Below are 576,716 nucleotides of genomic sequence, written 5' to 3' on the forward strand. Positions count from 1 at the left end.
TGTGGATGATAATCCCAGCCACCTGCAACATCTCTTTATTGAGTCTTCTTTTAAAATCCCTCCCCTGGGCAGAGTGTATCCAGGCTGGGAATCCATAGTTCACAAAACATTTCTCCCATAATACTTGGGCAACAGTCTCTGCTCTCTGGTCCTTTGTGGGGTATACCTGTGCATACCTGGTGAAATGGTCTATTACAACCAGAATGTTCTCTTTACACTGGGAGCCCATTTCTAACGTCAAGAAGTCTCTACACACCAAGTTCATAGGGCCTTGACTAGTAATGTTTACCATCTCTGCTTCTCTGAGCAGTAGAGTCTCTCTTTTTTTACAACTAGTACATTGTCTACAATGTTTTTCAATGTCTTGTGCTTGTTTAGGCGAATAGAACCTGTCCCTTACGAGTTGTAGGACCCTCTCTGCCCCCATATGCCCCATGTCATCATGGAGAGATTGTAGCACAGTTCTGTGGAATGTTTGTGGTAAACACTGTTGTTCGGGATGACCAAATTGGTATATTTCCTTTCTCTGTACAGTACCTTATTTCACACAAATAGATGATCCCACTCTCTGATTAGTAACAGAGTGTCTGAGTGGCTCTGATGGACTGTTTGTGACCCCAGATTTTTCTCCTCCATCCTGAGAACATCACCAATCAAGGGATCAGTCTATTGTGCTTGTTGAATGTCCTGCAAAGTCAATCTTGGCATGTTAGTGGAGGCTAGAGACACAACATCACAGCAGGCAGGGGGAATTCTGTTGGGGGGATCCCCAAGCTGTCTGCTGCATGACATAAATTCTCAGTATCACTTTCACTTCCATTCTCCACCTGGTTACACACTGCTGCCACTCAAGTCTCTGATAAACTGTACCAATCCCTCTGGGTAGTGTCACTCCTGTGGGGCTGCTGGGACAGTGCATCTGCATCCCTGTTTGCACTTCCAGGTCGATACTACAAACTGAATTTGTAAAGGAATAATACTGCCCAGTGGCGTAGCCACAGGTGGGCCTGGATGGGCAGCTGCCCACCCAATTTGGACCCAGGCCCACCTCGGGGAGAGGAGAGATCCAGGGGGGCCTCGGGGAGAGATTTCCCGTTCCCAGGCATCAGCTGTTCTAAAAGAAAACTGGCGCCGATGCCCCTTTGCCCTTACCATGTGACAGGGTATCCGTGCCATTGGCCGGCCCCTGTCACATGGTAGGAGCACTGGATGGCCGGCCATCTTTACTCATCAGCCCCTATTATACTATACTCTATAATAGGGGCTGATGAGTAAAGATGGCCGGCACCATCTTTAAAGATGGCGCCGGCCATCCAGTGCTCCTACCATGTGACAGGGGCCGGCCAATGGCACGGATACCCTGTCACATGGTAAGGGCATCGGCGCCATTTTTTTTTTAGAACAGCTGATGCCTGGGAACGGGAAATCTCTCCCCGAGGCCCCCCTGGATCTCTCCTCTCCCCGAGCCCCCCTGGATCTCTCCCCGAGGCCCCCCGAGGCCCCCCTGGACCACCAGGTAATTTTAAAAGGTTTTGGGGGGGGGGTCGGGAGGGGTGGGGTCGATTTAAAGGGTCGGGTGGGGTTTTTTTTTAGCGGCGTGGGCCTCCCTAAAAAAAAATGGGTCAGGAGGGTGGGGGGTTGACTTAAAGGGTCAGGATTTTTTTTTTTTTATCGGGCCATCGGCGCCATTTTAATTAGTGGCAGCCAAAATGGCGCCGATGGCCCGAGCCTGCGGCGGTGGTTGCCGGGCCTTCCATTGCGCACCAGGCCTCACGCCGGAGTACAGCATCCTCAGTGGTGTTGGCCACGCCCCTATGTGCGCGTAGACCACCTGGCCTCATGTAGGGCCAGGGGTGGGTCCTAGCTCTGCGGTGTGCCCTGTACTTCCTTGCCTTGGCAATCGGATTGGCACTGTAAGTGTACTAGTTTGCCTCAGCATTCACAGTCTTGTTCCAGTATTGTTCCAGTCTCGTTCCAGCCTTGTTCCAGCATTCTACTGTTCCAGCATTCTACTGTTCTAGTGTCCTACTGTTCCAGCCTTGTCCAGCGTCCTCCTGTTCCAGCGTCCTTCTGTTCCAGCATATGTCTGTCCAGTCTCCCCAGGTAGTACCCTCGGACTGACTCTCTGGTACTGACCTCTGCCTGCTCTTTGACCATTCTGCTCACTGCCTGGATCTTGACCTCTGCCTGCCTTGTGACTTCATCTGACCTCTGGAACCTGACCCCAGCTTTGTTGACTACTCTCGGACTTATTCCTGGTATCTGATCCCAGCTTCATTGACTACTCTTCGGACTGATCCTCAGAACCTGACCCCGGCTGCCATTGACCACATCTCCTGATTCTGGCCTTGTCCCTTGCCTTGTCATCGCCTAAGCTGTACTGGCCTTTCCTGATTCTCCAGGCCTACAGCCTAGTGACCGACCCCACTCCCTTGCTGCTCGTGGGCAAGCCTCTCTACTACTTTTCCGGGAGATCCAGCAAGGTCCACCTAAGTCCAAGTGGCCCAGGTCCCTACAGGCTTCTCCCGGGGAGACCGTGGGCTTCCAGTGGTGAAGCTCATTCTAGCCTCTGTCTCCTCCTGAGCTTCGCCCTCTGAGGGCAGGTACTTCCTGGTCCCTACCAGGGAGCCGTTCTACACTGCTCCAGGACAAGGGTCCACCTCCAAGCGCAACACAGTCATCCTGATGAAATTTAATAAAGCGGTGAAAAAACTGTTCCTAAACTTGATTCACTCGCTCTGTCTGGCTATCTGCCAAAGATAGTTTGCAGAGGAGAGGTAGGGGTTAATGTCCAGCAGATAAAACATGTCTTTATAGAAGGAAGATAAAAATTTAGATTTGCAGTTGGTGATCAAATGGTCTAGTAGTAAATGGAGCTAGAATATGCATGCAAACAACAATCATGTGGCTTGTTCTCAGCTGTGGGGAATTGAGGCAGGCTATAAACTGGGACTTTGGTAAGTTGGCCAGTACTACCAAAATAACTATGTGGCCATTTGACAGAAGCTTTTGTTAAGTTCAGCATGCCCATACATTTCACCTATGGGATCTTTGTCCATGTGCAGTTTTCATAAGAGCAGAGGTAGGTGAGGGTGTTGTACCTTATTTTGGGCAACCAGAAACATTGTGAAAGGAGGCACAGTGTCTTAAAGACTCTGCAATGTGCTGTCATTGGGAATCATGATAAATGTGGAGTGTCTCTACTTATGCGTACTGATATTTTACCATTGAATGTAACAAAGTCCTCTACCCACAACTAAATTGAAGCAGGCCATAGGTACAAACATTACTCTGTTTTACTTGGAAAGCACATGATATATCTGAAAGATATATATCTTATAACTAAGAAATCTTGCATCTTTTATCAAAAATATAGCTTTTGAATGCAAGTCTTATTTGTTTCTATGATAAAAGATATTAACAAGGTCACAGTGCCAGATACATTGTCATACTCTGATTCTATCTCCTGGTTTAGATCTAAAGCACCTTCCACCAAAATCTTAGCTTGCTGGAGTGATGAAAATTATTGATGGTCTATGTTTCTCACCAAGTATGCAGGAAAATGATATACATTGGATCAGTGCTGCAATCAGCTTTTTCTGCACCTGATATTCAGATATTCAGAATTACCCCACCTCCCCCTCTCAAATTACTAGTGGCTGCTCCAGCATATCACTCTCTGTCTTGGCATCTAAGACATGGCTGTCAGTCTGGTAGTGGTGTGTCTAGCAAAGTGCTTGACTCTCACTTCCTGCCCAGCATACCTTCCTACTCATTCTGCACCTATTGCCTAACAATCCTCTTTCTCATCCCTTCCACTTCTTCCCCTGCAGCACCCTCTTCCTCAATCCACTCTGTGCCCTGCATCCCCCTCTCTACCCCCACTCCTTCCTCTGTAACTCCCTCTGCTCCCACTTCATTTCATACCTTGCATTCCCTTCTCCCCTCTCTCCCCTCCCCACTTCTTGACCTGGGTCTCCCTCTTCTTCTCCCCACCCTACTCACACTGCTTGCTGTGGTTTGGGTCCCCCTCTTTCACGCTCCCTTACTAATTGTCTTGCATCTTCATTTGATCCCACCCACTCCTTGCAATGCATTGCCCTTTCACTCCTCCACCCACTCCTTGCCCTGCATCCTCTGCTTTCTCCCTCTTTACTTCTTGTCCAACAGCATCCTTCCTCTTTCTCCCATCCATTCCTTGTCCAACAACACCCCCTTTCTACCACCTGTAATGACCTGCCGACCAAGGGATCTCTCCACAGCTGGTCTCCCTCACCCACCTTGCAGAATGCCATCTTCCCCATGTGGTTCAACTCTTTAGGTGCATGCGCACACTTCCCAATGAGGTTTATCAATGATGTGACAGGAATGTGGCTGTGATGCCAGGAGATGATGTCACAGCATAGCCTCATTTAAACGCCATGGACTAATGCACAGACACCTTTGCAATGGATCCCCTATGTTCCTGCAGTGCATGATGCTCAGTGTCCCAGCCTTCCAGTTCTTGTCTCTTGGTGTCCTTGTTCTCTGTCTGTTCCCATGTTCCTGCCTGTTTCCTGTCCTTTCCCTGTGAGTTCTAGTCTTGTCAATAGACCACTTCCTTGTGTCTGTGTACCCTTTGTCCCTTCTTGCCTCTTGTTGCCCTGATCTCAGATCGAATCTTGGCTCTTTTTCCCCTTCAGCCTGCTCAGATCGGACCCTGATTCTCCTTCACTCACAACCTTTTGGAACCTCTGTTCTACTTCTACGTCCTGCTGAAAGCCAGAACCTGCGGGCTCAACCAAAGGGGGAGGCAAGTGATTAGCAGAAGACCCAATTTTGAAATGAACCAACTGCTACCTATTAAGGCCTATCTTGTGCCTGCACAAGATAGGCTGCATCAACTTGACAGTGGTCCAAGTCCTCACTCCTGCTTAGCGTGACAGATTGCGAAGGCCATGAACTTTGCTGACTTGCCTGCTCTTCAGCTGTTGCTACACCTAGCTCGTTAAGTCCAGCAGGTTACAAGAATGGTGCAAAACCTCTGGCAAGTATGGATGCCTGTCAAACATGGAGCACTACCACACAATATTTGGCTCTCTCACTGCCTCCTCTGGCCCTCCCACATTCACCTCTCATTGTCATCCCATTATAATGGGGATCCAAAGTCCTGCAGGGGCTTGTTGAACCAATGTTAGATTGTGTTTGAGTTACAAACTTCAAACTTTCCATCAGACTGGGAAAAGGTAGTTTATATTATCTCCCTTCTGACCGGACAGGCCCTGGCTTGGGTAGCCCCATTTTGAGAACTCAATGATCCTATAATGAACAACTTGGCCCAATTTCTGGAAAATTTCTCTTGAGACTTTGAGGAACCAGGTCACTTTCAAAGGACCTTGGGAGATAAAATTCATCCCTGCGCCTTTGTTTCCCAGAAGTTTTCCCCCAGAGAAAATAATTACACTAATGGGGATCAGGAGTTTTTAATCTATCAAATTCACCCTCGAAAAATGGCGGCATCTACTGGAAGGCACTAAACACCCCATTACAGTCATCACAGATCACAAGATTGTCATCTGCCTCCTAGAGGCAAAGATTCTCATCCCTCACTAGGCTTGCTGGTCCCTATTCTTCAACAGGTTTGATTTTCACATAATGTTTCATCCTGCTGAGAGAAATACCAGGATAGATCTTCAGTCCCGCTCTTTTGATTCCAGGGACACTACCACCAAACAGCACCTAATATAAGATCCAGCAAAGATCCTCATTACTGCTACTTTCACCATCCTACCCGGCAAGATATTGGTACCCACACACCTCTGAGAGAAGGTTCCTCAGTGGGGGTCACAACTCCAAGATGGGGGGACTTCAGGGTATCCAAAAAACTGTGGACCTGATCTCTCAGCAATACTGTTGACTTCAGATGGTCTGAGACATTCAGGCATATGTCATGCCCCAATTGCGCCTGCAACAAGCCCTCACACCAATATGCTTGGGCCTTCTCCAGTCATTTCTGGTCCCATGTAAAACCTAGACTCACCTGTCCACTGACTTTATTATGGACCTTCCTCCATCCAGAGGCAATACCACCAAATTGGTAGTGGTGGATCATTTTTCTCAGATAGTGCATTTCATTCTTTGCCTTCCTTACAATCAGCCACAGACCTGGCACTCCTCTTCTTTAAGGAGATCTTCCGATTACACGGTTTACCAGATCATTTAGCGAATGACTGGGGGACTCAGTTCACCTCAAGGTTTTAGAGGAATCTATGTGCTCAGCTCAATATTTCCATCTATTTCTCTTTGGCCTATCACTTTCAGTCCAATGGACTCACTGAAAGAACTAATAATCAAACCCTGATGGCTTTTCTCAGAACCTATATTTCCAAAGAACAAAATGACTGGACTCTATTGTTACCCTGGGCTGAGTTCTCTTACAACAATCATACCAGGGAATCTTCTGTGGCCTCACCAAGGGAGGCACCCTAAGATACCTCTCCCAGTACCCTTACTGACTACACCAGCAGCCAATCAAATAGCAGATATGATCTTGGATCTTTGGGAAAGGACTCACCAACTCCTTTGTAAAGCTGCAAATATTTTCAAGTGGAATGCTGAAAAAAAAAGGCACCCGGTGCCTTCACTCTCAGTTGAAATGTTGGTATGTTTGAGCATCTGAAACCTCCGATTGAAGCTCCCATCTCTCAAGTTTGCACATTGAATTATTGGGTCGTATCCCATCCTGCGACAAATTGGTCTAGTCACATTTATTTATTTAGTTAGTTAGTTAGTTAGTTAGTTAGTTAGTGTTTTTTTTTATGCCGGCATTCACGATAGGCATCGCATCATGCCGGTTTACATTTAACAGGGGGTGAAAAAACAATACAATAAAAGAATGTTAACAGGTGTGGAGCTTAAAATCTTGCAGTTACAATAAAACAGGGAAGTACACAACTGGGAGCAGGAATAAGAAAGGAGATAGGAGATTAACAGAAAGAGCCATTATTTACAATGTTATAAAATTTACAATGTAATAGAAAATTGATTATAGTATAATGGTACAGTCAGAGGGTAGATTGGCGGTAAGTAAGGTTCAGCTGTGGTCTGGGAAGGCGTTCTTAAATAACCATGTTTTGAGCCTTTTCCTGAAAGTTAGTAGGCATGGTTCTTGTCGCAGGTCCGATGGGACAGAGTTCCATAAAGGTGGTCCGGCTGTGGAGAAGGCTCGGTCTCTGAGGGATTTATGTTGATAAGTTTTGGTGTGTGGTACTTGAAATGATTCAAGTACCACACTTGAATCACATACCAAATAAGGTTGCCTTCCATGCTATATATACACAATGCCTTCCAAGTGTCACTTTTGAAATCTGTATTACTTACTTGCAGGACAAGAAAACTACTTGTATCCGAGGTAACACCAGTAGATCCAAATATGGTATGGAACATCCTGGATGCCAGGTAAAATGGGGAAAAATATACTACCTAATTTCCTAGAAGGGGTACTGCTCAGAAGAGAACACCTGAAAGCCTGCAAGGAATGTCCAGGCTCCTCTGCTAACCAGACGATTCCACAGATTATTTCCCTATAAATCCAGAACGAAAGGTTTGGGGAGGGGTATAGAAGGGGGGTACTGTAATGAAGTGCTGACTGCGGGATCTCTCCATAGCCAGTCTCACGTACCTGACTCGCAGGATACCAACTTCTCCATGTAGTTCAACTCTTTAGGCATATGGTTACCTGTGAGGTTTATTGGCACTTCGGCAGGAAACTGGTTATAGCACCAGAAGATGACATTACGGCAGAGCCCCATTCAAACCCGATGGACCCTGCACAGACACCTTTCCAACAGGTCCCTTGTATTCCCATAGTGCGTATTGCTCAGCCTTCCAGTCCTTCTCTGTCTCCTGGTGTCCTTGTTCTCCTGTTTGCTCCCGTGTTCCTGCCTGTTTCCCACCCTTCCCCTATGAGTTCTAATCTTGTCAGTAGCCCGCTTCCTTGTCTATCTGGCCCTTCCTGCATCTTGGTGCCCTGACTTCAGATCAGACCTTGAATCTTCTTTGTCCCCAGTCTGCCCAGACCTCAGTTTGGACCCTGACTCTTATTCACCTCCAGCCTTCCCTGTCTTCAGATCAGACATCGACTCTCATTTACTCGCAACCTTTTGGAACCTCTGTTCTGCTGCTATGACCTGCTGGCTGCCAGAACTTGCATGCTCAACCAAAGGGGGAGGTGGTTGGTCAGGCAGAAGACCCAATTTTGAAACAAGTCAGCTGCCGACTGTCACCTTGACAATGGTCCAAAGACTCATCCCTTGCCTAGCTGCTTCTCCCCTGACCCTTCTCCTGCCCAGTAGCAGCTCCCTCCCACCGTCCATTGTAGCCCCCAAACCCTTGTCTAGCAGCCTCTCGCTTTCTTTCTCCCAAAGAGCTGCTCAGCAACAGAAGCCCATCTCTCTCACAATGCCCTGCCCAGCAGCAGCAACCACCTCTCTCCCAACTCTCTATCCAGCAGAGGCAGCAGCAGCAGCAGCAGTCAACTCTTTTCCACCCATGCATAGAGCAGCAACAGTAGCAGCCACTTTTATCTGTCCTTCAACCTCCTGCCCAGCAGCAGTCCCTTCTTTGGCTTCCCACTTCACTCCCTACCCATTCAACCCTTAACCCTCTCTCCCTTTCTTTCTCTATCCTCCCTCCTATGCACCTCAGGCTGCAATGCTGTAGATCTTTGTACAGTGACAGTAATAACAGCTGCAGGAACTCAAAATAAATTCAGCACAGAGCCGGTGAGCCATCATGTGCCCCATCATGTGCCCACGGGCCCTGAGACAGCCCTGACCCTTCTCCCATACATGTTTATTCATTGCAGATATCCTAAAAATCTAACTGGCTAGTGATGCCCAGGACAGGGTTGGGAATCACTTCAGCTTTTTACTTCCCCAATTAATTTTCAGGCCCATAGACCTTCCACTGAGATTTTGATAAACTCAGCAATTATGTCACCACCACAACCCTTATGAGAACAAGCCTATAAAATGATATAATTGGGCATCATGCTTTTAAATATTAAACTTTGTTTTATGTGTGTGCGTGTGTTTATGTTGGATTTGTGGACCCTTGAGCCGGCTGGGACAGATGATGACACACCGTGGAAAGACCCACAGTGGAAGTCAAAGCCGGGAGGCAGCACAGGGCAGGAGACCGGAGGGATCTTCACCACCAACATGGGTCTACTCTTAGATGCCCCCTTCCCAACTGGGTCTATTTCACAGAAAGGGGTCCAGAACTCACCCAGCACAGTATCCTGGGAATAGAGAGGGGAAACACACAATTAAGCTCTGGAATTTGTTGCCAGATTTTGTGGTTAGTGCAGTTATTAATCAAGTTTGTGGTTAGTGCAGTTATTAATCAAGTTTGTGGTTAGTGCAGTTATTAATCAAGTTGACCTAGACCTAGAGAATAGCCATAGCTATTACTGGCATCAATTGCATGGGATTTTCTTAGTATTTGGATACTTGCCAGGTACTTGTAGCCTTGATTGGCCACTGTTGGTGGGCCTGACCCTGGGCCCAGGCCCTGGCCTCCAAGTTGGGGCATGGTGTTGGGCCTGGGCTTGGGCTCCAGTCTATGCTGGGCCCCAGGCATCGAGACCTGGTCTCTGGGTTGGGTTGTGGCTTCAGGTCAGGGCTCCAGCTCTGGCCTAGGCTGAAGCCCAGGCATCTAGATCTGGCCTCCAGATCGGGTAACAGCATTCTGTCTGGGTCCAGCCCGAGGTCACAGCCAGGACCAGGCCTCTGGATTGCGGCGTCAGGCCTAGGTTGGAGTCCTGGCCTAGGCCGAGGCCCCTGCGTTAGGATCTGACCTTTGGATCAGGTTACGGCATCGGGCCTGGTCCGGGCTGAGGCTCCGGCATTGAGACCCAGCCTTTGTTGGATACCTGACGGATCAGATAAGATTTTTTTTTTAACTTTCAGGGATCTTGGCTGAGGTCATGATGTCAGCCCATGCCTCCGCTGAGACTCCAGTGTTGTGCTCAGGCCTAGGCCACAGCCCTGCTTTGGGCCTTGGCCTAAGCCTTAGGCAAGACACGGCTTTGGACCTAGGCCGAGGTGCTGGTGTCACACTCGGACATAGGCTGCAGCCCCTGCTTTGGGCCTCAGCCTTTGCCCTAGGCAAGGTCCTGGCTTCGGGTCTAAATCTAGGCCCAATGTATTAGTTTAAACTAAAATGAACGAAGTTTGTTTCACTTGGTGGGCTCCTGATTTGGTTCTGGACCCCATCTGAATGAATCGAATTAGCCTTATTTATTGCATTTTGCAATTTTGTTTAAACAAATGCACATCCCTACAAATTATACTATAACCAAATATTAATCAAGAGGATCAAAGTTACTGGCTATCAACACTGAGGACATTTTTGAAGAATGGGCCAGAATATATGTACTTATTAGACAAATATTTATCAAACATTTTCATATTACAAATATTTGATCAAACATTTTCACATTATTAGTTAAAGCACTACTGTATGAATACACATTAGAGACAGTCTCTACTCCAAACAGCTTAAAATCTAGTCAGGACAAACATACAGGACAAAAGAGATGATTTATTTATTTATTTTGTATACTTAGCTGACTCCTTTTCATTGTAGCACAAGGCGAGTTACTTTACGGTATAGTAGGTAGATTCCTGTGTCCTCTTATAAAATACAGCCATGTCATCAAAACCCCAATTGATTAATTGTTCATGCTATGCTTCATATCATATCAGCAATAAGACACTCCAGGGCTTGTGTTTCAATGGTTCATTCAAACCTGACTTGGGTAGTTAAAATCATTCATGCCTTACAAAGGCACCAAAGGTGTGTTTAGATAAACCATTTAGACGTACCTTGTCACATGGTACTGTTTAATTTACTCTGAATTTTAATTTAATTTCAGTTAACATTTTGATAGCTTCACCCTTGTTAGCTTACATTGATTTCAGTAATCATTCCTTCTAGACTGTTGGTTCTGTGTAAATCACAATAATACACCATCACAATAATAAACTACAGTTCTTTCTAAGACTAAATTCAATTTTAATTTTTGGAAGTTAAAACATTCAGGAGTAGATAATCAGACTGCCTGCATTTGGGCAAACCCGGCGGGACATGTTTACTCTGGGGTTTACAGAAAAAAATTAAAGAAAATCTATGCCTATGGAAAAGTGTGCACACAAAGTTACGCCTGTTTTATGCACGGGTAGTTATTTTTAGGAAACCTTACAAGGGTAGCATTGATATTCAAAACAAATTGCGTTATGTGCCTCCCCTGCCCAAAATATGCCCTGAGCATGCCTGCAAACACTTGTGGGTAAAAGTGCCTGTGCTGTTGCTATAGTGGGTACTTTTCTTTGTGCATAGGGTGGGTAAGAATGAAAATGCCCATTTATGTGGATAAAACAGCTTACCCCCAAAATGTCACAGTAATATGACCTAATTCTAAAAGAATAAAAAAACAATTTTTGGGAGTTAGTTTGTTGCTCTCTTATTTTGGGGTATTTTTACACCTATGTTTAGAAACGTAATACATTACCCTTCTTGAGGGACAGTCGTTCAGTGTTTTCCCCATTTTCCTCCTGAATCTTCTCCCATACATAACTCAAATATTACAGAATCTTTCAAGAGCTAACAGCAGTGCTGCTCATTATCTGGTTAATAGGATAAACTATGAGCATCATAAGTGCTTAGCTCTCATGACCTAGGGGCAGCAAGTGCTACCTCAGTGGTAGTATTCCCAGCACAAACTAGCCCAAAGACCATATATTGAGATGGAAGCAGAACCTGACAGCATGGAGCTCTGTCTGCGAGATTAGAGGTACTCATACTTTTTGACAGTGGATTCCCAGGACTAGATGTCAAGTCTCTTGCACCTCTTGTCCTCCTCCTGCGTCTGGCCTCAACTCTTACAGTCTTTCTCGGGGCAGACAAGTACACCTCTCTCTCGCTTGAATTTCTCATCTCTCTTTCATCCTCCAACTCTTCCCATCTCTCACTTCCCCCATCTTCATCTCTTATCCGTCAGTCTCGCCTTCATGTCAGCATTTACTCTCTTACCTCCTCCATCTTATACCACTAATCTCTTCAATTACTACATACAACCTGTTTGGTTTAATTTAAATCAAACTCCATATACTGCACCTTTTTTTTCTGTAGACATTCACATTTTTATTGTGTTTTGAGACTCACTAGTCCAGGAGGTTATTCTGTCAACTAACTAAATTTAAGAGTGATCCAAAAATTGAATATATAATAATAAAAATATAATAATTTTATAACTATGCATCTAGGAAGTCTGTGCATACCTTTTACCCCAAAATTTTAAAGCTAATTTAAGCCCACTGTGTACACAGATTAACTCGCACAAAGTTATGACACTTCTTTGGAGGCTGTAATTTGTGTGGGTAAACTTTTAAAAACTAACCTTTTGATATAAAATGGTACGTGCATAAGTTCCAACTCTGTCACAACTCTGCCCCCAGAATGCCTCTCCCGTTTGTGTAAAAGCACGCCTAGGAAAAGTAATTTTCTAAAGTGTGTCTAAAGTTACATCAGTATTTTATAAACTGTGGTGGGAGCCGCACAGTTTACAAAATGCTATGTATTTCTGCCCAGAAAATACTCGTACATATTTAAAATGTAGGAAAACACAGAGGGCCGTATTTTCAAAGGGTCACGCCCGTAACCGGTCTTATGTGCGCCAGGCCTATTTTAAGTCCTGGGGCTTGCAAAAAGGGGTGGGGAGGGGGCGGGGCGGGGTGGAGTCAGAGGCTCCCAGCAAAGCGTCCATTTGCCGCTGTGCCGGGGATCATGCGCCGGCAGTTGGCCAGCGCATTTCAAACAAAAGTGAAAAAAAGAAAAAGGGGGGAAAGGGCGGGGGCGGTAGGGGAAGGGAAAGGAAGGTGGGGTGGGGGGTAGGGAAGTTCCCTCCAAGGTCGCTCCGATTTCCGATTGTTTGTTTAAGCACAGTTTATTGATACATCATATATACACATTTTGTTTGTCATCTAGATAGTTCCACCATCAAGAGGGACTTCTTCATTTTTTTGGTCGTTTTTTCCGCACAATTTTGTGTTTGGAACCAGGTGCAGCCTTTACAAACTGGTGAAACTGGGGTAGATCTGTTCCCCCCACCCACTTTTTTTGAGTACTCAGAGGTAAAGAGAATTTATGAAAGTTGTGTACTTTACTGCTTCTCCCTCTCAACCTTTCTCTATTAGCGTTCCTTTTTTTCTTTTTCTTACTCTCCATATGAGTATGTTAGTTGCCCTGGCTAACAGGCCATACCCAGCATTATTTTTACATTGCTTGATATAAAATATGAATATTGCAAGTTTATATTATACTTCACTACTGTACTTTTCCCATTTAATGTTCTGGTTGGATTTACGGTCTACTTACAGAATACTAGTAAAAGCGTTAATTACTGTTTTATTCTGGTGTGATGATTGTACCGGGTCTGTGGTACCACAAATGACTGTCTGTTTGGGAAAGGCACAGAATTATGGTTTCAGGGTGACCCGGACTCCGTCTCATCACTTACTCAGGCTATGAATCCAAAGATAAATCAGATTAGTAAATATAATCTTTCATTTGGTACTCCCCACCCCAATCATGGGGTAATTCATAGTCCGAAGAGGAGGCCACAGAATGGAGGCACTGCTGGGATTGGAAAAATGTTCTCTCTTTGCCTGTACCATATACAGACCGGATAAGTAATACCCAATCACCCTTTGTGACCTACCATAACCATGGCCTTGCGAATTCTAGAGAATTGTTGCAAGGATGAGGAAGCTGATATAAGTAGGGACTATTAGCTATTACCCCCAATGCAGAAAATCGCGGGGCATCCAATGCACATCTTTTAACATGGAAAATTTAACTCCAACTCCAGAGGTGTGCAAAGTTAATCCGTGAGTCAAGGGCTCATGAGAAATTTAAAAATATGGTCCTCTGTGGTTCTTCCTACTTAGTATGGTTGCAACACTTAAATTTACTGATTGCAGTATTGAAAAATAAATGTATATTGGCTTGATTTAAAAAAATAAAAATAAAATTCTTCTTAGATGCCAATAGCAAGGGGCGCTTAACTATGGGTATCTTCAGCAGCCTCAGCAAAATTAGACAGAAGCTAGATAAAAATGGATGCTCATTATTGAGCACCAGTTGCAATTTTGGGGCTTGATAGAGATGTGCATTCGTTTATCACGAATTAGGCAATTTCAACGAAATTTGCCTAATTCGTCGTGGTTCAGGGGATGCGAACCACGAAACGGATTTTCCCCGAATTTCGGGGAAAATTCATTTTTCGGATTAGTGCGGGGGGGGGGGGGGGAGAGGAACATTTATTAAAAAAAAACAAAAAAACACCCCAACCCTTAAAATTTACTGTATTACAACCCCCCCACCATCCCAATCCCACCCCAAGACTTACTAAAAGCCCTGGTGGTTCAGCGGGGTCCCGCGAGCGATCTCTCCCTCCGGGCCGTCGGGCTGTCGGACCTGCTACGAATCAAAATGGCGCCGATGGCCTTTTGCCCTTACGATGTCACAGGGGCTACCGGTGCCATTGGTTGGCCCCTATCACATGGTAGGAGCATAAAATGGCACCGGCCGTCCAGGCAACTGGACTATGGCTGTGGCCCAGGAGAAAGGAGGTGTACCCAAGCCATCTGCATCACAGCCACATGATCGCAGACACCTAATCTGTGGCAGTACTGCGGGGTGCCCCGAGGAGCGGGTCTGAGAGAGACAGTACCAAGGTATTGCAGTGCAGGGTAGGTCAGGAGATAGCACAAGCTAGAGAAAGGATCTCCAAGACAGAGACACACGAGCAGGAGAAGTGTGGAGATTAGATCTCTGGTGTAGTAACGCTGAAGCTACGCCGAGGAGCAGGAAAGCGTAGAGACTGAATGTCCTGTGTTGTAACGGTGAGGCTACTCCGAGGAGTGGGGAAGCGTGGAGTCAGGATCTCCAGTGTAGTAACACTAAGGCTATCCCAAGGAGCGAGGAAGCGTAGAGACAGGATCTCTGATGTAACAATGCTGAGGCTACCCCGAGGAGCAGGGAAGCGCGGAGACAGGAGCTCTTCAGAGAAGCGTTGAGGCTACCCTGAGGAGTGGGGCAGCGCGAGACAAAATCCCGAAAAGGAAGCGCAAAGCAGGCCCCCGAAGAGTGGGTACCCAAAGCCAGAGTCCAGATGCAGAGCAGGGATCCAAGGCAGGAACGGCAGGTCCAGAGAACAGGAACAAGCACCAGCAGAGCTCAGGGAACTCGTTGTCAAGTCGGTTAGCATAGGACAAAGGAGGTGCTTAAATATCTCAGGCTTATGATGTCATCAGCCAGGGACACCCATGAAGTTCCCACCATTGGGCCTTTAAAGGGAGGCCCGGTGGCGCGTGCTCCTAAGAAAGCCCGGAGTCGCCATGTAAGTCGGCGGCATCCCAGCCGCCACATGGAGTCTCGAGAGCCAGGAGGTATGCGGCGGTAGCAGCTAGCCATGGCCACGAGTTCACCCGGTGTGGAGAGCAGGGCATGGCATGATGTGAGTTGGGTCAGCCGTGGCCGCCCACGGCCGACAGTCATAACAGAGAGATGGTGCTCTTGGTAGCTCTGGATTGGCCCAGGAGGCCGTGGTATGTAGATTTGCGGCAGCTCCTGGGGGACTCTCTGCTTTGACTTCCAGCACTCAGGAACCTGTTAAATCAGAGTCCGGTTCTTCACGAAGTTCTGGCTCAGTTTTGTCTTATGGTATGGCCCTTGAGAGGGCTCGATTGCTGAAACGTGGATACTTAGTGGCAGTGATTTCCACTTTGCTTAAGGCTAGAAAGTTCTCCACTTCCTTGGCCTTTGTGTGAGTTTGATGAGTGTTTGAGGCCTGGTGTGAGGATCAAGGTACTTTTCCTCATTCGACCAGGATCCTACTCATTTTGGAATTTTTGCAGGATGGCTTGAATAAAGGTTTGGCCGTAATTCCTTAAAGGTACAAGTAGCGGCTCTCGCTTGTTTCAGGAATCAGGTGAATGGTGGTTCCTTGTCGGCTCATCCTGATGTGACCCATTTCTTAAAAGCAATGAAGTGTCTTCGTTCTCCCTTGCAGGTTTCCAATACCCTTATGGAGTCTCAATTTGATCTTGGATTTTTTTAGCAGGTCCTATGTTTAGACCGATGCAAAGCCTGCCCTTGTGGTTACTGACCTTGAAAACGGTGTTTCTTGTGGCAATTTGTTCTGCGCGGAGAGTTTCTGAGCTACAGACCCTATCTTGCCAGAAACCTTTCCTCCAGGTGACTCCAGGGGTGATCCAGCTGCATACTGATCCTTCCTTTTATGAAGGTGGTCACTGAATTTCACTTGAATCAGTCCATCTCCCTTCCATCCCTGGACAGGGAGAGTGACGTAGGGGAGTATCGTCTGTTGCGACCCTTGGATGTCAAGAGACATATCATCCAGTATCTGGAGGTTACTCAGCCTTTACGGAAAACATATCGCCTGTTTGTTCTTCTTGGTGGTGCTAAACAAGAACTAGCCTCATGGGCTACAATAGCTCGCCATATTAAGGAGGTAGACATGGCAGCATGCTTGATGATGGCAAGCCGTTACATAGTCAGGTTAGGACTCATTCCACTAGGGCTCAGGCAGTGTCATGGGCAGGAGTGAGATTGCTGTCTCCCCCTGATTTGCCAAGTGGTGACGTGGTCCTCCTTACACATCTTTTCCTGGTTTTATTGTCTAGATGTGCAGACCTGGAAGTATGCAGCCTTTGCATGTGCGGTTTTGACTGGACTGCAGGCAGCCTTTACAGAAAACAGGTCGCTTGTTTGTTCTTCATGGCGGTGCTAAACAAGGAGAACTGGCCTCGCAGGCTACACTAGCCCACAGGATTAAGGAGGTAGTCACGGCAGCATACATTGATGCTGACAAGCTGTTACCTAGTCAGGTTAGGGCTCATTCCACTAGGGCTCAGGCAGTGTGATGGACAGGAGTGAGATTGCTGTCTCCCCTTGACATTTGCCGAGCAGTGACATAGTCCTTCCTACACACCTTTTCCTGGTTTTATTGTCTGGATGTGCAGGCCCGGGAGGACACTAGAGATAAGCTTCGTTTTTTTCTACCGGGTCGTTTTTTGAGTCGGACGCTTTGGAGTAAAGTTCGTTTTTCCTCGGTTAGTTTTTTGGAAAAACGAACAAAAACGAAACGGGGAAAAACGAAACGGTTCCAAAAAATGATGCGGGAAAATGAAGCTCAAAAAAACCCACACCAAGCATTAAAATGTACTATAATACATTAAATACACCCCCCCCCCACCATCCCGATTCCTCCCTAAGACTTACTAACATCCCTGGTGGTCCAGCGGGGTCCCGCAAATGATTTCTCCCTCCGTGCCATCGGGCTCTCTGGCCTTCGCATCAAAATGGCACCGATAGCCTTTGACCCACTATGTCACAGGGGCTACCGGTGCCATTGGTCAGCCCCTGTCACATGGTAGGAGCAATGGATGGCCGGCGCCATCTTGTGCTCCTACCATGTGACAGGGGCTGACCAATGGCACCAGTAGCCCCTGTGACATAGTGAGGGCAAAGGCTATCGGCGCCATTTTGATTACTGGCAGCCGACAGTGAGATCGCTCCCGGACCCCCGCTGGACCACCAGGGACTTTTGGCAAGTCTTGTGGGGGACAGGATGGTCCCCCAAGACTTGCCAAAAGTCCCTGGTGGTCCAGCGGGGGTCCGGGAGCGATCTCGCCATCCTGTCCCCCACAAGACTTGCCAAAAGTCCCTGGTGGTCCAGCGGGGGTCCAGGAGCGATCTCCTGCACTCGGACCGTCGGCTGCCAGTAATCAAAATGGCACCGATAGCTTTTGCCCTATGTCACAGGGGCTACCGGTGGCATTGGTCAGCCCCTGTCACATGGTAGGAGCACAAGATGGTGCCAGCCATCCATTGCTCCTACCATGTGACAGGGGCTGACGAATGGCACCGGTAACCCCTGTGACATAGTAAGTCAAAGGCTATCGGCGCCATTTTGATGAGAGGCAGGCCAGAGAACCCGACGGCACGGAGGGAGAAATCGTTCGTGGGACCCCGCTGGACCACCAGGGATGTTAGTAAGTTTTGGGGAGGGATCGGAATGGTGGTGGTGGGGGGGTTGTATTATAGTAAATTTTAATGCTTGGGGTGGTTTTTTATTTAAAAAAATAAAATGTGCCCCTCCCCCCGTTCAAACCCGAAAAACTAATTTTCCTCGTAGTTCGAGGAAAATCAGTTTCGGGGTTCCCGACCCACGATGAATTAGGCAATTTCGTTGAAATTGCCTAATTCGTGATAAACAAATGCTCATCTCTAGAGGACACAGCCTTTGCACATGCAGTTTTGACTGGACCGCAGGCAGCCGCCCACATTGTTCGGGAGTAGCTTGGGTTCATCCCACTTGTTCTGGATTCGTCTGACTGGACACTGAAAAATGAGAAATTACTACTTACCTGATAATTTCCTTTTCTTTAGAACAGTCAGACGAATCCAGCTTCCCTCCCTTGGCTGCCGAATGATTATAATATGGTCCTCCTCTGTGACTACGTATTACAGGGATTACCAGTAAGTTTTAGTCCAGTCCTTAGACTAATGTTATTATGTTCTTATCTGATCTAAGTATTGCCTGTTGGCTGAGTATTGAAATACTTATCTGTTTTTAATTAAGTTTTTTGCTAGTCTGCCACAGTTGTTTTTGAAGGGAATACTGGCAGGCTGATGTCACTGCAGGGGTACATATACTGTGATGTCAGTTTGCTCCATCTCCATCTGCTGTTAGAGATATATAACCCACTTGTTCTGGATTCATCTGACTGTCCTAAAGAAAGGGAAATTATCAGGTAAGTAGTAATTTTTCATTTTTCCTAATGGTTCTTCCCCTCACCCACCATATTCCAGGTGGGGATCATCTTCTGTACTATTGCAAGGGGTGCCAATTTCTACTTGGGTTGCCCCACTGGGTTCTGCATGTCCATGTGTTTTCACACTGCCCAAAACCCCACCTACCCCATTCATTAGCTCAATCAGTTGTTCATGAGTTCTTGATGCTGGCCGTTCACCTGGCTCATCAGGGGAATACCTGGGGTACTTAGTGAAATGATCAGTAACTGCTAGGATGTTATCAATATTACGGCTGTCATTTTCTAAGCACAGGAAATTGATGCAAACCAGATCAGGGGAGTCCTTGCTGGTGATGTTAGTCAAGGGGGCAGCTCTAGTAGGCAGGGTCTTCCGCATATTTCACTGCCCACAGATCTTTATATATGCTTTCATGATTCTACATCTGCTGATTGCTGAGGCCAAAAGAATCTGGCCCTTACTAACTCAGTAGTATGATCTATTCCGATGTCTCCATTATCATCATGCAAGCTCCTCAGTACACACCTCCTGAACTTCTGAGGCAATATTATCTGTTTCTTTACTTTAGATGAAGGGTCTTGAGTAATGCAGTAGAGCAAATCATTGGTCATCACTGTGTGATCCCACTCTCTCAGCAACAGGGGAACATCTGGGTACTGTGACACTACAGACGTAGCTGGCCTGCAGAACGTCTTAGCTCACCAGATAACCTCTAAGGCCAGGTTTACATTTCTGTTGAAGATCAGCTTTCCATAACAAGGGTAACCCTTCCCCCTTCAGACTGGCAACTCAGGTGTAGGCAATTGGCAAGGCAGTGTCAGATGCGACCAGTGAAACTATTGCTTCTACCTCATCTGGGGGCTGACAAGGCTTTTATGCCATCCTCTCTAACCTGTATCCATTGCTCTGAGCCATCCTTACTGTAAACCCATCGTGACAGAGCATCAGCATCAAAGTTGGCCTTATTGGGACAATATTTTAAGTCAAAGTCATATGTGGCTAAAGTGGCCAGCTATCGGTGTCCTGTTGCATTGAAATTAGCAGTGGTGAGTACATAGGTCAATGGATTATTGTCTATGCACACAGTGAACTTGGCACCATATAGGTAATCATGGAATTTGTCCACATTAGCCTATTTTAATGCTATGAATTCAAGCTGATGCACTGGGTACTTTTTCTCACATTCAGTCAGCTTTCTACCAGCAAATGCAACAGGCAGCATGCAATTGAAATGCTTTTGATATAGTACTCCGCCCAGCCCCACCAGGCTAGCATCAGTGTGTGAATATACAGCAGATGACTGTCAGCAAAAGCCAACATAGGTACATGCATTAGTCAATGAATGATTTCTCTGAAAGTATCTTCGCAGTCTGTGGTCAACCTGGCACTGAAAGTTTCAGAAGGCTTGAAATACTTCACTCCTGAGGCAGTGGCCTTGGTTTTATCTTTTCTGTCTGGAGGATAACTAATTGTGAGGCCTGTCATGGATCTTATGATTGAAGAATAGTTCTGAATAAATCTCCTACAGAAGCTGCAAAATTCTAATAAGGATCTCAGGGCCTTCAAATCGTAGGACTCGACCATGCAGCCACCACTGCAATCTTGTCAGGGTCAGTAGCAATTCCATTCTCTGACATATTATGCCCCACCTATGTCACCTGAGGAAGGCAGAACTGACACTTGTCCAGAGACAGTTTGAGTCCCTGAGCTTCCAACCGATCCTGGGTCTTCATCAGCCTGTCTTTCCAAAGACAATAAGGTCATCTCGGTACAAAAACATTTCTGAGAGATTCATGTCTCCCACAGTTTTTTCCATAAGTCGCTGGAACATACTCAGAACTCCTGTAACACCTTGGGGCATCCACTCAAACTGGTAGAAACCCAGGGAACAGACAAAAGTATTTTTTTCCTTATCACTTTCTTTCCTGAGGATCTGGTAATACCCACTTTTTAGATCTATCACAGAAAACCATTTGCTTCCTGTCAGTCTAATACATCATCTATCCTTGGCAGAGTATACTGGTCTGGAATAGCTCACTTGTTTAATGTCCAGTAATCTAGGCACATCCAAACTGCCCCATTCTTCTTCCTAGCCCTTACTGTAGGAGAAGCATAGGGGCTTCTTGATTCCTGTATTATTCCAACAGCCAACAGGTCCTGTAGATGCTTTCGGACATCCTAAATGTTGCCTGGGGTAGTTGCCGTGACCTATCATGGAAAAGATGGGTGTTGTGCAAGGGTGCTCTACTCCTTTGGCCAACCCCACTTCCCACTCATGGGTGGAAAACACATTGCCACACTTGGACAGTTGCTGAATTAATCGTTCTTTCCATTCGGGGGAGATTGGGAAGTCCTGGAAGTTAACAGTGAGGAGTAAATTAGTGGGGCGGGGTCTCTCTGCAGGGAACCTTCTACTGCTACAGTGTAAGCTCAGGCTATCTTGGAGCCCTTATCCAAAGTGATCTCTTTTTTGGATTCATTTCGCACCCAGACCTGCAGCTGGTCACCCTTCTGTTCAGTTCAACTAGCAGTCCTCCAGGAAGATGAGTATTTGGGGAGGCTTCCACCATTACAGTTTGCATCTTTGCCTCTGGGAGAAGCTCCAGGTGGCAAGTAACAGACAGAGTAGTCCCAGAGGTAACTTAATTGGCTAGGTGAAAGCACCCCATACAGGACCCAAATCCTCTTCAATCATTAGGGGGTTTGATGGTGTTCCTTGGTGGTAGGCTGTTAAATACAATGCGTGGACGATTAACACTTTGGCATAGACGTGCTCTGCCAGCTCTTGACGTCTCTTAGCCAGCTGCTGGAACTAACTGGGCTTGGTTCCAATGATGAAGGGAGTATTGTCTTGACTTTTAGCGTCAGGACACACCAGTGCCAACACCATAACAATTTCTTGGACCCCTGTCACATTTTCCAGGAATTCTACATCCACTACTACATACTTTCGATAGGGGTAGCTGGATTCATTCAATCCCCAGATAGTCAACCCCTCTATGGGAAATATAGGTAAGTATCTCAGATGAGCTTCATAGCAGTAGTCAAAAATGATGGTAATTTGTGACCCACTGTCCAATAGTGCTTTCTCAGGGTAACATTCCACCTTCAGGGTCAAGATAGGCTTGAGCCCAACCAGCCCTTTTGGTAGGAGGGAAGCCTCTAAATGAGGATCCATACGATGTATGCTAAAGTTGGTAGTATCATGGGGCCTTAGCTGCTCCATTACTGGGTGTTGTGTCCGTCGGTTCCCGACACCCTCTCTCCGCCCTCCTTACCTCTTTGGCGCCTCCCTCTTTACCCGCGGGAAGATTGGCTCCCGCGGCATTCTTCTGCCAAATTCCTCTGGCGTCCCCGGACCGGCTAGACGCTGCAACCCGCCATGTTTCCTGGAGGCCTAGGGGTGCGCGCGTGCGCGGTGCGGCCCCGACTGAAGTACCGGCGATGGCACGAACCTCAGGGGTGTTCCCCTGAGATGACGTCACCCGTGACGGATATATAAGGTCTTAGATTTTGCTAACACATCGAGTTAGCAAGGAATGGAATGGACTCGCTTCAGATTCCAAGCTACTGTGCCTCCTTGGATTTTCCAGGGGTACCTGCTCCTCGGGGGCCTCGCTCTCTCCTTTGTTTTTCAGGTGACAGTCTGGAACCGGTACTCGCTCCTCGAGGGCCCTCGTTCCCAGACTTGCTCAGTATTCACTTCTGCCTGGAAGTCATTGCTGCCTACCACATCTGTGAGTTACCATCGCTTTCTCAGAGCTTTCCCTGGAACCAGGTACTCGCTCCTCGAGGGCCAATACATTCCAGCTCTTGGGCTTCTATGAGACATTGTGCGAGTGTTACCATCAGGTTCTATCCATGAACCCTGCATACCCTGCCTACTCACTATATTTCAGTTTCTGTACAGCTCAGCCTCCAGGGATCGCTGTTCCAGTATCTGAGGGACTACAGCCCAGCCGGGCATTCCAGCTCACTACTGCCACCTCTGGTGGTTCAGTATACTGTCTAATAAAAGAACTAGTGTGTGTCTGTCTCCTAACTCTGAGCCTGAGCGGTGGTCCCTCTCGGGATCTTCCCCTGGGGCGTGGTCATCTGCCACCGGTCCAAGGATCCACCCACTACTCTCCTAAATAACAACAGATTGCTAACTCCTATCTGATTGCTCCTCCCAACAGATAGCAGCTCCTAACAACAGACTACTAATACTGGGCCCCTGTGAAGTTTTCCTGGAGGAGATGAAGAACAGGCTAATCTCTGTACCACCAACTGTAAATCTTCTGGGTGTCTGTAGACTTTAGCCCTGTGGCTATCTTGTCCACACCAATAACAGAACCCTTTTCCCAGTGGCTCTGGTTTATGAGATTGACTAGCTGTAGGATTCTCGAAGGTTCTCCCAGGGCCTCTTGAGGAAGGGGGTTGGCAGCACATTCTTTGTTGGTCCCAAAGCAGGCCCCAAGGCAACATTCAAAACCACTATCGCCTGCTGGAAGCCAGCAAGTAATAGGGACAATTCTTTACCCCGGTCAGCACTGGTCATAGGGGTAATCAGCTGAAGCCCTTGTAGTTGAGAAGGTACAGGGACATAATGTGCTTTCAATGAGGTGATGATCTCTTGTAGTTTTTTTTAACTGTTTCTGTCAGGTATGATACCTCAGTAAGTTTAACAGAGGTCTTGGCCAGCCACTCCCTGGATAATTGGCTGTCCAACAATGCTTGCCTGGCTGCCTCTTGATCCTCTTCATCTCTAATCTCTTTTAGCAACTACAGGAAGCCTGGGGGCTTTCCCTTCCTTTCCCATAGCCACAAATGTATCAATAACTGGTAACACGGGGACGCTCTCTGCACTAACTGCTCCAACAAGACCATATCTTTCTCAGTGGGTGCCTGTGTTTCCATTCCACCTCGCCTCCTGACGGTGGGGCCCTGTGGGTTCAAACCCTCAGGGAGAGTCAACTCCCACCTTGGGCCAAAAGGTCCACGAAACCTATAAAACCTAACACTTTCTGAGGCGCTTGATCTTTCGGATCAATCTGACCAACATGGCCATGGATGAAAGGCATACAGCAACTTGGCTTCCGGCCACTCCTGCACTAGGGCATCGATCACCAACAACTTCAGATCTACCTTGCGACTGAAGAATCACGGACCTTTCGTAATGCGAGAATTCGCTAGGAGGTCTAGGAAAGAGGGGGGGGGGGGGGCAGCAATCCAGAACCAGCTGAAAAACTCGTCTGACAAGGCCTGGGTCCAGACTCTACCTGCTGAGAAAGTCTGATATTAAATTGTCTTTTCCTGCTCTGTGTGAGGCTGAGATCATCTGGATATGCACTCTGCCCATTCCACAAGCTGATCTATTTCCTGCGACACTTGCTGGCTCTTAGTTCCTCCCTGCCAATTGATGAAAGCCATAGTGGTTGTATTGTCCGACATTTTCCAGACCAATCGACCCACAGCCTGTCGCTGAACTGCAAACATGCCAACGAGACCGCTCTGGCTTCCAGATGATTGAAGGTCCAGAGAGACTCCTCTGCAGTCCAGTGCCCTTGTGCCATCAGCTCCTGACAGTGAGCTCCCAACCAAGGAGGCTCACATCTGTTGTTAGTACTAGCCAGCCTGGTAACGCTAGAGAAACTCCTTTCCTTAGATGATACACCTGCAGCCACCACTGCAGTTGGGAGGAGACTTCCTCCCAACTGCAGTGGTGGCTGCAGGTGTATCATCTAAGGTGTAACGGCAGGAGGAGCCAAATCAAATAGTCCTGAGACTGCGGGTTCCACCAAGACAGTAGGGAGCACTGAAGAGGACGCATATGTGCCCTCACCCACTGGACCACTTCCAGGGTCACCACCATTAAGCCAAATACTTGCAGGTAGGAACATACGGTCGGGGGCAGAGTGTTCAAGAACAGCCAGAGCTGTCTCATCAACTTCTGAATGTGCACTTCCGGCAGGAAAACCTTGCCCTGCCTCATGTTATATCGAACCCCAAGGTATTCCAATGACTGAGCAGGCTGCTCTTGGTCAGGTGCACCACCCAGCCAAGCTCCTGCAACAGGGAGATCACTTTGCAGGTCACTCTGCAGCTCTTTTCCAGCAACTTGGCTCGAAGCAGCCAGTCGTCCAAATACGGATGTACGAGGATCCCATCTTTTCTCAATTCTGCCGCCAATACCACCATTACCTTGGAAAAGGTCCTTGGGGTGGTGGCCAGAGCAAAGGGCAGGGCCCGAATCTGATAATGGTATTCCAGAACTATGAACTGCAGAAAGCTTTGAATATGGAGGTATGCCTCGGATAGATCCAAAGAGGTCAGAAACTTCCCTGACTGCATGGCCATTATTACTGCGTGCAATGTTTCCATGCGAAAATGCGTCACCCACAGATGACGGTTGACACCTTTGAGATCCATGATGGGACTAAAGGAGTCCTCCTTCTTGGGCACAATGAAATAAATGGAATATCGACCTGTATTTTCTTGAAACTCGGGCACTGGAACCACAGCCCTCAGACTGAGGAGCCTTGCCAATGTAATTTCCACTGCCTGCTTCTTCTGTGGTGGTGGCAAGGAGACACCATGTATACGTCCTGAGAAACACTGCAAAACTCCAGCGCATATCCTTCTTGTATCACCTCCAGGACCCATTGATCTGATGGGATCTCGACCCACCTCTGATAGTAGAGAAGCATCCCCCTATCTTCTGTTCCAAGGAATGGGTCGGCACACCTTCAATAGGAGGGCTGGGAGGTTCAACTACATGAACCCGCGCCCCTTCTTGGCTGCCAGGAATGAAAGGACTGAGACCTATTTTCTGAAGAGTCATTCTTCTAGAGGGACAAAAGTGCCTGAATCCTTTAGTATGACCTCTTATATTAAAAGAGCATGGTGTTTGCTTCTTATTCTCTGGACAATGAGGAACCAGAGATTTGCCCAACTAACTAGCCAATTTTTCCAACTCACTGCTAAATAATAGTAGTAATCCTTTAAAGGGTAACTTGGTGAGGTTGGCCTTGGAGGTTGCATCGGACGACCAGTTTCTCAGCTATAACTGATGCCTGGCCACTACAATGGAAGCCACTCCTCTGACTGAAGAGTGGACCAAATCACAAGCCTATGTGCTCTTGATTGATTGTTTTTTTCCCACACAATTTTGGGTTTGGGACAGGATGCACCCATTACAAAATGGTGACAATTGGGGTAGACTGTTTCCCCTCCCCTCTTTTTTGAGTACTCAGGGACAAAGACAATTTTTGAAAGTTATGTTTTTCACTGTTTCCCCCCAACCTGTCTCTATTAGCGTTTCTTATGTTCCTTATGTTGGCTGCCTTGGCTAACAGGCCTTACCCAGCTTGATATAAAATAAGAAAACTGAAATTTTATATTATACTTCACTACTGTACTTTTCTCATTTAATGGTCTGGTTGGCTTTACTGTCTACTTACACAATACTAGTAAAAAGGTTAATTACTGTTTTACTGTGGTGTGATGATTGTATCTGGTCTGTGGTGCCACAAGTGAGAGGTTGTTTGGAAATGTCACAGAATTGTGGTATTCGGGTGATCGGGACCCTGTCTTATCCCCTACTCAGGCTATGAACCTGAATATAAATCATATTAGTAAATACAATTTCTTATGTGGTACTCCCCACCCCAAGTATGCGGTAATCCATAGTCTGGACCAAGGGTGGGCCACACATATATGAAGGGAGAACCCCCTTGTGACGAAATCTCTGTCAGAGTATAGGAAAGTTGGAGGCATTTCCAGAAGAGATGAATTTTGACTGTGCTGGTCAGCATTTATTCACAGGAAAGCCACAAAACAAGGCTCTTTGCATACCTCGGTTCTGTGCACACTAGAAGCCTGCTGCCCTTACATCATGTGCAGCTTCAGTCACAAGCATAATCTCTTACACACTCCTTGCCAACAATAACATCTGGGTATTTAGCCTGAGAAGAAATAGCAGCTAAAGGTTCCAGATCCCTGGTCATCTGTTCACACAGCTGAGGAGTCCCTAGAATTTTGGAAGGCAGACAAGCCAAAATTCATCCCGCTTTGATCCAGCCAGGACCACATCCAGGCTCTCTGTGTGACAAGCAGTCTGCAGGCTCAAACTCCTTTAACTGCAGATGACTCGTACTTGGCTATATCCAGAAGAGGATCCAAATTTACTCTCTTTCCTGGAGACACCCCCCCCCCCCCCCCCCCCGGGGACCCAACACAGCAATGAGTTGGGTCTTTTCAACACACTGTAGCATTGTCATACCTCCATGGGACTGCTCCGTCTGTGGTCTTTACCAATCTTCCTCTGCAGAGTCTGTATGAGTACAGCTGGGGGGCATGGCTCTGGGCAAAGTCCTGCAGGGAAACTGTTACAGAGATGTGAGGGAAATGAAGAGCCCTTGCTATCCTGGTTTACTGTGTTTATGAGTTGTCAGAGCATAAAAGCTTAAGGAAGATCGACAAGTGAATCTTTAAAGTACGAGAACATTTGGTTTTACCATTTAAACAGCCAAAATTGCACCTTTATGGGTGGGAGAGCTGTTAATCAAAGATAAAGGAGAGGACAGAAATGGAACATTCCCTTCATGACTTTGGATATGTAAACCTTCAATGATTGCGGTGCTTAATGCTTTTTATATTCTTAAGCTATTGCATTTATTTATTTTTTTATATGAAACAAGAGATCTTTATGTGTGCACTGATGTTGTTTCTTCCCCCAAGGCTGTAAATTTTAGAGACATGCAAATGAGGCTAAGGGGTAATTGAAGTGTGGGCAAGTATTTTTAGCTTCTTGAGCATACATCATGCTGACTTCATGCCATGACTATATTCCATGTACTTCTTCCTCCCTATTCCAGATGTTGCTGATTTCAGCAGAACAATTTTAAATGTCCTAAAAGCAATAATGAATCTTGGGGACACTGTAATGAAGCTGACACTGTAATATGTGACAGAAAGTGGAGGGCTGGCCTAAAACCCTGAATAAAAGGAGTTTACTCTGTTTTGTTCCAGCTGCACAGTACCTCTCCCCTTCCTTTTTTGAAAGAGTACAAATACAAATATTCACCCAAGGCAGTGAATACATTGTTATGTAAATTTTTCTAAGATCTGTGCAGGGGTGGATGGACACGTTTCTTTCCTTCTTTAATTCAAGTTTTACACTGTTGTGGGAGTCTCAGTTTAGTGGACCCTTAGGCCGACCTGCTGGAGACTGGGAATAGATGGTCAATGTCTCTAATGAATAGCAGGCCGGGAGGCAGATGTTCAGGCAGGACATAGATGCTCTTCACCCTGGAAGCTGGTACTCCCCCGGGAGGAGCCCGTAGGAGCCCAACCGCTGGGACTTAGGTGGCTTCACCCTTGGAAGCCGGAGCCCGTAGGGGCCCGGCCGCTGGGACTCAGGTGGGTTGTGGATCAGGACAGGTAACTGGAACCAGACTAGGACAGTAGCAATACTGTAACTGGGTTCGGGTTCTGGAACCAGGCAGGAACTGTAGTAGGACTCGGGTACTGGAACCAGGCAGGAACTGAAGCAAGACTCGGGTACTGGAACCAGGCAAGAACTGTAGCAGGTAAACAGGAACCAGGCAGGTACTGTAACAGGCAAGCAGGAACCAAGCAGGTACTGTTGCAGGCAGGCAGGAACCAAGCAGGTACTGTAGCAGGAACGGAGCGACGAAGCCAAACGAGTCACTCCAGGGCACAGCGCAACAGGAAACCGGGAAGCTAACCCGTTGCAAGGCGAGGACTGGATGGCCGCGGCCGGCTTATCAAGGCCGCGGCGTCTGACGTCAGGAAGTGGGCGGAGTCACCACTGGTGGGAAACGGGCTAGAAAGGTGCCCAAGTGGCGCGCGCGCGTGCGCCTAGGAGCAGGACGTCCTCAGGCACCTTCGTGGCGGTGCAGCCCCAGCGGGGACGCCGCCAAACAGGCCGCAAGCCAGGGCTCCGGAGGCGAGAGCAGGACCGGGAACAAGGAGGTAAGGGCCTGGCCGCTGTGCTCGCGGCCAGGACCGCAACATACACATCTGAAAATTGGGCAGCTGAGGGAATATGACATTACTATTACTTTACACAGCTTTGAGGGAGAAATAACACTTACATATATTATATATAAGATGCTAAAGATTTTAGTTAGTATATGACAAATCTGATTCTTCCATTTTGGACATTACTCAGCGAGATTATTTTTGACAGATCGTCTGGATTCAGCAGGGTGAAAATGGAACAATAATAATAATTAAGGCAGTAATTTAGGGCTAGCCTAATAACCAATGGGCTAGTGCTGTACACCTCTATACAGAAGACACGACCTTTGCTTGATTCTTCCATGGGCCAGAGCTGACAATGTTTTTGAGTCCAGATCATAGTCAAGGAAGAGGAGGAAGCAGGTTCTTTTTCTATCCAATACATCCTACTGACCAGCCAAAAGCGGTGTTATCACTTCAAGGCACTCTTGGCCACCCAGTTAAACATAGATACAGTCTCTGAATTGTCAGAGGTAGGGAACATGGAGGATAAAAAGGATCCTAAGAATGATGCAAGAAGCTTATTCTTGGGGGCTCCCACCTACACAAGCTCTCAGTAATGACAATTCCTTTGCAAGGTTTACTTCCACTTTTAAGAGATGCCAACACAGAGGTTGTTGGGTTCTTATGAGTCTGGGTGGTGTGCGGGGAGGGGGAGAGGGAGATAAAAGTGTGTGTGTGTGTGTGTGTGGGGGGGGGGGGGGGGCAGCAGGGAAGAGTGCCAAATATAAAGCAGCTTTCCAAATAAGTGACATTTTACTCCCTGTAGATGTGTGGCACTAGAAAGCAGTGCTGTATGTGCGCACCAAAGAATTTCAACACAGCTTGCTTTCAAATACCTACATGATATTTTTCTCTATTCAGAAGTCATTTTCCTTTTCAAATAATACTGTTATGATTAGTGTGTATGTGGACCCTTGGCCCGAGGTGCGAGTTGATTCAGCCTGTGGGGAGGAGACCCACAGGTCCGCACCATTAGGAGGCGAGGTGTTGGAGTGTAGGGAAGCTCTGTGCACAGTTGAGGGGAGAGCCCCAGAGACCAGGAGATGACCCCCGTAGGGTAGGGTAGCAGTCTGTAGATGGCACTTGGAGAGACTGAAGAGAGAGGGCGCCAGGAAGATCACGGGATGATGGGCGCCTGAACAGCCAAGCAGGATATTCTCCGATGGTGCAGCCAGAGGGGCGGAGGCACAGCGCAGTAGGCGTAGAGGGAGCGTGTAGGCGAAGCCCCCGGAGAGGAGAGCCCGAGTCCAAATCCAGTAGCTCACACAGACAGGTACCTGGAGATTGGAGGGTAGCTGGCTGAGTAATGGAGAAACAGGCCCATGGAGCGGGACAATTGTCAATTGTAGAATCACTATGAGCAAGCCACGAGGAGCAGGAAAGCTCAGGGTGGTCTTGGAGTAGGTGAGTGCGGCCCGAGGAGCGGAAAGGCGCGAACAGTCTTTGAAGAATACGGCGCAACCCCGAGGAGCGGGGAAGGCTGGCTGAGAACTCACAAGTCGCTGCAGTAGTTCCCAAGGAGGATGGAACCCAAGAGGCGCGGGGCCAGCCCGAGGAGTGGGGTAGGCCAGGGAACAGGTCCCTGTAGAGCACACACTGACCCCCGAGGAGAGGGTGCCAGACAGGGTCTACGATACAAGCAGGAGTGGCGTCTCAGGAACAAGGCAAGCATAGGACTCGTACGGAACTTGTTGCCAAGTTGGCTTGCTGGGGGCAAAGCAGGAGCTTAAATACCGAAGTCCGATGACATTATCAACAGGGTATGACCCGAGGTTCTCGCCAACGTGGCTTCAAAGGCGGGACTTGTGACGCCCACGCGTCTAGGAGGACCCAACATCGGAGCCGGAAGTAATGGCGTCCATGCCTCCGGGAGGAAGCCCACAGTATGCGGCGATGCAGAGGCCCGTGCAGCGAGGAGACCCGGGGAGGGTAGGAAAGCAGAACAAGCTGTCGCGGTCGCAGCCATCTGTGACCGACAGGCATAACCATTACAAAGCGTTCCTGAATAGTACTATAAAGTATTAAAGAGCAGGTCACAACTATTGATAATTTTAACTAGTGCATTTTGAAGTATTGTTTAAGTTGGGCTGAACTGAAACACATAAACACAGGCCATTCCAATTTATCCACCATAATTTTATAATTTTGCTAGCTCATTTAGGGTTCTGACATGTACAAGGTACTGTAAATTAGAGCATCCGGGCTTAACAGATCCATATCTCCACTTGTACACTTGTCAACCCACCCTCCTGTTCTGCTCATGTGACCAAAACTGCACAATACATTCCAAATAATAACAAACCAGAATCCTAAACACAGAAGATATACAGTGACTATATCTTTCCTCTGTTGCAAAATTCCTTATGATGACTCATGAGATCTTGGTTTCTGTTTGGTTTGCTTCCATGCATTGTCTCTTCTGTCAGGCGCTGTTAATTATAATTACTCCCAAATCCTTCTCCTCTTCATTGGACTTAAGGATTCTTCCCTTCCCTCTGAACTCTGCCTTAGGACTGATTTTACCCACGAGTGTCATCAACTTTACTCGACACAAGAATCTCAGCTGGCACCTTTCTACCCACTCATTTGATCCATACCGAATGGGGCAATTTGTTCTCTCAATGCGTTTCCTTTCCACCAAATGTGGTGCTCTCTGTATGAACTTTGCTAACCAGTTCTATGTAGTTACGATGCCAAAGTAGAATAATTTTGGACCCAGAACTGAACTATTACATATATCACTTTTAACTTTGGTTGACTTAGCATGAACACCATTTGCTGTGGTGCTCTCCCTATAAATAAAAGCAGCAGACCACTTATTAGATATTCCTTTTACTTTCTCTTTTTTTTTTTTTTTACATTTCCCTAACACTCATATATCTGACATTTGAACCAGCAGATTCTTTCTGCTCCTTTTGGCTTCCAGTTCAATCAATTATAACAAGCTTATAATGGGTTACAATGCTCATTTGAATTTATCAGGGGTTAGGATTGCCAACTGGCTCCAGATTTTCAGGAAAGGTTGATCCAGTCTTGGTTTTATTCTTCTGCATGTAGATACTTATAATCTTGCTTTTCTTAGGGAATGAATCAAGGAAATCAGAATAACTTCCAGCTTGCAAAGGGGTAAAACCTGGACTGGATCAACTTGTCTTGAAAATCTGGAACCAGTTGGCAACCCTATCAGGGGGTTGGGGCACTGTTTCCTTTGGAACCTGGTATACCTGCATCCTGAGCTTTGCCACTAGATGTCACCCACTGGGGCTGCTTCCACGGCCACCTCTGCCTGCTGGACCAACAGAAACTGAACTAAGGAAAGTAACCCTGATCTCCTGCAAGAGCGTATGCTGCCATTGAGCATTTAGTCTGGCCTATGTATCTGAAAGAGTTAAGATATATCACACATGTTCATTATGGGGGCAATTTTCCAACTCCCCACACTGTGGTGAAGACTGTGTATTCTTTTTATCTGTGGGATTTGCATCCACTTTTAAAGGGAAATTATGTGCATACTTTCACCTTGAAACCTGCCACAAGTACAAAATAAATACATGTAGTCACTGGTACCTGCTTTGTTCTGCTGCTAGATTTTTGTTGGAAACATATGTGCAGAAATTTGAAAATTCCATCTGTTGGTGCATTTTTCCTGCCCCCTCCCCCCACAGAAACACCTCAATGAGGCTAGTACAAACTTTTAGCTGCATGGAGGGTGGGTAATTTTCAGACAGACAATTCACACAGGTAAAATGCTTTTTATCCAAGTACATTACTTTGCTAATTCTCCTCACCATTGCTCCTGCCTATATAAATATACTAATTATTTCCAGTTTTCTGTATTGCTGTTTGCTACAGGTTTTTTTTTAATGTTTTGCCTTAACTTCAGAAAATAGAAACAATAATAGAATTAACAATGCAAACATCATATTCACCTTTCTCATTTGTAAACAAGTGGTAAAGATGTCACAAAATTTTAAGATTTTTTTTCTTAGTTTTTTTTTTTTTTTTTACTATACATCCTCTCTCCTGGAAGATCACAATCTCCCTCCAAACATATTCAGTGCATATGCACCTGTCTGCAAGTCTACCAAATAAATAAAGCTGTAGTAAGAAATTCGAATTGCTTCCAATTTCCGGACAGAGCTCTACCTAATTAACCATTGTAGGGCGTCATGAGCCCCATAACAAGTAAGTTTATTAACTCTTTTTCTCACTACATATTAGCACGGTACTTGAAATCCTATGTTCTTCACCGGAGAACAGTGCTCCAAATGAAAGAATATTACAAGGAAGTTATGGAAGAGGAGGAAGGGGGAGGGACAACGACACCCTGAAACCGGTTAGTCCTCTCTCCCTCTTCCCCCCACCCCAATCCGCTGTTTATTACCTCTGACATTTGCGAACCACAACGTACAGTCACCTCACCTAACAATCCTTGCATGCATCCAGTTTATTGGAAGGCAGCAAAATCTATGCCAAATAAATCCTGTTGCAGCCAGACTGTGAAACAAAGTGGTGCAAAAATTCACTTGGTTGCAAACAGTAGCAATAAACGATGCAAAAAAAAAAAAGACAAAAGCGAGTAGGAAGCCCTCAGCCGCTTCCGCCTCTCTCGACACCCGCTCGCACCTCACCGGCGAAAAGCTGAGATGACAGCAGGGGCCGAGGCAGGGGCGGACCGTCCTGTAATCGATTGCCGAGCGCCTTGAGCAGCTCGTGCGCCTTGTGCCTTCTGTGCCTGGCTGGCAGGGAGGGAGAGTGTCTGGGGGAGGCTGGCTGAGGGATCCGTTTCTCGGGGTTTGACCAGCTGTCCCAGGCTAACCCCTGCTTGGCTCTGCTGAAGATGGAGGAAGTGCAAGCAGGATTACCCTTAGCTACAGCTTCCCTGCCTTAGTTTCCATAATCAGCTGCAGTGCCCAACACACACAGACTCAGGAGGAAAAAAAAATATAAGGGAGAGAAAGAAAGCACAGACTTAATCTTTAAAAAGGGAAATAAATAAAGGGGTGATGGAATTATTGCACTGTTGAGGTAATTAATGGCTTGCTTTATTCCTTTTTTAATATACAGCTGTGCCTTTTTGTTTTATTTTGTGTGCTTACTGTCTGAGGGTTTTTTGGAGGGTGGGGGGAAGGCACTGTTTGAAAGTTAAGTGTAATTACGTAGCGTCTCTGGAACTGGGTGAGGATCAAATGACTTGTTGCTAAGCAAAAATAATCCTTTGAAAAAAGGGGGAAATCCTGAATGTACAGTACTGTCATATTGTTAGATCCTTCCTAGCTTTCTCTATTGCGATTGTGACAATGACTGCTCTGTAAGGTGTTAGCAGATTGGATTTAAAAGAAAAATGTCTCCTGTGCTTTAAAAGAGAAAAAAATTCTGTTGTTTGGAATGTGATCAATTGCAAGTTGTCCTCAAGGGGGATACTGACCCGATCTGATCAGATGGGAAATGCTGCATGGGGATTAAATCATGCAATAATAGCTACCTGTAAGGGAGAGGGTCTGGTTTAGAACAAAATATGAAATAATTTTACACTGACACCTGTTTATAAAGCGTGGGGGGGGGGGGGGTTGTGGGATTGAATGAAGTCTGGAAGAAAAAAAAAGCTCGTAACAATATTGAGATTAAAACATGGATTTTTTTTTTAGTAGACATATGCCTATGTATTTGCCAAAGGCCAAACAAGATCCTGATTAGTTGGCCTACGTTTGTGTTCTGTTGCTTGTCCCTTCCTCCTTGTTTTCCAACCCTCCTCTTTCTTTCTTTTTTTTTTTTTCTTTGCTTCTCCAGGTTTCTTTTTCGGCTTCTTTGGAAAGAACCGGTGGATCCAGTTTTTTTTCTTCTAGTTAATCGCTTTACTGGAGTAGTGACCTCTCTGTCTCTTTCTTTCCTGAAAGTACGTGACATTCCTGAGTAACTTTCCCTGCCAGACCATCCCTACCTAGGTTGTGCCTTTTTTTTTTTTCATTTGTTCTTTTTCCTGGTAGAAAAGGTGTGTACTCGATTTTTGCCAATGTGAAAAAAATCCAGGTACAGTTGTCTTGTTTCTGCTTTCAAAACCTGGCAGGGGAACTGCCAGTTGTTCTTTGCGTTCACCTAAATGTTTGACTTCGTTTGCCTTTTTTGTGTTAACACCGAGACTGTCATTTCCTTAGGACTGGAAACGTGGAGCCGATATCACAGGTTGGGCATGGTGATCAATCTCACCTAATCAAAAGATATTTTATGTATTTCTCTTTCATTAACTTTTGGTTTTCTCTCCCTCTTTCTTTCTCTGAGGATTAACTGTTTCATTGGTGGGAGGCTTCTTCCTGTTACTTCTGACGTTTCTTTCCTTTTTATTTCGTTTTAAAGATAAATAAATTTCAATCAGCCAGCAATCTTCTGGATGATCTGAAGGAAACTCACATGGCCAGTTCTGATGCCAAAAGTTGAAATGTGTTACTGGTATTTCTATACTTAATTTGCCTGTGTGATCAGCAGGACTTTGGAAACCTTGCTAGAAATACAGAGCAGGTTGAAACTTAAGTGTTATCATCTTGTCTCTGTTGGGAATTTGATCTGCCTGCCATACATGAGTAGAGACAGAGAAAAGAGTAACACAGAAGACAGTATACATATATACATATACATATATTTTTTTTGGTAATTTATTTTTTGGGAAGTGGTTTGGAGACAAGAACTGAAGCTGCCTGTTTTCCAGTAAGTAATGTAGAAATTCCAGGAGCTAGGGCTAAATATACTTGGCAGATCAATACAGAAATGGCTCATAGTGAATAATTTAACTGCTGGTGCTGGGAGAGTTTTGAAACTAAAGGCAAAAGGGCCAGGGGAAAAATCGTACATTTTCATGCCAGTTCTTTAACTTTTATTTACTTAAAACAAAGAAAGGTTGTGGTAGTTAGTAGTTTATTTACAGTGAAAACTAGTGGCAGTCATATACTTTATAAGCTCCTTGGGAAAGGAGTCTTTTATTTATCTGTTTAATTTGCTCTGTTATTCAGCATATGATAGTATTTTTAGCAATTTTTAAATGTCTGGTGATTAAATTATTGTGCTTTATATCCCTGTACAGTACACATAGAAGCCTTATTTGCTAATGTTAACATAATCATGAAAAATGACAAAATACTTCAACGACAGTAGTCTGATAATCACAAGCAGGTTCATGTATAGGGGAGGATTATTAGAACAGGTGCACAGATAAAAGACAAGATAAAGAATTAAGTGACGATGTTAAGTGAGGCTTTGTAATGGAACAAGTTTATTTTAATTGAGTGAAGCGACTAATGTCAGTTGTTTATGACTTTCCTTGCTCAGAAACCCTTGCACTGCAGTGCTCTTTCAGAAACCGGATTCCTTTGTGTGCAAGGATAGCTCTTGCATGAATCCAGGAATTTCTTTTAGGTGGCACCTTTGGATTATATCACCCAGTTAAGAAAAGCTGTTCTCTTCTTTTTTCAGGATCCATTTATTTCTAATATTCTCTTCATAGAGCAGGATGTAGAACTTTCACATAGAGTTCGGTGACTGGGAAGTAGTAGAGTTGCATGTGTCTTAGTTGACATGTGAACTTATTGCACACTGTTAAGCCAACCGTTTGCTTGCCGAGACTGTGAGGCATCTGTTTAAGACGGGGTGATTTTATTTTATTTTGCAGCACTGCACCTTGAGTATGGACACGGAGGCTACCGATGGCTATATCACTAGTGAGTACTGATTTTTTTTTCCCATGTCCAGATTTTGTGTAGAATCCACCCTTGCTGTTCTTGTGCTGAATTTCACAGCACTCCTATGATGTTTGCTCTACTTGCAGCTGTCATTGGCTGGAAATCATGTACCACTTTAACAAGACAGAAACTATCGAATTGATTAAAAATACAACTTGCCCTCTACTTTCCAAAACTCTCATTGTCAATTAGAAGTAGTAGAAATTACAGGAATTTATAGTGTTTCCCTTCATTAAAGTTAAAAATGTGAGAGTTCAAATCATAACTGTCTTCCCAGGATGACTATGGAGGAGAAAATAGTTATTGTAGTTTCCAACTCTTTTGCTGGCCATAGTTGAGTAGCTACTGCAATTCTAGCATGATGTGGCAGGAACTGAAAGAAATAAACTGTGACTGTTTATTAATTAGAAACACAGTGTTTGTAAACACATAAGCAATATGCATGTTGCAGCTGCAGTAAATGGTTCCCTAATTATTAAGCTTTTATAGCATTTGGTGACATGTAGTGTTTGAAGGCCATTCACTGCAGTGCAAATGGGCGTTTCTATGTGGTTTTGGTTCTCGGCCGGCCCAAGTGGCCTGGTAATATTTATTAACCCTGTGGGCAGCAACTAAAACGGTTTCTTTTCTGCAAGCAGGTGACAGTGAGCTTTTGATCGAAAGGGAGCACTCCGGTATGGCAATTGACCTCACCTCAAGCACACCCAATGGGCATCATGCCTCGCCGGGTCACATGACAAGCAGTAAGTCCTCTTTTACACATCAACATTTTTTTCTATCCAATTCCCTGGGGTGATAAATGTGGGGCTCCTTTTGTCCGTGGGATCCTCTCATCGACTCAAGGAAAACCACGGCAGCAAGTTTTTTACTGAGGGAAGAAGAGAAGGGCAAATTGCCGACCAGTTCCTGTTTTTTTTTTTTTGCCAAGTGCTTCATCTAAACATGAACCTGCTTACTGGTCTGAACTACCCCAAGGTGGCATTTGGGAGCTGGTGTTTACCTGTACCAGGTAGGAAATGCTAGGCTTTCCAAGTAATCAGATGAGTACAGCAGATACTAAGAGGCATAGCAGACTTTTTTTATGACCATGATTTCCAAAGTAATTATGAGCACTGTTTTTTTTTACTCACTCAAACTGTGCTACTGGTAATACAGTATCACCCAAAGGTATATTGTTCTCTTCTTGACTGAAAAATGGTTAACTTGCTGTCCACTAGAAAGTATTTATTTTTTACTGAACTGTGAAAGGAGCTGAGAACTGCTATCCTGTTAAGAGTAGTCAGTTGAGACCAAGGTATTAAAACAGTTGAAAAGATTTTGCTGTTGACCAATTCAAAATAAAAAAAAAATGAAACTCCATGGGAGCACCACTTGGTGCTTTGATGCTTGATCTGGAATTGTTAAATGTCAGGTAATAACGCTTGTGAAGTGTTTTCACAACGCTAATGAATGTAATGTGGCTGCATTTAGTTGGGGGTGCATGATCCATTTTGGTTACAATATGGTTTCACAAGGAACTTCCCAGTTCAAATTCTCAGGAATCTATGTTAAATAATGCAGAGCATTTGAGACCATTTTCTGTATAATTTGATAGAAAATACTTCTTAAGTTAAGATTTAAAGATCTGAGATCTGGATCTTCAGTAACTTTAGTTAATCCATAAATTTAGCAGCATTGTGGTGACACAATTTTTTTTTTATAAACCTGTAAAATATAGAATTATTATGTAGGTAGACAATTAAATACATCTGGCTCCAATATATAATTTCTGAGAATCTTAAAATGGACTTTGTTGAAGATGGTGAAGTTGACATTTTGAGAGCTGCTCTTAACAAGATGAAATACTATTTTTAATGATAATTTTCTTTTTTTTTTTTTTTTGCTTATTTTTTAAACATTTTTTCATGGAGAAATGCATGCCTGCTGTGGTGATGATGTTCTTATATGGATTAGAAGAGCGTTGTTGTCAAAGATATAGGTGCTAAAGTGATAATGACATTTTTTATAATGCAGTTTGCATGATTTTTTCTTAGTTATGTTAATGACATATCTCATGCTTTGACTGAGTGCTGTAGCTAAGAGTAGTTTGTGTATCACTGCTAGGTTTGGTGGAAATAATTTGGAAATGTAAAGTCACCATATATTAGGTGACAATGAAGGGTAAATGTCAGGCCTCTTGCAGTATTACAGAGTGGTAGTATTGCAGTACAGTATTATTGCACTAGTCATTCAGCATATAGTACGCAGCATAAAGTATAACTTTTTTTGTGAAGATCCAATGTATATAATTGTTCTGTGAGGATAGGTTGTTGACACACTATATGGAAGACTGTTATTATTTTGTAATGGTACAGTACATTCTTTTCTTAATATTGTACTTCTCTGGTACAGTGGTAGATGTGGGGTTCCATGTGTACATTTAGTGTGCATGGAACCCCGCATATTCCTTCCACATTTCTGTTTCTCTGTGGAAGGAATATGAACTTCCCAAAGTATTTTATATATCAAAGTTAGAAGACAGATGTTACATCTGTAGATATTCAGGTGGAAAATTGTTGGGTTGCAGACTTTTGCAGTTTGTTCTGTGATTTTTGGTTGAGGTAGGGGATTGACTTTTTACCAAAACCAACAACATGCGGAAAGGATTGTCCTGATTAAAATTAGGACTACCTATGTATACATATGTACCTTATTTTTACCTTCTAGGCATGACTAATTTAGGTTGTTGAAAACATGAGGTGACAGGTTAGAAATTGAGAGTTGTGGGAATGTCAGTGCATGGAAATGCCATGGAATCCTGCCTATCCCAAAATTACTCATCAAAGTTAAGAACAAGAATGTCATCTGTATTCATTCGCAAGATATTGCCTGTGCTGAAACATGTATTAGAACAGTTATTAGATGTTTGTAGACTATATATAGTAGGCGTTAGGTGGTAAGGCTATTGTCTGCTTTGAATTTAATTCACTATTATGAACTAGCAGGTCTTCTCTGAGCAAATGATAGCAGCAAATATCCCCATAATATTTCAGCCATATGCCTCAATCCTGTTCTGGCAGAATCAAGTCTAAGGGTTAAGGGCACTTTCTTGTCTTTGTCCATTCAGTCCTAAAACTTTCTGCCAGGACTGGCAGTTAAATTCGGTGGTTGCAGTGGTGCAGAAACTGTAAAGAGACCACAGTCCCATTTCATATACAGAACAGTCCACTTCAAAGTTTTAGATTTCTTTGGTGACATGAAGGTCAAACAAATAAAAGTTTTATTTTTCACTGGCTTAAGGGAATGCATTTGTGATTAGTTTTCGAGAGCTATGCCCCACCCTTCATCAAGTCATAAGAACATAAGATATGCCGTACTGGATAAGACTAAGGGTCCATCAAGCCCAGCATCCTGTGTCCAACAATGACCAATTTAGCTCACAGGTACCTGGTAAGTACCCAAACATTAAGTAGATCCCAAGCTACTATTCCTTATTGAATAATAGCAGTTTATGGACTTCTCTTCTAGGAACTTATCCAAACCTTTTTTAAACCCAATTACACTAATTGCCATAATCAGAACATCTGGCAATGAATTCCAGAGCTTAACTATTCGTTGAGTGAAAAAGAATTTTCTCTGATTTGTTTTAAATGAGCTACTTGCTAACTTCATTGAATTCTTCTATTATCTGAGAGAGTAAATAACCGATTTACATTAACCTGTTCAAGTCCTATCATGATTTTGTAGAACTCGTTCATATATCTGCTCAGCTGTCTCTTCTCCAAGTTGAACAGCCCTATCCTCTTTAGCCTTTCCTCATAGGGAAGCCATTCCATGCCCCTTATCATTTTAACCACCCTTCTCTGTACTTTCTCCAGTGCAACTATATCTTTTTTGAGATGTGGCAACCAGAATTGCACACAGTATTCAAGGTGCGGTCTCACCATGGAGCGATGCAGAGGCATTATGACATACACTGTTTTATGTGCTATTCCCATCCTAATAATTCCTAACATTGTGTTAGATTTTTTGACTCCCATAGCACACTGAGTCGATGATTTCAATGTATTATCCACTATGTCGCCTAGATCTCTTTGCTGGGTGGTAACTCTTAAGATGGAACCTAACATCGTGTAAGTACAGCAAGGATTATTTTTCCCTATATGCAATACCTTGCACTTGTCCACATTAAATTTCATCTGCCATTTGGAAGCCCAATCTTTCAGTCTCACAAAGTCCCCCTGCAATTTATCACAATCCACTTGAGATTTAACTACTCTGCATAATTTTGTGTCATCCGCAAATTTGATCTTCTCACTCATTATACCCCTTTCCAGATCATTTATAAATATATTAAGCACCGGCCCAAGTACAGATCCCTGAGACACTCCACTGGTTGCCTTTTTCCACTGTGAAAACTGACCATATAATCCTATTCTCTGTTTCCTGTCTTTTAACCTGTTTGCAGTCCAGAAAAGTACATCGCCTCCTATCCCATGACTTTTTAGTTTTCATAGAAGCCTCTCATGAGGGACTTTGTTGAACGCCTTCTGAAAATTCAAATACACCACATCTACCGGTTCACCTTTGTGCACTTTTATTCATCCCTTCAAAAAAATGTAGGAGATTTGTGAGGCAAGACTTCCCTTGGGTAAATCCATGCTGGCTGTGTCCCATTAAACCATGTCTATCTACATGTTTTGTGATTTTGTTCTTTATAACAGTTTCCATGATTCTTCCCGGCACTGAAGTCAAGCTCAGTAGTCTCTAGTTTCCCGGATCACCCCTGGAGCCTTTTAAATATCGGGGTTACATTGGTCAGGGACATTGCTCTCAAAAGCAAGTCACAAATGTATTAAATTAGTCCAGTAAAGACATATCTTCTTCAGTGTATGTGTTGCCCTGTCTTTTGCCCAGCCATTACAGCAATAGTCCTCTTCTAGAGGCCACAGACCTCTGCACCCTCTGGATCCCGATATGCATGGATGCCGAATCTGGTCATTAAGTATCCACATTTTACAATGGGTCTTTGAGTGCTGCATCCACCGCATCCACAGCTATCTCAGGGAGCAGAGGTCCAGCCTAGGAATCAAACTTGGGTCTTCTCACATGACAGCATCACTGCCATTGAACCACTGGGCCAGCCCTTGACCTTTATTTCTATGCATCCAAGCGAACTGACATGGTAACCACATTATTCTGGTGAAGATTTTTATGGAAATCTGTGGGCAGTCCAAGGGCAGTTCCAAAGCTACACTCTCACTGTGTGTAGACAACCAACTGATTGTCCCTGGGAATCTGTTATCGTCCAAATAATCTGACCATTTAATCTGCTTGTTTCTTATTCCACCACTGTTGCATCAGTTATTTTTCCGCTCAGATGCACTCTCATATTATCAGTTTTATCGAGTCTCTTCACTGTGTAACATGCACTGTTTCTTCAATCCATTACTTCTCTCAGTACGTTCCAACTACTTATGCTTCCTCTACTTTTTTGGGATTTGCCAGGTTCTTGTGACCTGGACTGGCCACTGTTAGAGGCAAGATGCTGGGCTCGATGGACCTTGGTCTGAATCAGCATGAAATTTCTTAAATTCTTATGTTTTCTGATCTTCTGTTAGTATTAGTTTCTTATCTAGTTCTTCTTAATAGTGATTATTTCTTTTTGGGTTTAATTAACATTGGGCATGTTTCATTTCAAAGGTGTGTGTTCTGTCATAGTGAGATCTGTTTTTTATTTTTCATGGATGGCTTTAGAAGGTACTGGAAAACATTCACAACGTAAAATAAAAGTTTATTCAATAAATGTCAAGTTTAGTACACTTGAATTTCTACTTTTCCTGGTTGGTGGTTTGTGCTTCAGCTCTTGTAATCTATTATTAAATTGAACACTAATATTTTTTCATTTATTTTTGCTTTTTCACTTACATTTGGAATTCCATAAACACTTTTACATGTGACCTAACCCTAAATCCTTAAAAAGTGCTTAAAATAGTTATAATACATTCATTTATATCATGATGAACCAGCAGTTGATTTAGTCACTTCCTGTTCAGCTTGGATCTCATAGAGGGGAAGGTTATAAGGACAAGTTATATGATTTTTAACATAAATACAGCATAGTAGATAAAATATTGCATTTGCTGAACAAGAAACACTGAAAGATTGGGCAGCAGCCGTGACATTTTCTCTGCTCTACCCCTGGCCCTGTTACCTCTTGCTTCATTAGTTATGTTTCCATGCAGCCATGTTGGTGGTTTGACAGCTTCCCCCATATTCTGCAAGCAATCCACTGGACTCTGGTTCTGATGAGGATATCTTTATGGGTAAACTATAATTTAATATAATTAGTAGATGAGGTGAATCATTACGCAGTCAGATTTGTTGGTGAATGCAATGACCCAAAGTGACTATACCAACATACATCTATCAATGAATAAATTTAAGACGCTCACTCCACATTATTATCATATGACCATCATACTAGGCATCATCGTATTTAGCTTGCGCTTTTTAAACTCTGCCTTATGCTTAATCATAGTTCATTTAGATGGAAAGTCCCGTACAGTCCTTTTTTTTAAAGAATTTTTTATGCTATTAAAATTACAAAGTACTTAACTTGAGGATCTCAATATTTAAACAAATTCATGACGGTCCTTGTGATCCCAACTTAGGACAGATAACCCGACACGGGTCCGTGTTTCGGACGGCTGGCAATTCGGCTAGTCCTTTTTCAAGGGTAATATTCAGTTATTACTTAAAGATAGCGATCCAGCGTTTTGGTTCAAATCATTATCCAATGATCCATTATCCATCTAAATGACCTATGATTAACCATAAGGCAGAGTTTAAAAAGTGCAAGCTAAATACTATGATGCCTAGTATGATGGTCATATGATAATAATGTGGAGTGAGCGTCTTAAATTTATTCATTGATAGATGTATGTTGGTATAGTCACTTTGGGTTTAAACTATACTTTAGCCATACTATGCTTTGCCCCTATGATGAGACTTCCAAACTGTCATATAGTACAAAGCGTGATGGAGACATCTAACAAGCCATCACTTATTTTTTTTAAATGGCTCTGATCTTTGATCACTTCTGGTCTATATTTGAATTGGTGGCTTAGAGGCGAAAGAGATTCTGTCTTTATGCCAGTCTCCTGAGGCACTCGATCTTCTGATTGCTGTGCCTAATACATGGCTACATGGTAAGTGTAAAGTCAAGGAGTGAGGAAAGACTTATCCCATACATTGCTAAAACATTTCCCTATTTTGTCATGATCACAAAAATGCAGGAAAATATTTGGTGGCTGGGGGAACCTATGCAATCTAAATGACTGGTCTAGCTATAAAATGGTAATCAAAGTCATACTTGGCTTATACTTGTGTTCTGAGTTCTGTCTCTAAGTAAACTGGGGTTATCAGTTTTGGAAAGAACATGTAACACATTATTTAGATAAATGTAAACTTTGTAAGTTTTTCAGGGCTAAAAACACTGTTAACCCTGAAGTTTAAATTATATTGGTGTTGGTTTTGTTTATCAGCATGACCTGAAGTTATGACATTGGAAGATAGTGACAAGACCACTTTTAAATTTATTTTACATTTATAGTCTGGTTCCCTTGGGAATCTTTGGAACGATGTTAATGAACTGTTTTAATGTTCTGGCTATAAGGAATTTATTTTAAACTTGATTTCTGCAATGATCTGGAAAATATTTTGACTTAGAGAGTCTTGGTTGGTTGCTTATGAAACGCAAATACAGCAAAATTTGGAAGTTGCACTTCTGTAAAAATGTTTATGCAAAAAAAATTATGCACAGGAGTAAATCTGCATGGGACAGTAATAAATAGCCCCTGAGCTAACACGGTCTATGATGATGATAATAAGTCTTTTGTTCTTGTTACAAAAAATATAGAATGAGATGTTGAGTGTACATATTTTAGTAGTATTATTTACTATATTTAGATACCAGATATGTGATAAGAACACTGCTTGAAAGTTAAAGACCTGGGAAAATAGCAGCAAGAATCTTTTTAAAGAATTAATTTGCATAACTGATAGTGCCCTAGCCAATGGCAGCAACTAATCAATTAGAATTATGATAGCACAATTAACCATTCTACATCTACATTGTTACATATCTTTAGAAAACAAGATCAACATTTTCAGCAAACTGACAGGCCGAAACAGTACAGTGCGCTCCGACGGAGTGCACTGTTAGCCGGCATTTGGACGCGCGTTTTGGACACGCTAGCTTTACCCCTTATTCAGTAAGGGGTAATAGCGCGTCCAAAACGTGCGTTCAACCCCCCCCGAACCTAATAGTGCCTGCAACATGCAAATGCATGTTGCAGGCACTATTAGGCATTCCTGCTCGATTCAGAAAGCAAAATGTGCAGCCAAGCTGCACAAAGGTAGGCGCTAATTTCTTTGGGCACCGGGAAAGTGCACAGAAAAGCAGTAAAAACTGCTTTTCTGTGCATCCTCCTCCGCTTCACTCCCTTAAGATGTCCCCATATTGAATAGCCTTGTAATTGATTGTAAATAACCCTATTACTCTGTACATAAGTTACCTTATATTCAACTTCACTGCCTCATACATATATCTTTTTGGCATTTAGGCATGTATCCTGTTAATTGCTTCATATGTACCTGTTCTCTTGTTATTTGTCAAGCGCATGCTGAGGTAGATCTTAAAAACATATGTGCGTGCATACTTTTGTTCGCGCCATCGGCGCGAACAAAAGTACACAGGATTTTATAAGATATGTGCGTATCTTTATAAAATCCGGGGTCGGCGTGCTCAAGGCTGTGCAAAATCGGCAGCTTGTGCACGCCGAGCCCCGCAGCCTGCCTCGGTTCCCTCCGCGTCCCCCCACCTTCTCCTATCTACCCCACCCCCTAGCCCTACCTTTGTTGGGCAAGTTACGCTGCTTGAAGCAGGCGTAACTTGCGCGTGCCCTCCTCGGCATCCCCCGACACAGGCCGCAGTGCCGGGGGACTCTGGACCCGCCCTCCCAGCCCGCCCCCAAACCATCGCCACACCCCTGGACACGCCCCCTCCTGCCCCTTTTACGAAGCCCCAGGACTTACACGCGTCCCGGGACTTTGCGCTCGCTGGCGGCCTATGCAAAATAGGCGCGCAGGGCTTTTAAAATCTAGCCCATAATGTGCAGTTCAGTTTAATGTTTACTGTAAACCGATGTGATATCCCTGATGAATGTTGGTATATAAAAATTCTAAATAAATAAATAAAATAATATCATGGCGATATTAAGTCGGAGGTCCCGAAAGTTTAAAAAGTGTAAAAAAAAAAAAAAAAAATTTAAATGGGCCCGCAGCTGGCGGGTCGAAAACCGGACACTCAATTTTGCCGACGTCCGGTTTCCGAACCCGTGGCTGTCAGTGGGCTCGAGAACAGACGCCGGCAAAATTGAGCGTCTGCTGTCAAACCCGCTGACAGCTGCTGCTCCTGTCAAAAAAGAGGCGCTAGGGACGCGCTAGTGTCTCCCGCGATTTTACTGTATCGGCCCGTGAGTAGGGTAGTGAGCATGTAACTCTTTTACAAAGATGTAGTTGGAAACCATGTTGCCTTGGTGCAAAGAAGATTATTTGTGTTTTTTTATTAATTTATTTTGATTGATCGCTAATCAATGCAATATTGTCAAAGGATATCAAGGATTTAAAAACATAAAACAGCGTCAAAGTTAAGAAACAAACATGAAAGAAAATCAATAATATTAAAACCCAAATTTAACAATCGTAACAATTTAAATAGTATAAAGCAAATAATAAAAGTAAAAAACAATTGACCAAACAATTGACTGAGGCAGGAAAAGGAACAGTAAAGGTACTAGAAACTAAACATCAAACGCTTCAGAAAAAAACAAACATGTTTTCAAACACTTATGAAATTTAACATTATTTTTTTCTTTTCTAATGGCCAGTGGGATAGATTTCCGTGTAAACAGGGTTATATAACTAAAAGCTGTTTGGCGAGTATATAATCTTATTCTTGAAAGAGGAGGAGCTATGAGCAGATCCTGTTGAGACGAGTGCAAAAGGGGAGCCAGCTCATAGGGGCACAGAAGGTTGGTTAAATATTAGGGGTGCCTGTAGGCAATGCTAAAAGCTAAGGGGTAGATTTTCAGACGAGCGCGAATAGCCTACTTTGTTTGCGCTCCAGGCGCAAACAAAAGTACGCTGGATTTTAGTAGATACGCGCGTAGTCGCGCGTATCGGCTAAAATCCTGGATCAGCGCGCGCAAGGCTATCGATTTCGTATAGCCTGCGCGCGCCGAGCCGCGCAGCCTACCCCGTTCCCTCCTAGGCCGCTCCGAAATCGGAGCGGCCTAGAAGGGAACTTTCCTTTGCCCTCCCCTCACCTTCCCCTCCCTTCCCCTACCTAACCCACCCGCCCGGCCCTGTCTAAAACCCCCATCCTACCTTTGTCGGGGGATTTACGCCTCCCGGAGGGAGGTCGCCGGGCCGCGACCTGGGGGCGGGTACGGAGGGCGCGGCCACGCCCCCGGGCCGTAGCCACGCCCCCGTACCCGCCCCCCAAAACGCTGCCGACACGCCCCCGAAACGCCGCGACGACCGGGCCCGCCCCCCGACACGCCCCCGACACGCCCCCCTCCGAGAACCCCGGGACTTACGCCGAGTCCCGGGGCTCTGCGCGCGCCGGAGGGCCTATGTTAAAATAGGCTTCCGGTGCGCAGGCCCTGCTCGCGTAAATCCGCCCGTTTGGGCGGATTTACGCGAGCAGGGCTCTGAAATCCGCCCTAAGCATACAATTTTGAACTTAATCCTGTAGGTAATGGGCAATGCAGCTCAATCAAGAGTGGTAATTAGATGAACTTTTAGTTTGAATATGGGCTTTATACATCTATTTAATTACATTTTTTGATTAGATGTGGGTTATATCTTCGCTTATTTAGAAATTAAGTATAGAGATGAAGGTGTCATGGGTGCAACGAATTGGCGGAATATATCTTGAATGTTTGTTAGTGTTCCCTTTCAGAGCTTGGAGTACTGGGATTCATAGGGATAGAATTCTATGGGACATTCATAGTCAATCTGTGGTCCCTGTGTGGGTTTTCATTGCTTTCTTAGAATGATGAGGGTTGATAACCCCATGAGCCTGCAATGATCATTCATCAAGTCACCTTAGTAATGAGGTGAGTTACACAGTCTAAGGGTGTACTAAAGATTTTTTTTTGCATGTTGAGCCTATGTGACTGATGCCCTTATTGTTCTTTCTATAAAGGACGCTGACAGGGTTTGTGAACTGGGAAGATGGTAAATATTGTTGTCCAAATGTTTGTTGACACTTATTTAATTCTATCTTACATTTAGCCCTTTGATTTTTCTTCAGTCTTTCAAACAATAATTTGAAAGTTTTAGAGCCATGAACTGTCTGTGCTGCACCCCACCCGGCAGCTGTCTAGGCAGTGTTTTAGAAGAGTGTTAGTGTATTTCTGATAAAGTAGCATCAAATTCCTATAGTCATGGCACCTGCTATTTTAAATGCATTTAGATTTATAAAACAGAAAAGCAGTTCAAGCAACAGTAGTGATAATTGCTGCAGAAATCCAAGTTGTGAGCATGAGATGAAGCATAACTTGCTGATAGAGAGGTAAATGGCTAGGCCTTTTGTACTTGCTGGCTTTTAAAATGAAACTATATATACGGGTATATTTTTTTTATCTGAGTTAGAAAGGATCAGATTAATGCCATCATATCTGTTCTTCTTCCTCCTTATTGTTGACTAGCCAACCAGATGAGACAGTTCTCTGAAAATTGGCAGGAATGGCTGAAAGTCACTGAGAGGAAAAAAGGGAGAGAGGGATGCAATGATTTTTCTTAGCTATTAAATAATCCACAATGCAAAGGCAAATATCTCGTAATGAAAATCACCAAAAATGTTAGCCTAACAGAAAGAAATAATTTTTCTTTAAACATAAAAGGTAGATTTTCAAAACAACGCACGTGCGGTCCATGTGCGCGTAGAAGGACGTGATCATTTTATAAACATGCGCGTGTCGGCGCACGCATGTTATAAAATACAAAATCCGCATGCACATGAGCGCCGGATTTTTAACATCCGTGTGGCGCATGTGCGGGGCGGCCCAGTTCCCTCCCAGTTCGCTCCAGTTAAGGAGCGGACTGGGAGGAAACTTTCCTATAACCTACCTACCTATCTTCCCTTTTCCCTCTTCCGCCCCGACCACCCCTAAACTAAACCTAACTATCCTTTATGTTTTTTGTTCTCATACTTACTGCTCCTCTGGAGCAGAAGTGTCTTCCGCGTGCTGGCCGGCTGCTGCGCGCGCTTCCCCGTGACAGAGCCTAATGGCTGCTGTCCTGGCCGGCCCCCACCTCGGCCCGCCCATTATAGTTGGCCTGGCACTTTGGCGCGTATGGGGGGGGTCACGCGCATGGCCCATGCCCTTTCAGAAATACAGGGCTCGGCCACACGCGTAATCCCCGATTTTTACGTGCGCAGGGCTTTTAAAATTTGGGTGAAAATGAAGGCAAGCCATAGAGATTTATTTCTTATGTCATTAAAACACTCCTTTTTTTTTTTTTTTTCTAAACACTTTTACGAGGGCAGTAGCACATTTCAGCGTGTGTGTTAGGTGTTTCTGTGTGTCTTCCTGAGTTTGAAGGCCCCTCTGCCTTGGGTCTCACAAAAAATACCAAGGATGTGTTAAAATCCTTTAATGCTATGTATTTTTGTCTACTAGGCTATATTCTGACCTGGCTAGATAATCTTCACTAGCCAATCAGATGACTTCATTCTGATGTGCCTGTGGGTCTACGCTGTATGACTTCCAGCTCATATCAGCTCAGTTTGCTAGCTAAAAATAATTTTTACGTACACTATCGCAGTTCAATTAAAGTAGAAATAAAGTTCAAAATGTGTATTTTTTTTTCCTAGCACTGATTGTAATCAGATAACAGGATAGTATTTATCTAATGATACCAGGTAGCGAATAATCAGGAAATCAGAATAGATTGGATTTCCATTGGTGTTCTGGTCTTCTTTCAACCTAATCAGTTATGTAATGATGCAATTGAGTGCTGACGTTATTTTCTGGAACTATCTCATGTTTTGTATTCCATTACATTCTTCGGGTTCAGGAAGGGTAATTTTAAAATTGTACATAGCGTGTAAAGTATCCTTTATGCGTTAGCTTTATCTCAAATATTCTAAAGCAAACTTAAACACGTAAGTTTTCTTTGCAAATTCAGGCATAAGTGCCTGAGTACACACACAAACCCACACGCACAAAGTTACACATTTCTATCAAGGGCGTGAGTTGTTCGGGTCCAACTTCCTTTTCAGAATCAAAAAGTATGTTCGTAATCTGAACTCTGCCCCCAACTCTGTCCCCTGGAACACCACTTGCCAGTTTGTGTAAAATTATGCACGAAAATGAGTTGTACACGTACTTTTATGCAAACTGAGCCCTAGGCTATTTTAGTACAGCCATTTATGTGCATTAAAAATGGGTTTTAAGTGCATAAATAGCTTCAAATCTGAAGCCCAAAGTGTATACAAAATGCACAATTAGTAGATTAAATTGTGCTTTATTTTATATTTCTTTTTAGTGGGAAGGTATCAAATGACAGCCCTAAAAAGGCTGAAGTCCTTCCGTTTTATCTACACGATGGCCCAGTACAGCGCAAGTTTGCTCGCGCTGCCCGACCAGTGTGCCTCAGCACTTGCTTTGGAGGAAAGGCAACTCAGGGTGAGAGGGGTCAGTCACTTTCTGTGGCCCGTTCAGTCCTCGCCTTCTTTGCAGATGCTTACTTCAAGGGTGACAAACAGTGTAAAATGTCAGGGTGGCTTTTCAGAGAGAGGGACAGCATTTCTACTAGAAGCAAAATTAGAACATCACCATATTATTCTTAGGGTACTAAAATCACGATATCTGAGCACAAAGTCCTCTAACGCGCACTGCTAGGATCCCCAGAGTCTCATCTTTACTTTTGGAATTGGAGTGCTGCTGAGGAGGGCAGTTTTCATAAGCCATTTACGTGGGTAAAAGGGCATGCGGGTGTTCCTCAGTGAACGGACTTTTAGCCACATTAGGGAGAGGGTGGGGGGAGCATGTTTACGCCAGGGGAGAAAAGTAGCATACATAGATTATATGTTTTTAATCTGTGCTCCTGGGGAAAAGTATCCGCAGAAAGAGCAGGACACTTGTCCTTGTGGCAGAGTTTAGCGGGAAAGTATCTACACAATGCCAGCAGTTTGATTGTTGCCCCCCACCCTAAGATGGTAACTTTGAAAACCGGCGCACACTGAGCACGTGCATCGGCCCGTGCCCAGGGCCGCGGCTGTTTCATACATACACACACACATATGCGCGCATGTTATAAAATAGCCTGGCTGTGAGCACATATGTTCCAAAATGTAAGTGGGCAAGCGCCTGTGCATGCAAATCCCACTTCTCCCAGGTAATGGGGGGATTTGAAAAGGGGCGCACGTCAATGCCATTTCCGGTTTTACCAGTTCATCCCCAGTTCAACCAGTTTAAGAGAGAGTTCCTCCAACCACCCCTGGTTTGATAGCCTTCACTCCTCTCAATTAGCCCCGACCCTTTAAAACCTCGCAGATCTGCCTAGTATGTCTTATTTTATAACTTACACGTCATCAAGTTACGCGGTAGGGGCCTCGGCCCACGCCGTGCACACATCTCGGCTTCAGGCCCCGAATCGCCCATGCTGCCAAACTAAACCCCACCCTTTTTTTGGAAAACTTCCAAGATGTGCAGGCTGCAGCATCCATGCGCGTATCCAGGTGGTCGTTGTAAGTCTGCTCGGCGGGCAGAGCCTAACAGATTCGCATCCTCTAATTAATGCGCGCGTCAGGATTCTAGTAGGGATAGATTTAGGCACAGCTAAACATTTTTTTAACAGGTTTAGTTTTCCTTCTTCCAAACATGTTATTAATTTAAGTTTGCCCCGCTGGAGAAAGGTAGCAGGGAAGGAGAGAGAGAAATGGCGAAAAGGGAGATGTAAATAAAAGCTCTGTGTGCAAGTGCGTACCCTTTTTAGGATTTCATGCTATCGATTTGCATTGTACTGTAAACTGCTGACAGATTAATAAATCGGTGTTTCAAAAGTAAGAGAACAGCTGCTCTCCTGTGCTTAATTGTGTTGGTCTTACTTGCTTCATTTCTTGGTCTTAAAGTTGCTACTGAATAGTCTTTCCGTGGAAGTTGTTTTGTTTCTTACAACAATAACACATATAGTACCTACCCCGGATATTCCTTTACTATATTGACGCAGAATTAATGTCGAACCTATACAAAATGTCAGTGCCCCGGTGCCAGTCTTTATCATACACTCTCTTCCTTTAAAGCATCTTTCCAATCCAACAGGCACCGTGTAGTAAGAAACTGATGTCTTCTTATGTCCGTTGAAAAAAAATGCAAAACTGCTTCATTTAGATGTGACATTTGGATCTAAATGCTGAGTTGGTGAGTTGATGTGCTGCTATACATCATTTTGCCATTAGCAGCCAAATTTCAAATTCAATTTTGATCACAGGTGAAATGAGGATAAGACTAGGCTCCAGGGATCTGGTATATAATTTTTCATGATCTGGAGCCTGACATGGGTGATGAGGGGTTATTGGGGGAGGTTATTGTATTTCATAAAGTCCTAGATCTGAGATTTTGTGGGGAAAGCTTTAAACCAAGGTTGAAGTTGATAAGTAGAGCCCTAGTAGTCTTCAATAATGGGAGAGCAGGGATGGTGCTGGCCATGGTAGAGGATAATTGGCAAAGCTCAGAAGAAGGGAGTACAACTGATTTGTTCTGAGCTGGTTTGGCAGGGTTGGTGAAGCAAGATGAGCAAATACTGGACTTCAAAGGATCACAAATCTGGCAGGACCTGGGTTGAGTTTTGTGTGGATCTTGTGGGACTGAGGGTGGCAGTAGCAGCCTGTCTGTGCCATGCCAGGTTCTTTCCAGTTGCGAACCTTGAAATTGATCGGCATTCTCCTCTTCCTTCTTGCTTGCCTGTACCTGGAGTCAGTTTGGTTCACCTTAATTTCCCTCTTTCCTTTATGCACTGGCTAAAGTTTTACATCATCTTCCAGTTGTTTCCAGAATAATTTCTAATGAAGACATTTGAGCAGAATACCATTGTGTTCAACAGCTGAATTTTGTAACCGTTGGTTCAGATGCTTCTGCGGATGGTGTCTTCCGGAGTGATGTGAAGGTTATGTTTGCATTTCACGGTTTGGTCCATGACCATTATTTTCCAGCGCTGCACAGAATAAGAGTGGTGGTTCAGTAGCAGCAGCATGCCTACCTTGTAGGCTGGGGGTTTTATTAGCTTTCATTCTATGTCCCTTTGATTTGCTTAAAAGAGTTACTAGGGGATGCTCTTTTATAGTTGTTAGTATGCAGTTTGCTGCTTTGTAAAGCTCTGTTTTTGAAGAAACATATTCTGCAAAGTTGTTTCACTTCCAGATCAGACATGATGAATAATAAATATACCATGTGTCTGGCATATTCTATTGAAATCCAGAAAATATTGGTACCATGCCAGCTGCTGAGAAGTGCCGGCAATCCTCAGCATCTCTTGATCGACTCCATTAATTTTAATGGAGTTGCAGCAAGCTTGCTGTGAGAACCTAGGACATTTTTATGGGCTGGCTGCTTGTTGCCAACACTTTTCAGCCGATTGCAGGCTATTGTGCTGTGTGTCCTTGATATCAAAATGGACCTCTCCTGGAAGTCTGTCTGCATCAGCTGGTTCTTTCAGGCAGCGATGATACTTTCTAATAATTTCAGGTTCTGAAAGAATTGTCCCAAATCATAATGTAACTTTACTTTTCATTTGCTGAACATGTAAAAAATAAAGTGACCTTTGACTAGGAAATTGAGCAAATATGACCTACAAGTCATAGATCAGTCTCACATATGTATAACAGAGTAACCTCGTAAATGATGGCAGATGAAGACCAGTTGTTCCATCCTGTCTACCCAGTGAGATTCTTTCTCTCTAGTTACTATCTCTTTGGGTAGATGAGCTTTTACATTCTCATACTTACCAATACTATCCCCATGCTTTTAAACCTGACCTCATAATCTTTTTCATACTGCTGCCTTCCATATCTTTCTCAAGCACGTCCAAATTCGGTTACAGTGCCAGCCTTCACCACCTTCAGTGACAGGCTGTGTCAGGCCTTGCCATGTTCTTCTTTGATTCTTACAAGACCAATGTTAAATCCAACACCTAGACATCCTTCCACCGGCTTACCACCAAGTTTTGCATTAATTCACACACATCACCAAAATTAGTGAAGGCTCTTGCTCAAAATATACCTCTCTCTATGCACGTTGATGTTTGGGTCTAACTATGAAAATAACACACTTCACTGTCCTCAGCCTAGAAAATTCTTAAATATATTAACCGTATGAAAAAACATTCTTAAAGTGGAAGGTGGTAGTTTCATATACCGCCCAATTCAGTACCATCCAGGTTACCGTTGCTTTTACATTAATCATTAACTACCAACCAACCACCTTCTTTCCAACAGTTAGTTTATATTTTTTTTAGAATAATTTTTTTTAAAAATGCATATTTAAATATACTTGACAACGCCATAATTAGTTATTTCCCAAATTATCAAAATCTTTAAAGACAATCAAGTTTATATATTACCCCCCGTTACAAACAGAAAATACTTATGCCAATCAAGTTCTTGCGCTGTCCCGTTCATGTACTGTCTAGCTCACAAATGTAGATCCCAACTTGGTCATGTTTCAAAACTAATCCTTCATTGGGGAAAACTCATCGTTTACCTCTGGCGGGTGAACATCACTCCAGCGTTTCCAGTGCCTGCCTTCAACAGCTTGCATAGACAACACTCCTGGTGTGGGGAGTTGTGAGATTGGTGGGTCTAACTATGGTCATTCTGTGCTGATTACTCCAGCCTTCTTGAAAGCTTGATGTTACTCATGGTGGCAGCTGTTTATGCTCATGACTGTTGCTCTTTGTAGGTTATCCCAGGTTATCCAGGGGTCACTCTGAGCAGGTCTTCTTGGAAGCTACCATGCTCTATGCATTGGCTTACATTTTCCTCACTTCTACACTCTAAAGTTTCATATTATTGAGCAAACACTCAAGCCCCATCCTTCATTTCTTCTATTACCCTCTCCATTTGCCCTTACCATATATATCCAGCCACTTTTATCTCCGTAACCCATCTGTAAATTTTTTCAACTGTTATTGAAATGTGTTAAGCATTTGGTTTAGTTGCTCCATATAACTATATCACTGCATTTTGTGACAAGTAACACTTCTCCTTAATATATTATAGGAATGTTCAAGCCTTCCATGATGCCATACATTGTCTTACATTCGGTTTTCCTCTCTTTTTCTAATGTATTTCGATTTATGCAGGCATATTCTGGTTGCATGCATACAGTCAACTTAATTGTGAACGGGAGTATGTTAAAGGCTGCCAGCATAGGCAATCAGAAAAAAATTACAGAAAAAAATGAGTGTTCATACTTCTAGCGTTAGACTCCAATAACACATTCTTTCAAATCAATAATAGAATAAGGATCTCAAACTCTACAAAATAAAATGCAAAAACCCAGATGTAGTAAAAAGGTTTTTCCCATTTTGTGCCTATGGGAAAAACTGTTTAGAATACGTGGCCCAAGTGAATATATTAGGGATTACATACTAAATTAATTTAAATGACCATTTTGGTTGGAAAAGTCCTTCATGATCTTGGTGTTGTACACTTTGGCATGCTTGGCATCTTTGGCTTGATTGTAGAATACAGTATAATTTAGTGGTTTGCTAAATCACCAGTATTAGAAGTAAGCCCCTTTTTCATAACTCAGCTAATAGTTAAAAGAAACAGAATCATTAAGGTCCTCCTTTTATATCCCAATTTTATTTTATTCTCAAAGTGAGCTCAGTGTTTAAAATTTTTAAAATCGCCTCCGTTTTAGGCATAATTCTCCTCAGTAACTCTGCTGGCCTCAGAGTATCATGCAGGCAATATTCTAATCCATGTAAAGCATAAATATAGCAGAATCCATTGACGAGCTGACCGGGAGGAAGACTGTTTAAAACTAGAGGATGTGACTATAATGAAGTGTAAATGACTTCTATTCCAAAATTTATAAAAATATAAGAAATAAAATATATTAGGGCAAAATAATGAAGAGAGACCTAGGAAGAAGGGCAAACAGAGGAAGTTGACATTTTGGGCAATCTAGATAATATCAGTACTTTAAATAGCATCTGCCTCTTCTTGGTACCAACTGAAAAACTACAGCGCCTTGTAAAAAGTCTTCTCGCTCTTGTACATTTTCCCACATTTTGAATCTAAAAATACAAATGAAAATGCTTTAAAGTAGTTGTTTCTTTCATTGATCTACACAACATATGCTAGAATTTCATCAGGAAAGAACAAATATAGAAATAGTCCTAAAGTAATTAAGAATTAAAAAAAACAAACTCTTGATAGCATAAGTCTTCACACCCCGTGACTTGTTACTTGGCGGAAACCTCCTGTTGCAGCAGTAACAGCCACGAGGCATTTAGGAGAAGCGTCTCCAAAATTTGCTCAGTAGGGTGGTGCAGTTCTTATCCATTTTCTTGACAAAATAGCCAAAGGGGTAGATTTTCAAAGGGTTTCGCGTGTAAGATACACGCGTAACCCTTTAAAACCCCCCCCCCCGCCCTGCGCATGTCGAGCCTGGTTTTGCATAGGCTCAGTGGCACGTGCAAGCCCCGGGATGCGCGTATGTCCCGGGGCTTTGAACAGGGGGCGGTCCAGGGGCGGGGGTGGGGCGGCGTCCGGGAGAAGTCCTGGCACAGTGGCTGTGCTGGAGGTTTGCATGCCGGCAGCTGACCAGCAGGCGTAACTGTGTGGAATAAGGTGGGGGGGAGGGGGGATTTAGGTAGGGCTGGGGGGTGGGTTAGATAGGGGAAGGGAGGAAAAAGGTGGAGGGAACGGGAAAGCCATCGGGGCTCCCCTTGGCTCGGCGTGCGCAAGGTGCACAAGTGTGCACCCCCCTTGCGTGCGCCGACCCCGGATTTTATAACATGCGTGCGGCAGCGCGTGCATGTTATAAAATTGGGGCGTAGATTTGTGCGTGCCGGGTAGCGTGCACAAATCTACCCCCGCGCGCATAGGATTTAAAAAATCGGCCCCAAAGCTTTTTCAGATTGGCTGGGGATTGTCTGTGGACTGCAGTCTTTCCACAGATTTTCTATTGGACTCAGGTCTGGGCTTTGTCTGGGCCACTCAAGGGTATTTACATAATATAAACACTTAAAGGTAGATTTTAAAAGTCTTGTGTGCACAAAAGCAGCCACTTACACACGTAAGTGGCCCGAGCAGGAGCTATGTGAATTTTAAATAGCTAGGAAGGACGCCTGTGATCATATAGTGATGTACACTCGCCCAGAAATGGGCAGGGCCAGCACTGATGCGCATAGCCTCTAATTTTCCTCAGCCAATGCACGTAACAATACACACACCACTGTGCTTGCTGCTCCTTGTTAGGTCAGGAGAGAGAGAGAGACCTCATTAAAGAATGTTTGACCTTACAAGTGATGAAAAGGAGTTGATTTGTAACACTGCAATGTCTGTTAGCTACATTGTACAAATCAACTCCTTTTCATCACTTGTAAGGTCAAACATTCCTTAATGAGGTCAATTTTACAATGGATACCTCTGAATGTGTTTGTAACAACACCCCCTAACCCCAACCCACCTTCCGAAAACTCACCCGAATCAAAAGTGGCCCCTTACAATGGTCCAGTATCAGACCGAGCCCTATAAGAGTCAGTCTCGCTCTCTCGTCGCCTCCTCAGCTCTCTCTCTCTATTTTCGATTACCTCACTCCATCCCTCCCTCCCCCTTCCCTCCCTCCTACTCTCCGACAAGGTGCAGTAGCAACGTCGTATGTGTGTGCATGGAGAGTATTTTTATAAATCTATGCGCTTAAGGTTATAAAATAGTTCGCATTTTTGTGCGCGGTGAGATATTGGCATGCTTGCAGCCCTTTTTAAAATCTACATTTTAGGAGGTTGGTAATTTTCAACGTATTTACGCTGCGTAAATATAGCATTCTATCGTTAGCAATTTTCAAAAGCCATGTAACTCGCATAAAGTGCCACTCGCCCAAGAAAATCCTATGGGACAATTCAATGGCATATATTGTAGCAATTTTCAAAACCCCATTTACTTGAGTTAAAACCCATTTTTATGAGTAAATGCTTTTTAAAATCAGGCCCATACGGGATGGCTTAGGACTGCTTTCCCATCATGGCCAGACTTAGGGGTCATTTTTCTATCCCTATCGCATGCGAAAAGGGACTTTGAAGAGGAAGAGGAGGAGTCAGGGCTTCGTCGGAAACTTCACTGATGGCGAAAAGGTAAGACCCCTTATCGCTGCCAGTAGCGCGCCCAATAGCGCCACCTTTCACGGTGGCGCTATTGGGTGTGAAAGCCGGCAGCGATAACACCGCGGAGGTGCGATTGCTGCTGGCTTTCGCAGGCCCGCCCCCCGTTACCGCGCGATTCACAAAGCCCTGCGATTTTAGAAAATCCAGGCCTTTGCTGGCTAAACTTAGGGGTGTATTTTCAAAAGAGTTACGTGTGTAGAAGTAGCATGTACCATAACATTTCTTAAAAGCCTATTTAGGTGTAGAAAACCTTTTGCGAATCTAGCCTTATGGAGTGAATTTTCAAAGAAGTTACGCATGCAAAAGTAGTAATTTTAAAACGCCCATTTATGTGCATAAAGTACATTTACGCATGGAAAACCTTTTGAAAAAGACCTCCAGTGCTTGAAAGCACTGACATTCAGTGTTTCCTGTTGAAGCCCCACTCCCAGAATATCCCCACACTGCCTCTTTTTCATCCACTTAGCCAGTCAGTGGGCGGAGAGGGGAGGAAGAGGCATATTTAAATCCCAGGCTTGTCCAGCTAAGTCCCAAACTTATCCTGACAAATAATTTTGAATATTGACCTCAATGTGTTTTGCAAGAGTTATTTTCGAGTTATTTTAAATAAGTTTGGATAGATTTCATTTTCAGACTGTCTCAGTGGTGTGTATTCAGTGAGATTTAAGTGGTCTTACAGGTTAATTTTAAAAGGAGTTACACATGTAAATGTAATATGCTATCGTAGCAATTTTCAAAAGCCATTTACCCGCATTAAGGGGGTAATTTTCATAAGGATTTACACGTGTAAATGTAACTGCTATTGTAGCAATTTCAAAAGCCATTTACTGGAGTAAAGGACACTTACGTGAGCAAATCCTATGGACAATTCATGGCATATATTGTAGCAATTTTCAAAAACCCACTTACACGAGTAAAGTGCATTTACTCAAGTAAAATCCAGTTTTAAGTGAGTAAATGCTTTTTAAAATCAGGCCCTAAGTGCACTTAATATGGCTAAAACCTGTTGACAATTCAGTGGCATATATTGTAGCAGTTGTGTATTTTCACATGTAAAACCCAGTTTTAAAGTGTTGAAATGTTTCTGAAAATCGGGCCCTCAGTGTCCCGATCATGGTGTTCTTGGTCCTTCTCCTTTAGAGGGCAGACTCCCTTGTTTGGTAGACCATTTTTCATGGTTTCTTTCCTAAAGGTATCCTAACTTTACTTCATTTCAGTGGGAGATTAAGTCCTCTCCCCTGTAGGAGGTTTCAGATGTGGGAATGTATAAGATTATAGTAGCTGGAGCCAGTAGCTATGAAACATGAGATATCACAGGTTCCCAGGTTCATATTCCATCCCTGCTAGTCAGCATTAGGCCACATACAATTTACAACATTTTCCTGTGCTCTCTCGTGGCCATATTATGTCTAGTTGTGGTCTCCTACATCAAGTAAAAGATCTCCCTAAAAATAAAGAAACATGAGTTTTTATGACAGCAACAGTCCTCCTGAAAAGCAAATTTAAGATAAAGGACGATAGGGAATATTTCTCTTTCAAGCAAGGTATTAACTACCAGTTAATTTTCTGCCACTTGGTAAGTTATTGTACATGTGTCTTCCCATGATAAAATGTACTGATAGACACAGGGGGGATAACTTTCAAACAACTGCGTGTCACGGCGTATACGCATGTATGTGGCTATCTGTAGTTTTACCATAGTATTTTATAACATGCGCATATCGCATATGCACATATTATAACATACGCATATGTTTACCCCAAAACATATGCGTGTATGTAGGCCAAATATATGTGCACATATTTTACGTGCGAAAATAAAGTAGGACTTACGTGAGTCACTATTTGCATGCATAAATCGGTGTATTTCAAAACATACGCACATGAGTGAAATTACCAGTCCATCAGTTCACCCAGTCCTTCTCCAGGTCATCGAGACCCTCCTGGTCCTTTGGCCTGAACGCTCCCAGTTCACTCAGACCTTCCACCCAGTCAGTACAACACCATTAACACATGTAATATCGCTTACACCAGATAATTAGCAGGGGTAAAGATTTGCGAGTAAGTTGAAAAATGTACACGTGTGACTTTAACAATAGCGATTTACATGTGTAACTGTTGGCCCTGTCCAGGAACCCCCCAGACCGCTCCTTTTTTTATACATGTATATGTGTGCACGAAAGTGAATATTTGCATGCAGTTTGGACTTTTATAAAACACGGAATATGCGAGTAGCGGCTACTTATGCACGTATGTGCTCATTTTTACGGGTGTAAAGTTTTTTATATCAAGATAAATTTGTTTATGAATTTGTTATATGAATTTGTTTATGAATTTGTTATATCAAGATGTTATGGTTATTATTTTATTTGATGTACCGCACTTTGATAGACTCAGAATTTCTTCATTAATAAAGCAACAAAATATTTAGAAAACTTATGAATGGCAAAAGTGATCAAAACAAATATTAACTATTTATATAACTAGAAATATATATTTAAAAGCATACGGAAGTAAATCCCCCTCCACAACATTTCTATGTATGCCCTGTTCAAGCCAGAAATACATTTCTGCTATAGATTAAGTGCTGCATTTTCTTGAAATTTTGGGCCATTGTGAACATAAGATTCTAGGACCTGCACCAGCTGATAGCTGTGATATTCTGAAAAGGAAGGAGTTAAATTGACTGCTCTTTTCTCTGCAGTTGTCAGGAATGAGCAGATTTTAACCTGCACCATGGGCTCTCCCCGCCAGCTCAACGCCTCCGGTCCATGGGCTCTGGAAGTGCCTGGTGCTGGCTATTCCCAACACATTCAGTATCTCAAATGGACCAGCCTTTGATCTGCCCCCAGCGCTGTCTCACCGGCCTTCTCAGACCTGATCCTGACTTCCAGATCAGCAGTGGTTTCCTGCTGGTGCACCAGTTGTTCCTGTTGCAATTGTCTTAATGCCAAGACAGCTCCTTTTGTGCCTTTATCGCATTTGATCCTTTATCCATTCCTAACCTTTCCTTTTAAACTCTGCCTAGACTTGCTTTTATGCTCTTCTGATTTTTCTTAACATTAATGTTGAGTTGTGCCTTGTACTCATTTTAAGTCGTCCTTGCCCCTAGCCTTATTCCTAACATCAGGACTCCATTTGTGCAATTTATTGTCAAGATATTTCCACTTTGAATGGATGGGGGATCAAGAAGCCTTACACATAAATACACTTAAACGTTTTTTTAAATATATATGGGGGGAAAATGCTTCTTCAGCCTCTATTGATTGTCTCTCCCCTCTTCCATTTGCACTTTGACCGGAAGCATGGTTCACTTGAAAGGGGACCATAAACTGAGCTACTTTATCACTTTATCACTGAACTTTGATGAGGGCCAGACACAGTATCTGTTACACAGAGTCCTATTCAGGAAATTCTCCCATTCTCTGCTTGCTGCAAGATCCTCTCTGAATAGGGTCTTCTTTTATAGGTTGAAGAAAGACTAATACCTGTCAAGTTCAGCCTTCTTCAGATCTGCCGGAGGCAATACAGTGATGCAAAATAATACCCATTAGTGCATAATGCTTTAGCTGTCCTTGTCTTTAAGGTTCCTAAAATCATCCAATGTCTTTTGAATCCTTGGTGGTTTGTTTTCTAGTTTTAATTTTATGTGGACAGAGAAATTTCATTCTATGCACAGTCAAATTTTGTAAATTAGGGCTGTCTGGAAGTCTGCTTGCTCTGCAGCCCTGTTGTACTGCTTCATTCGGCTTCCACAGATTCTCCTAGCAGGTGCATATACTGCTGCTCAGCTGCTCAGTACTTTACTTGACGAGATAAGAAAAGAGAATTGACCAGAACCTGCTTATGTTTACTTTCTCCTGATTTTGACTTTTCTACTAACAGGCTGATGTGACCAATCAGAGATTAGCGAAGGTGTAAATTGCTTTCTGATTAGTCAGTTGAGTGTTGGGTGAGTGATTTGACTAGTTATGAAATTACAGAGGTCATGGGAGTAGAGGCATAAGTTGTAACTGTCATTTTCCATGATGTATGTTCTATTACTACATCCTCGGTGGCTAATTTTCTTTTTATAAAATGTCTTGTTGTTGCTATTTTATAATTCTTTTATGTGCTGCATAGAACAGTGCAGGAGCTACTGTTTTTTCAATTACGTAGATACCTACACACACCCATTAGTGGATCTAAGCCAGTGACATGGCTCAGTGTAGCCAAGCTCTTGTCTAATTTCTGAGTGGCTGCTATGTCCATTACAGGAAAGCTAGGAATTTTTTTTTTTCAGGAAGACTTACAGCTAAAATAGATGATGATAACCTGAATAATATGGATAGATGTAAACTGTTTGAATGTTATATATTTCTCTCTCTCTGTATATATATATATATATATATATGTGCTCACACAGATACATACTGGCACAATCTGTGTTAGCTGGAACAATATCACTTGACATGAGCTGCTGCATTTAACCATTGTAAGGATATCTGGTTTCCTGATATTATAATTCCCAACAATAATACATTTCAGGAAGGATTTTGCTTCTTCTAGAATTAGGAATGTGAGAATATGGTATTTATTTGGCTCTGTGAATATTTTGGTGGTGTCGAGTAAGAGAATTCTAGTGAAAGGGAGATTACACTACATGGATAATAAGGGCCTAATTTTCAAAAGCATTTACATGCTTAAAACTGGGTTTTTCACGTGCAAATGCACTTTCCTGTGTAAATGGGTTTTTGAAAATTGTTACAATATATGCCATTCAATTGACCATAGGTTTTACCCTTCTGAGTGCACTTTACACAGGTAAATGCCTTTTGAAAATTGCTACAATACTATTTACATTTGCTTGTATAAATCCTTTTGAAAATGACCCCCCTATGGCCACATGCATGTAGTTTTAAATCAAAATCAGCTATACAGTTATAATAGACTACTATATTTTAGAGTGGTAGTTTAAAAACCAGGACTGGAAAAAAACAATGGAGTCATCTGGAGGACAATTTTCAAAAGCCCGTTTATCCTGCTGAAATGGCTAGGCTCAAAATTGCCCTCCTCGGGTCAGCCAAAAATACACATTTAGGTTTCGACAACATGAGGCTTTTGGCCACGTGGATAAAAGAGGCATTCCTTTGGACGCGTTCAGGTGGGAGGAGTGAAAGAGTGCACATACATTTTAATGTTCCAGTGCACGTGTGCTATTTTGCCCTTGTTCGGCTGCCCGCATAAAGAATAGGGGCAAAGCATGCCGGGATCACTTTTGCCCACACATCCTTTGTACTTGCTAATTTTCAGAGGGAAACTACTTTGAAAATCTCCTAAAATGTTCGTGGGCTGAAATTGTCCACATGTATGGGAAACAATGTGGGTTATTCAGAATTGCCACCCCCCTCCTCCTGCCTCATACCTAGCTTTGAGTCAAAGATCTGGCTTTACCCTGCGGTGTGAAATCACAAAACAACAGAGCCAACAAGGGAACCCATGAAAGAATTACATGTTAACTTTAATATATAATGTTTACTCTATGGTGCTCATTTAGCTATTACTGTTCCATTAATTAGGTGATATCCCAGTCCTGCAGAAAGCACTGCAGCTTTTCCAGTATTTTAAATGACTGAAAATGATCATACATATCAGCAAGCAGTTGGATAAAGGATTATATATGTGAGTCAAGTCCATGTTTTTTACTGAGCATGTTGAATTGTACATTACTGACAGGCCGATACAATAAAGACGAGTGGAAAATGGGCGCTCAGTGTTGAGCACCCGCTTTCCTAATGTGCCGCCAGCTACCCCTCTTGGACGCTCGATACAATATTTAAATGAGGGGTCGCGCTAAAAAGGAGGCGCTAGGGACAATTGCACACCCCTAGAGCCTCCTTGGCAATGGACACCCAGGAGAGCTGGCTGTCAGCGGGTTAGGAAAATGGACGCTCATTAATTGAGCGTCCTTTTTCCAAACTTGACCGCCAATGCACTTTTTGTTTAAAAACGTTTTGGTTCCTCCGACTTAATGTTGTCACGATATTAAGTCAATACTGCTTTTCTGTACACTTTTTTTTGGCTGCTCAGAAATTAACGCCTGCTCTGGGCTGGCATTAATTTCTGAGTGTTAAAATGTGCAGATCAGGCACACTTTTTTTTTTTTTTGTATCTGGGGTGAATAGCTAATAGCCTCATCAACATGCATTTGCATGTGATGAACGCTATTAGTTTCGGGGGACGCGCGATTTGGACACGTTAAACCCCTGCGTCCAACCACGGGTTTAACAGTGTGCTCAGCTTGGTTCCATTTGTGGGATAGTCTTCAGATTGGTCACACTGCTATTTGTTTCGATACTTTCTCAGAGCTTCGGTTGTCTCTTTTTACACCACAGAATTTGCAAGCAAACTGCAGAATAGAATGCAAGTAGAGTGGAGCTTGATTTTGTACAACATAAAAACAAGAATTATGATTTTAAAAATGTTTGAGATTCCTACGGCTGAAGTGACTTTCTGAACTATAATGTCAAATAGTATTACTTGTGATTTTTTTTTTCTCTGCAAATTATGCTGCAGATTCTGCAAAGGTTTTCCAGTACTGCCTTATTTACATGGCCTGTTAATGCTGTGTGTTCAGAAGAAGCTGAATTATTGGCAGAAATCTGATCTAGGCTTTGGAAAAATAGTTTATGCAAAAGATGCCCACCACTAGCATACTAATTTTTCTAGTGTTTTTGCTTTTTTTTTTTTTTTTTTAGGGAAAGAAAATTATGATGGATTATTGAAGAAAATGGGTCAATGAAAAAATTTTGGTCCAAATGTATCAAAACTGTCTCCCACAAGTTATTTACTGTGTTTCAGTCCTAGGACCATGCTTGGCAACAATTGAGTAAAATGGCTTGCATCAAAGCTAACTCGTGGTTCTGTGTGCTAATGGCTGGACTACACTGCACAGTGAACAATATTAATCTTTAGAAAACCCAACTGGTTTACTAACATTGTTCATATAATGCTTGTGTTTGGTCCACTCTGATCAAACACATTTATAAAGTGCAGTGGTGCGTTCAGCCAGTCCATCGTTCATTTGACTGAATGTCCTATCAACTCTTTTATTGGTATTAGTACTGCTGTAGGCTGCATTGCCTGGTGCAATGGTAATAGATTGGTACTTTGTACTCTCATGGGGGTGCCTTTCTAGGATGTCATATGGACAAGACTAGTATTAAGGTTACTTTTATTCTTGGGAATGGTACCTTTTCTATTTTTTATTTCAAATAAAATTACAGATCCTTTAGAAATATAAAAATCCAGGGCTACTTTGTAATCACCTTATAAATATCACTTTTGGTACTTTGTGAGTTCTAACAGTGTGCCAGCATCTCAGCAGCAATGCTCTTCTTTACTTATTGCTTGACCAAGTGCCCTATAATAAGCTTAAGTTTATAAGTCAGTTGTGGATGTGAGTGATGCCTCGTTCTATGAGAAGTCTTCTTATGATGGGTATTATGTCATTTCCTTTGCATCTCATTTGAAAAAGCTCAACTGGAAGTATTCAAAGTGGGGAGTCTGTACCCCACTGCATATGTCCAGACTGACAACTTACTGCAGTGTTTCTCCAAGCTTTCCAAACCTAAGGCACATGTAACTTAACAAAAATGCTGTGTGACACACCAACCTCTGCAGAGATGGCAGTGGAGACACAGAGGGGATTCATGTGGCTGAAAGAAATGCTAGGGAAGCACTGAAAGGCCCACCGGTCTTTCTTCTAAACCAAGGGAGCTGGGGGCGGGGGGAAGAATCATGTGGATCTGTTACAATGGAACATATTTCCAGTGGTTTTTGAAATTAACTGATGTACCTCGATCATGGCAGGCAGTTCCATGATGCTACCAGCTTTAAGCAGTAACTGCTTCTAGTTCTATTCCACCAGTCATTACCCATTAATTTTCCTCTTCCATCTCCATGGCTTCTTTGGCAGTGAAGTGCAAGTTGCATTTGTGGGTCACCCACAGCTTCAGCACATTTTTTAGTAACCTCTCCAAAGGGCTGCAGTCACAATTTGGCCCCACTGTTCTGCAGAGAGGTACCCTGTTATAGAGTCCATCAAGCTAGGGTGAGAGAACATAGTAGAAATATCATCTTTGTGAGACTTTCCTCACTGAAAATGACGTCAAAGCTTCACTGAGGTGTACTGAGCTGTTCGTACATCTCACTCTACATGAAGAACTGGCCCCTAAACCACCACCAATACTTTACCTCGAGCTATTAGATGCTCCTTCTATAGAGATATAAATACTTGATTACTATGAGGGCTTTATAGATAGTCAGTCAGTCTCTCTCTTTCTGTCTCTCAGCACAAGATGTGAAATAGTAATTATTGTGAGATGCAAAAAGTTTACCACACCACATGATACTACCAATGCAAAGCAGTATGTTAATGCATGGTGCGGTAATTCTAAAATTTCCAAAAACACACCCCTTTTTCTTAGCGCGGGTGTTATCCATGCGTTATCGCATTTTGATGAATCTAGGGGTTGGGTAGTTACCTTGGCTGCTGCTTGAGATGGCATATATAACTGCATGAAACTCTATCACTGCTGCTGCTTGAACAATCAGGGTGAATCACATTTGATGCTCAGTGCATGCTTCCCATCTCACTCAGCTTGGGACTAAGAGAGAGCATAGAAGAATTTGAAGGAGGAGAAAGAGCAGGTGGTACTATGTATAATGTATGTTCTGTACAAAACAGAGTGCGATTGTCTGTCATGCATGTTTCCCGTTAATTCCCACACTCCAATGGCTCAATGCTGTAGCTAGGAAGAAAAAGCATGCATGACTATTGGGGATGTGCATTTGTTTCAAATGAATTTTAAAAATGCGACAAATAAGTGCAATGTGTTTCAATCAGGGGGCCCCCGAATGAAATGAACCTTATTTGTTGCATTCATTTGAAATTAATTCATCGAGCTGAAGTCTAGGCCTGAAGCTGGGGCCCCGCCTAAGGTGTAGTCCGAGGCACAAATTAGGGCCGTGGCCTATGCCATGGCATGACACTGGTGCTTCGGCCTAGGCCTAGTCCCGAAGCCGGGGCCTCGACTAAGGCATAGGCCAAGGCTCAAAGTAGGGGGCTATGGCCTAGGCCAGAGAGCAATGCTGGGGTCTCTTACCTGATCCGTTGTGGGTATCGATGGCAAGGCTAGGCCTCGGTTCCCAACACCTGGGCCTCGGATTAGGCCAGAGTCCTGACCCAGGCCTGACGCTGTGACCCTATCTAGAGGCCGGTTCTCAATGCCCGGTCCTCGGCCTAGGCTGGAGCCTGGACCCAGGCCCGATGCCACGACCTGGTTCAAAGGCTGGTTCCCGATGCCTGGTCCTTGGCCTAGTTAGGAGCCCGGATCCAAGCCTGACGCCATGACCCGGCGCATTCATCCCAGTGGACAGTGTCAGAAGAAAGAAGTGGATGATGGAGCAGTGGCGAGGCCCGGGCTCCAGGCCTGGGCCTGAACTGAGGCTGTGGCCCAGGCATCGGGACCTGGCCTCCAGTCAAGGCCCAGGCCTAGGCCTCGGTGTCGGGACTCAGCCTTCAGGCTGGGTCATGGTGTCGGGCCTGGGTCTGAGCTCCAGTCTAAGCTAAGACTCATGCTTTGGGACCTGGTCCTCCAGGCTGGGTTGCGGTGTTAGGCCTGAGTTCGGCTGAGGTGTCGGCCTTGGGTAAGCCAAGGGCGAAGTAGGTCGCCGCAACCTTGGCCTATGCAAGGCTGAGGCTTCAGCCTGGGCCTAGGCCTTGGCGGAGGATCCCCTCTGGACCGGGTAAGTGAAGTCCAGGGGATTTCTGGCCCCAGCATTTTTGCGGGCAGGCAGGAGCCCCCGTTTTTGAGTTTTGACCCTTTTTTTAATTGTTTGATTTGTTTTTTTCTCAGAAATTAAACGAATCAAGCAATCCGCGAACCAAAATTCTTGGGAAAAAAACTCCCGAAAACAAATCGAAAATGAATATTTTTTCCTTGCACATCCCTAATGACTATGCATGTGTTCCAAAAGGAGCTCCTGCATGTTTGAGACCCCCTGCTGGAATCTCTTATTGCTGCAAGGTGCTGAGAGCAGAAAGCAGGCATTGGTTTGAGCCTGATTATTAGGCAGCAGTGACTTTTCCTTGGCACACCTAATCAGATCTGATGGCACACTGGTTAGGAAAAGCTGAATATAGTTTACTGAATATAAGAAGCTTTTTCTTGATTGTCTAATTAGTGGATGTTATACTGTCTGAAGTGGTTCAGATTGTTGTTGGATTTGTCATATAATATTTGCCTCAGAGAAGGCAGACAGACTTATCTGCCTCCTAAGGAATATAATTGCCAAATTATAGTTACAAAATGTTAGGTTCCATATTAGGAGCTACCACCCAAGAACGAGATCTAGGCGTCATAGTGGATAGCACATTGAAATTGTTGGTTCAGTGTGCTGCGGCAGTCAAAAAAGCAAACAGTATGTTGGGAATTATTAGAAAGGGAATGGTGAATAAAATGGAAAATGTCATAATGCCTCTGTATCGCTCCTTGGTGAGACCCCACCTTGAAGACTGTGTACAATTCTGGTTGCCGTATCTCAAAAAAGATATAGTTGTGATGTAGAAGGTACAGAGAAGGGCAACCAAAATGATAAAGGGAATGGAACAGCTCCCTATGAGGAAAGACTAAAGAGGTTAGGACTTTTCAGCTTGGAGAAGTGATGGCTGAGGGGGGATATGATAGAGGTGTTTAAAATCATGCGGGGTCTAGAACGGGTTAATGTGAATCAATTATTTACTCTTTTGGATAATAGAAAGACTAGGGGGGCACTCCTTGAAGTTAGCATGTGGTACATTTAGAACTAATCGGAGAAAGTTCTTTTTCACTCAACGCACAATTAAACTCTGGAATTTGTTGCCAGAGGATGTGGTTAGTGCAGTTAGTGTAGCTGTGTTTAAAAAAGGATTGGATAAGTTCTTGGAGGAGAAGTCCATTACCTGCTATTAATTAAGTTGACTTATTTATTTATTTTATTTATTTTAAAAGATTTCTATACCGTCTTTCACAAATAATAATTTGACCAAACGGTTTACAAGATATTAGAATACGTCAAGATAAAATAAAAATTAAATAAAAATAAAAACATCTAATTAAACAAAATAAAATAAAAACACAAAAAGTAAATGAAAGAAAGTTAAGGAAAAAAAATACAATGTATACTTTAAGCCCTAATTCTAACTAATATGTTCTTAAATTAAATAATTAACTATATTACGTTTTATAAAAACAGAGTAAAATCGGAATTTTAAAATAAAATAAAGCTAGGTTTCCCAAATTGTCCACTGCTATTACTAGCAACAGTAGCGTGGAATGGACTTAGTTTTTGGGTACTTGCCAGGTTTTTATGGCCTGAATTGGCCACTGTTGGAAATAGGATGCTGGGCTTGATGGACCCTTGGTCTGACCCAGTATGGCATGTTTTTATGTTCTTACTGAGGAGGACATAGTTTAACATGAGAGACCTTTCTGTTGTTTTCGTCAAAGACTTGATTTGATGCATTATACTTATGTATCTCAATTATAACAATACCAGTTTTTACTAAAACAGTTCCATAAAATATCATCATGTTTATAATCTAGAGCACATTTTTCTCTTCCCCTTCCCCTAGAGTTACAGTGCCATCTTTTCTTAGATTGCTGCACCTTTCTTTACCATGCAAACTGTTTAGTTTTTTTTTTTTTGTGTGTTTTTTTTTTTTTTAGTTATGGTAACATTTTCCAAATGCCTATTGACAAATATGAAACCAATTTAGTATATTTTGTATTATCAAGGGGGAGTTAAAGGACATGCAGATTTGCTTTTCATATCTCTGTGCATACTGCGGACTTGACACGCACAAATATTTCATGCGCAGCTATTGGACTTTGCAGGTCCAGTTGTCAAGGGAAAGCTTCATGGGGAGTTTCCCCTTGACAGTGGGCTTGCAGGCTGCATGAGGAAACTGAACATTGCCCCCTGTAGAAACATACCCTCACTTTAAAGCAAGATAGAACCCGTGTACAAAGCTTTATTTTGTAAGCTACAAACGTCAGCAAATGGATTCGATACAGTCATCGTAGTTTTTCCTAGTAACTATGTGGCTTAATAAGTTAGCTACAAAAATTGTTGCTGGGGTGTAGCTGAAACCCCCTAGAGGAACTGCACCCCAGCCTCTTTGATTAGTAATTTTAAAAACAGCCTTCAGTTTAGGAAGATGCCTTAAGGGAGTTCAGCGTTTTTTTGTTCAGGGCTGTAATTACACTTGTTGCAAAACAAGATCACCATCACTATGATCAAATGAAAATTCATTTTCCATTTTTCAAGGTTTTAGATTACAGCTTGTTTACCAGTTCCGAAAACACACAAAAAAGGATCTTTCTTAGTTTATAACGACTGACAATCATGACATCACTAGTAAACAAAGCAGGCTGCAGAAACAACAGCCCACTTGTAGAAAAAGAAGTTGCTGTGAATTTTCATGATACAAGGGCCAGTCATGCATTTCTGTACTATAAATAATAGCAGTTTATTGAGTTTTTTTGGGGGGGAAGAGGCATCTTAAAAATATATTTAAAAAATGAGGGCAAGTGATTTTGTGATGTAATATATCAAATTTTAGATTGTTTCAGAGATTATCTGCCTCAGCCAGGGGCTGACCTTACACTCTGTAAACCAGCAGTTCTCAACCAATGTGTCACCTGGGAGGTATATAACCAAATTTTGAAATAGATAGTAAGTCTAAGTTGTCTGTAACAGACATATGTGCCTGCTGGCTGAAAAGGGAGCGACAGGGAGCACCAAATGGCACTTTAAGTACCTGGCTCCCTGCTCTGCAGTTTTTCTCCCACCCTGGCAATCACTGCCACCCAAAGCTGGAAATGTTGTGGTTCTGCTTTCTTCATCTCCCACCTACACAGCGATCACCATCGGCACATCCTGTGCCACCACTGTCGCTACAAGCCCAGGCTGGAAATGCTGCATCCTGCTCTCCCCCCCCCCACCAGTGGCTATGATCAGCACTAATAACAGCCAAGCTTGGAAATATGGGGTCCTGCTCTCTGTCCCATGGACAGTCACCAGCATTGCTAGCTACAAGGGAGGAGAAGGAGATGGCTGAAGGCAATCCCCCATTTTCTTTCTCCTGATAGCTCTGATTGTCGCGTGGAGATGGCAAGTTTTACAAGGGGGATTGGTGGGTGAGGAGTTTTGAAAAGGGAACAAGAGAAGGGGGTGAGCCTGGGATAATGAGAGTAAGAGGGTGAGCCTGAGGCAGGGGTGTTGCTATTGGAGGAGGGGAGCCAGGGGCGAGTTATAAGCAGGTACAGGAGGTAGTTCCCTGCCTTACTTGCCTCTCAATCTAAGGGGATGATGCAGTAATGTGTGGGTTAAAAGTGTGTGCTGAAATTCAGTGCACAATCTCTGAATGCACAAGTTAAGGCTTAACTCCCGAAACAGTATGCTAATACATCGGGAGTTTAAAAAGTGCGCTGAGTGGAAAATCTGCCCACAAACCCAAGTTAAATTGTGTGCTCAGCACAGACTGAATGCACATTTAATTTTGGGGAAGTCTCTCAGCCATGATTTATGTGCATTAAATTCATGTTTTGTGTGCATAAAATATGATTTATGCTCATAAAAATGCTTTCAGCGCAGAAAGCATATGTATGCACAGAAAGCAATCTTTATATGTGCAAAGCATGCTTTCTGCGTATAAATCCTGATGACATGTCCTGGTGTCAGAACTTCACCTTCTGCCCATAGACCTACATGAGCATTGGGGGGGTAATCATTAATGCCTTCATTAGCATGAGATTTCCATGCAAGGGCACTGAGCAGGATGTACAGTTTTACATGTGCATTTTTGTGTGCACAACTTGCTGCGTCAGCAGTATCATTTTGCCCACAAAAAATGTGCGTACAACTGAGGATAAAACCGTGTGTGCTGCTGAACGTACCTTATTGCATAAGTCCCAATGTTTGTATCGGAGGCAATGGAAGGTTACATGGCTTGCCACAAGGAGCATGAGTGAGAGGATTTGAACCTTGGCTTATAGCCCACTGCCCTAACCTGTACACTACTCCATTCTATGAAAAGACTTAGGAGAAGACCAACCTAAAGAAAGTGAAAATGAGAGACTCGGACCACCTGGAATAGAAAACCAAAATATTCATATAACAAAGAGAGAGACAAATTTTATTTTCAATTTTTAGTAATTGGAAAATGCTATGTTTGAGAATGTGTATTTCTTATAGCTTTGTACATAGTTTCTAAGTACCTTTTTTGGCAGGTTTTTGTGTTACTTCAGAAAGTGTCAGGCAGTGTAGGGATTTTGAGTTCCTGTTATGGAAGTGATATCAGAATTTGGATTATATATTTTTTTTATATGGTAAATTGAAAGGGTAAACGCCCTAAAATAGGTCAAATAGTTGAAAGGGGAAACTCTAGATTAAGTAAAAACATTTTGAAGTTGACAGTGAGATGTCCACAACTTAACCCTGCCAAAACAGAAATCTTATATCCACCATTCCCCATTCACAACTCACCTAACATTTGACAACTTCTCTATTCCCATCACTATCCATGTTCACAGTCTCGATGTCATGTTAGTCTCAGCTTTATCCATGTCAAAAAAATATTTCTTCTGTGGCAAAAACCTCTTTCTACAAGATTCACCTACTTAAATGCCTAAAACCTTCATTATATCCCAGCGACTTTCATACAGTTCTGCAGGCCCTGATCCTTTCAGGGTTAGACTACTGCAGTGCACTATACCTAGGGCTCCCGGACACTGCTCTTCGTCCTTTGCAACTAATACAAAATACAGCTGCTCATATTCTCACAAACTGAAAATGCCGAGATCATATCACTCCTGTCCTCTGTTCATTGCACTGGCTCCCAGTCCCTTTTCTAATACAAAATAAAATTCTATCCATTATTCACAACCTCATATTCAAGAAATCTGCTACCTGGCTATGCTTCTCTCTAAGGTTGTATCAACCTTCATGACATCTCCCCTCTATGAAATAAAGTATCCTCGAGATCCCCTCTGTTAAAGTGGCCAGATTAGATATCACCAGAAAACGTGCCACTTCAGTAGCTGCTCCTATTCTTTGGAATTCCATCCCTGATTCCCTCAGGTAATTAACAAACATTAAGGAATTTAAGAAAAACTTTAAAAAATACTTATGCTCAATCGCATTGAAAGAGGTTACAAAGATCTGAGTCCTTACAGTTCTTATCAAGATGTTTGTTCTGTTTTGCTGCACTGCTCTGTTACTTATGATTTGTCTCAGTTTTTATTTGCACTTTGTTTAAATTTGATTATGAATGTTTATTATTGTAAACTACTTCGATCTACCTTCCATTGTAGAAGCAGTGTATAAAAGATTTTAAATAAATAAAATAAATACAAGTTTGTCTACTCTTCAATCCTATCTCGAGAAACTATGTGCAGCACATCAGTTTCACATTTCTCCCTGATGAAGTAAGGAAAGATGAAATTTAATTTTTTCACAAGTTGTAAAAACTAATTTTAATAACAGCTTGTAAAACGTTCACCTGCAGCATGCATTGTGCATTTGAGCACCGTCTGTCAGATGTGTTACAATGGAAAAAAGGCAGATAACCACTGCTCCAAACTACTCTGGATATGGCCAGTGTCATACCTCAGCTGGAAGAAATAGACACATTACTAAGAAGAAACAGTTTAGTGGTTTATTTATGGATATTTCCTCCATCACAGCCCTAACGTTTGCATAATATGATAGTTTTAGAACTCAAGCATATTTGCCACAGATACAGAGGGTAATGATAAGGACAAGGGCAAAAGATAATTAGTGATCAAAGTAGGATATTTGGTGAAACAATGGGCAAAGGCAGGTGATAAGTACATAAGAAATTGCCATACTGGGTCAGGCTAAGAGTCCATCAAGCCCAGCATCCTGTTTCCAACAGTGGCCAATCCAGGCTACAAGTACCTGGCAAGTACCCAAAACCTAAGTATATCCCACGCTACTGATGCCAGTAATAGCAGTGGCTATTTTCTAAGTCAGCAGGTAATGGACTTCTCTTCCAAGAACTTATCCAAGCATTTTTTAAACCCAACTACACTAACTGCACTAAGCACATCCTCTGGCAACAAATTCCAGAGTTTAATGTGCGTTGAGTGAAAAAGAATTTTCTCCGATTAGTTTTAAATGTGCCCCATGCTAACTTCATGGAGTGGCCCCTTGTCCTTCTGTTATCCTGCGATTCCATGGCCGCGTTAAAGGCAACAAAATTCGGCCCTTGCTGCAGATGTGGTCAAGCCTTGCCAAATTGCCGCAGGAGACCAGGGACTATCTAAAAAATGCATTGGTGCCAAAGTGGGACGGTTCTTAGTGCATTGCCCCTCTCCCATTAGCCTGCCCCATTAGAGAGCATTGGTGACAGTACGAGATTGCAACTTTCCCCGCTGCATCCCTCCTCAGATTCCCTCACTCACCCGCTCATTCAAAGAATGATTTTCTGGCCTGGAAATGGAGGAAAAGAAGGATTGCTTCAGAGGCGCTGCAAGGCTGCCCATCTCCTTCTCCTGCTTAACTTAATCAGCAGGTGAGTGAGGGGATCTGAGTGACTCTGCGATCACGAGGGGAGAGGGAGAAATGGAGTGACTTGGGGATTGTGGAAGGGAGAGAAATGGAGTGACTTTGGGGGGAAATGGAGTGAACCTACCGATGATCGGAAAGGAGAGAGGGACAGAGAGAACTGGGGATGGAGGGGGAAGGGAGTGAGGGACAGTATGAATGGGGACAGGGAAGAGATGCAAGGGAATGAACTTGGTACTGCAGGGGAAGGGGAGGGACAGAGTGAACTGAGAAGTGAGAAGTGAAGGAGGGTCAGATTGACCTGAGAATTGGGGCATGGAAGGGAAGGAGACAGTAGTGAATCAGCGTGAGTGATTCATGGTTGGGGGAAGGGAATAAACTAGGGTTCATGGGGGGGGGGCAATGCATCTCAACCAGTATTGTGATGGGGAGAGAACCAGGATGAGTGAGGGGATTGGGTGATGGGGTGAGGAAGTAAAGGAGAAAGAGTGAGTGGAAACTATTATAAAGAATAAAATCACAGAACATACAGGTTTAAAGGGACACAGCCAGCATGAATTTACCCAAGGGAAGTCTTGCCTCACAAATTTGCAACATTTTTTTGAAGAGGTGAATAAGCAAGTGGATAAAGGGGAAACAGTAGAAGTGGCGTATTTGGATTTTCAGAAGGCGTTTGACTAAGTCCCTCATGAGAGGCTTCTGAGTAAACTGAAAAGTCATGGGATAGGAGGCGGTGTCCTTTTGTGGTTTGCAAGCTGGTTAACAGACAGGAAACAGAGAGTAGGATTAAATGGTCTGTTTTCACAGTGGGAAAAGGTAAACAGTGGAGTGCCTCAGGGAGCTGTACTTGCACCGATGCATTTTAATATATTTATAAATGATCTGGAAGGAGATATGACGAATAAAGTGATTAGATTTGCAACTGACACAAAATTATTCAGAGTAGTTAAATCACAAGTGGATTGTGATAAATTGAAGGCGGACCATGCGAGGCTGGAAGATTGGGCGTCCATATGGCAGCTGAAATTTAATTTGGACAAGTGCAAGATGATGCATATAGGAAAAAATAACCCATGCTGAAGCTACATGATGTTAGGTTCCATATTAGGAATTACCACCCAGTAAAAGTTCTTGGTATCATAGTTGATATTACATTGAAATCATCGGCTCAGTGTGCTGCGGCAGTCAAAAGAGCAAATAGAATGTTAGGAATTATTAGGAAGGGAATGGCAAATAAAATGGAGGATGTCATAATGTCTCTGCATCGCTCCATGGTGAGACCGCACCCTGAATATTGTGTGTAATTCTGGTCGTCGCATCTAAGAAAAGATATAGTTGCTCTGGAGAAAGTACAGAGAAGGGCGACCAAAATGATAAAGGGCATGGAACGGCTCCCCTATAAGGAAAGGCTAAAGAGGTTAGGGCTGTTCAGCTTGAAGAAAAGACGGCTGAGAGGGGATATGATAGAGGTCTACAAAATCATAAAAGGACTTGAACAGATAAATGTGAAATGGTTATTTTCCCTTTTGGATAATTCAAGGACTAGGGGACACTCCATGAAGTTAGCAATTAGCACATTTAAAACAAATGAGAGACAATTCTTTTTCACTCAATGCTTAATTAAGCTCTATAATTCATTGCCCATGGATGTAGGTAAGGCAGCTAGTGTAACTGGTTTTAAAAATGGATCGGATATGTTACTGGAGGAGACGTCCATAAACTGCTATTAATCAATAGGGAATAGCCACTGATTATTGCCGGCATTAGTAGCATGGAATCTATTTAATGTTTGGGTACTTGCCAGGTACTTGTGACTTGCATTGGCCACTGTTGGAGACAGGATATTGGGCTTGATGGACCCTTGGTCTTACCCAGTATGGCATTTCTTTTGTTGTTATGTTCAGAGGGGATTTTGAAGGGGGGTGCTGTGGCGTCTTTCCTTCTCCACTCCATTCCAATCTTCCCTTCTTCTTCATCTCCTCTACCCTCATCCTTAGTCCTTCCTCTTTCTTCCTTCTCTTCCTCATCTCAGTCTTCTCTTTTATACCCGCTGTTGCTCCTTGTGACCTTGGGCAAGTCACTTTACCCTACATTGCCTCAGGTACAAAAAACTTAGATTGTAAGCCCTCTGGGGATAGAGAAATACCTACAGTACCTGAATGTAAACCGGTGTGATATCTCAATTGAGATGAATGTCGGTATATAAAAAAAATAATAATAAATAATAAATAATAATAATAAATAAATACCACCTATCCCCAATAGTCCCTTTCTTCTCTCCTTCTCATATCTGATCTTTCCTCCTCCATCCCAACTTCTGACCCCTCTTCTCTCCCCTCTCTCCTTTCCTTCCTTTCTTTATCCTCCCTGAATTCCTCATCCTTTCCTTCCTCTGTTCGTTTCCATCCCTTATCGCTCTGTCCCTCCTCCCTAAGATTCCTTCTTCATTTCCTTCCTCTGTGATCTCCTTTCTTCCTATTCCCAAATCCCTTACCCTCTTTCCTCCCCAGCCCCAATGACTAAAATCCCTTTTTCCTGTAATAAAGAACCAAATAAATTAATTGGACATAATAATGTCAGAAAATGACTTGATTTTTATAAAGATAAAAAAATGCATTATTTAAATTGCAAATATCTGCAAAACTTTGAAACATTTGCCACAGAATTTGCCAACTCTTGCCATAAAAATCTTGAAAATTCTGCTGCAGAAAACCTGGTGCTCTGGGCAAATGCAAGTGAGAAGACCAGCAGTATGATCTGAAAGTATTGTGAAGTCAATATTCAAAGCATGTTCAGCTTTATTTGGCCGCATAAATGTAACTTATGTGGCTAAGTGGTGGGCCACTGAATATGCGCCTATGTTCAACGGCACCACTTAGCCACATAAGTTGGCAGTGGGCAGATTGGAGTGACTTAGTTGCATAACTTATGCGACCAAGTACCGATATTTGGTCTTAGCTTCATAAGTTAACCGGCTAAGTTAGACCTGCCATGTATGCGTATATTCAGCAACATTTCCATGCTGCTGAATATAATGTGTAACTTAGCCGGATGAGTTATATCTGACCAAGTATGGCCAGCTTTGAATATTTACCTTCGTGTTACTATGTTCATTACTGTAGGGCTTTATATCTTGGCAGCAAAATGTAATGCATTGTATTCCTCCATAATTTGATAGTACTTAACTTTATACCCCTTCTCTTCCACACACCACCCAACATTTTCCCTTCTCTCGCCACTCTCCTCCTAGCCGCTCTGTAGCACTAAGACCATTTCTTGGAGATGCTGGGCATCACATTCACATGCCTCTCCTTACCACTGCTGCTGGGCGTGGATGGGAGGGCAGAGAGGGAGATACTGGGCAAGAGTGAATATCATAAGGGAAATTAAAGTCATTGGTGTTTTTTTAAAAGATGTTATTTTTCCTGTTGGCATTCACTCTGATTAGTTTCTCCCCTTTTTGTCCCATTACCCATGCCCAGCAGCATTATCATTCCCCTTTTCATCCCCTCTCCTCTCCCGAACAGGCTAATTTTTACACTGTTCCTACCTCCTGTGGCTCTGAGGAGGCTCCTCTCCTCACTGCAGCAGTGAAAGGGGCTCTGGGGCGTCTTACAAGGATCCTGGCCACAGCAGTGAAGAGACTTCCGGGGAGTCCCATGCGGATCCTGGCTGCAGCAGTGAAGGGGCTTCAGGCAGCAGATGAGGATCCTGGCTGCAGCTGCCGGCCGAGAAGAGGATCTAGGCTGCAGTGGTGAAGAAGCTCTTACAGATGAGGATCCTGGCTGCAGCTGCCGGCCGAGAAGAGGATTTAGGCTGCAGTGGTGAAGAAGCTCTCACAGATGAGGATCCTAGCTGCAGCTGCCGGCCGAGAAGAGGATCTAGGCTGCAGTGGTGAAGAAGCTCTCACTGATGAGGATCCTAGCTGCTGCAGCTGCAGTGAAGAGGCTCCCAGAAACAGAAAATGAGTCCAGTGGTGAGTAGAAAGGGGTCTCTCTTCTAAGCATGGCTGCATTTATTATCTCCCCTCTCCACTGGTGCCTCTTAATGATGTAATTGGTGATACAGCTGGGGTGTAGGGGGGAGCAGAGGAGCACATGCCAGGAAGAAGGAAACGGGAAGCTCTGCCCGATTACCTTCGGTGGGCCACAGGACTTGTTATGTATGTAGGCACTCGGCAGGAGAGAAAAAGAGTGTCCGCAAGCTGTAGTTTGAGGACATTGTTGTAATCCATTGGATTCCAGAAACTGCACAATCCTCAGTTTTAGCAGTAATTTCTTTAATTTGCTCACCACTAAGGTCATACTAACTGGCTTGTAGCTCCCAGCCTCCTCCTGACTTCCACTTTTGCGAATAGGAGCCACATCTGCCTGCTTCCAGTCCTCCAGAACCAAAGAAGCATTGAAAAGGTCAGCCAGCAGAGCTGCCAGCACTTCTCCAAATTCCCTTATAATTCTTGGATGTACTCGTCTAGCCTCATTGCTTTTTCTACTTTGGGGTCAATATTGGCATTTAGCCAGATAACTCACAATTTATTCATCTAAATGATTACTTTTCAATATTCTCCCACTTATCCAGCTAAAATGTAGTGGGTTACTTAGGCTCATTCTGGGGATGTTCCAGGGTCAGTGCTCAGCTATCCTCTGGTATTCATTGTTAGCCAGAAACTTATCCAGCTAACTCTAGTCATGCCAAAGATTATTCCTAAAGATAGCTGGAATAAACGTATTCAGTTATATTTAGCTGGCTATATTCAATAGTATGACTGCAGCACTGAATATTCCTTCAAAGTTAGTCGGATAAGTTTATCTGGGTAACTTTGCAGTCTGGCCAGTGACTGAATAAGTTTAATTAGTTCCTCATGGGCACACTTTGTTGGAAATCAGTTGAAGCTTACTTCATTTCCAGTCCTATTTGTGTTTTTTAAAATCTAGCCCTAAGTTTGCTAGTCTTTACTGGGAGAAGCTGTGCCCTTTCTTTCTGTGGACCCCATCTTTGATCAGCAGAAACATCATTCCAGGCGTATTGGCACTATCTATGCAGTCATTCATTCATGTCCAAAATGCAAGCTTTCTTGCCTGGGCCTTTATCCTTAACTTGGAGGATGGAAGAGAATGCCACTTGTGTACCTATCTACTTTATCTAGAGCCATGAAGTTACTTTTGATATGATCTGTGTCGTATGTAGCAGTATTATTTGTGCCAACTTGGATGAGCAGCATTAGATAGTCGTCAGTAGAATTTTCGTCGTTCTCTGCATATTATCATGGATTTTGGTTCCCAGCAGACAACTCACTTCCCAGGACAACATGTCTGGTTGGCAGATGGATGCCTTCATATATATGGTGTATCTGGATTTTCAGAAACCATTTGACAAAGCTTCTGATGAGAGACTTCTCAGGAGATTAAAAAGTCATGGGATAAAATGTAATGTCTTACCGTGGATTGGTAAATGATTAAAACATAGAAGATATAGTAATATAGTAAATGACAACAAATATGGACCAAAATGCCCTTTCAGGCTGTCCAACTGAGAGTCTTCCCTTTTGGTAGCTATGTATATAAAATTCCCAAATGCAACCCAGCAACTCCCCACCCCCACCCCCCTTGGGTTTTCCACACAATTCCTTAATCCATCTCTCATGTTTTTCTCAAGAAGCAAAGAGTTTGACTAAATAGTCAGCTTTCTCAATGGAAAAAGGTAAACAGTGGAGTGCCGCAGGGATCTATACTGGAAGTGGTGCTGTTTATCATAAATGATCTGGATAAGTGAGCAATGAGTGAGGTGATCAAATTTGCAGATGACAAAATAATGTGAAGTTATTAAAATACAAGCATACTATTAGAAACTGAAGAACGACATTACCAGACTGGAGAACAGGGTCTCTAAATGGCAAATGAAATTTAATGTGGACTGTTGCAAAGTGATGCCCAAAGGAAAAAAATATCCAAACTATATAGGTACCCAATATTAGGTTCTGTATTAGGAGTCACCACCGAGGAAAAGGATCTTGCCACCATTGTAGACAAGAAATAAGCTCAGCATGTGGGGATAGTCCTAAAAACTAATCAAATATTAGGAATTTTTTGGGAAGGAATAGAGAATAAAGTGAAGAATATCATAATGTGTATTTCTGGTTGCCTCTTCTCATAAAAAATGTAGGGGATACTCCATGAAACTAACAGGTAACAAAGTTAAAATAAATTGGAGAAAGTATTGTTTCATTCAATACTCAATCAAGCTTTGAATTTGTTGCCACAGGATGTGGTCATGGCATCTACTATAGAATAGCTGAGTTTAAAAGGGGCTTGGACAAGTTCCTGGAGGAAAAGTATGTAAACAATTATTAGCCAGGGAGACTTGGGAAAGCCACCTCTTATCCCTGAGAATGAGCAACAAGGAACTGATCTACATTTTGGGATCTACTGGGTACCTCATAGTGACCTGGAATGGCTACTATTGAAGACAAGATGCTGAGCGAAATGGATCTTTGGTCTGATCAAGCATGGCGCATTTTATGTTCCAAACTTAAGGCTTACATGTTTCCATATTTAGTTTATTATTCTTTACTTCTCCTATAGTAATGGAATTAATAATTTTCCTATTGGTTATACTGTTGGTTACTCATTAAGGAATTTCTTATTTTAATCTTTGATTTGTTATATAGTTAATATTTCAGATAGACAATGATTAAATGCTGCTTGACATTTTGTTCTACAATTATTATTTTGTTTTGTTTAATGTATACTCTATTTTTTTTGTTATACATTATTGTTTATTTTATTGAAACATGGCCTATAAATTTAGAAATTAATATTCTTTATATATCAATGTGCTGACTGTATGGATCTCTGATAAGTATCAATATAGCAGCACCCTGATGAGCTAACAGTAGATTCATTATGATGTGAAGGGTAAGGAGTATGCTTCAGAAATGTCCAATACCAATATGCCTCATGAATAAAATAAAAATTGAAACAGGAATTTTTATGTATTTAAAAATTCTTATTAATCGCATCCCCAACCCAAAAAATGGGTTGCCCAATGCAATTTACAAATACATGTATAATAAAATCACAAACTTCAAAATATAAAATTCAAAAACTACACATTAAAATTTAAAACAGTTTAAGCAATGCTGCATCATTCAAACCCACCCACATACTATTATCAGACAGACCACCCACTTCTAACCCAATTTACCTTCCACCAACACAATTCTCAACCAACTCTGGCAAACAACCAGGTCCTAACCTTTCAGTGAAAGGTCAGATAACTGCTGTCAACTCTAATTTCCACTATTTGTAGGTTACAAAGTGTAAGGGCTATCACTGAAAACATTCTTGTTCTCATCCTGATTTTACTTATAACTGGAAACGATGAAACAGTCAATAATTAGCCTTAGCTAGATCTCAAGTGACATCTTAGTACATAACTACTCAACTTATTCTTCAAATATTTAGGCCCCGAGTGAAGAAGTAACCTAGTAGTTAGAACAGCAGACTGGAGTGGAGGAGTAGCCTAGTGGTTAGAGCAGGGGGCTATGAACCAGGAGACCAGGATTTGAATTCCGCTGTTGCTCCTTGTGACCTTGGGCAGGTTACTTTACCCTCCATTGCCTCAGGTACAAACTTAGGGGGTCATTTATCAAAGTGCTATATGGTGTTTTCGCATGCGAAAACACCATTAACACATGTGAAAGCACCATAATGTTTGGTGCAATGCAAATTAGAAAAGGGGCAGGACTTTTGGGCTGGGCTCACAGTTTTGCGAAGCCGTATCACACAAGCTAGGTTGAGAGAACATTGCACAAATCTCATCTTTGGCTGAGTTTCCTTACTCCGAAGGTCATCAAATCTTCACAAGAGAGCACTGTTCTGTTCGTACGTCTCACTTTGAATGTCAACGTGGTCCCTAACCCCTACACCAATACCTAAACCTCACCTCGAGTGACTAGGTGGGCCTCCCATAGAGATATAAATACCTATCTAGTGTGAGGGCATTATGGCTAGTCTCTCTCTCTCTTTTTCTCCCCAGGAGCTCCAGTGGTTGTATGTAGAAAATAAATCAATTCTGGCACTTATTGTGAAAAACTTATCACAACTTGTGCTAAGATAGCACTTCACATAGGCAGTTTATCGCAATTTGCACTAATACCTATTACCATAAAACACACACCCCTTTTCCTATCGCATGTGATATAAGAACATAAGAAATTGCCATGCTGGGTCAGACCAAGGGTCCATCAAGCCCAGCATCCTGTTTCCAACAGAGGCCAAACCAGGCCACAAGAACCTGGCAATTATCCAAACACTAAGAAGATCCCATGCTACGGATGCAATTAATAGCAGTGGCTATTCCCTAAGTAAACTTGATTAATAGCCGTTAATGGATTTCTCATCCAAGAACTTATCCAAACCTTTTTTGAACCCAGCTACACTAACTGCACTAACCACATCCTCTGGCATTTTGATAAATCCAGGCCTTAGACTGGGGATAGGGAAATACCTACAGTACCTGAATGTAATCCACTTTGAAGTGCTGAAAAAAGTGCAAAAAGCGGAATATAAATCTAAATAAATAAAATAAAAAAATAAATAGATTACCAGGAAAGCTAGAAGCCACATTCTACTTCTCCCACTGATGCTTCTTGTCATCTTCTCCCACCATTGACTCATGTACTAACTTAAGGCTCAACCCCCCCCCAACTCCTCCCATTCATAAAAAAAACTGGCCCCCCAGAGGACGGGACCTCTGACCCTCTATCCTAGCCCACTCCCTGGACCCTATTTATTCACAAAAATAGTCTTGTTGCTTCAGTGAGGGCCTGGAGCACTCCCTGGACTTCAGGCCTGGTGGGGCCCATTTTTCAAAGTGGCGCCGCCTTGCCTTAGGCCCTGCGGCTGCCGAGCCCAGAGCCTAGGAGGTGCTCTAGGCCTCCACTGGACCACCGAGGTTATGAATAAGGGGAGGAGGTCCATGGGTGGGGGTAGGTTGGAGGTCCCAGCCTCTGGAGTCTGGATGTTTTGATGAAGGGTTGGGGGTGTATTTTTCTTATATTTTGACAATGGGCTGCCTACAAGGATGGTGGGGAGGGGGTGGGTGGGACATGCAGACCCCCAGGGTTTTTATATACTTTTGGGGGTGAGGTTACTTTGGGCCCTTGGGCCCTTTAAGCGATGGTGGCCCCATAGGCCGAGAGCTGCCGCTGCATATTGTTTGGGAACATTTTCGCTGTGGTATTTTTTCCCCATGGTATTTAACCGTGAAGAAAACTACCTTGGGAATCGAAAAGCAGCAAGGTCATTTTCTGTGGCTTTGTGACTCCCTAACTGGCTAATTCTGGCTTGTGCTGTAGGACAGGTCTAAGGTTAGCCGGATATACTTATCCGGCTAACCTTTAACATAGCCTGGTATATTTAGTGCTGCTGCTGTGCTGCTAAATATCCCAGTTAAGTGAGCCGGGTGGGGATATATCCGGCTAATTTAACTAGCAGTTCAGCGTCTGCATATTGACTCCATTATTTTTCATTTTAGTTTTCTTTTTAGATTCAAAGCATTAAATCATGTGCAGTGCTTAATCTCCTTCATTTTCAGTGTAAACCAATTTTCACTCATACATTTCTTGAATTTTCCAAAGGTGAAAATTGGTTTAAACCGATTTTCACCTTGATTTTAGGGAGGTCAGTATTCAAAAGAAAACATCTATGTAAGTTAGCTGGATAAGTGTTATCCAGCATGGCTGTGCTGCTGAATATCCCTGTGTTTGCTGCTATTTAGCCAGATAAGTTATATCTGGCTAAGGTAGTTCTTCTCTATGGCAGGTTTAACTTATCCAGTTAACTTAACTGGATAAGTACAAATATTGCTACTTATCTGGTTAACAGGGTTATTTTTCAAATTGCGTTAGGGACTTATCGCACGTGATAAGTCCCAAAATGCAAATTCTTATTGAGTATGCAAGTGGGAGGAGTTACCCGTGTTACTGGGGAAAATGAGAGGGAGAGAGAGAGCGAGCCTCTGTATAGGGTCATTGTGACATGCTATTTTTATTCTGTAAGAGGGGACACTTTCAACTTGGGTGGGTTGGGGGATTGCTTTCACATACACAGTCAGAGGAATTACCGGCAACTGCAAGTTAGATATGACTGATGAATTTCTATGATTTGAATCAGTGAAAGGTACCAACAAGAGGAGTTGATTTGTACAATGCAGTAGAGGCTTTAGTACCTGCGATAATATACTGTGTGCATTAATAACAAATAATGTGCGACGTGATATTATGCTGTGTGTTGCGATATTTAGCTATGCGACGCAGTAACTCTACAAGTTTCCTAACCATGCACATTATTTTTATTGCGGGTGTTATTTCTGCTATATTTATAGCATTTTGATGAATCTAGGCCTAAGTTAGCTGGATAAGTAGTGCCACCCCGATCCGCCCACCACCCATCCACTAGATAGCCAGCTACCTACTTAGCCGGATAAATGATTGCTGCAGTGGGGGGGGGGGGGGGGGGAGAAAGAGAAATTCTTAGTTGAGGGGGAGGGGGGAAAGGGAGATTCTTGGTGGGGAGAGACTTGTGACTTGGATTGGCCACTGTTGGAAACAGGGTGCTGGGCTTGATGGACCCTTGGTCTGACCCAGTATAGCATGTTCTTAGAGAGGCGGATGCTGCTGAGTGGGTGGGTGAGAGAATCTACTTCATATCGTTTTACTATTCTGACCTCTGTCCACCAAAATAAACGGATATTTTCCAGGAAAAGATTAGTCATTTTTTCCACTGAGCTTCTCCTGATTTTATTATTATGATAATAAACCATGATAAATTCCTGAGAAAAATAAAAATAAAAAATGAATATGAAGTTGCCTAACCATGCTGTATTTATCCCTGTACTCAAAGTACTCTGTCTCCATTGTTTGTGTGCATATGTTTTTTTCACACTTGTTCTTGTGCTCCTGGCTTACCTCGTTATCTTCTGTATGTACTCTGGCACTACCTTAGTGGGGAGACTCTTGTTTTTATTCAGCCCACAAATACTAATTTTCCATTTTGTCCACTCTAAAAGTTTCTTTCCACTAATCCTTTCAGCCCTTCTTTCTGCCTGCACATCTCCCATTGATGTGTTTGACCTGGTCTTCACAACCCAGATAAAAGAGGAAGAGCAGACTGGATTGCTCATGAACCACCCAGCAGATGTGAAATTTTATAGCATGATTGCTAAGAACTCACATTCCCAAACCTTTGGGTCTCTCTCCGTCCATTTGTCTTCTGTCATTAATCTTTAGTGTTTTTACCATACTTTGCTGACATCCCATCTTATCGTAAAGCCAAGTGGATAAGAGCAGGTTGCGACAGTCTCACAGCTACTTCTGTGGGCAGCCACAGTAGTCACCATGATAGAAGTACTCTGCTCGCCCTACTTATTCGGGTGTGTGAGAATTAATCGGCAGAACTTTCAGCCCAAGGCATATAAGTTAGAAATTAAACTTGGGCTTGAAAATTTACCTTTAGTTCATTGTGATTGCCCTAATAGTGAAAATTGTACAATTTTGTTGTATTGCTAATACTTTGGGGGAACTTCTGTGCATGATTTTATCTGGGTTTGAAAGAGATAAGAAGCAGGAGCTGCACTAGAAACCTGAGAATATATCCATATAAGCCGATCCTCACGGATGTGACCTTGGGAGGGTTTTCTCTTATACTTCACAAGAAAATGTGGAAAAACCAGAAACCTGTTTTGCTGGGATGAATATACTGTGGGGGTAAAAAAAAAAAAAAAGTAACCTTTTTATTTTTTTATTATGAAAGTAAAATGACACTTTTGGCTTGCGGCCAGAGAAACCTGGGGGTGTTGGGAAGGTGCAGACAGCGCACAGATTGCCCTGGATTGGATGAGAGCCTCCCACTTTCAAGTTTTGCCTTAAGTACTCAATTTTTTTTTTTTTAACTCTTCCCATCAGAGAGTAACATATATAAAGAGGAAATGAGATTCTAGTAAAAAAATAAGCTAGAAAAAAAGAACTAAAAAAGCAGGACACAGTGTAGCAGATGTAAAAAAAAAAAAAAAAAAGCATCACCAAACAATTGGTGACAATTTGTTGTATTTGACTAACTTCAAGCAGTAATGCTAGCCACATTTATGAAAATATTGGTGTAATAATTTATATAAAAGGGAATGTCCAAATACTCATCAGAACATATGGTTAACTAAAAAAGTCGATTTGCAATTTTATACCAATTTTACCATAACACAGATAAACATTGTGATAGTTTAGGATAGACACAATTAGTGATGCTAAGTCACTTAATACAATAATTCATAAACCATTGTGCAAAAAATTATATAACAGGGTAAGAGGCAGTGAGAGCGGGAACATTCCTATGACACTGCATTTAAGCAGAAAGGAATCACCACTCTTTTACAGTGACCTTTAGCTAATCTATATGTTCCATGGCACACACTCACCCTATTTATACAAAGTTATCAATTCGAAAATTGCCAAAATATCTATACCACATTCCCATTCCCTAAAAGGGAATCCTTGGTTTGCCTGTATGGGCTTCCTCAGGGGTAAAGTTCCTAAATTTTAAAATTAAATTATCTGACTAAATGTATCTAATTCTTCTTTTATTTACCTCCCTCACAAAAAAAAAATCCCTTGATCAGTGAATATCTTTGCTTCCTTCATGGTGAATTTTAAGAGCCCGGTGTGCCAAAATTGGGAGATGCGGGCGCATATTGGGCATGTGCGTGGGTGCCATATTGTAAAAGCCGCCCAGATGCGCAGGCATTGCCTGTGGCATGCACATCTCACTTGGATTCAAAAAGGGTTGTGGTCTGCGTGGAGTGTGGGCATTTCTAGGCAGGGCCAAAAGATGTGCACCCAGGCGCGTGCCCATGTCCGGTGCCTCATAACTTTACTTTTGATATTGATGAAGAGCAAATCTAAATAAAACCAGTTCCAGTCATTGCAGAAGGGGTTGAGAGGTTTGGGTTACCTGGGGGGGGGGGGGGGAGGCTATTAAACCAGGGGGTCTTGAGGACCTAGCTTTAAACTGGGGGACGTGGTGAACTGGTGAAACTGGTCATAGTGTGGATGCGCGCCGGTTTCAAAATTCCTTGACTTTTGTGGCCGAAACCCGATTTTTGCAGGTGGGTGCACACAAGCTTAAAATTGGGTGCACTTGTGCACATGCCCAAATTATTTTATAACATGCGCATGTATCTGCATTCAAGTTATAAAATCTCTGCCTCCCTGGCTGCACATCGATGCGTGCACGGGTCAGTGTACGTCCTCACACCCCTTTGAAAGCTGCCGTCACATAAACAATGTTAGATTGTCCATTTAACCAGACAAAAATTGAGGGGCTTGAGGACTCTCTTTTAAACGCCGGGCAGAAACATTCATCGTTCAGCACAGTAAGGAAACAAAGATATTCATTGATTAAGGATGTTTATGTGAGGGAGGTAAATAAAAGAAGAATTGGACACATTTAGTCAGCTAAGTTAATTTTAAATTCAGAAACTTTACCCTGAGGTAACAAGGGTTCCCTTGTAGGGAATGGGAATGTGGTATAGGTATTTTAGCAATGGGAATGTGGAATTGATAACTTTGTATAAATAGGGTGCGTGTGTGTCATGGAACATAATGATTAGCTGAAGGTCACTGTAAAAAGTGGTGATTCCTTTCAGCTTAAATGCAGTGTCATAGGAATGTTCCCGCTCTCACTTCCTCTTACCCTGTTATGTAATTTTTTGCACAATGATTTATGAATTCTTGTATTAAGTGACTTATCATCACTAATTGTGTATATTATGTTTATCTAATCAGTGGTGCAATTTACACCTTCCGTATAGTTTGGGATATTACAATTTACTTTCAATATTTTTTTGGATTCTTTGTATTTGGCTATCTTCTGCTATTTCAAGACATTCAGGAAACCTTAATCCCAGTTTCGTAGTACAAAATAGTTTATTTTTTGCCCCCTGTTTGCTTGTTTTGCAAGTTTGAACTGAAGTTGTTCATTCTTGGCCAAATTTTAAATCCGCCGCGCACGTAAAAAACGGGAGTTATGCACGTGGCTGGGACTTGTGCGCGCTGCGCCCATCCTCAGAAGAGCGCATAACCCCTGTTTCACGCCAAAGTGCCGCCCTAAGATAAACGGGCGGTCTAGGGGCAGGGAGAGGCGGGGTCTGGAGGCACCGGTACAGCGAGCATTTGCCGCTGTGCCAGAGAAGCGCGTGTTGGCAGGGTACTGGTGGGCGCAGCTGGCTACTGCTCCTGTTGAGGAGCAAAAGGTAACAACAAAACTGAGGTTAGTTAGGGTAAGGATAGGGATAGGGGCAGGGAGGAGAGGGGAAGGGAAGTTCCTTCCCAGTCTGCTCCTTAATTGGAGCGGACTGGGAGGGAAGTGGAGAAGGCCGGGATGTGTCTCCGTGCAAATTTTGCATAATTGTACCCCCTGTTGCTGCACCTGCACATGCGCATGCAGATTACGAAATCCAACGTGCATGTGTGCGGCCCGCCGATTTTGTAACATGCGCGCGCGCACCTATGAAAAACTACCCCTCTGTGTTCAAGCTAATTTGCTATCTAAAAGTGTGTTGCATGGGATCCTGTTCAGGGCCAGTTCCACAGCACCTTGATTCACTTAGATTCATGGTCCTGGGAGTTTTCAGACACTTTCGATACTAAAGTCTGTACTCTGAATGACATATAAATCACAACTAAAAATGAGTCATTGTTAAGTATTGCGTTTTAATTGCTAACAGAAGTATTAAAAAAAATATGTTTTGCTAGTAGTAAGCTTTTAAAACATTTCTTAGCAGGATACAGGCAGATTATCACACGAACTGGCAAATTTGTATGGCAGAAACCCCTGAATTTTATGATCAGAGTGATCTGTACGGGTAAACATTTCATTGATTCTGATTCCTTTCTTTTCCAATCCCTGGTTTTCCCCTCTTTATAACGACCCTCTGCAGATGGTCTGTACAGCAGCACCAGCTTGCTTGCTTAACCTTTGGTTGCTGCTCTTGAGCATCACCTCTTCGCCTGAGGCTTGCCAGTCCCGACCGAGAGGAGACTGGAAGTCGTCTCCCCATACCATAGTACTACTGTTTGAGCCACCAGGCCAACCCTCTCTGGTGAGTTCTTTGAGACCAGCTTTACAGCTCTTCAAATCTTACCATTCAACACGTCAAGTTATAAGAGGCCTGACAGGATGAGGGATGCAAAAGTAATCTATTTTCCCTTTTTAAGATTTTATACATGCTATAGTATAAAGACAAGTTTGCTTACTGGTGCTGAAATACATCAGGCCATATGTGCTAAAGAGTTTTCACATGTTTGTGTCTATGGGGAAAATGCTTAGTGAATCTGGGCCATTGAATTCCTTCTCTCTAAGCGTATTGAAATAGATGCATTTCCCTGGTTGCTATTCTGCATATCTGATGCGTAGTAGTTTCAGTTCTAAAGAAGCAGTAATGAAAATAAAAAGGTTCTATTTCAGTGAATTTTACTGAATTCAGGCATAATGTATGCCGCTAATGGTATCATTTAAAATTACTCTATCCATATCAAGTCAAAATTGGCTAATACTCTGTAATAGTATAAAATTTTGAAAAATCAAAATAATTCTTATTGGGCTGCACGTTTTGCAGTGGCTGCCTTTTACGTAGATGCATGATTACAGCCTGACTGAAATGCACTTATAATAAATAGTACTGGACCCCAGAAGCCAAGAGTAGAGTTGCCCCAAACCAAAAATTACTGAAGGTGGAGTGGTATGGAAGGAAACTTGTGCCACATGCTGTGGAGAAGAGCAGACGTTAAGACCTTCGAGATCAGAGGATCCCAAACTTGCCATGGAGGACCCTCAGCCAATAAGGTTTTCAGGATATCCACAATGAATATGCATGAGATAAAATTTGCATGCTATGGAGGCGGAGCTAAATATGTTGGGATGGGTTGTAGAACTAGGGGGTGATAGTTGCGAAAGAAGCCCATTGCACCCTTAGAACAGCAGAGGCTGCTTCTGGTTGAACTGGAAAGCCAAAGGAGCAGGATGGAGGAAGAACCAGCAAGCAGATCTGAGTAATGCAGGGAAACTGATCCAGGCTTTCTCTTATGAGAAACTGACATATAACTACAGCAAGAGATTGGATACATGCAATAAATAATGGGCCTTTTTTTAATGGTAAGGAATCTGACGTAGGAAGGATAATTTTAAAAGCTATTTCCCTGGGTAAAATGGTGCTTTATCTGTAGAATTGCGCTTTTTAAAATATTGCTAGCTGTATATGCAGTTAACGGTATGCATGCAGAGCCTCTGTGCAATTAGTTTTACTCCCAGTGATAAGAGGAGCTTCCGGGGTGGTTTTGGGGAGGGGTTTGGAGCTAACGCACACACGTTTGCATTTTTAAACATATTCGTTTAGTTTTTCTCTGGAAAATCATTGCAGTAGTTAGCAGATGTAAATGCGTGCCGGTGGTTTTCCTGGGATGATTTTCTAAGTGAAGGTATGTGTGTACTTTCACTTTTGAAAATTAGTGTAAAGCCTACGGCTAAAAGATATACAATCACTCCCAGAATGCTCAAGAGCAGCTCTTCCAACTGATGACACAGATGTAGAAAAAGAACTGTACACTCTTGTGAAGATTTGATGTCCTTCGGAGTGAGGAAACTCACACAAAGATGAAACTTGAACAATGTTCTCTCACCCTAGCTTGATTTGATAAATGACCCTGTATATGCTTATGTGCGCGAGCATCAGAACGCGCGTAAAAAGGGTGTGTGTTGGGGGCTGGGTGGGGGCATTACAGGATGGGGCCAATATTTACACGCAAAAATCCAATTTTAAAACTAGCAGCGTGCTTCACATATTTGCTTCTGCTCTTTTTCAGGTATAAGAATAAAACTTGTTATGGACAAAAACTGGGTTTGAGGGGGTGGGGGGCAGGCTGATGAACCAGAGGGCTCTGGATGACTTAGAGATAAACTGGGCAAACCGATGGACTAAGTGGTCAAACTACTTATTTCTTGCACACGCGCATGCTCACTTGCGCATGTAAAAGATGACAAGTCCTAAGAAAAGATACTTGAATAATGTTTCCTTGTGTAACTGCTTAAAATTAGGATCACACATAACCGTGCTAGGATAAACACTGTGGATCCATAAAGTCTAGAGGATGTGAATGAAGGCTACTACCTGAAGATAATACCCTTATTCAATAAACATACACACGGTTAATGCGACTCCAACATTGCTCTATGCTTCAACGGCAAGAGGAAATGTGGAAAAAAGGATTTGCATTCACAAAAAAGCGGGGAGTAGCTTGCTTGATACGGCAGTTACTACCCCAAACCAAATAAGCCTGATACTTCACTTTCAATGCATATCCAGCATAGCTCTCTGCTTCAACGGCAGGGGGAATGAAGAAAAGATGATTTATATTCAGACAGCAACCAAGGACTGAATTACATAGTCTGGGTAAACAAATAAGCATGGGTGTAGCTTGCTTGTTTCGGAGGTTACTACCCCGAATCAATTAAGCCTGATACTTCACTTGAAATACATATGTAGCACACCACTGCTTCAATGGCAGGGGGAATGAAGAAAAGTGGATTTATATTCAGACAACCAACAAGGACTGAATTGCACAGGCTGGGTAAACAGACAAGCGTGGAAGTAGCTTGCTTATTGCTGCAGTTACTACTCCTAACCAAATAAGCTAGATACTTCACTTAGATGCAGCACTGCTCTCTACATTAAGGCAGGGGTGGAAGGGAAATAGAACCAAAAGATTACTAAGGGCCAAGAGTAAAAGATAAGTATGAGAAAAAAACAAGTGTGAAAGCTTGCTGGGCAGACTGGATGGGCCGTTTGGTCTTCTTCTGCCATCATTTCTATGTTTATTTTATATTATACACACGCACTTGTGTGGATGATTTAAGATTCCAGCCTATAAGGGCATGGACACGTTCGTTTTAAAGTTACTGTCCCTGTGAAAAGATTTATGCTCATATTTTTGAAAATCCAAAAGTATGCATGCAAGTGTGAACCACTCCTCAACTCTTCTTCTAGTAATGCTTCTGCTCTGTCTAGGAAAACTTACATGTGAGCAAGACATAGGTGTGTCAGCTTGCCTGCATATCGGGGGAGGCAATTTTATAGAAAGCCATTTCTGGGAGTAAAACTGTGTCTTTACCCTCAGAAATTCCTTTGTAAATTATCTCTCTTTGTCCATCATAGATCAAGATTCTATTTCTTGAAATGCACTCTGATGGACAAGATGAACTTTAGGACTGGAGCAGCATATCTGTTTCCACTGGTTTAGGTCTCTGGCTTGCTCATTGCACACATATAGACTCACATTAAATCCCTTTGCTGAGATGGCACAGTTTTGCAAATGTGCAGTTTTTAAGCACAATGAAATATGCTTTAGTATTTGCATGCAAATCATGCTTAAGGATTTACTGAAGGTTTGGGTGAGGGTAGTGGATCTGCATTGACAAAGTGGATGTTAATAGAAATCTCAGTATGTGAAGAGCCTATGATTACTCTGTTGTTAATGAAGAACTCTTGATAGGTAAAGGGAAATTCAAAAGCTATTCATCAGCAACAAGTAAAATCCTTGTTTCTGAGTAGAAAATAAAGAATTCAGTTGACATTTAAAAAATGTAGTTAATTTGATACATTGAGGCTCATATTCAAAGAGATTTAGCTGGATAACGCACAAGTTATTTAGGTAAATGGCAAGCTTTGAATATCCCCCTTTCTAATCTGGATAAAAGTTAGTTGGATAAATCATTAGCTGAAAAAGAGAAGGGGATGTCAGAGGCATTCTGGGGCAGAGACGAATTAACCGAATGACATATCTGACTAGCTCCAATATTTGGAGTTACCGAATAAGTTATTCAGCTATCTCTAGACATGCCTGCAAGCAAGTCTAAAGTTTTCCATGAAAGTGTTCTCAAATAACTTTAGCCTTAACCAGCCATATTCAAAAGAATATAGCCAGTTAAGTAGAGCTGCAGGATAACAAAAAAATAAAAAAAATTGGCCTTATCACTTACCCCTAACTCCATCCGTTCAAAATGCAGAGCTGAGCCTGCAAACCCCCCCCCCCCAAAAAAAAAAATCCCTCAACTTATTTATTTATTTATATCATCTGGTGCCGACTTCCCCTGCTCGTTTCCCAGTCCTGTCTAAATTCAACTAAAATTTGCCTTCTTGGCCCCTCCTCCCTCTCCTCTGCCCCCAACCCTAACCCTCCCACCCTCTTGGTACCTTAAATTTGTAAGTTCTTCAGTCTGGATCACGGTAGCATCCTGCTGCGACCCAGGCCTTGTGCTTCTATGGTTGCATAGATTTCCAGCGTAGCTCTCCTAGCGACTGTAGGCGCGCTGGGCCCGGGCTACGCTAAACTGCTACTGCTATCTGGGCGGAAGAACTTATACATTTAAGGTACCAGGATTAAGGAGTGTTAGTGGGGGGGCGGGGGAGCAATATGGGAGGGGGGGAGGGGGACCCAGGAAGGCAAATATTAGTTGAAATTAGACCGGACCGAGGAGTGGGCAGAGGAAGGCCAGCACTAGATCATATAAATTTAAAAAAAAAAAAAAATTAATAAAGAAGTTTGAGGGTCTTTAGAGGGAGGGAACTGCAGGCTCAGGCCTGCATTTCGAGCTCAGGTGTAGGGGAATAAGTAATAAGGCCCTAGGCCTGTGGCCTTCTTTTTTTTTTTTTTTTTTTCTTAATCCTATAGATCTGCTTAACAGGCTATATTTTTTTGAATATAGCTGGTCAAGGCAAAAGCTATCCGGCCATAAGAGGTTAGATAACCTTAAAGCTAACCAGCAATATTCAAAAGATAACCTGTTACGTTTAAAGTTATCTGGATACAGGAAGCCAGATAACTTTAATCCAGGATATGTGGCTAATGCAGCTGGATAACATGTCCGCTGACTGGTTACTGAATATTGACCTCATTATTTTTACGTTTAATTAAATGGGTTCAAATATTTTGTATTTCGAAATGCAGATTTCTCTTCAGATTGAATAGTGTATGTAGCTAGTGCTGAGTTTATACAGTGAATATTTTGTCCAGAATTTACTTATTTAATATGTAGGATATACATTAAGGAAGGAAGGAAAAAGGCATCTATATAGCAACAGTAGAAGTGAAGGTCTCAGAATTCTTTCTGTGTCCGCTTTCTCATGAGAGAGGAGAGACAATGGATCCTATGAGTGGCCATGCATTAAATTAAAAGAACAACTGGCACGTACACAGACACATTAATTAAAAGTCACTTTGAAGCTTCATAAACCGGTAGTAAGTTCTTTCTCATTAATATGCAAAAGCATAAATCAGTTGAAAAAGAAATTGTGCATTAATATCAAACAGTGAAAACAGGTGGCAGTGCTGTGCAGTTCCATGCAGAAGATCCCCGAGTTGGGACTTTCACATCTGGTGTTGGCTGAGCCTGGGGATGCTGCAGAAGCAGCGTTCACAGTCCCTGGGGTTGGGGATGGGCAGGGTATCAATGGCCATCGCTCATGGGTGAGCACTTAATGGCTGGATTCAGGAACCATAATTGTATGGTCCCTGGCCCAGGTCTGTTGTTGCAATGACCAGACTAGATACCTTGGGGGGGGGGGGGGCAGGATACATAATAAGGGAAACATCCTTAGCTAGTTGCTAATGATAACTCATGGCACCGGGATCTGAGCCCTGGTTCTGAGTGAGCTGGAGGCTCACAGGAGCTTGAGGAAAATGCCTGATTGAAAACAAAGTTGAAAGGAAAGGTTATCAACAAAATCTTAACTAATCCAAGAGTTTAGAAGAGGGGTGGCCAACTCTGCTCCTCAAGAACCACAAACAGGTCTGGTTTTCAGGTGATCCACAATGAAAATGCATGTTATAGAGTTGCATATATTGGAGGCAGCGGCGGATTCCTGATGAAGACCGGCCCGGGGATTCGCCGCCCAGGCCGGCCCAGGAGACACTACGTGGTCTGCCGAGCGCGGCTCCGTCACGGCCATGCTCGGCAGACCATGTGACTAGTGCGACCGGCCCACCGGGGGATGCCCGATCCCCCGATAGGCCAATCCACCCCTGATTGGAGGCAAGTCCATGCAAATCTATGTTTCTTTCCTCACGGCTGTACTGGATCGCCTACCCTGCTGTTTTTTGGGCCCATCCATGCAAATCTATGTCATGCCTATTTATTGTGGATCTCCTGAAAATCAGGCCTGTTTGTTGCTCTCTAGGACCGGAGTTGGCTACCTCTGGTTTACACATGTATATTTGGACTCTTGGGAGTGTGCATCCAAATTCCAAGCAAAGAGAATAAAGTGTTTCTAATGTTTTTGGGAGGATTAACTGAACCCCGTTTGTTTCCTAGGCCTCCACTTTTGAGGGTAATTACTTTCAAACTTAAATCAGTGTATTGTTGAGTGTACTCCAGAAAAGTTGTTTTTTCTTGGTCATGTAATATATTTTAGTAGCCCCAGAGCCTCACCATTTTTAAAGTAAACATAGGTAACATAACTATCTATGTTACCTATGTTACTTTAAAAATGGTGAGGCTCTGGGGCTACTAAAATATATCACATGACCAAGAAAAAATAAATAAATAAAAATGAATAATGAATACCTGTTAGAATTCAGTGGAACTGGTCACAGCTAGAATTATCTTTTCTAGCCCACAGCTCTCTAACAATTAAATACCTTTTAGATATTATTTATTAGGGAATGGTCTGTACCTCTCAGCAAATATTCCAAATGTTTCTGAGATCCACTAAAATTCTGAATTCAACATTAAATGCATCAACTGTTGCCAATATTCAGGAAGATGGCGAATAAATTATCCGGCTAAAATTAGCTGGATAACTTGTCCCGTATAATCAGCAGGATAAATGGCCTACCAAATATTTATCTATGTATTTATTTATTTAGATACTTTATATTCTGTGATTCCAGTTGCATTCAATGCAGAGCGCACCTAAGAACATAAGAAATTGCCATACTGGGTCAGACCAAGGTTCCATCAAGCCCAGCATCTTGTTTCCTACAGTGGACAAACAAGGCTACAAGAACCTGGCAAGTACCCAAACATTAAGAAGATCCCTTGCTATTGAGGCCAGTAGTAGCAGAGGCTATTCCCTAAGGGGTAGATTTTCAAAGGGGTACGCGGGTAAGATATGCGCGTACCCCCCGAAAACCTACCCCAAACCCCCCCTGCGTGCGCCGAGCCCCGGGACGCGCGTATGTCCTGGGGCTTGCAAAAAGGGGGCGGTCGTGGGCGTGGCCAGAGGGTGCGGTTAGGGATCGGGGTATGTCCTGGGGCGTGTGGGCGGTCCGGGGGCGTGGCCGAGTGCCCTGACACAGCAGCCTGTGTCGGGGCCTGCTGCGCCGGCACGCGTAAGTTACTACTGCCTGGAGGCAGTAGTAACTTTTCCGATAAAGGTGGGGGGATCTAGATAGGGCCGGGGGGGGGGGGTTAGGTAGGGGAAGGAAAGTGAAGGTGCGGGGGGGTAGAAAGAAAGTTCCCTCCGAGGCCGCTCCGATTTTGGAGCGGCCTCGGAGGGCTCAGTGCGCGCAAGTTGCACAGATGTGCACCCCCTTGTGCACGCCGACCCCGGATTTTATAAGATACGTGCGGCTACGTGCGTATCTTATAAAATCCAGCGTACTTTTGTTCGCGCCTGATGCGTGAACAAAAGTGCGCGCGTGCGCTCTCTTTTAAAATGTACCCCAAGTCAACTTGATTAATAGCAGTTAATGGACTTCTCCTCCAAGAACTTATCCAAACCTTTTTTAATCCCAGCTACTCTAACTTCACTAAACACATTCTCTGGCAACGAATTCCAGAACTTAATTGCTCGTTGAGTGAGAGAGAATTTTCTCTGATTAGTTTTAATTGTGCTACTTGCTAACTTCATGGAGTGCCTCCTAGTCCTTTTATTATTCGAAAGTGTAAATAACTGATTTATATCTACCTGTTCTAGACCTCTCATGATTTTAAAGACCTCTATCATATTCCTCCTCAGCTGTCTCTTCTCCAAGTTGAACAGCCCTAACCTTTTTAGCCTTTCCTCATAGGGGAGCTGTTCCATCCCCTTTATCATTTTGGTTGCCCTTCTCTGTACCTTCCCCAGTGCAACTATATCTTTTTTGAGGTGCGGTGACTAGAACTGTACACGGTACTCAAGGTGTTGTCTCACCATGGAGCGATACAGAGACATAATGACATTTTCCGTTTTAGTTACCATTCTCTTCCAAATAATTTCTAACATTCTGTTTGCTTTTTTGACCTCTGCAGCACACTGAGCTGACAATTTCAATGCATTATCTACTATGATGCCTAGATCTTTTTCCTGGGTGGTAGCTCCTAATATGGAACCTATTCTGCATGGGTTATTTTTGCCTATATGAAACACCTTGCACTTGTCCACATTAAATTTCATCTGCCATTTGGATGCCCAATCTTCCAGTCTCGCAAGGTCCTCCTGCAATTTATCACAATCTGCTTGTTATTTAACTACTCTGAATAATTTTGTATCATCTACAAATTCCTTTCCAGATAATTTATAAATATATTGAAAAGCCCCGGTCCCAGTACAGATCCCTGAGGCACTCCACTGTTTACCCTTTTCCACTGAAAAAATTGACCATTTAATCCTACTCTCTGTTTCCTGCTTTTAACCAGTTTATAATCCACGAAAGGACATCGCCTCCTATCCCATGACTTTTTAGTTTTCTTAGAATCCTCTCATGAAGGACTTTGTCAAACGCCTTCTGAAAATTCAAATACACTACATCTACCGGTTCACCTTTATCCACATGTTTATTAACCCCTTTCAAAAAAATGAAGCAGATTTATAAGGCAAGACTTTCCTTGGATAAATTCAAGTTGACTGTGTTCCATTAAGCCATGTCTTTCTATATGGCTCTGTGATTTTGATCTTTAGAATAGTTTCCACTATTTTTCCTGGCACTGAAGTCAGGCTCACTGCTCTGTAGTTTTACAGATCATCCCTGGAACCCTTTTTAAATATTGGGGTTACTTTGGCCACCCTCCAGTCTTCAGGTACAATGGATGATTTTATTGATAGATTGCAAAGTTTGACTAATAGATCTGACATTTCATTTTTGAGTTCCTTCAGAACACAAATATAAACATATTATAACAAAACAAATAAAAACATACACATCTATTTAACATTAAATTAAAACACAAGAATAGTAAAAACCTTAACATACCAAATAAAAACAATACATAAAACACATCATAATAAAATAAAATAAAACTGCTCAAAACTGATACAGAGCACTAACTAAAAGCTCAAGCAAATAACATGGCTTTAACTTTTAATGAAACTTTAAATAATCTAATTCTTATTGACCCAAAGTTGATAATTCATTCCATACAGTCAGTGCTACATATAGCTGGATAACTTTGAAAATGTCATTTGAACATGACTGGTTAGACCTAAAGTTATCTGGTCTTGTGTGGCTGGATAAGTTGCTACTTATCCCGATAATTTCTAAAGATATCCGGTTAAATGGCACTCTTTAGATTAAAGAAAAATACAGTTGTGGCCTTCTAGTGTGATTCCCACCCATAAAAATCCCAACCCACCTGCTGGCCAGGAGCACCTCTTAACCTTTTGAAATTTAAAAAAGATATTTGCAATGATTGGGCCCAGCCCAGCCCTCCCCGTCCCTGCCCACTAAATGGAGCAAAAGAAATCTCCTCCTTGCCCGTTCCCAAGCACCCTCCCAAACTGCCAACCTCCCGCTGGAGCCCCCACTCAGTACCTGATTTGTAGCCCCCCCACCTCGTTTCTATCCCAGATAACTCTTGGCTTTTGAATATTGACCTCCCTGCATTTAAATCTTGATAAAATGGAGGTCATGAGGTTAAATAAGACTCCCATTCCATTTGAACTTAGAACATAAGAACATAACTTCTTGAACTAAAGATTGAAGGGTTACACTTACCTTTGTTAATGTTATTTGTGATTTTGGTTTTTTAGTTGACTGTACCATATATTTAAAGCCACAGTTTGCTGTTGTGCTTACAACTGCTTTTTTTATAAGCTCAGAATGGTATGTTCATTGAAATATCTATGCCAGTTGAAGATCTGAGGTCTGTGGTCCAAGCATTTATTTTGACCACAGTGGATTATTGTAATTCACTGTGATGGTAACTTTTAAACCGGCGCATGGGTGCACATGTGCGCACGTTCGTCAGCCCGCGCTCAGGGACACGGTCATTTTATAACATGCAAACATATTTGCGAGCATGTTATCAAATTACCTGATTGTGTGCGCAATTTTAAGTGGACGTGCGCCTGTACACGCAAATACCACTTCTACTGTGTAAGTGGGGGGATTTTAAAAGCCACATGTGTCGACACCATTGCCCATTTTCTCAGTTTGTTCCCAGTTCATCCGGTTAAGGGATAGGACTTTCAAACCCCCCCTAGTTTACTAGCCTCCCTTTTCCCCTGTCAGCCCCGACCTTTAAAACCCCACTGATCTGCCTAGAATTTTTTGTTTTACAACTTACATGTCATCTATAGCAGAAGTAAAGTTACGCGGCAGGGGATACCGTTGCATGCCAGTGCACAAAAGTATTTATGCGCAAATTTAATGGTAAAATCCCGGAACACCCATGCCCCGCCGAGACCATGCCCACACCCCACCTCCTTTTGGAAACTTTTTATTTATGTGTGCAGCGGCATGTATGTGCGTAACCTGGTGGCTTTTAAAATCCGCTCAGCGTACTCCGGCCCGACACATTCATGCATCCCCTAATTTCAGCGAGCATTAAGCTTTTAAAATTCACCTTTATATGTAGGTCTACCAAAATCTATGAGGCGAGCCTTGCAGTTATTGCAGAATGCTGCTCCACATCTGATAGCGGCCTGCCCAGTTAGAGATCATATAACGCTAGTCTTGAAGCATTTGCATTGGCTACCTGTGGCTCAGAGGATTCGATTTAACATATTAGCCATAGCCTTTAAATCTTTTCACGAAGCAGGCCTTTCCTGTTTGGCAGATCAGATTGTGAAATATATTCCACTGCATGCTCTGAGGTCTGCTGATAAATACCTCCTTAAAGTACCTACTTCTAAGGATGTATGTCTTCAGGTTATTTATCAAGGGGCATTCTCTGTGGCAGGCCCTAGTTTAGGGCATGAACTACCACTGGAACTGTGTGTGATCATTGACTACAAACTTTTTAGAAAAAAGATGAAGGCCTATTATTTTCAATCGGCTTTTTTCGAGTTCATTCTGCTGTATGTCAGTATATTGATACTATTACTTTATTTGTTGTGTTGGTTTTAGTTTGTATGATTTCAGCTTGATATTGCTCTCTGGGTATCAGTGGTAGAGCAGTAGGTAGACAAGAACAGTGTAGTATTTGTGTCCTAACACTTGTACTGTGGCTGATGTATCTATCAACCCCTTTAAAAGAAACAAATGAAAGATTTTGAAATACTACACCTGACTTGGAAGGGGATTCTTTTAACAATGATTTCCCTGCCCAGGATATTTCATGTGTCATAGTGATAGTTGGATCTATAGGTACAGCTGTAAGTGGTTAAATCAAGCGCACACATGTCCGTCTTAACGGAGGGAGAGAAGGAAATAATTATTTTCTTTTACTGTTGTGTCCTAACTTTTGTGAAAATGAGATGTGATTATTGACGTGTGCAGGCAGGGCAAGGGGGCATTAGACCTTCAGAGGGAGCTGAATTTCAGAGTAAATATTATCAATGCATTCATGTGTGCTTTTATATATTGTTTAATTCAAAAGAATGAATAATATTATTATAATATTTTGAGCTACCCTAAACTGTAATGATGGCAAAGGATTTTGTGCAACTGCATGAAAGTCAGGTGATTTCCTGTCCAAATGATCTTAAACCATAAGGTATTATCAGCTGAGGTCAGAGGTCGGGACAGAGTGGAAATTGTGTGATCGTATTATAAAACCTATAAATTGGCAGCTATATTTCACATAAGTCACAGGTCAAGGTTGGGGGGTGGGTGTGGAATTGAATTGTCAACCTAGACCTCACCCCAACATGAACATCTCCGTGCTTTCTATTTATCTGCTATTTTGTTGGTTAATTTGGAAATAAATATGAACTCAAATACTTAAAATTTAGAATTAGACATTTAAACAAGTTTTTCCCTTTTCTGTCTGTGAGAATAAGGCTTAATACAGCTGGCCATTTGTATGGAAATGTTAACTTTTCAGACTACATTTTTATCTCTTCCTTCTCAGCTTTTATTGAGATGCACCTGCCCTCTGAACTTCTCTGAGTAGGCAAACACACCATGGATCTTTCTGAAGGCAAAAGATATTTGAGATTGTAATTGTTTCATAGTTGCGAGAGTCATTCTTTAAGATCAGGTTTTTGTCATGATAGTTGATGATCCAAAAGCAGCCCAATTTTGTTTGCAATAATGCATGACTGCTACTTGTGACAATTCCAGCCTACTAGCATGTGCACACTGTAAAGCTGAGTTGGCTTCTATCCATTGCAGGAAGGTAGAATGCTGCGGTGACTTCTCGCATTCACACAAGTATTTGAGATCTGGCACCTGAAACTAAGAAAACGGTTGGATTACATTAAGAAAACTGAAACCTCAGTTTAACTGCCAATATATATATATATATATATATATATATACACACACACACTCTAACAAACATAAATCGTGTCCTTCGTTTTCAGTTTAAACTGATTGTCACTGATAAATTCCCAGGGTTTTTTGCAAAGGTGAAAATCAGTTTAAGTTAATTTTCATCCCAATTTTTAGAAACATAGCTACAGACTCGTGATTCTTTCCAGCATTCACTCTCCTAGAAAACCGACAGTGAGGCTTGCACAAGACCTGGACCTGGACTGTACATGCTAGAAAAAGGTGAGAAAGCAACATGCACATGCATGCCTTAGCCATGACTTGCATGCCTGCACTGCGGGAGGAAGAAAAACATTTCCAGTGGAGGAGGGAGACTGGACCCACCACCAGATCAGGAGTCGCCACTGGAGCTGGATCCGAGGAGGGTGGTGAGAGACGCTGCTGCCGCAGCTTTTCGGGTGGGAAACTGGAGCAACTGCTAGAGTTGCACTGGAGGGAGTCCCAGAGTTGCTATTGGGAAGGAACGCTCAAGCTGCCACTGGAGCTGCTACTGAACTGGGAGGCAGAAGGCGGGGAAACAAAGTTAGGGCTTAGCACTGGTTTTCAGAACTAGGCACCTAACCTAGGAGCCTAAATCTAGGCAAATGAATGGCAGGACCTAAACTTAGGTGCCAAAAGTTTTGTGAATTTCCAGCTGAAAACTAAGGTTGAAATTCAGTGCCACTGGCCTCTAAGGCTCCTAAGTTCGACTAAAAATAAACACCTCATTTATGTGCCTATATTTAGAAGCTCAGCTTTTTTTTATATTGACTTCTAAACGTCATCCCAGTGTTGTATAGAAAAATAAAGGTTTGGAAAAATCTGTAAATTGTGTTTGAATGTATGTTGGGGGCTCATGATTCTGATATTTTACCTGGTTGCTAGTTGACTAGCATTCGTTTTTTTTTGTGGCTGTCGTATGGCGCCACACAGAATCAGCAGAACTGCTGTTTATCAGCCTGGGATTTATGTGATTAGGTTATGAATTGAAAACACCTAAACTGGATTATTTTAAACTCTTTATAACCACATTATGCCTCCATTTCTTCCCACAATTTCTGCAGTGTTTCTTGCAAGCACTTACTGTCCTTGGTGTCCTATCCAGCTGGCTGATTTGGGCTACCAACCTTCTGATCGACAGAATGGTGCTGACAATTCAGATCTGAGTCAGACTCTTTAAGTATTTTCTGTCCTACAGGGCGCAACATGGGAGAGAGAGCCTTTTCTGACGAGGGCCCTTAGGGCTGCTACAAAGATCCTATGCAAGTCGTTGTCTTTTTTTCTTTTCCCTGTCCTCCTGTTTCCTTGGAGTTGTCTCTCCCTGGGGATGGAAAAACACAGGGTGGTGTTTTTTTCATTACCTCAGCTGAGTTAAAGAACTGTCTTTAGCAAGGTTAGTGGCAGATTTATCCAGGCTCAGCTGCAGGGCAGATTGCATAACAGTCCCCTTCATTCGATCTAGCTACAAGGACAGGGATGGCTCAAAGAAGGGAAAGGTGGTAATGAGTTAAACAATTTGAGGAGAGTATGCTTTGTAAGTCAAGATGATTAAAAGTCACGCAGGCTGAAATGCACCCTCCCCACGATTGTCACTTCATCCCCAATTAACCCAACAGATTGATTCAGATTTGGTTTTGCCCCACAGCATGCATGACAACTGTAGTTCTGATTTTCCGATTGGTTCCCTAAGAAAATCAGAACTACAAATCTGTGGGTGACCAAAACCAGGACTAGATCAGCCTGTATACTTAATCAGGGATGAAGTGAGAAACCTATTCAGACCTTTGAATGTTTTATAAATGTCTGTAGTACAGTAATGATTCTATGGGGTTTTTTTAAAATCATTTTCAGATGATTCTTTGCAATAAACATACTAGAAATATTATTTTTCATGTGTGTACTTCTTTTGCCATCCAGTTGCTCTGATCTACTGACCTTCTGCATTTTAATCATGTTTCTTTCCTCAGGTAAGTTTTGCTATAAAGATCATATTAGGTTCTACATGGAAGTTAAGAGAATTAAACCTACTTATTTTGTGCTTCTAGGAAATTTTCTTATAACTGAGAATGAGCTCTTATTATCAAATATCTGTCCTTCTCTGAAGAAAGGGTGAATCACCAGTTACACAAATTGGTGATGATGTCAGCACTCAGCGCCGATTACACTTTTTGGAAATGTTAAAAATGCTTCTGGGAATTGTATGGAAGTTTCCCGCGCCACCACAGCTGTACAGCACGCCTCAGTTCATTTTCTTCCCCACATGGTTGAATGGATGTTTTCGTTTCCTCAGAGCAGCGGCCCACTGATCTGAGACCTCTCAGCTGTTTCTGTTTCAGTGTGCCTTGGTAGTTAGTAGTTATTTTTTTCTCTGAGCCTTTCTCCAGTCAGGTTTTTGCAGCATTTGAAAGTTTCATGCCTTTTCAACGATCTTGTCAGTGAATTTGTTGTAGGCCAAGGCTCTCTGTAACAGGTCTTCCATATGTATTTTATCTTCCTGAGGTTGTCTTTACTAATAAAAATGTCTTCCTTTGTTTTTGTAATGACAGTTTTTCACACTATGTCAGAAAAGAAGGCCAGTGTCTTCAACTTATGTCCCAATTGCAGACAAAGATGTATATCCTGGACCATCATAAAGTTAGCTTCAACTGCTTGGGAAGCCTTCTGTAGCATCAGATCAAGGATGTCATCAAGGGCAATTCATTAGCAAAAGATTAGGTTTGAATCCTTCATAGAGATCTAAAGAAAATCAGATCTGCTGAACAAACGTCCAAGGCCAAACCGAAAGACCACAGAGTTGCACTGACTGCTGGTGGCACAGATGTGCTGAAGGCATCATAAAATTCTATAGTGCCAAAACTAAAGGACAGGCCCCAGGGATGAGAAAAATGGCCCTTAGCTCACATCTGAGTATTTGAGCATGGAGCTGAGGCAACATGGCATTGAGAATTCAGTGGTGGTACAGAAGCATTGGTACTGATTCTCCTTTGCATGTTCCAAGAGCAAGAGAATTCTGGAGGATGCTCTCCAGACCCCAAAGTAGCTGCACTTGGATATTTTGCATCCCATCCAGAGCAATTGTTGTGATGGTTTCCAGAGTCCAACTATAGACTTTTTGGACTTCTTAAAAATCTTTAGTCAGTCCACCTGCTGAATCCCATCACATTTTTGAGTTCACAATCTTCAAGGCAGAATTCCTGAGGAGGTCTGCAGATACGGTAGCTCAGGTATGAAAAATGTAGAACGGCAGGTGTTGACTAGCTCTTCTCCACTTGAAGATCTGCCTTTGGCTGTCTTCCTTTCTCACCGAAACATCTTAGGACTGACACAGGGTTTTTGGGGAAGCTTCCCCAGATCTTTGATGTCAACTGACCTGAAACCCCAGGAGTTGACATTCTGTACCAAGTTGACTCAGGAGTTGCCACTTATTTGTGCTCCATCTTGTATTTTATGAGAGTGAGACTGAGAAGTAATGGGATTTCTCTCTTAGCTCAGATGGGTTTGGTTTTGAGCAACAGCACTCATCTGACCTCCCCTTGGAGTCATCACCTGTACAACTTCTAAAAAGGAAGGGATCCAAGGGGAGGTCAGATGAGCATTGTTACTCAAAACATTCAAACCATAGGTTGAAGGAGAACCTAGAGTACTTCTTTTTGTTCTTATGAAGTAGATGAGTGCCCCTATTGATTTGGTAGCAGTGCCTGCCCAACCACTCTACCAGATCATTCATAGGAGTATGTGGAAAAATCCCCACTCATTAATTCAGGATGGAAAGAAGGTGGGCACCAAGTACCCTTTCCAAGTGGCTGAGAGATTTGATTAGTCTCAGTTTCTACACCAGCCTGTGATGGTCAAATCCACCCTAAAAATGGCCAGCAAGTATAAGAGGCATGCCTCAGTGCTTCCAGGTTATGAGTTGCAGACCTTGGATTGTTTTAGGAAGAGACATTTTCAGAATGCTATTCTTCAGTTCTGTATTGTATCTTACCAGACCTGTAAGACCTAGTATTTGCATATTGTTCACTGAGGCACTACCTCAGAAGAAGCAGAAGAAATTTCATTAATTTCTGGTATATAGTGAGAAATGTTATGTTTTTGTAAGATTGTGAACCCTGGGCTGAGATGAGAGGTGTCTTCATCCACAGGGAGGAGCCCTGTGAGTCTCACCGTCAGCAGGTGTAGTCTCAGTGATGTAGGACACAGCTAGAAGTAGAGACTTATTATGAAGGAAGGAAAAAGTAATGTCCACAGAGCTGGAGAGTAATAGTACAGTCCTGAGCAATGGGGAATACCCAGAGCGAAGCCACAGATGAGAAGATCTGGTAATGACCCGCAGAGCTGGGTACGCCAGGGATCCCCTCTGATGAGTGTAGTCACCTCAGGAATACAGATCCGGTAGTGGCCCACGGAGCGGGGTATGCCGAAGAAGTCTGTACAATAGATGTTGAAGAACTGGTAGAGATGCTGGAACCTGGAAGTGGCTCCCGTAGTTGGTGTGTCAGTACTCTGCAGCGCAGGAAAAGCTAAATAGTTTCTACTGAAGGAAAGGCGGTAGTGGCCCGAGGCTCGGGCTACACCTTGGAAATCCGCAATACAGTTCATATAGTAGAAGTCAGTAGAGGTACTCACAAGAGATGGTTCCAGGAGAGAGAGAGACCTGAGAAGCAGGTCTGTAGCAGTCAGGCAGGTAGGCCCTCTGAGGAGCGGATAGCCAGGAATGCAGGGGAGCCCCTGAGGAGCAGGTATTCAGAGCATTAGATGCCAAGACTAAGTCAGGAACAGGAAGTCCTTGAATGAGGCGGATTTAGCAAGACGAACTCCTTGCTAACTCGTAGAAGTCAAGGGCCGTTCAGGTTAAATACAATAGTGGATCGACGTCATCAGTAGGGGTTGCCCTCCAGGTTCCCGTCATGACTGGTACAAAGGAGGTCCTTTCGCGCGCACCTAAGTAATTCTGGATCCAAGATGGCGGTCGGCAGCACCCATGCTGTCCTGGGAATGCCGGAGAGGTCGGTGAGGATTAGCAGAGGCCCCCATTCTTCCCAGACTTGATGCAGGGAGAAAAGAGGTGAGCATGAGAGGTCGCAGCCGTCTGCGACCGACAGGCATAATAGAAGTATGAAAAACATCTAGACCATTCAGCCTATGATATTTTTGAGACTGCCTGAAGAGCTTTATCCTTGACCTTAGATGAATGTAGACGCTCATAGCCATAAATATTCTGGCCTTTAAGTTCAAGTCGATGGTGAGTCTCTTGGGTGAATAAAACATTACACTTCAGATTTTCCCCCATTACCATTCCTAAACTGCCTTCCACATTTCTTCTGTACTAGAGTAAGAAGTGCAGGAAACAGTTTTTTAAACAGAGACAATCGCTTTTAGGGTCACCCCAGACAGCATCAGGGCTTCAGGCCTTGCAAGCATGTAGGTGGAAATCTAAGAACATAAGAACATAAGAAATTGCCATGCTGGGTCAGACCAAGGGTTCATCAAGCCCAGCATCCTGTTTCCAACAGAGCCAAACCAGGCCACAAGAACCTGGCAATTACCCAAAACACTAAGAAGATTCCATGCTACCAATGCAATTAATAGCAGTGGCTATTCCCTAAGTATGAAAGGTCTTGAACGAGTAGATGTGAATCGGTTATCTACACTTTCGAATAATAGAAGGACTAGGGGACATTATTTATGTATTTATTTATTTATTTGCAGATTTTTATATACCGGGGTACGTAAGTAACATCACCTCGGTTTACATTAAAACAATAATTCAGCTTTGCGCTTTACAATATAACATAGAAACTGAACAAATACAAAACCGTGTATAACTTTGTATTAAAGAATATATAGAAATATAAGAGACTGTGGAAATGGTGAAGAATGGTATAGGACTCAGATCATTAATAGTAGGCCTTTTTTAAATAGCCAGGTTTTAAGGTTTTGTTTAAATTTTTGTGACAAATTTCCTGGCGTAATTCAGAGGGCATGGTGTTCCATATTGTTGATCCAGCAATGATGAATGACCGTTCTTTGTATTAGAAAGTCTAGTCAGATTGGGTGCTGGGATCTTTAGTTTGGCTAAATGCTGGAATCTCGTTGGGCGGGATGAAGTGTTGAATTGTAGATGATCAGTGAACCAGTGCATATCTCTGTTTTGAATGGCTTTGTGTATCAGCGTCATAGATTTATATATTATCCTGGAAGCCACTGGTAGCCAGTGTAAGGACTGAAGTGCTGGGGTAATGTGCTCGTGGCGGCTTGTGTCGGTGATAATGCGAGCAGCTGCATTTTGCAACATTTGCAAAGGTTGAATTGTAGCTTTAGGTAGACCCAGAAGCAGAGCATTGCAGTAATCAATCTTAGACAAAATAGTTGCCTGCAAGACTGTGCGGAAGTCATATTGGTATAAAAGAGGTTTAATACGTTTAAGCATGTATAGTTTAAAGAAACCATTTTTAACCGTATCCGCGATGAATTTTTTAAACGAGAGATTGCTGTCAATGATGATACCAAGGCTGCGTACTTGAAGTTATGAAGTTAGCAAGTAGCACATTTAAAGACTAATCGGAGAAATTCTTTTTCTCTCAACGCACAATAAAGCTCTGGAATTTGTTGCCAGAGGATGTGGTTAGTGCAGTTAGTGTAGCTGGGTTCAAAAAAGGTTTGGATAAGTTCTTGGAGGAGAAGTCCATTAACTGCTATTAATCAAGTTTACTTAGGGAATAGCCACTGCTATTAATTGCATCAGTAGCATGGGATCTTCTTAGTGTTTGGGTAAGTGCCAGGTTCTTGTGGCCTGGTTTGGCCTCTGTTGGAAACAGGATGCTGGGCTTGATGGACCCTTGGTCTGACCCAGCATGGCAATTACTTATGTTCTTATGTTCTTAAGTAAACTTGATTGATAGCAGTTAATGGACTTCTCCACCAAGAACTTATCCAAACCGTTTTTGAACCCAGCTACACTAACTACACTAACCACATCCTCTGACAACAAATTCCAGAGCTTTATTGTGCGTTGAGTGAAAAAGAATTTTCTCTGATTAGTTTTAAATGTGCTACTTGCTAACTTCATGGAATGCCCCCTACTCCTTCTGTTATTCGAAAGTGTAAATAACCGATTCACATCTACTCGTTCAAGACCTCTCATGATCTTAAAGACCTCTATCATATCACCCCTCAGCCGTCTCTTCTCCAAGCTGAACAACCCTAACCTCTGCCTAGATCTTTTCCCTGGGTGGTAGCTGCTAGTATGGAACCTAACATTGTGTAACTACAGCAAGGGTTATTTTTCCCTATATGCAACACCTTGCACTCGTCCACATTTAAGCTCCCTAATACTGCCTAGTTAAAGCCAGGAACCACTTTTTGATGTAAAGATCTCCCTGTAGTAGGAAGGCTAAAAGGGGCGTTCTGGGGCAGGGCCGAGAGATGTGCATGCAAATACTTATGCACCTGGATGCGCCACCAGGTCTAGTGCTGTGTAAGTTTACTTCTGCTATTGAGGAGGTATACGTTTAAAATAAAATAAAGCTAGCCATATCTGAGAAGTTTTAAAGGGTCTGGACTACCTGGGAGGAGTGAAGGCTATTAAACTAGGGGGGCTGGAAGACCTAGCTTTTAACTGGGTGAACTGGTGGAAGAGCTGGTGAAAATGGCAATGGCATGGGCACGCACCTCTTTTAAAATCCCCCAACTTACATGGTAGAAGCGGGATTTGCGCACCCATGCACCTGCCCCTACTTAAAATTAGGTGCACATGTGCCATGGCCAGGCTACTTTATAATGTACACACATATATGCATGCAGATTATAAAATGGCTGGTGTCCCTGGGCTTGCACCAATGCACATGTGCCAGTGTGCACCTGCGTTGCCGGTTTGATGGTTACCATCTGAGATTTTTTATGCAGATCATTGACCCCTTCTCACCTTTGACATTTGGTTCTTTAGGATAATTAAAGGAAGGCTACAAATATGCATGTATTTATTTTATCGATTTGATTTGATTTTCCACTTTTTTGCACTTTAGAGTGGATTACTTAGGTATTTCCCTTTCCCCAGAGGATTTACTATATAAGAGCCAGATTTATAATTTATTTTTATTTAAAAATGTTTATATACCGCTTTTACAATTCAAAAGAATTAATCAAAACGGTTACAAACCAAACATACATGATGAGTAAACTTAACAAAATAAAAACAAATTAAACTAACATTAAAATAATAACACAAAACATTCATGACCAAGCGGCTTTTAAACAATAAAATTACAAACGGTGTGAATGAAAAGGAATTATTACTTATGGGTATTGTATGACTTGAAGGAGATGCTGCTGTTTGTAACAGATGAATGAATGTTTATTTTATGAGTTAGGAGATAAGGTGTAATGCTTTCTGAACATAGATAGGTTTTCAGTGATTTTTTACTATGGCTTTTCTCCCATTCTTTGTCTATGGGAAAATGCTAAGTAAATAAGGCTGTAGTTTTGTATCTGAGGCAACGGAGAGTGAAATGACTTGCCCAAAGTCAAAGGAGTGGCAGTGGGATTTGCACCTTGGCTTTCCTGGTTTGTAGCCCACTGCGCTAAGCACCAGGCTACTCCGTCACTCCTCCACTTACTGGGATACCCTTCAAAATGTCCTCCCATTTATTGTCCTCCCATTTATTGCCCTCTCCCATTTATATTCTTGACAGAATCCTGGACCTGCTCAGGTTGAAAGCTTCTTCCCTCTTGCAGGCTAGAGCCGTTGAATCCGATCCACCACAGGAGAGAGGGTGGGGATTTTACTCAAGGTACTTTCTGGTTCACAAAGAAAACTGGAAGATGCCAACCCATCCTAGATCTAAGGCCTCGAAACAAATACTTTGAGTGAAAAATTCAAGATGGTATCCAAGTCAATGTATTTCCCTGTGTTCTCTGGATCTGCCTTTTAGCCTAGCATCAGCTCTGTGGGGTTTTCATGAAATGTCTAGCTGTTGTGGCAAACTATTTGTTTGTTTTCCTAGTTGGATGTTTGAAATGTAGGCATGGAGCCTGGGTTATCACAGATAAACTGGAATAGATCTGTCAGAAGGAATTCTTCTGTTTTGATTTCCCACAGTTCCCGTACCTTCCAAACACTAACATTTTGCTCTAAAATTTTGCATTTTCTGGAGCTTCCAGCATGTATTTTTACCTGAAAATCCATTTAATATATTGGTGTTTCCATCAAAATTCTTGAACATTTCTAAAGAGCTATCAGACAGAATGCAAACTTACTGTTTGGACCGTGTTCTTATGTTCTTATATACTCATGGTATTTTCCCATTTTTTGTCCATGAAAAAAGTACCTAGTATACCTGGCCTACTATGAAGTGTCAGAGTAAAGCCAGAGGGCAGAAAGATCAATAAAAAGTTCTGGTTTCTTGTAATTGAGCATTTTTTTCCTGTGAAAAGTGTTTATAATGGCAGTATCACATCTGGGGCTAGTTCCACATTAAATAAATGTTTTCAGTGTTTGAGTATTATAGATGACTGCATTGTTTATGTATTTTTGTGATCCTATTTGGAACTTGAACAGGCAGTGTTTACAGCCCTGGTTTGTGAAGAGGAAAGTGCTAGGAACTGAGACCGGGACAACACAGAGAGCTTTTTCATGCCTAGGTCCCTCTCTCTGGAACGCCACTACCTCATGCTCTTAGGTCCCTGGTTGATCTTCCTATCTTTCGTAAACATTGTAAAGCCTGGCCTGTTCACACAGGCAATTTAACACCTGAAATTTTATTAGTCTTTTAAACATTTTTTTTGTTTGTTTTATTTGTATATCGCCTGGTTGGCCTCTGTGGGAGGGGCAGTAGTTGCTAAATTTGAAAATAATACATTATAAATAAAATGCTAGTTCACTTTGGATGAGCCTCAGAGGAGTTAACTCTTTCCTGATCATGTGGCCAGCACTCGAGGTCTCTGCAGCCCCTAGCCTATGGTGGGAGACAGAGAAGAAGGTTTTGCAGTGCTGCGCTTTTGATCTCTTTCCCCCACCATAAAAAGAGTAGGGCATTTGCTGTTTCATGTTTTGTTTTTAATTCACTGCTCCCTCCAGATGGTCCGTTGGTCCGACTTCCTGCTGTTGCTAATTTTTGTGGCTATGCAGCACTTTGGGGGGGGGGGAGGATTGGGGTTAAATTCTGAAAAACTCTAATTTGCAGCTCTGTAATTTCATTTTTTTGTGGAAATTTAAGGTTTTCAGTACTTAATTGAAAACACTGTGCTGATGCAGGATTCGCAGTAGCAGGAAGTCAGCACTGCCAGAGCGCCAAGCCATTGAGTAGAGAAGATAAACAAAAAATTCCGAAAAATACATTTCCTAAGTATAAGTTTTCTTTGCAAGAATGACTCTTTTTGTGATTGGAAATAATGTGTGTGGGCCAGAGGATAAGGAATTTAGGAGACTGCTGAGGTTCTTAAGATTTATTTATTGATTTATTTATTTATTTATTTATTTATTTAAACGCTTTTATATACCGACAACCGTTTGCACATCGTGTCAGTTTACATATAACTTAAAACCAGGGTATATATAGGCATAGCCTTTACATAGAACAAAGAACAAGTAAATACAATAGTAAAAACAAAAAAACTAGATAAATTGGAGGAGGGAATCAACAGGGAGCAACATAGGTTGGGATGGGGTGGGAACAACAATGAGGGGGTGGGGTTATATACAAGGATTCATAAATACGTACATTGTTGTTTCAGGTGATTGTTCGAGGGAGAGAAGACGGGAAGACAAGGGGGGGCTGGGAAAATACAATGGCTATGTGTGGGTCACAGAGGGAGAGGGGTTAACTGTCGAGGGTGAGGGAGGGGGGGTAGGCTTGAAGGAAGAGCCATGTTTTGAGTTTCTTTTTGAAAGTGGGTGTGGAGGTTTCAGTTCGTAGGTCACTGGGCATGGAGTTCCAGAGGGATGGGCCGGCAAGAGAAAGGGCTCTGTTAGTGGTAGATATAAGTCTAGTTGATTTAATAGAAGGAGCACATAGAGTTCCAAGAAGGGAGGTACGGGTTGGTCTTGAGGAGGTACGAGGGAGGAAAGATATTTTGAAGGTGACCTGCTTTTCCCTAAATTCTTAGTTTCATAGTTTTACTCATTTTTTTTTTTTAAATAAAATTGAGCTCATTGTGAGAAGGTTCTAAACACTGTTCCCTCTAAGCTGTGTGCGTGTGGAAAAGTTGCATAAAAGAACAATTTTCCACACACAGTTTTTCAAAATTGAGGGATCATTGGTTCCAAGGATGTAATCAAGGATCTTTGCTGTATGCACAAAATATTAGAAAGCCTTTAGAGGTCATATTTATTTATTTAAAATAGTTATTGTCCTTACCTCCATAGTTTGTAGTGAGGTCCAAAAAAACATTCAGAATAAAACCATATTATGTAGTAAAACAACAACAAACAATATGCATGCAATAGTACTGCAAGGAATAGAGAATATATCTTTGTCCTGAGGAGGCTCGACATTAATTGTGTGATGGTCATGCTTGAACTTCTTAGAGGTCGAATGCTAGCTTGAAAAAGTGCATCTTTAGATCCTTTTTAAATATTTTAAGATCTTAGATATTGTGTAAAGGGTATGGAAGGGAGTTCTGTACCGATGGTCCAGCAATGGAGACTTAGCGTTCACGGGTCTCATCGAGGTGTGCTAGCTTAAATGAGGGGACATCCAAAAGGCCTTGAGTGGTTGATATCAATATGCGAGATGGCGTCTATATTTTAAGAGTGGATGAGATCCATGGTGAAATAAGATTAAGTAATAAGCTATGGACAGTAACTTCCATTTTCAAAGGAATTAGGAGCCTAAAGGTCTCTTTGAAAATTCACTTGGGCTAAGTGCCTAAACTTAGATGCCTTGTTTTACTAGGAGCCTAAATTCAGGGTCCTGAAAAGTGGACTGCTACAAGGGCAGATTTAGGATGGAGAAAAAGTTAGGAGCTTAGCACTGATTTTTAGCACTAGGAAAATGAATTGCAGCCCTAGATTTATGAACTTTGGAGGATAAATCTAAAAGACCTGTGCGCGAGCCCATATATGCATGCATACGGCAGCATGCAGAACTATCCACATACAATACAAAAATTGTACGTTATCTGTAAACCGGCACGATGTGCAAACGGTTGCCGGTATATAAAACAAAATAAATAAATAATAAATAATACGTGTAATCTACTTTGCAGTGTCATGCGCATATGAAAGAGATGCATGAATACATATTCAGATTAGCTGGATATATTCTGACTTATCCGACTAAGTGGCGGTTTTGCCGCTACTTAGCCAGATAAGTCTTAAAAGTGCTTCTTATCAGGTAGCCTGATAAGTAGCGCTTTTAACACTTATCCGGCCAATTAGCGGCAACCTGGTACTTAGCTAGATAAGTTGGAAAGTTATCAGGCTAAGTGGCGAGCAACTGCTTTGTATGTATATTTTTACTTCTTATTTAAAAATATACTTGGGGAAAATTTACAAATGGAATTTAGACACATTTACCTGCTCCCCCCACACCCCCCCCCCCCCCCCCCCCCGGTAAGTCAGCTTTTCCGTGTGTAAATAGGCAGATTCTCCTAGGACAAGCCGGATGGTAGTGGACGTGTGGATTAGGTCATGCTGGGCATAGGTTTTCCATGTCGGGCTCCATCCAATGATGTTACCCATGTGTGAGGACTAACATCCTGCTGTCCTAGGAGATCACCTGTTACAGGTAAGCAACTCTGCTTTTGCCAACATATGCGCGCTTCAATGAAATTACCAGTTCTACCAATTTGTCTACCAGTTTGCCCAGTCCATCTGTAGGTCATCGAGACCCTGCTTGCTCTTCAGCCTGAATGCCCCCGAGTTCACCCAGACCGCCTACCCAGTCAGAATTTAACATTAAAGATATTTACTATCACTTGCGCTAGAAAAAGAGTAGGTGTTAAGTATACGTGAGTAAGCTGCCGAATCTACATGCGGAAAATTCTTTTAAGATAACAACTTAGAAGTGTAAATGTTGGCCCTGTTCCAGAACATCCCTGCATGCCCTTTTTTTTTTACACACATAAATTTGCCTGGAACCCTTACTTATGCGTGTATATTTGAGTTTATAAAATAACATATATGCTGGTACATGCTGTTGACAGGCATATATGCTCATTTTTCCACCTGCAACCTTTTAATAATTCACCTTTAAGTTTTATAATCCTAAATTTAGGAATTTTCAGCTGAAAACTTAGAGGGTAATTTTCAAAAGAATTTATGTGCTTAAAAATGGGTTTCCTATACATAAATCCAATTTTACACATAAGTAGACTTTTGAAAATTCCTGCAATATATCCTACTTTTACATGTGGAAATCCTTTTGAAAATTACCCCATAGGATCAAAAGTTTGGCTGAAAATAGGTGGCTTACAGGCACCCAGTATTTTTTGAACATTGGCTTCTAGGCAAATATGCACCTAAGTTTTGAAATAGGAGAGAATTTTAGCACATATGGAAAATATACATATATATATTTATATCTATCTATATCTATAATTTATCTATCTCTTTATCTGTATATAGATAGATAATAAGGGGAAATAGAAAATATTTTACCACTTTATAGCATGTTGTGATATTAACTGTCATATCTAAATCTCAAGAAAAAGAACGTAGACCATTACAAACTATTTATTTATTTCCAGTTACTTTTATCCTGCACCCTCCAAAGTTTGGGATGGGTTACAAGTATAACATACATAAAATTAAAAGACAGACAACAAAGTTAAAATAAACAAATTTAGTTTTTATTAAAAACAAGTTAGAAAAGAACACGCTTAACATTTTTCATAGGCAATCTTTTTATACATTCCAATATTTGGAATATTGGAAAGAATTATATAAAAGGGATCAATGTCTATCTGTCTGTACGCAGAATAACGCTCCAAAAAAAGAGGCAAATATTCACCAAGTTTAGCATGCAGGAAGAAAATCTGAATGTCTGTGATGAGTTAAAAAAAACCAAACCAGAACTGTTTGATCAGTATTTTCAAAGAATCAAGCCTTTAAAAAATCCACATCACTTTCTATGGAAAATTGTTAGAGCTGTTAGAATGCCGAGCACTCCTCATGCCATTCCACAACCTCCTTCACCCTTCCAGCACATTGTCCATAGCAACACACGCAGAGAGAGAGTAAAGGAAAAATAACTGAAGCAACTGACGAAGAATAGCACCAAAAAGTATTTTCAAAGTTACGTACCCCACACTTCCAAAGTACACATACAAAAAACACCTCACCCACCGATCCTCACACCTCCCCATACACACCGCCTCTATAATTCCCATGCATGCCCCCACACACCCTCACACACATCCCATCCCACATACCCTAACACGCTCACACACCCACTGCTACCCGCAAACATACCCAACACATCCTCACCCACCCACATACACATTCCACATGCATGTGTCCCACCACACACACACACTCACAAACACACATTCCCACATGCACACATATATTCCACACATTATTACAGCCCCCATACACCTCTTTTAGACACCCCTACACACACACACCACACATTATTACAGCCCCCTCCATATACCTCCTCTTATACAGACACACACACAGACACACACACTCCCACACGCACACATACATTCCACACATTATTACAGCCCCTCCATATACCTCTCTTATACAGATACCCCTACACACACACACACACACACACACACACACTCCCACACGCACACATATATTCCACACATTATTACAGCCCCCTCCATATACCTCCTCTTATACAGACACTCCTACACACACACCCCTACACACACACACATCCTCACAAACACGCATCATGCACATCTCCCACCACACACACACACATGCACTCAAACTGCAACCTTACACGCACACCTAGCTCCCATATCTATATTACTTTCATACACGTATACCCTTTGTTTTCTCCAAACACATAATCTCCACCCCTCCCATTCTCCTCCACACACATCCCTTCTACAAATCTATGTTGGGAAACAATCCTGAAGCCATGCCTCTGCTCACTTTCCTTACTTGTTATTCATTTTAAAAGAATATCTTACTTGGGTGGAATAAAAACCAAACAGATATTAATACCATGACCAACATATAATGCCATCTTATTGATAGCATTTCAACATGTGTAGCAAGTACAGTATAACCAGTTTAAAAGAGATGTGTAACGAGCATAAAATAGAATATGTTTCCGGCATGTAACCCTCTGGTGTCTCCCAAAGATAGTGTCACTGTCAGTAAGCAGCCTGTTGTAGATCAGTAGACCCTAGCAGTAGACAGGACATTGCTGGAATAATTAATTCTTTGTTCCCATGTCCTTGAGGATAACTGTGCACCTGGTGATGGAGAGACAGGTGCCCACATGGGTTGGATTTTGTCAGTTATATCCAGCTGCAAAGCAGGGAAGGTGCTGTCTGGCCCTGGAAGATTGGGAAGCAGGAACTGTGAAGCCAGCCCATCCCTAAGCAGACCAGTTTGAAGCAAGAAAAAGTCAACAAATGCTCGGGGACTTTGTGCACATGGCTTCAGGCAGGAGCAGTGCATTTTCTTTCTAAGTCTCCACTTTCCCCATTAACTGTGTAAATGAAGACTGCTTTTTCTATCTATAACCCTGTAATGAGCGTGTGCTGATTTGCTCTAGAAATCAGAGTATTGGTGGAAGGAGAACTATATTATATTCTAAGTTGGTACTTTGATCATTTAATATATTTTCTGCCATTTATACAGAATTGTTTTGTTAACATTATCCACTGCTGTGGAGAGATCATGAGTGGTTCTTGGACACTCTTTTCATTGCTGTTTCTCTGTCTTTGAAACTACTTGTACAACACTGTGTAGCTTATAAACTGACAAGTGCACATTTCCTAAATTATACTTTTATTGACTAGTGTTCTCAGTCTTGAAATGTTATGTTGTAGCAGAAGCAGCCATGAAACTATGCAGCTTAGACTAAGATTTACTGTTCTCCATGTCTCTCGATAGTTTATTCATAAAATATCAATTGCTCCACAATTTCACTTAATACTGCAAATCTGTAAATTCAAATTATACCCAAATTATAATAAGATAAAGCAGTAGGAAATAAAATTATTTTGATCCCTTCTGTTGATTTTAGTTTCAGTGCACAAGGACATGCTAAGGTTTAAAAATGTTTTAAACTGGGCCAAGGCCCTTTCTGCCATTGTGGATCTGAGATAACTGGGGTGTGCATTGCACCAACACATGTAAAGTATGAATAACACTTTTGTACCAAAAGTATAAAACTTTGAAAAATAACATACATTGCTGCAATGAATCAATCAATAGATAGCAACATGGTACATGAAGATGTTTCGAATTAGTGCTTAATTTTTAACTAAAAATTGTTTGAGAATGCAAAGTTGTGCCACTCCCTTTCATGGTAACATGGTGTGCATATAAACAGCAAATAATGTTATGGCATTCTAGCACTCTCACTAGCTTTATGCATTTTCTTCCTTTATAATTTGTATTAGTGTATTAAAGATTGTGTTTGCATAGGGTGATAGACCTTCTTCAGTAATCAGTTACTTTCAAAACATGAAGATATAATTTCCATTTTTTATTCCTGATATATCTTTTAGGTTTATTGATTTTATATAAAGCCTTCTAGAGGTAAACAAAGTGATAGCCTATGCTCTTGAAAGGATAGGAGAGTATTTTGTAGAAGATGATAAAGGCATCTGATTGACTTAAGTTTCAGACCTTAGAGAATCCGGCGGTCACTTGGGGTGGGGCGGGGGGCGAAGCGGGGGGCAGTCCTGCGATAGCTGGTAGTTATTCGGCGCGAAACTGGCAGCGATAAGGAATCGCCACCAGCGATGTGTCCGCAGGTCGGCCCTGGTGCTGCCCCTACTCCTCCTCTTCTGGGGCCAACTCCGCCCCGACTCCGCTCCGAGCTAGCTATCGCATGTGATAGCGTTAGAGAATGACCCCCTTAGTTTGAATTACTCTAAGGAGGGCAGTTTTCAGACAGGCCAGTTTATCCTGGTAAATGTCTGTGAAAAGTCTAAATATTAAGAGGTCCGTATTTATTAGGCCGGGTAGTGGACAAGTTATCTTGCTCAAGATAGCCAGATAACTTGTCCCATATATTCAGGAGGATAAATGTCCCACTGAATATATTACCATAAAGTTAACCAGATTCATATCGCAGAGTAACTTTAGGCTTAGCCAGCCAGTGTTTAAATATAGATGATTAGGCCTAAATTTATCTGGCCTTGTATGGCCAGATAACTTGCTACTTACCTGGATATCTTCAAAAGATATATGGGTTACTAGCGCTCCATACTAAAATAAATAAAATTGCAGGCCTCGCAGGCTTCCCGGCCTGATTCCCCCAACCACCACCATGAGTTTCACCTACCCTGTGACCGATCCCTCTCCCAATCCCTTCATAAGATTTAAAATAAAAAGTAAACCGTGGTGCTGGGCCTGGCCCTCTCCCTTTCTTCCCTTCTTGCTAAATATAAAAGAAAACTTTGTCTCCTGCCCCCCCCCCCAAACCAACCCCCTAGAAGCTCTCCCACCCATCCACCCGGTACCTTAATAGGGGCCATGTCGGGATTGCAGTCTCGGCTGTTTCAAGCATTACTCTGGTAATAATGCTGGAATTTACATTTACATTGTAAGTGGAGGGGGATTTGGGCTGGGAGGCCAGAATTTTGATTTTATTAATTTTAGTAAGGAACTTTAGTTATCCGGATGTCCTTTGAAGATATCAGAGTAAGTAGCAAGTTATCTGGCCACACAAGGCTAGATAACTTTAGGCCTGCTCTGAAGCAGGCCTAAAGTTATCTGGCTAACGTAGCTGGATATACCTGATATTGGGCTAGGTTAGCCAGATAGCTCAACCCTGTCCCAGAACACCCCCAGAATGCTCCTTTTTTATCCGGCTATAATTAGCTGGATAAGTGGCTGAATATGCCAAATTTGAATCTTTTGAGTCTAAATGGCTTTTCAATATGGGCCTCCACATTTACAATTTGCCAGTATGATTGCTGATGTCATTTTAAGATTTTGAGATGTATTGTAACTTTGGAACCATGTTGTAAATGTAAACTTTATTGAAGGCAGTGTCTAGTTTCACATTGGATTTTCAAGCATGGCTAAACTGACTTGGGAATTCTTGGCAATGTGCAGTGTCGACTTGTGACCTTACAGCACGCTTAGTAACAGTGCCACAGCCGTTAACAGTATAAACAGGGATAATACTGAAAGAGAAGATCAGACTTCTTATTTTTCTGCCATTGCTTCTGCTTTTTTTATTTATTTCTCCCAGCACAAAAGCAGAACTTTATGGATTTTCAACACAAAGGTTTTTCTATTATCTCCCGTTTTTTTTTTTTTTTTTTTATTAATCCTACCATTCCACTTTTTCACTCTTCCCACCAGGAATAGCTAGAATGGAATCATTCTTCTCTAACACTGATGAGGCTTTCTATCTTTCCACTCTAAAAGCCTATTGCTATCATTCCTTGTTCAGGCAGAAAGAAGACCCAGAGAAAGGTCACCGAATGATTCCATGAGCACTGAGATATTTTTGTGCAGCTGAAATTTCTCATATGTTTCCCCAAAGCATTTAAAGGTGCATATTGCTATTCCTATAAATGTCAAAATGGATGGGCATTAGAAAATCAGGACTGGAACAAATTGGCCTGGAGCTCATAGTCAATTAATTGTTCCTTACTAATGTATTGTGCACTCCGTAAAACGCAGATATGACAACTTAGATGCACTCCCAAACTCCAGCTACCACTAACGTTAAATTCAGATCTCCTATGCCGTAGTGCTAACAGTATATGTGCTATATAGGTTAGTAGGTTACTACTGTCTATGACCTGTGTTGTTATTTTTCTGGCATGGTTTAGATTGTGAAGAAATTTACCTTCTCCTGTTCATACAGATTGGTTTATTGTTATGCAACAGCAAAATCATAGCACCAAGATTCATTAAAGGTTTTTATTTTCTTTTTTATTATTTAACAGGTAGTCTAATGTTATAACAATATAATGAGGGATTTATAGGCTTCTGTAATTAGCAGGAGCACATTTCTCTGAAGTCAAGTGAATCACCTATTAAATATGTGTGACTCCCTAGCTAAAGGGAAAACAAGAACTGACAATCCTGCCAACAAGGAGGTAAACTCTTTTTGGTGGATGTAGACTTTCATTTTCCCTTTTACTTTCTTTAGGAAGACAACCCTATATTATAACAATGGGTCCTGGGGGGCCGGAGTTGAGTTCTAACTTTCAAAAAGACTGTGGAGGATGTATTGCCCAAACCTACTGTCACACTGAGAACCAAATCTAGGCAGGATAGGGGCATTAATGTGTGGACTGAATTCCACATTGCCGGCCTGCAAATCACTTCCGTAGATGTTGACTGACACAGCCATGGCCCTGACATCATGGGCCTTTACATGCCTATCTCAGGTCAATCTGTTTGGGCATAAGTGAAGGATATATTCATTCTACTGTCTAATTAGGGTTGTTTTTGACATTGCAATCTCAGGCTTGGTAGGGCAAAAAGATCCTGGAGAATAGACCATCCAAAGCTGCTCACCAATAGCAGGTATTCTCTGAAGCAGGGGTTCTCGACCCAGTTCTCCAGACACACCTAGCCAATCAGGTTTTCAGGATATCCACAATGACAATGTATGAGAGAGCTTTGCATTTATTGGAGGCAGTGTATGCAAATCTACTTTTGCGTATTCATTGTGGATACCTGAAATCCTGACTGGCTAGGTGTGCCCCGAGGACTGAGTTGAGAACCCCTGCTCAGACGTAAATGATTCACCAGTCATACATACCCTCACTCCTTCCGTTCTGGAGTTATTAGCTTAATTGTGGAACTAAGCCACATTGCAATCCATGGGTATGCGGTAACTGCTGCACATGCTGAGAAAAGTCTTTTCAAGAAATTTCTAGAAAGCTCTAGAAAACGCCCATTGACATTGAGTGGCATTGATGTACTTGTGTGACTTGTAAGTCATTGTTTTGAGGTAAGCAACTTCAATCTTACTGGCCAGATAGTGCTTCATGACACATCTGCAATATTTTAATACTACAGAACAACATTGAACAGATGTACATTTCAGGGTTTTCAGAGAGCACTTTGATTCCAAGAGAAATGAGATCGTGTCCACAATTGCTTACTAATTAATGAAAATAGTAACTAAAGAGGGAGGGTGAGAAATATTCAAACAGTCCGCCTAGTTGCAAGCTCTGTGGACTGTTTTAATGTGCATATTTTACCTGAAGTTTCAAATGGAAGGCACGCAGATGTTTTCCCTTGGAAGGCTTGTGGAAAGCACGCTTGCTAAATCTGCCCGCATACTTTGCACCTACTCATGTGCGGGCAACTGAGAGCAGAAAAATAACACATGCACTTTTGAAAATGGCATGTTCATGTACTGTTTTTCCTCCCCTGACCTAAACACGCCCAAAGGAACACCACACTTTAATGCAGGTAAGAGTATGTGCATTGTGAGCTCCACGCATACTTTTAGCTGCATTGAAGAAAGGCAGTTTTCAGCAGGCCACTTTACCTGTGTCATTCGCTATTTATTATTATTATTATTATTATTATTATTATTATTATTATTATATCATAGGCAGCAGAATAGGGTGGGTGACCAGGGCCATGGCTATACCAGAGGATGGTTTGTTTGCCCCCCTCCCCACCCCCAATCAAAGCAGTGTTCTGCTGCTCCTGATTATTATTATTTTCATTATTTATTGGCTGATTTCAGACTATAGGAGTTGAGATGGAAAAATGTTGATGAGTGTTAAACACAGTACAAGTCATCTTAGCCCTATGCCATGAAAAACTGTGAGACTATTTGCACATGAATTGGCCTCTTTTTTTTTTTTTGGCAAATATTGTGAATAAATCCCTTGTTCAAGGGAATTTACCAGGGATTTTGAAAGAGGCTGCGAGCAGAACAACTTTCATAAAAGGAGGAACATTACTGGCCTGTATTAAATCTCTTGTTTTAGAGTAAATTTACTTTTCTGGATGAAGCAGAGATCTTACACTCTTGTTAGTTGAGTTTTCATCCAGGCTCTGGGATCAAGACAGCTTTTCTAGCATTGGTTGATTGTGTCAAAGTGCATGCAAACAGAGGTGAGAATTCTTTGTTGATCCTTCCTGATCTGTCTGCTGCTTTTGGCATATTTCACCATGGAGTTTACAGGAGATTGGTCTGCCTTGGAGAGTACAATAATGGTTTTATTTATTTTTGGGGAGTCAGAAGCAATGTGGGATCTGGCGTGGTCAATGTTATATCACTTTTTGCATCAGGTGGTGCCACGGGTTTATTTTTTATCACTGGTTCTATTATTTTTTTTTTTATCTGTATGGCACTGCTTGTAGCATTTGTTTAAAGTCATGGGCTAGATTCCTTTTTTCCAAGGATGACCTAACTTGGCAACTTTGCTTAAGGAATGTAAACGTCGCCCATACCACTGCAGATATTAGGCCTGACATAGATGGCTAGCAATCCAGTTTTCACCCAATCTAATAATTATCTTTTTTTTAGAGAGATATTAACTCCCATAATCAAAAGAAGGACAGAAAATACACTCTCATAAAACCTCTGACTTTGTCAGGTTTAACCTATTCCAGAATAGCCAGCTAGCTACAGCCTGCAAGCATTCATTCAGTTTTAACAGATCAGGCCCTTGGTTATCTTACAGATGGGTCAAAATCTGGATATCATCTACATAAAGCTGACATTTAACAATTATCATACATGCGTTGATCATGAATGGGATAGATTATTGTAATGCGTTGTATGAGGGGCTGCCTGGCTGTATGGCTTTGAATTCTGCAGATCACTGCAGTCAGGTTATTGATTGGAAAGCCAGCTAAAAGACCATATTGGTGCAGTATTTCATGAATTGCTTTGGCTCACTGTTATTAGTAGAATTAGCTTTAAGGTTTTAAAACTCGTGTATAAATGTCTAGATTTCCTGAGGCCGTGAGATATCAGCCAGTTAGAATGCTGAGATCTTTGCAGCAGAGGCTACTTGCGACTTTGTTACTGACAGAAGCAAGATTAATTTGTACTCAACATACTGCTTTTACTTACTGTCCCCCGGAAATATATAATTTGGTGCCACAGGACCTTTGAGAGAGGGATAACTGTGAAGCAGGTTGATGATGAAGTAGGGGATGGGGACGAATGGAATGCGATTTTGTTTTTAGCTGGATTGATGTATAATGTATATAGGCTTTGCCCAACTTAGACTGGGTTTGAGTGCTTTTATGAATGTAATATATTTTTATGTCTGCCATGTTGAAGACCTATGGTAGGAAAGCGAGTTATCAAATATTAATACTAAATTAAATAAATAAATGACTTTGAAGTTTGCCCTCTAAAATAATTTTCTAGTCATCATCCACATAAAACTTAGCATCCATATTATGATAAGCATGTCAGTCAGTCAGTCAGACATGCTGTCACCTCTTAATGCAGTGGTGGGCAGTGTGCATGCATGGCTGGAATCGAGAGGAGAGCTGGGCATTTGCACATTCATAGGGAGCGCAAAGAAGATGGTGAACAGCACTTGTGTGCCGGCTGGGGATATTAGCCTGGCCAGGCGCAGGGAGCTGGCAGAGCACTGGAACCGCAGACATGAGCCAGACCATAAGCCATGCCAGCAGCAATGCATGAATCAGGTACAAACTTAGGGCCTTATTTTCTAAGGCTATCGCACGCTTGCGCTACCAGCGCAAGCGTGCGATAGCTAGAAATCATAGCGCACGCCTGCGAAAGGGACATCGGGGCGGAGTCGGCCCTGGAAGAGGAGGAGTCGGGGCGTCACCGGGGCCGACTCCGTGAAGACGGCGCAGACAGCGAAAAGGTAAGGAGCCTTTTCGCTGCCTATTTCGCGCCGAATAACTACACCTTTTATGGTGTAGTTAATCTGCGCGTCACCGGCAGTGATCGCACCGCGGCTGTGCGATCGCTGCCGGCTAGTGCAGGACCGCCCCCCCCCCGTTTTGCCCCCCCACCCCCTGCGAACTTAGAAAATCCGCCCCTTAGATTGTAAGCCCTCTGGGGATAGGGAAATACCTACAGTACCTGAATGAAATCCACTTTGAAGCGCTGAAAAAAGTGCAAAAAGCGGAATATAAATCTAAATAAATAAATAAAATAATCAATCAGGTGGGCATGGGCAAGAGGGAGGGAAAGAGGGAAAAAAGCAGAAATGGGGCTAAAACAAAGGCCCACTGTATGACTGACATACATACAAACGCATATTCACACATGTACACAGACACACACACACACACTCTCACACTCTCTTTCTCTCACATGAACTTTATAAATCAGGTAGCTATGGGCAGGAGGGAGGGAAGCAGGGAAAAAGCTGCAGAAGGGGAAAGGTGGGAAGAAAATAATAGATCAGGAGGCAGGAGGGAGGGTGACAGAAAAGCAGCAGAAGTCGAAGAGAAGCAAAAACAAATTCCTATTGCAATACTCACCCATCACACACTATTACACACATATACACACTTCCCGGCTACTTACATAGACTGGGTCTGACCCCAAACCAACACCACACACTCTCACTCAAACTCTCAGACTCGCAATTACACACACTCAGATATTTTCTCACTCAAACCGTCATGTGCTCTGTCACTTCCACTGCTTACACCCAGACACAGACAAGCACCAAAACCGTATCCACTAACACACACATTATCAACTCTTCAACCATTTACACCTGCTTGGCCTGACAAAAATGTTCACCATCCACACACACATGCTCACATGCAGTCTCCCACAAACACTCACACCACTTACTTATTTGCAAGCACACACACATACAGCCCATACAGAAAGTTACATAGTTGAATATACTCAACAGACGTGCTAGCTAATATATGTATATATGTATTGAATCCTGAATTGAGTATGTGGTTCCAGAACTCATAAATCATTTTTTAGCTATACCACTTGTAATTAATTTCTTTACACAACAATTAAATTAGCAAGAGTTGATTGAAAAAGGGGTTTAAACAATTCATAAACAGGATTTTTTTGATATGATTGACAATCATGTACCCTGATTTTTTTCAGGGTCTCGCGGTTTCCAGGACATCGGGATTCTCCGTCTTCTCGGCAGTAGGGAAAGACCGGGCCGAGCATTGTAGGAGATCTCGCAAGCATCAACAGTGGTTGCCGTCGACGCATAGCTCCAGTTCCTGTGCGGTATTGGCAGCTACCGTACCGCCACCGAAGATACCCTGTTCCACAGAAACCCCATCCTTCGATGTACCCGAGAATCCCAGGCATTCCCCACCGATATCGGTGTCAGGCACCGTGCTGCCTCGGAGGACCGAGGACGAGCTGGTGATGCCTTGTCCCCCTCCCTCAGCCCTGGCTTCACCAGATTTTCAGGAGGAGTTGGACCACAAGGTACAGACCGCGGTGCTCAGAGCTCTTCGGAGCGTCGAGCCGCCTGCTCCACCACTCCCCATGCTAGTGCCAGAGCCTCCGCCGTCTATTTTGGCACCACTGCTTGAGCGTTTGGACGTCTTATTAGGCGCCCTACCAACGCAACCGGTGCCCGAGGGACCATCAGTTCCCTAGTGACCACCGATGCTCTCCTTGGGAGTGATTCCTATCATCAGATCCTCCAATGAGGAAGACGCAGCCGGTGCTGTGTTCCCGAGGCCTCGGTTTCCTGAGCCATTAACCAGGCCCTCTAGCTTCCTGCGGCCCTCGGTTCCCCCGATGCCGGGGGAACCATCGATTCCCGTGGTGCCCTCGATACCTCCAAAGCCATCGGAGCCCAGGACTGGGATCCCTCACAGGCCTTGCCCGCGCCACACTGGCCTTAGTGAGGAGGAAGTCCCATATGACCCTTGGGAGGATGATTCCTCAGAATATTTGAATGACCCTCCTCTCCGAGCCTTCCCCACCGGCGGAAAAGTGTTGGTCACCCCCGACGATCTTTCCTTCACGGGGTTTATCAGGGCCATGGCCGAGGCTGTTCCCTTCCAGCTCCTTACAGAGGAGGATGCGCAACATAAAATCCTGGAAGTGCTTCAGTTTGTCGAGGCTTCTAAGGAAATCGTGGCGATTCACATCCACACTGGGAGGATGTCACTTTGGACCGATGGGTTCTTACCATAATCTGTCAGGGGTACCATTTCAACTTCAGCCAGCTCCCAGGGACCTCTCCCCTATGTCCATAATGAGGTCATACTTCCAAAGGAATTCTCCACTCTTCTCGCATCAGGCATGGTAGAGCCGGTTCCTGACCCCCAGCAGGGCCGAGGGTTCTAGTCAAGGTATTTCCTAATTCCAAAAAGGAATGGTGGCTTAAGCCCCCATCCTTGACCTCAGAGCATTGAACAAGTTTCTCTCAAATGAAAAGTTCAAGATGGTCTCTCTGGGTCCGCTGATTCCTCTCCTCAAAAGAGGAGACTGGCTCTGCTCCCTCGATCTCAAGAAAGCTTTCACTCACATAGCCATTTTCCCCAGCCACAGAAAATACCTCCGCTTCATGGTGGGAAAGGCTCACTATCAGTACAAGATGCTGCTTTTTGGGTTGGCCTCAGCCTCTTGCGTCTTCACCAAATGCCTGGCGGTGACTGCATATCTCAGGCTTCATGCGGTGCATGTCTTCCAGTACCTAGACGACTGGTTAATCAGGAGCGATTCCCTCGCAATGGCACTAAGTGCTTTAGCTGTGACAGTGCGGACTCTACAAGCCTTGGGGTTCATGATCAACTACCCAAAGCCTCACCTCTGCCCATCTCCTCAGCTGGACTTCATAGGCGCCAGATTAGACATGGTGCAGGCAAAGGCGTTTTTGTCCCGCGATTGGGCTCTTGCCCGTACCCCGCTGGCGGTCTTCGTCCGCAGCAGCCGGCAGGTGACTGCCCGCCTTCTGCTTTGTTTGTTGGGTCACATGGCAGCTTCTGTCCTTGTTACCCCTCTCGCCCTCTTGTGCATGTGGAGGTCTCAATGGACCTTGTGGCCACAATGGCAACAGGCCTCTCAGGACCTCGAGACTTGAATTGCAGTCACGGAACCTCTGCAGGTGTCTCTGTCCTGGTGGAAAAACCTCTCCAATTTGGAGTGGAGGATTCCCTTCCAAATTGCTCTGCCTCAAGTGATTCTCACTACCGACGCCTCTCCTCAGGGCTGGGGAGCCATGAGGATGGTATCCACATGCAGGGTCTCTGGACCACTCATGAAGCCCACTGCCAAATAAACCTTCTGGAGCTTGAGGTGATCCATTATGCTTTATGGGCGTTCAGAGACTAGTTGTCGCACAAAAAAGTCCTGATCTGGACAGACAATCAGGAGACAATGTGGTATATCAACAAACAGGGAGGCACGGGCTCGTTCCTTCTCTATCAAAAGGTGGTGCAGGTGTGGACCTGGGCCCTGTCGTAGGGGATTTCGTTGCGTGCGATGTACTTGCCTGGGACTCTTAACGTGCTGATGGACTGGCTGAGTCGCTCCTTCCAGCCACACGAATGGTCCCGCAATCCGGAGGTAGCAGCCAAACTGTTTCATCGGTGGAGTACACCAGATGTGGACCCCTTCGCCTCCCCGCACAATCACAAGGTGAGCAGGTTCTGCTCCCTGTCATCGGGGGGCAGACATCTGGGCTGCGATGCCTTCTCCCTCCACTGGGGGAGAGGTCTGTTGTATGCATATCCACCTCTCTCGCTCCTCTTGAAGACCCTGTTGAAGCTTCAACGGGACAGAGGGACCATGATCCTCGTGGCGCCCTTTTAGCCCCAACAGGTCTGGTTCCCTTTCCTGCAGTACCTGTCGGTTAGGGCCCCCATCCGGCTGGGGACCGCGCCCGATCTGATCACACAGAACCAGGGCACCCTGCGCCTTCCGAACCTCTGGGCATTGGCCCTAACGGCTTGGATGTTGAACGCTTAGTCCTTCAGCCCTTGGCCCTCTCGGTCAGTGTCTCCCAGGTGCTGGTGGCTTCTAGGAAAGCTTCCACTAGGAAGTTTGACAAAAGTTTTCTGTGCCGGGCTCCATCGGATGATGCCACCCACATGTGAGGACTAACATCCTACTGTCCTAGGAGAACACCTGTTACAGGTATGCAACTGCACTTTACTTTTAACTTTAGATGAATATATTCAGCAGGAAATTTCTCCCACTGAATATCTGTAACAAGTTATCCAGCGAACTTTAGCTGACTAATCTCTCTAATTGCTGGATTACTGAATATGTCCTCCTCCCCCCCCCCCCCCCCCATGTGATCTTAGAGGTACATACACTAAATTTTAGCATTCATACTACGGCTATTTAACATGTGTTAAAAGTAGTATATTAAGCACTAATGCTTTAGAAGTAGAACTTCAAAAGATCTAGGAGCCTAATTTAAGGAGTTAGGGGCCTAGATCCACCTAACTGAAAAATTCTTCTTCTGAAAATTACCTCTTCACTAGGCACCTAAATTTAGGGGCCTGAAAATGGATACACAGGTAGGTGGAGTTAGGTTGGGGTTGGAATTAAGGCACCTAATACAGAGTCTCAGCACTAGGCTTTTAATTTACATACTGAAATCTAGACATAGGGATTGCAGACCTAACACTAGACATTATCCATGCACTTGGAGCAGTGAACTCACTTTACACTGAGCTATGATGCCCCCTTCCACCCAAAGCCTGGTACTGCATGGACCCCCCCTCCCAAGCCACAGTTCCTCCCCACCACCAGGCATTCAGCATCTGTCAGCAGTGCCATTAGGAAGGAGATTGCCTCCCTCTTGCTGTGGAACAAGGAAGACCCTTCAGAATTGTACGTCCAGATTCCAGAGGCGTGGCAGATGGGCATCTAGATCTTCATAGTCCTGGGAGAGGATGGGAGATCACCGCATAATTTTTGGGATATCGAGCAATTGGTGGAGGGCGTGGTGGCTTGGTGATATTGGGAAGGGGTCCCTTACGGTACCAGTCTTTGGACATGGAGCTTTTTACAGTATTAGGCTTTGGGTGAGAGAAGGGGGAATCAAGGCTCAGTGGGGAAGGTTTAATTAGGTGCCCGTTTTCAGCTTAGGTTGAATTCCCTAAATCTATGGTAGCCAAAATTTGGCTGCCTAGATTTAGATGAAATTTTAGCCAAAGTTTAGGGACCCTAGGTTGATGCCAAAATTCCTAACTCTTAAGTGGCCTGGATTTGGTCTCCTAGATCAGATTCTGAAAATTAGCCTGTTAGCATACACTCTAAACCATAAGGGGATTAGGTAGTGCCTATACAACCCACATCCAACTGCCGGCTAAACAGTGCGCTTGGCTGAGTGCACTGTATTGCATAGGCCCCAGTGTCTTCTGTGAGGGACTTATGACTTATCTGGTAAATTTTGTCTCCACTGCAATACCTGTCTTGCAGACTATTAATACCATCTCATATCATGCAGGACATAGACCATATGGCATGCAATATTTTAGCATGACCATGATGCTGAAATGTCACTTGTAAGATGGGTCTTTATTTGCAAAGTTACAATATTATGACTGTGCAATGTTAAACAATATTTGAAAAACAGTTGCAGTTGATGAATCTTTGGCAATATTTTTTCTTAAATCACTTAAGCTACAATAACTTCTAAGTCATATACAATAATTGCACACAGTTATACAAAACATGTTTTATTTCTTTTGAACATGTCTGATTCATCTCCTCAACTAAAATAAATATTATTAAATAAGTTCAAAGATGAAAAAGGTATTTCAATAAGTTGAAAAGTGACTTCAACGGTTTTAAAATTTTGAAGTGCACAGAAAATATTTCACTCTGTATCAAGAAGACATGTTATGTTAACTTGTATTAATAACTGACTAGTCATGTTTCTTGTCTCCAGTTATTTAATATGTAACTGATCACTTTCTAGGGACTTTTTTGTAACTATTACCAATAGTTAACCAATTTCTTATCAGAATTCGACCTTTATATGTGTTTTCATGTGAGCTCATGTTACACAGTCTTAGTGAAATCCGCGATGTTCTTAAGATGATGGTGGAGTCCGAAGCAATTCAGGTGATGGGAGAAGGTTTCCCACATGTAGCCCTTCTCAGAATCTCTTGCCTCATCATCTAGTTAGTTTTTCCTTATCAAGTTGAATCAAAGCTCAGAAATGTAATTGAAATCCTAATAATGTACTGTACATATCTTTCACAAAAATATATATATATTATGTTCCTAACTATCAGGTAGTACAAATCTAGTAGTACAAATCAAGAAATTGGTAAATTATTTTTCTGTGATGCAGTAACAAATTAACAGAAAAATAAATTACTAACTTTATTGGCTCAGGAGAGCAGCATAGAAAAGGAATTTCAAATATTATACTGCTCAAAATATATTACCTCTATGCCCAAATTCTATCAATAGTAATATTTATATCTCTATATCAGTCTAAATCCCACCTCCTAGGTTGGTCAATTAACAGCTTATTATCTGTATTCTATTTCATAGGGCTTAGTCTCCACAGATCAGCTCCGCTGTTAAAAATCATCTGCTCCCTTTAAAATCAAAATATACACTCCTACATGCTGGACCTGAGCAGCGCTTTTATACTTCTCAGGCAAGTAGGTACCTTCCCTTCTATTGATATTGAAGTGATTGCTCAAATATATTAGCCAGGGATCTCCTTGAGAGGAGAACAATGTAAAAAATAACTTTTTTCGTCCTGTAGGTAATAATGGGAGCCATGCAAATGATACCCCCAAAAGTAACTACAGTTCCTGAATGTCATCCGCTTTGAAATGCTAAAAAGCGGACTATACCAATAAGATAAATAAATAAGTTGCTCCTGCCTTAAGTAAGGCCATGGCGAGGGCAGGTGTCATAAGCTATTTATCCGGATAAATGCCAATTTACCCTGGTACAAGGCTTTTTGAAAACTGCCCACTCTTTACTCTTCTATAATTATGCAATGCATCCCACGGTGCACAGACGTTTAGTGTCATTGGGAGGTGGCCTTCCCAGGGATGTGTTTGGTTTAAAAGCCTCAATAGAACAAAGTGCTCTCCTTGCTCACAACTCTACAAAAAGAGACAGGGGATCTAGCATCTAAAAGAAATCACCTATTGCAATTGTATGAAAAATAAATACCGGCTTGCTGAAACCCCTCAAAAAAACATTTTTTATTTAGTTTTCACACAATTGCAACATAGGTGGTTTCATTTACATTTGGTTTAAAAATCTACATGTGTGATTTCCCATGGGAAGAGGATCCACAGAAATAGCAGGTGCACTGCTCTGTGGATATTTCATCTGTGATGCAGTTTTCAAAGTGAAAGTATGCAGGTACTTTCAGTTTGAGTATTGATGCAAAGCCCACGGATAAAATGTAGGCATGGACTTTGCGCTGCATTTTGAAATTTGCCCCCTAAATGTTGCAAAAATGTGTGAGTGATTAAGCCCCCGGTGGGCAGGGACAGAACAGAGGGTGTTAAGTGGCTTTGTTTCCCGTGTGCCCCGAATTTCTTTGTTTTGCCATGCAGAATGGTTTTATTGTCATCCCTGGATTGACCCTTTTGGAGGCAACTTTCAAAATGTCCGCACCGGGACAAAAACTGTGCATATATTTGACCCAAAGGCTTTGAACCAGTTCTCCAAGCAAAAATACGTCTGTCCTTTGGCTTGGGAACTTGATGCAGATATAAAAGTGTGCATGATCGCGTGCACGTGCTTTTTCTGTGGGTAAATTTTGCTTGCATCGTAGACATGCAGAGTTGAAAATGCCATCTACGCACGCAGGTTTCCTCCTCTGACCTAAACACGCCACGAGGAAGGCCTTCTCCTTAGCGCAGCTAAAAGTATCTGCACTGTGGAAGAATGCATGGACTCCCAGCTGTACCCAGGGAGAAAGATTTTCCAACAGCCGAATAATACGGGAAAAACACTTTTTTACCTACACAAATCGCTTTCACTTTTCTGTGCTTGACAATAAATATGGGACAAATAATGCCACATATTCTAGATTTTTACATATCAACGAAGTGAGCGCCAACCCTCCAGAGGTGAGTTGAGCTCTAAATTGAGCACATCTCTTTTCTGGAGTTTTTTTTTTCCCTCCATTTGTGATGCAAATTATGAAAGTGAAGTTTCAGAAAGTTCCTATACTAGGAACTTTGGTCACAATCTTACACCACCAACTCCAGCTTATGAATAGGAGAAAGAGGATTTAAAAAAGAAAATACCGACACATACCTAGTTCCGAAAGTGTAGGAATACATGGAGTAATCTAGTAAAAAAAAAAGAGAAACCTTGCATGAGACCCAACAGAAGGGCAACTAGAAAATGAATTAAGAGTAATTTTGATAATTTAAGATACATAGAGATTGCTGCTGCTTTGAAGTATAATTGAGTGTAAACCGTAAGGAGCTAGTCAAAAAGAAAGAGAGAGCAGCTGGTTTCAGAGTGTGCTTAGCACGTACAGTACTGTGAACTTAAAAGCAGGGTGTCCACAGGTGGCAATGCCTGTGGTTTGCAGTCTCGTTTTACCTCCGGAAAGTGTTGTTACAAAGTGATGGTGCTACGCGATACCATGGAGTGTGGAAGCAATGGAAGAAACTGACATTAAGATGCAAAACCTTTGCAATCAGAAGGTAGGTTATGCTTCATTTTAAGGACTAACCCCTCCCCCATCATCTTCTTGTACACAGATAGGACTGCCACATCATAGCCATCTCATTCTTTCCCGGCATGTAAAACCCTCTGGTTCTGGGGTTTGAATCAAGTCCTGTATTTTTTTTTTTTAGCTCACCTTAGTGGGAAGGTCTAATCTGAAAAAGGTCAAAGAATAACTAATTAATGGTATAAATGCTTTCTAATTCAATTAACTACTTTGAATCTCTAATATAGATATCCTTAGATTTTATTTTTCGATTTTCATATGAAACTTTAGCTTTTGATCTAAAAGTGGAATGATTGCAGATGAGGAAGGCACCACATCTAGTTCCCAAGCTTTGAATAACATGGATTGAACCTTTTTATGATAAGTTTGTAAAGAAAATCAACTAGTCAGGACTAGGAATTAGATTTAGAATAGTTTGTGTATGCATTTGATGCAATTAAGAAAATGCTTTACAAAATACTGATCAAGGCATTAAAGCAGGTAACTAAAAGGTGAATTTTCAAAGCTGGATGCATGCAGAAATTGGAAGATGGGTGAATATCTAGCACTTGCATGTGTCCACTCAATTTTATAAGGCGGGGAGATGCGCACACAAGTGCCGATGCACAAATATCTCCCATTGGACAAAAAAGAGGTGGAAAGTGAGCAGGGCATGGGTGTTTTCGGACATGGCCAAGAGATGTACATTCAACTAGCGTGTCCAGGTCCAGTGCCACATACATTTACTTCTGCTATGGATGAGGTGTAAGTTTGAATTAGCAAATTTACAGGTATTTATAAAGTGTTTAAGGGGTCTGGGTTAACTGGGAGGAAGTGCAAGCTAACGAACCAGAGGGGTTTGGAGGACCTAGCTGAACACTGGGCTAACCAGTAGGACATGTGTCTGTTATAAAAAGCCTCACTTGCACATCCATAAGCTGACTTACGCTGCAGGGCGTGTACAAGTTTATAATTAGGTGCACATATACGCATGCCTAGGCTATTTTCTAACATGTGCGCATATGTTAGAAAATTGCCACATATCTGGGTGTGCAGCAACACACATGCGAATATGTGTGTCTGCGTGCCCGTTTGAAAATTACCGTCTAAGAGCAAAGAAAATGAAAAAATATAACATTTCAATAGCCTTTCAGAGAAAGATGCCATCTGGATGGTGAAGGTGAACTAAAAAAAATAGTTCTCAGGTTGCAGTTTAACAAAACTGCTATCAAAGGTCTGTGCAGCACAAAGCTTAGAGAAACCGGTAAAACTCTAAGCTGTTTTCTCGTAAAATCCCAGATAAGGAGATGCAGTGGTCTTCATATAATCCGGCTGATTCTCTCAAACCCACAACTGATAAAGGTGATGTGTTTCTGAGAGCCCATGATTAAAAAAGAAACCAGTGTGGTTATACCATCATCTCCATCTTTTCAGTGATGTCAAAGCGTCTCCATCATTTTGGTGCTGCCCCGATTGTATCTGGGAGAGCTTGCCATTTTACTCTGATTTCCTGAGTTTGTATTACCGTGTTCAGCAGTTGAAACTGATAAATTGTGTCTGTCAGCAAAGTGGAGGTGGAGTTTACTGTCATGATTGCTGATTGCAAATGTGTTGGTTCCTTTCTAGTTCATATCCCTGTAATCAGGAGGAGAAAGTTAGCATTCAATTTAAAATATTGCCCTATTTAAAGGAACTTGTTTTGACCCTAAAAATTATACAATAATTGCATTAACTTTACCTAATATGAAAGAGCTGTGTGCAAATACATCAACCCAGATGGACTGAAAATTTTTAAAAAAAGAATCATGTTAATAGCTAGGAGGAAACAATTGCCTTGAAAAGAATCAGGAAACGTGGAAAAGAATTCATGCTTCGGAAAGCGTACTTTTAACATTCTGAAGAAATTCTATGGCCAGGCTTGTTGCATTAAAGCACAGTACCTTACTGCAGAGAGACATGCAAACAGTTTATTTGTAATACAGAGAAACGTACTAAAATTTAGTGTGCACATGTAGGGATGCCTGTGCCGCAAGCCAGCATGGCTGGCTGCAGTAGCACAATTGGTTCATGCACGGAGAATGGAGGAGATCCCTTCTGTAGCAGCATCCCTCCTCCCCAGGGAGACCCTGCTTCTCACCTCTTGGTCCCTGACGGAGAGGAAAGCTGCACACAACAAGCACTGTTGGCAGGATCAGAAAGTGCCAGCCTCAGACTGGAAAACTGGGGACATTTCAAGCAGAACGTGTGACGGCTTTGGAGGTCAAACTACTTAAAAGTAACTAAGCGTGTGATACCCAGTTGCTGTTGCTGCAGAAGCTATGCTAATAACTATGTCCGGGTTTTAACAAGCCGGGCGATAGAAGTTTGTAGCAAAGTGTGTGTGGAAAGCTGTTGGAGCAAACAACTTGCTTTTGTTTTGCTGCTTTTCCTATTGGATGCCAGCCAGCATTCAGCAGGCAGGAACACTAGGGCATGAAAAAAGAAGTAGACGCCAATGGCAACAACATTGTTTCTAAGCATTTAGCGTTCAGGGTGCAAGAGTGAGGTATGTTGAATGTTTGGATTTAATATAGTCTTTCATGCATTCTCTCTAGTTGTACAGTACTTTGCAATATGGTTACTGACAGTGGCTAGTAAAGAAGCTAATTAGATGAACTGATTATCATCGTTCTACTCTTTTCAGTTGACAAAGTAGCTTATATATATATATATATATATATATATATACATACATATATGTATATGTGTGTGTGTATATATATATATATATATATATATATATATATATTTCTTATTCTGCAGTTAGACAGGTAGTTGCATCAAGATATATCTATTTAACATGCGGTATGTTTTAAGCCAATTACATCTTTGGTAGTGTTCCACAATATGAGCAGAATGTACCTGCTGTTTTGCCGTTAGGTTGAGAACCTGCTGCAGTTCAGAATTGTGTAAGATACAGTGCTCTCTGCTGAGGAATGGTGATTCCCACCATTTCACAGCAGTCTGAACTGTAGAACAGTAACATTTTTGCTTCTACCTCATCAGATGTAAAAAAAAAAAAAAAAAATACGCGTGTGTGTGGGGGGGTATTTTTAAAAGGAGCACATAGGGTTGTTTGTCAGACTTTGCTCTAATTTGTCAAACTATAAACTTCTGGAAGGTTAGAGATATGCAGTTTTTTCCACAAATGTCAGTTAATCTCAACTGTTAATATACAATGCTCATTGACAAATCCAAAGTTGTGAACGGCTTTGGCAGTATATCTATAACTATAGTGCATATGAATTGTTATCACTCATCATTCTACAATTTAATGACATTCCAGTTCTGGAGTATTAATATTGCTGCTTTTTGTTTAACGAATCACAAAACAGGCTGAAAGAATATAAGATAAATCCATATGTTTATCAGAAACTGATACAGTTATACTACATATTGAATATTAGTGTTTGAATTCTAGACCATAGAGCAGAGGTGCTAACTCAGGTCCTTAAGAGCCACACACAGGCCTGGTTTTCAGGCTATCCATAATGAATTTGCATGAGATAGATTTGCATGCACTGCCTCCATTGCATGCAAATCTATCTCATGCATATTTATTATGGATAGCCTGAAAACCAGGCCTGTGTGTGGCTCTTAAGGACCTGAGTTGGCCACCCCTGCCCTAGAGTATAATAGTAATTAGTGCATTTAGTGTTCATATGGAAGAAGTAAAAAATAGTTAATGCCAACCAGATACATGAAAAATATTTATTACTACAATTATAGATTTCTCCATCGACAAGCAAGCATGATTTAGCCATTACATGAGTGTCACATGACAACACCAGTATGGACTTAGCTCTCCAAAATCTGTGAAGACTTTACTGAGCATGCCCGGGAATTCGTGTATGTACACACTGCCTCGTGAGCCCTTTAGCTTTCTTCGTCCAATCTACTATGCAAACATATCCCAGTCTCTCTTCTCTTTCTCTTAAATGTTTTCAGCTTGTACCTTATTGCTTTACTTTTTTTCCCCACTATCTTGGCAGCCCCTAAAATAGAACTTTTCAGTTGAATATGGAGAAGTCCAAGACCAAGAAGCCCATGCTCAGCGGTTTCAAGGCCAAGTATTTGGGGGCACTGAATGTCCATCACAGATATGCATGGTTTCTGTTCTCGCTGCCTGGAGCTGGACCATGACTTCTCCAACTGCTACAGTTGTGCTCGGATGTTCCCTAGGTTGCAGCAACCCTGCACCTGGAAAATAGAGCCCCTAAGGAAAGCTCTACTGGGTATGAGCCCCAAGCTTCAGTTCAAGGTTAGTCAGCAAAGCCGCTCCTAATCGAGGAGCAAGGCATCAGTGGGTTCTTGATGCAGGAAGTCAAAGTGGGAATTCTCCCCATCTTGATCCCACAAGCAAGGGAAGGCTCCCTCCCCTCCATGGTGCCGTTTCACATTTTAACCTCGGTCAGGGGTTGAGCCTGCAGTGCTGGTCAAGATGCTGAGAAGAGTTCCCAAGTAAGACAAAGAACCCTACTTGCCTCCTTGGAGAGTCAACTATCTAGATAAAGCTTAAGCTCTGGAAGAGTCTGAGAGGCTCACGAGGTAATGTGCATGCACAGGATCTCCTGCACATGCATAGTAAAGTCTTTACTGAACTGTGAGAACTGTGTCTGTGTCAGCACCGTCAGATGACATCACCCACATGTAATGCCAAGTCATTTATTTATTTATTTACACCCACATTTCTAGCCCACCTATTCCACCAGGCTGTAGGCAGCAGAAAGTAATAATCACATAGAATATAACTTTCAACTTTCTTCTTTTGATGGGGTATGTGCCACTATATTTTAGTGTTAAAAAAACCTTTAGTGAATTCTTTAGCTTAGCTGACTTTTTAAGCCCATGTAGGGCTGTTGCTAGTCCCTTCTGGCTGTTCTAAGGACTTGTTGCCTTTGCTGTCAATCTGACAATATGCTAAACTAACTGCACGCTTTTTTTTTTTTTTTTAAGACACTTGGAGTTGTGTAAGTGGAGCTGTTTCTGTGGCTTATCAGTTAGAAAATAGAGCAGTAAAACATGGACACAAAAATCAGCTTACATCTCTGCCATTTAAGAGTTGTATGAACTTAAGAATCCCGTCAAATACATAGTGTTTCCTTCTCTTGGAGTTTTAATTTCTACAGCTCTGTGGCAGACAGTGATAGATATAGCAGCATCCTGCCTAGTAGTGCTGGATTTAGTGTGTTCTCAGAGACCATAGTGTAATTTGTTCAAACCATTCCCATGCTGCTTTTTTACAGATGTAACATTTTGGCACTTAAATCCTTTGACTCCAATTTACTTTTTGTCGCTATTGAAGAAAAAACACCCAAAATATTTGAGTTTGTTCATTGTGTCTAGCCAAGTGTAAACACATGCTTGTTTGGATATTGATTTTTGGACCAATGTCACTGTTTCCATACTGCAGCTTTTCAAAATAGTGTACATCTAAAATTTTTGGAGCAGGACATTTCAAGATCAAATGGGAAAAAACGTTCTAAAATAAACGTATTTGCAGGTATTGGTGGGGTGAACTGAGGTTTCCCCATTTAAGGATACCACTTTCTTAATGCTTCAGAGCCTATACATTCTGAAGTCTTACGCTTAGACACCATGCTTTTTCTTATTCTGGATAATCTGATTCCAAGATCCTTTTACTTGTACAGTGCACAATATGGCCCAGCACACTGTGTATAAAATGTAGATGAGCTGTAAAAGATTTCCCTCTAGAACTGCAATCCAAAACCCTACCTATAGTCAGGAATTTTTTCCGTAGATAGGCTGACTGGATTAGAATCTGATTGTAATCCTACCTGGTGGTAGCAAGAACCCTGAAAATTGGAGGGAAAAAAGGAATTGGCAGCATTCTCCACTGTAGTAAAATCCCCCAGTTTATTGTGGGGTTTGTGAACTGAATTCTAGATCTGTTTTCCAGCCCATCTTTAATAAAAAATAATTTGCTTTTCCTTGTCTCTTCTTTTTTTTTCCTATGGAGATGTATGATACACTAGATGAGAATTGTTCTTTTTCATGTAATTTCAGCAAATTCTGTGAAACTGGAAATGCAGAGTGATGAAGAACTGGACAAAAAACCCTTGAGCCAAGACGATGGGCTTATGATTCACGATGAAGAGAGTGGCTTGGAAGCGCCCCTCCTGGAGAGCAACGGGGTGGCAGAGAGCAGACACAACCAGGAGCTGTCCATGGACGGAGGAATCCGACTCCCGAATGGTAAACTGAAATGTGACGTCTGTGGCATGGTTTGCATTGGGCCCAATGTACTTATGGTACATAAAAGGAGTCACACTGGTAAGCAGTTTAGGGTAAAACTGATGACTGCCTGTCGCATCTGATGTTGATATTACCTGATCCTATTCTCTTGGCTTTATTTTAGTTTTTTTTTTTTTTTGCTGTTCAGAAGGTGACCCTGGGAATGAGAGGACTGCTTGTCAGGATACTGCTGCCATGTTTGTCTCAAGTGGCTATAAGTGCAGGACTCCAGCAGTGTCATGCTATGTTCCTTGTGGGAAGTTGTGTTGCTCCTGTCCTTTTCTATTTAATGTGAATGTTTGCTCCTCATTTGTTGTTAAATCTTGGTGTAGTTCTTAGCAAAGGCTCACACATTCGATTGAAAAACATGACAGAAGCAACACAGGCCATTGTTTTCTCACCAGTACTTGTTGCCTGTTTGCAGCACAGACATTTAGCACTCTTTATGTCCTGGTGTCCAAACTTTAGGTTAAATGAGATCTAATAAGTAAAACGTTAAATTTAACTCAATTATTTCTATGTTCCAGAAATGCTGGAAGATTCCTGTTAAAAAAAAAAAGGGTTTACAGCTTATGTCATTGCTTGTGCTGTTCTAGAGTTTTATTTTTACCCTATATGCGTGGCGAACGTCTCCTGATTTAGCTTCAAGTTTTCAATGTGTGAAAGAGTGGGTCATGGGGCGGGGGAGGAGAGGGGATGAAGGGTTGGGACGGAAGAGAGATGGAGTGACTCATATTTGCCTTAACCATATCCCCTAGATGAGCCTGTTCTGTTGCCGATGCGGTGCCATGTTCAGAATCAGTATGACAATGGAAACCATTTTGTGTGCTCTCCCTTGAAGTTACCAGTCTAGAGAGCTATTTTAGATGTACATTGCAGTGAGGCAAACACTCTTAAGTAAGTGTGCAGGTTAACTGACCAATACATTACTTGCAAATCTATCAAGATTAATGCAGATTTATTAGAATTTTTAAAACCTAATGTGCCCATCAACATTTCAGGAGCTTTCCCCCTTCACAAACTGAAAATGTGGCTTTGGTGTTACATTTGCGCTGGAGCTGCATGCGGTGTGTAAATACCATTAATGTATGCAGAGGACTTTCAAATATAAATACATGCACATGTTTCTAAGTGTGCTGTGCTAAGAACTTAGGCTTATTATAAAGCAAGGGCACTGTGCATTATTTTGTGCATTATTAATGTGCATTATTTTGTACAGTGCTATATGCATTCTTGGTGCTACGTCACCAGGAGCATAAGGGTTACCTTTTCAGTTTGTGCAGGGCAAATTCACCACCGCTCCTTGTGAACTCTGCAGAACTGCCAGCTGCACAGGAAGTGGAGGTCTTTATCTGGGGTTTAGGAAAGATCTGGTCTACCATCGTAAAAGTAGGATGCACTTCCCGAGAAGATCTGCAGTGTGTTTCGAAATTTAATGTCATTTACACCGTAGCGCTGTGTCCTGCACACATTCAGTCATTTTGAAACACATTGGGTCCGGTGCCCCTGTAGCTGTAATTCTCTCTCAGGTGAAAATAAAGACCCTGAGACTTATACAAATTAATATTTGCTTTGGTGCTATCATCCTCACCTTCAATGCCCCCAAGAAAAGAAAATAAAATACTGTTAGAAAAATGGAAATGGTGGTGTTGTTCCACTTAAGAAAAGGCCTGCACCCAAACTGGCTTGCAGCACAGCAAATAGTTAAGTGCCTTACACAACTGTGATGGGGAAAAAGCACCTTGCTCATCTCCGTTGTGTCTATCCCTCTTCTGTTTTAGGTTCCAGTAGCATTTTAATTAAAATTGCATTTATTAAAATGCTACTGAGACCTAAATGTAAAGAGGAATAAACGGCGATAAACAAGGTGCTTCTTCTGACCATAGCGCTGTAAATTATTTTATTTTCAGAAAGTCAGACATTTGTCATGCTGTAAATCAGTCTGGGAGTTGGCATTTATTTCAAGAGAAATAATCCCAATCATTTTCCATTTCTCTGAAAGCATTTTTTCATTATCTGTTTATTTCTATCTATCTGTCTATCTATCTGTGTAATTTAATGGCTGCAGAAGGCCCAATAAGCAGAATTAAAAAATCTCTCTATATATTTTAGAAGTTTGCAGCTTCAAAGTTTATTTCACTAAACGTTAAGCTGCTGTTTGATGAGAGTTACGGATCCCACTGTACCATCAAATTCATACGAGTGCTTACACTGGATTGGGTCTGATTCGGCACTCCCTTGTTTCTGGTCTGCTTCGCTTTGTATTGTGGGAGTGGTTGTTGTAAGGCTGGCAGCTGAGAAATAAAGTCCTCTGAAGTGGAGGCTTTTCTAGGGAGTCAAGGCCCCAAGGAGTTTCCAACTGCTCCTTGTCCCATTTGTCATAGCCCAGCTACCATTTATAAACTTCCTGATCATGTTTTAAAATCAGAATTATGCTCTAGAAACTCAGTGTTTTCATTCAAATAGCAGGTTTTAGCTTCTTGACATTCCAAATCATTGCCCAGAGCACTTCTCATGTTCTCTTCACTCCAAGGAAAACTCCATTTAGACAGAGGAAAGCCTTTTGATCAGCATAAACAAGATCATGTGCAGCATTTTGGGAGGTTTATAATGAATTTTGCATAGATTGCAACTATTAATCCTGGTGTTTTTTTGGCATTGCTCAGGTAATATTTCCATCGGATACGTCAGGCACTCTTCAGTGTGACATCTGGCAGAAACAAACAAAAAAACCAAACCTTAGGCATCGTTAACAAATTTACTTAAGAAAAGTCATTTTCTGATATTTACCTTTTGCCTTTATAACACGTTTTCAAGCTCGTGGAAGGACTGTATGATTAGAAGTACTGGAGAACTTCTGTAGCTGTTTTGTTTACTTGTTTCTGCCTGCTTCACAAAAAGATTGCATGCACATCATCTTGTGCATGCAATCATTCTGCAGTATTTAGGGGAGAAGGATTTGGGGCACCATCAGGAATCTGGGAAGTAATGAAGCAAAGTGCTTTCTATGTTAAAGGGTGAAGAATCTGAAAGAAATTCAGATTCTGGAATGCTCTATGACCATTAGAGTTCTGTTTAGTGCATCTCTTTTTCCCCTAACAGATTTCATTTTAAATTGACTTGTAGTATTTTAAAAAGAAGAAACAGCAAATACTACTCCCTAGTAATTAAAATCTGTACTGCTGAGGCAGAAGATTTGAAATTATTTAAGATGTTCCCCTATATTTCCCTTGAAACTAAAGAAGCAGTCATGGTTAAAAGAAAAAACAGGGCTTCCCAAACTGAGGAGCATGACCCACGAGTGGGGTCACAAACCCTTCAAGTAGGGTCTCGAGCACCTTAAATGGCAGTGCTCTTCAGGCAGCAGCAGCATTAGTAATGAAAATCACCATGAGGCCTGCGAGCCGGTGCAAGCTCACAGGCCTTGCAGTGGCCTTACCTCACATGAGTTTCTGTGGTAAGAGGGAGCCCTACAGGAGGAGGTTAGGGGGCCACTGCTGGCCTGTGAGCTTGTACCAGATCATAGGCTTCACACTGATTTTCATTACTGGCACTGCTGCTGCTTGCAGATCACCGTTGAGCTTGGGATCAGCTGTGTGAGGAGGAGAGAGCTGAGTATGTGTGAGCCTGTGGAGATTGCTGCTGCTGCTCTCTCTTTATCCACCACTGAACCTGTCCAAGAGAAAAATGTTGCTCCGGTCATCAACCTGCCCTCTCTTCCCACAAGTTGTCGTCCATCATTGGCCTGAGGCCCAGCTGGAACTGTTGCTACTGACTCTGGGCAGGGGATGTTTGGAGGAAGGGTTGTTTTGAAGGGAGGGCTCAGGTGCAGGATGGGTTTAAGTGTTGTATCAGCTGGCAAGAGGTTTCAGAAGGAGGATAACCTGGAGGGTGAGGTCTGAGGATGGATCAGCTGGAGAGGGTTTGGCTGTGGTGGGTAAGAGAGGAGAACTGACAGATGATTGAGAGGGGGATGTGAGAGAGGAGTTGTAGTGAGAAGGGATCAGCTGAGGGGTTGTGAGAAAATGGTTGGAGGGGAAGTGGTAAGCTGGGAGGTGAGATAGAGAGAGAGGGGATGGGGGATGAGGGTAAGGAGGGAATTATGGATGGGGTGAGAAGGAGGCAATAACAGGAACAGTTGGGGTTTATAGGAAGGACTTTGGAGTGATGGATCAACTTGGGGGGATGTGAGAGAAGGGATAAACTGGGAATCTAAGAGGCAATCAGCTGTGGGGGTGGAGGTTGAGAGAGGGTGTCCTCTGGTGGAGGTAGAGGCTGAAAAAGGGGATCAGCTGGAGTGCGAGAAGGCAAGAGTGGATTGATTGTTGGAAGTGGACCCACCTCCATTTAATCTCTTTTGGTCATCATCTAGGGTCATTTGAATTTTCAAGTGTTAAAATGGGGTCATATTGGTTAAAAGTTTGGGAAGCCCTGGCAGTGTCATAAATTATTGCTCATTATATGGCATCTGATTGGTTCAGGTAGCATGTGCATTATCTTTTATGACATCATGGCCAGAATGAGCCAATTAGATACAATGATGTAATCTATAATCTCTTGCTATCATAGCTGCTTCCAGAGAATTGAAGGAATTTGGAGGTGAGAATTTTTGTGATCATTTAGCTGCCAGTTACTACAAACAAAATTAAGATGCCTCCTTATCCCCATTCCTTGTGATGTTTGTTCCATCTCTGAAGAAATATTCATGCATGACATGTTTCAAATTTCTGTCTACTTTCTCCGACCATTTCGAATTTAAGCAAGCCCAAAATGCTGCTGTGTTGATCCTTATCAGAACCCCAATCCCGCATCACCCAGATATGTGTAAAACACAAATACAGTATGAATATTAAGATCTTCTCAGGTGCAAAATATAAATCAGAATGAAAAAAGGATGAAAGCAATGATTCAGGGCAAATTTCAAAAGCTATTTATTTATCCAGGTGAATGGGCTGATGAAACCTGCCTATCCAGGATTCCATCTCTGACGCCTTAAAGCACTGGGAAACCTGCCTCTCATCCATCAACTCCCTACTCACCAACCTCCACCTCGCCCTTAATACCAACAAACGGAACTGCTATTTATCTCCCACCATACCACGCCCAAACCCTCCCTGGCAAACGACCCAGCCTTCACCTCCATCTCTGCACAACCCTCTGTAAGAGACCTTGGAATCACCTTAGACCAACAAATAAACTTGAAGAAACATGTCAGCTCCATCCTCAAAGAAGGTTTTTTCAAACTCAAGGTACTAAAGAACCTAAAACCTCTCCTACACTCCCATGATTTCCGCACGGTTATTCAAGCCACCCTGTCCTCGAAACTGGATTATTGCAACTCACTCTTCCTTGGGCTCCCCTACTCCACCATAAAACCACTCCAAATGCTATAAAATGCCATAGCAAGAATAATCACAAATGCACGTAAATCCAACCACATCACCCCCATCCTCAAAGACCTTCACTGGCTCCCCATCCCATCTCGTATCCTATATAAAAACTTCACCATCATCCACAAATCTTTATACTCTCATGACTCCAACTGGCTCGATTCTCCTTTCTGTATCACAAACCCGAATCGACCCATCAGAGCAATCAATAAAGCAACCTTCCATGTGCTTCCCTCAAAAAAGCACACCTATTCTCCACACGGGATATTGCCTTTTCTATTGCAGGTCCCTCACGATGGAACTCCTTGCCTACAGACCTCCGCCTTGAATCTTGCCCAGTCAAATTTAAAAAGAAATTAAAAACATGGTTATTTAAACAGGCCTACCCTGACTAACCTCTTCGCCCCCCCCCCCCCTACCACCCATCTGAAACCAGCCATGTATATTGAATTTTTGCCATGTACACTGTATATTGTTCCGAACCCGAGCATATGCCACTGAACCCTTGTATATAGCTGTTTTCGTTTTTTGCTTGCCGTTACACACATTGTTATTTTTTACAGATATGCAATTTTATTGACCAGTTGTCCCTCTATTTTTCCACCTTGGCCTCTTCATTCCTTTTGATCCCACCCCAAGCCCTGTTCTATGTATTTTCCCATCTTTTTTGTTGAGTGTGAACCGGCATGATGTGCCCACTAATGCTGGTATAAAAAAGTTCCTAAATAAATAAAAATAAATACCCTTTCCTGAATGAAAACACTCGTGGGGATGAACACTGTGCCCACCTTTACCTGGGCAAGAAAAGCAGGTGGGCTGGGGAGAAGGGGAGGCGTGTGTTTTTTCGTGGAAAAAATATCAACGCAGCATGCGGGTACAGATCTTGGGGGGGTGGGGCCTTCATCCAAGGGTGATTTCCCTTTCAAAATTCCGCAGCTAAAAACCACTCGTGGACTTTGCACTTGGGCAGGTAGGTTTGAAAATTGCCCGAGTAATCTGCCGTCTGAATTATGTAATGAAGAAAAAGCAGGTGCTGCTGCCGCTTCCAACGTTAGTTTGTTATTGTAGTGCTGTTGAAGTTAAAACTACCCAAAGCAAATTTGGCCACACCTGCCACGATGGAGAGTCTCGTAATTTATGGGGATTTCCCCACAGCAAGGGAGCAAGCAGTGGGCCTCCGTTGGTAGGCCTTGTTTGCAAATCTTGTAGTCTGGCTACAAATCGTAGGGGCCAATGTTCTAAAGTGTGCAAACACACTTGAACAGTGATGTTGCAGGTGAATTTTAAAATCCCGGTGTATGCCAAAGCCGGGACAGATGCGAGTGTGTCCGGTTGGTACTCACCACGTGGATTTTAAAAGGCGCCCATGTACACACACAAAATGTTTTCCCAAAAAACGGGCAAGGAATTGGCATAGCCTGGGTTGGGCATGGGCGTTCCAGGATTTATGAATAAAACCAGCGCGTAAATACTTACACGCACAAGCGCGCAACAGGGTCGCCTACCACGTAACTTTACGTCTGCTGTGGATGGCGTGTAAGAAATAAAAATATCTGGGCTAGCCAGCGGGGTTTTAAGGGTTGGTGCTATCAGGGTAAAACTAGGGGGATAGGAAGTCTTATCCTTTATCTGGGCGAACTGGGAATAAACTGGGAAAACTGGTAATTGCATTGGCACGTGTCTACTAAAATTCTCCCACTTATGTGGTAGAGGCAGCATTTGTGCACACATAAAATTGTGTGCACATGCACAGCTGTTTAAAAGTTACCATCTTAATGTGATAGTTTTGGATTTGAGATATTTATTTATTTTTATACACCAACATTTGATTTGACATATCACATTGGTTTACATTCAGGTATTGTAGGTAATTTCCTATGCCCAGAGGGCTTACAATCTTAATTTGTATCTGAGGTACAAGGTGCGACAGCAGGACTTGAACCCAGGTCTCCTGGTCCATAGCCCACTGCGCTAACCACTAGGCTATTCCTCCTCCCTCTAATTACTTACCTTTCCAGACCTGAGCTATCTACAGGTACAAAAGTTATTTCCCTTGCCCCAGAGAGTTTACAGTCTAAGGAGCCTATTTCCTAAAGATTTTCTCCCATTGTATGTTTATGGGAAAAATGCTTACAAACTAGATCCCTAACAAGCTTCTAACCCGCTTTATACCCACAATTTGGCCGCGTAAGTCCAACCTGCGATTCACTATCCCTTTTAACCCATTCTTACCGCTTCTTGAAATCAACGGGTAACCCTTTCCGCCCGCAGCATGTTTATGATATGTAAACGATCGGTTTAGCTATTCCCTCCGATCCAGTAACGTGCGCCCCGATTATCGCCTTTTTAACCTGCAGTTTTGCCGCGTGTTTAACCTGCTAATTTACCGCCTACCCTTACCCCTGCGTTAGTGTGGAGCGTCAGGCAAGCCCCAGCAGAGAGAGACGAAATTTCACGGGCAAACTTTCCTGTGAGGCTTCAGCAGCCCGGGGCGGATCGGGCGCTCCCCATGCGAGGCGGCTTCCAGCAGCCCCCGCCGGCGAAGGTGCATGAGCGCATGCAAATGATTGCTTCACTGCCTGACCCCCTCCACCCCCGGGACAAGACCTTTAGAGGATCCAGGATCGGGCAAACCTTCCCCCAGCCCCTGCTCACCTGCCCTGGCCGTGTCCATGGGTGCCGGTCTCCCGTGCGGGCGCGCTGACAGCTCCGGAGCAGCCCCAGTCCTCTCTCCCCTCCTCCCAGGGGCAGCCAGCAGCAAGAGTGGCTTCAGCAGCCCGGGGCGGATCGGGCGCTCCCCATGCGAGGCGCGGCTTCCAGCAGCCCTCGCCGGCGAAGGTGCATGAACGCACGCCGTGACCTGAGCGCCCGGCTGGACGTCTGAGGTCACGACTTGCGCTCATAGCAGCGAAGGTGCATGAGCGCACGCCTTGACCTGAGCGCCCGGCTGGACGTCCGAGGTCACGGCGTGTGCTCATGCACGTACAGGCGGGCGTTCATGCACCTTCGCCGGCGGGGGCTGCTGGAAGCCGCGCCTCGCATGGGGAGCGCCCGATCCGCCCCTGGCTGCTGCTGAAGCTGCTCGGGAGGAGGGGAGAGAGGACTGGGGCTGCTCCGGAGCTGCCAGCGCGCCCGCACGGGAGACCGGCACCCATGGACGCGGCCAGGGCAGGTGAGGTGAGCGGGGGCTGGGGGAAAGTTTGCCCGATCCTGGCTCCTCTAAAGGTCTTGTCCCAGCGGGTGAGGGGGTCAGGCAGTGAAGCAATCATTTGCACAGGACAACAAAACAAACTGCACCAGCCCTTCTCCTGTATCCACTTCCTGGTACCTGTCATTTCAAATGTCATTTCATTTGTCATTTCAAATTTCCTTTGAAATGACATTTGAAATGACAGGTACCAGAGCACCCAGGATACTGTTTAGGAGCTGTATAGCGCTCTATACAGTAAAATGGATTGCCCTTCATGGACGCTTCATGGACGCGCTTTGGACGCGGCTTGCATTTGCATGCCATTTAAATACTGTTTCGAGCGGTATGTGATCCGGACTGTGCGTGCGGCAAACGAGGGTGCGCCCAGCACTACCGCCCTCTTTCTTCCGCGTCCTTACTCTATCGGCCCATAAGTTAGTAGCTGAGACAGTGGAGGGTGAAGTGATTTACCCAAGCTTGCAAGGAATGTCAGAAAAATGTAAACCCTGGCTTCTCTGGTTTTCAGTCTACTCCTCTAACCACTAAGCCAGGGGTGAGAAAATTGGGGGGGGGGGGGCTTCAACAGTCTTGAAGGGGGGGGTAGGAACAATTGGCTACCCTATCAGGGAAGAAAAAATGGCTACACTGTGAAGCTCATGGCATGGAGACACCGCAAACTCAGGAAGGAAGTTGCTGCCAGAATGTAGTGAGGACACTGTAAGCATGCCATAGCTTAGCCATGTTTTTCTTTGGGTGGGGCATAGAGAGAGGAGCTGCTTCTGAAATGGAGAGAGCTCACAGCACCAGTGGAAAAGATCACAGCTTTTGTCCGCTGGGAGAAAAGTCACTGGGGAGGAGAATGGGCAAAGAGGCCGAAGAGAATGAGAACATGGAGGGGAGAGAGAGAGAGGAGGTAGGGAAGGAAGAATAAAGGAAAAAGAGTAAAAAAGTTAAAGAGGCGAATCAAAATATGAGAAAATAAAAAAGATAAACAAACTAAGAAAATTCAAAAATAGAGAGAAAAATAGAAAACTTACTGAAAACAGTAAAAAAGTGAAAAAAAATTGGGCAGGGTGTGATGGAGTTTTTCTCGGCTCCTAAACAATTTTGACTGGCACCTAAGTTTTTTAGAAAATGATCCAGCCCTTATGATTGTGGTATATGGCTTGTGTGTCTGGTCATGGTGTGGAGTGTGTATCTCTTTGTTTGTCTGGCATGTTTTTGTCTGTGTGTGTGGTCTATGTCTTTGTGTGTGATGTGGTCTGTCTGCCTGTGTCTGGAGGTGATGTGTCTGCCCCTGTTTGTGTGATTATATTGTATCTATGCCTGATTCTGAATTTGTGTATGTGTGTCTTCTGTCTGGGTGTGGTGTGTCTGTGACTCTATGCCTCTCATGGTGTTGGGTTTCTGTCTAGGTGTGGTATGTCTGTATCTGTGTTTGGGGTGTTTTTGTCTTACTGTGAATTTCTGTCTAGATATCTGTTTCGCTCTCTGTTGATCTGGGTGTGGGGTATCTGTGCCTATCCGTGCACTCCCCCTCTTACCAACCAAGCTGTCTCTCGCACTCCCCCACACCCCCTCTCCTCTCTCACACACACATTGTCTCTCACCGGCATCCCCCTTCCCTCATATAAGCTCCCTCTCTCTGAAACCCACACTCAAGCATCCCCTCCACCCATCCTCTCTTACCTCCCATGCTCTCTCTCACACCCTCCCCACCCCCTCTCACCAACCTTGCTCTCTCTCATCCTCCCTCTCTCACACACACATTCTCTCTCACCGGCATCCCCCCCTCCATGCTCTCTCTCTCACACCCTCCTGCTCTCTCTCACCCTCCCCTTCCCGACACACATTCTCTCTCCCTGGCATGTCGCAGGCCCCACACCGTTTGCGGCGAAGATGAAGGCCTGGCGCGCCGTTCGCGGTGAAGATGAAGGCCAGGCATGCCGTTCGCAGCACACGGGGGCCTTCCATTTTCGCCTTGAGCAGAAAATAGCAGCGGAGACCCCAGCATGCCGCGAACGGAGCGCATCCTGTGGCACACGCTCCGTTCGCAGCGAAGATGAAAGCCCGGGCGCGCCAATCGCGGCACACGGGGGCCTTCCCTTTTCGCCGTGAATGGTGCACCGGGCCTTCATCCTCACCGCGAATGGAGCGTGTGCCGTGGGCCGTGCTCCGTTTGCAGCATGCCAGGGACTCCTCTGCTATATTCTCCCTTTCCCGCGATGTCCGCTGTCCTTCGTACCTCTGGCGTGTTTGAGTCTCCAAGGTGGCCAGGGAGCCACCTGCGCCATCTATCGGTGGGCTGGGGAACATGCACGAACACTGACGGACACACTACCAAGCCCGATATATTATAGCGCCATCTATCGGCGGGCTGCGGAACATGTGCGAGCACTGACAGACACACTACCAAGCTCGATATATTATGGATGGAGATATATATATATATATATATATATATAATATATATATCTACACACACACATTGGGGTAGATTTTCAGAGCCCTGCTCGCCTAAATCCGCCCAAAACCGGGCGGATTTAGGCGAGCAGGGCCCTGCGCGCCGGGAAGCCTATTTTACATAGGCCTCCCGGCGCGCGCAGAGCCCCGGGACTCGCGTACGTCCCGGGGTTTTCGGAGGGGGGCGTGTCGGGGGCGTGTCGGGGGGGCGGGCCCGGTCGACGCGGCGTTTCGGGGGCGTGTCGGCCGCGTTTTGGGGGCGGGTACGGGGCGTGGCTACGGCCCGGGGGCGTGGCCGCGCCCTCCGTACCCGCCCCCAGGTCGCGGCCCGGCGCGCAGCAGGCCCGCTGGCGCGCGGGGATTTACGTCTCCCTCCGGGAGGCGTAAATCCCCCGACAACGGTAAGGGGGGGGTGTAGACAGGGCCGGGTGGGTGGGTTAGGTAGGGGAAGGGAGGGTAAGGTGAGGGGAGGGCAAAGGAAAGTTCCCTCCGAGGCCGCTCCGATTTCGGAGCGGCCTTGGAGGGAACGGGGGGAGGCAGCGCGGCTCGGCGCGCGCAGGCTATACAAAATCGATAGCCTTGCGCGCGCCGATCCCGGATTTTAGTGGATACGCGCGGCTCCGCGCGTATCTACTAAAATCCAGCGTACTTTTGCTTGAGTCTGATGCGCAAGCAAAAGTAGGCTGTTCGCGCGCCTCTTAAAATCTACCCCATTACGTATATATACATGCCTATCTTGGAAGCGGGCCAGAGTTTGAAAGGTTTGCTCACCCCTGTACTAGGCTACTCCTCCACTCCAGTTTTAATGTGAAATCTATGGTAATGAGGTGCTGAGATGCAAAACTGTGCCAAATACCTCATTGCCTGTTAGCACAGGAAAAAGTACACGTGCAGATTGCTTTGCAGATGGATTGATGCAAAAAACAGATATTCTTTGAGGAAGTATAATTATGGTTTTTTGCAATACCGTGTTTGCTTGTACCTTATCATCTATCATATTTTGGTTACTCTCCACTCGCTCTTCTTAACTTCATTCCTTTATCTCTTCCTTTATGTTTACTCATTCCCTGCCCCTCTTCTTCCTTGTTTCTTGCCTGCTCCCCTCACCCCGTTCCCTGTTAAATGTAATTTCTTCCTTTCTTTTAGTTAATTGTAAACCGGCGTGATTTGTCCTACGAATGTCGGTATATTAAAAGTTCATAAATAAATAAATAAATAAATAAATAAATAAATTTGCATCTCTGTATCATCAGCTATTTAATGCATGTGATAAACAACATTTACATGTGTTAACTGCCGATGTTAACTCACTTTAGTAACATAGGGGCCGATGCAATACATTGCCCTCTGCCGAGTGCGCTGTTTAACCTGCAGTTGGATGCGGGATAAATAGGTGCTAATCCACCCCCTAATGCAATAGGGGGATTAGCGCCTATTTAACGCGTGTCCGACGCGGAGTGAATGAGATGGCGCTCATCACATGCAAATGCATGAGAATGAGCCTATTACTCATTCACTCCGCATGCAAAAAGATAAATGTACGTCTCAGATGCACATTTATCACTCGGATATTAACGCCTGCCTGGAGCAGGCGTTAATAGCTGAGCACATTGAAAAGAAGTACAGAAAAACTGAAAAAACTGCATTTCTGTACTTCTTTTTTAAAGTTAAAAAAATAAATTAAATAATTCGGCAGACCGCCGAGTTATGTAGACCGACGCTGGTAAACTCGGCGACGGTTTTCATAACCGGCCGTCTGCCAGTAATGAAAATGGCCGCCAACGCCAAGTTTACCGGCGTCGGTCTTCATAACTCGGCAGTCTGCCAAGTTATTTAATTTTTTTTTTTTTAACTTTAAAAAAGAAGTACAGAAAAGCAGTTTTTTCAGCTTTTCTGTACGTCTTTTCAATGCGCTCAGCAGGCAGGTGTTAATATTTGAGTGATAAATGTGCGTCTGAGAAGTATATCTATCTTTTTGCATTCGGAGTGAATGAGTAATTGCCTCATTCACATGCATCTGCCTGTGTTGAGCGCCATCTCATTCACTCCACGTCAGACACACTTTAAATAGGCGCTAATCCCCCTATTGCATTAGGGGGTGGATTAGCGCCTATTTATCCCGTGTCCGACTGCGGGTTAAACAGTGTGCTCGGCTGAGCGCACTGTATTGCATCGGCCCCATAATTGCATCGACCCCCTAGTTTTTAAATTGTATCTGAAGGTGCTGGATGCAGCTTAGATGCAAGTCTGTAAGCAGGTTCATCGGAAGGGAACTGTTTGGTTGTTCAAACTGCTGAATAGTGATAAAAATCGCTAGGTCAGTGTGCATGAAGGCTCACTGTGTAAAATCCACCGTAGGGGCCTATTCTGACAGAGGTGGGAGGCAAGAGGAAACAACCAGGCTAAAACGTTTCTAAAAGCTGAATAGCTCTGAGAAGCCCAAGAGAAATGTGGGAACATGTAAAAAGCATCTTTAGCAGGAAGATACATTTCTGAACTGAGTCTCTTTTTCAAATCATTAAATTTGTATTTTTTTTTAATATGCCTTTCCTAATTCAGGAAGCGGTAAATAAATCCTAAGTGAAAGTGATGGATAATTGTAAACTCATAGTTGATAAGGGAAATTAGCTATTAAGAGAGATCCCTGGATTAAACATCCCCCTGGTGATAAATCAGTTTGTGAAGATAAGACTGATTGACTGACTATGCCTGTTTGTTGACTTCCTCTTTGGTTTAGTATTTAAAATGCCTCTTTTATTCTGTAAAAAAAAAAAAAAAAAAAAGTGACCTTTAGTTAAGGCTACATTCTTTCCTGATCTAATATTGACAGGTACTTATCACTGTCTAATACGTCCCAATGATTAGTCCAATGTTATTGGCTCAAGAAAGAACACAGTCTGAGCTTTGTAAGACATTTTCACCATGCACCAACTTCTTGTAAGAAGTGTTTTTTTATTGATACACTAAAAATTAATGCACAGTAAAAATAAATAAATAAATAAATAAATAAAATAAAAAAACAAACAAACTGAAAATCATATATAAACTGAAAGCCTTCTTCAAAGTGACCTAATGGGTAAAGAAGCACTTTAAGCAGCAATTCACATTATATATAAGGCTTCTCTTTTTAGGTGCTTATAAATTGTAAATGTAGGTGTCTATTTTCCAGTTAATTGGGGGTTCATTGAGGATACTGAAAATAGGTGTTTATCAGTATTTAATTAGGGCCCACGCATTAATGCTCGGTGCAATTTTCAGTTAGTTCAAATTCATGTCTTGTCATATTGTAACGTCCCCCACAGTCCTAGCGCTCATCCTTCCCAGAGGCCGGCTCCCCCACCCCCCCCAACCATCAGCCTCAGCATTCACATCCTCTACAACACCAGCAATTACTTCCCCAACAACTCAGCCTCCCAGCAGTCCCAGCCCCAGTGTTCTCACATCTACAGCCTGGCTCCCCAACAACCCCGACACTCACAATTCTCCACCCTAGCACTCTTCAGGGCAAAAGAGTAAAAACAGCTCCCCTCTCCCCCCCTCCCAATGTGGTCTGCTGGAGCCGATGAGGGAAACTGCCCCCTCTTCCCATATAACCTGCGAGTGTAGAAGAGTGCAGCCTCCAGTCTGCCTCTTCCTCCTACTGTCCAGTACTTACCAATGCTGAGCAGGGGTGGCAGAAGGAGGAAGGAAGTGACAGTGCTTTTGGGCTACTCTTTTCCTGCATCTTAAGGGCCAACTCGTGAACCATGAGGGGTGCCTTATTGCTGTGTGGTTCACATCGCAAATCAGGCCCCAGACTGCAGGGGAGGAGAAGCAGATCAAGGCGCTGCTGCTTCCTTCCTTTTCCTACCATCCCTGCTTAGCCGTCACAAGCAGTTATCAGCGAGGGAAAGGGGCAGCCTGGCAGCTCCAGTTCTGTTGGTTTAAACCAAAAATCAGAATTATATAGTGAGATCTACAGTGCTAAAGATTTTTTTTTTTTTTAACAGTTACATTTTTGAAAACTGGTTACCAGTTGAGAAGGGTGATTTCATGATACAAGTCATTTGCCCTTCTAAAAGAATTATTTATCATAAAAAAGAGCTGCTGTTTTTCTGTCTTTTAGTTATTTATTTAATTTATTTTACCAATTTATATTCCGCAATTTCCAATTTATTCAACATGGATAACAAAGAAACATAAATAATAAACATAAAAATTATAAATCTAAATAACCATCGCAGCACAAATAAAATAATAGCATTAAATTAATTCAATTTTTCAGTATGTTTGATATCCAGAGTCTGATTTTATTGACAAAGAAGCAAAGTAGGCATCATGAAATGGTTCTATTTATTTGATTTATATCCACCTTTCAGGCATTTCAAAGTGGATTACATTCAGGTACTGTAAGTATTTCCCTGTCCTCAGAGAGCTTACAATCTAACAGGTAAATTTTCAAAGGAGTTATGCAAGTAAATGTAATATACTGTCGTAGCAATTTTAAAAGCCATTTACCCGCATTAAAAGGTACATTTTAAAACATGCGTGTGGGCGTCCATGTGCGTGCGGTTCCCGGCGCGCGCACATGAAAGCACCAGTTTTATAACATGCATGTGCCGACGAGCCCATGTTATAAAATCCGCTACCCGTGTGCAAATGCGTACCCATTTTATATAGGTCTGCGCGAGTGCGAACTCGCAAGCTTAAGGGAGGTAAATTTTATAAGAAGTGCATGGTGATGCGATAGGGCCTTTCCCCAGACCACTCCCAGTCCGCTCCAATAAAGGAGCAGACTGGAAGGGAACTTCCTAAACCCCTTAGCTGACCTGCCTCCCTTTTCTCCTATCTGCCCCAACCCCTAAAACCCATCTATATATTTTTTTGTTTGTTTTAACACCCTCTCCGCCGTGCAGCGGGAGGGTGCATGTGCCAGTCTGATCCTGGCATGCACCCGACCCACACCCACACCCCGCCTAGACCCCATCCCCACTCCGCTCCTTTTTGGTCAAGCCATTCTTCATCATGTACCAGGAGATACGTGCGTGTCCGCTGGCCTTTGAAAATGCCCGTGGCATGCACAAAGCCCAGCCACGCACATATATATATATAATGGCTTTTAAAATCGGGCCATTAGTTTACTTAATAGAGAATGAAGCAACTTGCCCAAGGTCAAGGAGTAGCAGTGGGATTGGATTCCTGGTTTCCCTGGTTCACAGCCCACTGCTCTGATCACTAGGGTATTTGGCCTTGTTTTTAATCATCTCCTTGTTTATATCATCACCAGCCTCTCTTAGGGCCTGATTTTCAAAAGCATTTACATGCATAAAACTTGGCTTTACGCATGTAAATGCAGTTTACCCATGTAAGTGGGCTTTTGAAAATTGCTACAATATATACCCTTCAATGGTCAATAGGTTTATCCATGTTAAGTATACTTAACACAGGTACATGGCTTTTGAAAATTGCTACAATAGTATGTTACATTTACATGCATAACTCCTTTGAAAATTCACCTGTAAGAGTTTATTTAATAAACTTTGAAAGAAAGTGAGTATAAGAACTAAATGGCATCTTAATTTAGCAAGAATTTCACACATGCACACATTTTTTCTTGGAAAATTGTGGTTGAAATATCGGAATTCACAAACTGCAGGCAGCCAGCTGAAATAGTTTTTCTTCTGAGTTTCATAAATATTTCAACTAAGACACACATCATCTTTAAGATGTAGTTAAAAGAATGATAAACAATGGCACCTACACCTCAAAATGTAAACAGACCACTGGCAAGAGGAGAGTGTACACGGACCTAGAAAATCATGTATGTTATCTGTTAATAATTTAAATGTATACACCACTTATCCAACAAAAAGGCTTCAGGTGGTCATTACTTACAACAGGCAATACAATGGTATAACAAACAAAACAAAAAATTCCACCTGCAAATAAGATAAGCATTATTTACACAGAATATAATACATAATATAATCATACTAAGAATTTGTGGATACTGGCAGAACAGTCATGCACCACTTCTTGTCGTTTTATGTGAAAAGTAAGTCTGACTTAGAAAGATGCTCTATAAGGCATCTTTTGATTACCATAAAACACTGGGCACTCTCTGGTTATAGAAGCCAAGGCTATTACAACTATTCACTCATCTCTTTATTAACTTTCATAGTGTGCAACTTCTGCTTTTCCCCTTCCCCAGTCTCTCATTTTTTTGTCATCTTATGCCCTTTTTTTTTGCTTTTCTTTGAAGAAAATATGCATAACTTGCATCTACCTCCCAGGGACGGTAACTTTGATACCGGTGCTCTGGCGCACATGGGCGTGAATATGCTGGCTTTCACCAAAGGATGCGGCCATTTTCTAACATACGTGTGTATAAGCGCATGGTATAAAATAGGCACTACACACATGCACGTGCACACAGTTTTATATGGACATGTGCAAATTCCGCCTCTACCACGTAAATGGGGATATTTTAGTAGACATGCTTGCCGATGCAATTACCAGTTTCCCCAGTTTGTTCCCAGATCATCCAGGTAAGGGATAAGATTTCCTAACCCCCCTTGTTAAATAGCCTCTCTTTTACCTTGTTGGCACCAACCCTTGAAACCCCGTTGACTAGCCTAGATTTTTTTATTTTATTACTTACACGCCACCTATAGCAGTAGTAAAGTTGCGCAGCACATTTTATGTTAATGATCCAAGAATGCCCATGTCCCGCCCATGCCCTACCCAGACCACACCCACACACCATCCCTTTTTTGGGCTTTCTCACTTATGCGCATACCGGGAGATACGCGTGTACATGGACGTCTATTAAATTATTTTTTTAATTTTAGTTCTATAATTTCAGATATACAACAATATATCACAATACCCAAGCAATAGAGATTTACAGTAAGATATCACTTTTACAAGAAAGATCATAAAGAAATGTTCTCCATAATCTCAGATTTTATAGGAAATACGAGGGGGAGCCAAGAGAGGAAAAAATAGAGCTCTTACATTCTTGGAAAATAAACATAATGGAGTAGATTTTAAAACCAGCGTGCATGGCATACATGTACGAGCTACCCGGCGCGCACACATGTACATCCGATTTTATAACATGCGTGCGCGGGCATGTTATAAAATCCGGGGTCGGCGTGTGCAAGGGGGGGGCACAGTTGTGCACCTTGCGTGCGCTGAGCCCACTCCGAGCTGCACTGCCTTCCCCAGTTCCCTTCCAGACCACTCTGAAATCGGAGCCCCCCATCCCGCCTTCCTTTCCCTTCCCCTATCTCTCCCGCCCTTTCCCCCCCTACCTTTGATGACTTATTATTTTTGTTTTAAAACTATCTTCAGCCCTGGGGCTGAAGTAGGTTGTACATGCCAGCCGACTGCCGGCGTGCGATCCCTGGCCCAACGGCCATGTGCAGGCCTCTGGCCATGTCCCCGCCCTGTCCCCGGACCGCCCCTTTTGTAATGCCCCGGGACTTACACGCGTCCCGGGGCTTTACGCGCGTCACCGGGCCTTTTTAAAATAGGCGCGCGAAACCTTTTGAAAATCCAGCCCAATATCTCGTAGAAGCAGACACATTAGAGCGACCATTAAATTCTGCATGGTGCATGCCGGCTGAACATACTCGCATATCACCCGGTTTTGGCAGATGCTGGGTTTTTACAATTAACCCCAGAGTTAAGATAGGCTTTCACATCACCTTTTTTTTTTTTTTTTTTAGAAATGTTATTTTTAAACATTTCATTCTGAAGCTTAATATTGAAAGTCAGGGTTTTGTTTTGTTTTTTTAATTTTTACAATGATTTGTACAATTCCAGAAAATCATCACATCGTACTCGGGACTCCCCCAGGTTGTTGTTCAACGAACAGTGGGCTTTGAAGCAGGAGAGTGTTGTTATTTCAAACTCCGCTGCTTCTAGGTTAGTACATGCTGTTCTGTAAGTAAAGAGCTCCTAAGAGCACATTCATGCTGTTGCCACTAGGTCCTGAAACTCGCGGTATTTGTGCAAAGTACAACTTCAAAAATTAGGTTTCTTCAGGGCTAGAAGTGAAAGTGGACAATTTTCAGCAGCTCGCAAATGGCTAAAGACTGTGCGTGCAAAATACCTGCAGACTTTAGCCATGATTTTCAAAGCAGACTTATAAGTGCGCTTTGAAAATTCCAGGGTTGTGCTGGTAAGCATGCGAACATCCACACAGAAAGTTAACTGAGCAGGTGTAACTTGACTGCGTGGACATTTACATGCATACCTTTTAAAACTGAAAGCAAGTGCAGAAATGTTTCCCTTTTCCACTTCCACCCCCCCCCCCCCCCTGCCAGAGCTCCAACCACGAGTGCAGCAAAAGAATGCCCAAAATAGGGTTTTGCCTGCACTTTTCCCTGTACAGCCCCCCAATTAATTTTCAGAATGTGATTTATGCACATAAACTAGAGTTTACTTGGATGTCCTTGTGAAAAATACCCCCATACTTCCAGAGGCCATTAAAGTGGGGATCTTTGACTTGACCACTTTTAAAATAAAAAAACAAGATTTCATCTATTAAAAATATTTTTGGAAAAAGATATCATAAACTATGGAGCAAGACATATTTGTTTTCTTAAAATGGACATGTATTCACATGCACACATATTTTATTTAGTAGCAGGTATCCTTCCTGTATTTAAGCAGAATTTTGGTGAATTCAGTCCCTAAACAAGAAATACACAAGGAATAAAAAAGCTGGGTCATGTGTGCTAAAGTGCTGCACTAGTCTTTGACTACTGCTAGACCTAATTGACATCTATTTTACTATTGCATTCTTTCTCCATTACCTGTGGCACTGAGAAGCTGCACACTGGGTGAAATAGAAAGAGTTTGTGCAGGCAAAGCAGCCTAGACAGATGTGGGATCCAAGGCTAGTGCAGGAGTATTAGGTGCCATAGACAAACCTTAGAGCCCTGCACCCCCCCCCCCCCCCCACTCTGATCCTTTCCACGTCTAATTAAAAAGTATGCATTTATAAAAGAAGATTTTACATGAAAAAGGACATGCTTAGTACAGTATTGTGAGGTAAAAATATCACTTATAGCAACATATATATTATATATTGTAATGCATGTTGGGTATGGACTTGACCCTCAGAAAGCTGTAAGTAAATTGAATTACAATTACAATATAGTGTACCTCCCATACAAAAACAGTGTTAACTGCCAGCACTTATATGTTAACATCCTTATCTATAAAAAGGTAACACTGCAAATATTACACTAGGCCCTAAAACACCAATACACCTCCTATTAGGAAAAGAGAACAAGCCAAGTTGCTATATATCCCTACACACCAGCAGAATATCTCATCAAGGTCAAAAATACAGAACACTCAATGACCCTCACCAAATACAGTATAAATAGAAACCATAAAATAGAAATATGCAAGCAAAAACTGAATTGGAAACTGCAACAAACCTGATTCTACATGCAGTGCAATAATCGAAAAACAGAAACATCACCATTCCTCATAAAATATCAAACAAAAAAAATCAAGAAATATAAAACATAAATCATAATAGTAAAACCATACTAATAAAAAGAATACATATTTCAAAACAACTAACAAACAGAATAACATCCATTAATTGAAAATTCATAACAATTTTTTAAAATTTCCTAAACAGTAAAGTATTTCAAAACAGCAGACACATCAAATAACACCCAATAATGAAAATTAATAAGTTAAAAATAAATACCCAGTTCTCCATACCTGGGAACTTTTCATTTCAATTTACCTCAAGAGTGTCACGGATTAGTGTGTGTAGGGTGGAGAGGGAGTGTGCTGAACCTTGTTCCTATCTCTCTCTCATATATACACACTCACACACATGCTCTTTCTCACCCATATGCTCATTCTCACATACTCACACACACACATACTCTCTCTTACTTTCACATACATGCACAGCACACTCACTCTTTTTACCTATTTGGAATGCACAAGCAGTCTCTGACTGTTCCCAGACCTACATGACATCTGTTTTACCAACACATTCTTTTCTCATTACCTATAGTACTGAGAAGCTACATACTGGATGAAATAGAAAGAGTTTGTGCAGACAATACACACTGGACAGGTGTGGAGGACCCAAGGCCAGTGCAAGGGTATTAGATGCCAAAAGCGAACCTTAGAGCCCTGTGATAGCAGCCTCCTCCTTTGGCCCTGGAGGACTGTGACCAGCAGCATCCCAAGTACAGCTGGTGCGCCAGCTTTTAAAAATGGATATTTTTCATATGCAGCCACAAAAAATGTTGTGCGTTCTTAAACACAAGATGTATTCCATGTAAAATAAAAGGGATTCACCTTCAGTCCTCAAGGGTCACATGCCAGTGTGGATTTCAGGATTGCTATAATATACAAATTATTTTTAAACGAAACATATGCAAATGTGTCTTATTAATATTCATTAGGGTTATCCTAAAGATCAGACCTATATGTTACTCTAAGAGGTCACTTTTGAAAAGGTTTAGGAATCTAACTTTGGGGGTTAGGCTTCTAAATTAGTCTGCTTGTAAATTTAGTAGGGCTGAATGTTTAATTTTAAGTTTCTAGTTTCACTTTGCACCTGAATTTAGGTGCCTAAAAAGTAGGTGGGCAGAGAGGTGGAATTAGGGCAGAGAAAAATTAGGAGCTTAGCACTGATTTTCAGCTTCAGGCACCTAACTGAGGTCCCTAAATATATGAAAATGAATAGCTGTCCTAAATTTAGGCAGCATACCGCAATGCAGGCTGAAAATTTACCTTTTCAAGGTACCAGGAAGGTATGAGGGGTAGGGTCGGGGGGAGGGAGGGAGACGCCTTGTATGAGGATCCAGGGAGGGGGCAGCTGAAAAACAGACCCCAACTTCTTTTCTTTTGCTATTCAGAGGGGTTTGGCAGAATGGGGGGATGCTCAGCCTGGCAGGGCATTTTCTTGCACATGGGTAGAGGAGTATTAGTGGGAATCAGGCCGCAGGCCCGCTCTTTTCTTCCCCCTCCCCCAAAACAATGCCATTAACTGGATATCTTTTGAAGATAGCCAGGTAAGTTGCAAATTATCTGGCCACACAAGACTATATAATGTTAGACCTAACTGGCTATATTCATATAAAGTCAGTAAGATTTAAATGTTATCCGGCTAAAGTTAGCCAAATAATTTTAATCGTGTAAATTCAGTGTGACATTTACCCACTGAATATCTGAGACAAGTTATCCATCTAACTTTAATGAAATGACTTGTTGGCAGGCCGCCTTACTCAGTATGCCTCCCATAGGCTCCCAAGTTCATTTGAAAATAGGCACCTAACTTACTGTCTGATTCACTAAAGCTTTTCTTCCATTTTGAGTCTATGGGAAAATACCTTGATGGATCAGGCCTTTAGGTACCTAAATTTAGGAGCTCATCTTTATTTGAATATTGGCCTCTGTAGGAACAGATTTGTACATTCCTGTGTTAAATTAAAGAATGGTAAAAGTTTTGTAGTTTAAATATGAAATGCCTCTTGAAATTAATTTCCCAGACATGCCTGGGTTTAAAATAATGCCAGTTATATGTTGTATGGGGCTTCCGAGAGTCCCTTCCTTAATGTTTTCTATGATAGCAAAGAATATCTCAAGCAAGTGCAGAAGTACTGGCAAGATCTCCTTGATAAGAAACCCCTCACAGATTTTATTTACCTTTAAACATTATCAGCACATAAGTAGATGAGTGAGCCACCCTTGCTTCCGTGCAATTATTACTCCTGGGGGAATTCTGCTGAAAAAAATTTAAAATTCTGTGCATAAAAACTAAAAATTCTACAAAATTCTGCATAGTTTATATTGGTCAAAATAACACAATCTACATACAGTCTTTAAGTAATTACATTCTAAATTAATACAGAAGAAAGTTATTGCTTAAAGATGCAGAATTTTAAATATTTTGAGCAGAATTTTCCTAGAAATTCACTGTAAGATTGTCCCTTCCCCTTGCTCTCCCTACTCCCCTGGCCACTTTGCCCTCTCAGGCCCCAACTCCTCCACCTGCCAGTATCTTTGCCCTCCACCTCCAGTCTCAACCCCTTCCATTCTATCGCCACTCCCAGAGTTTGACCCCGTTCTCAGTACTGTGCCCCTCACACAAGCTCCCTCTGTCCCTTTCGCTCTCACACACATACTTCCTCTCTATTGCACATACACACACCCTCATACAGGCGCCCTCACTCTCTCACACACCCACATCACCTCATACATGGTCCCTTTCTCTTGCATACACACCCACGCAAGGTCCCTTTCTCTCTCATGCATATACCCTAACACAGGCTACCTATGTCTCTCTCTCACTCATCCCTTCAAACAGGCTCTGACTCATACATACACAATTCCTTCACAAAGGCTAGCACCCTCACATACACACGATCCCTTTTTCATACACATGAGCTCCCAGTCTCCTACACACATACACACTCCTTCACAATCCCCTCATATAGGCTCCCTGTCTCTGGCACCCACACTCAAGCACCCCCTCTGCTCTCTCTCAACTTTTTGCTCTCTCTCACCCGCCCCTGCTTAGCCTCCCTGGTCTCTCTCAAACCCCCCTGCTCTCTCTCTCATCCCCTCCCCAATGCTGTCTCTCTCTCACACCCCTTTCCCCCTGCTCTCTCTCACCCTCCCCTCCCCTCTCTCACACCCCCCTTCCCCTCCCCTCTCCTCTCTCACACCTCTCTCCCCCTCCCCTCTCTCACACACACACCTCTCTACACACATTCACTGTCACTGGGGCCTTCATCTAGGCCGCAAGCGGAATGCGTCCCACGGCATGTGGGGGCCTTCATCTTCACCGGGATTGGCGTATTCACCATGAATACGCCGGGGCCTTCATCTTTGCCACGAACGGCATTCACTCCATTTGTGGCATGTTGGGGTCTCCTCTGCCATTTTCTGCACAGAATTTGGCAATTCTGCGTTCCATAGTAGTGCAGAATTCCCCCAGGACTGAATTATACTAAAGTTACTTATAGGAGTGTGGTATCCAAATCTGGGCCCCAAGGGCAGTCAGTCAGTTTCGTTTTAAGAATATCCACAATGAATATTTATACAACCTGCATTAAGCCAATTTGCATGTTTTGGTTCTGATTAAAACCAGACCTGTTGGTAGCTCATGAGGGTAAGAGTTTGGAAACCACTGATAAAGAGCAAGGATGCTCAAATCAAGTTTTCGAGGGCTGCAAACAAGTCTAGTTTTCAGGGTAATCACCAAGAATATTCAGCTGTTCCCATCACTTGCATTTGAATACATCTGGGTGAACTGCCAGAATAATTTGCATCACTTGGTTACTCTGGAAATTAGGCCTATTTTCAGCCTTCGTGGACCAGAGTGGTGCACCATAAACACAGAACGGTGCTTTTCAACCTGGTGTTTGAGAACCACCCTGCCAATCTGGTCCTCAAGATACCCACACTAAGTATACATGAGATATATTTGCATGTACTGTCTCCATCGTATGCAAATTTTTCTCATACATATTTTTTGTATATATTCTGAGGACCAGATTGTGCAGGATGACCCCAAAGACCATAGTTGTGTGTCTTTAAAATAGAGGATAGCACCAATGATGTAAATAGTGAACCTTTTAGTTGTACTATATAGCCTATTGAAAAATGGAATAAAATTTGAATTTGGGAAAAAGGAAATATGTTCTTAGTGACCGGTGTCCTATAGAGAAATGATTAGCTGAAATATAATAAATTAGTATCATCAGGCAAAGAAGTTTTTATTAAACTTATGTGTGTGGACATATTAATACCTGGGCAACATTTGATAGTCAATATACAAAAAGAGCACTCAATGGGTCCTATACATCAATAATAATAAACCAAAAGGCACCTCTTATTTTTACTTTCTATACGTGGCTCAAAAAAGACAGCCTGAAAGCTGTTCTCTGCAAAAATAATTATAATTGCTAAATTTAATAAATTCTTAAATTTTCAAGATTTTTAAGAGACCTCATCAGCAAGCCTACAATGTGTTCAACCTGACCCAATTGAACCGTTGGGTCTACTCGTCATTTGCGGCTCTATGCGGCTGTATAGTCAGATATGATAACCGGCTGTATAGCCTGTGATATTTAAAATGAAGGTATGGATTTCTTTTGCTGCTTATCACTGCTTCTTAGAATCCATCTGAAACGGCATCAAGGAAATATCACAGCTGGAAGGAATGGCATCAAACAATGTCACAACTGACAGGAGCTTATAAAAGTTGAATGTTTTTGCAAACAGTCTGCGAGCCGTGAGCCTTCAATGTATACTTTATCCGTTGTTGTCACGGTTAATACCACGATACCTTAATAAGTGTATCGACTGTAAAGCTTAATTAATGTCACAAGTATCACGGCTGTTCTAGCCAAAAAGACAATATTGTGAGACCTGTTGTCCCAGAAGAAGAGATTACCACCCCTGACGAAGCTGCAGTTAGCAGCGAAACACCGGCTGCCGTCGGGTTGATTGAAACCTATACCGTTGGGACATATGGAGCATTATTCAGTATCAACAGGCTAGAACAGCCTGTTGATACTGAATAATTATTTTTGCAGAGAACAGCTTTCAGGCTGTCTTTTTTGAGTCACGTATAGAAAGTAAAAATAAAAGGTGCCTTTTGGTTTATTATCTACATTTGATAGTAACATAGTAGATGATGATAGAAAAAAGACCAATCAATTCATCCAGTCTGCCCAGTTATTACTGTTTGCACTGCAAAGATATATCCCATCTACCAGCCATAGTGCATGACTACTTGTAAGATCTCTCTCCGTATGTAAGTCTTTCTCATTTGTACTCTATCATCTTGAACAGATGCGTATACAAATTTTCCACTTCATTCACACCGAGCACCCCCTCCCTTTCCATGGTTAACCGCAAAGCTTTGTAATGATCAAAATAGATATCAGTATTAGTGTGACCATTGCCCAAATCTGACTTCTTAGGTCCCCTGCATAGCTATGTGAGCACCTTTGTTTTTACTGTACTTTTTAACCTACCAGATAGAACTAGTTGCTACCATCTCAAACTAGTATTGCTGTTGCCTGAACTTCTGGCTTCCTATGTTTCCTGCATAGCCTGCCAGACAGACTCTGCTACCTGCCTGTGTTTCAACTCGTACTTCTAGTTATTATGATGACCATGCATTCTTCCTTACTTAAATTCAATACCCAGCCTCCTCCACTATGTCTTTCTACCAAGCTTGGCAGCAGTCTAAACAGTTGCCAAAGCTAGTGTGTCTATTGATCTTTAGACCTCCTTGGTCCAGTGACCTTACTGGACAGTACTTAGCTACCACCAACTTGCTGGCACCAACCTGGTTGGTTTTTGGGGAGTTGTGGTCTGCTGTTCTTACCTGGTTATCCCAAGGCATTCAGAATTGCTAGGTCATGTTGCTTTTCTCCTCGCTTCATTTTGTCCTTATCACCTCTCCCTTCCTCTGCTCCTGAAAGAGTGAAGGATAGCTTGGCCACAGCATTGCAACCTCCCAAGCCTGTTCCTAGCACTGTTGCAGAACATGACAAGAATCGAGGACCATGAGACCCATCTAGTGTCCTGATCCGTATTCCTGGTAACAACATCACGGACCCCCAGATGATTTCTGATTTTGTAACTTTAATTTCTTTTTGGATCATGCCTTTCTATCCGGTAATCCAGTATTCAACATGTGTGACAATACAATATCAATAAAAAAGTTACCTTTCCCTTCTTCACAATTACGGATTCTCTGTGATTATCCCATGCTTTTTAAAATACTGTTATCATGTTAGTCTCCACCATTTCCACTGGGAGGCATTTCCATGCATCCACTACCCTTTCAGTAAAGAAATATTTTTTGATGCTGCTCCTGAATCTATACTCCTGGCGTCTCATACTCTGCCTTCTTGCTCTAGAACTTTCTTTCCTCTGAAAGAGAAGTACTTCTTGTACATGATGTATACCTTTGGGGTATTAAAATGCCTCTCTCATATCTTCTCTGTCTCTCCTCTCCTTAAAGGTATACGTATTTAGGTACTTAAGGCTCACTGGCTTTTGATGCAAATTGTGCACCATTTTGTGAGCCTTTCTTTGGACACCTCCAGACGGTCTATATCCTTTTGGAGGAACAGCCTCCAGAATTGTACACAGTATTCTAGCTGAGGTTTCACCGATTATCACCGCCCTTTTTTCTGCAATTATGCCTCTCACTGTGCACCCCAGGATCCCGCTGGCTCTGACCATCACCTTATCACATTGTTTCACTACCTTGAGATCATCTCACATGATCACCCTGAGCCACCTCAGTATCATTGATTAAACTGAGTGAATTTCTTGGCAATGCTGAACTAATATTATGTAATATAATTTTGTGCCATTTTTAGTAGAGGATTGTTTGTGCTTCACAGTGAATTAACAGGGAGAAGGTTTGATCCTCCCTGCAGTTCCTCCTTGTCTCTGCTTTTCTTTTACAGATTGTTTCTGGGGCAAGGTCCTGATTTCTTATAGTTTTTGGCCAATTCAATCAAGTGGTCCTTGTCTTCTCTCTAGCGTCCCAGTCACTTTACTAGCTGTTTTCTTATAACCTCCAAAGAGGTTCAGTACATCCTACTTCTCACACTTAAATGTGTCCCTTCCTCAATTAATTACACCTATATGTAAATCTATCTCATGCATATTCCTTGTGGATTTCCTGAAAACCTGATTGGCGAGTTGGGTCCCGAGGGCCTGATTGAGCACCCCTGCCCTAGAGGCAGGGCTGGCTTTAGGGGTGTGTGTCATATATCAACATCAGAGGAACACTCGGCAAGATTATAATGCCACCATAATTTTATTTAATTTACAGTTCTTTATACATACATTAATTACCCCTAAACGTGGACCATATGCACATATATAAAATTTCAATAAAACATGTTACACCATATCACATTTATACTCATACCATTCACACCACTCATTCATAAAGTACATATTCAGTGCATCTATATATCCCTATACAACATTATTATGCTATAATAAACATACATATAAAAACAATCACCAAATATAGCTATCTGAAACCATTGTCTTCAAAAAATCCACTAACAATTTTTTATGTTGCTCCCGACGAGACTTCTCGTTTCGCCTGACTTAACAGGCTTCCTCAGGGAAACATTTTTTTTACTTTGTATACTGTGGAATTGTAAATTCAATATATTTATTATTTATCCCCCAGATTATCACATAAACCATTACGAGAATTTTTTGAAGTATATTTTCTTCAATGCTTCTTGTGATGTATTAGTTTCCAAAACATATATTCTGTCAATTCAATGGAGATGCAAAATGGTCCCATACTCCGTTGTAACTATAATACATACAAAAAATATATTTTATTAAAGAAATTATGTATTACCCATTAAACCCTTCTCACAGAACCAATCCTAAATTTAATAGCATCAGAATAAATGCTTACCATCCATATAGTTATTGTATCTCTCTCTATCAGTTTGTATCAAATTCTTTTCTACCACCAAAGCAGCGTTATTATATATGTCCTCCTTCCAAAATATAACCAACGTCTTTATCACAATGTGCTTTTCCCGATATACTTCATTATATCACGAGCGGATCTTACCGCCAAAATTTTCTGAAACATAAACACCCAATTTTTAAACCTCAATCACCATTATCACAATATACCTACTACTACTATTGAATTTACAATTCCACAGTATACAAAGTAAAAAAAAATTTTCCCTGAGGAAGCCTGTTAAGTCAGGCGAAACGAGAAGTCTCGTCGGGAGCAACATAAAAAATTGTTAGTGGATTTTTTGAAGACAATGGTTTCAGATAGCTATATTTGGTGATTGTTTTTATATGTATGTTTATTATAGCATAATAATGTTGTATAGGGATATATAGATGCACTGAATATGTACTTTATGAATGAGTGGTGTGAATGGTATGAGTATAAATGTGATATGGTGTAACATGTTTTATTGAAATTTTATATATGTGCATATGGTCCACGTTTAGGGGTAATTAATGTATGTATAAAGAACTGTAAATTAAATAAAATTATGGTGGCATTATAATCTTGCCGAGTGTTCCTCTGATGTTGATATATGATCTATATTTTGAACAGAGGTTGTTCTGCACAATTTTTGTGTACCTGTTTAGGGGTGTGTGGCCTGTGTGGCCGCACAGGGCACTGCCACTTCAGGATGTCTGTGCAGCACTTTGGGAATGACTTCACCCCCAGCCCAGCCACAGAGAGCATGGCACCGCTGCATATCGGGGCGATGTGGATATCTTTAAAGAGACACTGCTGCAACATTCCCATGATGACCAACCTCCCATCCCCACACCCATTGGCCACAGAGAGCATGGTTGTTGCTTCAGGGACATTGCAGTGACTTTAAAAGGGCGCTTGCATCTGCAGCACTTCAGTGGGACAACCCACAGCCACAGAGGCACAGGGCACAGCTGGCACTAAAGCTAGTCCTACTTAGAAGTCAAAGTGCCTTCCTTCAACTTTCAGTGACTCTTGTGAGTTTTAATCACTTTGGGTGAAGGAGAGATGGCCAAATACATAGAACTTACATATTAACACATCTTCTTTGTACTAGATGCTATACTAAGAGTCCTGAATGTTTTACCCCTTTCAGATCCCAGTTTTGGGTTTTTTTGAGAAGTTGCTAAAAAGTATAAGAACATAAGAACAGTTAGTTATTGCGGTGATTAATACCCCTAACTAAATTAAGCTATTTCACTTAGATGCAGTTCCAGCACTGCTCTCTACATTAATGGTGGGGGTGGAAGGGAAATAGAATAAAAAAAAGTTACTAAGAGCCAAGAGAAACAGATAAGTATGTGAGAGAAAAAAAAGTGCGAAAGCTTGCTGGGCAGACTGGATGGGCCGTTTGGTCTTCTTCTGCCGTCATTTCTATATTTCTATAAGAAATTGCCGTGCTGGGTCAGACCAAGGGTCCATCAAGCCCAGCATCCTGTTCCCAACAGAGGCCAAACCAGGCCACAAGAACCTGGCAATTACCCAAACACTAAGAAGATCCCATGCTACTGATGCAATTTATAGCAGTGGCAATTCCCTGATTAATAGCCGTTAATTGACTTGTCCAAGAACTTATCCAAACCTTTTTTGAACCCAGCTACACTAACCGCACTAACCACATTCTCTGGCAACAAATTCCAGAGCTTTATTGTGCGTTGAGTGAAAAAGAATTTTCTCCGATTAGTCTTAAATGTGCTAGTTGCTAACTTCATGGAATGCCCCCTAGTCCTTCTATTATTCAAAAGTGTAAATAACCGATTCACATCTACTCGTTCAAGACCTCTCATGATCTTATCACATCCTCCCTCAGCCGTCTCTTCTCCAAGCTGAACAGCCCTAACCTCTTCAGCCTTTCCTCATAGGGGAGCTGTCTTAAGTATCAAAGTTTTTTATTGTTTGTAAAATAAAAAGATCTGAAATGGCTAAATGTCAATTACTGTAGCTCTACAACCTCATTTTTTGTGGAAATGAGGTTGCAGAGCTGCTTGTGATTACCATACAAAGATTTGCATGAACTGAGTGATGCATACTGTTATAGTAATGCCACATTTGGGGTGTAGGAATATTGCTACTGCCCTGTGAACATCTGATTGGACTTCAGTTTGGTATTTCATCCTTTCTTGGGAGTCTCCAGTCATTTGAATCATAATGGCTATGTCCTCAGTTATTGCTGCTCCAGACAAAAAACATTTTTGCTATTGAGATGAAATTGGTTTTAAGAGTCTTACTATAGCTAGAATTTCCAACTGGTTTCATCGTTTTTCAGAACAGGTAGATCTAGGCCTGGTTTTACCCTTAATGCATACATCAAGGGTGGCTAACTTCGGTTCTCAAGACCAATGAACAGGCCTGGTTTTCAGGTTATCCCCAATGAATATGCATGCAATAGATTTGAATGTATTACCTCCATTGTATACAAATAAATCTCATGCATATTCATTACAGATAGCCTGAAAACCAGTCTGTTTGTGGCTCTTGAGGACTGGAGTTGGCCACCCTTGGCATACATAAACTTGTAAGACTACTTTCCGTAAAAAAGCAGAACACAATTCTGTGAATGCAGTAGCATGCAACCAGAATTCAATCAACTTGTGCTGGAAAAAATGGAGCCAGTTGGAAATCATATGCATGGCAGACATTTCTGGCTTGAAGCTTCTGTACAGAGATCTCATGCCCTCATGTGGCTACCATACACAGACCTTTCTCCATTCTCCCTATCAGACTCTTCCTCTTTTTCCATTGCAATATTCATTCATATCTATCTAAGTATCCATCTACCTATCTATTTATATATTACATCTATCTATTTATATATACTTTTTGTTTCATTTTTGTTGAACTTCTTTTTGTTTGTTTTTTTGTTTTTGACAGTTTTTTTCATTTCTTTTCATAATGAAAATGAAAAAAATGAATGCACTTCTCTAATATATATATATACATATTACTGCAAAATGTTAATACAGTTTTACAGGGATACATGTTTTGTATGCTACAGAAAATATTTTTCCTACAGTAAGGGTGTCTTCATCGAGTTGCAGTACATCTTACTGCACAATAGAAATTCCTTGTGTATATCCAAGGAGGCCTCACTATGGCATGGGAAAAGTACCACTGGCACAAACCTTTCTAATGCAGTCCTGTTTTTAAATGGAAATAAGCAACTTTTATGCAATAAACATGGTTTTCACATAAAAGCACATGTAATTTGTTTTGGCTTAGGAACTATAGCACGTGCAGTTTTCTGCGGCGTTTGCAAAGTGACCGGTGGTGCGTGTGAGTAGGGAGAGAGCAGTTTGTTAGCGACAGAGTTTGAAACGTTCTAAGCTGCTTCCAAGTGATGTCATATTGCCTGTGTTTGTCATTTACTGAATGCTGCCCTGCTTTCTTTCTGCTGTAGGTGAGCGGCCCTTCCACTGTAACCAGTGTGGAGCTTCCTTTACACAGAAGGGCAATCTGCTGAGGCATATTAAGCTGCACTCTGGGGAAAAACCCTTCAAGTGCCCCTTCTGTAGCTATGCCTGCCGAAGAAGGGATGCTCTCACTGGGCACTTGAGGACACACTCGGGTGAGTCTCCTTGATGCTTCTTTGCTCCTTGCATGCTCTCTTGCACTCATGTCCAGAAACAAATGTCAGCTTTTATATCTTAATGGTAATTGTCTTTCTATATTAAGCAACCGATATGATTTGGCCTAACATGTATTGAAGCAAAATAAGACTGCATGGTGAAATTCACTTTTTTTTGCATTAGGGCATGGAATGGTCCTGCTGTTATGCCAGCAATTGTTATGGAGGTCTAGGACTAGAGTGGGCAATAGTTTCTCTGCTTGGTGTAAGGAGAATTTATGGTGAACTGAACAGTTTACCAAGCTGTGAATTTGCCTTGATCGGTGCATATGTGAGTTTTTCTTTTTCTCCTAGAAAGTGCATTGAGAGAATTAAAGCAAGAAAAGGAACGTGGGTTTTCAGACTAAAGTCCTAAAGGTTTTTCATATCGAAGTGCCAATGCCTTTGAAGTGTTAAAAAGGAAATAATTTTGCAAGTAATTAATGTATTTCTTTTAAAAATGGTAGTGTATGGACTATCACAATGGCTTCAAGCGAGTTGAAGCTCTATACTGCTATGAAAAATCCGGGCTTAATACAGCAATTCCCTCAAAATGTCAGCATGCCTGTTTTTTTTTTAGTACTCTTCCTCTGCTTTAGTTTTTAGCCTGTTCTATAAAATAAAACAGCGTATATGGTTTTGCTTTGTCTGTCCGTTCATCTATCCATGATTCTGACTTCTCAGGTGGCGTGTAGCAACAGACAGGCAGAAAACCCCAAACTGTAAGTGTTGGTAGAGAAGCAACTGGCAAGGCTGAAGAAGAGGATCTGCTGGTGGGGTTTCCCAGGCCACATCAGGCAGAGCTGGTGTCTGCTGGAGTAGCGGGGCTAGCCAACCAGAGGAGATGGGGTGGGAGCTATCTGGGGGCCACAGCAGCAGTGCTAGCGGGACTCACCAGGCTTCACCAGCTGAAAGAAAGAGGAGATGCTGCAGGTGGGATTTCCCAGGCCCCACAGTTGCAGATAAGCAGGCGACACGAAGTATGGGGAGCTATGGGAAGTATGGAAGTATGGAAGTATGGGGAGCTATGGGAAGTTTTGAAGGCTCTAAAACAAGGCTTCCCAGACTTTTAACCAATGTGACCCCATGTTAGCAATTGAAAATTCATCTGACCCCCCCATAGGATGGCCAAAACAAATTAGGTGTACATTCTCCCTCCACCGACCCATGCACACTCAGCCCTCCCCTCCCTTTATGGCTGGCCTCAAGCCCAACCGTATCCTGAAGTGGCAGCAGCATTACTAATTAAAGTCAGTACAGGGCCTCTGGGTTAGTGTAAGCTCATGGGCCATGCAGGGCTTCCTGTTAACACAGAAACTCATGAAAGGGTAGTGCCACCACAGGACCTGTGAGTGCTTGCCAGCTCAAAGTACCCGTGCTGATTTCTATTACTAATGCTACTACTGCTGGTGCCTGCAAATTACTGCCATTTGAAACACTTGTGATCCCAGCTGAAGGCTTTGGGACCCCATTTGGGGTCCCAACCCACAGTTTGGAAAGCCCTGCTCTAAAGGCTTTCAGGAATAAGGAGGTCCATATTTATCTGCTACGTGGCCTACCTAGTTATCTGGATAAACCTATGCAGCTAACAGCCTGGACATTGAGCAGCGCAGTTGCGTTCCTGAATATACCGAGCTATCTAAAAATTAGCCAGATAAGTCTATCCGGATAACTTTATGACAGGTCTGTGGCCTGATCAGAGTTAGCTGGTTACAGTTACATCCTTGCCCCTCCCACCACTTAGCCGGCTAACTATTTAGCCAGATAAATAGTTATCCGGTTAAGTGGTGGCTGCTGATCCCAGGCAGATAATCACAGCCAGATAAGTCGAAACCTCTAGGTGGTCACAAATATTGACCATATCTTCTACTAGGTGGTCAAAAATATTGGTCATATTCTACCTGGACAAGCAGGGAGGAAAAGGCTCTATCCTTTTTTTGTTGGGAAATTGACAGGGTGGGCGAAAAGGAATTAATGGGTCCTTGGTTGACAGAGGTTGTTTATCGGTAGGCTTGAAGGGAATGGAGGTAGCCCTCCAATTCTCTGTTTAAATACATAGATAATAGTCATTAAATTAGATATATCATGCTCAATGCTATTATATTCATTTTAAACTAAATAAAGACACTTATGTATGTTTATATATTATGTTGGAGGCAATTTGATTGCACATGTTAACCGCTTCAGATGTCATACACCTGGGAAAGTAGTATTTACAAGATTTTAAATTAATAAATAGATATTAAATTGGGCCATCTCTCATGGGATGACTCTAAGAGCCATGTACATGGCAGGAAGAGACAGCATCTTTACAGACAGACTTAGGTGCTACCGTGACCCCAAGTAGACCTTGGATCAGGAAGTAGCAGATCAAGATATTCATTGAGTGGAGTATACCTAAGGTATTATTATTATTACTATCAGGATTCCTTAATCACTCTCCTATTGGAGTACGCAGAGTGAGATGCAGATTAACTGAATAATTTACATAAATAATACAGAATAGATAAACATATTCATGGTACCTAATCATAGAGTAAATACATAAATAATACAAAATAAATATTCTGAACATAATACATAATATCTAGACAACGCAGAAGGTAGAAAAATAGTGGGTTCAGGGCCAAAGTGCCAGAGGGAGGTGATGGGTATGAGATAGTATTTAGGAACATTAGGACGGCCACAGGGATGTTCTGATAGTTGAGCATAAAGATGAGTAGGAGGTTGGTGTTTCTAGCTAAGAGCAGTAAGCTTTGTGGAAGAAACAGCGCTTTATACTGGAATGTCACCGGCTAGTCTTGCCCCCTGTCGGGAGAGAGTTCCAGAGTCTGAGAATAAATAAACAGAAAGCATGCTTATGCGTTCCACTCAGCCTGAAGTCTTTGGGAGCAGGGAGTTATTGTAGCACCTCTTTTTTTGGATCAAAGCTTCAAATAAACTGGGCCTTGATCGTTCAGTGATTTGAAGGCAATGCAGTGGGCTTGAAATTGGGCCCATTAGGGGATTGGTAGCCAGATTTCAGAGGACTTTGCCAATGTGGTTTCTGTAGCTACAGTTAGATAACATCTGTGTTGCAGCATTCTGCACTAATTGTAGATATTTTAGGAGTTTTTGAGGGGAACCTATGAAATGCATTACAGTAGTTTAGTCAGGATAGGACCAATGCATGTATCTGAGTGGACAGATTGTCTATCCATGTAAGGTTTTATCTGCTTTAGTCTAAGGAGGTAGAAGGCGTTCCTTGCAACTGGGGTGATTTGTGTTTCCATGTTTATGTTGATGTCCAGGAAGACACCCATTCTTCAGTCCTCAGATTTTATTGAGAGAGAGGTGTTGTTCAGTGCCAATTTAATTTTTAAGTGATGCAGGAGATGTTTTTAGTGGGATTGAGCTTGAGTTTATTAGAGGAGGCCGATTTCCAGATCTCTGCAAAACAGTTGTTTATCTTTTGCATGGCTATGATTCTGTCAGATCTTAGTGGCATAAAAACCTGAATGTCATCAGTGAAAAAAAAAACAATGGAGCCTGGATTTCCTAATTACTTCAGTTAATGCCCTGACATCGATATTGAAAAGGGTTGGTGAGAAGATTGATCCTTGAGGAACACCACAGGGTAGGGGTTTAACACAAAAGGAGGTGATACCTACACAACCTGATCTTTCTGTTAGGAATGATCAACATTTAAGGCTGGACCCTTGATACCAATGCCTGAAAGCCTTTTTTTTTAGGATATTTTGGTAATGGTGTCAGACATGGTAGAGAAATTGAATAAGATAAGGGTAGAGGGTTTCCTGCATTAGAGACCCTGAAGGCACCATTCAGTAGAGCTAGGAGCATCGTTTCTGTATTATGGAACTTCCTGAAATCTGATTGGAATTTGTCGAACAGTTGTCCTTCCTGCAACAGAGTGTGGAGCTGATAGAAGGTTAACATTTCAATGATTTTGACCAGGAGTGGGATATTTGATAGGGGCTTGAAGTTGTCTAAGACTTTGGGGTCTAGGGAAGCTTTTTTGTTGAGTGGATAAGTGATCATTTTTTTTAACACAGCTAGCATAATGCCTTAGTTAAAGGGTGGTTCAGCAATTCTGCAATGCAAGCAGATACTCTGAGTCTGGCAAGCTTGGATGAGCATGGATCAAGGGAGCTGGATGATAGGATGACGTTAGAGAGGATTTTTAGAATCTGATAGTTGGAGACTTCGTAAAAATGAGATGGTGGTATGATCCAATGTTTGTTCATCTGATGTCAAGGTGTTTGAATCATCTAAATTTGTGCAGATCTTCAGGATTTTTTAAGAAAAGAAACATGTAAAGTTTTCAAATTCTGTTGTTTAAGAGTGCTAGTCTGTCTTGCTGGCCATCTGTTTGGATGATGTCTCTGAATTTTGAATATTTCTGTACTGTTATGAACATTAGCAATTGGTGATGAAAATTAAGTTCTCTGCGAGAATTATAGATCTGTTATAGTTTACTTTGTGTTGGTTACATTCTCCGTTGACAAGCAGGATGAATTAACCATATCATGTGAGTAACATCATCCTGTGGCACTGAATGTATTCTTCTCTCCTAGCTCATATAGATTTAGCTCTACTGAGCATGCTCAGGAATTCCCACACGGACACTGCCTCAGAAATCAATCAGTCTGTTCTTGTCCGAGCTCTTGCACAGATGTATACCCTTTCTCCTTCTAAGATTTTTGGTACTTCTAAGTTAGTATCAAAATTCATGAAAGGCTTATGTCATATGAGATTTCCTCTTGTCAAACTGCCGGTGCCATGGGATCTCAAAGTTGTATTGGCACAACTCATAAAGCCACCTTACGAACTGTTGGAGTTGGATTCCTTGAATTCCTCACCTGGAAAATAATGTTCCTAGTCACAATTATGTCAGCTAGAAGAGTCAGTGAGTTTAAAGTATTAGCTCATTTCTCACGATTCATGTAGTATTTCTACAACAATGTGGTGCTCTGCACTCACCCCAAGTTTCTGTCAAAAAAGTTTCAGCTTTTCATGTAAATCAAGCCATCGTGTTGCCCAAGTTCCTTTGAGGATCTCATACACATGAGTTTTGAGACCAGGGTCCTTGTTGGCGCTGTTGAGTGACATCACTCACATCTTATGGCTGATTCATCCTGATGTCTATAGAGATCCCTGTTTACAGGTAAGCAAACTTGCTTTCCATTAAAAAAAAAACATATGAGAAATTACATCCAACATAGACAATGAAAGAACAGAAATCAGCTAATTGAATTTAATGTAAAACATACTTTTATCCCATTCAGTCCAACATACTTGACAGGTTACAACTTTACATACATAATAAAAATAGCTTATTACTGATGAAATCCAAAATGATAAGGATGTAATACATTGTTCTCATTGAGAAACTCCTGACCTGTGCAAGAAAAGGCAAAAAGATGGCGTTATATTTCGCTGGATTATACAGATCAAGTTTAGTATTTTTTAGCAATAGTCTTACCAAAACCTTTTTCAGCCAGTCTGGAATATTGCCTTCTGCCAAAGACAGGTTAATAATTGCAGTGTCAGAGGCAGCAATTTCATTACACAAAGTTTTTTTAGAATCACGATATTACAAGGATTTAGAGTGCATAAAGAGTTGTTAAATGCTGTGATCACTTGAATCACTTTCATCCTGGACACAGACTGAAACTCCTCCCAACATTTCTCTCACTCTACAATCAACAGTAATTCAACCTCATTTGAGAATTTAGAACAAATTGAATTTTATTTTCTGAGCAGATGCTGCAACACAGGATTCACAATGAATCATAGATGTTATATCAGATGAATGCTGCAACGGTGTCTGCGCACTTGTAAGAAACCTCACTGTATGATACAGCTCAACTAATGCACTTGCAGCAGCTTGTATTGTCTTTGACAAGTATGGTGAAATTTAAGAACATAAGAACATAAGAAAGTGCCATACTGGGTCAGACCAAGGGTCCATCAAGCCCAGCATCCTGTTTCCAACAGTGGCCAATCCAGGCCATAAGAACCTGGCAAGTACCCAAAAGCTAAGTCTATTCCATGTTACCATTGCTAATGGCAGTGGCTATTCTCTAAGGGGCGGATTTTAAAAGGCCTGCGCGCGAATTTCAGGCTGCCTCATCCTTGCCAACAGCACCCCAGTTGTTGTGCCTGTTGCACATTTTTGGTGCTGCTTGGCCTCATACATATGGCTCAGCCTGTAGCTTACTATTCACCCATATGTGAGGACTACCATCCTGCTTGTCCTGGGAGAAAGCAGAGTTGCTTACCTTTAACAGGTGTTCTCCCAGGATAGCAGGATGTAGTCCTCACGAAACCCACCCGCCACCCCGCGGAGTTGGGTTCGCTTACATTTTATTATTGTATTTTTTTGCTCGTACATTTGCTATAAACGAGACTGAAGGGGGACCCCTGCTGGCTGCAGGGTTAGTGGCATGCTGGGCATGCTCAGTGTGCCAGTCAAAGTTTATTTATGTATTTATTTATTTATTTTTAATTTTTATATACAGACATTCTTACATCCGATGTAAATCATACCGGTTTACATTAAACAGAATAGCAGGAAATAAATTTCCATAGTCTAATACAAAGAACATTTCTAATTAAAATTATTAACAAGCGAAAAGAAAAGGTAAAGAATTGGAATACAGTTTAAATAAAAGAAAAATATAAAAGATTTTTTGTTTTTTACAAGCACAAGGGTTGCACGAAGGGGTGCACAAAGGGGAGGGCCCCTTTGTCGCGCCCTTTCGGCGCGCGGCGCCTGATGGTGACATGCTCTTCAACCGTCACCGGAGCTCCCAGTGACGTAAGGGGGGGGCATGGTCATAGATCTCAGTCTTTCCATTTCCCTCACCTCCTGCTGTTGGTTATTGGTTCCGTATTTTTTTTTTCCTGCCATTCAGTTTGTTGTTTAGTTCTAGCGGGGGCCCAGGATGGAGGGTGGCCTCCCCGCTCGCCGGCGCCTGATGGTGAGGCGCTCTTCAACCGTCGCCGGTTCTAGAATCTTTGACAAAAGTGTTCCATGATAGGGCTCCATCCGATGATGTCACCCATATTTTAGGACTACATCCTGCTGTCCTGGGAGAACATCTGTTACAGTAAGCAACTCTGCTATCTGGCTAACTTGGGAGCAGGGCAGGTCATTCCAGAGAAGAATCAACTATTCAGCTAAGTTAGCTAAACGCCGATTTTCAGCATTACCCTGCCAGCATAGCCAAATAACTTTAAGACAGACAAAGAGCTGTTCTAAAGTTAGCTGGAGAAAATTATCCAGCTAACTTTAAGATAGCCAGGGGTATCAGTGACATTCATTATGCCGCTGAAATCCCTGCAGAGATAGCCAAGTGGAATGGTAACTTTCAAACAGCCACGCAGTTGTATATGTACACGTGCATGCTGGCTCGCGCGAATGGACACGGCCATTATATAACATACACGTGTATATGTGCACATGGTATAAAATCGGCAGTATACACATACATGTATGCACAATTTTATATGGACATGTATATGTGCACGCAAATACTGGGTCTACCCCGTAAGTGGTGGGATTTTATTACATTTGTGCGCTGATGCAATTACCAGTTTCCCCAGTCCGATCCCAGTTTATCCAAGTAAAGACTAGGACTTCCAACCCCCCTAATTAACCTGCCTCACTTTTATCCTTTTAGCCCCAACCTTTCAATCCTTGCAAATTAGCCTCATTTGTTTTACTATAATAGGGGCCGATGCAATATAAAGCACGGAAAGCGGGCACTGAAAAGTCAGTGCCCGCTTTCCTAAAGCGTGCATGGCACCTGCAAGGGTGGGAGGGGCGCGCCATGCAATACTCAAATTAGGGGGTCGCGCTAGGAAGGAGGCGCTAGGGTCACTTGCGCGACCTTAGCGCCTGCTTGCTAACGTGACCCCGCCGTGGCTGCCGGTTATGAAGACCGACGCCGGTAAACTTGGCATCAGTTTTCTTAACTGGCCGTCTGCCAGTAATGAAAATGGCCGCCGATAGACTCTGCCGAGTTGGGTTTTTTTTCATTTTTTACTTAAGAAGTACTGAAAAGCAGTTTTTTCTGCTTTTCTGTACTTCTTTTACCTGTGTTCAGCTATTAACGCCTGCTCCAGGCAGTCAATAATAACTGAGCGATAAATGTGCGTCTGAGACGCACATTTATTTTTTGCATGCGGAGTGAATGAATAATAGCCTCATTCACATGCATTTGCATGTGATGAGCGCTATTATTCATTCACTCTGCGTCCGACGCGGGTTAAATTGGCACTAATCCCCCTTTTGCATTGGGAGTGGATTAGCACCTATTTAACCCACGTCGGAGTGTGGGTTATACAGTGCGCTCCGCTGAGCGCACTGTATTGCATTGGCCCCATAGTTACATGCCATCCATAGCAGAAACCAAATATACACGGATAGGAACCCCAGTACGCATTTGTACTTGTAAATAGTTATGCGCTGTTTTAATGCTAAAATCCAGGAACACCCATGCCCGCCCAGATCACGCCCACACCCTGCACCGTTTTTCCTTCAAAATATTTATGCGTGTACCAGGAGATACATGCACACTCATGTGTTTTAAAAAAATCCACGTAGCATGCACCGACCCGAGACACTCGCATCTCTCCTGGCTTTCGCGCCCACTGAGCTCTTAAAATTTACCCCTAAATTTTTCCAGCTAACTTTCGGGCCGATACAGTACAGTGTGCTCCGACAGAGTGCACTGTTAATCCTCTATTGGATGCGTGTTTTCGACGCGCTAGCGTTACCCCTTATTCAGTAAGGGGCCGAAAACGCGCGTCCAACCCCCCGAACCTAATAGCTCCCGCAACATGCAAATGCATTTTGATGGCCCTATTAGGTATTCCCGCGCGATTCAGAAAACAAAATGTGCAGCCAAGCCGCACATTTTGCTTTCAGAAATTTGCGCCTACCCAAAGGTAGGCGCTAATTTCTTTGGGCACCGGGAAAGTGCACAGAAAAGCAGTAAAAACTGCTTTTCTGTGCACCCTCCAACTTAATATCATAGCGATATTAAGTCGGAGGTCCCGAAAGTTACCAAAAGTAATAAATAAATAAATAAATAAATAAAATAAATTTGAAGTCAGCCCGCAGGTCGAAAACCGGATGCTTAATTTTGCCGGCGTCCGGTTTCCAAACCCGTGGCTGTCAGCGGGCTTGAGAACCGACGCCGGCAAAATTGAGCGTCGGCTGTCAAACCCGCTGACACTGCCGCTCTGGTCCAAAAGGAGGCGCTAGGGACGCGCTAGTGTCCCTAGCGCCTCCTTTTGCCTGTTTTTACCGCCAGGCCTAATTTGCATAGTGAATCGTGCGCACAGGAGAGTGGCCTGTGCGCGTGCCTGGAGAGCGGGCATTCGGATCTCTATGTCTGTATATGTGTGTATTCCCTTTATAACTCATCCCAAATTTTCAAGACTTGTCAACAGAGACATGAGGATTCTGGCAGGGATTTTTCTTTACAGATCTACACTTATATCTGGGTGCACAGATGAGCGCATACATCCTGTAGCCTCCATTAGTTCTGGGTGGAACTTATTTATTTATTTATTTACAATCATTTGTATTCCACCTATTACCAGAGCTGTTCTAGGCAGATTCCAAAAAACCATCAACAGTACAAATGACAAGCAATAACTTCTTTTTTGAATCCAGTTTTATTATTTGTCTTTTTCTTTCCACTACTTCCCTCTCGCATAATCCTGTGTGCGTGGGTCTCCCTTCACTATCATTTCTGTACTTTCTCTGCTATACCCAGTTTCTCTCCTGCTTTCTGGGAGGGATTCTCCTTCTAATGTCCCTGTACCACAGGGCAGTGTTTTTTTTCCCCCTCCTCCTGGCACATCCTTTCCTCCTTGGTCAGAATTAATTATGGATTTCTTTATATAAGCCAAGCCGCTTAGAATCGTAGATAATAAGGCATAGAAATGTCCTAACAAATAAATTATGGAAGCTAGTGCAGAGGGGCTTCAAACCTATCTCCTAAGCCCTGGATACATAGCGGCAGGGGCAGTGGGATGGGGGTTCTCCTGGCTCCTGTTCACATCTTTCCTTCTCCTGCTGCCAGGAAACAGCTGCTTCTCTGGTGTGTGTCCACACGTCTCGAATGTATTAATAATGCACAAGAAGCACGCATTTTTTCAAACAGAAGAAAGTTTTAGAACAAGAGGTCATGATTTGTGGCTAAAAGGAAGTAAATTCAGGAGCAGCAAAAGAAAATATTTCTTGACAGAAAAAGTTGCAGATGCATGGAATTAGAAGAAAGCATGAGCTAAGTATAGAGGATGCTTAGGTAGGAGAATGTGAGGGTAAAACCTGAGAACTGGTAGGCTCTGTGGAATTGCCTCCAGAATGGGCTGCTGAGATAGGCCTTGCGGTCCTTATCTGCAATCATTTTCTCCGTTTCTGTATTTAAGGCAGTCCTCTACTTTGACAGATGCAGGCAGTTTTGGAAAGTTGCATAATGATGCGGTGCTAGTCAGTCAATGCCGTACAAAAAAATGAGCACTGTCTTAGTGTTTAGGATATTACCATGCAAATTGTTCCTTGACTATTGTTTGTAGAACAAATAGTGCATTATATTAGGATTTAAAGACAGTTCTTCACATGACAATGATGTAATATATACTAAGAGGTGAAAAGTAGAGGAAGAGGCGTGCAGAAAATATTTGAAGTTTACTTTAGGCTAGTAAGTGATCTTCATGTTAATGTGCAGTGCATAGTAGAGAAACTGCTTTGCAGACTGAATTGTAGCAAAAGCTTCTTTTGAACGCCAAAAAATATTGGCTAACTTGCAGTTTATAGTGCTACTTATTAAAAAAGAAAAAAAAAAAAAGCAACCAAACCACATTACAGAATATCATGGTGGCTTGTGAATACAATTTTGAAAATATTTTTCTGGACATTTTTTCTTACATTCATTTCCTGTGTGAGAAAACAGTAGCTTTTCCTGATATTTTTGTCAGAGATGAGAAGTTGCTGATATTCAAAGATTCTGCTTCTACCAAGAAAATCTCATAGAAGTTGTTTTGGCAAACATGCTTTCAGAATCACCTGCTAAAAAACATGAGTCTTTCAAAGTAGTCTGATTGGGTGGAGTACAGGGTGTTAATGGTCTGATTATTTAAATGTTACAAAAGGTGAGAGATTCTTGAAATTCAATAGTGAGCCTGGATCTTTCATTCTGCTAATTTTTGCAACAAATATTTTGTGGATTAAAGAAACTTATTCCCAACATTTTGCTTTTGAAAACTGAGATCCTTTAGTGATAGTCTGCAAATAGGACTGTCCTTTGATTTCTAGCATGTGACTTTAGATTGTTACTACATTTTTTTTTTTTATTGGTGGGAGTTAGGGAAAAAGAGTTCTGGTCTAGGACACAGTGTTAGCTCCAGGCTGATCTAGGCAAGTTCTCACAATGCTCAAGAAGTAGTAGTTTTAGCTTTTACTTTGTTAAGACACCTACAGGGTGGTGTGGGATAGCTTGAGGTAGGGCGCTGTAAAGTAGAATCACCAGGTTCATTACTCTGGATTGGTCTGCTGGAGCCAGGGCTTCATTCAGTCTTGGTCAGGATGGGCGGTTGGGTATAGCTCAAGGGGAAAATTCTGTGCTGAAGCCATCTTGACTTTCGTACAATTCAAAAGTTTGCAGGGGCAATTTGTGTTAAAGTGCCCCTTTCTATAAATAGTGTTTGGAAGATATGGTATAAGTTATTTTACCAGATCAAACCAAATTTGAAACATATCATACACAGACAAGGGAAAATCCTGAGTATTTACCATTTGTTGGACAATTAATAATGTTTGTATTACCCACCTTTCTGAACATTTATTACTGTATAGGTAAAGCTTATAAAATCAGAAGTTTGGTACATGATCACCAATCGCTGTCACAAGCTTCCACTAAGTGTTAATCTTGTACTGTTCCTGTCTTGAAACATCACACATTATCCTGCTTTTCCCTCTAATTCTGGAAATTAAAATCCCAGAGGGAGCAACAAAATAGATGCATGAATCTTCAAGCAGAGGCTGACACAGCTGCAATTGACAGTCAGCACAGCTTTATGGAGTATTTAGCTGTCATATGCCCACCTACTTAAACATACATTTTCAATTTCCTTATAGATAAATTATGATTGTGGAGCACCCAATTTCCAGTCACTATCAGGGTCATTTATCATTTTGCAATAGGGCCTTATACACACAACGTTTTGGTGAGAAAGAGAAAAAGTCTAAATATATGTAGCACTGTAGAGGGGCATTTTGAATTGGGGTGGGCTTTGGGGGGATGTTGTAACAGAAACATTCTGAGGTATTCATAGTAATATTGACATCAGTAAACATTTGTAGGCATTATAATGGAGGAAAAGAATAGCAAGAGGAGTTGTACAACTAAATCTCTCTCTCTCTCTCTCTCTCCCTAGTGTATTAATCAGTGTGTGAAGTGAAAAATAGCACAGGTGTGATAAATTTATCGTACCTTGCGGAAATTGCTCGTGCGATGCGGGAGCAGGGTAATTAGCCTAACCACACCCCTCTTTTATCATAGGCGCTATTTCCACTATATTTATAGCATTTTCATAAATCTAGGGGTATGTTTGTTAGAGGGGGCTGTTCAATATGGAGTTATCCTAAATTAAGTTTTCCCTTCCAGTGTAGTGTGATACAGTCATGACAAGAATATATTAGCTTTGCGAGCCATTGTCATGGTTCCTTAAGAAAGTTAACAGGATACACCTTGCTAGTCTGTTAAAAAAACAGAAACTGACAAAACAGTTGGATAGATATATTACCTTTTGTAAGACTAAAAAATGCATGCAGATTTAAAAAAAATGCATGCAGGTTTTCTGGCAACTAGGCCCCTTCCTTAGAATTTGGAAAATAGACCTAAAAGCTTGCATCTTAAAAATGATATTAACCTCTTATTAGCATCATCTCTAGACATTTTCTTTCAACAAATTTTATTTATGCCTTCAGAAAACGAGAGAGAAAACCTGATGCACGCCCTATTAGCTTATTTATGTTCTTCTCGTACACTGCCAGAAATAGAAAAACAGAAAATGATTACTTTCAGGGTCATTTATCAAAATGTTATGGCATTGTCGAGGGCATTAGGGCCCTAACGCCTGTGAAAACTCCATAACGCATGTGATATTTAACACAGCGTGTGGTCAAATGCAAATGTTTTTATTTTATTCAAAGGGGCGGGATTGTGGAGGGGTTTGGATGGGCTTAATGAAAATGAAAGGCATTATCAAGGTGTGCGATAGCATAACGTTCACTGTCGCTGAAAATAACTACACCTTTTTACCTGGCGTTAAGCTGTGTGATATGCCCGAAACAGGATTTGCGATATCACAAATTCCGTTTCAGGCAAGGAGATGGGGAGAGGAGAGGGGAGTAGACATTGAGAGAGAGAGAGCCTCTGGGGTGCCACACATAGTAATGAACTCTTTATACCACTATAGGAGGGCCAGCTAGTAACTTGAGGTGAAGCTTTGGTGGTGGTCTAGGGTTTTGGGGCCAGTTTTACATGCACAGTGATATGTACAAACAGCACAGTACACATCAGTAAAGATTTGACATAATTTGGAGTGAGGAAAGTCACTCAAAGATGAGATTTCTACAATGTTCTCTCGCCCTAGCTTGATAGAGTCCATCTATCTATAGATAGATAGATAGGCTATAAGTCGCTTGAGCACACAAGTTAGATTCCCTTGTTAGGTATCTAATAAAAAGCTGTAGCCATTGATATTCAATAAGATATTTTCTGTTTTGCTTGTTGTTATTTCTATATAAGTAGAAGGCAGTACTGTGAGCTGTGACACAGCTGCCCCAGTTACTGTTGTTCTCCTGTTCAAGCATGTTTTTTAAGAAAATATTTGGGTTGATGGTATTTTCACATCATAATGGTTGGTTTATAATCAATACTGTCCAATTACAGTTGGTACTTATTTTGTATATTTTAAAAGGATGAATGGCTGAATCAGTAATACCAGGATTTGAAATTGGGAACACCAATAGATGTTACAAGCAGACAACGTGACCATCCTAGCTAGTCTTTGTTACGCTCCCCACCTGCGGTCGTCCCGCGCACGGGACTGCTCACCTTCGGGGTCACACAGCGGGTCCCGGTCCTGTCTCCCTCGCGGCCCTTGCAAGTCCAGCTAGGCGCCGGCATCCCGTGAAGGCGGTCGCCGGGCCTTCAGTCGCGTGCCGAGCCTCACGCCAGGCCTCCGCGTCTCAGCAGCAAGCCACTCCCCTACGCCCGTGCGAGCGGACCTGGCCCCCTGATGTGGGTTCCAGGGCCGGGCCTAGTTCCGCAGTGCACCCTGATTGAACTCTTGTTAAAAGGAAGTTCCTGGCCTCACTTCCTTGCCTTGGCAATTGGGTTGGTTTGTTACTGAGATTGCCCTTGCTCGTGTACCTGTTTGCTTGTTCCTAGTCTCATTCCAGGATCCTTCTGTTCCAGTTCTGTTCATGCTTGTACCTGCTTCCTTGCCTGCTTGTTCCTGTGTTCATTGTTCGTCTCACTGGCCTTACCTCGACTGACTTTCTGATAAAGACCTCAGCTTGTTCCTGACCCGCCTGCCTGCCTGCCGCCTGCCAAAGACCTCAGCATGTTCCTGACCTGCCTGCCTGCCTGCCGCCTGCCAAAGACCTCAGCTTGTCCCTGACCTGTCTGCCTGCCGGCCGCCTGCCAAAGACCTCAGCCTACTCTTTGACCTTGCCTGACCTCTGTATCTTGACCCTTGCTTCGTTGACCACTCCTCAGACTGATTCTTGGACTTTGACCTTGCTCGCCTGACCTTACTTGATTCTGGCTCTGTCCCTAGCCTTGTCCTCACCAACTCTATTCTGGTTCGTTCTCTTCCAACCTGTCTCCAGCTTCGAACCCGATAGCTCTCTTCCAGTGTCTGTGGGCATGCCAGACTCTGACTCTCCCAGGAGACCCTACAAGGCCCACCTAAGTCTCAGCGGCCCGGGTCCCTACAGGATCCTCCCGGGGGGACCTCAGGCTTCCAGCACTGAAGACCTACACTTCCTCTGTCTCCTTCCATGCTCCACCCCCTTTGGCCAGTCCCTGTTCTGCTACAGGACAGGGGTCCACCCCCGAGCGCAAGTCTTCTGCTTATAGTAGTTATAACTGTAGTTACTTATCTCTGATACACATATGAAAGAATGCTTATATAATAATTATTAATCCAAAAATTATTTGAATCCACATATAAAACAAATTAATTTAAAAAACATCAAAATAATCAATCAAATGTTTTATGAAATTAATACAAAAATTAAAAGATCATTGATGTAGATTAATAAAATTTAACAAACACACGATAGGACCCATTCACATTCAACAGAAACTCACAAGACAAACATGCATAACCCATATTATAAAGGCAAAATATGTACAATCACCCTTACAAACAGTCTTTTATGAACCCACAATGATGATCCAGTTCAAGGATAACAGTCAGAAAAAATCCAGAATAATCTAAACTTGAGGAAATTCACCACAATCTTATCTGCTAGTGAAAACATCCCTGGCAGAAATGTGGAATCACCCATAGTTTATGGTGTAACCAGTGGAGGACTTCAAGCAGAAAAAACAAGCAGTGATAGATTAATAGATGCATTTGTTGACCTGCTGATTTATTTTAGTGGAACTAATTATCTCTGACCATAATTTCTCAAAATAAATGTGATTTTTTTTTTTTTAACAAGAGGTGAATATATGCCCTGATGCTGTATTATATAAACACAATCTATAGCAACCCGACCCCACAAGCGATACTGGGTATCATAAGAATGCGCTCCACTCGATATCCCTATTTAATCCTGTTGGTTGTATAGTTGACCCCTAGAAAATAAAATACTGTCCTTTCTGTATAAATAAGCACAAGATATATCCATCTCGCTGAGTCCTAACCTGACAAAGGATAAAGAATTATAATTCATCTATAGAATGCTGTCGTTTTATCCAGTGTTCAACTAATGGTGAATGCAGCTCTTGCGGTCCAAAATTTGGGTGCAAATTGGGTGTTTGATTTGTCCGATGGAAATCATATTGCATGGGCAAATAATAGCATATACCAATTGTGAAGTGGAGCAATTAAATCTTCCCTTTAACTTAAAGGGGTTTTTTTTAGGGATGGATGGCTAAAGGTTGTATAAGATGCACGTTTGTATAGGAATATATTTCATATTTATTAAAACATTGTATATATTTTTGAGTGAGATAGTATTGGGTCTCTTTATGTAATAGTGATTTCATGATTCATTACACCCAGGTATTTGTTGTGCCCGTAGATCCTTGGGCCGAGATAGGGTTGATGCAACCTGCAGGAAGGAGCCCTGCAGGTCTCTATCATCGGCTGGTGGACCCGGATGAAGCAGAGACCCAGCTGGCGCTTCGCTTTTGCCAGCCTACATTCCCCTCAGGTTGAGCCTTTGGGTGCCATGGCCAGCAGGTCTTAGGTAGCGGCCTCTGCTGATGGTGGAGAGATTCGTCATAGGGCAGCTAGGTTGGACTAGATGAAGGACATGTGTATCCAGTGGCAAGCAGTGGTTGGTGGCAGGTGACAGTCAAGCGTGTCCGAGATCAGGCCGAGGTCAAACCAGGTATTTATCCAAAGAACATAAGAAGGGAATGAAGGAACGGATAGGTAGGGCAGGAAGGAAAAGAGAAGAACAGGTGAGCAACTAGGGAGACACTGAAAAACTGAAGATCTGATGATAAGGATGCTGGCACTGAAGAACTGAAGACAAGGACGCTGAAGACAAAGCACTTGAATGAAGACAAGACATTGTAGTAACCCGCACTACTTCAGAGTAGGTGGACCTATTGCTGAGGCTCTAGAGGACTGTTAGCAAGGGCCTTTTATAGGCCTGTGCAAGTGATGTCATCAGGAGGTGACTCCAGGCTTTTCCTGCTGTGGGCCCTTTAAATAGTGTGATGTCGGGCATGCGCATGCCTTAGGGAGAGTGTGGCAGCTGGAGTCGGCAGCATCCTATCCCATGGAGCTTTAGCGGCATCTCACCACATCGGAGTGCAGTGGCCCACTACAAGAAAACCAGTGGGAGTTGCGTTGCATCGGGAGCCAATGGGGAAGTGGGGCCATAACGGTAAGAGTGGCGATTCATGGGAGCAGTCCATGGACCACTAAACACAACACTATTTATACCTCTGCATTTGGTTAATTGGCCATAAGCATAATATAATTGTGTCTCCAATGCGGTTAAGTAGTAGGGTCCCTATTGTAAAACTTTTTCATCTTAGCCAAAAGGCCAAAAAGAGACGAAAACCATACAGGGACCTTCCTCATCTCATGTCTTAGACCTTACACTTGTTCTGAGCCAAAAGGCAGAGAAGCTATTGTAATTCACCTGTAGTTAACTACTACAAGTGGCTTCAAAACTGTACCTGACAAATGCTTCCCAGTCGTCTCTGCAGTTGTTGAGCCACCCCTGTTTTACAGTTCTTGCCTAAAAGCATTCTGGGATTTGTGGTCTTGCTTTCTTTCTTTTTTGATTTTCATTTTGTCTGGTTTCTTTTGTCCACTCCCTGAGCTACTAGACCAGTTGGAACTTAACCCAAATTCTTACAAAAACCTGAGATCTGTTTTTTTATGCAAATGAGATAATTTCACAACACAACAGCTTATTAAAGTTCCCATAAGTTTTAGATTACTGGGCAGTTGACCTCCAAAATGTATGCTCTGTACAGATAAGATAACTAGTATTGTCCTTATAAAATGAGAGAAGAGAATCTCTTAGTTTCTGTTAATTATTGTATTTTGTCCAGTTTGTAAGGAACTGACTGGATTCATACAGATCACCGTAAGATTAAACACTTCATATAAAATAAAAAAGACATTCAGGTTATCTTGATGCAGTTGGAACCACTAGGTTTATTATTGCATTGGAGGCAGGGGCAGGCCTCCAGGCAGTGTTCTTGCAGCAATAGAAAATGATCAATTAATTACTCTTTTGTCTCAAAATGTACTTTTTAAAATTCTGTTTGCAAACAGGTACACCAAGTTTTTAAATCCTGTTTTGTGTCTATGGGAGGAATGTTTAGTATGTTATTTTTAGCCCTTAGTTCATTTCTCTTGGATTCAGATTTTTCTAAGAAGTAAAGAGTCTGTATGTGGCTCCATTAAATGTTTTCATTCGGGTCTTGGAGGATAACTTTCAAACAGCTCCGTGCAGCGGTACATACAGTGGGGTAGATTTTAAAAGAAGCGCGATCAGCCTACTTTTGCTTGCGCATCAGACTCAAGCAAAAGTACGCTGGATTTCAGTAGATACGCGCGGAGCCGCGCGTATCCACTAAAATCCTGGATCGGCGCGCGCAAGGCTATCGATTTTGTATAGCCTGCGCGCGCCGAGCCGCGCTGCCTCCCCCCGTTCCCTCCAAGGCCGCTCCGAAATCGGAGCGGCCTCGGAGGGAACTTTCCTTTGCCCTCCCCTCACCTTACCCTCCCTTCCCCTACCTAACCCACCCACCCGGCCCTGTCTACACCCCCCCCCTTACCTTTGTCGGGGGATTTACGCCTCCCGGAGGGAGACGTAAATCCCCGCGCGCCAGCGGGCCTGCTGCGCGCCGGGCCGCGACCTGGGGGCGGGTACGGAGGGCGCGGCCACGCCCCCGGGCCGTAGCCACGCCCCCGTATCCGCCCCCGACACGCCCCCGACACGCCCCCCTCCGAGAACCCCGGGACTTACGCGAGTCCCGGGGCTCTGCGCGCGCCGGGAGGCCTATGTAAAATAGGCTTCCCGGCGCGCAGGGCCCTGCTCGCGTAAATCCGCCCGGTTTTGGGCGGATTTACGCGAGCAGGGCTCTGAAAATCCGCCCCAGTATGTGCTTCATTTTTAAAAGCATTTACTCAAGTAAAACTGGGTTTTACTCAAGTAAGAGGGCTTTTTAAAATTGCTACAGTATGTAGCATTGCATTGTCCATAGGATTTACTTGAGTAAGTGCACTTTACTCAAGTAAATGGCTTTTGAAAATTGCTATAATAGCATGTTACATTTACATGCAAAACTCCTTTGAAAATAACCCCCCATGTGCGTATATGGCCACGCATTGATCTATAATAGTATTTTACATGCATTTTATAACATATGCACATCTCTACCCCGCAACAAATGCTTGTATGCAAATATATACAGCGCATTAAAAGTGAGTTATTGAATGCATTGAACACACATACTTTTCCTTTTAAAAATATTCGCTTGGATACTTTACATGCGAAAATAAAATCGGACTTGTTTGGGTAAAACCCTATTTACATACATAAGTCACTTTATTGCAAAATATGCATTTATACTTGAAATTACCAGTTTACCAATTACTCCACCAGTTTGCCCAGTCCTTCTCCAGCTCATCAAGATCCTCCTGGTTCTTCAGCCTGAACCCCCCCCCCCAGTTCATTCAGGCCTCCCACCCAGCCAATAATACATAATAAACACATCTGATATCAGTTGCACAAGATAACTATCATGTGTAAAATTATGCTAGTAAGTTGCCAAATATGCAACCGTTAAGTGTCTTTTAAAATAACAACTTCGCACATAACTGTTGGCCTCTCCTGTGAAAGCCCCTAGACTACTCCTTTTTTATGCGAGTATATGCGAGTGTAAAACATAAAGTATGTCTGTACTTTTTGATTTTATAAAATTTGGATTGCATGAATATAGGCTACTTGCACGTGTATGTGCTAATTTTTACACAAATAACTCTGACAGTCATGAATAGCGCTGTGATTTAGATTCTTAAGCAGAACAAAACAGATTTAAACAATATATTTATTTTTTGTAATGAACATTCTGTGAAGGGGCAGATGTAGGAACAGGTATAATCAATTTTCTTTCTTGTTTTATATATATATGTAGAGAGAGAGAGCTTCAGTCTGGCTCCCAGTCGATAAATGGTATTCTGTGGTGAAATGTACGTTGTTTTAAAAAGTGAGCATGTGCATGGCCCATTCTTGCAAAGCTACAGTAAATCGTATAACTGCACATGCAGAATGCAAGGAACTACACACTGTATCTGAATGTAACTATACTTGAGCTACCAAGTAAAAGGTGTGAGCTAAGTACACAATAAATAAATAAACCACTGTCCTATACCTCTGCTTATCCAGTTACTATGCTGCTAACAGTTCATTTCTAAATTCAAGTCACCAAAATACTGTTTTTATCTTCACTATACACTTGTCTTAATTAATATTATGTCCTGGCTCACATCCAAAATGGCTTCCTAGTGTCAATTTGCACTTTAGTTAGTAAATAGAGCACATTGTTTGGTCATAATATTCATTTTCAATATGGCTAGTCTCTATAGCTCTATAGAGCTGCTTTCCATATACAGAGCTTGGAAAAGCATATCTTCAGTAAGGAAATACAATGTGTTAAGAAAAATGTGTGCTTATTAGTTTGAGTTCATACGCTGTATATCTCTTCGCTGTGCTCTGAAGCTACATCTGCTGCTGCCCCTTCTTTCCATTGTCATTTTTTAGAGTAGAAAGAGGGAGTTTTATTTAAATGAAGTGGTTGGACACCTGTTTCCATTTGTTCCATGACTGTCGACAAGTGATTTGAAGATAGCAGTATTGGGTAGCAGCTGAGTACCTACACATTCCTATCAAACTCTTCTGATTTGGAATTTTTTGCTTCTGCATGGTGCACATATTTTAGCATTCAAGAGAAGGTTGCTTAAGAGGGAGCAACGGTAGTAAACAGGGTGGTTTGGTGCAGGGTTGCATGGAGTGCTGCTTGTGTTACTAAGGAAGTTCTAAATCAGTAATGCCAGTTGACAGAATAAAATATGATGAGTCTGTTGGGACTTGAGAAGAGATTCATACAGGCACATGGGCAGAGATAGTTTGGAGGGTGGAAGGAAATGTAAGTGGGCTTAAAACATAAAGGAAAATATGGTGTTTCAAAAAAATTATTCATAACTTATTTTAGTCAGTGGATTATCTATAAACAGTGAAGTCAGTGGATGAAAATGGTTAATGGTGCTTTAACCTCTCTAACTATTTTTGTCAGCAGTGTACCGTATGATATGGAAGGATCTGATTTTCCCTCCTTTCCTCTCTCACCAAAACACATCCAGAGCATCTTTCTCTGGATCCATATAATTTGTTCAGAATTCATCCACCCTTGATAGAAAGTGGAGCTACAGTTTTCGCTTTTGATATGAAATTTACTTACAGTGCTAAATAGATAAAAGGAGTTAATCTTGAAATAAAGATTATCTCACGAATATTGTGGTATAGTTCTGAAGGCGATTTCAGTTTGATTCTTGAGAAAAATCCCTTTCTAGTACTGTCTATAAAGTAATATACAAAGGATATAATTTTGCAAGGCTTATTCTCTCTGTTTTCCCTGTCTCTAATCCTTCTTGCTGGCTAAATAAAAGCCATGGCATTATGCTGGTACAGCAACTGTGTTGGCGATGGTCAAACCCATGTACCACTGCTCTCCCTCTCATGTCTACTTGCTTCTCTGTGTGATATTAGGAAAGATCCTTTATATGTATGTGCCTCAGTTTAGTAAACTGTGATTAGGTAATAATTATAATAATTGACCCTCTTCACACCTCTGAATCCAGGCTTGGTTCTGCAAAGATCTGGCTCACTTGCAAAACCAGAGTGTGGATTTATCTTTTAAGCAGGTGAAGGCTTTGGTTTAACTAATCCACTTTTGCAACTTGCCCTTATCTGTCTTTAACTACTTGATCTGGTAGGGTTCTTGCATGGTTCATTTCCTATCCTTCTGATTGCCCTTTCAGAGATTTGACAATGCCTGTTGCTGAGCTCACTGGTCCCTCTCAATAGGTTTTCCTCAAGGTTCTGTTCTGGCACACCTACGTTTCTCTTTTTATGCAAATTCAGCTGGGTACTTAATCTCTTCTTTTAGATGCTTGCATTACTCTTTGTTAGGATTCGTAGGCTGGTGGGCCCTTGGCTCGAGGTGAGAGATGGTACCGCCCACAGGGAGGAGCCCCACTGAGCCTCACCGTCGGAAGGCAAGGTCTGAGCAATAGGTGACACAGCCCAGCGAGTACAGGAAGAGCAGGAGACTGGAGTGTGGATGTGGTTGCCAGAATAGGTTCCCCTAGTGGTGGAATGCTGAACAGGTCCCGAGGAGCCGGGAATGCAGGCAGGGTATGGAGGAGTGCTTGCGAGGGCGACCCCAGGGGGTGGAGCCACAGAGAGAGTCAGCACAGAAAGTATGACATAGGCTTACCCGGGACACGGGGAAGCCTTGCAGTCTCTGGCAGTACAAGAGGGCACTACCCCGAGGAGCGGGGGAGTGCAGTACAGTCTCAGAGTTAGGCAGGACGCTACCCTGAGGAGCGGGGAGCAGAATGTAGTAACAGAAGTATACCAGGCGCTGCCTCGAGGAGCGGGGGAGTGTGGCTCAGTCCCAAGTTCACAATACGCTACCCCAAGGAGAGGGGGCGCGGCTTAGTGACAAGCGATGGCAATGGCCCGCGGAGCGGGGTACACCAGCACTAGGTCTCCACGAAGCAGAGCAGTGAGTCAGTGGCCTGCAGGGCAGGGTACACGTACATTGGTCTCCATGAAGTAGAGTCATATGGCAATGGTCTGCGGAGCGAGGCACACCACGCTGAGTCTCCACAAAGTAGAGTAGAATGGCAATGCTCCGCAGAGCGGGATACACCGAAGTACCTCACGGGTAGAGTAGTTCCTGAAGCAACCCCGAGGAGCGGGGGAGATGGCAGACAGCATCTGAGGCGCAGGGCCCCCCCGAGGAGCGGATAGCCAGAGACAGGAGCAGTGCCCCTGAGGAGTGGGTACCACTAGAGTGCCTCATGCCAGGAGGAGCAGGACCCAGGAACCAGTGTCTGTGGCGAGAACAGCAGGATTCAGCAAGGAGGGAACTCATTGCCAAGTCGATTAGAGCCAGGCCCCGATGTTGCTTAAGAGTCCAGGGCTAGTGATGTCATCAGTGGGAGATGCCCCTGAGGTTCCCACCCTGGCGTCCTTAAAGGAGGACCATGGAGCGCGTGCACGCGCCTAGGAAGACCCGGGAGAGACATGGCGGTCGGCGGCGTTCTCACCACCCTGGGGAGTCCTGGAACGGAGCCATGAGGGTCGGAGGCGGCTAGCCACAGCCGCGAGTCTTCCCAAAGGAGAGAGGGCAGTGACACACGAAGTGAGTAATAGCGGTCGCAACCATCTGCGACCGACGGTCATAACACTCTTATGCTTTCCTTCTGAGACCAGTTCCCCCCATTTTCATCGCAACTTACCCTCCTGTCTCTCTGCCATGTCCTCTTGAATGTGTTCTAGATTTCCTGTTCTTTACCTTTCCAGTTCTTAAGTCCTGTTCTTTCCAGCTACTGCCAGCATTCCTCACCCTTACCTTTGCCCTTGCTTATCTTTGTTGACTCTTCCCTTGTTCCCCTTCATTGATCCTGCTCTCTCTGCATGCTCATATTGCCACTCTGTCCATTTTGCTCTGCTTTCAACATCACAATATTTCTAAAATATTTTCTCTCACTTTTGATGCATGCTATCTTTCCTTCCAGGTATTTCTCTAATTTCAATTTCTTAGTCTCCTTACCAATCACCTTAGGGCCAGATCTTAAAATCTACACCCGATTTTATAACATGCGCGCGCATGTTATAAAATCCGGGCTCGGCGTGCGCAGGGGGGTGCACACATGTGCACCTTGCGCGTGCCGAGCTCGAAGGGAGCCCCGATGGCTTTCCCCGTTCCCTCCAAGGCCGCTCCAAAATCGGAGTGGCCTTGGAGGGAACTTTTTTTCCATCCCCCCCACCTTATCTCGTTGAGTTACGCCTGCCTCTGGTGCTTAAGAGTCTGGCAGGCTTAACTTGCGCACGCCGGCTCGCCATCCCCCGGCACAGGCCGCTGTGCCAGAGGATTCGGCCCCGCCCCTGGACCGCCCCCGAACCGCCACCATGCCCCCCGGCCCCCGCCCCCGGACTGCCCATTTTTGAAAGCCCTGGGACATGCGCGCGTCCCGGGGCTTGCAAAATAGGCTCAGCGCGCGCAGAGGCAGATTTTCTCGGGTCGTAGCCTTTGAAAATCTACCCCTTAGTTCCTTTCTCTACTCCTTAAAAGTATTTGCATCCTCTTCCATCTTTCACATTTTTCTCGTCACCCTGCTTGTCTAGTTTTTACATCGGCTTCAGATAAAATATTGTGCTATTTTCAAATTGCTTGTTCTTATTTACAAATTTGCTTATAATTCTGTCCTTCACTATCTCTGTTTCTTGTTGTCTATACTGCAGTTCTCTGGTTCTGCTCTTTTCATACTTTTCTTTGTAGTCTTCACACTAAACAGATTTCCTCTCATTTGTGTGCCTTCTCTCTTCTTACTCTTTCTATAAGTACAACTTACTCAAATCTTTCAGCTTATAGTGAAAAAAGGAAAAATGTCACACCAGTCCAAAAATCATTAGAAAAATAGTATGGATAAAAAAAATTATAGGATGTCCATGGAAAAACCTGTATCTACCCCCAGGCAACTATCTTGAGGAAAGTTTAGTTTTACTGAAATGTTAGCTCTAAGGTTTTACAAATATATGGATTTTAAATATGTATTACATTTATTATTATTGTATATTCTATATTGCTTAATGATTTTATAATCATTTTATACTGCCGTTTCTTTTAAATGCTATCTTTTAATATTGGAATGTTTATCTTTTTGTACACCTCTTTGATTTAAATCTGTAAAATATTGTGCTCAATTAAGCCAATAAATAATAATTGTTTTAATTATAATATTCAGTGGAGTGCCAGGAATACATTTTGTACAATTTACAATCTCTCAATTCAAATTCAATTTAATTTAAACCAATCTTCTTTTCCCTAGGCAGTAGTAATAATGTTTTTCCAATGGACAAGCAGGGTGATCAGCCACACAAATGGGTGACATCATTTGATGGCATAGATGCATTGTGTTTTTATAGCTATCTGAAAAGGTCTAGAAGGTATTTCTGTGCACATGTGGGCCTCCGTCTTTTTTCATCCACAAAGATGCTGAACATGTTTTTTATAGCAATACTGTTGTCATTTTCTCAGAACTTTTTTTCTGATCCTCTTAGTTTTCCTTAGGTTTTGATGGTATTTTTTTCTTTTTCATTGAAGGCCCTCAACTCCAAGGTGGGTTGTTTTTTTCCTTCTCAGGGCCACTGCTTATTGCAATCTCAATCAGCAATTGTTCACCCTTGCAGAATTTAATTTTGCTTTATCTGTTTTCTTCACCTTGGCCAAAAAAGGTCTTGTGCTTTTAAGCACTGTTTCTGCTGCAACTTCAGGATATTTTTCATGGACCATCATGAGGTTTGCATGCATTGTTTGGGACTAGGGCATGATTTCCTTGCATGTGGCATCTGTTAACAGTTGTCTCTTTAGGAAATTGCTGCCAGAGAAAAGTTCAGTCCCCTCCCCAGACAGGATTTTGTATTCTAGCATGCTGTGAGGGAAAGTAGAACTGCCTGGCAAGTATAAGGACATACATTAGGGGAATAATAGGATGAAAGTCCTCTTGGATTGTTTTCTAGGTAACCAGGCTGGGGTAACTTTACAGGAGCAGGGAGCTGCTTTAGCCAAACAAAAGGAAGGGGCCATTGATAGTATGCCAGAATGTAACCTCTCGGATAGTGAACAAAGGAGTAATGACATAGTGGAGATAAAAGAAATTTAGAGACGTTTGAAAGCACGGGAAGCTTAGACTCAGAAAGACAAAAAAAAAGAAAAAGAAATCTAGAGCTGGTAGGAATATAGGGGAAGAGAAAATATCCTCAGGCACACAAGCTTCAGCTATGTAGCAAAGCCTAAGAGGGCCAGCTGGTGGAAAATGGGAAGTCACAGAGTCCATAAAGAAGACCCTGACCAAACAACTGGTAGCTGCAATTAGAGGAAGCTCTGAACATGTTGAAGACTGAAATTGAACAGTGGGAGCAGTTAAATCTGTTATTGTCTGACCTCCTTAACAGCCATGGGGGCAACCAGTGATAACGTTGTACAATTTCGGAGTGAATTACAGGAAGCACACTGGGGTCAACTCTGAGGTAAAATGGAAAGAGGCTGTAGATGAACAGAAGTGAGCAAGTTCGGAGGTTTTGAAAACCTTAGAGAAAAATGCACAGAAGTCTCATGCCTTTTAGCCTCCCAGCAGGAACTCTGGGGCATAGCCAAGCCAGAGGTTGCATGGCTGAAGCTGGCACTGGATTCAAGAGATAGAGAAGAAAATCTTACTTCTAGAGGGCCAAAATTCCAAATTTCTGATTGAAAAGAAATTGATAAAAGCTCAAATTGATGGCTGTACCCTACAGCTAACCCAGAAAGAACAGGAGCTGCAATCCATGAGGACCAGAATAGAAAGGCTGAAAATGTTGTCGGCAGCTGAAGGGAAAAGTACATCTCAGCTTAAAAAAAATACCGTAGTTACTGATGAGTCACAGGAAGTATTAAAAGAGCAGATAATACAAAAGAACCCCAAGATTAGCAGTCTTATAACAGAGTTAACCAATTTCAAACAAAAGGACAGAAATCATTTGATAAAATAAAGCAGTTAATGAACACGATAGAAGATCTTCAGAAGGTCCTCCAAAAGAACAGGCTGAAGCAGAATATTGTACAAAATATGGAGATGGAAGCACAAAGGAAAATGGAACAACTTCAGGCAGATTTAGGTGAAATATATAAGATCTCCAGTGTATTATTAGAGAGAATATCTACATTGATGCTAGATTGTATATGTGTTTGTCATTTCTGTTTTTATAAGTTATGTATTTTCTATTACCTGCCCTAAACTCTTTTGGAGGGGCAGGTAATAAATGCTTTTCAATAAATTAAATAAGTATAAAGGCAGCAGATTGTACAGACAAAGCAAGAACTGGAATATAAATTCAAGCTCAAAAAACTTCAGTTCTTATGAACAAATAAGTATGCTATGTTTGGTGAAAAGCAAAGTGCTGGAAAACCATAAAGATGCATTTCAAGATGGAGAAATTATTGAGAAAAATACAACAAAACTCATAGGAAAGTTTAAAGTAGCCCAGTGTGAGGAACTGGTATTTTCTAAGGCTTTCAGATGTTTTTGAGCAATTGAGGTTGAAACAAAAAGAAGCAAATCAGTTAAATGTAGAAGTAAAATCTTTAATAGGGGATAAAGAATAAGTTTTAGTTAAATATAATGAACTAGAAATGATGAGGCACTACCATTAGCGTGGATATGTCAAAATATTGGGACAAGCAACAGAATGTCCAGAGAGAAAGATGTGACCATTGCTAGGGTATTGCCAATTTCTAACAAGAAAAGTTATGATTGCAAGGAGGTTGCAGACCTACTAGTATGTATCTCACCAGTGGTCCAGAGTTTAGACTATAAAAGAAAAAGTCAGGTTTGGAAAGAGACACAGGGCCAAAAAATGGCCTTTTACTGTAACAGAAGTAGCCAGAGTTGGGTTAAGAAGACTATAAGATACAAGATCTTTCTATAGATACCCACAGGGAAGGGTCGTAGGAAGAATAGAGCAGATGACAGTAACAAGGTCTCTGAATCTATTAGCAAGAATAAGAAAGGTACACTGGTTTAAAATGAGAAAGAAAACTTAATAAGAGTTGGCCAGGGGACCCTAAAACCAGTCATACCTAAGACTGCTGGGGACCTTTTGCAGAGGACCAATTAAAGTGATAGCAACAGCTCAGACAACCTGTGTTAAGAAGGTGAAGATACAGCTGAGGTAAATTATATTGATTGAAGCTGCTAGCATAGTGGTTAAAAGAGAGAGAGAGAGAGCTCTACTCAGGTAGAGAAGGAAAGGCAGAAGGAGGGAGACACAAAGCCAGAAGGAGTTCCCTGAGAAGAAGACTAGCCTGCAGCCTTTGAGTTAGGGATTGGAACCTGCTCTAAGGTACTGTGGAAGAAAATGAGTTCTATGCAGTACCAGGGCAGTTGTGCTGGTTTATAGTGTACTACCCAAGTGCCTTACTAAGAAAACCCTGCTGTCTCAGGGGAAAAAAGCCCAAGTTGAAAGTGTAACATGGACATTTGCACATTAAATAGAACACAGAAACAGAGAAATGACAGCTGAAAAGGACCAAATGATCCAGAGTCTGCCCAGCAAGCTTATGCTTACGCCAGTATCTGCTACACTGTGCAGGTTACCCGTAGGCTTATCAGTTTCCTAGACCATAAAAGTCAGGGCCCTCGAATGCTATTTGAATTCAGTTTCACTTAACCCCTGCCATGGAAGCAGAGAGCAGTGATGGAGCTGTATGAAAAACATCAGGCTTAATGATTAAGGGTAGTAAAAGCCGCATCAGCAGGTTACTCCCATGTTTATTTGTTCCCCAAACTGTAAAAGTTGGGGCTCTCATTGGTTGCTGTCTGAATCCAATTCCCCTTTAAAATAAAGTAACGTTTACTGCATGCAGCTGTGTTGGGAGTGTGTGTTCCAGGAAACTGTCAGAAGATTGTGGCAGGACTAGGCAGCAATCTGTTACATTGTGGATCATCCTCCCAAATGGCCAAAACAGGAGGAAAGCTCTTCCTCCTGGAGTTTGAAAATGCCAGTCATCCACCATTAGTATTCCCCTCCTTGGCTACCTACGAGGACTTCTCACCTACTGCACCCACTTTGGTGTTAGCCTTAAATATCTTTGAGAGAGAATTGGACAGAAGGACCTTCAAGGCCATCACTCAATGCCTGAAACAGGTTTGAATAAAAGCATTGAGCATTTTGACACTGACAGTAGAGACAATTGAACTGATGCCTGAAACCTTTGCCCCAGCATTGAGTAGCCTGGCACCAAAGTGGTTTTTTTATTTGGAGACTCCATGTCAGCCATATCCACACCAAGTCAACTGCTTCATGAAGGGAAACCTCCTAGCTGCTCAACAACACTTGGACATGATGTCCAAAGAACCTGCTGTAAGGCTCTTTGGCCCTTTGGGGGCCATTGTTATAGTGTCGGTCCTTACTTAGACTTCAAATCTGCTTCTAATTTAGTATTCTGAAGTTGAACAGTCCTGGGAGTATGCACATAGACCTGGAGAATAAGCATCTAATGAGAATTATTCTCCTGATTTCCCCTCAAACCCCTTCCTTTCCTCTTACCGGAGTATATCTCCTCTGGAAGACCTATCCTTTTGTTCAGAGAATGGCTCAGGTCATTCTTTTTACTTTCAAAACACAGGATGAGCCTGGGACACCTTTATTTGGCTTTTTCAGAGTTAATGATGCCCCTAAGGAGATGGTTGCTGTGACTGGACTCTTTCAGGACTACAGGAAAGGATGTTGGAGATCCTGCAGATAAGAAGGTGGGAAATTCCACTCTCTATACTTCTTGCGGATAAGAAGGAGGGCACTAAGTTTTGTGTCCAGCCTGCTTTTGCCTTCAAGAAGACCAGTTGTCACACCAATCTGTGATAGCTGAATCTGCAATAGAAAAGGTCAAGAGACTGAAATCTCATTCTTCAGTGCTTCACCAATGTGGATCTCAGACCTTGGACTTTTTTGGGAGGAAGTTCTTCAGAATGCTGTGCTAAACCCACACATAGTGTTATGTAAGATTTTAATGGTTGAATATATGCACTCTATTCTGAAAGGGGCAACTTCTCCAAGAAATGCAAGAAGAGTTTGTTCATTTGATGAATTCAGTGCAAAAGCATGAAACCCATCTGGTCTATTTGATCTATGAGGCATTCAAGATGGGATTAAAAGCCTGAAAACTCATGGCTGTGAGTTTCTAACTTTAGAGAACATGTGCAAGAAAGATTTGTGAACATGCTCTGCAGTGGAAATAATCTCTTCAAAGATAAAGTAAAAAAAAAAGTGGTGGATTAAATCAAAGACCATTGTTCAGAGCTTCAGACTTTCTTAGCATTCACCTTTGATCCATCTTCTACCTCACAGAGCTTTCAGAGTGGACTGAGGAAACAGTTTTTCCTCTAAAAAGATGGATTTTTTTTTGCCACTCTCCCCCAGCAGCAACAGAGCTCCAGATCATGTATTCAGCTCAAGGTCGAGATTTTGACTGGGTCCACGGTGCATAGCCAGTACTTTAGTCTATCAGGGGGAAGCAGAGGTTTACCACAAAAATTGGCCTCTATAATTTCCATCAGGTGGGTCCTTCAAATTGTGAAAGAAAGTTACCGTTTACATCTTTTGAAGTTTTCTCCAAATCACCCACCAAAGAATCATCAAAGTCCCTATGACCCCAGGATCTACTGCAAATGGAGCGCTGAGTCCTTTTGTAGGACATTGTGATTGAACCTGTCTCACTGCAGGAATGTTATGCGCAGGCAGGTCTGACACTAGAAGACCACCCCATGGCTTTGGTAGAGAGATTTGGAGTGGAGGAGTAGCCTAGTAGTTAGAGCAGTGGGCTGTAAACAAGGGAAATAAGTGTTCAAATCTCCCTAATCCTGCTTGTGACCTTGGGCAAGTCACTTTTCCTTCTATTGCTTCAGGTAAAATCTTGCTGGGAGATGCATCAAGCTGTGGTAGTGCTCTAATGCACAATATAGGTGATATTTTGCATCTCCCCACCCAGTTTTCCTCCCCTATTACAATTACCTTTTTTGCATACAAGTTGCATGCATGAATAATGCAAATACATGCAAAGAAGGTCATGCATAGGCAATCATATGCAAATATTTTTCCAAGGCTAACTGAGAAGGTGGCCAGCTGCGAAAACAACAACACCTCTTGGAAAAGTGGTACATTTAAGGCGAGAGGCCTGGGACCCTAATGTGAGACCCTCAACCACGTGGCCTTGGTTCAATTCCCAGACCTTACCACAGTCACATGGCTGGGGCAAAGTCAGGTCGGAGCCATTTTGGAGAATGGTGCCTACTAAGCCGGGTGCAAAGGTGCACCCAGCCCCATCGCAGGAGCTCTAACTTGGATTTCATGTTTGGGGTGGGGGGAACAGGGGGCTGGAGGGTCGGAGGCCAAATTTGGACTTGTGAGGGTATGGGATGGGAATGGGGCCGGGACCCTAATTTTTATCTTTTTAACGTGGGGGGTGGGGGGCCAGGGCCATGATTGTAAGATTGGTCTTTAAGGGAGGTCAGTGGGGTGGGGGAGTCAGGGCCATGATCATATGGTTGATCTTTGGGGGGGGGAGGGGGAGAGGGAGCCTGTCACAGCGCGACTACATTTTCACTTTTTATTTGGGGGAGCAGCCCCGGGTTGTTACAGGGGTCAGCACTGACTCCCGCTCAACCTCCCCTCTTTTTTGGGATTTGTTATGGGGGCTAGCGGACTTTTAAGGCAATAATGTTCCCGTGAGGTTGGGGTCGCCATCACATTAAAGGACTGCTTGCCGCGTTCTTTTGGCTCGCGGTATTTGGCTGCGAGATAAAACAATGCGCCATACAGCTGCCATGTTTTTTCCAGGGAGAGGCCCTACTATCATGACGACATCGCAGCATTGTGCATCCAGGGGTTAGATTGTAAATCCCTCTGGGGACAGGGAAATACATAGAAACATGATAGCAGAAAAAGACTGTATGGCCCATCCAGTCTGCCCATCCATCCAATTAATTTATTATTATAATTCTCATCGCTTCCTTAGTGATCTCCCATATTTATTCCATGCTTTCTTGAATTCAGATACTGTTTTTGTCTCCATACTCCCACTGAGAGGCTGTTCCACACATCCACCACTCTCTCTGTAAAGAAATATTTCCTAAGATTACTCCTGAATATAATCTGCTTTGAAGTGCCAAAAAGCAGAATAAAAATACATTTCCAAAACTGTGACATTGATCTTTGCCAATGCATTCACATCTCACTGTTGTTTGGACACTGACTCCTGAGTGACAATAGATTTAAATAGTCTAATCTCCAGGGTTTCTTGAGAAGTCATCTCCATCCTGCCTAGAGTTCATTTTTATTATTTTGGGTTGTCTTTGAAAAAAAAAAAAAAAAACCAAAGTGTTTACCATCCGTTAACAGTTAGTTATCCCTCGTTTTTCTCTTTTTTTCTTGGAAGGGAACCCTCGGCTAGGGAATCCAACGCGTGTGGCTAATCATCCTGCTTGTATCACAGAGAAAACTACCTTGCTTAGCTGTAATGAATGTTCTGTATGAACAGTAGGATATAATCATTTGCAAACACCCTCACACACACCCCCCCCCCCCCTTTCTGAGCTGACCTCATTCTAAGTTTATGCATAAAACCGAGAAGGCTCAAGCGGCAGTGGCTGTGCAGAAAGTTCAATGTATGGCCGGAAAAAACCTTCAAAGCTTTACCATACGCCTATGTAAATGCTCCACATTGGCGCTGTCGAATGATGTCACTCACTTGTGTGGCTGATTATCCTGCTGTTCATTGAGAACACTTATTACTGGTAGCATCGTGATTTTCCTCACCCTAGATTGCAAGATGGGAATACGATCACAAAAACCCTGATTGTTAATTGCTCACTGTTTGTCTGGTTCACATTTTTTGACCCAGTTCAAATGTTTGATATATACAGATTCACATTCATGTTATTGGAAGCAGGGAATAGTTTTAAGATACCCACTACATAGCAGTTAGAGCCATTTTTTTAGTTTAATATTAAAGAAATGCATTCAAGTTTCTTAATTGGAAAAAAATACAGCTAAGGATGCTACTTATTCGGTGTAGAGGCCAAACTATTAAGTCACGTTAAAACCGATCATTACCGTGTCAACGTGCTAAACATCTGATGTACTGACAGTTGTTAAACCTTAGGGATGTGCATTTGTTTTGCCCAAATGTATAAACAGGACAAATAAGGCCATTTTTGGTTTGTTCTGAATGGAGCAAATCGAAAATGATATCTTACGAAAATACCAGAACATTTTCATGTTGGGTTTTTTTGTGTGTGTGTGTGTGAAGGAGGGCGAAATTTGTAAAATAAAAAAAAAAAAAAAGGTTTCTTGGAGGCCCTCCAAGCCCCCACCTCCCTTTAACTTCAGCACTGGTCTACTAGCTTCCCACAGATGAATACGTGCATATTTTCAAAAGCTGTGACCAAAACACATGTTGGGATCCTGAAGGCGTGAAAGGCATCTCAGAGAAACCAACTTTTATTATTTAAAAAATAAGGCAAGTCATTCTTGCCGGCCTCTGTGGTGGACTCCGATGGATGTAGAACAGAATGTAATATGGAAGACACCTGAGGCAAAGGGACATTTTTTTCCCAGGTAAAAGAAAGTAAAGAGAAAACATGAAAAAGGTTAAAAAATTCTAAGCAGCAGCAAAGCCAAGTTGTCCAGGAAGCTGTGCGATTTTTTTTTTTTAATGCCTGCCTCCTAGCAACCTGATGCGGTGTGGCCCAAGTATAGGGCATTGCTTAAGGTCACCAGAGCAAGAAATGCAAATCCTGGATTGTGATTTATGTTAAAGTGGTTTATTCAAACGTTGAACCTCTCGTCCCTATTAATAATAATAAAATACTACTAACAAATAATAAAGCCTGAAAAGGTGTGAGATTTATTTTCCTGTCTGAAGGAACTGTTTCCATTTGAACTGCAGTCCTGGCTGGTTTCCACATTTCTGTTTGATCACTTGAGTGTGAACTCTTCTCCACCCTCACTGCACTCCTTTCTTCCTGGAGGTGGTGATTCTGCTCAGGTGGTTTCAGGTGCAGTCCTACAGCATTTTGCAGTGAGGGAAAGAGAAGGAGAGATTTATGTCCTGATTCCTAGATCGAGAGTAATGCTAAGCAGGCCCTGCCCCTTGAAACTAAACAAGGAATGAGGAATTGGTTCTGTCAGTTTGCCATTTGCCATCCAGGAGTGTTAGTAAATCTGGTCCGAAAGTGATCGTCTAACAGGGCAGACTATTTATAATTCTAATTACAAAACCCAGAGCATTTTGGGATGATAAAAAGAATATTTCACCTGCTTATCCCTAGTGACCTGGGGCATAATGATGATCAAAGCGGGGCTATGACTGCCCCGCAACTCCCACCCCCAGCAAGGAGCATAACCTAGAAGTAGATTGCTGCTGACTTGTAGGGTGGAAAGAGGGACAGAGATTATGGAGTTGGTCTGGGGGATGGGTGGGCCCCATCCCCATATTAACGGGTGGAGGAGGGAAAAGGAGAAAGGAGAATTATGTACTGGAAAGCGGAGTAGTGTGGAAAAGAGAAATATAACAATGTTAGGATCCTAAAAGAAAAAGATGGCACAAACATGTTTGAATTTAGAAAGGAAAATGTGTAGGTAAAAACTACATGCATTTCTCTATCGCATATCATTTGAGGTAGGACGAGGAGGAACGCTGGCAGTCTTCCCTAGTCCCTAGCTTTGGACAGTGGCACAGGGTTGGAGCTGTTTTATGTCACAGCAGATCATTGTCACCTTTACCACCAACACTGGAGGATCTCGGGCCAGGGAAGAGGCACTGGGAGGCAGGGGAGAATGTATGATTGTGCAGTGTGACAGGAGCATTTCTCATTAAGGCAGTCATCACGTGCAATCTGTGGTGCTGCTGAAAGCTGATGGCTTTTTAAGTTGGAGCGCAAAAGATTGTTGGAGATAATGAGGTGATAACCGTGTTAGTTGCTGTGATTACTGCAAAGTTTTACTTATATGGTAAAATAAAAAATTAATAAAGCAGTGGCCGTATTTTACACCCCCCCCCCCCAAAATAGGTGTAAATGTCAGATTTGTGTATGAAGGGTGCAATTGATCTGTGAGTTATGTATTCACCCATCTTGAAGCCCTCAATCAGGGCTGTCTTGCAAGTTATTAGTTTATTTCCAGAACCTTCATGAAGTTCATCATTTTCTCCTCTTCTATAGATATAACGTTGCTTTTAATTGGTTGGCAAGGCTGTAATATTTTGCTAAAGAATATGTCCTTTTCCCCAAAAGCTGAGAATACAACTCTCCTGACCCAAAGTGAAAGACTGCTGTGATTGCACATTAATGTGGGGTTTCCTTGTGCCACAGGGAATTTTAACGTTTTTTTCTAAGCAGGCAGTATATTAAGCTCTAATGCTGTAGTCTCTTGACACTGAGGGAATTCTTCAGTGGTTTGATAAGGTATAAACAAAACTATAGTGACATCATCCATTCCTTGTCAAATTATTGAACATTCTGCCTTTATGCTTTGTAGCCTGTGTTCATTTCAAACCATTAGGTTCAGAGTGTCTTTTCCACAGAGAAGAGCTTTACATAATTGGCTGATGAGATAGGAAAGTGATGGTAAAGAAGATGCCTTTTTTCCTGACCTAAACTAAAGGCCTACTGTGGTTGTTGTTATGGAAGAAAGCTTCAAAGCAATAGACTTGGGAACAATGTCAGGAAATATTTCATGGAAAGGATGGTGGATGTCTGGAATGCCCTTCAGGATTAGCTGGCATGAAGGCATGGTGGAAGTGTTAACTAATGGCACTGTAGGGCATGAAGGTGGCCAGTAGGGCATTGGCATAATCGCCTCTCTCTGCACAGAGAGACGATTATGGCCCTAACAGCAGTGCTTTCACTGCATCAAGTTTCTAAGAAGGCATTGGGTTAACCTGAATGGAACGGTGGTTATGAACCTAACAGCCGCATTAAGACTGCATCCGGCTTTCAAGAGCAAACTGGGGTGTACCCTGCATGGAGCAGTGTTTATGAACATAACAGCGATGGTATGGCTGCATCAGGCTTCTAAGAAGGCTGGAGTAACCTGCATGGAGTGACCGTGGTTAAAATCCAATGAGCATGTGGAAGCCAGATGTTCTGCACAAAAGCCTTCCAGGTTTTGGTGGCTATGTGATTTGTTAGAAAGTTTGGTACTAATACGTGAAGGAGGAACTAAGTATTCAATTAAGTACTGATCTTGTAAGACTCAAAGAGGAAAATAACAAGGCCTAAAATGCCCTACCAGAGGAGGTAGTGAAGGCCAATACACTAACAGATTCTGGCCATGCTTGAAACTGATTTGAAGGGCAGGGTAGAAAAAGGGTTAAAGAATCAGATAAAAGACATGGGGGTTGAGAAACTGGTGCTGGGCTGCATGTGCATTTTACATGCTTATCTAACCAAAGTGGAAGGATCTGAACTAGACAGATGTGATGAGCCAATGTGGTCTTTTTGTGCCCTAATTTTCTATACTAAGAAAGGCAAAGTCAGCCAATCTGGTTGACAAATTTGGTCTTTCAAAACTCTTAATTTCCTTTATGTAGGAGGTATGTGCTAATCAGAAAGGTTTAAACCTGACTTTATAAATACTTCTCTTTAGTGACTTGCTTCTCTCATCCCAATTATCTTTTAAGATATCTTATCAGGAAATTTACCAGAGGAAGTTAAATAATTAGTCCTGGGAAAATTCTGCACAACTGCACAATGCAAATTTTGCACTGAATTCCCCTCCTATGCAGATTTCAGCAGCAGAATTAGGAGCCAGCAGACTGCCCACATGACTAAAAGACAGAGGAGCCTGCAGCAGTACATCGGCCAGCATGACTGGTGGAAAGAGATAGAAGGGTCGACCACACAGGACAGAAGATATAGAGGCTGCTGCGCTAACCTGCAGTGAAGGAAGCTGTAGCAGCAGCCTTGGTATTAGCCTTGGCTCCCAGTGGAGAGATCAAGAAAGCCCAGCTGGGGTGGCAAGGAGTGGGGGAGAGAGCAAGCAAGGGGGAGTGTGCCTAGGGGAGGAGTGAGAGAGAGTGAGCTGGAGGGGTGGGCGATAGGGAGAGAACACTGGGGCAAAGAGAGAGAGGACTGGGGGAAAGCAGAGAGAGGGTTTCTTGCTGGGAGTAGAGAGAGAAAGCTGGGGGCAGACTGGGGGCGAGAGAACTGGGAGGACAGAAAAAGGGAGAGAGCTGGAAGGCAGAGAGAGTCGGGGGTGTCTGCCTGAGAGGAGTGAGAGCTGGGGATCTTTCTGAGAGATAGAGAGAGAGAGAAGGAGAACTGGGGAGAGGAGAGCTGGAGGACAGAGAGAGGGAGAGAGAGCTGAAGGTCTTGCTGAAGGGTGAGGAAAGAGAGAGATGAGGGGAGTGTTGAAAGGGGGTGAGAGAAAGCTGGGGGTGTATCTAGCCAGAGAAAGGATAAGAGAGAGAAAGCTGGGAATACCAGAGGTCATGGAATGAGATGAGGGAGGGAGAGCTCAAGCCTAGCAAGGGGTTCAAGTCGGGGAGAGAGAGTTAAAGAGGATTGAGCTTGTGGCATGTGAAAGTTGGGAAGGGTCGAGCCTGAAGGGGGAGAGAGAGCTGAGGGAGAGAAAATCAGGCTTGTGTATTAGGATGGAGCTGAAGAGGAGACAGGCCTTATGATAGGGGAATTGTGCACAAAAAAAGTAAAATTCTGCATCTTTGAATAATAACTTGTTTATGTATTGCATTTTAAATGAAATTATTACTCAAAGATAGTGATTAAAATTGTGTTATTTGGACAAATAAAAGTATGCACAATTTTAAAATACTGTGCGTAGAATTTTTAAGTTTTTTGCATAGAATTCCTCCAAGAGTAAATAATGTAGTTGACTGTTAGATTTCCAAGCTATTGGTACTAAGCAGTAAGGATATGCTTTTTTTTTTTTTTAAAATGATAAAGACTGACAGGATGATTTTAAAAGGGTTGCTTGCACAAAAATACCCACATACGTGTGTATGTGGCACACAAGCAACATGGATTTTAAAAAGCCGTGAAGTATACAAGTATATACTGAAGCGCGCATAAAAAAATAAGAGGACAGAAAGGGACAGGGCATGAGTGTTCCAGGGCAGTGTGAAGACTTAGGCACGTAACTCCTAATTTTAAAAATGAAACCCGCAACGCACAGACTCTACATGTCCATGTAACTTTACTGCTGCTCCTGATGAGGATCAGGTCTGTAGATCTCAAGTTTTAGGGCTTATAGGAAAGGGTGAGGGGTCTGGATCAACTGGGCAGTGTGCAAGATGAAGAGCCATATGGTCTGAAAGACCTCACTATTAACGAGACAAACTGGTGGACTAACTGGAAAACTGGGAATGTGCCTCACGTGAACATGTTTTAAAATTTGCTGACATATGCGCATAAATCCATCATGGTCCTGTTGAAGACATATACATGCTAGCTGTGCTCGAGTAACCTCTTAAAATTAGGAGCATACTTATGCACAGTTGGTGCATTTTAAAACATATGCGCATAAGGGGATGCATGATTATAAATTATAGCGTATTCTTGCATGCACACCAATATGTGCATGTATGGGTACATGTGCGCTCATTTATTTTATTTATTTATTTTATTTATTGAGTTTTATACACCGTCATTCGGTTTCGCCATCATTATGGTTTACTATATTCGATGGGATAGGGTATGTTAATGGGTTAGCGTATGCATTTTGGTTAAAATACAGTTATATTACTGATAAGGTTAGTCATATATTTATTTATACATATATATATATATGACTAACTAGCCATAAGAACTTGTGTGTGTGTATATATATATATATATATATATATATAATTACAAGTTCTTATGGCTGTATAAATCAACCTCATTGTCCGTGATATTGTCTATATCAGGAATGGCCAACTTCGGTCTTTGAGAGCCAAAAACAGGCCAGGTTTTCAGGATATGCACAGCGAATATGCATGAGATAGATTTGCCTGCAATAGAGACAGTGTATGCAAATCTGTCTCATATATATTCATTGTGGATATCCTGAAAACCTGACCTGTTTGTGTTTCTCAAGGACTGGAGTTGGCCACTCCTGATATAGACAATGTCACGGACAATGAGGTTGATTTATACAGTCCATATCATTTCATGTCCTTTTTACAAAGACATTTTGGGGTAGATTTGATAAATTTGCACACACTCATACTTTTGTGCGCGCACCAGGCGCGAACAAGAGTACGCGGGATTTCAATAGATACGTGCGTAGCTGCGCATATCCATTAAAATCCGTGGTCGGCGCTCGCAAGGCTGCCCAAAATCGGCAGCCTGCACGTGCCGAGCCGCGCAGCCTGCCTCCGTTCCCTCCGTTCCCTCCGAGGCCGCTCCGAAATCGGAGCGACCTCGGAGGGAACTTTCCTTCGGTCTCCCCCCACCTTCCCCTCCCTTCCCCTACCTAACCCCCCCCCCCCCCGGCCCTATCTAAACCCCCCCTACCTTTGTTGTACAAGTTACGCCTGCTTGAAGTAGTAGTAACTTTTCGAATAAAGGTAGGGTGGGTCTAGATAGGGCCGGGGGGGGCGGGGGTTAGGGAGGGGAAGGTGTGGGGGGGGGTGGAGGGAACGGGCAGCGCGCGCAGGGCTCAGCACTTGCAAGTTGCACAAATGTGCACCCCCTTGCGTGCGCCGACCCTGGATTTTATAAGATACGCGCGGCTACGCGTGTATCTTATAAAATCCAGCGTACTTTTGTTTGCGCCTGATGCACGAACAAAAGTACGCCCGTGCACTGTTTTTTAAAATGTACCCCTAATAGCAGAAACATTAAGACATTATGGTACAAACGTTTTTCATTTCACTACTGATTCAAATATTCCTGAAAAAGTAAAAATGATATTTTTGGTAATTTATAGAAAATGGCATTTATCCTTGCAACCGCCCCAGCCAAGCATATTTTTTCCTTGGCAATGTTAAAAGTCATGCAGCAATATTCAGTTCTTTGACTGAGTTTGTTTAGTTATCCTGACCGTTTTGTTAAATGTTGCTAATTTTTTGGATTCAGTACTTGGCAGTGATCTCATTGTCCTGTATGCTATTCAGGTTAAAGGGGAATTCCTATATTACATCATTACAGTCACATAAATAGTTGTGTGCGTTTTTTTTGTTTGTTTCAGCTTGAGAAAACACCAGCTACTGTTAAAACAAATTACTAGCACACCCAAACACACAAGAAGCAGCATCTGCATAATCAAAACAGATTAAAATTGGCAAAAGTAAAATAACGTTGTACTGATCTTTAGAGCTCTCGGATAACCCAGTGTTTCTCAAACTCTCTGGAGGTACACCTAACCAGTCTGGTTTTTTGGATACCCCTAATGAATATGCATGGCATAGGTTTGCATAATTTGCTACCCAAAAAGCCATCTCATGCATATTCATTGTGGCTATCCTGAAAACTGGTTGGGTGTGCCTTCAAGACTGGTTTAGGAAACACTGAGATAAGCATTCTCCCCCCATCTCTCAATGCTAGCCTCAGTCAGTTGGAAGGTGCTGTGAATCCTCCCATCCCCTTTCTCGCCTTCCTTCATCAGCTGAGTGTGTTGGAGTGGCAGGCTTGGGACTCCATTGCAGTGTATGTAGTCAGGCTGCATGCCAGAATGATAACTCCGCAACCAAAGTGTAATGCCAGTTCTCTTTTCTTGTCTTAGACACCACCCTCTATCCTTTCTTCTCCTTGCTTTTATCTTTCCTCATTGACCTTTGTAAATGAGTCAGTGAAATCCATAGCCTGTTCCTGCTGGGAAAGGGTTTAGGTTTGCAAAATAGGCTAGGTTAAAAATTGGGGGCGGGTAAATATATAAAACAAAAGAAGATTAGGAAGAAAGAATAAGGACACCTGGAAATTAAAGCAATGGAAATTTACAATAAGGGTTATCAAAGGTAGAAATGGGAGGGGTTTATATAACTGAAAAACTGATGTGCAGCTAAATGAGAGGATTATTTTACTCATTCATGTCATATGTTAATGTTTGTTGAGGCATTATGGTATGGCACATTCTGTACATGAACTGGATGAGATGAGTTCAAGTGATCTCTGGAATGGTTTCTGTTGAGAAAAAAAATATGAATAATTTCCAAAGGGAAAATGATTCAGTTTTGCTAAACTACAAATGTGCAAGCTTTGCAACACAATGTGTAGTTTTGTCATTTCCAGTAGGTCAAAATAAGAATGAAAACATGCATGGGGGGAAAAAGAATGCCTTCGTCTCCAAAGTTTGGAGACATTTTCATGCAGTTCAGTTACTTTGTAGTCATAAACTTATTTCCAAAATTCAAATTCCAGGATTGCAAAGAAATACTGAAAACTGAATAAAAAGTACAACATGTCCAGCTTTCACATCCTTCATTTTTGCTTAAAAACATGATCTTAAAAATTAAACACAGCTTTAAAAATAAAGATTATAAAGGCCAGTACCATGATAATGCTGTACAATGCCTCGCAGAAGATCTGGGTTTGATTCCCAGGCTGGGCTTCTCCTTGGACCAGCCGGTGTTGGGGATGCTGTAGATGCAGCATTCACGATCCTTGGGGCGGAGGACCTACTAAAAAGCTGGCAGCCTCTGGGAGTTGCTGTCGACTGAGCCACTGTCCGCATTCTTCCTGAGGCCCCTTGAGTTCTGGCAGATGGAGGTCCTTACCTGGAACATCCACGGTGCTGACGTCATCAGAGCGTCAGGGGCCTACTAAAGATAGCATGCTGTGAAATGCAGCCGCCGGCACGCTGCTGAAGCCATGTGCCACAGCGGTGCACCCCTAAGTACAAATCTCTTCTAGGGTCCATGGGAAGGAAGAAGGAAATCTTTAGCTTCTCCTATTGCATAAGTGCAAGTGAGAGGACCCATAGACACCAGTTTGCTGCATCCAAGTTCATCTGTACAGGTAAATAAGAGTGTGAAAGCAATCGAATTTCCCTTAGTCCTGGTACGTGCACTCTCCCACCCCAACCATAGCCGATTGAGAGTGGGGAAAGGGACTCTCTCCTTGGTCTGATTTCCCCTGAGTTGGTACAAGTGTCCCAGAGAGCTGGAGTGCAAGAAAATCCACCCCCTTCAGGTTGTTGCTGTCCCCTCGACCCGATTATCTGAAGAGTGTGGCATTTTCACGATTCCATCTCCTAGTGAAGGTGTTCGGGTGGTTAATCGGATCCTGATTCCAGATGCTGCGTTGCCACACCAGGATTTGGGCAGGTAGACGTAGAAGAGATTTTGTCTGAGCCAGCTGATATCATGCTTAGGAGATATCTGGAGTGTGGTTAGGCACACTGAAACCTCTTTAGCACTCGCTGAATCCCAGTTATGTGTTTTTCCAGCAGGTGCATCCTCCAAATTTTCCGATCTTGAGCAGAGGTCAGGGAATCTTAAAATTCAGGTGGCAACTTCTTCTCGTATAATTTCTACTTTGCAATCCACTATGATGGCTGATTATTAAGGATAATTTGAATTTACATTACAAGTACGACTCATTGGATAATATGAAGAGGTCTAGAAATCTTTGATTGTTGATTTTCCTAAAATTCTCAGCAAATTAATTATTTAGAAAATATGTTATTGAAGGCTTGCAGTTTTCTCGGGATAAAGACTTTATACACTTTCTAAATGCTGTTATACACATGACATGAAAAAGGAGCCTCGGATGTACTTTCCTCCTTTGTGAGTTCTGATTTATCAGGACAGTATTTCAACTAGAGCAACACTTGCCATCACGTTTGCTCTGGAGTCTGACAGGGACTTGGTTTTCCAGCAGTATTTTAAAGATGAAGATTATTTCTTCTCTTACTAGAGGATACAGATTTTGCCTGATATGGCTAATGAAACCCAGATGAGGCGGAGACTCTTTTTGCATCTTAAGCCGTCTGTTCTTGCTTTGGGTGCTTCTTGTTTTCCTAATGTTTCCTTGCAAATGTGTTATAGTCCATCCTTTCTGACCCTGCTCATAGGGATCGTAACTTGCAAACCAGCGCACGTGCACACATTTGCGCGCATTTGTTGGCCCGTGCCCAGGGATGAGGCCATTTTATAACATGTGCGCACATCTGCACCCGTTATAAAATAGCCTGGCTGTGCGCACATGTGCGCCAAATTTTACAGCATAAACTGGGGGATTATAAAAGGGGTGCATGCTGACACTATTCTCAGTTTTACCAGTTTGTCCCCAGTTCAAAGATAGCTCCTCCAAACCCCCCTAGTTTAATAGCCTTCACTCCCCCCCAGTTAGCCCCGACCCTTAAAATCACCTGCTTTTCTTTATTTTTTAACTTACACATCATCCATAGCAGAAGTAAAGTGGCACAGCAGGGGGCTTCCGTGCGCGCCGGATTGTATAAGTATTTACGCGCACATCTCAGATGCACACTCTGAAATGCCCATGCCCCACCCAGACCATAGAAACATAGAAATGATGGCAGAAAAGGTCCGAAGGGCCATCCAATCTGCCCAGCAAGCTTCCCATGGAAGTATCAGCCGCGCCGTGCAGGTTGCCCCCATGTATCAGTCAGTTTTGTTTGATGCGCTTTGCTTATGGACTTGACCGTAGATGCAGTCCTGTGGTTTTTTTTTTCTTTTATTCTGAGCATCAGTACCCCAGTCTGTAAAAAAAAAAAGTCATGGCTTGTGTTGGTTGTCCCTCCAAATTTCTCTTTCCTATCAGCCCTCACCCCCCTCTTTCGAAGCAGAGAGCAATGTTGCAGTTGCATCAAAAGCATCAAGGCTTATTGTCCACGCCCCTTTTTGAATAATTTTGAATTGCATGCACTCCCGGCGGCTTTTAAAATCCACTCGGCGCACACAAGCCCAACATAGTCACTCACCCCCTAATTAATGCATGCATCGGGCTTTTAAAATTCACCTTTTAGAGACTTTTCTTTTAGATCAGTCAGTGTGTTTGTTGATGTCTTTGGGGTTAAGTGGATTATAGATTTAATGTAATGTTTGGGCAATCTGGTCTTTTTTATTTTTTTATTTTCCCCTCTTTATTATAAGGACTTGGGATGTAATTATTTTCTGTGAAATTATGTATTATTTATTTCATTATAATCCATTCTTTTTTTGGTCTTAAATTCATGTATATAATTTAAAATGTAATAAAAATTAATGAAAAAGTATTTTACTGTACGCCAATGCAATTTTTTGATCTTGTAGGTGCCAAAAGAGCATTTTATTTTGACCCCGATTCAGATAATTTTTAGGCAAAAGCAGGCAAAAGGTCAATTTAGAAGCACATAACTGACGTAAGGGGTGGCACCACTAAGATTTTGCGCACTGTTGCATGTGTGTTTTTCACTGTATGATTTTTGCTATTAAAAAAGTAAAAATGCTTCACATCTTCTAAAATGGGGCCATATGACTTCAGCTTGAATATGAAGTATTTGTGTTTCTCACGTGAAAGTTGATTCTCTGAGTGTGAAATGTGACTGAGTGCTTTCATTCATGTGCCATCAGAGACAGAGATATAATCTAATTTATACCCCAAACATACTGTTTGGATTAGAATGGGTTTTTCTGCATTGCATCAATGCGATTAGATATTCCAAGATGAAGGTGATCAGAATTTTTTTTATCTTACAGGACCTGAGCAAGCGACACACACAGCTTAGTCTAAGTTCTGGTGACATCTTAAACTGTGAGAGTGAAGCACAAGGGGTTTCAAATGTCACCAGACGTTTGTGATGGCAGTGGTTTGTGGTGTTATTCCACAGCAAATTTTTCTTTTTATAAACTGCAAAGATCTAACACAGACCCTAACTTTGAGAACAAGACTCATGCAAAAACACTCACCTCTCCTCTCCCCACCAAAAAACAAGCACACGCTGCTTCTTCTATATTTGGTTATTTGTTAATGGAAAACCTTTTGGTTACTAAATATGATTTTTCTTGACATATGCTTACATTTTCATCATTAAATGATATTCTTGCTCTTTGGCTCTTAAAAATATATGGAAATGCTATTTGTGACAGCAGTCCTGAGATTGTACATAACTGGAAGTTCTAGTCCATTAATATGTTACTTCTGGATTCAAGTGATTTGAGCTCACAAAAATTCTGCCATTTGGTTGATGACTGTTTGGCCAGAAAGCAAAGCAGATGAAATGGAGGACACTAAAGTCTAATTTATGTTTTAAAGGCACAAAAGAGAATAGAGCCATGTAATCTAATCAGCGGCCCTCAATAAATAAGTTCATCTTTAAATGGAGAGATTCCTACCCTGTACTGATTATGGATATCAGAAAAATCAATTTATATAAGCCTTCTGTGACCAAAGCATTGTTTCTGCATCAGTCATTTTTTCTAATTTTGGTGCAGATTTTACTTTTACTGTATCTTACTGTCTGTAATAGGTCATTTTTTTATTATCAATTTTTTGTGCTGTTTTCATATTGCACCGATTCTATAGTAAAGTGATGATAACACAAACTAAAGGCCTCATTTACTAAGCCGCAATAAATAAAAAATGTTTATTGCACATGAAACTCTATATATCAATAATCATATATTGCAGCAATATCATGTGATATTCGATATATGTGAAATTCACAATATAGTGTGATATTTTCACCTAAAAACTGCCCCTATTGAAATTAGGTGCTTTGCATGCATTTGCATGCATAAAATTTTCTAATGCATGCAAAGCAAATAAGACATAGATATTCCTATGCAAATCAAATAACACGTTTTTTTTGAAGCTGCGTTATTTCCCAAAAAGTTAGCTACAACTCAGCCTGCTCCTTAAAGGGCCATGCGGCCCAGGAACTTCTCACCTAATGTGCAGAAATCCCTTCCAGGATCTGAGTAGACCCCCGCCACTGTAGAGGCAGCCCAATAGTGGCAAAAGTAAACAAATAGATGTAAGAGTCATGCGGCAGGGTCTTACTCCCTACCAAAATGCTTCACTTTTTTTTCAACATGCCCCCAACCAGTTAGCCACCTTTCAAACACACCCATGTAATAGGAACAAAATTTAGAAAAAAATGGGGGCCTTCTGGCCCTCCAGGGCCTTGGGGGGCACTCTAGGCCACCTATAGACTACCAGGAAGGTTAGGGGGCATCCGAGGGGCAGGAGGGCCACTAGACTGCCAGGGAATTCTTTTGTCTGGTGAAGATGGGGGCTTTGGGGGGGCAGATACTGGGGATAGTGGTGGGTATTTCGGTTGGGGGGTCATTTTGGAGAAAGGGTGGGAGTTGGGTAGTGGTGGGGCATCGCTGCATGCTTCTTACATCTTTTTTTTTTTTTTGGCCCCCTCTACATGCAGTGGGGGGTGGGCAGGGGTCTACCCAGACTCCCAGGAGATATTTTTACACATTGAAAGGAGGCTTTCCTGGGCGCATGGACCTTTTAGAAAATGATGGCCCTGGGCAAAAGGGTCTGCCAGTGCGTGTTTTTCAACCTTTCTCTACAATATTTTTTCTCAATGGTCTTTTCTGTGAGAAAAATATCACAAGGAAACCGCCACAGTATTTTCCCAGGGAGGGGCCAGATATGACAGCAGTGATGGTTTGCCCCTCCCATAATAAAATATTGCGGTTTAGTAAATGACTCCCTGATTTTGATAACTTCCACTGTATTGTAAGATGATGCCATACCCACCTCTTCCACACTAACCTCCTCTAGTACACTCGCTGTGCCTTATGCATTATATAACTACTGTATTTAGCCCAAAAGGATAACACTAATATCAACCCTAATGTTATAAACAAGCAGTCCACAGTTTAACAATCATTATTAATAAATGGCCCCTCGTACATGGTGACTCAGTAGTACTAAACCTTATGTTCATTTAAATGCCCCGATTTTTAATCATCAGTCCTACCAGTTAGGATTTAATATTTTTCATTGCAGATAAAACCAATAATGTCTATCCATATTCAAAATATATTGATCTTATCTCAGCTGCTAAGTCTCCCTGACATACTTATGGGATTCTCCCGCGTCAGCTTTCCCAACACAGATCTATGTTTCAATAATGACCTGCTTCAGGGAAAAATATTGTACGCTGGCCTAGATGGCTGCATCACTAAGCTGACATATGCATCGGCAGCATCTGCATAGGCATACCAGGGTCCTCTGCCGTGTAACTTTGCTTCTGCTATAGATGGCGTGTAAGTCATAAAACAAAACAAAAAACTAAACAGATCAGCAGGATTTAAGATTCAGTGCTAACAAGGGGAAGGAGGGCTATTAAACTAGGGGGGGTTTAGAAGTCCTATCCCTTAACTGGGCAAATTGGGAATGAACTAGAAAAACAGGCAATGGCGCCAGCGCATGCGTCTTTTAAAATTCCCCTACTTAAGTGGTAGAAGCGGGATTTGTGCACACAAGCACACATCCACTTGAAATTGCATGCACTTGTGCACACAATCAGGCTATTTTATAACATGCGCACATATACGCAAATATATTATAAAATGGCTGCATCCCTGGGCGAGGGCCAACGAATGCACGGACATGTCCTCCCGTGCACCTGTTTAAAGGTTACCGTCCCTGAAGATAACTTTTAAACAGCTGCGCGCAGTGGCATATATGCGCATATATGACCATGTGCAGATTTACAATAGTATTGTATAACCTGTGCGTACCATATATGAGTATTATACGATATGCATATCTTTACCCCGCAACATACGCATATATGTATGCTTACTCACAAACGCATTAGTGCATTGAAAGTGAGTATTTTAATGCATTGAGCGCACATACTTTTCCTACCTATTTTAAAAATAGACACACTTACATTTTACGTGCAAAAATAAAGTAGGACTAACCCGTGTAAATCGGTATATTTAAAACTTGCACATGTAATTGAAATTACCAGTTTTCCGATTTCTTTACCAGTTCACCCAGTCTTTCTCCTGCTCATGAAGACCTACCTGATTCTTCAACCTGAACTTTTTCCAGTTCAGTCAGACCTCTCACCCAGCCAACAGAATACAATAAACAAGTTTATATCAATTACGTAAGACAATTCGAAGGTGTAAAATTACACGAGTAAGTTGCCAAATGTATGCACATAAGTCTTTTTTTAAAATAGCAACTTACGCGCATAGGGGTAGATCTTTAAAAAAATACGCGATCGCGTACTTTTGTTCGCGCACCAGGCGCGAGCAAAAGTACGCTGGATTTTATAAGATACATGCGTAGCCGCACGTATCTTATAAAATCCGGGGTCGGTGCGCGCAAGGGGGTGCACATTTGTGCAACCTGCGCGCGCCGAGCCCAGCGCGCGCTGCCTGTTCCCTCGCCCTCACCCCACCCTCCCGGCCCTATCTAAACCCCCCCCACCTTTGCGCGCGCCGGCCAGCAGCCCCGCTCCGTCCTCCGGTCCCGGGGCCTGGTCCGGAGGCCTCGACCATGCCCCCGGGCCGGCGCCACGCCCCCGAAACGCCCCCGAAACGCCACGGCACGCCCCCAAAACGCCGCATCATTTCGGGAACGCCCCTGGACACGCCCCCTCCCGCCCCTTTTCGAAAGCCCCGGGACTTACGCGCGTCCCTGGGCTTTACGCGCGCTGGCGGCCTATGCAAAATAGGCGCACCGGCGCGTGAGGGCCCTGCGCGCGTAAATCCGGAAGGAATTACGCACGCAGGCATTTTAAAATCCGCCCCATAACGTTTGGCCCCACCTCAGAATGCCCCTAGACTGCCCCTTTTTTTCATGCATCTATGTGTGTGCGCGACATCTAAAGCGCACACATACTTTTGATGTTTTTACAATAGCTATTATGCGAATACAAGCTATGTATGTGTATATATGCTAATTTTCACATTTACCCCTTAAAAAATTCACCTCACAGTGTATTATCCCTAATCACCCACAATTCTTGCAACAAATAATCAGCCTTAAAAACTAACATATAATATACACAGCCAGAAACAATTTAACCCTTTAAGAATTTTTTTTTTTAAAAAAGCATTTTAAGCATTCTTTCCCAGTCAGGCCAACTTACCACCAACAGATGAATGTTCTGCAGTCAGCATTCCCTCTTTTAGAGAGTTTTTGAATGTTGCCATGTTGACTTCTAAACAGAGCAGAGAGAGCCTCTCAGTTTTTTTTTTACTTTTTTACATGTAGATAATTTAGATTCACAGAATGTGGGAACCAGAATGGTCTCGGTCTTAGTTTCCTGACTGCCCTTTGCTTGGCTGAACAAGTTAGTAAGCTCATGAGAAAGGAAATGACATTAGTAGTAGAAACAGACAGATAAATGAGAATAAATTGACCACTGAGACCTCAGACAAAATTAAAACATAAAATTGAATTGATGCTCCAAATGATCTTCATAAAACAAATAACATCTGAAATGTGACCCTTTCAGAGACATCTCTGATTGCTTTAAGTAATATGGGCAACCAGGACCACACTCACTCGCAACCACCCTGAACATAGCAATAACCACAAGACATTATGTTAGACAAAACAAGGCCGCAGCTTTATTAATAAATGGTCCGAGCCTTAACATACACAACACATATTGTTCCGGGATTTCAGCCATTTTACTCCTCCCAATCTATCCGCCTCTTTCCGGCAGGATAGCCATTTACCATCCACTCGGCTCAAAGATTTGGCACAACACTCCAGGTCCCAGCTCCCGCCACTCTTAAGCAAGGAGCCAACCTGAGTGGACCCCCGCCTCCAATCCGCAGGGGGTCTGGCCCAGTGGTCCCCGCCTCATTCCTGCAAGGGACCACCCCCAGACAACAGCCCAGTTGTCAACCATCACTTGCATATTGCTGAAATCCTTTTAACAAAACCAAACTTTAACTCTGCTGGTTCGGACCAAGCGCCCCCACTGTGACAAATACAAAACCATCATTGTTTGCATTATAATATACATAACAGTGAACGACAACAACAGGGTGGGTGGGAGGGAAGCAAATTTTTCTAACTTGCCTCGCCGCCGTGCAATACCGACTGCCTCGCGATCTCTAACCCCGCTTAAATTAATTCAAATTCCTACCCCCAATCAGATCTCTTCCTCAGCTCCCCGTTGCCCGTCCACCAATCCCGAACCGCCACGATGCTCTCGCGGCACCACGCTATTCTCCCCCCCCCCCCCTCCACTACCTATACTGTAAGCCTGCTCTACCTTCCCGCGCATACTGCCCCTCCTTCCCCCCCCCCCTCCGCCTCTGACCGAGACCTGCTCGTCGAGCGGGCCTGGGCCCATATTACAAGGCCTTCGCGGACACTAGGTCCGCTTAGGCCGCCAGAATAGTCCCTGACCTTTATACTCCTGGGAGAATTCTGCTCACAAAAATTTAAAATTCTGCACACAAAAATTTAAAAAATTCTGCACTTAGAAATGCAAAATTCAGAAAACGTCTGCATACTTTATATTGGTCAAAATAACACAATATAAATCATAGATTTTGAGTAATTCATTTTAAAATGTAATAAAGAAAAGTTATTGTTCAAAGATGCAGAGTTTTAAATGTTTTGAGTAGAATTCACCTAGAAGTGCACTCGAAGAGTATCCCTTCCACCCTTTCTCCCTGCTCCCCTGGCCAGACTCCTTTCACTTTTCTCTCTCAGGCCCCACTCCTCCACCCTCCACTGTCTTGCCCCTCCCTCTCCAGGCTCAACCCCTTCCGCTCTCTCTTCACTCATCAGCCCTCCACTCCCAGAGTTTGACCCCTCTCTAATACTCCCTCTCTCTCACACATTGGCCTCTCACACAAGCTCCCTCTCTTTCTCATGTCATACCCACACCCCTTCACACAGGCTCCCTCTCTCTCTTGACATACACCCACACAAGCTCCCTCTCTCTCTCTCACACATGCACACATCCCTTCACACAGCCTCCCTCTCTGACAAACATGCACCCTTACTCCTTATGCTCGTACCTCCATATTTTACAAACGAAAACCCAAAAACCCCAGCGCACTTACACCAGATACCATTGAACTTTACTACTGCTCCTGATGAGGAGCAAGTGTGTAGATCTCAAGTTTTAAGGCTTATAAAACAGGGTGAGGAGTCTGGGTCAATAGGGCAAGTGCTGGATGAAAAACCAGAGGGGTATGAAAGACCTTGCTTTTAACTGGACAAACTGGCGGACTAATTGGAAAACTGGGAATGTGCCTCACACCAGCATGTTTTAAAAATTTGATAACATACGTGCCTAATAGCTGACAACCTAATAGCTGAGTAACCTCTTAAAATTAGGAGCATACTTACACGTGATTACTGCATTTAAAAACACATGGGGTAGATTTTAAAACGTGCACGCGCATCCATGTGTGCGCGCTTCCCGACACACGCAAATAAACACGCCGGTTTTATAACATGTGCATGCTGTCTCAGCTCACCTCCGGCCCCGCCTAGACCCCGCCCCCCCAGCCCACCCCTTTGAAGAGGCCCGGCATTTGTGTGCATACCAGGGTTTACGCGCGTAGGTGGGCCTCTTTGAAAATGCGCGCAAGGCCCAGCCACACGCATAAACCCTGGATTTTACGTGCACAGGCCATTTAAATCTGGCCGTATGCACATAAGTGCTGCACCTGATTAAAAATTCTAGGTTATCCTCACTTGCATGCTGATACAGGCGTGTATGGGCTCACATGCTCTCATTTTAAAATCAACCATTAAACCATTTATTTAATTTTGGGTGTTAAACTAACTAACTCAGTTATGAAGAGTATCACTCTATCCTGTACTTCCACAATTCCACTGTGCTGTTCAGGTCATTGTTGAGACTTCACCTAAAATATATAGGACAATTGTCAGCCTGCCAATGGGGCTTGCCCACCAGCTAGTTTTCCTTTGCAATTCTCTGGCCTGATATGAATCATAGATACAAAATTACCTGAGGAGTTTGCACAGCTCCACAGGAAGTATCTGTGTGGATTTAGAGATAAACTCCCCACAGCTATTTTATCAGGAAGGCCCCGTTACCTCCCCTTTTTCCCTTTGGGGAAGGTAAGTGCACTGTGGACAGCATGCAGGCTTCCCCCCCCCCCCCCCACCCTGGGAAAGAGGGAGTAGGTGTGTTTCCAAAGGGTAAACACCAGAAAACCCTTCTGAAAATGTCTTCTCTTGTTTTCAGTTCGGGAAGCTGCACCTGCAACATAGGTCCTGGGAAAGGCAAGCAAAATGAAGCAAGTCTCCACCAAAATTCACACGAGATGTGAATTAAAGACCTGAATGTATTTACCCTAGAAGAGAAGAGGGTATATGATAGAGACATTTAAATGCCTGAAGGTATTCCTAATGCACAAGTATATGTTTTTCAGTAAAAAAAAGAAGTTGTAGACCTAGGTGTCATGATATGAAGCCCCTAAAGAGTAGATTCAGGCACAATGTCAGAAAATATTTTTTTTTCCACAAAGGGCAGTGGATGCCTGGCTTGCCCTCCCAGAATGGGTAGTGGAAGCTAAAATGGTAACGGATTTTGAAAAGTTATGGGGGAAAAAAAAAAAAGAGGATTCTTACTTTTAAAAAAGTGAACATATAGTGGAAGTATGAACTAATAGCACCACAGGCCATCGGGGGGTAGTCAACAGGGGTAACCTGCAAGGAGCAGCAGTTATGACCCTAATAGCCATGGTAAGACTTTGCTGGGCTTCCAAGGATGAACTGAGATAACCTGCACGGTGCAGCTGTTACTATCCTAACAGTAATGATGTGGCTGCATCGGGCTTCTGAGAAGACCGGCGTGGAGTGATTGTGATTAAATCCATACTCCAATGAACATGAAGAGGTTGGTATCTTTAACAGTAACCTTGCTGCTTTTAGTGACTGTGGACTGTTAGAAAGTTTGTAAGGGGAGCTAGCTGTTGCATTAAGTGTTGATCTTGTAAGATTCAAAGTGGAAGAAAACAAGGCCTAAACTGGCTTACCAGATTCTGAGCATATTTGGGACTGATAAGGAGAGCACTGGAATTGAAAGCGTTGAAGGATCAGGTAAAAAACATGGGTGACTGGTTTTGGGTTGAGTATGGCTAACCAAAGTGGAAGTATTTCAAGTGGGCAGACTGAATAAGTCAATTTGTTCATTTTTTGTCGTCATTTAATAAGCTACTGTGTTGCTGTTTTAAATCTAAAAGTGCCATTTGCAGCAATAGCACTGTCACATGTATACTTTGGGGCATGAAACATCTGTCCTTATTGTAACTACTAGTAAGTACATTCTTTGTTTTGGTTGGCCCTTAGATGAAAATTGGCAGGCTTCTCTCCTTGTAACCTTTTGACCTCATCCGATCACTACCAATGATTTTATGGGCAGGGAAATATTTTTTGCATGCTGCAGATACAAAGGTTAAAAAAAAATGCCAGAGTGATTCAACAGGATCCACAAGGGATTATATTATTATATATACACACACACAAACACAAAAACCTATATCATGGGAGTGTTTGTCCAACAGCATTCCTGATCTGAATTGAGGATTCCACACCCATGTGTACGTGTGTAGTTAGCTTCTCTCTGCTTGGGAATTCTTTACTGCAAAACTTTTCTTTTAAGTGACGCAAGGCACGCTCATCACCTTATTTCAATGGGATAAGCAGTAAAGCAACTTTATTTTCTTTATTAGTTTTGCACCCTGTAACAATTAGTCTATTTCAGTTCTTTTTTTAACTTTTTATTTATAGAAATTTACATAAGTATAAACAAATCATTACAGTACAAGAAAAGTTTTCTTATGAGGAAAATAAAACTAAGAACTGCATCAACACTGTAATCACATCATAAAGAAAAGTAAAATCCTTAAACAGAAAGATTGACGGTATCAAATTAGCAAGCACTTAAGTTAACTAGCATCGGTTATACAGCTTCACAAAATAAAGTATTAAAGCTGTGTTAGGCCTCATTGCATGCTGAACATGGTCTAGTGTTCAATAAACGCACGATGCTTATTGCAACATGCACTAGCATTGAAATATGATAATGAATATGCAAAACCAAGAAAATTATACAAATGAGTGACTCCCACCTAAATTTTGTTTTCTCTCTCTGTGCCCGCAAATGCAGACATTCCATCATGAGTATTCTAATAATACACTATAACTAGAGCTTCTAGTTTTCTGGGATTTTTTTGGCAATCTGCAGAGTCCAAGGAGAGCCCTAAACTGCAAGCGATGCTGATTTCTCTCAGCTGCCAATATCTGCAGCAACACAACAGTGCCCATTGTCATTGCTACTATTCCTATCATCTGGAAGAAGAAAGCATTGGCAAATTAAAATCCCCTAAAATCAGAAGTTTTAACCATACAGTAGTAGACCAGTTGCCCCACTACCATCACGCTCCCTTAGTACTTGCAGCTCCTCATACCAGTTCATCCCTAGTCCACACTTTCTCCCTGCCCTAAGTTCATCTACCCCCTCACACCCATTCTCCCTCTCGCTCTCCTCCCCACACACTATCTGTGCCTCAAAGTTGTCATCCACCCCCCCCCCACCCCCACCCCACACACACACACACACACAAACACATTTTATCTTTGCCCCGGCTTGTTCTCACTATGCACTTTCTACCTGTTCCTCTCAACATATTCTGTCTCCTCCCCAACCAGCCAGTCTCCAGCTATACTCACCCTCCCACCCACCAGCTAGCCTTTTCCAGTTGATCCCAGCCAGTCTCTGAGATCAATTTTCAGGCACAGTCATGCCGCTGTATATACCCAGCTATCTAAAAGTTAGCTGGCTAAGTTTATCTGGCTAAGTTTAGGACAGGTCATCCGTCTAAATGGCTTTTGAATATGGATCTCTATGTGCCTTCTCACCTATCTGCCAACCAGATTCCAGCTGTTCCCTATCCCCCAGCTGGTCTCCAGCTGCTACCCCTCTGTCTCTCAGCCGATTTTCAGTGCCTCTCTTTCTTGCCACAGGCAGTCTCCAACTCCAATCTCCCTCAGTTAGTCTCCAACCAGTCTACAGTGACCCTCCTCACAGCTAGGCTCCAGTCACCTTCCTTCAGCCATTCCCTAGCCACAGTTTATCCCAGCGAGGTTCTAGCCACACTTCTCCCTCAGTCAGTATCTATTTATTTATTTAAACATTTATATACCGTTATTCTATATCAAGATCACAACGGTTTACAAAATAACATTCATAATTTTAGAAGAGAATCGACACATATAGAGTGCAACACTCCAATACAAATTATTCTGCTAGCTAATTCATATAACAAAACATTTAACATATAACAGATAATCCATCTTAGCAATCACTCAGACTTCTCCCCTAATCATTCTCCAGTCTTCCATCCTCAGCTAACCTTGTCACTCTCTCCTCAATTATTTTTTGCCACTGATTTCTTCCATTTTTGTTCTTGTTGTAATAAACACTGATAAATATCCAAGATAAATAAAATAAAAACTGAAAATAAAGATCCTAAACATTCCCTATCATATTCTATTAAATTTTGAGTTAATATTTTATCAAAGTATGTCATCAATTAAATAGATGATTAAATCGAGAATTTACCATTTTAATACAAACAGCATCAGCTGTCATCATTAATTTTTCATCATTTTTGGAGGGTGTATTTAGAGTTGTATGAATTATGTTTTATTTTTTGGGCACAAACTTCTAGTTCATTTTTGCCAGCCTTGTTAGGCCCTTTTCCACGTTTTTGTTTTTTATAGTTTTATAGTGTCATCTCCTGTCCAAGGCCTTACAGCATAATATATGCATGTTAAAGTTCATTGCAGGGCTTTCCAAACCTGTCCTGTGGACCCTACAACTAGATAGGTTTTCAGGATATGCACAATGAATATGCATGAGAAAAGTAAAAAATGGAATTTTTTCAAAGGAAGACTGAATAAAGTTATAGATGGGCCTGGGCCACATGGTATGGAGCGCATCCTTAATGGACGGGTGCCCGATGCGGAGGCCCGGGGGGGGGCGAGGGAAGAGAGACGTTGCCGCAAACCCCCCCAGACCCCTTCCTACCTGCGTCGACGATTGAGAGAAGGGAGAAGCGGTGTCAAAGCTCCGCCTCGGGGCTTTGAGGTCATCGATGTGCGCCGGCTGTGCCGGCGAATGATGCAAGCAGCCCTTTAAAGGGCTGCGGCAAACCCAAAGCGATCCTTTTGGATTGCGAGACAGCCGAAAAAAGCCCACCCACCCACCCTGGGAGCAGGCAAAAATGTGGTAATACTATTATACTTGCACGATAAGTGATACTATTGAAACAGTTAGCGCAACTATGTTATTTAGCACAGTTGAATGTATAACAATGTTTGGGGGTTATGTCGCAGCTGAGAGAGGGGCGAGTACCCGGGCCGGTTGGGCCGTATTACAAGTGGTGCTGGTGACATCACATGACGGCGGGGTAGCCGTCAGCGCCGGGAGGCATAAGGCGAAGGTGGCAGGAGGGTCCCACTGCATAGGACTGCCTTGCTTGGTTCCCGCGGTGGGCAGCAGCGAGGAACATACCACCGGCTCGGGTAACCAGAAAATTATTATGTTTGTGTTTTAAAATAAAAGCTGTGGCCAATTTTTACCAAAAACAGAATACATGTGGGCTCTTATTAGCGGCTACCAAAAATTAATTGTTAAGATAAGGAAAGGATAAAGCGAAAGGGATGACAAATGAAGTGGCAGCTGCTAACGTTAAATACATTTCTATAAAACAATTTTTTTCAGACTAATGATTTTGCCTTTTACCAGATTGACTTTTAAAATCGCTCAGTCTGGCATCTGAAGTCCTCCTTGTGATTTAAATTGTTTTTTAGAAATTTCAATTACATAAATTGTGTTAGTGATGTGGATAAAAAAGAGTGCGGTATAGTTTTTTGTTTTGCAAGTAACGCAGCAATTGCCTTGATACATTGAGTTATTATAGAGTTGACAGATGTTTAGGATGAAAGAAACTAATAACTATACAACTGTTGAAAGTATGATGCAATCTTTTGTCAATTGTTTAAAGCAACATCATATTATACCATCAATATTTGCCGTAGCCTGTTAGTTTAATGAATAATGAGACCTCATATATATTATGGCAGGGTACTAGTGAATTAGTCCCTAGATGCCAATAATTCAATAGTGCGGTGATATGCTCTGCGTGCACCGTCTCAAAATTATAATCATAGGTCTCACTAGATGATCACGGTACCGACAATGTCTTGTCAGTTACAAAGTGTCATAGGCAGTAGAAAGGATAAACACTTATCGTAGCATGGTTTGCAGTCAAGGACTTGGTGCTGGCGTATTGGCCCGACACGGCTCGTGTTTCTGGGGAACCTTCTTCAGGGGCCGCAGTGTGCCAGTGTATTTTCCAGACTGCCAGTTTCTTCTGCTACTTGGCTGCAGCGATATTTTGGCCAAAATATCGCTGCAGCCAAGTAGCAGTGTATTTTCCAGACTGCCAGTTTCTTCTGCTACTTGGCTGCAGCGATATTTTGGCCAAAATATCGCTGCAGCCAAGTAGCAGAAGAAACTGGCAGTCTGGAAAATACACTGGCACACTGCGGCCCCTGAAGAAGGTTCCCCAGAAACACGAGCCGTGTCGGGCCAATACGCCAGCACCAAGTCCTTGACTGCAAACCATGCTACGATAAGTGTTTATCCTTTCTACTGCCTATGACACTTTGTAACTGACAAGACATTGTCGGTACCGTGATCATCTAGTGAGACCTATGATTATAATTTTGAGACGGTGCACGCAGAGCATATCACCGCACTATTGAATTATTGGCATCTAGGGACTAATTCACTAGTACCCTGCCATAATACATATGAGGTCTCATTATTCATTAAACTAACAGGCTACGGCAAATATTGATGGTATAATATGATGTTGCTTTAAACAATAGGATGAAAGAAAGCCATAGATCTATTACATCCAGTTTTCTAATAGCTATCTCTGCAAAATAATCGATTTAAAAACAAAACAAAACAAAAAAACACTGAGGGGTACATTTTATAAAAAAGCACCAGGCGCAAACAAAAGTACTCCGGATTTTATAAGATAGGCGCGTAGCCGCGCCTATCTTATAAAATCTGAGGTCGGCGCGCGCAAGGGGGTGCACATTTGTGCACCTTGCGCGCACTGCCCGTTCCCTCCGAGGCCGCTCTGAAATCGGAGCGGCCTCGGAGAGAATGGAGGAAGGCTGCGTGGCTTGGTGCGCGCAAGTTGCACAATTGTGCACCCCCTTGCATGCACCGACCCTGGATTTTATAACATGCGCGCGGCAGCACGCGCATGTTATAAAATCGGGCGTACATTTGTTCGCTCAGAGTTGCATGAACAAATCTCCGCTCGCGTGCAGGTTTAAAGATCTGCCCCATAATTTGTACCCTAATATAGCATTGTCCCATTGGTTATCCTCCTTACACCAGGTCTCTGTGATGCCAATTATGTCAATCTCATCATTTACTGCTATACACTCTAACTCTCCCATCTTCTTAGACTTCTGGCATTGGCATACAGACATTTCAAAATGGGTTTTTTGTTTGTATTATTAACCTGCTTTTCAGTTCTTAGGGATAATTTGGAAATCTTTAGCTCAGGTTATTTTTATCATATAGGCACATGGACTACGTTTGCTTTTATTGGAACCTCTCTGTTGGGATGCCCTAACTCTCCTGTTTCATTAGTATCCTTCAAGGATACATTTCTCTGACCCATGCACTGCTTAGTGACTGTCAGCTTTCCCCCTTGTTCTAGTTTAAAAGCTGCGCTATCTCCTTTTTAAAAGTTAGTGCCAGCAGCTTGGTTCCACTCTGGTTAAGGTGGAGCCCATCCTTTTGGAAAAGTCTTCCCCTTCCCCAAACGTTTCCCCAGTTCCTTACAAAACTGAATCCCTCTTCCCTGCACCATCATCTCATCCATGCATTGAAACTCTGGAGCTCTGCCTGCCTCTGGGGACTTGCACGTGGTACAGGAAGCATTTCAGAGAATGCCACCCTAGAGGTTCTGGATTTCAGCTTTCTACCTAAAATCCTAAATGTGGCTCTCCCACATTTACCTATGTCATTGGTGTCCACATGTACCATGACAGCTGGCTCCTCCCCAGCACTGTCTATAATCCTATCTAGGTGACGCGTGAGGTCTGCCAACTTCGCACCAGGCAGGCAAGTTACCAGGCAGTGCTCATGTCCACCAGCCATCCTGCTATCTACATTTCTAATACCTGAATCACCAACTATGATGACAGACCTAACCCTTCCCTTCTGGGCAGTAAACCTGGGAAACTTGTCCTCAGTGCGAGAGGACAATACATCATCTGGAGAGCAGGTCCTTGCTACAGGATCACTTCCTGCTACACCAGGGTGATGTTCTATTGGGAGACCTTTCTGATCCAAGGCAGCACTGGAGCTGCCAGACTGGATTTGGGGCTTGGCTACTATGTCCCTGAAGGTCTCATCAATGTTCCTCTCTGTCTGCCTCAGCTCTTCCAAGTCTGCTACTCTAGCCTCCAGAGATTGGACTCGTTCCCTGAGAGTCCTAAAGATTCCAGGGATCAATTTTAAAAGGAGGACATTATTTTTCTCCACTTTGGGAAAACATAGTGAATTTGTAAGCCATTCTTTGGCATAAGAACAAATCAGAATACAATGACCTCTTTTTTGGAGGTTGTTCTTCAAGCTGCAAACTTCTTTTCTTAATTTCTCATGTACGCTGATGAAGTGCATAGCATAAACAGCAGGTGTTCCTGGCATAGACAGAAGAATGTTTGGCTCTTGCAGAAAATGATCCACTTCCAAAGAGCACATAAGTGAACAGCAATAATTTAGATGAGAGCATGAGTTTTGTTTCTCCATAACATCCCCAGTCTTAAAATGATGCACATTTCAATTGAAACAATGACATGTCGGAGGAAGGATTTGAAGTTGACCCATGAAAATGTTTTGTTGATGGCCTTGCAGAATATTCAGGTTTCTGTTGTTGCTTTAATTCAGCAGGCCTTGACCATTGAATGAAAATTACTGTATGTCTGAATTTGACTTCTATATTTACTGTTCATGCTGGAAAACTAAATTGTGCTAAGGGTCTTGATGTGTAACTAAATCGCAAACCAGTCAATTTGGTCCCTATTTGTGTTGTTCTGACTCAATTTACAGACCTGGATTCCCTCTAGCACTTAAGTGCAGCTTTGAAGCACCATGCACATTTTTTTGCATGAGTTAAATAGAGAGCTGTAGGTCCTGGAGTCAATCAACATGCTTTTTCCATCATTCTTCATGCCTCAGCAGCATTCAGTTGCTCACAAAATGAAAATATAGTTCATTCTGTTTTTAAAATCTATACCAGAAGCTCAGCTGCTTAGTATGCTGTCTACATTGGATGTATGTTGTACATCTAAGCAGAGAAAATTACATAGTCCCAAATGGCAAGAGATGGAAGACAATTTTCAAAGGAATTTGCCCAAGTAATGGGTAAATTCCTTGGGCTGCAAATAATACTCCCTTTAGGGTCTAAAAGTATGCATACTTTCTGCCATGGGAAAAAGGGACCATATAGATCAAGAAAGGCAATGTGTGGGAATTTCATCATGAAATCCCAGTGCAAATTTTATTCTGCATACTTTGCTCTTGCCATCAACCAAGTGCAAGTCTGCATGTCTGTGGACCTGCAAACTGCTTTTATAGTATCAAAAATGTTCCCACTAAGTCTTTAAGGTGCATGCATCCAAACCTATGGTTTATTTTATCCTGTCAGTAGATATATATATGATTTATATTTCTATTGGCATTTTCTTTTCTGACTCTATCTATCTAAATAATTGACATTACATTTTATATTGTATCTTTAATGCCCTTTGTAATAAGCATTGCTGTAGTTTAGCAACTGGAAAAAGGTCAGAGGGCACAGCACTACAGTAACTCCCTCATTATTAAAGCTGGTTTTAGAAGAATGAGAATCCCTGAATTATTGGTTATAAGTTGAATAACAACATTATTGGGTTTAAAGAATGTTATACATTTGTAAAAGTGAGTTAATGAAATAAAGACGGCTTGCTACATTTGTGAATTATGGTTAAAGTGAAATTATAATATATGATATGCAAAATAGAAAAATATCATCTGCAGTGTTTCTTGCTCTGTCATTTCTTTGATGTTATACAGGTCTTTCATTTCAGTCTTTTCTGCTTTAAGTATAACAACACGCAGAGATTAAAATCTTAAAATTTTAGGCTGCTTGAACCTTTGTAATGTTTTAGACTTTAAGCAGAATTGTGATGGTTCCAATAGAGCTATATAGTGCTGTACTATATTAACACTACTGCAGTTATTAAATAATATCTACTGATAAGGGCCACAATATTATATTTGCGCTTTAGGTAAAGTTATTCTGCTTCAGCTGAGCGAAAGAATTCCCAAGTCAATATTCAATAATACAGACTTTATCAGCTAGGTGAATACTATTACTGTACTGTGTGTTAGTTTAAAATTTATCATAAGGGTAAGGTATTTTTCTAAATTGTTCCTCTCCTGAAAGTAATTATTTTCCTAACAGATTGACTATTCTTCCTTAGCTATTCATGTCTTTAATTCATAGGTTTTAAGACATTACATAGAAACTTAAAATTGTCTTCAGAAAAAGACCATATGGTCCATCCAGTCTGCCCAGCAATTTTCTTATGGTAATAACTGTCATTCCGTGCAGGTTACCCCCATGTTTTTGTTAAGGGTAGTAACAGCCACTCCATGCAAGTAAAGAAACATCACCCCAGAAGGGACTGAAACCCACAATTCCCTGGCTTAGGAGGTCAGTGCCTTATCCATTAGGCCAGTGTTAAAATGAATGAAACATGACTAGATTGTTCAAACAGTGTTGCAATTGTAACTGATCCAACTGGGTTGAAATTTTACGTGGTCCATAGGTTTGTTATTGAAATCAAGTTTGCATACTCTTCAGCTATAATTTAATTTCTAGGGCCCTTACTTAATTTGATCATGACGCCCGTCTGTATATGTTTGAGATGTTTCAGGGATGACTCATAACTACACTAAACAAGTTTGAATAAATTAGAGTGCTTGTATCAGTCCACTTGGCTATAGAGAAATAAAGGTCAAAAAACAACTTGTAAGTGATAACGTTTTTTATTGGACTAACTACATTTGCAACTAGCTTTTAAGAGCTAGATTCCCTCTGTAAGAATCTTTAGCTTATTCTGCATTGACCTGATAAAGGGGACACAGCTTTTAAAAGCTAGGCACATTAAAGCTAGTCCAATAAAAATGTATCACCTACAATTTGTTGACCTTTAGTTCTACAAAATAGGTTTGGAAGCAGTACTAGAGTATGCAGCCCTTACTGAGCTCAAGCTTTCCCTAAGCTGACCAGATATTATTTTGGTATTGTTCTGTTACATGAAATTTCTGTCTAGTGCAATATCCAAAATACAGTGTAAGCATCTATTTCCTCTAAATGATCTGTTGATGTGTTTTAAAATGTATTTAAAATCTTCACAATCCTTCTTGCTCGAAAAATGCCTTTCCTCTCTGCTCACTTGTTTAGCTACTCTAAACGATATTTAATTTAGAGTCTGAAATGTTGGAGGGTGTAGAGTTCATAAATGGATGAGGTGACTGCAGCACCTTCTAACAGTGGGGGCTATTTTCCAAGCTGCGTTACGGGCTTTTCGCGTATGTTAATACGTTTTTTGCATGCGAAAAGCATCATAACGCATGGTGCCATGCTAATTTAGAAAAGGGGGGGAGTTTAAGGCAGGATTTCTGGCCAAGTGGGCTGGCTTTGCAGGTTGCAAACCCATATCACACAGGTTTAACATGGCTAATAACTACACCTCTTTTATTTGCATTAAGCTGTGCAATATAGCTTTATGGCATTTTGTGATGTTTTTGCTCATAACATTGTTAGTTTTTTAAACTACCTGCCACAGGAAAGAGAGAGACAGAGAGAAAGAGAGACAAACTGGCTATAAGACCTGTCTAGTAGTTAGGTATTTATACCTCTATATGAGGCCCAACTAATTCATCGAGGTGAGGTTTAGGTATTAGTGTAGGGGTTAGGGGCCACTTTGACATTCAGAGTGAGACGTACGAACAGAACAGTGCACTCTTGTGACGATTTGATGTCCTTTGAAGTGAGAAAATTCACCCAAAGATGAGATTTGTACAATGTTCTCTCAACCTACATTAATGTTTCCCAGGTAGAAAGTTCATCAAGCTAGGTTGAGAGAACATTGTACAAATCTCATCTTTGGGTGAGTTTACTCACTCCGAAGGACATCAAATCATCACAAGAGTGCACAGTTCTGTTCGTATGTCTCACTCTGAATGTCAAAGTGGCCCCTAACCCCTACACTAATATCTAAAACTCACCTCAAGTAACTAGGTGGGTCTCATATAGAGGTATAAATACCTAACTACTAGAAAGGCTTTATAGCTAGGTGTTTTCTCTCTCTCTCTCTTTCTCTCTTCCCCTCCCCATTGTGGCACTTATTGCAAAGTGTGAAACGTTATTGCACTCTGTGGTAATACCTGTGCTAAGGTAATGTACTTTGCAATAAATAAGCTATTACTTTAAAACACACCCATCTTCCTATCGCATGCAATAGTTTGATGAATCTAGGCCAGTATTCGTTATCTTTATGTAGGGACAAAATACTGGGAGGACAGCAATTTTCAATGTTTAAATGGTAAAAACATGAGATTTGGTGCTGACTTTCCAGGCTTCACAATTTGTTGCTTAGATGTCACTGACCTGCCATGGGAACTCCACCAAGATATTTTCTTTGATGTGGAGTACTGTGAGCTTTAATATGGAAAACCTTATTTTATTCATATTTTTGCTGGTATTAAATATTGTTGTTAGAACAGCTACGCAACAATTATATCTTACATTAATAGTCATCTCCTCAGAGTCAAGTTTATTCAATCTTATTACTTGCTAATATACAAGTACTCTTAATGCAGTACAGCAGTAAGATAATATACTCAATAAAGCCAGTTACTTTATTTGCATTGCACATGTCCCACTATTGCAATCAATTCCATTTGTAAGACATTCTACGATAAGAACATTGAACTTACCTGTATAAGAAATTTGCTGGAAAGCAGAATGTGTATTTTTCTATGGTAATGATTGTTACTAGAAAGGCATTCCACTTACAAGAACAATTTATTGTGATCTCAAGGTTGTAAGGAATCTTCTGCATTGTATATATGTAAATGATGCTGATTATATTAGAAGGCAATGCTTGTAATTATTTTGGTAAAAGAAAATAAAAGCTTTGCCTACTAGGTTTATGAAGCTTGGATTCAGTCTTCTTTGTGGTTTCTTAATGACATGCTGTGAAAAGGAAACACTTTACTTGGATCTGATGCCAACTCTCCATGTTTCATGGCTTCTGCCAATTCCTTACATCCTTGCAGGTGTACCTTACATAGTTGGAGGCATGTCTTTTTACAGCACAGTTGGCTCTCTGTTAAACATTTCCTCCAGGGAGAATGGAAAAACGTGGTAAATCTGCTGAAAGGTTACCAGATTTTCTCAGGACTAAGCAAACACAAAGGATGAAAAGCCATTTCATTAAATCGGGGAAACTATTAAATGACATTAACGCATATAAGGCTCAATTAATTAAGGAGCATAATATAAAGATCATGGACCTGGGAACAGCTTGTGGGTGTAATTGTGATTTTTTTTTTACTTTAGATATAAACCATGAAAATGATTATTACTTAGATAATATAATATTGGTCATACACCAGGGCCTTTGACTAGATAAATCACATGGCTACAAAGTCCTGTAATAGAGATTGGAAAACAAGGATGTTTCACATTTTTGTGCAATTATCTTAATAGATTACTAGCCTCATATCCTGAAATGTATATTTTTTCTGAATAAAGTAATACTAATATTTCAACTATGAAAATCTGGAAAATAAATGTGAATGCTGTAAACTCACACTTTTGGCCTCTTTAAATTGTAAATTTGCTGCCTGATGGAATATATTTTATTAATATTGATTTCTGCCCCTGGTGGTAAAGACATGGGGTGAATTTTCAACACATTACACACATAAAAATTAGCATATAAGTATGTAAGTAGCCTCTACTTGTGCATTCCACATTTTCTAAAAGTTGAAGTGAATATTTTCATTTTAGCATGCATATATATGTGCATACAAAAGGAGTCAGTCTAGGGGCATGCCAGGGCATAAGTTGCTATTTAAAAAAAAAACACATTCAGGTGAATTTTTTTTTTTTTTATTCAGGTGAATTTTCAAAGGAATTATGCATATAAATGTAACATACGATTGCAGCAATTTTGAAAAGCCATTTATACGTGTAAAGTGCACTTACACATGAATGTCCTACAGACAATTTAATGGCAGATATTGTAGCAATTTTCAAAATCCCACTTACATGAGTAAAGTGCATTTGCACGTGTACAACCCAGTTTTCTGCATCTAAATTCTTTTAAAATTACCCCCAAACATTTGCCAATTTACTTGTGTATTTTTACACCTGCCAATTATTTGGCGAGATAATAAACGTTTTTATTGTGTAATACTGACTGAGTAGGATGTGGAGTCAGGCTGAAGAACCAGGAAGGTCTCGATGACCTGGAGAGCTGGGCAAACTGATGGCTAATTGGTAAATTGGTTCATTTCATTTAGGCATGTTTTAAAGTTGGCCTACTTAGGCACATAAATCAGGAATTATACAAGTAAATCCTACTTTCCTCTCATGTGTAAACTATATACGCATATACAGCCCGATTTTAAAGGGGCTAAATGTGCAAAAATGGGGTGTTATGCACATGACTGGGCCTTGTGCAGATCACACACATTTTCAAAAGGTCCAGGCCACGCGCAAAAACCCAGTTGCGACAAAGTGCTTGGCCTCTCCAAAGGGGCGGGCCAGGGGGCGTGGTCTGGGTGGGGAAAGGGGCAGGGAGTGGGCCGGGACAGCACTATTCAATGCTGTCCCGGGGAAGCACACGCTGGCTCCCAGCCAGCACGCGGAGATTACTTCTGCTCCTGAAGAGCAGTAAGTAGTTGAACACAAAAAAAGTAAGTAGCTAGGAAGGGGTTAGGGGTCGGGGAGGAAGGGGGAAGGGTAGGAAGATTCGGTAGGGGTATAGGGAACTGGGGAAGCCCTACTCCCGTCTCCATGCGTGGCCTTTTAAAGTTTCTCCCCCCTGTGCGCACGAGTTGCAGGCCACTCGCACTTGTATGCGCGGATTTTAAAATCCGGCGCGCATGAGCATGCGGCCATTGGATTTTATAACATGCATGCACCAGCGCGCGCATGTTATTAAACTGGCACACTGCTTTTAAAATCGACCCCGTTGTTTTAAAATAGATATGGAAAGTATGCACATTCAGTGCATTGATATATGAGGTTTCAATGCATTGCATGTATTCACGTGTAAGCCTACATATGCACGCGTGTTGCGAGGTAGAGATACATATATTTTATAAAATGCGCATATATCATATGCCCGGGTTATAAAACACTTGTAAAGATCTGCTCATGGCCGTATATGCACCTGATCTGAATTGCCTTTGTAAACTGACTACCATCAAAATTTAACAATTGTTTTGTCTGTCGCAAAATGTAAAAATTGTCTCCCTAAACTTTTTTTAACGCATTTTTAGATGTCTTATTTTGCTTCTGTGCTTAAAAAAAGAGCGCATATATGATTTGGGTTAATTTTGAATTCTGGTTTTAAAACAATACCTCAGCATAACGGACTCAACTGTGTTGAAATGCTTTCCCAAAATGCAATGCCATTTACCTTTTCAAAAGGAAAGCGCTAAATTAAATTATTTTCTTTATAATGAAGAGGTTAGTTTCAGTTGCTATATTCCCAGCTATTGTTTCCCATGTCCTATGGTATATGAGAATGTCTCGTGGCATATTTTTAGAAAAATGTGGTTGAAAAAAGTTGAATCATTCTCAGATTAACATCAACTTTGACAGAAGTATGGCATTTGATTTTGTTCACGTACCCATTTTAACTTTTTATATATTTTTAGTTAAAATGACCTTAGCCTTTTAAAATCCCCCCACTTGTGTGGTAGAAGCGAGATTTGCATGCACAGGTGTACGCTCACTTAAAATTGAGCGCACCTGTGTGTGTAGCCAGGCAATTTTATAACGTGCGCCCATATACGCGCGTATATTTTAAAATAGCCGTGTCCTGGGCACAGGCTGACAAACGTGCACCTGCGCTCCGGTTTAAAAGTACCGTCCCTGATTTCATTCGTATATCTTCCTTAGCACGTATCGGCTTTTACGAGTGTAAATCATTAAATTTTGTAACATGTGAAGGAAATTACCAATTTTAGCTATTAGTCCATCAGTGTGCCCAGTCTGTCTCTAGGTCATCAAGACCCTCCGGGTTCTTCAGCCTGAACTCCTTTCAGTTTATCCTGATCCCTCACTCAGTCAGTATTTGCCTATAAAGAATTTTATTCTCAGTTAAACCAGATAATTAGCAAGTGTAAATATGTGCAGGTCACAGCCATCCAGGTTATAAAATAGCAACTTATATGTGTAAGTGTTGGCCCTGCCCTGGAACACCCTGGCCCACCACTTTTCTATAGGGTCAAATTTATTCACACACCATTACTTGTTTGAAGTTTATGAAATAGGATTTATATGATTATGTGCCCACATCTGCTAATTTCTGTGTGTGCAACTCTTTGAAAATTCACCCTATAAGTCTTTAATTTCTTTATATTGCTCCGAGAAGCGCACTGTTAATCTGCCCTTGGACGCGCGTTTTCCCTTACCCCTTATTCAGTAAGGGAAGGAAAACGCGCGTCCAACCCGCGGCACCTAATAGCCCCCTCATCATGCAAATGCATGTTGATGGCCCTATTAGGTATGCCCGCGCGATACAGTAAGTAAAATGTGCAGCCAAGCTGCACATTTTACTTTAAGAAATTAGCGCCTACCCAAAGGTCGGCGCTAGTTTCTGCCGGCACCGGGAAAGTGCACAGAAAAGCAGTAAAAACTGCTTTTCTGTGCAGTTTAAAAAAAAAAAGAAAACATTTTTTTAAATGGGCCGGTGGCTGTCGGGCCGAAAACCGGACGCTCAATTTTGCCGGCGTCCAGTTTCCGAACCCGTGGCTGTCAGCGGGCTCGAGAACCGACGCCGGCAAAATTGAGCGTCGGCTGTCAAACCCGCAGACAGCCGCCGCTCCGGGTCAAAAGGAGGCGCTAGGGACGCGCTAGTGCCCTAGCGCCTCCTTTTGCCTGTTTCTACCGCACCACCTAATTTAAATACTGAATTGTGTGCACTGGTGAGTGGCCGGTGCATGCGCAGGAGAGTGTCTGCTCTCCTGCGTACTTTACTGAATCAACCTGTAAGTGTCACTCTTAAGGAAATGCCATGACACCCTCCCTATCGCAGCAGAAAACCCAAGCTGGGAATTGAATTGGGGACCTTCCGCATGGCTGTGCATAGCACTAAGCTCCTGAGCCATCAGGCTGGCCTTCTGTGAGGCTTTCTAATTTTCTTTTTCCTATGCCTGTCCTTTTTTATTGGTTTGGTTCACTTTTTATATTTTCTCTGAAGTTTATAGGGATTGTTCTATGCTATCATACTGCACTCAGAGGAATTTGCAGTATGCGTACTCATTTTTTTAGTTATGACTTATTTACTGTTAAAAAATAGTCTTTTATACAGTATGAAAGAAAACCTTCCTTTCATAATGGAACTGGTATTTCCCTGATTTACACTCGACCTGAGGATAGAAGGGCTTCACTTTGCAAAGTCAGACAATGACGCAACGGATAAAGTTGGTCAAATCCTTCCCACCACGAAGCAATGACACCATGGTCGCCTCAATATGTTGCTTATGAGTTTCTAATAGAGCAGTGTCCTCGATTTCTTTTTACAAACAAGTCACCTTCTCCATGGTTGAGATTGTCATTTCAAGCCAGTTCATTCAGAGACTGAGAAGCATAGTGGGTGACTGAGATATAGGAAAAGGATTATGTGTGTGGAAAATATTTGGATTCAATAACTCTTGAAAGTGTCTTTCATTCTCACCCACCCTCTTTTTGTTGCTGGTAATAAAAAGGTTGCTATGATCTTTATACATATACTGCTCTCGAAATAACTGTTTCTATTCCTTCCACAGTGGGCAAACCTCACAAGTGTAACTATTGTGGACGGAGCTACAAGCAACGGAGTTCACTAGAGGAGCACAAAGAACGCTGTCACAACTATTTGCAGAATGTCAGTATGGAGACTTCTGGGCAGGCCATGACTCACCATGGTGAGTGCAGGGGATAATTGGGAATCTCCACTACTTTGGCAAAAACTCTCAAAATGCTTTTCAGTTTGGTTCCTTGTTCTGTTTTTTTCTCTTCTGCAGACTCTAAACTTTTAGAACAAAATATTTCAGGCATTAGCTGACCAGGAAATTCAATATATAAGATGTATAATGAAAAAGCATATCTATCTTTAAACTGACAACTTGTTTGACAGGGTACCCAAGTTACCAGTTAGGTAGTGTCGTCCAACAGTACAGTATATATTTCTGCCTTTGCTTCCAATCACCTTATTACTAAGGTAATGACAAAATTCTGACTGTATAATTGTCCTTTGCCTCTCACCTTATCCCTTCAGTGGTAACACAGCCCAGTGTTAGATATGTTGCAGATCCTTCCATGCTGGTGAACTGTGAAATCATAAACTGGCTTGTATTGAATCAGGAGGAAACAGCCTATTATGCAGACAAGAAAAAAGTACTGGAAAAGGAAAGACATTAAAAGTATATAGCATTTTTTTATTATTTTACCAGAGTGATGCAATTACTATAACTATGGCTACATGCAGATTTTTATGTATTTATTTTGCTGTTTTTTTGTTCATTCAGCAAAGTATCAGGTGGTCAATTTTCAAAGCCATTTAGATGGATAACTCACAAGATATCTATCTAAATGGCAAGTTATCCATCTAATTCCAATTTATTCATTTAGATGTTTAGTTTTGAATATTGACTACTTGGATTTCATATTTGGAACCTTAGCACATGCTTGTTTTTATAAAGATTCTCTTTTGCATATTGACCTTATTTCTAAGTTTGGATAAACTTTAAGCTAGATCAACATATCAGTTGTGAATAGAGAAAGTAGACAAAAATGGCGATTTTCAAATTATTCATAATAGAAAGCTTTCTTATGAAGACATTATTTGGTTCTAGGATCATAGCAAATCTTAGTCACTTCTAGGGCTTGTTTTCCATTTTATAAAGAAGATAGGTCTGCAAATTCTTGAATGGTATACAGTGTGAATATTAAAACAACACTAACTCACAAGTTCCTTATGACCTGGAGTCATCAGATGATCTTAAATAAGAAAATAATCTGTTAGATGACCCCGGTATCCCTGGTGAGATTCCATCCTAGTAATTTAGCAGTGATGAATAAATGTTTGACATTTTGAAAAGGTGAAATGAGTTTAAAATGTGAATGGGATATTCTTGGGGGTGGGGGACAGAGGGATTTTAGACTGGCATGCATATTGAACATGGACACCTCTTGGTGAATGACCAAACTGAAGCAGTGAAATTATCTGTCTCTGAGTTTCTTTTACGAAAGCAGAAATATTTCTGGTTTGCTGGTTTGCAGGGACCTCTGAACTATATATAGAGCACCATTCAATTGTATGGAATAAAGGGGCACCAGAAAAGAAAATCGGCCACTCACAGCAGTCCTTCATTATTTGGCATTCAGTGGCAGTCTCAATTCCAGAGGGGAAAAAAAGGAGGGAGGTTTTCATATAATAAAGGAGAGCTTTGTTTGAACATAAGAGATGGATTTACTTTTCTCAAACACATATTTAATCTGATAGTAGTTGCTCTGATAATTCTTCACCCGAATTTTAGAGCCTTTCCCAACATCTGTTAGTGAGAAGGTTAATCATATAGCCCGTATGTTACAATAAATGGTCTTTTTCTATTGTTGTGCTAGTCAATTAGTCCCCCTCAGTTTTGATTTATGGTCCTTCATCCCAAACTGTAGGATATATTCTGTTTCAGAATACATTACTGTCATTAATTACTAACTTATCTAAAGTTGACACATCATAACAGTACTTATTAATTCATTCAAAAGCTTTTAGGAATTTCATACATAGAAATATATAATATGATGGTGCATATGAAAGTACATATGGCTGTAAGGCCTGACTAGACTTCCTAATTTTCTTCCTTTTGCAATACTATAGACCTAATTTGATCTACAGCTTCCTCTTTACTTGTTTGCAACTAAGGATGTTCTGTGCCTCTCCCATACTTTCTTGAATTCTGTTCCTCTTTTTGCCTCCACTACAGTAATAGAATTCAAAAAAGCATGGAATAAGCATAGAGGTTGCTTAGTTGCAGAGTACTGAAAAGATGTTCTGAATTCTTTTTATGTTTCCAAATGGGCTATTAGTCAGCCACTTAGGGGCGGATTTTAAAAGCCCTGCTCGCGTAAATCCGCCCGGATTTACGCGAGCAGGTCCTTGCGCGCCGGTGCGCCTATTTTCCATAGGCCTGCCGGCGCGCGCAGAGCCCCGGGACTCGCGTAAGTCCCGTGGTTTTTTGTCGGGGGTGGGGCTGATCGACGCGGCGTTTCGGGGGCGGGCCCGGGGGCGTGGTTTCGGCCCGGGGCGGTCCAAGGGCATGGCCACGCCCTCCGGAACCGCCCCTGGGTTGCGTCTCGGCGCGCGGATTTACTTCTCCCTCCGGGAGGCGTAAATCCGTGGACAAAGGTAGGGGGGGGTTTTAGATAGGGCCGGGAGGGGTGGGTTAGGTAGAGGAAGGGAGGGGAAGGTGAGGGGAGGGCGAAAGAGAGTTCCCTCCGAGGCCGCTCCGATTTCGGAGCGGCCTCAGAGGGAACGGAGGCAGGCTGTGCGGCTCGGGGCGCACCGGCTGCCCAAAATCGGCAGCCTTGCGCGCGCCGATCCTGGATTTTAGAAGATACGCGCGGCTACGTGCGTATCTACTAAAATCCAGCGTACTTTTGTTTGCGACTGGTGCGCCAACAAAAGTACGCGAACGCGCATTTTTTAAAAATCTACCCCTTAGTGTAGAAAGGTGCCCAAACAAAATTTATATAAAAAAAATATATATTAAAAAGTGGGTATAGTAATCTTATTAAGACATTTAAAAATAATTCAGAATATGTAGAAAAATAGATTAAAGCAGATAAAAGCCTCAAGTCCCATCTAGTCTAGCCACCTTCCTTCCCTGTTAAGGTAGCATACGATCAGGCGTTTGTGTTGAGGTGCAGTGTCCCAGTGATTCTTGTGTGAAAAATGGGGGAAAAAATACTCTCTCAAGTTGTACGGCGTGTAAAAATAATTCAGATTAAAAATGCAGGTACTATTAAATTTAAAATCAATTGAAAAAAATGTTTAACAAAAGACAGTGACTTAAAAAATATGAAGACCCCCTACAAGTGAGAAAGTAAAAGAAAAACAAGCTGCTCAAAAGCCCTCTTGTATGTGTCTGTAAAGATCCTTGAAGGCACACATTGCTGCCCCACATGCTGGGCATTTGCATTAGGCAGGGAGGCTGTTGTGAGTACAAGAGATTTTTTTTTCCCTCCCCATAAGATTTTTAGGCTATGTTTTGACTTGGAGGTAGGGATCTTGGTATTTTTGAGATGGGATATTTCACTGAATTTTTTTTTCAATCAATTTAACATATTTTTTGCATTTTTTTAGTTGCCCTGAAAACTAAATTTGTTTGGGGGCTTTGAATAATAAATTTTAGAGTCACCATTCTGTAAAATCAGGTTAAGAAGAAATAGTTTTTCAGAGTTTGATTCTAGAGCATGGAGTCCTTGCAAGCCCTGTATCAAAAATAGGAATACTAAAATTAAGATTAAAACAAGGTTTGGTTAAGGTATTTGGGTAGGCAAATTCAACTGTTGATTCTAATGCAGATTTTAGATATTTAACTTTCCTTACAGATAACCAAAGTTATAAACGCTATCCTAAAGCTAGACCTGTGAACCATAGGTTGGCTCGTTTGCTTTCTTATGTAACTATATGAGGCTATTTGGATTTCTTAAAACTATAACATTTACTGCTATTTTGGGACTAAGTACTTGATTGGCACAGGGATACAGATGTTTATATTAAAACCACTAAATTGGTAATTAGGATTATGAACTCACCCAAGACTGACCAAACATGCCTGGTTTTGCCCCTATTGCATGCATGGAGTTGTAGTTCTGATTGTCTCATTGATCTATTTTAAGGCATTGCTGATTGTCCCTTTGATTTCCCTTAAATAATCAGAACTACAACTCCGTGCATAAAATGGGGCAAAACCAGGGCTGTATCAGCTTGGGGTGTTGGTGGCTCTGTTGGTAATGACTGAAAATTACAACCGTTCAGTGGATTGTTTGAATAGGGATTGTGGCATCATTTATGTTCCTGCTGTTTGCCATAAAACCAGTGGTAAAACAAGTTGGGGCAGATATTAAAAGCTACCCGTGTGTGTAGATTTGTGCTCGCAACCCGGCGCGCACAAATCTACGCCCGATTTTATAACATGCGCACGCAGCCATGCACATGTTATAAAATCCGGGGTCGGTGCGCGCAGCCTTTCTCCATTCCCTCCGCCCCCCCCCCCCCCACCTTCCCCTCCCTTCCCCTCCCTAACCCGCCCCCCAGCCCTACCTACCCCCCCCCCCTTACCTTTAACTTAGAAGTTGCGCCTGCCTCTGGGCAGGCGTAGGTTATTGGCCGCTGTACCTGGAGGCTCCAGCCCCGGCCCGGACCGCCCCGCCCAAGCCCCGCCCCCTTTTTCAAGCCCCGGGACATACACATGTCGCCGGGCCTATGCAAAATAGGCTCGGCGCGCGCAGGAGGGGTTTAAAAGGGTTACGTGCGTAACCCTTTTAAAATCCGACCCTTTATGAATAGGAGACAGAATACCTTTGAAATGGGCTGCTTTAACATTCCAACAGACTGAGAGCTACAGATAACAAAAGAACCAACAGAAATAACAAAAGAGTAATGTTATAATTCTTTGTTTAAATGAAAAATTCAATATTAAGGGACAGATATACTAAGCTTTATTCTTATTAATATTTAATTGCATCTATGAAGTTTTGTACAAGGGCACTTTCTAAGGGACCTATCGCAAGCACAAATATTAAAGCTTAACTATTTTTGGGGGGAGAATTTTTTGTAACTACCCACATTGTTGTACAGTCAATTACCTTCAAATTTGGCACCAATTTTCAGAGTAAATGTATGCACATAATTTCATTTTAAAAATTAGCCCAGGAAAACTACCCACACACATTTACGCCTGCTAATTTACATGGGTTGTTTTTCCAAGTAAACATATGTACATACTTTTGAAAATTCTACTCCCAAGGACACCTCACTGCAGCTAACGTTACATATGCAGTGGCACTATACATGTATGTTTACCTGCAAACAGGGAAGGCAATTTTCTAAAAGCCCATTTCTACGGATAAAGCACTGCTTTACACATAAAAATGGCTTACCATTTCTCTGACAAGCAATACAATTCATATTTTACAGTCTTATTCCTGTCTTTTTGCATTTGGGGGCGGATTTTCAAAGGGTTACGCGCGTATATTTCACGCGTAACTCAGAAAACCTGCTCCTGCGTGCTGAGCCTATTTTGCATAGGCTCAGCGACGCGCACAAGCCTCGGAATGAGCGTATGTCGCGGGGCTTGAAAAGGGGGCGGGGCGGTCCAGGACGGGGCCAGAGCCTGCAGGCACAACGGCCATTTGCCGCTGTGCCTGGGATCGTGGGCCGGCCGGCGGTGTGCAGCCTATGCCTGCCCAGAGGCAGGCACAACTTTAAATCGGGCGTAGATTTGTGCGCGCCGGGTTGCGTGCACAAATTTACGCCCGCGCACAATTCTTAAAATCCGGCCCTATGTGTACAGTCTTCAGTTGTTCTCTTGTTCACAGTAGACAGAACGTCTACATGATGAAAAGCACCACTGGCCCTAATGTGTATCCAGATTTGCAGTCTGAATAGAGAGATCAGGGTTTGGCATTGTGACTGACCTATGTTTTCACCCATTGAGTATGTATATATTGCACTTCCTTATTGTCCCATCAAACCAGTCCAGACACATGAGGTTTTGCCCCCCCCCCCTCCAACCTCCCACCACCACCATCACCATCACCACCAGCAGCAGATGGAGACAGAGAAGACAAGCTTTACTGACATAAGCCCTTATAGGGAACTATGCCACCTGCAGCACCTCAGTATTTCTCTGTCTCCAGCAGATGGGAGAGGTGCATCATGCAGCTGGAAGTCTTGCACCTAGAATGGTGTTGGTATTCTGAGGCCATTTCTTTCCTGTTTGAGTAGGGACAAGCAGGGAGTTGGTGGCCCTTTTCTGGCTTGATCCTTTGTCCTGAGGGAGAGACTGAAAACCAGTGATACTGTTTCCTCTTTCCCCAATCCTGGCCTCCTTATCCCTATCCTGTCTCTTCTCGACTGAGCTACTTTTGGTTAGATGACTGAGACTCAAGTTGACAAGGATCACGTTCCAGATTATAGGCAATACCTGAGGGATGTAACCCTCACTCTTTTTTCTCACTACATTTGTATGTGTATGATAAAGCTTAAAAAAGGAAGAAGCTAGAGAGAGTACAAAGGAATTGCTTTCTGCAGTTGCCTTGTCCTTCATCCAGAGTGGACATTCAGACTGTGGATCTGAAAGAAAGAAGAGGATAAGAGTCAGTTTAGTGTCTTAGTACTTTTTATCTGCAGCATAACTGCAACCGCGGAACGCTTCAGCATTAGGACTGTTCTGTGTATGTGCCAGAGGAGGTGAGAGTCATTTGGAAGACTGCTCCTCTGGGGAAAATAAAAGATTTGCTTCTTTTTCTGGGCCTGTGGATAAATTGGGTGTGGGACTCAAAGTAGGCCTGCCGGGAGGGAACCAGCAGCCATTTTAGATTTCAGCATTGGAGCAGGAAGGCCCTCTTTGAGCCTCGTGTTTTATCTCCCATGAAGGTGGACCCTGTGGAACCTCAGGAGCTTTGGCTCAAGTTTCATCCACTTCTTTTTCTCCTGAATTTGTGCTGCTTATTTACCTAGTCTTTTTGACTAAGTAGGACTCCACTCCATTTAGACCCAGTCAAAGTCTTGCTGCTTCCTCTGGCATCCCTAGTGTGCCTTCTTAGCCAAAGAGGGTCAGGTGGGAGTTGGATCACAATTTAGAAGTGGCCTGTATGTTTTTGGGGGAATGGTCACTGAAGGAGGTCAGTGTGACATAAAGGAACCCTCTAGAAGAGAAGTTAATCCCTACTACAGAGGGATATGATCCATATATGGTTTGATTGTTCAAGAGAGAGGAGTTGAGTTGGTGAAGATGGGCATAGCTAAAGAGCATGTTGAGCCTACCAAGGAGGAAGAGGATCCTATTTTAGATGATCTCAGAAGTGCAATTAAGGCTTTTCCTTTTCCTAGGGTAGTGAAGTCCTTGGCTTCTGCAGAGTGGGAAACTCTGGATGTGAGACTGAAGGTGGGCAGAGCTATGACCAAAATTTACTCACAGCCAGATAAAGCAGTGGAGCAGTTGAAGTTCCCTGAGGTGGATGCCTTGGTTTCTTTAGTCACAAAGACCACAATTTCAGTGGAGGGGAGTGATGTCCTAAAGCAGTACTCACATGCGTGATACACTGACCACATGACCATCATGGAACTAAATATAAACATATACTCTGCTTCCACAGGAGTCCCCCACTTCCTAAAAATGTGTGCAGAACAGAACTAAGACGTTTCCCTGTACAACTCACCATACAAAAAAGATATTCTGATTCTGGTATCATCTTAATAACAGCATCACAAACTCCCTGTACTACCAGGTGCATTGTGAAATAATACAAACAAACTCCACTCTGTACATGTCTATCAAACCTGCCATACCTCAGAAGCACTAACTCCAAGAAATGAAACAGCAATAGCCCTACCCATGAAAAGGCAGCAGTTCACCCCTGGCATCTGTTGTTACCACAACCTATTCCGGAGTTTCCAAATCTATTTCTCTGGATAAATTCTGATTTGAAAGCAACCAAGACAGACTGTACTTGGCAGTCAGCAAAAGAGGTAATTTTATTTCATATTCCCGAAACTGAGATGTCCAATGTGACATAAGAGCATTCTGCAAGGGTTGCATGTGAGCTCCCACTCATAGAACTAACTTCAAGGGCGATGCCATTGACCTCAGCACTTGTAGATAATCCCAGACCTTTGGAGCTTTCAACCGTAACAGATTCCAGTTCTGTCCCTGGAGTTTGAAGATCCTTTCTGCTTTAAGAAATACATTGCTTGTTTGGGTGTCAAAGGGAGCTCCCAGACACTCCCATACTTGAGAAGGCTGCAGTTTGCTCTTGGAGTAATTGATCACCCAATCGAGAATCTGCAAGAACTGTATCATTCTGGAAATTGACTGCTGGCATTCTTCCACTAAGTTTGCTTGAATTAACCAGTCGTTGAGAAAAGAAAGTTTCAAAACACCCTCCTTGCAGACAGCAGGTGCAACCATCCAACATTACCTTGGAAAACATTTTTGGAACTGTAGCCAATGTGAACAGGAGAGCTTGAAACTGAAAGTGCTCCCCTAAAATTGAGTACCTGAGGAACATTTGATGATCTTGCTAATCGGAATAAGCAAATAAGCTTTCAAAAGATCCAGGGATGTTAGAAACTCTCCCTTTCTCAAGGCCACAATCATCAAACTTAAGAGTTTCCAAAAGAAAGTGGGGCACTCTTAAAGCTTGTTTACCTGCTTTAAATCCAGGATAGACCTGAATGTGCCTTCCTTTCTGGGAACTATGAAATTGATTGAATAACAACCCTGACACCATTTTTCCCTTGGGACTGGAATCACCACTGCCAAGTAGATAAGGCAAATTACAGTGGACTGCATTGCTTTCTTCTTTACTGCTGAATGACAAGGGGAAACCATGAAGGCATCCACCACTTACTGAGCAACCTCTAACACGTAGCTATCTCATTATAGAATAGACCCTCTGATCTGCTGTGATTAGGGTCCATGCACCATAAAAGTGGGAGTGAACCCTTTGTATCTCATTGTGGGAGTGAACCCTTTGTATCTCATTGTGCTTCCTCTATTGCCTGCACCACCATCCCTTGAGCCCCTTCTACCTGAACGAAAGAATTGAGATTTGCTTTTTTAGTGACACCACCCCCCCCCCCCCCCCCCCCATTCACATTACTTGGGCTTATCTAATAGCAACCTGTTTGATTTTTGTCTCTCCCAGGATCTTTACAATCTTTTCTAAGTCCTCCCTTAAGAGAAGCTTCACCTGGAAAGGCAGCTTCCTCAACTTCATATTGGAGGATATGTTTACTGATTAATTACACAGCCATAGCAAATGTGTGGCTGAAAGAGATACTGCCATCCCTCTAGCAAAGGTTCTAATTAAATCGTAAAGGGCATCCACCTTAAAGGTGTTGTTTGCCCTTCCTCTGCAATGACTCTTGGGTTCTGCTGTAATCAGAGCAAACAAAACGTAGATATTTAGCTACTACAAACTGCTACCCACAGTATTAAGGCTGCAACCTCAAAGGCCTTCTTAAGATCAATCTCTATCTTCCTGATCATCCTTTAGGGCAGTAGTTCTCAACAGGTGTGTTGGGACACACTAGTGTGTCGCAAAGCCAGCAGAAGACTGATCTTTCCTTATCAGTCTGGGCAGGAATTTGCTGACTTCTCTTTTATTGGGTATGACAGGAAGCTGCTCTTGCTTCCATTTCTTCCTGGCCAGTGGGAGGTTGTTTCGTCCTCCTTCACCCAGATCAGAGTAGGATATCACCAACTCCTGTTCATATGGGCCAGGCAGGACACTAACTTTATTTTCCTCTGCCTGGCCTGGAAGTGAGACTGCTGATGCTCTCTTTACCCCATGGGGCATGGATGTGAAAACAGAAGCATAAGGGAGAAAGTGTGTGATCTGTAGATCCGCTGCTGCTGCCTCTTCATCTTCCTCTCCTCAATGCTTCTTGTCCTCATCTGCTGCTGATAAAGAGGGTCTGATGATCAAGGATCACTGAATCTTGTTGGAAGCAATGTGGCACATCAACCTCTTGAAAACAAGGACAATGTGAAGGGCCTTATGGGAATTTCTTCCATTGGTTTTTGGAAAAGCGGTAAGAGTGTTTTTAGACAGCATGATGGCAGTGGCATATCTGAACCAACAAGGAGGGACCGGAAATCCTGCATTGTTATTGCAAGTGAGCCATTTGTTCAAGTGGGTGGCAACTCTTCGTCAGGTGCTGTCAACATTGGAACCTGAGGAACACTGGGGTGAAGAATGTTCAAGCACATTGTTTTAGCAGGCACACCTTAGATCTAGGAGAGTGGGAATTGACAGGCTTGCCCTTTTCCATGATCCTGGAAGATGGGGATAACCAATAATAGATCTGATGGAGACAAGGAGGAACGCTAAGTTGAATAGGTTCTTCAGTTGAAGAAAGGAGCTGAGCTCAGTAGGTATAGATGTACTGTCACAGACATGGTCTTCGGGAGGTCTTTTATATCACTTTCTACCATGGCCCATATTAACAAGAGTTGTCCAGAAAATAGGGGGGCATCAGGGTCAAGTAATCCTGGTAGTCCTGGATTGACCCAGATGGCTCTGGTTCATGGATCTGATAAGACTCATCTTGGAGGAGCCATTCAATTACATTCATCTTCTTTGCTAGGGTTCAGTACTCTTGGAAAATGTGGCTCCCTTCTGTCTTGTGGTTTGGCTACTGAAAGGAGAAGGCTGAGAAGCAGAGAATATTCAAAAAAAGTAGCTTCCACCTTGTTTCAGGTGAGAAAGAAGTTGACTTCTCTGGCTTATGCCTGGGTTTCTAAAGTTTTGAAGTATGGTTTGATAAGGATGGGATTTTCCCTTTTTTTTGTAATTTAAATTTTATTAATCACCTCAGAGAAATACAGAACAAATGACTACATACAATATCCAACTGTAACAAAGTCATATGATAACAGCCATATACTTAGCAATAAAAGAAAAATGAAATCAGTGTTCCATGTGTGAGTTATCTTATTTTACCTCCCCCTCTCCCCTTCCCACACTATGACTGGGCCACTGGTCATTTCTCAGATTTTAGAACCAATGCTATCTTTTGGCCTATCCCCTCAAATGGGATTTTCCCTTTTAAAGCATCAGTACCTGTGATTATGTCCTTTTTGTAGAAGGGGGTTACAGAGGGAACTATCCCTCAATTCCCTCAAAGTGCAGGTGGAAGCTATTACCTGTTTCTGAGGTAGGGTTCAAGGGATGCCCTTAGTATTTCACCCAGATGTGGCTCATTTTCTGAGGGATATAAAGCACCATCCACTGAGAGATCTTCCTGGAATATCAGTTTGGTTCTGAGGATCTTATGTAGGCTCCTTTAGAGCCCATTAGAGAAACTTTAGTAAAGGACCTGGCACTCAAGTGGCGATCTGTTCAGCTAGATATATTTCAGAGCACCAGGCTTTATCATGCAGAGATCCATGTTACACTCCTGCTCGCGGTCCCAGCCATAAGCAGGCACTTACTTCCATGGCACAGAGCTGTCGATGTTCTTCGCGGCAGGAGCCGCAGCCAGCCTTTCTTTTTCACTGCGGCAGGAGCCGCGCACTTTGGCATCCCTTTCTCACATGGCAGGCCTTGCCACCATGCTCTAATGCAGCTGGAGCTGCCACCGCCCTCTCCATCTTCACAGGCTGGAGGCCGCAATCCCCGGTCTTTCCCAGCAGCTGGAGCCACCCTTGGTTTCTTCTCTGCGGCAGGGAGCCACCTCCAACGTCTGGGCCTGCTCCATGGCCCATTCCTGCTTCAGTCCTCTTTCCAGCGACGCAGCAGCAACATTGCTGCTGTCCATGGTCCTGCCTACTTCCCCTAAGGGGCAGGGCCGCGTCTTTTCTGCAGATTTAAAGGGCCCGTGGCCGGATATGCCCTGGGCCCCACCTGGACTCCTCCCTGGGCGTCTTCTGATCTTCAGACCTTTTTAAGGGTCCTGCTTCCACTCTGTCTTTGCCTTTGCAAGGAGTTAGTCTCCTTGGGGTTACTCCTCCCAAGGACTTCTCGTCTTCGCTCCTGCTGGCATTTTCCTGTTCTTCGTGGGATCCCTCATTGTTGTTCCATGTTCTTGGTCTCTTCTGGATATCCTTCGTCTTGTTCCTGATGTTCCGTGATCCGTTCCTGATGTTCCCTGATGTTCCTACTTTGATGTCCTGAACCCTTGGTTCCTCATGGTCACACCTCTTGGTGTGCCATGTCGTGTTTCATCACCTCGTGGCATGAGCCTGTCTTCTCGTCTGCAGCTCAAGTCTCCGGAGGGTCACCCTTAAGAACATAAGAACATGCCATACTGGGTCAGACCAAGGGTCCATCAAGCCCAGCATCCTGTTTCCAACAGTGGCCAATCCAGGCCATAAGAACCTGGCAAGTACCCAAAAACTAAGTCTATTCCATGTTACCGTTGGCCGAAGCCAAGTCTCATGTTGGTCCTGTAACTCATGTTTGAAGTCGTCTTGTCTTGGTCCTCCATCCCGACTCTTGTTCCGGCCCTCGGATGTTCTTGAGGCTGCTCCGTCCATGCCTAAGACCTGTTCCATTTCAGCGTGGTCCGTGACCAGCCATGGGCGGCTGTGTAGGGCGCGCCTTGGTACAGGTTTCTACTGAATCTTCACCATGTTCCAGTTTCACCTTCCATGTATTCGTCTGTAGTCTGCCTCGCACTCAAGTGTGGTCCTTGACTAGTACCGTGGGTCCACCCTGTGGTGGGCTGTGTAGGGCGCACTGCGTTGTAGCCTCAACCCAGTACTTGACTTTGTTCCTGAACCTTGATCCTGAGTGTACACATCCCAAGCTTCTCGCCTGTGTCTTCACGTCTCCAAGTTCCTCGTCCAAGTCTTCATGTTTCAGAGCCTTTGTCTGCCCTCGCCTCCTGTCCGGCCAGCCGCCTTTGCCATTCCCAGCGGCAGGTCTGAAAGTGCTTGGAGTAGTCAGAGGACCACTCAGAGACCAACTTTGCATGGTTGGCCTCACTCAGGCTGTGCAGGTCGGCAGGGACCTGGCTTCCTGGTCTCAGCCCAGGCTCGGACATGTCTCACCAGCCTCGGTACCGCCTTAGAGTCCTCTGGGGTTGTGCCAAGATCCAAGGGCACACAATCCCCTTGGAAACGGGACCGCTATCCTAGCGCTCCCTAACAATCCATTTTTTAAGTTCTCAGACAATCAGTCACTATTCATATGGTTTCATTCTTTTTGCCAAAGGTAGTTTCCTCATTTCATTTGGAACAGATGCTGGAGTTGCTGACCTTCAAGAAATTGGGAAACATAGAAATGATGGCAGAAGAAGACCAAGTGGCCCATCCAGTCTGCCCAGCAAGCTTTCATACTTTTTTCTCATACTTATCTGTTACTCTGACCGCTGAGGTCAGGGCCCTTACAGCTAACTTTTTGGTTCTAATTTCCTTCCACCCCCGCCTTTGATGTAGAGAGCAGTGCTGGACCTGCATCAAAATGAAGTATCAAGCCTAATTGGTTAGGGGTAGTAACCGCCGCAATAAGCAAGCTACTCCCATGCTTATTTGTTTACCTTTACTTGTTGGCTGTTGTCTGAATATAAATCCTTTCTTCATTCCCCCCTGCCGTTAAAGCAGTGAGCTGCGCTGTATATGTATTCAAAGTAAAGTATCAGGCTTGATTGGTTCAGGGTAGTAACCGCCATAACAAGCAAGCTACTCCCACACTTATTTGTTTACCCAATCCCTGATGAATGTATCCATTCCCAGCATTACTCGATGGGGTAGAAGACAGAGGGGAACTCTCATCTCTAGGATGTCTGGGCCTAACCACCACTGGAGAGACCCCTTCATTTCCACTGTGACCCTCTGGAGATGATAAGAGCTGAAGCAACTGGTCCCATTGTGCATGAAGGCCCCACTGAAGAATCCACATTTTAACCAAGGAGTGCAGCATCCCTGCTCGGGAAGGCCCCTCACTAACCTGATGTGGAAAGACAAATCCTCCAATGACAAAATATGTGCCACTAATATCGCTAGGCATTTCGTGAAGACTCTCAGGGCCACCGAAAGCCAAAAAGGAAGAACCTTGTACTGATTGAGGAATCCATTCCAAAATGGATATATTGCCAATGGGAGCGATGTATATGAGCTATGCATCCTTCAGATTCATGACAAACATCCAGTCTTCTGCTTGAAGGAAGGTTAGAATGGTATGAAATTGTTCATTTTGAACTTCTCCCGCAACAGACTCCCATTCAGACTTCATAAATCCAGAATGGATCTCAATCCCCATGACTTCTTGTTGGGAGTTAGCAATCTCTTAGGAGTTAAGGAGTCTGCTAGGGAGTTAGCAATCTGTTGTTATTTAGGAGAGTTGCGGGTGGATTCTTGGACCAGTGGCAGATGACCACGCCCCCGGGGGAAGATCCCGAGAGGGACCACCGGTCGGGCTCAGAGTTAGGAGAAAGACACACACTAGTTCTTTTATTAGACAGTATACTGAACCACCAATGGTGGCAATAGTGAGCTGGAATGCCCAGCTGGGCTGTAGTCCCTCAGATACTGGAATAGCGATCCCTGGAGGCTGAGCTGTAGAGGAACTGAAATTTAGTGAGTAGGCAGGGTATGCAGAGTTCATGTACCGAACATGATGGTAACAGTCACACAATGTCTCATAGAAGCCCAGGAGCTGGAATGTATAGGCCCTCGAGGAGCGAGTATCTGGTTCCAGGGAAAGCTCAGAGAGAGCGATGGTAACTCACTGATGTAGTTGGCAGTGATGACTTCCAGGCAGAAGAGAATACGGAGTAAGTCTGGGAACGAGGGCCCTCGAGGAGCAAGTACTGGTTCCAGACTGTCACCTGAAAAACAAAGGAGAGAGCGAGGCCCCCGAGGAGCGGGTACCCCTGGTAAGTCCGAGGAGGCAGAGTAGCTTAGGTAGAGTAACCCCTTGCGAACTCAATCTGTTAGCAAATTCTAAGATCTTATATATCCGTCGCGTGTGACGTCATCTCAGGGGGACATCCCTGAGGTTTGCGCCATCGCCGGTACTTCAGTCAAGGCCGCGCCACGCGCGCGCCCCTAGGCTTCCAGGAAACATGGCGGATTGCAGCGTCTAGCCAGTCTGGGGACGCCGGAGGACTTCTGCAGAAGGACGCCGTGGCAGCCAATCTTCCTGCGGGCGAAAAGGGAGACGCCAAAGAGGTAAGGAGGGCGGAGAGAGGGCATCCAGAACCGACGGACACAACAGTACCCCCCTTCAAAGGGTGATTTCCTCTTCGGGTACCAGGCTTAGGTTTTGAAGGATGCGCGAGGTTGAACTAACGAAGCATCTCTTTGTCCAGGATATCGGTCTGAGGCTCCCAAGAGTTTTCTTTGGGGCCGAAACCTTCCCATTTTAGAAGGTATTCAAAAGTCTTGCCTCTTTTACGAACTTCCAGGACTTCTTCGACTTTGTATTCTAAGTCGTCTTCTGCATTGATGACAGGTGGATCTTGAGTCTTGGAAGAAAATTTGCTGAGTATGAGTTATAGATATCAGCAGCGATGGATGAGCTGCTGGGGATGTCACTGAGATCTTCAGTGGCAGTGGCGAAGTTGGAGAACGTCTAAAGCCCACTTCAAGTTGTAACACAGTAGTGGGTCTTCTAATTTGATGAGGGGACTCCTCAGGTCTTCCACTAGACATCTGAGAATGAAGTTGCCTCCTGCCCCTGAGTCCACCAGGGCAGGAGTCTGAACCATGATCGGTCCGTAGGTCAAAGAGACTGGAAGAGAGAGCGGAGGAGATGTCACGGTATGGCCTAAGAACAGTCCTCCTGCAGGACTTAGGCCTGCCATTTCCCGGACGAATGGAGCATGTAGATACATCATGGCCGGGTTGACCACAGTACATGCAAAGGCTGCGCTTCTTCCGAAATCTTCTCTCTTTTGGAGTCAAGCGCTCATGACCAAGTTGCATAGGTTCATCTGTATCAGCAGCAGGGATTACTGGAACCATCTGAGGTGTAGAGACAGAATGGGCCTGTTTCAACCCGGGTAACACCCTAGGCCGGAGTTCCTTCACCTTGTCCCGGAGTCGGTGATCAATCCATGTGGCCAAGGCTATTAATTCGTCCAGCGAGTCAGGTGTTTGGCGAGCAACCAGCTCGTCCTTTAAATGGGTATCCAGGCCTCTGCAAAAGAGTGTCTTGAGACATCTGAGGTCCCAGCGAAGTTCTGCCGCAAGAGTTTTGAACTCGATGGCAAATTCAGCCAATGATCTGCTGCCTTTCTTCAATTCCACCAAAGCAGAACCGGCTACGGCAGTTCCAGCAGGGTCATCAAAAACGGATTTAAATAAGTCCATAAATCCTTCTATGTCCTGCAAAATGGAGTCCTTGCTTTCCCACAAAGTAGATGCCCAAGAAAAGGACCTACCATCCAGGTATGAAAGGATGTAGGTAGTCTTGGCGAGAGCTGTAGGAAATAGAGACGGCTGTAAGGCAAACTGCATGCAGCACTGGTTCAAAAAGTCCCGGGTCTTCTGGATTTTTCCGGAAAAGCGGATTGGAGCCGCCAGTGGTACAGCAGTCTTCAAAGTTACCTCCAGTGACTGACCTTCTTGGTTGGAGGCTGTGCCTTGAGCCTTCTGTGTGTGTAGCTGATGAAATGCTGCAGTAAGTTTCTCCTAGGCTTCTTGCTGCTCCGTAATGCGCTGGGCCAGGCCTGGTATGGCCTGCAAGGCATTAAGTTGTGCCAGATCCATGAAGTTAGCAATCTGTTGGGAGTTAGCAATCCCTTAGGAGTTAAGGAGTCTGCTAGGGAGTTAGCAATCTCTTAGGAGTTAGCAATCTGTTGTTATTTAGGAAAGTTGTGGGTGGATCCTTGGACCAGTGGCAGATGACCATGCCCCCGGAGAAAGATCCCGAGAGGGACCACCGGTCAGGCTCAGAGTTAGGAGACAGACACACACTAGTTCTTTTATTAGTCAGTATACTGAACCACCAGTAGTGAGCCGGGCATTCCAGCTCACTACTGCCACAGAGGTGGCAGTAGTGAGCTGGAATGCCCGGCTGGGCTGTAGTCCCTCAGAAGCTGGAACAGCGATCCCTGGAGGCTGAGCTGTAGAGAAACTAAAATATAGTGAGTAGGCAGGGTATGCAGAGTTCATGTACCGAACCTGATGGTAACACTCACACAATGTCTCGTAGAAGCCCAGGAGCTGGAACCTCGAAGAGCGAGTACCTGGTTCCAGGGAAAGCTCCGAGAGAGAAACTGAAATATAATGAGTATGCAGGGTATGCAGAGTTCATGTACCGAACCTGATGGTAACACTCACACAATGTCTTGTAGAAGCCCAGGAGCTGGAACCTCGAAGAGCGAGTACCTGGTTCCAGGGAAAGCTCCGAGAGAGCATTGGTAACTCACTGATGTAGTTGGCAGTGATGACTTCCAGGCAGAAGAGAATACGGAGCAAGTCTGGGAACGAGGGCCCTCGAGGAGCGAGTACCGGTTCCAGACTGTCACCTGAAAAACAAAGGAGAGAGAGAGGCCCCCTAAGAGCGGGTACCCCTGGTAAGTCCGAGGAGGCAGAGTAGCTTAGGTAGAGTAACCCCTTGCTAACACGATCTGTTAGCAAATTCTAAGACCTTATATATTCGTCCCGGGTGACGTCAGGTTCGCGCCATCGCCGGTACTTCAGTCGGGGCCGCGCCGTGCGCGCACCCCTAGGCCTCCAGGAAACATGGCGGGTTGCAGCATCTAGCCGATCCGGGGACGCCGGAGGACTTCGGCAGAAGGAGGCCGTGGCAGCCAATCTTCCCGGGGGCGAAGAGGGAGGCGCCAAAGAGGTAAGGAGGGTGGAGAGAGGGCGTCGGGAACTGACAGACACAACACTTCTTGAGGATAAGGTAATTGTGGGAATAGAACCTCTTGCCATGGAGACAGGGAGGGAGAGGTTCTATCACCCACTGGCTGAGAAGTGATGCCACACTGAGATGGAGCTGAGTCAAGTGAGACTGACTGAAGACTGAACAGTGCAGTGCCAGAGGGCAGGAGAAGCGCAAACCATATCCAGATTCCACAATTTTGAGGACCTAATGATCCTTGGTGCTCTTCTGCCACTTCTCCAGGTAAAGATGAATCCTCCCCCCTACCGGAGGATGTCAAAGCCTGAGTTTTGAGACTGGTCAAAAATTAGACCTAGACTTGGGCTAGGCTTGTTGCTGCATCTTTGGCTGTCTCCTCTCGTGCTGATGTCTGCAAGCCATAAGCTGCTGCTGCTGCTGCTGATGGTGGTGCACAATATAAATGAAATTGGTGGAAGGGGTTTCTCTGAAAGTAGGAGCCTTTAAAAGTGAAGAAAAAATACCTAAATGTAGATTGTTTAGATCCCATCGAGAGAGACTGGATTGTAATATGCTACCCCTTTATTTGGGCAATTGTTTCTGTGAACTTTCCGAAGAGGTTAACTCTCTAGAACAGGGCACATCAGCCAACTTATTATGCATGTCCTCTTGCAGACTGCTGGCTCTCAACCAAGCCATCCAGTAGGGATGTGAATCGTTTTAGGACGATTAAAATTATCGTCCGATAATTTTAATATCGTCTTAAACCGTTATGGAACACAATACAATAGAGATTCTAACGATTTATCGTTATAAATCGTTGGAATCGTGAGCCGGCACACTAAAACCCCCTAAAACCCACCCCCGACCCTTTAAATTAAATCCCCCACCCTCCCGAACCCCCCCCAAATGACTTAAATAACCTGCGGGTCCAGCGGCGGTCCGGAACGGCAGCGGTCCGGAACGGGCTCCTGCTCCTGAATCTTGTTGTCTTCAGCCGGCGCCATTTTCCAAAATGGCGCCGAAAAATGGCGGCGGCCATAGACGAACACGATTGGACGGCAGGAGGTCCTTCCGGACCCCCGCTGGACTTTTGGCAAGTCTCGTGGGGTCAGGAGGCCCCCCACAAGCTGGCCAAAAGTTCCTGGAGGTCCAGCGGGGGTCAGGGAGCGATTTCCCGCCGCGAATCGTTTTCGTACGGAAAATGGCGCCGGCAGGAGATCGACTGCAGGAGGTCGTTCAGCGAGGGTTCCGGCGCCTCGCTGAACAACCTCCTGCAGTCGATCTCCTGCCGGCGCCATTTTCCGTACGAAAACGATTCGCGGCGGGAAATCGCTCCCTGACCCCCGCTGGACCTCCAGGAACTTTTGGCCAGCTTGTGGGGGGCCTCCTGATCCCCACGAGACTTGCCAAAAGTCCAGCGGGGGTCCGGAAGGACCTCCTGCCGTCCAATCGTGTTCGTCTATGGCCGCCGCCATTTTTCGGCGCCATTTTGGAAAATGGCGCCGGCTGAAGACAACAAGATTCAGGAGCAGGAGCCCGTTCCGGACCGCTGCCGTTCCGGACCGCCGCTGGACCCGCAGGTTATTTAAGTCATTTGGGGGGGGTTCGGGCGGGTGGGGGATTTAATTTAAAGGGTCGGGGGTGGGTTTTAGGGGATTTTAATGTGCCGGTTTTGCGATTTTTCGATTTTTCACGATTTTTCACGATATTTTACCCCCCCAAACGGCAACAATACGATTCCCTCCCCCTCCCAGCCGAAATCGATCGTTAAGACGATCGAGGACACGATTCACATCCCTACCATCCAGTGTATTCTACTGAGAAGATCTGGCTGTGGTATTGGGAGAAAGATCAAGAGAACTCCATTTACTGGATATGCAACAAATTCTTCTCCAATATTTGAAAATGAAGAATGCTTTCAGAAGGACAGATCATATATTTGTGCTTTTTAGTGGCCCAAGAAGAGGAGAAAAAGCATCAATAGCTTCTATAGCTAGATGGCTTAAGGAGGCATTTGGTTCCACATATGTTAATAATGGTCTAGTGGTTTAGAAAGTTTCAGGGCTCATTCTGCTAGGGCTCAAGCAGCTTCATAGGCAGAGCTTCATTTGGTGCTACCACAAGAAATTTGCAAGGTGGCAAATTAGCTTTGCTGCATACCTTTGCAAAGCATTGCAGGTTAGTGTGCAGGCAAGAGATGCTGCCTCCTTTGGAGCAGGCATCTTGAGGGCAAGCTTATCAGATTTCTTCCCAGTATAATTGTGATTTGGGTACTTCCCATGCATCTGGACTATTCTAGTGGGATGATAAGGAAAGTCGAATGTTCTTACCTGCTAATTTTCTTTCCTTGAATCCCACCAGACCAGTTCAGGATCCCACCCAGTTTAGCTTTCAGCTTGCTTTACTGTTTATATATTGTCTTTCAGAACTCCTTCAGTTGTTTGGACTTTCTTCTTGATTTAAGCCCTGAATTTGAGGGGATCAGGTCCCATTACAGTCCACCTAAAGGTTTTTCACCCCTGCTTGTTGGTTGGGGATGGAGGGTCAGTTTATATTTGGTTTGCTATTATATAGATACAATGAGGTGCTGCAGGTAGCACAGTTTCATATAAGGGCAAAGCAAAGCTTTTCTTATTTGTCTACATCTGCTGGTAGGGGGATAAAACCCCATGTGTGTGGACTGGTTTGATAGGACTCAATGAATGAAATTAGCAGGTAAGAACAAAAGTTTTGCACGCACTGCCTCCATGGTCTGGAAATCTATCTCATGCATATTCATTGTGGATATCCTGAAAACCTGGCCTGTTTGTGGCTCTCGGGGACCAGAGCTGGCCACCCCGATCTACTGCCTTTACTTTCTCTTTTTATTGTCAGCTTACATCAGCACTTAATTTAAATAATGTAAAAAATAAAAGATTAGTATAATAAATGTAATACATTTGCCCACATTGACATAACATCAGTGCAATGTAAAACATTATTTAATTATAATAGGTATGAAAATATAATCTCATAAAACAACCCATTAGAAATTATCAAAATATATTTGCCATCATTTTATCTTGCTTGAAATATATTTGCTGAAAATGTTTTTTTCTCCATTTCTTAAGCACATTGGAGAAATTATTTCTAGTTTTTTCAAAACTTAGTTTACTGTTAGCTATAGAAAGCATATAGTAGAATGGTTCAAATATGGTGCATAAAGTTCAGCTGTTATTTTCCAACTGTAAAAAAAAAAAATAAGGTGATAATATTTATCTGTAGCAGATAGGATGAGCCAACATGATTTTTTGTCACCTTGGTGTTTTGCCAGTTACACAGTAAGGGAAACTGTTTGAGATAAAAATCACCACCTTCTTCCAGTTTGTCACATTTTGCTGATGCTCCAGTTGTATTTGTCTACCCTATTCTTTTATCTGAAACAGAACTGAATTACTCATTAAGAAACAAGAGACGTGGTTAGGGCCTTGCATGCCATGGAACTTAGTTCTATCAAATAAACGTTAAGCGATCTGTAGAAGCAAAGCTTCCATAAGCTTTTGCTGAGCAGCATTTATGGAAGGGGAGTGATGAATATTAAGGACATGAAAAGCAGTAGCATATTTCAGAAACAGAATTGCCAGGAGGGTCACCAAGCTCAGTTAGATTTGATTGAGAAAGGAAGATGAAAGGAGAATAGGCTACTTTTCACCATCTTCTCATCTCAGTGCAATGGTATGTATTCACCAAAAGGCAAATCTTTTACTTTTTCACTAAGAAATACATACAGTATATATTTAGCCAAAGTTATAAAATATGCAAAAAGAAAAAAAAATTGACACAATTTTTTTTCTCAACAGCAAAAAAATTAATGAAAAATTAGACTATTTAACAGTAATGAAATATTAACATTCACAAGGATACTAAATAGCATGTGTAAGCGAGCTAAATTGTATATGAACTAGGAGCTTAACCTTAATTCTGCTAGAGCTTACACCATAGTTGAATGCTTTCAAACTTTTAAGAATGCTGATAAATCTAATTGATTAATTAATTAATTAACCAATTAATTAATTAATGCTGACAAATTTTAGGGGTGAATAGTAAGTAGTAACTTGGTGCTGGGGAAAGACCTCAGTCTGACCCAGTAGTTTTTACAGTACACCCTTATGTTGGCCTTCAAGTAATTGGTGCATTTTCATCATAGCTACACATGTAGACAGCTTGGTCTGATGTCACATTTTGGTTCTGTGTAGCACCTCCTATGGACGAGTGCAAGGATCAAGAGACCAGGATGGACAACAATATTTCTCTGGTGCCTTTTGAGAGACCTGCTGTCATAGAGAGACTGACAAGCAACATGGGAAAACGTAAAAGCACCACCCCACAGAAGTTTGTGGGTAAGCAATTGCTGTCTTTTTCTTAATATTCCCATGGTAAATGTGCGGCAAATAGCAACTTCTATACACACTGCATACACTGTTGTCAAAACAAGTAAGGACAAACCAGGCAGATGCATGGATTTTCAGTGCTTTTCAACATTTTATAGATTTATTTGGATTTATAACCCAAAGTTTTTGAATATGAAAATTCACCTAAGGCAGTTTACAGTACATTAGAAGTAGCAATATATGAGCAAAGTCATTTACAGCTTTACAGATAACAAACTGAGCCCCCTTGAAAATGAGCACACCTTTATTGGATCCCTGTCATTTTCAATAGGGACTCGATCTATTTTCCGATCCGCCCACTAACTCAAATTGCAGCCCAAGCAGTTCATTGGCAGGCAAGTTATCATGCTGATGGCTGGACAGCCCATTAGTTCTTTCCAGCCTTTATTGAAAAGTGCTAAAAATCAGTCTGATGCTAGAGATGTGAATCGCTATGATCAAGGAAACAAAAAAGTAGCAAAAAATGGTGTTACAAATTTAGATTTTATACTTTACGTTAGTGTGATACATGATTTTGCTTCATTCACTTGCTACAATTGCTTACTCTGATATTGATTAGTTAGAAAGGTCAATGATGCCTCAAGCCATACTCTTCCCTTTCCTGCCTGCTTTGGATAATCTGTTGGTGCTGTTATTATCCAGTAATGGTACACAAGGACACAGGAAGCAGTGCCATGAGCAGTGAAACAGAGGAAAATACATAATTTGGGCAGGAAAACAGATTGAACAAAAAAGTAGACCCACATAAGCAATCCAGAGGTGACCATATTAAACAACTAACATTTATCACCAGAGGATCATTTTCATACTCATTTAATTTATTATATTTCTATGCCGCTTAATCCGAAAAGCCCAAAGTGAAAAACAAAGTAATCTATTAGTACTACGTACAATACAAAATAACAAAATATACTAGACCTGATTTACAAAAGGATTTATGCACAGAAATTCTAGTTCCTGCATATAAATTGCCGTTTTAAAATCAGTTTGTGGTCTATTCATGTAAAAGTATGTGCAGAATGTGATTTTGCACATATTTTTATGCATAAGTAGGTATTCTAGGGGCAGAATTGGGGGCAAGGAAAGGAGTTAATGTGAAAACTTTCAGTTTTTTGAAAGTTTGTATGAAAATCCACATGCACAAAGTTATACCTACTCGGGGTCCACGCACACCCATGAATTTTCAAAGTGGATTTATGTGCAGAAATCTATTTTGAAAATGTGAGTAAAGACTAGAGGGAAAACGTACCCACAGACCTTAGCCCTAGCCTTAGCCACTCCCTAACAGTAGTATCAAAAAACATACATAAGAATAAAATACAAAATCAGCATTATAACAACATCTCACAGTATGACATGTGGCTAAAAAAAAAGATTCACAGAAGGGGGAAACAGCATTGTCAAGAAATTAATATTATGTATGAAAGTCCTAGAGCCCAGCTATTGATAAATAGCTCTTTAACTTTCTTCTTTCCCATTGCTAGAGGCATTCAACAGGGTTGCCACTTTCCTCTTTGTTGTTTCATCTGGCCATTGAGCCCCTGGCACAAGCTGCTTCGCAGCACTTTAATATTAGAGGACTGAAACTTGGGGGGGGGGGGGGGGGAGTCGAGATCATAAGATATCCTTCCATGCTGATGATGTTTTACCGTATTTGATGGAGCCACTTGTGTTTGGCCCAGCACTTCTGGATCTCCTGTATGACTTTGGCGCCATCTCAAGTTATAAGATTAATTATGATAAAACTGAACTGTTCCTGCTCAATGACAAAATTATCCTTGCAAATTGTTTCTTAAGTTTTTATGGTGTGAAGGATAGCTTTAAGTACTTGGGTATTACTATTACAAGGAACTTCAAAGATTAGTTCCCCAAGAATTATGGCCCACTGATAGGTAAAATAAAGCAGGACATGGGACTGCATGGGAAAATTTAACTATTTTCATGGGTGAGCAGAATTAGTTTGCTGAAGATGAATATCTTCCTAAAGTTGTTATACTTATTTCAGCATTTCCCATGCTCAATTCCTGCCCACATATCCGTGGGCCTGTACAGTACCAGTTTTTCTGGAGACATCATCGGGCTAGGGTGAGGATTGGAAAGATCTGGATGCCCAAGCAAAGGGTGTATGATACTTCCCAACCTGCATATTTACTACTGGGCTGTCTTCATAAATGGTTAAATAGAGTAGATATGCCTTGGTCAGCTTTGGAAACAGCTCAGGCCAATATGGTCAATTTAGCTGTTCTTCCCTTTCTTCCCCGAAACTCCCCAAAGCCGTAGGATATGTAGGAGTAGCCCTATTTTGGCCCATACCCTTCAGATTTGGTGGCAAGCTAATCAGGTCCTGGTAGAGCTGGGGAATCTCTATCACCTATTGCTCCATTATATGAAAACTCTATCATTTCTGGCTGCACTTTTTCTCCTAATTTGCAAAACTGGTGAGAAAAGGATCTGGCCTTTGTCATCTAGCTTTGGGATGATGAAGGCTACTTGGGTTTCATCGACCTTATCCAGGAATACGACATCAGCCCTAGGTCTCAAGCCCAATATTTTCAGCTGTGCAGGTACTAGTGGGTCATTTTGACTTAACAGGACCCCTGAGACCCTAGAATGCCATAGAAACCTTTTTCAAAGACCTTGATGCATCCACTAAGAGCATAGCACTAATCTGCTGGGGGATTCTTGCAGGGAAATATGGTAGGGATACCCAGCCATCTTTGATTATGGCTTGGAATGAGGAATTGGATCTGGACTTAGATGCTAAAACATGGAAGGGCATTTAGGATTCAGCACATCATCTCACAATATGCACATGGCGGACAGGACTGATGGTCAAACTAGATCATACCACACCCCTTTGTCTTAATTTAGGATTTTCCCAGGTACGAGTCCTGTATGCTGGTGGGAGTGTGGTGAGAGTGGTACCTATATATATATATATATATATATATATATATATATATATATGTGGTAGTATTGCCCAGATAACTGTCTATTCTGGACACAGGTTACACAGGAAATTTCTGATATTCTTGGAATCCATGTGCATGTCATGCTAGCACTTGATCCCTTGGGCAGATGGGAAGGCTCCTTGATACTTAGGAAGTTTTGCAAACTGGTGGACCAGCTACTGCTTGTAGCTAGGTTCACCATTGCAGTTTTTTGTAAATGTAATACCAGTATGGAACATTGGCGAGCAAAGGTGAGGAATGTGGCTGACATAGAGAAATGAATATGATGTGAAGAATGAAAAATTTAAATAAGATAGAATTTGGGAAGTATATTACCAATTTCATGGTTTGCCATCCTCTACTTCCCTTTGAAATACTGCTGTTATTTCTCAGGTAGTTGGATGGGAGTCCCCCTTCTGCCTCCTCTTCATTTTGGGTTTTCTACAATACTTTACCTTTAATGTATGTCTATTGTGGTTGCATGCCAGAAAATCTATGTAAATAAAATGTTATTGAAAAACACACAAAGAAACAAATAGAATTCCTAAATAAAATAGACATTTCAGGTGCAGTTTATGGTGATCATAGCTCTGGTGCCTCTATTGGCTGGCTTTTATGGTTTGAAACACCTGCTGTCTGCTTCAGTGTTGTAATTTCATCTGCAAGCATGCCTTGCATGCCAAATTCTGTGAAGTCAGCCTGCTGATAATCTGTGAAAACAGTGAGCTGGTTTACCAGTTACTGCAGATTCTGAGTAGTTGCCTGGGAGTTATGGCCTCATGTAAACTAGCATGGCAGGTCTGACTATTTACTCCTGTTTACCTGCTGACTTTTCCATGTCTAATACAGTCTAGGCGCTTTTATTGATTTTTCCATATCTCAAATTTATTTATATTTTTATGTATTTATTATAAACTTGTGTTATCCAAAGATCCATTGTTTGCAGAAGGTTAGATAAAAACATCCATAATTATTAAATATACACATTCATAAAAGGTAGGAGAGCAATCACTGCATCATTTAAGTGGTAGAATCCTACTAATTCCTGTTTTTTGAAATCTCAAACTGGGGTGCCTCCTGCACTTCAGACATTTTAACTTATTGTTGTTCTAATTTATAAATGTGACTGGGTTTGAAAGCTCACTTGTTAGATAACAAGAATTTTTATACTTTATTCCCGTTCTTGGTTCTGGGGTTGTAAAGTTTAAAGAAAAAAATAAAACCTTTGATTTTAATATCAAAAAATGATGGAACTTTACAGTGGATCACACATCTGCTAGAAGATGTAACTTTCATTGCTTCACTGTTCCTGGCAATCAGTGATAAACAAGAGTATGAGGCCAACACTCTAGATAAGATTATACCAACGTTTAGAGGAACTTCATTAAAATTCCCTCATGTGAGTTTGTAATGTGTTCTGTTGAAATTTCAAACACATTGAATTCCATGGGTTTGAAACTCAAACAAAACACATTTCAGACTCATTTGTGGTTGAGTTAAGTAACAACATAAGGGGGTAATCATGCTTCAAGAGCAATGCCAAGCATAAAATGTTTTTTTGGAACTTACCCTGGGAATTATACGCATTTGTCTGCGCGGAAGCGATTTTGTGTCTTTTAAAAACATGCGTGTAAATGATCACATGGGCAATTATATCGGCTCTCTAGCAAGTATAAATGCATGCATCTATGCCTTCTAGTGGAATTATGCACGACTGTTACAGAATTACCCTCCAAATATGGGGGGGGGGGGGGGGGGAACAAAGCAACCTAAGGCAGTTCTGCAAAATTCTCCCCCCTCACAACCCTTTTTTCATCTTTACATAATATATCCGAGACAGCATTGCCGACTTAAAGGGCTCTCTGCATTAGTGACAGCGGTCCCCACAATAGTGGTAGCCAACTACCTTCCCTCTATGCGGCATGCCCAACCCTAGCCAGTCCCATAGTTGTGCACCCGCTTCCCTGTTGTGACGGTTTGTATTTACAGTACAAGCAGCAATGAAAATTAATTTGTATTTGCAGTACATGCAGATCAAATGAATGATCCTGTAGTGTGCCTGTCATGAAAAAGCAATGACCTAGTATACAAATAATACAATTGTGCCTACACAATCAAACTGTTGAAAAGGTAGCATGCTGCTTAAAATTTCCTCAAAATGGGTTAAAAAAAAAGAGAGAGAAACTTAGTGCTGCTCTAAGTTCCACAGAATAATCAAGTTAGACAATCACAAGCTAATGCATTTGAATCAAGGAATACCATGCCCCATAATTAACACAAAATTGAGGCTGCCATTGGGTACTAATTTAAAAAAAAAATGAATGCACAGCTATTGCATTGAAAGATAAAGGGGTCATTAGGTAGGAATGGAGGAATATCTTTTTCATAACATGTATCTGGTTCACACAATATATTGAGGCAGGCATAATGGTGGGATAAATATAAGGCAATGACAGGAGTGAGTATGCAGGTGAATTCTGTGGTGTGTTCATGATATTTGTGGCAGTGAAGGAGCATGCACTTCCCGTCAGAACCTCAGGGCTATAAGTACACAGAAGTGGGAGAGGCATCCAGCCCAAAGCTATAGTGTCAGTTTAGAAAATCTTTAGTAAACATGTACAATTGTTCAAACAGCAACCAGCAAACATGAAAAATTCAGACACAAGTTTTCCCATCCCTTTTCATTTGTTATTCCTTTCACCTTCTCGCCTTTCCCAACCACGTCAGTTGTTTTTCAAGTTTTGACAGTTCTTCCTTGCTGCATTTTGTTCTTTTGGAAGTTAAGACCCTCGGGTGAGATCTGTACTGTGTGTGATGCCAAAAGGGACCTATGCAATGTTGCTACTGTAATTATAAAGGAAGCTTTTGTTTTTTCTAGAAGTAGCTGCACTTGTCAGTGCTGTATTGAGTCACTTGGGTATTACTTTGGAAGTATGTATTTATTTAGCTACTTGGCTTCATTGTTTGCACATTTAAAGGGTGGCACTTTTCTTATCTTAAGAGGGCTTCTGATGGGTTCTAACATGTGTAATAGGTCAGCTAATTATAAATTGTAGGGGTTATATCCCTCAGGATAGCATTCCCAAATCCTGGACACTTATTATAAATCACAGATCATTAGGACACAATAAGAATTGTATGCCAACTGTATATCTCTCTTTAGCATAAGTATGTGAATCTAGCTCTGGGTTTGTATGGGGGAACACAAAAGAATTAAAATCACAGCATGATCTCATCTGAATTGGACCATGAATATCTCTGATGGCCAGTTGGAAGTCTCTCAGCGGAGATTCTGGTGTTTTGCAGAGTCTCTCCTTCTGTCTCCCTCTGGTCTCTGTTCAGGAAGCATTGTGATTTTCTTCTATATTGCAGCTCAGCTACTGGTGAAAATTCAGCCCCAACTGCAAAGAGAGTCTCCCTCTCTACGAACAGTTACACATGGCAGACACAGAAAAGGTAGAGAGAAGGGTGACAAAAATGATAAAGGGGATGGAAAAAGCTCCCTTATGGATTAAGGCTAAACAGATCAGGGCTCTTTAGCTTTGGAAGAGATGACTGACAGGGGATATGATTGAGATTTATAAAATCATGAGTGAGATAAAACAGGTAAATAGGGAATGGTTATTTACCCTTTCAAATAATGCTAGGACAAAGAGACACTCCATTAAATTTGCAACTGCCAGATGTAAAACAAATCATAGGAAGCACTTTTGCACTCAGCCCACAATAAAGCTATGGAATCTATTGCTGGAGGATGTGGTCAAGGCTACTAACATAATGGGGTTCAAAACAGGGTTGAACAAATTCCTAAAGGAAAGATCCATAAACAGTTATTAGCCTGGTAGACTTGGGAAAGCCAGTGCTTATCCCTGGGAATGAAATACAAGAAATAGATTAATTATTAGAGATCTACTGGGTATTTGTGACCTGGATTGGCCACTGTCAGAGACAGGATGCTGGGCTCAGTAGACCTTGGTCTGAACCAGCTTGGCACTTCTTATGTTCTTATTATTAGCTAAAGCAAGAAAATGGCTAAAACTCTAATATTTTTGCCTCAAGAATCCTAAAAAACAAATATTTGCAGTTCTCTTTTTTTTTTTGTGGTAACTGCTTAATCAATAGATACACTGTGTTGTCAATTTTTGCTTTCTAAAAGTGCTTTCTGTGGAATCAGATTAGTGGCTCATTGCCAGTGCTGAATTGTGGTTGACCCAGTTTTGATTTCCACATTTAGATTCTGCTCCTTAGGTTGGCAGGAGACGGGATGCTGTGGAGGTAGCACTCCCAATCCACAAGAAGAGAGTGTTATGACTGTTGCTCAATAGCACCTTCTACTGCTTGGCTAATAGCACGCATGGTTCATGCACCTCAGCTGGTGAATTGTCACTGTGAAGGTTGGACTAGATGGGAGAAGATTAGAAACGGAAGGAAAGACCCCTCCCTCTACCCCCCGGGTAGCCTCACATGGAGGCTTATTGTGCTATAGCCTCAAAAGTAGTGCGTTCCAATTGAACTGAAAGCCCAAAGGAGAAGGATGATGTTGCTATAGGCACCTTTCCATGTACTTAACAATACAACTTATATATCTCATACTAAAAAAAGATTGGAGGAATTGCTTAATGATGGTCTAAATAAATACTATTCTTGATACCAAAGAGATCACACTAAGCGGTAATTCATGTTTGAGGGAAGAAGAGAGTTTTGAAATTATTGGAGCTAAGATTTAGCCACTATCCAGCTACCTTGGCCAAGATATTTAGCAGCACACTTGTGCTGCTGTCTTATAGTTTTTACGACAGCCGAATAGCAGGCCTAGACTTATTTGGCTAACATACTCCTAGATTCATCAAAAAGTGTTAATAACGCCCACATTAAGAAAAAGGGGCATCTTATGGTCCTCATTCTTGTTAAGTATTTATATCTCTATAGGAAGGCCAACTAATCTAATAGGTCGAGGTGAGGTGCTAGTGGTGGTTTAGGGTTTAGGTGCCAGTTTCGCATGTAGAATGAGACATACGAACAGCACAGGACACCTTGGTGAAGATTTGATGTCATCTGGCAGGCGTAACTTGCACACGCCGGCCAGCTGCCGGCACGTGATCCTCCGGCACGGCCGCTGTACTGGAGGCCTCGGTCCCGCCCCCGGACTGGCGCCCCGCCCCTTCCCACCCCTTTTTCAAAGCCCCGGGACATACATGTGTCCCGGGGCTTGCTCGCATCGCCAGGCCTATGCAAAATAGGCTCGGCACGCGTGACCCCCCTGAGCGCGTAAATCCAGCCGAATTTACATGCGCAGGGCTTTTCAAATCTGGCCCATTGTTTTCTTTTTATTTTAACAGCTAATGCATACAAAGATATCCACCTTGTATTTTATGTGAAGAATAATACTGTAAATGAGCATTATAATTGCCATAAAAGCTTATGATTGTGGAACAGCATGTATTTAAAAATTCAGACATTTTTAGATATATTTATATGATGTTGCAGTAGTGGGTATGGCTTCTTATATCATTATATGAGTGTACTTCCATATATGGAAGCGCATCAGTGTCCCTATGGAAATGAAGTAGTATTAGAAGCCAAGATTCCATAATTTCAGTGCCGCTTGAAAATATATGAAAAAAACTGAATTTTAGGCCAGCCTTGTGGCTCAAGACACAGCTTTGTGCACTGCTGCACAGGGAATCCAGATTCAGATCCTCCATCTGTTGAGGTGGGGTGTGCTGCCTCTGCTCCACAGAAGTGGTGTGCTCAGTCCTAAGGAGGTTGAGAAGATGATTGCAGCTACTGTGGCAGTCTGTGACTGACCAAAGAGCAGCACTGAGGGTGCTTCTCGAGGGAGCCACCCCTCTAGACCTGAGGCTGGACAGGATCCCTGGAGCTGCAATCTAGGGGAGGAAAATAAAGGAGGAGGGCATAGGGGGATAAAGTAAATGAAACACGATTGGAAAGGTGTACTCGATGGAATACACAAGGTTCCCAAAAGCATTCTGTACACTGAATGCAAATTTCCATAATGTGTTGGTGTATGTATATGTGAGTGACATAGGGAAGTTGTGTTGTGTACCTAAGCAAGAGCAAGATTTTAGTGTGTGAGAGAGAGAGAGAGAGAGAGAGGCAGAAAGAGAAGGGCATATTTTGTGTGTATGTGTTTGTGTGAGTCAGAGAGGAATGATTTATGAGTGGTTATTTTGTGTGTGAGGGAGGCTTTATCTATTTGTATGTGTATGTGAAATTAAGGCCATGTGTGGATATTTGAGAGAGAGCTTGAATTTGCGTGTATGTTGGACACCAAAATGCTGTTATTTCTGTGAGCGTATGTGGGTCAGAAAGGGAGCATGTTTATGTGTGTGTGCAAAAAAAGGAGGCAGTGTGTCTTTGAGAAACAGAATGAGTGGGTGTGTGTCCTTGCCGATTTCAGTTTGTGTCCTTTATTTCAACTTACATGTATAGCTTTCCATTGCTGGTCCATTTATGAACATAAGTTCAACATCATAAGAAAAATATATGCTTCTATGGAATCACCAGCTTGCTGCAACTAACATAGTCAATATACATGCCATGGAAATCAAGTACATAATTTTGAATGTTACATACATACTGTAAATTGGAAAAGAACAGGAATGGAAATTGGCATAGACAGAAAGCGTTCTCCAGCAATTCTTGTAAAGAACATCTCAAAAGGACTGAATTTTAAAATGGATGCTGTTTAATTTAATTTAATAAAATACTCAGAAAAAATAAATAAATACAAATCTTCTTCATAGTTTGCATAGTATAACTAACATGTTAACATATTGTTTGAATAAATGGCACTATATAAATCCAAGTTAGTTATTTTTTAACATATCTCATGTTTGTTTATTCTTTAGGAGAGAAACTCATGAGATTTGGCTATCCTGAGTTCCATTTTGATATGAACCTCGCCTATGAGAAAGAAGCTGAGCTGATGCAATCTCAAATGGTGGACCAAGCTATCAACAATGCAATTACCTACCTTGGAGCTGAGGCACTTCGTCCACTGATGCAGCATACATCAAGCACAATTGCCGACGTGGCCCCAGTCATTAGTTCAGCTTACTCTCAGGTCTATCATCCAAATAGGATAGAAAGACCCAACAGCAGGGAAACAGCTGACAGTAATGACAACAATCTAGATGGTCCTATCTCTCTCATCAGACCAAAGAGTCAAGTGCAGGAAAGAGAGGTCTCCCCTAGTAACAGCTGCTTGGATACTACTGACTCAGAAAGTAGCCATGAAGATCGCCAGTCCTATCATGGAAACCCTGCCTTAAATTCCAAGAGAAAGCAAAGCCCAGCTTACATGAAGGAGGATGCCAAGGCTTTGGATCCTGCCAGAGCTTCTGTGGGCTCCTCAAAAGACATCTACAAGGTCTTCAATGGGGAAGGAGAACAAATCAGGGCCTTCAAGTGTGAGCACTGTCGAGTCCTTTTTCTAGATCATGTCATGTACACCATTCATATGGGCTGTCATGGATACCGGGACCCATTAGAATGCAACATCTGTGGATATACAAGCCAGGACCGCTACGAGTTCTCCTCACACATTGTTCGAGGCGAGCACACATTCCATTAGCCCTAGTCATCCAAAATGGACTCCTATGAAGTGAAAGAACTGCACATGAAGAAGTACTGCACTTACCAATCCCACCTTTTCCCAGATATTTACCAATATTGGTGCACCTTTTGGTGTGTGTTTTGTTAGTTTTTATTTGATAGACTTTTGTTTTAATTGAAAAATTTAGTTTATGGTACTCATTATTGACTTCTTTACGTAATTTGAAGGAAGAAAGGCAGAGTGGAAGGAAATGGTTGAAGTTTGTTGGTAACTGTTCCTTTTGTGGGATTAGAAAGGCAGTTTTTTGTCTCAGTTAGTTTCAAGTCATGTCACACTCAGGAGGATATCACTGAGCTTTCACAGGGGTCATGATATCATACATGCTAAATGGTTATGGTTTCATCCAAAAAGGAAAATCCTAGAACAGATAAGCAGCAGTAAATTATAGGAAAGAAATTTTAGTCTACAAAATAACTCATTATTTTTGGCTCAAAACTATTTTTACTGCGAAGTTGTAGGAGCTTCAAAACAACCAACATAAGTTAAGCCTATATTTATTTTTACATCCAATGCTAAGATATTCTGAAAAATGATAACCCTTCCCCAAAACGTTTGCTATTCATTTTATTATAAGTTTTAAAAATCCTGCATTCTAATTGATAAACCAAATCCATCATGGTATGGTATTGTAACAAATGTTATGGCCATTTAACTGCTTTCTAGTATGGCATTTGCATAAAAATGTAAGGTTGTCTGAGCACAAGTAAACCTAGTGTGTAAAATTTTCTCAGAATATGGCAACAGCTATGCAAATGAACATCTAACCAATCAAAATGCACAGCTACTGTCCCTTTCTGCTGCAGGAAATCTTGATATGAAAGTCATGATTAGGGGACACGCATTATATAGATATTGACAAGGCTGAGAGGTCAATAACAGTAAGACTGTGATATTGTGTCTAAAGCTGAAGGAGCTATTTCACCCTAGGGAAAATGGTTTACTATTACTGTATATGTGAGCCCAATCATCATTTATTTCATAAACTCTTAGCATTTTTGGAAGATTTGCGGTAATAATGGAATTAGCAGAACCTATGTGCCGTACTTACATTACATATAATAAATCACTCTATGCTGGGTATGTTATTTTGCAGGCAGGTAAACATGGTATTTTGATCATGTGGTAATCATTTCAGTCAACTAAAATCCTTCAACAGATATATGTCTGTTTGTAGATAGATCTCTATCTATACTGCATGGAGCACCTCTGGTCATTACATCTCTCTTTAGATAAAATTGTCTCCAAATTGTTTTGTATCATTAATGGAAATCAGCTTTGTTGGTGTTAACTGTTGAATGTTAAATTCTGCCTATTCTGTTGATAAAACTCTAGTTATTTTGGTTACAATAGCAGTTGTCAAGTAATTGCCCAGTAATGTTCGGAAAATGTAGCTGAATGCATAACTAATGTGACCAAGTGCAGCATTTCTCAAACACTTTTGTTCTCTAATTTTTCTCTGCCCAGATAGCAGACTCGGGCAATATGAGCCCTCACTGTCCAGCAGGGTTGGTGGGAAGTTTCCTCTGATACCATCAACACAGTTAAGGGTATCAGTACGGTAACAGCAGTCATCTTCCCTTTACTCTGCCCCTCCCTGCCTCCGATCTACTGAACCCATCAGATAGAAGATTCAAATTTGAGTATCTTCTGCTGCAACTTGAGCCATAGGGTTGGCCCAAGTGCACCATTTTGTTAGGTTATAAGAATCAATCCTGTCTTGTATTGTAAGGCATGCCATGCCTCACTATTGCAAGTTTCCTGCTAGCTGTCAAGCAAGTTAGGCTGAGAGTTTTTCAACATGATGAATTCTAGTAATCCAGAAAAGAAACCTGCAAATGAGAGAAATGGCTAAACCCAGAACCTGTAGCATAGGAATAATGTAGATAATCTGTTTATAGTAAAACCTCTAAAAATGACTTTGCAGTAAGAAAATCGACACAAAATATAAGCACTATAATATACAAGAGTTAGTGTTCCTGGTGGTAAAAGCTAAGTCTGCCCATCTCGTAGTGTCCGAACACCTGATTTCCTACTACTTAGGACATGATTCATCAAGATCTTTTCCCATAGACACAAAATAGGAGAAAAGTGTTAGTGAGTCGGGCTCTTAATATGCATTTTAATTGCCAGCAAACAACATATGACAGCAGGATACACTATATTCTTATGGCTTCAAATTAGTAACAAATATGGACTATCAGTGAGGTCAGTAATTCAGAATAGTGACTCTCAGGATTACACTACCTGAATTTGAAGGTATTACTTCTGGAAGTTATTGTAGCCTACAGAAAGGCCTCTTTTTCATCATTGTTGAGTAAATGTGGCTGTATGTTTTTGCTCTTGACTTGCATTCTAAAAAAAATATATAACACAGTGGCATTTGATGTCTTCCTGTTGCCTTCTAGATAAATTGGCCAATGCTTCCTTTTACATTAGTTCATGGAATCCTGTCTGAACTAAATTTCAGGTGTGATATAGGTCTGATTCAGTTATTAGGGTACAAAATCACCTATTAAGTCCTTTATTTCTAAAATCAGGTAAATACAGTTCTATATTACATAGTGGTCTTGGAAATATATAGTATAACAGAAGTACATCATAGATAATGAACTGATTATTTTAGCTACAGTAATATACTGTTTTGTTTTTTATAGTTTTTGTGACACAAAAGTGTCAGTGTAATCTGCAGCAAAATGTAAAATTATAGGATTTTCAAAAGACATAGTTGTTTTGTAGCCCTGCAGATGGAAAACTACAAACTTTACTTTTAGGTTGAACATGGCCAGTTTGCCTTTTTAACTGTGTTTGAATATTGCATTTCATGTATAACTTTTATTGATATCCATGATTTTGCATATCACAAAATAATAAAAATATTTTGTTTAAAGCAGTTTTGGATAAAAGTAGAAACAGTCTACTGGGGACTTTTTTTTTTTTCTCAAAAATAGAAACAATACTATTACATTTTGTTCTTAAATTTGGGGGAAATTTAAGTCTGATTCTTGCATCCATGACAAAAACACTGATTATGTATATAATATCACGCTATTGACTTTTTGTATTTATTATTTTACAATTCCTTTCTCCTTAACTACAAAAAAATGTTTATCTACATCATAGTAATAGAAGTAAAGTGCAGAAATGTATTAAGCTGGAAAAAAGCTACATTTTGATGCCCTAATTACAGAAACAGATATATATATATATATATATATATATATATATATAATATAGAATAGATAATCTATATCTATATATAGATTGATAGATTTATACCTTATACAGAATACAGATGCAATTAGAAACTGGACAGGATTAAATGAGCATTCTCACTATTCTTGATTTTAAGAACTTGTTTTCTCTTTTTGGTTAGTTTATTGTGAGTTTTTTTCCACAGTTTGAAAAAGAGATGGAGCATTGGTACATTACAAATTGGTGACAGAACTTAACTGAGCTCACCAGAAAGTTTTTGGTTCTGCATTAGTTTTAGGGACCTTTATTTTCAGTTTTTATTTTAATTTTCCTGGGAATTTCTATCATAGCGAACAAACATGGGATAAAATCAGTGAAAGATATTGACTCATTTTTTTCCCACTGATTTTCTTCTATTTCTCTTTGGTATAATAAAAAGTGAGAAATCCCCAGAAGAAAATAAAATAAAAGCTGAAAACAAAAGTCACTGATTACTTTAAATCCATCCTTCTTTACCTTTCCAAAATAAATCAGTCTGCATAACTTAACCAGCCTGAAATACATTTTTCCACAGTATGTAGAACCCAAAACTGTCAAGACAGTGTGTTCTGTTGCTACTAATATCTAATGACGACAGGAAGACTATTTATTTTTTTTTAGCAAACTGAAACAGATGGAAATATGGCTTTAGCGAGTAGCAGAAGTAGCATTTAACCTTACATATTTACCTCAGTGTGCTTATAGCAACACGGAGGCTAACTTTCATACCTATCGCCAGGACAGCATTTGCAGGCGTAAGTGGATGTGCAGAAATTAATGCTAGTATTTTATAAACTGAGTGACAGGAGTTGCACAGTTTATAAAATAACGCTTATTTATGCTCCAAAAGTATGCAGATATATTTCAGTGTGTGCAAATATTTTGAATACAAGGAAGAGCATACTTTCTCTACCCGTTTTATGAACATACGCGTGAAATAATCATGACACTACACAAATAAATGCTCAGATTTGATCTGAGAGGCAGGAATTTTTTAAAGTATGTGCATATACCATTTTTAAAATAGTTGCACATGCACTTGGAATCACCAGTTCTCCAAATCCACCAGTTCACCCAAAACTTCTTCAGTTCACCTAGATTTTCTAGCACTTCACCCTGAACCCCTTCCCTCACCATGGCACTCAGACATCCTACCCAAAAACTGCAGACAACAGATGTCTAATTTCACATGCATGAGTCAATTAGCAGGTGTAAAAGTGTACAAATTAGTTTGGTAATGTATATGCACATATGGTATCTTTTACAAAGTAGCAACTACCGTGCACACTTCTGAACCCCTTCCCACAACATCCCTAGACCACCCCTTTTTCCACCTGTAAAATGCATTCATGAAATACAAAATACATGCGTACTCTCGAGAGTTATAAAATGGCATATAGACATGTACATGTTACTTACATGAGTATATGCAATGTTTATGCTGGGAACCCCTTTGAAAATGCACTCCACAGTGTCTTTTTCATTTGGCCGTACAGGATGAACCCTGATAATGTTATGCTAGAACACTTAAAGCCAGCTGAATATGACTGCCTAATAAGTCTGGGGGGAAACTGACTAGAGTTCAGCCATTTTAAACTATAATGCTATTATTTCTAAATTAGTGGTTTACCTCAAAATTTAGTTTCTTAGGAATTCTCAACCCCCATAGTATAGAACAGGGTAGATTTTATTGTTTTTTTACAGTATGTTGTAGAAAGATCAAATCCTGGAGACAAGTTGAGAACCTAAGAGTTAGAGAGTTTACTGTGGTATTAATAATTTCAATAATTGCCAGCCCATGAATGAATATAACTATGGAGATTATGGTCTGGATTCACTAACACCGCTGGGCTCTCTGAATCCCACGGTAACGGGGGGGCGAAGCGAGGGGTCGGCCCTGCGATAGCCGGCAGCGATTGCACCGCGGCGGTGCAATCACTGCCGGAGTCTTGCCAAATAACTACACCATAAAAGGTGTAGTTATTCGGCATGAAAATGACAGCGAAAGGGATGTGTACCTTTCGCTGCCTGAGAAGCCTTCGCAGAGTCAGCCCCGGTGCCGCCCCCGACTCCTCCTCTTCCGGGGCCAACTCCGCCCCGAGCTAGCTATCACACGCATGCGATAGTTTTAGAAAGTAACCCCCTATGTTTCCAACTTTATAGTGAATTACTTGAAGTGCTGTCAGAATGCACCTAACATACAACTGAGTTAGGAACCTAAGTGACAGAAATGGTTCAGGTTAGGAAAACATTGAAAAGTAATGTGCTATTAGACCATTGTGCATACTTAATTTTCATAACTAAGTTAATCAGAAATCAAGAGACGTGTCTAGCAGTCAAAAATGGGAGTTGCTTGTATATAAACAGGTAGATTTTCAAAGGCCCATACGTATAAATTTTGGGGTTTATGCACGTGGCCGGGCATTTTACAACAGGCCCGGCCACGCACCTAAACCCTGATACGTACACAAGTGCCAGGCCTGTGAGAAGAGGCGGGCGGGGAGGGTTGGAGCAGGGGGAGGACGGGACAGCACCATTAGCTGCTGTCCCGGGGAAGTGCGCGCCAGCAGCCAGCCGGCACGCAGAAGTTGCTTCTGCTTCAACAGAGCAGTAAGCAAAAAAACAAAAAAAATGGAGATGGTTAGGTTAGGGGTCGGGATGGAGAGGGGAAGAGGTAGGAAAGGTAGAATTAGGAATAAGAAAGTTCCCTCCTAGTCCACTCCTCCTGGGAGGCAACTGGGGGAAGCCCGATTGCATCACCGCGCATAGTTTACTAACATTCACCCCCCCTGCGTGCGGATTTTAAAATCCGGCGTGCATTTGTGTGTGGCCATGAGATTTTATAACATGTGCATGCTGGGAACCGCACGCACATGGACGCATGCGCGCTCTTTTTAAAATCGGCCCCAATATGTCAGATCTTCTCTTGACATGATTTTATGTAAACAAGTCTTCTATGCATTTTTGATTGCTGGTTTGGGTTAGGAGTTTGATAGGATTATGATTAGCCCTTCAAAACTGTAAAGCTGCAGAGAAAATATTGGGACAAAACTTGATCCAAGAATGTAATGTAAAAAGTAATTAACTGGAATAAATCCAGTCATATATCATCTTAATTATTGTTCCTGGGAAAGAATATAGTGCAGGATTTAAATCTTGTAGATCAGTGGTTCTCAACCTGGTTCTTGGGGACCAGTATATTTCAGGATATCCATCCACAGTGAATATGCACTGCCTCCACTGCATGCAAAAATAGCATGCATATTCATTGTGGATATCCTGATGAAATGAGGTCCAGGTTGAGAACCAATTTTCTAGACCACTGAAGAGTAAACGTTGCATCAACAATCCTTACTTTGCGGTAACAGACTACTAAGTGTAAATTTCCATTAGGAGCAGTCATTGTTATGGGAATGGAAAGCTTAGGGTATAGAAGTGTTCAACTGATTTCTTTAGTTTAAATGTTTTCTATCACTATGTTAAGTGACAAAATTAGAAAGCTTATAAAAGCAATACGAACTTCAATATTAATCTGTTAAAGCACTTAGGGTAACTGACCCAATCATTACTTTATCCATTGATAAAAGAAATGCTGTGCTGGCCTTTATTGCTTAAGTGTTAATATTCTCTTTATTGGATTTGAGGCCTAGAGTCTTACTTTGTCATCCATCCAGTCAATTTGTATGGTAGCATTAGAAACATAATAGCCAAATAAGTCTCTTCTGGAAATTCATAGTACATCTGCTAGATGCAAATTAAGGGGGCCTATGCATTAAGCCTTAACTTGCATGATAAGGTAGTTTGACATGCATTGAAAATAACATGCTATGCAATAATGGTGCAGAATACCTGCTAAAACAAGGTCATGAGACATGTACATGCTAAAATTAGAGTTATTTTCAGAGAGCTTTCAGTCTCTCCCAGACCTTGTTATTCTGCTGTTCTACCTAAAAATAGGACTGGCAAGGACTTCCCACCTCTGTTTTTATGGGGCCTCAAACATAGGGCCACCAGTTTCTTCATATCACCCACGCAAAGCACCATTATGGCCAAGACCAGCACTGAGCCCAATATGGATGGTCAGGTGCAGGTGCCCTCTGAAGTCAGAGATGGCTCATTTCCAAGCGTCAAGGGAATGGATATGTCAAGACTGGGATGATATGGGCATGCCGAGGACATATGGCTGCAGGAACAGGAGGAGTTATGGGAGATATGGAGTACAGATCAAGTAAAAGATATAAGGAAGAAGAGAGCAACAAAGAGAGAGGGGAATGCAACAGAGGAAGAGAAACCAACATGCATTTGCACCTCAAAAATATACCTGCATCTATTTTCACAACATAAATGTATTTCCAAGCCATATATTAACCCGGGCAAAGCTCCTTGCTGTCATTGTCATGGATAGTGCAGCCAAAGACCACAATAGGTGCTCTGAGGTTAAAGGTCAAATGCATTTAGGCTTCAAAAACCTCTTTGAGCTCATCAAATTGTTTTGGTTTGGATGCAGAGCTGTTTACTTACACATTTGAGGCCTGGAAGCCGAGGTCATCCATCAGTTGTGGGGCCTACACTTTCAGGTGTTTGAAGAAGTTAGATGATGGTGCTTTTTTGAGTCAGGGCAGCCAGATTCCTCCATAGGTCACCGTTGTCCATGCTCCTTTCCCACTAACCATGTCCTGTCATGATACTCTTTGGAGACCCTTACTGACACAGAAGACTGATAGGCAGAAACACACATTCATGTCTAGTTTGTCCTCTCCTGGAACTCTCGGTTTTCCTTTCATTCCCTCTGTTGGGATCAATAGTTCTCTTACTTTCCCCTTAGATTTGACAAGTAAACCCTTTGTTATGGCCTTACTTTGATCCAGTTTGAAGCTAAGAGCTGAAGCCAGGAGGGAAAGAGTTTTGCACGTATATATTAAAGAGCATACTCAATGCTACCTAATATCCTCATTATTTAGCAATTACATTTTTGGGTTAATGTGCAAACTAATAGCATGGACACACTAACAGGAAAATATTTTACCATGCACATTCTGAAATTTATTGCATCACGTGTTATGTGATTTTTTTTAGTGTGCACATTACATTTTTATCAACTTGCAGCTAGAAAATTTTTAGCTTTAATTGTATTGCATAGGCCCCTTTGTATAATTTTTTTCAGCCTTCATGTTGTGTTGTGTTTTTGTTTGATGCTGACATATATATCTTCCATCTAACAGGGTCATTCTTTATTGTACGATGTGCTGGTATCGCGGCAGTATTATTAAAATTAGGGGAAGGGGAGGAATATGAGCGGGCTTTGGGCGGAGTTATCTCCCGGCAATGCTGCGGACGATAATGTTTTTCACATCATCGCCTGCCACGATAATGTTTTTCACATCATCGCCTGCCACTGTGCTGCCGCACCGCACACTATCGCCCCCATAGTGCCACGGGAAAAGGTGTAGTTAACACGTTATCACGTGCGTTAACGCCATAACTCATTTTGATGAAAGACCCTATTTGTCTATTTTTACCCTAATAGGGAAAAAAGGACTAGAATGCCTAAGGGGTAATTTTGTAATAGACAGCATACATTTGTGGACTGTTACACACTCAAGTTACACCAATTTTCTAAGTGAACTTATGAGTTTATGTGAGTTTGCTTTGAAAACTGCCTTAGCAAATCTACCTGTACACAGTTAACACCTGCTATTTGGTGAGGGTAGTTATACCATAAAAAAATAAAAAATCTAATTTTCTAAAATCGAAAATTATGCATGCAAATGAAAACTCCACCCAAACCCTGTCCCTCTAATGAAGGCCTCTCTCGAATGTGAGTAAAAATGCACACCTGCAGGTCTTATATGCATGCATTCACCTATATATCGGACAGGCAATTTTAAAAAAGGACATTTCTGTAAGTAAAGAAGGGCTTTGTCCATGGAAAGGCCTTTTAAAATTACCCTTTAAATGTATATTACTATATGTTTAAAACGGACAGCTAAAAAGTTGATGATTTTTCCATTGTTGTGCTTGGAGTCTACACAAAATATGAACATTTTCAGTGGGCCATGCTGTTTATTTGTCTTGCCTTTCTATTCATAACAGGATGTTTAATTAAAACAGAAAGAGAACTATCTACATTAAAAAAAGACTATAAATGTGCCTCCACTCAGCACACTAGTATAGTCTCCAGTGCACCAGGTGCCATTGTTTCAGATAAGTGTTAAAGTAAGGAAAGCAACAACAGACATAATGTCTTAAATTCATTTTTCTTTTATTTTAAAAGTATGCAAATTACCAGTAGAAAGTTTTGTCTCATTGGTATATGAACACAGATAGCGATCCAGATAATTCACAGTGCTCAGCTATTCTTGTTTCCTCTTTGGACTACAAAAATCAAGTGTTGGAATGTTTAGGCAGTCTGCTCAGGCGAATGTCTACCCTTCTTTGCTTGGAGTAGTTTGATAATATTGGTGTGACAGGCTTCACTTTCCCCAAGACTGTGCTTGATACACTTAAGGCCGCTGCATGGTACCTTTTGTTTTCAAACACATGATACACTCACAACTTGCATTATGAAACTTTATTCGCAGTGCTTTCCTGACAGGCACAGTGTTTTAAACAATGTTACCTATATTAGGTAATTCTAAACAGTGCTAATGTAGCTTCTAAAAAAGATTTAGAATATTGATTGGGCACAAATATTAATTGGCCTATAACAGCCATGTGGACATGTTACTAGTTTCTTGAAAAGTATAGTTCTTTAGATTTCTTTTTTTTTCTAACTATTCTGCAGTAGCAAGAAGTGCTTTCAGGGCCATGTTTTCATGAGACTCATGTTTCTTAAGTGAGTGACAAAAATTGCCTTATGACCTCATAACTTCAATTGACGAGTTCTGCAATAGGCAATGATGCATAATCCTAATAAGTTGTTTGGCTTAAACAGAACACATGGTCAGCCTTGCATTTTTGTAGTTTGAAAGAAAATGTTGTCAGCTGTCTGTCAGAATAAGTTTGGAATATTTCAGAAAGACAAGTCTGCTGGTAAGTTAAAATTCATGGCTTTCATTAAACAGAAAGATTTCTTTTTTTTTTTTAATTTTGCACTGCCCTCTCCATCTGCCTGGAGATCTGAAATGGGCATAAGTTAACGCTCAAGGTGCCATGTGCAATATGTTTTTTTTTTTGTTTTCCTTTGTAGAAATGCAGTCTTCTAATTAGCAACACAAAAATTAACAGTGACTAAAGTTAAGGTTATGAACAAGGACAGTCAAATGGTAGACTTGTGCTTTAAGTGGGTATTTTTCAAAGATCCCACATAGGGCTGAAGTGTGTAGGTACTGCCCGAATTTTCAAAATGGACTTATGATCATAAATCCGCTTTGCAAATTTGTGTGTTGGCCTGAACCGTACACAAATTTCCATGCATAAAGTTACGCTCTGCTTGAAGTAGGATGTAACTTTCTGCATCTGAATTTATCTGCATACTTTAGAAAACTGAAAGTATGCACATAAATTCTTTCCCCAATCCAACCACAAGTATGGGTAAAAAAGTAAGTGCAACATCGTATTTTGTACATACTTTTCCATGCATAACCCCTCCGTTCATTTTCAAACACTTCTACACATAAAATAAGGTTTTAGGCGCATACGTGGCTCTGAAAATCAACTACTAAAAGTGTATTCAATGTTAAGACTTTCACAGGATGCTTATGCACAGAACAAGTCATTGTTACCAAACTAATTGCATATCACTAATGGGATAGAAGCCTGGTTTTCTGTGTTAAGCAGCATGATGAGGAAGAAAGATGTAAAATCAGGGCTGGATCAAAAGATGACATGGATAGGTTGGCAGCAAAGTGCCATGACTGCTCACATCAGCTGATTAGCATCATAGTCTGTGACATAGAGGAGAAGACGACAAGGTGCACAGCTGCAGACAATGTTGCTTATTGAAATATGCTGGGCAGCCATGACCATATCTCACACTGCCAGTTCTATTTGTTTAGGTCTGGTTAGACTACTCTCTTGAGCTTTGATTGCCCACTTTTTTTTTAACAAGTGGTGCTGCTATATTGGATGCAAAATGTTAGGACAGCAAATGTTACTAGTTACTGGCAAAGAATGTTTGAAAACGTGACAGTGCAAAGGGTTATGTTAATATTAACATTACTGCAAAAAATAATCCAGACAACATGCTTACCATTTTGTATAGTAAGTGCTATCACCTATTGGCACATGCATTTGTTTAATTCCATTTGAAATTTGCAGATGAATCTAAAGCCGTCTGCATTTTCTGTATGATCAATAGCTTGCTACTTTTTTTTAAATTTCAATTGTGAATAATATATTTAATGAGCGGGTTATGCCCTGAGCAAATTGTAATATAATTTCACTCATACATGCATATAAGCCAGTTTGCTGTGAGCTAAGCCCTATAATTACCTCAACCCAAGGAAGTCATTTTAGATGGGTGCAGGGCAGTGAACTCTATCTCCCCAGTCTACTGTCCACTTCCTGGGACTGGATGTGACTGGAAACCTACATTCACTTTAAACATACAGTAACAAGGGAAGATGGGTTTCACTAGTCCAGGTTTTTTAAGCTGTGATGAATGATTTGACTAAAGAATAATTAAATACACTTAGTTTTTGAACATATTCCCGTCAGTGTCATGTAGCAAAGTTTTTATTTCCCCTTTACTGTATACACTCTCTTCATATTGGTTGAAAACTGGGTCCTTTCTTCTGCCCCAGCAGCATTGGACTGTCATTCTATAAGTTTATTTCTGTTTGTTGGCTGTACAGTCTGTTTACATATTTTTGTATTCAAGTGTAGTTTTATATAAAAGAAAAAAAATAGTTGTTTTGAGGAAAAAATACATAAAGGTACACTGTATATAATCTTTTTAACATATTCATTTTCAAAATTAGGGTACCTGAAAATAAATGCAGAGCTTAATTATGTCATGTATTATTATTGTATACATGCCTTCCTTTTTGTTGTTTTTAATTTCTAAGGTTGTATATTTTTTTTCTGAGTATGTATTACATCTTTTTATGAGAGACTGGAAAGTTTTAATGCATATATTTAGAAAGATTTAAACTGTAAAATTGTTAAATCTTATAACTTTTTTTGTGGGAAGAAAAATGCTTTAAAAACTGCTACTGTTGTATTATTCCAGCATGTGGTAGGGATTCTCCTGGAGGTGCTTTCTTCTCCTGAGTTCCTTAATCCACTTCATTTTGGGAGGAGGTGAGGTCCTAGTGATTCTAGCATTGGACTGTGATTCGTGAAAAGTCCTGGGATATAAGTAAAAGACTCTCATCTGCCACTGACATTCTGTGGGATCTTGGGCGTCACTTGATCTCCCTATGCCTCTGGGATCCTCTTGAAATCAAGGCACTCACCTTAATCTGGCTTTCCTGATCAATAAATTATTTTCTCAGATCTGTCTCTTAGGACATAGTTCTTGTGAAAAAAAAATATTTCTTTGCTACCAACTTTAAAAGTAACTCTCTTTTTGTCAAAGTGCAATACCTCCCTGTTAATTCTTAAGTATACAGCAGTTTATTCTATTCTCCTTTTGCCCTTTTACAAAAATGTTCAATAGAGGAATAATCAGAATATCCACATAGATCAGGTATGTGAAAATGCAGTAGTGCTGGTAACAAATTGTTTTTTTTTTTTATAAACAATTGGTCTATACTATAGATCACTGAGGAGGTCTCAGTCAGTGAAATGCCTCCATCATTTGTCAGTACTTATAATGAATAAATAAAAAGGCAATAACTTCAGTTTTATTTTGGAGTTTGTTGCTTTTACAGCAGTGATCATTAAAGCATCACTATCCTGTAAGACTTTTGTGTTCCTGTGAGCTGGGTGTCACATCCTTTCAATGTCATAACTAATCGGCTTCACAGAGGACATGCATGAGACTGCTGTTTCAGCTGAGGGTATCACTCAGTTTCATTAATACATAGATATAAACTTGGAATAGATACTTTTCCCTATATGAACCTCTATATCATTTTTGTAAGGGTCACCTTCAGTTGGCATTTATGGGAATGAAAAAGGAGAGTACATATGTACACTGCTAATCCCTTTCTAGACCTAATTGTAACAGTTTCATCATTGCAAGCTACCATGAGAAATTGTTGTAAAAAATAAAATAATACTGACATACACATGCACATACATACTGTACACACATAAGTTCAGGATTCCCTGGATATGTATGCTCCATATGTATGTGGCACTTGTATGTGCATTTGTGCTGTTATTAAAAGGAAAGAAGAAGCTGCATCTACTGTACATTGTGATGCTTTGTGAAAACGATTGAAATGATTAAAGGTTTATACTGTCTGAGTGCACAGCTACTGGAATAAATTATAGGGAATCTCAGGAACAAATATTTGATTTGTCCAAGATTTATTTCTTACCTGGTAGTGAAAAGTTTAGTGTTTACTTTTGTATAGTAGTTAATACTTTGCCAATAAAAAATAACTGACATGAAAGGGTTTTCCCATAAACCTTTTCTGGTTAGACTGATATTCATACACCTACGTATATGCTACTCACAATCATAGAGAGCTTCAGTTTTGATGGAAGCAATATTACATAAATAACATGCAGGCATTAGATCACATTACAGTTCATTAGACTTTCCTGTTGAAATTTGAATATCCCCAATTTTAGGGTCAGGCTTATGTAACCCAGTCCTCAAATACCCCCTTGCCAGTCTGGTTTTCAAGATATCTACACTGAATATGCATGAGATTGATTTGCACATACTGCCTCCAATGTATGCAGACATATCTCATGCATATTCAGTATGGATATCCTGAAACCCTGACGAGCTGGTGTTGCTTGAAGACTGATTTGATAATTACTAATGTTATTTTCCAGAAGAACATAAAAAGTGCCATGCTGGTTCAGACCAACATCCTGTCTCCATCAGTGGCCAGTCTGGGGCACAAGAACCTGGCAGTTCCCAAGTAGTTGATCTGTTTCACTCCCATGGATAAACTCTGGCTTTCACCAAGTCTCCCAGGCTAATAATTGTTTATGGACTTTTCCTTCAATAACTTGTCCAATCGTCTTTTCAAAACCATTATACTGTATTAGTTGCTTTGACAACAATTTCTAGCAACTGATTCCATAGCTTGATTGTGCACTGAAGCCCGAATTTCGATGACCCATGCACGTAAAATCCACCAGGGGTTACGCATGTGGATGGGTCATGCGCACGCAGAGCGCATTTTTGAAAGGGCCCAGCCAAGCATGAAACCCCCAGTACGAGCAGAAGTGCCAGGACATCAAAAATGGGTGGGCCAGGGCACAGGGTCTGGGTGGGGAGGGGCAGGGGAGCCAGCTGGGACAGTGGCCATTAGGCCCTGTCCCAGGGAAGTGCGTGCTGACAGCCGGCCGGCTCGTGTAACTTATTCGAGCTCAGAAGAGCGGGTAAGTTAAAAAACAAAAAATTATAGAGTAGGTAGGTAGGGGTTAGGGGTCAGAGAGGGGAGGGGAGGGGAAAAGTTAGGAAGGTTAGGTAGGGGAATAGGGAAGTTCCCTCCCAGTCAGCTCCAATTAAGGGACTGTGCCAATTGCGTCACCGCATGTATTTTTCCAAAATTCCCCCCCCCCTACGCACATGAATGATCACCCACCCGTACATGTGCAATTGTATTTCATAGCATGCGCGCGCCGACGTAAACAAAATAGCCGCGTCCATGTGCGCACACTGGGAACTGCGCGCACATGGACGAGCGCGCGTGGGTTTGAGAATTGACCTTGAGTGAATAAATACTTCTTATGATTTGTTTTAAATCTGCCGGTTGCTAGTTTCTTGCAGTGTCTCCTAGTCCTAGTGGTGTTTGAAAGTGTAAATAACCATTCCCTATTTACCTGTTTCACCCTACTCATGATTTTGTAAATCTCACTCATATTCCTTTTCAATTGTCTCTTCGCCCTAATCTATTTAGCCTTTCTCCATGAGCTTTGCCATTTCCTTTATCATTTTTGTCACCATATTCTATACCTTTTCTATTTCCACTATGTCTTTTTTAAGATGGGGTGACTGCACATAATACTCAAGGTATGGGCGCACCATTTATTTATTTTAAACATTTAGACCCAACCAGATCCAAAGTTCTCAGTGGCTTACTGAGAAGCATCCATAATAAAATTAAAACAATACATAAACAATTTCAAAGTTAAAAGAAAACAGTAAAAACATGTAAAAAAATACAATAAAAATGATACAGAGAGAAGACTAAATAGCAATTTAAAAACCATTTTCATTAGTCTGAATGCCTCAGAGAAGAACAGTGCTTTAAGGTGCTTCTTAAAAGATTTTGCACATGTTTCCTTAGAGCCTCCAGTAATTTGTTCCACAGTGCTGGGGTCATTGTAGCAAACATCCTTCATGAGACTCATGAAGCCTGATTAGGGGTATCCAAAAGTAATTTGTCTGCTGAGCGAAGGGCAGTATATAAGAACATAAGAAATTGCCATGCTGGGACAGACCAAGGGTCCATCAAGCCCAGCATCCTGTTTCCAACAGAGGCCAAAAACCAGGCCACAAGAACCTGGCAATTACCCAAACACTAAGTGACCTGATACATAAAGGGACCTAATGGCTGAGGGCTTTATATACCAGCATCAAAAACTTAAAACTGAACACTCCAGGCAACAGGGAGCCAGTGTAGATTGTACAGAACTGGTTAATGTGTTCATATCATGACATCCCAATCAGAAGTCAGGCAGCAGAGTTCTGAACTACTTGTAAAGCTTTAATAGCGTAACGAGAGAGACCTAGATAAAATGAGTTACAGTAATCCAACCCATTAATAACTAGTGCCTGAAGTATGGTTCTAAAATCAGAAAACTCAAGATATAGTTTTAGAATTCTCAAAATATGTAGTTTAAAATAAGCTTTGTTCACCAAATCCTTGATTTGAGGTTTGAAGGAAAGGTCAGATTTCAATATTATACCAAAATTTTTAACTTTGTTGACAATAGGGATATCAACCCCTTCAAAATGAAATATAGCAGGAAAAGTTAGAGATGAGCAACAGCTCAACCTGATGATCTCAATCTTGACAAGAATAAGACTCAAGTTATTGTACAATAACCATCATTGAACGCATTAAGATAAATGGTTAAATAGCCCAGGGTGGTGTTGATATCAAGATAAGCTTGAAAAAAAAAAAAACAATGTCATTGACATAAACAGAATAACATAAATCCAATCCAGAAAGAAATGTTGAGGTTAGCTTCAGATAAATATTAAAGAAGAAAACTGTTAGAGAGGATCCTTGTGGAACCCAATATTCCAGGGGTACTAAGATGAGGCTTCTTTTCCACAGAGAACCTGCTGACATTGACCCAAAAGATATGAGTGGAACCAAGAAAAGACTACCAAAAATACCAGTTTTATGTAGATGCTGCATAAGAATGTTATGGTCAATAGTGTCAAAAGCAGATGATAGATCTAATAAGACTAGGCAAACTCCTTACCCTTATCAAAGCCACTAATCATAGTATCCAGGCTAGATCTAAGCAAGGTCTCTGTGAAATATTTAGGCCTAAATCGAAACTGGTACTGGTCCAGTATGGTGTAATCCGCTAGAAAATTTTGTTATTGTTTATGAACTATGGCCTCAATAACTTTAGCTAAAAAAGTGTTACTAGAGATAGACCTATATGGCCAGATTTTCTAACATGCGCGCGGGCGTAGATTTGTGCGCGCAACCCGGCGCACACAAATCTATGCCAGATTTTATAACATGCACGCGCATGCCCCTTTTTCAAAGCCCTGGGACATATGCACGTCCCAGGGCTTGCGCACGTCGCCGAGCCTATGCAAAATAGGCTTGGCGCGCGCGGGGGCATTTTCTCGGTGTTATGAACGTACATTACGCGCGTAACCCTTTGAAAATCTGCTCCATAGTTATTGATATCACTAGGATCCAACAGGGTCATTCATCAAAATTATGCGTTATTTATTGCATCGCAAGATACGAATGCAAATTTCAGTTTTTAGTCAAAGGGGAGGAGTTTGGGAGGGGGTTGGATTGGGTTTATGAAAATAAGGGGCATTAATGCTGTGTGTGATAGCGTAAACATGTTATCGCATGCTTCTACAATGTTTTCTGGCCTAGCTTGATAGCATCTAGATAGAGATGCATCAAGCTAGGGTGAGAGAACATTGTAGAAATTTCATGTTTGTGTATCCTTCCTCATTCCAAATCACATCCAATCTTCACTGATATGACTGTGCTGTTCATACCTCTGATTGTGCATGTAAAACTGGCTCCAAAACCCTATTCCACCACCAAAACATCACTTTGAGTTACTAGATGACCCACCTATAGTGGTATAAAATGATAACAAATAGGCATGCCACCCCAGAGGCTCTCTCTCTCTCTGTCTCCACTCCACTCTCCCCTCTCCCTGTCCAAAACAGAATTTACAATATTTTTCACAAATTCCATTTCAGGCATATCACACAGCTTAACATCAGGAAAAAAGGTGTAGTTATTTCCAGCATTGATAACATGCAGCAATAATGCCCCTCATTTTCATAAACCCCACCCAAACTCCTCCCCTTTGACTTAAAACAAAAAATTTGCATTTGCATCTCATGATGCGATAACAAATGCTTAGGACTTTATCGCAGGTGTTAGGGCTCTAATGCCCACAATAACGGCCTAACACATTTTCATGAATGACCCTGTTAGAGAGTTATTAACCAGGTATCACAACAGAAAAGCAATCTAACTAGCCATTGATTTTTAAACAACAACTGGTCAAACATTTAAGAGTCAGTTGGTAACCCTCATGGATTTTACCACTTGAGTTTTATACAAAGGCATGGTTTTCTCAGTTTTGCTATCTATTCCTTTCCAAATAATTCTTATTTGCCTTTTTGACCACCACCATCATACCACTGAGCCAAATGTTACAAGGTATTGTCCTCAAGGTCCTTTTCCTGAGTGGTGACTCCTAATACAGAACTCAGCATTGTATACCTGTAGTTTGGATTATTTTTCCTTATGTGCATTACTTTGCACTTGTCCACATTATATTGCATCTGCCTTCTAAATGCTCAGTCTCCTAGTCTCACAATCTGCTGTTGTTTTAACAACTCAAAACAATAAGAACATGCCATATAGGGTCAGACCAAGGCCCTATCAAGCACAGCATCCTGCTCCAGCAGTGGACAATCCAGGCCATAAGAACCTGGCAAGTACCCAAAAACTAAGTCTATCCCATGTTACTGATGCTAGTAATAGCAGTGGCTATTTTTTAAGTCAACTTAATTAATAGCAGGTAATGGACTTCTCCTCCAAGAACTTATCCAATCCTTTTTTAATCCCAGCTACACTAACTGTACTAACCACATCCCCTGACAAATTCCAGAGTTTAATTGTGCATTGAGTAAAAAAGAACTTTCTCCAATTAGTTTTAAATGTGCCACATGCTAACTTCATGGAGTGCCCCCTAGTCTTTCTATTATCCAAAAGAATAAATAACCAAATCACATTTACTTGTTCTAGACCTCTCATTATTTTAAACACCTCTATCATATCCCCCCTCAGCCGTCTCTTCTCCAAGCTGAATAGTCCTAACCTCTTTAGTCTTTCCTCATATAGGAGCTGTTTCCCTTTATCATTTTGGTCACCTCTCTCTGTACCGTCTCCATCGCAACTATATCTTTTTTGAGATGCGATGACCACAATTGTACACAGTATTCAAGGTGCAATTTTGTATCATCTGCAAATGTGCTCACCTCACTTGTTCTTTTCTCCAGATCATTTAAGAATATGCTAATTAGCACAGATCCCAGTACAGATTCCTGGGGCACTCTACTAATGAGCTTTCTCCACTTGGAGGACTGACTATTTAGTCCTATTCTCTGTTTCCTGTCTTTTATCCAGTTACCAATCCACAATAGGATACTGCCTCCTGTCCCATGTCCTCCCAATTTCCTGAGGAGTGTCTCAGGGGGGACTTTGCCATATGCCTCCTGAAAATCCACATATACCATATCAACCAGCTCACTTTTAACTGCATGCTTATTTATACTTTCAAAAACATCTAGTAAATTAGAAAGCAAAACTTCCCTTTGCAAAAGCAATGTTGGCTCTCCCTTATCAGACCATGTTATCTATGGATCTACTGCCTTGTGAGTTACTTGCTAGCAAAGCAAAATTCATTAGTTTTAAATTTTCTCCCTCATTTGCCACTTAAAATTATTGAAAAAAATTGATATTTAAAGGGAAAGCAAGCTATATCTTTTGATCTATAAAAATGTTTACAAATACTGAGAAATGAGAGGAAAGGGGCTAGAGATGTGCAGACCATTCACAGTTTTAAAAATAGACTTGTTACAGAAGCACATTGCATAGGAGTAAAAATATGATAACTTAGTGGTAGGGGAAAATGGGTTTTCAGAGCAATAATGCACATTTCTGACATAATTTCAATAACACTTCAAACCTGCACTAAGTTGTCTACTATTATCTTAAAGGGTATAATTTTCAGCCAGTGTAAAGACCATGAGCGCTTTTTACCCATAGACTTTATGCTAATTTTCAAAGTGACACACATACATTTGCTTTCAAAATTATCCTAAAGGCACATTCAACAACCCACATTCACAATTCTTTCATTTGGTGTTTTTTGTTTTTTCTTTTATATATACTTTTCCATTATAGATCCCAAAATCCAAGTAAACAATTCACTAATTTTTCTTTAAGACAAAAATTCCTTTATACAAAAAAATGTATTAAGAGGAAAGTGGTTGTTTCATAAACTTTCAAGAGTACCATCCAGGTTACCCTCGTTCTTGTTTTTAATCACGAACAAACCACCGTCCTGGCAAAAGCACACACACACACACACACATACACACAATTAAACCTGCTATTTGGTGCACACAGTTTTACCAAGAGATTTTACATGTATACTTTTTAAAATTAAAATATATGCTGTTATTGCTTCTTCCCTGTTGATGTAAAAGCACGTGCATATAGTTCATGCATACATGTATTGGTTAAGCACCTTTCTGAAGAGCCTTTTCTGCGGGTAACCCCAAAACAAAAACCACGTGATGGGAGTGACCGGCCCTCCGGAGGAAGCCTGATCCCCTCATAGGCCAATCTGCCCCTGCTAGGAGGCTGAATGTTATGGCAACTTTTGAGATTATTATAAAGCTTATGAGATATGGGGGGGGGGCAAGGTGGGAAAGAGAGTTGGGTTTTTGGATTAAGTATGGCATTCAGTATGCTCATCTATCCAAGAGGGTGAAGACCCAAAGCAAAAGATAGCAAATTGAATGAAGAGTGATATCCGGCATGTGGTTATGCTTCTAATTCTATGGCTGGCAGCTGAGATATGTCCATGCAATATAGGTAGGAATAACTGGGCAGACAGACTGCCATCACCTATAATGTTACCATGTATGTTACTATGTTATGGTAGTTCAAAACAGGCAGGTGACACACTCTTAAATACTAACATAAGTCACACCTCCTTAGTCCAAACAGTCATGACACTTGATGAAATAGCAACTGTCCAGCTAAAAAATAGGATTCAGATGTCAGTAGCATTCTAGGAGAGGGGTTTCTGTAACATGCAATGCAGAATTTACTGTGAAATTGTGACATACTGCCATGAAATAGCATGAACACAATAGAAAGGCTGGAAATTCCTTTTTGTGAAAGACATCTGTGATTCCACTGGAATAGTAATCCAGAACTAACCTGTTAATTAAAGGCTGGCAGGAAATACTCAGTACCAGCTGAATTATCTTGGTGGTTCCCCCAAACTCTCCCAGATATCCCCCTCCCATGCTGCACACAAACAGGTTCTCCAATCTGATGCTTATCAAGATGGAAACATGACCAGACTTGCTCTTGTAGATAAAATATTTTAACTGCCTGGCTGCTTATCTTTCTCTTTGCAGATGTTACAACAATCCTTTTCCTGACATACTCCACTTCTTGTTTTTAGTTCCAACTGCAAACCAGATCATTTTAAATGCTGGAAATATGAGCAAAAAAAACAAACCACTTGTTGCATTAACTGATAAAATATGTCTCACAGAGGACTTGCTTAAATTATTTTAACAGGGATTTTTTTTTACAAATAAGATATGATTTCAGTATGCACAGACTCCAGATGTGCTTGATTACACTCTTCTCTCATCCTTTTCACAAGGAAAGAAACATCATTCTTGCTTTTCCCATATTGGAGTAAAACACTTCAAATATACACTTTTTCACATACACACTTGTGAATATGTGATACACAAATTTCATAATCTAAACAGGAGACCTAGACTGTACAATATATGGTGAAGTGAATTCAAAGTAATGGGCTACCAGTTTAAATCCATTCTAGAGTCATAGTTGTTGCTGTCTGAAAGAAGCCATTCAACAGTATTTTGTAATCATCAGAGAATAGAATACTAGTGATGTAAAGCATTTGGCAAAGTACCTCATGAGAGACTCTTGAAGAAATTAAAATGTTATGGGATAGGAGGCAATGTTCTACTGTTGATTGAGTTAAAAGATAGAAAACAGAGAATAAAGCTAAATGGTCAATTTTCTCAATGGAGAATGGTGAATAGTGGCGTACCCCAGGATCCGTACTGGGATCACTGTTTTTTAAAAATATTTATAAATGACCTAGGGATGGGAATGAGTGAGGAGATCAAATTTGCTGATTAATATAAAATTATTTAAAGTTGTTAAATGACAAAAGGAATGTCAGAAATTTCAAGAAGATCTTGTGAGACTGGAAGACCGGGCATCCAAATAACAGATGACATTTTTTTTTTAAATTCTTTATTTATGCATTTTTCAATACAAATTTCCAAGAAATATTCTTGTACAGAAAAAGAAAAGAAGATAATAAGAAAATAGAAAGCAAAAAGAAATACAACTTCTTTAAATAGTTCATTCTCCCTGTTATTTGTAACTGCGCTTCGGCCTTCTTGTTATACGGTTTTTTTTACTAAATTAACCCCTAAGTTTGATGTAAACCGGCCTGATATGACGCCAATCATGAAGTTCGGTATAGAAAAATGTTAAATAAATAAATAAATAAATAAATAAATAAATAAAATAAATTAGATTTACATTAAATCTTCCATTCTACTAGTGCACAATATGTGAGATCCAATAGGAAGCCATTAATAAAGAATAATCTACAAACAATTTTAAGGAAAATGCAAATACCAGGGAGTATCTTTTCTTTTAAGGGCACTCACCACCCTAGAGTGGAGCAAAGACTATGATTTCAAGCCCCTTTATGTTAACTCAGTTCCTTTATCACACAGAAAAAAACGTCAGTTGGGGAGGCGAAAAAAATATATATTTAGGACCCTTATACTTGACAATACATTTTCAAGGAAACTTGAGGACAAAGGATGCCACCAACTGAAGAAATCTGGGCCTCAATAATAAAAACTGTTGCCTCCTCTTCTGTGTCTTTCTGGGCACATCAGGATATATTCTAACTTTAAGTTTTAGGAAATCTTCATTTTGATTTTTAAAAAACAACCTCAAGACCCAGTCCCGATCTGATTCAAATGTAAAAGATACCAACATGGTGGCAGCTTTCACTATTTCACTACACGATTGTTGTAATATTTGAGATATCAGATCTCCCACTAGTGGTCTCAGTCTTTGGTAACTCCTTAAGGGAACGCTCGCCCTAATTATCCCAATGTAGTCAATCTTAATACCTTTTGCCCTACTCTTAATCACAGAACTTTTACACCAGCTAGCATTAGGCTCGCCGGTCTCCTTACCTATCTTATATACGTTGTTAAACCCAGTTCTTTGTATCCAAGTTCGATCATCCTGTTTATTGTAAGACATTCTCATGTCATGGCTATTGTTGGAATGTAAACCGACTTGATTGGTAACTCTGTTACATGAATATCGGTATATAAAAGTGCTAAATAAATAAATAAATATATCCAGACTTGAAATAAGTTGATCCATTTCTTGAACTCCAGACTGAGTACCATTTCTATCTTGAGTAATCTCTCTTCCATGTTGTTAATCTTTCCACTATTGGATTTAACTGTGTTGACATAGCATTCCCCAAGCTAGCTATTGCATCCCAAATCGAATCTAGTGTAATCAGATCAGGTCTTACCAGAGTCGGAGTTTATATTTTTAATAATGGGCTTGATACATCAGTCTTTGCTCATGTTGTTCCTGTAATCCTCCTACAGCAGGTGAGCCAGCTGTACCCACAATGGGGCCTTCACCACCGTTCACTTCAGTTTTTGCCGTGTGGTCTGTCCCTGTCTGGTGACCAAAGACGTCTGCATCTATGGTATCCGCCTCTGCCGTCGGATCACCACGGTCTCTGGAGGCTGCCAAATTTGCTGGTGGAGCCCTTAGGATTGGGGATAAAGATGTTTAGAAGTCCGGAGGACAGCAGGGAATTTCCCCTCCTGCCTCCCCCTCCAACGACAGTGCCTCCAATCGCACCCTCTGAATGTGGGCGTTCCCAAAGTGACTGCGGGGTCAGTCCTCTCCTTTGCCCGATGCTTTTGGGCTGTATGAGGCATTTGGAAAGTTTAAGGTAATCCAATTCAGGAGAAGAAAAAGTGCCATGATGCCTACTAGTTGCTTACTGGCACCATCTTGGATCTGAAACCATGTGGGCTTAACAGATGACATTTAATGTGGGCAAGTGCAAAGTGATGCATGTAGGGAAGAGCAACCCAAATTATAGCTATACAATGCAAGGTTCCACATTGAGAATCACTACCAGGAATAGGATTTAGGCATCATTGTGGATAATATGTTGAAATCCTCTGCTCAATGGGCCAGATTTTCTAACCTACGCGTGGACGTAGATTTGTGCGTGCAACCCGGCGCACACAAATCTACGCCTGATTTTATAACCTTGCACACGCCGAGCCCTAGGGGAGCCCTGATGGCTTTCCCTGTTCCCACAAGGAATTATATCTAGAAAAATATTTGTGATTATTGGCAAAGATATCCACAGAGGCATTGCTCAGTATTTAAAAGACTTGGGGCATGGACCCATGAAACTCAGGCTCATATGGTCTCTGCCTCAGATTTTGAAGTTTAATTCAATAATCACAATTAGTATTTCCACGCACCCCCACCATCCCCCCACTCCCCCACATACACGCTCATACTCCCTCAGAGAATGATCCTGTAAAATCACAGGACACTATTGTTATTGATACACATAGAATTAATCTGGAAAGAGGGAATGGAATATATATTTATATTGGTTTTATATACAAACCTCTATTATAGGTGGAAGAAATGGCTAGAAATTTAATGGGGGGTATATTCATAAAACTGCTATGAAGGCGGAAGTGATATTACTTTGTAATTTCAATCTACTGACTGTTACTTGGGGACATCCCAGTTGTACTGTCATCTAGAGAAGCAGGGAGATCCTGAATTCTTTGCTGGAACAACTGTTCTATAAACTAGTAATAGAACCCATACAAGAAGGGGGTGATACTGGACCTGCTGTTTTCCAATGGGGAGAGTGTTTCTGATGTTGAAGTGGATGTTCATCTGGGATCTAGTGATCACTGTAATGTGGTGTGGTTCAGTGTTAGAATGCAGGTGGTGAAGGTTCATGTAAAGGTGAGGCTCCTAGACTTCAGGAAAACTTTGTTAAAATGGGAGAGTACCTTAAGGAGTTAGAAGAAAGAAAATGCCATACTGGGTCAGACAAAGTGTCCATCAAGCCCAGCATCCTGTTTCCAACAGTGGCCAATCCAGGCCATAAGAACCTGGCAAGTACCCCAAAACTAAGTCTAGTCCATGTTACCATTGCTAATGGCAGTGGCTATTCTCTAAGTTAACTTAATAGCAGGTAATGGACTTCTCTTCCAAGAACTCATCCAATCCTTTTTTAAACACCGCTATACTAACTGTACTAACCACATCCTCTAGCAACAAATTCCAGAGTTTAATTGTGCGTTGAGTAAAAAAGAACTTTCTCCGATTAGTTTTAAATGTGCCCCATGCTAACTTCATGGAGTGCCCCCCAGTCTTTCTACTATCTGAAAGAGTAAATAACCAATTCACCTCTACCCGTTCTAGACCTCTCATAATTTTAAACATCTCTATCATATCTCCCCTCAGCCGTCTCTTCTCCAAGCTGAAAAGTCCTAACCTCTTTAGTCTTTCCTCATAGGGGAGCTGTTCCATTCCCCTTATCATTTTGGTAGCCCTTCTCTGTACATTCTCCATCGCAATTATATCTTTTTTGAGATGCGGTGACCAGAATTGTACACAGTATTCAAGGTGCAGTCTCACCATGGAGCGATACAGAAGCATTATGACATTTTCCGTTTTAGTCACCATTCCCTTTCTAATAATTCCCAACATTTTGTTTGCTTTTTTGACTGCCGCAGCACACTGAACCAACAATTTCAATGTGTTATCCACTATGACGCCTAGATCTCTTTCTTGGGTTGTAGTACCTAATATGGAACCCAACATTGTGTAATTATAGCATGGGTTATTTTTCTCTATATGCATCACCTTACACTCAGTGGCGTAGCTACGGGTGGGCCTGGGTGGGCAGTGGCCCATCCACTTTCCATTCAGGCCCACCCAAATTTCTTTGCAAGACACTGCAGCCAATAAAAGCAGGCAGCATCAGCAGGCACCCAAGGGAGAAAAAAAAAAAAATCAGCTGGTGTGTTGCGGCTCCCGGTGTCCCACAGCCCCAGTAATACTTCCCTTTACCTTCTTCCTGCCCCCGCGGGCCAATGGGAAACCTCCTATCTTCTTCCTGCCCCCGTGGGCCAATGGGAAACCTCCTCCCTTCTTCCTGCCCCCGTGGGCCAATGGGAAGCCTTCTTCCTGCCAGTGGAAGGAGGAAGCCTCTGATTGGCTGGTGGGGCAGGAAGAAGGGGGTCATCAGGGTGGGAGGAGTGGCAGTGTTCAAGCCACGGGCTGGAAATGCAGGGCAGGGAGGTGACTGGGGTGTGTGTGAGACAGAGACTGGGCAGGGAGGTGACTGGGGTGTGTGTGAGACAGAGACTGGGCAGGGAGGTGACTGGGGTGTGTGTGAGACAGAGACTGGGCAGGGAGGGTGACTGGGGTGTGTGTGAGACAGAGACTGGGCAGGGAGGGTGACTGGGGTGTGTGTGAGAGACAGAGCCTGGGCAGGGAGGGTGACTGGGGTGTGTGTGAGACAGAGACTGGGCAGGGAGGGTGACTGGGGTGTGTGTGAGAGACAGAGCCTGGGCAGGGAGGGTGACTGGGGTGTGTGTGAGAGACAGAGCCTGGGCAGGGAGGGTGACTGGGGTGTGTGTGAGACAGAGACTGGGCAGGGAGGGTGACTGGGGTGTGTGTGAGACAGAGACTGGGCAGGGAGGGTGACTGGGGGGTGTGTGAGACAGAGCCTGGGCAGGGAGGGTGACTGGGGGGTGTGTGAGACAGAGCCTGGGCAGGGAGGGTGACTGGGGTGTGTGTGAGACAGAGACTGGGCAGGGAGGGTGACTGGGGTGTGTGTGGGGTGTGACTGGGGTGTGTGTGAGACAGAGACTGGGCAGGGAGGTGACTGGGGTGTGTGTGTGAGACAGAGCTGCTGCTCCTGGTATGTGCTTTCAAGGGAAAGGAGTAGGAGAGTTGCTGGAGATGGTAAGTAAAAGTGGCATTTTAAGTTTATTTTTCTTGATTGACTGCCATTTTAATTATTGAGTATTATGTGATGTGTCTGCTGTTTTGAAATATTTTATTGATATTTGGACAATGTTTAATAATTTTTATGAGTTTTGTTGGATGTTATTCTGTTCATCAGCTGTTTTGAAACATTTATTAATATAGTTTTACAGTTATTTCTGTGTGGGGCTCTATAGCAGCTTGGCTTGTTCTGTTTTCCTAATAGGAGGTGTATTAGTGTTTAGGACCTGATTTAATATTTGTAGTGTTGCCTTTTCATAGATAGGGTTGTTATATGTTCCATAATGCAGGTGTAACTTTGTGCGGCTTAGTTTGTGTGCATTATTGCAGATCCTGGGACTGTTAGGTGCTATATTTCTCTTTCCATTTCTCCAGGTTTGCACTGCATGCAGAGTGGCTTTTTTTGGTTTTCCATTCCAGTTTCTATCTCCATATTTATAATGTGTGGTCTTTCTGTACTTTGGTGAAGGTCGGTTCTGTGTGTGTGCCTGAGGTGAGGTATTTTACTAGCATGTAGGCAATTGTATCAATTTTATTTGTGGATGCAGAGTGTATGTTTACATGATGATAGCTTAGTAAATGACAGGGCTGGATAGCCTTTTTCTCCTGTCTACCCAGTTATCCTCTCCACACTGCTAAGGATACATCCCAGCTGTCAGCCAAAGGGTGTGACCACCTTCAAGACATCTCTTTATCCAGAACAGTCTTTTTTTCTGTTCTTCCTTTATAAAGAAATGGGGATGAATGTCAGGAGCCCCTGGACTCGATTCAGCAAATGTCAGCATCAGAGGAAGACTAAAACTAAATAGTTGAGTCATAGGAAAGGAAAATAAATCTTCAAAGATATTTATCTGTTTTATTGATACAGATTAATAAGGCATTTGCTCAATTATGGTAAATATTTTGGTACAAATTCAATGATGAAGGAACCCTCTTTCCTATTTTCTTAAACTTATCAAACACAGTAATTCATGACCATCATAATAGGCATCATTGTGTGGTAAAGTATACCTTTGTCACTCTGTCTTATGCTTAATCATAGGTCAGTCCATATTTTTAAGTGTTTTTGTTGCTTAATTCACCCCAGTGATATACTCCAAATTTCTAGCAATAATCTTGTGTTACATCAATTCAAGGTTACTTTTGTTGAAAATTATGAACCAAACTTATCTGGATAATACAATGTTATTACTTCTTCTTAACCACCATCGACTTTGAGCTTGATGCCCTCAAACTGTCAGCAATATGAGAATTCACTATATTGCTGTTCTATGCCCGACATTGCACAATGTTTCGGACTAGCATCGAGTCCTTCTTCAAGGGCGTAATATATTCCACAGCATGGCGTATCTTGGCGTGGCATCAAGCTCAAAGTCGATGGTGGTTAAGAAGAAGTAATAACATCGTATTATCCAGATAAGTTTGGTTCATAATTTTCAACATAAGTAACCTTGAATTGATGTAACACAAGATTATTGCTAGAAATTTGGAGTATATCACTGGGGTGAATTAAGCAACAAAAACACTTAAAAATATGGACTGACCTATGATTAAGCATAAGGCAGAGTGACAAAGGTATACTTTACCACACAATGATGCCTATTATGATGGTCATGAATTACTGCGTTTGATAAGTTTAAGAAAATAGGAAAGAGGGTTCCTTCATCATTGAATTTGTAATTAGTTTGAACCTAGTTCCATCTTAAAAGTACATTGCCTTTCTGAGCTTTTTTCAAGTAGAAATATTTTGGTACAACATTCCAGAGGGTTTTAAAACATCTCACTGAATACTGTGATGTATGATGAGATATCTGTCTTTATAGTAGACTAGTATATGGTTCTTTGTAAGTTATGAGATACTGCCACTTGAGATCTCTTTAAGTATAATTGAAATGCTTTCATAACTATATATTAGGTTTAGCATTGGTAGCTGCTTGAAGTAATTGAGTTTAAAATATTAAAAGTATAACAGCTGTAGCAGATTATTTAGAAATCTATTGTCAGGTGTGTGTGTGTGAAAGTATTTATCAATAAGAATATGAATTCCATGGCTCAGACTTTTAGTGCCCACCCATGTTAACCTTGGGCCCAGCCAAAAATTCATTTCTGGCTACGCCACTGCTTACACTTATCCACATTAAATTTCATCTGCCATTTGGATGTCCAATTTCCAGTCTCACAAGGTCTTCCTGCAATTTATCACAATCTGTTTGTGATTTAACTACTCTGAACAATTTTGTGTCATCTGCAAATTTGATTATCTCACTTGTCGTATTTCTTTCCAGATCATTTATTAATATATTGAAAAGTAAGGGTCCCAATACAGATCCCTGAGGCACTCCACTGTCCACTCCCTTCCACTGAGAAAATAGTCCATTTAATCCTACTCTCTGTTTCCTGTCTTTTAACCAGTTTGTAATCCACGAAAGGACATCGCCACCTATCCCATAACGTTTTACTTTTCCTAGAAGCCTCTCATGAGGAACTTTGTCAAACGCCTTCTGAAAATCCAAGTATACTACATCTACTGGTTCACCTTTATCCACGTGTTTATTAATTCCTTCAACAAAAGCAGATTTGTAGCAGATTTGTAAGGCAAGACTTGCCCTGGGTAAAGCCATGCTAACTTTGTTCCATTAAACCATGTCTTTCTATATGTTCTGTGATTTTGATGTTTAGAACACTTTCCACTATTTTTCCTGGCACTGAAGTCAGGCTAACCGGTCTGTAGTTTCCCAGATCGCCCCTGGAGCCCTTTTTAAATATTGGGGTTACATTTGCTATCCTCCAGTCTTCAGGTACAATGGATGATTGTACCTGATAGGTTACAAATATTGTTAGCTGGATGAGAAAATCTAGGGGAAATCGAAGTGAAATGGGCAAAATTAAAGCAGATATTGTTAAGAGCAAATAACCTTTTTGTTAGCAAAGTAAATAAAAGAGGAAAAAGAGATTGCTATGCATTTCTAAAGAAATGGCTGAAAATGTAAGAATTACTGGTGAGTGTTCATAAACTACAAGAAATCGCAAAAAGAGAAAGACAGACAGCAATGTCTAGAAAAACTAAGAGAAATTAGGAAGGTATTCAGGAAAGCGTAGACACATATGGAAGAAAAATGGCAAATACAGTAAAACAAGGAGACAAGAAAATGGATTCAAATAGGATTGGAAGAAACATTCAATTTTCAGAAGACTATGTTTGTGAGAAGCTACCTAAACTAAAAGTAGATAAAACAATAGTGCCAGATTGGATATATCTGAGGGTATTAAGAGACATTAGTGAAGTTTTGAAAGCTCCACTGGCCTACCTTTTCAATACTTCTTTAGAGTCGATAGTAGTTCGAGAGGACTGGAGACAGGCAGATGTGGTTGCTCTTTACTAAAAGTGGAAGTAAGGAAGAAACTGGGATCTACATGCCAGTTAGTCTGACCTCTGTGGTAAGTAAATTAATAGAATCAATGCTAAAAGAGAGAGAATAGTGCAGTTTCTGTAATCCATTGGATTACAATGTCCAAGACAGCATGGTTTACCAGAGGTAAATCTGATCAATTTCTTTGACTGGGTGACCAGACAGTTGGATAAGGGGAGAATGTTAGTTGTAGTGTACTTGGATTTCAGTAAGGCCTTTGAGACAATCCTGCATAGACAAAAGGGATGTGCATTCATTTCAAACAAATGAAACAATTCATTTCAAAAAGTGATAAATGCGGCTATTTTTACTTCATTATGAATGAAAGAAACCGAAAATAGTCACCGTCTAAAATACCCAGAAATTTTCAGGTATTTTGGTACTTGTTTATTTAATTAAAAAAAAAAAAGGTCTGTGGTGGGACCAGGCCTTAGCCTGGTCACATCAATGAGGCCTAGGCCTAATGCGCTGCTCATATCCCAAGGCCCAGGCTTGAGGCTAGGTCCCGTCACCAGCCCCATGCCTAGGCCTAAACCCAGTCTCAACTCCAGGGCCTAGCCTGAGACCAGTTTCGGTCACCAAGGCTTGGGTCCAGACATATGCCTGACACAAGGGCTTGGCTGGCAGAACGTCCTGTTGCCAAGGCCTGGACCTAAGCTGAGTCCCAGATGCCCAGGACCATGCCTTCCACCATCTTCTTTCTTCTGTCAATAAAAAATTATGCTATTCTCCTTGAAGACACACTGCAGTGATGACACTGCAATGCCTTATTCCTGAGCCAGTTTGATGTACAGTCATTGATATATGGCATCATTTTGAAATGTAATAATCTGCTTGAATGGAAGGCTCCACAGTGGCATCACTTTGGTACATCCTATGGATGGACAGTATCATTTTTTGTTGAAAGAAGATGGCAGAAGATCTGGTCCTAGGCCTGGTCCTCAGTGACAGGACCTAACATCAGGCTTGAGCGTAGGCTTAAACCTCAGTGACAGGACCTGGCCACGGGCAGACTCCAGCTTCAGATCTAGGCCTAGGTTTTGGCCTTGGTGATGGAACTCAGACTTGTGCCAGGCTCTGGTATTGGGCTTGGGCCAAGGCCTTGTGCTCTGAGAGGACCCAGCCTCAGGCCAGGCACCAGCATTGGGCCTAAGCCTTGTCAATGGGAACTGGCCTTGGGATGGCCCTGATATTTATTTATTTATTTATTTATTTGTTTCTACTTAAAGTCTCTTATTGATTGCCTAACTGATACAATCTTCCTAAGTAATACACAACATAAATTCAACATAAAGTAAACAAATACATCAATAACATAATAAATACAGTCATTCCATATCTAGGTCTGAGTACCCATATCATTACTATAGATCACCAGTCATCAGGAAAGTTTTTAAAGTCTTCTGAAACCCTAACAAGCCGCCCTGTTCTCTTAAATTTGATGGAAGACTATTCTAAAATTGTAGAACCACACAAGAGAAGGATCTAGCTTGTAAATGGAAGTGCCAAAAAGCTTTTACTGCATGGATCTGTAATAAATGTCTTTTAGATGGCCTTATATATGCCATCTCAGCCAATTTTACAGCTGTTTTGAGCCTGCACCTCTTAACGTTTTAAATGCCAAAGTAAGATTCTTAAATTTACATCTGGTATTCACTGGGAGCCAATGAAGATCCAATATCTATAGACATGCAGGTGTTCGCCTACTATTCCTTATAACAATATGGGCCTCCGTTTTCTGAATCAATTGTATTTTCCACATTATTTTCTTTGGAAGTCCCCAAAACAAAGCATTATAATAATCAATGTGTAAAAGGACCAAAGCATAAACCATAGATTTAACACCAATCAATTGGGTTTAGGCTTAGGCCCATGTCTTGGTAAAGGGTTGGGCCTGGACCTTGGTGATGGAATCCATCCTTTGATTGGATCCCAGCACTGGGCCTAGGCCTGGGTCTTGGCATCCGGCTTGGGCTTAGGCCTCAGTGATGGGATTCAGCCTCAGACCAGCTCCCAGTGTCTGGCCTAGGCCTGGATCTCAGTGATGGGACCTGGCTTCAGGCCTGGGCATGGGCCTGGGCCTCAGTGACAGGACCTGGCCTCAGCATCAGGCTTAAGCTAGGCCTGGGCCTCAGTGACAGGACCTGTCCATGGGCCAGCTAGGACCCAGCATCAGGCCTAGGCATAGGCCTTTTTTTTCTTTTACATTGGTCATTGGGGCCTATGGATTGCTTCCCCAATTGAGTTCAATTTAAAATGAAAAACCACAGAAGAGAAACATTTTTTTTTTCATTTCATACAATCCTGACAAATGGCTGTGACCTACAAAATGAATAAACAAACCAAAACACATTTATGGACTCTGTACACCCCTAAAAGACATCTTATAAATAAATGGGTGCCCTTGAAATGGCTCTAAATGAATTGACTGGGCTTGAAACTGGTTGAGAGGGAGGCAACAAATAGTAGTAATAAATGGAGCTCACTATGAAGAAATGGACTTTACTTGTGGTGTGCTGCAGGGATCAGTCCTTGTGCTGTTTTTTAAAACATTTTCATAACAGATATTGTGGAAGGACTATTGGGAAAGGTTTTTGTCTTTTTGCAGATGATACCAAATTCTGCAATTGGGTAGACACCCAACAAGCTGTGGAAACAATGAAATGGGATTAAGTGAAATTTGAGGAATGGTCCAAGATTTAATGCTAAAAAATGCTGAATCATGCATTTGGACTACACAATCCCAAAAGGGCAGTACAGTATAGGGAGTGAAATTCTTCTGTACACAAAGTAATAGCGGGATCTGGGAGTGCTCGTATCTGATGATTTTAAGATGGCCAAACAGTAGATAAAGCAATGACAAAAGCCAGAAAGATATTTGGATACATAGAGCGAAGAATTGTCAGAAGAAAAAGGAGGTGATATTGCCCCTGTATAAGTCCCTGGTGAGATCTCATTTGGTATACTGTGGGACTGCACCTTCAAAAGGATATAAATCAGATAGAGTCAGTCACTAGTCTTCATTCTAAAGCATATGGAGACAGTTTAAAGATCTAAACATGTATGCCCTACAACAGTGGTATTCACTTTCACCTCTCAAGGACTGCCAACAAGGCAGGTCTTCAGGCTGTCCCTAATGAATATGCATGAGATTGATTGGCATACAGTAGAATCAGTATGCATGCCAATCTATCTCAGGCATATTCATTAAGGATAGCCTGAAAACTCAACTTGTTTGTGGCCCTTGAGAGGAAAGAAAGGATTGGGGAAATATGTTAGAGTCATTTAAATAATTCCAAGATATAAATGCACAGGTGACATATCTCTTTCAATGGAAAGAAGACTCTGAAACAAAGGTTCAGGGAATGAGGGTGAAAGATTCTGGAACAAAAATTCAGGGAATGAGGTGAATTATTCAGAAGTAATCTATAGAAATATTTCTTTACAGAGAGGATGGTGGACATGGTAGAGAAAAGGACTATATCTGAATTCAAGAAAGCATGGGATAAACACAGAGGATCTCTGAGGGAGTGGTAGAGGTAGTAGAGCTGAGCAGCTGATATAGATGGGCAAACTAGATAGGCCAAATGGTCTTTTTCCTCTATTACATTTCTATGTTTCTAATGAGTTCCTGTTAACCTTATAGTGACAATTTAAGAAATTGGCATCAATCACACTGAAAGATTCAAGAAGCTACACTGTACTAGTTGTTGCTTACATTCTCAGTGATTTACTGCCACTTTCTTATCATGGTGCTCTCACCAGTTCTATTCTACATGGTGAGGAACTCCTTGCAAAATTATTTAGACTTTCCACTATCTTTCCACATAACAAAAAATACATTTTATATAGAACATAAAATAACATTGAAAATTACATCCCAATCATGGGATTCTAGGCAGATTCTGAAACCTTTAACTGGATCAACATAGAAATTATCTAGAATTATTGTACATGAGCTTTTGATACCACAGAGGTCCCATTTTCGGATGTCATATCGGAGACATTCATATTGGAAGAAAGGACCTATGTGGTCTTGATAACTGATATATAACATTGATACAATAAAAGTCATAGCCTACAGAGAATCCAATTTTTCTCTAGGAGCCATACAGCTACAAAATCACTGAATTATATATTCTAGTCATTATACTAAAAAAACAGTGGCTTTTCTTTGGCATTGGCCTCCATTTTTTTTATGTCTTTGTCTGTCTTCTCCTAACAATTTTTCCAGGTTCTCCTTTCCATTTTAATTTTTTTTTTTTTGCTTTCTTTCTTGTCTTTATAAATTTCTTCCCTCTCTGCCATCTAGCTTTGGGCCGGTTGATGCCATTTTCCAAAATGTCACCAGCCAGTCTTTGCCCCTATCACATGATAGGGCTGAAGGTCAGTCAACACTATTTTTCAAAATGGGGTTGAATAGCCTGCAGCTTAGGGTGTGCTCTGGGCTGCCACTGGACCAACAGGGTAACTTTTCTTAGATAAGGGGGGGGGGGGTGGCTGCGTGGCAGACCATTAGACCACCAGGGTGTCCTTTCTGTGTAAGGAAGTGGCCATTAGAATACCAGTGAATATGTACTATGCAAAGGGAGGACTGAGGGGTGCCTACTACTGGGGGAGTGTTTGATCGGCAGAGGGTCTTTGTTGGGGGAGTGACTTTTGCACAAAGGAGAGGGGTTTGGGAAGGGATGGAAGGGCATTGCCACAAAATGGAACATTGATGTTATTTTTAAATTTCATTTATAATACCTCAACAGGAGCTGGGGGGTGGGGGCAGGAGGCAGGGGTCTACGCAGAATTCTGGGGCGATATTTGCACATTGTGAGGGGAATGTGTTTTCAGGACACATGACCCTCTAAGTATCAACACAGAAGATTCAGGACTTGTGTTAGCATTCTGATGCTCCCGTGGAAAAATATCTACAACTCCTGAGAAATAGCTTAAAATAACATGGCTCCCCTTATTTTTGTCAAGCTACATTATTTTATTTGCATAGCATTAGAACATAAGAACATAAGAAATTGCCATGCTGGGTCAGACCAAGGGTCCATCAAGCCCGGCATCCTGTTTCCAACAGAGGCCAAACCAGGCCACAATAACCTGGCAATTACCCAAACACTAAGAAGATCCCATGCTACTGATGCAATTAATAGCAGTGGCTATTCCCTAAATAAACTTGATTAATAGCCATTAATGGACTTCTCCTCCAAGAAACCATCCAAACCTTTTTTGAACCCAGCTACACTAACTGCACTAACCACATCCTCTGGCAAAAAATTCCAGAGCTTTATTGTGCGTTGAGTGAAAAAGAATTTTCTCCAATTAGTCTTAAATGTGCTACTTGCTAACTTCATGGAATGCCCCTAGTCCTTCTATTATTCGAAAGTGTAAATAACCGATTCACATCTACTCGTTCAAGACCTCTCATGATCTTAAATACCTCTATCATATCCCCCCTCAGCCGTCTCTTCTCTAAGCTGAACAGCCCTAACCTCTTTAGCCTTTCCTCATAGGGGAGCTGTTCCTTCCCCTTTATCATTTTGGTTGCCCTTCTCTGTACCTTTTGCATTGCAACTATATCTTTTTTGAGATGCGGTGACCAGAATTGTACACAGAATTCAAGGTGCGGTCTCACAATGGAGCGATATAGAGGCATTATGACATTTTCCATTTTATTAACCATTCCCTTCCTAATAATTCCTAACATTCTGTTTACTTTTTTGACTGTTTGACTGTTGCAGCACACTGAGCTGACAATTTTAAAGTATTATCCACTAAGATGCCTAGATCTTTTTCCTGGGTGGTAGCTCCTAATATGGAACCTAACATCGGGTAACTACAGCAAGGGTTATTTTTCCCTATATGCAACACCTTGTACTTGTCCACATTAAATTTCATCTGTCATTTGGATGCCCAATCTTCCAGACTTGCAAGGTCCTCCTGTAATGTATCACAATCCGCTTGTGATTTAACTTCTCTGAATAATTTTCTTTAATCCGCAAATTTGATAACCTCAGTCATCGTAATCCTTTCCAGATCATTTATATATATATTGAAAAGCACCGGTCCAAGTACAGATCCCTGAGGCACTCCACTGTTTACCCTTTTCCATTGAAAAATTTACCATTTAATCCATTTAATCTTTTAACCAGTTTGTAATCCACAAAAGGACATCGCCTCCTATCCCATGACTTTTTAGTCCCTCTCATGAGGGACTTTGTCAAACGCCTTCTGAAAATCCAAATACACTACATCTACCGGTTCACAATTATCCACATGTTTATTAACCCCTTCAAAAAATGAAGCAGATTTGTTAGGCAAGACTTCCCTTGGGTAAATCCATGTTGACTGTGTTCTATTGAACCATGTCTTTCTATATGCTCTACGATTTTGATCTTGAGAATAGTTTCCACTATTTTTCCCGGCACTGAAGTCAGGCTCACTGGTCTATAGTTACCTGGATCGCCCCTGGAGCCTTTTTTAAATATTGGGGTTACATTGGCCACCCTCCAGGTAAAATGGATGATTTTAATGATAGGTTACAAATTTTAACTAATAGATCAGAAATTTCATTTTTGAGTTCCTTCAGAACCCTAGGATGCATACCATCCGGTCCAGGTGATTTGCTACTCTTTAGTTTGTCAATCTAGCCTACTACATCTTCTAGGTTCACAGTGATTTCATTCAGTTCGTCTGACTCATCACCCCTGAAAACTATCTCCGGAGCTGGTATCTCCCCAACATCCTCATTAGTAAACATGGAAGCAAAGAATTCATTTAGTCTTTCTGCAATGTCCTTATCTTCCCTAAGAGCCCCTTTAACCCCTTGGCCATCTAACGGTCCAACCGACTCCCTCACAGGTTTCTTGCTTCGGATATATTTTAAAAAGTTTTTATTATGAGTTTTTGCCTCTATGGACAACTTCACTTCAAATTCTCTCTTCGTCTGTCTTATCAATGTTTTTCACTTAACTTGACAATGCTTATGTTTTATCCTATTTTCTTTAGATGTATCCTTCTTCCAATTTTCGAAGGATATTTTTGGCTAAAATAGCCTCTTTCACCTCCGCTTTTAACCATGACGGTAATAGTTTTGCCTTCCTTTCACCTTTCTTCATGTGTGGAATACATTTGGACTGCACCTCTATGATTGCATTTTTAAACAACGTCCATGCCTGTTGAATACTTTTAATCTTTGTAGCTGCACCTTTCAGTTTTTTTCTAACTATTTTCCTCATTTTATCAAAGTTTCCCTTTTGAAAGTTTAGTGTTAGAGCTGCAGATTTACTTATTGTCCCCCTTCCAGTTATTAGTTTAAATTTGATCATGTTATGATCATTGTTGCCAAGTGGCCCCACCACCGTTACTTCTCTCACCAAATCCTGCGTTCCACTAAGAATTAAATCTAAAATAGCTGCCACTCTTGATGGTTCCTGAACCAATTGCTCCATGAAGCAGTCATTTATTACATCCAGGAACTTTATGTCTCTAGCAAGTCCTGATGTTATATTTACCCAGTCAAGAGACGGGACAAGACGTCTCAACCATCTTATCAGGAACTGTGTTGAGATGGGACAACACATCTCAACCATCTTATGTCTTGCAAGATGGTTGAGACGGGACAAGACGTCTCAACCATCTTGCAAGACATAAGATGGTTGAGACGTCTTGTCCTGTCTAAATGGGTTATTGACTCTTGCTAAATTGTTTTCCGCATGCCCCTGAAGAAGCTGACAAAGCGAAACACCGGCCGAGTGGGCAATATAAATAATTGATTGTCAAGAGTCTGAGTCATCTTAAATGTTATGGACGGAGGACTATTTTAAGTAAAAAAGAAAAGAAAAAAGCACATAAAAATAATTTTTGATCTATTAAAGAATGATAAAGGTGAATGATTGAAAAGACCGGTTGGTGTCTTTCTACAAGTTACACAATGTCATGCTTGCTGACATCTTCTTAGGCTACTATTTAAAAATGTTTTGGTTTCCACATTTTTTGATTTGGTAATTGAAATCTCCCATTATTATTGCACTGCCAAATTGGTTAGCTTCCCTGATTTCTCTTAGCATTTCATCATCTGTCTGACCATTTTGTCCAGGTGGACAGTAGTATACTTCTATCATTATACTCTTACCCAACACACATGGGATTTCTATCCATATAGATTCTACTGAGCATTTAGTCTCTTGTATGATCCTGTTGGACTCTATACCCTCCCGGACATAAAGTGCTACACCCCCACCAAGTTGGTCCTCCCTAACATTGTGATATAATTTGTACCCTGATATAGCACTGTCCCATTGGTTATCCTCCTTCCACCAAGGCTCTGTGATGCCAATTATGTCAATCTAATCATTTGCTGCTATACACTCTAACTCTCCCATCTTACTTCTTAGACTTCTGGCATTGGCATACAGACATTTCAAAGTGTGTTTTTTGTTTGTATTAACAACCTGCTTTTCAGGTGTTAGGGATAATTTGGAAATCAATAGCTTCAGTGATTTTTTACATATAGGCACATGGACTATGTTTGCTTTTAATGGAACCTCTTTGTTGGGATGCCCTAACTCTCCTGTTTAATTAGAATCCTTCAAGGATACATTTCTCCAAACCATGCACTGTGAGTGACTGTCAGCTTTCCCCCTTGTTCTAGTTTAAAAGCTTCTCTATCTCCTTTTTGAAAGTTAGTGCCAGCAGCTTGGTTCCACTCTGGTTAGGGTGGAGCCCATCCTTTCGGAAAAGTCTCCCCTTTCCACAAAAGTTTCCCCAGTTCCTTACAACACTGAATCCCTCTTCCCTGCACCATTGTCTCATCCATGCATTGAAACTCTGGAGCTCTGCCTGCCTCTGGGGACCTGCATGTGGAACAGGAAGCATTTCAGAGAATGCCACACTGGAGGTTCTGGATTTCAGCTTCCTACCTAAAATCCAAAATTTGGCTTCCAGAACCTCTCTCCCACATTTTCCTATGTTGTTGGTGCCAACATGTACCACAACAGCCGGCTCCTCCCCAGCACTATCTATAATCATATCTAGGTGACGTGTGAGGTCTGCCACCTTCGCACTAGACAGGCAAGTTACCAGGCGGTCCTCACGTCCACCAGCCACCCTGCTATCTACATTTCTTATAATCAAATCACCAACTATGATGTCCGACCTAATCCTTCCCTCCTGGGCAGTAGCCCTGGGATACTTGTCCTGAGTGCAAGAGGACAATACATCACCTGGAGAGCAGGTCCTTGCTACAGGATCACTTCCTGCTACACCAGGGTGATGTTCTCCTACTGGGAGACCTTTCTGATCCAAGGCAGCACTGGGGTTGCCAAACTGGATTTGGGACTTGGCTACTATGTCCCTGAAAGTCTCATCAATGTACCTCTCTGTCTGCCTCAGCTCCTCCAAGTCTGCTACTCTAGCCTCCAGAGATCGGACTCATTCCCTGAGAGCCAGGAGCTCTTTGCACCGAGTGCACACATGCAATCTCTCACCGGCGGGTAAAAAAATCATTCATGTGACACTCAATGCAAAAGACTGGAAAGCCCCCCTCTTGCTGCTGGACTGCTGCCTTCATCTTAGTTTTATTTAGTTCCTAGTTAAGTTTAGGATACTAAGGGAGTTGGAATGAGAGTACGTTAAATTTACAGGTGAATTTACTAAATAATCAGCTAGTGTCCTACAAGGGGATGATTAAACTTTCAATAAGGGCAGGTACAATAGTAAGATTTAGATAATACCCTGATTGATTTTTAATGAGGAAGTGTCTCATGCCTAAAAATCAAGGGTTCAGTGGGTGGGAAAGACAGTCACTAGAATTAACTATCTCTGGCTTACTTATTACCTCAGACACACAAAACTCTAAATAATATATCCCTTAATTTCACCTTTCACCAAACTTTTATAAGCCCAAAAATTTCTGAAAGCTATACTTATCAATCTTCTTTAACCACCGTTAAATTAATCTTCACTCAGTTAATGGAAGGTTTTGAGATTTGCACACCATTAGGCATGCACTTCCAGTCCTCATCTACTGCAACGGGTGCTAGGCCTCCAGAAGCTGGAGTTGTGGAAGTCAATCCCAGGATCGCATGCGGTGACCTCCGGACTCCTCTCCCGGGGGATGCTGGGAGCAGTATGCAGATGAGCCTTCCGGTCCTCCTCTACTGCAAAGGGTGTGGGGCCTCCGGAAGCTGGGTTGTGGAAGTCTCCATCCACTTTTCAACCTATTTTATTGAATCAATCTTGTTTTCCTGGCTAATGCTGGAGTTGCTTTCATATGATGACCACTCCGATGTGTCTGATGTGCTGATGTCATTGAGGCCCACACATTGCCCCTCCTTAGATCCTTGCCTTTTGTGGGTCATCCAAAATCTAAAGAACACCTTCTTTGGTGTATTAACTAAAGTGGTAAATACCCCTTTCTTTGAGGGTGTCTTTTCACCTTTATTTAAAAAAAAGCAGTAGTCTGCCCAGTGCTGATGAAGCCCTAGTTTAGCCCCTTCCTCGAAAGCTATCTAATCTTTCATCACTAGGAAAGGTCATAAAAATGTTTGTGATTTGAAAGCTGTCAAATTTTATTGATGAGTACTCCATTCTTAGCCTACATCAAAGTGGCTTCAGAGTAGAACATAACACTGAAATCTTATTGCTCTCCATTATTGACTTCTGTTCTATGAACTACATAGATGTGAGTCTGTGATTCTTGTTCTTCTCAACATTTCTTCACTTTTTGACATTCTTTGCCATAAGGTGCTACTTGAATGGTTAGCATCCATTGGGGTTGAAGGAGACATGCTATGCTAATTCCGTTTATTCCTGATGGGTTGCACCCTACAAGCTGAATGATCATTATTCCTTCTCAAAATTTCTGAAGTCTGTAATGCTGCAGGGCTATGCCCTATCTGTGTCACTGTTTAATATTTATCTGCTCCCTCAGGAAGAGTTAATTACCTCTTTTGGAGTCTACTGTAAAATTCATGCTAACGGTATCCAGTTATTTTTACCTTTTAGGTCCTCTCTGCAGGTGATCTTGAACTCCTTGACTATCCCTGGCTAGTGGCTCTCATATAATAAACTCAAGGCAGTCCTAAAGTTCACCTTTTTAAAGGTGCTTCAAACACTCTTTCGGACTGATTTTCAAGCTATCTTCCAGACCCTCATTTTTAGTCCCTTTGATTATTACAATTCCATTTATTGAGGACTTAAAAAAAAAAGTCAAATGTGGGCACCTGCAAATGATCCAAAATTCTGTTGCTTGCTTAATAACTGGGTGTAGCCAAATGGACCATATTACTTCCAAATTAAAGGAATTTCATTGGCTTCCCATTACATTTTGGGTTAAGTTTAAGCTGCTCATACTAATATTTAAAATACAAAAGATAATGGTCCAATTTATTAGAGAGAACCACTGCAGTATTATATACCCACAAATTGCTCCTTGTCATCTCCTCTTTTCAATGCTGCTGCTTGCACTGCACCTGAAATTGTCCATTTTTAATGGCCGGCCCCATGAGTTAGAACTCTCTTCTATCATCTGTCAGAGGGAAGCTTGATCTGTTAACCTATAGGAAAAAAGTAAAAACCATCCTATTTAAACAAGCCTTTCCCCTTTCTACTTAGAAGATTCTAGTGTGGTTTGGATCTGTGCTCCTTCAGATTAATTGATATATCTGATTTTAGTCTCATCAATATTATTGTGTGATTGATGACCTCATCCCTATATGTTTAAATGGTTATGGATATCTCAGTCTTTAATGTATGACAGTGTAATCCATCTAGAGCAGTTTCCCCTGCATTCACATGGAATATAAGTGTGGCAGGGATTAGAACCCGCACAAATATTTTTCCCAGTAGTCATTTTGGGATTTTTGAGAAAGGCTTTTTGCATATCCAGCACTTATCCAATTTGTAGGCCATCCTCTTTTTGGGATGGGCTTCAGTGGTATAAATGGCCACTAAACACATGCAGTAGTCAGAGGATTAACATTGCAGAGAGAAGACGAGGCTGTAGATAGTGAGGAGATCATCCCAGGATCTCATTCTGCAAAGGTTTAGAGAGGAGACTTTTGAGGAGGTCCTAAAGACTTAGTTAATCTGAGGAGGGTTTTTGAGATTTAGAGTTTGAGAGGCTTTTTGAATATTTTGGATCAGCTCCTGACTGAGAGGAAAGACTTCCTGGAAGGAAGGGTTGGATCTCTGTTTTTTTACATATGCGCCCAGTTAACAGCAAGGTGGAAGACAGATTACAGTTTTGAGCATTCTGAGAGGTACTTTGGAGTTTCTATCTATTTTTGAAGCTGGGAAAGTTGTTTGTATCACTTCTGATATGCATTTGACCTGGAAGAGAACTTACCTGGCCTTATTGGGGAAGGCATTTTGAACCAGGACGCAGTTAAGAGCAGGAGGGTCATCAAAAGAGGCACTATGGACAAATAGACAAGTGTTTTTTTTATTTGTATGTTTCTCAGTTTTTATGTTTATGATTTTTGTAATTCTTTTTTAAATTGAAGTAAACCTTTTAAATTATTTGAACACCAACTTTGGATTCTGGAGATTTATTCAAGTGTGCTCTTTTGGATCAGCCCTCATCTGAGTATTGAGCAGAGAGTGAGAGCGGCTTTGCAGCCTGGTTACCCCATCACAGCACCTAGGACATCAGAGGCTTAGGCCTCTTCCTGTCTGGGCTAGAATGTGGTGTTTTCAGAGTGAAAGAGGTCCGGAAGAGTAAAGACAGCCCTGGACTGTGCTGTAGCCCCTGCATGAAGGACCCTCCACCAGAGAGCGGTTTGCATAAGCTTTTAAAATAAATAAATGAACAGCACCAGTTTCCAGTGATGTTTCATCTGGCATTTTTGCTAGCTATAAGCCTGTCAAAAATTCAAATAAAAAAACAACATACTGAATTTCTTTATACCATTTATACTTTTGTGAGAGACCAGAAAGCTGACAGGAATAGTTGACTCTTCTTGCTTAATTTTTGGGTGTAGTAGATAAAGCAAATCAGGGAAGTGGATAGTTCAGATGAATAGACAGAAAAGATGATTAGGCTGTTGAGAAATAGGATAAGTTAGCACATTGCAAGGTTGCTGCTGGATAAGATCAGGAAGGAGTTCCTTTTCAGTTAATTGGCGGAGTAGCTGTGTCGCTGTGGTTTGTGTTTACATGCATTGCAGAGCCTGGAAGAGCTGTTATCTCTGGGAACTAGAAAGAAAGAAAAGCGTTCAAAACCACAGTGAGGAACATTTCAAAACCGATTATTGCTGGCCCTGGGGAAACTCAGAGATGACAAGGCAGTGAAGTTCCTTCAGTTTTGATATTTAACCAATTATCAGAATTCTTCTGTTGAGTGTTTATTGATCTTCAGCCAGATCTAATTGTTCTGTTATCTAAAAGATTCCTTCACACCATTTGGTGGAAAGGATACCATCAGGTCTGATATAACAGCCAAGAAATTAAAAAAAAAAAAAAAAAGGATCTTAGCAGCCATGTCATGCATTTATTTATTTAATTTGTTTTAGCTTTTATTCTGTTTTCTAAAGTTGTTTTGTTAAAAATGATTTGAATGTGTGTTTAAAACTTGAAAAAAAAATGATCACAAAAGAAAATTGTTACATTTGTTAAAAATGTTAGATACTATAACCTTAGTTGGCATCTGTTCCCAGTCTTTGTTACAAATTAAAAAGCAGAGTAAAACCCCTGAAAAAAAACAAACAAAATATTATGAATAACTGTAAGTAATCAAGACAATAATATTCTAAGCAGCTGTATGAAATTTATGCCTGGCACACTCACAAAATATGCGCACTTGTTCAACAAATTGTGATATTAAAATGAAAACATAGCTAAGAAAGGCATTTCCCTGTACCTACTGTAGGTTCAGTAATGGGGGTCTTTAGCAATGCATCCAGCTCTTTTTCTCCATTTTGGCTAAGAGAGCAGCTGGCCTGCAAGGAAAATTGATTAGTGCAGCAAACTCTACTACAGTCTTCATTTGAATCAATAGCTATATAGCAGATGAAGTAACAGCCCAGCCTGGCTCATGCACAGGTAAAAGTACAGACTTCCTTAATAAAAAAAACAGTCATGGAGAGTCTAACACATTCCACTCAGTTAAATACCTGAACTCTCAGTCTTTGCAGGACCCCACTTAAATCGTGTTGGGTGACAGAATGATGCAATAGTAGCAAATGATCAGTGCACATAATAAATGGAATTGACAGGTACACAATTTAGCTTAACATGTAAGATCAAATGATTAAGCAAGATAGATTGACAGTTATGAAAGCTATCAATTCCAAGGGATTCTACAGTTTTCATTAGAATTATAAATACAAATGTAAACAATTCTAGCATTTTTATGCATTTCAAGATCATAGAAACATAGATATGTGATGGCAGAAAAAGACCATAAGGGGTAGATTTTTAAAGAAGCTCGCATTTTTATAATATGTGCGTGCTGGCGCGTGCATGTTATAAAATCATTGGGCCGCGCGCACATGCGTGCCGGATTTTGTAAGGAGGGTAGAATTCTGCAACTTTTGCGTGGCGATGCATCCCGGCCTTCCCCAGTTCCCTCCCAGTCCGCTCCAATTAAGGAGCGGACTGGAAGGGAACTTCCCTACCCCCCTACCTAATCTTCCTTCCCCTTCCCCTCTCCTCCCCACCCCCTAAATCTAACCTACCTTCCTTTTTTTTGTTTTTTTGTTTTTTTAAGTTGCTGCTCCTCCAGAGCAGAAGTAACTTCTGTGCACTGGCAAACTGCTGGCACGCCCTTCCCCGGCGCAATGGCAAATGGCCGCTGTACCTGCTGCCTCCAGCCCCACCCCTCCCAGCCCCCTTCCCCGCCCCCTTTACAGGTCCCGGCACTTAATTGCATGCCAGGGTTTATGCGCGTGGCCGGGCCCATTTGAAAATAGGCCCAGCACGTGTAAGGCCTGGCCACATGCGCGGGGCCAAATTAAAATCTACCCAATAGTCTATCTAGTCTGTCCATCCACTCAACTGCTCCACTCTACAATCCTTACAACTACTTCAGATATCCCTTGTGCTTGTCCTATGCTTTCCTGAATTCAGATACAGCCCTTGTCTCCACCACCTCCATTGGAAGGCCGTTCTCTACATCCACCACCTTTTCCGTAAAGGAACATTTCCTTAGATCAATCCTGATTTTGTTTTTAACAGTAAACCCTAAAGCCACAGGATAACATTAAAAAAAAGGCTTAGAAATGTAACAGGCAATTTAGCACAGAGCAGCATATTTCTTTTGAATATGTCACTTTGTTGCTTCTCCTGATTGTACTCCTTCCTAGCTCTGAACACCCACTGTTTTTCTATGCCTCTTCTTGCCTTTATGGATTTGGAAATGCATCATAACAGATGAGGTCCATTCTGGACCAGTTAGGAAACAAAAGGTAAGTCTCTTTTATGAAAGGAAAGGATGTGAGATTATTAACATTTGTAGCAGACCTGGGAACTCAAACTTGTTAAGATGTTATTGAAAGTTACTGAATCAGGTATTTCCTCCTATTGCTTGCTTATAACTAAGAAGTAGTTTAAACTAATACACACAGTTTGCCTTTCTCTAGATCTGTCTGCTGAAAACCAAAAATAAAAAAATGCCTTTCTGCGAGAAAACAGAAGCTTCTCTTTCAAACAAAGTAGGACCCGATGGGTTTTTCCATTCTAAGAACAATATTGAGTAAATTATATGGGTAAATAGTGATTTACTAGTGTGAAATGGTTTTCTGAAAATTGCCGCCCTCAATCCTTCTAAAAGTATGCACAATGCAAAGCTACTGAGTTACCCAGCTCCAGGATGGAGACTTTTTAACCTGTCCTGATTTTGAAATCACATCCCAATGCTGTGTGATATATGTAGTCCCTGATTTGACCCATTTGAACCCAGTGCTGCAGATAGTGTGATGCATCAGGATGGGAGTTATTAGAAATCTGGGACTGGTCTAAAATCTCTCTCTTGGAACTGGGTAACTCAGCAGTTCTGCACAGTGTTTCACAGTGCATGTACTTTAAGCTGTATTTGGGAGAAGACATTCTTGGGTGCAAGTTATGAGCAGGTTTGGAAAATAATACAGGTATATTGTATTTTCAACCCTAGGGACTTTATTTTCCAAGACTATCTACCTATCAAAATGCAGATGCAGAAGGCCATGGGAACTTTATACCAGCAGCAAAACTTAACTTTCAAAGGGAAGCCATATGCATACTTTCTCTTTGAAACCTGATGCAAAGTCCAAGGTTTAAAAGTATCCACGGACATTGTACAAAAGTGGACAGTTTAAGATTTACTCCTTGTGGGGTAGATTTTAAAAGAAGCGCGATCAGCCTACTTTTGCTTGCGCATCAGACTCAAGCAAAAGTACGCTGGATTTTAGTAGATATGCGCGGAGCCGCGCGTATCCACTAAAATCCTGATCGGCGCGCGCAAGGCTATCGATTTTGTATAGCCTGCGCGCGCCGAGCCGCGCTGCCTCCCCCCGTTCCCTCCAAGGCCGCTCCGAAATCGGAGCGGCCTCGGAGGGAACTTTCCTTTGCCCTCCCCTCACCTTACCCTCCCTTCCCCTACCTAACCCACCCACCCGGCCCTGTCTACACCCCCCCCTTACCTTTGTCGGGGGATTTACGCCTCCCGGAGGGAGACGTAAATCCCCGCGCGCCAGCGGGCCTGCTGCGTGCCGGGCCGCGACCTGGGGGCGGGTACGGAGGGCGCGGACACGCCCCCGGACCGCCCCGGGCCGTAGCCACGCCCCCGTACCCGCCCCCAAAACGCTGCCGACACGCCCCCGAAAACGCCGCGACGACCGGGCCCGCCCCCGACACGCCCCCGACACGCCCCCCTCCGAAAACCCCGGGACGTACGCGAGTCCTGGGGTCTGCGCGCGCCGGTAGGCCTATGTAAAATAGGCTTACCGGCGCGCAGGGCCCTGCTCGCGTAAATCCGGGCGGATTTACGCGAGCAGGGCTCTTAAAATCCGCCCCTGTGTGTCTATGGAGAAAATGCTTAGTACCCAGGCCTCTACATGTGTATAGTGATTTTAGCTAGTAATTTAGCAGCATTAACAGATTTATTTTTTTTTAAAGTCCAGTTGACAGTATTGATATTGAAATATTCAGTTTTCCAACAGATTGGGACATTTTGTCAAACAGTTGCTCCATTACAGCAACTGTTCTACTTTTTTCCTGACTGTTTTTCCTTTTGAAAACACCATCAATAATAAATCTAGAACAATTATGGCACTGGGGCACATGTTTAAGAAATCTTCCCCACTGTATTTGAAATACCACCTAATGTGCTGTGGCCCTCAAATTAGTTGAAAGCAAATAGCTATTTGATAATCACTTGCCACCATGTATTTTATTTTAAAAAAAATATTTATATTTATGCGCACTAAAAAGATGGATGAAAATATTGCCATATGTATGAAGAAGAAACATTTTTAAACATATATTTCAACTTAAATATAAGAAAGTGATGGCCAAACCAGCTAATCAATGAATTACAGACCATCAGTGGTATGAACCAACCCTGGGATCTGCCTGTCAGGTAATGTGTTATCCGTTCACACCAAGGATTCATCTTCAGAGCTGTGTGTTCAGGAGCGTAAGGATCGAATTGCGTCATTGTTATTGGTGATTCGATCATTAGGAATATGCAGGGTCGTTCATCAAATCATGTTAGGGCATTATAACGCCTGCGATAATGCCATAACACCCGTGATAAATAATGCATTGTGAGATGCGTATGCAAATTTTAAAAATTTAGTCAAAAGGGAGGGGTTTATGAAAATTAATGGTGTTTAACTTTGCGTGCGATAGCATAACACACATTATCGCCGGAAATAACTACACCTTTTTTCCTGGTGTTACGCTGTGCAATATGCTCGAAACGGGATTTGCGCTAAAAATCACAAATCCTGTTTAAAGTGGAAAGGGGGTGGGGCGGGAAGAGAGAGAGCCTCTGGGGTGGGACACATATAGGTCAACTATTTATACCACTGAAGGAGGCTCAACTAGTAAATCGAGGTGAGGTTTTGGTGGTGGTAGTCTAGGGTTTGGGGGGCAATTTTACATGCACAATCCAAAAGGCCCGGCCACGTGCGTAAAGGCCGGTACGCGCACAAGTGCCGGCCTTCCTGCAAGGGGTGGGCCAGGGCAGGGCGAGGCAGGCCAGGACAGCACCATTGTTAACTGTTCCGGAGCCTCGCATGCCAGCAGCCGAAATAAGTTGCAAAACAAGAAGAAAATTGGAGAGGACTGGGAGGGAACTGGGGAAGACTGGGATGCGTTGCCTCGTGAAAATTGCGGAATTCTACCCCCTTTGCTCGCGCCGCCCGCACATATGCGCGCAGATTACAAAATCAGGCGTGCATGTGCATGGGCATGTGGCCCACCAATTTTATAACACGCATGCGCCGGCACGCGCGTGTTATAAAATCGGTGCATCCATGGGTGCGCGCCAGGAAGCGTGCGCACATGGACGCAGGCACGCTTCTTTTAAAATCTACCCCTTAGCATCTTTTGTCCTTCTTGTTTTTTTGTTGCTCTCTACTTTCTGATGTTTTAAGTTAGGTTATATGCATTTTCGAATAGCCATGTTTTTAGCTCACTTTTAAATCTCTTTCTATCTGGTATCAAATGCATTGTCTCAGGTAGAGAGTTCCATAGCTTTGGACCTGGTATGGAAAACATACGGTCTCTTACTTGTGTCAGATGTGTGCTCTGTAGGGATGTGAATCGGGCTTCGGACGATTGAAAATATCGTCGATATTTTCAAAATTGTCAGAAATCGGGGGCTCCCCCAAAAAGATAGGAAAACCCCACGATATTGATTGTGGGGGCTCCCTTATCGTTTTGGGGAAGGGCGGGAAAAACGGCACACAAAAATAACCCCTAAACCCACCCCGACCCTTTTAAAGTAACCCCTTAGCTTCCCCCCATGCTCCCGACTCCCCCAAAAACTTTTTACAGGTACCTGGTGGCCCAGTGGGGGTCCCGGGAGCGATTTCCCGCTCTGGGCCGTCCTCCGGCTCCTGGGTCATCGGCTGCCACTAATCAAAATGGCGCTGATGGCCCTTTGCCCTCACCATGTGACAGGGTATCCGTGCCATTGGCCGGATCCTGTCACATGGTAGGAGCACTGGATGGCCGGTGCCATCTTGTGCTCCTACCATGTGACAGGGGCTGACCAATGGCACCAGAAGCCCCTGTGACATAGTAAGGGCAAAGGCTATCGGCACTATTTTGATTACTGGCAGCCAATGGCCCGAGTGCAGGAGATCGCTCCCAGACCCCCGTTGGACCACCAGGGGTTTTTGGCAAGTCTTGGGGGACCCTCCTGACCCCCACAAGACTTGCCAAAAGTCTAGTGGGGGTCCGGGAGCGACCTCCTGCACTTGGACCGTCGGCTGCCAGTATTCAAAATGGCGCTAATAGCCTTTGCCCTTACTATGTCACAGGGGCTATGAACATGGGCAAGAGCAAAATAACAAAATAGCAAAATAACTCTATCCCCCAACTGGATTGCTGCAATGAAAATGCATCAGATAGTTTGCATACGCAGGCTCTCCAAAGTATGCAAATCTATCTCATGCATAATTATTATGGCAATCCTGAAAATGCAACTGGATATGTGGGCTCCCAGAAGAGGGTTGGAAAATACTGTTATATGCACACAGATGATGTATATAGCATATGTAGACCAATGGCACGGATACCCTGTCACATGGTGAGGGCAAAGGGCCATCGGCGCCATTTTGATTAGTGGCAGCCAATGGCCCGGGAGCCTGGAGCGGGAGATCGCTCCCGGGACCCCCACTGGACCACCAGGTACCTGTAAAAAGTTTTTTTGGGGGGGGGGGGTCGGGAGGGTGGGGAAGCTAAGGGGTTATTTTAAAGGGTCGGGGTGGGTTTTTTGTTTATCGGCTGGGGCGCAGCCGATAAACAAAACTGCGATCGGGCCCGATGGAAAAAAACCCACATGTGAATCGGAACTGGAATCCGAACCGATTCCGGTTCAGATTCACATCTCTAGTGCTCCATAGTGTTCGCTGAGATGGGTATGGTTGTAAAGTCACACCTATCATGCTGGTGTTACTGGAATGAATGGTTTTGAATATTTGCGTTAATACTTTAAAATAAATTCGGGTTTGTACTGGCAACCAGTGCAATGAGATTAGCCATGGTGCAATGTGATCAAATACATTCAATAATATCAATGAAAAACATGTTGCAGAAATACTTAGGCTCTCCGTTGTTAAGAAAAGTCATACAATGATATAAACAAGAAGACCAAGCAACCTTACCTTTTCGGCAAAACAATTTATTCACTATGTCCAATGGAAATGTATTAAGCACTGGTTATAAAAATAACTCTGTCCCCCAACTGGATTGCTGCAATGAAAATGCATCAGATAGTTTGCATACACAGGCTCTCCAAAGTATGCAAATCTATCTCATGCATAATTATTATGGCAATCCTGAAAATGCAACTGGATAGGTGGGCTCCCAGAAGAGGGTTGGAAAATACTGTTATATGCACACAGATGATGTATATAGCATATGTAGTCAATCACAACCTTATACCCGTATACTACTGTAATCCAGTGTACCTTTAATGTGCATCCACAACATCCACCCAATCGTATCACTGGTAAGTCTATTTCAACTTCACAGGTTTATGCCAAGTACTATATGTAGGCCCCTCACTCTCAGGGTCTGTAAAATCCAACAGACTCCTAATTAGGTACGAGGCCACCTTACTTTAATTATAACATTTCTTTTTTATGATTTTCTTTTTTATGTGTTAAAACTTCCCCATGTCAATCATTCCGTTCAATTTTCGCAAACTGAGCTCAAAGGATACGAGAGAAAATCAATCACTACTTATCTGTTCCAGTTTTGGTTAGTCATATGTAGTTTTGGTTAGCATATGTAGACCAGAATAACCAGCAGCTTGGTCCTAATCAATGCCTTGGGTCTGTTTACTCAAAAGTACAACTTACCCTAGATAAAGCGTATCTACTCTGGATATATAGCAGAAACAGAATATATAGCAGAAACAGAGAACTTTTTATGTTCCACAGATTTCTGGATTTAGTCAGAAGGCAATCTCACTGCTAAATTGAAAATAAAGTTCGATGACCACTTGACTATGTCCTTACAGATGCTGACTGTGGTCTGTACTGTTTTATCATCATCGATTGATCCATCAATTGTGCCCTTTTTTGATTAATCAGATTTAGCAACAATATAACAGTTGGTAACATAAATGTGCCTATTTTAATAGAAGATCAAGGTCTTGGAGTCTGCTTAGATTTAAAATTATCTTTAAGTTATGAATGACTAGACAGCTAAATGTTTTATGTTTCTCCCTGAAGATTTTAGAACTATTTTACAGGCTTTAGTAATCAGCAAGCCTGACTATTGCAATTCATTGTATTTGGTGTTATCTGAAGTTTTATTGAAAGTTTTAGAATTATTTCAAAATGCCACCATTAGACTTACTTCCACTGCTGCTATTCATGATAGGATATCCCCCAAACTAAAGGAATTGCACTAGATATCAATTGAGCAAAGAATATCATTTAAAATATTATCAGTCATAAAATTCATTATAGTGATGAATTGCACTGACGTATTAAGATCTTATGTTTCAGTAAAATGGCTTCATTCTTTTTGCAAAATTTGCTAGTTATGCCCTCTTTTCATGTGTATAAAATGCAAGAAACGTGAGCGAGAATATTTTTGTTCGCTGGACCTAAGTTGTGGAATTCTCTGACAAATGAACTGTGAAGTAAAGCTGATTACTTATGCTTCAGCAAAAAGATAAAAGCCAGGCATTTGAAAATATATTATTGTTTTCTGTATTTTATTGCTTTGATTTTACAGCCTGTTTATGTCAGTTTATTTTGTTAATATTGTCCTATCGTTTGTCAGCAGTGATTATGGATGTCGATTGTAATCCACATACTAGATATTGCAGACTATGAGTAATTTACACTTTGATTACTAGCAAATTAGGTGATTGCAACTCCTTTTCCTTGGCTTTGCGCAGACTAGTACTAAATGACTTCAGTTATTACAGAGCAGACTACCTGCTTGGTGGGTGTAGTGCAATCATATTACTCCAGTATTGCAGTAGTTGCAGTGGCTTCCTGTGGAGGGCTGTCTTAAATTTAAAATCCTATGTTTGACTTTTAAATGTCTTCACAGAGGAGAGCCAAAATATTTAGCCAATAGGCTGCCCTATTACATTCCTACCCAACAGCTTAGGTCTTCTTATCAAAATCTGTTAGTACTGCCGTCTGTTAGTACTGCTGTCTGGCTTCTACAACATACCAAGCATTTAGTTTTGCTGCCCCAGTCTTGTGGAATGCTATTGCTCAAGACATAAGAGATGAGCTGTGTATGTGTAGTTTAGGAAGAGGACCAAAAGTTGGCTGTTTCCTTCTTTATTTTTAGGTTTCTGGATAATGTACTTAAGATTTTAATATAGTAATTATATGCTGTACTGTCTGGAAGCAGGGATAGGAAAGGTTTCTTTGCCTATTGTTTTTGTTTAGGACTTGTATGTGAATTTTCTATACCTTGCTTTTAATATCCTTTGATTAAAGAGGAATAATCAAAATGATTTACATAAAGAAAGAAAGAAAAAAAATTGGTTTGGTTTTTACTGCAGGGAATGCTGGATAGAAACTGAGCATGGCTAAATGGTGTTGTGAAAGAGGCTATTAAAGGGAAAGTGTTGCGCTTGGAGGTGGACCCTTGTCCTGAGGCAGTGAGGAATGGCTCCCTGGTCAGGCCCATGGAGCACCTGCCCCCAGGGGGCGGAGCACAGAAGGAAACAGAGGCTAGACGTAGCTTCACCACTGGAAGCCTGCGGTCCCCCTGGATGGAGCCCTTGGGGACCCAGGACTCTTAGACTTAGGTGGGCCTCACAGGGTCTCCCAGAGAGGAAGTAGAGAGGTGTGCCCACCAGTAGCAAGGGAGCACGGTCAGTCACTAGACTGTAGCCTGGAATATTAGGGAAGGCCAATATAGCATAGGCAATGACAAGGCAAGGGTCAGAGCCAGAATCAAGGAGGCATGGTCAATGGCAGCTGGGGTCAGGTTCCCAGGATCAGTCAACAAAGCAGGGATCAGGTTCCAGAGGTCAAACAAGGCCAGAATGGTCAATGAAGCAGGCAGAGGTCAGTACCAGAGAGTCAGTCAGTCTGAAGTTACTACCTGGTGAGACAGGGGCAGATAGACACTAGAACAGGAGGATGCTGGAACAAGACTGTGAATGTGGAGGCAAACTAGTACACATACAGTGCCTACCCAAAGCTGTACTCGATGGCAATCCAGCCAGGCTAGATCTTCAGCCACCGAGGAACATGAGATACCGAACAGAACTGCATGACCCAGGAGACTTTCAACAGGAGCACTGTCTGGGGTGAGCAACTGAACAGGACAGCAATGTTCTGATTGGTATTGATGTTCTTGGAATTCTTGATATGGGAGCTTGAACCCACATCCCTGGATTCAGGGATGTGGGGGCTTGAACCCACAAACTTGGAATGAATTCTTGGAAGTGCCAGTATGGGGGCTTGAACCCACAACCTTATGATCAAAGTTTCTTCTTGACTCTATGGTGGATCAGAGTCTCTTTGGGCCTTAACCACTTGCACCACGAGTAAGGCCTGGTGTGCAAGGGATTGCCGTGGGACGCCGAGGCCTGGAGGAGCTTGCAGCTTCTGCTGGGGAGGCCGACCCATGACCTGCAGAGGAGCTAGAGAGGTGAGCAGGCCCGTGCGTGGGCCGAGCGCAGACGGGGTCCACAACAGAAAGAGGCTATTAAATTCAAAAAGGCACCCTTCAAAAAATGGAAAGAATAGTAACAAAGAGCCTGATATTCAAAAGACAGAGCACATTTATCACACATGCATGAGATAAATTTGCATGCAATGGAGGCAGTGCATGTAGATCTACCTCATTCAAATTTATTGTGGATATTCTGAAAACGTGACTGGTTGGGGGTCACCCAGGACGGGTTTGGGAACCAATGTGATAGATAATTACATAATTTCAGCTTTCCAGAAAGACCCAGCTGCTCATTTGATTGCATTTTACAGTGTGATCTGAACAGTGACTCTTACTAATGAGCCTCCCAGGTCCCTTGCATAACCTGCCAGATTCAGCTAAATGAGTTTTATTTATTTATTTATCTACAAACATTTATTCCGGGATTTCTAGTTATTACAGAGCACACAGTCTGCCATACAGTACCATTTGCCAGTCATCATCATCTTTATAGTTGATTCTACCATTGCAGTCTATAAGATAACCCAGCCACTTGGATGCTTTTGATATTGCTAGGACTTCCCTGTTTTTATATCAACCTCTTTCCATGCATTTTGGAAGCCCCAACACTCTTTGTTGACTCAGATGAATATGGCACTATGATAGTTGATTCTACCATTGCAGCCTGTTAGACAACCTGGCCACATGGATGCCTGTGTTATTCCTAGAACATCTATTTTTTTTATATCAACCTCTTTGCTTACTTTCAGGATGCCCCCAAAATCTTTGTTGACTCAGGTAAATATAACACTATGAATGCTTAAATACTTGTCACTAAGTCATGCTTTCTGTCCACTACACTTTTATCAGGACTTAATAAGGAATATAGAAAAGAATGTACGTGCTAGCAAATTAGATGTACAACATTAATAAGCCAGACCAAGAGATAATTTGAGGAGAGACTTGTCAAAGAGGCAAAACCTAATAATGAAAACTGTCTCAAGTATATCAAAAAGAAGAAACCTGCAAGGTAATTGATTGCATCATTAAATGACTATAAGAGGGTGCTCAGAGATGATAAGGCCGTAATAGAAAAACTAAATTAATTCTTTCCTTTGGACCTCAATGCAAAGGATGGCAACAGATTGCACAGCTTGACTGTGCATTGATGAAAAAGTGCTTTCAGAGCTGGTAGAAGCACTACTCGAATGAAGCGGCAGCATAGACAATCACATTTTTAGGGATGGCACAGCAGTTACATGCCCATGGCCATTGCTGTTCCCCCCCCCTTCCTCCTTGCCTGTGCAGGCATGGAGCAGGAGGTTGTGTCGTGTGGGCCCGCATGTCCGAGAAGGAGGAGGAAGAGGAGGGGCGGCCTCCCTCCAGCGGTCCTAATCCCACCTCTGTCAGTAGCGATTGGGACCACAGGTAAGTTCCTTTGGACTCAGATCTGCTTCCGCAAGGTATTAGGTTACATTCTGTCTCAGATCTGGGCTGCCCGCTTTCCTTGGTGAGAGAGGCCAGGGCAGGTTTGGGTTGTGAGGAGGAAGTGTGGCACATTCTTCCCAGCAGGGTGCAGCATGGAAAGCCATTGGTTGCAGTGCAGGACACTTCCCATGCCCATCAGCTGGTGCAGCTGGCTCAGGGAAGAAGGCTGGTGAGCTGAGCTGAATCCATGGAGTTAGCAATCTGTTAAAGTTTTGAGGTGTTTGGTGGATTCTTAGGTGCTGCAGTGATGGCCACTCCCTCAGGGAGGAGCCCCACAGGGAGCTGCAGTACCGGGCTAGACTCAGATGCACAAACACAGAAATAATTTTTATTGTACAGCTTGTAGAGTTCACCAGAGGTGGCAGTAGTGAGCAGAATTCTGCAGCAGCAGTCTTGGGTCCTCTGCTAAGGAGCCCTGTCCCACAATGGTGGTATAGGGAGCTCCGATGCAGATTTCCAATGAGGAGCTGTAGGTGAGACAGACTGGTAGATGTTAGATTACTCACTCTCTTGTAGCTGTAATGGTGTAGTCCTGCTTCAGGTAGAAGTATTGGTAGCAGGCACCAAAGTAGACAACTCAGGCCCTTGAGGAGCGAGCACCTGGATACCTGATAGGCACCTGGAAAGAAGCATAGGGCCCCTGAGGAGCGGGTACCCAAGATAGTAGAACCCCAGATGGTAGAGAAAGCTTCCAACAGCAACAAGAAGCGGCAGAGCAGCTTAGACCGGACAAGTCCAATCTTTGCTAACTCAAAGTCAGTCAGCAAATGGGCAGGCTAAATACCCGGAAGGTGTGACATCACTCGAGGGGGACGCCCCCGAGGTTCGTGCCAACACTGGAATAAAGACGTGGGTATCACGCGCACACCCTAGGAGACCCTCAGGTAAATCATGGCGGAATGCCTTGCCATAGCCGTTCCAGGGATGCCGGAGAATGCAGCAAGCAGACATGGCGGTCGCCATCTTACCGAGGCTGGTGGAGAAAGCGAATATTGAGGCGAGGCATGTGGGACGAAGCCATCTGAGTCCGATGGACGCAACACATCTGCTCACGTCCCAAGAGGAAAGAGTAGTCCCATCGACTACATGGGCTGTAGATGGAGGCTGCTGCAGCTTGTGCATTGCAGAAGGGGAGAAGATTGTGTGTGAGCATGCGAGAAAGTATGAGCAAGCATGTGTTTTAATGAAAGAGGACAAAGTTAGTGTGCAGCCTCCTCTTCCCCCTCTTCCACCTTTTCCATGACAATCTCAGGATAACTGGAAATCAAAAATTCCTAGTATTAGAGTGGGGAATTTATTTTATCCTTAGTTTTAATTATTGGGTGTTTGTGTCTGCACTTTTTAAAAATTTTATTGATTTTTGGGACGTTTTAACAGTCTTTATATGTTTAATTATTGAATGTTATATTTGTCAGCTGTTTTGAAATATTCATTTTCTCAGTATGTTTTTAATATGATCAATGTTTATATTTTTTGATTGTGCTGTTTGCTGAAGAATGATGATTCTGTTTTTCCATTGTTGCACTGCATACAGAGTCTGACTTGTTGCAGTTTCCAATTCAGTTTTTATTTGTATGGGTCTATTTGTAATTTATGGTCTCTGTTCTTTATTTGGTGAGGGTCTATCTGTGTTCTGCATGTGTACTGATGTGAGGTATTCTGCTTCTTTGTAGGGTTTGATAACAGCCTGGCTTGTTCTTTTTTCTTAATAGGAGCTGTATTAGGACCTGGTTTAATATTTGCAGTGTTTCTTTTCATGGATAGGGTATTACTGTTTGAGTGCTGGCAATTAGTGCTGTTTCAGTATGGAATGTCTGCTATATTGTAATTTGTAATTCAGTTTACTTATGGCTTTCTTAGGGCCAAGCCCACATCTAACACACCTAGGGTTCTCTGGTTGACATCACAATAGTGCATGTAAATATAATATACCTGTTGTAAGTGATGTTTTTACCTCAAAAGATGTTTTCATGTAAAATCTATTATAAATCCATAATTTGTAATTGTGAGTGGGAGGGCTGGGGATGAGCAGGTTGAGCACAAGGCTTTAAGACTCCCTTAGGTGCTCATTAGCCTTGCACTGGCCTCTCACACATACTCAAACAAACCATTCACCCATCTCCCACTTCCCCAGGGGTCAAATGCTGGGGAAGGGTGAGAGTCAGGTGGAAGAGATCCTGGGAGTGTAACCAGGTTACCAACTTCCTGGAAATATCAATAGCACTCTTATCTGCTACTCTTCTGGGAACCCTTCCCCTTCCTAGCATTTGAAATCACTAAAAGGACTAGATTCCAAGGGAAATCCCCCCTGCCCTTTCGGTGATTTGACCTGTGCTGTGCCTTGGGGGGGGGGGGGGTCATCTTTTTCCTTGCCTCAGGCAGCAGATTGCCTTGAGCTGCCCCTGAAGATGATACTGACCTGCATGCCTAGTACTTTGTGACAATGGGGTAAAATGTTTGTAGTGTTGCCTCCAGTCTCTGCATGGATGGAATTTGGTAAGAGGTGAGCGTGGATGGAGCCATTGAACCCCCACCAGGATTGAACTAATAGGGTGGTTTCCCTGTCACAGGTCATATAGGATAACTCCCTGATGACAGCTGCATGGGAGCAAAGAATAGAGATCATTTGTGCAATGTCCAATTATCTGTTTTTATAGGATTGTTCTGGGACGAGGGGGGGGGGGAGGGAAGCTGTTGATCGTGATTGAGTTAATTATCATAATCTCAGGAGGAGAAAAGAGGAGGGTTTATGGGCCCGTGCCCCAGATCTTGTAGGTATCTAGGAATGCTTCTGTGATTTGGCCCTGATACAAATCAGTAAGGAATATTGTGGATGATAACTGTTTCACCAGCACAGACGTAGCAGAAAAATTGTGAAGTGAAAGTCTACCTGGGCATCGTCAGGAGAAACAAGGTTGTATTCCAAAAATGCTGCCTGATCTCCAAAGGGAGAAATTCTCAGCCATATTTGATTTTAATGGGGGTCTCACCTTAGTTTCTTATGTGCCCAGGAGGTTTAAAGCCATAATATAGCAATCAAATGCACTATGGCTTGATAGTAGTTGGAGAGGAGAGAAAAACACTTACCATTATGGACTGTAACAAAACCAAAAGTAAGATGGACCAAGTGGATCACTTGGCAGGTATGAATATTTGCAAATGTAAAACAAAAGATGGCCAATGACAATGTTTTTTAAATTTGATTGATGTTGGTGCAATTGCCAGCTTTGTTTTATTTTTTGGATGAGAAATCATTCCTTCATGGACGCAGTAAAAGCACAGATGACCTCGAGAGAGGCTGCATCTGTTCTTTACTCATCTGGGAGAGCAGCTGATCAATGAACTGATCAAACAAAGACTACAAAAAGTGCCGATAATCATGACAGGTGGGGAGCTTAAATTAATAGCCTCAAAAAGGCATGCTCGTGATAAACCTAATTAAAGCTACTCTGAAAAAAGCCATGTTTTTACTGCTTTTCGGAAGGCTAAATAGTCCTCAATGATTCTAATTTAAGTGGCAGTTTACATGCGAGTATTGGGTTTTAACCAAATGATCCTCCTTAAGAGAGAGCACTAGGGATGTGAATCGTTTTACGACGTTTTACGACGATTAAAATGGCGCCGGCCATACGCGTATGGCCGGCGCCATTTTCCGTACGGAAAATGATTCGCGGCGGGAAATCGCTCCCTGACCCCCGCTGGACCTCCAGGAACTTTTGGCCAGCTTGGGGGGGGCCTCCTGACCCCCACAAGACTTGCCAAAAGTCCAGCGGGGGTCCGGAAGGACCTCCTGCCGTCGAATCCTGTTGGTCTATGGCCGCCGCCATTTTTCGGCGCCATTTTGGAAAATGGCGCCGGCTGAAGACAACAAGATTCAATAGCAGGAGCCCGTTCCGGACCGCTGCCGTTCCGGACCGCCGCTGGACCACCAGGTAATTTAAGTTATTTGGGGGGGGTTCGGGAGGGTGGGGGATTTAATTTAAAGGGTCGGGGGTGGGTTTTAGCAGGTTTTAACGATTTTAGCGGGTTTTAACGATTTTAACGATTTATCACGATATTTTACCCCCCCCCAAACGGCAACAATACGATTCCCTCCCCCTCCCAGCCGAAATCGATCGTTAAGACGATCGAGGACACGATTCACATCTCTAGAGAGCACTGCAATTTACTGAAATTTAACATGGGCAAGCACAAAGTGAAGCACACAGGGAAAAATAATCTTAAGTATATGTATGTATGCAATGCTGAGTTCCATATTAGGAGTTACTATCCAGGACAAGAACCTAGGAGTCAAAGTGTACAATAAGTTCAACTTCTCATCACAGCAGTTGAACTTATTTGCTCTGATTTATAAACTTTAAATTTCAATCGCCAAGTGGCTCTATGATTAGGATTATCCGAGTACCACTATGTTTGTTCTAAGGCATGGGAATCTTTCTTCAGAATTTAAGAGAGTCTATCGACCAAGCTGAAACCTTTTTTATTTATAGTCCTCTTTGGCTTTAATGGAGCAACTTTATCTACTACGTAATCAGGGAAGAATGCCAACAAAATGTTAGGAATTATTTAGAAAGCCTCTGTCTAGATCTATTGTGCAGCCACACAATATAGATCTATGGTGTAGCCCATAAAAAATAAGATAGAGAAGAGCTCGAAAAGGCACAGAGAAGGACAACTGAAATGATACCCAGGATGGAACAATTCTTTTGTGAAGAAAGGTTAACAGGTCAGGGTTCGTCAACTTGGAGAAGCCGGAGAGGGAAAATGATATAGTGCTATAAAATCATAAGGTGTGGGAGATAAGTAAATAAGTAATGGTTATACTTTTAAACAGTACTATGACTAGGGGACAGTTCATGGAAAAATCTGGCAGCAGATTTAAAACAAATTTAAGAAAGTATGTTTTTCAGTCAAGGCAAAATTAAGCTGTGGAATTTGTTGCAAGAGGACGTGATCAAAGTTAATAGTATAGCCAGGTTTAAAAAATGGTGATATAAGTTTCTGGAGGACAGATCCATTAGAAATTACTTTTGAGAGTGAGTAACTGGCAAGGTCTCTTCTGACTGAGATCTTCCAGTACTTGCAAGTGACCCAGGCCACTGTCTGAGATAGTATGCTGGGCTTGATGGACCATTTATCTGATACAACATGACACATCTGTCCTTATGTATTTCCTCAGTACAATCACTGATATTTGCTCCTCCATTAAGTCTGGCTCTTTAGATTGCACTACTTCATCCTCTATGCCATCCTATACTTCATTAATTAGCTTCGTATAATTCTCCAAATATTAGCTTTACACTAGCCTTCTAGCTTCCAAATGCATGACCTCTACCTCTGATCACTATCTTCTCACACATTCATAAAAACATAGAAACAGAGAACATGATGGCCCATTCAGTCTGTCCATCTACATTTCCTGCTCAACTTTTAAGAGGCTTCCTCTTTCTTAAATGTGGGCTTTCAAAAATTACATGCAGAAAAATAGCACTTATGCGTATAAAATTGCATATACACGAGTATGTGCTATTTTAAAAACCGCAACATGCACGCGTAAATCAGGGTCTGTGAGTAAATTTATGCTTGTCTAAAAGAGACAGGCCAGGGGTGTTCTGGGGAAGGGCCAACATTTATGCAAGTAAGTTGTTATTTTATAAGCAATTTACGCATGTCAATGTGGCACCTTACTTATGTATATTTACTCCTGCTCACTATCTGGAGTAAGTAATTGTAAACATCTTAAAAGTGAAAAAATGACTGGGTGGGGTCTGGGTGAAATGGGGGTCCTCAAGCATGCTTATGTATTCATATTTTATAACCTGCATATGTACTCATTTTATAACCTGCACAGATTATAAAATACTGTACCAACTTAGCACTGCCCATATACACATGTATAAGGCTTGTGTGTGCAGCTTTGAAAGTTATCCTCCCTGATATCATCTGTACTTTTCCCATGCTCTGTCAAATTCCAATATTATCCTTGTCTCTATCACTTCCACAGGGAGGAGGTTCCATGCATCCTCCATCCTTTCTGTAAAATTATTTCCTTAGATTCTCCTGAGTCTACTACCTATCACCTTTATCCTATTAATCCTCATTCTAGAGCCTGCTGTCCATTGAAGGATGATCACGTCTTGTGCATTTATTCTTTGGAGATATTTAAATGTCTCTATCATATTTCCCTTTCCCTCATTTTCTTCAGGTTATATATGTTTAGGTCTTTAAGTTTGTTCCCATATACTTTTAAATGAAGACCTTTGGCCAATGGGCATGTTAGTAACTGACCTTTGGACCAACTCTATTCGGTTTATATCCTTTTGAAACAGATCTCCAAATGATTTTTTTCCAAAACATTATACAGAGACAATACCACCTGCTGGCTATTCATCTCCCTTTTGGCTTTTGCTATTGCCTTATCTACCTGTTTGGCCACATTAAAATCATAAGAACATCTCAGATCTCCTGTTTTATGGACCCTGTACTACTTCTTTGAGTTTTTGCACCCCGTATACAAACATTTAAAATAGATGATTCTCATTTCTTGGAGGAAATTTCTCTGTATTCCCCTGTGGAATCTCATTCCTCTCTTGGACCATTTAGTCTTCTCTGGCTGCGCAGTAGATAAAGTTGCTCCATTAAAGCCAAGGAGGACTGCAAGTAAATAAAGTTTCAGCTTGGTCGATAGACTCTCTTAAATTCTGAAGAAAGATTCTCATGCCTTAGAACAGACATAATTGTGCTCGGGTAATCCTAATCATAGAGCCACTTGGTGATTGAAATTTAAAGTTTATAAAACAAGGCCAAACATGTTTACTACACCGGTTTAATATTAAAGAGTAATAATTAGATGCAAACCGGTAGATTAAAGCTCAGTCCAGATAAAATTGAATTGCTGTGGGTTGGTAAAACTGAGCTTTCTTTTTCTAATTTATATTTGAAGCTGGGTGAGACTCATATAGTCCCTTAAGGCAAGAAGTCTTGGAGTTATTTTGGACTCCTTGTTAATATGGTCAATCAGGTTAATTCAGTTGTTAAGAAAGCTGGTAAAACAGCTTCATCTTTTATTACATCAGTCAAAGCTTGGAATGTGATACAGGCAGAAGTGTTGTCATAGCTTGACTACAGCAACGTCTTGGGAAGCAGATGATTGGCAGCAACTGATTCAAAATATAGCTGCTAAGATCATTTTTAGGAAGAAAAGATGGGTTAGGACTATACCACTATTACTACATTTCACTGTCTACTTATCAAATACCCTGTTCAAAATAAGATTTTTTTCTCTGGAATTTAGTGCATTGAGAGGGCATGCACTGGGTTGTGTTACAAGCAGGGTCATTCAGTACTCTCAGTCATTGCGTTCTAGCCAGGAATGTCTATTGGCTCTCCCTGATGTTCAAAAATGTAAAGATGTTAGTTGTAGGAAGAGAACCTTTTCTACCAAGGAACTTAAACTATGAGATCAATTACCAGCTGATTTGAGTCTCAAACATAATTACATTCAATTCCAGAAGAACCTGAAGACCTGGCTTTTAAGTAATTTATAATATATTCTAGGTCCCATACAGGATTTGGTTGATAGACTAAAGAATTACAAGGAAGTATGTTATTGTGGGGGTGGTGGGTGTTTATTAACATTATTTCATTCTGATAATGATAGTCTCATAAGGTTAACTATTTAGGTAGGGTTTATTTTTGTATGTATTAGTTTAATTTGTATATTTTATTGCCATTATGTTATCTGATTCATGATTTTAAAAAGATGCTTTGTAGTGAGATGACATTTATTTTACTTTAGGCATCTGTTGTATTGTATTAAGTGTTTTATTGCTAAACTCCATCTATGTTTTAATTCTTTATTAACAATGTAGTGTCAGCTTTATGCTTCACTAAAAGTAATCTGCCTTGAAACTGGGTAAAAGTGGAAGATAAATGCATATTTAGATTAGATTAGATTAGAAATGCATGACCATGCATTTTTCTGCATTAAATCTTAGCTGCCAGATTCTAGACCATACCTCATGCTTCACTAGATCCCTCATGTTTCCTACACCTTCCAGAGTTTCTATCATCCACAAAAAGACAGTTTTACAGTTAGCCTTTCTGCAGTGTTGTTGACAAAAATGTTAAACAGAACCAAATCGTCGACAAATTCCTACGGCACACCACCGATAATCCCTTTTTTCTTGACGTGAACTCTGTTTATCATTATTTTTTAATGCCTCCCACCAGTCAATCAATCACTTTAATGCTCACACCTTGCTGAAATCCAAGTGTACTACTTCTAGCACCCTCCTCTGATCTAACTCTCTAGTCACCCAGTCAAATGAATTGATAAGATTCATCTGGCAAGTCCTACCTCTAGTAAAACCATGCTGCCTTGTATCCATCCATTGGATTCCAGAAATTCAGCCATTCCATTAATTTACTCACCACCAAGTTCAGACTAACTGGCTTGTAGTTTTCAGATTTCCTCTTTGCTTCCATTTTTGTGAAAATGAACCCATTTTCAGTTCTTTGGAACCACTCGTGAAACTAAAGAAACAGAGATGCCAGAACTTCCTTATGTTCCTTTAATACCCTTGGATGTATCCCATCTGGCCCCATTGCTTTATCTACTTTAAGCTTTGTTAGTTATGAATTAACACAGTATTCTAAAAAACATATTTAAGTTGTAATTCCATTCCATTTCTATTTGTGGCAGATTTTTGTGGCCCTACTCATTCATAGAACAACACTGGGGCCCAGTAGGGGAGGAGGAAGGGAAGAATGAGGTACCCGAAGCTCTGCAAAGCTCCTGTCTTCTCCTCCTCCTGATAAATTTCATCTGTGGTTGAAGTCGACAGAGCCCATTCCGCTCATGGCTGAAGACAACGGAGGCATGGTAGGCCACAAGCAGAGTCCATCCTGCTCGTGGCCAAGGAGCATGAATACAAGAGAGGCCTGGGAGGGTGATGCTGTCTGAGTGTATGTGTGAATAGAATAATGGGAGGGTGTGTGTTCAGAATGACTGCACACAGGAGGGTTTGTGGAGTGTGATTTGGAGCCTGAATGAGGATGTGTGTGACAGAGGGATTTTGTGAGGGTGCATGTATGTGTGTGTGTGTGTGAGGGAGTCCATGTGAGGGACTGTGTGTGAGAGAGGGAGTCTGTGTGAGGGTGTATGTGTGTGTGTAAGAGAGAGAAGGAGCCTGTGTGAGGGGGTGTTTGTGTGAAAGAGGGAGTGAGAGAATCTCTGTGAGTGTGTGTGTAGTGAGAGAGAGAGGACAGAGGGAGCCTTTTTGCAAGTGTGTGTGTGTGAGAGGGTCAGAGGAAGCATGTGTGATGGGGTATGTGTGAGAGAGGGACAGATTGAGTCTGTGTGAGGGGGTGTATGTGTGAGAGTGGGACAGGGAGCCTGTGTGAGGGGCTTATGGGAGAGGGGTCAAACTCTGGGAGTGGAGGGCTGGGAGGTGGATATTGTAGAAGGGGTTGAGCCTGTAGTGAGATGGGAGAAATGATAGTGGAGGAGTTATAGCCTGAGAGGGCAGAGTGAAAAGGGTCTGGCCAGGGGAGTAGGGAGAGAGGTTGGAAGAAACACCCTTACAGTCACTTCTAGAGGAATTCAACTCAAAATATTTAAGACTGCATCTTTGGGTAATAACTCTTCTGTATTATATTTTAAGTTAATTACTCAGACTGATTTATATTGTGTTATTTTAATCAATATAAAATTTGCAGAATTTTGCAGAATTTTAAACTTTTGTGCACATAATTCCCTCAGGAGTACTCTGTAATCTCTACTTTTCTTATACCCAGATCCCTTACCCTCCTTCCTCCCCGGACCCAGTATATGTAAGAGAATGATAGTTGGGGGTGGAGTTGGAGGCAATTTGCATAGCCCCTTTAACCAAAAAAGCAATTCCACTGCCTCTGCTTACACTTACAGTAACTTAAGGTTTTGTCCACCCATCCCCATCTGAATCAGTTTCTTAAGTCTTTAATTCTATTGCTTCTGCTTAATTTTCTTCTGCCTTTAAAGATAACTTTGTAGAACTCATTATTCATTTCTTGACCCACTCATGCTTTCAAACTATTGACCCATCTTTTTATTTCCCTTTCTTTCAAACGTCCTAGAGCATGCCAATCAAATCCAGCTGTCAGACTTTCTTATTCTGCCCTGGATCGATTTCAGTCTGCTTTCCATTCCAGTTACTCAACAGAATCTATTTTATTCATCTTCTGGATGTTCTCATCTAGCTGATCCATCCACCATTCTCATTTTGCCAGATTTTTCTGTGGCTTTCATTACAGTTAATCATGCTAGTCTCCTCTTAAAACTCTTGACTCCTGGCAGCCCTAGCATAGCATTCAACTGGCTGTCTTACCTTTTCTACTCTTATTGACAATTCTGCCTCTGACCCTTTGCCTTTCACTGTTAGATTGCCCCAAGGCTCTGACCTGGACCCCTATTATTCTTCATCTACATAGGCTCGGTTTTCCTATTTCCTCTTTTGGCTGTCATTACTACCACGTCTTTGGAAATGACATGTAAGTCTTTTTCATCTCTTTCTTTTCCCCAGCTGCCACTACCTGTTCAACATCCTTTTTCTCTTTGATCCTCCTTAGTATTGCCCTTACACTTTCTGGCCTTAAATGCATCCAGTATGAAGATTTGATTTTTTCCTGATAGTCCACAAGTATCTTATCTACCGTGCACCTTTACAATATGTATAAGCCCTGGTACACTATATACTGTTGCTGACCCTGAAATCCCATTTTGTCTCTCAGTGAAAAATGTTTAGTACATAGGCCCCTATATGCTCTGTGATGAGACACTAACCTTCTCTGTAACACTATGTGCTGAGTGCTGGAAGGCATTTATTTAATGAATATAAAACAGAGATGAATGATATATGTTAAATTATGGAAAATATTTTTTCATAACATCCAATGAGGCTTTAAATCACTCTGCAGATATTGTAATTTGTGTTAAAATGTTTGACTTTATCGTAAACTGGTGTCTGGTCATGTTTAAATTAAGGTATGAAATACTGCCTCTTCAGACATCTTTAAATATAATTGAAATGTGTTTGTGCATGTATACATGGTTTAACATTGGTAAGTGCTTAAAGTCACTCATGATTCATGGCAGCTGTTGAAGACTATTTATAAACCTGTTGTCAAGTACATTCTAAGGTCCTGATTTTCAAAAGCATTTACATGCTTAAAATTGAGATCTACACAGATAATTTGGCTTTTAAAAATTGCTACAATATATGCCATTCAGTTGTCAATCAGTTTTATCTGCATTACATAAGAACATAAGAACATAAGAAAATGCCATACTGGGTCAGACCAAGGGTCCATCAAGCCCAGCATCCTGTTTCCAACAGTGGCCAATCCAGGCTATGAGAACCTGGCAAGTACCCAAAAACTAAGTCTATTCCATGTAACCACTGCTAATGGCAGTGGCTATTCTCTAAGGGGCGGATTTTAAAAGGCGCGCGAATAGCCTACTTTTGTTTGCGCTCCAGGCGCAAACAAAAGTACGCTGGATTTTAGTAGATACGCGCGGAGCCGCGCGTATCTGCTAAAAACCTGGATCGGCGCGCGCAAGGCTATCGATTTTGTATAGCCGGCACGCGCCGAGCCGCGCAGCCTACCCCGTTCCCTCCAAGGCCGCTCCGAAATCGGAGCGGCCTCGGAGGGAACTTTCCTTTGCCCTCCCCTCACCTTCCCCTCCCTTCCCCTACCTAACCCACCCACCCGGCCCTGTCTAAAACCCCCCCTTACCTTTGTCGGGGGATTTACGCCTCCCGGAGGGAGGCGTAAATCCCCGCGCGTGAGCGGGCCTCCTGCGCGCCGGGCCGCGACCTGGGGGCGGGTACGGAGGGCGCGGCCACGCCCCCGGACCGCCCCGGGCTGTAGCCACGCCCCGTACCGCCCCCAAAACGCTGCCGACACGACCCCGAAACGCCGCGACGACCGGGCCCGCCCCCCCCGACACGCCCCCGACACGCCCCCCCTCGGAGAACCCCGGGACTTACGCGAGTCCCGGGGCTCTGCGCGTGCCGGGAGGCCTATGTAAAATAGGCTTCCCGGCGCGCAGGGCCCTGCTCGCGTAAATCCGCCCGGTTTTGGGCGGATTTACGCGAGCAGGGCTCTGAAAATCCGCCCCTAAGTGAACTTAATAGCAGGTAATGTACTTCTCCTCCAAGAACTTATCCAATCCTTTTTTAAACACAGCTATACTAACTGCACTAACCACATCCTCTGGCAACAAATTCCAGAATTTAATTGTGCATTGAGTAAAAAAGAACTTTCTCCGATTAGTTTTAAATGTGCCACATGCTAACTTCATGGAGTGCCCCCTAGTCTTTCTACTATCCGAAAGAGTAAATAACCGATTCACATCTACCCGTTCTAGACCTCTCATGATTTTAAACACCTCTATCATATCCCCCCTCAGTCGTCTCTTCTCCAAGCTGAAAAGTCCTAACCTCTTTCCTCATAGGGGGGTTGTTCCATTCCCCTTATCATTTTGGTAGCCCTTCTCTGTACCTTCTCCATCGCAATTATATCTTTTTTGAGATGCGGCGACCAGAATTGTACACAATATTCAAGGTGCAGTCTCACCATGGAGCGATACAGAGGCATTATGACATTTTCCCTTTTATTCACCATTCCCTTTCTAATAATTCCCAACATTCTGTTTGCTTTTTTGACTGCCGCAGCACACTGTACCGACGATTTAAATGTGTTATCCACTATGACACCTAGATCTCTTTCTTGGGTTGTAGCACCTAATATGGAACCCAACATTGTGTAATTATAGCATGGGTTATTTTTCCCTATATGCATCACCTTGCACTTATCCACATTAAATTTTATCTGCCATTTGGATGCCCAATTTTCCAGTCTCACAAGGCCTTCCTGCAATTTATCACAATCTGCTTGTGATTTAACTACTCTGAACAATTTTGTGTCATCTGCAAATTTGATTATCTCACTCGTCGTATTTCTTTCCAGATCATTTATAAATATATTGAAAAGTAAGGGTCCCAATACAGATCCCTGAGGCACTCCACTGTCCACTCCCTTCCACTGAGAAAATTGCCCATTTAATCCTACTCTCTGTTTCCTGTCTTTTAGCCAGTTTGCAATCCACGAAAGGACATCGCCACCTATCCCATGACTTTTTACTTTTCCTAGAAGCCTCTCATGAGGAACTTTGTCAAACGCCTTCTGAAAATCCAAGTATACTATATCTACCGGTTCACCTTTATCCACATGTTTATTAACTCCTTCAAAAAAGTGAAGCAGATTTGTGAGGCAAGAAAGCCATGCTGACTTTGTTCCATTTAAACCATGTCTTTCTATATGTTCTGTGATTTTGATGTTTAGAACACTTTCCACTATTTTTCCTGGCACTGATGTCAGGCTAACCGGTCTGTAGTTTCCCGGATCGCCCCTGGAGCCCTTTTTAAATATTGGGGTTACATTTGCTATCCTCCAGTCTTCAGGTACAATGGATGATTTTAATGATAAGTTACAAATTTTTACTAATAGGTCTGAAATTTCATTTTTTAGTTCCTTCAGAACTCTGGGGTGTATACCATCCGGTCCAGGTGATATACTACTCTTCAGTTTGTCAATCAGGCCTACCACATCTTCTAGGTTCACCGTGATTTGATTCAGTCCATCTGAATCATTACCCATGAAAACCTTCTCCATTACGGGTACCTCCCCAACATCCTCTTCAGTAAACACCGAAGCAAAGAAATCATTTAATCTTTCCGCGATGGCCTTATCTTCTCTAAGTGCCCCTTTAACCCCTCGATCATCTAATTGTCCAACTGACTCCCTCATAGGCTTTCTGCTTCGGATATATTTTAAAAAGTTTTTACTGTGAGTTTTTGCCTCTACAGCCAACTTCTTTTCAAATTCTCTCTTAGCCTGTCTTATCAATGTCTTACATTTAACTTGCCAATGCTTATGCTTTATCCTATTTTCTTCTGTTGGATCCTTCTTCCAATTTTTGAATGAAGATCTTTTGGCTAAAATAGCTTCTTTCACCTCCCCTTTTAACCATGCCGGTAATCGTTTTGCCTTCTTTCCACCTTTCTTAATGTGTGGAATACATCTGGACTGTGCTTCTAGAATGGTATTTTTTAACAATGACCACGCCTCTTGGACATTTTTTACTTTTGTAGCTGCTCCTTTCAGTTTTTTTCTAAGAATTTTTCTCATTTTATCAAAGTTTCCCTTTTGAAAGTTTAGCTCGAGAGCCTTGGATTTGCACACTGTTCCTTTTCCAGTCATTAAATCAAATTTGATCATATTATGATCACTATTGCCAAGCGGCCCCACCACCGTTACCTCTCTCACCAAGTCCTGTGCTCCACTGAGAATTAGATCTAAAATTGCTCCCTCTCTCATCGGTTCCTGAACCAATTGCATCCACAATGCAGGTAGATGGATTTTGAAAATTGCTATGAAAGAATCATACATTTGCATGTGTAACTCCTTTGAAAATTCACCTGTAAGGCATTATTTTTTGATAGAAGGATAGCTAGCATGGCTCAGAGCAATATACCTTCTGCCCACCCCTGTTAATCAGTTCAGGCTATGCTTCTGCGTCATATAGGTCTCTTTTCATGTTTCTGCTTTATTTGTCCTTGCCTCTCATCCCTGGACTCATCTACCTGCAGAAATTCAAACTCATCCTTTCTGTCTCCTTTTAAATGAAAGCTAAAATCTCATTTCTTCAGTGAATCTGACTGTGCTTTTCTCTCTCTCACCACAAATATTTTTTACTGCTGTCTATCATGTAAACTAAATTGCTTTGTAGGGCATCCTAGGGCATCAAATAAATATTGAAATAGCTAAAGGCCAGATGAATAAATGAAATAAATAAATAGAATAAATGTACTAAAGGATTTTTCCTATTTTGTTTCTGTCAGAAACAAACTTGCTATATCTGGCTCTAAGTAACACTACCTCATATGAAAACCTGATTTCTTTAGGTGTTTTTGAAATATGATTTCAGTCACAAAACTCCATTAAAATGATATTAATGTCGTAAACTGACCACCAGATTCTCCCCTGAATCATTACCAAAGAACACCACCCACCAAAATAAAGTGCAGTTGCATCAAGTTAGCAACCAGGCAAACAAAAACCCTCAAACAAACCAGCAGCTCCTTCCCTTTGTCCCTCATTTTGTTCAGGGATGTACAGAAGGTCAATCACCTGACTCCAGTTTCAAATGGCAGGTGCTCTTGTCAAACAGGATTTCTTTGCCCTCTGGGTAAAAGGCTGGCTTCTTTGAAAGATCTGAAATAATTACTGATGTTCCTTCCTTCCATGTGGAATGAGCTAATAGCCAACTGACAATACTGAAAAGCAAAATCAAAAATATAAACACAACTTTCTCTTACTGTTCTTCAAAGTCTGTGGTCTCTAATAACCTTACTAAAGTTATGTATATTTAAGAATTGCTTTTCTAAATGTGTTTTCTGTTTGTGCTATTCATTCATATATATTAAAATGTTATGAAAATCAGTTATGTATTAAGGCAAATAAGTCTATTAAGGCAGTAATTTTCAAAGGTATTTACATACTTAAAACTGAGCTTTACGTGCGTAAATGGGCTTTTGAAAATTGCTATTGAATTGTCAGTAGGTTTTACTTGCGTCAATGCACTGACACAACTGATTGAATTTTTGCAAATAGCTACAAGATATGCTAATTTTATGCATATAAATCCTTGTGAAAATTACCCCCTCAGTAAGGATCAAGATATGATTAAGTATGCTACCAGAAATATACAGAGCTATTAAATATCCTTCCGGTTCCTAAGAAAGTGTTTTGTCCACATAATCCTTCTGGTATTGAGTGATGTCATAAAACTCCGAAAACCAAAAGCTGTTCCCTTCCCAGCATAATAGCATTACAATGTTTTAGGTTATTTCAGAGGCGTAGCGAGGGTTTCCGGCACCTGGGGGCCAATTTGTATTTATTTATTTTGATTTTATTTTCGCAACTTCCTTGCAATAAGCTTTCAGCATTGTCTCCCCTGCAGGGTCCCCTTTTCTCCTCCCCCCCTCCCCCCATCATCCACCAGTGCATTACAGCATGGCACCACCATGTGGGGTCTCTTCACTGGGGAGGGATGGCAACCCTGCCAGTGTGTCACCACAGGGTGCCGCCATGAAGGGCCTGTGCAAACAATTACTGGGCTGGCCCCTGGGTTCAGGAGTCATTTAGGACTAGTACAGGACGATTAGGTCTCATCAACAAATGAAAATATTTATTACTAAAATATGTATTGTTTTTGTCTCTTTAAGAAAGAATTTAATTTTAAAAAATCAGTTTTATTGATTCTTCTTGTCTGTCTCATGATTAATTTAAATGCATTTTCAAAAGGCTTATTAAATAACTAGCTGAAAAGATTTTTCTTAGTTATTTATTTGGATCTACCCTACCCTTTCCTTTGTATTATTATCTTCTGTTACATCAGCTCAGATGTTATCATTTTATACACCATTTTTGACCTTGTGCTTGCAGTTGTGACCATAAAGGTACCACAACACAGCTGTGATGCAAAGACAGTATAACAGCACACATGTAACATCATAGCTCTATTATTATGGATACTCCCTGTCCTTAGTTACTGATTCAGTATTGCCTTGCCTTTTTCCTTTTGCCTGTATTCATGAGGTAGCCCATTTCTCCATGACCTCCTCTAATCAAATGCCATATTAAGCTGGGCATGAAGGACAAGCAGCATGTTCCTATGATGAATGAGCAGGAAAGTAGCAACAAAACTGGAATTTGAAGCTGATCATGATCAAAAAAGGTAGAAGAAACTGAAGTGGTTGGCATTTTAAAGTAGGTGTATGCACAGAAAAAAACTTTCAGCTTGTGTCGTTATATCATTTCATTTGACGTTTTTTGTCATTTTTTTCATAGCACTTCCCAAACTATGCCATATTTTTTCATTATGTCATTTATGTTTTTCTATTAATGTGAATGATGGAAGCAATGAACCTATTTTCTGACTTAAACATTGGGGTTTTCCAACCAAGGTTTATGAAACTTGCAGGCAAGTATCATCAGCAGATGAAGCAGCACCGCAAGATACCACAAGTGGGGCAAAGTATCACAAAGAGTGGCATGAACACATCATTTATATTTACATTTACATTTATTGAATTTATGGATCTTCCAACAATAAAAGGCCTGGGCGATGAACAATAAAACATACATAATAAGAACAATGGAAAATACATCATAATAAAACAATTAAAATCAGACAAAAGTAACACAGTTACAATAAAAATCATAAGTCTGAAAGGAATTAATCAACTATTGAAGTAAAAACAATAATAATCAAATAAACAGTAAAGTTAAAAAACAACAGAATCTAACAATAAGCTAGCTTAAATAAAAATATTTTAGCTTCTTTCCTGAATTGTTTGAGTCAGATTGGGGTCTCAAATCAATTGGTAATGAATTCCAAAAGGTAGGCCCCACCACGGAGAAGGCACATTCATGTGTGGTATGTAAGTGTGCCACTTTTGAAGAAGGAATTTCAAGTAAATAACGATGTGAAGAGCACGGGGCTCTTGCAGGTTGATGGAATTTTAACATAGAATTGGCCCAGTGACATGTCTGAATGTTTATTAACTTGAAAATCAGCATTGTAGCTTTATGCTTTAATCTGTTTGTTATTGAGAGCCAGTGAAGCTGCATCAGAACAGGTCTAATATGTTCTCTCTTCTTTAAGCCCGAGAGCAACTGCGCAGCAGAGTTTAATAGCAGCTGCAGAGGACACAAGGATGAATATGGGAGGCCAAGAAGTAAACTGTTACAGTAGTCAATAATTGGATAAATAGAAGCTTGGAGCACAGTGTGGAAATCTGCTTCATAAAGCAGTTTTTTTAGACTCGAGAGTAAAAGGAGCCTATAGAAACCTTTAGAAATAACTTGTTAATATTGGGACGGCAGGAAAGTGATTAATTAAGTGTGACGCCAAGATTCTTTATGTGATTCTCAGTATTGAAAGAGTAGTTGTTGAGGGTAATGTTTTTTTCATTAAAAGAACAGTATGGACTGTGTATCACAAGAAACTCTGTTTTAGACATATTCAATGATAATTTGTTATACTGAAGCCATTTTTGAATTGTTGAAAAACAGATTTTAAGATGTTTGAGAGTGTCATCCCAGGATGGACGAATGTGTATGACAAACTGAATGTCTTCTGCATGGCACCATAAGAGGGCAAAGAGGATGAAAAATGACACAAGCATCCCACAGCACCAAGAGAAGAGCAAGGTAACTGAACAGTGGAATGAACACCTCAGAGAACCATGACAGTTGCAAAGCAACACAAACAGTAGCATAAAAAGCCTGAGGCAGCAAAAGAGGGGCAAGGTAACCAAGAACAGTGGCCCTTTTCGAGTGCGATAGCATGCTAAATAGATTGGGTGCGGGGTCAGGGCGAAGCTGAGGTAGGAAGGGGCGGAGTCATGACAGTGAGGGGGCGGAGTCATGGCAGGGAGGGGGTGGAGTGGGCAGTGTCTTCGCTGCCAGCGATAATGTTTTATTTACGAACTTTTAATATATCGACATTCATGTAACACATCATACCGGTTTACAATCAACTCAAAGGATGGAAAGGAAATTACATTGAACAGGGTGTGGGGAAAATGGGAGCAGGCAAGGAAGGAGGAGAGGAGAGCAGGGAGAAGATGGAGAAAGGGGGAGAGTAAAGGAACAAAAGATAAGAGGATAGCAAGGAAAGTAACCGAAATAACCAAAGGAACTTACAGAATAACTTCCTATAATCATTTCCTAGAGATACATCATAGGAGGAATACATAATGTATCTGGATTAACTGTACATAAATATACAAAGAAATGCGAGTTCTGAGGGGCAGAGTGCATTTTCTAAGTTTGGTTAGCATCTGGGTAGGCCTGCATGAAGAGCCAAGCCTTGATACCTTTTTTGAAATTGTATGAGGAAGGTTCAAGATGGAGTTCAGTGAGCAGGGAATTCCAGAAGGTGGGGCCAGCAATGGTGAAGACTCATTCTCTGATATGGGTAAGGTGTGCAGTTTTGAGGGAAGGGGTGTGCAGAGTGCCTGCAAGGGCGGTTCTGGTGGGTCGGTTCGAGGAACAGAAACGTGGCATTTCCTCGAGCCAAGAAGGATTGTTTTTGTAAAGCATATTGTGAAGGATGGTGAGGGTTTTATATTGAATGCGGAAGGGGATGGATAGCCAGTGGGGTTTTCGCAGGCCGCCCCCCCCTTCATCCCCCGTTTTCGCAGGATTCAGCATTGTGCGAAGAATGATGAATCCAGGCCAGAGTTTGCTGCATCAACATTCCAAGGCATTGGAGGAGGACCAAGGGAACAATTCAGAGATTAAAAGAACGCTCCAAGGCACCCTAAGAGAGACATGAACCTCACAATAGTAGCATGTTAGTAACGTTATCATCGGCAGTAGCGCACCGAATAGCACCACCTTTCACGGTGGCGCTATTCGATGTGAAAGTTGGCAGCCAGCACATTGCAGCCGCCAAATTCGCACCACCGTCATGCGAAGGCTACGGGTTTTCGCAGGCCACCCCCCTTTGCCCCCCCGCCCCTTTTTTCGCAGGATTCATCATTCTGTGAAGAATGATGAATCCAGGCCAGAGTTTGCTGCATTAACATTCCAAGGCATTGGAGGAGGACCAAGGGAACAATTCAGAGATTAAAAGAACGCTCCAAGGCACCCTAAGAGAGACATGAACCTCACAATAGTAGCATGAAGACCCCAAAGCACCACAAGAGGAGAAAATTAACATGAAGAGTGGCATGAACTTCCCATGACGTTCATGCCACAAAGTGATACAAAGTGATACAAACAGTGCATAAACATCCTATGGCACAGTGAGATTGGCAAAGCAACACAAAAGTGACATGAACAGCCCAAGACACAATGAGAAAGTCAAGCATGAAAAACAGTTACTTGAAGCCCAAGGAAACTCTGGAGAAGGTCTGTAGCAATCCTGATGTGTAAATTTGTTCTCAGACCTGGGTATAGAGTGAAAGACTAATCAAGCCATTTAGTAACTGGAAGAGGTAAACATATTATCCTTGTCTGGACATGGCAAAGACAGAGGAAATCTTTGGAGGAAGTCTTTAGTGGTCTTGATATACTTCCCCTATGCATTAATTGGGGGTGGGTTTCAGGTTTGTAGATTGACTTCCCCTTTGCTGTGTCTATGCTGATGCTGAGTCTTGTAGGGGGAAGAAGGAAGCCAGAAAGAGAGGAGCAGGGTAGCAGGTGTAGTTGCATCAACAATACAAGGCACTGAAGGCCAAGGACATAAGAACATAAGATATGCCATACTGGGTCAGGCCAAGGGTGCTGACCCAAGAGTCCATCATGCCCAGTATCCTGTTTCTAACAGTGGCCTAAAATCCAAGACACAAGTACCTGGCAAGTAATAGCAATTTATGGATTTTTCCTTTAGGAACGTATCCAAACCTTTTTTAAACCCAGTTACACTAAATGCTGTAACCACATCTTCTGGCAATGAATTCTAGAGCTTAACTATGTGCTGAGTGAAAAATTCTTACTTCGATTTGTTTTAAATGAGCTACTTTCTAACTTCATGGAGTGCCCCCTAGTCCTTCTGTTATCTGAGAGAGTAGATAACTGAATTACATTAATCTGTTCAAATCCATTCATGATTTTATAGACCTCTATCATATCACCCCTCAGTTGTCTCTTCTCCAAGCTGAACAGTCCAAACTTCCTTAGCCTTTCCTCAGAGGACAGCCATCCCATGCCCCTTATCATTTTGGTTGCGCTTCTCTGCACTTTCTCCAGTGCAACTATATATTTTTTGAGATGCGGCGACCAGAATTGCACATAGTATTTAAGATGTGGATTCACTAAGGTGCGATACAGAAGCATTATGACATCTATGGTTTTATTTGCAATTCCCTTCCTAATAATCCCTAACATTCTGTTTGATTTTTTGATTGCCACAGCACACTGAGTCGACAATTTCAGTGTATTATCCACTATGACACCTAGATCTCTTTCCTGGGTGCTAACTCCTAAGGTAGAACCTAACATTGTGTAACTACATCAAGGATTATTTTCCCCAATATGCATCACTTTGCTCTGGTCCACATTAAATTTCACCTGCCATTTGGAAGCCCAATCTTCCAGTTTCACAAGGTCTTCCTGCAATTTATCACAATCCACTTGAGAGTTAACTACTATACTTAATTTTGTGTCATCCGCAGATTTGATGATCTCACTCATCATACCCCTATCCAGATCATCAATAAATATATTAAAAAGCACCAGTTCAAGTACAGATCTCTGAGCCACTCTACTGTTTACCTTTTTCCACTGTGAAAACAGACTATTTAATCCTACTCTCTGTTTCCTGTCTTTTAACCAGCTTGCAACCCACAAAAGGACATAGCCTCCTATCCCATTACTTTTTAGTTTTCTTTGAAGCCTCTCATTCGGGACTTCATCAAACGCCTTCTGAAAATCCAAATACAGCACATCTACTGGTTCACCTTTGTACACATGTTTATTCACCCCTTCAAAACAATGTAGGAGATCTGTGAGGCGAGGCTTCCCTTGGGTAAATCCATCTTGGCTGTGTCCCATCAAACCATGTCTATCTAAATGTTTTGTAATTTTATTCTTTATAACAGTTTTATTTTCCCAGCACTGAAGTCAGGCTCACTGGTCTGTAGTTTCCTGGATCATCCCTGGAGCCCTTTTTAAATATCGGGGTTACATTGGCCATCTTCCAATCTTCAGGTACAGCGGACAATTTTAATGATAGGTTACAAATTATTTGAAATAGGGCTGAAATTTCATTTTTTTAGTTCTTTCAGAACTCTGGGGTGTATACCATCTGGTCCAAGTGATTTACTAATCTTCAGTTTGTCAATCTGGCCTACCACATCTTTCAGGTTCACTGTGATTTGGTTCATTTGAAACATTACCCTTGAAAACCATCTCCGGAACGGTATCTTACCAACATCCTCTTCACTAAACTCTGAAGTAAAGAAATTGTTTAATCTTTTTGTGATGGCCTTATCTTCCCTAAGAGGTCCTTTAACCCCTCGATCATCTAACGGTCCAACCGACTCCCTCACAGGCTTTCTGTTTGGATATATTTTTAAAAGTTTTTATTGTGAGTTTTTGCCTTTATAGCCAACTTCTTTTCAAATTCTTTCTTAGTCTGTCTTATTAATGACTTACATTTAACTTGCCAATGCTCATGCTTTATCCTATTTTCTTCTGATGGATTCTTCTTCGAGTTTTTGAATGAAGATCTTTTGGCTAAAATAACCTCTTTCACCTCAAATTCTAGCCATGCTGGCAATTGTTTGACCTTCCTTCCACTTTTCTTAATGTGTGGAATACATATGGACTGTGTTTCTAGGATAGTATTTTTTAACAATGTACTTCCAAAAAGGAAAACCTTAGAGAATCGGTTTGGTCTCTTATCAACACTCACAGTATTTACTATAATGAACACTATAACATTTTGAGTTCCTTTTGTCTGCTCAAAATAGCACCACCCACATCGAGTTCACTAATCCCCAACTAACTATAACTTTGAAACAACACACTACATGCAAATCCATAGGAGTAATATATATCATCATGTGTCCCTGTAAAATGACCTATGTAGGCAAAACTACATGACAGTTGAGTACTAGGATGATTGAACATCAATCAAGCTTGGCAACAAAACGTTTAAATGCACCTATTGTCTCGCACTATTTGGAGAAGGGACACACTTATTTGATGAATTGAAAGCATGTGTCATACAGCAAATTTTGCCACACTGGTGGGGAGGAGATACAAAAGAAACTGATGCAAGTTGAACAGAAGTGGATATATTTATTGGATACTTTGCATCCTAAAGGTCTAAATGCAGAACTTGAATTAAATATTTTCCTGTAAAAATCAGTTCAGGACGGTGGAGACAGGCTTGATGTCATGTTGTCAACGTAACCTCTGATTGGCTGTTGTTCTCCTTTTTTTTTTTAATTTTATTTTTATAGGTTTAACAAATATTCAAGAAAACATTTCTTGTTTGAAAAAAAGAGATACACCAAACTTAAAAAAAAAGAAATATTATACCCTGAACAAAGGAAATAAACAATTTGATCTCATATCAAAGTCCACAATTCACCAGAACTCAAGACTACTATCCAAGGAAAAAATCAAATTGTGACTTACAATTTATAATTTAAAGAAAGGAAGCTATGAGATAGAACTAGATACTTATTTTACTCCTAACGGTCCTGATATTCATTCTATTGGAGAGGAAGTTTCTGGTAATACGCTTTTCCCCACTAAAAAAGCGGTAAGTTGATTGGGTTGATAGAAAACATAAGACATCCCCATATATTTTATGAGACACTTGCAGGGATATTTTATCAAGAACATAGCTCCAATTGCCAATACTCTAGGTCTTAACAGAAGGAACTGTTTCCTCCTTTTTTGAGTGGCTTTTGATAGATCAGAAAATACATTTACTTTAAGGCCTAGAAAATTTTCTGTTCTGTGTCTAAAGAACATTTTTAATGTCCACTCTTTATCTGCCTCAAGCAGAAATGTTACCACAAGTGTAGCAGGGGTAACCTGATCTTTTAAAGATGTTTCCAACATTTCAGTTAAATTTAGTTATAGTGGATCAGTATTAGATATTTTTTTATCTCTTGATTATTTATAGGATTCTTATTTTTAATAGATGGTATATAATAAATCCTAGCTGTTACAGGTATAGCCTGATCAGAAATCTTTAAAATTTCTGTCATATATTTTTTCCACATCTCCTTTGGGGAAATAAATTGACTTTTAGGAAAATTAATAAACCGAAGGTTCCTACTCCTTAATACATTCTCCATATGTTCTAATCTAGAATTCAAAATACTATTTTCTTTCATTAAGGCATTTTGGATACCTACGGTATTTCCCAATTCAACATTAAGTTTTGAAATACTCTTTTTCTCTATTACAATTTCTTTTTCAACCTTCTCAACACGTATTTCCATTTTCCCCATATATGAATAAACTGGAGCTATTTGATTGTAAATATTGACATTCAATGCCTGTATAGCGTCCCAAATTGATTCAAGAGAAATATCAGATGGTTTCACCAACTCTAATTTCGTAAGCTGAGGAAGTACATATTTCTCCCTGATATTCCTCTCTGAGGAAATATCATTTCTACCACCAGCACCTGATGGTAAAGTTGGGAGACTAACATATGCCTGTGATGTTTCCCCCTCCTGAGCACCCGGGGTTCGGAATTCTCCTAATTCCAGGTGTTCCAGCATTTGGGCTTCAGGCCTTGTCTCTGCGGGGTTGCTTGGGGGACTCCGCTCTACCGGGGAAAGGGTAGTATACAACTCTTGAGAGGGTGCTGGTAATTCTTTCTCCTTTCCCACTCTCAGCGAGACTTCGCCCGGCTTTTCAGTATCGCGGTGTATGTTTGCATCCATTGGACCAATGACACTTTGAAATCCCGGTAGGGCCTCTTTTTCTTTGGCCCTCCGTTTCCTTACTGAATGAGGCATTTAAAAAATGTGCCGCAGGCACTACTCACAAGACACCAATAGCTTCTCAAAGTCTTGGTTCTGCCACTCGGGTGCGACCCGGGCTGGTGGGGATATACGAGAGAGAATCAAAGTCCTCAATTTTCCCTCCTTTCAATCAAAATTTCAGGCAATTTATTTCAAAGCCGTGCGCCCCTTCGGCGCATGCGGCTTAAGCAGCGCACCGGCGTCTGCTGCACGCCACGGGTGGGCGGGCTTTATAGTCCCTCAGTCGGGCTGAGATGACGTAGGTAACAAGTTCCGCTGTGCCCAATACTGACCGTCGGGGCCTGAAAAGACCCCCGGGGAGTCCGCTGGTAACAAGGCCTCAGCAAGGTAAAATCTCTCGCCTTCTCCCACCACCTGTTGTTCTCCTTTTAAGTTGACAGCTTACGTTTAGACCGTATCTGTTCCTGTTGTTTCTAAACTGTTGAGACGATGGACGTCCCGTTAGAAGATCGGAGTGTTCTCTGCTAACACCAGATAAGTAACATGATAGCTATATGATAGTAGTTTACAAAAATATTTTTATTTGTATAGGATTTTGAACAGACAAAAGGAACTCGAAATGTTATAGTGTTCATTATAGTAAATACTGTGAGTGTTGATAAGAGACCAAAAAGATTCTCTGAGGTTTTCCTTTTTGGAAGTATATTTCTCGGGTGGAAAACATAAGAACATAATAACAAGCCATACTGGGTCAGACCAAGAGTCCAACACGCCCAGCATCCTGTTTCCAACAGTGGCCAATCCAGGCCATAAGAACCTGGCAAGTACCCAAAAACTAAGTCTGTTCCATGTTCCGGTTGCTAGTAAAAGCAGTGGCTATTTTCTAAGTCAACTTAATTAATAGCAGGTAATTGACTTCTCCTCCAAAACTTATCCAATCCTTTTTTAAACACAGCTATACTAACTGCACTAACCACATCTTCTGGCAACAAATTCCAGAGTTTAATTGTGCATTGAGTAAAAAAGAACTTTCTCTGATTAGTTTTAAATGTGCCACATGCTAACTTCATTGAGTGCCCACTAGTCTTTCTATTATCCGAAAGAGTAAATAACTGATTCACATCTACCCGTTCTAGACCTCTCATGATTTTAAACACCTCTATCATATCCCCCCTCAGCCGTCTCTTCTCCAAGCTGAAAAGTCCTAACCTCTTTAGTCTTTCCTCATAGCAGAGCTGTTTCATTCCCCTTATCATTTTGGTAGCCCTTCTCTGTACCTTCTTCATCGCAATTATATCTTTTTTGAGATGCGGCGACCAGAATTCTATACAGTATTCAAGGTGCGGTCTCGCCATGGAGCGATACAGAGGCATTATGACATTTTCAGTTTTATTAACCATTCCCTTTCTAATAATTCCCAACATTCTGTTTGCTTTTTTGACTGCCGCAGCACACTGAACTGACAATTTCAATGTGTTATCCACTATGATGCCTAAATCTCTTTCTTAGGTTGTAGCACCTAATATGGAACCTAACATTGTGTAACTATAGCATGGGTTATTTTTCCCTATATGCATCACCATGCACCTATCCACATTAAATTTCATCTGCCATTTTGATGCTCAATTTTCCAGTCTCACAAGGTCTTCCTGCAAAGTATCACAATCTGCTTGTGATTTAACTACTCTGAACAATTTTGTATCATCTGCAAATTTGATTATCTCACGCGTCTTATTTCTTTCCAGATCATTTATAAATATATTGAAAAGTAAGGGTCCCAATACAGATCCCTGAGGCACTCCACTGCCCACTCTCTTCCATTGAGAAAATTGTCCATTTAATCCTACTCTCTGTTTCCTGTTTTTTAGCCAGTTTGCAATCCACGAAAGGACATCACCACCTATCCCATGACTTTTTACTTTTCCTAGAAGCCTCTCATGAGGAACTTTGTCAAACGCCTTCTGAAAATCCAAGTATACTACATCTACCAGTTCACCTTTATCCTGGGTAAATTTATGCTAACGGTGTTCCATTATACAATTTCTTTCTATATGCTCTGTGATTTTGATCTTTAGAATAGTTTCCACTATTTTTCCCAGCACTGAAGTCAGGCTCACTGGTCCTTAGTTTCCTGGATTGCTCCTGGAACCCTTTTTAAATATTGGAATTATATTGGCCACCCTCCAGTCTTCAGGTAGAATGGATGATTTTAAGGATAGATTACAAATTTTAACTAATAGATCTGAAATTTCATTTATGAGCTCCTTCAGAACCCTGGGGTGCGTACCATCCATTCCAGGTGATTTGCTACTCTTAGGGGATCATTTTCCAAAGGTATCGCATGTGAAAAGGGACCCTTTATGTACAATATCCAAATTGGGGTGGAGCCGGGGCAACCTCGGGGCGGACTCTGCAATGACCCCACCGACAGCGAAAGGCAAGAATCCCTACCGCCGCCAGTATTGTGCCCAATAGCGCCACCCTTCACAGTGGCGCCACTGGGTGCCAAAGCCGACAGCGACCGCACCGTGGAGGTACGATCGCTGCCAGACTTTGCAGGCAAACCACCCCGCTAAGCTCTTTATTTTTTCCTGTGTCAATTTTTTAACAATGCCCATGCCTGTTGCACACTTTTTACCTTTGTAGCTGCACCTTTCAGTTTTTTCTTTTCACTATTTTTCTCATTTTATCAAAATTTCCCTTTACTAGAGCTGTGGATTTACTTACTGTCCCTCTTCCAGTCACTAATTCAAATTTGATCCTATTATGATCACTATTGCCAAGCAGCCCCACCGCTGTTACCTCTCTCACCAAATCCTGTGCTCCACTGAGAACTAGATCTAATATTGTTCCTTCTCTTGTCGGCTCCTGAACCAATTGCTCCATAAAACTGTCATTTATTCCATTCGAGAACTTTATCTCGCTAGCATGTCCTGATATTTCACTAACCCAGTCAATATTGGGGTAATTAAAATCTCTCATTATTGCTGCACTATCATTTTGGTTAGCTTCCTTAATTTCTCTTAGCATTTCACTATCTTTCTCACTATCTTGGCTTGGTGAATGGTAGTATATTCCTATCACTATACTCTTCCCCAGCACACAAGGGATTTCTACCCATAAAGATTTTATTGTGCATTTAGTCTCATGCAGGATCTTTATCCTGTTGGACTCTATGCCATCCCAGACATAAAGCGCCACCCCACCACGAAGATGCTCCTTTCTGCCATTGTGATATAATTTGTTCCACAGTACAGCACTATCTAATTGGTTTTCCTCTTTCTACCATGTCTCTGAGATGCCAATTAAGCCTATGTCATCATTCACCTCTATACACTCTAATTCTCCCATCTTACTTCTTAGACTTCTGGCATTAGCAAACATAGAAACACAGAAATAATGGCAGAAAAGGACCAAACAGTCCATTCAGTCTGCCCAGCAAGCTTATGGTAGCATCAGCCGTGACATACAAGTCTCCCCTATAATGATAGCATCAGGAGGTAGCATCTGCTGTGGCATACAAGTTACCCCCATACTTTTCCAAACCGTTAAATTCAGGACCCTTGTTGGTTAATGTCTAAGTCCAATTCCCCATTATCTTTTATCTCTTACCATTGAAGCAGAGAACAATGTTGGAGTTACACCACAAGTTTAAAGCTAATTGGTTAAGCTTAGTAACAGTCGCATCAGCAAGTTACCCCATGTTTATTTGTTTACCAGACTGTAAAATTCAATATCCTTGTTGGTTGCTGACTGAAACTAATTCCACCTTTCCTCTTCTCCCCCTGCTGTTAAAGCAGAGAGCAATAATGAGTTGCATCAACAGTATGAAGGTGTATTGATTAAGGGTAGTACCCGCCACACCAGCTAGTTACTCCCATGCGCTCTTTTCCTCATTTCCATCCTCTAGCCTTTAGGGATCCATATTGTTTATCCCATGCCCCTTTGAAATCTTTCATTGTTTTTTTCACCACCTCCTTTGGAAGGGCATTCCAGGCATTCACTACCCTTTCCATGAAGAAATCTTTTCTGACGTTGGTTCTGAGTCATCCTCCCTGGAGTTTCATTTCGTGATCCCTAGTTCTTCTGATTTCTTTCTGATGGAGAAGGTTTATTGAATGTGCATCATTAAAACCTTTCAGGTATCTGAATGTCTGTATCATATCTCCCCTGCACCTCCTCTCCTCTAGAGTATACATATTTAGTTCCTTCATCCTCTCCTCATATGTTATTGATGGAGACCTCCCACTATTTTTGTTGCCCTTCTCTGGATCGCCTCCATCGTGTTCTTGTCCCTTTTGAGATACGGTCTCTGGAACTGAACAAAATACTCCAGGTGAGGCCTCACCAAGGACCTGTACAAGGGGATTATCACCTCATTTTTCTTACTGGTTATTCTTCTCTCTGTGCAGCCCAGCATTCTTCTGGCTTTAGCTATCGCTTTCACATTGTTTTGCCAACTTCATATTGCTAGACACTATCACCCCAAGGTCCTCTCTTACTCCATGCACAACAGCCCTTCACCTCCCAACACATACAGCTTTTTTGGATTACTACACCCCAGATGCATAACTCTGTACTTTTTGGCATTGAATCCCAGCTGCCATATCTTTGACCACTGTTCAAGCTTCCTTAAATCACGTCTCAGTCTCTCTACTCCTTCCGGCACGTCCACTCTGTTCCAAATCCAGTGTTATCCACAAATAGACAAACTCTACCTTCTATCCCTTCTGCAATGTAACTCACACAGATATTGAACAGGAATGGTCCCAACATCAATCCCTTTGGCACTCCACTTAACCTTGCTCTCTCTTCAGAATAGGTTACATTTACCATCACACGTTGTCTTCTATCCGTCAACCAGTTTGTAATCCATGTCACCACCTTGGCGCTCGCTCCCAAGCTTCTCATTTTATTCACAAGTCTCCTATGCGGGACCGTATCAAAAGCTTTGCTAAAATCTGAGTAGATCACATTGAGCGCTCTTCCTCGATCCAATTCTTTAAAATCAATCAAATTTGTCTGACAGGAACTTTCCCTGGTGAATCCATGCTGCCTCGGGTCCAGCAATCCTCCTGAGTGTAGATAGTTTACTATCATTTCCTTCAGCAGAGTCTCTGGTACTTTTCCCACCACCGAGGTGAGGCTAACCAGCCTGTAGTTTCCAGCCTCTTCTCTGCTCTCACTCTTGTGAAATGGGACCACCACCGCTCTTCTCCAATCACGCGGCACCACTCCCATTTCCAGGGATCTATTGAACAGGTTGTGCAGCAGACCCACCAGAACATCTCTGAGTAAACATTTCAAAGTATGTTTTTTGTTTGTATTAACATTCTGCTTATTAGTTGACAGGGATAAATTGGAATCTTTTAGCTCAGGTGAGTTTTAATTATATGCACTTGGACTACTTTTCTTATTTTTGGAACCTTTCTGTTGGGATTCCCTAACTCTAATGCTTGATTAGTATCCTTTGAAGATACCTCCCTCCGAATCATGCACTGCTGAGTGACTGTCGACTTTCCCCTTTGATTTAGTTTAAAAGCTGCTCTTGGTCCTTGCTACAGGATCATGTCCTGCTGTACCAGGTTGATGCTTTCCAATCATAAGACCTTTCTCCTCCAAGGTAACACCAGGGGTGCCAGACTGGAGTTGGGACTTGTCTACTATGTTCCTGAGGTCTCATCTATATACCTCTCTGTCTGCCTCAGCAACTCCAGGTCTGCCACTCTAGCCTCCAGAGATCGGACTCATTCTCTGAGAGACAGGAGCTCTTTGCACCGGATGCATTCGTACAACTTCTCACCAGTGGGTAAAACAATCATACATGTGGCACAGCAGCTTTGGCATCAGCTCTTCAAGCTACTGAATGAGGGCCAAGGAAGCACTTGCTGAGGTCAAAACAAGCCAATGTAACATGACAGCCCAATGCCAATTCCCTTTCCATCTGGTGGGTGCAGAAAATGTGACATACTGAAGACTGTCTTCTCTTTGACACTTTGCTGCCTAGTACCTTTAGACTGAGAATCAGATCTTGGATTGTGTTAGGCCACTGATGGCTCATGGCTCACCTAGATCAGGTCTTCTCGATTTTGGTTTGCTTGGGAATATACCCTGAAAAGAGTGAAATAATCTTTTGGAGGTTAAATGCCCGACAAAACCAATAGTCAATAAGTACTGTAAGGTAGGGATGTGCAGAGCAAAATTTTATGTTCATATTTTTTATGTCCGAAAGGGGGTCCCACTTGCGGCCAATATGGACATAAAAAAAATCCAATGAGTTGGGTATATGTACATATGTGCAAAAAAAAAAATTAAACCCCCTCACCCTCCTTAATCCCCCCCCCAGACTTACCACAACTCCCTGGTGATCGAGCGAGGAGTGAGGACGTCATTTCTGCAATCCTTGGCGAGAAGCATGTGACGTCGGTGGCACGTCGAGTGACGCGGCGTCACGTGATTCCCGGCTCGTTTGCGCCGGACGGCTCGTTCGGCCCAAAAAGAACTTTTGGCCAGCTTGGGGGGGCCTCCTGACCCCCCCAAGCTGGCCAAAAGTTCTTTTTGGGCCGAACGAGCCGGGAATCACGTGGCGCCGCGTCACTCAGACGCGACGTCACGTGATTCCCGGCAAGTTCGCGCCGGACGGCTCGTTCGGCCCAAAAAGAACTTTTGGCCAGCTTGGGGGGGCCTCCTGACCCCCTCAAGCTGGCCAAAAGTTCTTTTTGGGCCGAACGAGCCGTCCGGCGCGAACTTGCCGGGAATCACGTGACGTCGGCGTCACGTGATTCCCGGCTCGTTCGGCCCAAAAAGAACTTTTGGCCAGCTTGGGGGGGTCAGGAGGCCCCCCCAAGCTGGCCAAAAGTTCTTTTTGGGCCGAACGAGCCGTCCGGCGCGAACGAGCCGGGAATCACGTGACGCCGGCGTCACTCGACGTGCCGCCGACGTCACATGCTTCTCGCCAAGGATTGCAGAAATGGCGTCCTCACTCCTCGCTCCATCACCAGGGAGTTGTGGTAAGTCGGGGGGGGGGGGGGGATTAAGGAGGGTGAGGGGGTTTATATTTTTATTTTGGCTCAACAATCGCGATTTCCCACATATCGAACATATCTATGTTCGATATGTGGGAAATCCGATCGTTTATGTCGAATCAATTTTTTAAGTAAAAAAAAAATATTAGTTGCGTTTTACTAATGCGGTCAATCCGAATGCACACCCCTACTGTAAGGAAGAGTTAAAGAAGGCATGAAACCATTAAAGGTAAATGGATAAGATCAGTGCTGTATGCCCAGAGAATTTAAATTGATGGTATGGTTGGTTGGGATGACAGATCACTTATGTCCTGTGTAACCCGCGGAACTGAGTAAATTCCAAAAGAATAGGAACAGAGGCAAAAACACAAGACATGAAAAAAAGGCAAAGCAGCAAGAGCACTGGCATTAACACCCCAAAGCATTGATGCAGAGCAAGGCAGCAAGAAGGGAGTCATTAAACTCCCAAAGTAATATGTATAGGATAAGGTAGCAAAGAAGAGTAGCACCAAAACGCAAAGACACTGAGTGTGAGGTAAGGCAGAAAACACAGTGGCATCAACACTCCAGAGCAAAGAGGGTAGAGCAAGGCAGAAAAAAGAGTGGCATCAACACCGTAAGGCACAGAGTGCAGAGCACTGTTCCCTGTGAACTGCGCATTGTGCGTGGCCGCACATAGTTTACTGACCTGCCACGCACAGCTTCTCTTTCCCTCTGCATTTGTCTGAGGTCCCAGCCCGTGGGATGAGGAGGAGACAAGGAGCTGCTACTGCAAGAAAGTAAATCGGCAACCTGCTGGGAGAGAGCAGGAGATCAGCTGAGGGCAAGGAATGGCATTAATCCCCCCCCCCCCCCCAAGAAGGAAAGTAGAGTTTGGCAATAATCTGAGAGGAGAGGAGAGTAGGGATCGCCAACACTGGAGGGGAAGAGAGGGCTGCTTCTGCCTCTCTGATGTGTCTCTCTTAAAGTGGAAATGTGCCTACAGCTGGAACTATGTGTTTACATTAAAAAATGTTGTCCTTAGAGCCTTGTTTAAAGTTGAGAAGTGGAGTAGGTGAGTTAAAAAAGGGGAGGGCCTGCTGGATGGGTTTGAGAAAGGGAAGAGGATGTTTGAGAGGGTAAAATTTGCTGGAAGAGTAGAAGGATAACATCTACAAGAGAGGGGGAGAAATCTGAGGCTTGCCACCGGAGTTTCTGCCAAGGAAAAAAGGCAATGAAAGGTTTGTACATTTTGGAGTCAAACAATGGAACATGGGTATTTGGTAGGGGAGATCCATGAGGGATAGGAGAACCCATTTTATTACATTCTGGGCAGCTTTATATTCCACATAGAAAGGACTGGGATCCCTGAGAACAGAGAAAGAGACCACGGATACAACTTAATATGGATTTTATTTACTGAAGTGATTATAGATGTAACAAGAAGAAAATGTACCTGGTGTCAATTTGTTACCTATGAATAAGATAAACAGTAAGCTTTTTATTTTGAAATACCCAGTAGGGTATGCAGCATGCTTATTAACTATCTACAGTACAGATACTAAGAGTTGTGCATACATCCACAAAAAGAAACATTTGCACTATTCCTTGGGCCTTGGAGGTCTATTCCTCATCTCCATTCAGAGAATCCACACTGGGGGTTTAGTTGAACTTTGCGAGGACTAAGCCCTGGAACTGAGTGTGACTCCTGAATTCATAGGTACCACTAGAAGAGGTACTACAAATTCTTTCACTTTGATACTTGCCATGGGTACAAAGTACCCATGGGCCTATGTACCTCATTGTTTGTGTGCCTACCTTTCCATGAAAAACAATGTGTATAGAGTTAAAAAAAAATGTGATCTATGAGTTTTATTTTCTTCTCTTGGCCTAAACACACCCTCAAGAATGCATCTTCTAATTTTAAATGCAGCAAAAAGTATGTGCATTGTGGAATGGCTTAGAAAATTAGCCCCTTCATGGATGTTTTATTATATACTTCCAAGAATCTCCTAGATTAGATTTTCATTCTCCCCAATGTTACCCCACATGTGTTATCTTTTAAGATCCATGTATACAGTTTTACAACCTTTATAATGCAGAACATAGTTTAACATGTACAAGCCTTACTAAATCATGCATTTTAAGCTCTCCTTTCAGATTCTCAAGTTAATCCATGGTCAGTATGTCACATTTAATCAAGAGATTTTTTGATTAATAGTTGGATTACATTTGTTATTTGTATTTGCTGCATTTCCCAGAAATTCCCTGGAAGTCTTTACAATTTTGAGATCAAGCAACCAAATATTGTTCTTGCTTTTAATAGCTAAATTTGATGTGGGAGTCTCAGTTTAGTGGACCCTTGGGCCGGCCTGCTGGAGACTGGGAATAGATGGTCAATGTCTCTAATGAATAGCAGGCCGGGAGGCAGATGTTCTGGCGGGACGTAGATGGTCTTCACCCTGGAAGCTGGTACTCCTCCGGGAGGAGCCCAATCGCTGGGTCTTAGGTGGCTTCACCATTGTAAGCTGAAGCCCCCCCAGGGAGGAGCCCGTAGGGGCCCGGCCGCTGGAACTTAGGCGGGTTGTGGATCAGGACAGGTAACTGGAACCAGAGTAGGACAGTAGCAATACTGTAACTGGGTTCGGGTACTGGAACCAGGCAGGAACTGTAGCAAGACTCGGGTACTGGAACCAGGCTGGAACTGTAGCAGGCAGGCAGGAACCAAGCAGGTACCGTAGCAGGAACAGAGCGACGAAGCCAAGCGGGTCACTCCGGGGCACAGCGCAACAGGAAACCGGGAAGCTAACCCGTTGCAAGGCGAGGACTGGATGGCCGCGGTTGGCTTATCAAGGCCGCGGCATCTGACGTCAGGAGTTGGGCGGAGTCACCACTGGCGGGAAACGGCCTAGAAAAGTGCCCAAGTGGCGCGCGTGTGCCTAGGAGCAGGGCATCCTCAGGCACCTTCGCGGCGGCGCAGCCCCAGCGGGGACGCCGCCAAACAGGCCGCAAGCCAGGGCTCCGGAGGCGGGAGCAGGTCTGGGAACAAGGAGGTAAGGGCCTGGTCGCGGTGCTCACGGCCAGGACCGCAACAACATTCACATATCTGATAATTCTCAGTTGCTGGTATACTCACCAATATTCACAAACCCATCAAGCATATCATTGTCACATGCACAGAATATACAACAGTTCTTATGACTCTTCCATGACTATCTCTTTCTGGATGTCTCCAAAAGCCTTTTTTTTTCTGGGCACGTAAAACATCAAGCCTTCATAATGGCTGACCACACTGAGAGTCCTATTTACGAAGCATTTTTCCCATAGACACAAAATGGGAGAAAATCTTTAACATAGGCCCCTTAAGTTCTATACTTTTAGGTCGGTGAACATATTCTCACATTCTTTGTGATGCAAAAATTATTCCCATAGATGATCTCTATTACTTTATGTGTTCTTATACAATTATCTCCATATTCTCTATTAAAAACAAAGATAATTGGCAAAACTAGTTGTTGGTTTACATGGAAAGTTAAATAATGTGTCAGCAGATATCTGTGCGATTTCTATATAAATCTAGATTACTATGATGAATTCTCTGCATGCCTATAACATTTCACAGGAAATCCCTGGAAGATGTTTTTCTATTGTGTAGAAGTACCATGGGACTTCATTTTGTTTTTGCGATAAATTCTTGCAGTGTAGGCTGTGCCTGCAAATATATCTCATACCTATTCAGTAGATATCCTGAAAACCCAACTGACTTTTCACACTCAAGGACCAGAGTTGCCTACCCCTGCTATATAAGGATAGAGGTAAAAAGATTTTAAGACTACTGATGCATAATGCTTCTGTTGGTTTCTACGGTATATGCTTTTTAAAATTCCATTACAAACTCTTGATTGAGTAGCTTATAGAGATGTGAATCGGAACCGGAATCAGTTCGGATTCTGGTTCCGATTCACATGTGGGTTTTTTTTGCATCGGGCCCGATCGTGGTTTTGTTTATTGGCTGTGCCCGAGCCGATAAACAAAAAACCCACCCCGACCCTTTAAAACTAACCCCTTAGCTTCCCCTACCCTCCCAACCCCCCCAAAAAAACTTTTTACAGGTACCTGGTGGTCCAGTGGGGGTCCCGGGAGCGATCTCCTGCTCCGGGCTGTCCTCCCGCTCCCGGGCCATCGGCTGCCACTAATCAAAATGGCGCCGATGGCGCTTTGCCCTTACCATGTGACAGAGTATCCGTGCCATTGGCCGGACCCTATCACATGGTAGGAGCACTGGATGGCCGGTGCCATCTTGTAACTTTATGCTTCAAAATAACTGTAACTGTATGCTTCAAAATAAAGAAGGCTGTAAATAAGATGCACAAGAATTAATGGTGTCAATAATAAAAAAACTACTGTATCTGAAATATTTGCTGGTTCGAAATAAATTAAATACTGCATGTCTCAGGTGACACAAACTCTTTTGTCCTTTCTTGTACGATCAACTTACAGTAGTGTAATTGCTGCTGAGCTATTCCCTTCTTGTTTTTGTTTATTTTTATTAATTTTTATTTCTCATCCTGAAATATCTTGGAATTTTTAGTTCAGTTTTTCCTTTTGAACATAAACTCTAGAAGCCAAGATCAGAGTCTTTGTATTCAGTACTGGGCCTGTTGGTCCCTTGCAGGATCTTGAGCTTATTTCTCATTTGTGTACTGATTTGAGTGGTTTTGAAACTAATTCTTGGTTTCAAGCAGAGTGAAAGCAGTTGTTTATTTCTGTTAACTAGAAATAATGATATTCCTAACGTATGTTGAAAGGAAATGGTTAAAGGGGGGGGGGGGGGGTGTTTACCTAGTTCCAGCTTTGAAGCTGAAACTTGCTCTGCACTAGCGCTCTCTTGCTACATTATCTTCAACTTCCTGTGAATGCAGGAAGCGGCCTCCCCTGAAGCCCTGGGAAATTCTACTGAAATGCATGCAGGAAAAGATCAAACACGGTGTTCGAAAAAGATAGACCTTTACACTTCTTATACCAGCTGCAATAATCAACTTCTAATGAAGTTTCAATTATTACTCTTTCTCAATGATTAAATAACACACACACACACACACACACACGCACATACATACTCACACACACACACACACACACACACATGCACATACATACACACACACGCACGCACATACACACACACACACACATGCACATACACACACACACATGCACATACACACACACACACACACGCACACACACACACACACACACACAGTGCTGATGAACAAGGACAGAGATTTATAATCCATGAAGTGATGCAGTCCTGTTTTCAAGCTGAGATATAATTGCATTGTTTCTTGCTTAACAGTTTATAGTATGATTTATAAAAGCTAAATGTTTTGTATTCTCAGATTGGAAGATCTTGCATACTGTGAAGAATAACAAAAAACAGTTCAACCTTTTTTTTTCTGAAAGAGATACATACCATTATTCATGGGTCTCTACAGCAACCAGTTCTTAATAGCAAGGTAATGCTTTTCACTATGGAGTAGATTTTCAAAGGTGTTTTGTGCATAAAAATGGCATATACACACATAGGTTGAATGCATGCAGATATGCAATTTTATAAACATTGACAGCAGTTGCTATTTCATTAGAGATATATGCACATATATTAGCAAACTCATTTGTACACTTTTATACCTGCTAATTGACTAACACAAGTGAAATCGGGCTTGTCTGTTGTCTGCAATGTTTGGTGGGAGGTCTGGGTGAATTAGTGGAGGGGGGGGGGTCATGGTGAATTGCTATTCAATCTAGGCAAACTGAAGATGGACTGGGTGAACTGGTGGAGGTATTGGCTATTGGCGAATTGGTGATTTCAAGTACATGCGCAAGAAAGTATTTTCAAAACAGTATACTTTATAAAATACTGCCTTCATGTGTAAATCAGGGCTATTACGTGTACATGTTATATATTTTTTGTGCCTAAAATATAGGCGCATATGTTTATAAAATAGGTAGGGAAAGTGCTTTCTTACATTGGTAATATCTGTTAGGGATGTGCAGAGGGACTGCATACATTGCATTTGGTATTCGTATTCGTCGGGGGGCAGATATGTTGCATTCGGCAAGGGGGGCCCCCGATATGTTCATGCGTTCATTCTTATTCGTTTCCCAGCTAAAATTTAATTAACAACCCCCACCCTCCTGACCCCCCCAAGACTTACCAAAACTCCCTGGTGGTCCAGCGGTGAGTCCGGGAGCCATCCCCTGCACTCACGCCATCGGCTGCCGGTATTCAAAATGACGCCGATAGCCTTTGCCCTTACTATGTCACAGGGGCTACTGGTGCCATTGGTCGGCCCCTGTCACATGGTAGGAGCACAAGATGGTGCCGGCCATCCAGTGCTCCTACCATGTGACAGGGGCCGACCAATGGCACCGGTAGCCCCTGTGACATAGTAAGGTCAAAGGCTATCGGCGCCATTTTGAATACCAGCAGCCAACGGCGTGAGTGCAGTAGATGGCTCTCGGACCTTCCGCTGGACCACCAGGGAGTTTTGGTAAGTCTTGGGGGGGGGGGGGTTTTGTTTAAATTCGCTCCTTTAGATGGCCGAATAATTCGGTGAAGATTCATTGTATTCGTGGGGAATCGCGATACGTTTCGCTTCCCCACAAATACGAATATGGCCCTATACGTTGCGAATTACCAATACGTTGCAAATGAATTCACACCCCTAATATCTGTGTATCTGAAACATATTCATGTGCTTTCAGAGCAGAACTATACAAAATTCTGTGAAGTGTGTAGCTCCAGCCGCTCTGTTTCTAAAATACAAATAAAAATTAGAGATGTGAATCGTGTCCTCGATCGTCTTAACGATCGATTTCAGCTGGGAAGGGGAAGGAATCGTATCGTCACCGTTTGGGTGTTTAGAGTATCGTGAAAATCGTTAAAATCGTGAACCGGCACACTAAAACCCCCTAAAACCCACCCCGACCCTTTAAATTAAATCCCCCACCCTCCCGAACCCCCCCCAAATGCCTTAAATTACCTGGGGGTCCAGCGGCGGTCCGTAGCTAAATCGGGGGAAGGGGGAGGGAAGGAAAACCAGCACACTAAAACACCCTAAAACCCACCCCGACCCTTTAAATTAAATCCCCCACCCTCCCGAACCCCCCCCCCCCAATGCCTTAAATTACCTGGGGGTCCAGCGGCGGTCTGTAGCTAAATCGAGGGAAGGGGGAGGGCAGGAAAACCGGCACACTAAAACACCCTAAAACCCACCCCCGACCCTTTAAATTAAATCCCCCACCCTCCCGAACCCCCCCCCCAAATGCCTTAAATTACCTGGGGGTCCAGCGGCGGTCCGGAACAGCCTCCTGCAATTGAATCGTGTTGGTCTATGGCCGCCGCCATTTTGCGTCGCCATTTTGCAAAATGGCGGCGCAGAATGGCGCCGGCTGAAGACAACACGATTCAATTGCAGGAGGCCGTTCCGGACCGCCGCTGGAATCGTTCAGCCGGTGAATCGTTCAGCCGCTGGAATCGTTCAGCCAGGGTCCGGAACCCCCGCTGAACGACCCTCCTGCAGTCGATCTCCTGCCGGCGCCATTTTCCGTACGGAAAACGATTCGCGGCAGGAGATCGCTCCCGGACCCCCGCTGGACCCCCAGGGACCTTTGGCCAGCTTGGGGGGGCCTCCTGACCCCCACAAGACTTGCCAAAAGTCCAGCGGGGGTCCGGAACGACCTCCTGCACTCGAATCGTGTTGGTCTATGGCCGCCGCCATTTTGCGTCGCCATTTTGCAAAATGGCGGCGCAGAATGGCGCCGGCTGAAGACAACACGATTCAATTGCAGGAGGCCGTTCCGGACCACCGCTGGACCCCCAGGTAATTTAAGGCATTTGGGGGGGGTTCGGGAGGGTGGGTTTTAGGGGGTTTTAGTGTGCCGGTTTTCCTGCCCTCCCCCTTCCCCCGATTTACGATTTTTTGACGATAAATCGGGGGAATTGGTATTGTATCGTGGCCCTAACGATTTTTGACGATTTAAAATATATCGGACAATATTTTAAATCGTCAAAAAACGATTCACATCCCTAATAAAAATATCTGCACATTCACTTAAGAGCAAATGCTGTACCGCAAATAGGTTTGACAGTTTGGCTCCCTGCATCCAGCTATAGAACAGCATGGTTTATCCAAAGATCTAATAACCAGAAACTTTCATTATCTGGAAAAAAAATTGCAGTTCCTGGGCCAAGATCTATTATCTGGAAAAACGGTGCTTATCTGAAATTTTCATGCCACTTGGATCAAATGCCAGCACCTCAGCCTCATTCCCAACTATTTACAGTCAATGCAGCCCCAGTAGATCATCAGCATTTCCCCTCTCCTTTTCACAGGCAGTGGAGAGCCTGGCAAAAAAAGAGCCTAAAAGACCTGAATTTAGTGTAAGCTGCTTCTCTGCAGACATAGCCTTGGCAGGTGTGCATCCTTGCTTCTTTTCTCTTCCTAACATTTCTGGCAGTGGTGAGCTCATTAGAGAAGGAGCCAAATGACATTTAAACTCCATCCGGGCAAATTTTCCAAGAGGCCCGGGCAGAATACACTTAAGTTCCTGGTCTCTTGGAAGGGGCGGGCTGGGGAGCGGGGAGGGGGGAGCTGGGACAGCCTCATTGTTCGCTGTCCCAGAGCCATGCTGTCCCGGCGCGCGCAACTTACGTACTTCAGCTCAGGAGCTGAAGTAAGTTGCTGAATAAAGGTTAAAAAAAACCAAACTTGTATTTAGGGGGTGTGGAGGAGAGGGTAGGGAAGGTGAGGTAGGGGGGTAGGAAAGTTCCCTCCCAGTCCGCTCCTTAATTGGAGCGGACTGGGAGGGAATTGGGGAAGGCCAGGGTGCGTCGCTGTGCGGGAATTGCCTAAGTCCTCCCCCCCTTGCGCACCGCCTGTACATGAGTGCATGGATTATAAAATCCAGCGTGCATGTGCACGCGGCCCCAGGATTTTTTAACATGCGTGCGCCGGCACACGCATGTTATAAAATTGGTGCATCCTTGTGTGCGCGCGCACACCTTTTAAAATGTACCTCTTAGGGTCTGATGTAATAAGGTGCACTCAGCAGAGTGCACAGTTTTAACTGCAGTTATGTGCACATTTTTTGTGTGCAAACTTTACTCCTGGTGCAGCAAGAAGTTTTGTGCACAAAAAATGTTTGCATAGAACTGTATATACTGGCTTAGCACCCTCTCATAGAAATTTCATACAAATGAAGGCATTAGCTACTGTCCCCCAATTGCAGAGAAGTATGCTGGTTTAACTCATAATTTCTTAGTGCTGGAAATTTTACTCCTGGTCTGAGGTAGAGTTATGTTTTCAGCACTAGTGTTAATTTATCGGCAGAAGCAAGAGTCGGTATTTTATGCACAGAAAACATGGTTTGTGCAAAAAACCCCACAAATGTTTTCTACTCATAAAACATGATTTATGTATAGAAAGCGTTTTTTGTAGGCATAAATCATATTTGATGAGCAGAAATATTTGTGCAAATAACCCATGTTTTCAGCACATAAAATATTATATATGCACATAAATCATGGTTTTTGTGCACTAATCCTTTTCTGTGCACACATTTTCTGGTTTGTGGGCATTGTTTTATCTCCTGATGCATTAGCATACAGTATCATTAGCTTACTGCATTGGGAGTTTAAAAAAATTTGCTTGTGCATTAAGAATCTGTGCACTGAATTTCAGTACACAGTTTTAACACTCATCTAATTTCCAAACTAGGGCACGAGTGTAATCCGAGATCACTCCTTAAAAAACTAGATCATGGAGCAGGTGTTGCTAAACTCCTGGAAGAATTTTAAGTTTGGCAAACAATAATCTATGGTCTAAATACACATAAAGACAAGATTCTGTAATTTTATGCTGGCAGTTTCTCTGTAAAGGGAATGACAAAATATGAAATGTTAAGAGAGCCTCAGTATTTGGGTTTGGACAGCATGCTATATGAGTGGTTCTGCAAGTGAAGGTGTGCCTACGTCAGGGACCATGTTAATGAGAAAGTCAAGTTTTCTACACAGAAATGAAGATTCAACATGAATGCGACTCTACCGCTGACTGGCTTTATAAGTTTAAGAGTTGCCATGGCATTTGTTGCTGCAGAACTGCTGGCGAAAAGCTTTTTGCAGATCATGAGTCTACAGAGAAGTATTTCGAAAAGGATTCTCAGCTGGCACATCAGAATAATCTAACTGGACAACAAATATACGATGCAGATGAAAAAAGATTGTTCTGGAGATGTTTGCCATGCACCACCTTTGAACATAGTAAAGAAAGATTGGCATATGGGGTGAAGGAGAAGCTATCTTACTGTGGTGTAATCAGCTAACACACACAAATGGTCATTGGTAAAAAAAAAAAAAAAAAAAAAGAAAGAAAAGCCCATCCATGAGGTTTCAAGAATATTAAAGTGTTCCTTTTATTTACGGATCCAGCAATCAGGTATGGATCACAAAGGAAATCACCAGTGACTGGTTTGATCACCATTTTCTGGTTCAAGCTGTGGAGCATTACAAACAAGTCATTTTATTTGAAAATTGCAAGCTTGCATTGTTTCTTAACAACTCTTTTGCTCCCCTCCTGCCAAAAACATTGGTGACATGCAATGTTGCCACCCAACGTTACTTTCTTTATTCAGCCAATGCATCAAGGACCTCTCTGGAACATGAAATACCAACAATGAAGATCATTTTTTAAGAAGCTTGTGAGTTTTGAAGGACCTGATAGCTATGAAAATATCAGAAAATACTTTATTAAGGTTACTGTCTGATGCTTTGCCAGTGTCTGAGATACTGTCATGTATCCAACTCTGAAAATGCATGGCACAATCTGTGGTCTTCTACCAAATATTTCAAGTTTACATAGGTGAGAACTGACAACAGTGAACTAATGGAACATGTCCAACAGATAAATAACATAATTCCAGATCTCAATAATGTTGAAGTTGAGAATTGGATTGACTGCAACAATAATGTTCCAGTTTCTCAATTCTGAAGCATCATTGTTGCAGTGAATCCAATTCTCAACTTTGAAATTCAAGGGACTCAGTCTATTTCTCCTCTCCCTCTCCTTATATTTCCATTTCCTATCAAGATTTTTCTGTATGAAATACATATTGAATAAATATTGTAAGCAATTATAAAAAATGTTTTTAATTTTATTAATACATTATAACCGTAGCATATTTTTTATTCTATACCTTTTTACTAATACTTCTTGTCTCTCTCCTCTTTCTCTTTTCCTTTCTCTTGGTAATGCCCCTGAAAGTTAACTATAACAACTTAGTTGTGTCACCTCACCTATTTATCTTCATTAATTTTTCTGGTTGAGCAAAACCCAACTCAATGACCATGCGATTTAAATGCTTATATTAAAAACAAGTTTTTGAAAGGAGGAGTGGAAAGTTTCATATATTACTGTATTTCCATTACCACCAGGCAATGTGTAGGGGAATGTGACCTTAACTCGGAAGCAGTTTCCCTTAGCCCTTTGGACGATAGACTGCCTCCGGCTGCGTGTGGAACCTCAACACCGCGATTGGGACCAAGCCCCAAAGTGGGAGATCGGGTTTACCAATCTGAGGGGGCTGTGGAGATGGAAGACCCGGCGCAATCCTCCTCTATATTGTTCTAAGCATCATAGTGAATAATACTTTAAAAATGTCGGCTCAGTGTGCTGCTGCAGTCGAAAAAGCAAGCAGAATGTTAGGAATTATTAGGAATGGAATGGTTAATAAAACGGAAAATGTCATATTGCCTCTATATCGCTCCATGGTGCGACCGCACCTTGAATTCTGTGTACAATTCTGGTCGAAGCATCTCAAAAAAGATATAGTTGCGATGGAGAAGGTACAGATAAGGGCAACCAAAATGATAAAGAGGATGGAACAGCTCCCCTGTGAGGAAAGGCTGAAGAGGTTAGGGCTGTTCAGCTTGGAGAAGAGATGGCTGAGGGGGGATATGATAGAGGTCTTTAAGATCATGAGAGGTTTTGAACGAGTAGATGTGAATCGGTTATTTACACTTTCAAATAATAGAAGGACTAAGGGGCATTCCATGAAGTTAGCAAGTAGCACATTTAAGACTAATTGGAGAAAATTCATTTTTACTCAACGCACAATAAAGCTCTGGAATTTGTTGCCAAAGGATGTGGTTAGTGCAGTTAGTGCAGCTGGGTTCAAAAAAGGTTTGGATAAGCTTTTTGAGGAGAAGTCCATTAACTGCTATTAATCAAGTTTACTTAGGGAATAGCCACTGCCATTAATTGCATCAGTAGCATGGGATCTTCTTAGTGTTTGGGTAATTGCCAGGTTCTTGTGCCCTGGTTTGGCCTCTGTTGGAAACAGGATGCTGGGCTTGATGGATCCTTGGTCTGACCCAGCATGGCAATTTCTTATGTTCTTATTGTGACATTAAGTTTATATAATAATTCCCAATGGCGGAGGGGTCAATTTTTACAAAGGAGCACAGTTGTGAAGGGATGGAAGGGACTTACACCACACAACTGTAAATATTTTTTATTGCATTGGGGCTACCTCTAGAGATGGCAAGGAGTTTCTCAAGACCTTTGCTTTTTTATTCTTTGGTCGGGGTGCTTTAGGTCGCTCAGGCCCTTTAATTCTTTGCCCCAGGAGCACTGGAATGTGTATTAGCATCCTGATGCTCCTATGAAAAGTTAACTAAAACTGCAGACTTGTAGCTAACTTTAATGAAAATGCCACAACTTATGATTTTTCAGGCATGCTGTGTAATTTTATTACAATGATATTGCCTAGTAATGAACTGGCATTATTGAGGGGAAAATAACACGTGATATTTAAAATAAGTGTATAATTGCTGCTTTAAGGCATTTATCACATGGTAAACACCTAACACAGCTTAGTAAATGACCTCCATTGAGACAAGGCATTCTCAGGTCATGCTTCCAGTAAAATTCTACCAACACAAAAGGAGGTCACAGGTTTGGATACATTCTTGGAGAAGAAGTCCATTAACGGCTATTAATCAAGTTTACTTAGGGAATAGCCACTGCTATTAATTGCATCAGTAGCATGGGATCTTCTTAGTGTTTGGATAATTGCCAGGTTCTTGTGGCCTGGTTTTGGCCTCTGTTGGAAACTGGATGCTTGGTTTGATGGACCCTTGGTCTGACCCAGCATGGCAATTTCTTATGTTCTTATGTTCTTACGCATATTTTGTACCCACACCAATGTTCAAAGTTAAAGTCCTTGCATACATTTCCTTTGAAACCTGGAGGAAAGACTGTGATTAAAAAATGTGCAAAGATTTTGCATCAGTGAGGGCAATTTGAATATTGCCCCCTAAGTCTCAACCAGGTCTCAAGGTAGATTGCATTCTCTTTCCAACTTTTGTTGATATCTTCAGACCAAAGAGTATACTTCTCATCTGTCAGTTTAGTGTGTTGTATATTTTTATAAAAAGAGATGGAAATAGAAAATAAGTGCTTTTATTCCAATCCCCTGTTTTGTGCCTTAGAATTTTTATAAAAATGCCCACACAACAATTATATATGCATCTGTTCATCTATCTTTCTGTGTATACAAGTAAGTCATAAGCAGTCAATCAGTTTACTGAAAAAGGAGAGTTATGATGAACAGTTACTTTAAATTAAAGAGGTTAATTGTACATTGGTTTTGTAATTAAGTAGTGTAAATTAGACTGTAGAAAAATAGCTTAATATGCTAAACACTATAATTATGTTGACAAATTAACTTGTTATAACATAATGTTACATGATTATATAATGTGTTCAGTGTTATGAGCAATTTGTCTATAAACTACTCTCTTGGCCTGTAAGTACATGTAGTGTGTAATACCTTTCTTTGCACAACTCCTTACTTTAGTAACATCAGTGTTATTTTCATTATACATCTGTATTGATGGCCAGAAGCAATTTAAACTGTGATTTAAGTGTTAAAAATACCAGATGCAGAATACACTTAATCAAAACTATACATGTACCCAATTGAATACAAAACCTGTAATTATTCTGTGCTGGGATTTCCTAAAAAAACATGTATGTTTTGCTTGCCAACTTTTCATGCCAAATGAGAGATGAAAGATGAAAAATAATTAACCTCAGGTACAGGCAATGCCTACTGGAAGAATATTGGCAGCTAACAAATATAAAAGTCAAGGCTAATTCTCAGCTAGAGCAGAGCCTTTTGTCAGAAGACTGGAATCTGTTGTGAAGGCAATCCATCAGACCTTGACCTTGATTGCAATCTCCTTTTATTTTTATTTTTTTGAAAAATAAGGAAAAACCTGCCTGGCAACATCATTCTGTAAATTGCTGCATGACATGAGAATGGGAAGGGTTGGTTAGCCCAGAGGAAGAATATAAAAATAAACCCAACGTTTGACGTCTTTTTCATATACTTTAGACTTTAAAGTGCAAATCCTTAGAAAGACAGTTGAAAAAAGGTGTGGCAGTTCTTGATCTGGAATGCGATGTCCTAGTGATTGAAAGTGTTGGGTGTGTACGCTGACCAGTTAGAACAGGCAAGGGTATCCTCAGAGAAATACAGAGCCAGAGACTTCTGGTTTTGAGGTATTTATATAAGGAATTTTAACATTTGAATTTCAGGTTCTTGAGTTTTAAAGAGATTGCTATTCAGTGCCATTTGTCCGGTTAAGTTTGGACATAGCTAGATAAATGGTGGGATTTTAAAATCTTACTATGCTGACCAGCCCATAATGACCAGATAACAATTAATATGATTAAAAAATTATCCTGCCAACTCGGGGGCAGGGCAGGGGTGTTCCAGGGCGGAGTCAGCCTGATAAGTGCCAATTTTCAGCGTTATCCGAATAACATAGGCAGTTAACTTTAGGACTGCCAAAGAGTAGTCCTAAATTTAGCCAGATAAACATATCTGGCTAATTTTAAGATAGCTAGGCATATTCAGTGGTATGGGTACTAATGAATATCTTGACAAAGTTAATAAGATAAGTTTATCCTACTATTAATACTACAACTTAACATTTATGTAGCTCTACTCGATGTACACAGTACAGAACAAAAACATGTTAGAGACAGTTCCTTCTAAATAGAGCTTACAATCTAGTCAAGACAAACATACAGGTCAAAAGAGTATTTGGGAATTTCATTTATTACAATAATGGTTAATAGCAGGCTATAAGCAGGATAATCAGGGGTTAAGATTCAAAAACAGCCTCAAAAATGTGGTTTTTAAATGAGATTTAAATAAGGCAAGAGAGGGATCATAATGCACCAGCTAATGAAGTCTATTCCAAGCATATGATGCAGCCAGGTGGAAAGCACGGAGTTGGGAATTGGTGCTAGAGGAGAAGGGTATAGATAGGAATGACTTGCCAGAGCAGAGTGCATGAGGAGGGTATAGAAAGAGGTAAGAGGAGGGGTAAAGAGGAGTTGCAAAGTGAAGGCTCTTGTAGATGAGTAAGAGGAGCTTGAACTATATGCGAGAAGAGATAGGGATCCAATGTAAATACTTGAGAAGAGAGATCATATGGGTCTATTGAGTTTGGCAAAAAATAAGGGGGTCATTTATCAAAGTGCTATATGGTGTTTTTGCATGCAAAAAAATGCCATAACATAAGAAAGAGAGCACGAGCAAGAGAGCACATAACCATAATGCCTGTACACTAGATAGGTATTTATATCTCTATGGGAGGCCCACCTAGTCACTCAAGGTGAGGTTTAGGTATTAGTGTAGGGATTAGAGGCCACTTTGACAGAACAGTGCTCTCTTGTGAAAATTTGATGACCTTCGGAGTGAGGAAACTCATTCAAAGATGAGTTTTGTGCAATGTTCTCTCAACCTAGCACATCAAGCTAGGTTGAGAGAACATTGCATGCGATATTTAGTGCATTTTGATAAATCCAGGCCTTAGCTAGCCAACAGCTACCGAAATTAGACCACTCAATGTTTATATTCTTTCTTTTCATTTTAGGCTATAAATTTTATTGCGTTTTGATCAGAATTCATTAGTGTGTAGCCAAAGTGTGCCAGTGTACTCTGAAACTAAATAATTCAGGTCTATAAATGTCAGATTTCTTTTTAGTGCTTAAAATTAAGATTTTAAAATGTAGGGGTAAATTGTCAAAGGCTTTGGTGCCTATTATGTGGGTTAAAATTGAGTGGTCTCCTAATTCAGTCTTATCTGGCTAAGTGGGTTTGAGCTACCAGAAATTCTGCATGCACTTTTGAACACAAAGAAAATAGATGTTTGGAGGAGTGAACAGAAACTATATCCATACATTATAATTTCAAAAATATGTTTGCATAGTATGCATGCTGCTAATTAGGGATGTGGTTTTCTTTGAAAAACATTTATTATTTTTTCTTATGTTTAAATCTGTGTTGCCAGTTGGTCCTGAGACTGGTATCAAAGTGATCTTTATTTATTTTTTTATTTATATTTATTTCTAATATTTATATACCACCTGATGCAAAAGCTTTAGGTGACTTAGATAATAAAATATATACAGTATAAATAGCTAAAAGCATAACATCAAACTGTACATTAAAATAACAAGCATCTCCCCTAAAAGAATCCAATAGTAAAACACATCCAGCAACCAAATTCACCTATTGCTAAAAAAAAACGATAAAAAACTCAACTTGGCCACCCTTCATAGAAGGGCATCCCCATGGAAGGGATAAGTGGGGGTCGAGGTGGAAGTCCCTGCCCCAGGCAAATTTTTCATGGGCAGGAAGGGGGTTTTGCAGAGGCCCAGCTGGGTAGTCTTAGGCCCCACAGTTTTTCTTTGCAGGGTAGGAGGGGGGTTGGAAGGGCCTAGGAAGGCCCCAGCTGGACTTAGGCCTGGGTCCTGCGGCTTTCTTGGTAGGCAGGGGAGAGGGCGCTGGAGGGCCTCAAGGAGACCTGTATTTAATGTTTATTTTGCTTCAGGAAATGAATCAAACTGAAAAAAAAATTTAATGAGCTTAAAAACAAAAAAACCTCAAAACTCAAATTATTTGGTCTGCACATCCCTATTAGGATGTTGGGAAACACTCCAAGCTAAGCAGATCCCTGGGAACGCCTCCTCAGAGTCTAGATAAACAGACACGCACTATGGAAGCCCATGCCAACTTGAAGCCAGGCAGAGGAGAGTAAATACATATTTACCCAGGTAAATGATTGAAAATTGTCCTCTAAATAACCATCTGACTTCAAGGTCAGTGATCAGGAAAATATCATAAGAACACAATCATAATCAGCAAGACTTTTAGCCTCCTCGGCCCTTTTACCCTGATGGGTGATTCACAATAAATCTTCTTGATGTCTGTTGAATGCAACTATGGGGTGGATGTTTTCCATCCTCTTCTACCTGGTCCTCACATTTTATAATGATTCTGAAGAACCTGATTCAGTCATTTGGTATCTTCTAGAACAGTAAAATATACAGGGTCAGTTGAGAGAGAGAGTCCCCAAGCTCCTTAGGATTCTCGAATTCTATTATCTAATACTGCTGTTCCTGCTGTATAACTCCTGGCTAGACTAGACTATACCATGGGCCTCATGTGGGTCCTTTGCATCATGGCCATGCCTCCTCAGTCTCAACTCCTTACTCTGCTCTATATGTGCACCTGTTCTTCAGACTGCCACATCATGCAGTTGATACTCACATGGGCTCATTCAGCATCTGTAGCAGCCCTGCTCCATTCACTGCCTCCTCCACAGATCTCAATAGATCGCAGATCCAGATTCACACTAGGACTCCACTCCAGGCTTCCACCAAATCAGCCACAGTACTTTTCCATCTCCCTAGTATCATAGCCACCCTACCAACTGCACCAAACCAAGTGCCAGGAAAGGAAACTGCTGCTCTGCCTTCAACTCCCAAACCACAGTTACCATGGTTAGACTGTCTCAGCTTTTAGACAATTTTTTTTTCTCCAGCATGGCTCAGAGGGATACACAGGGGAAATTTGTTCCAGCTTATAAAGGGGGAGGAAGCCAGAGCAGGAATATGGTTGGGGCTAAAATGTTTATTTCTATATTCATGGTAATATGAAACTATTTTAACAGCTCCACGGATCATTTAATTCCTAACAAAACCTTCCAAAGTGTACAATAATATTTATAGATAAAAAGTGGTAATATGATATCAAACTAATACTAAACTTCAGGGAAAGTTTTTATGCTCCTTTTAAATATGGCAATGTTATTAGAAGTATGAAATCATGGATTACTTTACATCTTGTTCATTTCTAGCAGAGTATGAATTTCTTTGGTATAAGAAAAAGAAACACTGCTTTAAAATGAAGTGAATTTCCATTGCAATTCTACTCTTGGAATGCTGATCCAGGGCATGTTTAGACAGAAGAGAAATTAACACAGGCAAATTACTCTGCTACCAGGAAAAACAGGTAAAATTATCTCGCATGTCTTTGCTTACACAACACATTTATGGTATCACTGTAAGTATAATAGCATTCCTGTTGTCCTTATTTACCACGCCCTTTGTAGTATATTTCTGTATTTGTTTTCCTGTAGATCATATAACTTAAATAAATTTCAATTCACAAATATAGCAAACCTTTTGTTATTCAATTTGAACATCTACATTAGAATAATTTTATGGTTCTAATAAAAACAGAAATTAAGAGTTGCGGCCACCACAGCAGACATAGCTCTGCACGTTTTTCATTCATATGGCATTATGTCAATATTACGCAAAATGCACAAATTATAGCCATTTTAAATTTTGAAATGTAATACATCAAAGGATCTCAGAATCCCTCACCCAAGCATCTTCTCTCCCACACCTCTCCCACAGCCCCTCCTGTTCCTCTTGTGGGTTTTTTTTTCCACTTCCTTCAGCCTCTATTCCTCCAGCTCCTGCCTTCCCTACCTACCCAAATCCCTCCCCTGAAGGGTTCTGGAATCTTCTGATATGTTATATTTCTAAATGAAAAAGATCTATTTTTCTGTGTTATTATTGGAAACGTGGACCCTTGAATCGGCTCGAGAGTTGGAAGATCCATTGAAGGGAGGCCTACAGTGGCACTTGTAGCCGGGATGCGGAACAGGCCCAGGAGACCTGACAGGACCTTCACCTATACCAGCCCTCATTCCCTGCAGGTTGAGCCCTTGGATGCCAGGGCTGGCAGGACTTAGGCGAAGGTCTCCTGGCGAAGGAAGTCCAGTGAGCAGTGCGAGTCGAGGCAGGCAGAAGACTTGAAGAGATGGAGACGGTCCAGAGGTCGAGGCGGGCAGCGGAGGTGCAAGATGAGGAGCCAAGCCAGAGGTCAAGGCAGGCAGAAGACTAGCGAAGCCAGAGAATACACCAAGGGTCAGGACGGGCAGCAGACAGAAGAATCCAAGAACCAGGCTGAAGTCAAAACTGAAGAAGCAAGCAGAGGCAGGAGTGGGGGCAGGAGCAGAACCACAGGAACACAAACAGAGCTGGAACAGGCAGGAACACAAGAATGGAGGCAGGAACAAGCAGGAGCACTGGAACGGAATCAGGAACAAGCAGGAAGAGCAACTAGCTACTCAAGAGAGTCGACCTGTTGCCAAGGCAAAGCATGGAGATCTGCAGAAGCCTCATATAGTCCCCAGATGATGACATGGGATTTGGGGCCGGGCCGAGGTTTCCCGCCATGGCCCCTTTAAATCCCGGGTTGGTGCGCGAGCATGCTCCTAAGGGGTGGAGCTGCCCAAAGAAGTCGGCGGCGTCTCCCTCGTGGGGAGGATGCTGCGGCAAGCCCCTGAAGCGGCCCTAGCCAGAGCGGGAAAACCAATGGGGAGCGTTTGTAAGTGCTGGAAGGTAAGCGGGACCCAACAGTTATTTCATGTAATTGTGAGTGATATCATAGAAAAGTAATACAAAAGAGAGTGTTCTCATTGAACTAGAAAAAAATGAAAGTGGACAAGACAATAGAGCAAGATGAGATACAATCTAGGATCTAAAGTGAGATCAGTGATGTTCTGAAGGTTCTGTTCCATCACTTTTAGATAACAGAAGTGATCAGACTGAAGATGGTGAGATGTTGTTCCTCTTTGAAAAAGTGGAAATATGGAGGGCATTGATAACTGCAGACCAGTTAGTCTGACCTCAGTGGTAAGTAAATTAATGGAATCACTCTTAAGGGAAAGGATTGGGGAATATCTTGAATCTGGTGGTTTTCAGGATCTAAGGTAGCATTGTTTTACAAGAAATAGATTATATTAAATAAATCAGATCAATGTCTTTCATTGGCATATTCATAAGCTAGGATACTTTACAACAAATTTCACACAGGTTCATTACTTACTTGCCTTAGAGAACTTACAAACTAATAGTGTGCCTTAGTCAAGGGAAGATATTGATTTGCCTATACCTAAATATCAGTGGAAGAAGCAGTATTTGGACCAGATTTTCTGTACATTGTTATAAACCCTAGGCTACTGCAATTGCTAAATTTCTATGTCAGTAAAGCTTTTGACAGTATGCTGTACTAAGTTCATTAATAAACTAAGCAGCCAAGGAGTAGGCCTCAAGGTGTTTTTGTCTGAGGTGATTTTGTAAAAAAAAAAATAAAAAAATGGTGTCGTGGGGAGAGGGAGTCTTGTGCTGACTTTTTCTCTGCCACCCCCAGCCTCCTAGCCCAGACCTTCTTTCTCTTCCTTCCTCTCCCCTTCCCATCTTATCTTCCCACAGAGCTCCACCAGCCACCATAGGACAGGTTAGGTGGGTGGGAAGTGACATCCTTTGGAATCTGGGAAGATGAGTTCTGTCAACCATCACAGAACAGGTGTGGGGGCAGTCTGATATGTCTGGCAGTTGGCCGAATGAACTCCTCCAGCTTCCCCATACTTGCACTGTGAGCATTTTTTTTAAATAATGGGGCAGGCAATGGCACCACCTGGTTGCTTATCTTGTGAAATCAGCAATAAGGAAATGCTGGCATTTTGCACCCCGAGTTTCAAATATGCCTGTGGTGTAAAGCTGGTGGTGACTTAAATATAGCACCTTTCTTTGGTCTCCTGAGCCTTGAACTGTGGCAAATGTACTTAAAGTGAATTTGCTACAGTTCAAAAAGCTTCCAAGTTGGCAATCCAGCATGGCCTGGCAGAAAGTCACCATGGGGTTCAGATGTTTAGAAACTGGTTGAATGGTACACAATGGAGGGTAGTGGTAAATAGTATGCTCTTCAAAAAAATATCTGTTATCTGTAGAGTGCCTCATGGTTCAGACCTGTGGCAGGCATATTATAAGTGATATTGCAGATGGGCTAGTAAGAAGTGTTTGTCTTTTTGCAGATTATAGTAAGATCTGCAATACGGAGCAGTTGGGGGGGGGGGGGGAATTCCTGGCAAAGCAGACAAAATGAGGAGTGACCTCATTGTTAGAAGACAGCACTGTAATGTTTCAGTTGCACATTTCTTTGATCTCTGATTTGTATACTAAACTGTGATATGTGCATATTACTGGACAATTTTCTCAGTGGAAGGGAGTGGGCAGTGGAGTGCCTCAGGGATCTGTATTGGGACCCTTACTTTTCAATATATTTATAAATGATCTGGAAAGAAATACGACGAGTGAGATAATCAAATTTGCAGATGATACAAAATTGTTCAGAGTAGTAAAATCACAAGCAGATTGTGATAAATTGCAGGAAGACCTTGTGAGACTGGAAAATTGGGCATCCAAATGGCAGATGAAATTTAATGTGGATAAGTGCAAGGTGATGCATATAGGGAAAAATAACCCATGCTATAATTACACAATGTTAGGTTCCATATTAGGTGCTACAACCCAAGAAAGAGATCTAGGTGTCATAGTGGATAACACATTGAAATCATCGGTTCAGTGTGCTGCGGCAGTCAAAAAAGCAAACAGAATGTTGGGAATTATTAGAAAGGGAATGGTGAATAAAACAGAAAATGTTATAATGCCTCTGTATCGCTCCATGGTGAGATCGCACCTTGAATACTGTGTACAATTCTGGTCGCCGCATCTCAAAAAAGATATAATTGCAATGGAGAAGGTACAGAGAGGGGCGACCAAAATGATAAAGGGAATAGAACAGCTCCCCTATGAGGAAAGACTAAAGAGTTTAGGACTGTTCAGCTTGGAGAAGAGGTGGCTGAAGGGGGATAAGATAGAGATGTTTAAAATCATGAGAGGCCTATAATGGGTAAATGTGAAATGGTTATTTACTCTTTCGGATAATAGAAAGACTAGGGGGCACTCCATGAAGTTAGCATGTGGCACATTTAAAACTAATCAGAGAAAGTTCTTTTTTACTCAACACACAATTAAACTCTGGAATTTGTTGCCAGAGGATGTGGTTAGTGCAGTTAATATAGCTGTGTTTAAAAAAGGATTGGATACGTTCTTGGAGGAGAAGTCCATTACCTGCTATTAATTAAGTTGACTTAGAAAATAGCCACTGCTATTACTAGCAACGGTAACATGGAATAGACTTAGTTTTTGGGTACTTGCCAGGTTCTTATGGCCTGGATTGGCCACTGTTGGAAACACGATGCTGGGCTTGATGGACCCTTGGTCTGACCCAGTATGGCATGTTCTTATGTTCTTAATAAAATGTATTGAACATAAAAAAAAAAGCAGGAGTGGTCAGATACACATTTTTAACTGCACTTGAGAAGAGCAATTTTGAATGGGACTATTTTATCCAGATAAATATTTTGGCAAATTTCCCTCTTCATGCAAATAAAGTGTAGAATTGGGGGTGAGATATATGCACCAGAAAGAGAGATTTAATGGTGAGAAATTTTGGAGCGATGAATTCTGAAGATCTTGAAATTGCAAAACAGTGTGACAGCACAGTGTCTAGTGGAATGATAAGATGAATAGAAAGAGAGATCACCAACGCCATAATGCATTTTGATGAATGACCCTGATAGAGAGTTGTTTAGTGCTTCAATAAAAAGAGCATTACAATAATCAACTGAAGGAAAAATAAATGTTCTATAATGATGTATGGAAGATATTATGGTCAAATAAAGATTTAACCCTATGCTGTAAACCTACCTTAAAGAAAGCAGATTTCACAATATTTTTGAAATGGATGTGCATAGAAAGGGAGGTGGCTAGAATAATGCTTAGATTACAAACAGTATTTTTTTTATTGGTATAAAGTGAATGTCTATTCCCTTATGCTTTATAATGAAGACTGCTAACCATTTAGTAGCCACTCTCTGGACCAACTCCAAATGGTTTATATCCTTTTGAAAGAGCAGTCTCCAGAATTATACATAGCATTCCAATTGAGGTCTCACCAGAGACCTATATAGGAGCAATATCACGTTCCTTTTTCTGCTGCTCATTCCTCTCCCTATGCAGCCAAGCATCTTATTGGCTTTCAAAGTCACTTTATCCAGCTATGTGGCCACCTTAAGATCATCAGGTACAATAACCCTCAGATCCTGCTTTTCTTTCACTCCTAGAAGAATTTCACCTACAAAACTGTACTTTTCCCTTGAGTTTTTCCATCCTAAATGCATTACTCTGCATTTTTTTTTTTTTCAAGAAATTTTAGCTGCTAGACTCTAGACCAGGGGTGGGTAATTCCGGTCCTCGAGGGCTGCAAACCAGTCGGGTTTTCAGGATATCCTTAATGAATATGCATGAGAGAGACCTGCATACACACTGCCTCAGTTGTATGCAAATCTATTTCATGCATATTCATTAGGGGTATCCTGAAAACCCGACGGGTTTGCAGCCCTCGAGGACCGTACTTGCCCACCCCTGCTCTAGACCATTCCTCAAGATTTGCTAGATCCCTCTTTATGTTTTCCACACCTTCCTGGCTGTCCACCCTGTTGTAGATTTTGGTATCATTGGCTAAAAAAACCCCAAAACATTCCCCACAATCCTTCTGCTATGTTGCTCACAAAAATGTTGTAAAGAACCAGTCGAAGGACTGATCCCTGAAAGGAGAGGAGGGAGAGGGAGAGATGGAGACAGGGAGGGGAAGGGAAGGAAGGAGAGAAAAGTGAGAGCAGAGATGTGCATGTCAGAGAAGAGATGCAGCATCTTTCAACAAGCCTAGCAAACCTACTGAAGAGTGCTTTAAACTAAAATCATTGGAGATGGATGAACAAAAACCTTAAGGTAAGTAAAACAAATACTTTTATAGAAATGGGAATAAAAGGCAATAACTGGAAAGCTATGTATACTAATTCTCATAGTATCAGAAATAAAGTTCTGGATCTAGAGGCAGTGGCTGATTTAGATATAATGGCTGTCACAGAGATGTGGTAATGGACAAACATGATCAGGATATAGTTATACCAAGATACAATCTATTCAGTAAGGACTAGGTAGGAGGCGTGGCACTATAAAAATAATAATGTTAAAGCAACAGAATTGCAGGATTTATGAGGAAAGGAGTCGTCACTGTGGGTTAATAGGGATGTGCAGGGAAAAAAAAATTGTTTTCATTTTTCAGTTCGTTTTTGAGAGGTTTTTTTCCTCATGAATTTAGGTTCGTGGATTGCTTGATATGTTTCATTTGTGTGAAAAAAAAACAAATCAAGCAATTAAAATAAAATCCCAAAATGGACAAAAAAATGAAAAAAAGCTCTCCTTCCCACACTTCCAGAAAAATTCCAGGGACAGGATCCCCCTGGCCCCCACTTACCTGGTGCAGTGGGGATCTGCTGGCTCAGAGTAGGCTGAAGCTTTGGCTTGCGTAGGCCAAGGCCACTGCATATCAACCAGGCCAACACCACGATCCAACCCGGAACTGGGTCCCAAAGCCGAGGCCAAAGCCGAGGGCCCAGGCACAGGCCTGAGGCTGTGAGCCAACCTGGAGTCTGGGTCTCAAAGCCAGGGCCTCAGCCCAGACCCAGTGCCGCATCCCAGCTTAGAAGCTTGGTCCCGACACTGGGGTCTCAGCCTAGGCTGCAGCCTGGAGCCAGACCTAATGCCGTGATCTGATCCAGAGGCCGGATTCTGATGCCAAAATGCGACCCAAAGGCTGGATCCTGATGTCAGGGACTAGGCCTGGAGCCAGGGCTGACGCCACGGCCTCGGCCAGGAGGCTGGGTCATGATTCTTGGGCCTCATGGGCCCTGGCCTAGGAGTTCTTATTTAAGCATCCTCTTCTTTTTTCGCTCGGAAGCACAATGATGGCATCCGCTGGGGTCATGCTGGAGTTAATTAACTATGGCACATTCATTCAGTGAATGCCACCATTTTTTTTTTTTTTAATTTTAAATTTTGAATTTTCAGCAAATTACAACCAAAATATATATGGATATGTGGATTAGGAAAACACAATATAATCTTATTTTTGACCCACTTTAACAAATTTCTACAATCCATAATACAGTACTAGTCCTTCAAGTAAATCGAAAGGTGATAACATGTAATAATGAGCGACACCAAGGTATTGAGAGAAAACTCTCAGCACTACAACAGAATAGAGATACAACAATATTTTCTTATGCTCTCATCCTATCACTTCTTCTTGGGGGTGGGCATCCAAAAATGATTGTAATGCATTTATATCTTGAAAAACATATTTCTGATCTTTATACCATAATTCACATTTACAGGGATAACGTATGAAAAATTTAGCCCCTCTTGCTAAAGTATCAGGTTTTAATTTAAGAAATAGCTGTCTTCTTAACTGGGTTGCCCTAGCAAGATCTGGATACATCCAGATCTGTTGACCATGACATTTTTTAAATCTATTACTCAAAAACATACGCAAAATAGTATCTCGTTCAGAGGAAAAAAGAAATGTAATAAACAATGTTGCTCTTTCTGGTATATCAGTATCAGTAGTTATTTCCAAGAGATCTGTAACATTCATGGATTGCTCTGGTGGCGAGTCTCCTGATCGTGATCTCTATAAAATGTAATATATCTTGGATAGAGGTGGGAAAGACTGGCTAGGGGAAATCTTTTTTAAATACGGAAAATTTATTATCCTCAAATTTACATATTTTAAACAATTTTCCATATATTCCATTTTTGTCAAATTAGATATTTCCATTTTAATAGTATTATTCTGCAAAGTCTCTATCTTTCCCAAACACTCTTCATGTACTTCTATTCCATTTTTTTGAAGACTAATAGTTTTTTCTACTTCTGAAATTTTCTGAGAAGATTCTAAGTTGATATTAGTCAACTTTAATATTGCCTTCTCTAAGGATTTAATCGCCTCCCAGAGTATATCCATAGTTATTTCAGATGACTTGACTGGTATAATACAATCAACTTTAGACTTATCCCTCTCTCCCCCTACAGCTAGGTTCTCCATCCCCTTCTCACTGTTAATCGTAATATTTAAATCTGGAGACTCCTTTCCAAGAGAGGGATCTCCTACTATCGGTGGGGTAGGAGTATTGGGAGCTCTGGGGCTGAGAGAGATGGCTTCACTGCAGTAAAGAGCTTGTGTGAAGTACCACAACGCTGAAAAAACTTGGCAGAAGTTTCATGGTTGGTTTACAGCAGAGAAACAAGCGTGTCAATATGAGATAAGTACAGTGTTCAATATTAAATATCTGGAGAAGAAAATATTATAGAAAACCTTGGGAATTGTGTCGAAGAGACTTGTGGATATTGATATATGTCATTAAGACAATTATAATAAGTTTTAACTCACGGGTGTAATCAGCACAAGAAAATAACCAAAAAAATTATGTTCCAACATGGACTGACCGATGATTATATATAAGGCTGAGTGACATTGGAATGGTCCAATGTACTTAGGAGCTGTTAGGAACCTGCTAGGGAGTTAGCATTCTGTTCGGAATCTGCTCCTGTTAGCGATTTTGTTATGAGCAAGCTCCTCTGGAGGGAGGAGCTAGCAATCTGTTACGGTTAAACTCCTATGAAGGGGAGGTGTTAGCAAGCTGGTTGTGAATGACACCTCAAGAGGGAGGAGTTAACAATCTGTTATGATTCTCCGTATGAAATAGCCTAGTGGTTAGAGCAGTGGACTGTGAACCAGGAGACTAGGGTACGAGTCCTGCTGTCGCTCCTTGTGACCTTGGGCAAGTCACTTTACCCTCCATTGCCTCAGGTACAAAAAACCTTAGATTGTAAGCCCTCTGGGGATAGAGAAATACCTACAGTACCTGAATGTAAACTGGTGTGATATCTCAATTGAGATCAAATGTTGGTATATAAAAAAAATAAATAAATATGATTTTACAAAGGCAACTTATAAATACATTGACTGGACTGACAGTATTCCAATTGCGTTAGAAACTGGCTGAGTGGAAGGTGACAAAGGGTGCATCAGGGATCAGTCCTTGGACAGATTCTTTTCAAACTTTTCGTGAGTGACATAACAGAAGGATTGCCAGGAAAAGTTTGTCTTTTGGCTAATAATTCCAAAATCTGCAACAGGGTAGATTGCCAGGAAAGTGTGGAAAACATAAGGAGGGATCTAGCAAATCTTGAGGAATAGTCTAGGATCTGGTAGATAAATTTTTTTTTAATTATTAATGTTTTATTGGAATTTTAACAAGATACATTAAAAATATCCAAAAGCAAACATATTGGAATACAAGCAACTTATATATTTATCCACTTTATACCAAAAGAAAAATATATATTCCAATTGACTAGTCCCCAAATCATGGGAGGTTAATTCAGGCAAAACCTAACTGTTGCGCTCCTCCTGTGGCTGTGCCACGGGAGGCACTTACCTCCGCGGCCCTGAGGCCGCAGAAGCAGGGGCCTTCCTGCGGTGTGGAGCCGCTGTCATTCCATGGTCCAGAGGCCGCCCTGGAACCTTACTCCCACAGCGTGGAGGTCGCGCCATCGCCACTCCTACCTTCGCGGCTGGGCCATTGACGTCACCCGTGTCTCCGCGACCCGGAGGCTGAATCCCCGGACTTGCCTGCAGAGGGGAAGCCGCCTCCAGTTCCTCCTTTGGCGGCAGGAGAGCCACCTTGCTCGTTGGGGGCCTGTTTCCTCGGTCCAGCCCTGCTCCATCTTCTCTCCTCACAGCGGCAGCATGGCCGCTGTCCAGGGCCCTGCCCCTTCCTTCCTAAGGGGTGGGCCCGTGGCTTCTTCACAGATTTAAAGGGCTAGCCAGATGTGGTCCTCCCAGGGAGTTCCCTTTTCCAGCCCTATAAAAGGGCTTCTCTGTCAGTCAGTCATTGCTTCGGCAAGGGGCTAGTCCTCCCAAAGACTCCTCATCTCTAGCTCTTGCCTGGCACCTCTGTTCTTCTTCCATGGATGCTCCTGATGTTCCATTTCAGTCCTGATGTTCCGTTTCAGTCTTGAGGTCTGATATCTCATCCTGGTCCTGATGCTCCAGGTCCTGATCAACCTGTGCCTTCGGAGATTCCTTGTTTTTAATCCAAGTTCCAAGTTCCATGTTTTATCTGCTCCTGAATTCAGTCCCGACTCTGGAGGATCCGAGGGGTTGCTTCACTCCTGTGCTATGAGAGCTCCTGAGCCTGTCCCGCTCCTCACGTGGTCTGTGACCAGCCATCGGGCTGAATAGGGCGCGTGGAGGACAGCGTGGTCCACGACCAGCCTCCAGGCTGTGGAGGGTACCTGAGGGTCTTGCTCATCTCCTCTGTGTCTATGCCCAAGTCTTCAAGGACTTTCGTCTTCTATGTCTGCTCCAAGTCTTCATGTCTGTTCCAAGTCTTCATGGACTTCCTCGCCTGTTCCTGACTCCCAGACTTGGACAGTTCTCACCACAAGGCACACATTCTCCTTGTCCCATGCTGCAGAGCTCCCAGTTGCGCTCCGTTCCAGCGCCAGCACAACAGAATTGCTAACGCCTTGAGCATCCCGAGCTCGAGGCCTACCCAAGCTCCAACACTAACAAGGTAAAAAAGAAATCTGTAATAATTACAGTAATGAGAGATAAATACAACTAAGTGCCATATATACCTTACAAAACAATCATATTATATTATACCTTATCACATCCCCTTATCCACTAAAAAGGTCTCAAGGTGGGTAGGGTCTTGAAATATAAACTTATTCTTTTGGTATGTAACTAGACATAATCACTATCCCTCTGCCTCTGGCAATCCCATTCCTGCAACCTAGTCATCAGCATCTCCTTCCAGTGAATTAGACTCTTAGACAGGAAGCCAATACTCCTTTTCATCCTTGGGTCATACAATGTGGATAGCATGCCAGTATCATTCTTGGTGAGGGGTTTGAACCTATCTTGGAACTGATGCTAGAAGTAGTCCATGAACAGCAATACTCAGGTGTCAATTCCTTTTCCTTATAGAAACCATCTAACAACTTCTTCAGGATGTTGACTATGGGGATGACCAAACAAATAAATTTCACTTAATCCATCTTCATACAAATAAGCTTTCAAAGGAGTAAATGCATAAAATTGGAGGAAAAGACCTCAGATGAGAGCTGAACATGGAGAAACTCCATTATGTGCTAAATTATGTTTTTATCATGTCTTAAAAACATGTATTTATTTTTGTATTTGCACAGACAGTGATCCCACCTCATAAAAGCATAAGCTGGTAGTTTACTTAACTTCAAAACAAAATGGTGCTGTATAAGATTTCTATGGTTGTGTTGTTATTTCCAAAAAGGGTAAGATGCAATACAAAATGCTTCCAACAAATGCCTGGCATGATGTGTCCACAGAACTGTGGTGGAGACAAAAACAGTAATGGAACTAAAAAAACCAGTGGGATAAACACAGAGGATCCCTGGAGATAGAAGGGGGTAATGAAGTACCGGGTAACCTGAATGAAGCAGCCATTCAGTCCATAGATGCAGTCGTGTAATTGCTTTGTGCAATGGGGCAGTGGTTACAACCATAAACAGACTGGATGGACCATATTGGTCTTTATCTACTGTCATTTACTATGTTACTAAGTTGTTAGTTTAAATCCTAAACAATCCCCATCTCCCATCCCTAATAACTAACAAATAAACCAAATGGAGGAGGCTAAATATCCCAAAATTTACCCAGTTAAACTGACCAAAAACCCAGCACAAAGTAAAACCACTCTCCTCCCAAAAAAGAACTCATAATAATTATAGTCCTACTCCCCATTCTCTCTTTAACAAGGGTCAAAATAAAGGTAGGGGTATTAACCCTACCCAAAACACACACATTTGGTAAAGCCTCCCAATCCCTCCCAGTGATTTCCTAAGAAGCTCCCAAATGGGCAAACCCCTGTGGGTGGACTCAGAAGCAACTCGCCCTGGAACAAGGCCTATTTTTCTACCCTGCCATTAGCTCTGATATCATCAGGGAGTGGGACCATCAGGATCATGGCTGAACTTCCCAAAGATAAAAGGGCTTGTCTGGAAGTAGCAAAGTAGAAGGCTGTGAGTCAACATCACTTTGATTTATGTTAGAAAGGTAGTATGGTAAATTATTAAACTAAACTAAATAGGTCCCTTCACACCAGATTGTCTGCTGACTCTTTTACCCCACTGCCAGCTCTGAAACATTGACCCTTAATACCTTAGACAAGTGACCAATCCTTCTGACTGATATCTGTCTCCATATCATCATAACAATCAACATTTTAATGCATTAGCCGATTATGACACGTCGGTGCTGTTTGTACTGTTTGCTATGCACAACATTGTTGTTTGTGGTGGTGGTAGCTTACCAACTATTGATAGAGTTTTAGCCAGGCCTTGTTGTTCAGGCTGAAGGAGTTGACTGACTGAGGTTATCTAATGCTCTGGTCTGCCATGGTTGGGATGATAACTATTAGTATTCACAAGACAAAAGTGACACAGGAGGAAGGTCACAGGACAGCAGAAAAGGGAGTTTAAGGGATACTGCAAATACCATTGGTTCTATTTCTATGAGGCTGAGTATTTGTATTTAAAAAGAGACTACAATAGGCAAAATGACACCTGCTAACCACAATAATAAAAGAAGAAAATCTCAGTGCAAGTACAAATAATGGTTAGAAGACACTGTGTCACCAAGCCATCATTACTGCTGTCTCATCCTCACGCAGCTTCTCTGGGTTCAATGCTGAACAGGATATTTCCTCTCATGTTCTGATCTCAAGTTTGCTGGGAATGTGATATATACATTCCAGTTAATGAGTTTTGCTTATGGATAGTAACTATTGAAAGAGACACCAGCTGGTAAAATCCCTCATGGTTCAGAAAAGGGTGCTATAGGAGGAAATGGCCAAGTTGAGGAACAACCAGAAAGATAAATGTTGCATTGACAGATTGTATAGGAAGACAGATCTGCAGAAGGGCCTTTAGCTATGTAGCATGTTTTATGTAGAATATTCCATTAAACATAAAGAAAGAAACTAATCTAAACTTCAGGAAAAATCTTAAAACATGACTGTTTAATAAGGTTTATGGTGATTTCTAGGTATTTTATTTGCTTTTGTTTTCTTGGTATTATTACTGTATCTTATTGTTTATGATATGAAGTTATATTAATAATTGTTAATTTTATTTTGTTTTTTATGTTGATTTTAAGTTAGGAATTAAGGAATATTACTTTTTATATAATTTTGTTATTGTATTTTTCTTCTCTTATTTATTATTTTGTGTTATCTATTCCATGTACACGTTTTTCCTGTGAACCACTTTGTTAATGATAAATGGAATTGTGATAGATCAAATAAAATAGTAATAATAAAGACCTCAGAGTAGACAATCCAGAGGAAGTATTAAATACAATGAAAAATAACTTTGCAAACTTAGGGAAATGGTCAAAGTAAAGGCAAATACACTTATTTATTTATTTAATTTTATTTTAAAACTTTTCTATACCGTCGTTTAGTAATGTACCATCACAACGGTTTACATTTAGGCACGAAATAGGTTTGGTTTATAAGTTATCCATAGTGTGCCAATATTTTACGGTTACATAGTTCAGTAATATATTCTATTTGAGAAGTGGGTTGGGGTTACCATTTATATGAATGTTGGGATAATCATATATGTGTATACTGTTTTTAATTTAATATTTAATTATGAGTAAAATAATAAAATAATCAATTTCATTTTATATATATATATATATATAGGTGACTTTCAGCTGTGTTTTGTTGTCAATCAGCGCCTTCACTGTGAAATGCTTTTTTGAAAAGCCAAGTTTTTAGGCTTTTTTTGAAGAGTTTTAAATCTTTCATTAGTCTTAGTTCAAGTGGTAGTGTGTTCCATAATAATGGTCCTGCCAAAGATAATGCTCTCTCTCTAACTTGGGTCAACTTTGCGGTTTTGACTGAGGGTATGGTTAGCAGTGCTTTATTGGCCGACCTGAGATTCCTTTGAGGGACGTGTAATCGTAGTGCAGTGTTTAGCCAGTCAGCATTTTTGTCATTTAATAGTTTATGAATTGTGCATAGAGTTTTGAATTGCACTCTTTGTTCTATTGGGTGCTAGTGTAAATCCGCAAGTGTTTGGGTGATATGATCTCTTCTGCCTTTTCCTGTAAGTATTCTGGCAGCTGAGTTCTGTAGTATTTGCAGCGGCCTGATTGTGGTATATGGTAATCCCAGTAAAAGTGTGTTACAGTAGTCTGTGCTAGCAAATATTAGTGCTTGTAATACGGTACGAAAGTGTTCTTGAGTTAACAAGGGTTTTAGTCTTCTAAGTACCATTAGTTTGGCATAGCCTTCTCTTACTTTTATTGATATGTGTTGCTTAAGGCTGAGTTCTGTGTCTATAATTACTCCTAGGTTTCTAGCCTTATCAGTTAACTCCACTGATTTATCATTTTTAATTTGATGGGATTTTGAATTTTTACAATGTTTTTTCGTTCAAGGTGTATGAATTCTGTTTTTTCTATGTTAATTACTAGTTCCATTTGGTTTAATAGTTGTTTTATTATGTCTAGGTACAACATTGCAAAGTTCAGTGTTTTTCAATAGATTCCTCGACTGGTAGAATTAGTTGAAAATCGTCAGCATACATGTAGTGTATGATAACTAGCCCTGCTAGTAGGTGGCAGAGGGGGAGCATGTAAATGTTAAATAGAGTCGCTGAGAGTGCTGAGCCCTGGGGGACTCCTGTTTTTAGGTCGATCTTGTCTGAGATTGTGTTTTTTATCTGTACCTGGTACGATCTATTTAAAAGATAGGATGTGAACCATTCAATTGTTTTCTTTTGTAATCCAATTTCATCCAGTCTTTTTAATAGTATGCTATGTAGGGATGTGCAGAGCAAAGGTTTATGTTCATAAGTCCATAAGTCGAAAGGGGGTCCCATTTGCGTGATCGCTCCGGGACCCTCGTTGCACCCAAAAGGAACTTTTGGGTGCAACGAGGGTCCCCCGGAGCGATCGCGCGGGGAATCACGTGACGCTGCGTCACTCCGACGTGACGCCGACGTCACGTGCTCCTCGCAAAGGAGTTCAGAAATGGCGTCCTGACTCCCTGCTGTACCACCAGGGAGTTTTGGTAAGTCTTGGGGGGGGGGGATTAAGGAGGGTGAGGGGTTTAAATTTTTATTTAGGATCAACAATCGCGATTTCCAACTTATTCAACATAGCTATGTTGAATAAGTTGGAAATCCGATCGTTTTCACCTCATCACTTTTTTAAGTTAAAAAAAAAATAAGTTGCGTTTTACATTTAAGTTCAAAACGAATGCACACCCCTAATGCTATGGTTTACTGTGTCAAATGCTGCAGATAGATCCAGTAGTATCAAGATGTAATGTTTTCCGTTATCAAATCCGCGTAGTATGTTATCTGTTAAAGAGATTAGTATTGTTTCGGTGCTATAGTGTTTTCTGAAGCCATGTTGTGATGGGTAGTGTATGTTATTGTTGTCTAGATGTTCTGCTAATTGTTTTTGTACTGCTTTTTCTATTAATTTTGTGAGCATAGACAAGTTTGAGACGGGTCTATAGTTACAAGACGTTTGGGTCACTGTTTCTTTTTTTCAGAACTGGTTTGATAATTACATTTTTCAGTGAGTCTGGCATTACTCCCTCGCTGAGCGATGAGTTAATTATTTTGGTTAGTGTGTAGGAGGTTATATCAGCTGGTTTTTTTATGTCTGTGGTGGGAATGGTGTCAATTTTATGTGGAGCAGGGTTCAACCTTTTTATCATGGATTCTACTTCTGTTTGTGATACCTCGTCAAAGTGGAGAATTGTTTCACATCTCTTTTTTGCATTTTGATTTCCTGTTTAGTTAGGATCTGAATCTTAGCTCTGAGGTTTGTGATTTTGTCTGAGAAATAGTGTGCTAATTCGTTGCATTTGTTTTCTTGTGGGGTTTGAGGTATTTCTGCTTTATCATTGGTCAGTTTTTTTTTAACTATGTTGAATAGTGTTCTTGGGTTATTTGAGAATTTTTCTATTTTTAAGCTAAAGAATTGTTTTTTTGCGTTAAGAATTACTTTTTTATAATAGGCTAGTTGTTTCCTAAATTTGGTTAAATTATCTGCTGATTTGTCTTTTTTCCACCTTTTTTCTTTTTTTCTCAGATTTTGTTTGATTTCCTTTATTTTTTCGTTGAACCAAGGGTTTTTTTGCTTGGGCTCATGTATTTGCATTGTTCTTGTGGGGTTAATTTCGTCTGCCAGCTTATTTGTGTTTGTTAGCCATTCTGTAGTTGCATATATACAATTTTTGTGGTTAAAATTTATTAGATTTTCTTCTAATTTGTTTTTTAGTATGTCATGGTTAAAGGGGGGGACGATATTTAAATTCTAATGGCTCACGTTTCTGTATTTCTTTTGGTTTAGTGAATTTAATGTCGGACTGGATTAGGAAGTGATCTGACCATGGAATTTGACTATAGCTGGCACTCCTTAGCAATTCCTTTGTTACCAATCCCATTTACTGATTTGTAAACATAAGATAATCTAGATGATACTCAGGTGTGGCAGCTGCCTTCCAACCTTTTGCGCCAGGAATGAATGCCACCGGGACAAGTTCGTGGTGACTGCTGCTCAGTGCAGTGAGACGCTGCCTCACCTAGCTTTGGCTGCCCTTGCAACCTTGAGGCCAACTTTTCAGGCCTATGTAACACCATCACTTAGTTGATAGGCCACATTTTGACTTTCCCAGATTGGCCACCTTTCTAGGCCTGTGCAACATGATTACTTATTTGACCAGGCCTCCCCAGAACAACCCTACCCTAGTCTTGGGGTCATCTTTTTCACACCAGGCTTCCCTTTTATGACCTGTTCCTCAGCCCCCACCTCTTCAACAGGGTGGCCATCCTGCCAACCTATGGCACCATCTGACTCAGGCATGCTGCCTTTTAATTGGCGCCTTGGCCCCTTGTACCACCAATCTTCCCCTTATGTGCCATTGAGGGTCTACCATACTAGGGGCCAGTAACACCTTACTTGGTCCCTTCCCACCACTTAACTTACAAACTCTTCTGTGGTTGTTTTCAATAAGAAGATAAATAAATCCCTACTCACATCCGACAGGTATACCCCATCTGACCTGTATAAATCTGTGCAGCTCGTGGAGATATCTTTATCCAAAATCAGATGCCCCTCCTACAGTCTGGACCCATGAGTCCACTTCCTTGTTCAGCTTTCTTCTGCTCTTTTCAATACCTTTTATGGATTTCACTTCCTCTCCACACTATCTGAGGGGTAATGTGAGACCAAATCAACACTGCCACTGGCCAGAATGACTTGATAAATGTCAAGTCCCTCTTGATATTAATAATATGATCTATATTTTTTACCGATACCAAATTGTTACCGCTTAGATAGATGATGATAATGTCTGGCTGCGGCAGCTCTGTGACATATTGCAGGATGGTAGGTATGATTTGGTCTCATCTCATTCCTCTGTTGCCTAACCAGAAGATGGTAGCTTTACCCCACAGTACTGCCATCTATTCTCTAGCAATCTTTGCTTTGGCTCTAATGTATGCCCATTAAATATAGGAATGATCAATAACATTTTTGCAGTAGTTGGGGGCAACTCTTTGGTGAAAGCATTAACTGAACATGTGCTACCTGGATAACCCTGACAGATCCAGAAGATCAGTGTTGTACATCTAGGTAATTGTTGGCTGATTCCCCCTCTTGAAAGGATAGATGATGGATCATCTGGAATTCTCCTGGCTCTTTTTGTGGGTAGCACTCCCAGTGGGGAAATCCTAAAACTAGATAGGGGCTTTCCTTTCAAATGGACCTGTGGCCCTGCCTAGGACATATTCTTTGTGGATCTCACATGCAATGATGCCCACATTGTCACGTGAGCATCCCCAGAACCCAGTATCCTCTTGAATGTCTGCTGGTGCTCTTGCTTGCTCCATGAGAAATCTCAGGCCATTGTCTTATGAGGCGGAGGATACACTGGTGTTCGCTATCCCATTAAGCTACTGCATTCTGAATGGTTCTTGACTCTGCATCAGAGGCGACAAAGTGATAGTGCCTCCTCCGAGTGGGATTGGAAGCTGATGGTAGACCGGATATGGGTGGTGGTCCTGTACATAGTAGCCCATCTGGCTGATGAGTGGTGCATTGCTGGTGTCTCTCCATTTTTTTGCTCTTGAGCTTCCAACGGGGTGTGATCCTTCTCTTCTTGGTCTCTGCAGCATCATCAGGGTTAACTGCAAAGTTATCAGATGATTTGGGAGCCTGACATTTTTTCTTTGGTTTCTTAGTGGCAGGAGCCAGAGTTGGCCATGCTCGAAGTGAGCAAGATGGACTAGAGAAGACCAGACATGTTGTGATGCAAATAGGGAAACAAGGTTAATTCCAAGAACTCCCATACTGCCACCTTACCACAAACTTTGGAATGTGTTTGCGCCCCAGAGGAATGAAAGAGAAAGAAAAAGAGAAAGAAGGAAAAGAAAAACAAAGGAAGAGAGGCAAGGTTACTTAAATAAGAATGATGGGAAAATAATTAGCTGGGGCAAAGTGAGGGCAGGCAAGAAACGGCCTGGAGCTGGGGGGTGGGAGCTGAGGGGTGACTGCAAGAACCCACCGGCAGGTGGGGGGATAAACAACCATGAGAATGGGGTGTAGCTTGTAAGGCAGCCAGGGGGCTGGCCACGCCTGTTTTAGGCCCAGGCCTGTGGCAATTGGGGGGGGGGGGGTTGAGTATAGGCTACTGAGCCTAAATACTAGGGACTAAAGGGGTCAATACCAGAGCCCACTGGCCCAATGGATCCATAAGGCTGCTGGGGACAGAATGAGGGGGTGCAACACCGGGCCCTGCCTGTATAAAGAGGAAGGAGACCATTGTCTGCCTCTCCCCCTTGCAAAGCCCAAAATGCAGCAGAATTACTAACCACACCAAAATGACTGACCGGACCAGAGTTGGGGGGGGGGGGGGGGGGGTGGTTGCGACCAAGTATGACCACACTGTAACCCAAAAGCCGCATTGCTATATGGCCACCTAGGGCCTTCGGCATTCCCATGGCTGCCTGAGAAGAAATGGACCTAGTAACCATCCGCCTCCCCCTTCCCACTACTGGTGCAGTGCCCTGGCCAGCTGGATTTACCTGAAAACATGACCACTGCTGGAGCCTAATGCAGGAGTGGTAGCGGGGGTTACAGGAGCTGGCAGATTTACAGGCTATGAGGCATGACAAGGGATAGCATTTCTCTTGTGGCCCAGAAATAGCCGAGCACGTGAGTAATAATAGGATAGTGCAGGTCGAACTAAAGTTTGCCTGTGTTGGCCACCATAACAAGATGGCCACCACCAACACTCAAGGCTGCCTGTGCCATTAGGAGGACCATGGCCTAGACCAATGGGAGGAAACGGGGGAAGGCAGCGCGGCTCGGCACGCGCAAGGTGCACAATGGTGCACCCCCTTGCGCGCGCCGACCCCCCGATTTTATAACATGCGCGCGCCTGCGCACATGTTATAAAATCGGGCATACATGTGTGCACACCGGGTAGCGCAAGCAAATGTACGCCTGCGCGTACCTCTGAAAATCTACTCCTATGTCTGGAATTGGGTTGTGACAGCTCTCTCATTCTTTTCAAATCCTATCTCAAAATTCTTATCCCTTGCCAATAATAAAAAGTTCTATTTTTTTGTCCCATTGTGTTGTATTATTTTCTTGTGGTATATTAAAAGATAAAATTAGTCCTTTACAAAAATAGGGACGTAATTTTACTAATTAATCGTCTATCAGACTCTTTCCTTTCGTTCAGCACAGCAAATGGCAATGAAAACAAGAGCTACAGAGAATGATTAAAGATGAGAAAAACGCAGGACACTAAGCTGCATAGGTGCAAGCAGTAAAGGAAACTGCAGTGCTAAAACTGATGGCGAAGGACATAAGGTAAAGGTTAAGATGGGTGTGATGTAGTACATGGACTTAAGAATTTCTTTCCAGAGAGATGTTTCTGATTGTTACTATACATGTGACCTTGGGCAAGTCACGTCACCCTCTTTTGCCTCAGGCACATTGTAAGCTCTCTGGGGCAGGGATCTACCAATTACCTGAATCTGTAACTCACCTTGAGCTCAGATTTGAAAAGGCAAGCAATTACATCCACAATCCAAATCCAAGGACATCTGAAACAATGTCATTCATCATTTCTTTGACCCCCTCAGTGGCACTCCTTTGTAGGGGTGACAGACATGCTAACAAAAACATTGTCAAGAACTCCCAGAGGCGAAGGGCAAGGTAATTCATTTGTAAAAACATGAGACAGTAAGTGCACACTATGGGTGGGGTTCTAGTCCAAGGAAAAATAAAATGCTTCCTTCTCTCTGCTAATTTCCTTGTTTATTTGTCTCTTGATCTGTCTCTTTCCTTCACTATTTTCTTTCTTGCAACCTGCCTTTATCTTTTTTTTTGTAAAGCTAGTTACAAATTACCTGTGTAAAAACTGCTCTGCGACCTCTCTGCATTCAGCTTTGCTGCAAATAAATCTTTTCTGTATAATTCTAAGCTTTATTGGATAACCTTTGACTCTAAGTAGAGCTAGAAGGATCAGCAGTGAATAGAAATACTTTTTAAGGTGATACATCTGAGATTTTGGAGAAAGTGTTGAGGAGGTCTCCACATGGTATGACCTGTGCAAAGGGGCGGGGCTAGGGCTGGGTGTGAACTCTCTCTCTTACACACACACACACACACACACACACACCCGAGAGCACTATTCACACTCTTAACATGCTCAGTGAGCACTGGTAAGCAAAGGATGCCTGGGGGTTGGGATATAGGATCACTGGGGAAAGGAGAAGGCAGATAGAGAGAATGGGGCTCTTTCCCTCTAATCCCCTCCTCCTCTTTGCCCTGATGATCCTCATTCTCCAACCCCACTGCACCTATAAATTCCCCAATGGTCCTTGTTTTTTCCTCCCCTCCAAGTGGTCCTAATGCCCCTGTCTAAAACCCTATCCTTGGTGATCCTCAAGCCCCTCCTCTCCCTGGAAAGTCACCCTCTCCAGTAACTCTCCTCCTGGGACAGTCAAGTACAGGCCTCCTCTTCAAGGAAGAATCAGCTGGCTCAACTCTGCTTTAGGGGACGAGAGCAGACCTGTGTGCACTGTCCGCTGTCTTCAGTCTCATAGGAGAGAAGTAAGGGTCCTGGAATTCAAAAGCAAAGCCAGCTCTTTGCCTCTTTGGGAATGGAAAGAAAGGAGTAATGCATCCACTCTCTTCTCTCTCCCTCCCCCCTCTGATCACTTCACTCACAAACTACCCCCTCAACTCCGATCATCTCATTCATATCTCATAGTTCCCCTAATCCCCTCTCTCACACACCACAGCACCTCTGATCCCCCTGACTCAGTCTTTCCCCCTTTCCCCACACAACCCACAGCCTCTCCAATTTCTTCACTCTATCTTTTGCCCTCCCACATCCCATCACTCATTCCCTGCCACCACCACCCCACTCCCCAGTCCCTTTATTCATACTCTTGGCCCATTTTCTCTCACTAGTGTGGTCATCAGCAGCAGAGGTGGCAGGGCCTGGGATGATGGTATCATAAGCAGGAAGCCAAGACACCCAGGAGTGGCAGAAGGCATTCACCCCATGTCTTTTTTTTTTTTTTACCTTGGCTGTTGTCCCTCACAGCCTCATAAATTGTGCTGGGAAATTGAACAAAAATCAAAGCTATGTTATCTCAAGGTAAGCAACTCCAACATTCTCTCTTCTTCTCTGCTTCCTCCAAGGGCTGCAGGGGCCATAAATATAATCCATGCAACTAGCTCTGTTCTGTTTCCGCAGGGGAGCCAGAATTGATATACAATGCCGGCCCTGATCCACTTTCTCAGGTCTCAAAAAAAAGGTGGCAGAATGCCGTTCTGGGTTGTTCTGCCAGAAATTAAGCCCATGGTAATGGGCACAAAGAGGAGCTGAATCAGCACAAATCTGAAAATTGTGAGCAGTAGTGCCATTCATCAAAGCCAAGATTGAAGCCTTGACAATTGGCACTACTGCACTCAAGTTTCAAACTTGTGCTAATTGAAACCCTTTATCTGTTCTTTGCTCTGCAGAGTCTGCTTCAGTAGCACCTCTTCTCCTTCTGTTCCCAATAATACAGGAGAAGAAGTGTGGTGGGGAGGAAGGAACAGGAGGGGAGGGCCTGGATTAGAGAGCTACTCAAACCCTCCCCTTCCCTTTTCTTCAGGCTGCCTGGAGGGGAATGGGCTGCTCTGCCTCTTAAGCCTGAAAAGAATTCCTGGAACTGCATTCCTGGCCATTCCCCCCCCCCCCCCCCCCCTAATTAAGCCCTGGATAATTTGGGTGAAATACAAAGAGTTTCCACCATCGTCTGTAAATTTTCCCATTAAACTCATATTCTCCTACAAATTTCTTGAGATTGGGATGTTTTAGGTATTGAAGCCTGCTTCAGAGTTTGGGAAAAAAAACTAATGCATATAGTTGTTTTTTTTTTTTAATAATTCATATTTTATTAATTTTTCATAAAGTAAGCAAACATCTTACTTCATACAGAAAAGAAAAAGACATGTAACATCCCTTACATAAACGTTATCTCCAAATTCGCAAGAAAACAATAGAAATGACATCACTTTTCTAAGAGGTAAATTTAAAAGAAAAAAGGAGGCCCAGCAATACTAAGGGGAGTACTTAAAGGAACAGAAAAACTCCAGAAAAACAGGCTTAATGGATACGGTGAACAAACATTTACTTGATTATCTTAGGGATCTGTTACCCCAGGATTGATATTCGGGCACCTGGCATTTAAGAAGGATTTCAATTGTCCCGAAAGAGTGAAAACAAAACATTCTTCTTTACCTCGAACAATACACCCACAAGGATATTTTAACACAAATGTATAGCCCAAAAGTAAGACTTGTGGTCTCATAACGAGAAGTTCCCTCCTCCTTAATTGGGTGGTCCTAGAAAAGTCAGGAAATATTCTAACAGCATGATCATAGAAAGTGAGAGAAATATTTTGGAAGTACCTTCTCATTACTTCACTTACATCATTTTCTACCACAAAGGACACAAGTAACGTTCCACGATCAATGATGAATGATCAATGTTGAACTTTCCAAAAATTGAGTCAAGTTAGTAAGAGCTTCTAACTGGTTAACTTTAGAAGTTTTACTAACATTAGATATAAAATATGCTTTATTCACCAGTGGAATTTTCTCATCCTCAAATTTTAAATTTTCCAAAAAAATGTTTTTAAGAGTGCTGTAAGTGTCCTCTCCCAGCACATGAGGAAAATTTAAAATTTAAAAACCTTAGGTTTAAATGCCGGATTCCATATTCCTTTACCAATTTAATATTACAAGCCTGAGCTTGTGATGTTGTTTGCTCTACCAATTCGACTCTCTTGTTTAAGGGGGTCATTTATCAAAATGCGCTAAGTTGTTTTTGCATGCATTAAGGGCTTATCACATGTGAAAAGCCCCATTAATGCATGTGATAGGCCCTTACCGCATGCAAAAACGTCTTTATTGCATGCAAATTTCAAAAAAGAGGAGGTAGGGGTGGGTTTGCCAGTCTGTGAAATGCTATTGCACAGACCTAACACTGATTTTAACTACACCTTTTTGGAGCTTGATGGACACTCTACCTGGGTAACATCAAGCTAGGTGGAGAGAACATTGCCCAAATCTCATCTTGGAGTGAGTTTCCTCACTCCGAAGGCCATCAAGTCTTCACAAGAGACCACTGTTCTGTTCGTATGTCTCACATTGAATGTCAAAGTGGCCCTTAAACCCCTACACTAATACCTAAACCTCACCTCGAGTAACTAGGTGGGCCTATCATAGGGATACAAATACCTATCTAGGGAAAGGATACTACAGCTAGTCTCCCACTCTCTCTCTCTCAAATTCTAGTTAAGGGCTTGTATATCTATAGCTAAATTCACATATTTATTTTGGCAATCCTTCACTAGCCCACCAAGGCTAGACACCAGATCCAAGAGCACTTCCAAGGTCACTATGGCTGGTTTCGGGGGTAGCTGGTAAAACTCACCCCCTTTTCTGACAGCAGCTACTCCAGGAGAGCCCATTGCCTGCTCAGCCATGATCTTTCTTTCTTCCTCCACAAGGTCCACCGGTGATACTGGCATTTCAAGCTCTGCAAGCTTCTTCAGCATTGCTGCTTCTAGCATACTGGAGGAGAACTATGGCGGCAGTGTTGTTCCTCCACTTCAGCTTCCCTTGCCCGTCGTGGGGATAATGTCATCTCTCTGCACTGCTCCTTGTGGTGATAGTAGTGATGCCGGTAGCAGTGGAGGCCAATAATCAGGGGGACTCAAGATGGTTTCCCCATACAGAGCAGGAGCTCCCTCTCTAAATGTCAAAGCAGGGACAATTTACACACTGGGTCGGCACGCGCAAGGGGGTGCACATTTGTGCACCTTGCGTGCGCTGAGCCCTGCGTGCGCTGCCCGTTCCCTCCGAGGCCACTCCGAGTGGCCTCGGAGGGAACCTTCCTTTGGCCTCCCCCCACCTTCCCCTCCCTTCCCCTACCTAACCCATCCCCTCAGCCCTATCTACACCCCCTACCTTTATTGCGAAAGGTATGCCTGCCCCAGGCGGGCGTAACTCGTGCGCGCTGGCCGGCTGCCGCGCGATTCCCCGGCCCGGGAGCAATTTCGGAGGCCTCGGCCATGCCCCCGGAATGCTCCCGAATGACGCACCGCCACGACACGCCCCCGACACGCCCCCCATGAAAGCCTCAGGACTTACGCCCGTCCCGGGGCTTGCGTGCTCCACCGAACTTATGCAAAATAGGCTTGGAACACAAATGGGGGGGGGGGGGGTTTGAAAGGGTTACGCGCATAAGTTATGCGCGTAACCCTTTTAAAATCTACCTGACTATATTTAAATGCAGTGTTGTAGTGCCAACAGGAAAACTCTGAAAAAAAAGACACTTGGAACATACGGAATTACCATTACAATACAGTAAACCTCCCATACCAAAACAACCCTAACTGCTAGCACTCAAACAATAGCAACCTTATCTATTAAAAGGCAACATTGCACATATTACACCAAGCCCTAGAACACCAGTACTCCTTCTATTAGGATAACAGAACAAATCACACTGCTATAGATCCCTAGACAGAAATGTTTTGCCAGCAAAATACCTCACCTCAGTCACACATGCAGAAGACAGACGGACCCTGACCAAATACAAAATAAAGAGACCAGAATGTATAAATAGAAACATGCAGAGAAGAACTGAACTGGAACCCACAACAAGCCAGCCTCTACATGCAGAGCAAAATGGAAAAACAAAAACATTACCATTTGTCATAAAACATAAAATAATAAAATCAAGAAATATAAAACATCAGTCATAACAGCAAAATCATATTCATAAAAAGAATACATATTTCAAAGCAATTAATAAACAGAATATGCAAAATTTCTGAAACACCAATAAAATATTTAAAATCAGCAGATGAATAAAAAATTCAATAATTAATAAATGTTCTAATAAATGTTCTAAAAAATTCAATAATTAAAAAATGTTCTAATATTTCCCAAAAAAACCACCAATAAATATTTCAAAACAGAAGAAACATGAAATCACACCCAATAATTAGAACTAATAAGGATTAAAAAATATCCTGCTCTCATACCAGTGATTTTTTTTTTCCAGTCACCCTGAGATTGTCATGGGGCCCCACAAACTTTATCTTTTCTCTCTCTCTCACACACACAATAAAAATATAGTTGTTTAAAATAAAATAAATAAACAGCACATTCGTTCTCTCACACATTCCCTCTCTTCTATACATGCCTATACTCTCACACACACTTCCTCTCTCACATATATACAGGCTTTCTCTCCCTCATAGATACATTATGAGTGTGGTGCGTGCCTGTGAGAGCCTGTTTGTGACACATAGGCTCTTACAGGCACTCATACATACACAGACACATAAGCACTCACAGACACTCACACACATAGGCTGTCACATAGACACACATACACTCACACAGGCTCTCACTCAGAGACACACACATGCATACAGGCTCTCACACAGACACACACAGTGCACACAGCCTCTCACACAGAAACACATATAGGCTCTCACACAGACACATACATGTACACAGGCTTGCAGTCACATACATAGGCTCACAAACACACAAAAGTTCTCTTACAGACCCACACACGTATTCAGATTCTCACACAAATACACAGGTTCTCACATAGCTCTCATACAAACAAACACACACACACACACATAAGCTCTCACATAGACACACACACACAAACACATGCACACATAGCCTCCTCCTGGCTATGGTGGGATGAGCTCCACCATGGTCTCACAGGCCTCCTCTTGACTGGGGCATGGTGGGATGAACTCCACCATGGCTCACCTGCCTTCCTGTGATGGGCGGGGGCGAATGTGGAGCGGAAGCTGTGCATACCCACGGGAAAAATTGTATATGAGCACACACACACAGAAGAGGACACATCGTGGTCTCCATATTTTTGGCGCCAGTGGGTTGGGCTCTGCTGGTGACCCCTTATCTGCTGCCATTGTAACCCCCCCAGGTATACTGCCTCATGCAAATGCATGGTGTGTTTACCTGGTCCCGCTAGGCTTGCTGCAGTCCTTCTTCCTCAGTTGAGCCGCCGGGAGGGATGGAATCCCCCAATGGCCACAGGGCCTTTTCTTGGCTGGGTTGGAGGGGATCCCCTGCCCCCAAGTGCCCCTTACAGCCTGGTGTCTAAAAGCCTTGCCCCCTCCCCCCCCCCCCCAGCTCCCCTCTTGCCACATCACTGAGAGCCGCCCTCTTCTGAAGACACATGCAAGCCAAAGTACTGCTTCCTCCATTCCCTCATTGCCACTATCTCCTCAACCATCCAAGCAGGAGAGCAGGATGGTGGTGAAGTACGTTTAACCTGCTCCTGCAACCACCGTCCCTCTCTCCCCAGCATGGGTCAAACAGCTGATCTGAACTGCACGAGAAAGAGAGGAGCTGACAATGGAAGGAGCAGGTTAGAAGCACCAGCCGCTAGTTTAAATATGTTTTACCCACCTAATTGTGCTCTAACCCTGTGTTGAGTCTGTCAGAGAGCAGTTATAAAACTGTGGGTTCCTTTTTAGCTTTGGTAAGAAGATGGAATGCCTACAGGGAGGGGGCAGAAGTTCTAATGATGCTTGCCAAGTCACAAATTATAGACAAAACTTCTTGTTGTTATAAAGTAATTTTCTCCTTCTAGGCGTTAATAGTATAGCAGTATCTTTTAGTCCTATACATGCATAGGGATCTTATCAAATTGGATGACATTTTGATTTGTACCAGTGCATTGGAGGCAGGCTACTTTTCCATGGGCCACCCTGTACAAGCTGAAATGGTATTGTAGCATTGCTTGGTAAGGTTCAAAGAGGTTTAAAAACCAAAAGGAGCATGGGGTAAAAATACTACACTAGGATTCAGTGGTAAGGGAATTTCCAGAGCCTAGCATTGTATTTAAATGAAAATGGAAATCACCTTTGAAATACAAATAATGTGTATGCTTTAAAAATATAAACACATTCTTCAGGATTAATGCAAAAAGTCTGTGGTTAGCTCAACCCTTTGCCTGCAGTCCAAGCCAATATTGGTAAACTCTTAAGAGGGAAATTTAGAGGTGGCCAAAGAAGAGGATGGAAAATGGTATCAATGTTGTCTAGAAAAGTAGGAGAGTTAGCACCTCAGTGAGACAGACAATGAAGTAGTACCCAGTCTCAGAAAGGAGATGGGCATGAATTAGTGCTCTTACAGAAAGTGCCTTCATTTTTGGGGCATGTATGGAAGGCGTGAGAAATAGAAAAGCAGAAAACTGCCATCTACTATCCAGTTTTCTGCTCCTGCTTTAAGAGATTGCAACAAAACAAACAATGAAAATATCTGTTCATGTATCTGTTGCCAAAAAGAAATTCCCCTCTAAATTTGGCCACATTTTCCATAAACCAGTAGTATTCACTTCCAGTCCTTGAGAGCCACAAATGGATCAGGTATTCAGGATATCCCTAATGGAAATGCATGAGATCAATTTGCATGCACACAAGCTCAACTGAATGCAGATCAATCTCATGTGTATTCATTAAGGATATCCTGAAAACCTGATCCATTTGCGGCCCTTGAAGACTGAAAGTTAAAACTACTGCCATAGATATTGACAGACCGATGCAATAATCTGAGCGCTAAGAAAATGTGCCCTGGTTTTTAGTGCACATTTTTAACAGCCAGATTATTATTTTAAATTTTTTTTTTAATTACTGACGCAGTAATTCATTTTGAGTTAAAAAAATGCCAAAACTTTAAAATGTACATGCAGCACAGGCTCACATTTTAGCTCAGGAAGCGGGAGGGAGGAACTGTCCCTGACAGCTATTGTATAAGTGGCAGCAGCTGCCGCCATCACTTAACTGGATAAATATAGGTTTATCTGTCTATCTGGCAGCAGGAAGCAGCTTCCAGATAGCCAAATAAGTCAGTATTAGCAAAACACCATCATAATGGTTTAACATCTGGTATTGCTCAATCATGTAATCATCAACTTACCACCTTCCACCATATAATGTGCCAGAAACCCCACAGGTTACAAAATATTTTTTCTTTATACAATTTTTCTTCTTTATACATTTTTAAAAAAATGATTGTGAAAGTCAAATGTCGTTCAAGCTTTTGCTCAACCCTTGAAGATTTTGAAGTGCAAGCTCGAGTTTTGTTTGATCGGCGTAAATCTTGGGGTTATCCCCGTACAGTCATTAAAAAGGCATACAAAAGAGCTAAATTTTCCAATCGAGATCAGTTGTTACATTACCAACATAAGAGAGATCAGGGGAGATTGGTATGTGTATTACAGCATAGCACATCCATGGCGACTATAGCATCATCAATAAGAAAACATTGGCATGTTTTGGCTTTACATGAAATTTTTAATGAGCCCCCCTTGATAGCTACCTCTTGAGGACCGAATATTCAGGATTATATTGTACATACTCACATGGATTTAGATAGATATTTAGGACCAACCAAGGGTTCACACTGTATGTGCCATCAATGAGACCTGTGTAATTTGACTATTGAAGGGGTCGATTGGATTGAGCCAATAACTGGATATCGTGTGAAATGCAGATTTCAAACAGATTGCACATCAAGAAATGTTGTATATGTTTTGATTTGCCCCTGCCCAAAAATTTATGTGGGACGCACAAGTCGTGCCATTAGAGTACGCTTATTAGAACATCAATCTTGAATTTACACTAAGAATCTGTCAGTCCCAATAGTTCTGCATTGCATCGAGAAGGAGCACATTTTTGATGCATTACAATGGACTGTAATTGATTAAGTTCAATGGGCCATCAGAGGAGGTGACCATGCAGCACGTTTAAATTACTAGGAACAATTCTAGATTTATAAATTAAACACGATGATGCCTAATGGCCTTAATGAAGAATTGGATTGGTCCTCTCTAATGAACGGGTAGGGCTTCCTTTCCATTGGTTTATTTTGAAGTATGATGTTGAGTATATTCTGTAGAGGCAGTCGTTTCCTGTCCACACCAAACAAGTAGGCATACTGACTGGAGCCTTGAAAGACATCATCATGCCCCTGTCGAAGAAATGTATTTTTCGAAACATGGCTGTATCATGAGGTGCTTCAAGTCGAACAGAATACTTTTCAAGCTAAGTACTAAATTAACGGAGAATTTGTGAAGTTATATACATTAGCATTTAATTTGAATAAAAGTTTTCTGAATTCTGAACTGTTTGGTAACACAAGTTGAATGGGACGTGCAGGTTCACAAGTTGCTTGAACAGCATTTGATGTTCACAAGCATTTTTTAAAAATTTATAAAAAAGAAAAATTGTATAAAGAAAAAATACTTTGCAACCTGTGGGGTTTCTGGCACATTATATGGTGGAAAGTGGTAAGTTGATGATTACATGAGTGAGCAAGACCAGATGTTAAACCATTATGATGGTGTTTTGCTAAATGGTCAAAATATGAAACTACCACTTTTCTACTTCACAAATGTTTTGGTTGATTAAGAGTGTTTTTGAACGGAAGCATTATATGTATTCAAGTTAGAAGTGGGGGTTACTATTCACAATCTTTGGTGATACTTACTAATCAATACCAGGCTCGGCCCTACCAAGTGTGCAAACTGCACAATTGCACAGGGTGGCACACCTGGTGGGGTGGCATCAGGAGCAGGGAGAGACCCATGTTGCCACCAGTGGACCCAGTTCCAACGGCGGCAGAAAATCAGGAGGCCTGTGGTGCCACCGGTGGACCCAATCCCACCGGTGTCAGAAGAAGCAGGAGGCTACAGCAAAAGAGGAAGCCCATCCGGTTTCTCATCTCATGCATCACGAGATGAGAACACAGGAAGTGCTAGCACCGTGAGTGTTGAATACTGTGGGGCCAGCACCTGAAGAGGAGCTGCAGAACAGCTGTTCTCCACAAAGAAGGTACAGGCTGGCATCAGCAACAGCAGCGGAGGAGGAATGTATGAATGGGAGGCTGCCTGGGATGGGTGTGTGTGTGTTTGTGTGCATGCATGCATGGGAGCCTTCATGGGATGGGCAGGGAGTGTTTGTGTGAGAATGGGGGCCTGCCTTGGATTTGGGTGGATATGAATGGGAGCTTGCCTGGGATGTGTGGGTGTAAATCGGAGCTTGTTTGGTGGGGTGTCTGTGTGTGTGTGTGTGAGAGAGAGAGAGAGAGAGAGAATTGAAGCATGCCTGGGTTGTGTGTGTGTGTGTGTGTGAGAGAGAGAGAGAGAGAATGGGAGCTGCCTGGGTTGTGTGTGTATGTATGTAAGAGAGAATAGGTGCTGCTGGTGGAATCCATCCTGCCAGCAACTGAAATAAAGATGAGGAGCCTGACACTGCTGGTAGAGCCTAACCAAAGATGAGCTGGAGACACCTGCAAGTTTGTCTGAGAGGGAGCATATGTGAGTCTGTGTGTGTGTGTGTGTGTGTGTGTGTGTGTATAAGAAAGAGAGGAGAAGGTCTGTGCAACCTATTCTAACTAATCCATGAAATTCTTAGGGTACTGGAAATCAAAGTTCCCAGGTATGGAGAGGACGAATTTTTAAAACCCTTTTTAGTTTTATTTTTCAGGTTTTATTTGTTGTATCTGCTTGTTAGGGTTTGTGGGTATGTGGGCCCTGGGCCGAGGTGAGATATGGTACCACGCATGGGGAGGAGCCCCGTGAGCCTCACTGTCAGGAGGTGAGGTCTCAGTTGCTGGGTAGGAAGGACAGCAGGTACTGGAGAGGAAGCAGAGAGAGAGTGACACTGCCCGTGGAGTGGGGAGTGTAACAGGAAATTCACACAGACACAGTGTGCCAAGGGTCTTTGTAGTTGGGTAAACCCAAAGAGGTTACCTTGGTAGAGTTGATATGGCAGTGGTCCTCAGAGCGGGTTACACCGATGAGGGTTTCTCAGTAGAGATGACACGGCAGTGGTCCACAGAGCAGGGTACACCGATGAGGGTTCCTCAGTAGAGATGATACTGTAATGGTCCGTAGAGATGTGAATCGTGTCCTCGATCGTCTTAATGATCGATTTCGGCTGGGAGGGGGAGGAACCCTCGCTGAACGACCTCCTGCAGTCGATCTCCTGCCGGCGCCATTTTCCGTACGAAAACGATTCGCGGCGGGAAATCGCTCCCTGACCCCCGCTGGACCTCCAGGAACTTTTGGCCAGCTTGGGGGGGGCCTCCTGACCCCCACAAGACTTGCCAAAAGTCCAGCGGGGGTCCGGAAGGACCTCCTGCTGTCCAATCGTGTTCGTCTATGGCCGCCGCCATTTTTCGGCGCCATTTTGGAAAATGGCGCCGGCCGAAGACAACAAGATTCAGTAGCAGGAGCCCGTTCCGGACCGCTGCCGTTCCGGACCGCCGCTGGACCCGCAGGTTATTTAAGTCATTTGGGGGGGGGTTCGGGAGGGTGGGGGATTTAATTTAAAGGGTCGGGGGTGGGTTTTAGGGGGTTTTAGTGTGCCGGCTCACGATTCTAACGATTTATAACGATAAATCGTTAGAATCTCTATTGTATTGTGTTCCATAATGGTTTAAGACGATATTAAAATTATTGGACGATAATTTTAATCGTCCTAAAACGATTCACATCCCTAATGGTCCGCAAGCGGAGTACTCACAGTAGTGATGGTTCCAAAAGAAGCCCCGGGGAACGGGGCAGGCAGTGGTCCTAGGTGCTAGGCCTTCCGAGGAGTGGATAGCCAGAGACGAGGAAAGGGCCCCTGAGGAGCGGGTACCCAGGACGTCTCATGCCGAGGAAGCAGGAGCTTGAACGAGAAGTCCGTGGTGAGTGAAGTGGATTCAGCAATGAGGGAACTCGTTGCCAAGTCGTAGGCAGACAGGGCCAGTTGGCTTAAGAGTCCACGAAGAATGACATCATCTGGGGGGGACGCCCCCGAGATTCCCGCCATGACGTGGATAAGACTGGCCCGAGAGCGCACGCGCCTAAGGAGCTCCGAGGACAAGATGGCGGTCAGCAGTGTCCACGCCGTCCAAAGAGGCCCAGGAACAGGGGAAGGCAGGTTGGCGATAGGTGGCGGAGGCCGCGAGTTTACCCAATGGAATCAGTGCAATGAGGCAAAAGATGAGCAATAGCGGTTGCAGCCGTCTGTGACCGACGGGCGTAACACTGCTGTTTTGAGATATTTTATTGGTGTTTGCGACATTATAAAAAACTTGTATATGAGTTTTTAATTTTTTGATCTTTTATTCACTAGTTTTTTTTAAATAATATTATTAGTATGTTTTTAGTATTATAATTATATATTTATTTTATTTCTTGATTTTATTGTTTGATGTTTGAGGAATGGTGATGTTCTGTTTTTTTATTGTTGCACTGCACAGAGTGTCTGGGTTTCTGCGGTTTCCAGTTTAGTTTTTGTCTGCCCATTTGTATTTCTACTTTATGGTTACTCTGTTCTGTATTTGGTGAGGGTCTGTTTATGTTCTGCATGTGTGACTGAGGTGAGACATTTTCCTAATAGGAAGTGTGTTAGTGTATTCGGGCTTTCGGAGGGTCAAACCCATACCCAACACACATCACAATAGGCCTAATACCATATGGGTTCCAAGTGACTGTTTTGCAGGAATTTCTGACTGGCATCACAGCAGTGCATGTAAATATAATGTAAGTGATTTTTTACCTCAGAATATTGTACTTTGATATTTTTCATTTAAAATATTAATGCATAGCTCTTAACTGTATATGTGGAATGGGATGGGGGCAATGTGCAAGGTTATAAGTTTCACCTAGGGAACCTAATACCCTTCCATCAGCCATGGATTTGGGGGAGGCGAGGGGGTTAATGTTGTCAGTTTTTAAAGTTCGTTATCACTGAAGGGAGTTGGGCGTTCTTTTGGTGGGCCCAGGATAGAGAATGAATGAACTGGGGGGGGGGGGGGGGGGGGGAACTGCACAGTAATTGTTCGCAAAGGGCAGCAAAAAAGCTAGCACCGGCCCTCATCGGCAGCCATCACCACTTACCCCAGATAAGTCAGTAATTATTCAGTTAAGTGACCATGGCTGCTGGCACTTACCCAGAGAGTTACAAACTTTTATTTTTACATTTTTAAACTTTTTTTTTACTATTATTTTCCATAGCACTGGAAACTTAACTCCAGCCCTGACCCAGGTGTTAACTTTCCAGTGCTAAAGGAAGTGTGCTGGCCAAATGTAGTCTTCCTGCATCTGGGAGTAATGCTTAATGCCCTCATTTGCATGGAATTGCCATGCCAGGGCGTTAAGCAGTACTCCTGTTAAGGAACATGCATTTTCTGCAAGTAAAACTCCTTGCTGCATTGGGAATAAGTTTTGCATGCAGAGAATGTGACCTCATGTGCAGGAAAAAAAAAGGTGTATTCCACCGAATGTACCTTTCTGCATTGGCCTGCCAATAGGAGAAAGGTTTAGTGCATCAGTCTCTGATACTCTCCTCTAGGGTGCTTCCACTCTACTCTGCATGGACGGATTCAAATGTGATTAAGTTCAGTTGCCTTAGCTTCTTTGTTGGGACTACAACACAGAGTGCCAATAAGTGCCTGTTGTGATAGTGTTTTGTTTTGTTTTTGTCATTATAAACACTAGTCTCCTGGGTAGGTGCCTGGGTCCATCACCTTATTTCACATAGACCACCAAAGTGTTTCCAGAAGGTAAATTTCTGTTACATCTCACAGTGCCAGTAACATTTCAGGCAGTAGTATTTGCCTTTAATGGAAACTGCTATGAATAAAGACGTTTTTTTTAAAAAGAAGTTTCTGCAGGTAAAAAAAACAACACTATTCAGGCTGGGACAAGCTGATACTTGCCTGTTCAATAGGGATATATGGAATTTATCCTGCTGCTGCAGTCACTTTGTGTTGACTGTAATTAAAAGCTATATTACAAAGGAGGTAGAGCACTGCCCCTTATTTATGCTTATAGTCTCACAGGACAAGATTTTGAAAAGTCACATTGTTAGAGGACAATAAGAAGTTTGGGGATTGGAATTTCTATATGAATAAATGTATGTCATTTTCTATTGTATGAGAAATGGAGATTATCATTGGTCATTTTGTCAACTGCTGACATTTTGATATCTTAATCATGTGCTTTTATTTTAAATCCGTATACAAGGGGAAATAGCTACACCTGCCTTTCAACCATGCAATGCAGGAAACAGGAGTCACTCTCTTTGGCTTTCAGAAAGCACAGAAGAAATAAGGGCCAACAAGCTGGTTGTAGATGACTAATCACAGGTGTATTAAATTAGTCCAATAAAAAAGTTTCATTTACAATTTGCTTGCTTACCCTTATTTCTCCATATTGAAGTGAACTAACATGGCAACCATTCTTCTTTGCTCAAAATGGAAACATCAGTGAAAGAGTAGATATCCCAGTCCACCTGGGGGGTTAATTAAAGACAGGAAACAGATAACAAAAGATATACTGGATGTCAAGACCTTTTGATTGAAAGAGAGGATATCCAGAGAATATGCAGAAAAAGACAAGAAAGTAAGAAATAAGTGTTAGTTTCCCTATTCATGAGTTCTCATGAAGACCTGGTATTTCACAGGCAGGGGAACAAGGCTGGAATTGGGCAAATCACTAGAGCTGGAGGCAAGGCACATATTGTTATGTAGCTGGCCTCAAAAGGCCTTGCATTCTGTTACGTAATGGGTGTTTTAGTGTGCTCTTGGGCCTCAGCCCGACCCCAGACGGATCCAGGACCGAACCGAGGGTTGACGGCGTGTTCCAGCATGGCGTGACTACTGTCTTACCCTCTGCCGGGCCTGCAAGTTCCCAGAGCTAACAACAAGATGATGTTGGTAAGGGAACGGTCCTCCGACTGTTCCGAGCCCTTTCGGACCTGCCGCTTGGATCAGCATGGAGCAGCAGGCCGGCCTGAGGATGAGGGCAGACGGAGGCCTTGACATGAAGACATGACACCAGGGCTGTTGAAGACATGACACCAGGGGTGATGCGAAGACATCACGGACCAGGGTCGATGCAACGGCATCACGAACTAGGGTCGATGCGACGACATCAGAGACAAGACGAGGAACTTGACGAAGTCCAGACGAGATGAGAAGCTGTGCAGGAGGACATTGGCACTGTCTCTCAGGGCACCCTACTCAGCCCACCTTCATGGGCGGACCCAATTGGCCTGGTCGCGGACCACCCTGTCCCACTGCGCGCCCTACACAGCCCGAGGAGGCTGGTCACGGGCCACGCGGATAGCGTGACAAGTGCAGGGAAGAATCCAGCCAAGGCAGAACTTTGACGACAGAGCCAAATGTCATCCAGAGCTCCACAAAGGCTGGCATGACAAGACGGCTCAGGAGCACAGGAACGAATTCCACCTGCAGGCCACTCTACGCTCGGGAAAGGCATCATCTGAGGAACCAAGGCCTGACAGGACCAGAAGGCTCAGGAGTGCTGAAGACACAGGAGCAGGACACCAAGGAACCAGGAACATAAGGAAGCGGGACGTCCAAAGACGAGATACCAGGACACCTGGAAGGGGACCTCAGGCAATGAAGACAAGACATGACATGACGAGAAGATGAGACAATGAGGAGCTCCGTGAAGAAGACCTGACAGAGTTCTGGCAGGCAGGAGCCTCCAGAGTGATGTAACTCCAATGCAAGGCAAGGAACAATAGCAAGACCAGCCCTTTTATAGGGCTCAAGCAGGAAATCAGTACATAGGTGGGGCCCAGGGCATATCTGGCCATGGGCCCTTTAAATTCTGCAGAGAGGCGCGGCCGCGTGCCTAGAGGCAGGAAGCTGGCCATGCAGGACCGTGGACAGTGGTCCTGCACCGACATAGCGTCAGAAGCAGCAGGGCTGGGCCTGAACGCAGGCCCCTATGAAGGCACCGGCTCCAGGGGCGGCTGCAGGAGGCTCCAGGGGCGGCTCCAGCCACCAATCCAGGCCGGGGCTTGCGGCCTTCGTGCCTCGAAGATGAAGCTGACGTTGGCGGTGGCTCCAGCCGCGAAGGTGGCAAACAGAAGTCCGCGGCTCCTGCCGCGGTGAAGAAGGACACCAAGGGCAGCCTCCCGGCCACAGGAGGAACTCAAGTCTGCGGCTCCAGCCACACTGAAGGCCCGACTCTGGCGGCACCAGCCGCATCGGGCATTAGAAGCATGAGGGGAAGGTGAGTGCCTGCTTGCGGGGAGACCCGCGGGCAGAGTCCATAACACATATGCAATAGAAAATAGGTTTGATTCTTTGTTTTGAATTGGAATGTAAAAAGGCTGTTTTGTTTCATGTCATTTCAAAATAAAACAAAAAAATGTACAGAAGAAATTCATTTTTAGTTTTTATTTATTATTTTTCCAATTTTAATATACAAAGTGTCAAAAATCTTTGTATACACAATATGAGGAAAAAATGAGCAGTTACATGAAAAGAGAAACTATCAAAAATCATGATGTAACAAGTCCCATCAAATCAATTAGAGCATTCAAGAGCAAACCTAGAATATCAATATTATCTTCCCCTCACTAATAAGAAACATAGGAAGGAAGGAGGATGTAATACAAAGGAGTAAAAACTTAAAAAGCAAGGCAGATAGTTAGTAAGGGCCCCCAACATAAATTACGAAAGGCTCAAATAGCTAAGGTTTATGTGGGACTGGAGAAGAAGTAATCATTTTCCTGGCACTGAGGAAAGATTGTAGCTGTTCAGGAGCAAAGAAAACAAAAGTATCAAACCAAAACAAAACATTTACATGGATAACATAATATGAAAGAAACTCCTAAATCAGGGGTATCCTTCCTGAGAGCTAAAACACCTTTCCTCCTTAGCTGGGTAAATCTAAAGATATCAGGAAAACTATGCAGATTTTGCCCATGAAAAGAAGAATTTAAATTTCTAAAGTATAAAGACATTACTTAGAAAGATCCAATTCAGATACGAAGGAAATAAGCATAATGGCCCTATCTATTATTTCCTGATCAGATGACTCAAGAAACTCAGTGAGATTCATAGGAGGAAACTGATTCCCAGTTGGAGAATTCGCAGAAACGGGAGATAGCAAAAAAGTGAACTTATTTATGGAAGGAGATTCTTCATGTGGAATTTTCAGCACTAGATTGAAATATATTTTTAAGGTAACCAACAGGAGTTCACCTAACATTTTAGGGAAATTCAAAATTCTGAGGTTCATCCAAACGAGAAGAATTATTCAACAATCCAAGCCTATGCAAAAGAACTCCCATATCCCAAACTGAAGTAGATTGGTCCACCTGGATTTCACAATATCTTGTTGAACAGCAGCAAGTTGGTGAGAATGATCTAGAATGGAACGCTCATACTGGACAACCATGGGATCCAATTTAGAAAATATCAAGTCTACTTTAGATACAGAAGAGAGGATCTTGGCAAAGTTCACCATAAGTTCTAGAGTGAATCCAATGTTATAACCACCAGCTTAGTGGGCATCTGAAGGGAGTCCTGCAGCAAAGGAGCTGCTGAGAAAGCAATTACTGATGAAGAATAAGCCTGTCCTCTTGATAGGCCAACATGTTCAATGGAGGATGGAGAAGAGATGGATCCAAAAGTGGCAGTATTCTCAGAAGCTGAGATGTAAAAACAGACGCAGCAACATCTTCGGCTCCCACCCGCACTGACTCCAGCAGAGAAACATCAGCTGGCGTAACAGCCCTGTCATCAGAGAGTGCGTGTCTGCAAGCTGGCGCGAGAGCCTGCTCTCAGGGGCTGATAGAAACCTCATCCCCAGGCAGCACCGATGCTCCCCCGCCAAGTGTTGCAATGGGGAACTCGCCACTGAGATTGGTCCGGGGGTCCGTGGTAGATGCAAAAGTGAGAATAGACTGCTTACCTGAGGATAAGGGGGGAGGGGGGGGGGGTCAGTGGGAAAAACTTGCACTTTCCCTTTCCTCTTTGGCGGCATAATAGAGCTCAATGAAATAGAAAGGGAGCTCAGCAGTGCAGCATTTAGTGGCTCGTGGCCATTTTGTCCCTCCTCAATCAGGTGGTCTTTTTTGTTTTGCTTTACATTTTATGGGGTAGATTTTCAAAGGGGTACGCGCGTACCCCCTGAAAACCTACCCCAAACCCCCCCTGCGCGCCGAGCCTATTTTGCATAAGCTTGGCGGTGCGAGCAAGCCCCGGGACATGCTTAAGTCCCGGGGCTTGCATGGAGGGGCTTGTCAGAGGGCGTGCCTGGAGTGATGGCGTGTTTCAGGGGTGTGTCCGGGGGCGTGGTTCCGGCCCGGGGGCATTCCGGGAGCATGACAGCGGCACCTGGACCAGCCCCCAGACTGGAACATGGAGCTTCGAGCAGGCGTAACTTTCATGATAGAGGTAGGGGGGAGGTTTAGATAGGGCTGGGGAGTGGGTTAGGTAGGGGAAGGGAGGGGAAGGTGGGGGGAGGGAACGGAGGCAGGCTGCGCGGCTTGGCACGCGCAGGCTGCTGATTTTGGGCAGCCTTGCGTGCGCCGACCCCGGATTTTAATGGATACGCGTGGCTGCGCGCGTATCTATTGAAATCCCGCGTACTCTTGTTCACGCCTGGTGCACGAAGAAAAGTACGCGTGTGCACAGATTTATAAAATCTGCCCCTATGTGCACAGTTTGCAAATTGTGTGTGCATGATATGAATTGTGTATAAAAAATAATTTTGTGCATAGTATTTGCATTTTACTTGCACAGTTTACTTTTTGCATGCACAAAAATAAAAAACAAAACAAAATAAAACAATAAACAATAATGATATGAATAAAATCTGGACCCAAGCTCCTGAAAAACACAGTTAAATGAAAATAATTAGTGTGCATACCCCTTACAGACAAGGCTGGAACAGAACAAGGCACTGAAGCTGGATAAAACAAGTGGAATAAGACACTGAAGCTACAAACAAAACTGGAGCAGTTTAAGATCCATAAGGTTCATTGCATGAGACCTGGACAGCTTTTTAGTTGCCAAGAACAACTCTCTGGCTCCCAGAAGTCCTTTTACCTGGTCTCCAGCCAATCCTGGAGCCTCATGAACTGGGGTTTCATAGTCTTCTTTCTCTTATTGCTCCAGTTCTAACTGGTAGGTCCAGTGGCTAAAGCCCCTACCTTACCTTCATAACTGGTCCAGTTTGACTAACCATCAGTTAGGACAAAGAGTGATAAGTGACATTTTCATTGAAGGACTTGTATGAGAAGCAGAAGAAGCTGTTAAACATAATATGGGCATCCAGGACTTCACTCACTCGCCATTCCCATTCGCCTGCCCCCCAATAATCACATTACACCATCTTTGGGTAAAATAAGGCCGCAGCTTTATTAACCTGGAGCCCCGAGCCCCGCATAACATAGCCACCATATTAACATTATATTAACAATATATTAACAATATATTAACAGTCGCGGTTTCAGCTTCCCCCTTTTCAGACCCTCCGCCGCTCCCTCCCGCCACCTGCCTGCAAGGAGCCCTCCCGGGTGGACTCCCGCCGCCATCCTGCAAGGAGTCCCGCCGGCTATCTCCCGCCAATTCTAGCAAGGAGCTCCCCCTTTGACAACAGCCCCCCTCAGTTGTCACCGCCATCTTCCGCTGAAACCCCGATTTTAACAATGAACCAAATATACTATTCAGGCTCGGGCCCTACGCCAACTCCCCCACCCCGCTGCGACAACAAGCAACCCCAACAACCTATACATGAGGGAGGGAGGGAGGGGATTCGCTCCGCTGCTTTCCTCCTGCTGCCGCCCCGAGCTCTCCTGTGCGCGTCCCCGTGTCCATGCACCTTACTCCATCTCCCACAACCCCGATGGCCAGCCGGCCATCGGAGCCTCGGGGACCATAGCAACACGCTATTCCCCCAATCCCTGCCTTCCCTCGCGCGTCCCCTAGCTCCTCACTCCACACCCCCCCCCCCCCGCACTGGCCTCGCCGCGACCTGCCACTTGCCCTTCCGGCCTCCCCTCCCTCCCCCCCTCCGTGTTCACCCTCTCACTCCCTGCTTCTAGCCACGAGGCTCCCGAGCGGCCTGGGCCCACATTATCTGGCCCAACCGGCCACTGGGCCCGGTCGGGCGTCCAAAACATGAAGACCATGAATAAAATCATTAAGGAGGTACCTGTAGCTGTGCGCATTCATTTTCAAAGGTAAACCCTGCCAAGCGTTTCCCTTTGAAGATAGGGTCGATGGGGGAACAGTAGGTTCAGTGTATCCATGTACATTTGCACCTGCTTTGAAGCAAGTATAAATGTACCTATGGAAAATCCACATGGTGCTTCCAAAGTGAAATCCCTGTGTGGATTTTCCCTCTCTCAACTTCTTTCTTGATCCCTTCCCTGAATCTTTATGGACATGAGTAAAACTTAATTACCCACGTTACGAATGCTTAATTGCAGTGAAATGGGACAATTTCAGTAGGGCTTTTTCCATGGTAAAACAGCTGTTTACCTGTAGAAATATCTTTGAAAATTAACCTCTACATGCTTAAAGGATATCTGTGGAGCATACCAGGACATGCCCTTTGAGGACAAGGATAGGTGACTCATCTGACGAGAGACAGAAGATTTCAAGCTGGAAATATCACTTGCAAAACATCTTAAAAAGACTAAAGGCAGCAAACAGATGAAATTCAAGAAGCATAAGTTGATATAGATGTCAACCCAAACTGCATTACTGAAACTGTAGGCAGGAAATCCATTAAGGCACTTACTAATGGAAAAGAACCTGGTGTTGATGGAATCTCTCTAGAGATGCTGAAAGCTGAGGAGGAAGATACACCTAAAATCCTCTGCAACATTTTCCAGTTGAGTTAATGGCAGTGGTGAAGAATTTGGATGTTGTGGTGGATTCATAGTGGTCTTTTTCTGTGCATATCTCTGCAGCTTCCAGAAAGCTTTTTTTTTTCCCCATTTTTGGCTTATTTGGCAAGTTAGGTCTTAATTTGGACTTTATGAATTTGGTGACAGTAGTTCCTTCCTTGGTTACTGACACTTTTGACTTCTAAAATTCCCTTTATTAGGGTTTTCCGAAATAAGGGATTTAGTGATTGCAGCTGTTGCAAAATTCTGCAGTGAAGTTGTTGTTTGGGCTTGAAAGGAATGATCATATTACTCTGATTCTTTGCCATTGCGCTGGCTCTCATTATAGGTGAGGGTAATGTATTCATTTTTAAGAGCATGCATCAAGCTTTTCCAGATTATTTAGCATAGCAACTGTTTTTATGTTCTACCCAGGCAATTGAGATCTTCTCAGCAATCTTTATTTGAGGTTCCAGCATTGTTGGCTGCATTTTGTTTTTTAATAACTAGATGAACATTATGCAGCTGCTTTAACCCAAAATGTATTACTTGACTTTTAGGAAGAAGGTGAAGCCTGGTCATTTGGCCAAGCTTTTTCAGGAGGCTCAAATTGTTTGGCCAAACTTTACTGTTGCTTTTGATTGGAGCGCTGGGGTGATGTTATGATTGTGGAGATGGGTGAGTTTAGAATTGAGAGATTAGGTCAGGTGGGGCTTATAAATTGTATATTATTAGATTTATTGTATAGGGTGAGTAAGGGAAAGAAATGGGGTGGAAACTGGGTGTGGGGAAGATTTTGGAAAATGATGCATCTGTATTTTTACAAGGTTTAGTAATTCTGGTATGGGGCAGATTTAGGAAAGAGATGAGTGTAATTTAATGTGTGAAGAGAAAAGGGGAGTTGCTGTCTGAATTGTCATTTCATTATTAGACATTACATTGATGTGTTGAGGGAAGGATGGTCAATCAAATTTTACAAAATAAAATAACATTTATGAATTATGCAAAATATCTATTTAGGTCAAGAATGCTATCAGTCATGGTTCCACTTTTGTGGAATAGTTTACCTTTTGACATTAGATCAGAACTCAACAATCTGACCATAAGAGAAAAAGCTTAAAACTTGTTTTGTTTGCTGAAGGTGAGAGTTGATCTGCTTGATGTTGATTGCATTATGGTCTGCAGAAGTTGCTAATGATTTACTAGCTTGATGGATGGGTGGATTACATTTCTGACATGCTGGGGTTTATTCAAATATGATATTCCATGGTCTGTTAAAGTATAAATGCTGCCTGCATTTATTATAATACAGTTTGTGGTGGGAGGCCTTAGGTGGATAATTTCTCAAAAATTTCAGGAGATGTTTATTGTAGAATCTGTTGGCAAGAGGCATTCCTTTTCTGTGGTGGTTGGTAACATTTTGTGTTTTTGCACATCATTGAATTTTTATTGATGTGTTTTTATTTTAATTTTTAATTATATTTGAAATTATGTGTTTTAAGCCAATTTGGCCAGTTTTTCTTGGAAGGCATTATAAATATGTTTTAAACAAATAAATAAAATTATTATCAAATTTTCTTAAGACAGGTAATTATGTGAATTGTAATAACTGGAGAGAGATTTCATTGTTGCCCAGCAATCCCAAATCTATCAGCATAGTTGTCCTCAGAATAGTTTTTCAGTCACAGTCAAAAATGCTATCTACAAGAAACAAGTTGGTTTCAAGTAAGCGAAAGTATGTGTATAAATCCCCTGAACAAGGCTACACCTGCTGTCGAGCAGGTATAACCTTATGTGTCTATGCTGTGGGGGAGTTCCATGCAGACCTGAAAATTTTCAAAACAGATTTATATGCATAAATCTGCATTGAAAATTCTGGCTAAAGTTTATGGGTAAAAAGACTTTAGTCTATATATGAGCTGTTTGAAAATTACCCTGTAATCATAAGGGAGTTAATATTCAAAGCCATTTAGATGGCTAAGTTGTGAGTTATCCATCTAAATGGCTTCTTATGGCCTGGATTGGCCACTGTTGGAAACAGGATGCTGGGCTTGATGGACCCTTGATCTGACCCAGTATGGCATGTTCTTATGTTCCCTTTTCTTATCCAGCAAAAGTTAGCCGGATAAGTCTTTATCCAGCTAAGATATAGCAGAATAAGAAAGGGATGTGTTGTGGGTTTTCTGGAGTGGGGCAGAGTTAGGTGAATAACTTATCACACTAACTCCGATATTAGAAACTAGCCTGATAAATTATTTGCCTAACCTTAGGTGTGCCTGAGAGCAGGTCTAAAGTTATCTGGAAATGTATTCTTAGATAACTTTAATCCTAACCAGCTATCCCCTAGATTCATCAAAAAGTCTTAATAACAAAAAGGAGTGTGTTTAGGGAAATTTTGGAGTTACTGCACCAACATAACTTATGCTGTCATATCAGTATTATTGCACTGTGTGGTAAGTTTACTGCACTAAACCCTACTTTTTGCATCCTGCACAGGGGAGGGAGGAAAGGAGAGAGAGAGAGAAAGAACTTATCTACAATGCTGTCATAGTAGTTAAGTATTTAAATGTCTATAGGAGGGTTTCCTAATAGGTTGAGGTGAGGTGTTAGTTGTGATTTTGGGTTTAGGGGCCAGTTTCACATGTAGAGTGAGACATACGAACAGCACAGTACACCTCGGTGTAGATTTGACATCATTTGGAGTGAGGAAAGTCTAGCATGATGGCACCCTTTTATAGAGTCCATCATGCTAGGGTGAGAGAACATAGTACAAAATGTCATCTTTGTTAGACTTTCCTCACTCCAAATGATGTCAAATCTTCACCAAGGTGTACTGTGCTGTTCGTACAGCTCACTTTACATGTGAAACTGGCCCCTAAACCCCAAACCACCTATAACACCTCACCTCAGTCCGGGGGGGAGGGGCAGGGCCAGAGGCCTCTAGCACAGCAGCCATTTGCTACTGTGTCGGAGGATTGCGGCCGGCTGGGTGCCGGCAGGTGCAGAAGGAAGGACAAAGGTCCCGGGGGGGGCTAGAATAGGGATGGGGTGGGTTGGTTAGGGGAAGGGGAGGGGGGGTTAGGGTAGGAGGTTGGGAAGTTCCCTCCCAGGCCACTCTGAAATCAGAGCGGCCTGGGAGGGAACGGGTGAAAGTTGCGGGCGTCAGCGCACACACATGGACGCAAACGCGTAGCTTTTAAAATTTATCCCACTCTGTACATATATATATATATATATATATATATATATATATATATATAATTTTATTTCTTAGCCTTTAAAAATGACAATTTGCAAGATTGGGCAGGTTCCAACTTTGCTGGCAGCTCAGGTGTGGAGCAAGGCAAAAGCCAGGAGGTCAAACAAAGTTACTCTTTAAGACATTGCAACTTTAATAATGACTTCAATTAAAGTCTATTAAAGCAAGAAAGCCTTGACGTGCTATATTTCATCCCGGAGATCTGACTCATAAAGCACTTACTAAAATGCATGGAAATATGTGAAATACACACAGAGCAACATGTTCATTCTGGAATAATTACTTTCGCCATTGTGTTCTGTACAGGCATTCCCATCAGTTTTAAAGAGGCTGATTCATAAAGAGGTGCATAAAGTAAAACTTTAATTTCATAAATAATTTCACAAATATTCCACAAAATTAATATTAAGCCAATATACTGATGTCCATTATCATTGGCCATTACCACATTTTAATTAGCTCGCTTTAATGGCCCATGTTAATGACATACAAATGAGATTTGCATTAACTTGTTAGTGCTAAAGTTAGTGCATTAATGTGGACATTATCACAAAAACTTAATGACACCTCTGTGAGGTGCAGTTATGATTTTTGCATTAAAGGGTCTGTGTTCTCTTCTGTGTGTTTTAATATGTGTTATTAAGCAGGGCCCATGAAGCCATTCGACTAGGGGAATAGATAGGTCTGCAGCCTCTGGGCCTCAGGAAGGCATTTAGACAGTAATATGAAAGAATGTACCATACCTTCACACACTGTCTGGCTTTCCAGAGAATGAGGTCATCCCAAAGTACTGACCGACTCTATTGCCATTATAGAGTTATTTGAGGTTATGAAAGATGAAATAATTCCTCTGGCAAGTAGATCTCATGCCATACCTGGCCAATTTCTTGCCTCAAACTCTTTTCAAACCACTGAGGCTGTAGTTGGTGGCATTAAGCAACTCACCTTTCCCAAATGTATAAGCCAGGTACTACAAGACAGGAAAAGCTGGGTTAGGAAATTTCCTGCTAGAGTTTGTCCGAGGCCACAATGGCAAGACTTCAAAAGAAATTTCTATGCCAGTGCCATGCTACCAGATATAATGGCTACAATAAATGGCATGCATGCAGCATTAAACCCAAAGGAATATGGCCTCTGAAATCACAAGCATTATTATCTGAACATGCAGGTGGTGTGTAACTTGCACATGAACATTCTGAATATTTTATCCAGATGCTCAGAGACTTGCTATAACTCTTATCTCTAATTAATACACCCTAGTCAGAAGCCTGAGGAGGGCCTTATGGCTGAGAATGGCTGCAGGGTAAGTAGTCTTCAATGTTTACATTTGCAGACCTTTAACTACACTGTCAGTCACATACTTGGCTGAAATACTACACCATGATAACGTGATGCAAATGCTTCATGCCAGCCAGGTACCAGCTCATAAGCTGTCAAAATACCACTAAGAAGTAACCAGGACTAACGCTCGCCCTCAAGCGGTCTCATCATGTGTGACAGGAATATCTCAATATGCCCTGTTCTTAGCACATGCTTGAAGCCTAGAAGAACTCCTGTATTCCTCAGGCATGTTCTCATTTGTTCTACAGATCACATTGTATATGGCTGTCAACCATGGCTTCTCACAATTATAGATCACCCAAGGATGTCTGAAGAGAGGATGTACAATAAGATGCACACCTCCACTAATTCTGTCATTGAGCATACTTTTGGCAATTTAAAAAAAGTCACTTAAAGTGTTTTGAAAAATCAAGTGATTTTCAGGATTCTCTCCTCAAAGTAGCTGTGCTTATCTGATGCATCCTTTATTTTTGTCTGATTTCAATCAATAGTATTCCTGATCTTGAAGAAGATTCTCTCATGTTCAACTGCAGGGGTCAGAGAGACTATTGAGATGGGTAGTCTGATCTGCAGTAGGTTGTTTGCACAGAACTTTGCTCACATATGTTACAGATTTACTCAGATTTTGCAGATAATTTTCTATGGAGAGACGGGTGCAATCTGTCCAATTTCCTGGCCCTGCTGGCTCCCAGGTGTTGGATTATGCTGGCTGCCCTCATACTCCTCTTTGGGGGTAATAAAAGAGAGATAGATCCAGAAGTCCTTGGAAAACATTTATTGAGAAACCGAATTACACAGTTGTTGCCCGACTCTGGCCTGAGTTTCGCCCATACACAAAGGACTGCTTCAGGGGCTACAAGGTATAAGCAAACAGTAAAACAATAATTAAGATTAAAAACAAGCAAGAAGCTTATATAAACATGTAAAAGACATATATATATATATAATTATTATAAAAATCCCACAAAACTCAATACATGCATAAAACACACATACTTTTAAAACAAAGACAGAGCAGAAGCTGGAATACAGTAAGACTACGGCACATATGATAAAAGGCCATGGCACCACATTGTATATATAAAAAAACATTTTTTTACCTGTTCACGCAATGAGTGTAAATTATCTATCAATGCTCATTTTTAGAAATTTGAAACCTATCGAGATAAAGGATACAGAACATATGAGAGGTAAGGGTCGACAGCTGGCATCATTATGAATTATGTTGCTGGAAATCACTCCTGCCCAGTGCCAAACTCAGGGGCTCTAGTGAGTAAGAGAAGTCCAGAAGGAAATGTGGCATGGGGTGTGGGTTAGCACAGGGGATGAATTTTGGCATTATTGGGTGCAAGGTAAGCTTTAGAAGTGGAGCCAGGGCTACCTTCAGGATAGAGGGATTGATGATCAAGGATAGGGTTGGGGATGAATTAGGGGTACACAGGGTTAGAAAATTCATTTTATTTTTTTATTTTGATATTGGAGTGTTTTTTTGATTTTTTTTACTAATTTCATTTCATATTTATTTCATTTTCTTTAGTTTACAAAATGAAATAAACATAAAAAAAAACCATAAATGGATTTAAAAAAAAGAAATGGGGCCTCCCACCTGAAAACATTCAGGAGCAATGATCCCCCGCAGCTCCCACTTACCTGGTACGAGGGGGATGCCTGGTCTTGACTCCTTTGCTTAAAACCAACACCGGGGTTTAAGGCAGATGCTGGGCCTTTGGCCTAGGCCAAGGGCCGATGCTAGGACTCAGTCCTGATGCCGGGTCCCCAGCTCGGGCCAAGGCCTGGGTCTAGGCCTGAAGCTAGGGCCTGGTCCTGAGGCCGGATCCTGATGCCAGAGCCTTGGCCTGGGCCCAGCCTGATGATGGGACCTGGCCCAGATGCCAGGTCCCAATGTAGGGGCCTTAACCTAAGCCAAGACCCAGGCACAGCCTGACACCAGGACCTCAGCCCCGACCCAGACCCAACACTGGTTTAATTGAACACCAAAATGGTTCCCTCCTCTGAGGAAGGAGCTGCCGAATTTAATCAACTCTGGCACATCCCCAGCAGATGCTGTCATTGCAAAGAAGAGGATGATGCATTTGAGGCCTGAGCTCTGGCTTCCTGGCCTGGCCTGGGCCAAGGTCAAGGCCATAATGTCAGGTCTGTTCCTGGGCTGATGCCCTGGCATCAGGTCTGGGTCCAAGCCTAGGCTCAGGTTTCAAGATTTTGCTTCTGGACTGGGATCCAGCATTAGGCCAGGGCCCAGATCTTGGCCTAGGCTGAGGCCCAGGGGTCAGGATCTAGCCTCCGGATCAGAACCTAGCATCGAGCCTGGGCACAGGCCAAGGCCCAGGTATCGGGACCTGATCTCCAGACCATGCCCCATTCCTTGGCCTAAGCTGAGTCCCAGGCATCGGGACACATCCTCTGGGTCAGATTCCTGCATCGATCCTGGGCCTGGGCCAAGGCCCCAGTGTCAGAACCTGGTTTCTAGACTGGACGCCAGCATTGAACCTGGGTCGAGGCCCATGCATCTGGACCGGGCCCCAGCATCAGGCATGGGTCCAAGCCTTGGCCTACTCCGAGTTGCAATAAATCTATTTGGGGTATAGGCCTTGGAAATGTGAATAAGTGGCACACATCTGGGTGGGTAGAAATAGAGGTGGAGAATAGCAAGACAGTAGCAACTATTGGCAGGCTCTGCCTCCTGCTTGCTTTGAATATCTGTAATTGGGGCCTAGCAAATCACTATTTGATAGTTTGAAAGCATGCAGAATAGCCTTTTTTATGATGGTAGATATTTAGGAACATCCAATAGTTGAGAGGTGTTTTCCTTCTGGTAGCCAAAATAGTGAATTGATCCCACAACCATCTCAGGTGCAACCGCCTCATCTCTCCTATCATTAGCCCCACCTTTGTCCCATGCTGTCATTTTTGTAAGAAACCATTGTCAGTCCATTATTCAAAAGAAGATCTTTATTGGATGGATATGGCCGCAGCATAAGTCATAACATACAACTATTATGTTACAAAACAATGACTAACATTCATTCAATTTACAAAACGTCAATTACTAAAATATTCTCAATACCCAGAGGTGACCACGTCCTCACCTGCTGAATTTAAATTCACTGAATGCTCCATAGGATCTTGCTACTGCAATGTAGCACTGTTGTGGTCACAGGGCCATCAAAGCCATGCTCCAATTTCACAAGGGCTCTATAGCACCATGCTACAGCAATGTAGTACCATTGGGGGACACAGGGCCATCGAAGTCTTGCCCCTCAGGTTAACCTGCATTTGATCCTGATTTCCAACAAAGTTTTCAGCAGTGCACTGAAGTCCTGCTCCTTAAAAGAGCTGGTGTCACTCCTTAAGAATGACAACAACATTTTGGGTGACACAAATGCCAATCCTGGCTGTCAAAGCCGAAGACTTGACAGCCAACTCATTTCGCTATCACCCACCAATGCAACATAGGAGCAAGAATACCATTCTACTTGATATTCTCTGGCCAGCCAACTTTCAAGAATTGCACATGCCATGCACTCCGGGTCGTGGTTAACTCCTGCCACAAGCCCACAGTAGTGACACCTCACTTGCCGTGGGCACCCCACTAACCCAGCTGCAGCCTTATCTTACAACCACTGATGCTGCCTAGAGCTTTTACAACTCTTAATACTCTTGTTCAATATCTTACCCAAAACGCCTTCAGTTCCGGAGATAGCACCATCCCTCCAGAATCCACAGGAGGATACTGCATATTGTCATCCATGCCATATCTCACAACCCGCTGATGCTGCATAGAGCTCTAACAACTCTTGATGCTCTTGTGCTATATCTTACCTAGAATGCAAACTGTTCTGGAGATAACACCATCCTTCTAAAAATCCATCAGAGAATACCACATGTTGTCACCAACCAATGTGATTGCCTTCATTCTGTAATGTGCTGAAAATCAGGCAAAGCACAGCAAAATTGCAGAGTAAATGGCACAAACGTAATTAAATAGAACAAAGAAAACATGTGTTGTTCAAAAAATTAATAAAGCACTGTTCAATACATAAGTCCCCAATTTTATTTGATTAGCGGCAACAAAGGAACTTTTCTAAATACAATACACTTATTGATCAAGGAACCCCTTATACAATGTTCTCTCTACCTAGCTTGATGTACTCTCTACCGAGCTACAATCAAGCTAGGTAGAGAGTACATTGTACAAATCTACTCTTCTTTTACCTTTCATCACTCCAAATCATATAAAATCTTCACTGATGACAACCGTGCTGTTCGTACCTCTGACTGTGCATGTCAACCTCCCCCCCAAAACCAATCCCACCCCCTCAAACCTCACCCTGAGTTACTAGTGCCCCCTCTTACAGTGATATAAATAGTTTAACTTATATGTGAGTCTCTCTCGCCAGCAGCCTGAACTGCCATTTGTGATAAAAACCTTTTCAGTTGGTAATGCACCTGTGGTGGATTACTCAGTGAGTGATGTGAAAATAACATGGGGTGCGATAAATGTATCACACATTACGGAAAATACCAATGCGGTAGAAGGAAAATTAGTCTAACCACACCCCCTTTTTTATCACGGGTGCTATTTCCGCGATATTTATAGCAATTTGATAAATCTAGTTCATAATTCTGCTGGAAATGTTTCTACATGAATTTGAATGAATTGATCTCTAAGGCATAGATTCTCAGTTAATCACATTCAGCCCGATCCAGTAAAGTCCGTGGGAGAGCGGACTAACGCCCGCTCTCCCGGCGCGCGCACCGGCCCCTCGCCGGTGCGAGCGATCCAGTATTTAAATTAGGCGACGCGGTGCAAACGAGGAAAAGGAGGCGCTAGGGACACTAGCGCGTCCCTAGCGCCTCCTTTTGGCCTGGAGCTGGCGGCTGTCAGCAGGTTTGACAGCCGACGCTCAATTTTGCCGGCGTCGGTTCTCGAGCCCGCTGACAGCCACGGGCTCGGAAACCGGACGCCGGCAAAATTGAGCGTCCGGTTTTCGGCCCGACAGCTGCGGGCCGAATTCAAAATTTTTTATTTTTTTTTTTTACTTTTTTTTACTTTTGGGGACCTCCGACTTAATATCGCTATGATATTAAGTTGGAGGGTGCACAGAAAAGCAGTTTTTACTGCTTTTCTGTGCACTTCCCTGGCGCCGGAAGAAATTAGCACCGACCTTTGGGCGGCGCTAATTTCTTAGAGTAAAATGTGCGGCTTGGCTGCACATTTTACTTACTGGATCGCTCGGGAATACCTAATAGGGCCATCAACATGCATTTGCATGTTGAGGGCGCTATTAGGTGCCGCGGGTGGGCCGCGTGTTTTCCTCCCCTTACTGAATAAGGGGTAAGGGAAAACACGCGTCCAGAGCAGGCTGACAGTGCGCTCCGACGGAGCACACTTTACTGGATCGACCTGTCAGTAGGCAAATAGCCAGTTAACTTTAGGAGAATTTTCAAATATAAACAAGCCAGTTAGATTGTGGTTGAAAATTCATCTAAAGTTGTCCGACTGCCTTTAGTTAGCCATCTGTCTTGGAGTCTAACTATAGATAGGAGGTTAACATAGGAACTGACATCCGTCTTTAGTTAGGTTCCTATCTATAATTAGGCTCCTACATGTAACTGGATATATTTAAGCTGTCTGTATTTAATTGGTTCACCCCTAAACTCCACTATTCTTACACTAAGAGATTTCCAACTGCACCTTCAGGAAAAGAGCCAAGGCCTGGGTATTCAGCCAGGACCTCCCCTAGGTCCATCTGCAAAACTGTGACAAAGCTACAATAAAGTCAGTAAAGAAAACTTCCTTTATCCTTTGACTATGGGAACTTGATCATATGACCTTAGCATTATCCACCATCAATATTTCTTACTCTGACTTTTTCTCCCATGGCGCCAGGTTTCTGCCCTATCTATACAAATTCTATCCTTCATTATACCCTTATTCTGTTGTCCGTTCCAACCGTTTTCCAACCCTTAGTGACCTATTTAATCCCCCCTATCTTTAATCATATATTTACATGTATTCTTTGTGTTTCCCTATCTAGATTATATAGATTATAAACTGATTGTAATCTACCTTGAGACCATCTTGGTACAGGCAGAATATAAAAAGTTTATGAATAAATACATTAATACATACAATAAATATTCACATGCACAAAGATAGCAACCTAATTTAGAGCTCTGTTTATTAAGCATTTTTTTCTATGGACACAAAATGGGAGAAAACCTTTAGTAAAAGGCCCTTGAGCCTGCTAGCATGGAAAATTTGTGCTTTCAAGCTAAACTTCTCCCTATAACCCAACCACACTCCCCTGGACCAAGCTAGTGAACCAAAACCACTAGATTATTTAAGTGATCAATCAGGCCACCTAATTCTCTAGTCAGATGTCTAGATCATTGAAAACCTTCCTCTACCATATTTATTAAAATATGATTGCTGGAGAACCAAGATGGTCATGCTCTGATAGCACATGCCATTTGTGATCTCTTTTCCTTTACTGACAACTAGGACTGTTTCTTACCATGATGGCCAAAAGAAAGGTTTACTCACTTTCTTCTTTGGCAGATACTCATTAATTATCAAGTCTCTACTTCCTTCTATAGAGGGGATCTCTAGATCTACAACCAGGGAGATTGATTTTGGAGCTTCTTAGCCAAATCTCCCATCTTGGAATTGGCCCCCAGTCCTGATCTTGTACAATTAGCAAAGATATCTAGGCAAAATGTAACATCTCTTAGAGGCTTTGCTATGATTTCTGCTGGCTCATCTTCAGAGTTAACTACAGTGTGGGACTTGGTTGGGGAGTGGTGATTTCCTGCTTCAGGGTGCAGTGACCTATTTGGTGCAGTGAAGGAGATTTCCAGTGCACAGGTGAAGGAAAAGGAAGCCACTGTTCATACTTTTGGATTGAAAACAGCAGCTGCATTCATAAGTGGGCTAAGCCCTATGGCAGCAAAGAGGAGAATGATTTTGGCTGCATCAGGATCAGTGCAGTTTTCTGATATAAGCCATACAGGGTGCATTGTTTGTTCTACAGTTCCTTCTATGAGTTTGGAGGATCCCAGGAGCAGTGTTGGATTTGCTGGTATATTTAATACATTTCTGATACATTTGCCAGGGTGGTAAAGTCCGCATCTTGCAAGAGGCCATGTTTGGAGTCAGCCATCAGAGCTTCAGTATTTGCATGTGAAAACCTGTTTTTCTCGGTACTTTTATTGTCCAGGATAACACAAAATGCTGGGACAATTGTGGAATATCTTCCAGTTTCTGCTGAGAAGAAAAGTTTGATTGTTGCAGTGCGTAAAATGGATTTTAAGGAGTCTGACTATTAGGGGCCTCCCTTAGTCACAATACTTCAAGTTTTGCTTAGTTAGAAACCTTGGTAGTTGCAAAAACTGAATCATAGCATGGGGTGAAAGCTTTGTTAACAATGAATTATTGATTGTGAAAATATTGTGGATAAATGTTGGTTTGCCATCTGGGTACATGTTATAAGGCTGTCAATCACAAAAGAGGAAATCACATGTTATAAGGCTGTCAATCACAAAATCAATAACAGAACAAGAAAATAAACCAAATCCAAAACATTCAAAATTAAATATTGTTCAATCTTCAAATGCTGTAATCTTTTTTGTGAAGGAGAAAAGACTTTATATAGCACAGTGTGGGGTAGATTTTCAAAGGGGTACGCGCGTACCCCCCCGAAAACCTACCCCAAACCCCCCCTGCGCACGCTGATCCTATTTTGCATAGGCTCGGAGGCGCGCACAAGCCCCGGGACGCGCATGGAGAGGCGTGCCTGGGGGCATGTCGGGGGGGGCACGGCGGTCGTGACGCGGCGTTTCGGGGGCGTGGCGCGGGTGACGCGAAGTTTCAGGGGCGGCGCCGCAGGAATGGTTTCGGCCCGGGGGCATTCCGGGGACGTGGCCGCGCCATCCGGAACAGCCCCCGGGTCAGGTGATGGCACGCCAGCAGCCCGCTGGCACGCGCAGATTTACGCCTGCCAGACGCAGGCGTAAATCCGTCGATAAAGGTGGGGGGGGGGGGTTTAGATAGGGCCGGGGGGTGGGTTAGGTAGGGGAAGGGAGGGGAAGGTGAGGGGAGGGCGAAAGAAAGTTCCCTCCGAGGCCGCTCCGATTTCGGAGCGGCCTCGGAGGGAACGGAGGCAGGCTGCGCGGCTCGTCGCGCGCAGGCTGCCCAAAATTGGCAGCCTTGCGCGCGCCGATCCCGGATTTTAATGAATACACGCGGCTACGCGCGTATCTATTGAAATCCCGCGTACTCTTGTTCGCGCCTGGTGCGCGAACAAAAGTACGTGCTTGCACAAAATTATAAAATCTACCCCAGTGTGTATTACAATCATAGTGCTACCCATCTCATCATTAGTCTTATATACTGTATATCTCCCTTCATCTTGGAGCAGCATAAACGTGAAAAATTCTTAATGTGAAAAAGTGCTTAAAAACATATCTTTTGAAAACAAGTCTTGTAGCTTTGAGCTAAAAAAAAGGATCCCAATGTGAAAAATGTTTTGCCAAGATTGGCTGTGTTACGGTATACTTCTAAAACAAATACATTATTGTCATCAACAAAAATTATTTTCTTTCAAACAACAAACAATAAATATGCGATCATCTCACCTAAAATATTAAATTGTAGAATGAAATTCTCCAACAACAACTCATCTGTCTCTCTAGATGTGTGTTAATGGCATCTTGGAGCATTAGAGTCACTGATATACCATTTTGCCTTTTCAGACATTCGCTAATTGAAGTTCAAATGGACCAATCACATAATATGTGATGACGTGTATACAACATATTGATGGAAATAAAATTAATGATAATATTCAATACTTAGATCCCAAAATGGTGAATTTCATACAAAATAATGCCATTTAATTTCCGAATTAAGTCCATTGGTTCAACTGTACCTAATCTGAAGAAATAGCACTGCTCCCTTTTACTTCTTTGTTCAAATCTCCACCTCTTGGATTTTTTTTTTTACCACATCAAGCATACAAAAAATTAATTCTTCAAAACTAAGACCAAAACTTAAGCAATGTAATGTAATACTAACAGGGCTTCCATTCTTTTCTGTTTTAGACAACTCTGATATTCTGAAATATGAGTTCTAAATTGTTGCATAATTTTCCCGATGTACAATTTCTTGCATCAATCTGTCTGTAAAAGGACGTGTGGATTTTTCAACTACTCACAAGAAGGTTAATTTTATAACTGTGCAAGTTTATTTATTTATTTATTTATTTATAACTTTTATATACCGGCATTCGTAAAAAAAAAAACCATCATGTCGGTTTACAGACAACTGAGAAAGGAAATTACAATGATAGATGGAGGAAGGATAGGAAGTTAAAAGGTGACAACTTTACTGTAGAGCCAACGGGCGCCACAGTTATTAAATGAGATTACATGTGGTTAACCAGGTTGGACATAAATTAATTATATACAAGAGGCGACAGAGTGGGGGGTAGCGCGGGGTGGGGGATGAAGCGCATAGGGGAGGCGGGGTGGGGTAGGAACTGTACAAGGGGGCAGGTGGTGGCGATGGGAAGGAGAGGTGGTGACTGAATATCAGGAAGCCATAAAATGGATGGGGTGGTGAGGGAGGGAGGGTGTGTAGGGGGGGGGGGGGGACACTGTACTAGGGAGAGGGAAATAATGAGTGTTGAGGAGAAGTCAAATGCTAGGGTTGAGAGGCGTTGGGATAGGCCTGTTTAAATAACCAGGTCTTGATTCCTTTTTTGAATTGATTAAGTGAAGGTTCTAGTCGGAGCTCGGTGGGGAGGGAGTTCCAAAGGGTGGGGCCGGCGATGGAGAAGGCTCTCGCTCTGGTGTTTGTGAGGTGAGCAATTTTGAGTGAAGGGGTGTGGAGGGTGCCCGCAAGGGAGTTTCTGGTAGGACGGTTGGCCTGGTGGAAGTGTGGCATATCTTCGATCCAGGGGGAGTTATTTTTATATAGCGTGTTATGTATGATAGTAAGTGTTTTGTATTGAGAGCGATAGGTGATTGGTAGCCAGTGGAGGTTTTGTAATATGGGAGTAATATGATCAGTCTTTCTTGAGTTTGTAAGGATGCGAGCCATGGCATTTTGTAAGATTTGGAGGGGTTTGATTGTGGAAGCTGGAAGGCCTATTAGCAGTGAGTTGCAATAGTCAAGTTTTGATAGTATAGTGGTTTGCATAACGGTACGGAAGTCATGTGCGTGGAGGAGAGGCTTAAGTTTTTTGAGGGTTTGGAGTTTATAGAAGCCCCCTTTTAGGAGTGATTTGATGTGGGATTTGAAGCTAAGTTGTGTATCTAAGAGAACTCCTAGATCTCTGACAGTGGACGGAGGTGTGAGATTTTGTGAAGTGTTCTGTTGCAGTTGGTGAATGGATAAGCTGGGTTGATTAGTAATAATTAGGATTTCAGTTTTTGAAGTATTGAGTGCAAGGTGTAGGTTGGAAAGGAGGGCGTTGATAGATGTGAGGCATGTCTCCCAGAAGTGCAGGGTTTCGTTGAGGGAGTTTTGGATGGGGATAAGTATTTGTACGTCGTCAGCGTACAAGAAGAATTTTAGTCCCAGTTTGGATAATAAGTGGCAAAGAGGGAGAAGGTAAATGTTAAAGAGGGTGGAGGAAAGGGAGGAGCCCTGGGGTACGCCTTGTGAAAGAGGAATGTGTGTGGATTCGGATTTATCAAGTTTGACTAAGTACTTTCTGTGGTCAAGGTAGGAGGAGAACCATGATAGGGCTGTGTTAGAGATGCCTATCTCTGCTAAGCGTGATATTAAGATTTTGTGGTTCACCGTATCAAAAGCTGCTGAGATATCTAAGAGGGCTAGAATGTATGATTGGCCGTGGTCCATGCCTTTTAGGATGGTGTCTGTTATTGCAAGTAGGAGCTTTTCCGTGCTTCGGTTTTTGCGAAAGCCGTACTGGGCGGGGTGGAGGATGTTGTTATCTTCTAGGAAGTCGGTAAGTTGTGTGTTGACCACTTTCTCCAGAATTTTAGAAATAAAAGGTAGGTTGGAGATGGGCCTGTAGTTTGCTGGATCATTTTGGTCGAGGGTGGGCTTTTTTAGTAGGGGCTTTACGATGGCGAGTTTAAGCGGGTCGGGAACCGTCCCGAAGGTAAGGGAGCAGTTTATGATATCCGCTAACGGTCTTGCTATGACGGAAGGGATAGTGAGGAGGAGTTTAGATGGGATGTTGTCGGCGATGTGGGTGGCTGGCCGCATCTTTTTTAGGATGGCGTTGACTTCCATCGTAGTGGTGAGATCAAGGGATGTGAGGTTAATGTTATTGGTGGTGGGTGGGAGGTCGATGTGAGTGGGTTTGGGGGGGAGACGATTGAGAATGTTGGTGATTTTGTTTTTAAAGTGATCTGCTAGTTTATTGCATTTCTCTATGCTATTATCTTCCTGGGGGGAAGGAGTGGTGGACTTTGTGAGTTCTGCTACATAGGAGAATAGGGCGGTAGGGTTGAATTTGTAGCTGTGAATTTTTGCTGCATAGAAGTCACGTTTGGCGTGGAGTGTTGCTTGTCGGTATAGGTGTAGGGTGTGTTTGTAGGCTACTTTGAGTGTGGGGGTGGGTTGTTTTCGCCAGGAGCGTTCTTTGGCTCTAAGGTCTTGTTTTAATTTTTTGAGTTCACAGGTGTACCATGGTTTTCTTTCTGTTTGGTTGGGGTTTATTACTTTGTGGATGGTGGGGCAGATGTTGTTGGCTATGTCAGCAGTAAGCTTATCCCATGACAGGAGAGCATTATCTGGGTTGGTGAGGTCGAGGTTTTCACTTACGTTATTGAAGGCTTGGGAGAGTTCTTCTGAGGAGCATGGTCTACGGTAGGAAATTGTCTTTTTGTGTGATTTGGTGTTGGAGGCATTTATGTTGGTGTTGATGTTGAGCTGGGCGTTGATGAGGCAATGGTCGGACCAGGGGATGGGTGTGGTGATTGGTGCATGGGGTGTAGAGAAGCTAGTATTAGCAAAAAGGAGGTCGAGAGTGTGCCCAGCTTTGTGCGTGGGATTGGTGATGAGCTGTTTAAAGCCCAGGGCTTTGAGAGAGACAAGTAGGGTTTCGCAGGATGTGGTGAGGGGGTGGATGTCTACGTGGAGGTTGAAATCTCCGAGTATTACTGCTGGGGTGTCTGGCTTTATATTGTTAGTAATGTATTCAATGAGGGGGGACGGGTCCTGTTCCAGAATGCCGGGGGGGGGGGGGGGGGGGGGGGGCGTAGATGAGGCAGACCTGCAGGGTTTTAGATTTAAAGAGCCCAATCTCGAGTCTCGGGGGGGAGGGGGAGTTGGTCTGTAGTTTGAGGTGCAGGTATTTCTTGGCGGCAAGGAGAATGCCACCTCCTCTTTTATTTTTGGGCCTAGGGATGGAGAAGATGTCGTATGTCTGTGTTGGGAGTTGGTTGATGAAGACCTGGTCTGAGTTCTTTAGCCATGATTCAGTAATGGCACAGATATCAGGGCTGGTGTCTGTGAGTAGGTCTTGTAGGATTGGTGCTTTCTTTATGATTGATTGGGCGTTGCAGAGGGTGATGGCTAGGGTGGCCAGACCCAATAGTTGTGTGAGGGGTGTGATCATGATGGGCACTAGTGATTTATGTTGTGTGAGGGTGTGATTGTGTGTTGGGTGGACAATCCTTCGCATGGGGTAGTGTATGATGGATATAGTGGGGAGACACATTTCAGGAGGGGGGAGGTGGGTCGTTGAAAGGGTAGAGGGTGCTTGTGCTATGGGTAGCGGTTAAGATTCAAGCTCCTTTCAGTGGTCTGATAAGGAGGAGATGTAAGGCGATGGATAGGGTACTATCGTGGCAGGATGTGGTTAGCGTTTTCTGAAAGAATAAAGTACAGATGGAATATGGTAAGTTACAGCGTACGTTTCTCTACACATAGGGAAGGGTTAGGTGACTTATGAGGGTTCACATTGGTTTCAAAATAACCAATTAGGTTACTTGCTGTTAGGAGGATAATGGACGAACCAGCTATTATCATAGTCATGTGAGAAGTTGGTGGAAACCATCAAACATTGAGAGGAAGGATCCCTCAATACGGGAAAGGAATTTTTGTTTAGCCTGGTGTTGCTTGGGCTGGTCATCCGGGAGTTTCACTGTTCATTCCGAGAAAGCGGTGCGGTGGTAATGCTTAGAGATGTCCGAGCGTGCAGGAAGCCACATCTATGTCCTTCTGGGCTGTCTGCAGGGGCTGCTCGAAGGGGCGCTCAAAGGGGCAGGCCCCTTTGTCGCGCTCCTTCGGCGCGTGACGCTTGACCAGGTTAGATTTTTATAGATGACTCTTTTTTGTGTCGCTCAAAAGTGATGTCATCAATATGGGTCTTAGCATCCAGCACAGAGATTTAAAAGCGGAGTCGTTAGAAGCAGGGCAGTCTTCCAGCTGGGGGAGGGGTCAACAGCCACGAGGTGGAGGAGGAGGAGAGGGTCCAATGGAGGGCTGGGTGCAGGAAACAGCTCAATCCAAGCCCTGGATCCTGGCTTGCAGAGCAGAGAAAAGAAAGGCAAGTACCTGTACGGAGATTTAAAAGCACATTCGTTAGAAGCAGGGCAGTCTTCCAGCTGGGGGAGGGGTCAACAGCCACGAGGTGGAGGAGGAGGAGAGGGTCCAATGGAGGGCTGGGTGCAGGAAACAGCTCAATCCAAGCCCTGGATCCTGGCTTGCAGAGCAGAGAAAAGAAAGGCAAGTACCTGTACGGAGATTTAAAAGCACATTCGTTAGAAGCAGGGCAGTCTTCCAGCTGGGGGAGGGGTCAACAGCCACGAGGTGGAGGAGGAGGAGAGGGTCCAATGGAGGGCTGGGTGCAGGAAACAGCTCAATCCAAGCCCTGGATCCTGGCTTGCAGAGCAGAGAAAAGAAAGGCAAGTACCTGTACGGAGATTTAAAAGCACATTCGTTAGAAGTTGGGCTAAAGGATGTGAGTAAAAAGTACTTGCAAATTTTAGCTCAAATTTTCATAGACGACTTATGCACTTAAGCCTGCTTGGAAAAATAGGGCTGTGAAAATTAGGGAAGGCTTATCACGAAATTTGATTTTCAAATCCCTGTTTTTCACACTTACATCCTTTTGAAAATTCAGCTCATGGTTTCTAAAATTGCCATCTCTATTACTATTTAATTAAAGACACTGAGAAATCAGAGGCACAACAAATGTTTTTTTTCAATATCAAACTTCTGAATTACAGTAATATCCCACAATGTAATAATACCCAAGTGTGAATAAATATATGGACATCTCCAAATACATATAATCAAACTAAAGGACATCAATAACTACAAGACTTGGAAAAACACAAACAATTGTCTTCAAAAACATTTTACTTTTACTTTGTTAATTGAAATATGCATGTTTCTAATATGTTTTAATGAAGTAATATTTAACCATCTTTATATCTCATTTGAGTGGTGTCAAAGGAACACAGAAAGCTTGCTTTAATAAATCTGTCTTTGGTTGAAAATCACTGTAAATCACCTTCATAAAGATACCCAAAGATCTGTTTCTATGCATGTGTGAAAATGAAGCCAAGATGTAGAATTTTGCAAGTTTACAATAGCATATTAGATGTCTATAGGGTATAATCATAATATTATATAAATTTTGCATTGCAATTACTCAATAGGCTGTAATCATTACGAAATTATTCCATCACTGAGGTTGCCTCCAATTTTGTGCCTATGGCAAAATTTTTCATGAAACAGTGACTCATAGGAAAGATTTCGATCCCTAACTGAAAATATTATATTATGATTAATGTTGTTAGAACTAAGGATTGCCCTCTGATACAAGTTGTCTGAGCTCCCTCTGAACCAGGATATGAAGGGTGTCAGCTCTTCTAGTGCTGCTTATAACAGATGCCAGATTGATGTTTAAATCTTCTGTCCACAGGCAGTAACAGTACAAATTGCCACACAGTGCCCTTCCTCAAAACTGTTCTTGTACCAGCTCTAGGATTTAGAATTTGCATACTCATTCAATAATTGCCTGAACTGTTGAGTTTGCCAATGGGGGTGGCAAACATAATGGTGATTATGGGCCAGATTTTAGAAGGTACACGCGGGTGTAGATTTGTGCGCGCAACCCGGCATGCACAAATCTATGCCCGATTTTATAACGTGCTTGCGCAGATGCGCTTATGTTATAAAATCCGGGGTTGTTGCTCGCAAGGGGGTGCACACTTGTGCACCTTGCTTGCGCCGAGCCATAAGGGAGCCCCGATGGCTTTCCCCGTTCCCTCCACCCCCCCACGTTCCCCTCCCTTCCCCTACCTAACCCGCCCCCCAGCCCTATCTAAACCCCCCCTGACCTTTATTGAATAAGTTGGGCCTGCCTCTGGGCAGGTGTAGGTTGCGCGCGCCGGCTGAGTACCGGTGTGCGATCCCCTGGCACAGCCGCTGTGCCGGAGGCCTCGGTCCCGCTCCTGCTCCACCCTAGACACCCCACCCTGCCCACTCCCCGCCCCTTTTTCAAGCTCCGGGACATACGCGCATCCCGGGGCTTGCGTGCATCACTGGGCCTATGCAAAATAGGCTCTGCGCGTGCAGGAGCGGGTTTTCGGGGTTACACACGTAATATACCCTTTTAAAATCCGCCCCTATATATTTTTGGTTTGGGTGGAATTTTTTTTTACAGGCCTTGAGTGACTCCTTGGACTATCAGTCTATTTGAAAACTCCCCACCTCTATTTGCTACCATGTGGACATGCATTAATGAGAAAAGGTTCTAAGGGTAAAAAGCCATGATCCTTCATTCTGGCTATCTTGAGTTTTTTCACTGCACCTGCAATCATCCAGCTGAAGGGCATGTACCACAATTCTCTCTGGAACCCTGAACAAATAGACCCTTCAGCTCTTCAGTTGAATTTCTGTTGTGTGATAACTATGACTCTCTGCACAGAGAACATAAGAATATAAGATATGTCATGCCGTGTTAGACCAAGGTCCATCGAATCCAGCATCCTGGCTCTGACAGTGGCCAGTCTGGGTCTCAATTACCTGGCATACCCTAAAAAGTAGGATCTATTTCTTGTTATTCACTTCCAGGGATAGCAATGGCTTTCCCTAGTCTCCCTGGCTAATAATGGTTTATGGCCTTTTCCTTCAAAAACTTGTCCATATCTGTTTTAAACCCTGTTATGCTAGTCGTTTTGATCACTTCTTCTGATAACATATTCCACAGCTTGATTGTGTATTGACTAAAAAAGTACTTTCTATGATTAGTTTTAAATATTTTGGTTGTTAGTTTCATGGAGTATCCCCCTTGATTTAAAAGTACTGGAAAGGGCCAATAATCATCATTTATTTACCTTTTCCACCCCACTCAAAAATTTCTGTCATGTATCCTCTCAGCCCCCTGTTTTCCAAGCTGAAGAACCCTAACAAGTGTAGACTTTTCATAGGGGAGTCATTTAATCCCCTTTATTATTTTTGTTTCTAGTTCTACTGTCTATTTTGAGACAGGGCAACCAGATCTGCATACTGTACACAAGGTGTGATCACACCAGGATATGATACAAGGGTATTATCATATTATCTGTTTTATTCTCCATTCTTTTTCAGATCATTCCTATCATTTTCTTTGATTTTTTTTTTGACTGCTGTCACACACTGAGCTGAGGATTTCATATATATTGTGCACAAGGACTCCATGGTCCTTTTCCTGGGTGGTGATTCCAAATACAGAACTCAGCATTATATAGGTGTAGTTGGGACTATTTTTTCCTTCTGTGCATCAATGTGCATGTTTCATTTTAAATTCCATCTACCATTCAGATGCCCAGTCTTCTAGTCCCACAAGGTCTTTCTGTAATTCCTTACATTCTGTTGTCTTAACATCTGTGAATAATTTTGTGTCATCTGCAAATCTATTCACTTCACTTATTGTTTCTTTTTCTGGATATTTTATAGTTGCCAGTATAGATTCCTGTGATACTCCATTAGTGACCTTTCTCCATTTTGAAAATTAGCCATTTAGTCCAACACTCCTCAGTACATTTTCAAAGGGGTTTCATGCATAAAAATGACTTGTACACGCATATGTTGGGATATGTGCGCACAAGTGATTTTCAAAACAGTCCGGGTACTCATGAATTCACGGGTTTGCATTGGAAAGTGTGCACAAACAAAGTGGGTGTATTTGGGGCATGTCAGGATGTAGTTTGGAAGCTCACTCATACTAACGGGGACAGTATTCTGATGCAGTAGATGATCATCTGGATCTAGTGAACACTGAATGGTGTGGTTCAATATCAGGACACAAGAGAAGAAGGTTCATTCTAAGGCGAGGATCCTAGAATTCAGGAAAACTAATTTTCTTAAAATGGGGGAGTACCTCAAGGCGTCTTTAGCTGGATGGGAAAATTTGGGGGAAGAACAAGGGCAGTGGGCAAAACTAAAAGGAGATATCATAAGGGCAACTAATATTTAGTTAAGAAAGTAAATAAAGGGAAGGGGAAAAAGGAGCTGTTATGGTGTTCTAAAGAAGTAGCTAAAAAGGTAAGTGGAAAAAAGGTTAGCATTCATAAACTTTAAGAGATTGCAGTAAGAGGAACACAGGTAACAATATGTGTAAAAATTAAGAGAAGCTGGGAAAGTAGTCAGGAAGGCAAAAATTCAAATAGAAGAAAATATAGCAAATATGGTAAAATGAGGTGGGGACATGAGATTTTTTAGATATGTTAATGATAGAAGAAAGTGCAAAAGTGGCATTATGAGACTCAAAAGGGGAGGAATATGTAGTAGGGATGTGCATTTATTTAAAATGAATGTGCAAAACATGAAAATAAGGCCAATTCATTTCAATCGGGGGACCTCAAATGAACCCCACCCCCCATGAATAAAACAAACCTTATTTATTGCATTTGTTTTAAATGAATGCATAAGGCCTATGCCTAGGCCCGAGGCCAGGGCCTTGCCTAGGGCATAAGCTTAGGCAAAGCAGGGACTGCGGCCTAGTCCAGAGCGTGATGCAAGGGTCTTGGCCTAGGCTTGGGCCAGTGCCTGGGCCTCAGCCAAGACCACAGAAAAATTAAAACAAACTTACTTGATCCATTGGGTATCTGACAAAGGCTGGGTCCCAATGTTGGGGCCTTGGCTCGGACCTAGGCCGGATAATGCAGCCCAGACGGGAGGCTGGATCCTGGTGCCAGAGCCTCAATTTGGACCCACACCGGATGCTGAGGCCTGGCCCTAATGCATGGGCCAAACTCCTTGGCCCAGCCCAGAGGCCAGGTCCCAATGCAGGGGGCTTGACCTGGACCAAGGCCTGAGCTGAGGCCAGGCTCCAAGGCTGGGTCTCAATGCCTGGGCCTTGGCCTAGGCTGGAGCCCAGGCCAGAGGCCAGGACCCAATGCTGGGTCCTCATCCAGGGCCAAGGTCAAATGCTGGGGCCCATCTTGGAAGCTGGGTCCTGATTCTTGGGCCTAGGCCAGAGCACGGGTCCAGGTCAGAATCCAGGGCCCAGCCCAGAGGCCAGATCCTGTTGCCTGGACCTCAGCCTAGGCCCAACTTAATGCTGAGGCCTCAGTATAGACCAAGGCCCAACCCTGAGGACTGGTCTGGAGGTCAGATCCCAATGCCTGGCCAGATCCCAATGTCTGGGCCATGGCCAAGGATCAGATTTAGGCATGGGCATTGGCCTCACAGTTTCATCGATGCCATCCTCTTCTTTGTTCTTTTCTCTTTAAACTGATGCCGTGTGCTGGGGTTGCACCAGAGTTAATTAACTATGGTATATTGACCCCAGTGGATGGCACTATTTTGATATATGGCAATGCCGTAATTAATTAACCCCATCACAATCTCAGCACATGGCATCAGTTTAAAGAAGAAAGAAGAGGACAGCATTGAAGGAGCTGTGAGGCCTGGGCTCCAGTCCTGGGCCTGATCCTAAGCCAACGCTTAGCCAACATGACCCAGTCTCCAGGCCAGGGCTTGGCATCAGGCCTGGGTCTCAGCATCAGACCTGGGCATGAGCCAAGGCTCAGGGTATCAGTACCCGGCCTGATTCTTGGATACCTGATGAATGAGAGAAGTAAACTGATCGGGGATCTTGGGTTTCGGCTGAGATTCCAGCCTCAGCCTAGGCCTAGGCCGAGACCCCCAGCATCACGATTGGGTGATACAAAAAAAAGGCCAGATAGAGTCATTAAAGTTGTGTTTGTACTTCACCTTTTTGCAGGGGATGACACACAAAATGACTCCGAATAGCCGGAACCCAATGGCCTGGGCTTGACAGCATCCATGAGTACTGATGGAAAGTCCAGAAGAAGAGAGTGAGCTTGGAGAGGTCTGTGGAGTCTGCAGCTGTCAGTGAAGAGCATAAGAGGAATGTAGTATACCAAAGTTTTATCGCAAGATGAGCCCTTGCTCACCTATACTGAATCACCTTTTCCAGATGTCTTTCAACAAGATGTTGATAAGAGGAAAGGCAGAGAAATGGAAGAGGTCAGCTCTTCTTCAAGGGCTGATTATGACTGTCTATCTATTGTGGTTGAGGTGGTATATGGCAGGACTATTTTGATTTCCACTCACACTTAGTACTATTTGGGGACATTGTTTGTTTTATCATTCATTAGAACAGAAGAACATAAGAACATGCCATACTGGGTCAGACCAAGTTTCCATCAAGCCCAGCATCCTGTTTCCAACAGTGGCCAATCCAGGCCACAAGAACTTGGCAAGTACCAAAGAAACTAAGTCTATTCCATGTTACTGTTGCTAGTAATAGCAGTGGCTATTTTCTAAGTCAACTTAATTAATAGCAGGTAATGGACTTCTCCTCCAAGAACTTTTTCAATCCTTTTTTAAACACAGCTATACTAACTGCACTAACCACATCCTCTGGCAACAAATTCCAGAGTTTAATTGTGCATTGAGTGAAAAAGAACTTTCTCCGATTAGTTTTAAATGTGCCACTTGCTAACTTCATGGAGTGCTCCCTAGTCTTTCTATTATCTGAAAGAGTAAATAACCGATTCACATCTACCTGTTCTAGACCTCTCATGATTTTAAACACCTCTATCATATCCCTCCTCAGTCATCTCTTCTCCAAGCTGAAAAGTCCTAACCTCTTTAGTTTTTCCTCATAGGGGAGTTGTTCCATTCCCCTTATCATTTTGGTAGCCCTTCTCTGTACCTTCTCCATCACAATTATATTTTTTTGAGATGTGGTGACCAGAATTGTACACAGTATTCAAGGTGCGGTCTCACCATCGAGCGATACAGAGGCATTATGACATTTTCCGTTTTATTCACCATTCCCTTTCTAATAATTCCCAACATCTGTTTGCTTTTTTGACTGCTGCAGCACATTGAACTGACAATTTCAATGTGTTATCCACTATGACGCCTAGATCTCTTTCTTGGGTAGTAGCACCTAATATGGAACCTAACATTGTGTAACTATAGCATGGATTATTTTTCCCTATATGCATCACCTTGCACTTTTCCACATTAAATTTCATCTGCCATTTCGATGCCCAATTTTCCAGTCTCACAAGGTCTTCCTGCAATTTATCACAATCTGCTTGTGATTTAACTACTCTGAACAATTTTGTATCATCTGCAAATTTGATAATCTCACTTGTCGTATTTCTTTCCAGATCATTTATAAAATATTGAAAAGTAAGGGTCCCAATACAGATCCTTGAGGCACTCCACTGCCCAGTCCCTTCCACTGAGAAAATTGTCCATTTAATCCTACTCTCTTTTTCCTGTCTTTTAGCCAGTTTGTAATCCATGAAAGGACATCGCCACCTATCCCATGACTTTTTACTTTTCCTAGAAGCCTCTCATGAGGAACTTTGTCAAACGCCTTCTGAAATTCCAAGTATATTACATCTACAAGTTCACCTTTATCCACATGTTTATTACCTCCTTCAAAAAAGTGAAGTAGTTTTGTGAGGCAAGACTTGCCTTGGGTAAAGCTATGGTGACTTTGTTCCATTAAACCATGTCTTTCTATATGTTCTGTGATTTTGATGGTTAGAACACTTTCCACTATTTTTCCTGGCACTGTAGTTTCCTGGCACTGTAGTTTCCCGGATCGCCCCGGCGCCCTTTTTAAATATGGGTGTTACATTAGCTATCCTCCAGTCTTCAGGTACACTCTAATTCTCCCATCTTACTTCTTATACTTCTTGTATTAGCATATAATCATGTCAAAGTGTGTTTTTTGTTTGTATTTATATTCTGCTTTTCAGTTGACAGGGATAAATTGGAATCTTTTAGCTCAAGTAAGTTTTTAATTATAGGCACTTAGACTACTTTTCTTATTATTGGAACCTCTCTGTTGAGATTCCCTAATTCTAATGCTTTATTAGTATTCTTTGAAGCTACCTCCCTCCAAATCATGCACTGCTGAGCGACTGTTGGCTTTCTCCTTTGGTCTAGTTTAAAAGCTGTTCTATCTCCAGTGTAAAGGTTAGCACCAGCAGCCTGGTTCCACCCTGGTTAAGGTGGAGCCCATCCCTTCGGAAAAGAATCCCCCTTCCCCAAAAGATTCCCCAATTCCTTACAAAACTGAATCCCTCTTCCTTGCACCATTGTCTTATCCATGCATTGAGACTCCTGAGCTCTGCCTGCCTCTGGGGACCTGCACGTGGAACATGGAACATTTCAAAGAATGCTACCCTGGAGGTTTTGGATTTCCGCTTTCTACCTAAAAGCCTAAATTTGGCTTCCAGAACCTCCCTCCCACATTTTCCTATGTCATTGGTACCCACATATACCATGACAGCCAGCTCCTCGCCAGTACTGTCTAAAATCCTATCTAGGTGACTCGTGAGGTCTGCCACCTTCGCACCTGGTAGGCATGTTACCAGGCAATCCTCTTGTCCACCAGCCACCCAGCTGTCTACATTCTTAATAATCGAATCACCAATTATGATGGCCGACCTAACCCTTCCCTCCTGGGCAGTAGCCCTGAGAGACACATCCTCGGTGTGAGAGGACAATGCACCACCTGGAGATCATGTCCTTGATACAGGATAATTTCCTGCTTCACTAGGTTGATACTCTCCCATCAAGAGACCTTCCTCCTCTAAGGCAGCACCTGGGCTTCCAGACTGGAGTTGGGACTTGGCTAACTATGTCTCTGAAGTTCTCATCTATTTACATCTCTGTCTGCCTCAGCTCCTCCAGGTCTGCCACTCTAGCCTCCAGAGATTGGATTCATTCTCTGAGACACAGGAGCTCTTTGCATCAGATGCACACATACCATTTCTCACTGGCGGGTAAAAAAATCATACATGTGACACTCAATGCAAAAGACTGGGAGTTCCCCCTCTTGCTGCTGGACTGCTGCCTTCATCTTAAATTTGTTCAGTCCCTAATGACAAAAAAAAGAGTTATGTTCATCTAAGCACCACTAACAATTGTTAGTGGTGCTTAGATGTTCATCTAGTGGTGCTTAGATGAACATAACTCTTTTTCTTGTTATTAGGGAAGAATTATATTCTTAGTTGATTATGTTCTTTAAACACACTTCGGGAGGTACATGGAGTAAAGCCAAATCACAAACGGGGTAGATATATAATCTAAAGGTGGGGCCAAGATGTTTTTTACTCAAGCATGTTGGTTGAATAGCTAGTGGGTAAAGTGAAGGAGAAGAGGTAAAATTAGTAGGGGTATGTATTGATTGAGCTGGTCAAATGGTAGAGACTGTGAAGAGGCGGAGTTGATGCATAGGAAAACATCTGTGGATTGGATTTCAAAAAAAGAGGAGGAATGATTGGATAGGCATGCGAGTGAGAGTGCTGATTGGACGATATAATAAAGAGAGGAGGAGTATAAAAGGATAGGTTGGCGGTATAAGCCTCATTAAGAAACAGCACTGAGACAAGACGCACGGCTGTAAGATGATTAAGGTGAGCGTTGTTGCTTTCTTTAGTATATGGTGAAGTTCATTGTTAGAGGTTCGTCATGCATTTAATTTTGTTTTGTTTTTTGTATTCGCATAAATAGATAGTGGTAGAGAAATTCTGGGACACACTATGAAGATATCTAATAAGGCACTTCGTTTGTACCGTGCGGTTTGTTAAAGAGCTATTTGGAAGTCCGGTGGAGTGGTGGATTCGTGACTCCATCTTGAAGGTTGCAATTATTTGAAATAAGGTATAAAAATAAACCTTATATTGAATGCATGGTATCTTCAGAATAGTGCGGATATAATCTTTGTGGTCCTTGTAGGTGTGGAGAAAAATTTTGGAGAACCCGGGAGAGAAATTTATGGTCTACGTATGTGGAGTCGGGTTTCTGACGGAGTAGAGAGGTAAAATAACGATGGTTTCACTGTGGGAGCATCTTAAGATTATACCTGACTAAAAAGATGTACATTCAAATTATTTTTTGAAATTATTTTTGAGATGTTTATATTTAAATTGCTTGGGAACAAGAAGGTTAAAATATATTCTTGTTTGAATCATTTTATAGGTTCACATTCACATTCGGGAGTTTTTTTCACAATAAATGATGGGAGCCATCGAGCCGGAGTGAATTGAATGTTTTTTCTGAGTCCACTCCTTTATGTTCAGGTAGGAGTGGGACTCAGGATAAGGTTTTATAAATTGTAGTGCTGATTAATTATCATTCATTAATTGTAAATTAACACATTTATACATATTTAATGTTTTAAATGATGTTTTTGATAAGATCTGGGCATATATGATGATATATTATATATGGAATTTGAGCAAATTTATTTTAATATTGTTCTATGTATTATAGATACAAGTGATGGAAATTGTAGGTTTCTGTTGATGTTTGGTCTTAACAAGAACATTCCCCTGAAGAAGCCAACAGTGGCGAAACGAGGTCCTTGTCGGGATGGAAGATAGAACCAGTTGAATGGAATACACCACTTATATATGTTTATTGAAAATATATAAGATTATCATCTTCTAATTAATAGAAATAAGATTATAGAAGTAAGTGGTGTATCCACCAAAGAAGACCTAAAATTACATCAATGTGGTCAGGAAGTACAAAATTCTATTAGGGTGAGGCTCAGGGAAGCAGTAGGTAAGGATTGAGGGTCAAAATTAAGTGGACTCAATGTTGATTTTAGTGCATATGTAACATTTAAGGATATAAGGAAAATTTTGATCAATGTTAAAACTTTCAATAAAAGAATAATAATTTTAAGAAACATCATATTTTGAAATGATTTATTGAATACACAAGAGTGCTAGTTGTCTCCCACATTTTTATGTTGGGGGTTTTTTTTTGTATATATATATATATATATATATATATATATATAAAATGAACATTTGAAATTCTGCTTTTTCCCAAAGTTGGTCTCAAGGCAGATTACAATACATTTAAATGAACAGATTCATTAAATACTTACAGTCAAATCAGTATTAGCAATCAATAAAGCATTAGGATCCACCAGCATAGGAAAACCCATTTGGGAATAGTTTCAAGACCCAGTTGTGTCCCTGTCCTGTTTTGTATAACATAGTCCCTTGTTGGGGGTTTATGGAATTTAGACAAAGATGTGGACCTTATATGATTTTTTTTATATATGTCACAAACAAGCAAGAAGAAAAACACTATCTCATCAGGAATGAAAAAAAATAGAGGGGGAGATTTTTTTTAAAATGCTGCGCCTCCATGTGCGCACATGGACACAGCTATTTTATAAAATGCATGCGTCAGCATGCACATATTATAAAATAGGATTCCCTCATGCACATGCATGCCGGATTTGAATATCCATGTGTGCATATGCGGGTGGGTGGCCTCTTCTGCGTGCAGGGGGGGAGGGTATTTTTTAATTTACACGCGGCAACGCAATTTCCGTTTTCAGAGTTCCCTCCCAGTCCGCTCCAATAAAGGAGTGGAATGAGAGGGAACCTCCCTAGCCCTAACCCTATCCTTCCTCCCTCTTCCCCTCTCCTCCCTGACCCCTAAACTACCTCTACCTATCCCCAATTTTTTTATTTTTCTACTTACTGCTCTTCTGGAGTAGAAATATCTTCTGCACACTGGCTGGCTGCTGGCACGTGCTTCTCCGGGACAGTGTCTAATGACGTTGACTTGGCCCGCCCCTCTGCCGCTCCCCACCCAGACTACGCACCCCAGTCGACTCCTTTCCGAGGACCCGGCACTTCGGTGCATATCGGGGGTTATACACATGGCCAGGCCCTTTAGAAAATTCACGCAGTGCATGCAGGGCCCGACCACGCGCATAAACCCCAAATTTTACGCACGCGGGCCTTTTAAACTTGGCCCAAAAGGAGATAGGAAAAAAATACAATCAAAAATTTCAAACACACCAATGTTCAAAGTGAGACTCAAAACAACTTTCTTTAGGTGTTAGCAAGCCAGATGTGGGGTCATGTATTAGATGACCCCACCAGACCTCACGATCATTCTCCCAGCCCTAAAAGTTATTATATATGTATCATATATATATACTTGTGAAAATTATAAAATAATTTTTAAATCAATATGAAAGCAGCAATTTTGAACATTTCCAAGAAAACAGTGATCACAGTCCCAATAGGAGAACCTGACATTAGCTAATGTTTCATCTGTAGACTGCTTCAGGGGACCAAGTATATGGATTTTTACATTTGTTATCATTTGTTTTGGGTTTTTTTGTGTGAAGTTTTCTATTATTTCAAACTTATGGAGTATTTTTTGTAATAAAGTATTTTATATTGCTTAAATGCATTCTATATATATATAAACTTTCATATGTCAGTACATTTTGTGTAAAAGATTGAAAGATTAAAGGTACCCTATACTACTTTGTATATGTTTTGTGATTTAGCATTAGAGGCATTGATTTAACCAATTTTTTGTTCTTTACTATAAATTGAAGTACATGTGTCTTTGTTAAAATAGAAAAAAAAACTGGAATTTGGGAAGTGGGACTAAAGAAGTGAGAATACAAGAGCCATTTTAGGAAGATCACAGAGAACGTCACTGAGATACATCTGTGAATAAAAAAAAAAAAAAAAATCAATCACATTTCCAAATAAAGGTATTCTCTTTAAGGTGTTGGGGAGAGGACTGTTCCTGCTATTCTAAAGATTTTTTAAATGTCTAGAACTGTGTCATCTGTATTCTAGTGCCTGCCAGTAATATTTTTCATTATTTTTGACATATTCTAAATATGTTTAATCCTATTCATCCTCCTTTTACAATCCTTTCTTGGTACTGGTCTAATTAGATGTCATTAAGACGTCATTGTGCAATCACTTTCTCAGGGTACTCCCTGGGTAAATATTGTAGATCAAGTATGCACCTGAGAAGAAAAATCACACCTGTTTCCACTTTAGGCTTGTGCAGTTTCTATTAGAGATGAATAGCTAACAACTCTTTGGGATAAAATTAGCTTGGAAGCTAAACCAGTTGGTTTGCCTGAAGGAAAGACATGTGTTAAACAGGCTTTGACCAACCCTACAGTGATAGGAATGTAAAAACACGGGGAGGGCTCAAAGTGAGAGAGTGGCAAACATGAAAATATTCCACTAAATCTACCCTAGGGACAACCTTACCTGAGAATCTCCTAAGAGATCTTTCTGGTTTGCTCTCTAAGGAGTTGTCCAGAAGTGTGCAGTTAACACAGTTAAAACAGATTCAATTTGTGAGAATATCTCTGATCCCGAATAATTATATTTTGACCATAGGTGTTCTTGGCAGGACTGGAAGAATATGATGAAGCTCATCTGTAAGCAGATATATGTTCATCTGAAAATGTGGGAGTTGAATTTTGACTCTTAAATTTAATGTTAGAAGAAGAAGAAAGTGGAAATAGTGTAATCCTGCTACAAATAAATTAATGTGAAAGAAAATCAACAGAGAGGAAGATGAATGATGCAAGTTTTATTTATTTTTTTTTTTGTAATTGAAATTTTATTGATCTGCTCAATAAAAGATACAGAACAACAGGCTACTGAAAAAGTGCAAAAGTAACAAAGTTACATTCAAGTTTTTGAACTCACGATACTGTATGAGGAAGGGGCCTTAGCAGTAGCTCACAGTATTTAAAGTCTTTTTTTAGGATGTTCTTGTTAGCTTCCATGTCTCTCTTCAGCTGTCTGTCTGTGTGCATGGGCTATGGGCTACATGGCAAGTGTGCAATTCTCCTACTTTGTTTTCTGATTTGGCAGTTTCATTCTGACCTCTACTGCACTTATGATGGTCTGAGCTTTCATTTGCAACTGTCCACACATTTTTTTTTCTTTATATTTTAAAAATCTTTTCTGTTTAGCCTTTGAACAGGGACCTCAGGCTGAGACTCCTGTTAGAGCCTGGCACATGTGCATATTGCTATTTATAATCCACTTAGAACAATTTTATTGATTAAGAGGAGTATAAGTACTTTTAAATAAATATGATAAATAAATAAACATTGAATCTGGTCATTAGGTGTCACCTCTGAGTGATGGCAGAGACTCCCCCCCCCCCCCCCCCCCCCCAAGCATTTCCTGTGCAGCAGCTTCACTCCACCTGAGGAACAGAAGCTGGACTTGGAAATCAAATACAGATCTCCTGCATGGCAATGACCTTTAAACATATTTTAATAGCAGTTCCTGAGAAGGAATAAATATTTACTGGATTCAGAGGAAATCTTTTGCCTTTTTCCTTTTTCTTCTAGTTCTCTTTCTTCTGTTACTTGCCAGTTGGATTATCTTTTTGCCATCATCAATATCAGCAACCTAATGAAGCACTAGAGCAACAAGGGTGATCAGGCTGGGCATATATTCAAAACTATTCAAATATTCAAAAATATTCAAAACTATTCAAATAATTAGAAGCGGTGAATTTCATTATACTTCAGTGCAAACCTGAACTGGAAATGATCCTTTCCACATGTGATTTATGCTCAAATTTCTCTCCATCTGCCCCTTTGAAATCTATTTTGGATCATGGTCTTCCAAAACGTCAAGACTGAAGGGGGGGTTTGAATTTTTTCTAATGCATTCCCATTTACTTTGGGGGTAATATTCAGCCACTGGCCAGCTTGGAAAGTTAGCCAGATAAAATTATTTAACTAACTTTGGCATGACATAATCTTAAAGTTAGCCAGATAAAGTTACCTTGTTAAATTTAAGATAGTCAGGGATATTGAATGGTGTACCTTAAACTAGTATATTTTTATCTATCTTTCTATCTGTCTCTCTATACACTAGTTTAAGGGCCCACCAAATATGATGAGAGATAAAGATGAACATATGATGAATCAGTTTATTCAAACCCCCCTCCCCCCCGGCAGATAAAGTACTTTTGCTGAGTAACAGCATGTCCACTTTTACGTGCACAGAGACTGGGAAATGATCAGAATGCTGTTTTACACTAGTAAATACTTTTCCCGTATGAATTATGCAGAAAATTGCTATCTTTGTGTCCCATGAAAAAATAATTGTTATTGTATTTCATTTTCAGTTAAGATTATTAAGGCACAATTTTGGTTGATATTCCAAAAGTACCCCTTATGGAGGGTAATTTTCAATATAATTTCTGCACTTAAAACTTAGTTTTATACTCATAAATGCACATTACATGCGTAGATGGGCTTTTGAAAATTGCTACGATGTAGGCTACTTTTATGTGTGTAAATCCTATTGCAGTGTACCTCCTTCTAAGGAAGAAAAATGTCATAAATGAAGCAATTTTGAAACCAACCTTGCAGTCCTTTGGATATTTTGTATCTGTGGGACTGCAATCTTACTTTCAAAGAGAAGCCATGGTGCAAGATTTCCCTTTGAAAATCCCAGAGGTCACAGAAAGTGGGTATAAAATACCTGTGTACATTTGCATCTTATAGAGTCACTAGTGCACAGATGTAATAAATGTTATGCTGAGAGATGTGCATACTGCATACACACATACATTATGGGTCCCATGCATTAAAACATTATTATTGTTTAAATATATGCTTCCTATAAAGTAAGTGTGCACCCTAAAACAACACTTGGGATGATTTTCAAAGATCCACATGGTGTTTATGAGCATAAAATCAGGTAGCAAACGTATAGGTGGCTTTTGTGCCAACCAAGTGAATTTTCATAAAGGTGGCAATATGCACATACTGCTGATGTCACATGTAATGGTGTGTGCACAAGAAGAAGGGATTTTCAAGCACATATATTTACATTTTCATAAGTGGACTACACACATATATCAATCAATTTGCATGCATGATATTTAACCCATGGAATTTAAAACTCATTTGTCTTTTGGGACTTGGTGATTGGATTGGTGGTTAGCAGGGCATTAAGCGCCCTAGGCAAACCTTACAGCCTGGCACCCCCTCCCCCCACCTCCCCATACACAATTTTATGCATTTATAACAACAGATTTTACATGAAAAATGACATTCTGAGGTAAAACTTTGCAACTTGGAATTCATATGGTATTAGACCTAATGTAACATGTTTCATGTGGGCATGGTCCTCCCGTATCAACACAGTACTATCTGCCAACACTCAAACAGTAGCAACCCTACCTATGAAAAGGAATACCACAAATATTACACCAGAATCTAAAATATCAATACACCTATCAGGAAAACAGAACAGGCCAAGCTACCACAGATCCCTACAGAGAAACCATATGCTAACAGAATGCTTCACCTCAGTCTCGCATGCAGAACAGAGACCCTCATCAAATACAGAATAAAGCCATCAAAAAGTATAAATAGAAATGTGCAGGCAAAAACTGAATTTTAAAACGTAACACGCCAGACGCTATACAGTACAACAATGGAAAAACAAACATTTCATCATTCCTCATGAAACAAACAATAAAATCAGAATATATAAATCATTAATCATAATAGTAAAATCATACTAATAAAATAATTTCAAAACAGCTGATGAATCGAATATCCAATAAATAAAGACTCATGCAAATTTTGAAAGCTTTTCCAAGTACCAATAAAGTATTTCAAAACAGCAAACACATAAACACCAACCTATAATTAAAAATAAGGATAAAAAATCTCCCACACTCATACCTGGGAACTTTTGATTTTCAGTCTGAACATGTCATGGATTAATGGGAGGAGGCGATGGCTGCCATACAAAGACTTTCTCCTCTCTCTCACATACACATGCTCCAACACAGGCATACTCGCTTACTTACACATATTCATACACACACTCACTCTCCCCACATGCTTTCACATACACATACACTTTCTCTCTCTCCTCCATATGCTCTCACATACACTTGCTCTCTCTCCCCTACATGCACACAAACATTCTCCCCCCCATGCTTTCTCAAACACAAATGCTCTTTCTCCCCCACACACTCATTCTTCCTCACATGCTCTCTCTCACAAACATATACTCTTTTTTCCCCCTTTGCTCTCATATACACATGCACTCACACATGCACTCTTTTACTCTCCCTCCTAGGTGTAGGCAGCAGCAGCTTTCTTCTTGGACTTCCACAGCATCAGGAGGCCTCCACTGTGTTCCTCGTTCAGCAAATATGCTGCCTCTCTCCTGCCATGCGGCCCGGCCGATCACGCCTCTCTCCTGCTGCATGGTGCGGGTGATGCTGCAATTGACCCTCTCAGTCTTTTCTTCTGGCCACTCCTTCCAGCTACGATAATTGGCCATTCTTCTTCCTGCCCACATGGGCGCACAACACATTTCCAGTTCTTGAGGGCTGCAAGAAGGAGGTCCTGCAGCTGCCACCAGTGTCGGGAATCGGGACAAAGTTTTTTCACAATCATGAGCAGGTCCGATGGAAGCAGTAGGTGGCAACTGGGTCGCCCCCAAACTGTGGCATCCTAGGCAAAAGCCTAGTTTGACTAGTGCTTTTGCCAGCCCTGGTGGTTAGTACTGGAGATAGAGAGGATAACTTTAAAATAATTGGGTGCAAGCCCACATTTGCGCGCATATGGGCTTGTACACTCATGCTCATATATCTTGTATCATGCATGTGCATTTGCAACCATGGTATAAAATACATGTAATTTTTATGTACATGTTGTGTATGCATGTTTATTTACATTTGATTATTGTTTGCTGTTAGTGTGCAACTTTGCTTATACCCCATACGCATGTATGCTTCTACGATGCAAAACTTCCAGTTCTTCCAGGGTGGGTCTATTCAGCCATGCTGCCACTAGCCAGGAAGCTGAACTTCACCACCAGGGACTTCACCTGCTTTGTATTCCTGGTAGTGGAGCACGAACAAGAGCTCTTCCCTATCCCAGGACAGAGGAGGAACCTGAGTGTAATGAGGCAGGCCTGGAGGAGTCTGCAGCAAGACTTTAATCACAGGGCAACATACCTACTTAGGATAAGTAGATAGCAGGCAATAAGAACATAAGAAATTGCCATGCTGGATCAGACCAAGGGTCCATCAAGCCCAGCATCTGGTTTCCAACAGTGGCCAAACCAGGCCACAAGAACCTGGCAATTACCCAAACACTAAGAAGATCCCCTGCTACTGATACAATTAATAGCAGTGGCTATTCCCTAAGTAAAATTGATTAATAGCCATTAATGGACTTCTCCTCCAAGAACTTATCCAAACCTTTTTTGAACCCAGCTACACTAACTGCACTAACCACATCCTCTGGCAACAAATTCCAGAGCTTTATTGTGCATTGAGTGAAAAATAATTTTCTCTGATTAGTCTTAAATGTGCTACTTGCGAACTTCATGGAATGCCCCCTAGTCCTTCTATTATTCGAAAGTGTAAATAACCGAGTCACATAGGGGTGGGGGCAGATTTGGGTGTGTATGGGGGTCACTAGCAGGGGCAGGTTGGAGTGTGTGTGTGGGGGGGTGTCACTAGAGGGGGCCCCATGTTGCCTTCAAATAGGGCAAAATTCAATAGGTATTTCTGAATACAGTAACAGAGATACTTTCCATTCATAGCATGAGGGTGTTACCAATGTCATACTACAACTTCCTCTGGTACATATCATTGATTTAATTGTGATCCTGATAGTAGAGGAAACCTATGGCCTCTTTTTAGAAGGGAGAGATTTGGCCCTGTTGCATGCTTCCTGTTACTCACCAAAGCTGTATGCACTATGGAAAGGAGCTGTCCCACTGTATGGACTACTCAGCTTGCTCTCTCATGAAAATTGCTACCATAGCAGTTCAAAAGGTGTCCTTGTGCTGGGGGACTTTTGGGCCTGGTGTTCACACACCACTGTTAAGTGCATCAAGGGAGTGCACAAAGCCATGCTACTCATTCCAAACATCAGTAGAAAACATAGATACATACCAGTATGGAGGTGACAGGAGCAGCTGCAGTGCACACTCACATTCGTATTCCTATTTTTCTGTACAGATTGAGGACCTGAAGAAGACCTAGGAGCTGTGTCAGAAAAAGAGGAGGTAGCTGGACCGGTTGAGAGTCAGGTGGGATGGGGCTGGGGATAAATTCAAGATATTGCCATCAGGGAAATTTTATCAAGGTCTATATCCAGTTTCCTTCACCAGCCACACTATTGGCCTACCTCTCAGCATCACCTTGTCTGTGCCTTAAGCTTATACAAACCCTCATGCAAACATATTTACACCTTGGCATTTCTTTGGCTCACAGGCAACACTGTCCTGAAGTGTTACTTGGAAGGCACCTTCAGGCCTAGCTGGAAACCCTTCATGGTGTTTGCCCTCATTCCTAAAATGTATTCCAACTGAAAGTATAGGCCTCCTATCTTATCCTATACAACTAAGTACTGCCCAAGGTCCTAGATGCCTTGGGCAGTAGACAACAATCCTACTCTAAAAATTCTGACACAGACTCTAACTCTGAGCCCATATCACAAGCATGTCACCCTCAAGTACAATACCACTGAAATCAAGTTTTCATATGTCAATGAATCATTCTATGGATTTACCACCACCTACCTATATGACATGGTGATCCCATGGCGAGGAGCACTTCTCTTTGTCTACATCTCTTCCAGAAAAGGAATACATTCTAAATGCTTATATGATTGTGAACTTCACACCCTAGAGCATAAGAGCACACAAAGTAATACACACTTGTTGTTATCTTCACAGGTGAGTACACCTATTCAGAGGAGGATAAGGAAGAAGAGGAAGATGGCAGTGAGGTTTCAGCCCCCTCCTGCAACTCCTGCCAATGCCACCACTGGTGAGGACCAGACTGCTGCTTCTGAACTCCCTCCACCACTGGGGGACACTGTGGTGGAAGTCCAGCTTCTCCATCTCCAACTGGCAGGTCCTGGGTTAGAAGAGGAAGAAATCCTTTTCCTCATTCCGGTAGGGCCTCCTCCCCATTCTACCCCCATGATCTATGGATGCCAGGACTCAGACTGTCCATCTTTTGCTGGCTGAGGGTGGCCTGGATCCCCCTATACCTCTCTCACCATCATCTGTTGCCCTGCCAGAGGCTCTTGAGCCTGCCTCATTGTCTGGTGCATCAGCTCCAGACCATGACCTTGTATCTCATCAGGCTTTTGGGAAGGGTATGCAGAAGATGATGGAAAAGATATGAGGGATATGAGCTAGGGATGTGAATCGTGTCCTCGATCGTCTTAACGATCGATTTCGGCTGGGAGGGGGAGGGAATCGTATTGTTGCCATTTGGGGGGGTAAAATATCGTGAAAAATCGTGAAAAATCGTTAAAAAATCGAAAAATCGAAAAATCGAAAAACCGGCACATTAAAACCCCCTAAAACCCACCCCCGACCCTTTAAATTAAATCCCCCACCCCCAAATAACTTAAATAACCTGCGGGTCCAGCGGCGGTCCGGAACGGCAGCGGTCCGGAACGGGCTCCTGCTCCTGCATCTTGTCGTCTTCGGCCGGCGCCATTTTCCAAAATGGCGCCGAAAAATGGTGGCGGCCATAGACAAAAAAGATTGGACGGCAGGAGGTCCTTCCGGACCCCCGCTGGACTTTTGGCAAGTCTCGTGGGGGTCAGGAGGCCCCCCACAAGCTGGCCAAAAGTTCCTGGAGGTCCAGCGGGGGTCAGGGAGCGATTTCCCGCCGCGAATCGTTTTCGTACGGAAAATGGCGCCGGCAGGAGATCGACTGCAGGAGGTCGTTCAGCGAGGCGCCGGAACCCTCGCTGAACGACCTCCTGCAGTCGATCTCCTGCCGGCGCCATTTTCCGTACGAAAACGATTCGCGGCGGGAAATCGCTCCCTGACCCCCGCTGGACCTCCAGGAACTTTTGGCCAGCTTGTGGGGGGCCTCCTGACCCCCACGAGACTTGCCAAAAGTCCAGCGGGGGTCCGGAAGGACCTCCTGCCGTCCAATCTTTTTCATCTATGGCCGCCGCCATTTTTCGGCGCCATTTTGGAAAATGGCGCCGGCCGAAGACGACAAGATGCAGGAGCAGGAGCCCGTTCCGGACCGCTGCCGTTCCGGACCGCCGCTGGACCCGCAGGTTATTTAAGTTATTTGGGGGGGGTTCGGGAGGGTGGGGGATTTAATTTAAAGGGTCGGGGTGGGTTTTAGGGGGTTTTAGTGTGCCGGCTCACGATTCTAACGATTTATAACGATAAATCGTTAGAATCTGTATTGTATTGTGTTCCATAACGGTTTAAGACGATATTAAAATTATCGGACGATAATTTTAATCGTCCTAAAACGATTCACATCCCTAATATGAGCTGACCTTAGGACTCTGCTTGGTATGGTTGGGTGCCTTAATGAGACTCAAGAGTGCCTCATGGCAGCTCAGCAGTTCATCGCCACGAGACTTCCACCACACTGACCAGACTCCCTAGGTCTCTGGGATTTTTTTTGTTTCTGTATATAGTTTATACCTTAGAATGCTCCATGCCTGTCCCTTTTATTTTTTAAATATTGTAAATAGTTTGAACAAAGTTTTATCTTTTTTAATTTATATAAATGTTTTGTAAATTTATATTTACTTTGGATGTGTGGATCTCCATTATTTACTATAAATGGTTTCTTTTCTATAAACAGTAAAGTCCTTTAAGAATATCCTATAGCTATAACCCTCTGAACCACATATAGCCCTGCATGTCACTTATTATTAATTATTTATTTATTTATTTATTTATTTATTTATTTATTTGTTTATTTATTTAAAGGTTTTTATATACAGATAGCCGTTTGCACATCGTATCGGTTTACAAGTAATGTACAAAAAGATAGAGAAAATACATGGAACGATTTAGGTTACATGGTATGGTAAATGGGAGGGATCAAAACATGGTATGTAGAGAGTATATAAGTGTTGGAGAAAACATAAGTATGTAAATCTAAATATAAAGAATAAACAGAAACTATGTACACAGTCATATTTGGGAGCAGGTGTGATTTGTGCAATACTTGTTATGCTCCTCTTAGCTACTCTTACATTAGCATATGTTGTTGATTTGGTTGTGTTAACCTTGTACCTTGTACCCCTAAAACTGCTATCAGTAAGGGAGACCATAAATCAAAGGTGTATATCCACAGGTACCACTGACCTCCCCAAAGGGTACCAGATATGGGTGCAACCAAGCCACAAGCAGGGGTTTTGGGTAGTTTCTAGTATTTTAGGTATCCCCTTAAATAAAATAGCAGCATATGGAGATTAGGAGAACAAATAAGGTAGCCCTTTCTCACAACAGAGAAGAGGTGTGATTATAGATGTTCTTATAAAAGCCTAATTCATCTGAAGCAAGCTGCTGCTTAAAAGTCTATTAAGTTACCTCCATGCCCCACAGATTTTAGAAGTAACAGAAAATAAAATCAGTATTTCTATGACTACACAGATGGAATGCCTACCAGCCTTGAAACAGATGTCAGATTAATGACCAGTATCCAGCCTATTCCTCTCTATGGACACAATGGCTACCATTACAGGTAGGGCTCTGCTTTATTTCTGAAGTCTCCCAGCTCCCATCTGCCAATTCTTTCAAAGACTTAATCACAAACACCTACCTTTTAAAGAAACTCTGCTTGCTAAAAGACTGCTAGCCTTTTGTTGAAAAAGACATCCAGAATCTTGTGTTTTTTAAGAGCTGTTAGACCAAAGGTCCCATCTGAGAGCACTCAGTCACTAATTAGTGATACATTAGCTGCCCCCTTCATCCACTTCCATCACTGGTAAATGGTATGGGCTACAACACTGAAGCTTGGTGTGAAGTGTAATTGTCCTCAGCTATTTCCCATTCATACTGAATTAACAGGACAAACGGTAAGTAGGGTAGAAGAAACAACTGAGGGGTGGTTATCATAAAACGCATGTTAGAACATGTGTCCAAAATGGGCACCTGTTTTTTTAATGTGCAACTTCCTTTGAGTGCTCGATGCAATATTCAAATCAAGTTAAAATGAAAAGAATGCCAAAAAAGCATGCGGTATTGAAAAATTGAATCTATAGTGCTCCGTGGTTTATTGCATAGGGTGTCCATATTGCATTGCGTGTCCACTATGTGCATGTATTATGGATACCCATCCATTCTGTCAATGAAATATGGCAATTTATATTAAAAATTATTATTTTTTGGAAAATCAAAGGTGCACCTCCAACCTGATGTCATAATCTGAGTTCTTAAGCCTGCAGGGTATATAAATAGCTGCAGTGAGTCCAACAGCCTTTTGTGCTCAGTCCAGACTGGTCCTGTGCTGTGTGCTGGCTGGTGTGGATTGGTGCTGTGCTTCCTGGTATTCTACATTCCTGGATTTTCCGCAAGCAAGGCAATTGCTTATTTAATCTATGTTCTTTTTTCCCAATCTGCACTGCTTGATAAATGTTTTTATTGTTATATTATTTGTTGTTTGGTTTGTAAATTCTTGAGTTTACACTACTTGAAATTACCTTTTCATTCATAATTTTATTTGATGGTTGTTGGTGTTTACTTATTTTGTTCTAGATTTTTCTTTGTGTTACTTTATTGTTCATTGGTAGGGTTAGCAATTGCCTTCACTTTTACAGATATATTTGATGGGTGTTTGGGTTCATTAATTTTGTTTTAGCATTCTTTTCTTTTTCTTGTTTGCCCTTACAGTAACTGCTTGCATTCCTATCTGTTCTTGCTACAATGTGGCTGGTTCCGGCCATATGGTGTTCTGTGCTCTCTTTCTTCACTTTTTTGGGCTATTGTTTGTTCAAATTATTTGTTTAAGGTATTTGAAATTTTTATTGGCACGTTGTTTATAGGTTTTTGGCTGATTCTCTCTGTTGGTTTTCAGCAAAAATTCTAACAGAGGTATGCGAATATTTTTTCCCCCTCCCAGATATGACGAGCTTCCACCAGTGTCAATATGGAGAATGTGAGAGACATTGCCAATGGTCCGGAAAAGGAGAAGCCAGAGAGAGTGCAGAAGAAGCTGGAGAAAAGAGCTAGAGGAAAAAGGAAGTTGGCAGAGTTGAAGAGAGAGGCAGGGTAGGCAGGAAGAACAGGCAGGGCCCAGTCATATCCATGCGCCACAGAAGCAAATGTGTGACGTGTGTTTCTAAGATGCTGAAAAAGATCTGCTGTGCTGGCATTGTTGCGAGCACTATACAGTGCTGTTTCGCTCAAAGGCTCCCATGGAAACTAAGAAAAGGATTTGATCACTGATTGCTATAGATGTCAGCACCCTTGCAGTGAAGACATGTGATGTCAGATACAGCACTGGTGGTGTGACACCCACAGAGAGGTAAAGGAGAAAGTGGCAGAAATACAGGGGTCACAGGGCAAGATTGGGAGCTGTCCTCCATGCTCAGTAGTTTGTTTTTTTTTAATTTTATTCAATTCCATCAAACATTTTACAAGATAATTCTTGTGTAGAAAATCCAAAAAAGGCAAGAAATAAGTAGCAGGAAAAATTCACATAGTATAAATTATACAATTATTACCAAATTCGGATCCAGTCCTCCATCTGGAGGGAGGTTTATACAACTTCAGGTAAATATTACATAAATCTGAAAATGTAGAGAGCGAAGTATCAAGCAAGGGGATACTCTTTAAGGATTCTTACGCTGTTATGATAGTTACGATTGTCAAGACATAAGTGATCATTCAACTAACTGTTTGTCTGCAAGAAATAGAGACAACTGTGCTGGTTGAAAGAAAATATAAGAATTGCCCTTATACTTAATACAACATTTGCATGGAAACTTAAGAAAAAACATCGTCCCTCACTTGTAAGGCTCTGGCTTTCAAAATAAGGAATTGTTGATGCCGTTTCTGGGACTGTTTCACCAGGAAAGACTCAGATTATCCAACTCCAATACAGGATCCTGCTGAGATGTTGTAGGTGAATTTCTCCTAAAATTCAGTACATAAAATTCCTTGGAGATAAGTGATAATGCTTGATCAGATATCTTCAAGACTTCTAGAAAATACCTTTTGAGCATATCCTTTGGTGTAATCAAAGAACTTTTAGGAAAATTTATGAATCTCAAATTTGTATTTCTCAGTACATTTTCCAGCTTTTTAATTTTAAGAGATAACTGTGAGTTTTCCTTAATAGCTGAAGATTGCAAAACTTTCAAAAATACATCTGAAATTGAATCTTTATCAAACAATTTCTCAGCTTGTTTTTAAAAGCTTCCAGAGAGGATAATCTAGATCCCATTCACAAATCTTAGACTCCACAGGTTTAACTTGCATAGAAATCGCTAGGGATGTGCAGAGGGACGCCATACGTTGCATTCGGGATACGTATTCGTCGGGGGGCAAATACGTTGCATATGTCCGTATGGCGCCCCAATACGGTTTTACGTCTAATCCTATTCGATACCCGACTAAAATTAAATTTACTACATCCCCCCACCCTCCTGAACCCCCCCAAGACTTACCAAAACTCCCTGGTGGTCCAGCGGGGGGCCCGGGACCCATCCCCTGTTGGCGTCCCTACAGCCACACTAGAGGAGGGACGTCATTCTAACAGTGGAGGAATCAGCTCTTGGGGGCTGAGGGACACCTCATCTCCAAGAAGCTCCAACATTCTCTTGCTGGCAGCTTCAACGGGGAACTCATCCCTGAGGGAAATGGAGTCCACAGTAGCTGCCAAAAGAAGTAATTGTCTGCTGGCCAGGTAACAACAAGGGTTCAGCAGAAAAAGGCCCTAGTTTTCCCTTTCCTTTTAGGAGCCATAGCACTGAAGGAAAAGCAAAATAAGGAAAATACTGAAGCTCAGCAGAATAGCGGCTACTGATCCGCAGCCATCTTGAACCCAAGGATTTTTTTTTAACTCTGCCTCTTAATTGGCTATTTTCTTTTTGAATATAGCTGAGTAAGATGAAAGTTATCCAGCTAACTCAGGGACTGATTCATCAAGGCATTTCCCCATAGACACAGAATGGGATAAATGCCTTAGTGAATCAGGCCCTTAGCCAGATAGAGTTGAAAATCAGCTAAGTTATCCAGATAACTTTACTTTAACTTGCAACACCCTCATAATGCCTATTTTTTCTCCAAAATCTAGCCAGATAAGTGCCCCAATATTCAAGAAGTTTGCATTTAGCTGGATGACTTGTGAGTTATCCAGCTACATACTTTTGAATATTGACCCCTGTTACTAATCAGAATATAGCATTCATTTTCTATGCCAAACTGCAATTTACGTGCTTATGGGTGTGTTTAACCTGCTTTTCTAAGAAGAAATCCATTCAAAGTGTTTATGAATTCATATCACATGCAGGACCTAAACATCACGCCAGAAGGAGAAGAGGATAGATGGCATTGACTCATAACTCAAGGCTCTCTCTATAAATTGGAATGTAGTTTTACAGCAATCACACCTTCCCCACAGAGCATAGGGACATGGTCCCCACCTTTTGCAACCTTCAGGAAACTATGCATTGAGGCTTGGAGCTACTTAGGCTCTAATGCATCATGCTGCCAGAAAGATTCAAATGATAATGGCTCAGCCAAACAAACTGTAGTAAATGCTTTGTTATGAGGAGAGAGATATTTTTGTACACCATGAGGGCCTGCCTCTTGCATGTCTGCTAGCTGGCAAAGACAGCCTTTCGAGGTAACTAGTTGCAGCAGAGAAAGTTTGTTTCCAGTTCTGTTTCTCAACTTGCATCTCCTCGAAGCCTGGGCTTTGAAGTCCATGATTCAGCCATTGGAATTTCCTGCTACAGATACTTGAAAGTGCTAAGATAGCATTGTCAGAAAACCAGAACTGGCCTTTAATCTCACTCTCCAGGAAATGGGTAACTTGCCAGTTCTGCCATGGGTCTTTGATGGCTGTAGTCTTACTTGTATCAGAAAAAAGCACTCATGGATACTGCATATGCTCACAAAGAAGGCAGAAATATAGAAAAAGAAAAAAGCGTTGAATCACTTCAGAACTGAAGGTGTCACACTGGATCACACCATAGACCGGTGATGGTTAACAGGCCAGGTTTTCAGGATATCTACAATGAATATGCATGAGAGAGATTTGCAAGCACTGCCTCCATTGTATGCAAACCTATCTCATGTATATTCATTGTGGATATCCTGAAAACCTGGCCTGTTTGTGGCACTCGAAGACTGGAGTTCAGCATCACTGTCATAGATAGTGGCTTCATCCAGCAAGAATAGCACCTTGTGCTTGAGGCCATATAGACTTAGCTGTGGAGATGAACCCCTTTTGTCTTGAGGTCCTGTTTGGCCTTCACCTTCATATGGAGTTCCCACCACTTTTTTCTGCAGGTCCTCCATATATCTGTGATTGAGAAAGATGTCATTGAGACTGTTAGTCATGGCTTGCCACTGTTTTTGCTTCTGATAAGCATTCACTTTTGTGTATGCAGGTCAAAGAGATGATTTTGTACCTTGAACACTTCATTCATGAGCATGGACTATCCTGTCCCTAAAGGTATTTTCCTGTTTCCAAAGCAGCATTTTCTGCTTCCTAATTCTATTTATGCTTTTATTCTGCATAAAGTTTCTTTGTTTGTTGTTATATTGCCAACTGGTGGTTGAACTGCAGGTTCAATGCTTCTGCTGTATTCTGTGCAGCTGCGGGCTCTGAAGAGTTTACCTCTGATTTGACAGCAGGGGAACCTGGGAGATTTTCCTTACATGTTCATTCAGCTCTGCTTGGCCTGTATGCTTCTGTAGCTGATCTGCCCTAGCCCGTCAAAGGAATCCTATTTTTACTAGCTTTTATTTTCTGTGTCCCAGATTGCTTTGGTTTCTGTTTTCTCCACTTTATCATCTAATATCATCTAATATCATCTAATATCATCTAATAAAGTTCAGAATTAAAGAAGTGGCTTCCTCTGTCAATGAAGTAAAGGCTGAGTTATGTTATCTACATAGTTGCACATAGGAAACATGTAATAAGGACAGAATATGGATATATTCTCTAGTGAGAAATTAGGCTCTCATTTTATTTTCATTTACATTTATTACTTCTATTGGTTACCATAAGCGATTTACAGCAAAATGCACGACACAATTTAGTCACAGTAAACATCATAATACAGACATATGCAAAATAAGATATAACAACCCTCCCATTTCATTTTATTTCTTAAGTGTCCAATAACATCCACTATTCCAATATATATATATATATATATATATATATATATATAATAACCATAACAAAACATTTTCTTTAGAAGTTTTTTTCATTAAATCTAATCAATTTGCATGTAATTTCACAAAGTCTTAAACTTGTACAATCTTAATACTGGCCTGAGCTCAGAAAAAAAGTGGCTTACTGCAATATGGCTATCTAATCTTTATGAAATACTTCTGTAAACAACCACATTTTAACACATTTGTGAAAACTATGAAGATCAAAGTTCTTGTGGTAATGAATTCCATAAGACTGGAGCCACAATTGAAAAACTATGATTTCTTTTACAATGAAGTCCAGCATCCCTCACAGTCAAAACAGAGAAAAATTATTTCTGCAAGAAATGTAAACTCCTGGATGGAATATAAGCATGTAGAACAACAGCTAGGTATTCAAGACACTGATCTGAGATGGCTTTGAATGCCAACATAAAAAATTTTGAATTTACAACAGGATTCCACAGGTAACCAATGGAGCTTTTCAACATAGGGATGACATGATCTTTGTGACTAAGTCCATCAATAACGTTTGGTGTCAAATTCTGTATCAAGTGTAGCCTCCTAATACCTATCTGTGGAAGACCAACATAGGAGGCATAGCAATAATCAAGCCTTGTCTGAACCAATGTCTGAATCAACAGAGCCAAGTTCATCTGGATAAAAAATGCATTCTTTGGGATCCCCCTCTGGCTTGTATTTTACAGTGGCACAGGGATCTTCAGTTAAATCTGAAAGAAGCAGACTGGCAACAGATCTGGAAAAGGACCCATAAACTTTCAATCTGAATCAAAGGGTGGAACTTATGGTGTGGATGATACATCATACTTAGACATCCCCCTTTTTATATGTGGGAGCACTGAGAGGAGAGGATCACCTTGCTACTGGCTGAAAGAAATCAGTAAGTTTTGCTTGGGATTTTTTTTTTTTTTTAAGTATTGGGGAGAAGTAAACTATTGGGGTATATTATTTAGTGTGTTTGTGCTTTTAATAGTCAGTAAGGCAGCTAATAAGCAGACGTTAGTGTGTTTATATAGGAGAGCATCAACCTGGTGCAGCAGGAAAGGATCCTGTAGCAAGGACCTGCTCTCCAGGTGGTGCATTGTCCTTTCGCACAAATGATGTGTCTCCAAGGGCTACTGCCCAAGAAGGAAGGGTTAGGTCGGCCGTCATAGTTGGTGATTCGATTATTAGGCATATAGATAGCCAGGTGGCTGGTGGGCATGAGGATCACCTGGTAACACGCTCACGTGTCACCTAGATAAGATTTTAGACAGTGCTGCGGAGGAGCCATGGTCATGGTACATGTGGGCACTGACGACATAGGAAAATATGGGAGGGAGGTTCTGGAAGCCAATTTATGCTCATAGGTAGAAAGCTTAAATCCAGAGCATCCAGGGTAGCATTCTCTGAAATGCTCCCTGTTCCACGCGCAGGTCCCCAGAGGCAGGCAGAGCTCCGGAGTCTCAATGCGTGGATGAGATGATGGTGCAAGGAAGAGGGATTCAGTTTTGTAAGGAACTGGGGAACCTTTTGGGGAAGGGGGATTCTTTTCTGAAGGGGTGGGCTCCACCTTAACCAGGGTGGAGCCAGACTGCTCGCGCTAACCTTTAAAAAGGAGATAGAGCAGCTTCTAAACTAGAACAAATGGGAAAGCCGACAGTCGCTCAGCAGCGCATGGTTTGGAGGGAATTATATTCAAAGGATACTAATAATGCATTAGAATTAGGGCATCCCGACAGTGAGGTTCCAAAAATAAGAAAAGTAGTCCAAGTGCCTGTAACTAAAAACTCATCTGAGCTAAAAAATTCCAATTTATCCCTATCAATTAAGAAGCAGAATGAAAATGCAAACAAAAAACACTCTCTGAAATGTTTGTATGCTAATGCCAGAGGTCTAAGAAGTAAGATGGGAGAATTAGAATATATAGCAGTGAATGATGACATAGACTTAATTGGCATCTCAGAGACATGGTGGAAGGAGGATAACCAATGGGACAATGCTGTACTGGGGTACAAATTATATCGCAATGACAGAGAGGAGCATCTGGGAGGCAGAGTGGCACTTTATTTCCGGGATGGCATAGAGTCCAACAGGATAAACGTTCTGCATAAGACTAAATGAACAATCAAATCTTTATGGGGAGGAATCCTTTGTGTGTTTGGGAAAAGTATAGTGATAGGAGTATACTACCATCCACCTGGCCAACATGGTGAGATGGACCGTGAAATGCTAAGAGAAATTAGGGAAGCTAACCAAATTGGTAGTGCAGTAGGAATGGGAGATTTCAATTACTCCAATATTGACTGGGTAAATATATCATTGGGACATGCTAGAGAGATAAAGTTCCTAGATGGAATAAATTACAGTTTTAGGGAGCAATTGGTTCAGGATACGACGAGAGAGGGAGCAATTTTAGATCTAATTTTCAGTGGAGCACAGGATTTGGTGAGCGAGGTACCGCTGGTGGGGCCGCTTGGCAATAATGATCATAATATGATCAAATTTGAATTAATGACTGGAAGGGGGCAGTAAGCAAATCCATGGCTCTAGTGTTAAACATTCAAAAGGAAAACTTTGATAAAATGAGAAAAATAGTTAGAAAAAAACTGAAAGGGGCAGCTCAGAGATAAAAAGTGTGCAAGAGGCATGGACATTATTAAAAAATACCATCCTAGAAGCATAGTCCAGATGTATTCATAGAAACATAGAAACATAGAAATGACGGCAGAAGAAGACCAAATGGCCCATCTAGTCTGCCCAGCAAGCTTCACACATTTTTTTCTCTCATACTTATCATTTTCTCTTAACTCTTGGTTCTATTTCCCTTCCACCCCCACCATTAATGTAGAGAGCAGTGATGGAGCTGCATCCAAGTGAAATACCTAGCTTGATTAGTTAGGGGTAGTAGGGGTAGTAACTGCTGCAATAAGCAAGCTACACCCATGTTTATTCCCTTTACCCAGACTATGTCATACAGCCCCTATTGGTTGTTTTTCTTCTCTCCTGCCGTTGAAGCGGAGAGCCATGCTGGTTATGCATTGAAAGTGAAGTATCAGGCCCTTTTGGTTTAGGGTAGTAACCGCCGTAACAAGCCAGCTACTCCCTGCTCTGTGAGTGCGAATCCTTTTTTTTTTTTTTTTCTTCTCCCCTGCAGTTGAAGCTATTCTGGATATGCGTGAAGCCTCAGCTTTTCTTATTCCCCTGCTGTTGAAGCAGAGAGCTATGCTGGAAATGCTTGATGTATCAGCCTCTCCCATGCCATGAAGCAGAGAGCCATGCTGGATATGCATCGAAAGCGTAGTATCAGGCACATTTGGTTTGGGGTAGTAACCGCCGTAATAAGCCAGCTACTCCCCGCTTTGTGAGTGCGAACCCTCTTTTCTTCTCCCCTGCCGTTGAAGCAGAGAACTATGCTGTATATGCTTGGAAAGTGAAGTATTAGGCTTATTTGGTTTGGGGTAGTAACCGCCGTAACAAGCCAGCTACTCCCCTCTTTGTGATATCAAATCTTTTTTTCCACATTTCCTCTTGCCATTGAAGCTTAGAGCGATGTTGGAGTCACAGTAAGCATCTGTATGTTTATTTAATAAGGGTATTGTCTCCGGGCAGTAGCCATCGTTCTGGTGAGCCACCCACTCTACATTGGCGGTCTCTTGACTTTATGGATCCACAGTGTTTATCCCACGCCCCTTTGAAGTCCCTCACAGTTCTGGTCTTCACCACTTCCTCCGGAAGGGCATTCCAGGCATCCACCACCCTCTCCGTGAAGAAATACTTCCTGACATTGGTTCTGAATCTTCCTCCCTGGAGCTTCAAATCGTGACCCCTGGTTCTGCTGATTTTCTTCCTACGGAAAAGGTTTGTCGTTGTCTTTGGATCATTAAAACCTTTCAAGTATCTGAAAGTCTGTATCATATCACCACTGCTCCTCCTCTCCTCCAGGGTGTACATATTTAGATTCTTCAATCTCTCCTCGTAAGTCATCCGATGAAGATCCTCCACCTTCCTGGTCGCCCTTCTCTGTACCGCTTCCATCTTGTCTTTGTCTTTTTGAAGATACGGTCTCCAGAACTGAACACAGTACTCCAGGTGAGGCCTCACCAAGGACCTGTACAGGGGAATAATCACTTCCCTTTTCTTACTCGATATTCCTCTCTCTATGCAGCCCAGCATTCTTCTGGCTTTTGCTATCGCCTTGTCGCATTGTTTCGCAGACTTCATATCATTAGATACTATCACCCCAAGGTCCCTCTCCTGCTCCGTGCACATCAGCCTTCCCCCCCCCCATCGAATACATTTCATTCGGATTTCCACTCCCCATATGCATGACTTTGCATTTCTTTGCATTGAATCTCAGCTGCCATGTCTTCGACCACTCTTCCAGTTTCCTTAGATCCCGTCTCATTCTCTCCACTCCTTCCGGCGTGTCCACTCTGTTGCAGATCTTAGTGTCATCCGCAAAAAGACAAACCTTACCTTCAATCCCGTCCGCAATGTCGCTCACAAAGATATTGAACAGGACCGGTCCCAACACCGATCCTTGCGGTACACCACTTATAACCGCTCTCTCCTCAGAGAAGGTTCCATTTACCATCACACATTGTCTTCTGTCCGTCAACCAATTTGCAATCCAGGTCACCACATCGGCACTCACTCCCAAGCTTCTTGTTTTATTCACCAGTCTCCTGTGCGGAACCGTATCAAAAGCTTTGCTGAAATCCAAGTATATGATATCGAGTGCTCTTCCTTGATCCAATTCCTTGGTTACCCAGTCAAAAAAGTCAATCAGATTTGTCTGACAGGATCTTCCCCTGGTGAATCCATGTTGCCTCTGGTCCATCGATTCTCCGGACTGTAGATTGTTCACTATTCTCTCTTTCAGCAGTGACTCCATTACTTTTCCCACCACCGAAGTGAGGCTAACTGGTCTGTAGTTTCCAGCCTCCTCCCTGTTGCCACTCTTGTGAAGCGGGACCACCACCGCTCTTCTCCAATCACTCGGCACCACTCCCGTTTCTAGGGATCTATTGAACAGGTCACACAGTGGAGCCGCCAGAACATCTCTGAGCTCCCTCAATATCCTTGGATGAATACCATCAGGCCCCATGGCTTTGTCCACTTTCAGGTTCTTTAGCTCTTCCCACACTTTTTCTACTGTGAAAGGATTTTCATCTATTCCACTTCCCTCCAGTTTCTTGTTGTGTAGAGATGGTCCTTCTCCAGGGTCTTCTTTAGTGAACACAGAGCTGAAGTATTCGTTTAATATTTCTGCCATTTCTTTGTCACTCTCCACACATTGATCATTACCACCTTTCAATTTTGCTATACCACTTTGGACCTTTCTCTTTTCGCTGATGTATCTGAAAAATGTTTTGTCACCATTTTTTATCTCCTTGGCAATCCTCTCTTCCGCTTGACTTTTTGCCAACTTGATTAATTTCTTTGTCTCCCTCAGTTGATTCAAATATGCTTCTTTGTGCTCCTCCCTTTGGGATCTTTTATATATCTTGAATGCTGTTCTTTTAGCTTTAATTTTGTCAGCCACCTCCTTTGAGAACCAGATAGGTTTCAGTTTCCTTTTGCTTTTCTTTACATTTCTAACATATAGAGCAGTTGCCTTGGTGATTGCTCCTTTTAGATTGGTCCACTGCTGATCCACATCTCTCTCGTTCTCCCATCCTTTTAGTTCTTCCTCCAGGTACTTACTCATTTCCTCAAAGTCTGTGTTTTTGAACTGTAAAAGTCGGGTCTTTGTGGTTCTTTTCCCTATTCTTTTATTGATATTAAACCATACCGTTTGATGGTCACTGCTGCTGAGGTGGGCTCCCACCTGGACATCTGAGACATTATCTGCATTAGTGAGCACTAAGTCGAGTATAGCTCCTTCTCTCGTGGGTTCCAACACCATTTGTTTGAACAAAGATACTTGCATGGCATCCACTATCGCTCTACTATTTTTAGTTTCTGCAGATGGGATTTTCCAGTCTACATCTGGCATATTAAAGTCACCCACGATCACCACTTCTCCCTTCTTACCTATCTTATGGATGTCTTCAACCAGCTCTCTGTCCAGCTCTTCCTTTTGGTTTGGAGGCCTGTAAACCACTCCAATATAAATGGATGCTCTGTCATCTTTTTTTAGGTCGAGACATAGAGCTTCTTCCTTACCCCAAATTCCTTGTAGCTCAGTTGCTTGGATGTTTTGTCTGACATAAAGAGCCACACCTCCCCCTTTTCTATCCTTTCTGTCCTTCCTTAACAAGTTGTAGCCTGGTATTGTTGTATCCCATTCATGAGATTCTGTGAACCATGTTTCTGTTATAGCAACAATGTCTAATTCTGCCTCAGCCATTAGGGCCTGCAGATCTGGGATTTTATTTCCCAAACTATGAGCATTTGTAAACAGTTAAGCCTGGGACTAGCTGGGTAAAGCAGGGCACTTCTGGACGGTTATCTTTGCTTTTTGGTCAATTGTTTTAAAAAACAGTCTTTATGCCCCAATATTTTAGTTTGAATAGATTATTTCTGCCAGCTAACCCCAAAACAGAGAGATTATAACAGTTTACAAGCTGGAGAGAGTTTTTGTTGGGGGGGGGGGGGGTTCTAACTTTGTGCAACAAACAGCAATTTAACTTACTAGAAAATTATTATCTTACTATAAAGAAAATTAAAATAGTCAGGAATTAGGCACAGAGGCTTTCTGCACAAATACAAAGCAGCAAGCCCTGTGCAAGCAAACAGCAAATGAACTTACTGGAATAATTTCTTACTATAAAGAAATGAAACACACTATGAATAGGCACAGAAGCTTTCTACACAACTTCAAGAATAACCAGAAATACTTAGCCACACATTAAGAAAGGTGGAAGGAAGGCAAAACAATTACTGGCATGGTTAAAAGGTGAGGTGAAAGAGGCTATTTTAGCCAAAAGATCTTCATTCAAAAATTGAAGAAGGATCCAACAGAAGAAAATAGGATAATGCATAAGCATTGGCAAGTTAAATGTAAGACATTGATAAGACAGGCTAAGAGATCATTTAAAAAGAAGTTGGCCCTAGAGGCAAAAACTCACAGTAAAAACTTTTAAATATATATCTGAAGCAGAAAGCCTGCGAGGGAGTCAGTTTGGACTGTTAGATGATTGAGGGGTTAAAGGGGCACTTAGAGAAGATAAGGCCATCATGGAAAGATTAAACAATTTCTTTGCTTCAGTGTTTACTGAAGAGGATGTTGGGGAGATAGCCGTTCCAGAGAAGGTTTTAATGGGTAATGATTCAGATGGACTGAACCAAATCACAGTGAACCTAGAAGATGTGGTAAGCCTGATTGACAAGCTAAAGAGTAGCAAATTACCTGGACCGGATGGTATACACCTCAGGGTTCTGAAGGAACTCAAAAAAGAAATTTCAGATCTATTAGTAGAAATGTGTAACCTATCATTAAAATCATCCATTGTACCTGAAGACTGGAGGGTGGCTAATGTAACCCCAATATTTAAAAAGGGCTCCAGGGGCGATCCAGGAAACTACAGACCAGTTAGCTTGACTTCAGTGCCAGGAAAAATAGTGGAAAGAGTTCTAAATATCAAAATCACAGAACATATACAAAGACATGGTTTAATGGAACAAAATCAGCATGGCTTTACCCAAGGCAAGTCTTGCCTCACAAATCTGCTTCACTTTTTTGAAGGGGTTAATAAACATGTAGATAAAGGTGAATGGTAGATGTAGTGTATTTGGATTTTCAGAAGGCATTTGACAAAGTTCCTCATATGAGGCTTCTTGGAAAAGTAAAATGTCATGGGATAGGTGTCGATGTCCTTTCATGGATTACAAACTGGTTAAAAGGTAGGAAACAGGGAGTTGGATTAAATGTACAATTTTCTCTCTGGAGGGGAGTGAGCAGTGGAGGGCCTCAGGGATCTGTACTGGGACCCGTGCTTTTCAATATATTTATAAATGATCTGGAAATAAATACGACAATTGAGGTAATCAAATTTGCAGATGATTCAAAATTATTCAGAGTAGTTAAATCATAAGCGGAGAATGATAAATTGCAGGAAGACCTTGTGAGACTAGAAAATTGGGCATCCAAATGGCAGATTAAATTTAATGTGGATAAGTGCAAGGTGATGCATAAGGGAAAAACAACCCATGCTATAGTTACACAATGTTAGGTTACATATTAGGAGCTACCACCCAGGAAAGAGATCTTGGCATCATAGTGGATAATACATTGAAATCGCCGGTTCAGTGTGCTGCGGCAGTCAAAAAACAAACAGAATGTTGGGAATTATTAGAAAGGGAATGGTGAATAAAACAGAAAATGTTATAATGTCTCTGTATCAGAATTTTAGTGCAAAAGGAGTCACTACATATACACAGTGTGAGGTAGATCTTTAAAAAGTACGCCAGATTTTATAAGATACGCACGTAGCCACGCATATCTTATAAAATCTGGGGTCGGCGCGCACAAAGCTGCGCAAAATCGGCAGCCTGCACGCGCCGAGCCGTGCAGCCTGCCTCCGTTCCCTCCGAGGCCGCTCCGAAATCGGAGCGGCCTCGGAGAGAACTTTCCTTCCACATCCCCCCACCTTCCCCTCCCTTCCCCTACCTAACCCACCCCCGGCCCTACCTAAATCCCCCCCCCTACCTTTGTTGGGAAAGTTACACCTGCTTGAAGCAGGCGTAACTTGCGCGCACCGCCTCACATCCCCTGGCACAGGCCGCAGTGCCGGGGGATTCGGGACTGCCCTCCCAGACCGCCCCTGCACTGTCGCCATGCCCCCGAATGCACCCCAGGACCCCGGACATGCGCCCTCCTGCCCCTTTTACGAAGCCCTGGGACTTACGCGTGTCCCGGGGCTTTGCGCGTGCCGGCGGCCTATGCAAAATAGGCGCGCCGGCGCACGAGTGATTTACGTGCGCAAGGCTTTTAAAATCTAGCCCTGTGTGTGTGAGCCATTTTTGCATAATTTGACAGCTACTGGGTGTACTGTTGTGAAACTATAGATAGCATGTGCCACTGCCAAACATTATATTTCTGCTTGCTAATTAGTGCCATGCTGCTTGCTGCATTGCTATGTGCCTTCTATTTGTGATTTTAAACTCCACTGGTGTTGCTACTCCAAGCCTCTCTTGATTCCTTGGGATGGTTCCTTCTGTGCTCCAACTGTCTTCAAGGTTCTTTACAAAATCATTCCTTTATGGTACTTGCCAAGGCCCAGCCTTGCCATGGCAACCTGATGCCTTTCAAACTTGCTAGCATTCATGGAACCATGGGCTCTTCATGCCACTCCTGGTACTGCTTTCCCCCTCTTTTGGTCCTTGGGTTTTGGATGCCATTCTTCTTCATGCCTCAGCCCTCACTGTATATCTTGGGGTCTTGATCCCATCGAGGTCATGGATTCAGACCTATTGTCATACCAAGCACATGAGGCAGCATTTTGGCCAGATCTTTCCAAAGTCACCTATCATTTACTTTCCAGTCCTGCAACTAGTGTGCTCCGTGAACAGGTATTCTCAATGGTAGGGGACATTGTGAGCCCTTATCATTCACAGCTAGCACCAGAGTTAGTGGAAAAGATGGTCTTCCTTAAGATCAATCTCTCCCTTCTGGGTTTTCTTGAATTTTCATGTAAGTGACAGGAGGACTGAGTGCACAGCTACACTGAAACAATGCCGACCCATTTTGGCCTAAGCATCTTGCATTGTTGCTGTTAGTTGCCGCTCTTGCCGCAACTCCTTGGCCTGATCCTCATGCTCTGCTTGAGCATCTTGTTGTGTTGTTGCCAGTCGCCGCTGGCTGGCTTGCTCTTGCTGCCAGTTCAGCGCCCAGCTTTGTTGTTACCACTCTTGCTGCTGCTGCTGCCCAGCCTGCTCCAACTTCCTTTCCATTCTCTTGGTTCCACTGGGGTGTTTGGACCCCAACAACACAGACACACAAAAAAAATAAATAAATAAAAATAAAAACCCTCTCCTACTCTGCTTCTCTCTGGATGCCTCTGGAACATTTCACCACTTCTTGCTGCTCCCGCCTGATCCTCTGTGTTGTTGCCACAATTCTTAATGCCTAACCCCTCACTCCTTTTTCTCAGACCACTGTTTATATGTTTTGTCCCCTCATGGTGCTTTGAAGTGTTCACTCCACTGTTGATGACCTTTGCCCGTTTGTTGCTGACATGGTGTGTTTATACCAATCATGCTGTCTTGAGGTTCTGTTGTCTACTCTCTGCTGCTGATTCCTGCCAGTAAATTTCATAAAATGTGAATGAAAAGCCCCAAAGTTAGAGTCAAAAATAGAATGTATTGCTTCCTCATTGACTTGAAAGGAAAGAAAAGACTATTCCTGCCACTAATATTTATCATTTCTGAAGTGCTGCTAGACATACGCAGAGAGCTGTATGACCTCTGTGAAATGAATGAGCTTCTGATACAAACCTTGCAGGCTACCAGGCAAGGGCAGGCTGAAGCTGGAAGCAGAGGTGATTTGGAATGTTCTAGAACATGGCCTTTCTCATGAAAGGTTTGAAGACACCTGCTCTAAATTGGTAAACAAGCCCAGAACTGTTGGAAGGCTAGAATATGATGCAAAAAGAAGAGCTAATTTCCTTGCAAACTAGAGCCAAAAATGATCCAGCCTATGCTAGTGACTAGGGATGTGCAGAGCAAAAGTTTATGTCCATATGTCCATATGTCCAAAGGGGGTCCCATTTGCGGTCAATATGGACATAAAAAAAATTAAATGAGTGGGGTATATGTCCATATGTGCAAAAAAAAAAATTTAAACCCCCTCACCCTCCTTAATCCCCCCCCCAGACTTACCACAACTCCCTGGTGATCGAGCGAGGAGTGAGGACGCCATTTCTGCAATCCTTGGTGAGAAGCATGTGACGTCGGCGGCACGTCGAGTGACGCCGGCGTCACGTGATTCCCGGCGAGTTCGCGCCGGAAGGCTCGTTCGGCCCAAAAAGAACTTTTGGCCAGCTTGGGGGAGTCAGGAGGTCCCCCCAAGCTGGCCAAAAGTTCTTTTTGGGCCGAACGAGCCTTCCGGCGCGAACTCGCCGGGAATCACGTGGCGCCGCGTCACTCGACGTGGCGCGACGTCACATGCTTCTCACCAAGGATTGCAGAAATGGCGTCCTCACTCCTCGCTCGATCACCAGGGAGTTGTGGTAAGTCTGGGGGGGGGATTAAGGAGGGTGAGGGGGTTTAAATTTTTATTTTGGCTCAACAATCGCGATTTCCAACATATCCAACATAGCTATGTTGGATATGTGGGAAATCCGATCGTATATGTCGAATCCTTTTTTTAAGTTAAAAAAAAATATGAGTAGCGTTTTACATATGCGGTCAATACGAATGCACATCCCTACTAGTGACACATGACTGGAATTTCCATTGATTCACCCCTTTTTGAAAATCATTTTTGGACTGTGAACTTCTAAAACATCAAACTTGTAAAGGGTATAAATGGTTCTGAATCATACTCATTTTCTCCTTTGAATACTAGCATTGCATGAAGTGATCTATTGATGAACAGCATAATGACTGGGATTATAAAGAGCAGGTGAGTTGCCCCCTGGCATTGCACTGAAGTTTGGAACATTAGTTAAAAAGGTCACTAGGCTGGAAGATAATTGTCTCTTTTTCTGATACACTATACCTCCGCATTTGTGATAAACCTGCCCCTGATCACTTTGCTAAACATATGAAAAAACAGACATCAAAAAGGAGTGGGATAGAAGAGAAAAAAAAGGGGAAGAAAAGATTATACGCAACAGGAACAATCTTGTATTTTTTGTTGTTGTTGTTCATTAGTTACTTGTACTAATCCATAAGAAAAAAAACATATTTACATCTGTAATATAATATTGGTTTCATAACGAATGCAAGATAATTTAATTAATTATGGACTAAGCCTTGTGATTATACATTTTAGCATGCATGTTGGTAAAAACGTTATGTGCCCAGCAAAACTCCACTTAACAGGCTATGCACTAAACTTTAGTGGGTACACACAAAACAAATAACAGTCCATAGCAGTGGAACACTATTAGCATTCATGCTAATCCATCAAATAGCAGGTTCCATGTGCTAACAATGCTTGCATGCTAAATAGCAAGTATATGCTAAACTGAGCATGAGCAATACTCTTTTCCTCATGGCTCAGCCCCCTTACCATAAAACTGTATAAAATAAGCCTAATAGATGGGGCTGTTTGTCAGTGTTGAAGACAGAGAGCATGTGGACCCCAAGAGAGGAGGTAAAAGAAGAGAAGAGACTTCAAGGAGAGGAAAATTCAAACCTAAAGCTCGCACCTCAGAGGTCTTGCCAGAGAAAATGAATGGCATCAGAAGGTGCCTTAGCCAACCCCCACCACATCTATCCCATGGATGCCAAGAAGGAAAATCTTCCAGCTGTAACCCAAAGATTAAAATAAAGAAGTGGAGGGTGTGTGCGTAATTTTTAAAAATCTAATACCTGGGGAACTGCAGGGAGGCTATCATGGCACTGCTGAAACTTCCGTGATTATTACGGGGACCACAGGGAAGGTGGGAAGAGGCAGCCAAAAATGTATTTGCAGCTTTTTAGGGGCTGCATGGGAAAGTCAGGGCCCAGGGAGTCTTGTTTGCGGCACTGCCGATCTGTCGCAGTGAAGGAGAGACAGCGGTCAGCTGTTCTGGAATGGCCACGATGATCACAGGTCAATGGCAGAGGGGAGCAGGCAGTGAGCCAGTCAGGCCGGGCGCCTGATGATGGACAGAAAGAGACGGGACCTAGAGCTGCGATGTGTGTGGCTGAAGAGAAGCCCCAAATCAGCTGTTTTCCAGCATCAGGGCTGGAGGTGCTGCCATTGCCTCCAGAGGCAGTATTCAACATCGGGAACAGCTGGAAAAGTCCCCAACGGTGCTAACAAGAGTCAGGTCATATCGGACGTGACCTTGTGAGCCACTTCAGGGTCGAGGCAAAATCGGGGGAATTTTCAATTTCAAATAAAAGTAAACAGCAAAATCACTTAAAAATTAGTGATTCTGGGGTGGGGGGCCCTGACAATGCTCCCACATAATTTTGGTAGCTCTGGGTGGGTCATCTGGCCTGGCACAGAGGGACCAGACCTCGTTTTAAATTTAAAATTGGAGCAAAATAAGCATTGGGGTCATGTTGGAGGGACCTCTCTTGGCAGTCAAAGTTAATTTGGGGGTCTCAGAATGTGCCAAAAATACCCCAGTTCAAACAGGTGCCCACAGCTTCCCAAAGTACCCAAGATAGACCAGATTATCCATAGTGGTCAGGTCAGAAATGCCCAATTATCCTCATTCTGTGTTTTTGAAGGGTTTCAGGGGTTCTGCTCTGGTGATGATCAGGGGCTGGGAAAGGGACCCAAAATAGTGACAAAAGCTGGGAAATTCAGGGTAAATGCCTGCAAAACCCTAAAGGAGGAATGGGAGGACCGTCTACAATTTTTATTTTAAAGGAAATCTGGGTGGGAAGTTTTAAATATTTTATGGTGTCATATAAAATGGTATTTACAGTATAGCAGGAATCCAAAACACTGGAAAATGCTAAACTCACTTGTAAAATAATTTGAAAAACATTTGGATTTAAAAGTCAAGTTTCTCAGAAAATCAGACCCCTTTTCATTTGACCTTACCTCAGTAACGGCGAGATTGCTGATGTGGCCCACCCACTCCCCTCTCTCCTCTTGTCCCGAATTTTAACATATTGTCACAAATGCTTATAAGGCTACAAAATACGAGGCAATATACCATTTTTGTTGTAAGAAGCCGCAGCTTTATTGTACTTTAAACCATTTTACCAAATGGAAGTAGTATATGATATGCACGGGGCCTGAGGTATGGGCCCCCTTGCTAGCAAGAGCAAGGCGGAGGGCGGAGGAGGGGACTGCCCGCCGTGTCTCCTAGCAAGGCACCCCCCTTCTCCTGCTCCCCGCCTTGCTCTTGCTAGCAAGGGGGCCTATACCTCAGGCCTACTTAATATGGCCCCAGCTCATGCACCTGCCACCAGCATGAGGTAGTAGGACTTGCCTCATGCCCCCCAACAGCTGCAGCCTCCTTACCTCAGTATGGATTCAATGGCCTCTTGAATGGAGTTATTGAAAAGGTCATTACCAATGTCAGATAAGTTAATTCTATCGGGCCTTTATAATCCTTCACACATGACCTCGGCCCAGACGTGTCGTAATTGTTGCCCCCCCCCCCCCCCCAACTTGGTGGCCTACTGCCCAACTTGCCTATTTACTTTTTTGTGACCCCATTTCCATAACTTATTGTCTCGTCATTGTAGCCTATGTATGATGTCTGACCAGACAATGCACGCATTGGGGAACATGGAAACCAGTTCGCTCCAATCATGCTTTATTCTTATTATTTGCACGCATGACATTGCTCCCAGATTGTTGCCGCCGAGGTGAATCATGACAGCGTATGGGTTGGGCAGGGTATCCTTCTTGTGCTGCATAATTGGGAGAAGCTGGTCCCAGGTCATCCCTTTATGACCCATCCATATAATGTGAACTTATTTCATAGCTAAGCCCAGGTGGGTCCCGTAGGATCAAGATCGCGCCTTCCTGGCCACCCAGTGAACAAAGGAGTGTCTGATAATCCAGACAAACCTTTGCCTTTGTGGTGTTTCTGAAAAAAAGAGGTCGACAAGTGAGGTTATGTTTTACTCAGTGCTTGGCCTGATATAGGTGTAGACAGCATCCGACTTCCACCTTCGATTTTTTGTTTGGTGTCAATGTTTAAACCTGCTTGTGCTGCACTGGTTGCCATGCCTATCCTGAATGAGTGAGTACCAAATTCTTTGGGGTTTAGCCCTATTTCTTTGATTGCCAAGTTGAGAACGGCAGAAAATTGATATTTGGTGAGTGGGGTATGGTCGTCTCTCCTTTAGAAATTCAGCTACACTGTTGAAAGCTCTGCTGTAGGCCTTCCATGTGGTAGGGGCAACTGATTGCCTCAGCAGCTCCCTCATGGCATCTTCCCAATGCTCCACAATCTCTTGAGTACTGCTGTGCCCTCCTTGTCAGCTCCGGGGACCTGTTTTCGAAACAAATCCCATTTAGCTCTTGACAAGGCATCTACAATTTTATTTATTTATTTATTTAAAAATGTTTGTATACCGCTTTTACAAACTATGTTTAATCAAAACGGTTTACATGGGTTCGTTTTAAAAAAGAAATTAAATTAAAATTAAAATCACAAGGAGAAAAAAGAAATAATACAATTACAAAAACATATTATAAAATAAAAATTAAAGTAAAAAACTATTAAAAAATAAGTATAAATATAAATATAAGTGCCATATAGTTAACATGGAGCGTCCATTAATGAGTGTGGTTTCACAGAGTCATATTACTTTGTAGATGTAATTTTAAATGCAATTTGAAATAGGTGGGTTTTTAAAGATTTTTTGAATTGGTTTAGATTGGATATGGATCTTAATGAGTCAGGAAAGGCATTCCAAAGAATTGGACCAGTAACTTAGAACGTTCTTTTCCTAGTAATCTCTAGTCGAGCCTGTCAGGGGGATGGAAGATCTAGTAAGTTTTTATTCATGGATCTTAGATGCCTGGTGGGTTTATATACGCGGAGAAGAGAGCATAAAGTAGTGGAATTAGGATTATGAATAAGAGAGTATATCATGATTATAATTTTGAACTGTATTCTATATTTAACTGGTAACCAATGCAGTGACTGAAGTATTGGAGTTATATGATTTTTAATTGAAGAATTTGTTAGAATACGTGTGGCTGCATTTTGTATTACTTGAAGTGAATGAAGTGCATTATCAGGAAGACCTACCGTGTTTCCCCGAAAATAAGACATCCCCCGAAAATAAGACCTCGTAGAGGTTTTGCCAAATTGCTAAATATAAGACCTCCCCCGAAAGTAAGACCTAGCACATAGTACATGTAAAACGATCGAATTAGCTACGGTATTCCCTCGCCCCTGCCGTTTTGCCCACGTTTAACCTGCTAACTTACCGCCTACCCTTACCCCTGCATTAGAGGCAGGGGTAAGGGTAGGCGGCAAACTTTCCCCCAGCTCCCGCTCACCTGCCCTGGCCGCGTCCATGGGTGATGGTCTCCGGGGCAGCCCCAGTGCTCTCCCCACTTCCCGAAGCAATGAAAGCACAAAAAAGCGAAAAAGCAAAAAAAAAAAAAAAGCGAAAAAAAAAAGTTGCAAGGGAAAGAGGACGGGCGATCCTACCCGCGGGACTGCCAGTCCTCTCCCCTCCTCCCAAAGCAAGGTGCGAAAAGCAGCCTTGCTTCGGGAGGAGGGGAGAGGACTGGCAGTGTAAAGCAACGATGTGACTTACTTTTTTCACAGCCCTCCTCCGGAGACTGACTTCGGACACAGATCGCGGCTCTCCTGCCTCCCGGTGGCGAAGATGGATGCCTGCACGGGCGAAAGCGGCCCCTGTACGTGCAATTGGGCCACTCAATGCGTGACGTCACGTGCCGTGACGCCAAACGTCATGACGTCATGCATTGAGCGGCCCAATCGCACGCACAGGGGCCGCTTTCGCCGGTGCAGGCATCCATCTTTGCCACCGGGAGGCAGGAGAGCCGCGATCTGTGTCCATCGAAGTCCGTCTCCGGAGGAGGGCTGTGAAAAAAGTAAGTCACATCGTTGCTTTACACTGCCAGTCCTCTCCCCTCCTCCCGGAGCAAGGCTGCTTTTCGCGCCTTGCTTCGGGGGGAGGGGAGAGGACTGGCAGTCCCGCGGGTAGGATCGCCCGTCCTCTCTCCCCTCTCTCTCTTGCAACTTTTATTTTTTTCCGCTTTTGTTGCTTGCTTCGGGAGGAGGGGAGAGAGGACTGGCAATCCCAAGCGTAGGAGAACCGTCCACTTCCTGGTACCTGTCATTTCAAATGTCATTTGTAATGACATTTGAAATGACAGATACCGGTACCAGCATGTCCATGAAGCATTAGGCCAGCGCACCCAGGATACTGTATAGCGCTCTATACAGTAAAATGGGTTGCGCGGGCCTAACGCTTCACGGATGCTTCTTACCGTAGACGCAGCTTGCATTTTTTAAAATTACTGTACCGGTATAAAGTTTCCAGCCAAAGTACGGTATTACAGTAGGGGGCGCCACGAGCAGTGGTATCCCGAGGGGAGCCAATGCCCCCGGGCGCAGGGAGGTTCATGAGGCCGTCAGTGACACGCATGTAGCAGGCAGATCGGCAGGGCCGTGGTGGAACTCACATCACCACGACCCGAAGAAAATGATCGCGTTCAAACGCGCTGATGCTCCTCCTCCTTCCTGCCTGCGCGACCCCGGAAATAAGCATTGCCGGAGCCGCGTGGGCAGGAAGGAGAAGGAGCATCAGCACGTGCAGAAGAGGAGAAGCGCTTACGGGCCGCCGCAAATCATTGCAGCGGCCCGAGAAGAGGAAGAGGCCCCGGCAGCAGGGCCGCTGTGGCCCGAAAAGAGGAAGAAGCCCCGGCAGCAGGGTCGCTGTGACCCGAGAAGAGGAAGAGGCCCCGGCAGCAGGGCCGCTGTGACCCGAGAAGAGGAAGAGGCCCCGGCAGCAGGGCCGCTGTGACCCGAGAAGAGGAGTGTTGAGGTCCTCCTGGTGGCCGGAAGCCGCAATACCATCCCTGCTGTACAAGTGGTCCAGGAACTGCTGTGGGAAATCGTTCCAGTCTGTGGGAGCCAGGTACTTTTCAGCCCTTTTTTGTGGCCCTGTGTGTGAGTCAGGCAACCAGTGTGTCACTTTGATTCTTTAGGGGGTGTCTGGCAATCAGTGTGCCATTTTGATTCTTTAGGGGGTGTCTGCTTCTCTGCTGAAAGGTCTAAAGTACAAGAAATAAACAGTACTGGTACTATATTTTTACCCCTATACATGAGCGCAAAAAGAAAGAGCTATTCCATCGAGTACAAGAAAGGAATTGTGGAAGACTCTCAGGGCAAAAATCTTACTGCTTTCTGCAAAGAGAAAATGTTGAGTATCCGATTGGTCCGAAAATGGCGAGCAGATTACAGTAACCTCAGTCAACAAGTGGACAATGGAAATGCTAAAAAGCGCAAGTGTGGATCAGGTCGGCAACCATTATTTGCCGAGCTGGAAGACCTGATCTGTGAATGGGTTGTTGACAGGAGAGCAAAGGCTTTGGTTGTGAATAGGGCTCAGATTCAAGAAGTTGCCCTTGCAATGGCACCACAGTTCGATATAGCCCCCAAAGAATTCAAAGCATCACAACACTGGCTGGATAGTTTCCTTCAGCGAAGTGAACTGTCTTTAAGAAGATCCACAACACTGTTTAAGCTGGAAGATGCTGAAATTATTAAACGTGCATTTGCATTCAAGTCCTTTATTGATGACGCTGACTTATCTAAATACAGTCTTTCCAACATGATTGCTATGGATGAAACTGCAGTTTTTATGGGCCAAGCATCTAAACAACAATTGAACAGCGTGGTGCCTCCTCAGTGTACATTCCCTCCACTGCTTACGAAAGTGCACGTGTTACCTGTATTTTGGCAATTCGTCTGGATGGCACTAAAGTCCCACCTTTAATCATTTCTAAGGGCACGAAGGATAAGATTGAATGTGTTTCAGGCATTTTTATTCTTGAAACTGAAAAAGCCTGGGCCACACAAGCAGTTATAAGGAAGTGGGTCGATTTAATGCTTCCGCTTGTTATGCGAGGGAGCCAAAGAGGTCTGCTAGTCTGAGACGCAGCCAGCACACACTGCGCTAAAGACATGAAGACATTTCTTCACGCAAGAAGAATAGATTCAATAATGATTCCCGCAGGAATGACGGCCTATCTCCAGACTCTTGATATTGCAATAAACAAGCCATTCAAGGACAATTTGCGCATGCAAATTAATGACTACATTGAAAATAGAATGGAGAGAAATCAGCGTGGAAACTTTGTGAAGCCTAAACTGCAAGAGGTTGTGTCTTGGGTGAAGAATTCATGGGAGAAAATCACTGACAGTTGCATTGCAAATGCACTACGAGCAGGCTACCTTGACAAAAAGTATTCATTTAAGGACAGTGCTATTGCTAGACATGAGAGATTTGGGCCAATAATTCTGAAAGAATGCAGTTACAAGAAATTCACCAGGAAATTCAGGGTTTAGATTGTTATGATGATGTGCCAGAAGATGATGACATGACTGTCATAGAATAAATCTTGGTTTGTGTTTAAAAATATGGGGATCTGTAAATGTACCGTAAATGATTGTTGTACGGTACATAGAACTACCGTAATGTTAGTAACAAATTCTTGATAGGATTCACTTTTAGTTGTCATCACAAACCAGCATAACCAGAATATAATAAATGTTCATTTTTTTGTTCAACAATATACAAATGATTGTTGTACGGTATATAGAACTACCGCAATGTTAGTAACAAGAAATTCTTGATAGGATTCACAGTTAGTTGTCATCACAAACCAGCATAACCAGAATATAATAAATGTTCATTTTTTTGTTCAACAATATACCGGTATGTGAATTCTTCTTCATGAAAAAATAAGACATCCCCTGAAAATAAGGCCTAGTGCATCTTTGGTAGCAAAAATTAATATAAGACACTGTCTTATTTTCGGGGAAACAGGGTATGTATAAGGAATTACAGTAGTTAAGCCCTGAAAATATGAGAAATTGAAGAATGGTCCGAAAATCATGAAAAAAAAGTAGTGGACATAGGCGTTTTAAGAGTTGTAGTTTGAAAAAAGAATTTCTAGTAACCAGAGATATGTGTTGTTTTAATGTTAAATCTGAGTTAATAGTAACTCCAAGATTTTTGGCTGAATTAGAAATAGGAATAGATACTCCATTAAATTGAAACTGAGCTGGGTGTGCACAATGCTATTGTGCACACCCAGGACATGGTGCGCCCTTATAATCAACTTAATTTTCTTTGCCTCCATCGCCTGTTTCAACCTGCTCTGTATGTTGCTAAGTTTGTCCTGTGGTAATCTGGATTCCATCTTGTTGGAGTCGAGTTTGATGCCCAAGAATTTAATTGACGTGATGGGCCCCTCTGTCTTGTCATGTGCTATGGGGACTCTGAACTCCGATGCTATTGTGTGGAATGCAGACAATAGTCAAGAGCATGCAGAGCAGTGTTTGGGACCGATGAAGAGGAAATCGTCGAGGTAGTACACCATGCTGTCCAACCCGGCTAGCTGCACTGTCGCCCAATGAAGGAATGAACTGAATGTTTCGAAGATTGTGCATCAAACCGCACATCCCATTGGCATGCACTTGTCGAAGTAATATTCTCCTTTGAAGCAAAATCCCAACCAGGGGAAACTAGTAAGATGTACTGGAAGGAGGCGGAATGCCGATTCAATGTCTGCCTTTGCCATGAGCGCTTCTCTTCTGCATCGCCGCAGTATGTCTATCATGCTGTTGAAGGACGCGTATTTCACTGCGCATTCCTCGTCTGGCAAATGATCACTGACCGAGGCACCTAACGGATATGACAAGTTCTGAATTAGCCTGTATTTACCGGGCTCTTTTCTGGGAATGACAGCCAACGGAGATATCATCATTCGACTGAAGGGTGGTGATTGGAAAGTCCAGCTATTCTGCCTCTTGACAATTCCTCGTCAATTTTCTTTTGAATGAGCTCTTCATGTTTCGTCACTGAGGTCGCATTATTTGTGCATGTTTCTCCAATGGATCCTTGAAATGGTGTTTTGAATCCGACATAGCTTTGCTGCTTGTTTCTTGTATGGGTAAATATTTAGCCAGTTGTGCATGGCGTGTATGTTATCTGGGGATGGCACTGTGGTGAATATGCTGTAGTCACTTCGTCTTGGTGAGTGGGGTATCCGCATACCTGAGCATAGGGCCGTATTGGGATGGGCCTTGATGTCCCATAACACTTGTCATGCGCAAAAATGCTCTTGCCCAATTTATAATGTTTCTCGTGATTGGTTTGTCTGTTCCTGGAGCGTGTTCACGTTTCATGCCTCCTTTCCTGTTGCCTGGATTCCTTCTACCTTCAAGTATTCTGAAAATATCGATGTAGGACTTTTTTTTAATCTTTTTCCTCAGGTCTTTGGGGACACTCTCCCATAGTTGTGATAAAGCCATCAAAGCTGGGGGGGGGGGCCCAGGATGAGTCTTCATCCCTTGCATCCGGCCTTGCCCTTTCATCCTCCGATGAAGAGTCCCTTTCGGATGATGTCATAGAGCTGGATGTGCTAGAATCTAATTTGTACTCGGCTCTACATTTTTTACTTTTTTGGGACTTTTTGTTTCTTGTGCCTTTTCTATTGCCGTGACTAGCCTTCTGAAAACCCTCAGACTCACCTCTTGTGTTGCCTGCTGACTCTGCTGCTCCACTTCTCGCAGGCTCCGGCATTGAGTCGATTGCTTGATCGTCTCTTTTTTTCCTTTCGAGGTGTTTTCTTCTAATGTAGTTTGGACCGGTGTTCTGCCGATGGCTGCTGCTGTCACCCGTGTCACTGGCGTCGACTCGCTTGCTTGCGTTGTGCTGTTTCCCGCTGACACGGTAGATGGTCCTTCAGCTGCAGGTACGGTGCCTGGTTGTCCTGGCCACCTCCACCATCCCTATGGTGTGGGAGGGGGTGATTCCTGGGTGTTGCCATGTTCCCTGGCATGCCCACGACCCCGGAAAAGGTCTGCCTGGGTACCATAGGGAAAATGGGCTTGCGCCTGGCCAGGCATAATTAAAGGGTGCCACAGAGGGCGCAGCAGACTGCAGATTGTTTTTCACTTGACCAGTTGCCGATGCAGTCGCCTGCAGACCCGAGGTCAAGTTCATGCCTTGATTGGGTGCCACATTTTTGCTGCTGCCGTGGACCACTCCTGCTGAGCCTTGTGAATGGCCTTGGCCTTGTGTTGCTGTCCCGTTCTGTGTCACCGGCTGTTCCACCCCTATCTGCGCTTGTGCTTGCCCCTGTGCCTGGGGCTCCTGTGCTTCATGCCCAGTACTGGGCTGGGGCGTGTCTGTCTGGGGCTGGGAATTGGGGTATGCTGCTCCTGTACTGCTGCGTGCGGTGGATGCGCAGCAATCGCAGTCCGTTCTCTGGCGCTTTCACTGGTTCGAGAGCGGCCGTGACTGTGGTCTGGTGGCATGTGCCCTCTTAGCCTTAACTGTAGCTGGTCTGCTTTCTTCCCGGGCATCTTCCATTCTGCCCAAGTGTCTTTTCAGTTACCCTGTATACTAATTGCGGTCCGGGTTGGTGGGCAGAGAGGTTGAATGTGAATCGTCAGTTTTCTGATTTAAAAATAGCTCATTCTAATCCCTGAGCCACCGGTTTCGTGCCATCGCTGCTGGGTAAAAGGGGCTAATGGCGGCGATGGGGGCTTCTTTTATCGGCGTTGCGACGCACTTCCAATACGCGGCACAGGACAATGATGTCACTGGCATCGCCTGACATCGGGCCCGGTGCGCGCGCTCCATTAGAGTCAGCCTTGTGTTGCTGTCCCGTTCTGTGTCTGCTGGGGGTGGCGGATGGCCCGAGCCTATTAAGGGGGGGGGGGGGGATTGATTGCTGATTGATTGATGGCTTGGCAGGTGCCAAGTTCCATTTGCCAGAAGGTTACAACTGGGTGCAGTTGTCCCTGCAGGACTCCTTGCTGGGCGGTGGCGGGGTCCGAAGGTTCGGATCCTTGCTGGGTGTCACCATTCCTGAATTGCTAGGCGGGTGACCTAGCGGAGATCATCTTGCTGTTAGGCGGTGGATGGTCATCATCAATTCAATGGGGGGGGGGGGGGGGGGGGGGATATTCTGACTTGGGCGCTGCTGTTTGTTAAATAAAGCTGCGGCCTTGTTGATTCCAGTTGTTGTCCTGTATTGTTTGAGCTATTACTTTCTAAAGGACGATGGCGGAGGGAGGAGATAGTCCTGGCTGCCTACATTATAATAATTGTGGTTGAATTGCATGTGATTTTATCAGCCATTGATAGCAAGTACATGTGGTGCTTGAACTTGGGAAGTGAAAGTGAATAGGGAACTCATGCTCATATCTCCCAAATATAAATCTGAGTAAATTAATATATTCAATTATAAGTTCAGTTATATCTTGGCCTTTCTAGTAGCTATAATAAAAAAAGGAGAGAAGTTTGATTCCCTGTGTGTATAAACAAAATTCCCTATTTATACCGGTTAGAAGGTGATAAAGTCCACTGTGAGGGGCTAAGACATTCTGCTTCAGCACCTGAGATAAGGTGTTCTTGGCAAGCTATTACTGGATTTAATTACCAATTGGATGAGATTGCTTATTAATTTAAATGTTAAACTTAAAGCAAGGTCTGACTGTAGAAGCTATTCTAGTACAATAAAATAGAGGACAGTGCTTTATATTCAATGTAAAACCATTATCCAATTCAAAAGGATATAAAATAAACCCTGATGATGACTATTATACCGAGCTCTACCCTTTCAGACAGAAGAGTCAAGTGTAATTACGCTAGTGAGTTATTTCGCTGGTACCTGCACTACAGCCAGATCTGTACACGTATGTATATTCACCTGCAGGAGAGATATAGTCATGTGAATTGATTTAACATTTCTACATATATATCAAAACACCTGGCTTGAGAATAATACCCTGCAGATGAGTGTGTGAGTGCAGAGTGAGTGAGAATGTGTGATCACTATTAACCTTTTAGATCCTGCTCTTTGAAGAAATTATTTCCTGATGCCCCTTTTTACATATCACACAGGCCGATACAGTAAGGGCGCGAAAGAAAAAGTGCGGCAGTGCCAGGCGCACCCTCGTTTGCCACACGCACAGTCCGAATCACATACCGCTCGATACAGTATTTAAATGGCATGCAAATGCAAGCCGCGTCCAAAGCGCGTCCAAGAAGCGTCCATGAAGCGCAATCCGTTTTACAGTATCCTGAGTGCGCTGGAACCTGTCATTTCAAATGTCATTTCAAATGACGTTTGAAATGACAGGTACCAGGAAGTGGATGGTTCTCCTACAGACCCCGCTGCCTTGAGTGCAATGCGCCAGCAAGCCCCAGCAGCCGGCGATCGGAGGCAGGGAGCACAACAAAGCACCCTCCTTCAGATGGGCAAGAGAGATGAAATTTCACAGTCCCAAACCAAACCAATCGTCAGGCAAGCCCCAGCAGAGAGAGACGAAATTTCACAGTCCCAAACCAAACCAACCCAATCCAAGCGTCAGGCAAGCCCCAGCAGAGAGAGACGAAATTTCACAGTCCCAAACCAAACCAACCCAATCCAAGCCCCAGCAGAGAGAGACGAAATTTCACAGTCCCAAACCAAACCAAACGAAACCAAGTCAATCCAAGCCCCAGCAGAGAGAGATGAAATTTCACAGTCCCAAACCAAACCAACCCAATCCAAGCCCCAGCAGAGAGAGACACAATTTCACAGTCCCAAACCAAACCAAACCAACCCAATCCAAGCCCCAGCAGAGAGAGATGAAATTTCACAGTCCCAAATCAAACCAACCCAATCCAAGCCCCAGCAGAGAGAGATGAAATTTCACAGTCCCAAACCAAACCAACCCAATCCAAGCCCCAGCAAAGAGAGACAAAATTTCACAGTCCCAAACCAAACCAACCCAATCCAATCCAAGCCCCAGCAGAGAGAGACGAAATTTCCAGTCCCAAACCAAACCAACCCAACCCAATCCAAGCCCCAGCAGAGAGAGACGAAATTTCACAGTCCCGGGCAAACTTTCCCCCAGTCCCCACTCACCTGCCCTAGCCGCGGCCACGCAAGCCCCCAGCAGCAGCAGTAGAAGGGCATCGAGAGAGAGCGGCTTCAGCAGCCCGGGGCAGATCGGGCACTCCCCATGCGAGGCGGCTTCCAGCAGCCCCGCCGGCGAAGGTGAATACATACACGCTGGTACGTCAATATGGGCGCTCAAGGCAGCGAAGGTGCATGCGCACATGCCGTGACCTGAGCACCCGGCTGGACGTCGGAGGTCATAGCGTGCGCTTATTCACCTTCGCCAGCGGGGCTGCTGGAAGCCGCCTCGCATGGGGAGCGCCTGATCCGCTGAAGCTGCTCTCTCTCTCGCCGCCCTTCTACTGCTGCTGCTGGGGGCTTGCGTGGCCGCGGCCAGGGCAGGTGAGCGGGGGTTGGGGAAAGTTTGCCCGGGACTGTGAAATTTTGTCTCTCTCTGCTGGGGCTTGGATTGGGTTGGTTTGGTTTGGTTTGGTTTGGTTTGGGACTGTGAAAAATTCGTCTCTCTCTGTTTGGGGCTTGGATTGGGTTGGTTTGGTTTGGGACTGTGAAATTTCATCTCTCTCTGCTGGGGCTTGCCTGACGCTTGGATTGGGTTGGTTTGTTTTGGGAATGTGAATTTTCATGTGAAATTTCGTGTGACATTTCATAATTTACTGCCTACCCTGACCCTGAACCACACTAACGCCAGGGTCAGGGTAGGCGGTAAATTAGCAGGTAAAAGACACGGCAAAATAGCAGGTTAAAAAGGAGATAGTCGGGGCGCACGTTACTGTATGGGAGGGAATAGCTAATCAGATCGTTTACATACATATACATGCCGCGGGCGGAAAGGGATACGCGTCGAGTAAAAGAAGCGGTAAGGATCGGTAAAAACAGATAATGAATCGCGGGTTAGACTTACGCGGCCAAATTGTGAGTACACAGTGGGTTAGAAACGGGGTAACTGTGGCTGCGCTTTACTGTATTGGCCTGTTAGTTAACTAGACCCAAATATGGTATAAATATGGTATAAAAAAATTTGCAAGTAATTAAAAGTATATGACAAAAGTTCCACTTGTGGAACGTTGGTACCTAAAAGGTTAAGCACACTGAAGAAACTGCTTCAACAATTCCTTTGCTCATAGGTGGAAGAGAAGTAAATCTAATTATTTTTATTTCACTCACTTAGGGGCTGGTGTAATATTATACGTGGAAAGCGGGCATTGACTTTTCAGTGCCCGCTTTCTTAACACATGCAAGGCACCCGCAAGGGGGTCGCCTTGCAATAAACAAATTAGGGGGTCACGCTAGCAAGGAGACACTAGGGTCGCTTGCGCGACCTTAGCGCCTCCTTGCTAACACGACCCCGGCGGTGGTCTGCCGGTAATGAACACCGACGCCGATAAACTTGGTGTCGGTTTTCATAACTGCAGTCAGCTGGTTATGAAAACCATCTTCAATGCGGCCCACTGAGGTTATTTTTTTTTCTTTTTTTTTACTTTTAAAGAAGTACAGAAAAGCAGTTTTTTTCTGCTTTTCGGTACTTTTTTTCAATGAGCTCAGCTATTAACGCCTGCTCCAGGCAGAAGTTAATAGCAGAGCGATAAATGTGCACATTTATTTTTTTGCATTTGGAGTGAATGAGTAATAGCCTCATTCACATGCATTTGCATGTGATGAGCGTTATCTCATTCACGCCGTGTCGGCCGCGCGTCAAATAGGCACTAATCCCCCTATTACATTAGGGGTGAATTAGCGACTATTTAACCCATGTCCAACTGTGGGTTATACAGTGTGCTTGGCTGAGTGCACTGTACTGCATCGGCCCCTAAGCTAGCCTAGTCCAACAAGGCTCCTGGACAACAGTGTAAGGAAATTCAAATTATACACTTGCGGAAGAGACTGTCGGGTATCAGCGTAGTTAAGAGTACACCATTTTTGTTATTTAAAGCTTAGTTAGAAAAAAATCAAGCAAGGAGACCATGCTCCCAATCAGATCCGATGACCAGGCTCCTCCAGTTGCTCAAACTTCGACCTCAATCGGCATTTCGCCAGCAGTGATATCAAACTTTGGTGGAGGTGATGAAGATCAGCTAAAGAGCAGCGGGAACATCTAAATGTTATTCACCACAGTCTATCTAGACTAAGGAAAATACTGAGATCTCACCACAGGGAATACTAGGAAAGAGACTGAGACCATCATACTTATCTACCTGGATTTAAATATTATAATGGAGAGAAAAGAGAACACTTATAGAGAGTATAAAAAAAAAGACAGAAAGAGAGAGTTACAACCCGGAGAGAGCCACCAAGACCAATAAAAAAAGGGAGAGTAACAGTTTAATACCACATCCAGGAGAATCATTATTCCCTGCACCTGAAAAACAAAGTTACCACAAAGACTCAATTCTTTTAAAGAAATAACAGTTTAGCCATTACAGTTTATAAAGAGTAAAGCAATTTTGAAGTACATTAACTTATCTGATGAGTACTCTTTTAGGTTAAAGAACCGGTTCTTTTTATAGTTCAAGTTATAGATATCTATGAGAATAGGAGAGAAAAGTGTGAAGTACTGATACTGACAGTGTTGCTATTGCATGTTTATTCTTGGAAAAGTTTTTTGAGTGTAATAATAAAATGTAATGTTTAAAGTTTGTTTACAAATAGCTGCATTCCATCTGAATTACTGCTGTCAAGACTCTGTCTTCCCTTTCTACCCCTGTCTGGGTGGGTTCTACCCCTTGCTTCTTTTTGAGAAGACCCAGCTGGATGATTAGCAATATTATTTTATATTTTTCCTCTCTCAATTTGTACTTTGCTAACATCTGATCGTGACTCGCTTATTGACATCCGAAACCCCAGTAGCTACAATTTTCACCACAGCCACCGAAGCAGGAGAGTCATTATCCCAAAGTGTCTGATTGGTGGAGACAGCCCTGACATAGAATCTGACCATCCTTCTCTGCAAACTTCCTGTAGTATTGTGGCAGTATTAATATATTGATGGCTATTCATGCTCAAGCCTCAGATCATCTGCAATTGTCTTTGGACAGACTCACCACAGCAATGGAAGTAATGGCAATTGCCATAAAGCAGCAAAGCAAGATCAGACAATTGACAACACTATTGTGTGCCCATTGCCTCAAGCTATTCCCCTACCCTGAAGCTACTTCCTGCTGCCACTATATCCACTCCATCTACACCATGCAGGAGCTGCCACCTTAGAAGGCCAGAGACCAAATGTGGAAAGGCTGGAGACAGATGCCCAACCTTGAATGGGAAGAGGTTGCCTTATGAGCATTCATCCTAGTTCTTACTCAGGGTCAGCTCTAGGCTAACCGCTACCCTGTGTGAAAACTGAAATTGGTGCCCACTTGTAGCTCACCCCAGTGAAAATACTGGCTTTACTCATGCTACAGCTCTCAGCATCTTCAGGGATCTCTCCTACCTGTGCCCCCTGATCCCTAGAGGATCTTCTCCCTAAACCTTCCCCCTACCCCAACAAACAGTAATGAAGTATGGGGTTTATACAAGATGAGACAGAACCTCTGTACCTCAAATTCAGTAAGCATGTCCTTTGTCTACAGAAACTCCTCCAACAATGGATGCAGAACAGAACTAAGAGATCAACTTACTATACAAAACAGAATATTCAAATTTTGGTGTCACCTCAATAACAGCAATATAAACTTCCTCAACTACCAGGCACTCTGTGTGTGGCATAAAACCCTACAAAAATGTCACTCGGAACCAATACAGCAAACCTGACATACCGAAACAGCACTAACTCCCAGGACAAAGCAACAATTCTATTGCCCTAGAACACAATGGGGTAGATTTTCAAAAAGCGCGCCTTCGCATACTTTTGTTGGCGCATCAGGCGCCAACAAAAGTACGCTGGATTTTAGTAGATACGTATGTAGCCGCGTGTATCCACTAAAATTCTGGATCAGCGCGCGCAAGGCTGCCGATTTCGTGTAGCCGGCGCGCGCCGAGCCGCGCAGCCTGCCGCCATTCCCTCCAAGGCCGCTCCGAAATCGGAGCGGCCTCGGAGGGAACTCGCTTTCGCCCTCCCCTCACCTTCCCCTCCCTTCCTCTATCTAACCCACCCCCCGGCCCTATCTAGACCCCCCCCCTACCTTTGTCGGGGGATTTACGCCTCCCGGAGCGAGAAGTAAATCCCCGCGCGCCAGCGGGCCGCTAGCGCGCCGAGACGCGACCTGGGGGCGGTTCCGGAGGGCGCAGCCACGCCCCCGGGCCGCCCCGGGCTGAAACCATGCCCCCGGGCCCGCCCCCGAAACGCCGCGTCCCGCCCCCAAAATGCTGCGCCGATCCGACACGCCCCCCGACACGCCCCGACACGCCCCCTTGAAAAACCCCGGGACTTACGCGAGTCCCGGGGTTCTGCGCACGCCGGTAGGCCTATGGAACATAGGTGCACCGGCGCGCAAGGCCCTGCTCGCGTAAATCCGGGCGGATTTACGCGAGCAGGGCTCTTAAAATCCGCCCCAATATACCTTCTATTAGAAAAACAAAACAAGCAGAATTGCTAGAGGCTTATATAGAAGCTACATGCTAAAAGAATATATGGCTTGTGTTACATAGACAGAATACAGACCGGTCTTCAATGAATACAGAATAAATGACCAAATTTAGAAATAGAAATGCAAACAAAAACAGAAATGGAAACCCCAAAAGCCAGACTCTCTGCATGCAGTGCAACATAAGAGAAGTAGAAATAGACATACATTTCCTATTGTATTATGCAAAATACAAAGATATCAGAGATTCACATTTCCAAAACTGACATATTTCACTAAATATGCTTTCTTTTACCTTTCTTGCTGGGGATATTTATTTTTCTAATCTGTTTGATCCTCATTTCTTTTTTTCTGTTTTCCTGATATTAGTCTACTTACTCCCTTTTCAGGGTCCTGTCCATTTTGCATTCTTTCTTTCTCCTCCTCCTTCTTCTCATCTCTCTTGACTGAACTTTCCCAGTCATCTCAGTTTTCTCCCTTTTTCTCTCCCTTTCTGCCTCAATATAAAATCAAAGCTAGATTTCATCCCCCTTTTCCCCCTCCAATTCTATCTAGCCAAACCCGATATGTTCATAACTCTTTCCTCTATTGCCCCCTTTCAATCATCTATCTCTCCCTTGTTGGGTTACCCCCTTCATCACTGGCTATCTGACTCTCTTGCTCTTTACCTCAAAAGCTGCCTGTTTTCTTGCTCTCTGAACCCTCCTGCCCTCCCTCAAACCTCATCTTCCACTTTTCCCTACAGCTTCCACCCTCACAATCTTCTCCTCCTATCCCTCACCTTCCAACCCTTCCCTTTCCATCCCTATAGCCTCCCCTCCCAATCCCCTCACTTTACACACTCCCTTCCCATCTCCTTCCATTCTCCCCTTCTAATCTCCCTCACAGTCATCCTAACCCTTCCATTACTCTCCAACCCTTCTCACCTTCCATCCTACCCCTCCATCAGCTTCCATCCTTTTCCCTCCCTCAGCTTCTATCCTAACCCATCACCTTCTACCCCTCACCTTCCACTCTCCCATCCTTCTACTTCCATCCTTCTAATAAACTCTCCCCTCCTTAACTTTACACCCCCCTCACTTCCATCCTTTCTTTCCCCTCCCTTCCCCCTCATCTTTCAGTCCCTGCAACCTTCTATCCTTCTTTACTTCCCCTCCCTCCAATCTCTTCTCATGCAGCCCACACAGAAGAGCAGAGCTGGTGGCCAATGCTTCTAATTTTCTCTCCTTGCTGTTGGCTCCTCTCCCTTCTGCACAGATCTGCTGTTTGACTCAAACCACACAAGGGGAAGAGGAGCTGGCTGCTGGTGCTTCTAACTTCTTCTTGCTATTGGATCTGCTTTCCTGTGTGTTGGGTCACATGGTAAGTGAGGGGGGCACAAGAGCGAATCTTCAGCTGAGCAGTGAGGTCCATCTCAGGAGGGGATGCAGCAGCTGCAGAAGTAGCCAACTGTTCTTCAGCTCTGTGGTCCACAAGGAAGCGGAAAACAAAAACAGTGAAAGAATTCAAAAGGGCATGGGATAAATATTGTAGATCCCTAAATGCTAAAGGATGGAAAGGAAGAAAAGAGTGCAAGGAGTAATTTGCTGGTGTGGCAGTTACTAGAGTTTAACCAATAAGCCTTGATACTGTTGATGCAACTTCAACATTGCTCTCTGTTTCATATGGCAGGGGGAAAAGGGGAATTGGATTCATACAGTGACAAACAAGGGCCCCGTCTTTTACGGTCTGGGGAAACAAGTATGGGGGTAACTTGCTGATGCGGCGATTACTACCCTTAAACAATAAGACTGTTACTTTGATGCGACTCAAACATTGCTCTCTGCTTCAACAGCAAGGCATAACAAGGAATTGGATTGAAAAGCAATCAACGAGGGCTAGTGGGGAAAACCGATAAGCATGGGGAGGGAAGAAGGTTAACGGGGAACTGGATTAAAACAGCAACAAACGAGCACCCTGACTTTTATGATCTTGGAAACATATAAGCATGGAGTAACCTACACAGACAGCACAAACAACCATAAGCTTACTGGGCAGACTGGATGGACCATTTTGTCCTTTTCTGCTATCATTTCTATGTTACTATGTTTCTATTTGTGTGTATATTTACTTTGCAAAGTGGTGCAAATACTACTGGTAAAGAGTATCTTCACATTTAACAGCAAAGTGGATAGTTTGAAATTTTCTCTCTTAATCTAAATAAGGATTTTGACATTTTTTTCAAATCTTGATGATATTTTCTGGGGTGTGTCCTTCATTACAGATGCAACATCAAATTTCTTGAATAAGAACACAAAACTTGCCATACTGGGTCAGACCAAAGATTCATTGAGCACAGTATCCTGTTTCCAACAGTGGCCAAGCCAGGTCACAAGTACCTGGCAGGATCCCAAGGGGTAAATAGATTCCAAGCTGCTTATCCCCAAATTAAGTAGTGGATTTCTGCACCTCCATATTAATATTGGTTAATAGAGATGTGAATCGTGTGATCGATCGTCTTAATGATCGATTTCGGCTGGGGGGGGGGGAGGGAATCGGATCGTCGCAGTTTTGTTTTTTTAAATATCGTGTAAATCGTAAATCGGGGGAGGGCGGGAAAACCGCCACACTAAAACAACCCTAAAACCCACCCCAAACCTTTAAAATAAATCCCCCACCCTCCCGAACCCCCCCAAAATGTCTTAAATTACCTGGGGTCCAGTGGGGGGGTCCCGGTGTGATGTTCCATTCTCGGGCCACGGGTGCGTTGATAGAAATGGCGCCGGCACTACATTTGCCCTGTTATATGACAGGGAAAGGTAGCACCAGCGCCATTTTGGTTCCTGTCCCCTGACGTCACGAGCATAGGAGATCGCTCCCGGACCCCCGCTGGACCCCCAGGGACTTTTGGCCAGCTTGGGGGGGGCCTCCTGACCCCCACAAGACTTGCCAAAAGTCCAGCGGGGGTCCGGGAACGACCTCCTGCACTCGAATCGTGTTGCCGTACGGCCGGCGCCATTTTGCAATACGGCAATATGGCCATATGGCCGGCAACACGATTCGAGTGCAGGAGGTCGTTCCCGGACCCCCGCTGGACTTTTGGCAAGTCTTGTGGGGGTCAGGAGGCCCCCCCATGCTGGCCAAAAGTCCCTGGGGGTCCAGCGGGGGTCCGGGAGCGATCTCCTACGCTCATGACGTCAGGGGACAGGAACCAAAATGGCGCCGGCGCTACCTTTGCCCTGTCAGGGCAAAGGTAGCCCTTGCTTGTACATCTTTCTAGGTGTGCCACCACGATGGTGGCACACCTAGAAAGATGTACAAGCAAGGAACCTGGAAGTAGGACGAGGAGTTGGAGGCGAGGACATCGGAACATGGACTGGAACACGGAACATCAAGGATGTCTGGAACACAGAACATCAGGAACTTCTGGACCAGGAAAATCAGGACAAGGAACATCAGGACTTCTGGATGAAGAACATCAGGACTTCTGGAACATCAGGAGTTCTGGATGAAAAACATCAGGACTTGGAACATCAGGACTTCAGGACAAGGAACATCAGGACTCCTGGATGAGGAACATCAGGACAAGAAACAGGCAACGAAGGAGCTCCAATGAGGGACGAGACCAGGAACATCAGATGGAGGAGACCCGGAACATGAAGAACATGGAACATGGAGCCATCTGGACAGGAGCAGACCATAGAAGACTTTGACCGGAGAAGAGCATGGACGATCATGGAATCTGATTTGAAGGCCCCGAGGAAGTGAAGCTGAGCCCTTATATAGGGCTGGACTAAGAAGCAAAGTGATGACATTATCCGGTGGTGCCACGGGCTTTTCCCGCCACTGGCCCTTTAAATAATCTGAAGAGGCATGCGCCCATGCCTTGAGGAGTCCAGGGAAGCAGAGGCCTATAGCGGCATCCTGCTAAGTGGGAGAGCAAAGCTGAAGGCGGCTTCCTGCCATGAAGGGATGTCCCGGCGGCTGTGAAGATGGAGGCAGCAGCAGCAGCGGCTTCCTGCTGCTTAGAGGGATCCTGGTGGCGTCTTCCCCACCGCAAAAGCAGAGTCAGCGATAATGGCTTTACAAGCCATGAAAAGGAACATCGGGCCGGTGAGTGAAGGGCCTGCTCGTGGGATGGGCTCCCCGAGCAGGATCGTAACACTTCTCTATACCTTTTCTAATTCTGCTATATCTTTCTTGAGATGTGGTGACCAGAACTACATGCAGTACTCAAGATGAGGTTGTACCATGGAGCAACAGAGAGACGTTATGATATTCTCTATTTTATTTCCCATTCCTTTCCTAATAATCCCTAGATTTGTATTTGTTTTCTTGGCTGCTGCAGCACACTGAGCAGAACATTTCAACATATTTTCAATGATGACACATAGATCCTTTTCCTGACTGGTGACTCCTAATGTGGAACCTTGCATTATGTAGCTATAATTTGGATTACTCTTCCCTAAGTGCATCACTTTACACTTGTTCATATTGAATCTCATTTGCCCAGTCTCCCAGCTTTGCAATGTCCTCTTGCAATTTCTCACAATCTTCTTGTGATTTAAAAACTTTGAATAAATGTATGTCATCAGCAAATTTGATCACCTCACTTGTTTTTCCCATTTCTAGGTCATTTATAAATATATTAGAAAGCAGTGGTCCCAGAACAGATCCCTGGAGCTCTCCTCTATTTACCTTTTTCCATTTGGAGAATCTACCATTTAGCCCAAACTCTGTTTTCTATCTTTTAACCAGTTGGCAGTCCACAATATGACACTGTCCTCTATCCCATGACTTTTTAATTCCCTAACAAGGCTTTCATGAGAGACTTTGTCAAATGCTTTCTGGAAATCCAGATACTCTATATCAACTGGCTCACCTTTATCCACATGTTTATTTATGCCCACAAAAAAATGTAGCATGTTTGTGAGGCAAGATTTACCGTGGCTAAATCCATTTTGGTTTTGTCCTGTTAAACTATGTTTATTTACATGTTCAGCAATTTTGTTCTTTATGATAGTTTCTACCATTTTGCCTGGCACAGACATCAGACTCACTAGTCTGTAGTTTCTTGGATCACCCCTTCATCCCTTTTTAAAAATTGGCATTACATTGGCAATCCTTCAGTCTTCAGATACTATAGATGATGTTACTGATAGATTACAAATTTCCAGTAGGAAGTCTGTAATTTCATTTCTTGGTTCTTTCAGCACTCTGGGAGCAGCAATCTGGTCCAGGTGATTTGCAACTCTTTACTTTGTGAATTTTCCCTAGTACATCTTCCAGGTTCACTGAGATTTGTTTCAGGTCCTCTGAATCATCACCTTTGAATATGATTTCTGGCATCGGTATATATCTCTTACATCATCCTCAGTGAAGCAAATAATTCATCTTCCTCAGTGAAGCAAAGAATTCATTTAATATTTCTGCTATGGCTTTGTCATTCCAAGTGTCTCTTTTACCCCTTGATGATCTAATGGTCCAACTGACTCACCCGCAGGCTTTTTACCTTGAATATATCTGGAAAAGATGTTATCATGAATTTTGGCTTCCGCAGCAAGCTTCTTTTCAAATTCTTTCTTTGCCTTTCTTATCAATGATTTGCATCTGACTTGCCAGTGCTTATGCTGTTTCCTGTTTTCTTCATTCAGATCCCTTTTCCATTTCTTGAAAGATGTTCTTTTAGATATTATAATCTCTCTCAGCTTACCTTTTAACCATGAAGGTAATCATTTAGCATTTCTTCCACCTTTTCTAATGCATGTATTTTTAAACCACATCCATGCCCTAGCTAAACTCTTAACCTTTGCAGTTTCTCCCTCCAAATTTTCCTAACTGTTTTCCTCATTTTATCATAGTCATATTTTTGAAAGTTAAATGCTGTCATAGTAGATTTCTTTTTTGTGCTCCCTGCAGTTATTAAGTCAAATTTGATAATGTTGTCATCACTATTGCCAAGTGGTTCCAACACTGTTACTTCTTGCACCAAATCATGAATTCCACTAAGGACTAGATCTAGGTTCCCTTCTTGTTGGTTTTTGTACTAGCTGCTCCATGAAGTAGTCATTTATTTCATCTGGGAACTTTACTTCTCTAGAATGTCCTGATGTAACATTTACCCAGTCAATACTGGGGTAATTGAAATCTCCCATTATTATTGTGCTGCTGATTTTGTTAGCTTCCCTAGTTTATTTTAACATTTCATTGTCTGTTAGTTTATTCTGCCAGGTGGACAGTAATATACCCCCACTACTATTTTATTCCCTTTTTCACCTGGAATTTCTATCCATAAAGATTCAACATTTCATTTTGTTTCCTGCAGAACTTTTATCCTCTTTGACTCAGTGCTCTCTTTAACATATAGTGCGACCCCTCCACCAATTTGATACATCTTATCATTTTGATATAATTTGTACCCTGGTATCACAGTGTCCCATTGATTATCTTCCTTCCACCAGGACTCTGAGATGCCAATTATATCTACCTCTTCATTCAGTGCTATGCACTCTAATTCTCCCATTTAATTTTTAGACTTCTAGCATTTGTAGAGAGACATTTCAAAGTATGTTTTTTTGTTTGATTTAACAATCTGCTAATTAGTTGACAGGGGTAATTTAGAAACTTTCTGCATTTTACTTAAAGACACCTGGTCCACTTTGGCATGCATTGCAACCTCTCTACTGGGATGCCTTGTTTTCCTTGTTCTCTTAGTATCCTTCAAGGATACATCATTCTGCACCATGCACTTTTGAGTGACTGTCGGCTTTCCCCCATCATCTAGTTTAAAAGCTGCACTATCTCCTTTTTAAAGGTTAGAACCAGCAGCCAGGTTCCACTCTGGTTAAGGTGGAGCCCATCCTTTCGGAAAAGGGCCCCCTTCCCAAAATGAAGCCCAGTTCCTAACAAATCTAAAACCCTCTTCCCTGTACCATCGTCTCATCTATGCAATGAGACTGTTATGTTCGTGGACCCTTGGGCTGGTTGGAACAGAAGATGGAGTGCTGTAGAAGTCCACAGCGAATGTCTCAACCAGGAGGCGGTTCGGAAGCTCGATGCTGGCTGACGCTCTGGTCTATGGTGAAGTCCTTTGCAACCAAGGACTAGACCCTCACTGGACGAATGGACGGTGTTGGACCGGAGAGGAAGAAGACTCTTCGCCCTGGAGACCGGCACTCCCCCGGGAGGAGCCCTTAGGAGTCCAGCCGCTGGGACTTTAGGAGATTCACCCTGGAAGCCGAAGTCCCCCCAGGAAGAGCCCGTAGGGACACGGCCGCTGGGACTTAGGCGACTTCCTGATGATGCGGGTGGTCCGGATGCAGGCGCCTCCTGCAAGTCGTGGTTCCGGATGGCTGGCGCCTCCAGCAGGTCATAGGAAATCCAGAAGTCAGTCCAGGAGTCTGAGTCCAAGGATGGTCCGCAGCTAGTCCAGAGGTCGATATCCAGAGAGCGGTCCGCAGCCAGTCCAGGGGTTGATATCCAGAAGCAGTCCGCAGCCAGTCCAGGGTCGGAGCCAGAGAGCGATCCAAAGCCAGTCCAGGGGTCAGAGCCAGAGATCGATCCAAAGCCAGTCCAGGCGTCAAGTCCAGAAGAATCCACAGCAAGGGAAGCAGGCAGAAGCGGGACGAAGACAACCAGGAACGCAGCAAACAACGGACAAGTACAGGAACCTTGTTGCAAGGCACTGGAGGATCCTAGAAGCAAGATACTTATGGCTGAAGGTGTCTAACGTCATCCTCAGCTGTGCAGCTAATTTTCCCGCGCTGGCCCCTTTAAGAAAGGCTCCTCCCCACGCACGCGCATTAGGGGGCGGGGCCAGCCGCGCCGAGTCGTCAACGTCTCTCCCGCGGAGGGAGAGACGTGCTGAGGGGCCTGCAGGCCCGGGGAAGCTCCGAAACGACCCGGGCCACCCCCAAGGTAGGTGGAGGGACCAGGGCACGGCCCGGGACCGCAACAGTACCCTCTCTCCTACATCCCCTCCCTGGAGGCCGGGGTTTACTTGGGTGGTCGAGATGGAACTGGTGGAGGAGAGTCTTGTCCAGAATATTGGAGGATGGCTCCCAGAAATTCTCCTCAGGACCATACCCCTCCCATGAGTGTAGGTACTCCCACCGGCGACGATGAAACTGGACGTCCAAACCTCCTTTACTGTATAAATGCCGTCTGCTTCATCTTCGGTGGTGGTAGGTACTGGGGTTTTGTCATGGAAGGAGGAAAGCACCAACGGTTTAAGCAAGGATACGTGAAATACGTTATGTATCCGCAGCGTGGAAGGTAAACGTAGACGGTAGGATACTGTCCCTACCCATTCCAAAACCGTGAATGGTCCCACAAACTTGGGAGCTAAGCGCATGGACGGCAGCCGTAGATGATGATTCTTGGTACTTAACCAAACTTTACTGCCTGGGAGGAAGACCGGAGCCGGCCGTCTTCGGCGGTCGGCATATTTTTTCGCTTTAGCCGAGGCAAGTTGGAGTTTCTCTTGAGTGGAAGTCCACAAGGAGTGTAGCTGCTGGGCGGAGAGCTGGGCTGCCAGAGAGGAGACTGAAAGAGGCAATGGTAGAGGAGGCCTAGGGATCTTTCCATAAACCAGTTGAAACGGGGACTGGCCGGTAGCTGAATGTTTATGACAATTATATGAGAATTCGGCCCAAGGTAGGAGGGTGACCCAATCATTTTGCAAGTCCCCAACAAATGCTCGAAGAAAAGCCTTCAATGTCCGATTGGTCCGCTCGACCTGGCCATTGGCCTGTGGGTGGAAAGCTGTAGTAAGGTCCAAGCATACCCCAAATTTCCTGCACAAGGATCTCCAGTACTTAGCCGTAAACTGCGGCCCATGGTCGGAGGAAATATGCAATGGTAAACCATGTAAATGAAATACATGCTGTGTAAAGAGGTTGGCCAGTTCTAGCACCGAGGGTAGCTTGGTGAGGGGCACAAAGTGAGCCATCTTAGAAAAGCGGTCAACCGTAACCCAGATCACCGTCTTTCCATCAGAAACAGGCAAATCCACAATGAAGTCGGTGGAGAGGTGCGTCCACAGTTCCGTGGGAGTGGGCAGTGGATGCAAAAGTCCCCATGGGCGTCCAGGAAACAGCTTGTGTTGAGCACAGTTGGGACACGACTGGACGTACTGTCGTACATCCTCCTTTACTCGAGGCCACCAGTAAAATTCGGTCAGGAGTTCCAGAGTCCGATTAATCCCTGGATGTCCGGCGGTCAGCGAATCGTGAGCCCAAGCTAAGACCTTCCTTCAAGACCGTGTAGGAACCACCGTCTTGCCCGCTGGAGCCACTTCAGCAGGTGCTATGAAGACCCTGGCGGGATCCAGGATGTATTGAGGCGGGATAGGTGCATCTTCAGGTTCAGATGTCCGCGAGAGCGCGTCCGCTCGTATGTTCTTTGCTGCCGGTCGGTATCGAAGGGAAAAGTTGAAGCGACTGAAAAAGAGAGCCCATCTTGCCTGCCGCGGATTGAGGCGTTGAGCCCGACACAAGTACTCAAGATTCTTGTGGTCGGTGTAAACGATAACCAAATGCTGCGCTCCCTCTAGCCACTGACGCCACTCCTCAAAAGCCAGCTTAATTGCCAGTAGCTCCTTGTCTCCAATGCAATAGTTCTTCTCAGCTTGGGAAAATTTTCAAGAGTAGAATGAACAGGGCAGAAGCTTACCCTTGGTTGACAGTTGGCTCAGGACTGCCCCCACAGCTGTATCTGAAGCATCCACTTAAACAATGAACTGACGCTGGGGGTCAGGATGATGCAGGCAGGTGTCCTGGAGGAACGCTTCTTTTAAGTCATGAAAGGCTTGTATGGCTGTAGTCAGCCAATTTTTGGCATCGACCCCCTTCTTGGTGAGCGCAGTTAGAGGAGCCACCTTCTGAGAGTAGTGCGGAATGAATTGTCGGTAAAAGTTGGCAAACCCCAGGAATCGTTGGAGGGCTTTCACCCCCTGGGGTTGTGGCCAGTTCTTGATCGCGAATATTCAAACAACCATCATATTCTACCATCAAGATTTACCGTAGCCTGTTTGGTTAACAGACGGTGAGACCTCATATATTCTACGGCGGGCTTTTGAATATATGCCCCTCAGTGCCAGTAGTGGAGTCGTGCGGTGATAAATTCTATGCTGCACCGTCTAAACATTTATAATCATTGGTCTCACTGTCTATTTGTGGTACTGACACGTTGTGTCCGTTACAAATAATTTATAGGCAGTAAGTAAGATAGACACTTATCGTAGCAGGTTATGCAGTAGGGATGTATTGCTGGCGTATTGGCCCGACACGGCTCGTGTTTCTGGAGAACCTTCTTCAGTGGCTGCAGTGTGCCAGTGCTGTAATATAATAAAGCAAAGTTAATACATCCTATGTTGAAACAAACTGATTCCAGAACTGGTGGAAGCTATAACCTACTATTCCCAGGACTGCCGGCTTGTTCTGCTACTCGGCTGCGGCGAAAGTCAGGCAGCAGGATCCGCCATTTTAGAATCCTAGTTATGTACCCAACCCTGTGGGCGGAAACAATTAATGATGACGTCAAAACAATTGACTGAAACAGATACTGTGATTAGCGATATATTAGATAAGCGATGACCATTCTACAGAGTCATTGAGACCTGAAGGTGTTTCGGATACTAAAGTGAAAATCCACCATCAAACAATTGCTAAACATCCGGGAACAATGGTGGATTTTCACTTTAGTATCCGAAACACCTTCAGGTCTCAATGACTCTGTAGAATGGTCATCGCTTATCTAATATATCGCTAATCACAGTATCTGTTTCAGTCAATTGTTTTGACGTCATCATTAATTGTTTCCGCCCACAGGGTTGGGTACATAACTAGGATTCTAAAATGGCGGATCCTGCTGCCTGACTTTCGCCGCAGCCGAGTAGCAGAACAAGCCGGCAGTCCTGGGAATAGTAGGTTATAGCTTCCACCAGTTCTGGAATCAGTTTGTTTCAACATAGGATGTATTAACTTTGCTTTATTATATTACAGCACTGGCACACTGCAGCCCCTGAAGAAGGTTCTCCAGAAACACGAGCCGTGTCGGGCCAATACGCCAGCAATACATCCCTACTGCATAACCTGCTACGATAAGTGTCTATCTTACTTACTGCCTATAAATTATTTGTAACGGACACAACGTGTCAGTACCACAAATAGACAGTGAGACCAATGATTATAAATGTTTAGACGGTGCAGCATAGAATTTATCACCGCACGACTCAACTACTGGCACTGAGGGGCATATATTCAAAAGCCCGCCGTAGAATATATGAGGTCTCACCGTCTGTTAACCAAACAGGCTATGGTAAATCTTGATGGTAGAATATGATGGTTGTTTGAATATTCACTTGAAGATTTCATCATAAATTCAACAGTCCTAAATTTATACGTGTAAAGTACTACTGTTTAGATATATGGATCCCGCCAAATTGAAAGATACATTCAGCTACACAGCAGATTACGTGACAACCCTAGTGCAAAGTCACTCGCTACTGTGTGAAGAAGCCGGGGTGTCCAAACTTAGCACCGAAACAGAATATGTGGAGCTCCACAAACAATTTATTAGATCGCAACTCCATTCAGCTACTCTTGTGCAATACCTTCACCAACAGATTATCCCCCGTGGTTTACGGGTGAACAAATCACCATTAGTCTTCAGAGAGGACGATGATTTTATAGCGTGTTGGATTTCTATATTGAACAAGTGCTCCATAGATCTAATGGTGCTAATAGTTGAACGCACGAAAACATCAATTGACGAAACTACAGCAAAAATTACATCACTTAAGGAACAGATCACCCAAGAATTTTCAGCAGACCATCTTCAAGAAATCATAGATAAAAACAACAACAAACTAGAGGAATTTAAAACCTCTGTAAAACAATTAAAACTCAAGACCCTTAAAAGGGATGAAGAAGACTACGCCACAAACAACGTATATTATTGGCTTAATAAAGAAGACACTTCATCGGGCAGAAAGGTCAACTTTGAAGATTCTGAAGGAAGCGGATCTACCGACTCCGATGAGGGAGAGGCTCCCAGATATATGAAGAAAGGTCCACAATCCCAGCCTTTTTTAGGACGAGGCCGTCGTGGGAGGTGGCAGCGCTCGACCCAGCGCAAACCATACCGGACAGACCCGGTCAGTCAAGTGTATGCACAGCGAGATTACCGCAACGAGACGTCAACATACCCTCAAGAGGGACCTCAAACAAGGTCAAGGACCAGGTACGATCCGCAATTATAAATATATCTCAACATAGCCTCACTGAAGCTCAAGAACAAGTACTAAATCTGGGACTTTCCTTTGTCCCACATCAAAAGCATGACCCATTTCAAAGTCAGATCATGTTGAGCAAATTCATTCGGAAACTACAAATTAAACTGTACTGCTCGACGAATGAGGTTCCAAGTGATAACATGTCTATAGTCAGAGGCAAATCCAAATGGATACCTCCAGGCCCCATGGACCATAACATCAGCACATTTCGAGACCTGATTCTTAAGGATATTAAAGCCTTTGAAAATAATAAAACTCATCCCTATATCAATTTTTCTCATCAAGACCGTCAAGCACTACGGTCCATAGCATCAGATCCAGCCATAATTATTAAACCTGCGGATAAAGGAGGCAGTATCGTCATGATGGACCGCGACCAATACATAACACAACTAATAACCGACCTAGCAGATTCCAAATATTATAGGATACTCCAAGAAGATCCAACTCTAGAACTATCCCGCACCATTGAGATGTTATTAGAGGAGAAAGTGACTCCCTTCCTCACCCGCAAAGAGCGGAATTTTTTGCTTCAGCAACACCCACGTATCCCCATAATGTATGGGGTACCCAAAGTCCACAAATCCTTAACAGACCCTCCTTTGAGACCCATCATTTCCAGCAATGGATCCTTACTGGAACCGTTAGCCATTTTTCTTGACAAATTTCTCAAACCCCATGTGCAAAAAATGAGAGCGTATGTTCAAGACTCCACGGCTGTCTTAAACAAACTGGCAGACCATTCAACCTTAACGGATCCCATAACCCTAGTAATGATGGATGTCATCTCCCTATACACAAACGTGTCTCATTCCACAGCTCTATTGACCATTGAGGAAACTCTTAAAAATAATATGGAAGGTTCCAGAATTCCATTCTGGTTCATACATGAAGTAGCCAAACTAGTCATTCAAAACAACTATTTTTCTTTTAATACCCAGTTTTATCTTCAAATCCATGGCATAGCTATGGGGTCTTCCGCAGCCCCCTCTATTGCTAACCTAGTCATGGACAGACTTGAAAGACTCCACATCTATAGCTCAGATTGGTTTAGCGCTGTGTCTCTCTGGATCCGCTATATAGATGATCTCCTTATTTTCTGGACACAAGACATCATGTCCCTTCAAGAATTCACCACTTGGATGAATACTGTAGATAAGGACCTCCAATTCACCACACATTTCAGCAACACACAGGTATCATTTTTAGATATCTCTATCACCATCGATAACCAACATTTACACACATCCATTCATCGCAAAGAAACTGAAAGGAATAATTTACTCAGATACCATAGCTTTCACCTGAGAGCATTCAATCAAGGCTTGCCAGTCAGCCAATTTTTTAGACTCAGACGCTTGTGTTCGTCGGACAGAGACTTTAAAATTCAGGCGGGTAAACTTGCGGACAGGTTCTTCTCAAGAGGATATCCCTACCATGCAGTATATAAAGCTTTCAAAAGAGCATGGTACTCGCCACGGACAGCCCTTCTGCAATACAAAACACGGGCTCCCCCCACGACAGATATTTGTGTGCTCACACACACGGACAAATCGTACCTTATCATGCAAAGCATAAAAAGACACTGGCATGTTCTCCAATTGCATCATATTTTCTCTGAACACCCACTTTTCGCATATCAACGAAGCAAGAATTTAAAAGACTTTGTTGTTCATGCAGCTGTCACCCCGCAGAACCCAGCAAGACAGCAAGGCAACCACCTCAGTTGTGGCAACTGTGAAATGTGTGCCATCACTATGGAGGGACCCTCATGGCAACATCCCCGCACAGGTTACACTTATTATAAAAGATCGGAGACCACTTGCAATTCCACCTTTGTGATATATCTTATCCAGTATCCTTGTCAACTCACCTATGTGGGACGCACCAGCAGAAAAATTAAAACACGCCTCTTTGAACATTGTAGCCGTTTAAAAACAGCAAATTTAGAGGCACCCATGGTCGACCATTGTATTAAATTAGGCCACACTTTTGACCAATTACGGTGGACCATCCTTGAACAAATTACACCTAGCCCACGCGGAGGAGATTTCAAACAATTGCTAAACATCCGGGAACAATGGTGGATTTTCACTTTAGTATCCGAAACACCTTCAGGTCTCAATGACTCTGTAGAATGGTCATCGCTTATCTAATTTATCGCTAATCACAGTATCTGTTTCAGTCAATTGTTTTGACGTCATCATTAATTGTTTCCGCCCACAGGGTTGGGTACATAACTAGGATTCTAAAATGGCGGATCCTGCTGCCTGACTTTCGCCGCAGCCGAGTAGCAGAACAAGCCGGCAGTCCTGGGAATAGTAGGTTATAGCTTCCACCAGTTCTGGAATCAGTTTGTTTCAACATAGGATGTATTAACTTTGCTTTATTATATTACAGCACTGGCACACTGCAGCCCCTGAAGAAGGTTCTCCAGAAACACGAGCCGTGTCGGGCCAATACGCCAGCAATACATCCCTACTGCATAACCTGCTACGATAAGTGTCTATCTTACTTACTGCCTATAAATTATTTGTAACGGACACAACGTGTCAGTACCACAAATAGACAGTGAGACCAATGATTATAAATGTTTAGACGGTGCAGCATAGAATTTATCACCGCACAACTCAACTACTGGCACTGAGGGGCATATATTCAAAAGCCCGCCGTAGAATATATGAGGTCTCACCGTCTGTTAACCAAACAGGCTACGGTAAATCTTGATGGTAGAATATGATGGTTGTTTGAATATTCACTTGAAGATTTCATCATAAATTCAACAGTCCTAAATTTATACGTGTACAGTTCTTGATTGCAGCAACCTTCTCGGGGTCCATTAGAAAACCAGTGGATGAGACAATATACCCTAAAAAGGGTAACGATTCTTGCTCAAACATACATTTCTCTAACTTAGCGTAAAGTTTGTTCTCCTGAAGCTTAAGCAGTACCTGTCAGACATGTTGGTGGTACGTTTCTAGGTCTTTAGAGTAAATAAGAATGTCATCGAGGTAGACAATGACTGAAGAGTGTAACATGTCTCGAAGAACCTCATTCATAAGGTTTTGGAAGACCGCCGGGGCATTACACAGACCAAAAGGCATAACCAGGTATTCATAATGGCCGTCCCTTGTATTAAAGGCGGTCTTCCATTCATCGCCAGGACGAATCCTGACCAGATTATAGGCTCCCCGCAGGTCCAATATAGTAAAAAACTTGGCCCCCTGTAGTCGGTCCAGAAGCTCCGGAATCAGGGGCAGAGGGTAACAATCTCGCCGAGTGATGCTGTTTAGACCGCGGTAATCGATGCAGGGGCAGAGGGACCCATCTTTCTTGGCTACGAAGAAGAAGCCGGCCCCTGCCGGAGATTTAGATGGCCGAATGAATCCTCGCTCCAGGTTCTCCCTGATGTAAGTAGACATGGCTTGAGTCTCTGGAAGGGATAATGGATAAACCCGGCCTCTCGGCGGAGTGGCACCAGGCAAGAGGTTGATGGCGCAGTCGAAAGGACGATGCTCTGGAAGAATTTCTGCTTTCTCCTTGGAAAACACATCGTGGAATTCCGGGTACTGAAGCGGTAATGCCAGAGGGGTAGTCATTAGAGCCAGTGGAGCACGGGGTAAATCCATCAAACAGTTATTAAAGCAGGCGTGACCCCAAGATGCCAACTGGAGTGAATCCCATGCAATGACTGGAGAATGTTTCCGGAGCCAGGGTAACCCCAAGATAATCGGATGCATAGACTTTTCTAAGATGAGGAAGGAGATCTCCTCCTGATGCATGGCGCCTGTATGTAAGACGAGGGGTGAGGTACGTGTGGAAATGGTACCTGGAAGAATCCTCCCCTGAATAGAGGATATCCAGAGTGGAGGTTCTTGGGGTTGTACCCCAATCTGGAGTTGCTGCACAAGCTCCTGGAGGATGAAACTCTCCCCGGCCCCTGAGTCAATCAAGGCTTGGGTCTCGAACTCTCCGTCCGGGAGTAGCAGAGTTACCGGAACAAAGCATGGGGAGTCGGCAGCGGCATGACCTAGGGTTAGCTCCCCCACCGTCCCTAGGTCCGAGCGTTTCCCGGACGCTGGCTGCAATGGGCAAGGAAGTGGCCTTTACCACCACAGTACAGGCAGAGACCTAGGGACCGACGTCTTCTTTCCTCCTGGGAGAGAGGACCTCACCCCACCTGCATGGGTTCGACATCTTGGGGCCTTGAAGAAGCTGGAGGTGAATTACCACGGTGTACGGACATGGTTCCAGAAGTGTCGGCTCTATGGGGTGTTCTCCTTTCCCGAAATCGACGGTGTAAGTGGCGGTCCACTCGACTTGCTAATTCAATCAGTTCATTCAGTTCGTCAGGAAGATCTCGGCCTGCCAACTCATCTTGTAATGTCGAAGAGAGACTTTCCAGGAAAATACTATGCAGGCTGTCACTTCCCCAATTTAATTCTGCAGCAAGGGTTTGAAAGACCATAGCATGGTCAGCTAAGGGCCGGTTGCCCTGCCGTAGTTGTAGCAGCTCAGAAGCCATGGTGGGTTTACGGGCGGCCTCATTAAAGACCTGCCTAAATGCTGAAATGAAGTGCACCAAATTGTTCAAACGAGGATCCTGATGTTCCAAAAGGTTAGACTCCCAGGCCAAAGGTTTCCCATCCAGAAGGGAAATGATAAAGCTGGTCTTGATTCGGTCAGTTGGGAACTGAAGCGGGAGAAGGTCGAACCGGATATAGCATTGGTTTAAGAAACCTCAGCAGAGCTTTGTATCTCCGGAGAATCGTGACGGTACTGGCATCTGGATAGAAGCAGGAGCAGCAGCAGAGGCCCCAGCTATGGGTGCATTGGAACTAGCAGCCAAGGTTCCACTCACGCGGTTGGCTAAGGCTTGTACTGTGGCTGTCAGAGTGTCCAAGCATGTTTGCTGTTGTTGCAGCCTCTGGGCTATGCCGGGAATGGTTTTCAGACCCGCGAGGTCCGCCGGGTCCATGGCCTTGCAAACTGTTATGTTTGTGGACCCTTGGGCTGGTTGGAACAGAAGATGGAGTGCTGTAGAAGTCCACAGCGAATGTCCCAACCAGGAGGCGGTTCGGAAGCTCGATGCTGGCTGACGCTCTGGTCTATGGTGAAGTCCTTTGCAACCAAGGACTAGACCCTCACTGGACGAATGGACGGTGTTGGACCGGAGAGGAAGAAGACTCTTCGCCCTGGAGACTGGCACTCCCCCGGGAGGAGCCCTTAGGAGTCCAGCCGCTGGGACTTTAGGAGATTCACCCTGGAAGCCAAAGTCCCCCCAGGAAGAGCCCGTAGGGACACGGCCGCTGGGACTTAGGCGACTTCCTGATGATGCGGGTGGTCCGGATGCAGGCGCCTCCTGCAGGTCGTGGTTCCGGACGGCTGGCACCTCCAGCAGGTCATAGGAAATCCAGAAGTCAGTCCAGGAGTCTGAGTCCAAGGATGGTCCGCAGCTAGTCCAGGGGTCGATATCCAGAGAGCGGTCCGCAGCCAGTCCAGGGGTCGATATCCAGAGAGCGGTCCGCAGCCAGTCCAGGGTCGGAGCCAGAGAGCGATCCAAAGCCAGTCCAGGGGTCAAGTCCAGAAGAATCCACAGCAAGGGAAGCAGGCAGAAATGGGACGAAGACAACCAGGAATGCAGCAAACACCGACAAGTCCAGGAACCTTGTTGCAAGGCACTGGAGGATCCTAGAAGCAAGATACTTATGGCTGAAGGCGTCTGACATCATCCTCAGCTGTGCAGCTGATTTTCCCACGCTGGCCCCTTTAAGAAAGGCTCCTCCCCACGTGCGCACATCAGGGGGTGGGGCCAGCTGCGCCGAGTCATCGACGTCTCTCCCGCGGAGGGAGAGACATGCTGAGGGGCCTGCAGGCCCGGGGAAGCTCCGAAACGGCCCGGGCCACCCCTGAGGTAGGTGGAGGGACCGGGGCACGGCCCGGGACCGCAACAGAGACTCTGGAGCTCTGTCTGCTTCTGGGGTCCTGCACATGGAACGGGAAGCGTTTCTGAGAATGCTACCCTGGAGGTTCTGGATTTCAGCTTTCTACCTAAAACCCTAAATTTTGCTTCCAGAACCTCCCTCCTGCACTTTCCTATGTCACTGCTACCCACATATACCAAATCAGCTGGCTCCTCCCCAGCACTATCTAAAATCCTATCTATGTGATGCATGAGGTCTGCCACCTTCACACCAGGCAGACAAGTTACAAAGTGATCCTCATGTCCACCAGCCATCCAGCTATCAACCTTTGTAATAAATGAATCATCAACAGTAATTGCCGTACTAACCCTTCCCCTGGACATGTGCCCCTGGAGACCTGTCCTTGGTGTGAGGATACTACTTCACCTTGAGGGCAGGTCCTAGCTACAGGATTTCTTCCTGCCTCATCAAGCTGATGTTCTTCTTCCAGGTGACCTTTCTCCTCCAAAGCAGCAAGGATTGGAGGTGGGACTTCTCTACTATGTCCCTAAATATCTCCTCTATATACCTCTCTATCTCCCTTAGCTCCTCCAGGTTTGTCACTCTAGCCTCCAGATATTGGACTTATTCTCTAAAGGTGTGGAGCTCTTTGCACTTAGCGCAAACATATGACTTCTTGCCAGATGGGAGATAATCATACATGTGGCACTCAGTGCAAAAGACTGGAAGGCCTCCCTCTCACTGCTGGACTACTTCCTGCATCATAATTTTGTTGATTTGTTATCAATTTAAAACTTCTAAGGGAGCAGGGATGTAAAGCCAACCTAAAGTACTTTTAGTCTATGAATTTATTTTATATTTGTCTGGCAATGACCTCAAAACACTATAATTAATCTACCTATATATTCCTAGTTACACAACTTATTGATTCTTGTTTTGAATTAAATGACTTATGTATAAAATCTGTAGCAAATTACTCCAACCAAACACAATTACCATGTAAATCAAAATATATAAAACCAAAGAAAAACAGATAAAGTCTAGAAAACAGATGAAGTACAGCAATTTAAATGGATAGAGATTAGTAAGGAAGTTTGAGGTGCACACACCGTTAGGCATGCACTTCCAGTCCTTTTCTGCTGCAAGGGTACAGGGGCTCTGGAAACTAGGGCTGTAGAGTTTGACGCTGGGATCCCTTGATGTGACCTCTGAAGTCCTCTCCCGGGGGCTTCTGGGAGCGGTATGCAGATGAGTCTTCCAGTCCTCTTCTGCTGCAAGGGGTGCAGGGCCTCTGGAAGATGGAGCTGTGGAGTTTATAGCCTGGATCACTCGCTGTGACCTCTGTGAACATTTTGATAACATTTCTGACCTTTTGTGATAGCAAGCATCATGACTATGTCAGACGTATCATATCTGGAAACTCAGAGTTTAATTTGTCTTTGATAAAGTTCAACAGAAATTTATCAACGTTGTGGCAGTGTGGCTTAGGGAAACCAAAACTGACATCCAGCTCATCATACAACTGCATCCACCTCATGTCCTTGTCATGGTGGGTAGATTGATTGATTGATTGATTGATTGATTTATTTATTTCAGAGCTTTTATATACCGAGGTTTAGCACTTAGCCTTCACCCTGGTTTACAATAGAACAATTTGTTACATAGAACGGTATAAGGAACATAGAATGGAATAGTTTACATCGAACTGTTTGGAGAATAACTTATAACTAGATTTAAACGCTTGAACAAGGTCAGGTCATTATACATTAGAACTTTACTAGCTAAAAGGAACTGAGAAAACACAAGTTACTATGCACAAGGTTATTTGGCAAGGAGGTTTGCCAAAAGTTAAGGTGGGAGGAAGGGGGGTAAGACATGGGGGGGGGGGGGGGGATCGGTAGGGGGGGGGAGAAGGAGAATGGACGGAGGGGGAAGAGGGTCTTTGCATTGAGAGGGTGATATGTAAGAGGGGAAAGAGAGAAAAGGGGAGCGGTGAGAGGTGAAAAGTGGAGGGGGGAGGAGATCATTAGGAACTCTTAGTGCACTCGTCTTGCATGGGAGATGTTGAAGGTGGGGTAATGAAGTTAGCCTACACCATCTCTGAATATTTTGCTGAATAACCAGGTTTTAAGTTCTTTTTTGAAGGATTTGCTGTCGGTTATTGCGCTTAGGTATTGTGGTAGGGAGTTCCATATGAGTGGTCCTGCAATTGAGAACGCTCTGTTTCTCGTGCACGTGAGCTTCGCCGATGGAAGTGTTGGTATGTCCAGGAGTAGTTTGCTGGTAGTTCTGGTGTGTCTCTGAGGTTTGTGTTGATGTATCATGTTGTATAGAGTGAGTTGTTTTCCATTTTGTGTAGACCGTTGTGCACTAGAGTAAGGGTTTTGAATTCGATTCTCTGATCGATTGGGAGCCAGTGAAGACTTCTTAGAACAGGGGTGATGTGTTCCGATTTTTTTTTGCCAGTTAGGTCTCTGGCTGCGGCATTTTGCAGCATTTGGAGTGGTTTTAGGGATGATTTGGGAAGACCTAACAGGAGCGAGTTGCAGTAGTCAAGGCTGTTGAAGATCAACGATTGTAGTACTGTACGGAATTCCTGATGGTGGAGAAGTGGTTTTAGATGCTTCAGGACTTGCAGTTTGTAGAATCCTTCTTTGGTTTTGGTTGCGATGCTCTTTTTTAAGTTGAGGTCTTTGTCAATCCATAATCCGAGGTTCTTTGTATTGTTTTTTATCTGGATGTTGATGTTGTCGATTGTAAGGGAGTGTGTAGTGATAGTTTGTTCTGGGACATTTCTTCCTATGAGGATGCATTCCGTTTTATTCATGTTCAAGCATAGCTTTAGTTTGTTTAGCATGTTTCTTATTGCGGTTAGGTGGTTTGCTGCTGTGGAGAGAGCCTCTTCTAGTGTGTTGGAAATCGGGATGATGAACTGGATGTCATCGGCATACATATAGTATGTTATTCTGAGACTGGAGATGAGGTGGCATAAAGGTAGAAGGTATATGTTGAAGAGGGTTGCAGATAAAGCGGACCCTTGAGGTACGCCGGTTTCTAGAGGAAGGGGGTTAGACGAGTTGTTGTTGAGTGAGACCTTGAAGAATCTGTTCTGAAGGTAAGAGGAGAACCAGTTGAGGGTACTGCCTATGAGGCCGATGTTGGCAAAGTAACAGACTCATTGGAGTCTGATAGGGACCAGGATGTGAATGCTTCTGCTATGATCCTCTAAAACTGGTCTGAGGCCATCAACTCACTTCATGTAGACCACTCTTTTGAATTTTCAACCAACCTAAGCTAGATTTGACCTTGTGATATGCATACTTTCATTTTTTAAATTATCTAAAAAAAATATATGTTTAAATTCCAATAAGATCCCTCAGAAACCCTCTTCCCAGTACATTAAAATACTTTTTTATGCCCTAAGACCCAGGTTATTTTGTAACAGTCATTTCTGCACATAAAACACAGGTTTATGCACGTAAATGGCTTTGAAAATTCATTCTACAATGTATATACATGCAATGTCCCTCTCATATTGGGTGGGCAATTCTACAAGATGCTTTTTTGTTTATAACTGCACTAAAAGCTCGATTTTGTAAACACACCTGCCAAAACACCTTGACTGATGGAATTTACAGCTGGTACTTCTGTGAAGACCAGGAAACCTGACTACTGCATTACAGTATTATTAACCACGAAAATATGGAGAGCATCACCCTCTCATGATCTTAAATGCTAGTACCAAACATTTAAACTGACCCTGTAATACAACAGGCAGTCAGTGTAGTTGGACCAGTAATGGTGCAGCTGGATCCCAGCAAGCGCTCTTAGTTAAATGTTGCATGGCGGCAATCTGCATAATCTGTAATTTATAGATTAATTTCCCTAGGAGTCCTAGATATAGTTCATGACAATTGAGCTGAAATAACACCAGTGCATATGATACTTTTTTATAGGTACAAAAAAAACCTTAGATTGTAAGCCCTCTGGGGACAGAGAAATACCTACAGTACCGGAATGTAAACCGATGTGATATCTCAGATCGAATGTCGGTATATAAAAATAATAAAATAAATAAACATATGGAGTTAGGGTGAGAAATGCAAATAACGTGCGGTTTGCATTTTCAAAATAATGCATTTTGTTTGATACGGGAAAAGCAGGTGAAAATTTCTATGGTCATGATTTCCTGCACAATTGCGGTAAAATATTATAACAGATAAGTGCCATTTTGAATATTGTGCAAAGCCAATACTGGTAGTTTTGAAAATTGCCCAGTGTATAAGTAGATATGAAGCCAAAGGACCAGAACCAGAAGCATCATAAGTAAAAAAGTGCCACTGTCTCTCAATCTGGATATCTATTACTATTGTACTTTTGGGAATGTGCACATGGCAGTTCCTGGAATTTAAACTAAAATATGCACCCCCTGTTCTTGCAGTTTTGATACCTCAAACACAGGTATGTCAATGCACTTCGAACTGTACCATTTCCGCTTGATTTGACAAGGAGAGGGTAATCTATAACAGTACACATAGGACTAAAGACTGCAGGTACTTTATACCTGCAGACATAAGCATGAATTTTCCAAAGCAGAACTATGTGCACAAGTTTGCTTTGAAAATTTGCAGGTTGTCCCAGTCTATGCAGTCACACACATATGCAGAAAAGAACTCTTTTTGGGTATATATTTACAGCATTCTTTTGAAAATTGAAATTATGTGTGTAAATGTTTTCCCCACCCTGACTCTGCCCTTCTGGATGCTTATTCATAGAGCAGGTAAAAGTATGTATAAAATGTGGGATTCTGTGCATTGTTTTACACACAGGATCCCCTAATTGATTTTAAAACACTTCTTATATGCATAAAACAGGGTTTTTATGCATGTAAGTCACTTTGAAAATCAAGCCCAGAGTGTATGTGGCTCCTTGAACACTGGGAGATTCTAGCCTAGTTATATTTATATTTCTGAAAAAATATACCATATATCCATCAAGTTGTAAACAATTCTTTCAGATCAATTTTATTATGCTTTTACTTCACAGAGAAATCAATATTCCTGAGACCTTGCAATAAGTCATATGGTAATTTTAATGGATACCATAGAAACAAATATAATCTCTTCAGTTCTGTCTCTGCACTATTTTATTTTATTGCAATCAATGAACTATGAAAACTTATTAAACTCGCAATTTGTTTCCAGGGTGATATGCAATGTGATTCCATCTGTGATTATGAGTATTTATTTTTTTGTGGTTGATACAATTCATTGTTATCCATGAATGAGTTTTTCTTTTTTTTATTATATTATTTTGATATATAATAAATACATTTTACTTATCAAACATTCCTTCAATCAGTATTGCATCATCACTCCTATTACAGTAGACTACTTATGCAAAAGAGAAAATAGATCAGTTTATAGTATTCAGGAGACAAGCCCCTTCTCGCTGTCGGAGAAGTGGCATGAAGACTTTCTGTTGCTTGTTCCACTTCACGTACAGTGGAGTGCCAAGTTCATCTATCTTGGGTCGTGTCTACCTAAGTCATTAAATCTAGCCCAGCAAACAGTAGGTACCATTTGATTCAATATTTATAGCAGGATTTGGGAAGGTCTGTCTTCCTGCTTTTTCAAATTCACTTTACAGAACTCTATTTGGCAGTCAACTGCTCTCCATACATGTAATGTGGTCAACCCAGGTCATTTGCTTCCATGCTAGCATAGCTGCCAAACCTAGTATCAGTGGCATAGCCATGGGTGGGCCTGGGTGGGTCGTGGCCTACCCAGTTTGCGCTCAGGCCCACCCTCTCAGAATTACCCAGCATCTGAGAAGAGATGTCCAATACAGGGCCATCACGAAATTCATGCCGGGTCCTCCCCCGCCCGAGCTTAAAATGCTGTCAGCCCGGGTGGAACATGGCAGAACAGCTGGAGTCAGCGGCACTGGCAAGGTCTCTTCTCCCCCCCCCCCACCTGCGGCCCGGAAGAGGAAGTGGTGAGCAGCGGGTGCGTCCACGGGAAGAAGAGACCATGCTAGTGTGCTCAGCATCGGCCCGAAGAACAGAAGAGAAGCGTGGCCTGAGGAATGAGCAGCGCGGCTCGGAGGAAAATGAAGAAGAACGTCAACCCCCGCGGCCGTGGAACTCCTTTGTCCGCGAGGGCTGAAAATGAAGGAGGTTAGGGTTGGAAGGAGGCTGCTGCTGCCACTAGTTCCGGGGAGGGAGGGAAGGAAGGAGAGAGAGTGAATGAACAAGCATGTGTGTTTGAGATCCTGTGTGTGTATGTGTATGAGTGAGATAGCATGTATGTGAATGATTGAGAGCCTGTATATGTGAGAGTATATGTCTGTGATTGAGAGCCTGCCTGTGAATTGAAAACCTATTTGTGTGAAAGAGTATGTGTGCATGATTGAGATCCTTTGTGTGTGAGAGAGATCATGTGTATGTATGATTAAGAGCCTGTGTGTCTGTGTGTGATTGAGAGCTGGTTTAGGTGAGGGAGCATGTGAGTATGTGATTGAGAGCCTTTTTGTAAATGAGAGAAAGAGAGAGAGCATGTTTGTAAGCTTGTGAATGAGAGTCTGTGTGTGAGAGAAAAAGACAGCATGTATGTGTGTGATTGAAAGCCTGTGTGTGTAAGCATGAAAAGATAGACAGCATGTGTGTAAATGTGTAATTAAGAGCCTATATAAGTGAGAGAAAAAGCATGTGTATATGTGAGTGACTGAGCACATGTGGGTATAGGTGTGTAATTGAGAGCCAGTGAGAGAGAGGAGAAAGTTCCAAGCAAACCACTCCTCCTCCTGATAATTCAAAACAATCTCAGGAGACCTGGATATCAAATGTTCTCAGGTATGCAGAGGAAAACAATTTTTGTATCCTTATTTTTCATTACTGGGTCTTTGTGTCTGCTATTTTGAAATATTTTATTGGTATCTAGAAATTTTTTATATGAGTTTTTAATTATTGGATATTCCACTTATCAGCTGTTTCGAAATAATCTGTTCTTTTTGCTAGTATGGTTTTACTGCTACTGATTTAATATTTCTTGATTTGTTTTATAAGGATGAGTGATGTTTCTTTTTTCCTTTATTATATGCATATAGAGACTCTGGCTTGTTGCAGTTTCCAATTCAGTTTTTATCCGCATGCTTCTAGTTATGCGTTTTGATCTTTTAATTCTTTGTTATGTGAGGGTCAGCACATGTGATTTAGGTGAGGTTTTCTGCTGGCGTGTAGTTTCTGTGTAGGGCTCTATAGCAGCCTGACTTGGTTCGTTTTCCTAATAGGAGATGTATTGGTGTCTTAAGGCCTGCTGTAATATTTTCAATGTGGCCTTTTCTTAGGTAAGGTGGTTACTGTTTAAGTGCTGGAAATTGGTGCTGTTTTGGTGTGGGATGTTTACTATTTATGCAATTTCTGTTCAGACAGAATACGTATCTTTTCCTTGTCAATTTAAACAATAAAAATGATTACCGGACCTTTACTTTTTATTTCCGCCGTGAATTGTAATGAGCAGTGTGTCACACATGTGTGCGTGGCCTATCAAGTGTGTTACAATGGGAAAAAGGTTGAGAACCACTGATCTAAGGAACTGAAGAGACTCAAAGCAGCAATTGTTTATTCCAGGAGACACATCTCAAAAAATGATATGAATCTTTAATGCGCTCGCATGATTATCCCACTAGTTACTGGTCAGCATGCTCACCTGCCTCTAAATACCCCGGAGTTGGCATAATGTTTCATAAAGACGTTGTATTTGAACATATTTCCCACTATGCAGATCCTGGAGGGAGATATATATTACTTAATATACATATGGGAGGGGACAAGTACTCACTTCTGAATATTTATGGCCCTAACAGTCAACAATACCGTTTTTATGAAGAAATACAACTAGCAATCTATATAAATAAAAATGTTAAATAGTTTGTATGTCATCGCTAATCTCGCCAACCGCTTAACCGAATGGGTTCAAATTTGCACACAACATTCACTTCCCATTCGGGAAGGATCTTATACACTTACATTACATATAGGTCACACCTGTGACAGGTAATAAAAGTTTAAAAATTGCTTACACAAAACAGCGACATCTGGTGGCCGTCAGCGCAAGCGCAACCTCTTACACCTTTCACACACACTCACACACCACACCCCACCCCCACACAGGGCTATTGTCTTTCATTCGCACTCCCTCATAACACACAGAAATCCCCACTCATCACACCACACACCCCCACCCACACGCCTGCCAATGTCACTTACTTCACCCACCCTCCCAAAACACACCAAAACACAAATTCCTGGCTGCTACATTGGGAAGCCACGCATTTCACACACCCTCCGAATTTAAATTAAAGTACCCTCTTCCACCAACCCACGCACTGCACTCCGATCACACACTACACCTGAAACAAGTCCGTGCTTCTCCGCCGGCACCACAGGAACGGTCCGGGACACATCGCATTCAGTAGGGCCGTCGGATGCCAGCAACCAAAATGGAGCCGGCGGACCTTGCCCTTACTATGCTATACGGAGACAACAATGACATCGGTACACCATGTGACATAGTAAGGGCAAGAGCCCGTCGGCGCCATATCCTCAGCGGACATTTGCCCTTACTAGGTCAGGAATCCTGATGCACCATTTTCACCGGTGAAGTTTTGTGACATGGCAGTCGGCAGAACAAACCCTAGCACACACCCTCGCCACCGGCTGGCAGTTTACACAGGTAGCCGGGGAGGAGCACGGTGGGGGACTGTTCTTATTTTCCGCCGCACGTTTTTCACAGGGGGGGGGACACTCATTCTCCACATCTCCCAAGAGGGGGGCTGTAGAGTGGGTTGCTCTATTTCGCCAGGTTGGGGGAGGGGGGCCAGGAAGGTGTGCTTGCATATTTAAACTATTCTTTGCTGGTGCTGTTCATTTGGGGTAAAAAACAAAACAAAACACACAAACTGTAACCTTTACTGCTCTGTTCTGTTTTTTCAACTTAACCAGGCTCAGCCACAGCAATGCGTGGCAGGGTTCAGCTAGTACAAAATAAAGCTGTGAGGTGGCTAATAGTGGGGGGGCAATTTCAATTTAACAATGAATCTTTTCTTGGATAACTCAACCATATCAGAGGCAGTCCACCAGATAGCAAGTAAAGCATTACGCCTCTTGATCTCCCAAGAGGATTTAATCTATGTGTGGCATTCCCGTTACCCGAAATCCAGAATTTTACCTTTTTTTCAAATCCACACCAAATCTATTTGCGTATAGATTACATTCTGGATGCCAAAGGTATAGTGAATAAAGTCTCTCAGAATGACATTGAGCCTATAACCTGGTCGGACCACACCCCGATATGGGTCAGTATAACTTTGGGCAATAATGATAGGGCCATAACTATTGTGCTTAAATGAGTCATTGCTTGGAGATAGTGAATATATTAGCCAAATGAATAAGGAATTACAAGAATATTTAGATACCAACGACAAAGATGAAATGGCACCCACAATAGTTAGGGATTGCCTAAAAGTCTTTGCTAGAGGAAGGCTGATAGCCAGGGCTACATATGTTAAATGGAAAAAAGAGGAGAAACATCAAAAACATATAGAAAAAATAGCAGAAGTAGAAAAACTGCACAAGGACAGATGGCTATCTTCTGACTATAAGACAATAAGGGACTTAAGATCCAAACTGGAAAGACTAGATTCAGTGTACATAGCACATTCCCTAGTATTAACACGCCAAAAATTTTTTGAAGGAGGAAATAAAGCAGGGAAACTGCTGGCTCAGAGGTTAAAGAAAAGACAGTCCCAAAATAACATAACAAAAATCAAAGAAAGCAATGGGGACATATTAATTCAAAATAAAGACATACGCAGACGCTTCTTGGCTTTCTATGCTGATCTATATAGATCAAATGACTCCATTCAGGAAGATAGTATTGATTTCTTTTTAAATACAGTGACTCTCACTAAACTTTCCCCCAGTCAAAGGGATTACCTGGATAAAAATATTTCTGAAATGGAAGTGGCATCTGCAATCAAATCCCTCAGACAGGGGAAGTCACCCAGTTTGGACGGATTCTCGGCCATATTTTATAAGAAATTTGAGCCAATTTTAACACCCTTGTTAACACAAATGATGAACTCTCTGGGAACAGGGGCATAACTTCCACCATTTACAAATGTGGCTGGTATTACCATATTGGCTAAGCTTGGCCGAGACCCATCTCTCTAATTAATTTAGACTTAAAAATTCTGGCAAAAATCTTGGCCAACAGACTAAACGGACTCATAGCACAAATTATCCATAGTGACCAAGCAGGATTCATAACGGGACGCACAACAGCGGATAATGTCCACAAAATAATTAACATACTATGGTGGTTGAAAAAAAGAAAGATCCCATCCTTATTTTTAACAGTAAATGCTGAAAAAGCGTTCGACCTTGTTTACTGGCCATATTTGTTCAAAATGCTCCATAAATTTAATTTTGGGAGCAACCTTTTACAATAGCTGACCCAACTCTAGACAAACCCTAAAGCTTGCCATAAAGGTGAACGGAGGGTACACGGATAATTTTGAAGTCCAAAGAGGGACCAGACAAGGATGCCCTCTGTCTCCCCTTTTATTTGCAATATTTCTTGAACCCATTGCCAGCAGTATAAGGGCAAACGCTGATATTAAAGGGGTGCAGATGGAAAAGTTTAGATAAAACATTTCCTTGTTTGCCGACGAAGAATCTCTGCAGTCCATGGAAGGGATTTTAAAGGAAATCGAGAGGTTTAGCAGAGTATCAGGATTTCATATCAACTGGAACAAGTCTGAGATCCTAAATATTGTAGTCTCAAACACAGATGAAAAGGTACAATGCAACAAATTCCCTTTCAAATGGGTCACACACACAATAAAGTATCTGAGGGTCAACATAGAGATTGATAACAACCTATTCCAGTTAAATTATATCCCTTTGTGGACGAAAATAAAACAAGATATAGAGGAATGGGATAGATATTGTATATCTTGGTTGGGGAGAATAGCAGCAGCTAAGATGAACATCCTATCAAAGCTCAGCTATCTTTTTCAGCCTCTCCCAATTGACTTACTGTTGCGTGTGCTGGCCGCAGCAGGCCAGTGGCCAGGCTCTCTTACCCTCATCTGCCTATTCCAGCATCTGGCTCCACTTCCCTCACGGCCATTAGCCACCACCTTTGACCTCGGGCCACCCCCCCCCCCCCCCCGGTGCTCCTGTCTCCACAATGGACATCCTTGCTCCGTGGCAGGCCTCCCCGCGTGGTCCATGGGGAGATGCCGCCATCCTGCGCCGCGCTCCTCCCTAGGCATGCGCGCATCTCCTTTCCTTTTAAAGGGGCCACGGTGGGAAACCAACCCGTGGCTCTGGATGATGATGTCACTGGACTTCGGTATATAAGGCTGGGCCCAGCCTCAGTTAGTTGCCTTTGAAACAGGTCTCCACACTGTTCGTGTAATTCGTTGCCTCCTCTGGTGAATCCTTCATGTTCCTGGTTCCTGTCTCGTCCGAGTTCCTCATCCTGGTTGTGTTCTATTCCTTGTCCCTGTGTCTTCCGTTTACTCTACTTGTTCTACAGACTGACTCCTGGACCCGACCTCAGCTTTGCCTGACCACGCTACTGATCATCTCCTGGACCTGACCTCTGCTTTGCTCGACCACGCTACTGATAATTACCTGGACCTGACCTCTGCTTTGCCCGACCATGCTAATGATCATCTCATGGACCCGACCTCTGCTTTACCCGACCATGCTACTGATCATCTCCTGGACCTGACCTCTGCCTTGCTCAACTACGCTATACTTTGTCTCTTGGACCTGACCATCTTTAGACATACCATTTCAGGTGTGGAATAAGTGGAGAACAGCTCTAGTGGGTTCCAGAGTATATCATTATAGGACTTCTTTTATCTGCAATATACATTTTACTCCTGGTAGCATGAATTCCACATTTAGAAATTGAGATAAACTTGGGATCTGCAGATGGGAACACTTGTGGGTTCAGCAGGGTCTGCTGAGTTTTGGGGAACTGCAGATGACTTTCAATATTCCTGACAAAGATTTGTTTACCTATATGCAGATTAGACATTTTGCACATAGTATAAATATAGGGACTCCTTGAGACAAGGGGTGTCATATTTCAAATCAATGTGTAGAAATGCAAATAAGTCCCTCAGAACGCTATCCAAAATATATACCATTCTCAACAAGGACCTGGACAGTAAGCCAGCCTTTGTCAAGGCGTGAGAACTTGATTTAAGGATAGAACTGACACAGGATAAGCTAACCCTTATATACCAGGCAGTGGGACAAGAGCTAATATCAGTGTCGTTAATTGAAAAAGGATATAAATCACTTTATCATTGGTATCTAACTCTGGTCTGGCTATACAGGATGGGATTAATTGGCTCTAAGGCTTGCTGGAAAGGGTGTGGAGCAGAAGGAACCTATCTACACACCTGGTGGAAGTGTCCCTCGATGCAAATTTTTTAGAATGAGATTAATCGTTGGGTAGAGAGCATATTTAAGTGTTCTTTCATCCTATTACCCCAACATGTTTTGCTGAATTTCATCATTTTACATGGCAACAAATATGAAGAGAAACTAGGAAAAATCATTTGGGTTGCAGCTAGGATTGAAACTGCCAGGCTATGGTGGGATTCAAAGTTACCACAATTGAATTCAATCAAACAAATGTGGAACATATTTATACACTGAGCAAAATTATGGCTAGCAAAGAAGGGAGGAAGTCCCACATTGACAAATTATGGTCCAAATATAACAGAGGAAAGATGAGGAAGGATGGACTCACTCCACTTTAATGTATACACGCATGACTTGCAGGCTCAATAGGGGTAAATAACAGAGCAAATACCTTTGATTTATACAATTTACTTTATTTCATTGTATTTTCATTTCATTGTATTTTCTCTGGTATATAAACGGAATAATGGCATGGGAGAGTAGGGTGGGGGTGACAAGGGATGAGGGTTAAGCCAACTTGGAAGGAAACAGTTCATATGCAGCAGGACAGTCGAGTATCAGCAATAAATATTTGATACAGTCTAATTTTTCTTCTATGTATTACAATTTTAGTTTTCCATCTCTGACTGTAATGCTAGGAGCTAATAAACATATATGACAACTTATGTGTAAGGATTGCTATTCCTTCATTGTTTCTTATTGTTTATGATAAGTTGTATACATGGAAAATTCAATAAAGCTTTAATTGAAAAAAAAAAAAAAGAAATCTATTGTCAGGTAAATTCTAGGGTATTATTAATAAGACTACAATTAGTAGGAACTAGACCAGTATGCCTACTGCCCATCCATGTTCCCCTTGGTGCCCCCCAAAAATTCCGTTCTGGCTATGCCACTGCCTAGTACATCATTAATAGTGATTTTATTAGGTCATTTAAATCCCGTAATGCTATAATGACTTTATTGGAAGCAATTAAGGGGACAATTTTGAATAGCCATGTTATTTGCCATGTATGCAGCACATTTAGCTTTCATACATTGAGGTCAGTTTACAAAAGGAAATGATGCACACTGTTTCCCTATGAAAATAAGCAGCTGAAAGGGGAAATAATTACATTTGGTAATTGATACTTTTACTGCTACGTCTGTCCATAAAAGACAGAATATAAATTAAATAAAATAAAGATATGAAAAGGGGTTTACACCTTTTCATATCTGTTAGAAGTTATCTGTTCCAGCAATACAATGTGTCATTTATTGTTGACATTGATTTGCTGAATTCAAATATGACAATTAAACCAACTGATTGGCTACTGTTTCCATGATATTTAAGTTTTTACATTTTACGCCTGTCTATTGCATAGATAATGCATAGATATAAGAGTTTAATTATAAATTGTAAACTTAGGTCTTTTCGTGTATTTATGGTTGCATAATATTTCACCTGTCTTGTTTATGTAACACTTTAAAAACTAATGGCCGAATTTTAAAACCCCAGCGGGCGTAAATCTTGGGGTTTACATGCATGGCTGGGCCTTATGCGCGCCGGGCCTATTTTCAAATGGGCCTGGTCACACGTGTAAATCCCAGGATGCGAGTAAGTGCCGGGGGCGGAAAGGGGTGGTCTGGAGGGCGGGGAGGGGCAGGTCTGGAGGCGCCGTTACAGCAGCCATTTGCTGCTGTGCCGGGGAGCAGCAATGTACAGAACAAAAAAAAAAAGTAAGGAGATTAGGTTTAGGGGGTGGGGAAGAGGCTAGGGTAGGGGATTGGGAAGTTCCCTCCCAGTCCGCTCCTTAGTTGGAGCAGACTGGGAGGGAACTGGGAAAGGCTCCGATGCGTTGCCATGCGAAAGTTGACGATTTCGATCCCCCCCTTGTACGTAGTGCCCCTGATTTTATAACATGCACACAGACGCATGCATGTTATAAATCACCCATCCATGTGTACATGCCAGGTAGCGTGCACACATGGATGCGCGTGCGTAATTTATAAAAATCTATCCCTAAATCAGCAAAAGGATTTAGAATTAAAATTTACTATGAAACAAAAGATCAAAAACTATTATGTATATATATGTACATAGTTTAGTAATTATTTAGTGACTACTCGGCTCTTCATAGCTTGTCTCTTATTCATTAAATAGAACATCTCTTGTCACCGTCAAGCAACAGTCTACAAGCATTGATGGGCTCCTCTTGTCCTCACACTGTTTTTCTATTGTTGCAATGTCCTGGTGAAATCACTCATCATGCTTATCGCTTACTGCTCTGCAGTTTGCTGGAATAAAATCTAGATGAGAATGCAGTATATGTATCTTTCGTGACATGTTGCAACCAAGGCTTTTGTATGCTTTGAAGAGGTTTTCCACCAACTTCTTGCAATTGTCTGCCTTGTTATTTCTGAGAAAATTTGTTATCACTAAATGGAAGGCTTTCCATGCCATCTTTTCCTTGTCATGCAATGCATGGTAAAGTGCATCATCTCAAAGACTTTCATGAATCTGAGGGCCGACAAAGATACCTTCCTTTATCTTAGCTATATTTAACCGTGAAGGCTGCTTTAGTTTTGTCCATGGACTTGACAAAATTATTCATCAGACCCAGCTTGTTGTGCCCGAAAAGCAAGTACTATCCAAACCCAATCATAGATTTATTGATAGATTCAGTCACAGATGTGAGGACATATGCTGACTACAAGAGCAAACTCTAGCCCCTAAAGCAGGCGGATGCCACCGAAACAGTGACAGTGTTGGACACTTTGCAGCGTTGATGGTGCACACATTTACCATCATGTGCATGATTTTCCTCAACGCTGACGGAGGACTGAAAAGATTTTACGAACAAGAACCATTACTATACATGAGCTAAATCCTTAGTCTTTTTTCAAGAATTGTTTGTACACTCGATGAAACTTAATATAAACTGTTATTATCATGCATAAGGAAATTGAAAAATTCAGAAGGTGAAAGTAATTTGTTTGGACCAAATGTTGGTTCATGATTACACTAAGCCCTGGTAGTTCACTCTTCATGGCTGTTTGCCTGCTTGAGTGTGATAAACACAGGCATTTATGACACCAGCAATATATTCATATAGATTGACACACTAACCTTTGTTGTTTTTCAGATAATTTTGTTGGTTGGGTGTTTTGGGTAAATATTTTGAGTCAGAAAAGATGTGATTTAGTCATTTCTGGTTTAATTTTAGATCCTTTCCCCTTAACTCGTTTATCCTCTGCAATTCCCAAGTTAAAGGCATATATACTAACCAAGTAGCATATTTTGAAAACCAGAACCAATCAACAATTTTAAGCATCGTTTTCATTCTCAGTGACACGGATTCATTTCAGAAGCATTTTAGTTGTAGACCAATATAATTAAAGAAAACTATGTGAGTAGTTTTACTTTGATTATTACTCCACTCAGAAGTATTTCCACACATTTGCATCTGCTTTCTTTATGGGTAATTCTTTTAGGTTAAACCAGTATTTATTGTTGCTTCCTCTGACCTAACCCCACTCATGACAAATGCCTAAAAAATATCAGCCGGATTTTTAATTGCTCACATGTGTAAAATACAGGGGTTACACACACGGCTGGGCCTTGCGTGCGCCGCGCCGCGCCACACTCATTTTTAAAGGGCCTGGCCACACGCGTAACCCCTGTTATATGCACAAGAGCCGGGCCTTGGCAGAGGGGCGGTCTGGGGGGCGGGGAGGGACGGGGATAGAGGCACCTGGCACAGCGGCCATTTGCAACTTGCTCCAGCAACTTGCTCCAGCTCCTTTGCAGGAGCAAAAAGTAATAAAAAGAAATAGGGGGCCTTGAATAGGGATAGGGGATGGGTAGGATAGGGGAAGGGGAAGGGAGGTTAGGGTAGGGGGTAGGGAAGTTCCCTCCCAGTCCACTCCTTAATTGGGGAAGGCCCTGATGCATCACCAGTGCACGCATATTATAAAATTGCGCGTCCATGTGTACACGCCAGGTAGTGAGCGCACATGGATGCATGCGCGTCCTTTTTTAAAATATACCCCTATATGCATAAAGTACAAGACTCCTCAGCAAAAGACATTCACCATGTGGCAGGGAGCCACCATTGGACGCTCTGTGATACTAGGACCTGGCAAAGAGACATTTAGGGCATGTGTGTGCATCGGTGCGCACGATTCAGCACACATTGGCGGGAGATTCGGGTACTTGCCCTGATGAAAATGTCACATGCTCAGGACTACTTAACCTGCCTGGAGTTGGATTTGTTGTCACAGCAAGAAAGTCTCCTGGTTTCTGCTTCTTATCGGTCCAGTCTTCTGTCTTGCTCAAGTTCTTTAGACTGGTTCTTGTTTTCTCGGCCTTCAGCTTTGTCTGTGACTCCACTGCTGTCTTTGACTGGGTTTCAGCCTGGTTCTGACTTCATCTTTTCTTCACTCTTTACATGTGGCTCTGCTGCAGTCTTTGGCTCACCTTCAGCCTCAACCTTGTCTCAAGCTGTCATTTTTGTTCTTGCCTGGCTTCAGCCACAGCCTGGTCTTTGTATACACTTTTAGACTCAGGCAAGGTCTGACCCATGCCAAGATTTGCTCACCTGCCGCTGGCGTGCGTCTCAGGACTCTACCTACAAGATTATGTCATGGCAAGAGGGGCTCACGCATACCCAGTTCCTTACAACTTTTACCCATGTAAGAGATAATCAAACAGCCTATTTCAGCATGTAAAATAGCATTTTACCCATGGAAAAAATGCCTTTTATTATTGCCCTCTAAAAGTGCCAGTAAACTTGTACCTGTTATTTGTGTCAGTGACTGAACGGGAGCAAAATATCATGTGGACATTTGAAAATCGAATGTGTGCATATTGTTTTGCTCCCTCAACCTAAGCATGCTCACAGGAATGCCTCCTATTGTAGCATCATGAACCTATAGCAGGCAAGAGGAGGGTCATTTTCAGGCAAGCTATTTATTTATTTATTTGCAGATTTTTAACAGGCACAATCCAGGGGTACTCAGTGGCTAACAAATTAGTATTTAGCTATTTACCCAGGTAAATGTAATGGAAATTATTCTCCAAGTTTTTCTAGAGATCCTGCCAGATCTCTACCAGGAACTATAAAGAATATTCCATTTGTGTGGGAAGGAAACATAATAACCAGGTGGGCAGGTAGCTCCCCCATATGGGAAAGTTTATATGGTATGTTCCTCTGATATAAATACTTTGACACCATTTACATGGATGTTCTGTTTCCTTTTCTAGGAACAGGATGCCATGGCTGTCCCCTAAATTTTCTGTTAATTAGGTATTAATATCTGCTAATTAAGTATTGATGCCTCCATGGAGGCTTTTAGTTGGAAGAGAGTCTTTCCACCCTCTCTTTTTCTTTTATATTTATTATGTTGATTTTTGGTAAATTGAGTATCCATTAAACTAGTGACTCAGTTGTTTTCAATTTTTTCAGTTTTAACAACTATGGTAAAGGATCCATTTACCAATGAGATTTTTGGGATCTGTGGAGAGGGATGACTCATAGCCATCCTGAGGAGAAGGAGAGAGGGGAGAAAAGAGTTGGAAAGGACCTCAACAGGGCCCATGAACATCTGCTGGAGATTTTGGGAGAAGAGGAATATCAGCAATATTAATCTGATATTAAAAGGAAGAATATGAGAATAACTGATGCCATTCGGGTGTTATCAGGAGACTAAGGAGTGTGAGAAGGCTGCATGGAAAGGTAGGAGATAAAATACTATATAGGTGAAGAGACATCTAATATTGTATTTCATCTTTAACTTTTTACCTACATTTTTAGGGAAGCACTAAAACTATACCAGTGGGATGAGTGAAACATTAGAATAAAGACTGAATCAATTGGCTTTTTACCATCTTAAACTTTAACAAGATGTTAAAAAGTCACACATTAATTTCAACTTGTAACATCGATAAGTGAACCAAACAGCTGTAAAGAATATTTTCATCATTTCAAAACAGATCAGTAAAAGAAATTTTGGAAACCAAGTCAGCTAACAATGTGCTTTTTACTGCTTAACGACTTTAACACTCATCAATGCTGTTATCATCACTGCTTTGTACAAGAATTTTGAATGGGGAATGTTAAGGGCCTTTGAACAGGAAATGTTAAGGGCCTTGAAAGCTCAGGGAATCCTGGATATTATTGAATTAGAACATGAAGGGAAGTGTACCACCTAAAACTGTGATTTGAAATATGACCTCTGGAACCACTATCCAGGATAATGCAGCCAAGGGGCTACATTTTATATATGATTACGATAAAAGGAGCAGGTCTCTAAAGAATAAAGAAGACATGAAAGCACAATAGCCCTGTAAACTAGAATTCTGGATCCATTTTAACTCTCTGTTCTGTCCATAATTTTTTTTTATATGGTTGAAGGCTGAAGCAGTTTAGATTTTAAGTACACTGAAAGCTCTTTATCATTGCTCTGTCATTGGTAACTGTACTACCAAGATAGCAGAAAGACTTGATATTGTTTAATTGGCTGCCGTTCAATTTTATTTCTGGTAAAGAATTATGGAGGCGATAGAGTTCTACTAGGGAGGGGGTTGGTATGGGACTTCCGTTTTCCTTACATAAACACAGAGACCAAGAAGAGATGCAGCATAAATTTCAATTAACAAACATAATTCCTTTAAACAGTATTCCAAAACACTTTATCTTCATAACATTGCAAATGCTTAAATGCATGCATCTCTGAGATGGGTGTTTTCCATTGGTTTCAGTTCATAGACATTGTATAAAAAGTTTTGAGGAGAGTATATATGAATTATTATCATTATTATAATTGGGGCGGATTTTCAGAGCCCTGCTCGCGTAAATCCGCCCAAAACCGGGCGGATTTACGCGAGCAGGGCCCTGCGCGCCGGGAAGCCTATTTTACATAGGCCTCCCGGCGCGCGCAGAGCCCCGGGACTCGCGTAAGTCCCGGGGTTCTCCGAGGGGGGCGTGTCGGGGGGCGGGCCCAGTCGTCGCGGCGTTTCGGGGGCGTGTCGGCAGCGTTTTGGGGGCGGGTATGGGGGCGTGGCTACGGCCCGGGGCGGTCCGGGGGTGTGGCCGCGCCCTCCGTACCCACCCCCAGGTCGCGGCCCGGCGCGCAGGAGGCCCGCTCGCGCGCGGGGATTTACGCCTCCCTCCGGGAGGCGTAAATCACCCGACAAAGGTAAGGGGGGGGTTTAGACAGGGCCGGGCGGGTGGGTTAGGTAGGGGAAGGGAGGGGAAGGTGAGGGGAGGGCAAAGGAAAGTTCCCTCCGAGGCCGCTCCGATTTCGGAGCGGCCTTGGAGGGAATGGGGGTAGGCTGCGCTGCTCGGCGCGCGCCGGCTATACAAAATCCATAGCCTTGCGCGCGCCGATCCAGGATTTTAGCAGATACGCGCGGCTCCGCGCGTATCTACTAAAATCCAACGTACTTTTGTTTGCGCCTGGAGCGCAAACAAAAGTAGGCTATTCGCGCGCCTTTTAAAATCCGCCCCATTGTGAAGAGGCAGTTCCCTGGTTGCCTTAAAAACCTTTTCAAACTCACCACTTTCAACCTTTGGTCAGCAGTGAATCAGATCAAATCTTTCTTGCTTGCCAGTTCATGGGGGCTATTCACTTTGGGGCGGATTTTAAAAGGCGCGCGAATAGCCTACTTTTGTTTGCGCTCCAGGCGCAAACAAAAGTACGCTGGATTTTAGTAGATACGCGCGGAGCCGCGTGTATCCGCTAAAATCCTGGATCGGCGCGCGCAAGGCTATCGATTTCGTATAGCCGGCGCGCGCCGAGCCGCGCAGCCTACCCCCGTTCCCTCCAAGGCCGCTCCGAAATCGGAGCGGCCTCGGAGGGAACTTTCCTTTGCCCTCCCCTCACCTTCCCCTCCCTTCCCCTACCTAACCCACCCGCCCGGCCCTGTCTAAACCCCCCCCTTACCTTTGTCGGGGGATTTACGCCTCCCGGAGGGAGGCGTAAATCCCTGCGCGTCAGCGGGCCTCCTGCGCGCCGGGACGCGACCTGGGGGCTGGTCCGGAGGGCGCGGCCACGCCCCCGGGCCGCCCCGGGCCGTAGGCACGCCCCCGTACCCGCCCCCAAAACGCTGCCGACACGCCCCCGAAACGCCGCGATGACCGGGCCCGCCCCCGACACGCCCCCCTCGGAGAACCCCGGGACTTACGCGAGTCCCGGGGCTCTGCGCGCGCCGGGAGGCCTATGTAAAATAGGCTTCCCGGCGCGCAGGGCCCTGCTCGCGTAAATCCGCCCGGTTTTGGGCGGATTTACGCGAGCAGGGCTCTGAAAATCTGCCCCTTTGAATGGGGTTTTCTCTGTGGTCTCCTTCTCCCCAGAGGGCCTCTCTCTCCTTCCAGCTTCTAAGCATCCTGCTGCAATTCCCTTTGCTCTCCATTCATTTCTGAGGTTTATCTCCTTTTCCTGCTGGACTTCTCCCAACTTTCAAACCTCCAGATTTTCTATCCCCTTGGTTGTGGTTGTTGGGGGTGGAGTTTAGTCCATCCCTCTTTCCATGTTCCACAACACAACTTGTTTGTCTACGCCGAGGGTTTACCTGTTTTCTTCTTCTGTCAGACTTTTCTGGAGACCTTTCTTTCTATGCCATAAGGCAGCTGGATAGTAAGTCTATTTGGTTCTTGATCATTCTAGTTGTATATTATGTACACCTCATCTCATATCTTTTCTTGTTTTTGCATTCCTATATCACTGCTGCATGAACCATGTCTCCCCTTCCCAAGACAAAAAAAATATGTATTTGCATTATTCCAGCTGTTTCTTTATGTTCTATAGATAAATAATAGCCACAGTCGGATATTAGTCAGATTATTTTCGCAGGTGATATCTAACGATGCCTACTGCCCAAAGGAAGGGTAATTTTAAAAGACATTTATGTGGGTAAAACTGTTCTTTACCCACACACAGTATATGCCATCTTGGAAAATTGTCCACCTGATAAGTGGGGGAAAATATGAGCATGCACCTTGTACGTACATATTGAAAGGACATCCGGGTGGACTGGAATCTGGGTAGGGATTGGACTTATTCACAGGGACTGTAACTTTCAAACTGGCATGGGCACACTTTGGCCTGTGTATGCCAGTGCATGCCCAGATGCGTAGCCTTTCTATAACTTGCATGCACATATGTGCAGATGTTATAAAATAGCCTGGGTGCGGGCAGATGTGCGCACAATTTTGTGTGCATGCACCCAGGTGCATAAATCTGGTTTCTACTGCATAAGACCAGTTTTACCAGTTCATCCAGTGTTGAGCTAGGTCCTTCAAACCCCTCTGGTTTAATAGCCTGCACTCCCCCCCAGTTATCCCAGACCCTTTAAACCCCTCCGAAATGGCTGGCTTTTTGTTTTATACAGTTACTCCTCCTCCATAGCAAAAAGAAAATTACATGGCAGAGGACGTGGGCGCTTGCCGGGGCACTTAAGTATTTACATGCACATCTCTTAGACACGCCCCAAAACACCCAGATCCCACCCACACCGCACCCCTTTTTGTAGTCAAGTGAGATTTGCGTGTAGTGGGAGATATGCCTGCATCTGGGAGGCTTTTAAAATTTGGTCGGCACGCACAAGCGCAACTTCTGCATTGCATCCCCTCGTTGATGTATTCCCCGGGCTTTTAAAATCTACCTCATACTTTTTTAAATTTTCAAACATATGCATATAAATTCCACCAGGGAAAAGCTACCTGCTCTCCAGCTGCAGCATACCTCTTTTTATTTAAAAAAAAAATTTCTAACTGCTACAGACAGTGAAAATAATTGATTCGATATTGCAGAGGCTGCTTCCTCCCAGAGAATCCTGGAATCTCCTCTAGTGGCCAGAAGGACTAAACTTAGCACTTCTTTCCCTTTCTGAAATACAATAAACAATATGAACCCTTACAATAGACTTAACCATATAATCTTACACTGATCCATTTCTTCGTAAATCTCCACTAATCTAGCACTGTTCAATTAATCGGATTGGCTTGCATCTAACTCTTCCACATCTGGTAATAATATGTTCCTCTTGGAGAGGTCCATCACCCACTGTCACCATGTTGGCTGTCTCAGTCACTAATGTAGGAGACATGGTATCAGCAATAGCAGGACTCCTTTTTGGACTGAGTGCTTGAGCTCCCTTGACTGAGATCAGTGAGCGTTCATTTGCTGTTATCTGAAGAAGGTGCTTTCTGTTTCTTCTGAATTTGTGGCCTAAGTCAGTGCTTACCAGATGTGATCTGGGACGCAGTCTCTGAAGTTCCTTTGCAGGTCCTTCATAGAATTTAGGTCCTTGGATGTGAATCATGGAATTATCTTCTAAAGGAGGTTTCTGGGATGCTTAGCTTTGTTGTGACTGGCTCTTGATTTAAGCTTTAGAGAAACCGTAGTTTCATTTTCATAAGGTAATCATTATTCCAGAGTAGGCACCCTTGTATAGTCCCTGGGCAGGAAAACCTTGGTAGTGAACTCAAAAGCTCGCATCTCAAGTCTGGAACCTTTTCTTGCACAGTTCTCACACCTTACATCACCACCACTGTAAGAGTCGAGAATCCCTATGCGGGAAAGCTTAACTCACGGCCCTTTCACATTGTCTATGCTCCAACCGCTCTTTCCACACCTTGTAACAACACTAGCGATCTCTTTACTTGGGGTGAAGTTTAAAAGAATTGCTTGTATTAAAAGGCCCATATATGGGCCTGATTTTAAAAAGCATTTACTCGAGTAAAACAGCGTTTTACTCGAGTAAATGCACTTTACTTGAGTAAGTGGGCTTTCGAAAATTGCTACAATATATGCTATTGAATTGTCCATAGGATTTACTTGTGTAAGTGCACTTTACTCCAGTAAATGGCTTTTGAAAATTGCTACAATAGTAGTTACATTTACATGTGTAACTCCTTTTGAAAATTACCCCCTATGTGAATACATGGGCCAAGCGCGAGCAACTCTTATTTTAAAAGCTGGAAAAATATGTGCATACGTGCATATGCGCATGCAATAGAACACACGGAAAAAAAGGGGCAATCAGGGTCAGGGCCAACATTCACACACATAAATCTCAATTTTAAAACAGACGAATGCAGCGTGTGATGGGCTTCTGCTCTTTTTCAGATGTAAGTCAGAATAAAACTCATTATAGCCAAAAACGGACTGAGTAAGGGCATTTTTGTAAACTGGAGAGAGTGTAGGCTTAAGAACTAGAGGGGTTTTGATGACCTAGAGATAGACTGGGCAAACTGGTGGACTAAGTGGTCAAACTGTTTATTTTCTTTACGCACGCATGTTTTAAAATGTGCTCACTTGCATGTGTAAAAGCTGAAAAGTCCTAAAGAAAGATATATAAATAATGTTTCCTTGCATAAACACATAATTAGAAGCACGCCTATGCACGCTAGGCATATTTTATATTATACGCATGCACTTGCGTGAACGATTTAAAATTCCAGCTTATATGGGCTCGCGCCACATACGTGCTTTGGTGGGTGCACACGCACTCATTTTAAAGATACTGTCCTTGAAAGCAGCAATATCCACGCTGGAAACTGTTTGGGTTCCAAGTCAATTTTACTGATATAAAAGTGAATGGCTGATATTTTGTTACAAACTCTATTTGATCTTCACAAAATGAAATATAAATTTGTGACTATACATTTTCAACAACAATTCTGCTATTATTTCAGACAATGGCAGTAGTGATTTGACACCTTCCTTTTCCTTCCTTTGAACGTTAATCTCCAGATCTTTCCATGGGAAAAGAATTTATCCCAAGTTACTTCCAGAAATCACAAGAAAATTCCCATTTCTCCCTATCTTTCCCATAGTCCTCACTATTCTTCCATCTCCACTTTGTGGCACCTGATATGCACCTTATCACACCTCTCCGTATACCATACATCAACTTCTTCTCCTTGGAAATGGATACGAGTCTTTTCTTCCTCTTCTTCCCCAGGCCTTTCAAAAGGAAAGGCACCTCTTCTCCAACTAGCAGCATCTGAGCCCCTGGGTCAGACACATTATTATTCATAAAAAGAACCAAGCAAGAGGCAGGAAGGGTGGAAAAGAACGGCCTCCTCTGGAAACTAAAACAGTTATCAAAACATAGACAAACACTACAGGGATAAAAGGTTCTGTCTCCTTTCTTTCCCCATGTCTCTGCTTAGAGAGACTCTAGAGACCTAACCCAGGAAAATAATAAACTTGGTACAGCTTAGGACATGCTGCCCTTAGGAAGGTTAATTTAGAAAATCTGCTTAAAAATCTATGCTCTGAGGTGGTGGCAGGGGTTTATAAAATCTCTGAGCATGCCATCTGCTTTTCCCACATGGGAGAGCAACCCAAACCTCTGCTAACTAATCTTTCTGTTCCTCCTCAGAAATTTGATTCACTCCTTTTGGAAGGCAATGCAAGGGTTCCTTACACTTATAACTATCTTGCGGCCAAACAAAAGTTCTGCTGGTGATTTGTCACAGATCTGTGGATCTGCACGGTATCCTGTCAGAGCCAAACAAAGGACATTTCCAGCTTCCCTTGCTTTATTCAGTAAGCTTGCCAGTATTTTAACTCCATGTTTGGGGCTTGAAGTTAGGTGTAGAAACTCGTAAATCATAGCAAAGTCTTTAAAGGTTTTACAGGCACGTTAAGGCCCATTGTCAAAAATTATTATCCTTGGTATGCCATGTTGTGCTAGAATAGATTTAGCATACTTTACTTCTTGCTCAGATTGCAGATCTTTCAGCTTTGCCAGCTCAGGATAGTTTGTTAAATACAGTGATGAAACATCTTTGGTGTTGAACATAGTTCATATAACAAACGTTGAGCCGAAAGCAAGAGCACCAAAAAGGTGTATTAAATGAGCAGAGCAGTAGATTTGTCTCATCCAAAGGTACCTGCCAAAAGCTCCTAGATGCATCTACAGTTGTAAAAACTTGGCTCAGATATTTCTCCTAACATTTTGGTACAGATTAGCAGAGAACAAAGCTCTTTTTTAATGCATTTATTCAGGTCCTTTGGGTTTAAGCCGAGCCACAGTTCACCATTTTTCTTTTGCACTCTTACCATGTATTTAACTTAGTCTGTGGGTTCCTCTACATGTGCTATGATCGCTTTGGAATCCACTCGTTTCAGTTCTTCATGTAGCTTGTGTTTTCCGGCTACTGAAATATTTCATCTTGTCTGAACCACAGCTTGTATGCCCTCAAAACATCTATAGTGTGCTTCACTGAAATCTTTCCAACACCTTCAGAAACACTGTAATCTGTCAGCATCTTGCAAACTTTTTGCATCTGGTTTACAGAATTCTGTTTTAATTTGCACTCATTACTAATTCTAGTTTCTCACATGTTGGTAAATCAATTATTGAATGGTGAGATCTGGAACAGCTGCCATGTCAAGTGGAAATAGCAACCCTTTATAAAGGATCAGTTCACTGCACTGTCCCAGTGCTGGAATCAGTTTTTCTCCATATGCTCTTAAACTTATATCCATTTCTTTGAAACATGATTTGGGACTAAGCGTATTAAGAACAGATTCTGACAAAATATTAGCACCTGTATTCACTTTGTAGTTCATGCGTTTTCCAACGGTGAGCAACATGATCTGACGTTGTGTTTTATTAGTGATGTTTGAAGTCACTGGCTGTTTGACCACACACTTTCTGGATTTGGTTCTCTACATTTTGTACATTTTTGTCTATAAGCGCTGGCATGTTTTTTTTCTTTTTGTGCTGTGCAGCTTTGCAGACAGTTTATTGGCATTCTTGTCCCTCATATTTAGGAGTCGCTCCTATGTGCATCTCTGTTATAGCCTTTGTATGGCTGACTTTATCCGACTGCCACATCCATTATAGAGTTGCTATCTTCTGAGAGGCTGACAATTAGTGCTACTTAGCTAAATAAGCATCAATTTATCTGGCTAAGCAGCAGCAGCTGAATATCTGGCTGTGATCAGCAGTTGCCACTTAGCCGAATAAGTATGTAGCTGGGTAACCAGTAAGAAAAAGAAGGTGATAATCCTCTTGTACAGGTCCTTGGTGAGGCCTCACCTGGCTGCTATTAAGCAGATTTAATTTACTGGTTAACGTAACTGTCACCCCCATACTTATTTTCCCAGACCGTCAACGTCAGGGCCCTTGTTGGTTGCTGTCTGAGTCCAATTTCCCATTACTTCTTGCTGTTGAAGCAGAGAGCAATGATGGAGTTACATCAAAAGGATCAGGCTTATTGGTTAAGGGTAGTAATAGCTGCATCAGCAAGTTACCCCCATGCTTATTTTCCCAGATCGTAAATTTCAATGTCCTTGTTGGTTGCTGTCTAAATCTAATATCGCTTTTCCTCTTTTTCCCCCGCCATTAAAGCAGAGAGCAATAATGGAGTTGCATCAACAGTATGAAGGCTTATTGGTTAAGGGTAGTAACTGCCACACCAGCAAGTTACCCCCATGCACTCTTTTTTTCTTCATTTTGATCCTTTAGCCTTTTGGGATCCACAGTTTTTCTCCCATGCCCCTTTGACATTTTTCAATGTTTTGGTCTTCACCACCTCCTCTGGAAGGGCATTCCAGGCATCCACCACCCTGTCCGTGAAGAAATATTTCCTGATGTTGGTTCTGAGTCAACCTCCCTGGAGTTTCATTACGTGTCTTCTAGTTCTACTGATTTCTTTCCAATGGAAAAAGTTTGTCGATTGTGCATCATTAAACCTTTCAGGTGTCTGAGGGTCTGTATCATATCTCCCCTGCACCTCCTCTCCTCCAAGGGATACATATTTAGGTCCTTCGACCTCTCCTCGTAAGTCATTTAATGGAGACCACCCCCCACCACCACCATTTTTGTTGTCCTTCTCTGGACTGCCTCCATCCTGTCTCTGTCCCTTTTGAGATACGGTCTTCAGAACTGAACACAATACTCTAAAGTTAGCTGGATAAGACTTATCCAGCTAACTAGCAACTTTTCCAGGGATAATCAGCAGCATAGCCATACTGCTGAATATCCCTTGTAAGTTAACTGGATAAATCTTAGCTGGCTAACTTACTTATCCAGCTATGTTTGAATATCCATTCTTGAGTGATCAAGTTGCTTCATGAGTCTGTGAAACTTCAGAAGCCTTGCATATCTGCATTGCACATTCTAATGAAAAGTCTGTCTCATGCAGCTACTTCTTTGTCACGCTGGCGTAGATTACTTGGGTGGTGAACCGTATATTGCATGGTAACATTAGTAGCTTGATTGTATGAGGTTGAAAAGATTTCCTTAAAACAATTAGTTGGTATAATACCAGTTCACCAGATTTAGTTCCCCAGATAATTTACAAAAAAATAAAAGAAGATAAATAGTGAAGTTTATAAGCAAAAGTTTTATTTTTGTTTTAGAAATTAGAGATGTGAATCGTGTCCTCGATCGTCTTAACGATCGATTTCGGCTGGGAGGGGGAGGGAATCGTATTGTTGCCGTTTGGGTGTTTAAAATATCGTGAAAATCGTTAAAATCATGAGCCGGCACACTAAAACCCCCTAAACCCCACACCTGACCCTTTAAATTAAATCCCCCACCCCAAATGCCTTAATACTTCATCAACTTTGGGAGGGAAGTACTTACTTGCCCTAAACCAATGGCAGGAAAACCGGCACACTAAAACCCCCTAAAACCCACCCCCGACCCTTTAAATTAAATCCCCCACCCTCCCAACCCCCCCCCCAAATGCCTTAAATTACCTGGGGGTCCAGCGGCGGTCCGGAACGGGCTCCTGCAATTGAATTGTGTTGTCTTCAGCCGGCGCCATTTTGCAAAATGGCGGCCGCAAAATGGCGGCCATAGACCAACACGATTCGACTGCAGGAGGTCGTTCCGGACCCCCGCTGGACTTTTGACAAGTCTTGTGGGGGTCAGGAGGCCCCCCCAAGCTGGCCAAAAGTCCCTGGGGTCCAGCGGGGGTCCGGGAGCGATCTCCTGCCGCAAATCGTTTTCCGTACGGAAAATGGCGCCGGCAGGAGATCGACTGCAGGAGGTCATTCAGCGGGGGTTTCCGGACCGCCGCTGAACGACCTCCTGCAGTCGATATTTTAAATCGTCAAAAAACGATATTTTAAATCGTCAAAAAACGACCTCCTGCAGTCGATATTTTAAATCGTCAAAAAACGATTCACATCCCTATTAGAAATAAGCTGGCAAAGGCAACAACAAAACAGGTAATCACGGAACCGGTTCTCAGAGAAGAAAACAGCAAAATATATTCGACAGCAACAGTCTTACAGATAAGTAAAAATGTCTTCCATTACTGAATTTTTGTATTTAAGGTAATATTTTTTTTATGTTTTTAAGAACTGATGCTTTATGTGCTTTATCTTTTAAATAAAGACTGAAGAAGAACTTTTCACATGATAAAGGATTCACTTCAGGTAAGGAGGGTTTTTTATATTATTTTCTACTATTCGTATTTCCTAGTTCATGTATCTCTTTCCTTTTCTTTCACTAATTAATGCCTTTCTGTTGGTGTACACTTAACTTTATTTCCCTTATAGCAGAGACTAGGGGGCAGAGCTAGATTTTGTTGTTAGCAAGCATGGAACTAGGATACCCTGGATGAAGAGCTGCTTTTGCTGCTGGAGTCTGATGCTGAGGCTCATTGATAGAGGGTGTGGCCTGTAGATCTTTCAATTCTTGACCCCACAGACTTCTCATGACCTACTACATTAGCTTTAAAAATTGAAAAGGAGAACTAACTCCCTGCCCTGAAATGTTTTCTGCTAAGGGGTAGATTTTTAAACTTACGCTCACGCGTCCATGTGTATGCACTTCCCAGTGCACACACATCGGCACAGCTATTTTATAACACACGTACATTGGCGTGAGCATGTTATAAAATATGAGGGGCAGGCGCACATGCGTGGCGGATTTTAACATCTGTGTGGGTATGTGCGTGCGGCCCATGACTTGTGCACATAGGGGGAGTAAATTTTTAATTTACAAGCAGCGACGTGATGGTCCCTTTTCCCAGTTCCCTACCCCACTACCCTAACTCCCTCCCTCTTCCCCTCTCCTCCCCACCCTCTAAACCTTTTTGCCTACCTTTTTTCTTTTTTTAATTTTTGTGCTTACTGCTCCATTGGAGCAGAAGTAACTTGCGTGCGCTGGCCGACTGCCGGCTCACGCTTCCCCGGCATAGCGGCAAATGGCCGCTGTAGTGGCCGCCTCAAGCCCCGCCCCACTCCACCCCTCGGACCGTCCCCTTCTCTGGGCCCAGCACTTCAGCGCATAACCCCTGTTTTTTTTACACGCGCAGCATTTTAAAAATCTACCTGTAAATGTTCACTTAGGTAAAATATTGAACTAATAACTCTAAGTAAAATAAAGAATAATTAAATTCTGTATATAAAGCATTGAGAGGGAGCTTTGGTGCTTATTTTAAGTTATCTGTTATTACAACTGTGTTGAAATTTATCGAGTAATGAGCATAATATTTGAGCGTTTAAACACACATTCCATAATCATTGTCTTTAAAACTCACACTCCCAGAACACTTTCATCAAAATCACCACCTTTTGGTCTATATTAAGTTGAAAGGGAAACTTTATATGTATACCAGCAGAAATATTTGTTCATAGAGAATCTCTCTAGAGAGGGGTAGTATCTTTTGCTAACAATTTATTGGAATCTTACAAATAAAATAGCAGCTGGATTATATTCTTCAACTCCTTATCCTTTATATGCAGGACAGGCCAACTTTCATGGGTAATCATTTAGTCCCTTTATCCTTTATATACATGATGGACAGCTTGTAATATTAGGGCATTGTTCTTTAAAGAACTTTAGTTTCCTCTTTATCTTAGTGTGAGCAATATTCGAGTAATAACTCACATTTTATTGATCCTTTCAGTCCTCTAATAAAGCTAACAAAAAGACGCAGACTGGCTATTTATTTATATTTAACTAACACTATTTCCTTATATTTTTTAAAGGTTATCTTGACATTAATAGCTATACTTCACTCATTCACCCACATTCCTTTATGTTCCCTTACTAAACTGAGTGATTTTTACATAACCTAGGCCTCAAAAATTAGGCTTTAGCTGCACAGCTCCTCTTTCTCTCAATGTATCTCCAGCAATCAGTGATTCCATTCTAAACTGTCAATTAACAACCTTTACCACCTGTGATGTCATCTTTCTAGTAATGTCACATAAAATAGCTCTCAGCTCATTTAGACATATCATATAACATTCTCAAATCTTGAAATATTCTGGTATAGATAAACAGGTTAAAAAAGGAGTTTTTAGAATCATCAACATTTTCTTAAGTAGGAATAATTTAGAAACCATCTTTGTGCTTTATCTAGAATTTAGTAGGGAAGTGAAGGGAAAAAATGTGTTTTTGTTATTCATTTCATTTTTGGGAGGTTTTTTTCTGCTCACATTTTAGTTCGTGGATTTCTTGATTTGTTTGATTCATGTGAAAAAAATGAATCAAGAAATTAACCCCCCTCCCCCCAAAACAGACAAAAAAAACTATAATTAGGCCTCCCTCCCAAGCCCCAGAAAAATACCAGAGCCAGAATTCTCCTCGGCCCACACTTACCCGGTCCAGTGGTGATCCACTGGCAATAACTAGATTGAAGCCTCGGACTTGCATAGGCCGAGACCACGGGAAGTCACTATGGCCTCGGCCTACTCAAGGCTGATGCCTTGGACTAGGTCAGAGCCCAAATCCAGGCCTGACACCACTGCCTGGCCTAGAGACCGGGTCCCTACATCGGCTACAGCTTGGACCCAGGCCCAATGCTGCAACCTGGGCTGCAACCTAGGCTTGACCTAGGCTTTGACCTAGGCCAGGGCCCAAGCCCAGGCCCCACATTGCAACCTGACCCAGAGGCCAGGTTCTGATGCTGGAGCTTTGGCCCGGACCCAGATCCGATGCTATAACCTGCCTGGAGTCCAGATCCCGACGCCGGGGTCTAGGCTCGGACCCAGGTCCAACCCGATGCCATGACCCAACCTGGAGGCTGGGTCCTGATACCTGGGCCTCAGCCTAGGCCTGGGCCTGGACCTAAGCCTAAAGCCGCAACCCGGCCCAGAGGCTGGGTCCTGGTGCCAGAGCCTCTGCTAGGAGGCCAGGTCCTGATGCTTGGGCCTTGACCCAGAGTCAGGCCCAGACCTCGGTGTCCTGACCTGGGAACTTCGTGGTCTACCATCTTCCTTCTTCGGCTCTTCAGTGCCAAATGACTGGCATCTACTGGGGTTGTGCTGGAGTTAATTAACTCCAGCATATACATCCCAGCGGATGGAAATGTGAATGTATTTTTCTCTTCTATGGGTTCTTGGCCAGCTACTTTATGAAACAGAACTATCCTTTATGTAACAACATAAGAAATCAGTAAACAGAAGCAAACTCCTCTCAAATAATCACTCACTACTTAGCCAATAGAAGGTCATTCAGATATTCTATCTGAATGACCTTCTATTGGCTAAGTATTTTTTCAAAAAAAGTGTTTTTGGTAATAAGCCGGTTGAGATTTTTTGATAGATGCTCTATATTTAATTTAATTAAACTTGAACAGTTGATAAAAAACTAAAAAGGATAAAAAAGATAAAATTGTTACATTAGACGGGAGACAATAAATGATTAAAAGTTTTTTTGCTCATAGGCTGACTACTGCCTGCGGCCCATTGAGGGCGAGAGACAGCGGATTAAATCCTATTTTGAGCATATGTCGATGATATTGTCTCTAGTCTGAGTTAATGTGTTTATGGTAAATAGTTAAAAATACTATTTCCCTCTCTAAAGTTACCACAACATAAGAAATGCCATACTGGGTCAGACCAAAAGTCCACCAAGTCCAGTATCATGTTTTCGACAATGGCCAATCTAGGTCACAAGTACCTGGCCAGATCCCAAAGAACAGAGCCAATCCTTCTTACTCATAACCAGGGATAAGCAGTGGCTTTCCCAAGTCTACATGGCTAATCAATGTTTATGGACTTTTCTTCCAGAAACTTGCTTAAGTCTTTTTTAAACCAGCTATGCTAACTGCTTTCACCACATCCACTGGCAACAAATTCCACAGTTTTATTGTGTGCTGGGTGAAAAAAATACTTTCACCAATTTGTTTTAAAAGTACTACCTATTAGCTTCATGTTGTGGCCCTTAGACCTAGTACTGTTGGAAAAGATAAATAACCATTCACTATTTACCCATTTTAGCCCACTAAAATTTTTCTAGAGCTTTATCATGTCTCCTTTCAGCTGTCTTCTCCAGGCTGAAGAGCCCCAACTGTTTAGCCTTTCCTCATAGAGAAGTCATTCCATCTCCTTTAACATTGTGGTCACTCTTCTCTGTATCTTTTTTAGTTCTGCTCTATTTTTCTGTTATGGGGTGATCAAAATTGCACACAATTCTCAAGGTGCAGTCACATCATGGATCAATACAGAGGCATTATGATATCTTCTGTTTTATTTTCCATATCCCTTTCTTAATAATATCTAACATGTTTGCTTTTTTGAGTACTACCATGCACTGGGCCGAGGATTTCAAATCCTCACCTTTATGTCATCTAATTTGCTGTGTTTCGGACTTGTGTAGTCACAACATTTACACCCTGCTCCAGACTTGTGTCAACATGTGCCAGGTGCTGACATCAGGGATTGCCTTCAACATGTTCAAAACCAGGCCCTGCTGCATATTATGGCTCTCTTCTCACACTGCCTGACTTAGTACCAGCCTTAATCTTCTTTCGCAGCCAGGGAATCACAAGCAGCACAGAATTCATGGGCCTCTATCAGGCCATGAGGCTTATACTCAAGAGCAAGATGGTCCTGAAACTTGCATCTGAATGCAGCAAAATGTCTCGCTATATTCTTCTTTTTTGCCAGATAGAAGAATAGATGATCATTGGCAGAACTCCTTTACATTTTCTTTAGTAAATTATAGGTCTATTTCATCTACTAGATTTGTCACCAAACTGGTTGAAGCCACTGTGGTGAAACAATTATCAGAATTAACTATGGAACATAATATACTTGATCAGTTTCAGTTCAGCTTTAGGCGCTCATTGAGTACTGAGATCCTGTTACTCTCTCTATTCGATTCTATAAGGAGAGGACTAGAATCTGACCCAGGGTACATCCTTGTGATGCTTGACATCATATCAGCATTTGATACTGTAGATCATAAGTTACTGCTGTAAAGGCTAAGGGAGGTCAGGATATCTGGGACTTTTTGAAATTGGTTCAAATCCTATTTAACAAATAGGCAACAATAAGCAACTGCTGATGGTGTTGCTTCATATTGGTTTTCAATGTATTCTGGTGTTCCACAAGGGTCTGCATTGTCAGCAATTTTATTTAACATCTACTTATCCCCAATGTGCCAATTGTATGCTACTCTCAGCACAGGTTAACAAATCTATGCAGTTGATGTCCAGTTTGATATCCCTTTGGGTATGTCTTGGTTTGATTCTTCTAGGCTGATTGCACTCTCTGTATAAATACCATCAGGCAATGACTCAGTCATAACAAACACTCTTTAAATATAGCTAAGACTGACTGTTGTGATTCAATGCAATATCTCCATGAACATTCCACATTCTATTCAAGTAGAGGCCAAAACAATCCAGACATCTTGACATGCCTATAGCTTAGGAGTAATTGTTGATATGATAGTATCTTTTATCCCCCATATTAGATATGTTGTCAGAGCTGGTTTTTATAAACTATGGCTATTAAGAGATCTTTAGCTGCTTTTGCTTCCTAACAATTTTCAGTCAGTGGTATAGACATTTTTATTTGCGATTTTAATTATTGCAACTCTCTGTACCTGGGGATTCCCTTATCTTCAATTAAAGCTTTGTAATTTGCTACAAAATGCATCGGCACGACTGATCACTAGACATAAAAATAGTGATCGTGTTTTGTTAATACTTAAAGATTTAAATTGGCTACCTGCTTACATTAGAGTCAAGTATAAGGTAGTATTACTAACAAAGAAATTGTTGTCGAATGATTTGATACCCTAGATCAATGCAATGTTGCAGGTTTATAATCCTATTACAACCTTGCGCTCCTCACAGAAGTCTTTCTTGAATGTTGCTGCTCCTAATTTTTAGAATACATTTCCTTATAAATTGAGAGAGGTGGAATGTCCAAAAAAATACAAAGCTCTTTTAAAAACTGTTTATTTAAACAGGCATTTTGTTAATTTTAGCTGTTGAGTTGACTTGATTTTATATTTTTAGCCAGCTATTTATATGTATGAACTTTGTATTTGTATTGTCTGTTAGAGATGTGCAGGCAAAAAGTTTTCGTTGCGTACGCGATTCGTATTCGTGGGGGGGTCAATTCCGTTCTATGCGAACGTATGGCGAATTCAATAAGTTGTCGATCTGTAAATACGTTACTACTAAATTAACTACAACCCCCCACCCTCCTGACACCCCCCCCCCAAGACTTACCAAAACTCCCTGGTGGTCCAGCGGGGAGTCAGGAAGCCATCCCTGCACTCGTTTGTGGTTTCCTCACAGCGCCGATAGCCTGTGTCACAGGGGCTGCCGGTGCCATTGGTCAGCCCCTGTCACATGGTCACCGGCGCCATCTTGTGCTCCTACCACGTGACAGGTCATGTGGCAGGAGGTCGCTCCGGGACCCTCGTTGGACCCAACCAGAACTTTTGGCCAGCTTGGGGGGGCCTCCTGACCCCCACAAGACTTGCCAAAAGTCCAGCGGGGGTCCGGGAGCAACCTCCTTTCACGCCATTCGTCCGATCCCAATACTCAAAATGGCGCCAATCTCCGCCATTTTGAGACTCTAAATCACTGTCCCGCCAATACTCAAAATGGCGCCGATCGCCTTTGCCCTCACTATGACGGCGATCGGCGCCATTTTGAGTATTGGCGGGACGGCGATTTTTGACGGTTTTTGACAGTTGCCAAAACTGTTAATGACTTGTGATTTCATGGTGTTGTCCCTCCCGACGCAGCCAGTGGGTGAAACACGGGGTCCGTGTCGGGGGACCCCTACTTGTGTTTGGAACTATACGCAAAAATTTACAGTGGAGTTGCCGTATGAATTGTGTCAAAATATCATTAAATGTTGGATCTGATAAGATCTGATAAGATTTCTGCACTTATTGTGTTTGTGGATTTCGGATTAAGAGTGCAGATCCAGCCCGTGTGGTGTTTAGACTTCAATTACCCCAATATTGACTGGGTAAATGTATCATCATCGGGACAAGCTAGAGAGATAAAGTTCCTGGATGGAATAAATGATAGCTTTATGGAGCAATTGGTTCAGGAACCGATGAGAGAGGAAACAATTTTAGATCTAATTCTCAGTGGTGCACAGGATTTGCTGAGAGACGTAACAGTGGTGGGGCCGTTTGGCAATAGTGATCATAATATGATCAAATTTGAATTAATGACTGAAAGAGGAACAGTATGCAAATCCACGGCTCTCGTGCTAAACTTTCAAAAGGGAAACTTTGATAAAAAAAGAAAAATTGTTAGAAAAAAAACTGAAAAGAGCAGCTACAAAAGTAAAATGTGTGCAAGAGGCGTGGTTAAAAAATACCATTCTAGAAGCACAGTCCAGATGTATTCCACACATTAAGAAAGGTGGAAAGAAGGCAAAACGATTACTGGCATGGTTAAAGGGGAGGTGAAAGAAGCTATTTTAGCCAAAAGATCTTCATTCAAAAATTGGAAGAAGGATCCAACAGAAGAAAATAGGATAATGCATAAATGTCGGCAAGTTAAATGTAAGACATTGATAAGACAGGCTAAGAGAGAGAATTTGAAAAGAAGTTGGCCGTAGAGGCAAAAACTCACAGTAAAAACCTTTTTAAATATATCCAAAGCAGAAAGCATGTGAGGGAGTCAGTTGGACTGTTAGTTGATCAAGGGGTTAAAGGGGTACTTAGAAAAGATAAGGCCATCACGGAAAGATTAATGATTTCTTTGCTTTGGTGTTTACTGAAGAGGATGTTGTGGAGGTACCCATACTGGAGAAGGTTTACATGGGTAATGATTCAGATGGACTGAATCAAATCACGGTGAACCTAAAAGATGTGGTAGACCTGATTTACAAACTTAAGAGTAGTAAATCACCTGGACCAGATGGTATATACCCCAGAGTTCTGAAGGAACTAAACAATGAAATTTCAGACCTATTAGTAAAAATTTGTAACCTATCATTAAAATCATCCATAGTACCTGAAGACTGGAGGATAGCAAATGTAACCCCAATATTTAAAAAGGGCTCCAGGGGCGATCCGGGAAACTACAGACCAGTTAGCCTGACTTCAGTGCCAGAAAAAAAGTGGAAAGTGTTCTAAACATCAAAATCACAGAACATATAGAAAGACATGGTTTAATGGAACAAAGTCAGCATGGCTTTACCCAGGGCAAGTCTTGCCTCACAAATCTGCTTCACTTTTTTGAAGGAGGTAATAAACATGTGGATAAAGGTGAACCAGTAGATGTAATATACTTGGAATTTCAGAAGGCGTTTGACAAAGTTCCTCATGAGAGGCTACTAGGAAAAGTAAAAAGTCATGGGATAGGTGGCGATGTCCTTTCGTGGATTGCAAACTGGCTAAAAGACAGGAAACAGAGAGTAAGATTACATGGACAATTTTCTCAGTGGAAGGGAGTGGGCAGTGGAGTGCTTCAGGGATCTGTATTGGGACCCTTACTTTTCAATATATTTATAAATGATCTGGAAAGAAATACGACGTATGAGATAATCAAATTTGCAGATGATACAAAATTGTTCAGAGTACTTAAATCACAAGCAGATTGTGATAAATTGCAGGAAGACCTTGTGAGAGTGGAAAATTGGGCATCAAAATGGCAGATGAAATTTAATGTGGATAAGTGCAAGGTGATGCAAAATAACCCATGCTATAGTTACACAATGTTAGGTTCCATATTAGGTGTTACAACCCAAGAAAGAGATCTAGGCATCATAGTGGATAACACATTGAAATCGTCAGTTCAGTGTGCTGCGGCAGTCAAAAAAGCAAACAGAATTATGGGAATTATTAGAAAGGGAATGGTGAATAAAACGGAAAAAGTAATAATACCTCTGTATCGCTCCATGGTGAGACTGCACCTTGAATACTGTGTACAATGATGGTTGCCACATCTCAAAAAAGATATAATTGCGATGGAGAAGGTACAGAGAAGGGCTACCAAACTGATAAGGGGAATGGAACAGCTCCTCTATGAGGAAAGACTAAAGAGGTTAGGACTTTTCAGCTTGGAGAAGAGACGGCTGAGGGGGGATATGATAGAGGTGTTTAAAATCATGAGAGGTCTAGAACGGGTAGATGTGAATCGTTTATTTACTCTTTCGGATAATAGAAAGACTAGGGGGCACTCCATGAAGTTAGCATGTGGCACATTTAAAACTAATCGGAGAAAGTTCTTTTTTACTCAACGCACAATTAAACTCTGGAATTTGTTGCCAGAGGATGTGGTTAGTGCAGTTAGTATAGCTGTGTTTAAAAAAGGATTGGATAAGTTCTTGGAGGAGAAGTCCATTACCTGCTATTAATTAAGTTGACTTATAAAATAGCCACTGCTATTACTAGCAAAAGTAACATGGAATGGGCTATTGGCGCCATTTTGAATACTAGCAGTCGATAGCCTTTGCCCTCACTATGTCACAGGGACCGACGGTCGGCCCTGTGACATAGTGTGGGCAAAGGCTGTCGGCGCCATTTTGAATAATGGCAGGCGATGGCCCGAGTGCAGGAGGTCGCTCCCGGACCCCCGCTGGACTTTTGGCAAGTCTTGTGGTGGTCAGCAGGGTCCCCCAAGACTTGCCAAAAGTCCCTGGTGGTCCAGCGGGGTTCGGGAGCGATCTCCTGCACTTGGGCCGTCGGCTGCCAGTAATCAAAATGACGCCTATAATCTTTGCCCTTACTATGTCACAGGGGCTGCCGGTGCCATTGGTCAGCCCCTGTCACTTGGTAGGAGCACAAGATGGCACCGGCCATCCATGTGACAGGGGCTGACCAATGGCACCGGTAGCCCCTGTCACATGGTAGGTCAAAGGCTATCGGCTGTGCTGGAGACGCCACTTTGTGTAGGGGGTGGTCCTAGTGTGTGCTCGTGTGCTGCAGACAGATTTAAAGGGCTCATGGTGGAAAATCCTCCATGAATGCAGCAGGGTGCCAGTGTTTAAATACGGACCTAGCCAACATCAGTCACCTCAGTAACAGGTCTTACTCCCTGTAAGTGGTGGTTGCTTGTTCCTGACTCCTGGTTCCTGACTCTTTGCCCTTCATCCCTTGGATCATCTCTTTGGCTTGGACCTCGGATTGCTCTTAAATTCCCCTTCTTCTGGATTGACTCTGAGCTGACCTTGGACTTCCTCTTGACTCTGCTGCTTGCCACCCTGCCCTGACCTCTGGAATGTCTTCGATTCCACCTGCTGCCTATCCAACCTTGGCCTGTACTGACTGCTCTTCTTGCTGATCTCCAGCCTTCATCGGATCCTTCGCCATCCAGAGGCCCACACCTAAGTCCAGCCGGCCCTTTGCCACTACCAGCCCACGTTCCCCACAGGTTGAGCTCTTAGGTGCTGGTCTAGGTGGGCCTCTGCATGGATGATCCTGTGTAACACAGCCAGACGAGGTGGGCGGCAATCAGGAGCTGGTGGTCTGAGGCAGGCAGCAGAAGACGAGGTCAGGTTCTGTCCGGAGGTCTGAGGCAGGTGGCAGGAGATGTGGACCGGTCCAGTCCAGAGGTCGGAGGCAGGCGGCAGAAGACGAGATCAAGAAGCAATATGGGTCAAGAGCCAAGGAAAATCCGAGGGAAGAGGAGCAAGGAACAGGAACTGAATGTAGGAACTGGAGCTGGGAATCTGGAGCAGGAAAAGGAACTGGAGACTCGTACAGGCACAGGAACGCAGGAACAGAATCAGGAACAGCAACTCAGGGACACTGGCAGAAGACAGCGAGGAGATCTGTTGCCACAGCAAGCTCTGACTGTCAGAGCTTGCCTTATATACCCAGGGCCGCTGATGTCATCACAAGGTGCCACGGGAGCTTTTCCTGCCACTGCCCCTATAAATCTCCAACAGAGGCGCACGCACGTGCCTAGGAGAAGGAGCCGAGGAAGAAGGCGTCAGCAGTGTGGTCGGTGTGGCAGTGTTCCCCCGCCGCAGATGGGAGGCAGCAGGAAAAGGTGGAGGACTGTCCCAGGTCGAGGAGGGTGGCCGAGAGACGGCAGGACCTCAACAGCAGCTGCCCGCCGAGGTGAGGAGGGCCGAGATCGGGGCCTGGCACCGGGAGGTAAGGTCTGCCGGCCTGCAGCTAGGAATTGTAACAAGTTTGGATTATTTTTCTTCTATATGCATTGCTTTGCACTTGTCCACATTAAATTTCATCTGTCATTTAGATGCCCTTCCATAGTCTCATAAGGTCCTCGTGCATTTCTTCACAATCTGCTTGTGATATGAGAATTTAGAAAAAGTTGTGTCATCTGAAAATTCGATCACATCACTCAGTCCATTTTCCATATTATTTCTAAATATATTAAATAGCACTGATCCCATTGCAGATCCCTGAGGCACTACAGTATTTACCTTTTTCCACTGAAATAAATTACCACTTAGTCCTACTCTCTATTTCTTAACTATTAGTCAGTTACCAATGCATCTCATGTGCCTTTATTGCTCTTTCGTAAAGGAGGAACTTAGTTTAACGTTTTCCCTTGTCTCTTCTACATTATTTTGCAGTTTCAGTTCTGGTTGTTGTGTCAGTAGCTCCATGCTTCTAGCTTACTATCTTGTTGCAGGCTTCAATCAAGTTTTCTTTTTGCTTTTTTTTTTTTTTCCTCCTTTTCTCCCTAGCATTCATAACCCACCAGTGCCTTAACCGAGGTTCCTCATTAATTTCCTTCAATTATTGGTTTATTTCTGACACCATGTTTCATATTGCGAAACACTGAACTCCAGATGCTGCTTCACTCTTTTTATTGAGAAGATTCTAACAACCCTCACAAACAGTGACAACAGGTGATTCTATATTCTTCAGGCTGCTTCCTCTCAGAGTATCTTGGATCCCCCTCTAGTGGCCAGAAGGACTAGACTCGTACTTTCACTTTGAAAATGAGTGTAAAGTATGCATGCAAAAAGTACCCACAGACTTTACAGCAGCTGAAAATTACTCGCTTACTGAGTCGCCAGACACTCTTTCTCAATGGTGAATTTTGTTTTTTCACTGGGTGTCAGTTTCTGACTAATATAAAAGATCGGATGTTATCCTCTTCTGGATCGATGACGAGTGAGGTCTGTGCTGTGCCCAGTCCCGTCTCTGATGCATTGATCTACAATATGAATTCTTTTGAGCTCATACTGTGAAGGACTGATTCCTAACATAAGCTCATCTTTGAAGTATTAAGGGATTTCTCATACCCCATGGTCTCTTTTACTTTATTTGTCTTTCTTCATAAGATTTGATAAGTGGTTTGCAACATCCTAAAAGTTGGCAATATTTTTGTGATAGCACCATACTATTCCTACAAAGGGCAGTACCTGATGCATCATTGATGTGGTGTGGCAAGATGCTAATGCTGACTCTTTTTCCACTAAGGCTTAAAGTTTCAAGTTGCCAGACAGTGCTATCAAGGTGTGGGTGGGCTGGTTGGGGGAGGAGGAATTGAGCTTCCTACACTGTCTTTTTATATCGGGCAGGCAGACCTGATACTAGACACTTTTTGTTTAAATTTCAGTTGGTGGGAGGGATATCGGGTACCAGACAATGTGGAGTTATTTTTGTTTGTCAAAATGAGGTAGGATGGCTGGACAAATTTAGGTCTGATTTTGCAGTGCTGGGATTTTTCTGGCCAAATTTAGTTGGTTAGTGCTGAATATTGAAACTGTCTGCTGTCTGGCTAAATTTAGACAGCCTACCCTGGAATGCCCTGGAATCTTTCTTACCTGCTAAATTGTGTAGGGTAGCAATTTATCCACACAAATTTAGCTGCGTAAAGGAGAGAATAAGTAAGATTTATTTGGATAAAATCTTGTTTTTGCCAGATAAATCTTTTTTGAATATCAACTTGTAGAGCACATATCATGTTAGTGGATATGTGTTAAAATTAGCATGCACTTGCATAAAAATTAATGAATATCATATGCTAAATAGTATGGGCTTGATAAGGCCTAAATGTAACTCTGCTTCAGACCAGGTGTTAAATGTTAGAATACACAGAACAGGCATGTTAATATTTAATACTATAGACTTTTGGTGGCCATCAGTCAGAAAAGGGGCATCCTTTTCTGATGATATGGTCATTTCTGCCTCTGTAATGACAGTAGATATATGGCACCACTGGCATCCCTCATCCTGGCACCCAGACAGGAATCTATCTGCCCACCATGCTGACAGTCTTACACCTGAGACACAATACCCTCCACCCTCCTAACACAAGAATAAAAGGATATCTGTGCCTGATCCACCAAACTTCACAAAGGAACCAAGGGACAGTGGTATCCTAATAACCAGGGATCTCCATGCTCCTAAAACCCTCCAATCCCCTACATATATGATCAAGGGACTCAGCAGCCCCCTTCTCTCCCACCCCCAAACACAGACTTCTGATTCCCCTGCATAGAACTTAAAAGACCAGACTGAATCCCACTATCTTCTATTAAAACTTTTGTTGACTTTCATAATGCATTCAAACTTGGCCACATTTTAAAAAGTCATTCCAGGAGTCATTTTATGAACATGTATTAGATGTTCGGGTATCCCTTTCATTTTTAAAAGGTATGCATATAGATGGCACACTGCTAATGTGCCTAATTTTACATCCTTATTTTACTTCACCTAAAATGTACGCATCAACGTTTACTTGTAAAACAATCTGATTTTCAAACTCTATGTATGCGGATAACTTTCGCTTGAAAATTGCCTTGTTCTGTGCAGGCTTAGTAGTACATGCTTGCTTTGCAGTTAGTAACTTGATGAAAATTTACCCCCTATATGGTCTTTAAATCTGAATTCTATTGCAGGTTATAATATTTGTTTGTGAACCAACATAAAAATTATTCAAAGATGATGTTGTACTTGAGTCTTTTAGACGACTTCAATCTTTTTATGAAATACACTTTGAAATGAAATTGGAACTGAAAACAACAACGGTGACAAATATATTATGATAACGCATTCTGAATGCTAAAATATAATTAAGAACCAAAAGTAATTATGGCCTTCCTAAAGTGTCATATGACATATACTCATTTTTTTCATGCAAAACTATAATATTAGCAGAAAAATAATACATTTGACAAAAAACTGCCCTTTACAGTACTCTTACTCTGGAAACTATTTTACGGTGAACTGCAAACCATAGTAAAAAAAACAATTCTCTAAGATGGCATGACAAGTGTAGATAATGCAGGTTTAAAACTTTGGGCCTTATTTTCCAATATCGCATTGGTAATGCATTAGGGGGCGTTACCAATGCAAATGAGGCTTCTTTCGTGCAGTGGGGAAAAATCGCGTGCGGCGATGTTTTCGCCATTCACGAAAACATTAGCACTGCACGCGATGTTTTCCCAGTGCACGATGATTCTTTCAGTCTGTTATCGCAGTGCCCGATATTTGCCGGTTTCTTTTATTGCGATGCACGATAGTCCCAGACAGCCTGTAGAGAGAGAGAGAGAGAGAGAGAGAGAGAGAGAGAGAGAGAGAGAGAAAGAGAGAGAGAGAGAGACTTACTATAGTGCCTATGCCCTACATAGGTATTTTAACCCCTATGGGAGGGCCACCTACTAACTCGGGGTGGGGATTAGGTATGAGCATCGGGGGTTGGGGGCCACTTTCGCATTCCACATGAGACCTACGGACAGAACAGTGGTCTCTAGTGCAGATTTGCTGGCTGTCGGAGTGAGGACGCTCACTCCAAGAAGTGGTTTGGGCAACGTTCTCTCTACCTAGCTTGATGGACACTCTACCTGGGCAACAACATGCTAGGTGGAGAGAATGTTGGCCAAACCCCGAGTTAGTAGGTGGCCCTCCCATAGGGGTTAAAATACCTATGTAGGGCATAGGCACTATAGTAAGTCTCTCTCTCTCTCTCTCTCTCTCTCTCTCTCTCTCTCTCACAACAGGCTGTCTGGGACTATCGTGGATGGCGGTAATCCTTTTCAGGCCCGTAACGCAGTCCATAACGCGAGGTTGGAGTTGTAGTTAGCAGCCGCGCTAACACTGCGGCTGTTTCGCCGCACACGATACACAGGTTCCTGCTTTACATATGCTCCGCCCCCTGAATACCAAATGACTAATTTGCATTCGCGTTAACAGCTGTTAACGCGATTTGCGAATTTATCGCACGCGGTAAAGTGCTTGGAAAATGAGGCCCTTTATTGTAAAGTTTCATGCAGAATGTCAGACAGATCCACCTCTGATTCATGCAGCTGCAGCCTTATGCACACCACACATTGGACCAGTATTTGTGGTTTATGAACCAGAGCAAATTTCCTGTCAGAAAGATGTTAGGTAAAAATTTTATTACACTGAGCAATGAACACTCTCTCTTTTCCTCATTGTTTTACATTTTTGTGGTGATTTTACCACTGGCTAAAGGTGCTGTTAAAGAAGATTGTCTTCTGTTTAGGGACGTACAAAAACTGACATTTTAATTTCACAAATTTTGTATAACATTCACTTTTTCACAAACATATTCTCCAAACAGTTTAATGGAAAAATATATGCCCGAAATACAAAAAATGGAAATTTGATATCTTTATATTTTGTTAAAAGCTAATTTTAAAAACATAATTAAAAAGAGAGGATTTCCAAATGCAGAAACAAGATCATTCTGAACACTTTCATATGTTCCATATTAAATGCTTGCATTAAATTCTGTGTGAAAAAATAAAAGTAATTTCAGATATTTTATTTTTCAAAAGTAAAAGAGAGGTTTTTGCTATGTTTGCTTTTATAAAGGTGAATTTTAAGAGATGCACATGCAAGTAGTGCTTATTCACGCTACTGCTATTTTGTAAACCTCGTACATACTCACTTAACTACTCTTGTATAAAAGGGGTGGATTTTCGGGGAGGGAGGGTCAAGGGCATTCTGGGGCTGAGCCAACATTTATGTGCATAAATACAAATTTTATTACCTGTGAATGCAGCACACATAGGGCTGTTACCTGCACATATTTACTTCTCTTTATGATGTATAAGTCAAAATAAACTATAGCCAAAAACATACTGGGTGAGGGGTCTGGGTAAACTGATGAACCAGAAGGGGACTAGATGACCTAGGGAAAGACTGGGCAAACTGGTGGGCAAAATGGTAAAACTTGTAAATTCCTTCACTGCACCTGATATGCCCACTTGAGCGTGTAAAAGCAGACAGCTCCTAAGGAAAATACAAGAGTAACATTTCCTTGTGCGTTTGCTTATAATTAGGAATACACAAATGTGCACTAGGCATATTTTATATCATGTGCATGCACTTGTGCTAACGATATAAAATTCTAACGCATGTGTGCTTGCTCCTACATCCATGCATATATGGACATGGTTGCGCTCGTTTTAAAGTAAACGTCATTGTGTAAACTTTTGTGTGCTTCTGTTCTTTAGTTGCAGCATATGTCAACCTCTCTACTGAAGTAATGATTAGGCTGGAATAAATCATACCTTGGGAGTCTTATTTATGAAAGTAGGTGGAATGGGACAAATATATGTTATGTTGTATGGATGATGGATGGAAATTTGTTTATTGTTTTGTTAAAATGAAAAAACAAAGTCTAGTGGATGTTCAAAGTTTTACTTAGAATCAGATTAATTATAACAAGCTGAATGAACGAATGAGTGTTGAAAATAGTGTGATGGCAGCAGACTTTTAGAGTATCCCACATTATTTAAACTGTGTTATCAATAATTTGTTTCTTTATTGTTTATGTTGCTTGCTTTGAACTACTAGTTATGGCACTGAAATAAAAAGTTATATAAAACAGAACTGATGATTAGGATACTAGTGCCAATTGAAATAGTTTTATTAATGTGACACCTGTCACATGGGAATAGAAAGCACTAGACAGGAGCAGGGGGAGTTGTAGAGGATGGAAACCCAAGCCTGCAAGTGTAGCTAGATATTTAAGGTTCTGCATACATAGACACATCTTTTAAAATCTACCCCTATTTTATAAAATGCAAGCGCATGTTATAAAATCAGGTAGCCGTGCGCACATGTGCGGGTGGCATGCACAAGGGGGGGATGAATTTTTGCAAATTACGCATGGCGACACAATCGGGCCTTCCCCAGTTCCCTCCCAGTTCAGTCCAATTAAGGAGTGGACTGGGAGGGAACTTCCCTACTCCCCACCTAAACTCCCTCCCTCTTCCCCTCTCCTCTCCACCCCCTAAACCTTTCCTATCTATCCTTTTCTTGTTTTGATTTTGAGCTTACTTCAGGGCCGGAGCTGAAGCAAGTTGTGTGTGCCGGCCAGCTGCTGGCACGCAAGTCATCAGGATAGGATACAATGGCGCTGAGCCGGGCCTATCCCGCCCCACCCCTTCGGAGAGGCCCGGCACTTGTGCGCATACCGGGGTTTACGAACATGGACGGGTACATTTTAAAATGCGCACAGCACATGCAAGGCCCAGCCACGCGCGTAAACCCATGGTTTTATGTGCACATACCTTTTAAAATCTGGGCTTTAGTATATGGACAGCAGCCTTTAGAATACCCCACAGATTATTATAAGTTGTTATCAAGAATTTGCTACTTTACTGATTATGCTGCTTGTTAAGTATCTACTATTTATGATGTTTAATATAAAAATTTATATAAAGAAAATAATTGATGATTAAAATATTAGTGTTGTGAGCGTGGACCCTTGAGCCGGCTTGAGAGTTGGAAGATCCACTGAAGGAGTCTACAGTGGCACTCATAGCTGGGAGGCGGAACTGGATCAGGAGACCTGACAGGAACTTCACCTATACCAGCCCTCGTTTCCCACAGATTGAGTCCTTGGGTGCCGGGGCTGGCAGGACTTAGGCGAAGGTCTCCTGGTGGAGGGAGACCAGTGGGTGGTCCGAGTCGAGGCTGGCAGAAGACTAAGGAGGCGGAGACGGTCCAGGAGTCGAGGCGGGCAGCGAGGGTGCAACACGAGGAACCAGACCGGAGGTCGGGGCAGGCAGCAGACAGGCTGAGGTCAGAGAACACGCCAAGGGTCAGGACGGGCAGCAGACAGAGGAATCCAGGAACCAGTCCGAAGCCAAAACCGAAGAAGCAAGCAAGGACAGGAGCAGAACCACAGGAACTGGGATGAGCTGCAAATGTCAGGAACATAGGAGAGGAGTCAGGAACACAGGAACACTGGAACAGAATCAGGAATAGCAACTAGCTACTCTGGAGAGTCAACCTGTTGCCAAGGCAATGCAGAGAGCTTTGAAGTGGCCTTACATAGGCCTCTACCGGTGACGTCAGGATTGGGGCCAGGCCAAGGTTTCCTGTCGCGGCCCCTATAAATTATGGCCTTCTGCGCACATGCCTCAGGGGCGGAGTCCCCTGAAGAGATTGGCAGCATCTCCCTTGTGGGGAGAACGCTGCAGGAAGGCCCTGACATGGATCGGGCTGGCATGGGAAAGCCAGCGGGAAGCACTGGCGTCTGCTGGTAAGAGAGGGGGGACCAGTCTGTGGCTGTCCGTGGCTGGGTTTCCCAACAATTAGTGCCAATTACAATAGTGGTTTTATTGATGTGGACATGTATCTAGTAGGAACTCTGTGGTTTTCAATAATTCATTTCATATAAGTCGTATGGTTACTATAGGTAACAACTTTCAATCACCAATATCAACCTCAGCCAAATGTGATAAATCATCCTGTAGTAGTAGAATATTTTGCATCTCTGTGCCAGTTCACTGAGCATCTAATTCTCTGAAGTGTCTTTGTCAATCTGAGAAGAATGCATTTCCAAAATTTCACATTTTCACATTTTTAAAGCTACTCTTCTATATAGACAGAACTTAAAGAGAAAGGTCCATTTGTAGGAAAGTCTAGATTAGGGTGAACAAACTAAGCTAATGTGGATGATAGCAGAGCATTATGGGAAATTCATCTTTTTAACTCAAAACTAAAAGATGTGGAGATTAATATAATCCTGATAAATGACTGTCTTCTCTATCAAGTCACAGAAGTGAGAGCTACAGTATATGGTGCTTCATTATTTTAAGATTTGTGTCAAACTAAAGTTCGAGTGTCCCAGCTAAAAGATGCATCTGAAGAACTCTTGAAAGGAAAAACAATGTTGTAAATTTTAGCTCTGAGCAAATCAAAATCCACATTAGCCATCAAAGCAGGGACCTGAGTGGGACAGTAAGCACCTATTAATTATTGATCAAGGTCTAAAGGCATGCAATTCGGTTTTATAACCATTCTATAAGAAGTTCAACAATGAGGGCTACCAGGAGTTTTGATAGTCTAGTTTTTCCACTTTTCTTCTGTGTAGTTCAGTTCACTTTTTAGTAGTCTGACTTCATCTTTTTTTTTTTTTTTTTTAATTTGTGCAAAACCTTCCAAATATATTTCTTGTGCAACCCATTTCTGATCTTGTATATATGAATGGGGAGAAGGGTGTTGGAGCATAACACTGCCAACTGAGCTGTTGTAGCTGGCTAGCAATTTTCTACATCCTCTTACTGGCTCAGTGGTTCCCAATATCTTCAGTGAATATGCATGAGATGTACTGCCATGCATTGAAGACCCATTGTATGCAAATCTATCTCACGCATATTCACTGTAGCTGTCCAGAAAAACAGACATGTTGATGTGTTATCAGGACTGGCCTATGCTACAGAAAAGGGTTAGTTAGCCATGAGATAATGTTGTAGTGTTTGCTTTTATTTATGCAGGAAACTAGCTGGCATTAAAACATCTGTAAGCTGCTTGTTTTATGAATTTTATCAAGGAAATCATTGCTATGCTCTGTAAGAAATAGACATTATGAAATTTCATGAAATCAGATAAACATCTACCTTTAATAATGAAGAAAAGAAATGTGCATGTAATTTATTTAGTTAGGGCAAAATATTTCCAAGATGTAGTTTTGCAGTCGATGCTAAGTATATCTCCACTGTCTGCCTGTCTTTAAAGTTGGAACATTTGAAGGCCCATTCTACCCCAGGGATTCTCAGCAAGGGCAGCAAAACACGTCTGGTTTTCAGGATCTCCACCATGAATATTCATCAGATGTATTTGCATACATATGGTCTAAGAACATGGCTAATTTGCATAGATTAGTTACTGTGGAAATCAGACCTGTTTGTGGTAGGGAAAAAACTGAGGAGCCTGCTCTAGTCCCATACAGTAAAACCTAACTGAAGGACATGAGAATCTGTCAGCATTAAACCCAAATGAGGTAAGTTGCTGTTCATTTAAAGTAGATTGGCAATGTCCATTAAAAGAACCTTGACATTTTCTTACTCAATGCGAGATGATCTATTTTAATTTGTATTGTATATCTCTTATATTACCTCTTAGTTCTTAAGTTACATCTCTTAAGTTTTAATTCTAAAGATGTCTGATACATTGGGAAAAGAAAATGAGAAGAAAAACAAAAAAAATATGAAAAGAAAATGAAAAGAGTGACACTAAAACAAAAAAGTTGGCAATGATCAGAATACATTTTGTAAATATGCATGAAGAAACAGCACCCTGATGCGCCTTATTGTTTGTCTCTCTGGTATTCAAACCCTCTAAACAGTCAAAGCACTGAAGAACATGAAGGACTGAGGCTATACTACTCAGGGTAAGGGTATGGAACAATTAGGCACTTCCTGTGTTCAATGTCATGCTCATTTCTTTCTTTAATTCAGCAGAAAAAGTGGGGCAGCAACCACTAACAGGCTCAACTGAATGGCATAAACTGAAAAGAAGAATCATGTATTGATTTCTGATTCCCTACAAATTACAGAGCCTCTCTTCCGGGACACTGTTCTATTGTACGCTTACTGGTAGCTAGGGATGTGAATCGTTTTTTGACGATTTAAAATATCGTCCGATATATTTTAAATCGTCAAAAATAGTTAGAGGTGATATATAATAGGAATTCCCCCGATTTATCGTCAAAAGTCATAAATGGGGGGGAAGGGGGAGGGGAAGGGGGAGGGGAAGGGGGAGGGCGGGAAAACCGGCACACTAAAACAACCCTAAAACCCACCCGACCCTTTAAAATAAATCCCCCACCCTCCCGAACCCCCCAAAATGTATTAAATTACCTGGGGTCCAGTGGGGGGGTCCCGGTGTGATCTTCCACTCTCGGGCCACGGGTGCGTTAATAGAAATGGCGCCGGTGCTACCTTTACCCTGTCATATGACAGGGCAAAGGTAGCGCCGGTGCCATTTTGGTTCCTGTACCCCGACGTCACGAGCGTAGGAGATCGCTCCCGGACCCCCGCTGGACCCCCAGGGACTTTTGGCCAGCTTGGAGGGGGGCCTCCTGACCCCCACAAGACTTGCCAAAAGTCCAGCGGGGGTCCGGGAACGACCTCCTGCACTCGAATCGTGTTGCCGTATTGCAAAATGGCCGTATGGCCGGCGCCATTTTGCAATACGGCAACACGATTCGAGTGCAGGAGGTCGTTCCCGGACCCCCGCTGGACTTTTGGCAAGTCTTATGGAGGTCAGGAGGCCCCCCCCAAGCTGGCCAAAAGTCCCTGGGGGTCCAGCGGGGGTCCGGGAGCGATCTCCTACGCTTGTGACGTCGAGGGACAAGAACCAAAATGGCGCCGGCGCTACCTTTGCCCTGTCATACAGGGCAAAGGTAGCGCCGGCGCCATTTCTATTAACGCACCCATGGCCCGAGAGTGGAAGATCACACCGGGACCCCCCCACTGGACCCCAGGTAATTTAAGACATTTTGGGGGGGTTCGGGAGGGTGGGGGATTTATTTTAAAGGGTCGGGGTGGGTTTTAGGGTTGTTTTAGTGTGCCGGTTTTCCCGCCCTCCCCCGATTTACGATTTACACGATATTTAAAAAAACAAAACCGCGACGATCCGATTCCCTCCCCCCCCCCCCAGCCAAAATCGATCGTTAAGACGATCGATCACACGATTCACATCTCTACTGGTAGCTGGTTAATTAGCTTGTGTCCTTTATGGATGCTGAGCATTGTGAAATCAGGTTCTTTTTCATAGGTGTTTTCAGTACATATGTACTGAAATTACAAATCCATGACTGCATCTGTTTGTAGGTGGGAAATGAGGAAGTACTGAAAAATCTCCCAAAGTTCTTTGCGTAGGCTCTTTTTATCAATAAATCAAGTTTTTGTATTACAATGCCAACTCATGGGGCTTAAATAGATACTCTTGCTGTGTTCAATTTTTCCATATCCAATTGCCAATTACAACATAATATGTTCCCATTATATTTTAATCAGGTGAGACTTATAAAAATCAGTTTACACTTGTTTGTTTTTATTATTTTGCCAATTTCTACGTATTCTTTTGTTTCACCGAAAATATTTTCTGGCTATGGGTGTTACGAGCGCGCGCGGGCGCGGTCGTCTCAGGCGGGTGGTGAGCCCTTGGGCCACGGCAGGACCCCAGGAGGAGCCCAAGGCCACACCGTGGGAGGTGAGCTGAGCAGGCATGGTGAGCCAGGCAGGCAGGAACAGAAACAGGGAGTCCGGCCCTCAGCCGGACCTGCATGCCCATGGTAGCCAACACGGGGAAGTTGACTAGTGAACGGTCCTCCGACTGTTCCCGGCCCTTTCGGACCTGCCGCAGGGAACGGCAATGGGCAGCAGGCCGGACAGAGGCGAGGGCAGACAGAGTCCTTAAACAGAAGACATAAGACGGGGCAGAAGCAGGACGGAGACATCAGGACAAGGGCTGAAGCAAAACACAGGAAAAATCCAGGCGAGCAGGAACTCCGATGCTGGGATACTCACATCCGAAGCCCCCTCGGCTGGCAGAAGCTCAAGAGCCCATGGGACGAATCCCTCCTGTTGGCCACTCCAGGGCCCAACAGGACAGAAGGCTCAGGAACCAGGTCAAGGCAGAGACAGGTAGATATCCGGACAAGGGCTGAAGCAGACACTGAAGACAAGGCTGGACGGGAACATTGCACTGTCCATCAGGGCGCCCTACTCAGCCCACCCGTGGGACTGAGTCGCGGACCACCCTGTCCCAGACGCGCCCTACACAGCCTAGGAAGGCTGGTCGCGGACCACGCTGAGAAGGAGGGCGCGGGGAAGACCCAGGCGCACAGGAACTCCGATGCTGGGATACTCACATCCGAAGTCCTTACGGCTGGCAGAAACAGGGGCAGACATCAGGCAAAGACACTGGACAAGGAACCATGGAAGACCTGGATCAGCACGGTTACAGCCGACTGTAAGGCTTGATCAAAGGCCGAAGACAAGCAGGAGTCGGAGTCACGGACCGGAGTCAAGGCAGGCTGAAGACAAGCAGGAGTCGGAGTCATGGACCGGAGTCAAGGCAGGCTGAAGACAAGCAGGAGTCGGAGTCACGGACCAGAGTCAAGGCAGGCTGAAGACAAGCAGGAGTCGGAGTCACGGACCGGAGTCAAGGCAGGCTGACGACAAGCAGGAGTCATAGTCACGGACCGGAGTCAAGGCATGCTGACGACAAGCAGGAGTCGGAGTCACAGAGGACCTGGATCAGGAGAAGCCACAGACAACTGTGTAACCCAATCCGAAGGCCAAGACACAGTGAACAGAAAGTCCTTAAATACTGGAGGTAGAGGGCAACTCCCTTGGGAGGAGCTTGCCAGGACTGCCCACCGCTGGTCCTATAACTAGGGTAGAGAGCTGCGGGCCAGCCCCTAGGGAAGGGCGTCGCCCAACAGGAAGTCCAAACACTGAGGCTGCAAGCCACCGGCACAGCTAGGCCTCTCAGGCCCTGGAGCAAGTCCTGGATGATGCGCAGGCGAGGCCCTGGCTTCAGAGCGGCCTCTGGAGGAAGGTAAGAGACCTCCTGCAGCGCAGCAGCAGGGGGGATCGCAACAATGGGATACTGATTAAGTGTTTCTTGGTTTCCAGACATTCATTAACCTTTGTTTAATTAGATTGTTCAAAGAAGTCAGCAAATAGTTAAAAGAACTCATCCACCTGATCTCATATATGAAGTTTTAAAACTGCTTTCAGGTGGAAATTAAAAGGCTTTTTCCCAGTCTTCTCTCTTGAAAAGGTAATACAGAACTGGTAGCTTTCTTTTTGGAATTCTTCTTTAAATTTGTTTAAAAATTATTTTTTGTATATTTATTGCAAAAATATGTTATCTATATTTTTATCATGATTTTTTTCTGACAGTTTGGTTGCCACAGTATAATTAGGGTATGACTATTTGTGATTTATTTATTGTTATCCTTTGAACCCAAAAAAGTCATTGGTACAAGTACCACCCACTTCCTACTGCTGCTTCTGGTATCTGCAGTGGTACAACGTTTTCTTTGGCTTTTCTGATCAAATTCTGAAAAATTCCAATTTCTTCTCTCTCTCTTTCATCCCCCAGCCCCAATTTTGTTTTTGTAAAAACCAGGTCTTGTCAGAATTCAACCTGAAATCTCCAAAATCTCAGTGCTGTTGCAGCTGCCAACTGAAGCAGGTAGGCAATGCTGCTGGCACCTATGGCTGTCTGTCGGATGCCAAGTTTGAAAAATAAATCTAGAAGGGTAAATACCCTAGATAAAATGTGATTTAACAGGAACTGAAGTCAAAGTGTACATATAGATGAATGTCTTTAATTAATTTCCACAGACTACTGTGATACCTATTGGGTTAAATTTTTAGCTTACATTGTCATTACTATACTGTAAATATTGGTTAAAATTTAACATATTATTTGCAAAAATAGACTTTTTAGGGGAAATAATCAAAGATATTTAAAATGGGTAAAAATGCATGTTTTTTGAAAATACTCCCTAATATTTGAATAATAGCAATGAAAAAGTATGGAAGTACTGAGAAACCTCCCTAAGGTTTTTATAGTCACAAGGAAAAAAAAAGGGAGAAGTTAGGTTTAGAGAGTGAAAGAAAACGCAGAGATTTCATCTTCAAACGCAGCTGGGCATTGGAGCCCACCTGAAAGTGCAATGGCCCTGCCTCAACCCTGCTGCAGAGAAGGGAAGCAGAGGCAGAAAGAAGAGCTAAGAGCAAGGTTAGGCTTCAGGTAGAAGGAAGAAATAAAAATCAGAAGCCCCAAGACTACAAGGCCAGAGAAGTGTCAGGGGCTGGAACGGTAGAGGAGAAGAAGAGATGTAGATCTTTTACCTAAAACCGCTGAAAGAAGAGGCTGGTGGGAGGGACGACCCTGATTTTAAATCATGCTTGCCAGCCCCCCAGCCTCTGCCTCCTCCCCCCCCCCCCCCCTTTTAGCTGAGGTGTGTCAGCGCCTTTAAATTAAATTAATGCTAAATAGACCTAATATTCATTTTGAGTGTAAGGGCAATTTGCAGCCCAAACTGATTTAATTTCTTTCACAATACTTAAAATCCAAGATAATATAATTGATTGTAAATTTATCCAAGCAAGTTTTTTTCTATCTTTGTAACTCAGATCTGAACAGTAATGAAAATCTTGGCAGGGATTTTGCACTGCTCAGTCAAAGCCAACTCCCACCATATTTTCCATTTACCATCTATTTTATTTTTAGCTAAATGTCATGTTTTGTTGTGGGGAAACACACTGAAATCCTTAGTTTGAGCAGTTGTTCAGAAAGGTCAACACACAAAAATTGTATGTTTTCACATTTATGGTTCGAGTAGCATTTAAGCAGAGTTCTTATAGTAAAAGAAGTGCAGTTGAAACTACCAGCCGGATGGACAATGCATTTTAACCCATTAAAGTCACCAGCAATTATGTCTTGAAAAGTGAGTTTTCATTGTAAATGGGAATATTTACTCTGTGCCAGAAGCAGCACAGAGAAATTAGTTGCATTAGCTGAACTTCTACTTTCCAGAAAAAGGTAGAATAAACTGTCCCATCTTCTGCTTTTAAAACAAGACGGATGCAGTTAGTAGCCCATTTTTAAGGCAGAATTTCTGTTGTTCATCCAGTCAGACATTTTCATTTTACTGGACAATAAGTCTTCCTTTATCTTACTATTCTAATGCATTTTTATATGGCATTACAGCCTATAAGTTAGATGGGCACACTAAATTATAATATGAAATATAATTATGCATATATGCACAGAACATGCCAATCTCATCTTGAGGCATTCATCAGGGCAGCTACTAAATGTGGTTTTCCTCCTCTGCTTTGTTCAATAAATCCTATTGCCAATAAATATTGTCCATATTGTACATGCTAACATACTACAAAGTAGAACAGTGAGGAATGTTACACCTGGGACTGTATCTCAATCTGCTTATGCAATCTGTTCCTTTGACACATACTTAAGGAAATGTTCCATTGTTTTAGAAATATGACTGCGAAAACTGTAAATACAGTACAGTGAAATGAAGTCCTTGAGAAATACCATGAAAGAAAGATGCAAAATAAGGATATGTCTGATTTCATTGTTCTGCTGCTGGGATAAGATGGATGCAGTGAGGACTCAGCAGTCTTTGGAGCTCATTTTCAAAGCAGGAGTGTGGAAGATCTGCATTATTTATGTTTTGTTTAATGCTTCATTGTAATTCGCTTACCACGATTGCTTCATTATAAGCGGAAGATAAATACTTTTAAATAAATAAATAAAACTGTGCTAGAAATGATTTTGCATTGACTTAATGGAGGATAATTCTCAATAGCCAGTTAGAAATGTATTAGATTAATTCAACAAAATGTATCACCTGCAAGTTGTTTTCCGACATGTCTTGCACTTAGGTGGTTTATCACAGTGACTGCTTTTCTTCATCTGAGAAATACCATACAATGTTCATTTTACAAATAAATTTGCACTTTTACTGGGAAATAGTACAATTTTTCTTACTGTTAAGATTCCAGCACCTAGCCAAACAATTAGATCCTACAGAATGCTAAGGAATTGTCCAATTTATTTATTTATTTAAATGATTTCTATTCCACTCATATCTACAGTTCATGGTGGATTATAGAAGACCATACACAATATTTGATAAGACAAAACAAATAGCTAAAATAGAACAGGATGTTTCAAATAGAGCTAACCTTTAAGCATAAAAAAAAAAAAAAAAAACTAACCCAATAATAAAAATGAGAAAAATTCATCAAACAACCTCATCTTATAGTCAAAGGAACTGAAAGATACAGTGCAGCCATCTTCATAAAACAGAGCTGTAATACCCTGCAAAACAGAATAAATAAATATGCTGTGAATTAAATATTTAAACTAAACAACTGAAGCCTAACCTAAGGCTGTATATCAAGAAGCTTTATCAAAAGCCTGCATAAAGAAATAAGACTTTAATGTCTTTATGAATGTTTGGTTACATAGTAACTTGGAGGTTCATATTCAGCCACTGAGCATCTCAGCTAGTTAGGTGATAAACCTATCTGGCTAATTAGCAGGGTATATTCCATGGCGCATCAGTGCCACCAAATATACCCTGTTATTTTAAAGTTACCCGGATAAGTATATTTGGCTAACTTTATGACAAACCTATGATGCAATCAGAGTTAGGTTAACTGGCTATCTCCAAATATCAGAGTTGGCCATTTAACTTAACTGGCTAACTCCGCTTCTCTCAGGGACACCTACTTTTCACCGCAGGAATGCCCCTATCTTATAGCCGTGTAAGTCATTTAGGCAGATAACTATTACATTATCCATCTTAAAAGCTTTTGGATATGGTCCATCTAATATGTCCAGCAATTTTTTTTTGGGTTGTAGCATGAAATAAGCTGAAGATACTCTGGAAGCACATTCCATAAAAGTGGGCCTGCTATAGAAAAGGCTCCATCCTGTGCCTCTACCACATGGACTATACGAAGATATGGTACCTCCAGGAGGTTGTGATCGGCAGAGCACAATGCTCGAGGAAGCACATACATTTGTAATAGGGCATTGATCTATATTGACGCCACCCAAAATGCCTATTTGTCTCTCATGCTGACTTCTAGGATTAGTTAATTATTGTTGGTGCTTCTTTTAGACTCTTTGGGTGTTCTTACTTCTTCGCTCTTCTTACGGTGCCTTAGCAAACTCCTGCTGGTACCCCTTTGCCCTTTTACGGTGACTCACGCTATTCATGCTAATTTTTGTGCCACTTTGCACAGGCTAGGTACCTTGGATGTCTTTCTACAAGTTTCATTAGAAATGATGAGAAAACGCCCAATTTTGGAACCTAAAATAGGCTGCAGTGCTTCCCCCATTGATTTTAATGGTAAATGAATGAACAATTAAATGAATAAACACATTTTTTAAATTTGAAACAAACTATACAAATGAAGGTGACCTACAAAAGGAATTAATGAACCAAACTGAAAATTTTGCTCTGCTTATACCTACTGTTTATTGTAAGCATAACATTTAGGCATTCATTAAAACTTAGATTTGCAACGCTCTGTTATCTGGTCTTTCTGCTATATTCTTCAAACCACTTGGTCCAAAAGACTTGCATCTAGTTTATATTCAACAAAGCTGGGGTCCTACTGGATGTTTCCTGGATCCTTCTACAGGAGCTCCTGGTCCTTTAACCAGCCCATGTCCAATGCTCTTCTCAATCCCATATTTTATGCTCAATATCATCTCATATTCAAATCCTAGGACCATGTTCAGATTAGACCCCAGATTCAACTGCAGTCCAGCTCAACTCATTCTAATTGCAGAAATTTAAGGCTGTTGAGGCAATAAAGAACTGAATTAGACATAATGGTTTACTACTCAATATTGCAAAACCTGAGATTTTGCTGTTTGCTTGAGCTGAGAGCTCTAATTTGTCACTTTCCACTCCAACTTGATGGTTTAGATGCTGCCTCGGTGAAGAATGTTTCTTGATTCAGTATTTAATTTACAACATCAGCTATATTCAGTGGTAAAAAGGTTTTTTCAAGCTGAGAAAGTTGTGTCGTTTGAAATATGTATTGGATAAAGATGATTTTAAAACACTTATGCACACTTTTGTTTTATCCATTTTAGATTATTGTAATGCACTTTATATTGGTCTTCTGAAGTCTCAGCTTCTTGTAATACAATTTTTAATGAATTCAGCAGAGTGATTACAGAATACGCCTTATCTGCCTATATTTCTCCTGTTTTGAGAGGCCTACATTGGTTTCCCATTGAATCACAAATTACATTCAAAATCAAAACCATGATTCATTAAGCTTTATAGGGTGACTGCCTAGTTTATGCAAAGGAATTTCTGATACCTTATTACTCACAGCGTATTTTGTGCTCGGTCAGCCAGCAATTATTGGCCATTCCTAAGGCTAAGGCAGCGCGATTGCAGTATCCATGATTTTATTCTGTTGATAGAGGAAGCACATTCATTAAAACTTACATTTGCAAATTTAGGAGCGGACTGGGAAGGAACTTTCCTATGCCCTACCCTAACTTCCCTACCCCTTTCCTCCCCACCCTCTAAAACCCATTTTTAAATTTTTGTACCTTTTATTTTGCAAGCTACTTCAGGGCCGACCTGAAATAACCTGTGCGTGTTGGCAGAGCAAGGAATGGTGCTGTCCCAGGCTGCTCCGGAGTGCCCTATTCTGCACCATGGACCGCCCCCTTTTGAGGCCCTGGCACTTACACGCATCCTGGGCCGGTTTGAAAATTGGCCTGGGGCCGGGTTTTAAAATCCGGCCTTAAGTGTTTTAGAAAACTGTTGAAGGCATAGTTGTTTAGAAATGCTTTTAATTAATGTTTTTATTGATTTTAACATGTAACGTTCCTGTTTTTTGACCATATTGTGATCCACCGCGAACAGATTCTTGAAATGAAGCAGAATATAAATTATTATTATTGTACATAAATAAATAAACACCTTTACCTAGCTCAAGTTCATCTCAGGTCCCAGGCTTAACCCCAATTTCTACACCTTCCCCCACTCCAACCTCAGCTCCTAAGTCCAGGCTCAACACTATTCCCTGTTTACGAGTTCATCTCCTGCCTCAACCTCAGCTCCTACCACAAGCTCATCTTAGGTCCAAGATTCAAACTCAGTCCCAGTTTCTTTCGCCAGCTGAACCCCCACCCCAAGTTCCAGGATCAGATCACACTCAGATCCATCCCTGGTCCAATTCCTTAACCCAAACATACTCCCTACCTTGGCCCTAGATTCATCCCTAGCTGCAGCTCCACCCCCCTGCCCCAGTCTTAACCTCATAACTTCCCAATGCCAACTCCATCCTTTACATCAAGCTCAATCTTTACTTCAATCAATCTGTACCCTGGTGACAGGTTCTGCCCCATTACCTTTCCCAGGTTCTCCCCAATTGTCAGAATTACTCATTTGCATCTTTCACTTTAGTGGCTCCTCCTCCTTCTCTGCATCCATGGTTTATTCTGTGGATAGAGGCTGTGAGAGTACTATTGGGAATGGGAGAGTCTTTGAGAAAAGGGTGCTGTGGATTATGAGGTTCTGTATGACACATGCAAAGGACTATTGGAGCCTGTGGAAGGATTGTGAGCATTTTAAAAATAGCTCTTCTCTTTTCCTTCATATTTTCTTCTCACTTTCTACTACTTTTCTCATTTATGCTTGTTTCTCCCACCAAATACCTTCTATTCCCCATCTTTTCTGCCTTCACCATTTGTTCCCTCTCTTCTTATAGCAAATCATCTAGCTAACACCCTTTGCTCTTTCACTACAGTCATTAGGGTGGTTTCTTTAGCAACTTCTCTTTCCTCTCTTTATTTTTATTTACTCGTATTTGATGTCTCGCCTAACAATTCAAACATTGAGGCAAATAACAGTACTAAAAATTAACTTTATACCCACATACATACATAGCTAGTAGGACAAGTTCCTCCACATACTGATTTAGTGGTTCTATTTTCTCACTTTTTACGCCAATACCAGTTCTCCCCATCTTGCAGAAGTTAATTACTCTCTTGTGGGAGAGCAGGAATTTGTGCCAGATGAAGGAGGTGCAAAAGATTTAACATCCTTTCTACAAATGACATTAAAATAAAATGCACTCCATACAACTGAAGCTTAGAAAAATACGAAGCAATGCTAGCTTCAACATAAGACATATAATTGCTTTAGGGAAGTTAAGTGGGATAAAATTCCTTTCCACAGTTTCTAAAAGTTTGAACTGGTGAGAGTGACATAAATAGGATAGTTTTCTTTCTTTTATGTCAGTGTTTCTTTTCTTTTCAAAATGTTTTCCCAGTGGAATTTTTAGCAATTATGTAAATCATCAGAGTTTAAACATTTGAAACCATCGTCCGGTTATTTAGGGGGTACTTTCCTAACTGCCCACATATGTGTAAACTCCATGGGGACTTGTTACCCACAGATGATGCCCTAGTTCTCAACGTGAAAGTACACACATACTTTCACTTTCAAAATTATCCCAGAAAAACTACTCAAGCACATTGATACCGGATTATTTGTGTGGGTAGTTTTCCTGAAATAAAAATAAATGTTTACTTTAGAAAATTCAAAAATATGCACGTAAATGCAAGCCCTCATACTTGCCTCCAAGAAAGATCTTCTCAGTGCAGATAAAATGATATGTGTGTTGGTTCTATACACTTAAATTCACTCGTGAAGATTTCTTTGAAAATTACCTACTTACAGAACAGTTATAACTTGGATAGTAATTTTATGAGTTTTGTCCACACTGTCCTGTTAATGTGAGTCTTTCCTTTCCTGGTATAACAAACTGTCAGCAGAGTCATAGCCAGGTAATTTGGCACCCATAGTCAAGTGAAGACGTGTGATCTTACCTTGTATTCAACATACAACACTATGAGCTGGGAGGGGTTAGTATATAAAATATAGCTCTATAATTATTGATAACCTATAAGAACAGAAGTGTGACCCCAAAAATGTGACCCTCTTATCTGTATATGGATGTGATCAGTCTGTATCAGAAATTACCCTTAACTTCTCCCCAACTGTTTAGCAATCTCTATTTTGTTAAACAGTAGAAGTTGGAGTGTATGCTTTTTTTTTTTGCTTTTATTGAATCATAAGATTTTTTATTATATTTAACTAATTAGGTTCCAGATCTCATTAACAGCAAAGTAAACTCTGTCTACTACTAGGCACATTGTGATATACCACAAAACTCTGCCAAAAGCAAACTTGCAACCTCTATAGCAAACCGGCCATACCATAAGAGCATTAACACCCATGATTCACACAGCAATAATCTTACTGCAGGACCTGTGACTCCTGATAGCTAAAGCCCTTTGCACAAAAAACTTCTCTTCTCACACTGGGCTGACCCACTCATCCACTTTCTCAATATTTTCACTTAGTCTCTCACTAGATTTCTCTGTTTGCCTCATATTAAACTGTCTTGTCAGCTGTATGTTTTCTTTCACAGCTATTTAGTTTTCTAATCCAATCTTTTTTTTTGTTTTCTTTTTATGAACACTGAATCTCAGAGTGTTATCCCACTTCGGAGGACACTGCCAGAGCTGGTTGCAATTCCAGTGCATGGTGTTTTTACTGTACCCTTTCCCCACCCAATTACCTCTATGCAAATGCCATACCTGGGAAATTTTGAGTTATGGTCACTCTGAGATTCAGTGTAGATTGGGTGCAGGTGCACACATCAACTTTCTCTCTTCCACTCCCCTCCCGACACTCTCTATCTTCCCTCCCCCCATTCCATGGATGACCGTAAGCACTTTCCCGTCTATCCTCATCCCAACCCCAGCATGTGCCTCTTCCCTAGCCATAGGCACACAAGGATTGTACAACAAATGTATGTATGTATTTATTTATTTATTTGTTTTTCTACACCGAGGTTCAATTAGACATATCACACCGGTTTACAGATTAATAGTGGTCTTGTATACCGTCGTTCCAAGTGAAAATCACTAGTTCACCACAGTTCATGTCATTAATATTCAAAAGTATTAAATAATGCTGAGTACCTCAATAACATACACAATTATTAGTTACCGGGCAAAGGGTAGAGTTTTCGGGTGGTAGCTTGGAGGGTATTAGGGGAGAGAAGGGGATATAAGGGTGAAAATGGGAAGAGAGTTAGGGTGAGAAAGTAATCATTCAATCAACTCTCTGCCTCCTTCTCCAGCCCCTCCCCTCCCAGGCAGCCTGTAGGGTGGGGAAAGAGAGACGCTGGATCACCACAGAGCAGAGAAGAAAAGTCTCACTCTTCTCCCTAATTCAGCCCCTCCCATCCTGTCTTGCAGGAGTCAGGAAAGAATATTGTAATGGACAGAGCAGAGCAGACCAAAGAAGAGCTACTCTATACAATGGTTCTCAACCCAGTCCTCAGGGGTCACTTAGCCTGTTAGTTTTCTCAGGATATCTACAATGAATATGCATGAGATTGATTTATATGCTTTGCTTCTATTGTATGCAAATCTATTTCATGCATAATCATTGTGAATATCCTGAAAACCTGACTGGCTAGGATCCCCTGAGTACAGGGTTGAGAATCTGTGTCCTAATTCAGCTCCTTCATTCCTGTTGTTATCCCCCCTGGGTTGCAGGAACAGGGAACTCTTCTGGCAGTGATGCCTATGGCCCAGGCCATATTGGCCATATGCTAGATATGGCTTGCCTGTCATAATTAGAGTGTAATTCAGGTTCCATGTCTCATTGAGTGTTTGACCTTTCTGCTGAGATTGCCACCAAGGGAAGTAATTTTCAAAGGGCACCATGCGTGCATTAAGAAAGCGGGCACTGAAAAGTCTGCGCCCACTTTCTGTGAAGATT

The 576,716-nt window shown here is 42.6% G+C and overlaps 1 protein-coding gene across 2 annotated transcripts; it reads left to right on the plus strand.

Moving 5' to 3' along the window:
* Nucleotides 1-33,549: 33,549 nt before the first annotated feature.
* On the plus strand, nt 33,550-277,063 carry IKZF2 (IKAROS family zinc finger 2). Of its 2 annotated transcripts, none has more exons than XM_029606127.1 (8): nt 33,550-33,960; nt 36,593-36,641; nt 37,301-37,405; nt 140,197-140,463; nt 172,419-172,586; nt 241,339-241,476; nt 263,323-263,466; nt 273,341-277,063. In XM_029606127.1, exons 2-8 carry the CDS (start codon nt 36,608-36,610, stop codon nt 274,063-274,065), a joined length of 1,581 nt encoding a protein of 526 aa, XP_029461987.1. In that variant the 5' UTR covers nt 33,550-33,960; nt 36,593-36,607; the 3' UTR covers nt 274,066-277,063. The 2 variants fall into 2 exon arrangements, with proteins under 2 accessions (XP_029461987.1, XP_029461988.1); XM_029606128.1 differs by having other exon boundaries at nt 140,197-140,385.
* The last annotated feature ends 299,653 nt before the right edge of the window (nt 277,064-576,716 follow it).

Source organism: Rhinatrema bivittatum, chromosome 6 (assembly GCF_901001135.1).
Source record: "Rhinatrema bivittatum chromosome 6, aRhiBiv1.1, whole genome shotgun sequence".
Taxonomy (NCBI): Eukaryota; Metazoa; Chordata; class Amphibia; order Gymnophiona; family Rhinatrematidae; genus Rhinatrema; species Rhinatrema bivittatum.

Coding starts and splice junctions, on each gene's coding strand:
- IKZF2 (XM_029606127.1), top strand. CDS start 36,608: ATGGACACGGAGGCTACCGATGGCTATATCACTA. Junction 36,642..37,300: donor TACCGATGGCTATATCACTA/GTGAGTACTGAT, acceptor TTCTGCAAGCAG/GTGACAGTGAGCTTTTGATC. Junction 172,587..241,338: donor GCACTTGAGGACACACTCGG/GTGAGTCTCCTT, acceptor TTCCTTCCACAG/TGGGCAAACCTCACAAGTGT.